The 565,016-nt window shown below is 47.8% G+C and overlaps 6 protein-coding genes and 3 long non-coding RNA genes across 34 annotated transcripts in view; 5 read left to right on the top strand and 4 right to left on the bottom strand.

Annotated features, from left to right (window-relative positions):
• Positions 1–45,863, top strand: part of LOC135178628 (uncharacterized) — a 145,074-nt gene extending 99,211 nt beyond the window's left edge. The window contains exons 3-5 of one of the 4 annotated variants that reach the window (XR_010303649.1): positions 5,558–5,650; positions 9,113–9,253; positions 9,985–10,542. This is a non-coding gene — a long non-coding RNA (uncharacterized LOC135178628). Of the gene's footprint in view, positions 1–5,557; positions 5,651–8,231; positions 8,316–9,112; positions 9,254–9,984; positions 10,543–44,755 lie in introns of those variants that run through there. The other 3 variants (XR_010303648.1, XR_010303650.1, XR_010303651.1) reach the window with 3 other exon arrangements.
• ANTXR2 (ANTXR cell adhesion molecule 2) lies at positions 35,538–124,269 on the bottom strand. 5 transcript variants are annotated; one of them, XM_064149648.1, is made up of 17 exons: positions 124,171–124,269; positions 122,874–122,945; positions 120,261–120,332; positions 114,682–114,763; positions 113,759–113,866; positions 113,591–113,659; positions 112,705–112,785; positions 101,193–101,253; positions 99,428–99,523; positions 95,083–95,152; positions 77,818–77,896; positions 75,166–75,261; positions 70,289–70,330; positions 69,289–69,384; positions 65,320–65,487; positions 64,247–64,327; positions 35,538–37,371 (listed from the first exon to the last, which is right to left on the bottom strand). In XM_064149648.1, the coding sequence occupies exons 3-17, from the start codon at positions 120,323–120,325 to the stop codon at positions 37,333–37,335; spliced, it is 1,233 nt and encodes a 410-aa protein (XP_064005718.1). In that variant the 5' UTR covers positions 120,326–120,332; positions 122,874–122,945; positions 124,171–124,269; the 3' UTR covers positions 35,538–37,332. The 5 variants fall into 5 exon arrangements, with proteins under 5 accessions (XP_064005718.1, XP_064005713.1, XP_064005716.1 ...); XM_064149643.1 differs by lacking the exon at positions 124,171–124,269 and adding an exon at positions 123,628–123,960; XM_064149646.1 differs by lacking the exon at positions 124,171–124,269 and adding an exon at positions 123,353–123,372.
• A 28,087-nt stretch (positions 124,270–152,356) lies between these two features.
• PRDM8 (PR/SET domain 8) lies at positions 152,357–157,336 on the top strand. 2 transcript variants are annotated; one of them, XM_064149642.1, is made up of 4 exons: positions 152,357–152,593; positions 154,230–154,450; positions 154,755–154,986; positions 155,190–157,336. In XM_064149642.1, exons 2-4 carry the CDS (start codon positions 154,232–154,234, stop codon positions 156,596–156,598), a joined length of 1,860 nt encoding a protein of 619 aa, XP_064005712.1. In that variant the 5' UTR covers positions 152,357–152,593; positions 154,230–154,231; the 3' UTR covers positions 156,599–157,336. The 2 variants fall into 2 exon arrangements, with proteins under 2 accessions (XP_064005712.1, XP_064005711.1); XM_064149641.1 differs by having other exon boundaries at positions 154,156–154,450.
• Positions 157,337–158,942: 1,606 nt separating this feature from the next.
• Positions 158,943–174,837, top strand: FGF5 (fibroblast growth factor 5). 3 transcript variants are annotated; one of them, XM_064150387.1, is made up of 3 exons: positions 158,943–158,958; positions 168,790–168,893; positions 172,978–174,837. In XM_064150387.1, exons 2-3 carry the CDS (start codon positions 168,864–168,866, stop codon positions 173,320–173,322), a joined length of 375 nt encoding a protein of 124 aa, XP_064006457.1. In that variant the 5' UTR covers positions 158,943–158,958; positions 168,790–168,863; the 3' UTR covers positions 173,323–174,837. The 3 variants fall into 3 exon arrangements, with proteins under 3 accessions (XP_064006457.1, XP_064006459.1, XP_064006456.1); XM_064150389.1 differs by lacking the exon at positions 158,943–158,958 and adding an exon at positions 160,590–160,997; XM_064150386.1 differs by lacking the exon at positions 158,943–158,958 and adding an exon at positions 166,008–166,302.
• Positions 174,838–203,668: 28,831 nt separating this feature from the next.
• On the top strand, positions 203,669–361,004 carry BMP3 (bone morphogenetic protein 3). 7 transcript variants are annotated; one of them, XR_010303643.1, is made up of 8 exons: positions 203,669–203,777; positions 225,987–226,052; positions 227,297–227,549; positions 342,885–342,988; positions 343,524–344,548; positions 353,890–354,800; positions 358,806–359,401; positions 360,026–361,004. XR_010303643.1 is itself a non-coding variant. In XM_064149637.1 (7 exons), exons 5-7 carry the CDS (start codon positions 344,179–344,181, stop codon positions 358,995–358,997), a joined length of 1,473 nt encoding a protein of 490 aa, XP_064005707.1. In that variant the 5' UTR covers positions 203,669–203,777; positions 225,987–226,052; positions 227,301–227,549; positions 342,885–342,988; positions 343,524–344,178; the 3' UTR covers positions 358,998–361,004. The 7 variants fall into 7 exon arrangements, 4 of the variants coding, with proteins under 4 accessions (XP_064005707.1, XP_064005705.1, XP_064005708.1 ...); XR_010303641.1 differs by having other exon boundaries at positions 358,806–359,917; XR_010303642.1 differs by having other exon boundaries at positions 358,806–360,213; positions 360,293–361,004.
• A 1,048-nt stretch (positions 361,005–362,052) lies between these two features.
• On the bottom strand, positions 362,053–377,910 carry LOC135178623 (uncharacterized). Of its 2 annotated transcripts, none has more exons than XR_010303645.1 (4): positions 377,643–377,910; positions 375,687–376,036; positions 370,404–370,537; positions 362,053–363,156 (listed from the first exon to the last, which is right to left on the bottom strand). It is a non-coding gene; the product is annotated as an uncharacterized LOC135178623 (long non-coding RNA). The 2 variants fall into 2 exon arrangements; XR_010303644.1 differs by lacking the exon at positions 377,643–377,910 and adding an exon at positions 376,228–376,320.
• PPM1K (protein phosphatase, Mg2+/Mn2+ dependent 1K) lies at positions 372,203–393,728 on the top strand. Its single transcript, XM_064149639.1, has 7 exons — positions 372,203–372,330; positions 375,998–376,491; positions 378,687–378,787; positions 386,239–386,404; positions 387,996–388,140; positions 389,328–389,462; positions 390,495–393,728. Exons 2-7 carry the CDS (start codon positions 376,052–376,054, stop codon positions 390,624–390,626), a joined length of 1,119 nt encoding a protein of 372 aa, XP_064005709.1. The 5' UTR covers positions 372,203–372,330; positions 375,998–376,051; the 3' UTR covers positions 390,627–393,728.
• On the bottom strand, positions 384,341–395,103 carry LOC135178624 (uncharacterized). Its single transcript, XR_010303646.1, has 3 exons — positions 394,944–395,103; positions 386,409–386,477; positions 384,341–384,519 (listed from the first exon to the last, which is right to left on the bottom strand). It is a non-coding gene; the product is annotated as an uncharacterized LOC135178624 (long non-coding RNA).
• A 2,704-nt stretch (positions 395,104–397,807) lies between these two features.
• WDFY3 (WD repeat and FYVE domain containing 3) lies at positions 397,808–563,260 on the bottom strand. 9 transcript variants are annotated; one of them, XM_064149628.1, is made up of 69 exons: positions 563,032–563,260; positions 562,734–562,947; positions 562,000–562,188; positions 528,955–529,049; positions 512,882–513,092; positions 507,366–507,489; positions 503,258–503,367; positions 502,103–502,264; positions 500,394–500,586; positions 498,987–499,173; positions 496,803–496,969; positions 491,609–492,076; positions 489,797–489,895; positions 489,218–489,411; positions 486,268–486,725; positions 483,350–483,433; positions 478,389–478,566; positions 476,584–476,798; positions 475,379–475,491; positions 474,612–474,843; positions 472,993–473,093; positions 471,881–472,099; positions 467,516–467,697; positions 466,088–466,319; positions 465,162–465,322; positions 463,804–463,915; positions 462,586–462,776; positions 462,050–462,202; positions 461,338–461,411; positions 461,074–461,235; positions 459,194–459,288; positions 457,892–458,012; positions 456,107–456,324; positions 453,809–454,044; positions 451,181–451,315; positions 448,423–448,602; positions 447,309–447,542; positions 445,505–445,604; positions 443,246–443,406; positions 441,618–441,847; positions 440,442–440,551; positions 439,431–439,613; positions 438,210–438,367; positions 435,834–435,911; positions 432,858–433,085; positions 430,023–430,076; positions 426,931–427,099; positions 425,878–426,041; positions 424,665–424,813; positions 423,707–423,827; positions 423,249–423,334; positions 422,554–422,634; positions 421,983–422,037; positions 421,530–421,649; positions 420,502–420,619; positions 418,942–419,048; positions 417,647–417,800; positions 416,355–416,446; positions 415,880–416,092; positions 411,816–411,963; positions 410,626–410,780; positions 410,035–410,193; positions 409,431–409,610; positions 406,918–407,100; positions 406,007–406,103; positions 404,594–404,923; positions 403,437–403,548; positions 402,191–402,388; positions 397,808–401,584 (listed from the first exon to the last, which is right to left on the bottom strand). In XM_064149628.1, exons 5-69 carry the CDS (start codon positions 513,059–513,061, stop codon positions 401,464–401,466), a joined length of 10,584 nt encoding a protein of 3,527 aa, XP_064005698.1. In that variant the 5' UTR covers positions 513,062–513,092; positions 528,955–529,049; positions 562,000–562,188; positions 562,734–562,947; positions 563,032–563,260; the 3' UTR covers positions 397,808–401,463. The 9 variants fall into 9 exon arrangements, with proteins under 9 accessions (XP_064005698.1, XP_064005699.1, XP_064005701.1 ...); XM_064149629.1 differs by having other exon boundaries at positions 562,734–563,260; XM_064149631.1 differs by lacking the exons at positions 562,734–562,947; positions 563,032–563,260 and adding an exon at positions 562,534–562,609.
• Between the last annotated feature and the right edge of the window lie 1,756 nt (positions 563,261–565,016).

Below are 565,016 nucleotides of genomic sequence, written 5' to 3'. Positions count from 1 at the left end.
AGTAGTCTGGAAGCAAACTGAAGGCAGCAAAACAAGAACAGCCTGCAGTAGCACATGAAAAGCACCCTTGCAGGACACAGGTATGCAAGGCCCACCCAGTTCCAGTGTGCTATGCTGGTTTTAAACTGGCCTCGGTTCATCTGGAGTCCCAGGCGGAAGCATCCTTTGGGCTTACAGAACTTGGTGGAGCAACTGGGGCTCACAGGGGCACTTTGCTGCTTGGTGAGTTGCCTGGCTTCACTGCAGATTGTGATGACTTGGGTTCCTCCTCACATAAGTGACCTGGCTGAATTTCTGTGTTGAGGTGGTGTGGGCCAGATGTAACATGCCCAAGCCCAGCAGAGTGGCCCTGCGAGGGCTCTGGTGGACAGGACCAGCTCCTGATCTGCTGCAGATGTGCCGTGGGGCCCTCCAGGATGAGGTGTTTCTGGAGGTGTGGAGCTTACCATAGGTGTGAGCTTCTTGTTTCCCTGACTCTCATCACTGTGGGACTCTTACCAGGACTGCAGGCTATGATTCCATCACAACCTGGACAGCTTCTGGAAGCTCTTTGGAGCCAGTGGAGTTGGTTTTTTTCTTGAGCCGTGTTTGAACCAAACACTTTGATGCTCTTTCCTGAAGAGCTTTTTGGTTCAGTCATCCACGCAGGTGTGTCTGCACCTAAGCAGCACTGCAGGGAGTTGCACACCATAGCTACAGAAACTGAAAGATGTGCCTGTGTGGCACCACAGGAAAGGATTCATTTCTCCAAGGAGCAGAATGAGAAGGAGGAGCAAACCAATTGCAATGAAAGGCAGAGCGAGGCCTGAGGTGCTAATAAACTGTAGCCTTTCTGGAGCAGGAAGCAGATTTAGTAAGCACCATGCAGAGAGTGCCTGTGCCACCAAAGCATGCCAGGCACAGCAGCACGGGGAGCCATTTGAATATGTTTCAAGACAGAATATTGAGGAAAAGCCACAACTAGCAGCAAACCAAATTAAAAACAACAACAGGATATGTCCTTTAAATGACTCACCCAGCCCCTGCTGACGCCGAGGTAGAGCGTGCACGGAGTCCCCGGACTCGCACTCAGAGGCAGATTTTGCTAAAGCCATGGGCTGCAAGCTGCAGGCAGGGCTTGGAACATCTGTGTTTATTTTGCATGACAAACTTGTTCCTCAGCTTGGACAAAATGCAAGCTGGTCTGGGGCTTGGGGGTTGCAGCTCCTCGTCGGGCTGTGCCCGGCGCGCGGCTGGCCGCTGCCGTGTGATGCATATTGCATGACTCCATTCATGTTTAATGACAAGTGTGCTATATTTTTAATCTTTATAGCTTTAATGTGTGCAAGTGGTTTTAATAATTGGTGCTGCAGGATGGTTGCTTCCCAGAATTACCCTGCAAAATTGCTGTGTTTTCAGCCTTTAGTTGCACAGGTTGTAAATTATAAAGCTTGCGTAGTAACAAACTTGGCACTCTCTACTTGCTCCTCAGAGATGCCAACCTGTAACAACAGTCAAAAGATACATGCTGGCAAAGTTCCTTCCCTGAAGCTTTCCTCTCTTGTCTGCATGGACCAGGAGAGTCCAGCAGCCGTGCCTGGTGGAGGCTGGCTGGAGGCTGCACGGTGTGATCTCACAGTGTGGGCTCTGCACAGGGTACTGCTCACAGACAAGTATTAGAAGCAAACCTGGGTCAAACAGAGTGGGATGGTCATGTTTTTTTCCCAGAAGGAAACAGATCTGGGTGGTGATGGTGGTCTAAAGGCTTCTGTTTCTGAAAGCTGGGTTTCTACTGCTCTGGCTTTTGGGCATGTCCTGGCTGCAGGACACTGCACCTGTAATGCACAGGCCACCAAACGCAGCTCTGTGCTCTGCCGTTAGGAGGGAACTTGAGGCTCGGTGTTAGTGGCAATTTGTGCTGGTGTTCCTCAGTATCAGGTTAATCCACCCCCAAGCACCAGCTCACCTACCTTGCTGCACCCTCTCATCCCATGGCCTGGCTCAGGCTGACAGAGGGCTGGCACTTGCCCTATGGTGGCACGGCCCAGGGCAGCCCCCCCAGCCCCTCACTGCACAGTCACCTTGAGGAGTTTCTCTGCAGCTGAGTGGTGAAGGTACAAAGCTCTTGTGTGTAGCAAGTCTTCAGTATCCAGAGGAGCACTTAAAGGGCAGTGAACAAATAGGGGCTGTCCCTGGAGGCTGCAGCAGTGAGATGGCCCCTTTGATTGTGCAGAGCAGCCTCTAGCTGTCTCTGAAACACTTCACCGCTGGGCAGTATGGAACTGCCACAGTCTTCTGAGCCCAGCCTGAGTGTAAAGGCTGCAGGAGCTGAGTAGAAGAGCTGATGGCAGGCTGCAGTGAAACTGGGCTGTTGGTGTCCAGGGCAAGGCACAGCTGCTGTCTGCAGTGCTGCGTACAAGTCCTTGGGTGGGGACAAGCTCAAAGGGCTTCTCCTACCACTGATAATCCAAGGTAGCAATTTCCAACCTTGGGGACCACAGCTCAAACTTTCCCATCTCTAAAGACTTCATCAGTGGGGCTGCTCTCATCAGAGATTGCTCCCAAGCAGAAGCTCTCCAAGTTAACAGCTTCCAGCGAGCAAAAATATAACTCAGTGTGTAGCAGAAAGGAAGCCACCAGCAGTGCCACCACCTCTGGCAGCCCTTTTCCTAATCACCATTGCTTTATCAGAAATGTTAAGTTGAGGTTTGGTTTATTTTATTGGTTTTTAAGAATAAATTCTCACAGCATCACATCTATAAAAGGTTCATCACAGCCCAAACACCGCTCTAACCTTTTAAGCTTCTCCAGTAAAAGCTGTCGTCTTTATTTATACAAGTTTGGGGAAGATACAAATGTAATCATAACCCCCAAGGCAAAATTTTATGGCAGTTTTCAGAACTCCTCTCTATAAAAACTGCTCAAACCTACAAACATAAAAGCTTCCAATAAAATTTGCTTTAGATCCTAGTCATAAAACATGAATATCTTTCCCTGGCCCTGCAGCTACAGGTGTCCAATTGCTGGAGCCGTTTGATGCAAGCCTGGGCTGGCAGCCTTGGCCTCCTCCCCGAGCTGGTGGCTGCCTTGGGCCAGGCTGTGGTGGGTTTTGTCCCACCTTCCTCACCCGGTATTTGGTCTGATGATGAAGAAAATCTTTGGGCATGAAGAGGATTGTGCTATTAGGATATCAGAGAGTGCCAGGACTAGGGGGAATAGAGCAAAGCTGGAGATAGGTAGGTTCAGACTGGGCATGCGGAGGAAGTTCTTCAGCATGAGAGTGGTGAGAGGCTGGAATGGGTTGCCCAGGGAGGTGGTTGAGGCCTCATCCCTGGAGGTGTTTAAGGCCAGGCTGGCTGAGGCTGTGGGCAGCCTGCTCTAGGGTAGGGTGTCCCTGCCCATGGCAGGGGGGTTGGAACTAGATGATCCTTGTGGTCCCTTCCAACTCTGACTGATTCTGTCATTCTGTGAAGCAGAAAGCAGTCTAGAACCTGCAGTTCTTCTCTTTGCCTTGCTGTTGTACTCTCACTGGAAGGGCTGGTGGCACCTTGGCTTTCCCTGGGGTGGTACAGGACTGCACGTGTTAGATGCTACTTCAGCTAAAGATTCCTTACTGCAGGCTGCTCAGCTGCACGTTAAGTGTTAGCAACAGGTAGAAAATTCTTTATTTGTGTGTCAGCTGAGAAGATGCAAGCACAGGCAGGAGTGAGGCCGGGCTGCAGGCAGGCCCTGTGTGGGAGATGAAGTGCAGAATAAATCTCTGCAGATTGGGGCTTTAGTGGAGTCCTGGCAACTGCAGGCTCGTGCTTTATCAGCCTAGATTAATGTGCTCTTACCATCCAGGGGGGGTTAACCCTGAGAGCTCAGCCTACCTGGTAGCTGAGGGAAGACTTGAGTGCTTCTGTTCTCACTGCAATTAGAAGAGTGTAGATAGGGGCAGAGGCTACAGCTCCAGACATGAAGGCAGAAGCAGTTTGCTGTATTCTCTGAGGTCAAAGGCATTCACAGGCATCTTTCTTGGAGGCACTGAAAGCACCCATGAAAGTTCATGGTAAGAAAGAACAACTTAGTTTAAATCTGTGCTTTTATGGCAGTGCTTCTTCTAACACAGTAGTACTGGGACCTTGTTTCCTAAAACTGATTTCTCCAGTGACTGCTGGAAGCTAGAGGTCACCCAGAACACCTTCAGCTGGTAGCCTGCACCTCACTGTTGCAGGTCTTGGCCTGGGTGCTTAGCATGGCAAGTCCACAGCCTCTGAAAATGTCCCCTGTGCAGAGGGACTGTCTGAGAGCCTCTTCCTTCTCCCTTCATACACCCCTCAGCTAGGGCACCACTGCAGGAGCTGAGCAGCCTGTCTCAGTGTGCTGCTGGATCTGCCCTGGGTAAGGGCAGGGAGCAGCAGGGAAATGGGGGAGATCAGGAGTTGCAAACTAAGAGTATAACAGAAGATAGGATTAATGATGGGGTTGCTCTGCTTATCTTGAAATGGACTTTAATTACAATTCTGCCTTCCCATTTGTGCTTTCAGTAAGAAATTTGCTCTCAGAGTACCAACAAGCCAGCTGTTAGTGCTTCCTTAATACTTCTCTCTTCTGCTGCAGAGGAGAGAGCTGCATGCTTGGGATCTGCTGGGTGTGTTAATGATGAATTAACTCTGCTTTATGGCATTGCTGAACAAGGGAACTTCTCCCAGGCGCCCATCAGTGGTTAGCATTTGTTTGTGAGGCTGCTATGCCTTTCCTGTATCCCCATTACAGAGCTCTATTTAAGAGTGACCTTTGGGGGGTGTGGAAGCTGTTCAGTGAAACCTGCCTCTTCAGAACTGTTTCAAGGAGTGAGATGCCCCAATGGCACGCAAAGAAAGCTGCTACTGAGAGCCTGGCGTGTTGCTCCTCTTCACAGCCACACTGGTGTGTTTGTGAGAGTGGAAATGTCAGGAGGATGTTGTTGGAGTGGCTGCACAGTCACTCAGATCCCTGATTTCAAAAGGCTGCCCTTTTTGGCCAGAATGGTGACAACTTCCCTGGTTACATGGGCACAACTGTGCACAGCCAGCATCTCTGTCTTGGCTTCCCTCATCCTAACAGCATCTGTAGTAGTGAGAATGTTGCTTTGAGTGCCAACCATCCACACACTCCCTCCTATGGCACCTTTGAATTGTCCTTACTAATGATGAAGCTTTTGAGTCACTGCTTTCAGAAAGAAGCAAAGCAAAAAGCTCCCTTCTTCTGGAAGCCAACACTCTGCAGCCTCTGCTGCACACAGACTCCAAAGGGAACGTGAAAGAGAGAAATGGTGCCTGGCAGGTGTGGTCTGGGGCATGTGGTGCTGTTGACTGTCTGTATTTTGCTGAGAAGTGGAGCAGTTCCTCCTTTCTGCTGTTGTACCAAGTACCTTTCACCAATTCTAAATGCACTTAATTTGCTTTGGATTTTGGCACCAGGGCAGAGAGTGGCTCTCAGCCTCTGGTCTGAATCAAATAGTCATGATTGAAGGTGGTGCTGTTTGCATTCAGTATTCATTGCTCTTGGCAAAACAAATGTTGACCTTATAACATGACTATTAATGTTCTGACAGAGTAATGAGGCCACCTGGATTTAGAGCAGCGATGGGCTTCCTGAGGAGATCATCTCTTAGATTCCAGACCCTTGTGGAGAGAACCCATCAATGGTGAGTAAATGTCATCACATCCAGGCTGCGAGGTGGAGGTGCAATACAGTTCTTGTCATCCTCTGCTCTCCTCATCTGCTTCTCACAACAGATCTGTGAGTTCTGAACCCCAAATGCTCCTTGGTAGAAACAGGGATGAACTGTTTCAGTCTTCTTTTGTGAAAATATGCCCTAGCAGAATGTGAGGAGGTCAATCCCTCAAGTATTCATCCTCACCAGACTAAAGCAAGGAGGGAAGAAGCTTTTCACTGTCTCTGCTATACTTGTACTGAGTGGTGGCTTCCACATGAGACTTCTCTGGAGCTATTGATTGCCCAAACTCTCCGTATCTCTGGCTTACACACTGCTGTCAGGCAGCTATTGTGGAGGCTTGACAGCATCATCAATACTGGCATTAGAGCTACTTTGCCAGCTCGTGAGGACAGGACGGGTGTGATTGATATGGAGGTAAGTGAAAAATTGTGCAAAGTCACTGCCATTTTTTTTCTTGGGCTTTCACAAAAGCCTCATTTGCTTCCCTGCCTACTCAAGACAGGGGAATGAATTCATCAGGGCTGCTGCTAAGTCATTTGGCAGGATGAGTCTGCAGTGCACCGTGCAGGCCCTGGCCCTGGCAGAACAGAGGTGCAAGTCGCCAGGCATTTGCAGATCCTGGTGTGTGCTTGCTGCTGGAGGAGCTGGCATGTCTCAAACAGGCACCCAGCACCCTGAAAGCTTTGCTAAAGCCTGAGAGATCAGTGGTGCTGCTGCAGCGGTGCTGCCCCTGCTGCTCTCAGCACCCTGGGCTGGATGGGTGCCTACAGGCAGTCCAGCCCCCATCAGCAGCCCTGCCTGGTTGTGTTGCAGCAGGAACAGGGCTAGCAACCATATTGCGACTCCCAGAGTCTCCATGGCTTCCTCATTGCTCCAGCAGGGAAATAATCTGCACCAGACTTGTTTGCTGGCACCGGCTGCATCCCTCTGTGCCAGCTCCAATGTGTAGGCTGGCACATTGCAGAGATGAGGGGCGGGGGAAGAACTGGAAACAGAGCCCTGGCTACAGAGCTTCCCGTTATGACCTGCCTCGGCCCTGGCTTCACTGGCACCTTGCTCTGCAGTGAGGCCAAGCAGCTGCTGGCAGCATGGGGCTCCAGGGTTGGATGGGAACCTTCAGAACATCCTTCTTCTTGCAAGGGAAACCAGGGAGCCCTGGAACAGGCAGCTCTTTTGACAGGAGTGCAACATGCTTTATGCTGAGGGCAGCCACTGAACTGCTGTTGAAATTCCTCCCCTGGAGCAGCTCCATTTGGGAAGAACCAGCTTTTCTGTAGGACAAATCTCAGCTGCTTCCTTCCCAAGCTCTGGCATCCATGCAGCGGGTGGAGGTGCAACAGAAGCACCCGCAAATGCTGGAGCGAGTGGAGTGCTGCATGTTGAGCCTTGGGACTTGGTGTGTAAGTCAGGTTTTGCCTTCCTTTTGCTTTAAAACAAAGGTTGGCTTCCTGCTTCTCCAGATGTCAGAGCAGAGTTTGCCTTGAGCTGCTGTTTCAGGAACTCCTGAAAATAAAGACTGCTGCAGAGGGGCAGCTGGAAGGTGAGGTCTGTGTGGTGGTGAGACTGCAGGAGCTGTGCTGCAGCAGGAGCCTCAGCCTGCTGAAAGTCACCTTTGCCAAGATACTTTCATCAGGGTGTTTTATGCTCCCATTCTTTCAGAATCTGCTCCAGTTCACACATGGTACAGGGCAGTCAGGAGCTGACAGGACAGCGTTAACCTGTGACATCCCCACCGGGGTTAATGTCACTACCAGGACCAAGCTGTTTCCCCAGCAGAGACGGTGGAATTGTGCCTCCTCTTTCTTATTAACAACAGGACCTTCTACCTGGAGATGAAAGAACAAAAGCCTGGGCAGGCAGTTAATTATAGCTTAAGCTTCACAAGCAGAGTTAATGAATTTTAACGTGCCTCAATTAATAACTAATTGGGTTTTGCGCCTCAGCTGTGAGTGGAAGTGTAGGGGTGTCCAGGAGAAAAAAAAAGGGTCTAAAGATGAGATGCTTTAATTGAAATACTGCAAGAGCCTTCTAGAGCAGAGACAGGACCGTGGCATCTGTAATGCAAAGGAGAGAGCAAAGAGAAGTGGTTTCCCAGGGGAACCAAAAGTGGTGTTAGAGCAGCTGCAAGGAGCGGGGTTCTTTGGTCACCCGTGGCACATAGGTGGGAGAGTTCTCCATTCAACTATAGCCCCCACACATCTCAGCAGTGGCAACCTTATTGCAAGGAGGAGCCCTGAAGCACTTGTGTGAGCCCACCTCGGTGGTTGGTGAGAAAGGCCCTGCTGGGACGTCAGAGCTGTGCTGCTCTGGGGATCTGAAGCCCTGTTGGCACACATCTGGCAGAAGCCCAGGGTGGTGGTGGGAGTGGGAGTGGCTGATTTTGAGCTCTCCTGAGCCAGCTCTGCACTGAGCTCCAGCGGCTTTAAGCAGGTGCCTGGAAACTTTCTGATGAATCTGACCCAATGGGAGTGTTACTTAAAAACTAATGGGAGGTGATGGCCCAGCAGTATGCTGGAGAATGTGTTAAAGCTTTAACTTTTCATTTAAGGTTTTTGACAAGACACTGCAGATTATAAATAATGGATGAATTCCCAAAGTGTGTCTGCACTTCCTGGCTAGCTTCCCACATGGGTGAACTGTGAGTTTTCTCCTTAATTATCTGTAGGAGAACCTCTGCATATTGCTCTTTAAGCATATAATTATCCTTGATCATTTGGGATGAATTATATGTCCTTGCTGCTGTATGGGTTTGGGCCTAATGTAGGACAGGGAGTCAAGCAGATAAAAAAAGATGTGAAGGACACAGAATGGTGAAGCGTGAGGAGGAGCTTCTGCTGCCTTGGCTTGAGGATGTGGGCTTGTTCAGGAGGATTTAACAGCCACCATGGAGCGTATCCTGCCATCAGTCATGTCAGCTGCTCCAAAGAACCGGGGTCTTGTAAATTCTTTTTACCTGGCTGAGCCCCAAATGTATTGTAGCTGCTTTTTAAAGTCAAGTACAAGTGAGTCTAGTGAGGAGAGCCTCTGTCCTGTCTGCTGCTGAGTGGCAGCTGTGCAGAGGAGACCCTGTGTCCTCTGCACTGTTGAGTCTGTGACACCTGTGGGGATGAGATTTATTCTCCACAATCTCCTGTGTGTCTGAGTGCTGAGCCTGGCAGCAACTGGGTGGTTCCTGTGGCTTCTGCTCTTTGGCTGCCTGGTCCTGCATGTTGAGGAAAGGTTGGTTGAGGTCCTGCTGAAATCTGTCCTGCACACGTGCTGCAGTGATGGTACACACCTCCTACAGAGTAGGGGGACACGAGTGAAAATGTGATCGTAGAAATAAATGGCCTGGCTTGGTATCTCTTAGGCTCCTGAACACCAAAGTCAGGTGCTCCAGCAGAGTAGGAGAGGACCTCTGTATGCAGCTTCGACCTTACTCCTCCCTAGGCCTTGCTGTGGATTGGAGCACGATGGAGCCCTGGAAGCAAGCAAGTTGCTGCATGACCATCAGCTTGGCCCTGGGCTCACACCACAATCTTCCACCTTCTGCTCCAGGCACCGGAGAAGTTAGGCAGAAAGAACTGAGAGGTAGCATAAATGTTGATCTACCCGGGGCTGGCTGCTGCTTGGCTGTGCCATTGGGCTAATGAGATACTTGATGGCTTTTGCTATGGAAAGAGGATTAGTTTTAAACCCACATCTAGGGGAATGTCCATCGTTTTGCTGTGATTAGCATGTGATTCAGGCTCTGGTGGGATAAAAACAGTGACCAGAGGTAAAGGTAGCAAAGGTTAAATTGGTGGACTGCTTTGACTTCATTGACCCAGAACTGAGAGACAGTTTGAGTACTGTAAATGCAAAACATTTTATGCTAGGCAGGTCTGTTAGTAATGCTTTTTTAAAAGGAAAGAGGAAGAAAAACAACCAAACACAATCTGTAATTTAGGGTTTTTCTGTTTTCATGCACAAATGTGAGCCTGGAATGGGTTGCCCAGGGCAAAAGCTGGAGAGGGACTTTTTAGGCTATCAGAGAGTGCCAGGACTATGGGGGATGGAGCAAAGCTGGACTTGGGGAGGTTCAAACTGGATGTGAGGAGGAAGTTGTTGAGCATGAGTGTGGAGAGCCTGGAATGGGTTGCCCAGGGAGGTGGTTGAGGCCCCATCCCTGGAGATGTTTAAGGCCAGGCTGGATGAGGCTGTGGCCATCCTGATCTAGAGTAGGGTGTCCCTGCCCATGGCAGGGGGGCTGGAACTGGATGATCCTTGTGGTCCCTTCCAACCCTGGCTGATTCTATGATTCTATTAAATTTTGTCTGTAGTGGTTGAAGAGAGCAGTAAATGCCAGAGAGTGCAAACCCAGGAATTGTCTGCATCTCAGAGAGTAGAAAGCTGTGGTCCTTGGAATGCGATGCTCCGAATGCGAGGGAAGAAAAGAAAATATATGTCTACTTCTCCTCCCTGGCTCTGCTTCCAAAGGGTATTTATCAGCCACAAGGTGGGAAAACACACAGAAGCCAAAGTGCAGCTGCGGTTTGTTTTGTTTAACTTTATTTTTGTGGTGTTTGAGCAGCCTCAGCCGGAGCACGGCAGCACTTAGGAAAAGAAAAGAACTCGTTAATCCCTTAAAAGCAGCATCCTCAGGCGCCGACCCCCACCTCCCACAACTCCCTGCACCGGGCTTCTCATCATGCCCTACAACTGCTGCACGATAAATAATAAAAGATTAAAACCTTAAACCTGGAAAACTTAGGAAAAAAATATTAGAAAATTTTATTTGGGATGATAAAAATCCTTGAATGATTTACTTTTAGGGACAATTTCATTGCTGCCATGTGCAGGAACTAATGATCGCGCAGGGCTGCCGATTGGTGAGAGGGTTGCTTGGGAAACATAGTCATGGGTAGGTGATAAAGTCGCCCTTTCTCCAGCGCTGCCTCACTGTCACCGGCACAGCTCTCACCGTTTGTTACAAGGAAATGATGCTCCATGCACATATTTATATCTGGCTGGCAATAACGTGGGCAATAACGCTCCCCGAGCGGCCCACCTTGTTTTAAGGAGCCCGGCTTGATGCCTGCTGCCAGCGCCCCTCAGCCTGCGTGCAGTGGGTTTAAAGGAGAGTTTGTGGTGCTGGAGGCAGCTTCCTTCATAGAATCAACCAGGTTGGAAGAGACCTCCAAGATCATTCAGTCCAACCTAGCACCCAGCCCTATCCAGTCAACCAGACCATGGCACTAAGTGCCTCAGCCAGGCTTTTCTTGAAGACCCCCAGGGACGGTGCCTCCACCACCTCCCTGGGCAGCCCATTCCAATGCCAAACACTCTCTCTGTGAAGAACTTCTTCCTAATATCCAGCCTAGACCTACCCTGGCACAACTTGAGACTGTGTCCCCTTGTTCTATTGCTGGTTGCCTGGCAGAAGAGGCCACCCCCCACCTGGCTACATTGCCCCTTCAGGTAGTTGTAGACAGTAATAAGATCACCCCTGAGCCTCCTCTTCTCCAGGCTAAACAGGCCCAGCTCCCTCAACCTCTCCTCATAGGATTTGTGCTCCAGGCCCCTCACCAGCTTTGTTGCCCTTCTCTGGACATGTTCCAGCACCTCAACATCTTTCTTGAATTGAGGGGCCCAGAACTGGACACAGTACTCAAGGTGTGGTCTGACCAGTGCTGAGTACAGGGGAAGAATAACCTCCCTTGTCCTGCTGGCCACACTGTTCCTGATGCAGGCCAGGATGCCATTGGCTCTCTTGGCCACCTGGGCACACTGCTGGCTCAAAATGCTCTTTGCCATCAGGTGTGTTGCTTAAACCAGAGAGAGGCCACAAGTGCGCCTTGTCCCCTCTTGGGTGTTACGTTAGCAGCCGAGTTAACTGGGATGAGGGTGTTCAGGAGCCTTCTGTTCCACTTCAGAGAGCAGTGTCTCCTGCAGCTTCTCAGAGGACACTGCTGGAGTACCTGACCAGCTCTGCCGTAACGTGGAGGTGTAGCTTGTGGTGGCTGTGGGGAAAAGGACGCTAGGTTCAGCTCCCTCTCAGCTGAGACCCAGGTTAGAGGCCATGTGGATTCGCTTGGTTTTGCTGAAAGCACCGTGAAAATAGGACCTTTGTGTACAGCCTGTTGTTGGGCAGAGCTGGCACACGGAGCAGCAGCTGGTGGTACCAAAGCCCCCAAGAAACGCAGTTAGAAGGGAAAGGCAGTGTGTGGTACAGCAATTGAACACCCATGACTTGGGGGGGATGTCTGGAGGAGCTGCCCTGTCCTTTGAGGGAGCCACACGTAGGTGAGATGCGTGGCCTCCCTGGCCTCAGAAGAGTTTGCTGGCCAGTGCCTCAAAGGGTGCTGAGAGTGTGGTGGATGTTGCTGAGGAGCACTGAGGCGGGGGTGCTGCATGGAGCTGTGACTCCCCTTGTCTCCTGGCTCACACTAACACTGTCTGGTCCATGTCACTGGTCTGTGTCTGTCGGTGCAGGGATGCTCTTAGTGTTGGTAGCTTGGGGAAGACTTCTGCGTGTTTCCCAAACCTCCTCCTTGTCAGTGCCTCGCTGTATTTATTCACCCTAGCAGGTGTTAATCCTTCTTCTTATTGACTCAAGGTTCAGTGATCTCCATTTATCTGCCTTGATTCCAGCATTTGCCTTGCTGGGGCCTGGCTCACTCAGTGATGTAAGTTTGGTTTTTGCTTTGTGACTTTTTTACAGCCTTGCCCTTTCTGGTCTCTGGGTCTCTGTGAGGCAGTTAGGAGACTGTTAGAACCTTTGTGGCTCTTCACTGGTAGCTTCTGTCCAGTGCGTCAGATAAGTCCAGGTGAAGTTTCTGTTTTCTTCAGTCTCTGCCTCTGTGCAGCATCCTGCACCCCGTGCTGTGGTCCCTCTCCGTGGCACACAGGCACAGGACAGGTCTTGCACAAGCTCAGAGCCACCTGGAGAATGAGGGAAGAGCAGGGCGCTCCACGAACCCCTCATTCCGTGCAGTCGCTGGCTCCTAGCTGAGGAGATCAGGGTCAGAGGGCTGAGGAGGGGCTGCAAGCTCCGCACTGCTTTAGCAGGCAGGGAATGGTGGGGGGCTGGCAGGCCCGGGGCAGGCCTGCTCCTCACCCTCCCCTCCCCACCTGAAAAGCTTCCAGGGTGGTGAGTTCTTGGCACCTGCCTTCGCGTGTGCACAGAAGGGGCAGGGAGCGGCGCCTGCCAAGTCCGTGGGCCTTGAGGAGCTGCCAGGCTGAGCCCACAGATCACCGGCCATGCATGCGCCCTGCCTGGGCCCTTGCCCTCCTTCCGGGGCCATCTCCCGCAGCCAGGCCTCTTGGCCGCCGCAGTGCTCCTGCTGTCCGCGGCTCCCACCGACGCGCTCCGCTTCCTCCTCCAAGGGCCTTGCTGTCAATGTCACAGCCGCGCGCCGTTGTCATTCGGGGCTGGCAGCAGGACAGTTGGCGCTACGAGGGGGCCAGGCTGCTTCAGCCTGCTCTCCAGAAGCCATCAGGAGCAAGCAGGGATGTGGCCGTCATGGCGCCTGCCTCGGTCTCCTGCATGATCCGAGGCGTTTGCTGGGCTGTGGAGCACCTCCTGGGGAGCTGGTGATGGTCTGCAGGGCTCCTGCTTCTGTTCCTCACACCTCGGCTGTGGCCAAAGGTGCCGTGAAGGCTGCCTGCGCGAAAGGTGTTGAGGTGCTTGAACGTGTCCAGAGAAGGGCACCCAAGGCTGGGGAGGGGCCTGGAGCACAGCCCTGTGAGGAGAGGCTGAGGGAACTGGGGGTGTGCAGCCTGCAGCAGAGGAGGCTCAGGGCAGAGCTCATTGCTCTCTACAACTACCCGAAAGTAGGTCGTAGCCAGACACTCAGTGACAGAACAAGAGGACACAGTCTTAAACTGTGCCAGGGTAGGTTCAAGGTGGACGTCAGGAAGAAGTTCTTCACAGCCAGAGTGATTGGCATTGGAATGGGCTGCCCCAGGAGGTGGTGGTGGAGTCCCCATCCCTGGAGGTGTTTAAAAGGAGGCTGGATGAGGCACTTCGTGCCATGGTTTAGTTAATTAGAAGGGTTAGGTGATAGGTTGGACTCGATGATCTCAGAAGTCTTTTCCAGCCTGCTTAATCCTTTGATTGTGTGATTCTGTCTCTGGTTGCACTGCTCAGACAGGACCTGTGCTCAGGGCTGGGGCCACCTTCTCGAGCTATTGTCTGCACACACAGAGAAAGAGCCTTTGTGGGGAGAGCAGGAGATGGGCTGGGAATGGTGCCCTCAGCTTGCAGAGGGGTTGAAGGGGCTGGGGAGAGAGAACTGTGCAGCTCCTGGCTGAGTTATCCCCGGGGGGCTAATGGAGACAAACCCACGGCCACCCCCCCCCAGCTCTTTTCTTGGTCATGAGCTGCAGAAGGAGCACAAGCATCAGTGGTAGAAATGTAGAAATGTGATTCAGCCAGAGCAGTGCTGGTGAAAACGTGGCTCAGTGTTCCCCACTGCACTGGTAGGGGAACTCCTGTGGACACTTACTGTAAACCTGTCCTGTGCTGATGTGACTTAACCTGATCCTTTGGTGAGCGAAACTGCATTTGGCAGGAGCTGGAGTGCAACTGATTTCCACTCATCCACACGGAAATGTTCAGCAATTTGACTACTCAGTTCTGAAAGTGATTTTAGGATGTGGGATCTCAAACAAAACTGGGGTGATGGGTAAGAAGAGAGGACCTGTGATGCCTGAGGCCAGAGGTGAGTCCATGAGAGTGGATCTTGCAGGGTACCTGGCACCCAGACCATCTCAAAGCACAGCAAGTAGGAATCTTCTGCCTAGGGCATTTGAGCTTCTCTGTTGTTGTTCCTCCAGCACCGAGCAGAGGTTTGCGTTGAGCTCCAAGGTGATCAGTGCTTCAGGAGCTAATCATGTAAGCAGCAGTTTGAAATGGTGGGTTTTAAGGGGAATGCCAACCTTGCAGTAGTTGCCACAATTATCAGGGAATCTTTCAAAGCCTGCAGCAGAGCTGTGTAGATTTTATTGATTTTGATACCCAAAGCTGCTTAGGGAAAGAAATTGGTTAGATAAAATCTCCATAAAACGGGAGCTGGATAAAAGGCTTGCAAGTTCCTCGCCTGAAAGAGGCAGCCCTGGGTGTAAGTCGAGTTCTGTTATGGTTGCTGCTTTACTCCCTTCTCTCATTCCTGCTCTGTGCAGGGCAAAACCTGTCAGCAGGGTGCTGCCAGTCCCTTTGGAGGAACAGTGAGGAGCGCTGTGCTGGAGTTCCCAAGGAGGGGAGGCCAGTGGAAGGTGATGAGGTGGTCTGGTACAAGTGCCACCTGATGTTAGGTGTGCGCCAGAGCCCGTCCTCTACAGCTGTCTCAGCTTTGCTGCCATGTAACACTGGTGCCCTTTCTGCTGTGTTTCACTTGGTACCAGGTGCTGCTGTTGCCACAGGCCCATGCTGGTGGGGCTGGCTAATGCTCAGGAGCTGGATGGTGCTATCTTCTGAGCACTATAGCTGCTAGTGTGTGGGGCTTGCCCACAATCACCCTGTGCCTGGGTTACCCAATGCCTCTTGAAGTGAGAGGCATGCATAACACTGTCCCAGCCAGGAGCTCTCTGTGCACAGGATGACAGCCAGCTCTAGATTCACTTGTGCTCTGCTCTGAGTGCACCGTGGGCTCTTCCCTATGTAAAGGCAGGGCTTCATCTAAGTTAGTAGCACAACCGAAGAGTACCACAAACCAGAGCAGCTTTTAACCCCTAGATAAGGCACAGCCACTGCTGCTTCTGTTTCAGTATCCACTGTGGTATGATTAGATGACTCTGAGCCCACATGGGAAGCCCTCAGGGTGTTGGTTTGCCTAACGAGCACTAAAATGTGACCTCTTTGCTCCTGTCCAAAGTCGCGTGGTGCTTTTGTTCTTGCTGAGCTCAGGTCTGAGATCAGTGCTGTCCTTCCATCTGTTTTCATGCTGTGGGCTTCCAAAGGGCTGCGCTCATTACACAAACACTTGGAGCCTGAACATCAGGGTTTTGTCAGGGCCAGGGGAGAGCACAGCCAGAGGTGTGGAGCAGTGTCCTCTCCCATCACATGTCACAGCCATCTCACTGGAAAGAAGAGTGCTCTCTGAAACAGGAGGAGGTGGGGCTCTGGAGTGGCAGGGCAGGAACCCTTCCTTCCCCCAGGAGACCTGCCTGTGCTCTTGGGCCAGGAGCTGTGTAGCTGTGGCCAGCTGTGGTGTAGCACTTCCATGGCGTCACTCAACACCACACAGCAGATGCAGCAAGAAGTCCCTCTTTCACATTTTCCACTGCCATGATGCCTCTTGAAGAGGGGTTGCTGTGTTTGATTTTGTGAGATGTGGGGTGAGAATCATGTGCAGCTCTCAGCCTGCTGACTGGCAGAAACTCTAGGCTGCTGGGCATGAAGAGCAAGCCCCAGCCTTGCAGCCTCTGTGCCCTGCAGGTGATGTAGACGCTGCCCTCCTGCAGATCATACCTGTGCCAGGTCGTCAAGGTGTTGCAGCATGAGATGGCTCAGGGATGAGTGGAAGGTGAGCTGCAGCAGGTAAAAGGAACAGCCACAGGGCAGCCCTTGTCCTGTCAACAGTCATGGGGAAGGTCTAGCACATTGCTAGAAATGAGATGAGCTGAACATCCATAGTGAATGCAGCCAGGAGCACACCAGTGGGACAGCATGTTACATGGTAGGTTCCTATGGAATCAGGTGTTCTGGAAGACCAAGATCCACACTAATCTTTTCTTGCCTTGATAGTTCCCTTGCTACAAGCACTGCTGGCTTCTAGTTCAAAACATCTTCATAGGTGGTGCTCAGAGTGCATCTCTTGTCACCACTCCTCAGCAGCTTGGCACCAGTTATTGTAAGGGCAGCAACCTTCGTATGATCTGTGTTAGATCCAGTCTTTGCAAGAGGCTGTAGGGGGAAATCCAGCTCCCTCCTATCTAGACATGCACAGTTTTAAGGGCTGTGTTAAATGTTCCCTTTCAATAGTCAAAACCCCTGAAGTTTTGAACTGTGAGTGTTCCACAGTCACACCAAAACCATTTACTGCCAAATGTGTCTCTCTTGAGCTTTTCTGACCACAAATTCCAAAAGCAGATGTGTAGGTCCAATGTCAAGTTGTTTCAGAGCTAAAAGCTGCAAAATGTGGGTCTAGAGGCAAGTTTCTGAGTGTAAATTAGAGCTGACCCTAGATGAAGTAACTGCTGTGTAAACCCCACGTACAGAATGTCTGTGCAGAGGGCTGCCTGCCCTTCTGCTAGATCAAAGGTCTGGCTTCAGGCTCGTTGCTATAGCCACAGGTCAATATGCATTTGGAGCCAAACCACACATCCACCCAAACTGGAGACATGTCAGGAAAGTTCCCTGATTGGCCTGGGTAAGCAATAAAGAAGTGGCCTGGGCTAGGTAGCTAAGCAGCCAAGCTGAACTGGAAGCACTGGAGAGGTGAAGTTACACTGAGTTACAGTGCACCAGGTGCTGCTGGATCCAAGCAGTTGAAGGCTGGAGCTTACCCTTGAGTGAGAGCAGTCCTGCAACCTGTCTCTGTGAGCTGCTTAAACTGGAGTCTGAGGGATTGTGCTCCTCTCCAGTGCAAACTGAGGTTGCTGTAGCCTTTGCTGGTGGACACTGAGTCAGCCTTTGTGTGAAGCCCTCAGGGATAAAAGGTATGTGTTGTGTGTACCTGGAGAGACAGAATCCTTTCTGATGGGACAAGCCACTCCTCGTCTGTTTCTCCTTTGAGCACAACCCTGGAAGAGTGGCTTTTTGGACTCTTCTGCCAGTAACACTGCACCTGTTTGGGTCAGATCCAGGTGTAGGAGCCCTAAGAAAGAACAGTTTCCATCTTCTCTTTCTGTCCTGATTACAGCTGGTTACTGAGTTCTGCAGAGGGCTTTCAGAGGTCACTGCAGTGACTCATTGGAGCTGCAGCCCAGGGGGCATTAACAGTCTGGGCAGCATCCAGCATAGGCCTTTCCAAAATATGAATGTTCACAAAAGGAAAAAAAGACTCTGAGTGTTGTTAAGGGTTCAGTTTGGTAACAGACATCTGGCCTGGAGGATTGTGTTACCTACCCAGTGTCCAGGTCTTCCTCGTGCTGGTATTTTAGTTCAGCTGCTGGCTCCATCTTTCTCTGTGCTGGATTTCCTTCCTGTGTACTGTCACTCTCCCATTTCTGGTGTGCCTCAGCTTCTCAGAAAGAAAAACGTTTGTATGCTTTGCAGGGACTCCTTAAATGTTCTCCACCCAACTGCTCCTTTCTGTTTTGGCTGTGCTTTGGGGATGTTATGGGAAGAGCTGGGAAGTATGACCTTATTTGAAGCTACAAGCAGATAAGCTGTGTTCAGAGAAGTCCTTCAGCACACCACCTGCTTTTCCCTGCCTGGAGATGAGGGGGAAACGTCAAAGTTTCAGCCTTCATTGAGGGCCTAAGCCAGCCATGTGGTTCTTCAGCACCACCAGTGGTGCTGGTTCCTCAAACAGTCCAGTTTCACAAGGCAGCACTTCTTTGAAAGGCAGGATATGACAACGTGGTGGGATTTTTTTCTGCTAACCACATTTATGACATCACCTTTGTGGTCTCACCATTGATGAGTTTGACATGCAGGACTGCAACAGCCTGGCTTTCCTGATAGCCAGGATGTTCAGCAGACCAGGATGTCCTAAAATAGATATAATTCCACTGGGTAACTCCTGGTGCCCATCTTCACTTGGTTGCCAACCTGCTGGCCCTGTTCTCCTTCCCTTTTCTCCAAAGGCCATACCCTTATCCAATGCATCTTGCATCTCATGGCATGCTGAGAGGATGGTGAGACCTTGCCTCTGACATAAGGGGCAGCAGCAGCCTGGTCTTCTGTGGAACAAGTGGTCTCTAGCCCATGGGGGTCAGTGGGAGGCTCTTTGCAGGTGGCACAGAGGTGGCTGCATGCCAAGGTGGGACCCTGTGCTCTGCATCCTGTTAACTGCAGCCATCATCTAACACAGCCTGCCTGTGAAAGCCTGGCCTGGCCACAGCCCCTCATAGCTCAGTGTGCCCCCAGAGGGGGAAGGAAGGAGGCAGCCTGGGTACACTTGGGCCTCGTGGTTGGTAGTTAAGGCAGTAGAAGGCTGTTCCAGGTCAGTACAATCAACACTCTTCGCAGGTAGGAGGAGGTTTTCATGCATGGCAGCAGCAAAGCAGAGCTGAGCACTGATGTTTTGCATTAACTGTGGCAAGTGATGCACCGTGGGGCTAAATCCATTGTGTCCTCTCTTGGCTGCATCCTCAGACACTGCCATCAGGAAGCCAGCAGAGCCAGCCAGTTCTGAATGCACTCTGCAGAGATGACTGACCCCAAGGGGACTGGCGGAGAGCGGTGAGGGTTTGTTAGTGACTGATGTATCCTGTGGCCATGGGTGGTCACTGGGGTCACATACCTCTGGCCTCGGCCAGAGGGAGGCTGAAACAGCACCCAGGAGCAAGGTCGTGGTGGGCTCTGGTTGGTGAAACTGAGGCACAAGAGGGCAAAGGCCAGAGCCCCAGGAGCTTGGGAGTCCCCACAGCTTCCCAATGCAAGAATGCCCTGCTGGCTTTGTGCTGCCAGCAGCAGCCACGTTGGCTGCAGCTCCCGGGTTTGCCTGGTGAGGTCCCTCAGATCTTCACTCGGAGCTCCTCAGCCCATGCTGGTGTCCAGCTGGGCCTTTGTGTTGATTGCTTGGGGTATGTGTGGGAGGTGGTTGGTGTTTAAGTGGATTTTCCAGCTGACTTTACAGCACAAAGCCTGGCATCTTCCGAGCTTTTTCCCTGCTGAAGTATCCTGCAAATTGAAGAGCACTAACTAGGAGGTTGTCTGGTCTGGCACTGGTTCTCTTAGCTAAAGCGAGGCGTTTGCTGCTGCTAACACTTGCACAAATTCAGAATTAATCATGGCATAATAGAATCTGGTAGCTTTGGTTGTTAATTCTCTATTGAGTCTGCAGCCCCATGTTTGTTCTCATTTGTTCTGATAAGGTCCATTGTCTCTAATATTGCTTCGTAAAGAGTAAGAAATAAATCAGCAGTATTTAGCTTTTCTAACCATCTGCTCTGGCTTGCATCCCAAAAGCAATTTTTAAGTTGGGCACCGTTTGTGTATTTTTGCCTCGTAACAGAGAATGTCTCCAGGGAGAGGAGGGAAGGAGAAGTGGCTGCTGCTGGCCTCGCCCAGAGATGGGTCGTTTTGTGGGCACCGCACCTCAGACTCTGCGGGGTGGTGCTGGTGGTGTTAGGTACAGTTGGGCTGAGCTCTTGCAGAGTTCCAGAAGGAACTTGTATCTGTCTGTGTGAATGGGACCTGTGCAGCAGTGCATTAGTTTGAGGTGAACACCTCCCTGGAGCGGACGTGCAGTTCACTGGCTTTGGTGGCAGCTGACCCTCGGCGGTGTTACTCCTCTGTGTGCGCGTACGCGACGCTGCCGCGCAGCTCGGGCCCTCGCAGAGCCATCCTGTGGAGCTGAGCCAATTGTTTGTAAGAGGTGTTGCTAATGGAGTGAAGTGTAGTGCGTGTGGGAGCCGCTGTGTCGCCACAGATGGGGAGGTAGATCTTGTAAACCATAACGTTTTGAAGGTGATTTAGCCTCTCCGTTGCTGTGCGGGGCCATGTGGCAGCCAGCGCGGGGCCATTCCACAGCTTCCACACGAAGGCATGAGAAACCATCCAACATTTAAAGGCCATGGAGGATGTTTTTGGGAGCTGTTGTAATAATCAGTAAAGGAAAATGGGTTTAATAGAAATGACAAGCAATGATCATCAGCCAGCCCCTGCCCCTCCCTGCAAGCCCCATCTGCATCGCACATCTGGGCACGCCAGGCAGGCGGTGGCAGCTTTCTGTCTTGGCTGTCCTGGCCCAGGAGACAAGCATGGCTGTTTGGGGATCATGCCAGGCTGTGGCAATGGCACAGGAACTTGAGTAGGACAGATCTGTAAAATAAGCCAAGGACCTAATAAATACCCTTAGAATCATAAAGTCAGTCAGGGTTGGAAGGCACCACAAGGATCATCTAGTTTCAACCCCCTTGCAATGGGCAGGGACACCCTACCCTAGATCAGGCTGGCCAGAACATCTTCCAGCCTGGCCTTAAGCACCACCAGGGACAGGGTCTCAACCACCTCCCTGCACAACCCATTCCAGACTCTCACCACTCTCATGGTAAAGAACATGCTCCTCACATCCAGTCTGACTCTCCCCACCTCCAGCTTTGCTCCATTCTCCCTAGTCCTGGCACTCCCTGATATCCTAAAAAGTCCCTCCCCAGCTTTCTTGTAGGCCCCCTTCAGATACTGGAAGGCCACAGTAAGGTCACCTGGGAGCCTTCTCTTCTCCAGACTGAACAGGTGAACTCTTTCAGTCTGTCCTCACAGGAGAGGTGCTTCAGCCCTTCCAGCATCTCCCTTCTGATGTGACACTCATGTCCTCGCCTGCTGGCAGCCCGTGGCTGGAGGCGTCAGGCTCCTTTTCACAGAGTCCTGTCAACCTTGCCAGATTGCCTCCAGAGGGTTTCAACATCAGAAGACTTGGGACTGGTGTTGTTTACAGCACTGTTGATTACACAGTGGAGCAGGGCTTGGGCGTCCTGGCCAGAGCAGGAGTCGTGCATCTGAAACAAGTGAGGTTCCACTGGTGTAAGCAAGAGGTGCAGAGAGATGACCACATCTGGCAGGTGATGTAGAGGGGTGGGTCTGCTGGTTCCCTCCTCAGGGCCTGAGGGCAAGGACAAAGAAGAGTAGGATGAGCTCATCTCTGAAAGAGCAGAAATGGTCAAATGGAGCCTGCCACTGTCTCAAGCCTTCCCAGGTGCTCAGGGCATGAGTTTCTGGTGCTGTCAGACTCTGTCACACCTGCCTCTGGAGCCTGCAAGTGCAGCTCTGTAGCTTTTTTATATGTTTCATCTGTCAAGATGAGATGTGAGGTTCAAATTGTATCAGAGTATGAGAAAATGTTAGGGGCTGGAAGGAACCTCGAAAGATCATCTAGTCCAACCCCCCTGCCAGAGCAGGATCATCTTTTTTTTTTCCTTTTTTTCTTTCTTTACAGTCCATTTTTTATTTGATTTTCAATCCCACATCTTCCTCCTTTTCTTTCCATCTCCCTCCCTTCAGCACCACCTTCCCTTTCCCACCCCACACTGTATTTTCCCTTTTTTTCACCCAAATCTCAGAGCACCTGGGCTCTCTTGGAGTCTCCTCCCACCCCAGGTGTGACCACTTAGCCCCCCCTGCCCACGCCCCTTTTTAATCTGGGTTCTGTTGGAGTCTCCTCCCACCCCAGGTGTGACCACTTAGCCCCCCCTGCCCACGCCCCTTTTTAACCTGGGTTCTGTTGGAGTCTCCTCCCACCCCAGGTGTGACCACTTAGCCCCCCCTGCCCACGCCCCTTTTTAACCTGGGTTCTGTTGGAGTCTCCTCCCACCCCAGGTGTGACCACTTTGCACTCCCTGCCCACTCCCCTTTTTAATGGGCACCAGGAAAGACAAGCCCCAAGCTTGCCCAGTTGGGCAGAAGGATCCTCCTCGGATCATCACTGGTGAGTCCTCTGTGGTGCATCACTGGGTGAATGGTGGAGGGGATCTAAAGGCCGGGGGGCCTGGTTGGCCCCCCGGTCAGGTAGGAGTAGGCTTCATGATTGCTCTAACATCACTGCATAGGCACTGGCTGGGTCTCCTCACTTAGGCTATCTCCTCTATGTTTAGCTGTTTCTGCTGAGCTGAAGTACTTGGCTGAACTGGAAGCTCATGGGTAAGTAGTATTGTGCTGTCATAGAATTGTTTTGGTTGGTAAAGCTCTCAAAGATCATAGAATAATAAAATGGTTTAGATTGGAAGGGACCCCAAAGACCATCCAGTTCCAACACCCCCACCATAGGCAGAGACACCTCCCACTTGAACAGGTCTCTTAAGACCATATCCAACCTGACCTTCAATGTATCCAGGGAGAGAGCAGCCACAGCCTCCCTGGACGTCCTGTGCCAAAGTTTCACCACCCTCACTGTAAAGAACTTCTTCCTAACATCTAGTTTGAATCATTCCTCTGACAGTTTAAATCCATTACTTCTTGTCCTGTCATCACAAGACCTACTAAATAGTCCCTCTCCAGCCTTTCTGTAGGCCCCCTTCAAATACTGAAAGGCTACTACAAGGTCTCCTTGAAACCTTATCTTCTCCAGGCTGAAGAGCCCCAACTCTCATAGCCTGTCCTCATAGCAGAGGTGCTGCAGCTCTCTGATCACCTTTGTGGCCCTTCTCTGGACTTGCTCCAACAGTTTAATGTCCTTCTTGTGCTGGGGGCTCCAAAGCTGCGCACAGTACTACAGGTAGGGTCTCACAAGAACCTGCTGGCCAAGCTTCTCTCGATGCAGCCCAGAATGTGGTTGCCATTTGGGAAGCATGTGCACATTGCCAGCTCAGGACCCCCAGGTCCTTTTTCCTCAGGGCTGCTTTCCAGCCATTCACCACCCAGCCTGAATTTGTGCTTAGGATTGCCACTGATGCTTGGGCAGGCACTGGGCAAGTCCCAGACTGGACTCAGCAACAGACAGGATCCAGACTCTGGAACTGGATTCAGGAACACAGAGATGGGGATGGAAGGCAGAGGGGACAGAGTCCTCCTGGGCCAGCATCTAGTGGAGAAGAGGCTTGGCCCTGGTGATCCCTCAACTTCCTCCTGTAGATGCAGTCTAGTGAACTCTTACAAGTGAAAGCAGTAATACTCAGACTTCAGATGTGATGTGAGGTTCAAAGATGTGAGATGTGAGGTTCAAACTGTGAACTCTTACAAGTGAGAGCTATAATAGTCAGACTTCAGCCTAACTCATTGTGCTAAATGGTGCAGTCTTTGGGTGTGAGTCATCCTTGCAAGGGTACAAAGCCACTGCCTTGAGTGAAGCACTCTGCTGGCTCCAAGAGCTGGCAAATTCAGCCATGCTGTGCTGCTCAAGAGCATCTTGTGAGTGCCGAGAAGCTGCAATCCCAAATGTGCAGGAAGGCCCCCGTGGTTTGTGGTTGATGTTTTATGCACAGCAGCCATGGTTTGAAGTGCTTCTCATCCATGTGGAGTGGTGCAGGGCATTCATACTTGGCCCCTCTGACCCCCATCTCCTCTGCAATGCTTTGAAATTCCCTGATGGGAGGCAACACCTTCCCTCGAGGTGATGGAACTGCGTGGGCCTTGGGAGAGAAGTGATGTAACAGCATGGGGAGGGGAAAGATTCCATGGATCTAGTGAAGAAGCTGGTTGCTCCAGCTGAATTCTGAGTGCAGCTGGGATTACACAGACTGTCCTTGAATCAGCTCATTTGGTTCCTGTGAGTGTCTACCTCCTGAGGAAGGAGCCAAGGCACCAGACCCACAGCCAAGCTCTGGCTGACTGCAAGCACCTTTGGCTTGTGTAACTCCTACCCTGGAGGGGCTCCTGTTCCAGACAGCATTTCAGCTGAACTGTCCCCTTCTTGGCTTGTGCAGCAGACCCCTCTCTAGGCCAGGGAGCACAAACAGAGGTGTGATGACCTGCAAGTCACTGGCCACCCACAAGGTCTGCATGAGGGAGCTGTGGCTGGATGTCTGACTGCCCCACTGCCCACCCTGGGCTTTTCTCACTGTCCCCACGGGTGCAGAACCGTGCAGCTGGGACTCATGTCAGTGCTGGGGAAGGCGAGCAGGGTGGGGAGAGAGGAAGCAGCTCTTTCTTTGCTTTAAATTGAGGGCTCTTCACCCAGGTCTGGCATCAGGAGACAGCTGGGCTGTTCCACCCCTTCCTGCACGTCCTCACCACGGGCAGGCTGGATGCTGAGTGCCAGCGATGGGCGAGTGCCCGGCAGGAGCAGGGGCCTGAGCTCTGCAGCATCGGGCGCGGGCGGGCTGCTGGCTCCTGACCTAAATTGAGACTGAGCAAAGAGAGCAAGCAGCTGCCCCACCACTGTTGCTCTGTTTTCAGCATGGCTCGAGCCTCCCTAATCCCCTCGGATTTTGTATCTACCAAAACAGCTTGGTCCCATCAGTAAATTGCAGTGGCATATGGTCCAGGTTTATGAGTAATCTGGCACACGCTTAAGGCAAGGAGGACGTCATCCTTCAGCAAATGCAGCAAACATTGTGGGGCTTTTTTGTATGGCTGTATTTAATATAGTTGATGAGAAAGCTGTGAGAAATGTTTACCTTTTAAGCTAGTCCTATTTAAACTTCAGTTGCTGGCTGAAGCCACTACGTAATGTGAAATACCCACAAGTAAAAGGAGGCACCCACTGCCCTTCAAACGTTTTGTTGCTTGGTGCTGACCTGGAGGGATCGTTTGGGTCTGTAGGAGAAGGTGGTCAGCTGGTACCACCAGTCAAGCCAGAATGCATCTGGTTGAGGGAAGTGCCCAGCATCACACTGGCCACTGGAAAAAGTGCCCCCCCTCAGCTCCATAGAAGTGAAAAAGTTCCCTGAGATGGGGCAAATGTCAGAGGGCACAGCCTCATCCCTAGAAGAGAGAGGAAGAAGATACCTGATCTTGGGCAGTTCAGTGAGCCTGGCCTTGGGAGGTGATGGCAGTGGATGTCCAGGCCCAGTTTCTGTCTATTTTACAAGCAGATAGAAGGGCACCACCTGGGGTGGTCACTGCTGGCTTTGTCAGGGCAGCTCACCTCAAAGGGGCTGGTCAAGCCAAGCTCTTCACTACAGTCCTCTCTTGGAAGGAGGATGAACACTGTGAGTGGTTTCAGTTGCTGCCAGGCAGCACAGCAGCAGCTCTGGAAAGCACTGGCAGGGCTGGAGGCATCCCTGGGCGCAGCCAATGCTCCCTAGGTGACATCTGCCCCACTCTTGGCCCAGCATCAAAACTGAGGCATCTCAGGGAGAGCATGGAGGAAGAGGGAGAGGGAAGTGGCTTTGTTAGGCAAAACACCACAGCAGTCTTGTGAGAGTTTTCCCATGACACTGAGTTTCTCTCTCCAGGTCTTGCCAGTGACACAGCTTTTCCCTTCAACTGGGATGCAGAGCTGATGGCTTTGCCTCTCTGCTCCCCTTTCAACTGCCATGGGCTCTGCGCCCCGCTTCTGCAGGGAGCTTGAGCTGTCTCTCACTCTTCCCAAGGTCCATCTCTTCTCAGTATGTCTGAGAAACCTCACACTTGCCAGCCCTTCCCTCATTCTGTGCTAGCAGCCTCCCTGTGCTCTGTAATGCTCTGGCAGCAGAAAGTGTTTTCTTTGCTTGCACGGACCTGGCCTGCAGCTGCAGCACCACAGCAGTAAAGTCATCTCCAAGGTGAGGGGTTCGCAGAGCCTTTCCTGGCACAGTGGAGAGGATGTGGTTGGCTCTGAACTGCCACTCTTGTCTTCAGGGCCTGTTGGGCACAGCTTAGACCTCACCTCTGCAGAGCAGAAAGGCTGCAGGGTGCCCCCTGACACTGCAGCCCCTGGCACTGAGCTAGGACCAGGGCTGCCGCTGGGATTAGCCGTTTCACAGGGCTTTGCAGCTGTCACTTTGTACCAGAGTTTACTGCTCTTGTAAAAGAAAACAATGAAACAACAAAATACTTCAAAGAGAAGTGTGTCCAGCAGGTCGAGGGAGGTGATTCTCCCCCTCTACTCTGCTCTGGTGAGACCCCACCTGGAGTACTGTATCCAGGTCTGGAGCCCCCATTACAAGAGGGATGTGGACGTGTTGGAGTGTGTCCAGAGAAGGGCCACTGGATTGATCAGAGGGCTGCAGCACCTCTCCTGTGAGGACCAGACTGAACAGCCTTGGGGCTCCTTCAGCCTGAGAAGAGAAGGCTCCCAGGTGACCTTACTGTGGCCTTCTAGTATCTGAAGGGGACTACAAAAAAGCTGGGGAAGGACTTTTCAGGATATCAGGGAGTGCCAGGACTAGGGAGAATGGAGCAAAGCTGGAGGTGGGAGAGTCAGACTGGATATGAGGAGGAAGTTGTTGAGTGTGAGAGTGGTGAGAGGCTGGAATGGGTTGCCCAGGGAGGTGGTTGAGGCCCCATCCCTGCAGGTATTTAAGGCCAGGCTGGCTGAGGCTGTGGGCAACCTGCTCTAGGGTAGGGTGTCCCTGCCCATAACAGGGGGAGTTGAAACTAGATGATCTTTGTGGTCCCTTCCAACCCTGACTGATTCTATGACTAAAATGGTTACTAAGTGCTCCTGTCACGTAATAGCAGAACTTTATCTATTTCTCCTGCTGCTTTTCTTTTCCCTTAAAGCAAATCAAGCTGCTGTGGAAGCAGGGTTTAGAGCATGCAGTGCACCAGGAGCAGCACAAGTGGTGTGTTTGCCTTTCTGGAGAGAACCTCCAACCCTCCAGCAAAGCCCAGCCGCCAAGAAAGCAAGTCACAGCCTTGCAGCTGACTTGCACAGGCTGGGCTGGACACAAGCACTGTGCCGAACGATGCTGCCCCAGGGAAGAGGGCCAGGGGCCTTGTGGTGGTTATCAGTGGCCTGCTCAGAAATAGCAGAGCCACCCTATCAGCTGTTTGGGTTGCCTACAGATACAGACATGCCAGTGGCTAATTTGAGAGGTCTTGCAGCCCATGTGGTTGTAGCTTGAGAGAATTACCAGGGAGCTTTGTCTGGAGCAGCCGTGGGAAGCTCACCGTGATCCTTCTGTGCAGTGGCTGCAGAACACACTGGCACCTAGCCTGGCCATGAAGGGCTGAGCCTGGGAGCCCAGGCCCAGGACGTGGCATCTCCTCTGGGTTTTCCTGAAGAGGAGATGAGGAGGGAGGGACCCAATCCATGCATCTGGGTGACTGCAGACAGTGTTTGTTGAAATCTGATGTGTCTGGGTGGCTCAGATTTTTAGCTCTCTGCTGCAGTGTTGGAAGTAGTTCATGGTGCAGCTTAAAAGAAGCTTTGTTTTTTAGTGGAAAATGGGGTTTTTTTGATGCTGGGGGTGGTGGGGTTTTGTTTTTGTTTTGCATAGTTCATTTCTGCATGCTGGAAGTGAAAGAAAATACCTGGTGTTAAAGTGTGGGAGAGGGAGATCTCCGGGTCAGGGCATCCCCCAGCTGCTGACAGTGGCCTGGAAGAGCATGCAGGGATACAGTTGAGCTGCCACTGTTGGCACTGCCTGTGGCTTTCTGCTGCTCATGCCCTGTGTTGCTGGGACAAGGAGCTGAGTGAGGTGAATGTTTGGTCTGAACTGTCCTGCTCTAGTGGTGGTTTTGGGGGTCTTAGAGGTGCCCCCAGCTCGTGCTCCTCCTGCCAGAGCCCTTGCCATTGGCCCTCTCCTCCTCTCTAACTCAGTAGACAGCAGTGTATGCTGTTAGATGGTGTTCAGAGGAGCTGGATCAGACACCTCCTGCTTTCCTGGTAAGATGTGGCAGGGATCACATGTATCAAGCATGAGCAGTGACCAGCTGTAGACCCACCTGTAAAGGGCTGGCAGGGCCACCTCTGCAGAAGGCAGAGAAGATGCTGATCTGTTTGTGAAGAGGAGAGACTAATTGCCAAGGTTTTCTGGCAAGAGGGGACAGCAAGGTGCGTGCCATTTCGTGCCACACTGCTAGTGTGGCCTTTGCCAGCTGACCAGGAGACCTCCTTCCAGTTCAGCCCTTCTGTGGCAAGGAGAGCTGAGCCTCTAGGGGACAGGGTGCAATGCCCTGGTGGTCCCTTCTGGTTCTTCTTCTGAAGGAAATTGCTGGAGCTGCAGGCAGTGAGCTGAAGTTCTCCATAGTCCCTAAAAAGCCAGGGGCATCTGCTCACAGTTCTTATTTTAAGCGTGTTGACAGGATCTTCACATGCTCCCTTCCCCTGTGCTCGCTGGGGCTGATCAGGGACGCGGCGCACCCGGGGCCCTTCCTGCGCCGCTCTGTCCCCGCTCCCTTTGTCGTGGTGACTCTCCAGAAGGCTAACAACGAAGGTCAGTGCCGGTGGTGTCACTGTCAGCTGCGGGTTGCACAATCGCAGCCACCACAGCCAAGCCTCCTCTGCGTTTCTCTTCTTGGGTACTGCTTTCTCCTGCGGGTTTTGCTGTAGGACCCCAGGTTCTGTCCACGCTCGGAGTGCCAACAGGGCTGTGCCATTCCTTCCTCGCCCACTAGCTGCAGTGACTCCTCTCCTTGCAAGATCAGCCCTGTGAGTCATTTAGGGAACCCCTCACAGCCCTCGGGGTTGGACTCTTCCCGTGACACCTCATGGGCTGTGTCCCTGCAGCCCTCACAGCTGCTCCTGCAGCAAGCCCTTGGCCAGGACCTTGGAGGGAGCAGGCTCCCTGCACCACATGTGCAGTGTCCTTTCCACTGCTGAAACCTGCTGGGGCCATGGGGAGTCATTTCCCAGGGCTCTGGGCTGAGGGCAGTGCTAAAGGCCCGTTTATTTCCAAGCCAAGTGTGAAGCCTCAGTGAGAAGCTTCTGAAAGTCCTGTCTGGAGCAGTTTTTCATCAACACCCACTAACAGCTTGGGGTGGAGAAGGGAAAGAAAAGCCTCTGTGCTGTCTGACCTGTCCTTCAGCTTACTCTGGACAGGACAGGGCATGGGCTGAGGGGATTGGGCTGGTGGCAAGAGAGGAGGTGCAGCCTGGAGCTCGATCTTTAGCTTTGCTCCTGCTGCTCTTCTGGCACAGGCCCTGGGGGACTTTCAAGAGCAGTGAAGGCAGCTGCAGAGGCTTGGGGGCCAAAGAAGGTTGAAATATTGTCTTCTTGCAGCTCCTCCCAGTGCCTACAGACTGCTGTGCGTGCATAAACCTCAGGCAGTGCCATGGGACACCCTGGCATAGGGAAAAATCTAACAGCTTTTCCCTTAGATGCAGGGAGAGGGGGAGGATGTTCATCCTGAAATCAACTCAGAAATCCTCTTTTGTTCTCTGTGTTGGGTTGGGACCATCCCCTGTGCAATATGTTTAACACAGGACATTTTCTCCCTTCCTTTGGGAACCCACGTGGAATAGGAGGGTAAAGTAGGGAGCCAGCATGTCCCTTGTGTGCTGAGCAAGTGCTGTACCTTGCGGAGTGTGGTTGTGCAGCACGGTATTGTGGCACCCTGCGTGCAGAGAATGAGCCACTTGTGGTGGCTTCACGACCTTGTTGGTCTGCTGGGCCCAGGCTTATCACAGGGAGGGGGGAAGTGGCAGTTTCAGGAGAGTGTGGGAGCTTGTGGGTAGCTCTGGCCTTAAAGATGCTTATTTATAGGTGTCATTGCATGAAGAAAAAATCTCCCTATTGTCAGCCTGGCATGTCCCAGCCTGTGCCTGTTGCCCTTGATGTTCTGCTTTTATCTCACAACTTGGTGACTCAAAGCCTGCATTGGTGGCTGTGCATATGCCAAGTGTGCTGCTGCAGGACCCACACGCTGGATCTGTGGAAGCTGAAGGAGTTAAATGGCTTTCAATTGGCCTCCTCCTGCTAATAAAGTACCTTGGAGCTGGTCCAGCAGTCAGACACCTGGCTATCATTCCAGCATCTGACACCCCTAGAGAGCCAGAGCCGTGATGAGCTTTATACACTCACGGAAATCTTGGAAAAGAAAGGAGGCTTTCCATAGGGAATGGATTTTCAGGGCCAGCTGAAGGACATGACGTTCAAGATCATTGCTTTAAAATAATTTCAGCTGCAGTTAATGTGAAGTAAAGAAGAAAAGAAAACCCAAGACAGTGAAAGGATAATTAATTCCGAGTTTGAACTGCAATTTGGAAGGGCTGTATTGTGAAGTGACCCTTTACCAACTTCTATCTGAACTGGCTCTTCCCAGGAACCCCTTTCAGAGATGAGATGTGCTGTTGTTTTACTTTTATACCATATGTTTGTGCTCCCCTGGTGTTATGGAATGACCTTGAAGTCAACCCCTTCTTAGAAGAGTCCTGTGTCACCTCGGGGTCCTGCAGGAAACCCTGAGAGCACTGGCACAGGCTTTGCTGCAGCAGAGCTCTCTCAGGGCCGGCTCAAGTTCTGCTGTAGACCCATCAGGCTGTTTCTGTGCAAGTGGGAGTTTAGCCTCAGGAAGGTGCATTTGTTCCCAGTCACACCAGTGAGTTGCTTTTAATGGGCTCTGGCAGCAGTGCCAGGGGCAGCACATGGTGGGGCTGCTCCAGCTTGTGCAGTTCTGGCACAGAGAACTTCTCTGAACTGGTCCATAGCCACCCTTGGTGTTGTCTTGGCAGACTTCAGTGTGCCTGTGCTTGGTTTGATGTCCTTCTGGGACCAAGGTCTTCAAAGCCTGACCCTGGCTCTGGCTGCTTTTGCTGTTTCTGCTTGGGGCTGCCACACTGGCTTCAAAAGCCAGGTCAGTGACTTGCTGGCAGATCCAACAGTGGGGAAGGGTCCTTTTTTATTCCATAACTTAGCTCAGCAGGCAGCACCTGTTTGTCCATGTGGGAAGTGTCCTGTGGGGTCCTTGTCCCCACAGCAGCACCCAACAGGTCAATTCCTGCAGAAGTACTGGGGAGTACTGCCCAGTGACAGGACAAGAGGCAATGGTGGAAGTTGAGGTGTAGGAAGTTCCATGGGTACATGAGGAGGATATTTTTCCCTGGGATGAAGATGGAACATTGGCACAGGCTGCCCAGGGAGGTTGTGGAGTCTCCCTCTCTGGAGATATTCAAGACCTGCCTGGATGTGTCCCTGTGTGATCTGGTATAGGGGGGTTGGACTGGGTGAGCTTTGGAGGTCTCTTGCAGCGTTCTGTGACGCTGTGAGGTGAGGAGCTGCTGGGTGTGGAGCTGCCTGTGTGGCTCTTTGTTGTCAGATGCATTTTCTTTGTCCGTTACACAGGACGAAATAGTGCTGAAGCAGGCAGTGGGGACTGGTCTGTAGGGCAGACAGATCTGCTCCACTCTACAAACATTTCACTGTTCCTTGGGTAGAGGCTTGGCTTCAGCACGTGGCCCAAGCAGCTGCAGCCATGGGGAGCCAGGCGAGAGTCCTGCCGACTCCAGCTTGGGAAAAGAAGCTCATTTACAAAATAAGGCAGAAGAAGCAAATGAAAAGAGTTAAGTGTGAGTTAAATGATGTGGCTTTGGTGCAAAGATGCAGATGAGCTGCTTGCTTTTCCATAGGCTGCAGAGCCATCCTGGTAGCACAAGAAGAGTCATCGTAGGTTTGCTGCCAAACCAGAAAAATCATCGAGTAGAGGCAGCTCCTCATCTCCAAAGTCCCTCATTATATCAAAAAAACCTGATTGCAGCAGGAAACTTACAAGTGCATCACAGGACCCAGTTGCACTGTTAAACAGATGGCACCTACACGAGACCCAGAAATACATAACCATTTTAATTGAGCCAATGCAACCAGATCTGTAAAGCAGAATAGTGCATGCCAGGGCTGCTAAGGCCCTTGCTGGGGATTTTGACATTCAGGAGTTCTGCAACAGCACAAGAGCTGTTTGGAAGATGCTCATTAGCACATGGAGCAGCGCTTTCACTTGCCTACTGTCACGTCTGAAGTTCTGTCAGTATGTTTCTACCTGCTTTCCATTCTCCTCAGTGCAGTTTGTCTGCCTCCTCTGACACCTGGGCTGGGCCAGCCGCTGGTGTCCTTTGCAGTTCGGCTCCCTGGGCTGGGTCCTGTCCTCTTTGCTGAGGACAGGCTGCATCTGGGTAGGTTTAGACTGGACATTAGGAAAATGTTTTTCATGGAAAGAGTGGTCAGGCATTGGAATGGGCTGCCCAGGGAGGTGGTGGAGTCACCAACCCCAGATGTGCTTAAAAGTCCTTTGGATGTGATGCTTGGGAGTATAGTTTAGGGTGAACCTTGCAGAGTGGGCATAGTGGTTGGACTTGGTGATCCTGAGGGACTTTTCCAACTTGGATGTTACTCTGTGTGATTCTGTGTGACAATGGGAAGCCTTCCTGCCCCCAGGAGCAGGGAGTGTTTCTGTCTTGGCTTGGGTTGCAGGGCACCTCCTTATTTATCTGCTAGTAGTGTCAGGCTGACACTTGGAAGGATCCCTTAACCTTTGTGTCTCCCACTGCTGAGCAGTCCTGTGTTTGAGCAAGGAGACCTCAGTTCTGTGCTGGCTGTGGGCTGCTCTGCAGGACAAGGGCTGTGGAGCCTGTTGCTGTTCCATCTCAGCCTGGGTGACCAGAGCTCTGGGCATGGGGAGGCACAAAGCTGAGCTCCTGGAAGCTCTGTAGGGGGTTCTGCATGTGCACAGAGAAGGGAGCTGTAGCGAGAGGCACCCTAATATGTGCTTACACCAGGAGACAGCTGCACTACAGCTAGGTCAAGTCACTGTTGTGTCACCTGCCTTCTCCCAACTTCTGTGTCATCCCTTGGGAGATGCCATGGGGTGCAGGTGGGCATTGCTTTTGCAGGGTTAGTGGGTCTGGATTAGCCATGGAAAGGGAGGCACTCGCCTTGTGGCTCCAGCAGCACGGGAGGGGCAGCAGCAGGAGTGCTTCCAGTCGGACCCTGCCTCTCAGCACAGCTGATTGTAATTCCCCAAATCCTCCTGGGAGGCTCTGCTGCGAGGGATAAGTTCTAGTGAGCTAAAGGCTATGGACAGATGGTGACAGCACCTTCACTCCTTCCCAGCAAGCTAGGAACAGCAAAGTGCTCAGCAGCAGAGTAGTCTGAGTCAAGAGGCACAAAGTGTGGATTTATCCCCCCTAGAAACACCCCCTAGATGCCTCTCGTTCTCTTCACTCCTCAGCCCAGTGGTGAGAAGGAAGAGACAGTTCTGCCAGAGCAGGAATGGGGCATTTTGGCTAAAAGAGCAGAAGACAGAATTCCCCAGCTCCTTTCCAAGTGCAGGGTGGAAGAGCAGAAGGTAAAACCTCTCCTGCTTGTGGCTGTCACTTTTTTTTTTCCATTGAGGACACCAAACTGATTTGAATTGCAAAGACATGGCAAAAGCGGAACCAATGGGCAGGGCAAGCTGGTGTCAGCAAGCATCTCCAGGAGGCTGGGCAACTGTGCTCAGAGTCCATCAGGCCACGGGGAGGGGCTCTGAACATGACTTGCAGAAGGCAGCATTACTGGTGGTGTCTTCTGCTCCCAAAGCCAAGCCCAGCACACTCAAGGGTTGAGTGCAGCCACGGCAGGTACGCAGCGGTGTGTGGGGTGCAGAGTTGTGGTGTCGCCTTAAGGACGATTAGAAGAGCAGAGATGTGGCACAGGGATTTCCTGCTGCAAAAATACCAGCAGGAATTGGTACCAGTCAGCTGGGCTGCCAGGCAGCACTGGCGGCTTGGGATCAACCTGCAGCGTGAATGTTCCCTCAGCTTTCACCTCGGATCAGCCTGACCTGGCCCCTGGCTTAAGCCCAACTGAATGGTTGGTGAAAGCTGCAGGTGTGGTTAGATTTAAAAGGGCACAGTGGGCACCCTTTGCAGAGCTGTGGCTCTGCTGAGAGCAGAGGAAGGCTCCATGTCTGGGCAGAACCTGGCCTTTGCAGGTAACTGAGATCTACACTCAGCAGGAATGTGGCTCTTCCTGGCACCCCTTTGCATTTGGCACGACACAGGAGCTTTTGGCTTTTACCCTTTTCTGTCTTAATCCTCATGCTTACAACACAAGAGTCCTGAGCATGCTCTTTTTCAGGTCTCTAGAGACCAAAGCTGCATTCCAGGCATTGAGGGCAGCACACAGGGGGACACTGGGTGCCTGTAGGGATGCAGGGAGTGGCCATCTCCATCTCCTCCCACCGGTGACTGCTGTGTGCCTGCCTGGGCATGGAAACCTGCCTGAGGAGACTCGTAGTCCCCTCTCTCTTTTTGAGATGAGAGGTTTCCTAAGCTAGTGTCACACGTGACGAGTCACACCATGCCATGCCTGTAGTGCTGTCATCTGTACTTAGAGGAACTTTTTGGTGTTGCACAAAGGTCTTTGTGTTAAAAAACCATTTCAGACTCTGGGGTTTGCAGACTTCTCATTAGAATGTTTTCTGGATCGCTCCCATGCTCATTTAATTTTTCAAGAGACTGTTCTTTTTCTTACCTAGGCTAGAATAGGTCCCAGCAATGTTCACAGGTCTTTTTGTAAGGAGATACCCAAGGTTTGAAACTGCAAGGGACGTACTCTGCTAGCGTGGCCAGTCACAGCTTTCTCAGGCACTGTGTGCACTTCTGTCAGGCTTTGCTTAGTGCTCTTTTGAATCAGTGGATTTTAAACTATTACCCTGTGCCTCTTAGCCCCTGGGTGGTTTGCGACAGATACTCCCCACTGTAATCATGAAACTCCTAGGGTGTTCTCTTCAGCTGAGTGGACAGCATAAAGCACTGCAGCATCGTGCCAGTGAGAAGGGACGATCAGTGCAGGCACCTGAAACATTTTCACTTGACATCAGCCACTCCAAAAGCCTGCATGTTCCCATGTTCTGTGAACATGCATAGGCAGCTAGGGAGGACAAAAGATGATCATTGGGTTGCTATTTCTGTGGCTCTATTAGTTACAAATGTTCTTTGAGAGACAGCAGATACACACGGGGAAAATTCCTCATCTGCATGTTTTCCTGTTATGCAAGATGCTGCTCCAAATGCAAGCTGCCAACTCTGACTCAAGCTCAAAAGAAGTGTTGTGTTTATATTAAAAATGGAGGAAAATAAGTAAAGGGAGCAGAGCTAATTTTAACCTGGTGTCTGATGAGATCAGTGTTGCTGCCTATGCTGCCTCTGTACCTTGGGGAGTGTACAGCACCTCACCTCTGCCCTAGCAAACCTCTACCTGGTCCTGGTTTTCTGTCTTAAGCTGGAGAGTCCACAGAGGTTTCATGGGTCTGCAGTAAGCCAAAGCCTTGCTGCTGGCTACGCTCTGGGGATGGAACCAGCCTGCTGTACACAGCTGGGCTGAAGCATCCTCACCCAGTGCCGGTGGCATTGGTGCTGCGCTGTTGCTGGGTACGAGAGCAGCTCTCTGTTGTGCTTGGGTGGCACGAGTGGCCTTTGGGAACTGGTACCCAGGGTGACTGTGTAGCTGGCACAAGTGTAAGCTGTGAAGAGGAGGGGGGAGGAGAAGGAGGAAATAATCACTGAAACTCAGATAATAATTTTATTTATAGTCTACTGTGCACACATGGCTGTGGGTGATGAGGCTACCAGTGGCATAAATAAACTCAAGCGAAAGATGTAAGCGAGTGGATATATGTAAAGGCTTCTTTGGGCAGTGCCACACGTTTGGACATCGACCAAGAGAATTATTTACGTCCCTTGCAATTTCAGTGAAGAGCACAAAGGAGATAATTAGACCAGGATGCTTCGCGTTGCTCTTTCCATCTTGCGCACATTGGTGCCCACCAAATGTGAAATGTTCGCCTTTTCCCCTCCGACGTGATGGTTGCTGAACTTATTTTTAGTGTCATTTGATAAGCCTCCCTGCTCGCAGAGAGACATCCCACTGACCCAGCCACTGGTCATTGTCTATACCGGTTCCCATCAAAGCGGGCGCGCTTTGTCAGATTTCGCCTCGAATATCCATTCTGCGCCTGAAGTACAGTATCCAAAGTGACTGGATCATTTGAGCCTTTTTCTTCAGCTGCTCCCTCCTTCCTCCCCCACAGTGTTTCCGCTCACGCTAACATAATTTGGCATCGTCGACGTGACACGACACTGGTTCTTCTAAAAAATGATAATGCAAACACCGTCGATGCTTGGCGCTGGCCGGGCTCCCGTGCGCTCAATCCCTAATTTGATGGCAGCTCTTTCTCTGCTGCTGGGTCTCGCCCGGCGCACGGTGCCCCTCGAAGCGAGCGCCGTACGTACAGTAATAGGTCATTCAATGTCAAAAGGCATAAAAAAGATGAGCAAAATCTTCACAGGCTGCTGCTTGCTGTTGCCTTTAATTATATTAATTAAACTTTGAAATTCTCATGCAAAGAGAGTTGCTGGCTTGTGACGCCGAAAGAGCCCTTGGAGATTCGGGGGGGAGAGGGGAGAAAAAAAACCAACCCTGAGATACCAGCTTAGTGGTGACTGCTTTTTTGATCTGAAAGCAAATAAAGGCACAGAGAAGTCGAGGACTGTTAGGTATGTTTATAGATGCTGATGTTTTCTGCGCTACTGAGCTCCGAATGCAGGAAAGGGGAAAAAACCACCAGCCGCAGTGTCAAGGTCTTGAAGCATCAGTCCCTCAAACTCCACTCAGGATCTCTGGTTGCAGGCTGTCTTCCCGTGCAATAACGCTCTGTTAATTCTCTTCCTGTCCCGGGTGCATAACGAAGGAAAGGTGTCTTCAGAAACTAAAGGGCAGAGCCTCGCTCCTACCAATACCTTGAGGCACCCTGTCTACATTTTATCATGCGTGTGCACTTCTCAGTGTTGGAGTGACAAGATCTCCAGTCAGAAGGTTCCCGTAAGGCACAGTGCAGGGGCTGGTGATGTGACACGGCTTTAAGGCACTGGGCTGGCACTCGTGGAGCCTGCTGGGGATTGTTCTCCATGCCTCTGGGTAAGCAGCACGTGCCCAGAAACCGCAGCCTCCGCCGGCAGCGCACTGCATCCAGAGAGTGCGGAGTCCTGAGGAAAGCATAAAGTAACCAAACCAGAAAGTGCTCAGCTGTGGTGTCTGCCCTGCCTCATGTGCTCCCCGAGAGCACCGGCTGGGTTGGTGCTTCTCTTCTTGGTACTGCTGGGATCACAGAGTATTGGTGCACTGGGTGGGACGCGGTGCCCGGTGCGGCCACACTGGCTCCTGGGAGCGGCAACGCAGAAACCTTCTGGGGTCGGGCTGGAGCATGGTCCAAGGAATGCACAGGCATGCTGGGTTGCTCTGCTCGGATGAGAAGTGGCAATGTGGCTGTCTGTCCTCCTGGGATCCTCTTCTCCTCCTCTACTGAGACGGAACTCGGGTGAAGTTGATACATCGGCCCTGAGGGAGGAAGAGAGAAGCTCTTATTGGTGGAGTCATGCATGCAGCCAGGACTGCGAGTGCCGAACATTCACGGCCAGAAGGCAGCTGTGATTTAAACTCAGAGCTTTGTGCAGACACCAGACCAGTGGAAAACCTTCTTAGCACTAATGGCAATTACCCAGAGTGAGGCACCCCACAGGCCTCACAAACTAATGGTGTCAGGAAAGCAGTGATGGTACAGAACCCTTTGGAACACTCTGGGATCTGCTCTGAGGAAAATGTACAAATTCTCAGCAGCTGCAGTGGGCAAACCCAAACCCAGCCACACGAGGTAAGAGAAGAGCAGGGTGCAGACAGACACTGGCCACAGCCCCTTCCCCGAGCCAAATCCTGGCATGCACAGCACAGATGAACGTGGCTGTGAGTTAGCTCTAGCAGAGCTCCTACTGACTTGAAGCTGTCTTTGCTAGCAGTGACTCCAGCTCTCCTCACCTGCTTCCAAATTGCTGTGTACCAAAAAGAGAAGTGGCTTCTGCTGCCATGCCCAGGTAAATGCTATTCTCCCATAACAGGGCCCAGATTAACTCTGACTTCTTTTGGTGTAGCTGTATGAACCAATACCTCCAGCAAAAGTCATGTGCCCTTTATAATTTGGGCTGGGTGCTAAAAGCAGGCAGCCACTTCTGGGAGCTGACCCAGACTGCAGGAGGACAGCCCCCTGGGCACAGCAGAGATGCCTTTCCTCCTGTGGTGGAAGAAGCATACTGAGCCTTTGTTCAGGACTTCTCCACCTGCAGAAAGGGATGCCTAAGGTCTGGAAGGGAGGTGTAGTGTGATTAGTGGCTGCCAGCATTGTGTTCTTCGGTGTGAGGCTCCTCATTCATTAAAGTCTCTCTGTGCCAGTGGGCCTCTGTCATCTGTAAGCTAACAGAGAACCAGTGAATAGGTGGTGTAGTAGCTGCTAACTTCACCTGCTGCCCTGTGTTACAGTGGCAGGAGAGATGCAGAGAGCAGGCAGGAGTGCAGAGATTCCTCCAGAGGCACAGTCTGACAGTCCTGGACATCTCTGTGCACTTCTCCGAGTGCTTAAAGAAAAGCAAAGGGAATTCTGTGGCACTGGGCCTTCTCCTAAGTACCCTGGCATCTGAGGAGGAAAGGGAACATTAATGTATTCCAAAATGAATCTGGTAATTGTGAAGCCTTAAAACAAAACACAGAGGTGATAGCCTGGGAGAACTTGGCTTTCACCAGAGTTCACCCAGTGGCATTCTTTGTTCTGTTCTAAAGACATCTTCTCTGCCAGCCTCTAGGCAGGGTTAGAAGGGTTTGGGTAGATGCTCCTGTGATTGTTTCTCCTTTATACCTGAGGAGTCACTTCCAAGCTGAATTGGCATGAAGGTAGTGAGTGTGTCTGATGTGTGCTTGGTGGATTTCTGTACCTTCTCTAATGTAAGAAAAGTGGGGAATGAGATCTTCCCAATGAAAAAAACAAAGCCTTGTTTTGTGTAGAATGTGGTGCTGGCAGGGGGACAGAGCTGGAAAATACCCTGAAAGTGCTAATTAATGAGAAGGTCAGGAGCACTGTGGTGTCATTAACACAACAGCAAATACTGCAAGCCTGCACAGCCCAGAACAACTTCTCCCTTCAGGTAATGGGATGTGACAAGGTGCTTGGTTTCACAATACCGCCACGTGAAATGCGGTAAGAAGCTTTCAAGCCAGCAATAAAGGGCTCTGAGCTCTGAGCCTAACTTGCACAATTGCCAGAGGTATCTTTTGCTTAGTTATTTCTTAGCAAAAATAGATAGAGGTCTATCAGCAGGCCTCTCTGCTTGCCACAGTTTGTTTCTTGCACGTGGGTCTTTCCGGGGAATGCTGCCTTAGAGGGTTTATCCTTCCAGAAGGATTGATTCCAGACACAGCAGAGACAGGAGAGCCTTAAGTGAGCAACTGTCATTCTGGTTCCCCACTCATCTCCATGGTCTCTGTCCCAACGTCCTTATTCAAGGACTCATGGAGGAGGGAGGAGAAAAAGGTCAGCCAGATCCCTGATCATGTCACTCATCCAGCAGAGCAAACTAAGAAATTCCAGCTAGCAAAACAGTTAGCATCAGCTAGTGACAGACAAGACAAAGGCACTGTCAGTAGCTCCAGTGAGAAGTATAAGGGCTTGCATTCTAGAGGGGCAAACTGCAGCAAGCAGAACAGAAAAAGGCTAATTTTCAGTTAGTCCAAACCAACCAGGAACTGTGGGTTTTGTCAACTAGAGGCCCAGGCTGTGTGTGTTGAAGCCAGCATCACTGTCCTTGTGTGAGCTGGGACTGAGCAGAAGATGCTTGCTCATGTGGCCTGTTCCCTGTGTGACCCTCAGGACTTCCCATGTGGTGGGATCCACTGCATCCCTACCCCTGGCTTTTACAAACAGAGGAGGAATTCTTTTTTCTGATTACTCTGAGCTTTACTGTTCACTTAAGCACTGTTCAGCAAACAGTAGACTCATCAGGCTATTTTTGGCCTTCCCCATTAAAACAAGTGTGCTTGTTCTACATCACTAATGACACCAGGGAATTGCCATCCCAGCAGTCTTGCCACGACCCCCCAGCGTGGAGGGTTAACACTGCACTCGTGGTCCTGTTCTCAATTACACAATCAATACAACCAATTTGGGATCAGATGTATCATGCCTTGTAAATCACTGCATCATAAACCCCAACAATACCAACACCCACTCAGTACAAAATTGAGCTAAATGAGTGTTTAGGACTAGAGTAATTAAAGCATGAGTTCCGCAGCCGTTCCCTGGGCTTTGCGTGGAACGTGGAGTTGTTGCTGCGCACCAGACGCAATGGGGACAAAGCCACCTTCACTCCAAGAGGCACCACAGGTACTGCAGTGGGAGACTAGGGCAGGTGTTGCACAACAAGAAGAAGCAAGAATGCTACAGCAGGAGGTTGCCTGAGATGCAGCACTTTGTATTACACGTTCCACAGCCTGCTGAAGGTAAGCTACAGCACAACCACGACGCAGTCCTTGCAGAACATAGCGTCTTAAGGGGAGCAGAGGCTCAGACTGAACTGCAGCTCAGAGCTCCAGATCTCAATGCCCAAGAGCAAAAGGCATCCCAAGGTGCCTGCAGAGGCAGCCCTGTGCCCTCCTACAAGCCCACACTGATGTGCCAGTCACAGTATTGGGTGGCATGGCACTGGGGACTGCCAGGTGGCTGGGAAGGCTTTTATTGCCCTGAGGTGTGTCAGAGTGTAAGTTTTTCTGTTGCTGAGTACCACCTGCAGTGCTCAGAGCAATTTGGGAAGCATCTTTTGTTAGTGACACACACACGAAAGAGAGACAGACACAGCTACAGCTGTGTGGGCTCTGTCCTGGACACCTCAGCATTGCTACGTCAAACCAAACCATCTGAAGCTGTCAGTTTCCTATCCTTGCCTGTGTCACCTTACTGCTTCAGTGGTGCCTGCTCACAGCTGCCACCCCAGTGCAGTGCTGTTAGCAGCCACACAGACTGTGTGTGAAGGCCCAGTTGGCATCTCTGCCCTGCACTGTGGTGGTGGTTCTTGAGCACATGGGAAAGCTGCCTTGCAGTGCTGTGCATGGCTGGAATCTGCACAAAATAAATGAGTAATGAATCAGAGAAACAATCAGCATTACTGCTCCAGAACCCATTGCTGCTGATGCAGACATCAGGATCACTCCCAGGGCTGCTTCCTCCCCAAAATTACTTAATTGATATCACTGGCAGAAATGAAGTAAACTGCAGATCCCAAGAACAGCACTGGGTGGGCTCAAAATCTTCCTAATGCAACAAGAACATGATGAAAGAAACAAGCTACAGCTGAATGGCACTACACATTTTTTAGCATGAGAAGAGGTTTTTTTTCCACTGTAGCAGTTTTTACCTTAAGGTAAGTGGAAAGACAAAGGAGCTGTTTATTGTCTCACACCTATGCACTGCAGCATGTGTGCACGAGCTCATGATTAGTCCAAGCAGTCCCTTAAGCCACCTTTCAAAAGTCACATATCCTGAATTTCAAGGCCAGTGGTATCACAATGCAAACTGGCATCCCTGCCTGAGAAGAGCCCACTTTGAGGACAGTGTGCCAGCACAAGCACAGCTACTTCAGCGGCCACCTTTCACCCTTTGGGCCTGCTTCAGTTGTAGGCAAGTAAAGGGATGATGGAGTGAAGTGCAGAAGTGATGTATTTTAGAGCATAGGCCAACAAAACAAATCTGCCAGTAATAGGTTCAAAATAGGTATTTGAAAGATGCCATCTAAAGATGTAAAGTGTGCAGTGGATGGCCAAGAGTGTTGCTGCTGTGTCAGACTGTTTGTTGCAGGAAGGCAGGCAGCTCAGATGGAGCCATGTTTACCTTACTATGAATATTAGGCAGTGAGTGCTACTTAGTGGGTATCCCAGGCTGTGCAGGTGATGTGGCTGGAGTCAGCAGCTCGCTGACAAAGCTGCCCACCTCTGGTTTGCTGGGTTTGCCCAGGTGCTGTGATTTAGGTGTGTTTTGGTACCTCTGGTTTGCTAAGTGTTGGGAGCAAGCCCCCAGTGCTGCAGAGCCAGGCTGTGTGTGCAGAACGCTGCTGTTGCCATCGGGGAGGGCTTGGTGTCTCTCAGCTGTGAGGGGCTGTGCTCAGTGTGCTGTGGTGTGGAGGCCAGGGGCATTATCTCTGCTATTTTTAGCCTGCTGGCAGCTCTGAGGAAATGCTGTTAGGAGCAGCTTTTCACCCTGCTAATAGTGCTTATTTGGAACTGGACATATGGACATTTCCACACAGTTGCTACAGCAGACAAATCTTCCATCTACATGTCTGCCAGTGGTGTAACCTTGTGAAACCCTGGACTGCAGGGGTTTTATAGCTCAGTGTGCTGCGTGGCACTGAAAGCGGTGCTGCTGACAGGGCTCGAGGTGCCTGAGAGCAAAGATTTGCAGCATGCTTTGAGAGTCCCAGCAACTCCTGGAGCATACCATGCAAACCCCATCCTCACTGCACTGCTGGTGAGCAGGTCAGACATGGACAACACCAGGGCCACTCAGGAGCAGGGCAGCCATCAGTGCCAGCAGGCACAGGAGTGCCGAGTGCTGTTGTCACCATCTGGATTCCCTCTTTGTCCAGTGCCAGTCCCTCTGACATCGTGTGCAGGGCAGCCCTTGCTCTGACTGGTGTCAGGGAAGGACAAGGCAGGCAGGGGATGGCAGAAGTGGGAAGGAGAAGGGGAAATGGAAGTAAAACAAGAGCTCACCTAGCTTGAGTGTTTGCCATCCTGTCTGGGCAGGTTCGGTAATGAGGAAGGGAGGGATTTATCTTCCTTGGCCAAGTTTTCTGTGACTGCTTTATTCAGCAGATCTCCAAATAAACTGCTGCCTTGAAAAAGAGTGGTTGTGACAAGCTGCCTCTCCTGCGAGTTGGCCTTCCAGGGCTGGGAGGAGAGAGTGCGCCGAGCTGCTGAGCCGGCTGCGTGGGCCTTGGGGGGGAATAAAACTGTGTGCATTTGTAGCATCTGCTTCAAAAGGAGGCTGTGGCAAATATTTTATTCAGCAGAGCTGGAGGTCTCCTGTCTCTAGAGGGCAGGAGTTTGTTGTTTTCCTCACAGCAGGCAAGCATTGCTTATGCAAAGGGAAAGGATGTGGAAATGGCCTGGAGAGCGCCCATGTCTCCTTAGCACGGACTCTGGAGAGCGGCCGCAGCGCTCTGCAGCTGACCCCTTGGCAGGAGCCCTCCCACTGCGGCGCTTCTGCCTCCCTGGGAACGCACCGTGACCTGGCAAGGCCTGACCCTTGCTTCCTGAAGGACGTTTTCCCATCCCGGCGCCTGCCAACGCAGGGCTCTTCGCCTTCAGCCCCAGTTCTGCCTGGGAAGGCAGCTCAGGCTGCCTCCGGCTGCCAGGGGCAAAGTGATCTCTGTGCTGGCAGCAGCCCAGCGCACACCTAGCCGCGGGTACCGGGATGCTTCTGAGGCCCCAGAGGGCTGGGGCTGCAGCACTCACTCCAGCTAGGGCTCCAAGAGCTGTCTCTAATTCCTGCAGCACCCCCATCATTGCAGTGGAGTGGGGCTACCCCAGAGAGGCTTTCTCTGAGAAGCGTCTTGGCTCTCTCAACACTTCTAGGACTTTGTAGGACAAATCCTTGTCAGGAGCAAGCCTTGCTGGGGTCCCCATCTATGTTACGGGAGCAGTCCAGCCAAACGGGCCGCTGGCCTGACCTGAAGTGCCAAAGCATCCTAAATACCCTCTCAAGTCCTCTGCAGCTTTTCTTAGGAAGAACATGCTCCTAGATGCATCACATTCCAAGCACTGTAAAATCAGAAGCAGAGTCCAATTCCAAGCCCACACATCAAAACCTGCCCCCGAGGCCTTTTTCATCTAAAAGATGACTGTCAGAAATTTACGGTTCCTAAAGATGGTGTCTCTAAAGCGAAAGCCAAACGTCTCCATTACTCTTCCTTCCTCTCCTCTCTACAGCTACCCAAAGCGAGAAGGTGACAGTTTATCTTTCTCTGAACTGAGAGGTAACAACAGATAAACCACAACTGTCAGAAGAGCCATTCTCTTCACGCTCCTTGTCTCCTCCATCATGACCTCCTAAAAACCTCCCTTTAGAAATATTCCCCAGTTGCCCTTTCCTGATTGATCTCTCTGATGCTGTTGGCTTCACATGGCCCTTGTATTGAAGGTGCTGAGGCTCTACAGCTGTAAAGTCTTGCAGGTCATCCAGGGCCTGTACTCAGCCCCTAACAGGGCATTCATAGCCCAGCCAAAATCTTAGCCTGTTTCATTTAACAGCAATCCCTGATAGCTACTCATAAAAAGAGAGCTCACCCCAATTCTGCAGCATTTAGAATGCTATGGAAATGATTTTTATGTCATTATCAAGCAATTATTCTAAGAAAAAAAATCCTCTTCATAAATTCTGTGGCTAACATCATTCTGAGGCTGCAGGTAGGGGCTTGAGTAGATTCTTTCAGCAGGATGGCAAGAGGCTGCAGCCCCACTGCGCCAGTGGCCACTTGGATTGAGGTGGCTCTGCAGAGGACAAGACAGCCCCAGCAGGAGCCTGGCTCTGCCGCTCGTGCCTGCAGTAGCAGCCCTCTAGATGCCACTGTGATCCAGCTGTCACTTCACCAGCCAAAGCCTTTACAGCAGCATCTGAGAGCTGCATGCTCGCACTGATAATGAACATAGCCTTAGTGGCACTGACCACTGACTGCAGATGCCAGGCTGTCACCCAGCCCTCAGCCTGCAGTGCCTTCCCCAGGTGCAACGGGTACATGGCAGAGTCAGCTCCTTCCTGCAGACAAAACCCCAGAGCACATCATTAGGCTTTCCTTCACAGGCATTTGGCCATCTCTCCATACACAAATCTTTTCTCTCTTCAAAGCAGCTCCAGAATCCTCTACCCTGGACCAAGGCCTGCAAGCCAAAGCCTCCTTCAACACTATAACTGAATTCACTGCAGAACATCTTCTCCTGTGGCCTGCCCTATGTTATGTGGGCTGTTTTCTGCACGTTCCCACCTCTGCCAGCCTGCCTGCTCCCAACTGCAGAGCCTCCTCTCAGCTATACTTCAGGTGATGCTCGTTCACCAGTGCCGATGCTGCCATCAGCTGCTGGAAACCCAACCACTGACCTGCGACATGCTGGACTCAGGTTGTTGTAGCTTGTCCCTTACAGGAGGTGCTGGCTTATTGTCTTCACGTGTCCTAAGGAAAACCAGGAACAGTTCCTACCACGGCAGCAGTGTAAAGCTCATGGAAATGGATCAGAAGCTGGCCTGAGATCCTGTTATGACAGTGTGGCATCTATCACAGAGTCCTTCCAGGACTGACAGGCAGCTGGCCCATCACAAGTGGTGCTGGCAGGCCCCAGGATGTGTGCAATGTGCATGTGTTGCAAAGACACTGCTGGAGGCCTGCAGCAGTTGCACCCCTTCTGTGTGGACTGGGCTATGTGGGGTGCAGCCTCTATGCTCTGAAAGGTTTTTCCTCACTGGAAATCACTTACAGATGTGCTTAGTGGAGATGCTGGTGTTCTCCAGAAGCTAAGTGTCCCATGGGGACATGGGCAGGCTGCATTTTACTCTTTTCCCTGTGCCTTTTCCCTACAGGTACATAACCAACTACTACAGGAAAAGGATTTGGCAAGGGTCTCTTTCTGCTCTGAATCCTCTGGGAGGAAGGATGGGTTGTTTATGATCTGCAGTGCCAGGATTTGCTCCTGTCACTGCCCAGACACTTAAACCACTTGAGTGTAAGCACCTCCACACTGCCCTTTGAGGAGCTCTCCTGAGAATCATGAGGAGTAGGTGTGCAGTGCTGGCTTTTGCTCTGGTTTTCAGTTTCCACCTTTCCTTTTCCTCCTTTTTTTTCACTTTGAACAGTCTGGTCTGTACAGTGAGCTTGGGTTTGGTGAGGCTTTATTACAGCCATATGCCCAGAGATGCTGCTATTAAGTGCATTTTATAAATTAATAAATAAAAATGCTCATTTGTTGTGGGATGTCTATTGTTGGTTTGGGAACAGTAAGCTCTTGCAGATCTCAGCTTTCACCTTGCCAATCACTGTATTCCTGCAAGTGCACTGCAGTTACTTGGAACCTTTTCTGGGTTGGTGTTGGCATCCTTTTGCTAGATTACATTTATGCATTAGTACCATCTGTGCCTGCTGTACCTTCTGTGAGTTAGCCCTGGCCAAATGACTGGCATTTATCTGGAAGTGCACTGAAAAAAAAAAGAAAGAGAAAGAAAAGGGGGGAAGGAGGAAGAGAGTAAGGATGGTACCTAGAGCTTTATGCTGGCTGCTGGCACTAATGAGTCTCAGGGAGGAAGAGACAGTGGTGAGCACAAACACCTGCACTGATGTCTCATTTCAACTGCTGATGAAATCTGCCGTGTCCTTTGGAGCCTTTCTCTCTAAATGGGAGCTGCTCCATCCTGCCGAGGTAATCAAATAAATCCTCCCTACCCTTCTGTTCCCCAGGAAGACAAACTGGGCAGCCTTCAGAGAAAGACCCACTGCAGCCTGAGGGATGGGCCTGGGTTGCTGCTGGTCTTTTTACCTTGGGTCTGGTTTCTGCCTGGACCCAGTGATGCCTTTAAGCTATCATTTACAGTGCTGACTGCTACAGGAGTGCAGGTGTCACCATGCTGGCTTTAACAGTTTGTTTTCTAGTGAGAGCCTTCTGCTGGTCAGGAAATCTCAGTTGTGGAATAGCTTCCTATGATTTCTTTCCTATAAATAAAGGGACTGGTAGGGGGGTGTGGGTGAGCATTTTCTTCTGGTTACTGTTTGTCACAATAAGCAAGTGCTCCCTGTTGAAAGCCAGGGACTGCTGATCAGCAGCAGTATCCTCACTTTTTTAGAGGACTCCTGAGAAACGGGAGCATTTTAGACAGGCCAGAGCTTTACTGCTACCCACCTTGCAGCAGCAGGCATTCACAGAATCACAGAACTGTTTCAGTTGGAAAAGCCCTCTAAGATCATTGATTCCAACCAACACCACACCACCACCATGGCCACTAAACCATGTCCCCAAGTGCCATGCCCATACGTTTCTTGAACACCTCTAGAGATGGTGACTCCACCACCTCCCTGGGCAGCCTGGTCCAATCCCTAACCACTCCTGCAGCAAAGAAACTTTTCCTGATCTCCAACCTAAACCTCCCCTGGCACAATTTCAGGCCATGCCTGAGGAGCCTTTCCCTGGCAGGAAAAGCTTGGGGCACACAGCCTGCAGGAGGTGTAATAGCAGCCTGCTTCTGGTCTCTGGTCAGAAGCACTAGTGCAGGAGCACTGCACCAAGCTGTTCCCCAGAATTCCCACTGGCTTCCTCCTCTGGACACTTTGTGCTGCCATGGACACCCCTCACATTTATATCAGGATAGACAAGAGCTAGAGCTAGTGCTGCAGGTATTTCTAGACAACAAATCCTGGTTTGTGTAGTTCTCAATGACCACTTTCACACTCTGCAATCTTTTCTACTAAGAATACGATATTTAGAATTCAAGATTTGCTTTTTCTTTCTTTCCATATGTTCTGTGTTAAACATATGCTACACTTTATATTTAAAAACTAGCAGCAGACTGGGGGAAAAAAAACAGCCCACACCACAAAAATATGTTTGCTTCACTCTCAAAGGCTTCTGGGGTTTGGTAATATTTTTTTTTTCTTCAATACAATGGTGGAGGAAACACCCTTGGGGACCATTTCAGCATGTGGAGCTAACCTCCAGGAGCTGTGGAGAGAGGGAACACCTAGTTCCTCATCTGCATCTTGGAGCCATACATGGCCATGTGGAGCTGGTGACCGAGTTAATGGTGATCAGCTCTATGATTAAGGGACCCCCTTCCCCTGGGGTTAGGAATTGGCCTTTGAGTACGTTGGGGAGCACATTAGTATCCCTGCTGCCCCTCAAGGAGCTCTCTGCTCTCAGCCCTCTCTTTTATCCCTGCCAACAGAACAACAAAGTGCTAAGGGTGTCAGAGGCACTACAACCACACTCAGCAGTCTAAGACTGCTGCCTCCAAGGTACTGAATGCCTTGCATTAGCAAAAAGGAAATCAGCAGTCAGAAGATCCTTGCCGAAGCACGGCTGCAGTATGTTTAAATCGTGGCAAGATTCAAAAACGCTGTGCTAAATCTAACTGGTGAATTTAGGAGAGGAAATGGGGTTTGTCATTTGTTATATAAACCCAAAGTGATGTGGCTGTTGCCATGGTGACACCTTGTTTATTGCACAGCAGAGTAAACTGTGAGCATTTGCTGCCTGAGAGCGCTTCGCAGGATGGACTTTTCCCCCCGTTGTTTGAGGTCTTTTTCAGGAATGTTTAATTTGCTCTCTGGGAGGGGAGGAGGCAATGCTCAGTCATCCTCTAGCCAGGGATGAATATTTTAAACTTTATGAAATCACTGGTAATTTAGAACTTGTCTCTGAAATTACCTGCTAAATGACCACAGCAACATTTAGAAGTAAAAAGCAATGAGGTGTGCACAATTACCTCCTAAAGCTGCAGACATGCACATACTTAAGCATGAGTTTAATTGTAACAGGGGCAGATCGGTGCCTTCTTGAAACCCTGTCACTGATGAGGGTGACAGCTATTTCTAGTTGAAACCATAATAAAGCAAAAGCCTACACTCTTAATGTAGAAACTTACCAGTTCTTGGCAAAAATACGACATAGGTGTGCTGGCCATAGTTAGCTGCAGATCTCAAATGGCATCTCCCAGCGAGTGCAGGCAGATGAGTGAAGGCAGCTTTGTGACCTATTCCTAAATGGTTGCACTTAGTAAAGGGCTGATTTAAGGGAACTGATTTTGAAATCATAGAATCGTGGAATCAGCCAGGTTGGAAGAGACCTCCAAGCTCATCCAGCCCAACCTAGCACCCAGCCCTGGCCAGTCAACCAGACCATGGCACTAAGTGCCTCCTCCAGGCTTTTCTTCAACACCTCCAGGGACAGTGACTCCACCACCTCCCTGGGCAGCCCATTTCAATGCCAATCACTCTCTCTGCCAACAACTTCCTCCTAACATCCAGCCAAGACCTCCCTTGGCACAACTTGAGACTGTGTCCCCTTGTTCTGTTGCTGCTTGCCTGGCAGCAGAGCCCAACCCCACCTGGCTACAGCCTCCCTTCAGGTAGCTGTAGACAGCAATGAGCTCTGCCCTGAGCCTCCTCTTCTGCAGGCTGCACATCCCCAGCTCCCTCAGCCTCTCCTCACAGAGCTGTGCTCCAGGCCCCTCACCAGCTTTGTTGCCCTTCTCTGGACACCTTCCAGCATCTCAACATCTCTCTTGAATTGAGGAGCCCAGAACTGAACACAGCATTCAAGGTGTGGCCTGAGCAGTGCTGGTAAGGGGTCTTGTACCAGTTGTAGTGGAATTTCATCAAGGCCTTACTGCTGCAAACAGCTCTATTAAGCCCCACTCTGCTTGCCTAAACCCCATTCCTTCCAACAACTCCTTTGCAGCAAGCAAGCATAGCCCTGCTGGTGTCACCTAAGGGCAGGGTAAGAAGACATTGCCACAGCTGCTCCTCACAGCATGAGGGCTCTGCAACTTCACCTACAGCTCATGCCAGGGTGAAACCTGGCTGTGAGGGACAAATTTACAGCCATGGGGTTTTTTTTGCTCCCATTATCTTTAAGGTGTAAACTCCGATGCACAAAATCCTTCAGCTAAACAGAACAGGAGCTGCCAGCAGGGACTGGGCTTTTTTTTTTTGACTGAGACAAATAAACTCAAGGGGGCACAGCTGACACAGGAAGATACACAAAAATACTGTCAGTGTTATCTAGTGAAAGGCAAAGACACACAGAAATTCTGTTGGGAAATACGTCTGTAAAGTCCATTCAAACCATAGAGAACCAACAACAACCAAAACAACCAACAAATCAAACAACCCAAAAGCTGCCATGAGAAGCTGGAATGTGGTCAGTCTCTGTATCAAATCAAGTCTGATTGCAATGTGGTCTCTAAAAGAAGCAGTCCTCCTGCAGTGCTTGCAACCCAACTATCACAGCATTATAAATTAATGCAAAAGATGCCAAAAGGCCCCTTAAGTAGAAAATGTCAACATGAAACGTTAAGGAAGAGATTTAGAGAAGAACCTGAAGTCTCCAAGTCCCACTGAAAGGCTTCAGAGCCTGTAAAGCCCTTTGAAAGTCTCAGTCCCATGGCGCTGGAGTGGTCAGATCTGGTATGGGAACAGCCTCCCTCCAGCCTGAGCTTCTCCATGGGTGCCTGTGGGGCAGAGCTTGTCTGCAGAGCTCAGTGCACAGGACCTGACACATAACGGAGCTGGACCAGAAGCACTCCCAGCCCTCTCACCTCCCTTCCATGTGCAGGTGCAGCAGAGGCCTGGGCTCAGCACGTGATGTATGTGCCATATGTGCTGCAGGACCTGTGCACAAGAGGATGAGTTTAGGACAGTGTCAGCCTTAATTGGAGCAAGCTGTCAGAGCAGGGATGGGCTGGCATGTAGAGAGTGCCGCTTGGACATTGAAGAGCTCCTTCTCTCCCAAAGGACAGCACAGACTCAGCTCAAACCAGGAGCTTAATGTTGAAAGAAGTGGGCTTGGCTATGACTACCTCTTTAAAACCCTTCTCAGTAAAGAGCTGATTCAAGCCAAAGCAGTGTCTCCTGTTTCCATAGGGCAAGGCATGATGTATGCACTTAGGAGGTCTGAGAGTTTCTTCCTAAGACTTACTAATAAATGCTTAATTAACAATGTGTTTTATAAACAGTAAGCTGCAGGAGCTGGCTTTTGTAACAAATAGCAACTATGAAGTTTCATTACAGAGAAAACACTGGAATTTTAACTTGGATTCAAACCCTGCCCCCATGCAACACAGCCAGCTGAAAAGCTTTGGCTGAGTCTAGACCTTCGAAGGCTGACAGCTGGGACAGCTTCCAGCCTGCAGAGCAGCACAGGAGCTCAGCCGCAGCCTCCCTGCTCGCACTCTGTGCACCAAGCAGCAGCCTTGCTGGGCCTGGCTGAGGTAGAGGTCAAACAACTCACCTTCAAAGCAGACCAAACACAAAGCCCTTCCCTGCTAACATGAGGCATTTGCATGGAGGTCAGCATTTGGTAGTGTAGGACAGCCTGGGACACGTTTCACTTTGCCTAGTGAAAGCCCTGCCACCAGCTGCACCTTTGCTGTGGGTAAAGCCAGAGCAGGAAGCAGAAGTGACACATGGGGAGGGGCAGCTGAACTCAGCCTTGCCCGAGTCTGCTAAAGATCGTTGCTGATCTCAAAGCCAGAACAGGCATCTGTAGTGTACCACTGGGCAAACCCACTGCTAATCCTCCATTTCACTGGGATTCACTGGGCTTGGTGGAAGCAGTGTTTGTTACAGGCAGCAAAGGCTCGCTGCTGCACTGTGGCATCTCCTGATGCCTTACTAAACAAAACCTGTAGAAGCCAGATGTGAAATTAACATCAGGAAACACTCAAGAAAAAGCTTTCTGTGAATTACTGAGGTTTCCTGTAGAACTGCAATCTCTTCAATATGTTTTCTTTACCTTTGGTGAGAGCCTTCAAATGTGGCTGTTGGCTTTGTGATTGGTTGCTGAGCCCCTTGCCCAGGTACCACACTGCAGCGGTATCAGAACAGCCAGAGATGTCATTCCCCTGGCATGGCACAGCCACTGCCTGCCTGTGTGGCATTTCTCATCCACACTGACAGTGTATGGAACAGCCTTTGCCCTGATGCTGCTGCCCAGATGTGTTCCCTGCCTGGGGAGGAGCCAAGGGATGCAACTGCATTAGCAGGCATCAAGCTTTTGGGAGGAATACATTCTTGATGTTAATAAAAAAAACCCTCTGCTACCTCTTTGAGAGGACATCTCAGTAAAGCTTCACTACTGCAAGTACAGATGAGAAAAAAAAAGAAAAGTTGCTGCTTTTATGGACAAGTGATTTGGCTACACCTAGTTAAAAAGAAGAAAAGTCATCTAAGCTTAAGATTTTAATTCACCTATGGAAAGAAATCATTGCAGACTTGACAGGGACAATAAGAAAACAAGGTACCTGTTCTTCCTGAGACAGCAGGTAACAGCTGATGAGGAATCCAGCAGAGGAGACAAGGGTGCAAGAGCTTCTGCCCCACTTTGAGCCCCCTTGGTGGGATGCTACCACCTCTGGGAACTGCATTTGCAGGTGGGGTCCTGTGGCCCCTCTTTGGGCACACAAAGTGGGATCTGCAGAAGACTGCTCTGCCTTCCTCATGCACTCCTGCCTCTGGCATCTATCCACCTGAGCACAGACAAAGGCCCCTCACAGGCACCCCTCTCCCTCAACACTGGGTCCCTGGTCAGTGGCAGGATCACAGTGTTTTGGGGCAGGCCTGTACCCAGTGCAGAGCTGGGAAGGCAAGCAGGTTGGTAGCAGTTCTCAGGGCTGCTGACAGACACAGTGTCTTGGCACAGCGCTGCTGCAGTTTGCTTTCAGTGGGCCGTTAAGCTCTTAGACACATTAAGTATCCACTGCTGCTGGCAACGTCTTCCCTTTGCCTGTGCTGCTTGAGCATGCCCTGCTGCTGGCCAGGCTCTGCCCTCCGAGCATGCCATGGGGGTGTGTGCACACAGGTGTGGATGGAAAGTCAGACTTAAAAGTACCCAGCCTGTTCCTTCCTGACCGGTCAGGTCACTGGCAGAGCGACACCACTGCAGTTCTGCTCATCTTCTTGTCCTTTACCAGGCAAAATTCACTGCTGCTGCCTCTCTGGGGCTTTCTGCATTGCTGGCTCAAGCGTGGGGCTAAAGCCCCTGCTTGGCCATGCCCATCTCTGTGCTCGGCAAGCTGCTGTGCTCAGAACCATGCCTTGGTTGCCCCCATCCCAGAGGCTGAAGGGGCTTTCACCATTCCACAGGCACCCCTGCAGAGCCTGGCACTGATCTGCCACTGCGCTCATGAGGGGCTTCTGTGGGGCTATCACGTTTCTATTAGGCCGTAAAGAGGGCAAGAATACAGCAGATGGGTGAACAGGCCCATGGCAAATGCACTTCCATGTTGATGATCTGAGAAGCGGGCATCTCACACTCTGTTACCCTTGGCTCAGGTTTCTACATCCAGGTTGAAAACTTTTAGCAGAAGCAGAGAGAAGAGAAGCCAGAAGCCACACTGCTTTCACATAGTGTCAGTGGCAAAGGCCAGAGCTGCTCCTCCTCACTTTCCACCTCTCCTCCCAGTTCACACCCTGGTATTGTGGAAACCCCAGCTCCCACATGTGAGCCGTGCAGCTAGGCCCTGAGTGCACAGTGACAGCACTCTCTGATGGGACATTTCCCTGCAGAAATGCTGTCCCTGGATGGTGACAGTGTCATCTGGAACGGTGTTTTTCCCTTGGAATGCACCTGGCTGCAGCCCCAGGCACACACTGTCTGCCAGCTGCATCACAGACTGCAGTTGGTTGGGCTTCTCCCTCCTTGCCTTGTTGTAAGAAGGCAAAGGAAGCTGCAGCAGAAAACAAAAAAGTAGCTAAAGAAAAGCCAAGGCTGGCTCGATGCCAGAGATGCTGGGCACTACCAGTTACTCCTCTCTTGCCATACCCTCTGATGACTCCACATTCATCCCTCAAAACCAAGCATATCTCCACACAAAACCAGCTGGGCACAGCCTGATTCCATACGGAATGATGATCCCTTGGGAGCACAGCAGCAGCATGGCTGCTGAGTGCGTCCATGGGGAGCTTGTCCTGCCCAGCAGACACTCTGATGTCATCCTGCTCTGCCTGGTCACCTCTTGCAGGACAGTCACAGGCACCATGAGGTCAGTGGAGCCTCTGCCACACTGTGACAGGTGCCAGGCTCAGCCATGCAGCCAGGACACAGCATGGCTGTGCTGGGCCAGCAGCTGGGGACAGCACAGATGGGCAGGGCAGCGAGCTCGGCTGCTGAGACACCTCCACATCCCTTGGTGGGGACGTCTTCCACAGGTGGCAGCCCAGAGCCTGGCTGAAGGCCGGGGCAGGAGCAGCAGAGGGCTGCAGAGGCAGCGTGGCCATTCCAGCTAAGTGTGCAATTGCATTTTCAACGCAATTAGCTGCCTAATTGCGCGCCTAGGCCGGGCTGATGTATTTGCACGTGCACCTAATGATGATTTATCTGAAAGCTCTCTGGCCAGAACGCCTCATTCTGCCATCTAGCAGAGGCATTCCTCAAAGGCAGAGCTGGGTCCGAGTGGTCACTTCCCCCATGCCTTCATTTCAAACTGAGCTCCTTTTATCTTGGGTTTGTCAAACAATTCAAGGTGGCTGAGCAACAGGAGACCCCCAGACAGCAGTGTTACTGGGCAACAGGCACAGTGCAGCACAGAGCAGTCGAGAAAAATGAAAAATTCCAGGGGAAAGGCTAGGGTGAGGTTGCCAAAGGGAATTTCCATACAAGGCTTCCAAACAATGCTGGTGTTGGAATCTCCAGTGGCATGGATGTCACGCAGTAAGAGCTTGTACCAAGGGCAAAAGAGATCTTCTTTCACCAAACATTAGAAGAGACGCAAGGACAGCAGCTTGCAGGGAATGCCACAAGTGCAGTAGGCAGGAGCATCACAGCAGCACACTTTGTGTGACCTACTGGAGCAGTGCCACACTGCAGCTTCCCTGGTGTCCTCTGACAGCAGGTGTGGAAGGGGTTTGTTCACTGGCTGAAGCCTCACTGACAAAGGCGGAACAGAAAGGCCACAGATGTTCCCCTTAAACTACATTTCCTTTTTCTTAGGTAAAGGCCCAGCATCCCCTCTTAGGATTACTCAGCTGCTTTTTAACACACACCTGGCTTAACTCAACCCCTGTAAATGCTCAGGGCCAGCCAGGCCATGCAGCAGCCGAGCTGCACTGCAAACGGCACTGTGGCAGTGCCTGTTACCTTCCCGCAGTGAAACCCTCCTGAACCTGCAGCATCCAAGCACTCGTTCTGGTGCACGGTGTCAGAAACACTTACTGCACAAGCAGAGATCTGTGTTTCTTTTGCCACAGACAATAAATCTTTAGTGTCTTCTCTTGATACGCATCACTCCACTTGCTCTCAGGAGGCATTCTACGTCTCTCTTTCCCTCTGCCTCTTCTAACAAGGTCACTTTCCAGCAGTGAAACAACTTTTCCAGAAGGTATAGTGTTCAATAATTAATACCTACTGATAACAGCTTCCCAAAGCAGTGCTTTAAAACACTAATGCAGGCTCCTCACAAACTTGCAGCACAAAGAAACCTTAAAATAGACTCAAATACCATGTCTGAAAGTATCAGTTCAAAACCAAAATGCCAGTGACTGAAGTTAGCTCTGATCCAAACAGATCTGTATCCACTCCTGCCACCGAGCATCAGCATAGCACTGCCAGTCACAGAGCAAAGTCAGCAGCAGGTGCAAGCTAGAAAGTTGAGTTTTAACATGGAACTGCCTTATAAATCAGGTATAATAAACAATTACTTAAGCTGAAGCTCAGTTAATAAACTGATCTGCTCCTCAGACAAGTTCTTGGAGGACATTTTGCACCATTAAATGTCTGGTTTAGAGATCTGCAGGGGCACATAAGTGCCCCAGCTTGGGATGGGCTAATCCAAACTCGTGTCAGGTTAATCCCCAGCTCATGTCACTCCACGTAGTCTGTGGATGAGCAGGCAGGAGCTGAACTGGAGCAGCATGCCAGGAAATGGAAGGGCTTCTTAAAAATGCTTCTGACCCAGACCACTCAAACCTTTCAGAGTCAGAACATAGAATCCCACTTGCTGTTTGAGCCCCAGCTATAATATTTATCTAGCTCACAGAAAATAGCTTTCATTCAGGAAAAATGTTATACTTGGCAGGGACTTAAAAGATGAAAGGGTGTAAAGCTCCAGTCCAAGCTCGACGGCTTTGTGCTGTGTATTGATTTGGTTGACTAGGAGCAGTGCCAGGCAGATGCAATTGGCCTTGATACCCACACAGAGGCCAGCCAAAAATTTCATGGGGGAAGTTGGACAAGAAGGTGTGATGTAGATCTGGAGGCAAAAGGGAGCATAAACTGCATTTCAGCGTGGTAGGTCTGAAAACTTGCAGATGCCTGCACACCAGAAAGGCAAATGCTAGGACTAGGAAGGACTTTCAAGGGGAAAACTGAGGACGTTGTGCTCTGCTCATTAAAGTTCAAGGGACACAAGTCATGACTGACAGGGAGGTTTTGAAGAGCCACATATATACACTAGTCCTTGACAAGTGTTTCAAGGCCAAACTTACTGAAATTTGCTGTTTCTCTCTCTTTTTCTTTCTCTTTGTTTCTCCTCACCAGCGTGCAAGGGATGGTAACTAGCTTAAAAACACCTGGCATGGCTCATTCTTTCCAAGGAACAAAGCCAACAGCAAAAACACCATGAAGGAGCCAGTACTGTGCCATCTTCTCAGTCAGTACCTACATCCATTAGCAGCTTCTTTTGCCCTGCCAGCCACGACAAAGTGCATACCACTGCGCTCTGAAAGCAATGAGATATGAGAAGCTGGATCTAGAATTTGTAGAACTCACAGAATTTTAACTGACAGAATCCTTGCTCCAAGGGAAATGCAGTCTGCTACATCCCTGCTCCTTTGCACACCTTGCTTTTCTTCCTCTTCTGACTGTTATTAGCAGAGAAAAAAGTCTTATTTAGTCGCCATCATAATCTTAACAAGATGCCCTATCAGGCTTGTCAGGATCCATGCCCATCTGCCTGGGGGTACACCTGGTGGCATTACCAGAGGGGACCCATGTCTCCTACTAATGCCCGGCAGACTGGCTGCCAGGCGTGCCCCTGCACAAAGGTCCTGCCCATCAACTGCCCGAGACTCACTCTGGCTGCTGGTGGGCAGAAGCCTTTGTCCACGATGTTAGTGATGAAATTGGTGCCCTGTGGCTAGCTGTGTCATATACTCCAGGTTTAAGACAGCCACACAGAGCTCTCCCATGGTGAGGCCATGCTAGGTGAGGAACTGGACAAGAGTGGAGGAGAGAAGAAAGCAGGCCTGGCATGAGGACGCACCCTAACAGCCCTCTCCAGGCTGAGCAGTTCTTCTCTAGTAGGAGCAGACAGGATTAAGAGATATGCCTGGGTGTGCTGGGCAAGTCCTGCCCCAGAGCCAAGCAACACCCTGTGGTACTCAGCATGTGACCAGTTTCAGTCCTAAATAATCAACTTTCTTCTGGATTCATCCTCTGCTCCCTAAAGATACCCATCCATCATTTTACAAGCATTCCAGATTTTAGCAGGTTTATGTTGCACTGTAATGTACAGTAAAATATCACCCATCCACTTGGGCACAGGCAGATAAAAACGTACTGCTGCAGCCCCTGCTCTTCCCACCTGCCTTCACCCTCTCTGTCAGACTGTAAGAGATTTGTATTTCAGACCACTAAAGAATTTCTGTGGTTTCCAATGGAAAAAAGTGATAAAGACTTTCAAGAAAATCTTACCCTTTTAAATTTGATGAAAGTGGGTCTGGATGGGTAGAGTGATAAAGGCAGAGCAACACTGGGGGAGAAAATCACTACTAGGAAGGGCTCTCAAAAATAGTCACGGCTGTCTCTGAGTGATGCCAAACCCTGGAGTGCAGCTGAAATTATGTCCTCAGAGGGTCACAGTCAACATTTTGGGGCTAAAGGTCATTCAAATTGTTCCTTATCATCTGGTTAAGCTATCCCACAGAGCCTGATGAAGGAAGCCCTTGAGCTTAGCCGAGTGATGCTTCCAGTGATTGATTTTCCTTTAGCATTTGTCCACCACAGCTATCAGAAGGTGCAAAATTAACTTCAGAGTGACTTGGAAGGCAGAGAAGCACCTGCATCCACGCACACTGTGCCGTGCAGCAGCATTAATAACTCCCTTCTTTCTGTGTCACTGAATTAATCTTTTTAAGACTCTCTTTAAGTTACATGAAGGCTCTGACACAAGCCATCAAAAAGCAGCACACGCGGTATTAAAATTAAACGCTAAGGCCGAGGGTGTGCCATTATGTCACACTGCTGAGGGACAAAACTCAAATGTATTGAGACATCCTAATTTATGGAAGGACCCTTAAAGTGTAATGGGCTTTGGCAACGTATGGCACAGACGCTTCTGCTAGGCAGGAGCTTCCCCTTCAGCCATGGCAGGCAAACTGCCTGCCTGCCTTGAAGGCACTGTGTAAAGGTAGTGCAGCTGACCTGTTCAGAAAGGCTGTCTTAGGAACCCCCCTCCCTTTAAGCTGATGATAACCCACTTGTTTAGGTTTAACTCTTTATGGAGCTACTGGAGTTCATAATGGACTCTAACATGCAGAAATTTATTTCAGAGCAAACCCAATTCTGCAGTAGGAGAATGCAGCGAAAAGCTCAGAAGCAGTAACTATAATTTCCACAAGCCCTCCCTCTTGGTTACAGACCCTGAGCCCAGTGAAGGCAAAGGCAAAGTCACTTGTTTCTGTCACCACGTTTTCTTTCTCAGAGCCTCTCTAGTTCCTGATTGGCTGAGTTAACATTTTGCTGTGGGCAGCAGGACAAGACTTAGCAACAGAGATCTTCCACTATCAGAGAGGACTTAGAACAAAAGGCCTCCTCTGCCCTGGCTCCACTTCCATCTGGGGGAATAACCATGTAAAAAAATCCTCTGTAGGAAAGGGAAGGCTGCAGAAGTTTTTAGCACAGTTTGAACCTGCACAACATTCAAACGCCAAGACAGTCCCAGGTTTTGGTTTATATGCTCCAATCTCAACTGAGCGTTTCATCCTGCAGGCAGTAGCTGGGTAAACTTTGCAGCAGCATCACTGGAGTTTATCCCATAGCTACATGGCAGCAGCTATGGAGAGCTGCTCCTCTCCCCGCTCTAGAAGCCTGGCAGTAACTTGTGTGAAGTAAGAAAAGGGACAAAGTGAGGGCCTGAAAGTTCACTCAGCAGAACTGTGAGAGCAAAGTGGAGATGACTCTGAATGGCCAGGGGCACACAGAGACAGGTGCTGCACTTTCTGTCTGCAGATTGGGACATTTCCCACGGGCAGATAATCCAGCTAAAGGGCACATCTCACGGCAATAGATGAACACCATTATCAGCACCTCTCCCGGCAATGGATTAACACAGCCAGAGGTATGCATGGTTCTGCTGCAGGTCGAACCTTTGCCTTCCCCTTTCCATCACCTGTGGCCAAAGCGACGCCTGGGTGCAGGCAGAGGCTCCTGCGGCGATCTGCAGGCACACGCAAGAGCTCTTGCTACAGAATGTATGGCTGTGTAAAGTGTGTGAATGTAAATATCAGATAGGCCATATGTCCCCAACGTCCCAAAAGAGCATCTGATGCTGATATGTAGACAGTGTGTTAAGGACCTTCCTAATTAATAACCCAGATTAAAACCTCTTGGCAATCAATTAAGATTAATGACAGAAGTCATTCTCTATCCCCCTACGCCCGCGTCTCCGGCTGTGAAAACCCTGGGTTGTGAAACTTTAATCCTGTTATCTGCTGCCTTCTTCATCTGCAAAGCTGCAGATTAGCGCAGCAGACATCATGGAGTGTGCAGGAAGCCACCCGGGTAGCTGCCCTACTTTCTGCAGTTAATGGAAGAGGCACTAACCTGGTTAGCAGCACAGGACTAGTTCATCAATCTGCATGCCCAAGACAGCTAAAGCTGTCACATCACTTCTGGAGAGCGGCGACCCAGTGACCCTAGCAGTGTTCTTCTAGCTGCTTCTGGAGGGTGGCTGCTGGCCGTTAGCTGGACTAAGGAGATGCACAGGCTAACAGACCCTGCATGAGGGCTAGCCCCATGCTGAGAGCTCTAAGCCGGGCAGTGGTTAATGCAGGGGTCCTCAAACTACATCCCGCGGGCCAAATACGGCCCCCCCAGGGTCCTCAATCCGGCAGGTATTTACAGAGCCCCCTCGGCCCCCCCTCCGCCGGGGGCTGTGGGGGAAACCAAGCAGCCACTTTCTGCCACTTAATCCGCTCGCCAGCCGCCCAAGCACCCGCCGGGACTGGGCTGGAACCAAACGATAGTCCGGCCCCCGACAGCGCCTGAGAGACAGTGACCGGCTCCCTCTTTAAGAAGTTTGAGGACCCCCGGGTTAATGTGCCGCTGGTCTTACTGCAATCCACACCATAAAAACAGATATCCTGAGGAATCAAGGAAACAAATCTCTGCTTTCCCTTTTGAGTCATGCCCAAAGAGATGAACAGTTATTAACAGCAGCTGCACTGCCAACAAAATGTGTTCTGTTTAGCACAGCTTGGCAGGGGGAAATTGTCATGCTCTTTAGGGTGGTGGAGAAGGTACTGGACAGCTGTAGCAAATCCATACTGCACCCAGCAAAGACTGACATTTCCTTCTAGAGCAGCACCATCTCATGCTGCCAGCACACCCAGCAAAGACTTGTCCTTCCAGACCAGCAGCATCTGCTGCTGCCAGCACAGCACTGGGTACGTGGCATGCTGGGTATGGCCACTGATTGCATTTTGGGAGGTCTGAGCTGCTCCTCTTTCAGACAGCTGTCGGTAAACTAATAAAGGGAGTAGGAATGGTGGCACTTCAGCTTTTCCAAACACAACTGCAGTATGCCATGGCTTCACCAGCCCTGCAGCCTGCTGCTGGCTCACAGGTGGAGCAGCAGTTGCTCTCCAGCCTGGTACTGCCCCCAGAGCCCAGTGCAGGGTCCCTTGGAGCTGCTCTGGAGAGTTTTCTCTGTGGTCACACCAGGTAGAACATCATCACCTTAAAAATGACAAGTAGATGTGTGTCTTTCTGCTATCTGATCACACTCACACTAATTAATTCTGAAGGCATGTTCTAAAAAGAGCATCAGCACTCATCTGCACCAAGGAAGGCAGTGCCAACAGTGCCTGCCTACGCAGGTGGGAACTCTTCTTGTTTCTCCTAGCACCGGAACAAGGGCGCCTTTGAATCATGGCGATGGCTGCTGCCTCCCTGACTGACAGCCAGCACTCAGCTGCTGACAGAACCTCTCTGGCTTGGGCGGGCAGGCTGCAGCCCCGCTCTGACAGCACAAATCTGGGGCACCCACTCGCAGCAAGGCTCCTCTTGGAGGAAGTGCCACTACCTAGAGTTTGCAATGGCAGAATCATCTTTTGGGTCTGCAGCACAAGAAAATTCTACTAATCACATAATTCATAATCAAGCTTCTCTCCCGGCTCTCACTTGCACTTGTTTTGTATACCACAGGTAAGCCCCAAGTAACATCACACAGATGTTTGTGTTTAGCCTGCAGCCGTTGCCACAGAACCATCTTTAAAGCAGGTAAATGCTAACAGGCTTAACATTAAAACCAATTAAAAGTGTCCTCTCTTTATTGGGCTGGTATGTAGCTTTAGAAAAGCTCTGCTACAGAAATTCTTCTAGTATTAGCTAGAATGTTTTTTTCCTTTTTCCACTGCCACATGTTCCCATCCTCACAGAGCAAACTCCCAAGTACAAGTGCCCTAGACTGTTTGTGGGCTTCGAAGCTATGCCTGTTTCTAACTGTGCCCAGGGGGAGACTCTCAGCCGCTACCAGATTACAGGGTCACAGCACTGGAAAGCCCCTGGTGCTAAACAAGCACCAGGACTCTTCTCCCAGGCAACCAGTGGCAGAAGGAGGGGATACGGTCTCAAGCTGTGCCAGGGGAGGTTTAGGCTGGATGTTAGGAAAAAGATCTTCACAGAAAGAGTGATTGGCATTGGAATGGGCTACCCAGGGAGGTGGTGGAGTTCCCATCCCTGGAAGTGTTTAAAAAGAGAATGGATGTAGCACTTGGTGCCATGGTTTAGTTGATTAGATAATGCTGGGTGATACTTGATAATCTTGAAGGTCTTTTCTAACCTGACTGACTCTGTAACTTAAAAGACCAGAACAGGACCTAACGCTGTGCCAGGTTCTGCTCTCCCGCAGCACGGGAGCTCCCTGGAAGGGGTGTTCAGTGCAGGGACAACGGCAGGCGCTCCTCTGCCGTGCCACCGTGCGCTGTCAGCTCTGCTGCCCAGCCTCACGCTGCGGGGTGCAGGGAGCCAGAGCCTCCAGTCAAAGGAGAGGTAACTGCTGTAGCAAAGGAGCCCAGAACTACTGCAGCTCATAACAAACAACAGGGAAGCAAGCAAAAGCAGGAGGCCGAGGGCAGGTAATGCATCATTTATAAATTATCTAGTTAGTGCTGAAAACAAAACGTGGCTTTGAAAACAAAACCTCCTGCTGTGGACTCGAGGATGTTTGATGGGAGCCCTTCAAAAGGGTTCCTGGCTTAATGGAGGCTGTTTATGTGGGGACTCCGATCTGTACCTGCTGTCCCCTGTCACTCCCTGGAAACTTGGCGGCAGATGTTGCAGCGTTAAGTTGTCTCTGAAGTGGCTCTCTGTCCTCATCTCCCCACCACAATAGAGTCAAACTGTATTAGATCTCTTTATTTGTGCCCGAGGCATGTTTGGGAGCGCAGCTGTGTCCACCCCCACTCTACCTTTAGTGTTTCAGCCCCCAGGCGGCAAATGTGAGACCAAAACTGTTCTGCCACTCTCCACCCCAGCTGCTGACAATCCTGCGGCCTCGCTGCGGGCCGGGGACCGCGCTGCGCGCCCAGCAGATGTCGGCGACAACCTGCTAGCTCACACCTGGACAGACCTCCCTAACCTCCTGCATAGCTTGCTGAAAAATTGATGACTCCGAGGACTTCCACCCGCAATCAAAGCTGCTCGGCCCCACTGCCTGCAGCCCCACCCTCAGCACTACCTGGCAACATGGCAGAGGTGGGAGAGAAGGAAGAAAAAGCTCCCTCTGCTTTGATACTTGATGCCCAAATTTCAGTTATTTGATCAAGGGCTTGAATTCAGCAGTGAGTTCTTCTACAAACAGCAACTACCTACCAAGTTCTTAAACAATCAAAGAAAGATGACAAAAACAAACCAGCCACAGCTGCTGCCTCCCTAACAGCGCTGCCTGGATGCGTGGCTTCCTGCTGTACCTCCTTTCACTGCCCTACACCCACCAGGGGATCGCCACTAGCAAGTTATGAACAAGTACAAGGATTCTGCAGTTTGTCCCCCAAGATAGAAAACACTGTGCCAGACAGAAATTGCACTGCTGGGGTGTCACAGGTCACACCTTAACAACTGCTGCTTTAGATTTTACTCATTGGTACAAATTCTGCTCCTCTCCTCAGTGGGGATACTGAAAATGAGTGAACTCCTTCTCTGTGTTTCATAAACCAAGGTGCTGGACAAGGGTCCCAGAAAGGCAGGTGCCTGACCACAATGGCTCAGCAAAGCCTGCCCTGGCAGGCAGTTTTTAGGGGAACTTACCTCCTTTGTGGTCAGAAATCCTCAGAACAGGGCCTGACAGGTTTTCAGCCTGTCCAGACCCCACCACCCTATCGACATTGCACTTACCTGCTGCAGCATAGCATACCCTATATTTGTATGTACAGTTGTTGTTACAGGTAATCCTACTGTGTGACAGACACAGAGGCTAGAATCAGACCCCAGTATGGGACTGTGCTCCCTACTGCCAGCACTGCTCTTTGTCCTTCTGCTTCTTCCAACACTTGGCTTCGTCTTAATTGAAGCTCACCTTTTGTCTTTAGAGCAGTATCAAACTGCATCCCAGATCATCTCAACGCCCACCACCTGTCATTCTCTCAAAGGCAACTTCCTCTCTGTACCCCTCTAATTCTTCAGTGGCATCTTTTGGGCACTGCAGAAACAGCTGCTGCTTTGTGGGAAGGGACAGTCTGATCTGTCATACCCACTGGAGGCAGGTCCCTTGATGATGAATCAGCTCCTGAGATAAATTATGCTAAAGTTTCAAGTAATGCTGTCTTGAGGAGTAGCAGCCAGAAATGCAGAGTCACTGCAGACGGTCCAGATGACACCTCTGCTTCCCAGCCAGAGCAGGCTTTCAGGTGGAGGCCACTTTGTCATGGCCCATGAGTGCACTAGAAGGAAGGACTGTGAGAAATCAGTTTCCTCACCCTTTTTTTCTGTGAAAGCTGCTTTGGCATGGAAGGGCAAAGCTATGTGAAGCAAGTTGCATGGAAGGTATCGGTGGTCACTTCAGTTTGGTGTGGTTTTAGTACTGACTGCCAGACTCTTACAGAGAGCTGGTTCTGACAGATCTGGAGATTCATTAGATAGTTTAGACTGAATGAAGCATGTGCTTTGGGGTTTTGTTTCCCTGCTGAACACACACAGCATGCAGTACCCTTTGCCTCCAGAAGATCTGTGGGTTTGAAACATTTCTGGATTGCTGTGATGTATCTTTCAGTGCTCTCTGTTCCTCAACCCCTTCTTTTTCCTGTTGTGCCATTCTTTAGTGCTGACCATAGAGGGTCAGGGGACGACCAGTGCTCAGCAGCTGCTAGAGCCTGGCTGCAATGTGCCCCCCTTTGCCCCCCCACAGCGGATCCCCGTGCCACACACAGACCTCATCTCCTTGCTGCGGCCGCATCAGCGAGACTCTGTCATACTGCCTGCGCAGCAGCGCCCACAGCGCGTCCAGCCGGCCCTGCGGAGAGCAACGCCATGGGTTAGGGCAGGAACATGAGCCGGCAGAGCATTCGGGGAGACTCACTGGCAGAGCTGTGGTGCTGCTCTGCCCCACCAAGAAGTGCTGGGTCCTGCCAGCGCAGCAGCTGCAGCCCAGCAGTTTCACTTCTCGGCCATCTAGAAGCAGTTTGCTTTATCTGCCAGCACTGGGGGCTGGATTGGCACCTGTCTGGGATTTTTCTTCCCACACAAACCCATCTGGTTCTAGGTGTGACACAGGCAGCTGGTGCTGTGTGGAATGTCCCAGGGGCGGCCAGTGCCTGAGCTGGCCGTGCAGAGCCAGCCCAGCAGCTCCTATGCAGCCACACAGCTGGGTTGCAGTTTCTGCGGGCAATACATCTTCAGGATTTTCTGGTGAACAGAAAGGACTCGGAAGCAGTTGTGAAGACAGAGCAGATGTATCTGTACTCAGGTAGACCTGTGTAACCTCTGCTCTAACATGCTCATAGCAAGGTGTTATGAACCCCAGCTGCCCTTTTCAAGAAGAGCTTGTTGCAGATTTTTCAGGTACCTCTGGAGGATAATGGCTCCATTTTCTGCCCTCAAGTGTTTCACCTGGTTTTCAGACTGTTTGCATTATATTGTTATACAACATTTTGTTTGCTACTGAGTATGTTTAAAACTTAGTATAACAGCTACAAACCCTAAGGTTTTAGGCTTAAATATACCTTGAGATATGCAAATAAAGCCCCCCTAGATTTTTGCGCTCTTATGTCCCTTTTTGGGGCAGTGTAACAGTGTGTCTGGCAGTAATGATGAGGTGCTATACTTAGGGCTAAAAACTGCTCCTGCTGTTCATCCTGAGCAGAGGTTTGCACTGAGAACAGCACATTACACTTAGCTGGGAATACCTGAAGTAGAACCTACAGCCTAGCATGCCGGAGACAGGAGAGGCAGACAAAACCCAGCACCTGGCACCAAACTGTATCGCACTGAAGACTAAATGATTACCTTAATTGGCGTGTACCACTTCTCCTGAATGGCTGGTGAGGTAGGCTTTGGTTTGGGTGGTTTAGGATGAAAAGGTTCTTCTGATTCTTCTGGGAGTTTCACCACAGCATTTTTTGCTTTTTCTAATCTAGCCCCCTCCTCAGTGGATCCTTTATCACCCCAGCGCACCTAGGCAAAGGCAGAGGTCAGACATAAATGCAGGGCAGGCAAAGGACAAGGAAGCTGCTACTAACAGAAGCAGGTGGGAAGGTTTAAATTGGGAATAAATTCTAAGTAGACAAGAGGGGAAGTACTGAGGAAAGCATCCCCTCTTCATTTCCAGTGACAAGCAATGTTAGATACATTTGTAATTGTCTGTCTCTTGGTAGTGAGAAGTCAAGAGAGCTACTTCCAAAAGAGGCTGGTATGCAGAACTCAGGCTCTATAGGAGACAGGAAATTCTCTCTATTAATAATGTAAAAATGTAATTTCCAGAAGCTCTGACTTACCCTGAAATACCAGACCTTAGCCTGGCACCAGTGAAAGCCTGCCTTTCTGCCACCCCAAGCTTCCTAACAAGGCATACTTGCTTTCAACTTCAGTTGAGATAGAAGATAATACTTGAGCAAGGGGTAGCAGAAACTCTCTGAAACCACTCAGGTTTTAGCCAGTTCTGCAGGAATATAAATACTGGAGAGAACTAATGAAGCACAGACCTGCTAGCAGCCTGTGTTTTCTCACTGCCATAAAGTATATAAAATAGATAAAAAGGGTTCAAAGGAAAAGGAAATCTGCATTACTGCTGCTGGTGAAACAAGCACTTATTTGCACTTCCAAGAAAGGTTGCACTTATCATGCTGTAAAGAGGAAATACAAGGAAAAAACCCCTTCCCTCAGAGAGAGATGCCACAGTCAGCTTATTTCATCTTGAAACTGGAAAACACCATGCAGCAGTCTGAGCAAGGCTGTTTGCTTTGCTGTAGGGTACAGAGAAACAAACCTGAGCAAAACTGTCAACTTTATCACCCAAAGAGTGCATCTAAAACCGGCTGGAGTTTGAAAGCTCTTAGGAAAAGTGGTCTGGGTTATTTTCAGTGCAACACTTCCTGTATCATGCTCTGTGCTACAGTCTGGGCTGTAAGGAGGACCTGGTAGACCCAAACCCAGGAAATTCTGACATTACTTCTTGTTTAAATGTGACATGGGTCATGAAACCGTGACTGGGAAACAGCTCTTACTGCAGGGCTCCACCAGTGCTCCTGGGGTTTGCAGGGACCTCCTGGCTGTAGAAGCCAGGCATGAAAAGAGAAGAAACCAAGTAAGAAAAATGAGAGAAGCCTGAGGGACAGAATGAAGAGCAGTGCAGCACACTGCTGGGTAGGTGGATGTCAGTTCTGCCTTGCCACCTGCCAGTTCAGGCACGTGGCAAGCAGGCAGAAAAACAGTGGGATGGAAGAACTCCGCTACAAAGGGGCACAAACCCCTTCTGCTTGCCAGGAAGATACATCCCTGTTCTTCCCTCTGCTATGCAGAGGGAGGGAGAAGAAAGAGATGGGTCTTGCTAGGGGCACAGTACTGTGCTGGTGTAACCATGGTAGAGGAAGGGAGAAGGAAGCAGCCTGGCCACCACTCACAGAACGTGCTGATACAGAGGAGAAGGATGGAGGCCAGCCAGGGTCTAAGCACTTTCAGAAAATTAAATACCCTGGAGGAAATCTTAGTGCATCATCACTGCAACCTCAGTGGAAGGAACAAAAGCAGCAGTGTAGGACAGAGGCTAATTTGGTCTGCAGTGCTGTAACTCACCTTGGCAAAACACAGCCTGGCATTTGTTAGGAGAGCTTGTTTCAAACCTCTCTGCTATGAACTTCACTGTTTGGCTTGCTTAGTGGTTTCCTTTTGTCACTGGGGAATCCTCTCTCTGCAATACTAGAATGGGCTTTCACCTCCAAGGAGGCCCTGCTGAGTCATTAAAATGCATCTGTATCTTTCACAGTGATCAATGGTACTTTTATGGTGGTTTTTATGAGGTTGTTAAAATGTATTTTAAACACTCTTAAAACCATTTAGATGGTGGATTCCTCACTGATAAAATGACCTTCTCCTTCAGGTGAAAGCAACTTCACCCCAAAGAAAACAGAATTTGCAGAGTCTGACAACACAGCTTTGACATAAAAACTCACTGCCTGTACTAGGGGGGAGGTCTAGAAATCATATCACAGATCTTTAAAGCAATGCAAAAGGCAGACCTAGGGAGAGTCAGCAACACTGGTTAAATTGTTCTGGGCTGACAAAGAGGGCTGAAGCTCATGGGAGAAGCAGGAGTGACTGTGTAGGGCAGGAGCAGTAAGCTCATGTGCAGTGCTTCATCCTCTCCTCTTTTCTATGCAAGGAAGCTGCCAGAAGAATCAAGCTGGCAGAAGAATGGCAGAACAGCACAGAGAAAAACAGACAACTGCATTACCACATGAAATGAACACAGAGAACAAATCTAATGACTACTCCAGCAGATCTTTTGATGGTCACAGCACAGAAACAATATTTGACTGTCAGGTAAGGGATAACCTGCCTCTGATGTGCTCACCTCTGTCATCTCATTTAGCCTGAGTTTGGTTTTACTCTATTACTTACTCTGTCCTGGTTCAGCAAGCCAGCAAGGTGCTCCCATGAGGCAGTGAGAGGCAGGAGGCCAGACAGGGCTGTGCCTGCATTTCCAGCCCAGCATTCCCTCAGCCCCACTGTCACAGCTGCCTCAGGACAGCTCCACCTTCAAATGCCTTTGCGGTGCCGAGCCCAACCCCATGTTTGTCACAATTCTCAGGTCCCAGAGAGGGACAGAGAACCTGAGGTCTTTCAGGAGCCCCTGATTGTGATGTTAGCAGTTTTCATTCATTCACATCTTGAGTCCTTAGTCCTGCACAGATGAAAAGGTTTTCTAACCTAAACATGTTCTGCTCCCTTCTCAGAGGAGGAAATGCTGTATTTTGGGCGTGTGCTGAACCCGTGTTTCTTTATGGTACTGATGGGACTTGTGGTGATGAGGGAGCTGGAGGTTTTCTGGTTCATGGTGCAAGATCCCATTTGCAAACTAATGACTGAAACCCTGGAACTCCTCCTGGAGGCTCCTCCTAGCTCCCATTAGAAAAATCCAGGTTTGCAGCTCTTTATGTTGGGCAGGACTTTCTAGTTTGCCTTTGAAAAGCACTGCAGAAGTGTTTTCTTCTTCTAAAACCTCAAGCTCTTCTAAATGAGCAATTCTGAACTACTGAAGGGAAACAAATACAAGCAACACAACTTAAAACCTGCCTGTTCTGCTGCTGCAACTAAAAAGAACTCAAGCAAAGCTGATTCTTAGGCCAGTAGCTTTAGTTTCATCAAGATAAATCAGTGTGGTCCAAGCAGGGATTGTCAGACAGGGACGGTTTTTCTAGACTGAAGCTAAAAACTGCAGAAAACTGCTCTGCAAATTCCATAAAGGCTGACTTGACTATAAAATCTGACATAAGGATGTGCCCATAAGGATGCACATTTCTCATTCCATTTTAATTAACATGATGCTATCATGTCTCTTCAAAGACAGGCCCTGTTGTCGCTGCGCATTCCTGTGGGATCAAGCCTCTCCTCGGCGTCACCATTGTCAGCGCATTTGGCTGGCCCACACTTGGAGGACTTCTGTTTCACTGTCATTTCTTCCAAAACATTCAGAAAAGGCTCTCACTCCCTCTCCCTTTCTCATTAGTTTGATGGAAAGAGCATGTCTTCAAAGCAGCTATTTAAAGTTCCAGTCAAATGGAACTAGTGAAGGCTGTTCTTTGATAGGCAAGGTCACAACTGCTCGATGTGGTAAAACCCTGTGCGAGGCTTGTATCACTGGGGAGGAAGCACACATCACGGCCCTGTTTTCAGCACACTTGCAAAGTCTTTGTCTCCACCACCTGCAGCCTCAGAGAGGTCCTGTTCCAGTCACCTAGCAAGGCCACATATACCAACCTCCATCCTTTTAATTCCTCCAACTCCTCGTCCACCGTAGTAGGAAGCATCCACTGTGGGCCACTTCTTGGAGGGCAACGGCTCTTGTTCTTCCTCCTGTCAATAAATTCCACTAACAGTTACTTCACAAAGATACTTCCCTCTACCCCACTCTAATGTGTCTTCTTGGTCTATTTCATTAGAGTTCAGAAAGATTACATTTTCCTATGTCAGGTGTGAAAGATCACATATTTGGGTTCCCCAAGTGTTTATCCAACAAAGTCTAACCATGTTCAGAACTATTTTTAATGTTTTTAGGGGAACAGCACTGGTGGTGACCACCATTAGGAAAGTCCAAATGGGGACTCTAACTGGGTTCTACTGACAGTCATTTGTTTGTCATTATTCTCCATTCCACTAATAAAAATAAGCAAAACACACACATGCAGGATTTACAGTGCCTTTGCTACAGATGCCTTAAAAAGGGTCAGGGCATCAGCTCTGCTCACTTGGTTTCAGCACAGTGTTCAGATCTGCAGGTGAAGGTTGCACAACCTTTGTCAGACCTGTTCTTGGTTGCCTCAGCTCAATGCAGTGTGCCTGACCACGGACCTAAGGGTCTGACTGCACTTGGGCATGCTCAGATATCTACATCAAGATAGCAGAAGATCCTTTAGTACATTATTGCCCCTAAGAGAGAGAGAAATCTTCTCCTAAGGGTTGTTTGGTGTCTGCGGTGCCAAAGCTGGGAGAAAATGCTGTTTAAGTCACTGATGAATCTTTAGATTGTTACACAAGAGCTACAGTCTTTCTGCTTTTGAAGCAATAACATTCTGCTCTTGTGGAGTAAAGCCCCCTCCACGTTTCTGTGGATTTTTGTGCTGCACTGAGACCATTGAGACAGAAGAGTTTTGGATTTTGGCCACCGTGCTCTCAGCTTAAGCCTTCCTTTGTTCTTTAGCAGCAAGGACAAAGAGCTGGACTGGCAGAGCACTGCCACCATGTCACCCCCATACCGTACCTCTTTTGGAGCTGGTGGAGGTGGAGGGGGATCCTTGATGACCTGGAAGAGCCAAACATATAAAAGCATAAGGAACTGCACTGGGAGCATCCAAAAGCCAACAGAAAATTGGAGGATGGAACTGCTTCCATCTGAGCCCCAACCTGTGCTTACAAACTGGCAACTGCTGTTGCCAGGTCCCTTGGGTATTGATTACCAAGGCCTTCTGGAGATTAACACCATCCGTCTGATGGAGCACAACAGCCTCTGACTGCAGACACTCTCTGGGCAGACGTCTGCCACTGGGCTTCCTGGCCGGATGAGCCTCAGCCATTCTCACTAACAGACAGAGCTGAAACCCTGTGTGCAGGTCATTAGCAGCCTGGGAGGAGAAGCATCCCAAGGTCTCTGTGAGGGCCATGACGCCTGCTTCCTTGTGCCATGCTGCTGCATGATTCTGGCCCCGTGACAAGCATGAGAAGCCTTCTGGTGGCTCAGGCTTCACCTCAAGCTGTCTGGATGGCTTCCGCTGCTCTTACGGCTCAGATCCAATCATTTAAGCGTGCAGCAGCTCAGAGCTGGCTGCCTGCAAGTACAGCCAGCTCCATGTCTGCCTCTGATGCTCCTGCCTGGGGCCTGCCCTCAGGAGAATTTGCTCACATCTCTCTTTCAGCCTCTCCTCACAGCTCCCCTGCTCCCTCTCACACACCTGCACTCAGTCTCAGCGGGTTATCAGTACTGAGGGGAGCCCACAGAGCAATGCAGGGAGGGGAGGCAGGCAGTGACCCTTTTTAACAATTAGAAGTGAATTCACAACCCTTCTTCCACAAGAAAAGCAGATTTGTAAGCTAAAAGGAAGTTCTTTGGTGGCACCACCTCATTTGTTGTGTTGTTGTACAGAAATTACTGTAACATACACCATGAATACAGAGGCTGTTTCTGCTATGCCTTGGTGTCACACAAACAGCCAGACCTGTCCGTGACTGTCCCCTAAATCTCCTATTGCAATTCTGGTACTTAATACCCTGCAATAGCATACTCACTCTGTACTATTAATGACAGCTCTTTCCTTTTCTCTACCACTGCCTATAAATAACATCACTGCACAGATGCATAGCATCCTACAGTTTCCTGCAATAATCTAGAGCTTTTCTTTTTGAGTTATACCTCCAAGCCACAGTCTCATCAAGACAGTTACTGGTTACTGTCTTAAGCTCTGGACTTTCAGCACTGGATACAGGAATTCTATCAAGTAAGAGAAATAACTTATGGCACCTTGGGAAACATTTTCCACAGTGCTTCAGGTGAAGATTCTGAATAATCCATTGAGCAAGCTCAGAGTACTTTGAGTGTATTGGAAAGTCAGCTGTAGATTTTCACCAGACATCTCTTTGCTGCTATGATGCTGCATTCAGGCATTGGAATGGGCTGCCCAGGGAGGTGGTTGAGTCACCAATCCTAGATGTGTTTAAAAGTCATTTGGATGTGGTGCTTGGGGATATGGTTTAGGGTGAACCCTGTAGAGTAGGGATATTGGTTTGACTTAGTGATCCTGAGGGGCTTTTCCAATCTGAATGTAAAATGCCAGAAGTTACTTTTAAATATCTCCAAGTATTTCCAGATACTTTTTTTCTTCCCACACATCAGGAATTCTCAGAATACTTAACAGAAATCAATTACTTAATTAGTGAAACATTCCCAAGAGTCAGATAAGAATTACTGCCTTGACTTTGCAAGGAACATCACCACGAAGCAAATTCTGAGAGATGCTGGGACACCAAGGAAGATTTTCCAAAGCCTGAAGATAGCAATTCTCACTGAAAGCAATTAAAAGACTGGAAACAGTAAAACAGTGCTTTCACTGCATTAAGGGTCACCTTATTGTATTTAATTCCCACTCTTATTTCCCTTTTGCCTGTCTCTAATGATTATCTCAAAAAAAAAAAGTATTCTCTGCCAAGACTGCAAGCTGCATAGGGGAAGAGGATGGGTCTGGGATTTGTATCAGTACACATTAATGGTGTTAGCACTCCACTCTCTGCTTCTGCAGCTCCCAAGCCTTGCAGTCTCTCCCCAGCAAAGAGAGTTTAGCGTAGTGAAGATCTCTGTGATGCACAGCAATGCTAGCTCAGGCCCTAAGCCTGCTGATATTTATGGAATCAAAAAATTTCCCCCCAGGGGATCCAGAAAAAACTCTACTCATCGGGCCTCACTAGGCTGGCAAGAGCCAAAAGTCAATGGTAGTTAGTGTTTGACTCTCTGAGCAAAGGACCCAGTCCTGTGCCAGCTGCTGAGCTCCCTCCAGTTAGAGGGCAAACTTGATTTGAAGCTAAACAATACATTAATTAGCTGCTATTTCTAATAGCTTCAGAAAATGAAACTTGTTTCAAATGTGACAGTGGTGTGAGAAAATAATATGCTTTGAGTAGCAGATCCTCACCCCTGCTGACAGAAGTGGAATGCAAATGCCTGCATCCTTATGTTTCCACAGGCTCCTCGCACTCTCTCTCACACGTGCACACAAGGATTATTCTCAGCCCTATGTGACATTCCAAGTGAAATCAGTGGAAAGCCACCTTTGGAACAGAGAAACTCGAGGCAGCCAGGCAGCTCTGGCAGAGAACAATGCAACTGCAGCCTGAAATTGACCAGCACAATGCTGCACAGTAGCTTCCCCTGAACACCACTCAGATCACATACACAAGACTGTGAGTACTGCTGCTGCCTTATTAACCCCTTGCAGAGATGGATTGTGTCCTAATTTTGTTTATTTTGTTATCATCATCTGCAAGCAAGGCTGCATCTCATTGACTGAGCTGCAAAGAATGAAGACTCCAGTTTGGAGAAGAGCCCATTCCTTCAAAAAAAAACCTAACAAGACAGAGAAAAGTTTGTTGCTTCAGGCAGCAGTCCCTTTGATCTGCTCATTAACACTTCTCAAATGTTCCCGTGATGTGGGCATTAGGAAATGTCAGCACCAAAGCCTGCAGCCAGCTTGACGCGATCATATGTTCTGATGGCGAGGGAAGAGAGAGGGAACTGTCAACAGAGAACTGCTTGGAGAGAAAGGGGTGGAGGGAGGAAGGAAGAGGAGTCCCCCTACCCCAACCTCTACGTGTGCAGGGACCTCCTAGCAAGGAGGGCTGTCCTGGCAAGGATGGAGCGGTGTGCCGGAGCCAGCTGGAGCCGCAGTGCTGGCCTGCAGGCAGCAGAGGTGAGGCTCTGCATGCTGACTCTGTTCTGTCCACAGCACCTTTGGCCCCTCTCTCTCCCCTTCGATTCTGAAGCACGGCATGATTCCAAAGTGTGAGGGCTGCTGCGTTCTTCCTTATCCCTTGGCCCAAGAATCCACATGCTCTGCCCTGCCCGGGAAGCAGACCGACAGAAGGATAGAGGAGGTCCTTCCTGGCCCTGGCATGCTGCCTCTCCTGTTAAGGATACTGTCCCCAAAGCCCGAAACCAGACAGCCAGAAGTGGCAACTACACCTAATGTAAGAACCTGTGCTAGTTTGAAGCTAGCTAGAATGTTTTGGTGAGAAGGATTAGATCGCAGGCTATGAAAGAGAAAAACAATTGTGATGTCTACTTCACTCATAGGCTTACTGAGAGGTGTAAGAACAAGAATCCAAACACTTCTGCTGCTTCTGCTGGGGAGCTCGGAGCTGCCTTTTTTTCTCTCTCCAGCCTCTCTGCCATTTCTCTGATAAGTCCACTTTGCTTCCTAACCCCCTGGCTGAACCTCCATTCTTCCTTGGGACTGGGGTAAGGTTGCGAGGGGTAGGAGAAGGTGGAAGGGCAGTTGGGAGCCCCTCCTGGGGACTCAGGTTTCTGAGAGGGCTGTTGTGTTTCTGTATTACCTTTTACCTTGTATATTCCTGTATATAAATGTATATACTGTAAATATCTGCTTGTGTATTCTGCTAAGCTGTAAATATAATCTTCATTCAAATTTGAGAGCTGGCTGAGTCTAGTCTGGGTGATTTCCAAAGTGGAGGGGGGTGGGTAACACCCAAACCTTCACAGAACCTCTGCAGCAGGAGAGAGGGAAAAGGATGGAGGCACAGTCTAATCATCTGAGGAGAAGGCCATCAGAACAAAAAGAGGAGGCAGTATTTTTAAGAGGTTCAGGGCCAGAGCATGTGAGTTTGGAGTTCAGGCTTGCTGCAGCAAGGAGGCCTAAAAACACCTTTTTAAAGAAACAATCAGCATATTCTTTCACAGGTCACATTTTTCAGTGGGTCCTGTCAGCTTACAGACATCCTGGAATACAGGAACAGCTTGTAAGCAGCCTCCACTTCCCAAGTCCTCAGTTGTCATTGAAATGGATAACTAAACTTCAGTAATTTCAAGACTCTAAGAGTTGAGATGGGATGAGAACAGGTGAAACAGCCTTGCTGAGTGCAAGGATCAGGAAGGATCAGGAGTGCACTCGGACAAAAAGAGATGCAAAGTGTGCAAGGCATTCTTTAGGCAGTAAGGGATTTCCAACTGGAGAGCACAGCATGGAATATAAATACCAGTGTCAGTGGCAGGACTTTTTAAATGGTCCTTGATTTCAAGCCAACATCTGCAGACCATTCTGGCCAACAACTTTCAAGAAGCAGAAAGGCTTTTGTCAGAGATGTCACACTGAGCAGAGCCTGTGAGCAGCACAGCAGTGTGCTGACGCTGGTCCACGCGTGTGCACACCTCAGTCAGCCAGCAGCAGGGCCAGGAGTGCAGCTCACTGCTGAAACTGGTCTCCTCTGCCATTTACTACCCACCACTCATCAGCAGATGGCTTCAGTCACATGTAGCTCTCCTGATACTTAACCTATTTCCTATGCTCTCCGTGTTTCCCAACACAGTACAACCATGAGTCACACATCCAGTGGCTTCTTCTAATAGTCTTTACTCACCACTTTGCAGCAGAGGGGCCAGAACCACCAGAGCAGGCCCAGTGCCACCAGCAGTAACAGCACAAGAACAGCAACCAGTGCTGCTACTCCACTGGACTGTGAAGAAAGCAGAAAGATGGTGTCAGTGGATGTTGTGACTGCTGCTTCCTGCTTTTCCCACTCACCCCAAAACAGCTTCCTACCAACTATACAAATTCCAGACAAACTATTCCCCCTCGCTGGATCCCATTCTTGCCAACTGAGAAGAGAGGGTTAGCCAAATTCAGACTTGGCATAAAATCAGTGACACCCTCCCTTGTAGTCCCCTCAGTCCCACGAGTGCTGCAGAAGGCAGCTAGGATGCTTCAGCAGGAGCTGTGTGTCACAATGGATGTGCTGCGTCAACACTAAAAAGAGGAGGAGGTGGCAAGATGCTGTTGGTGTTTCTCATTCCCTGCGTATTTCTGCTCCCAGGGCCTGCAGACAGCAGTTCTGATGGGTGGATTGAATTCAGAGTGACAAAACTCTGAAAGCTGTTTTTTCCTGCCTGCCGCCATGGGTTGTTGTGCAACGTGTTTGGTAGGGGAGGCTGTAACTTGTAGCTCCTGTCTACCAACTCGCCATCAGCTGCTCAGCTATCAGAATTAGTGGAACAATTCCAGCAGTGACCCATTTCTTGCAGTTGCCCATCTGCTGCTATGGAAACAGCAGTACTCCTTGTGTGGAGCTGGCTTTGTTGCAACATGGATGAAAGGGGGAAAAAAAAAACAGGAAATAAAAAAGGATGCTCAGAAGTATGACATTTTTTTCCTGTCAATGCACATCTGTACTCCCTCTGCTTCCTGCTAGTACAAACTTCTGACCACAGAGAAGCACTGCTCAGAGTGCAGCAGAGGGAAGGCAGCATGCAGCCAGCAGGCTGGTGTGAGTCGATGGCTTTGGTTTCACCTTTCTGTGCAACCAAAGCAGTCTTAAGAGGGCATGGGGACAGGGTTACCATGTGCTGCTTTCTCTAGAAGGAGTAGCAGAAAGAGCAAAGCAAACTGCTGTTAGTCTGCAGCATCCTCCTGTGACTACTGTGCCTTCAGCAGGCTTTGGTGTAGGACTCAAATGCCCCCTTTGAATGAGGAAGCACAATTTGAGTAGTGAGGGGTTTCTTCAGCTCTCAGTTCATTCAGGCTTCTCTCCTGAAACTGAAGGGCTGACCTGAGATGACTGTCATTTCATTTCTACAGTTATCCAGGTATTTAGGTTTTAAATGAATGCAAGAAGTATGTCCACTTTTTTTTCTCCTCTAGGTAATTACCTAAATACTATCGGAAAGATACACACTGAGGAGCAGAAGGTACTGCTCTGCACGCCTGTGCCTGACAGCAAAGCTGCTTGGAAGTCACACTTCAAATGAGACAAATTTAAAGAAACAAGGTATCCTTGTGCAGCACTTTCTGAAGACCTCCAGCCCTAAAGAGTGGTCCTGTGTCTAACTGCAACAATTCTAACTGTCCTGCCTGTGTGATGAGTAAGAAATTGACGGAGAACAGAAATGCGAGACTAGAAACGTTATGTGTTAAGTTGGAATTAAGCATGTGGTTATGATTCTATGTTCTCTAAGCTATGATAAAACCACAGCAGGATGTTCACACTACCTTAAACCTAGGCTTAACTGGAGCTGCAGCCTTGTGCTTTGAAAAAGACCCTCTCCCCTAGTTCACAGAGTTGAAAGCACATGCTCCTTTTATCCAGACACCAAGTTGGGTATCTAAAGTTCAGTGGTGTTGGATCCTCCTGTAGGATCAAAATCACCTGCCCCTAGGATTCAGCCTGCTCCTAGTGACCCTACCCAATGTAACTGCAGTGGAATAGGACCCCAGGTGACTGTGTCACACCTGGCTGGTGGCATGGATGTTCCCCAACGTTCTGAAAGCCACAGCTGCATGCTGTACTGAGTCTTTTGTTGTAATACTGTTAGCAAAATAGGATTCATAAGCTGTAGAAAAATGCAAGGAACACAGACAATGCTTGGAGCTCAGGGCAGAGCTGGCTGAGGTAGCCTAGGAGAGGAAGACTGTAGGACTTTTCCTCTACAAATAGTTCTGCCTAGCATCAAAAGCAGCAGTCCCTGAAGCAACCAGAAAAACAGACACAGCAGAAATGCAAGGAAAACTCACAGCAGACCTAAGGTAAATCTCCAAATCTGCCACAGAGGAATGGCTTTTGTGTGCTATTAGAACTCTGGGAGAATACCTACAGCAATACTTCACCTCTCTGGAACCCTACATAAAAAAAGGATCTTCCTAAAAAAAATAGCTGTTTGCCACCTCAATGGGAAGAATTAAGGGAACTGGTTTATGTAACTGCAGAAAAAAATCTTGTCTGGAGCCCTCCTCATAGAGTTCATAAGGGAATTCAAACCAGCTGAAGACTTTTTGTTTCATGTAGTGATGCTGTAAAAGGAGACAGTTAAGTGCATCTCAGAACACAGACACCTGTGTGCACCTGCATGGTAAGAACTCCTGTGCCATTCCCTCTGAGTATTCTGTGCACCTGTACAGCTGTGGGGTTCTAGCTGGGTGATTTGTGCACTCCAAACACCCAGAGGCCACACGATGGTAAAGCTAGGAGAGCAGCTGGGTGTCAGGGTTTGACATGGACTGATGGTAGCCATTTACTTACACACTCTGAAGCAGTGATTGTTAATGAGCTGGACATGAAAGATTGCCCTTCGTTCAAGCTCACCAAAACCTCCAGAGTTCTGGAAAGAAAGAGAGAAAAGGGTCAGCAGCCACAGAGCAGTCAAATACAGCAGGTAGGTGCTGCAGAGGCACCTGCACCCCCAGACCATGCAACAGAGCAGGTGTTCTAAGAGAAGAAGGTGGGAGTAGGGCCTCTGAGCTGCATTGGCTGTCAGGAGTGACTTCTCTGCCACCAGAGTAGTGCCCTTACCATGTCTGGAAACCTTTGGTGACTTTTAAATCATCAGGATACTTAGCTAGCTGGACCATGTGGCTTTTAGAAAACCACTTTTAGTCCTTTCAGACTGAACTTTCTTTTCCTCCACAAATGGTGCTTAAAATGAACAGTTCAGGCTCCTGCCATGCCAGTGATTATCTGAAAGTCCTCTCCACAGAGAGCTGAGGAGAGAAAATCCCCTCTCTATTCTGAGTAGCATCAAGTACTCCAAAAAGTTTTAAAGTGAAGCTCAGCCACAAAAATAACATTCCTTTGTCTGCTCCACAAACATCTCTTTAGTCAGATGGAGACAGGATGGATAAAGATGTGGGGCAACTATAAATGGTCAAGGCTTTCTATAAATAGCACACAAACACTGCTTAACACAGAGTATGTGGTGTGCAGTTCACAAATTAACCCTGGAAGAAAACAACACATGGTGAATGTTAAACAGAAGAAGACTCTTCAGCTTCTCTGGCTTGGATTCCCAGGATTCAGACAGTTTATATTATGCATAGATGTAATTAAATAAAAATATAGATGTCCATGAACTGAAATGATTAATCATTTATACCATTCTTCTATGTCATGAATTTTTATTCTGGCACAAATGCTTCAGTCAATATGGAGTTCAAAGCTATTTTAACTAATTTGGCTAATTTTTTTCTTTCAGTTTTAGTAAAAATGAACTAAGTTGCTTCCACTAAACTCATTTTTAAATGATCTGTGCTATGAATAATTGATCTAACAGAAAGAATAACTCTCATTTACTTCTAATTATTGCTGGAGTAAGTGAATCAGAAGAGATAAAAATAAAAGATGAATCCAGCTCCCTTGCAATGCACCCAACAGAGCAAAGCACAGCACAGCTTCTCTCAGAGGTGCTTGCTGGCAGCGCTTTGCTTTGCCACTCCGTGAGAAACGCCGGGGGCAGCCTCAGCCTGAGGGCTCTGTTCTGCTGTGGGCAACATGGTTCCAGAGCACTTTGCATCTCCTCGGCCAGAGAAGGGCCCCAGCATGAGCTGTGCTGCTCACACACAGCCCCCAGGGCCTGGCTGGAAACCCTGAGCAAATCTGTGTCTTTAAACTCTGACCCCTTTTGGGTATTCACACATCACAGCCACACTGCAAGGTTTTTCTGTCCAAGCCACTGACCTACAGCCCAGGTACATTCACCTGAGTGGAATTTCTGCTGTCCTGGGGTCACCCTTTTGTCCCTGCTCACATCTGACTGGTGTAACTGCATCTCTAGATGGAGAGGAACAGCTGAGCACAGCCCATAAAAAACTATGAGAATCCACAGCACACATAAGAGTTTTTGGATGACAGCTTTTCAGTTAAGCACAAATTCAGAGAGGAAAGATGAATCTCATGGGTGCTTCACTTCCCCCCCCCTTCAAAGCATGACTTAGAGAGGCAGCCACAGGCTCTGCACCACATTCTGAACTTGGTTACACCCAAGACAGGGCATTCATTGTGGCCATGTCTCCTCAGGATAAAAGCTGTTCAGCTGTTCTGCTTTGTTTCAGCTTTCCCAAGTAATGGTGGGTGCCTTCCCATTGACTGATGCCATAATTGGGATTGTCTTGCTTGGCTCAGAGCCTGCCAGCACTGTAAGAACCCTTCCAAGTGCTCTAAATCCAAATGCAGCACACATGTAATTCTGATTTTCAAATTAAAGTATCATGTTCTTTAAGAACTCAGATCCTTATATATCTCCTGCATGACTTTATTTCCAGTCATATTTTAACTATGCCTAAATATATGGCAGGTTTCCTCAGCTTTTGTCTCTGGCTGGAACTATTTCTGTAGTCTCTTGGACAAAGCCTGTGTTGAGGTACAAAATAATTCTGCCTGTGCACTGCTGAAGAAGTGATGGATTGAAGAGAAACAGTGCACAAAGCTGGCTGCAGTCTGCTCTCTGAGGCCCACAGGGATAGTGTGCTGAGCAGGCAGGGTCACTAAGATGCAACCCCATACCTGAAGCTCCTTTTTCTTTACTTCAGAACACAGCTACACTCAACACCAGATGATGACAAACAGTTCCTATGGAGCTGACACAGACCCTCAGAAGTGACACCAGAAAAATCTCAGTCCAGCAAAAACTCCCAGGAGAAAACTTGCCATGCATGGCACAGCAGCATCCTGCAAACTTGCCCAGGCTGGGGGCTGAAGGCCAACTACTGCAGACAGCTGCTAAACTGGGGGCTCACCCAAAGGTCCCTTCCAACATCACCCATCCTACAATTCTATGACTTTGAGGAGGTGACACTGTGCAAGCTCCTGTCCGGCTCTGGGACTAATCTGACCTGCCAGTGAGGGCTGCAAACCCTCACAGCAACACCTCTGCATGCCCTTACAGCCACACAGTGGGTCCCAGAGCAGGGCACCAGTGACAGGTGGTGTCCGCATAAGAATGGGCCCCACAGCTCATGGCTCTCTCAGATGGTGGCAAGAGGGAGCTTGGAGTCCCTGTGCCACCTTGGCACTGCTGTGCTTTCCATTTCCCCAACCTTTAGCTGTCAGCCAGCCTGACAAAGATGCCAGGCAGCAGGCTCACTGCACACATCAGCTATCAGCGTGGGGGGACAGGCAGCTCCCCTATCAGCTTCCATCCTGATACACAGCTGCGGGGATGAGCCATTGAGATGCTCACAGGAGCTGATCACACTTGCTCACTTCTAGAAGCTACAGAGTGAACTCATACAGATAATTATCTCATCTTCAAAAGGATGAACCTGTCAACATACAAAACCACTTCTTCCCTGAAACTGTCATGTCTGTAGGGTATAGGAAATGCATTTTTTCATTCCTTCAGCATCTACCTGTTTGATGGGCTGTGCGTACTTCTGAGGCACAGAAATGCTGCCCCTCCAAACTCACAGCTCCAGAAGCCAGCTGCCCCATTTCTCCCACTCACAAATAGACAAGAGGTGCACACATGCACACCTTTAGCATTAACTAGTGCCTGTCCACACGTGTGAGGCTCTGAGCTCAGTCAGCACTCTGCATACACTGCAAATATTCTGCAAATCCAGTTCCACTCAGCAGTGCTTTTATTTCTCAGACACCTTCATTTCCTATGGGTGGTTTCTTTGGGTAAGCTCCATTGAGCCAAGAGCTGAGCCAGCCTATGTCACGGTGGTGGTGAATGGTGCCACATCCAGCTGGTGGCCAGTCACTAGTGGCGTCCCTCAGGGATCTGTGCTGGGCCCCATCCTCTTTAACATCTTCATAGATGATCTGGATGAGGGCATCGAGTCAGTCATCAGCAAGTTTGCAGATGACACAAAGCTGGGGGCAGATGTGACTGAGCTGGAGGGCAGAAGGGCTCTGCAGCGGGACCTTGACCGCCTGTACAGATGGGCAGAGTCCAATGGGATGGGGTTCAATATCTCCAAGTGCAGGGTGCTGCACTTTGGCCACAGCAACCCCATGCAGAGATACAGGCTGGGGTCTAGCAAAGGAGACTCCACATCCTCTCCGGGCAGCCTGCTCCAGGGCTCTGTCACCCTCAGAGTAAAGAAGTTTTTCCTCATGTTGAGGTGGAATTTCCTCCTGACAGCCACTCTTCAGGTATTTGTAGACATTGATAAGGTCCTCTCTCAGCCTTCTCCAGGCTAAACAGCCCCAGGTCTCAGTCCTTTCAGTCCCTTAACCACTGGAACTCACTCCAGTAGCTTCATCTCTAAAGCTCTGGGCTGATACTTCTATAGATTGGAGAAGTATACTCTAGAGGGTTACAGGAGACTAGGACAGGCTTAGCTCAGGAGGGAAGGCATAGCACAGATTCTGGTCAGATGGCTCTAAGAACATTTCTTCAGCCTGCTTGGTGAGCTAATCAGAAACAACTCAAAAATGTCTCCACAGGCACTAAATGTCTCGTTTTATGAGTCTGTATGGCCAGACCTCCCAGCAGTTATTTCTGTGATTTACAGGACTACACCCATAGAAGCTTAAAAGCTTTCCAAAGACTCAAAGAAAATCACCTCTCCTGCTGAGGGATGTAGAAAGAGCAAGAGAAGAAAAGGTGTCAGTGTCCCACCAAAGCAGCAACAGGAAGATGGTGCTGGCACAAGGCCTGCGTTGGAACCCTTGCTGTGCTCGGGTCACTGTGACTCTGGGCTCACTCCAACAACAGCACAGTGCATCACAGGCAGCCTGGCCTTGAGGGCACTCAGACCTGCTGGCACAAGGAGAGCCTGGATAGATGCTAGGCCCACAGCACAGAGCACAGCAGAGTTCTGAGCTCACAACAGCTGCTGCAGAACAGAGTTTCTCTCAGGTCAACCCCAAGTCAAACCCACAAAGAATCAGGAAGTGCCAATGTTGTGTTGCTGTGGCAACCCAGGCAAACATCCTCCAATGCCCTGCTAGCACCCCTGCTCTGCTGTTGCCATGTCCTGCGTGGGCCATGGCGTGGGCATTACATTCGCATAAGCAGCAAGGAAAGGCAGACCCTGTGGGCAAGATCCAGGGGCTCCTGCCATGCACAGCTACCCAGCCCCACCTGCAGCTGTCCTCAGTCTAGCTGTCTGGATAGGGCTGAGGGACAGGTTGGACTGGATGACCTTGGAGGTCTCTTCCAACCTGGCTGATTCTATGATTCTGTGATTCAAGAACACAAGCTGTCCATCAGCCTCTCTTGTCTGCCTTGAAAACCCACCCATGGGAACAAGCCTCAGGGGAAAACAAGTGCAGCCCTTCACACCCTTCCTCAGAAACACAGCAGCACCCAGAGCCAGATGCTTTTTAAGGCTTCCACCCAGGATGTTGATTCCTATCTTCTGATCACCTTTGACACAGCACTTGGGTAAAGAGGAATCAAAGAGATGTCCAAGCTGAGCTGATGAGCATGTGCCATTAAAGTGTCCTGCAGACATTGCTGCTTTTTACATACCCCAGCCCTAATCTACAGTTCTCCAATGGTCCAGACTTCTAAAAGCTATTTCATTGTAACAGGAAAGTCTGGAGGGTTTATTTACAGTCCACAGCTCTTGCTCAGTGTGGAAGGGATTTTCCTCTATTTCATCTGTGCAGTATCACTTTTTGGATTGGAATCAATCCTGGAAAACTTTGTCTAAACAGAGCTTTAAGAACTATTCCTACTTCTGACTGAAGTTAACCACAAGACTCTTGCAACTTCAAATTGGCTGTTCTGTGAAGCAACTGACCAAGAAATGTAACTTGAGAAAACCCAACAACTCCAACTCCTTCTTTCTGCATCCAGATCTAGAGCCACTGCATTCAGTTCTGGAGACCCCATTACAAGAAAGATGTGGACGTGCTGGAGCATGCCCAGAGAAGGGACACTGGGATGATCAGAGGGCTGGAGCACCTCTGCTATGAGGACAGACTGAAAGAGTTGGGGCTATTCAATCTGGCGAAGAGGAGGCTCCTGGGTGACCTTACTGTGGCCTTCCAGGATCTGAAGGGGGCCTACAAAAAAGCTGGGGAGGGACTTTTTAGGCTGTCAGAAGTGCCAGGACTAGGGGGAATGGAGCAAAGCTGGAGGTGGGGAGAGTCAGAGTGGAGGTGAGGAGGAAGTTGTTGAGCATGAGAGTGGCGAGACCCTGGAACGAATTGCCCAGGGAGGTGATTGAGGCCCCATGCCTGGAGGTGTTTAAGGCCAGGCTGAATGAGGCTCTGGCTAGCCTGCTCTAGGGTAGGGTGTCCCTGCCCATGGCAGGGGGGTTGGAACTGGATGATCCTTGAGGTCCCTTCCAACCCTGACTGATTCTATGATTCTTTCCTTTCTGTCCATTGTTTATGGTCGCAGAAGAGAAACGTATCCCACTGCCATATGTCAGCACAGCTCTGGTCTGAAGACTTTCATGCCCTGTGAAATACAGCTGACATTTCAATCCACAGTAACCTATTTGCAAAGTATTCATTTGCTCCTGACTTTATGAGCAGCCACTAAAAGGCTGGCATTTTATGACCCATTAAAAAAGATGGGGAAAAAAAATTAAATAAAATTGTGAAAGACATTTGCTGGAAGTAATAAATAATTTACCTCCCAATTTTCACACACTGAAAATTAAACCCAGCAACTGCTAAAAAGTTACTAAAATGATGGTGGCAAAGGTATTTGAGAGTCAAGTGCCAGCTAAAATGCTGTACGTAGTAGGAAGGGGGGGAAAAAGAGATCTGTGTGTTTAAAAGGTTGCTTTTCCTTAAAAACAAACCCTGCCTCTGTTGCTCTTCCCAGACCAAAAGCCCCAGCTGCATAAGAACCCAGCATGCTCCCTTTCAGCAGGGCTGAAAACCTTGCCTGGCAAATACTCAGTGCCATTCCACTGTGCCAAGGGTCCTCCTTGGCTGAGAAGCACAAGAAACAGTTGACTGGAGCCACTGGAGGCTGTACTGGGGACAATTAATGATTTGCAGTTTCAGAGCTGTCTTCCTCCCAGCAGCCACACAGACATGCAAAGGCCTATTCAGTTATCATAGATGAAAAGACTACCTGTGCCCCTGCTCCCTCCCTCAACAGCTTTTCCCAGCACCTTGAAGTCCCTTTTCGTAGCTTTTAGCCCTCTGGTATCAACCTCATCATTTCCTGCCTGTGTAACTAACAAGGGACAGCAATCAGAGGGCTGCACTACAGTAGGCAGCCTTCTGGTAACATCCCTGACCCGGGCCCCAGGGAGGCAGCAGACAAGCCCTCTGTTCTCTTCAGAAGGGAATCACCAATAACAATTATCCTCCTCCTTTTCTTTTGGGTACTTGTTCTGATGCGAGGGGGCAACTGGTTTATTTCAGTCGCCCCCCTCAGCCGGTGATGCTTCTGCCTCCTCCAAGAAAACCACCTCAACCTCTAGTGCCCTATATCTGTTGTGTAAGGGCAGCTGAGGAGCAGAGGATGGCTGGAAGGGTTTTCCCTTTCCCCTTCTGGCAGGCACCTGCGTCCATTCTCCCTTGTTTCTTGGTTCATCTCTCTCCGGTAAGGGGGACTGCAGAGCATGGCGCTGTAGGTCTTCCCGAGGACAAGACAATGCAGGCTCTGCAAATCATTTGGAGTCTTGGTAGAGAATCAGTAACAGACTCTGCCCCTTTCTTTTTCCTTGGTGTGCCCTGGCACTGACATATATCCAGCAGCTCTCTTTGGGCACCCTTCTGTCACCCCAGAGCTCTCTGCCCCAGCGGTGCTCAGTGAGCTGTTGGAATTCAGCTTTCCCCAGCAAAGGGCCAGCAGAGCTGCCAGTGTCTCACTGCAGGGAAGTGCCAGTGAAACTGAAGGAACTGGAAGGCAGTGATGAAATTAGCCCTGAGCTGATGGAATCATGGGAACCTGCAGTAGCAGGGTATGAAATGTCATTATTATGTTAAATTAGTCTATTAATTCAGCTCAGGATCCTATGTCCACTGCATAATATGAAGCACTTAGTTCTGCTCACGCACTCTTTCTTAATGCTGTGGGAACACTCCGTGCCCTGCTGAGGAATGTGAAGGACTGCATCAGAAATTACTACTGATCTTAAGAGCAGATCCATATGTCTGAGGAGCCAGTTAGCCTATACAATTCATTGAGGATGTTTCCATCTGTGAATAGTTCCCATTATAACCCAATTGTGTCAAACCAAATGTATTTCTAAAATATTTTCAGGAGTTAATATTTATAGCAGACATTAAGCCTAATCCAGTCCTACTCCTGGCTTCCCCCTACCTGAGTTTGTTTCTATATCTCTGGCAGAGAGGGGAAGATTGTACCAGATGAGCAGTCAGTGACTAGGCAGCATACTCATGGTTTCTGTTGGAACAAAGTGCTCACATGGGGAAAAAAAAAACCCAGCAAACAAACCAAAAGCTTAAGTGATGGTGCTGCAAGTAAATGCTGGATCTGAGTGACTGCACAGAAAGGAATTTCTCCCGGTGGTAAGGCTCTGAGTCACTTCAGCTCTCTTTATCCAACACTACTGGGCAAGGACAGCTCTTCACCTTGAAGGATCATCTTAGTGTCCAATCAATGGGCTAATTAGGCACAGGTATGGTGGAGAAGCACTGTAGTCACAGAATCACAGAACTGTCAGGATTGGAAGTGACCTAAAGGATCATCTAGCTCCAACCCCCCTGCCATGGGCAGGGACACTTTCCACTAGATAAGACTGCCCAGAGCCACATCCAGCCTGGCATTAAAAAAAAACAGAGATGAGGCTTCCACTGCCTCCCTGGGCAACCTGTTCCAGTGTTGCACAACTCTCGTGGTGAAGAACTTCTTCCTAACATCTAATCTAAATCTCCCCTCCTCTAGCTTGGATCCAGTCACCTGAGCACAGAGGCTCTGGTATAAAAACAGGTGAAAACAATTTGATCAATTTGATTTGGAGATGGCATAGAATCATAGAATGTCAGGGGCTGGAAGCGACCTCAAAAAATCATCTGGTCCATCCCCTCTGCCAGAACAGGATCACCCAGAGCAAGTCACACAGGAATGCATCCAGACAGTTCTTGAGTATCTCCAGAGAGGAAGACTCCATAACCTCCCTGGGCAGCCTGTGCCAGTGCTGTCACCGTCAGTGAAAAACTTCCTCCTCGGATTCATGTGGAACCTCCTATACCTCAACTTCCACCCATTGCACCTTGTCCTGTCAGCATCCAGCAGCTAGTGAGGACAGTACTGAAAGGCTGCAATGCAGGACGAGCAGAGCGGAGACTCCTCAGTTCTGAAAGGAGCACACTTCAGGCACTCCAACTACTGCATGGCAGCAGTGTGCCAGCTGAGAAGAAGTGAGACTTGGTGCTGGTTAGGTCTAGCTATTAGCTTATTGCCTGCTTGGTCTTTAATGCTTGGATCCTCAGAAGGAAGCACTACTGTACAATCAGCTAATGACACTTTCTGCCTGGGAATGTAAATCTGCTCCTCACTGGTGCCCTGCCCCAACTCATACACACTTCCAAAGGCTTTCATATGCCTGCTCTGGGAGAACTCAGGACACTGAGCACTCTTCCTATTCAGATATTTACTTCCTATTTGCTTGAAGAATCAGGCCAATGTTTTTGAAAGCACATTTAACTATACCATATGCCTCCTTAAATCATCCCTATCAAACAACTTGTAGGATGCTGCTCCGGTTCATTCTGTTCTGTTTTCCCTTCCTTTGCAATGTGTTTATACATATTTATCCAGTTTGTTCCATATCTCCTGCCAAATTGCAGGTTTGAGATCTCAGCTATGCAGGGGCAGCTGTGCTATTGTTGATGCCTTACAAAACAAAGGTCACAGACCCAGCCCATGCCACCAGAGCTAAGGACAGCTCCATCCTCACCATTACGGTGAAGAGCCACCAGGGCTCACGGGCCCACAGAAGCAGCAATAAATCTTACCTTGCCCTTTGGTGAGCCACATCTCAAGTCTAATTTTTAAGAAGTAATTTCTGTGCAAATTAGCCTCTTGCAAAATATCCTGCTGGTTAGTTAATTTATTGACATTGTTCCTCCTTCCGTCTGGAAAATAAACTTTAAACAGCCCCACCATAGAAGGCCAAAAATCTGCAAAACAAGATGAGAGCTGAGTTGGAAGGAACCTTAGCTTTCCTTCCTTTTGATCCTGGTCAGAATTCCCAGCTACTCCAACCTAGGAAGCCATTGACCACATAAAGGAGCAGGCAGGAGCTGGGGTTGTTCAGCCTGGAGAAGAGGAGGCTCAGGGGAGACCTTATTGCTCTCTACAACTACCTGAAAGGAGACTGTAGCCAGGTGGGGGTTGGCCTCTTCTCCCAACACAGTCTTGAGCTGTGTCAGGAGAGGTTTAGGCTGGACTTCAGGAAGAAGTTCTTCACAGCAAGAGTGATTGGCATTGGAATGGGCTGCCCAGGGAGGTGGTGGAGTCACCATCCCTGGAGGTGTCTGAAAGGAGAATGGATGAGGCACTTGGTGCCATGGTTTAGTTTATTAGAAGTTATTAGGTGATAGGTTGGACTCGATGATGTCGAAGGTCTTTTACAACCTGCTTAGTTCTAGGATTCTGTGTCACTGCCTTCAACAGCAGGATGCTTCCAAACCTAGCCCAACAGCTCCCAGTGATGCAACAACAGGGTGGGACTGCTCCACATGCCCTTTGTTTGCTAAGGGAGATCGATCTGCAAAGCTTGTGAATTCCAGACCATTCACCCCTTGGGTGGCCTGACCTAACTACTCCTTCTCCTGCTGCCTTGCTGAGCAGAATCCAAGAGCCCAAAGTTGTTTAAGAGAGCGTTTCTTAGAGCTACAGACAGCTTTTGAAATACGAAAGGAGGAGGAATGTACTAGCTGCAGCAGACTAAGGAGATAAGGCACATGTCTACAGACACAGCTCTGAGACTATGCAGCTGGCTCTGAGGCTGGCTGTCTAAGGCTACTCCACCAGTGTGCTGTTAATTATTAAATAGAGAGCACTGGGGAAACCACCATCACATCTGTCACCCACATGCAGGCAGAGCCTTCACTCGTTGCAGGACCAGATGTGTTTATTCCAAACATGTACTAACTAGCTACTTAATGGGTTACAGAATTATTAGCCAGAAGTTAATTAGGCAAACATATTCAACATCAGTCACCTTACAAAGCTTCACCTCTTTAACACTGCTTTGACTTCTTCCAAGCCACCATCAAGCACAGAAAAGAGAAGGGGAAAAAGTAAAGATCCCAAAAAGGAGCTGCAGTAAAAAAGGAGACTCCTGAAATCTGATCACTATGTACTAATTACTGTCAAGCACCAAGTAATTGCCTTAACTATGCATGTCAGTACTGCAAGGATCCTAGCAGTTGGGAGGAGGCAGGGAAGCTTGCTTAAGAACCTAGAAGATGTTGGAGAAGAAAAAGGAATTAACAGTGGAAAGTAGTCAAGTAAAAGCTGAAGAAGGATGGCTCCACTGCTCCTGCATACCTTGGCTATATCCCTGAAGGTGCCTGCATGACGACCCCAACCCCCTGCTGCACAATGTAAGGTTCTCTTCCTGCCCAAGGCAGCAAATTCAGAGTTGATTTTGAAGTTTCTGGCTCCCAAGTTCACATGACGAGCAGCCGTGGCTAGAGTGAAGGCACAGCTGCTCTGTCTTTGGGCTAGCTGGGGCAGGGTGGTCAGAATCCTTTGTTAACAGCCTGCCATGACAACCATTTTGTAGAACACCTTTCAGCTGCTCTCAAATGAAAGCAGCTGTCTAGAAACCAAATGAGGTAATTTGCAGGATGGAGCCCAGGATCCATTCATCTTCACTATGTCCGTTTGCTTTCACATGTCCATGCTCTTCCTCTTAAGACTGGTGCTGGTATTAACAAAAATGACACTTGGGAACTGGGAAGCTAGACTCAAAAGTGCCACTGTTTCACTGTCATGGAAACAATTTTCACTCCAAGTCTATGCCTGCTCTTTGTACTGAGGATTGTTTCCAGGGAGGCAGAAACCCAGGGCAAGAGGGACTGTGCCAGCTTGGGTGTGAATTCCTGGGTTTTCAGGTCGTTTTAGTTTTTGCCTGCACAGCTGCTGTATAGAATGCTCAAGGTCCCTCATACAGTGAGCAGAAACTCCTTGGTGCATCCTCTGACCTACAAGGAGCGATGTTTTCAGTGAGTTCCTGCAGCACTTTTTACACTCATTTGCCAGAGACCTATGTGAAGAAATGCACTGGGTTCCAAACTTTGCTCTCTTACAAGCTCTTGCAGAAGGCAGAACCCTGGCTTCCCTTAAGCCCCTCCTGAGAGATGCTCTCAGAGCCATGTTTCACTTAAAGCTCGTGGTTAATTCTCACTGTCCTCAACCCTCACAGTTATAAACAGAAGCAGCAAATTCTGCCCTCAACCTGTACTTCAGAGGTTCATATCAGCCTACCAAAGCTTTGGTCACAGAATGGGAAAGCTTTCCTGCCTTCAGGCTGTCACAGGCTATGAAAAACGGTACAGAAAAGAAAAGAAGCTTAATTTAGCACTGGCTCAAACAAATGAACAGAGGGCAGGTAATGTAAGCTGTCAAACAGCCAGACAGCATTAGGGAACGTTACAGGACATCTCTCCTGCCGTGAAAGAAACAACTGATATTCTGAATGTGAAACAGAATCCCCCTCAAAGGTTTTATTTTCATTTTTGGAGAAGTTGAGAAACACCTGAAGACACGTGGGTGCCATAGGTGCTAAGACCAGTTTATCAAATAGGTTACCTAAAAGCTGAAGGTGCTACAAAAATTAAGGAGATGGTCACTTTCTTCCCTCATCTTTTTACTCCAAAGGGCGAAAGGACAATATCTAAGTTGTAAAGACAAGCTCAAAAGGAAATGAGTGATAAACCAGAAGCAGAAAACATAAAAATCTAAAGACGTGAGAAGTGACAGTGCAGAAACCACAATGTTGGTGGTGTTTCTGAATTCCCTCTGAGCTGCCATCCCATTCACAAATGAGAGCAAAACCAACATAGCAGCTGCTGTCAACAGAGAGAACAAAGACTTGAATGACACAGGCTCCTCCTGTGAGAAGTCAGCCTAATAGCCAGATAAAAGCATGTCTCAAGGTAGCATTTGCAGCTCAGAAACATAAAGCAGTATGCTCAGTCCTAGCGATCATTCCCACTAGATTTTCCTTCTAGGACAGAAGTTCTCACATTTGTAAGACTCCGAGCTATTTCTTCTCCAAGCACATTCAGATTCTCAACAACAGGGTTAATTCATCCCTCAGTAACTGCACAGTGGAGCATCTGGGTAGAAAGCGTATTTGTAGTTACCACTAAACTTGTGAACTTGTGCTGCTAACAAGACCTCTTACTACTAGGCATGCATAAACCTCTTGATGCCTGCTAACACCCTGTGCATAGCTGTTGCTTTACTTCAAGCAAGCCACACACTGGAGACCAAACCCAAGTCAGCTACTAGAGGCAGCCAAGACTTCTGGAATACGAAGCACAGCAATTTTGCTGCCTACCACACGAGAAATAATTCCTATTTAGTCTTTGTTTTTTAAGTGCCACCAGCTGTTCGTGTTGGACAGGATGCAGGAAGGGATATGCAAGCTGAAGCCAACACAATTTGAATGGGGGGCAAACGAGGTCATTAAAAAGCAGCAGTGCAGGCTGCACCATCTCTGCACACCACCCAAGTGCCCAGTCAAGGTAACTGTCAGCAGAGCTTCACTTGCACTCTGCTTTGAGTTTGGATTCATCCTTTTTGGCTTTGTTATTCCTCAAGCTTACAAGCTTGAAGAGAAAGATACTGCCCACTTATGCCTAGGATACCCCTTGCACAGGTAGCTAAGTGCCATTCACTGCAAGGGTGTTCATGTCACTCAACTGAGAGATGGAAAGCCCGTGACACTGAAACGAAAGCAGTGATCCCACTTAATCCCAAGCTTGCCCTTCAACTGGTGTTCCAAACAACCAGCTGTTTGTGCACATGCTCAGAAAGACTTAGCCAATGTTTTTCAAGGGATGAGAAGATGACATCCTCACTGGACCATGGGGTAAAGGCTCACTTCATTCTGTGAGCTAATCTTAGAGCAAATACTGGAGAACTCAAGTGCAGGATGCACAAAAGGGGAAGCTGACCGGCAACACTGCAGCTGCATTATAAGATAAACCTAGGTAGTTCTCTGAACTATTGTAAGAGCAGTAATTTCTCACCCTGGTGGTTCATTCTGAGTAACTCACTGCCTAGCCTAGACCTAATCTTTCCTGATTTGATTAGAGTTATCTGCACAAAACCAAGGTGGATTTTTTCAGTAGGCACATCCAAAATGCCTTTCCTTAACAGTCCAAGAAGAAAGTAGAAGTTAAACAAAAAGAGGTAGTAAAGTAGTAGACAAGTAAATATTCACTACAAGTACTTCAGTAAAACACTGTATTGATGTGCTGGTTAAATTGGTATTATCATCTGCTCATCAAAAAAAATGAGAATCTCTCCATGTTGAGGAAAGAAGAGAACTGTATGCTGGTCGTGTCACTGCAGGCAGAGGGTTCTGCCACTGCCTCGGAGGAGCAGAAGCCATCTGTTTGGAAGCCAAACCTACAGACAGGTTTCCTGAATGCATACTAAGAGAACTCAAGAGCAAAACGTAGAGAACAAAGGCAAAGGTGGAGCAAAAACACAACCTTACATAATACACACTGCCTTCTTTCCAAAGGACACAACCACTACAGAAACATCTAAAGCAGCAGACAGAGCAAAAACATTTCTGATGGAGCTCGCTTCCTTTGAGTTGTGGCAGGACAGCACATTTCAGCTTAAGCTAAAAACAGGAACTCATTTTCTCAAATACTCAGCAAGACCCTAAAAACATTTGGCCTTTAATTGCACAGAGCAATAGGACCCGAGTCCTTTTCAGTAAACCAGCTTAGCTTAGTGTCAGATTTGCCCTGACCACACAGAGGTGACCTCTCCAAGTACCTAAAGCAATTCACCTTTGGTTTGTCTCATCTTCCTGCAGAATGCACATGGTACTCTCCTTCTCTGGATGAATTCAATACCTTCTGCTGTTTGTATAGAGCATACAATGCTCCTGTAATGCAGTTCTCATTTGTTAGCTAATCTGAATGAGCTGGGTTTGTAAGCAGACTGTGATTTTGCACTTCCAAAGTGGCATGACAAGAAGGTATTTTAAAATGCCACAAGCAGCACAGTCAGGTTGTCACATAACCTAAGGACACCACATCCATCTGCTACATGGCACTGTGAAAAAGCAGGCTTTGAGAAGAATGCTTGGTTAAATCTATAGCTGGCATTTTTTTGAGGTACCTTACTAAATGCAGCCAGCAGCTGGAAAGAAAAGTAGAAATACACAATGGCATAATTCCAGGAGACAGGGTTTACCAACCCAACATCTTGGGTACTTCGACCTGTTCTGTATGGGTTTCTGTTGTTCTGAGTGTGAAAACTGCAAATTCATCACAGGGAATGCCTTCAATTAGAAAAAGATAATGAAAGCTGCTGAGTCTCTACTGTTTACCCAGAAACAAAGCTGCATGTTTAAAGTCACAAAGATAAGTTTGTCTGCTTGTGTTGCTTTTAATTCCAGTAAAAACAGCACTAGAAAAAAAGGAACAGTTGTTGCTGCATGAGCAACTAATATTAGGTACAGCAGAGAAAGAATTACTGGGAGTTACCCAGCAATAGCCTGAGCTGTGCCAGTGGAAGTTGAGAGTATGGACAGATCCCTCTAGCTGTCACTCTTCTGCACGGCAAACTGCCTGTCCCTGGGCCGAAGCTGTAACTGCTTCAGTATCAGGTTATGGAGGTATATTGTAACACAGTTAACTTCTGAAAACAAATCTGTGCTCTTCCCTGCAAACACTGCTGAGCAGAACAGTGCACAGCCGGGAACATGGTCTGCAGCTGTCTGCTGCAGCAATGTTTCACAGGCCAAACAAGCTCTTTACAGGGCAAGAAGAAATGCAGCACGTTCCAACAGCTGCCACTGTGCTTTCATCTACAGAAGCATTCTAGGCATTTCACATCCCTTTGGCAGGGATGGGCTGTTTGCATACCCTCAGACTAACAGTATGTGGAAAGGCATTTACAGCTCTCGGTCCTGGGGTGCTCAGTGCTGAGGGCCTAATTGGCTGCTGTTCCCCTTCTCTTGTAAGGTAACTCCAGTGAAATAGTTGGCATGGAGAGGAGGAGTTGTTAGCTGGACTGATTTACAGCGTTCTGATGACAGAACTGGTTCTTTCCCAGTTGCATGTGGTGCTGGTTTGGTCTAGCTCAGAGCAGTCTGTCCCAGCTGCTCTGCTGCACAGCTGGCACACAAACACACAGCCCAGCTCAGATGGAAATGCTGCAGTGCTCTGTTTCATGCACAGGCACACAGGTCTAACCAGCTCCTGCTGCACATCTAACAAGACCATGTGAAAGAATGTTTCAGTCACAGCATTAAAAGCCACCCCTTGCTCTGCTCTCTAGGTAACCATCCTTGCGTTCCCTGCCCCCTCCAGAGGGGAGCTCTGGCTGCTGCACAGAGGCTCCGATGCAGCAACCCGGCGGTGATTCACCTCGCCCTCTTCCGCTGGGGTTAATCACTGAAGGTACTGCTTTCCAGCTTTCCTCTTCCCACTTGTTACTTAATGCACAAGCCAGATGTGTATCTGGGGTTCTGCTGTCAGGCTCACAGCACAACTCAGGTGACCAATTGTGCTCAACTCAGAAAAGTAACCACTGAAAATCATCTATGCAAAACACTCAAACTGCAAAGAATGACCACAGAAAATTCATCACAGAGCTGTAAGAACTGCTGTGCTTCCTGCTGGACTAACCCTGACCTCATCCCAAAGAGCTCTCTGGGAAGAACCACTCGCAGAACGGGGAGAAAGCCAGCAGCCTGCAAGCCTTCGCCCTCCCACAGCGCCAAGACCTGACACGCAGTTTTCAGACTTCCAACTAGCTCAGAGTTTCACAAATCTGAACAATGAAGTTGAAGTGATCTTTAAAGCCTCAGGCACGTCTGAATTTGAGAGGAGGAGGGAAGGATTAGTTCTCAAAGGGCCAGAAGTAATGTGCAGCCATGGCCAGTGACACGTAGAATACGGCTGGAACCGCGGTCGAGCCGCAGCGCTGTGAGGGGATTGCTGCTGCTGTTACCATGACGTGGTGAGCAGTTCTATGCATCTTGACACATAATTTTAATAATAGCTTGTAAGTGTCAGTGATAATGTAATCTATTTAACAATGAGCCCAAAGATTATCCAGAAGAGAGCATATTATGCCCTGTTAAAACAGCTAATCTGCATAAAACTTCTGACAAGCCAGACCTTTTCAGTGTTTAATAAACTGGCTGAATATTCATTTTTAAGGCACTGTCCAAATTGGTTTGGTCACAGACGACTATTTAAAGCCCACTCCAAAGCTGGCAAATGCACCAGAAGGAAGGAAGAAAAAAACCAAAACCCAACACAACCAAAAACAAACAACAAAAAGCAACACCACCCCCACCCCCAAACCAACAAAGCACTGCCTCTAGCCAAAGCCCCTCACAATTAGCATCAGCAAGAGCGAGCCCAGCTCCAGAAAAGCAGAGGGGGACATTTGTTTCAAGTACTTACTGGCCACTTTTGTATAGGATGGGTGCAGGGCAGAGCAAAAAGTCAGATTCCACTGTTTTTGGTTTTTCATCTGCAAGAACAAATCACATGAGCTTCATTACTGCGCTGTTCCAGTGAGAAGCTGAGGTGCGAACATGCTCTAAGGTCCCTTTTCTCCTCACAGCTGGTGGTGACTGATTCAGTGGTGTCTGGAACTTGCATGCAGGGCAAGCAGAGTTAGGGAATACAGCTGCTGCTTTTTTTCAAGCTGCACCTTGAACACAGGAACCCTGAGCTGGCTCTAAATGAGAGTGTGAGCCCACATTACACTGCTGATTTTGCTCAGGTCAGCTCATGCTCTTCCAGAGAGATGACATCCTAGAATCCAGGCCACTTTTGCAGAGCAAGAACATTATTAGGGGTTTCCTAACATCTGGAAGGTAAAGGTTTGTTTCTAATTAGCTCCAGCCACATTCACTGCATTCAAGGACCATCTCATTGCTCAGCACTGGAGCACGAGTGTTCCTCATGTTTTTGAGTCTCCAACTGTTCAAGGAGCTCTGACACTCAAAAAGCAGTACTTGGAGAGAACTGTGTCCATGAGCACTTCTCTGCTGCAGCTGTGAAGAGGACAGAAGGGAGCTCATCCATTTGGTAAGATGAGATGAATTCTGCTCCCGAGTACAGAACCATCCTCCCAAGCTTCTCCATGACAGCATTCTTAATTTCCATACTGGAGCTGCTCTTGCAAGCATGGACTGTTTCCTGATTTAAGGATCAGAGCAGATAAATGATCTGCCAGATAAACTTGGAGATGACTGTGTCCCGCATTTAGGGAACAGGCAGACACACGAGTAGTTCAGGGGCAGCTGAAGGAGGAGCTGTTAGCATAAATGAGCTTTTCTTATGTGCTATAATCTGCACTGACTGCTTGGCCTAGATTTGGGGCTAGTTGTGAGGTGGGGGAGAGGGATTAGCACATTGCCATATGTTTTTGTCTTAATGGTATGTTTCATAGATTATTTTTCTATCCCACAGCCACATTTGGCAGGGTTCCTTTCTAGCATTTGGTAATGGTTCTTTATAAATGCAGAAAGAAAAAGCATGCCAAATGCATCGTTTAACACCAGAACTGACAAAACAAGGGTTTGCTCTGAGGCTGGTCCCAAGCTCTCAGGAACACCAGAGCCCATCCCCATGCCAGTGGCCTCCATCATGCCCCAGATGGTGGGGGCTCTGCTGAGACTGCCAGTTTCCTGTAGAGGAGAATGCCATGACATAGGAACAATTTTCCCTTTCTTGGGACCATGTCATTCCTCAAAGAACCCTTCCTATCCTTTTGTTCATCCTTGCCTCAATGTTCTCTTAGGTCTCCCAAGAGACAAAAGTGCTTGGAACCCAGCACAGAACTGTAGAGAATGACCTTGTCTGTCAGGTGATCACATTACATTTCCTTATTTCCTTCCTGTACTACTCTCTAAACCTTTGCTCTTGTCCATTGCTGAAGACAAGAACCTGTGTGGGCTGTAGAGGCCTCTGGCAAGACCCCATGCAGCAGATTGTGTATTTATGCTGCAACTTGCAGTGAACACATTGCTCTGCCATCCTGTCCCTGCCTGTGCCTTAGCACACCCTTCCCAAAGCCGTTGGGAAAGGGCAGGTCTTAGAGCTCACATTAGATGCTAGCAAGTCTTCACTCTGCCCAAGTGCAGTTATTTCCACCATGGCACACCTAGGTAAGGCTGTGAGCAACCAGAGGACTGCAGAGAGCAGGGTCAGAAAGCACATCCAAGGTTAAAGAAGACAACACACTTCAGTCATTCTTCAGTGACCCTCTTCCAAGCTGCTAAAAGGCTTTCTAGGTAACCTTTTCCAGGCCTGAGGAACATTTACAGTGAGAGTCATGCTCCTAATACCTCACCTAGACCTGCTGTAGAATTTGCAACCTGTTACCCCTTGTTCTCAGTGGGATGGGAGAGCTCATCTTAGCACTTCCAGCCCTGCAACAGCCTGCATGAATCCTATTCAATGGCTTTGGTCACTTTTCCTGATGTAGCTGTAACAAACTGATCTTTTCCGTCCTTCCTTACAGGTTATGTCCTGGGCTTCTGCCCACCCTTGCCAGTTTCCTCTGGGCATTCTCCAGAGTGGATTCTTCCCCCATTTGCAGCACAGAGCACACTGAAATCCAAGTTCCTAGGAGTGACATTGGCAGCACAGCCCTGAATCCAAACAACACCACAAGCTCCCTGTCATTAGGGACTCTACTTTGGTGCTGCCACTAGCATCAGTACAAAACGATGCCACAACTTCAGTCTGACAGTGGCACCTGCCAGCAGGACAGGGGAGGTTCAGATTTGTGATATAATGGAAAATGGCTAAATCCCTCCTCACTTCTCACATTCTCTAGGTCCCTGCCTCCACCAGGTCATGGCTGGCACAAGTGCCACTATGGACACAGCCACATTGATGCAAGCCCCAGAACTCTCCAGGGAAGGAGGTGCTCTCATTTTACTTCCCCACCTGGACAGACTGGACTGTAAGAGGAATGGCTGCTCAAGGGAAACAGATCAGGAGCAGATCAGGAACAGAACTGCGGAGTTCTGAAGAGCTGCAAACCAGGCAGTCTAAGTTCCATTATCCTCAGATCAGGTAACTGCTATCTCAGCTACTTACCCTATCAGTTCTGTTCACCTGGAACTAAACCAGACTGTTTCCTCACTTCTCAAAGAGGGACATCACAATAACAAATACATAACAGCAGCAATAATTTTGCCACATCCTGAATTCTAGCTCTATGAAGCCAATCTGTGTACCAAGTTTAAATAAGCAAGCTACAGTTTAAAAACTGTTACTTTTGTTTGCTATGTTATTAAAACCAAAGGGAAATTTACACAAGCAGAATTTATATGCACCATTTGCCTTTATCCAGAACTATCCTGTTATTCTTCCACATTATTTTAGAGATTTAAGAGGCAGAAAAGATTGGCAGCCAATTCCAGTATATCTGACATCCAGAGTAAGGAAGAAAAGACACAGGGAACATGTGTTCAGCTGGGTAGGAACTAAAGACAGGCTAAGACAAAAATCAGACAGAGGTAGGGAAAAATTGAGTTGTTTTTTTCTACAGGTGCATTTTTGGTCATTTTCCAGTCTTGCTTCTAAAGGATACTGCTGGAGCAAGGAGTTGGATGTATTTAGACTAGCCATTCCCTTTAGCATCTGGATAACAGCAGAGGTTTCCATTAATGGAATTTTTTTACCACTATCATCTACCTTGTGCCAATTGAGGGAACAGAGCAGCACGCAGAGACTAATCCAAATTCCAGCATGACTTTTCATCTGCCTTGCTGTAAGTTAATGCACAGAGCAAAAGAAGGCCAAGTTCTGAGTACTTTGCTGAAAATCACACTCTCCATGAGCAAGCTTGCATGAAGAAAACACTGCACTACCTGGCAATGACTTTTAGAGCTCTTCTAACTTCTGCAGCAGTCTGCTCAGAAAAATTTCCCCAGTGGCACCTGTAGCTTGATGAAGGAAGCACTAGAGATTGTCACTGGCCAATGATGAGTACTAATAACAACAAAGCACCCATCTGCACCTCCCAAAACAAAATACCAGCCCTGATAAAGCTTCAGGGAAGGTGCCTGTGAAAGGTTCTATCGTCACTCTGAAAGAGAATGTCTTTTCATAGCCCAGGAAACTCAAGTCCAGATGGAGACCAGGCTGCAGCAAGACCCACCCCTGGAGGAGAATGCTGCTTGAGATACTGAGTTGAAGAACTATGGTAAATATAAGGACAAAATAGTGCCAGCTGCTCTGACTTGGCCTTATTCTACATCTCTGCAGGAACTCCAGGAAGAAGGAGGGCACCCACACCCTACCGAGCCTCTGAAATGAACAGCATGATGGCACCACGCTGCGTACACCAGCATGCTCCAAGACAAGCTAAGGGCAGCTTGGAAAACAGTGGGAATCAGGGTGAAAGCCTATGTCTTGTCCTGGGCCACCTTACAAGAAGGGGCACTTGGCCAGCCAGTACACCCTGTGGTATTGTTTCTTCCATCAGCAACCTTCTCCCCACTTGAACATCAGGAGACAGACAGTTATCACCATGTCCTCTCCCACAGCCTGCCAGGCAGCCAAACACCACTCATGGTTTACAGCTAATGGTAGTTAGTAGCAAACTCAAACCACTCAGCAAGATACAAAATAATTTGCACCCTCTTACTAATCCTGAGAGCTTCCCTGTCTCTGTCATCCTAAATATTCTACTTTTCATTATAATTAAATGAGATAATGAGAAGCAAAATGCATCACTTGTTAGGAAATATAAAAGCAGGCCATCTCAAACTTCAATACTTACAAATCGTAGTTCCGTTCACTTGATAGGTACAAGTAATGCCATCAGTCCTCCCACCAAGGGTTAAGCCATTTCCTCTAAGAACAACTTGAAACTCCTCTGGAAAAAAGAAAGCAAAAGCCTCAAATCACCAATCTTTGGTGCACTGCACTAAGTTAGGTAAGGAGAAATCCAAAGCAGACTGCAATATATGAAGCACAACACAGTAATGCTTCAGACATACTCACTTCTCCCTTTTAAGTAACCCCTGGGACTGCATTCTTCAGTTGGGTCACAACAGGGAAAACAAAGATTTGTTTCCAAATCTTCACCACTGAGACAACCCCATTAAAATGGACTCTGACTGACACAGGATCTGGGGCTCAGTAAGAAACAGCTCCTCAGTGAATTCTCCGGCCAATGACAAATCTGTGTGTCATAGAAGGAGCCTCTCAGTGAAGAAAATATTTCTCCTTAGTACTGTTCCTATGGAAGCTGCATGAGGGCCACACTATTTGCAAGCTGTGCAGAGAAAGAAGTTAAAGGGTTTGTTTACCAAGGGCACCGATTTCATTCAGACCATCCACGTGATTACAAAAACACCCAAAAAAGGAGGTTTTGCAACTACCTCCTTCTAATCTGTGTGGATTGTGAAACACAGAAAGAAGGCCCTCAACATTCTGTGCAGTTCTTCCATTTTATATCACCACTTGCTGCTTGAAAACACAGCCAAAGGCTTTGCTGATTACACTGCACAAACCTGGAGCAGGGCACTAGAAACACTGCCATGAATTTGACTGAATATGGACCTTGGTTACCAGGATTCCCAGACCATGACCATGAGCACAGCACTATGTGAGTGTCATTGCTTTGAATAAGAGGGCAAGTGCAGAGCAAGACTAATGGGAGAGAGGCAGATCACAGGATGTCAGGGATTAGAGGGGGCCTCTGGAGATCATGGAGTCCAACCTCCCTACCAGAACAGGACCATAGAATCTAGTGCAAGTTGCACAGGGACACATCCAGACAGGGTTGGAAAGGCTCCAGAGAAGGAGATTACACAACCTTTCTGGGGAGCCTTTTCCAGTGCTCTGGGACCCTTACAATAAAGAAGTTCTTCCTCAGGTTGAGGTGCTGTGCTGTACCTTACATCCATTGTTCTTTGTCCTACCCCAGGGCACAAGTGAGCAGAGGCTGTCCCTGTCCCTTCCTTCCCGATTCCCAGCTCTCAGGTAGTTACAGACATTGCTCAGAGCCCCTCTCAGCCTTCTCCTCTGCAGACAAAGCAGCCCCAGGCCTCCCAGCTTTTCCTCATCAGGGAGTGCTGCAGTTGCTCCAGCACCCTTTTAGCCCTCCCTTGGACTCTTTCCAGCAGATCCCTGTCCCTCTTGCACTGGGGAGCTGAAAACTAGATGCAGTATTCCTGGTGAGGGTCTCACCAGGGCAGAGTAGAAGGGGAGGAAAATCTCCCTTGATCTGCTGGCCACATTCTTCTGAATGCACCCCAGGATCCCACTGGCCTTCTTGGCACAAGGGCTCACTCCTATCCCATGGAGACCTCATTATCCACCAGGACACCTAACATGACCTAAACCACGGGAGCAGGCCACTGAAGACAGCTCCTCTGAGGGATCAAATGAGTCAGCAGAATGATCTCATTTTGCTTAAATTCCGTGTGGATTCTTTAAGGGAGATGTTTTCTAGAGACTTGGGAGTTTCTCTTTGGGTGAAAGAGGGAAATGACAGTTCTGTAAGCACTGAACAGTATCTTAAAATGACAAAAACTCACCTCCCACACAGACACTGGATGGCTCCAAATACAAAATCTCAGTGCATGATTGCTTCAAAACCTATTGCAAAGGAGGACAACAGTCAGAAGAGGTTTGTAAGTGCTACTTCAGTGAGAAATATTTTAAAGCCTTAAAAGATACACATGCACAACCTAGGGCATGGCCTTGGCAATGCAAAACTTCTGCAGGCCTGCACAGTGAGGCCTCCAAAGAGTTCATAAGGCTGGAATTAGTTTGTTAAATCTCAAACACTCTTCAAAATGTAATGATGCCTGATTATGATCTTGAAATTTCTGTCCAGATATCAAACTTGATTTTCCATGAACCAAAATTCTAATGTTTAAGCCAAAAATTAGTCACAGGGAATCTGATCCAAAAGCAAATCCAGTCAGAAGCAGTATTCCAACAATCTGCAGGTCAAGCCAAGGGCAATTTATTCCAAGTGCTGGCATCCTGCCTTAAGCACAGCAGAGCAGGAGTGTATGGAGTTCTCAACTGTGCTGCCTTCTGTCAGCTGGGGGTTCCACTCTTGTACCAGTCAGCCTGCTTTGGTTCTCCAACCAGTCAGGGAATACTCTTCCATAAGGCTAGGACAAACCAACAATCCTACAGGTGATGTAGAAATCCAAGGGATGGAACATAACAGAAAGGAGGAACTAGACACTTGTGACTGATTTGTACTTCTAAAGCCACCAGCCCTAGCTTCAGCCAAGTCACATTTCACCATCTACAGACACATGGTCTCACTTAAGCAGAGGCACAACCAGCACTCAGGGGTTGGTTACTGCAGACCATTTCATCTTCCATTTGAAAAATGTGCATCTCAAAAGGAATGGTCAAGCCTGTCTGACTACAGCTGCGCTGGAACTTAAGAGGGAGACCATGCTCTCTTCCCACTGCCCTCTCTTACTCTTTGTTACTGCCCAGGAGGAGTTGTGATACCCATTAGTGAAACGTTAATCCCCTGCTCTGAGCAGCTAAGAGGGTTTCTGCTGACTCTTGAAGCTTGCAGGTTTAAACACAAACAACAGCTTCCTTCCACCTTCTCATGACAACATGTGATGTTGCTTTTTTTCCCCTTAGTGGGTTTTGATTTTCCTCTCCAAAAAACTTTCCTGATGCCTTTACACAGCCTTCTCTGTAACAAGTGCTCTATTTTTAGCAGGCATTCATACATCATCTACCAGCTGGAATGGGTTCAGGTCCTTGCAGTCATGTGTACAGTATAAAGTTCTGTTACTGTCCCCTCTCTACCTCCTTTTGCCAAAATTGTGCTTGCTCCCTGGCTGGCCTAACCGTGTCAGTAAAGGTCACTCTGTCCTACCTGACTTATTTCTCCTTCCTTTAAATGAACTATTTCTGACTCTGCCTACTCTGCTTCCCAGTGATATCTGCTGCTACACATCCAAACCCAGCAGAGCGATGTCAAGTACGTGTTTGTTAGGACAAAAAGCAAGCTGAGCTCCACCAAACAGAGAAGCCTGCCTCCTCTGATACTTTCTCCACCTCCTGTCTCACCACAAACTGCCACCGCAAATCCTTTCCTGCTTCAAAGCCTACTTACAAGCATTAAGGAGCACTTGAAAAACAATGACTGTGCAAGCACCTACACCTGCTGAGACAGCAAGAGAGAGCTCTAAAAGAATGCAGCTTCCAGCTGAGTGCAAGCACACCAGTTCGGAGCAGCTGAGCATCCCATCCCACCTCCAAAAAAGGACTCGGCATTTTGAAGTAAATGGGAAGTAAAAAACAGAGCATTCTCACAGAGGGGTCAAACCCTCTCAACTACACCAAGCACAGCCAGTGTCACTGCTCCTGTCTGTCTCGTTGACAGTGTTCCTGGTCTTTACCAGTTCAGGATAAGCAAGGTGTCACTCCAAATTAGTTATTTAGACCTACTGCCCACAAGAAGAGCTGAAATAATCACTATATAAGGCCATCCTTGAATGGGCCAGTTAAGCACTCTGCTGACAGAAACTAAATGCCATTAAGACTGTAAACTGTCTCAGTTTTAGAGTACACAGGGAGAGATTCAGAAAGGTGATACCATCCATTTCATATCCGGAGCTCCACACCAAATATAAGGTGCTCTTCTCCTGGGCCCTCTCCTTCTAGCCACCGCTCTGAAGGTTAGCTGTTCCAGAAAGATCTATTTTCCCCAAATCAAAGTTTCCTTCCCCCTCAGCCCGGCAGAGCCTGGCACACATGCAGCTCCCAGATGCTCCCAAGCAGCCTCTGCACACTCACCTCTGTCAAACGCTGTCAGCTCACCAACAGCAGCAGAATCTGACCCCAGCTGCTAAGCTCCTGAGCCACCCAACTACTGTCCCCATCTTCTCTTCAAGCTCTACACTACCCAACTGTCACCTCTCTCCATCTCAAGCTATTTCAGAGTCTAACAAGCCACAGCTGTGTGTCCAATGCCACTTTACTCTTCCTCAGGCACAAGCAAGTACACCTGTGAGTTTCTCCTCCCAACAGCTGCACACAGTTCATCCACTTAACCAATTGTGAAGTTTGGGACCCTTTTCACCTAGGGAATTTTTTCTGTGAACAATCTGAAGGTTAAGCAGTACTTCTGATCCCTATCAATCCTTAGCAGTGCCTTGGATTGCTAAGCACTTCCCACCAGAAGGCTCCCCAAGGCTCACATGAAATTCCTAAATCAGCAGTTCAGCATTTCTGTCATTAATAAAACATTTAATTCAATTAGAGATGTTTTACAGAAACACTGTCAGTTTCTGACCTGTAGGTGTCTGAATTGAGAAACAGGATCCTGTTTTGTTAGATTTGAGCTGCAGAAACAATACACCTACATCAGTAATTACATTAGCATAGAAAAGGCAGATGTCCCTGCAACAAATTGCCAAAAGGCAGCCAGAGAACAAGATGATGTAAGGCTCGTTAGTGCTTACAGCCTCTGCAATCTCCACCTCTGCGTATTCATTTTGCCTTGTCACAGATCTTGTCCCTGCCTCACGCAAGCATTTCTTCCTGCAGGAAACGAGCCTTCTTCATCTTCCAGTGCCTCTTTTATTTGTCACAGACTGGGCCCAGCTCTGCTTTGACTCACTTTTCACGCTTGCTGCTGCCTCTTCGAAGTTCTGGGGATTTAAACAGCAAAGCAGAACGGCTCCTGCAGCTTTTGAAGTATTGTGACTGCCACACACTCTGAACATACTGCGGAGCAGAGCCATACCATGCGGTACAGTGTTACTTACAGGCAGGCTTAAACAACTTTCCCTTCCAGCACTTTAATGACTTTCATGTTCCAAGAAATTGTGAGAACAATGCAGCAGTAATGAGCCACGGGCAACCCAACTGTACATCGACAATTAACCAAATATGCTAAGTGTCAATTTATTTCACAGCACCATTCGATTGTGCTTAGCCCCAGCCTGCAGTTCAAAAGTTTTTGGCAGCATGTGCACCATAAATCATCACTGGTCTGGCATCTGCTCCTCCCCACAGCTGTGGGCTGAGCTCAGGCTCTGGGGCAGGTCATTAGCACAGCTGCATTCTCTACTGAACCACAATGACTGTTTTTAACTCCACTATTCCAAAGCTAGGAAATGCTAGGTGGCTGTGTCAGGGGTTTGCTGGTGTAAGCGTGAGCTGCTTGGAGGAGCAGAGCTCTCAGTCACCTTTTGGTCAGACTTGGCATGCTCTTCAATTTGAGCAAGCTAAGATTTCCACAATCACTGCTGTACTTCACTCCCAACAGTTTAGCTCCACACATGCACCCCTTTGTTTACACCACTGCTAACTGGAAGCCCACCCCAAATCAGGCTGCCTTGACTCTTCACAGAAGAAAGCAATCTCACTCCATGAGGAAAATGTGTACACAGAACAGAGGCAGCTAACCTGATACTTCCAGAACCAAGTTTTAAAGGAGGAAAAAATGTTCACCTTTTAAAAATAATCTTATCTGCCCTTTTTTTTTTTTTTGCCTTTTTTCCCCCCAGTATTGCTGAGGCAGTAAAAAGGATAGAAAGCTAAGCAGGTAGTATTTAGTTGGTGTCATATACTCATTTGCTCTCATTGTTCTAGAGAATGAAATGCTGACTGCTCACAGATCAGGACCCACTGAACCTTACAGCATGTACAAGTGCCCATGTGTGAAAGGAGGGTGGTGAAAAACCAAGCCTGAATGTATGCCAGCAGCATTGCAGGCTTGCTCCACTTGTGAGGTGTTTTTAACCTGAATGGGATTTCTGCCTCCTTATGCTGTGGTTAAGAGTCAGGATGTAAAGAGGAAGGCTTGGAGGAGGTTACAAGAGAAAAGCAAAGGAACTGCAGCAGCTAATACCTGATGTGATCTCCCTGTGTCTGCTGCCAAACATCTGTGCTTCTAACCACAGCTCGCTGCCCATGCCAGCCTGCTCCTTGATACTGCTCAGCAATGCTGCATGCAAAGATTCAGGCTAAAGAAGATAGGAGGAAGGTGGCTATCCTGTCTTCTCTCTAAATGAAAAAATTTCCTGAGACATATGGTCTTGCATAAAATATCCATCAGGGAGAAGCTTGGTGCAGTGTCAGGTTAGTGAAGATATCCTAATTGCACAGTGCTAGGCAGCACCTCCTCATTTGCAACCAATGAGTATAAACTACATGGAGGTGAAAAAACCACGGGTCCAAAGAGATGCATATTTTAACAGCACCAGACCCTTTACCCCCAAATTACTAAGAAGAGCTCCAAAGCCATTATTTATCAAGTAATGCAAATAAGAATCAGGACAAACCATGACTTTCCTTAACAGGAAAAAACCTGCTTGGTCTGTTTAAATTTTTTTTCTTCTTTAATTAGAAAGGAAAATCTGGCGCAAAGAAACTTATCACTAAGGAAACACTAGATGTCATTTGGACTTGTAAGTGCTTCATTTTCAGCAAGTTTCATGGCATCCCTTATGTAACAGAGCTGATAGCCATGCAGGAAGAGCTGACAAATCAAATCCAAATCACAAGGCACATGCATGCTCACGCAAACTGGAACCATGTCAGTTCTGTTGCTGGCTTATCAAGCTCTCTGTTCTCCAAGAGAACATTATATGGTTTGTAATATGTCAGAGAATGTCAAATTAAGGGCTGCACAGCAGCGAAGGGTAGAGCAGAAAGCATTCTATTCCAGGCCATTGATTCCTTTTAACAACTACATGCAGTAATTCCCAAAACTATCTACTGGGTCTCAGTCACACGGAAAACGCAGCACAACGTCAGTTCTAAACCTTGCACCCAGTGCAGCCTGGCTATTAGACCATCCAAGGGCATTACAGAGGATGACTGATTTAATCAGAGTAATTCTTTTAATGATAACTTGTTGCATTCCTCCTCCCCCTACCTCCTTAAATGTTTAATAGTTCGCTTCCTGGGTTCCCAGTGCATAAACTGAGCATATTTTCTTCCTACAGGAAATGATCCTATTAAGTTGATGTATAATTGATAATGAACTGTTTAAGCTGATTTTGCTCTTGAAAAATCTTAACAGCATGTAGCCGGTTGGTTGACCTTGCTCCCCTCATCTGCAGATGAGGGAGACAGTTTAAGGAGCAAGGTGGGGGGGGCAGACTGTAAGCAAGGTAGACTAGGAAGGAAATGCAGCTCCAGCGAGCTGAGCTGACTCAGGGCACAGTATCAACCACTTCCAATAGCACAAGCCCTGATCACTGCTCAATAACCATGCTGCTTGGCCACTGAGGCACAAGTGGCTAACGAGAGGCTCAGTAAAGGTTCACACCTGAGATGCTGTGACTGACCAGAATGCTGACCCTTGCAAAAGCTGAAGCAGGTTGCTGTAAAGTCAGTGCAGTGAGCTTTACAAACCTAAAGCCTAAAACTGTAATTCAGATAAAAAAGCTCTTCCCTACCTCACTACAACTAACCACCACTCACCAGACTTTGCTCTTTTCATGCTCTGTCAGCAACACACTGTCCCACATGGGTTGGTTGCCTCTTTCTCTGCTGACTTTGTTAGACTTAGAGCACACAGGCACAGATCTGCTTCTCACCAACAGCCTGTGTGGCCCCTTCTCCCTGCTGAGACACTGGGCTACAGGAGCGGTGGCAATGGCTGTCACCACATCCAGGGTGAGGAGTGACCAGTCAGGTGCTGAAAGCTGCACACCTGCAAAGTGAGCAAGCCAAAGACAGCTCAGCAATTGAGCAGTTGTATTTCTAACCCTTCTCAGGTAGAATGCCTCAGATATTTTGTAACAACTACAAAGACTAAACAACTGAACTCTTTCTAAATCGACTCCTTTCTCCGAAGTTCTGCACATATCCATTCCTGTAGTCTTATCAGATAAATTTTTGTTGGGTTTAAGTACAAAATATATTTTAACTTCCTGAATTAAGTGCTGCCAACTCCATTTAGTATAAAAATGTGTTTAAGTCTACTCTGAACTGTCACACACTCTAATAATGTTTCTAGAGCTCCATTAATGTAACTTTAAAGGCACAAGCCTTGTCCAATTCTGCCTGCAGAGACAACCAGACAACCTTCACTCACAAATCAGTAGGACTTGTGTCTGTTTAAGCGAAAGGGGAAGCAGGGAGCTTTCACTGGCTTGGGTTTTTCAGAGTGTAGTACAATAAAAAGCATTTCAGATTTGCTGAGCTGTGCAAGCCTCATGCACAGAAACGTGCCCCCAAAGCAGGCAAAGCATGACAGAATTGCAGGAGAAAATGGAAATACAACATGATATTGACTCAGAGTGGAGAGTTCTGGGAACATTACAGAAACCCTGACCTCACCGTGGACACTGTCTTGACCTCAAGTGCTAGCAGTTCCTTGGCTCCCCTCTCCTTGATTTCACTGCTGCCTCTCATGACTCTTCCATTCATTGTTTCAGAAGTGATCAAACAGTTAAAAAGAGCATCCTGCTTTTATAACATAAACATTTTCTGCTGCCCTCCTTGACAGGGTAGTCCAGTCCTGTTTTTTTTGCATTATGGAAAAGAGTTTACCTGATCCCTCAGATAGCATCCAACTCCTTCAAGGCTGTCAGCCCCATGGTCTCTGTCACCTCACAGAAACTGATCCCTTAGGGCAAGTGTGAGTCTCACTGAGCTAGTGAATAAGCACAAGGTCTCCAAGGTTTCTCAGGACCATATCTGGTCAGATGCAGGTGAGACTCTCTTGGGTTATTTTGCTTCCAGACTGCTTGCATACCCCTGGTATCAAGGTGTGTGCAGCTACACTAACCTTTCCCTGAGCAGGCAGGACAGTGCTATTTTGGTTATGACAGATGGCCTCAGATCTAACAAAGTAAACAATAAATGCCCCAATGGCTCCTTATCAAACAGATTTAAGTAAATAACAATGTAACACAAATCATACATAGGACAGGAAGGGAAAGAAGAATGAGTTTCATTTCCTTACGTATGGCTAAGCTGTCACAGAGTGATGTAAATTGTGCTCTCTCAAAGCCTTACAGCTCACACTGCCATGGCTTGCTCATGAGGCCGTGCTCCATGTAATTACCAGCCAAACCACATCAGTGAGCTGCTCCTGATAGCCTTAACACCTCACCTCCAGCAACTCCTGCTTACATTTACCCTGACAATGCTCTTTAGTTACTACTTTGCAAAGCTAGATATGAGCAATGCAAGAAGAGCTGGAAACTTCAAACTGTCTTCTCTCCACAGAATCCCCAGATGATATTCTTCAACAGAAACCCATGGTGGTGCTGAAATCCTTGCTCAATTCACTGAGATTTTATCTGAACTGAGGTGCTCAAAACACAATGAGAGCTTTTCAACACCCCAGCTAGGTTTTCTCTCAGTCTCAGCTCTCTTCAATGTTAATTCCTGGCCACAATTAAATCTATTTAGTCCAGTTTATATTCTTTGGATGGATGCACAAATTGTTTAGACGTCACTCAAGTGCAGCAGTGGGTACTAACAGACACTCTGTGACACAGCATCCTTTTTTTCCCCTCATCTGAAGATCCCCCCATTTTTATCCCCATTTGAAGATTAACTGCTCTGCTCTCTTGGAATTTGCTGCTAGTGTAACATAGTAGCAGCCAAAAACTGTCACAACTGAGCCCAGCACAGACAAATGCAACAGAGGCTTCGAGCAGCTCCTCCCATCATTCCCACCAAACACTTTTGGGTTGCAGTTTTGCTCCAGGGTTTTCACTGCTGGGTTGCTGCCACCTCTGTAAACTGTATTTATTTCAACACAGTGAGTGTTTGGCTATGTTCACGGAGGCCTTCACAGCTGCACCTTTGACACCACGCTTGGAGGAATGCTTCTGCGTGTTTGTGACATGGGTATTTCATTTCCCTTTGTTTTGTAATTAGCTTTCCCTTCTATGACAGGGTCTCTCCGAGCCTGTATTCTCTGGCTAACCTGCAAACTGGAATAGATTTATAATTTTGAGTAAAAAAAGGAAAACTAAGTATTTCATGTTCTGTTACATCTACTTACCAATTTTATGATGCAGTGAGAATGCATTGTCACAATCAGTCAAAACCTCTTCAAAGAAAATTGAGCTCAAACTAGAGCATACTAGAAGATGATCACAGAATCAACCAGGTTGCAAGAGACCTCCAAGCTCATCCAATCCAAGCTAGCACCCAGCCCTGGCCATCAACCAGACCATGGCACCAAGTGCCTCATCCAGGCTCTTCTTGAACACTTAAAGGGACAGCGACTCCACCACCTCCCTGGGCAGCCCATTCCAATGCCAATCACTCTCTCTGCCAACAACTTCCTCCTAACATCCAGCCTAAATCTCCCCCAGCACAACTTGAGACTCTGTCCCCTTGTTCTGTTGCTGTTTGCCTGTGAGAAGAGACCAAACCCCACCTGGCTACAGCCTCACTTCAGGTAATTGTAGACAGCAACAAGGTCCATCCTGAGCCTCCTCTTCTGCAGGCTGCACACCCCCAGCTCCCTCAGCCTCTCCTCACAGGGCTGTGCTCAAGGCCCCTCAACAGCTTCATCACCCTTCTCTGGACACATTCCGCTACCTCAACATCTCTCTTGAATTAAAGAGCCCAGAACTGGACACAGCACTCAAGGTGTGGCCTGACCAATGCTTAGTACAGGGGCAGAATAACCTCCCTTGTCCTACTGGCCACACTGTTCCTGATGCAGGCCAGGATGCCATTGGCCCTCTTGGCCACCTGGGCACACTGCTGGTTCATGTTCACCTACTCTCTACCAGTACTCCCAGGTCCCTTTCTGCCTGGCTGCCCTCAGCCACTCTGTCCCCAGACTGTAGCACTGCTTGAGGTTGTTGTGGCCGAAGTGTAGAACCCTGCACTTGGCCTTGCTAAATCTCATCCCACTGGCCTCTGCCCTCCCATCCGGCCTGTCAAGGTCCCTCTGCAGGGATGACATTAATACAGCCACCACTTAAAAAGACCCCAAAACACATACAAATGAAAACCCACCCAAAGCCTCCATCTATGGATACATCTGTCCACACTATGGAACAATAGGGATGCTGGCAGGGTATCAATCTCCCACTGTTTAAACCAAATACATTTGAAGAGAAGAGAGAAGTTGAGTTTCAAATGCCTTGGCAGCTAAATGAAACTTGGATTCATTGCTTTTCATACAGCTGTGAACAATATTCAAGCCTCCTAAAGCTCCCAGGAGCTATCAAGTCACTAGTACTACCTGGTTTTGTTTGATCTTTACCCTAACAAATGAGACTAATGCAGGTAAGAGTCAAGTCAGTTGATATTTCCTGTGCTCCTTATTTATCAGCAAAACATTTTCCACAGCCCTGACAGCAACAACGTGAGTCTTTTTAAGGAGGAAACAGCAGTAAGCCAAGTGCTGAAATGTGCATTCCAGCTGCAGTCTGTTAAAGGAAAGTCTAAACAACCCGGGAGCTCAGTGACAGTTTAAAGGAGCAGGCAATGTGCCTGAGCTGCACAGCAGTGCACCCAAAGCTCATGTTTTCTGTACAGTCCCTGCCAGTGCTAAGCCAATATTCAAACAAGGCACTCTCACTATGTCTCTCTTCTTGCTCTACACCTATGAGATGCACAAATCTGGGTGATTTCCAAGTATGAAAGAAGAAGCTGGATCCAGGCTTGTGCAGACACTATCTGCCAAATCTTATCTGGAAAGTTGACTTTGTCCACAAAAATTGAAAGTGCTTGAAAGCTCCTGGGAGGTACCAAGGAAGCAAAACAGCACTGCTAGGAGCTAGTGCCAGTCCAAAAGCCCCATGGCTGAGAGGGAGGGGTAATCAGTCAACCTATGGCTTACACCAGTCTTTGAATCACAGACAGCTCTGAATCACAGGCTCCTTGAGGTAAGCTCTCCAGACATCTCAAGTGAGCATACTCCTGATGCTTGCTTGTACAGCATGAGGAGTAAAGAAACATGACTCACTGGAAGAGCCCAACCTGCAGGGCAATGCCCTTTGTTGGGGGCAGACTCTGAATGCAAACATCCCAAATCCTTCATCCAGCTCTGCCTTGGCAGATACTTCCCAGTGCAGGATCCCTGGGAACCTAACACAATCTGCTGGGGTTCAACACTCAGCTCTTCTGTAAGTCTGTCACTGGTGGCTTCCATGTTGCACCACTTAGCATTAGCTCATTCTTATAAGATTTAAAATGGCATAGCACGGGCTATTTCAAAAGCTGTGCCACGTGGGCTGTACTGTCTGTGCAGGAAAATAAATGTCACTGCTTGAAAAGGTTGATTATAGCTCTTCACAATGTGCAAGGAAGATTCTAAAGTTACATTTATTTTAAGCACCAAGAAGGAAAATGTCACAATGAAACAACTTAACTTCCACAAAACCCCCCACACTATTCAAGGGAAGTGATAAACTCATGACTGTGTAATATCCTGTGAGTAGTATCCTTTCTTTATTGAGGAAAAAAAAAAGGAAAGGGAAATGAATTGAAGTGATATCTCTCCCAGAAAAAGGATCTCATTATTGGTTTTGACTTGATTTTTGACAGCAAGCTTTGTGCCATTCTGCTGCCTACACACAGCAGCAGCACTGTTAACCTCCAATAAAACACACCACCTGTAGTTCAAGATGAAGCAAATAAACTGGGACCCCACAGCCAAAATACTGTCAGTCCACTGATCACAACCAAAATGTTGATCCCTCCTTGCAAATCAGAGTAACTAGTTGAATGGCCTCCTCTCACTGATGGGAGTTTATCACAGTATGCTGGAAGAGGAGGAACTGAATGCCTTAACACTTCCTAGAAAGCAAGTGGTTCAGGTCAAGGCTGAAGCATGCATTTATAATGCTTCTCTGTATGGGAAGATTCAGGCAGTTCCTACACTGCACTCATTCCTAATGATTTTAACCAGGTGGTCTCTGGACTAAGAGACTTGATTTTTTTCAGACCTATAGCAGCCATTCCTTAATTCATCCCCCTCAAGCTCACCACACTTGTATGGAACACTCAAAACTCTACACAGGTCTGAGCACAACAAACTGCAGTAAATAATAAACTAAGTGGGACTGGAGAACAGGCAGTGATTGCCAGGAAATGTGAAGCTTATTGTCCAATACTCACAGAATTGATTATCCCCTTAAGTGCTTGGAATCCTCCTGTGACAGGGAAGACTTGCTCTTTTGTGTCAGCAATTTTTTCAAGCTTTGGAGAGAAAACGTGTGCAAACAAGTGAATCACCTGGAAAACTAAAGTTGCCACACTGCTTTTCACCCTTGAGATGTAAACAGGTGTCTAAAAACAACTTTCATCAGCTCCACAAAGACAAGGAATAATTTGAGTTCCCTCTCAGCTAACCACAACTTCAACTAGGAGAACTTAGTACAACCTACTGTAGCTTACAAAATGTTGCAGCACTGAGCCATCCTGTCAGACCACCACACTAAGAAACTTTCTAGGGCCTCTACCTTGGCAGCTACTTTGTAACTCTTTCCAGAGCTGTCTTCCCTGCTTGTCATCCATTACAAACCCTCCCATAAGAAAGGTCTGCTGCAGTTAAGTCAGTCCAGTCACTTTGACAGCGCAGGGGCAGCTGCAGCCGTCATTAGGACATAGCCAACTCCAGAAGATCTCTCAGCCAATGAAGGACATGAGCTTCCCTTTCTTCTTATCCCAAGGCTGCTGTTACACAGCTGCGAGAAGCCTGTCTATAGCCACTCTGTTCGTGTGGCCTGTACCCTCAGCTGGCTGCCATCTGAATGAAAGGGGCTTTGCTTGCATCCTTTCCTGCTGGCAGCTGCCACTTAGCAAGGGTATTTCCGATGGCTCTTGGCAACACAAGTGACACCCACACATTCTATTCATGTCTTTGCACACATCTGAGGATCAGAGCCAAGGAAGATGTTATCCTGCCTGATGCAAGTAAAATTAATGTCTATGTTCCTTCACATTAACTGTATAAAAGCCTGTGACAAGGTGCTTCCCAGTGATCTAACTCAGTCTTTCTTACCTGTTCTTGTACAAAATCAAGGACACCAACACAGTAAACTCTAGCTCCCAGCTCTCTGGATCTCCTTGCCTGCCACAGAATAGAACGGAGGAATAAACATTTTTCCCCTTCCACAGGCAACACCCAAACTCTTCAGAATACAACACACATTTTTCACCTAGTGCTCACCTCTTTCTCTGCATGCAAGGGAATCCGACCATCCAGCTTGCCATCTGTCAATGCAATGATGATGCTAGAAAACCTTGAGGCTCCTTGCTTCGCAATCTGCACATTGGCCTGAAAACAAAAAATACTTATCCAGCTTCATTTTCAAAGTACACCTCAGCTCTTAACCAAGATGTATGCTGCAGTAAATGCAGCATCTGGAACAACACTCAGCCTCTTCTGCAAACCCATCTCTCATGACAAAGTTCTGCCTCCTCTTCAGCTCACCACTGACAAGGAAACCATTCATCAGTATTTTCCAGCCACCAGTTAGCCATTGGTTTTCAGCAGAACAAACCTGTTTGATGAGCTTTTTAACTTCCAAATTGCCTAAGCATAAAGGAAGAAACTAAGGTTTTATCCGCAGCAGTGAAACCCAGATTTTCACCACATTCCTCACCTTCTGGGCCTGAATCTTCCAGTAAAGTCACAAAGTATACCTCAAGTGCCCATCTCAGGAAAGCACAAACAGTTGGAACTCCATAATTAAGATAGTCAAAAATCAAGACCATTTGTCTTGAAAATGCAGATCCATGCAATAAATTCTGCTCTAGAAAGCACTGTTAGACTCCCAGCCCCACAGAGCCATGTGTGACTATTTCCCATGTAATTGGTATGCTGTGCTAGCTGCCACCTTCAAGGCAAAGAAGTGCTCTCTACTGCAAGGGATCAAGTCAAGGAAACTCTGTTAGGCAGTTTTCTGTGATGGCTAATCTTCTGCAAGGGATCTGCAGAATGTCTGGGCAGTTCTGAGACCTCTTAAGAAACCAAAACGATTTGAGTGTAACAGAGTGAGGCATAGGATCAGGCATTTGTGTTGCAGGTTGTTGCTGTTGCTACCCAAAGGCTGCAAAGAGGACATGTTGAAGAAGATGAGTAAAACCTACCTGTTTTAATCCTTCGTGTATGTATGTGTCACCTGCTGGTTTGACCTCCTCCAAATCCTTAAGACCCTTCTTGATTTTCTCTCTGAACACAGAAAGATGAAAGACTGTTAGTGTGATTTGAAGTGGGGAAAGGGGTCAGTTTGTTGATGGAAAAATCATTGTTTGCCCCAAAGGAGATGTGAAGTACAGCATTTAGCAGACATACCATGTGGAAGCAAGTTTTGTACTCACACCAGAAGCAGTGCTGTGGCAACAGATGTTTTAGATCTAAATAACTCAACCAGCCTTAGTGAGTTAAAGAGATGGGATCAGGTGAAGTGTTTCAGACAGACCAGACACTGCAAAGTGGCAAAGCCTCAGCACTAAACAGGCCAGTGGAAAATGCAGGTGTTTAACAGGGTAGGACAGAACTGCAGTAATTAAAATGTTCCTTAAAAAGAACCATCAAAAGGCAGAGGCAGCTTTGCAAGACACAGCTTCTATCTGAGGAACTAGGATAAAGGATACCTTGTTTAATTTCTGGCTGCTACTGCCTTTCTGTGTGACCTCTGACAAACCATCACACACAAGTCACAATTCACTTTCATTTCCAAGAAGACAAGACTGTGTCATGACTTCTCACAGGCCATTCCACTAATCCACTCCTGAGGTCAAGATGCTCACTTAACTATGCCAAGACTGGTAGGCAGCACAACAGGAATTGTTTCCCCACTGGGAGTAGGGGAAAAGAGTAAACAGATTTCAGTAACAGCATCAAATCACAAGTTTTTTAATTCTTATGCAAGCAAAGTTCCAACGAAACCCATGAAGACTTGTGCTAGGAAAGGACAAGTGAAAACTAAGCAGGGACAACATTCAGACCAGAACATTCAGAACACTGTTCACAAACATAGGTGACAGGGAGGAAACCAGCAGGGGTGAGGAGAGGGAGGAGAAAATACACTGAAGGATGCATGAAAGCTTTACTTATGGCAAACAAAATGAGAAGGAATACATATGCCACTCTGCCTGAGTGCCACCCACTAGTCATTTGTTCCACTGATGGGCTTCCTCTATGTTTAGAAGCTCTGTTCCACAGTACAATCCATAGCTCCCAATCACAGGACCAGCCAACACAACTGGGGAAGGGGCAAAGAGAGATGTGGCACAGAATATGTGAGAAAGACCCAGTTATGTAAGGTAATACAGGCTCTTAGATCCAAACATTTTACAGTCAGCATCTACAGAAACAACTTGAAACTGATTATGTATAAAGGCAGATTACAAACCACATAGTCAGTGCTTGCCAGGAATGAGTGGCAGCACATCACAGGCATTAGAGCTCTGCTGCCAAGAAACAAGCAGCAACTGAGGCCCCAGTTTTCTGAAACAGATTTCATTTTGCAAAAAATAGCTTTTGTACAATCAGTTCAGTTTTATTTATCTATCTAAAAATGTCTTGTGACCTGGTCACACAGAAATCTCTGGTGTTTCCAGGCCTCTGCCTACAAAGGCTTCCAAGAAAATCTTTGGCACCACAGGGGTTTTTTAACTGCATTTAATCAGCCACCATTTATTTCCCTCAGGGCACATCTGTATTACATAGGCCTGGCCAGATGTGAAGTAGCTCCACATGTGCTCCAAGTTGGTCAGGTACAAGCAAGTCCTGGTCGGGATGTCACAAAGTCAGTGTGGACACAGGATTCCAGGCCCCAGTAAATAAGCCCCATGAGACAGCAGAAGAGGTTAGTCCCATAACACCAGAAGCTTGCAGGCAGCTGGTCTGGAGGCTGGGCATAGGAGCTCATGTCTGCCTGAACCATGATAGCAGGTAGGTAACCAGCTAAGCACTCTGAAGCCCTCATTCTCACACCTCAGTGCTCCCAAAGCTCTCCTTTATCTAGTTTCTGCAATCACTTTTTGTAGTCACAAAAATCCAGATAAGATCTGCTCTTACAACTCATCTCAACTGCAATAAGAGAGCCATGACCTCAGTCTGGGTGCCAGGACACTGCTACAGCACAGCCCAGTGACAGCAGTAAAGGCTGCAGGGCCACTGGCTTCATAGTTTAAGTCAGGCAAGAGAAGGAGCTGGAAAAAGCAAACCAGAATCAGCCATCTGCAGCCTGTGTTTGGGCTGAAGCAGTGTAAGCTCTTGCCCAACATGTGCACTGCATCACATCTCTGCTCTTCAGAACAGGCATGCCTCCCTTGTAACAGCCACTGTATCTGTTCTTTCCTCTAAGCTTTCTACTTCAGAGCATTCTTCCAGCAGCAGCCAGCAAACATCACCACAGTTTCTGCCACTTCAGTCTCTGGGTTATTTTGTGCTAGTCCATGAACAGGGCTGCAGGAGTAATTCCAGCCCAGCTGAGTTGGGAGAGTCTCTGGGGAGCTCTGCTCCATCTCAGAGAGCAGGACCTTCGATAGCTCAGCTGCAGAGGACTGTTTGTTGTGAGGGAGGCTCTGCCAACCCCGTTGTCAGCCATATCTGCAAATACTGCTACATGCACGGGCCAAAGTCTGTGCTGAGCTGGTGCTGTACCTCCAGTGCCTCCTCAAGGCAGGGCACTGCAGAATTCAACTGAGAACAGAAAACAGACCATTTAGCAAAGAGGGACTAGAATGCAGTCCAGCTTTGCAAATGACTGAAGAAACCACTTTAGCATAAATTAAAGTGCAGCCACCTCTCCTTACCTGAGCATGCTCCAAATCCAGATCTACACTTAGGTCTACAAGGAATCATTTACCTTTCTCAGACTGAATTACACCAAGGCAGCTAGCCTCAGCTCACAGTAGAGGTTCCTCTGCACAAGCTCTGCTATGCCTATTTGGTGGCCTACCTCATCTTCAACAAACAAAACTCTGCCTTGGTTTTACTGCTAAAAAGGAAGTATAGAAACAGGAAAAGAAACTCTTTAGTGAAACACAGCTGGGGGGAGGTGCTCCCTAACAAGAAGAGGGATGGTGCATCCCTGACAAACAGAGCTGTCCTAATGATGAAAGCAAACCATGTGGAGGAGGTTCCTGTCTTCCACACCTCTCAAACACCACAGAGGGCTCAGCACCACTATAACGATTCTGCTTCAAACTTTGGACCTCACGCATAGGCCCCACGAGTGGCTGACTTTGCTGTACTTTACACACTCAACAGAACAAGCTCTGTTGAGTGTGTAAAGTACTCAACTTTACTTTTTGGAGCTCCTTGAACCAAGGCACAGGGTCAGCTCACAAGGCTGAGAAGGCCTGTCTCGCTAAACTATGCAGCTGTGCCACAGAGGAGTGAGTTTGTGCTCCACAAGGTTGTGGACAAGTACAGTTGGTCATGTAGCAGACACTGAAGTGTCCTATTTTTCCCACATTCAGTAACCTAAGTTTTTAGCTCCAACAGGAGTTTCATCTAAGCAGAGTCAGCTCAAATCTTCACTGCCTGATGTACAGTTTCCAACTAAATTTCAGAGGGGAAACATGCATCTCTAAAATGGGCAAAGTCTTTCCCATCTGAGTGCTATTTTTATTCAATGCATTTATGATAGCTTTGTGTGCACTGTGACCAACAGCAGCTTCTGTTTGCAGAGTTATTCACACAGCACACTCTAAATATCTGGTAATCTGGGTCTGGGGCACTATGGTGTGGTTTTCTTTATACCCACAACTTTATTGTGCACTAAAAACCAGCAAGAACTTTGCACTAATCGGAAGCCTAAGGTTTTCAAAAGACTTCTCTACTTGAACTAACTGCTGGAATGAATTGTGGTTTCCTGACATTTGTGAGTAAGTAAGGGGAAAAACATCCCTGCAAGTTCAAAATACACATTAAAAAAAACCCCAAGGCCATAATATCTCATAATGCACACATATATACCTCCACCCCCTAAAACTGCAGGTTAGAATTTCTAAGCCATTTTCCTCTGCCAATTTCTTTAATATTTAAAAGCACAGCTGTTCCAACTCTTGCCTATGTACATATGGTCACAGTTACTAATGTCTCTTTCTTCATTCTCCTTGTAATTTCTCCTAAACAATTAGGGTAGCATTTTCCTTCCCCTGCCACACTCACAGAAGCATCAGCAAACTTTGCATTAAAGTCCCACAAAGGAGCTTATTTAGACTCAAGAACACGCTTCTGAGAAAAGGGCAGTTCTTTCCATGGCCTACACACAGGCACTTGTGTTTCCATGGCAGGGTTCCAGAGCTCTGCCAAGCATTCCAAATGTCTGCACACTATCAGAGTTGCTTGATAAGGAATAGGCCACTGACAGAGACTAAGAGCCTACTGAAATCAAGAGAAAGGACCTTATTGACTCCAGCAGTCCCCAGAACAGGCCTAAGCGTCCTCTCCTGACCTCTCTCAAGCCATCTGGAAAAACAGCTTATAACCCTGTCTCTCTTCACAGAGAGCAGCTGCAATATCCAAGCCTGGATGAGGGCAAGAGAAAATGTGGCCTTCTCAAGTCAGACCACGCTTGAAATGCTAAAGCAGGAAGGGTTAGAATGGGGTTTTCAGCTGCCCTGTCTCTAGGCTGCCAGTACGCATAACCTGGTGTGTTTGTCTGCTGCCAGTGGCAGGACTCCTTGGCCACTCTTGTGCTTGCTATTACTTATTATTTTTAAAAACAAAGCAAACCAAATGCCCAGAAGGTAAAGTCACTGCCTGTGGCAGACCACATTTTGTACTGACTCTGCTAAAGGCAGAAAGGAAAGACTGCCTTGCCTCCATCCTGCAGTATTCATTAAAACACTTCCTGAATGGTTTGTCCACATGATCAAAATCCAAGAAGTGAGGCAGTGTGGATGGCTTCTGGAGACAAGGGAGAGAGGTCATGTTGGTTTTGACATGGCTGAAGGGACACAGAAGGACTCCAGCTACAGTGCAGTTGTCCTCTGCTGAAAGCACCGATTCCATGACGTCATTTTTCAGGCCCCCTGATTCCAGTAGCTAATTTTGCAAACAGACTCCTCTAACTTGTTTTTCTCCTCCTATTTGTCTTCACCTATCCTTTAGAAATCATCAAGCAGCTTTGAATTCCATTGTCTTTGAAAACACCAAATGAAAGAAGAGTGCCAGAGTTCAGGCACATCCACACAGCACCACAGTGCCAGGATACCTCACCTTTCCACTGGCACCAAGTGCACTGTTGAATACAGAGTTTGAATCTGTGATTTTAGAACACAAAGTGAAATACCCACCTTGTATGAGATTATGAGAAACTCCAATGTACCATTGTACATTTTACCTAGGCAGGAAAAGCACTGAGGATATCTAGAGATGCTGCTTTACCCAAATAAAAACAAGAGTCATTTCTGCTGCTGTGCCGAGGAAGGTGCAGAGTCATACAGAGACGAAAACACAACCTGTAGCTGTTCTGCAAAGCAGAGGCAGAGTTCACAGGAAGAATTTCTTTCCCACCACTCTGCTCCTTCCTTTTTTATCAGTCTGTGCACTGATACACTCACAAAATTAAACCCAGCCCTGCACAGAGGCTTTGTGGCTGGCTTAGGGTATCAGTTATTGTTCAGTATCTGCTGCTCTTCCTTTGATTGAATGAAAGCCCTCGGGGGAGGAGGGAGAGGGAGAATTAAAAAAGCAGTGCACTAACCTGTCTCCAGTTAATGGCATAATGGTGTGTGCCTGGGTGGAAAACACAATAAAGGATAATCTCATCTTCGGGCTTTTAAAAAAGGAAAATAGGAAAAAAATATTTAGACAAATGAAATGTACACAAACATACACAGCATTTCATTCACCTACTCATCCCCCACTAGTATCATCTTTATCCTCCAGCTTCCCCTGCACTACAGAGAGGCTAACTAAAGCGTTTCTGCCCATCTACTCACTACCTGCAATTATCCTTTCCCACCTGACTAGACTCCAGATCGAGGTATGCTAAGCTGAACAGTGAAGTTCTCACCCAACTGAAGGTGAGCTTTGCAAGTGGTGATCTACCAATGGACAGAAGGTAACACATCCTTTTGTAACATTATGGTCACTCTTGCCCTGGGGTATTAAACATGGACACGTTTACAAGTCAGTTTCCTGTCAATTTTGAAGTCAAATAGTGCCCGGGACCTATCCATCTCCAAAACAGCAGCAGGACAAAACCTTCCAGGGTTTAGTTTCTGCATCATGTGAGTTGTGGCACTTAAGACTAACTGCCACAAAACTTTCCAGGAAAAGCATCATTATAAAAAGCAACACTGCATGAACTGATTGTGTTCAGTTTATTTTTTTAAGTCCACCTGTCTCTTCCAACAAGATTTCCAGGAATTATATCCAACTATTCAGGGAAAACGTGTTAAGAACTGATGCTCTGGAAGTCTTGAAGAGTAACTTTAACTTTTCTAAGCTACGTTGTAACAACATCTCCCCTACCTATTTCTAACTTCCATTGGTGACAACTTCAATACGTTCAGTCTATCCATTAAGGCTCTGAACGTAAAGGTCTGAGAGGCTCTAAACTAAACTATAATCTAAACCATAGGATTATGAATCTTCTTAGTTGCCACCAGCAGTTGCTAAACAAAACCCAAATACTTGCAATCCCAATCTCTGGTTAACTACATCACTGCCTAATCCAAGTAAGATAAGACTTCCCTATCTGAGAGGCAACTCTCAGTTTCAGTTTATCTAACTGTTCTTTAGGACAAGCACAAGACTGTCCTCTTCATGACATATCCCCTTTCTATTCCACTCTCCTAGCCCTCAGATATCATGATGATGGAGGAGGACCACATGAAGGCACCTGTTAGACCTGAGAACCCTGCCAAGCACAAGCCCTGTAAAACTAGCAGGCAGCACCAACACTGAAAACATGGTCATTACTAATGAGACAAAATGGACAGCAGATGCATCACCATAAATTAGTTTCAGGTGTGGACTAAAGGCAACCACTACCAGCTGGTTCTTTGCCTTCTTCCCACAACTCCTCTTTTCAATCAAGAAAGGGCAAGGTGAAAAGGACTCCACGTCCTATTCTGACAGTGTAATGAGGCCTGAAGCCACTCACTGCAGTTCCATTAGGGAAACACCGAGGAAGACATTCCTACAGGAGCCCAACTGCTCCTGGTGAGGGGCAAGCCTAATTGTTTCCCTTTATTAGCAATTCAAGATTATCACTGCCCACCACATTCCATTTTCCTCAGCAAAAATTATCACAACATCTCTATCTACATCTTTGGGGTGTTTCCTTTTGATTTGTTTTTAAGGCAAAATGCTGCACTAGTCATCCTCAGCTGTTTGTACAGCTAGCCAGTATTTACAACAGCCATTCCCAGGGCATCAATCCTTGCCAAAGAATGCTGCTAGCCTGTTACAACGCTGACTGCATTTATGCACAACAAACAGAATCATCGAATCAACCAGGTTGGAAGAGACCTCCAAGATCATCCAGTCCAACCTAGCACCCAGCCCTAGCCAATCAACTAGACCAGGGCACCAAGTGCCTCATCCATTTTTTTCTTGAATGCCTCCAGGGACAGCAACTCCACCACTTCCATTGGCAGCCCATTCCAATGACAAATCACACTCTCTGTAAAGAGCTTCCTCCTAACATCCAGCCTAGACCTCCCCAGCACAACTTGAGACTGTGTCCCCTTGTTCTGTTGCTGGTTGCCTGGGAGAAGAGGCCACCCCCCACCTGGCTACAGCCTCCCTTCAGGTAGTTGTAGACAGCAACAAGGTCCATCCTGAGCCTCCTCTTCTGCAGGCTGCACACCCCCAGCTCCCTCAGCCTCTCCTCACAGGGTTTGTGTTTCAGGCCCCTCACCACCTTTGTTGCCCTTCTCTGGACACATTTCAGCATCTCAACAGCACTCTTAATATGGCACAAACTTCCTGTACCTTCGAGCCTGACAAATGCTCCCTCCCTCTTGATCTGCACCATACAACTACACCTACGCAGACGTATTCAGACTGCCGATCTCCCGAAGCAACACGCAAGGAGCACCCAGTCAGGAACGATGCACATGGCTCGTATGAAGGAAAAAAAAGTTTTAAAACCCAACGAATTCGACCTGAGAGTAATTTCAGAAGTATTTAAAAGAGCCTCTTACCACCTTTTTATACCAAGCTCCAAACGCGAGAAAACGAATACAATTCCCAGCCACGGGGGCCCTAAGAAGCCAAACTCTTCACGTGTTTGTGAAACATCTCTACTGAGCTTACACCAGCAGAAGGGTTTGCTCCCCGCATAACCCAGCGTCACAGAACGCACCTCACAAACCTCTCCGTCAGCTGATTCACAAAATCAAATATTTCATGCCAGTTCTGTGCCACACTCCCAGACCTGGAAAGAAAACAAACAGCACCTTAGTAGGCCGTATTGTAGGAAAGCGGCAGGGAAGCGTGGCTGTTTCTGTGAGAAACGAGACAAGGCAGCGTCCGCTCCGCTGACGCTGTCCGGTAACCGCTGCCCGCGCTTACGGCAGTACTCGCGTGGGATTTTGCTGACGGCGGCGATGCCGAGCCCAACACACGCATTAGGCAGCACCCCGCCGGGAAAAGCACACAAACAACCCAGCGGCGAGGCCTGGCGGCAGCAGCGGCTCTACGCCGCGGCCAACCCCTCGCTCCTCCCGCAGCGGCGGGGCGCGCCGATGGCGATCCGCACGGACGAACTTCCCCACGAAAGTGGGACCAGCTGCCGGGGGGATGGGCGCCCGCCGCCGCTCGGGCTGCCTCGCAAACGCTCACCCGTGCGCTCCCGCTCAAGGAACGCAGCCTTGCCCAGACCCTCCTTCCCGAGAGCTGTACCGCTCCGCGGAGCCGCGGGGACCGGCGAGGCCGCGGCCAGAGCCCGAAACTTTCCCCCGCGGAGGTTACGCGCCGCGCGCGCTCAGCCCCCTCCGCCGCCCCGAGAGTAACGGCCGCGGCGCGCGCGGCTGGAACAAAAGCCGCGCGGGGAGCACGGCGGCGGCCGCGTGCGCGCAGCGGCCCGGCCTGCCCCGGCCTGCCCCCGCCGCTCTTACTTGTCCAGCACGAAGTACATGTCGAAAGCACCGTGGCACGACGGCTCCTCCGGGGCCGGGGCGGCGGCGGCGAGCGGCAGCAACAGCAGCAGCGGCAGCAGCGGCGGCGCCGGGCCGAAGCGGCCCCAGGGTACCGACCCCGCCATGCAGCCTCGGGGCGGCGGGAGGCGGCGATGAGGGTACGCGGGGCCCCGGCGCAGCATCCTACCGCTCAGCGGGCGCGGGCGGTGCTAAGTGGCCGCCTCTCGCCCGCCGCCGCGGTTCGCCCGGCCCGGCCCGGCCCTCCCCGCCCGTCAGCGGCAGCGCCTGAGGCGGGGGCCGGAGCCGGGCGGGCTCGGCGCGCCCCTCTGCGCCTGTGTAGCGCGGCCCGCCTCCCTCACCGCCCGGCGCTGCTCGCCGCTCCGGCAATGGCGACCCCGCGGCGTCCCCCCGCCCCGCTCCCCCGCAGGCGCCTCCCAAGCGGGCGGCGGCCTCGGCGGCGGCCTGCCATGACCCAGGGTTCGCGTCCCCGGCGACCGGGCCCGGCGGGAGCTCCTACCGTACCCGATCTCGGCAACGTGGCCGGCTGGCGGCGCGGCAGGTGGGGGCGGCTGCTCTGGGTGTGACCCGGTGCCCTCCCAGGTGCGAAGGGTCGCCGCGCCTGCCCGCGGGGCAGCGGCTCCCTAGCTGCGTGAAGCCCTCCCGTGGAGCCACCACCGGGCAGCAGAGGCGGCCCGTGTGCTGCCGGGGCTTACTCGGGGTTGGGCAAAGTTTAAAAGCCGGTAGGAGCTGAGCGGGCTGGATCGCGGCACGCCAGGAACGCGCCGCTCCCGGCCAACGAAACACCGGAGCGCAACACAACCGGGGGCTCCCTGTGATGCGAAGGGGCAGACAGGTGCCCTTCACCTCTCCCTGAGCCTCTTCCTCGCTGCGATGTGACACTCAACCTGCCCGCAAGTCAGTGTGTCAGGCAGCTTCTGCGAAGACTTCACTGTCAAGCCTCTGCGATCTCTCTTTTATTCTTTTTCCTCGCAGCTTTGTTGGTATCTTTCAATAAATGATGGGGTTCTGTGCCGGGGTGCTGACTGTTGGACGTTTGTCTCCAGCAGCAGCCACCTAAAAGCTGCTTGCAGTCCCTGCTGCAAGCCTAGCGTGTGAGCCGTTTTCCCTGGGCTAGAAAAGCAGCCACCAGAGCTTCCAACTGTTGCTGTAGGTAACCACCACCATGTCCTGATTTACAATGCACTCTGCAACCCTAAATATAGAGCAGACATTTGGTTTAAAGCAGAAGCTGGATCCTTCACAGCGAACATGAGGCGCTGTAGAAAGCGTCACTTTATGCTGCAAGAATATTTCAGACTTTTCCATCTGGGGCTTCAGATTTTTCACAGGAAGTTCAAACGTGCTTAATAATCTTAAAATATTATCTGAAGGCCATAAAGACACTTGAATTTTCCCTGAAGAAAAATGGTAGTCGTGTGACAAGCTGCATAAACCAAAATTATAAGTTAAAAATAAATGTCCAACCTCTCTTTTTTTTTGGTTGTTGTTTGTTTCCTTTCTGGAGTTTTCTGCATGAACAATGAAGAGGTCTTGAAAGAATTCTTATCCTCTCTTTTTACTCTCTGTGTGCCTTTTTTCTTTAGTAGCCTTGCTTTAATTAAGAGTGAACTGTACTCACTGCTGCCAAGCATGGGAGCTCAAGATGTGGGACTTCTGAGCACCAGAGACCCCAGGAGACTTTAGGTTAGGGCCAGACTTGGGATTCTTCCCATAATGTGTTACGTTGCATTTTCCTAGCCAAAAAAATGAGCTGGAGCCCTCCAAAGTCTTGTCTCGCAGCACAGCATCAGCCACAGGAGCAGTGAGTCGATAAGGCTGTCCAGCTGTGGAGACATAAAATGCAGTTCAGAGGTGCCCCATGCCTTAAACATGTTTCCTTCAGAATATGACAGCTCTGACTTGTGATGGAAGTGGTCAGAGAGTGAGCTATCCTCCAGGGCAAAAATTCCCCCAGAAACTCCTGATTTCCCCCATCAGGTGCCCAGTGAATGATTTGTGAATCACTGTGGGTTTGTCGCTGGCAATGAGCTGGCACAGCCTTGTCAACACTTCCTGGGGCTGTAAGGAGGATATATCTGGAGCCCTTCCATTTGTTCCCAAGGTGCTTTTTGTTTCCTCATGGTAACTCATCTCTTGGGTTGACCATCTTAGTGACATTTCCCTCTCAATAGTCCCCACTCTGCTCTCTTGCAGTCTGATGACAGCTCCTCATGATGCTGACATAGCACAGAGATAGGAGTGCTTCAGGAACCCTCCTTACCAGGAATGCCCTCGACACTGGCATTTCAGGGCACAGCCAGCCCACTCAGGGGGCACAGCAGCACAGGTAGGGGGGTGTGGAGGTGTGTGTGTGATCCTTGTGGATCTTCACCATCCCTGTCTGCATTTCCTGGCAGCACAGTGTGTGCTTTTCCCACCAGACCATAGGTCCATGTCCTTTATCAGCAGGCAGCCCTCTGTGCTCCCAGGTGGAACTGGGAGCATCTGAGGTTCACAGGCATCACTGAAGAAGGGTTTAAAGGAGAAAGATGTCACTTGTATCTCCTTTTGACAGGAACTGAGGTGCTGGGGATGCTGAGGATGCTGGGGAAGCACATCTTACTGCAAGCTTCCATCACAGGAGCTCTGTTTTGCTGTGGGTGCAGGGGCTGGCATACTGCTCAGAAGAGTCCAGGCAGCTTGAGAGCCACTGATAGGTGAGAAAAGCACACAGGGCAGGGGGTGTGGTGTTTGTTATTCTCACTGAGCCTCCATCTCTCAGTCAGCATCTTCCTTCTTCATGCATAATTAAATACAAGAAGAATCCCACATCAGTTGTGCCAGCAGTAAGCTGGCAAAATTGGTATCTTTAACATCCATCTTCTCCTTGTCACTTCTAACAGGCAGGCTTCCCTTGCTGAACTGCTCATTGCAACAACAAGACTTCATGAAGAACTGTCAAGTATTGCCAAACTGGCCCACAACCCAGTCCCACCACTGCAAGATCAAACCAATTATTAGTGCTTTCCCTGCTGCAGGCTTCTGAACAGCCCTGGCTTTAAACAGGTGCTGTTTCTTACAGCCAGAATGACCTGAGAGGTGCTGATCACTGTCAGCATCCCACCTGTGCAGGCTGGTATCATAGATTAAGCCTCAGACAAATTAAATATTGAATATGTATTGGTGTTACAATATTGGGTGTTTCTTCTCAACATTTTGCTCTCAGTGCAAATAAAACAGCCAGATGAAGTGGCTCTGTCAGGGTGTTGGAATAGGAGGACTGAAAAGAGCTTTACAAAGTGAAGGATGTGAAATAAATACACAGAATTGCACACAGTTGGGATTCAGTCCTAAGCTACACCACATCTGCACATCTCAGTGATGGAAAGTTTCATCTGCACCAATGCAGAACTGTTTTTTTTTAACTGAGACAGTGACCTAACAAGGATTATGTGGCCATGTCCTGCTCCAAAATGGATCTTGAGCCTCCTTCCTCTACAAGAGAAGCTGGGAAAATCATAGTCAAAGGCAGCCTGACCGAGATTTTTCATTTCATGCCATGTCCTGCCATCTTGGGATGGCTTCTGGTGGGCACAATGCTCTGACCTGACACATCCATTTCAGAATGCCTTCTCCATGCTGATCTGAATGCAGAGCCAAGCCTCAGGATGGTGCAAATTGGAAATTTTGCAGAAGTCCACAGACCAACAGTGATTTATGTCAGCCAAAGATCTGGCTCTTGACCTTCTTAATGTGTTTGAGCTAGCAAGGCTAAAGGGTGAGTGGCATTTTACAGTCCCTGTGGATGCACAAAACAGGGAAGATTGAGGATCAAGCAGCCTGTGCTTTGCCAAAGCCCCAGGGCTGGCAGCCTGTTGGACCTCAGGAGCAGAATGCATCACCATCTCTCTCTGCAGAGGTGTGGGGAGCAGCAGAGCAGGCTTTCTGCAGGCTTCCAAACAAGCTGTGCCTCCACTTTCCCAGCTGCACTCTAGCCCTGAGCCCCAAGAGCTCTGGCCTCACTGGGAGTATGTGTGGGGTCATCCAGCTGCTGGAAACTGCTTCCAGTGCATGTGACCCACTGTGCTTGGAACCAGCTACCCCTGCCAGCTGGAGACCTGTGGTAGCCAGGGTTTGCTCTTCTCTTCTTTCCAAATGTGTGAATTCCTCATTCAGCTTGTGGTTTCTGCTGAAAGAACAGAATAAATCAATCCCCTTTTACTGGAGTGGTTGGAAGAGAGGGAAATAGGCACAGAGGGAAATAGGCACAGAGGGAAATACTGACACACGGGCTGCTGGCACAAGTTTGGCTTCATTCACACAAGGATGCAGAGGCCTCTTTTCCCAGTTACCAGAACTCATCAGATGATGCTTGCCCCTTTCCCTTCTTCCTTCACCAATTTCAGCAACAGGTTCTTCAGAAGGGAAACAGTGTCGAAAGCTTTACTGAAGTCTAGATAAACAACACTCACAGCCTTTCCCTCATCCCCTGAGAGGGTCCCTTTGTCATAGAAGGGGGTCAGATTGGTCAAGCAGAACCTGCCCTTCATGAGACCATGCTGACTGGGCCTGATCACCTGCTTGCCCAGCACACACTGCATATTGGGATTTAAGATGATCTGCTTCATGGCCTTCCCCAGAACTGATGTCTGACTGACAGGTCTGTAGTGTTCCCAGGTTCTCCTTCCAACCCTTTTTGTAGATGAGGATCAGAAAGGATTAATCAGGTTGGAAAAGATCTTTGAGATCACCAAATCCAGTATGCTGGCTGAGGGCAGCTGTCGTCGTGACAATACAGACTGGTGTCAGTGCTGTGTGCATATGGGACCCAGATGAGCCAGGGTGGTGATCAGTGCTGCCTCCTGGTCTCAGCAAAGACAGAGAAGGCTCTGTTATTTTTTGGGCTGGGTTTATGCCGTCTGATTCCCTGCATGGGCCAGAGAAGTGTTTATTTCTGCTTTCTCAGGGCTGTTTGTTTCCACTTTTCAGAGCTGTTTGTTTCCACTCTGCTCAGAGGAGCAGAAGGAGTGAAAGCAAAGGTTTGGTTTAGCACTAGACTTGGTAGAGTCAGATAACTTTTTGACTCCATGATCTCAAAAGTCTTTCCCAGCCAGAATGATTCTGTGATTCTAAGCTACCAGAGAATCAAATTAAATCTGCCTTGAACTGGAGGAGAAAAAGAAAGACCCAGCACAAAAGCCACCAAAGTCCTTCTCTGCCCTGGAAGCCACTGCTGGCCCTGAGCAGCACTGAGAGTAACTCAGGCTGGGATTTTAGCACAACTCTAGAGTTGTAGTGACCCTGTTTGGCCTTCTTGGGAAACAACGGCCCAGATAGAGGAGGCGGAGGAATGAAGTGGGCAGGAACTCTCCCTGCGGAGCAGTGCAGCCCATAAAAAGGACAGCACATTTCTGAGTAGCATGTGAAGGAAAAAGAAGCATAAACAGGTCATGTTCCTACAGCCACCCAGCTTGTGGCAGTCTTGTCACTGAGTCTAGGAAAAAAAAAGGCTCAAAACCCTTCTAGAGGGGCAACCAAAGAGAAATGTAACCTCTGTTCATTTGGGGTTATACTGGCTGAAAAGTGAGGGGCACCCAAAGAGAAATGTAACCTCTGTTCATTTGGGGTTATACTGGCTGAAAAGTGAGGGGCATCCAAACAGAGATGTAACCTCTGTTCATTTGGGGTTATACTGGCTGAAAAGTGAGGGGCATCCAAACAGAGATGTAACCTCTGTTCATTTGGGGTTATACTGGCTGAAAAGTGAGGGGCATCCAAACAGAGATGTAACCTCTGTTCATTTGGGGTTATACTGGCTGAAAAGTGAGGGGCATCCAAACAGAGATGTAACCTCTGTTCATTTGGGGTTATACTGGCTGAAAAGTGAGGGGCATCCAAACAGAGATGTAACCTCTGTTTGTTTGGGGTTATACTGGCTGAAAAGTGAGGGGCATCCAAACAGAGATGTAACCTCTGTTTGTTTGGGGTTATACTGGCTGAAAAGTGAGGGGCACCCAAACAGAGATGTAACCTCTGTTTGTTTGGGGTTATACTGGCTGAAAAGTGAGGGGCATCCAAACAGAGATGTAACCTCTGTTTGTTTGGGGTTATACTGGCTGAAAAGTGAGTGGCATCCAAACAGAGATGTAACCTCTGTTTGTTTGGGGTTATACTGGCTGAAAAGTGAGTGGCATCCAAACAGAGATGTAACCTCTGTTTGTTTGGGGTTATACTGGCTGAAAAGTGAGGGGCACCCAAAGAGAAATGTAACCTCTGTTCATTTGGGGTTAAGAAGTGACTAATTTTTATCTACCCACCCTGACCTCCTCTGGGCTAGAAAGGAGAAAGAAAACATTATGCTACGAAGTCAGATTTGTCTTCTGAGGCCTAGGAGAGGAAGAGAAAAGAACAATTGGGAGAATAAATGACAAAACAACTGCTTATGCCACTGTTTGGGGGAAAGTATGTAAATATTTATGCAAAGGCAGCTTTGCAGAGCCAGCAAGCTGCAGCAGGACTCCCCCTGACAGCGTGCATGAACCACCGTTGGATCAGCAGCCTGAAAAGCAGATGTGCCAATTTCCTGTAGCTGATGATGATGGGTCCTAATTACACCAGAGCTGTGGCAATGTCCTTTCTTATGTATGACTCTTAATTTTGTTTCATGAAGTCGTTTGTGCAACGTTCTTCCGGCATGCAGTCATGGCCGAGCGACAGTCACGAAGGGCTTTGTGCTTAGCAACAGCAGCAGCGGCGGAACCCTGCGAGCCTTGCTTCTCCCAGGGGGTTTGGGCACCTTCTGCCAGGAGGTTTGGGCACTGATGAGCAGCATGTGGACCACACACAGCCCTGAGTGCCATCAACACCAGAGTCATGGCAGGGTGTGAAGTTCCTTCCTGTATGCACTGCAGAAGCTCCATATATCTCCTAATGAACATGGCTCAGCAGCACCTGAGCCTTGGCTAGCCCTGTTGGCATAGGCACATCACACTCCCAGCCAGCCACCTTCAGCTCCTTGTGCAGAAACACCTCTGGGCAAACTGAGCTCACTCCCAGTCTGACCCAAAACCCCACTGGGATTTGATCTGTCGAGTGTGCAGGGCAGGGAGCTGTCTGCTGGACAGTCCTTGGGAGGAGTAAAATTGCTCAAATGGATGCTTCCCTTAAACCTTGTGGGCAGACTCTTGTGTCATGGTAAGAGTGGGATGAGCAGAGCCTCTACATATCCCTGCTGGACATGTGTGGACACTTGGAAGGCAAAGGGAGTGCTGCAATGGATGGATATGGGCACCTCAGGAGGAGGAGGAAGAGGAGAGAGCTGGGCTTTCACATACAGGAAAGGTTTTAAGGTGCAGGCCTTCTCAGGAGACTGGATGACAGACTGGCTGCATGCCTGAGGTGAGGGCAGAGCAGCACCGTGCTGGTCAGTGGCAGCAGAAGATAGGGAAACCTTGTCACCATAAAGCCAGATGAGCACTGTGACAGGGCAGCCCAGAAGGATCCAGCCTGCCCTCTTGAAGAGTGTCAAGTCTTGACAAGTCAAAGCTTTGGCCTGGACTTAGGGTTTACTGTGCTTTGAGCAGAAGCTTGGACTGTCTGAAGCACTTTCCAGCCTGACTGTCTGAGGCATTTTGCTTCTCTGGCTTAAATATGTGATATGTGTTGGACATGCTGACCTTAATCCTTGGTTGCAGCACTGTCTCCTGCTGCCTTGTGTAACTTCAGGTTAGTGAAAATTTTTCAACTGAAATGCAAACCCCAGTCAAACCTTCCAGAGAATGTGCTTGGTAAAACCCCAGATTTACAAAGTACTCTGGAATTTCTACCAGGCTTCCCCTTCTGCCTGGTGTCAGACTGCTGGGCACAAGGTTTCCTTAGAGAGTGTTTGCCTGCTGAGGCAGGGCTATGCCAGTTTGTTCACCAGCCCAGCCACCCTGGCAACCCTGGGGTATGTCACCCCTACTTGCCCTGTTCACGTGAGCAGATCTCCAGCTGCCTGGGTGATAAGAGCAGTTTGCACACAGGTGTGGCTGTACTGATCTCCAGAGAGGAGTGAAATAGGGCTGATGAATCTTAACAGACTGGTGTGCATGACTCAGGATAGCCCTTTCCTCAACTTCTCAACACTTGTACTATACAGCAAGCAATGCTCGTGTCCTGTGTGCTGTAATTCAAGATATTATCCTTTTGTCCTTGAAGCAGTGTGCCCAGGTGGCCAAGAGAGCCAGTGGCATCCTGGCCTGCATCAGGAATGGTGTGGTCAGCAGGAGCAGGGAGGTCATTCTGCCCCTGTACTCTGCACTGGTTAGACCACACCTTGAGTACTGTGTTCAGTTCTGGGCCCCCCAGTTTAGGAGGGACATTGAGATGCTTGAGCATGTCCAGAGAAGGGCGACGAGGCTGGGGAGAGGCCTTGAGCACAGCCCTACGAGGAGAGGCTGAGGGAGCTGGGATTGGTTAGCCTGGAGAAGAGGAGGCTCAGGGGTGACCTTATTGCTGTCTACAACTACCTGAGGGGTGGTTGTGGCCAGGAGGAGGTTGCTCTCTTCTCTCAGGTGGCCAGCACCAGAACGAGAGGACACAGCCTCAGGCTGTGCCAGGGGAGGTTTTGGCTGGAGGCGAGGAGAAAGTTCTTCCCTGAGAGAGTCATTGGACACCGGAATGGGCTGCCCGGGGAGGTGGTGGAGTCGCCGTCCCTGGAGCTGTTCAAGGCAGGATTGGACGTGGCACTTGGTGCCATGGTCTAGCCTTGAGCTCTGTGGTGAAGGGTTGGACTTGATGATCTGTGAGGTCTCTTCCAACCCTGGTGATACTGTGATACTGTGATACTGTAAATGTTTTGTTGAGCAAAGCTAAACAAGAAGGCAAATAGCTCATGGTACTAAGGATGGCTCTCTTGGCACAGCTCTGCCAGACGAGTAATGCTGACCTTGTGGCTAATGCTCCAAAGCTGACTGCAGAGTAAGAGTAGATAATGTGACACCCACCACTCTTTCCTCTCCTTTTCTATTTCCCAGCTGTGAAATGGTGACTTGGTGTCTGCTTTCCCTTTGCTGCCTGGGATGTTTAGAAAACAGTGCCCAGGGAGGCCTGATCTCCTTGGACAAATCTGTAGTGCCAGCAGCAATGTGCCCCTGACCTGTAGGGCATGGACACTGTTGTTATTGTGCATATATCCTCTTGATGATGATCTGCACACGATTCCTATGTGGATTTGTGTCTTCAGCAGAGCTCCTACTGTGATGGCTCTGCAGCAGCTCAGCACAAGAAACTCTTCTCTCCCAGACTGCAGTGGGCACCTGCCCAGCTTCCCCTTTGACAGCACAGGAAGCAGGCTTGTTCGTTTGCAGGCCACCAATGCTTGTTGTGCCTATCTGCATGTCCCCTGGCTAGTTTGAGAAGTGCTCCTCAGCTTCTGCATGGGAGCAGCTTTCTCCTCTTCATGGCAGGACTGTCATAGCAAAGACACCTGCAGTGAAACACATTGAACGGGAGGTGCTTCAGTCCCTGCTGAGGATGTGCAAACAAGATCTGGTTTTAATTGCCTGGCTAGCTCATTTCCTGAGTAGAAGATGGTGATGAGTCAGGGTGTGCTCACCTGGCCAACTCAGGGACACCTCACCTTGAGGCACATCTGCCCCTCAGCAGTCCCCCTGCCAATTCTGTCTCATCTCCTTCTCTGTAAGCAGAGGAAGCTGAAGTGTGGCTTATGGCATCATCTTGCACATGACTTGTCCTGGATGGTAAACATGCACGGTGAGTGGTGATGGAGAAAGTTAAGAGAGAGTTCACTGTGTGGGTTGAATTCCTTCTGCAGACAGTAGTGCCTGCAGTGCAGAGCTTGTGTTCAGTCACCAGCAAAAGGATGTCTGTGTTCAGTGGCTGGCTGCCAGCTGCAGAAGTAGCACAGCTTGCCGTAGGTCCCCACAGCTACAAGCTCAAACTGTCCTGAAGTGTTCCTGCCTGCAAGGCTGCTCTGCTGCAGCGCCTGGGAGCCCAGCTGAGCCAGGAGGGACACAGCCAGGGAAGGTTATTCCCACGTTTACTGCACACAGCACCTTTCATCCTGCTGGGTTCAAAGCTGCTCTGCTCCTGCTTTGAAGGAGTGACAAGGAAAGCACAGCTACTCTGAGCTTGAAACATGGCAGCTGCTTATTGACACTGCATGCCCTTATCTGCAGGAAGTAAGGAACAACCCCCATAAACTGTATCTTGTAAATCAAACCCTGCTCTGAGCTGTGCCACAGGAAGCTCGATGAGCGGCAGCAGAAGACGCCACTGAGTCATCAGAAGGGAGTCATCACCTTGCTGCCTACCCCATGGAAAATTATTTGTATGCCCTGTCTAAAAAAAGTACCCTTTTCCTCCCTTCATTTTCCTGAAACAGGACTGGCTGAGCACAAAGCACCCCCTTTTTCCAGACAGGGCAAGTGACAGTAAAGCAAATGTGGCTCTGTGTTTTAGGACAAAACTTTGAGCAGGGCTGCTGTTGTACTGCAGGTTGCCTCATGAGTTAACAGGACCGTGGATAGGAAACATGCAAGTTGGCTGGAGGTGCCCAGCTGGGACAGGCATACATTTGCTGGGCTGTGCAGTCACAGCTGTAAAACTAGCTACTTATAGCCATGGGAGCACCCCCTGCTTGTGAATATTAACTTTTCCAGTTTCACTAAGGCCAGATTCTGCTGGAGGGTGTGTGGGGGTGTGGGTGTAACTGTGGAACCATCCTTGCAGCACGAGGGAACTAGCCTTCAGTTTTGACTTGAAATCAACATAAAAATAATGATGCATTTCCCTAGGACCTTGTCTTATACTCTTTTCCCACTGTCCTGCTGCCTTAGAGAAGCATGTGCTGTCTCTTTGACGCCGTGTCAAGAGAAAGCCCCAACTTCATGTAAAGATTTTCCATGTATGTAGTGGTTCTGGGCATCACTTGCCTCCCCTCCCCCAAGAATCCACCCAGACTAGACTCAGCTGGCTGGAAGTTAAGGAATGAAGCTTTATATTCACAGCTTAGCACAACATACAAGCAGATATTTACAATATATTCCAAATACTTCCAGCTATATACAGTAATGTAGAAGTTAAGAGTAACACAGAAACACAATACCCCTCCCAGCAGTCAGAGTGCCCAGGACAGGCTCCCAACCACCCTTCCACCTCCTCTCACTCTGTCCCTTATCTCAGGATCTCTCTCTTACATGCAAAGTGAGTTGGAAGAGGTCAGCAAGAGGGGTTAAGAAGGAAATGATTAGTTGGGTTACATGCAGAGTCAGGCAGAAAGAGTTAATATGGCATGAGCCAGACAGAGACTGTCTTGTCTATGTGTTCTGGGTTTTATACATCTAAGCAAACCTGTGAGTGAAATAGACATCATATTGGTTTTCTTTTCACAGCCAATAATCTAATTTGCCTCAATAAAATATTCACAGCTTCAGGCCAGCACAATGTATGAAGCAGGCAGGCTCTCTGCCTTTTGCTCTCAAAGTTTCCAAGTTTCTTTCAACAAGGTGTGGAAACTGAACGAGCAAACAAACCCCCCAAACAAAAACCCAACACAGCTTCTCACCTGTTGTGCTGTGCAAACTGAAGCATTGAACATCTTAGAATCATAGAATGGTTTAGGTTGGAAGGGACCTCAAAGCTCAGCGAGTTCCAACCCCCCACCATAGGCAGGGACACCTCCCCCTAAAATAGGTCACTCAAGGCCTCATCCAACCTGGCCTTGAACACCTCCAGGGAGGGAGCAGCCACAACCTCCCTGAGCAACCTGTGCCAGTGTCTCACCACCCTCACTGCAAAGAATCCTTTCCTAACACGTAGTTTGAGTCTCCTATCAGCCAGTTTAAACCCATTCCTCCTCGTCCTGTCATTACAAGACCTTGTCAATAGTCCCTCCCCAGCCTTCTTGTAGCCTCCTTCAGACACTGGAAGGCTGCTACAACGTCTCCTGGAAGCCTTCCCTTCTCCAGACTGCAGAGCCCCAACTCTCTCAGCCTGTCCTCATAGCAGAGCTGCTGCAGCTCTCTGAGCATCTTGGTGGCCTCCTCTGCACTGGCTCCAACAGTTCCATGTCCTTCTTGTGTTGGATGCTCCAGAACTGCACACAGGACTTCAGGTGCGGTCTGAAGAGAGCAGAGCCAATGGGCAGAATGCCCTCCCTTGCCCTGCTGGCCACACTGCTCTTCCTGCAGCCCAGCACATAGTTGCTGTCTGGGCTGCACATGCACACTTGCAGGAAGTGTTTCATGTTGTGCAGGACAGAACAGCTACTGAATATCACTCACCAATGCAGAATGCTGTGGTGTAATTCACAAGCTCATAGAAGATCATAACCATAGTGACAGATGCTGGTGAGCAGTAGGAACCAACACAAATGGGAGCTCTTTGTCACAAGGATGTCAGTTACAGAAGGATTTGGGGATAATTTTCTGAACTGTCTTAGACCTTTGTGACTAGGATGTTTCTAGCCAGGTGTCTTGGCACATAAATCACTTGGAAAATAAGACTGAAACACTCAAATGTTGAAAGAACTTTTCAGGAAATGACTCTTGCTTGTAACAGGATAACCACATCACCTGCAGCATGCCTGAAGCTGGGCATGCCTGTCTCTTAGAGGAGGCACGAAGGGCACTACTTCTGTGCTTTGCTTGCAGCAGGGCTGGGACCTTTGTGAGGCCTGAGAGCTGTGCCTGCGTAAGGCAGAAGTCTGAGTGACTTGATGGTGCAGTAGCTTGTGCCTAGGTTGGTGGCACACATTCTTCACAGCAGGACTATTAATGGCTGTCAGATTGATGATCCTTGGCCAGCTACTGGCATAGACATGAGGTCATTAAAAGAGAGATTTGGAGATATACACTCTTCTTTTGTGTTGCCCACTTCCTTTGGTTTGCATCATCAAGATTGAGACAGATTTCATGGTAATGCATCCTTGCCTGTGCAAGATTTGGCTCCTGGTTAGTTACAGCACCTCTCCCTCAAGCAGCAGACAATGAGCATGGTTGGGAGGGTGGTATCTTGAGGTGGGATACGTCACACACAGCTTGTGGGAAGAGGAAGAGTAGCAGTATTGTAGTGTGAACAGCCATGCTAAGTCTCAAAGCCAGCATGAAGCCCTGCAGTCCATGGAAATGCTGTGCACGGTGGTGCTTCTCACCACAAATCTAACAACTCCTGCCAGGTGACCTTGGAGTTTCTCCCAAATGGCCACTAAAGTGGCCTGGTTTGGCTCGGGCTGTTTTAGCATCCTTTGAAGGCTGCTACCATCATGTCCTCGCACCCCAGGGAGTGCAGCATCCCAGTTCCTAGGCAGCTCCGGCAGCTGCTGCTGCTTGGGATGTGGGTGGCCTCTGGTGGGAATCCAGCTGATGCTGCCATGGAAAGTGACTCAGACTTGAAAGCCAAGATGAGAGAGGCTGCTGTGTGAGAGGCTGCTCAGGGCTGGAGCAGATGCCTACAGAAAGGCTTTCTGTGTGACAGTGCTGGGAGTGCTTTGGCTGTCACTGGAGGTGTGAGCCTGGAGTTGGAGAGTGCAGAGACTGCAAAGTGTCCAGGAGCTGTGGCCAGCCTTGGGCAGTAAAGCTGCAGGGTTTCAATAATGGAGGTGAGATAATAAAGTTGTCATTGGGCTGTCCTGGCATGTTGACTCGCTGGGATGTGAAGTCACCTGATGAAAATATTGCCCAATAACAAATAATTCCTAGCAAAAAATGAGCTGTCTGTTGCTGCAGTGCTGCTCTTCTGAGGTTTTCCATCTGCTTTACAAACAATATCTGGCTGAGCCTAGCAACACTTCTGTGAGAACAGCATCTCTAGCAACAGCTTCCAGCTGTCTAGCAGACAAGAGCACCCAGGTGCCATGGTAAACCAGGGGGTGAATAATAACCATGACCATTTACAGAGGGATGCTGCTACAAGATGGAAAGAGACCACCAAGCCAGACTGTTTCACTGCTGACCATCTCTGTGTAGGCACTGAAGATGTGAACAGGGAGTGTGATGCAAGATCATTTAAGGAAGTATAAGAGAATAAATCCAAATAGTTTGGCCAACTTCACATGGGCTAAGCAATTTTTGCTGCTATCAATCTTTAGGACCTTTGGGAAGGAAGGTTCTATTTTGCAGAGTTTGTTTTGTGCAATTATCACAACCTTATAAGCAGGATATCACAGTATCATAGTATCATCAGGGTTGGAAGAGACCTCACAGATCATCAAGTCCAACCCTTCACCACAGAGCTCAAGGCCAGACCATGGCACCAAGTGCCACATCCAACCTTGCCTTGAACAGCTCCAGGGACGACGACTCCACCACCTCCCCGGGCAGCCCATTCCAGTGTCCAATGACTCTCTCAGTGAAGAACTTTCTCCTCACCTCCAGCCTAAATTTCCCCTGGCACAGCCTGAGGCTGTGTCCTCTCATTCTGGCGCTGGCCACCTGAGAGAAGAGAGCAACCTCCTCCTGGCCACAGCCACCCCTCAGGTAGTTGTAGACAGCAATAAGGTCACTCCTGAGCCTCCTCTTCTCCAGGCTAACCAATCCCAGCTCCCTCAGCCTCTCCTCCTAGGGCTGTGCTCAAGGCCTCTCCCCAGCCTCGTCGCCCTTCTCTGGACACACTCAAGCATCTCAACGTCCCTTTTAAACTGGAGGGCCCAGAACTGAACACAGTACTCAAGGTGTGGTCTAACCAGTGCAGAGTACAGGGGCAGAATGACCTCCCTGCTCCTGCTGACCACACCATTCCTGATGCAGGCCAGGATGCCACTGGCTCTCTTGGCCACCTGGGCACACTGCTGGCTCATGTTCAGGTGGGTATCAATCAGTACCCCCAGATCCCTCTCTGTCTGGCTGCTCTCCAGCCACTCCGACCCCAGCCTGTATCTCTGCATGGGGTTGTTGTAGCCAAAGTGCAGCACCCTGCACTTGGAGCTATTGAACCCCATCCCATTGGACTCTGCCCATCTGTGCAGGCGGTCAAGGTCCCGCTGCAGAGCCCTTCTGCCTTCCAACTCAGTTGGGGCCATCTCTGGGTCTGCAGCCTCATGCCACCTCTCCTGCTCTCAGTGGCCAGGCTGTGCCTTTCTGGAAGGGCAGAAGGGATCATGGTGTGCCATGGGGTGCTGAATGCAGTCAGAAGCTGGAGCTGCTCTGTGGCACAGATGATACCCATAAACTGTGATGACATTAATGTATGCCTTCTCCTACAAATGTGAATACCAACAAATACAAATTCCATGCAAATAAGGCATTCGTGCAGCATGTGCAAATGGTTGAACATCTGAGGACTCAAATATTATATCAGAAGTTTTTCACATGCATGCCTGTTCCAAAATTTGCTGTTACAGAGACCTTCTGTGTTCCCATGGGATCTCTCAGGTGAGGGAAAGAGATGTACCAGCTGCTCCCCTTCAGCTGAAAGCATCACCTGAAGCAAGAACCACCTCCTCTTTCTGGACTCCACCTTTCCTCTCAAAGCCTGCTGCTCCTGCCCATGTGTGGCAGCTCAGAAGGACTCACAGCAGCCTCTGTGGCACCCCTCAGTAGGAAGAAAGGTGGATGTTAAGCCTTTCTCAGGGAAGGAAGCAGTACCTTCTGCCAACTGGCAAAGAGCAAGTGCTGGCACTAGCTGCAGAACAGAAATTTTTCATTCATTCTGGGAACACATACTGGGAATCCCTCTCCCAGCCCTCACAGGCTCTCCCTGCTGCAGCCCAGGTGTCCAAGGGAGTTTGGGTGTGTAAGTGCCCAGACAGGCAAGGAAGCCTGTTCTGGCAGCTCCTTGATGAGCTGTGCAAATTTGCCTCCCCTTACAAATGTGTGAAGGAATAAGAGGACAACAGAGTGGTTTGTCCAAGATAGTGAACTGAGTTCCCCTGTGCTTTTGTCCAGCATGTGGACAATGTTCCTCTTACAACAGGAAAGAACAAGGTAGGAACAAGCATGGAGCATGCAAGACCTTCAGTGCAAAAACAGGATGCAGAGTCTGTTTTCTTCCTTGTTCTTTTTTTAGCTGCCAGGGAGAGCTATGGGGGTCTAAGGACGTTTTAAATTGAGCTGGACCTTGTAAAACAAAAATATGGTGAATAGAGCAGCATTTATGGGAACCTCCTAGGAATAATAACTACTGGGAAAATAACCCACTAGTTCACATACAGGCAGCCAGAGGCAGTGCTCCAGATGGATGGACTAGGAGTGTAGAGATGAGGACCTCAATCAAAATTATTGGTAGAAGAGATGCCAGAGTGGCTGGGGTTTTTTGGTTGTTTGGTTGGGTTCTTTTTGTAAATACAGAACTGCTCATATTGTTCTTCCCACTTTAAGCCTCTGTTGCTGTGCAATCAAGGATGATCATTTAGGAGAGGGAGCAAGTCTATGGAGAGGATTATAAAGGCTGGTTTATTTGGGCTCTTTTTTCCCTTACAAACAGGCCAGCTTTTGTGGTGAGGATGGGAAGGCTACTAGATGGAGGTATCTACCTTTGGCACTAGCTATGGGGTGCTCACCTGACTCAAGAGTTAACATGTATAGGCAGAAAGGTAGTCCCTGATGTGTCCTTTATTAGTGATGCTTTGGATTTTCTCTGCTGATCTTGAGCTCACAGATGTGATAAAGCAAATACTGATGTGCCAGCAGTGACACACATCTTTCAGCTTTACCCTCACTCTGCCCACAACACTTCAGAGAATTTCAAGTGGAGAAGCTTTCTGCTAGCTTTTGTTCTTAAGGAAAACTGTCTGATGTCCACATCAGACAAGCAAGCTCTATGGGGTGCAGTCATCTTTACTCTAAATATAAGCAAGCAACTATTGCATGTATAGCTCCTTCCTTAAACCCTCTGCCAGTAGGTTAAGAGCTAGGGCCAAGCAGCTCATGGTGTATTGATAAAGCTTCATTCTTGGCACACTAAATCACCAGTCTGCTCATTTCACATGTGGTGATACGAGGATGGCCTCTGCTCTGCCATAAATGCCAGTGCCCACAAACCAGTTTGATCAAGGCACTGTGTTTCTGGCTCCCCTCCCTCGGTGCAGTTTGTCCTGCTGTGCAACAAGTGCAGTGTCTTATCAGGTGGTGGCACGATGCAGGCTGCTTGGCTTTCCTCGTCCCTGCTGCCCATGCAGCAGCATGGCACACTCAGGGTCACAGCATGGCCTGTGAGCTCCTCAGGGCTGTCTGCAGCCTCAGCTTTCTGACTGAGGTGGACTGTTGGGTTTCTCGCTCTCCTCAAAGGCTTCTTCTCTTGCAAAACATTCTAATTGCTTCATCATTGGGTTTTACTGCAGAAAGGGAAAAACGTGGTGGGTTTTGATAGCCAGATTGTATGTTTGTTTGTTCTTTTATTTTTGGCTTCTTGGGAGCTTATTGCTGCTTTTCACTTTCTAATTGTCTTTTTCTAATCCAGGCACTTGTTATGCTCAGAGCCAAAATTTCTTATGGCAACGCTTTATCACCTGCTGGCTAGAACAGAACAGAAGAAAAACAGGTTTTGGCTTAAGGATCTGCGAGTAGGAAGGCAAAAAGGCTCCTGTTAAGGTTTTCTGTGTTAAAATAGGAGGGGGAAAAAAATGTGTGCTTAAAGGCAAAAGACCTGGCTGCACACTCGGCTCCAACTTAAGTTCTTTAACAGTATTTATTTTAATGTCAGAGGAGGAAAGCAGGATCCTGGTTACCATTGGAGGAGAAAAAAGAAAACTGCAGAAAAACCATTGCTTGGGCACCCAGGCTGTGGTTCAGGGCACCCAGGCTGTGGCTCAGGGCACCCAGGCAGCAGTTCAAGGCACTCAGGCTGTGGTTCAGGATGTTACAGTGGGACACTGACAGGAGATTTTTTGAGCAGTGAGCAGGTCTGTTCTGTGTGCAGGAAGGAAGTGAAGCAGAGGCTGTGGCAGTGGCGATACTCTCCTCAGGGAGGTTGTGGATACTGCAGTGGGATGCTATAGCTCAAGGCTATAGCAAAAAAGACGCTCAGTCCTTGATCTCTTGGGAGAAAGGCATTTGTGTGTCTCAGGCAATGCCGTCGTGGCTGGAGAGAGATGAAATTTTCCAAGAACTTGTAGAGTGACAACATTGTATTGAAAAATCGTGCAGGGGGCTCACAGTTCAGTCGTTTGCTTTTAACCGAGTACCCGACAAAAGTGATGACCGCAGAAAGCATTGATTGCTTCCCTCACCCCCTGCAGCAGCCCAGGCAGTCCGAGGGGTGCCTGCTTCGGTGGTGTGACCCGGAGCTGCAGGAGCCACAGCGCTGCGCAGCAGCCTGGCTCCAGCCGACGCAGAGCCGCAGAACAACTTGCTAACAGGTTTGATCACTCCCATAATTTCTGTCTCCATGTGCACTGATCAGCCGAGAGACAGAGGTCATCGTGGTGACAGGGAATTTTAAAATGTTTCCTGCGAAGGGCGAAGCTGAATGCTAAACAGCAACATTTTGGAATGCTTCATCACAGCCCAGTCTCAGGTGGAGACGGCAGGCTCCCTGCAGATGAGAAGCACCACGAAGTGCTGCTGGTATTGGTTCCTGTGCTCCTGCCTGAACTGGCTCTGGCAGTGGTGCTGCTTCAGCTGTGGGCACCGATGCTTTCACGAGTGCTCTGCCAGAGCACTGGGACGGACTCCGGGCAAGGTGTGCCCACCTAAATGAGAGAGACCGAGCAGATCTGCTGCCCCGGTGCTTGTGCGCTGGCTTCTCAGGCTGCTGCATGCAAGATGCCAGAGCTGGTACTGCTGGCCCTACTAGGGAGAACCCCTCAGCTGTGGAGCATCTCCTTTGTTCTCTCACAGTGACGGAGCACCAGCTTGCCAGAACTGATCCCAGCTAGGTCAGAGTTTGGCAGCTGCCATCAAGCTCTGACCACGTGTCTGAAATAATCTGCTTCCCTCACAACTATTGTTTCCTAGAGCATATTCGCAAGGGATTTGTCAGCCTACTCGCTTTGCATTAGCCCGTGAGTGGGGCCAACCAACCGGTTTTCCCTGGGAGGTTATTCCTGGCTGAGCAGACTCCACTCTGCACAACTGGTCTTGTTAAACACAGTTTCCTTTCTTGCTTCCATTCCATGAGTTATAACGGGCGTTCTTGTACCGCTGGAATAACGTCTGTCTTTGTTCTGAGACCCTTGCATCGATGTGCAAACCCCCCTGCCCCCTTCCTAAAAGTGCATCCCTTTAAATAGACAAAATGTATTTTCTGCATTGCAATTTCATTTGATTTTGATAGAAAGGATGGAGGAATTGTACTGAGAAGGAGGAGCGGGGGGAAGAAAAAAATCCTTCAGAAATGAGAAGTGAAGCAAATATAGTTTAGTAGTATACTAGTTGCAGAATGAACAGCATATTGTATGTGCTGTGTTAGAGGTATGTTATGAATAACAAAAGCACTGGAGCATTTACATATTTGTTTTCAGAAATCCTGGCAGTTGGATTTCACCATTCTGTGCCTCTTTGCCAGAATCACTAAACAGTGGTACATATGGCTTCTGAAGTACCATATGCCGTGGAAAACGTTAGCTGATGCCTATACTGATGCGACACGCTATAGTCTTTATTTAGATTCTTTTTGCAGTTTTGAACAAAGAATATTAGATCATGGAAAACATTGTGCAAGCAGCACGCAGTAGTGTGCAGGGTAAAACACAATACATTGCACCCCAGAGAGAAAGCAAACTTAGAGGGGAGGAAATTGGGGGGGTTGTGGATCAGAGTGCGCGCACGTGCCAAGAGGGTGCATCAAGCGGGGTGACGTGGGTCTGCAGGGCTGAGGCACAAGATGTGCTTAAAGGGCTTAAAGCAAGGAGTTAAGAGAGCTCTGTTGGATGTACAGATCTTGAATCAGGTCCCAGCTTTAAGATGTTCCCTCTTCCAAAAAGTATTTAGGCTGAAATTTAAGTGCATGCAAAGGAAACATGTGCACGAGTGGTTCTCTGCTCCGAGTCCTCATTGCAGGAGCAGCAATAACTCTGCGCTCTTCCACACAGAGGTCTGAAAATAGTGACAATAGGCACAATTTTAATGAACCATGTGAGAAGCATCTTGAAAATAAAAAGAAATGTGGGATTGAACACAAATGGCCACCATGTCTAACCTGGAATTAAAAGTGAAAATTGGGCTTTTGTTTTGATAAGAGGTTTTAATATATGTTTTCCCCTTCCATCTTGACATCCCTAACAATGACTGTATTCATAGGCTCGATGTTGGTGGGAACACCAGACCCTGAGGGGATCCTGGTGCCAGTACTGTGGGTCATCAGGATTGGCCGAAGGAGAACATGCCCATAGGGGGACCTAGGCAGTGTTACACACCCCACAGCTCCCCTCCAAGCAACGCCCTGCTCTTCCATTCTGCTCTCTTCTGACTCTGCACAGACACCACTGCCCTGTGAACATTTAATAGGCTTAGCTTTAAGCACTGCAGTAGATACATATTTAATGGAAAGCATTGCATTTGGAGCTGGAGGGAGAAGCAGGAAGTCTCTACATCATGTTTTGGACCCTGCCTGAGAATGGTACGTTACAGGCTTCCATAGTTTGTGCCAGAAGCATGTTGGTGTGACACAGCAAGTATTGAACCACAGGAAGTAGGAAATCAGGGAAATAGGGTTTTTGGACACTTGATTGAGGCTACCTAGCTAACCAGAACACAGATGAACTCAGCACAGAAACAGAAGGTGGATCAGGCTCAACCCTGCACAGAGCTGGAGCAGAGCAGCTTCCCCAAGAGGTGGGAGCAGAAGGCCAAAAGGACAAGGGCTTAGGCTGAGCCTGCACCACAGATGGGCAGGGGAATCAGGGAAGCTGTGACTGCTGGCTATGGGAAAAGTTTTCTGATCGGCAGAGCACAGGTGGTGTCGGAGATGGGCACCACCATGGTGCAGTATGCTGAGGGGGTGGAGAGGGGGGGCTGCAGAAAGGTGCATGTGAAGGTTCAATAGCACAGGTAACTGCAGAGAGGCCAGCTCTGGGGGATAACCACCTAATTCCTTGACTGGATGAAGGAAGCAGAAAAGGCACTGTGAGGAACCAGTGCTCTTCCACGCCGCGAGCAAAAGCAGTGGAAGATTTAGGATACTGAGGCTGTCACAGAAATTCATCTGTGAGGCAAGGACTGTGTGCTCGTGTGTGTAGGTAGTGCCTTACACATTTTATGAACCACTACTTAAATGAATGGATGTAAACAGAAATAGTAGTAGGAGTGGAAACCGAAGGAAAGGAGACAGGGATGAGGGAAGCATTCATTGAGCAACTATCTGAGTTTGCTTCCTGGACTCACTGAAAACCAAATACTGGCTCCATATCAAACCTCTTTCTTTAAGTGGCTGTGGGTTTATGGAAGTAATCAGAGGGGAAATTTACCTAAAATCTTTACATCCATCTCATCCCAAGGTGTTTTAATTCTTTTAATTCAAGGACCTTTACAGGACCTATAAGCAGAAGAAAATAGAGCCTCTCTTCCCAGAGAAGACGACGCTAGCAGTGCTGAACAGGTGCTCCTTACCTCCATCTCTGACCCCACATCACTCAACGAGCACGGTGAGTGCCCAGCCTGTCCCAGTAACACAGCTGCCCTCTTTAGGCTGTGAACCAAAATGTCAAAACCTGCACTGAGCTCACTAAGTTATGAAACAGGAGGTTGTCCAGATTGCAGCAGGTAGACATCAGAAGGGAAGGACAACCTGAGTCATGTTGACTGTTGGGCAGGCGAGCGCAGCTTGTTCCCCGTATGGTCAGTAGGTCATGTCTGAAATGTCTAAGCATGAGAACAGTTCTGGGCTCAATGCAGCCAGGCAGTGGAGAGGTGGGTGCTGCAGACCTGCCTGGTTTCCCCTTTCGTGGCTTTAGAATAGCTCATGCACAGGAAATCTGCTTCAGCCCATCCCCAGACAAACCCAAACACTAAAACAAGAATGAAAACCTCTCTATAACTCATTTATAATGGCACCTCAAAGGCCACTCTGACTGCTTGTGTTTTGATTTCAAAGCCCTGTTCCTGGGTGCCAAGAGGTGACAGTGCCACACTCAAGGGCCTGAGATGTTCTCTAGGCTGCTTGAACATGTGGTCTTCCCATGCTGAGGATACTGTGTGTCCTTTCTGGGCACAAACTGACAACTGCTGGATCAGTCTCATTACCTTTCCTTTCAGAAAGCATCCACCACAGCCTGCCCTGTGGTTTGGAAATGAGTTAACGCTTTCCTTTCCTAAACCTCAACTTTCCAGGACATCTCCTGTGTGCTGCAATTATTAAATGACACTTCACAACTTCATCTCCTCTCCTACTACATCTGCTTGCTGCTCCCATGTGCAATCCTGCCCACATCCCCAACATCTAAATGCATTGTTTCCTCTGTTTCTCCTGCCAGCATGGAAAGAAGCCATCCTTGAAACAGGATTGCCTTTGAGCTGGCAGCAGTGATTGGCATTGGGCATTGCTGCTGAGACTCTGGCAGGCCGTTTAGCAGAGAACCTTGGCTAATGAATGTCATCCACACCTAGCAGATGTGTCACTGGCTGCCGTGCCAGGTTTTTGACATAACACAGTGCTGCTGGACACGACAGTGCTGGGGAAAAGCCACAGCATAACTTGTGCCCTCCACACGGTGTTCAGTCTCACCGTTGTGAGAGAGAAGCAAAACCCATGTGAGGGAGAGCGAGGCGCTGGCATCTTCTGCTCCTCGGCCTCGCTTTCCATCACTGTGTAAATCATGTTTGTGCTGCTTCCCTCGAGTGACAGGGGATCCTGGGGGGAAACAAAAGAGAAACCCACAAAAATCTCACCACCCTCCTTTTCTGGTCTTTCAGCCCCGGCTCCAGCTGGTCCCGGCCACCACTCGGGTCCGTGCCTGGCCGGGGCTGGGCCTAGCAGGTCCCCGCGACAGCCCCAGGAGCTAGGTCTGATGCAGCAAGGTGCCCGGGAACCGAATCTGGCCGCCGGCGACATCTCGCCTTCGTCTCTCCTCTCCTGCCCTCCATCGGGGGAAGGCAGCATGTGCCCCTCAGAGCACGGCGCCCGGGGGAGCGGGGACAGCGGCGGGCAGCGACGGGGCCGCCGCTGCTGCTAATCCCAGGCGTTAATCCCGGGAAGCGGCGTCAGAGCTGGTGGCGCTGATCCGGGGCTGCGAGGGGCGGCTGCGGGCACCGGGGCCGGTGCGGCTCCTCCCGGGCTTGAGGTTCAGATCGCTGCGCACGGCTGCGTTCCAGCCAAGTGCTTCGCTCGTACGACACCGGACCCGGTCATTAACCCTCTGATCAGCCGGGGGGGGGGTGGGGGGTGGGGGGGTGGGCAGCGCTCCGCCGGGCCCGGGGCTGCTTCTAGGGCTGGGGTTTGTGCACCCCTGGATCGAGTCACCTACCTCCTGCCGATCGAGTCACCCACCTCCTGCCCGCTGCCGCACCTTCACTAAGGGCCGTTTTCCACACGCAACCCCCTCACTCCCCTCCCCCCGCAACTATAACCAGCGCCGCTGGGGTTTGTTTCTGCAGCCGAGGGGGTGGCGCGGTGGGACAAGGGTGAGTTCCCTGCCTCGGGGGAGAGGGACCCCCAGATCCACCTCAGGGAGGTCAGCCCTGCCCTTCGCCCTCGCTGGCCGGACCTGGTGTGTCTCGTTTGGAGTGGCCGTGGGGAGTGAGGTTATTCCCTCCCAGCTGCTGGAGGGGCTCGACTAAGGCGCTGTTGTCGGGGAGGGGCGCGGGGGTGTCGTGTCAAGCCGAGACTCTCCGGTTGCGTGAGATCGGGTGCCAGTGTATGGGGGTAACGCAGATCACTTTGTCACTCTTCCCGGTTTTTAACTCGGTCTCTTCATCCTTCAATTGAAAACCAATTAAAGGCTTCTATAAATCTGTTAGCATCCCTGTTCCATGGGGCCCTCCGTGCCGGCTGTATTGCCCTTTAGATGCCTCTTCCTTTTTTTGTTTTACAATTGTTGTATCAATATAATGCTTCCTTTCTTCCTCTGTCTCTATAGATACAGATATACAAGGCAAGCTAAAGGTTTCGACTGCTATTCAGTGCCTCCTCATTTGTCCCAGAGCCCTAACAGTGGTGCCCTTTCTCTTCTGGCTGCTTTTCCCTGCTTCTGGAGCAGCAGTTATGGGAGAAGCAGATGGCTACTGATTGGGTGAGCTTTGTGGCTTTAATACTGAATACTTTATGGAAAAGGACTTTATCATGCTTGGTTGGTCAGAGGAACAACGGGATGAGATTTATGACTAGAGAAAATAAATCTTTTTAAGTTTCAAGCTCCTTCACATAGCCCACATCAAGTTGCTGTAGCAGAGCCAGAGCTGAAATTCTCCGCATCTTTCTTTTTTTCCCTCCCCCTCCCCAGCTCTGTCTGTCCTTTCACTGCTTTCCCCACCCCCTCTCTGCCAGGGTTTAGCAAACCCCTGCAAACTTTAGGAACTGTCACTGGAGCAGCCGAGGCCCTGCAGGCTGTGCAGGAAGGAAAAGGCCGTCCCTAATGTGGCTCATCCCCCTGACAGGGATGCTCTGGGCGGTCAGCTCCTGCTGAGACTTCTTCACATGTCACCAAAAAGTGGCTGCCTAAAGCCCAGGTTGGGAGCTCTGAGTGCCAGCCACATAAGCCTGACAACACCAAGACTGTGGGACCAGGCTGGACTGCCCACCACTCACTGCAGAGCCCAAGTTTCCTGAAGGAAAGGGAGCCTAGCACTGCCCAACTCTGCTGTACCCCAGGCTGGACAGTTCCAGGCCAGGTCTGTGGGAGCTGCTCTCCTCACTGTTCCAGGTTGTCCCTGCAGAGACACAACCCTTGCTGCCAGCTGCAGCATCAGCCATCAAGTCTTTTTTTCTGTATGGTGTCTCAATGAAGTTGGAGGATGACCAAGAGCCATGCAGTGAGTGGGTTCTGGCCCATGTGGGATACTGGTGGTGCCCAAGGGTATGCAGGAGGCAGAATCAGATTTTGGTCCTAGAGGGATTACCCCATTGCATTTCCCTCTTGCCTCACCCATGAGACCATACAGACCATTACATCCTTCTGAACATTTGAAGGAAACTAATCCAAGGTGGAAGCTCCCCAAGTTAAACCTTGATGTTGCTATAAGAGCAAATAAGGAGGAGAAACAGAAAGCTGTGGTGGAGGAAAGTAATTTTGAGATAGAAAGTCATAAGTGATTTGAGACTTTATAGTAAAATTTAACCAATCATTAGATTCAGTTTTCTTGTCAGTTAAGAAGAAAACCTGTGACCCTTTGGTGAATAAACAAACTAATATTTGTAGCTAGTTTCTGTGCTTGTTCAGAGAGATGTACATGGGAAGTTAAAGCACCATCAGGGACTGAAGAAATAGCCAAGGTGCTGATGGCATCACTGAGCCATCTCCACGACACTGAGTCTTGCTGTGGCTGCCTGAGGCTCCTTGGGGAATGGGTGTATTTGCTCCTTATTGAAGTGAAACATGACCAAAGCTGGCATCTGGCAAAAAGGGCAAGAGGGCTTTGCAGTTCTGTGGTGTGCTGGTGCCTTGATCTGGGAGTCCCAGTTGCTGCTGTGAGCACCAGTGAGATGCAGCTGAAGGATAAGTGGGAACACGAAGGGAAGGGGACCACAAGTTTGCTTGGGAGCTAAGATGGACTTGAAGTAGGACAGGTATTTTCATGTGCCTTGGCCCTAATGAGGGCCTGGTGGTTAGGAAAGTTCCAGCTGAAGTGTGGCTGAGGTGTCCCAGAAATATCCCATGCCTGCTTGGGAGGATTATTGGTGAGGGAAGTATTGCCCCTCCGTGCTGCTCTCTGTCTGCGGTGTGATGGTGATGCTGCTGGCCCCTCGGTGTAGGACCTGCAGTGGAAAGGAGCCATCCATGAGCCTGATAACAGTAAAATGCAGAGGCTAATTTGTCATTCAGCTGAGGCCCGATTTATTTCCACTACTGAGGCCTATCTGCTGTGTTTGTCTCAGGGGAAATGAACTATTCTGCCTGCATTTCTTCAGGCACCAGAAAAGCTTGTGGATCTGTGTTTCTAGGTCCTTTTCAGTTTCACCTTGAGTGCTCTGCCAAGACCACAGGCCAGCCCTGCTGCTGACAGCGGAAGGCAGAGAGAGCAGCAAGGCAGCTTTGTCCCCAGCACCACCTGAGTGATCCTGGTTGGGCTTGTGCACTCCTGGGATCTTGCTTATTTCCTCTATGATTCTATTTCCTGGGAGAGTTTATGGCAAAATCATCTGTGAGCTGACTCCTGACTGCGTGTGTCCCTTCAGAAGAGAAGTGCACATCCCTAGGCCAGGTGTGTGTCACAGCTTTGAGGCAGTGTTTCTTAAGGGACACAGGAGCGTTCTGGGCATAGGCTCTGCAGCCTCACCTTCCGCCTCATCTTCCTGGGTGAAATCTGGGAAGGAAAATGAAGGTTCCTCCAGTGCAAATGGGAGGGTGCCCTGCCACCCCAGAGCAACAGATCCTCCATCCTTTGCTGCCATGCCCGTGGTAACTCATCATGGGCAGAAAACTGGCACTTCCCTGGGAGGTTAAGCAATGTTGCTGGCTAAGTGTCACCCTCCCGTCCCCACCGGCCCCTTGACCCCCTCAGCTGCCCCGTCTCCCCGATGGGCTCCCCAGTGGCAAGCTGCAGAGCTCGGGTCCCCCACCCCGGATCTGGATGGCCGTCCCACCCGCCTGGAACTCGGACTGGCCTTGCCGACTCTCTCCAAGCCCAAGTCCCGGTCCTGCCCCAGCCACTCCCGGGACTCTTCTCGGAATGCAGTGCTGCCGAGCGCGGCCGTACCGGTGCCGTCGGGGGCGGTGGGGGCGGGGGACAGCGCAGAGTGCCGGGAGGCCAGGGCTCCTCTTTTAAGGGACCGGAGGCAGCGGAGAGGCGACGGGAGCTCCCCAACCCGGATTGCCCGCGACGTTCCGCGGGAGATTTTCTGGGAAAATAAAGGTCCAGAAGTTGCCCTCACATGCCAAGGTTTCTATGGGTGCTTGCACCGGGTGATGGCAGCGTTCACAGGGCCCTCAGCGGGAACGGAGCCGCGCCGGGCCCGGTCTCTCCTTCCCTGTTTCCCCCTCAAAATCCGGCTGCTGCTTCTCCATGGGGCCAGGGGAACGGCCGCCTCACGAAGCCGCGAGCTGGATGCTGCCCGCTTTCTGCGGCGAAGTCCCCGCCACCGCGGACAAGGGCACCGTCTCCTCCGGACGCCAGGGCGGTTGAAATCTGCTGTGGGCGCTCCCGGGCCCGGCACTTGGAAGCGTAAAGTTAAAAGGAGAGAGTCCGCGGACATCGGTGCCGTTCTGCGGGGCTGAAAGACGCGGTGCAGGGGACTCACTTTTACGGACGCATCCGGAGGCTGAAGAAAGGCTCAGAAATGCCACTGCGGTCCTCTTCAGCGCCGAGGAATTTCGGCAGCGGAGATGATGCCGAAGCAATTTCGAGATAGTTTATGCGCCGTGATGTTCCTCAAATTTCTCGCGAATAAAAATAACGCCTAGTTTTTCTTCCCGCCTATTAATGACAGTCATTCGGACAATTTATATCACACAGCCAGAGCTACATCATTAAAAAAAAGAGAGAGAGAGAGAAAGAGAGAGGAAAAGGAAAAAAAACAACAACCCCCCCCCTCTAAAACCCCATAAAACAACGTGAAAATTAAAACAAAAGACCAAACAAACAAGCAAAAAAAAAAAAAAAAGGCAAAACAAACCCCAACCCTTTGAAGCAGGAATTGAGATCCAAATTTTTACAGACTTCCATATTTTAATGTTACGGCAAGCTCCATTTTAGGAGACGCTGTGCTTTGTCGAATTAATAAGATAAATGTTGAAAGCATATTATAGGCAGCCTTTAATCCTAATGCAAGGAAAATCGTAATTATGTAGAGGATAAGTGAATTTGAAAGCCAAACATCAGCCCACTCTCTGATTGCAAACAACGCTCCTTTCGCTTCTGGAAAACGCTTTGTCTCTTCTTTTGTTTATTTTAGGGGGGTTTAAATTCTATTTTTAATTTATTTCTTTTTAATCTGTTTTGTGTCTGAAATGACGGTCATGGGGGAGGAATCGGGAAAGGCTTTCCCGTGTCGTAAACCCCTTATTTTGGAATAGAGCATCTGCGGACTCCTTCTTTCACCGAGTCCGTCTGCGCGCCGGTCCGTGCCGGTCTCCGGAGGTGAGGACCCCGGCGCAGTCCGTGGCGGGGGACCCTAGAGGCCGCCCCATCGTCGAGGCTCCCCGCGGGGACACCAGCTTGGGGAGTGCTCCGGCGGGAGCACCCGATCTAACAGCTCCCGATGCCCAGCCGCCCGTCGGGCCTCTGTCGGACGCTTCGCTTTCTCGGCCGGATCCGCGGAGCGCGGCGGGCACTCATTACCGGAGAGAGCACGGGCATCCCCGCCCGTCTGCATCCCAGGGAGGAGGGATTCCCTCGACGGGCCGGAGCGTTCCCTCCTGCCCTGCAGGTGAGAGGGCAGAATGGGGAAGCGACCGCTGGGATTCTGGCGCCGCGTCGACCGGTCGTCGGGCCTCTCGGTTCCCCACCCCGCACCCCCTGCCAGGCGGCACCAAAGCCACACGTTGCTGCCACGGCAAAGTGTCGGGGGGGGGGGGGAGGATGCGCCCTGGCCTCCTCCCTCTCCGCAGGTGCCCGGTGGCTCCGGGGCCAGGTAAGAGGCGGGCGAGCAGGCAGAGAGCGGGCAGCCCCCGAAGGGGTTAAAGGGAGGGGACGTGGGCTGTCACGCGTCATTGGGCAGATTATGTGCAGCAAACAAAAAGTGTGTGTCTGTGTGCCAGTCACTCACTGCATCGGGTCCATCTGCACCGCTCGCCTCCTCGGCCGCCTCCCCTCTTCGCCCGCCCGCTCCCCGCAGCCGCCGCCCGCGCCCGGCCCCCGGCCCGCCGCCTCCCCGGCCATGGAGCTGCTTTGATACAATAGCGCCGGGGGCAGCGGAGACAGGAGCCCAGTTTTGTGCCACTTGTCGGGCAAGGATTATATTCCCACTCCCCCTGGTGAGTACCCGCGGAGGGGCCCCGCCATCCCCCGGCTTCTCCACCGCCGGGCCCAGCGCGGGGCTGGGGGGAGCCGAGCAGCGCCGCGCCGGCGGGGTAGCCCAGGAAGAAGAACAATGACGGGAGATGGCCGTGCCGAGGGCCGGAGAGTGGCAGCCCTGCCCGGGATGCAGTGCCCGGCAGCTCCGACTCCGGGAGCTGCTGCGGGAGGGGCCCCGGCGCCGCCCGACCCGGACAAAGGGCAGCCGGGGGGAGGCTGCTCCGCGGGGCCAGGGGGGACCCGAGGATTTGGGAAGATGCGCGGCTGTGGGAAGCCGTGCGGGGCCCAGCGAGGGCGGGTGGAAAGTTTGGCGGGGGGCGCTTGCTGCCGTTTGTTTCGTTTCGAGAAATAATCCCTTCGGGGAAGGGATGCGCCGGGCATCGCCGTAACGAGAGGGGCGGCGGGGAGGCAGCGAAAGCGCCCTACTCTTCGGGCCCCGTTCCTTGGAGGAGCCGGCATCCCCCGTCGCCCACGCGGCTGCTGTCGGGGGCGAAGTTCCTGGAGTCCCCGAAGACCCGGTTGTCTCCCGAAAGCTGGGGGAAAGGCGGCTCGGAGGGGCCGTGCCCCGTACGAGCTGCTTCGAGTATGAACAGGGGCATGGAGAGAAACGCAAATCTATTGGCGAGCGAACCCCAAAGGAACGATTTCGATGCCAGATGGAATGGGGGGGAAGCAGCTTTACACTAATCGGGTCGGAAGGGGCAAGGGCACTCGCAGCCAGGCGCGCAGCTCCGGCATCGGCACCGCGGGGCGCGGAAGAAGGCGCGGGCAGACCGGCAGTCATCGTCCCGCTGCTCAATGCCTGCTGCCCGCATCCTGCCCGCTGCCCAATGCCTGCTGCCGGCACCCTGCACCCTGCCCGCACCCTGCACCTTGCCCGCCTGTCCTCCGCCTGTATCCGTCCCCTGGCTCAGCACGGGGGCCAGGGCTCACCCTCCGCCATAAATAAGCGTGTCGAGGTAAAAATAATTACCTCTGCTTGCTGCTTTTAATTAAAGTCTCGGAGGGAAAGTGCTGGATTATGGTAATGAGCAGACATACGTTCCCTCTTGTCGAGCGGAGCGGGAGGTGAACTGACATGCAATCAGCGACAATGACAAGCCACTTGAAACCCATTCGCTCTGCTCCTCTGTCACAGCCCGGAGACCGGCCCGGCTGCGATCTCGCAGGGGCCCTGGCGACGGAGCAGGGGGGGACCATCCGGGAGCCCCGCTCCTCGCCTCGATGGAGGCCCGGTTTTGTCTAGTTATGCCCGTGGCCGGAGCCGCTGCTGTTTTTCCCCAGCTGCCCCCGGAGTCTCTTCCGCCGCGCTCGCAGCCGCGCTCTCCCGTGAACATATACCCGCGGCGGCTTCCCCACACCTCGCCGCCCACTCCCGGAGCTCTTCGCCGTCTTTTTTTTTCCCTCCAGACTGGTGCAAGTGATCACCTGCCTTTGTTCCCTTCCTTTTAATCTTTATTAGTGTGACTTTTTTTTTGTTATTTGTATTTTTTAAAAAATTTTTGGTTTCTTTTCCCTGGAGGGTCGCGGCTGTATCTACGCGGAGCCCTGCGGCGGGGCCCGCCGTGCTGTAGCGTTCCCAATATCCGCCCGCAGGCATGGAGGACGCCGGCGTCCAGAGGGGAATCTGGGACGGGGACGCCAAGACGGTGCAGCAGTGCTTGACTGACATTTTCACCAGCGTTTACACCACCTGCGACATCCCAGAGAATGCCATTTTCGGCCCCTGCGTCCTGAGCCACACGTCCCTGTATGACAGCATTGCCTTCATCGCCCTGAAGTCCACCGACAAACGCACTGTCCCCTACATATTCCGGGTAAGAGCCGCTGGTCTGCGGGCCTGGCCCGCACCGGGAAGCCGGCCAACGCCGTTCTTCCCGACGGCTGGTGCCCGAGAGCAGCCCCACCGGGCCGCCCACCGCTGGGATACTTTCTTCCCGCTACCGGGATTCTTTTCACCCGCTGCCGGGATGCTTTTCACCCGCTGCCGGGATGCTTTTCCCTCACTGCCGGGATGCTCTCCCTCGCCGTCAGGCAAAGCCTTTCCCCGCCACCTGCCCGGCCCCATCCTATCGTTTTGTCGGTTCTTCCGTGCGCGCTGCTATAAACGCGGTTTTCCAGGTGGACACGTCGGCGGCAAATGGCTCATCGGAGGGTCTGATGTGGCTGCGGCTGGTGCAGTCGGCGCGGGAGCGAGAGGAGCAGAACCTGGAGGCCTACATCAAGAGTGGGCAGCTCTTCTACCGCTCCCTGCGCCGCATCGCCAAGGATGAGGAGCTGCTGGTGTGGTACGGCAAGGAGCTCACGGAGCTGCTGCTGCTGAGCCCCGCCCGGGCCCCCGCCCGCAGCAACGGTGGGTCCCCCGCGGCCCCGAATGGGAGTGGGACAGCTGGTCGGGGACGCCCGCCGGGGTGATGGGAGGGAAGCGACGGAGTCGGGATGCCCCAGCCCCCTTGCTCTTAATCCCCCGGGGAATCCCCATCGCCGGCCTGCTGGCTGATGGTTCCCCCGTGTCTCTGTGTGTCTCGTCCCCCATATGCCCGTGCCCGGATGCAGGCTCTCCGCCCTTTGCTTGCCCCGAGTGCAGCCAGCGCTTCCAGTTCGAGCTGCCCTTCGCTGCTCACCTCCGATTTCGCTGCCCTAAGAGGCTGCACGGCCCCGACACTGGCCCAGCCGCCGAGGTCCCCGGCGGCAAGGATGGCTCAAGCAAAGAGCAGGAGGTTGGCAAGTACTGCAAGCCCGGCGGCCCGCTCCACCACCCCTTCCCCGGGGCCGACGGCAGCAGCGCTGCCGCCAGCACCAAGCCCTCCACGGACTTCCACAACCTGGCGCGGGAGCTGGAAAACTCCCGCGGCGGCCACGGCGGATCCCCGGGGCGGCCGCCGGCCCCCGAGGGCAGCCCCGAGGTGACGGCCAGCAAGGCCAAGCGGCGGTACCCCGAGGAGGAGGAGCGAGGCCCCGGGACGGCAACACGGGGCCGCTTTCCGGCGGAGAGGCCGGGGCTGCCCTCGGCGCCCAAGGAAGAACCGGTGTGCGCCCCGCAGCAGCAGTACCGGGCTGCCGGTTCTTACTGCGGCCTAGAGGAGGGCGGCCGGCTCTTCGCACCTCCCAGCCCGGAGACTGGCGAGGCCAAGCGCAGCGCCTTCGTGGAGGTGAAGAAGGCAGCCCGCGGCCCCGACCCGGACAGCGGCGGCCCCGAGGAAGGCCAGGAGCGTGCTTCTCCCGCGGCCCCGGGGGCCGGCGGTGGAGACCCGGGGCTGTGCCCCCGCGGCGGACCTGGGGGGCCACTGGCCGCCCGCCTGGAGGGGGGCAGCCCGGCGCGGGGCAGCGCCTTCACCAGCGTGCCGCAGCTGGGCGGCCCGGGCGGCGGGCCCGGCGGCGGGACAGAGGAGCGGAAAAGCGCCTTCTCTCAGCCCGCCCGCTCCTTCCCGCCCCACGTCCCGCCGATAGTGCTGGGCCAGAAGCTGGGAGGGCTGGGCGAGCCCTGCCCCGACGGCGCCGCCGCCCCTGCCCGTCTCTACGCCGCCGAAGCGCTGGCCGTCAAGCTGCCGGGCGGCGGGGAAGCGGCGGGCGGAGGCGGAGGGGCAGGCGGCGGCGGCGGGGGACTGCCCAAGCAGAGCCCTTTCCTCTACGCCACCGCCTTCTGGCCCAAGAGCTCAGCGGCCGCGGCCGTGGCGGCGGCAGCGGCGGGACCACTGCAGCTGCAGCTGCCGTCGGCGCTGACGCTGCTGCCGCCGTCGTTCACCTCGCTGTGTCTGCCAGCGCAGAACTGGTGCGCCAAGTGCAACGCATCCTTCCGCATGACCTCGGACCTGGTCTACCACATGCGCTCGCACCACAAGAAGGAATACGCGCTGGAGCCTCTGGTCAAGCGGCGACGCGAAGAGAAGCTCAAGTGCCCCATCTGCAACGAATCTTTCCGCGAGCGCCACCACCTCTCCCGCCACATGACCTCGCACAACTAGCGAGGTCCCTCCTCCCCATCCCACCGCCCCGGGGTCCCCTACCCGGCCCCCCGCCGAGGGCAGCGCCCGCCCGCCGCTCGCTTTCTTTCCGTTCGATGCACGCTTTTTCACTTTCCAGGGAGGGCGGGGAGGGCAGAGGGGCAAGAGGAGGAGAAAAAGAAGAAGAAAAGAAAAAGAGTTTAAAAGAAAAAAAAAAAAAAAAAAAGGAAGAAAAACAAATCCTAAAAGCACCATGGGAGGAAAAAAAAGGGGGGGAAAAAAGAAGCAAATTACTTTAAAAATACATTTTTTAAAATGTCATATATTGCAACATATTGATGCATTTGTCATACGTTTCTACTTAAATTATTAAGCACTTATGGTTTAGATGTAATAATAATTATATGTCAGGGTAAATTTTTATTTTAGATATAAAGCTACAGGCGGGAGGAGTGCGGCGGGGCGGCGGGCCGGAGTCCTGCATGCACCGGGTGCTCTCCGCCCGCCCGACTCCTGCCGCCTGAGTCCCTTTTCCTACAGAGTGTCACTTCGTGCCCGTGAAATGGAGTCTCGCTAGTTCCGTGTTACCTTTCCCTTTCCGTTTATTTTTCTTTTCTTTTCTTTTATTTTATTTTTTTCTTTCTTTTTCTTTTATTTTTTTTCCCCTCCACTCTCCCCTATCGAAAAGATTTATTAAACTTTATAGTTTATCTGGGTATGTTGGATGCTTTGACAATAAATGACTTTATTTTCTTCAAAGCACCTGGACGTTAATCGATGCCGGGGGACGGGCAGTGGGGAGCAGAGAAGCCCTATGGCTGCGAGGCAGGAGTGGAGCCCCGGCCGGGCACTGGGGACTGGGGTTGCTGGGAAGGGGAGAAACGACACCACAACTCCTTCACATCTCTAGTTCCTTCCTTCGGCACCTCTTACATCTTTCCATTTGTTTGTTCATCCTTGGTTTTACCCCGCATTTTATTCGCCCTTTATTTCTCCCTCTTTCTTTCACTCTGTCTTTCCTTTTGGCTTCCTTTCATTTATTTTCGTTTGATTAATTTATTTCTTTTCCCTTTGATGTTACTTTGTTTCAGTTTCCCCATCTCTTCCTCTCTTTAATCTGTTTCGCTTTATTTCCCCCTTTCCCTTTCTTTTTCCCTTTCCCTTTCCCTTTCCCTTTCCCTTTCCCTTTCCCTTTCCCTTTCCCTTTCCCTTTCCCTTTCCCTTTCCCTTTCCCTTTCCCTTTCCCTTTCTTTCCCCCCTTTCCCTCCCTAGCTCCTCATGGGCCTTTTCTTTGTTCCATGCCACTCCCCACCTCCCCAGCCATTATTGCCCCCCGCCCCTTACTAGGGCTGTGTGTGGTCCTCAGCTCACACGGCTGGGGTACCTGCAGCCTTGACTGTGGGCAGAGCCCCTTGAGGGTTGCACAAGGCCTGGGACAACAGGGCCCGGGGATGTCCTGGGACAAGGAGCACTTGGGGAGCCAACTGTGAGTCCGCATCCGGGAGCATACGATAATAAAGGAACCTTCCCGTACACACGGGATCCAGCCTGGTCCTATGGGCACCACCTACAGTGGCCACATTCTGGGTCAGACTTTTGTATTTTTGGGGTGCAGAAGCTGATGTAGCAACTGAACAGCCATTCCCACACCCAGGCTGGTGTGACCCTGGCAAGAAGCGAGCATGAAAGGGACAAGGCTGCTGGTGGCTTGACAGGTCGCTAGTGGGGAGAATCGTCCAGAGCATGAGGTGTGGAAGTCAGGAGCCACATCAGAGCTTGAGTCCCACAGCTTTGTGTAAACGAGGTCGAGGGTACCACCAACATCTGCTGCTGTTTGTTCTGGGGTTTGCCACGGTACTTGGGACCTGCTGTGAAGAATTTACAGCTCCGGGGAAAGTTGGCTGGAACTTCAGACAGGACACACTTGAAAAACTGCATCCTTTGAGCCTTTTTGTCTCTTCCTGAGAAGAGCCAAGGTCGATGACCAGCACTGGTCTTTCTGTATGTCAGAAGACCCCAGGTAAGCCTCTGGAACAAAACTGGCTTCAAAGCCTGGGCATTTTTTGCCCCCATACAATACACTCTCCGTTCTGATAACTCCCCTGCCCACATTCGTAGCCTGCGCTGGGATCACTGCCCCCAGCTTCTCTCTGACGCTGTTCTCTCCATCAGAGCGCTTGCCTTTGAAAGCCAAAATTCGCTTGACCCACGGGACTGTCTGAATAACCCCCAAACCACGCTAGTTCTAAACCGTTTCCCACCCCCTCCCCCCTCCCCCGGCTGCCAGTCACTGCAGCTGGGCACAGGCGTGGCTCTATCTCTCTGCAATCAATTGCGGGGGCGAATCCTCAAACACGCCCTGGGAGTTTTCCTCAAAAGCGGTAAGGGCCCAAGGGGTTCCTACTCCGGGAAGGGCGTCTGGGGGTCCTTCCACAGCCACACGGCTTTACCGGCTGCTTTGTCCGTGACCACAGGAGCGGGCAGGCTGCCGCGGGCTACGGGTGCTTGGGCGGGCGGCTTCGGTGCTGCCGGGGGCGGGCGGGCACCGCCATCTAGTGGGGCTGCCGCCGGGCTGATCTCGGTGGGACGGGAGGAAGATGCTTGGTCACCTGGCCAGGCTTGTCCCCGAGGGTGCGCGGTGCTTCAGGCTCCCCTTTTGGGGTAGCTCTGGTGCCCTGTCACCCCCGCGGCCTCCCTCGGAGCTCAGCGCGTTCTCGGCTCCGAGGAGGCTTCTAACGGAGTTGTCAGTGATACTATCCCTGTCTCTGTGCCCTCGCTCTGGATCTCGGCATCCGGTGCTGCTGGAGAGCTGCAGATTCAGCTCCTCTGGCTTCTTGACTTTGCCCACGAGTGTGTGTTGCAGGGGCTGTTTCATAGCTGCGCCTTTTGGACACTGCAGAGCATCTTTCACTCTAATTTCAGATACTTTCTGGCCTGTTGTAGCCAAGCAGCTGTATGCTTCTGGAGCAGGCTGGGAGCTGGTGGTACCCTGCAGTGTTCTGCTCTGCCGCTCTCTCATTTTGCCCTGTCTGCAGGCAGATGACTAAGCCCCAGTGATTTGCCCACAGGGCATCTGGGGGCCAAGGGACCACTGCCTGCATGCTCATCTCCTTAAAAACACCATCCCAGCTCATATTTGGTGCAGTAGGCTCCCTGCACTCTTACTGGTACATGAAGTTCACATTGTGCCTCTGCCTAAGCACCAGAAATGTACAAGACTTGTGGGCAGAAAATCCAATCAAAGATGTTAGATTTTATTTTGTCAAAATTTGATATCAAGATCAGAACAGGTAAATAAAACTTCTCTGCACAAGGTAGAGGCTGGCCAGGCGACTGCACCAACTGAATTGTTCTGTTAGTAGGATTCCCTCCCAGCATTGCAGCTGACAAAAGGCAGCTTTGGCATAAGGAAGGGCAGCCTTCAGCTTTGGCCTGCCCCAGAGCTGCTGGGGAGCCACCTGCCTGCTTCCTGAAGTGCTGGAGGTAAAGATACCTGGTCTGTGGTTGAATTGTGTTTGAAATAATGATTGTGACAAAAGCTAATGTTGCTGCTCTTAGTGGGGTGCAGCAGGCAGGCTTGAACCTGTGGTAGGTGCTTTTGGAAAGCAGAGCTGGATTGCATTTATTCTAATGTGTGTTGATGATACACATGGGCAGAACTGTGTTTTGGGGTATTTTGTTTGGTTTTAATGCAACAAGCTGCAGACAAGTGGCCACAGGCAGCAGCTCCACAGGTCACAAATCCCCAGGATGAAGCCAGGAGCAGCTGCCTACCTTGAGGCCTGATCCCATCATGCAGAAGCCAGTGGGAGCTTTGCTTCTGTCTCCACAAGGCAGCAGGTTCAGCTGTGGGTGAGCACCCATGCTGTTAGTCACTGACAGCCAAACTCCCTGGCTCTACAGGCACAGGCTGAACAGAGCTGCTTTCACCCAGGTTTTAATCTGAGTTGCCTGAGCGAGACTCTCTCAAAGGGGTGCCTCTGTCCCACTTCCCTGGAGCACTGTCACAGAGAGTCCATGGTGCAGTGCCTGCAGTGGTGCCCAAAAATCTCCCTGGCTGTCCTGCTAGGTGTGAGGATGCAAACCAGCACGATGTAGGGACAAAGGTCTGATGCCCACTTGGTGACATCATTTGCTGGTGTTGTTTCTGAGTAGGCTGGGCTCCTTTGCAAGATGTGTGTTGCTAGTTAACCTGTAACTGGGCAAGCTGTTAAAAATCAGCTATTGAGATTTAATTGTCATACTCAGTTCTTAGAACTGACTTATTTGACTGTGGATATGTAAGAAAAGACTGAACTATTCTGAAAACAATACAAGCTACACAGAATTTATGTTCTGCTTTGGAGCCAAAACCAAACCCTGCTGTTAAGGTCTTATTTGGAGGAGGGAAAGATCTTACCCAGTACAGAAGGTGTTGATGGTGAGTTTAAAGCAAATACACAGAAAAAGCAAAATGCATGGGGGGAGGTTCTGTTAAGTGTGGTGCTCTTGTGCAAAATGCTGCAAATGCCTGGCTTGCTTTTGATTTATGTTAAAGATAACTTAATATTCACTTGTTGCTATTTGTTTGATTTCTTTATGTATCTTCCACTGTGACAGCTGGGCATTGTGACCAGAGGTTAAGAATTTATAGGTTGCTTTCTCTGCCCTGCCCTATGGGCAGGAGGAGGGTGGCTGTCAGTGGCTTAGGGGTACTGTGGGTTAACACCAGGCTCTCCCTGTCAGTGTGGGCACAGGAGTGGCACTGCCTTTCTCCACTCCTTTGCCTCAGCACAGCCCTTGTCTGCAGCAATCACATAAGAGTTTTGTGCACCCCAGGATGTGCTGCAGCCCTGGTGGTGGACAGGGTCTTGAGAGGCCTTGCTGTGCTAAAAAAGCATGGGGCACATACAGATGTGCACTGATGTGGAAATACATCCATGCTCCCAGCAGAGCTTCCTCTTTGGTACCAGTTGCCCATCAGAAACCAGCATTGCTCTGGGGGAGGCTTGTGGGTTTGCCTTCTTTTAAGGGGGGGTCTCCGCTGGTGTCAGGGGTGTCTGCACATGCCTGGAGATGCACCAGTGTGTCCTGTGCTGATGATCAGACTGTGTAAGTGCAGGAGAGTTGCTCAAGGGGGCATGAGAAGGCTGTGGAGCATCTGGGGGCAGTCCATGTGCACTGCCTCTTTGCATGGAGCTGGGGCTGCTTAGTTTGAAAAAGAGGCAGCTGAGGGGAGACTTCATTGCTGTCTACAACTGCTTGAAGGGACATTGTGGAGAGGCTGCTGCTGGTCTCTTCGCACAGGTAATTGGAGACAGAACAAGGGGGAATGGTCTCAAGCTGAGACTGGATAGGGTTAGATTGGACATTAGGAAAAAGTCTTTCATGGAGAGAGTGGTCAGGGACTGGAATGAGTTGCCCAGGAAAGTTGAAGTCCCCAACCCTGGATGTGTTTAAGGGTAGTTTGGATGTGCTGCTTAGGAACATGGTTTATGGTGATTATTGTAGAGTAGGGTTATAGGTTGGACTTGGTGATCCTGAAGGGCTTTTCCAACCTAGATGTTTCTCATTCTATGTGATTTCGTGTAGCATTCATCTTCAGCTGCACCATTTACACTGTATTTTGCCTCAATAGACTAAAATGATGCATGAGGACAGCAGCTATGTGTTATTGTTCTACAGGCCTGCTGCTAGCTGATCCCCACAGCAATGCAGGGGGAGAAGTGGTGCTCAGGCTGCTCTGAAGTGAAGCCTCTTGTGGCCTCATCTTAGCCTTGCCCTTTCTTACAGCTGCCAGCAGCCTTGGTGTCTCGAGAGCAACAACATGTCCTGCTGGTGTTTTCCAGTGGCAAGGGTAGTGAGGTGGCTTCTGAGTGACCCTGGTTGCTTTTATGCCCACGGGAAGTGGGTGAATATCACCTGTCAGCAAGTGAGCTCCCTGCAGCACCTGGGTTATCTTAATTAAATTAAGTTGGTTTCATGCATGTAATGACATCTTCTGCCGGCAGAGCTGCTCCAGCAGCCAAGGCTTGCACCTTCCCCCGGGACTGGGGACACTGCCCAGGAGGATGCAGAGTAACTGAGGGTGCAGCAGACCCCTTCTGCTGCAGGCGAGTCTCCTTCAAAACATAAGTCCTTGTTGCAGAGCTTTTCTGCAAGCTCCTGGAGTGTTGTGGGGTGCATTTCCCCAGGGAGCTGCTAGCTCCAGGGCATCCCTGCATAAGCACAGGGACATGGTGCTGCTCCACAGTCCCCTGAGATGTTAAATCCATCATGCTGTTATTACTCTGCTAACACTGTGAAATAAGCCATCCTGTGAGTGGAAAAAACCACAAGTGATACTGAAAGTCTGGCATGCTTTCCCCGATAAGCAGTCTGGCATGGTTTGGATTGGATCTTTGTAGCCACAGACATGCATCCCAGGGGAAGCACCTCTGCTTCCTGTTGACAGGGTTGGTGGAACAGGCACAGCCAGGGCCACAGCTTCACACACAAGCTTGATGAAAGAGCTTTGCCAGCTTGCTTTGTGTTTTGTCACATTTTGTCTTGCAAATTTTGAAGGGGGATGAAACCAGTGCTGGGCTGGCATTTGGTCACTCCTGCCATGGCAGAGCATGGACCCATGCCACACAGCAGATCAAGCAGTGCCCTTCTCTTAGAACATGACATTTTACACTTGAAACCAAACTTATCCTGTCTGTTTGCTAAAAGTTTTCTCTGTAACCAAGCCTTGAATAATTTAGGTAACATAACATCAGCATTAGGCTTCAGAAGCTGCTGGGGTGTGCTTAAGGGCTGCTACTGCCAAAGGCAATTACAGTGGATTATTCCAGGAAATCAGCTATTATACCTACTTATTTATTTAGATTTAAGCCTCATTTCTCTCCCTGTCTCTCTTTTTTTTCTTGTATTTTATTTTTACTGCATCACATTACATTGGTACTTGAACCATTTGAAGTTACAGTTAATGCCTTGTGTTAATGAATAGATTCAAGTGAAAACAATCCAAGACAATATAGCTCATGCTCAAAGCACCACTTGGGAGTTTTCTTTCTTAGAGTTTCACTATGATGATGAAAATGTGCCACAAGGAAAGCATTTTGCCCAGTGTGGCCAGTTAGGCTGCAGTCCCAGTGGGGTCATGGCAGTCCCCAGAGAAGGGCAGTGGCATCCTGCAGGTAGGCTGGAGGCTTCATCCCAGGTAGGACCTCACCTGTCAGGCAGGGTATCCATATCCTATCTCACATCAGGGAAAAGCAAAGAGCACAGGGGATGAGACCAAAAGGGCTTGGGCTGTCTCACAATGCTCCCCAGAAAGGGATGTGAACACACAACCTGGTGGAGCTGCCACCGACAGCAGGTCTAAAGAACCATCCTGGAAAAGCCCATCCATACAGTGTCAGCTCCATGGCATTTCCAACGACCTTGCCCCAGGACATTTTGCATCTTCAGGGATTTCTTCATTGTTAGGGAAAACTTTGTCCAGAAGCATGTGTGAGCAGAGAATGCCTGGCAGTCAGGGTAAGAAGCAAAAGAAAAGCTGGTTGACTCTAGAGTCAACATCTGTGAGACTGGGCTTGATGGTGGACCTCCAGGCATGGCAGTTTGGGGTGGGCATTGCCTCAGGACTTTCATGTGCCTCCTTCCTTCTCCTGTGCTGCTGCTCTGTCTGTCATCTCCATGATAACTTCAAATGTTTTTATATTCACCTTAACTTCCAGTCTCAGAAATGATATATGGTCTCTTAAACCCAGAGGCAGAACAAAGGTTTCCCAGGGGCTGATCCTGTGGCAGCCTCTAAAGCAAGATGGAAAAGTGAAAAATCTCCTCAAGTGATGTTGCCATGCATCCACGCATGTCTTAGCCATGCAGATATATATGGTCCAGTGCAAACCTCGTGGAAGAGGTTCATAACCCCTTTAGGTCTCTGCCTTGCTCATGGATCTGGATTTAAAGTCAGCATGTGCACATAATTAAATCAAGAAGATGAAATGGGCAAGTGGAAGTCACAGATTTTACCAGACCAACCACTGCAGCTGGAAGAAGTAAACAAGGGTTTGAGTGCCATGACCCTTCTTCAGGTATGTGTATCTATATATAGGTATCTATATATACACATTTATATATACACATGTGCATATATCTCTCTGTGTGTGTATATATGAGCTGATAAATAGCTTGAAGGTGTGGTAACGTTGTTATGAGATCATTTTTGCTCACACCAGACCATGCCAGGTGTCAGTCAGCTGGATATGGTCCCTGAAGTGCATGTCCCTTCTCTGCGCCCCTGACCTTCAGCTTCTTCCCAAGGCGAAGGTCACCCTCAGCGTGCCACCCGCCCTGCCTCCTTCCTGCGGAACCTGATCCCTGGGCGCACAGCCCGGCCAGAGCCGACCCTGCTGCTGGCCACGGAGGCTTTCCTGTGTAGGCTTTAGAGCGAAACAGGTTTGCAAGAGCAGCAGGGACACGTAGGTAGAGCCTGGGCTGTGTGCTGGGCAGGGCAAGGTCAGCTGATGGTGGCTTCTGTGGAGGTGAGCTTTCCCCCGTGGCTCTGGGAGATGTGCAGAGAGCCTCAAGCAGCTCCAAAGGCGGCAGAGGGCAGAATGTGCTCGGTGCTGTGCCGGATGATGGATGGGCTGTAGCCGCGGGGTCTCCTCCCGGGCCACGGTGCTGTGTAGCAGTTGTCTTTGTAGCTGGCAAGAAATACGGCTGCCGGCGCTGGAGGGGCACCGGGCACGTGCGGGGGTTAGGGTGGCAGCGGCGGGGGGGATGCGGGGCCGCCCCCCTCTCTGCCCAGGAACCGCAGAGGATGTTCATGCAGACAGGGGGCAACGCTTCCCTGCTCGCCTCCAGCTGCTGTCAGGGCAATTGTGCCGGTGGGAACCTTCGCTGACCCAGGGGCTGCTCTCTGGGGCCGAGCACGGCTTGGCCACCCGTGCAGGAAAGGAAGCAGCTTTCCCACTCGGGGGGCTACCTCCAGTCCCCAGTCCGCTCCCATGCCCCCTGCCCGGGTCTGAGGCCGGGATAGATGTGCAGCTGCCGGCTGTCATCCTCCTGCATCCCCGGGCTGAGGGACTGCAACCCAATCCCTTCTGCTTCCCAAGGGTTCCGCCGGCCCCGCCGAGTCCTCGCCCGGCCGTGGGGAAGCCGCTGACAAGGTATTTCTCGGCGGTAACTCGAGCGCAGCCCAGCGCCTCTGTCTCGGCGGGGCGGACAAGTTAATTCCCCAGATTTATGCTCCCCCCGAGCCCCAGCATCTGCTGCGGGGGGCGGTGCGGGGGGTGCTCGGCGCTACTGGGGCCGGGCACAGGTGCGGGGCCGCCGCCCGCTTATAAATACCCGGTGGCAGCGGGGAGGGGCGTCCCGGTCCCCCCCGTGCCCGGTCCCCCCCGCCGGGGCTCCGCGGTGGAGCGGGATGCGGCGCGGCGCCCGCCCTCCCGCCGGCAGCATGAGCCCGTCCTTCCTCCTCCTCCTCCTCCTGGCCCTGCCCGCCCGCGCCCGGCGGCAGCAGGTGCCCGGCGGGGAGCAGCCAGGGCCGGCGGGCCGCAACGCCCCCGTGCCTTCCTCCTCTTCCTCCTCCTCCTTCTCTTCCTCGGCGGCAGCGGCGGCGGGGCCGAGCCGCTTCCCGCGGAGCCGCCCGGGGCGGCGGCGGGGCCGGCTGTACTGCCGGGTGGGCATCGGCTTCCACCTCCAGCTGCACCCCGACGGCCGAGTGGACGGTGCCCACGACGCCAGCCCGCTCAGTGAGTGCCCGGGACTGGGGGGCCGGGGGGTGTCTGGCAGTAGCTCGGCGCGGGGGGCAGCGGGGCACTGCCCCCAGGGCTGTGGCATCCCTGCTCCTGGAGCAGCTCCTCCGGTGTGCTGGAGCCCCTCTTCTGCCACCTTCTGTGGTGAGCTGCGGCCCAGGGAGAGGTGAATTTGGGAGCCTGCCCCCTCTGGGAAGTGGGTATTTCACCCCGGGGGCTCGGGTGGGACGCAGCCTCCACGAGCAGCAGAGCAAGCTCTGTCCCGCTAGCTTCGGGAAGTGCCACCCCACGGGATCTGTTCATCCGTGGGGACCGATGTGAAGGTGCCAGGTCTGTGCTCACACCGTAGCACCCCAGCGCGGTGCCTGGAGTGAGGACGATGCTGCATCAGGCTCTCCTATGCACCCCTTTTCTGTCCTTTTCCTGTGTAACTTTTCCATCCTTCCTTCTGCATTCTCATTCTTGCAGCAGCACAGTAGGGTATATTCAGTTTAAAAATAGGACTGAGGCTGACGTTCCCCTGAGAAAAAGCTGTGCTAACTCATGGCTTATCCTTCGGGTCGGAGTTGCCGTGATATCCTGTCAGAGGGAATAAAATGACAGGCAGGGAAGAAAAATCACTTAAGAAGCCTGAGGCTTGGGCCTGAGGTGACCCTGGTAGCATGCGTGGCTTCAGCTGTTCAGTGTGCTCACAGGGCCACGTCCACATCTGGCCTGGACCAAAAAGTTGGAGCCCTCTTTAGTGGCGTGGTGCTGCAGCAGTGTAGCCCCCAGGCAGGCCTGCCTGGGGTTTGGAGGAGCGCTGCAGGGGTGTGACCAGGAGGGGATCAGGAGCTGAAAAGGGAATGGGGGAGAAAGTGGCATTCAAGTCAGAGCTGGTCTAGGAGATGCGAGTTTGGAGGGGCTGCCTACCCTAGACCCCTCCAGATCTTTTCAGGCAGTGGCATGTCAGTAGAGCTTTCCCTCATGAAATCTGTGAAGCCTTTGAGGCCACAGCTGTCTTGCAGAGGCTTGGATTATGTGAAGTTCCTTCCTCTTTTAATCTGAGACTTTTCCCACTGGAAAGGTGACAGCAGCACCAGCTCTGAACTTTGGAGTGGAGCCAGCTCCAGCTAGGGGCACATCCTGGTGGCAGGGGGCCATGCTGTGTTGCCCTGAGTAGCCATCCCCTGTGGGTTAGAAGTTGACTTTTGGCAGGGAGGCCTCAGCTTTGGCACCCTAATAACTGAAGTGTGTCTTCCAGCCAGCATGGCCATCCCCTCAAAGGCCACCCCCAAAGGATTTGGGGTGCTCATAAGGACAGGGAGTGTAGTGGAAAGAGTTCGTACCTTGTTGCAGTGGGGCTGTAATCCCACGTCTCTTGGCAGTTGCTACCACTGGGACACATGGGCTGAGGAGGTGTGGCCCCCTAGCCCCACAGAGTGCCCCCTGGGCCCTTGGTGCCAGGACCTGGGTGCCTCTGGGAGCTGCACTTCCTCCTTAAAATAAACATGGGAAGTGGTGATCTGATGCCTCGGGGATTTAACATGGCTTCATATTCGCTCTTGGCACTTTAATCAGCTCAGCCCTTTGCTGGGGCTGGGTGAGATGCTCTCGTGGGCTCCTCCTTCTGAGGCCAGGGCCATCAAGACCCCGCTGGGGGCAGCCCAGGGCCGCAGCTGGAGGTAGCAATGCTTGTTGCCCAGGATGGGAGCATGATGCTTACTCCATCTTCCCCTGGCGGGCTGGCATGTTGGGGGGGGGACACCTGACACCACAGCAATCCTTCCTCTGCCTGGGGGGTGGCAATGAGCTGTGGTGGGGAGCAAAACGTGTCAGTGTTGTTGTTAAAGGATGCTTGGAGGTTTGAAGCTCTTCCATAGGATGAGTTATAGGTCGTGCATGCTCTGCCAGGTTCTGGAGCCCAATCCTTCTCAATAAGTAGTTGTAGGAAGGGAAAAGCTTGGATTTTTTTTTTCATGGTGGGGCTGTACAGCACCTCATTCCCCAAGTCCTGCTGCAAGGAGGGATGTAGAACACCCTTATTGGGATTTCTACCCCAAACGGTGTGTGTGACACACCTTTGTTTTCAGAGACTGCCATGTATGTGAGAAGAATAGGCAAGGCTGATCCCAGCAGGCTGGCTGTAAGCACAAAGGGCTTTTCCCACTCTTGAGTGAGATTTCCTCAGGAGGGCACTTGTCCTGTCACGACAGAATCGGCCACTGTCATCCAAAATGCAGCTTTCAAAGCAAAGCCCACCACCCTGTGCTCCTCCCTGAGCAGGATGCAGGTCCCTCTGCGGGCGGTGGGACAACTCAGGAGCTGCGTGGAAGAGCCAGGCAGCAGAGGAGCAGGGTCATGCAGAGAGGAAATGCAAACCTATTAGATTGGGGAGTTCTTTTTGTTTGTTTGGGTGGGTTTTTTAAGTGTTTTTTCTTTTTTTTCTTTGTCACACTGATGTGAAAAGGACTGTGATTTATTTTGGGATTTCTGTCATCCTAGGTGTTTTGGAAATATTTGCTGTGTCTCAGGGGATTGTAGGAATACGAGGAGTTTTCAGCAACAAATTTTTAGCGATGTCAAAAAAAGGAAAACTCCATGCAAGTGTAAGTAACCCCTCCCTCCCCCCGCCCTGCTTATCAGTATCTATTGTTTATTAAAGGCCTTGTGACACACAGCAGGGATGCTCCCAGGCAAGGCCGAGCCCCTTTGGCTGCTGGGAGGGTGCCGCGCTGGGTGGCATCGCACCGCTTAGACAGATAGGGGACAGGTGGAAGCAAAAACCCCGAAGTCCATATTCCCGTTACTGCGTTTAACCAAGAAAAGTGTTGTGGGATCATGGTTTGGTGGCGTGGGGTTTTTTTTATTGCAGTTGGGTATTTGCATCAAAAGGACTTGTTCTTTGAGCACTGCTGGGTTATTTTTAGCAGCTTCTGCAGCAGATCGCGCAGACGGGTTTAGCCAAATGTCTCCCGGAGAGCGGCACGTGTGGCGCCGGGAGCCCTGGGGAAGGGGTTGCAGCCCAGGAGCTCTGGCCCATGGTGAGAGCACAGGGCTGCAGGCAGGGTTTTGTGCAGGTGAAGTCCAACCCGTGCAGGAGTGTAATAGCTAGAGTGGAAAAATCCCAGTAACTTTTGTGGCTGCAGGCTGAAGATTGGGGGGTTCTGCAGATGCAGATGTGCCTTGTCCAGGGTTTCTGCATTGAACGAATCTCCTAAGCGGATTTCTTTTCTCTTTTCAACTGCAAGATGCTGCTTCCTAGTTTGTGGGTTTTTTTAACCTGTTAGCTCTAGAGAGCATTTAAACAAATGAAAGCAACTACTGTGCTTACATGAAACTAGCCATCTTTCAAGGCTCTGTGTAAATTCAACACCCAAAAAAAGGCATATTTTAGGTAGCATCTTGGATGACCAGTCACCCAAGTTTGTTTCCTGGGAGCCTGTTCAGGGCTGAGAGCTTGCAAAAGGGAAAAGTCAGTTGCCTGCCCCACAATTATAAGGCAGAGCTCACGATGTGGACGTGGATGTTATTGATGCACACAGGCTGCCCAAGCCCGCAGATTGCCTTCAAGTGAGATTTATGAACTTGCATTGCTCTCCCTCGAGTCTTATTGGAGTGTTGCTCCTGAAACCTAATGATGCTTAAAGGGTGAGCACGTGGCTGCTTATTTTAGGAAACAAAGTATAGGAGTGGGAACAGCATCAAGGGGAAGGGGGGACTGGCTATGTGGAGGTGAATGCAAGAGAAGGAGACAGAGCAGAAGGAGCACAGCAGAAAGGTAAAGGGATGGAGAGGAGAGGGAAGCAGGCAGACCATGATCCCTGGACCCTCCAGAGCCTCCCTTCCTTTATAGCATACAATGGTCCCCTTATTTGAGCTGAAGCCTTGATTTATGCCCTGGCACAGGCAGAAATTAAATCAAACCTCGTTGGTGTATGGTTAATTGTCGGCACACAAAGGGCAGTGCTGGAGAGAGACCTCAATTAGGCAGGTCAGAGCCGGGGTGAAGACACACGATGCCCTGCTCGGATGAAAGCGGTGAATTTGTAGAAACTTGACCCAAATGTCTAAAGATTGCCGGGCTAAATAATGCCGATAACGCAAACCCGGCATCTGTTGTTCTTTCCTGCCTTGGCAGGATAAAGTTATTTCATGGCCTAATGAGTTTTGAACAGTACAAAGCGCGTCCTGCGCCCGTCACTCAGGGCAGCACTTTGATATGGGAGTCACGCTGCTGACTTTGTGCTGAACTGCAGATAAAAGTCATTCCCGCAGGGATTCGGGGTGCTTCCAGACTGGTTTCAGGCAGGTCTGGCTGTGCCCCAGCTCCCTGCTTTACAGAGCCCTCCTTAGTTTGGGGTTTGTGGTTTGGTTTTTTCCTTTTTTTTTTTTTGGTTGGTGTTATTTTTTTTTTCTTGTGGTGACTTAATTAAATTACCAAGTGGTTCCTTTTTCTGAGGCATGAGCCTCAGAAAATGACAGTAATTCTGGCAATTATCAGTTGTGTGCACAGATGGCTTTTTCCTCGTTGATAAATCCTCGGTCCCCTGTTTGTACATTTTTAGCATGGAACGGGCAGGAGGGGGTTTGGTGTTGGTCTCAGCAGGGGCTGCCATGAACCCCAAGGGAGAGATTTGCTGCAGGGGGCTCAGGTAATTCTCTTTTCTCAGGAGTCGCTCTGAGTCAGCCAAACACCACAGATCTCATTGAGGCAATTCTCTGTTGAATTGGATTTTGAAATTTAATTGACTTCAGGATTGCTCTTCATGATTGTCTCTGAGCTGCTGTAGAGCAAATCTGATGGCCAGCCAGTGGAGCAGGCAGTGGCAGTGCTGCTTGCACTGGGTTGGGGAAAATGTCCTTTCCCTGGCTGTAGAAGGCAATTGCTGAGCTGAGAGGCTGGTCAGTGATGGCAAAGCAGCAGCTGATGTACTTCCCAGGGTGGTTTGCTGTCTGAGGGTGAGGACTTCCCTTCATGCATGCTGCTGTAGATCTCTTCCTTCCCCACTGTTGGTGGGAGCAGTCCATGGCATTCCTCTGTCCAGTGCTGAGAAATGTCCACGTGCACACACTTTCCCAAATCCCACTCTGGAAAGGGTGCTACTCCAACTCTTAGGAAGTGGCTTCCCCAAACTCTCTTTTCCTGTGATGCTCCTGACAGAGTGGGGCAGACTTCTCACTGCTCCAGAAGCACCAGTCCAGACTGTAAGTGCTGACTCAGCTTACCTAAGAGCAAGACAGTGCTCTGCCACCTGTACAAGGCTACATATGAGCAGGGCCACCAGCAACTCTCCTGTCACAGCAGTGCATGCAGAGGCTGCTAAAACTGTTCCATTATTGGATCCTTTGCAGTGGCCAGCCTTGATTCCTGTGGCAGCTAACTTCATCCTCCGGCCATTTGCTGATCCCACTGGGAAACCCTGATCTGTTTCAGGGTATTTCCAACTGAGCACTCTTTCAGCTGTGCATTGGTGCCTCAGTTAGTCCCAAAACCACCGTGCAAAGGCTGATGTGGAGGACAGCCCAAGAACTGCTGTATGTACTGGGGGCAACGAGGGGTCAGCAAAGCCTTGCCTTGGGAGTGCATGGAGGATGGGTAAAAAAACAGGGAAAGTAAAAATGAGTCATCAAGCTGATGCCTCTTTCAAGCAAAGACCAAAATGAGACAATTCAAAGTGAGGTGAAGGGAAAAAATGCATGGCAGGCTGGGGACTCTGTTGCTTGTATTGTAGTAGGGTTTTGTCCTGTTCTCCACTGCTAGACGGTTTGAAGCTTGAGAGCTCCACATCCCTTTCATGCTGATAGTTTTGAAGCATTAGTTTGCAGTCAGGTAATGGTGCCCCAGACACAACTGGAGAAGCTGTTGGGTACCAGATATAATGCCCATGGTCAGATTAAAGAGTGGCTGAAGGGTTTCGGAGGGGCTGCTGGAGGCTGCAGCCAGGTGTCCCAGGGCCTTGCATACATAGCTGAGGCATTACAACTCTGGTATTGTATTTCTGCATGCTTTTTTATTTATTTCCTCCTCTTCCTTGACAACAACAAGAAGTTATGAAATGTTATGGGCAGCACTCGATCTGTCCTCTCAGGAAGCCTTCCCCCCCCACACTCTCTGGGAGCCAGTGCAGTTACCTTGCTCTTGGGCTGCAAGTAATTTCTTCGTATTACTGAGGGACAAAAGACCCCAACTTCATTTAAGATAAAGACAAAATAAATAATTCCAATACAATGAAAGCCATGTTCAGTGAAGCATTGAAAATCTGCATGCAAATTGGCTTTCAGATTATTAAGTGATGATTCAGTGCTTGAGGGGTGTGAGGATGGGAATGAAGATGGAGACAGGGCTTTAACCCCAGGGTCCTTGGTGGGGTTGCAGCAGGGTGGGTACCTGTCGTCCCTTCTCTCAGCGAGAAAGGCAGGGGGCAAGCTGGGGCAGGACAAGCCTGGGGTTTTTTGTTGTTGTTGTTGTTGGTTTTTTTTTTCCTCTTAATGAAGTACAGATTGGGTGGCAAGGACCTACTGAAAGTACCCGTGGCCAGCAGCCTCGTAGCAGGTTGCCCAGGTGCCCTGCGTGGCTGCTTAGCCCCTTGGGTCGGATCGGGTGACTTCACCCCGTAGCAGGCACGGCAGGGCAGGGGATGGGTAAAGCCAGCCAGCCCCTTGCTGACAGTGCCCGTCTCTGTCCCGCAGGAGCGGTTCACGGCGGACTGCCAGTTTCGGGAGCGCTTCCAGGAGAACAGCTACAACACCTACGCCTCGGCCGTGCACCGCAGCCCCCGCTCGGGCCGCCAGTGGTACGTGGCGCTCAACAAGCGGGGCAAAGCCAAGCGGGGCTGCAGCCCCCGCGCCCGGCCCCAGCACGTCTCCACGCACTTCCTGCCCCGCTTTCGGCAGCCCCAGCCTCCGGAGCTCGCCTTCACCGTCACCCTCCCTGAAAAGAAGCCCCCGCCGCCGCCAAAGCCGAAGGTCGCCCCATCTCCGCCCCGGAAGAACCCCGGCCCCGTCAAGTATCGACTGAAGTTTCGGTTCGGGTAGCGCCCAGTGGCGGGGCTGCCAGCGTGGGCGGGAGGGCGCCTGGGAGCTTTGGGGGCTGACTCCGTGGAGACCGACATCCCTGCTTCCCAGACAGATGTGGATGCTCCAGGTAGCTGTGTTGGGCCCAGGGTCTTCTCTTCACCCCGCAAACTGGACAGCATCCTCAGAGGTGCGTGCTGGGATGACAGACCTCGGGCTTTCCGCAGCGCTGAACTGAGGTGAACTGAAAACACTCGATGGACCTCGGGTTAATTTTCTGTTGTTGAAAGAAGCAGAAAGGAACCTCTATGGTGAACATATTTTCTTACCTTATTTTCACTAGTGACTCTTTTGACAATCATTTTCATACAAGACACATGTTCAGAGCCAAAATTTTAAGTGCTTTCCTTCCCTCCTGCCACATTTTTTCGTTTGTTTGTTTATTTGGTGGTGGTTGTTGTTTGTTTTGTTTGTGTGTCTCCTTTCTGGTGCACATTTTTCCTCTGACCATACCTCAGATACCACGTATCCAGGTCTGTCCCTCCTCCTTCTCTTACAAACCAGCTTCTCTCTGCCACCACAAAACCAAGACCAAGCCAAACAAATCAATTCACTTACCTGTGGTGCAAGGCAGTCTTAAAAGTCTTTGTTGGCAATAATATATGTGTGGGGTTTTTTGTTGTTGTTGTTCTGTTTTAAGGGTTGCAGGCTTGGGGAGGGCTGCCTTTTACAACCCTACTCCTGGTGGTCCCTCCTGCTCTTCCCCAGACAGAGGAACAAGTCTTCTCCCATCCCTCAAAGTACGGCTTCGATGTCTGTGTTTAAAATACCTCTGCCAAGCTCCGTGGCATTTCTGCTGATGTGGACAGAGAGCTGTGCCAAAAGCTGTCCCTGGGAGGTGGCTGAGGCAAGCCCCTCTGCACCCCTGCTCCACAGGGATGGGAGTGCCTTTGGTCCCCGGGTGCTCCCTGGTTCCTTCTGACAGTTTGTGCTGCTGATTTGTCATTGTTACAACACAGAGAGGGGGACTGAGCATGGTGACATGGCAATAAATGCTGTTACAGCTCCTTCTACCTTCCCAAGTGTTTTTTCCCACACAGGTTGCCCTACAGCCCCCACTGCCAAGCTGTTCTCCATGGTGGTGTCACCGGTGGAGCAGTTGCATCTATGGAGTTTGTCATTGGTGGCTGTCTGTGTTGCACACATACAGATAACAGTAGTGCTGAACCTCACCAGTTATGCCTTAATATGAGCCCATGTGGGCATGATTTAGCAATGCCCCTGCCCTTCCCTGAGCCCTGCCAGTGTGGAGCAGCAATAATGAGGGTGGGCAGCACTGCTGGAGCCTCTTCTCCAGCTCTAGTCACAGCACAAATGGCTGTTCCAATTGAGTTTTAGTTCCTTATCTCTCATCCTCCTGAGCAGCCCCTAACTGGATTCTTCCATTCCAGTGGCAGCAAAGGAACAAGGGCACATGCTCCACATGTGAGTACGGATAGGGACACCAGAATAAAGTATGACTGTGCTTCATTGTAATACCTAGTCCTGTCATCTCTTGCCTGCCTGCTGTCCCTGTGGTTTGTTCTTTTTTGCCCCTGAAGCAGAAAACTGAGTATTGCAGAATTATCTGCTGTGGATGTTTTTGTCGTAGGGTTTGGCTGACATGGTACCCGCAGAGAGCAGAGCAAAGTTGGTGCACATGCTTCTGTTGTATGCCAAGGCTCCCATGCTGTGCACTGAGACAAACCCCCAGGGACTCCTGGGGCAGCTGCCTGTGCCCAAGTCATGGGCAGGGGAGGGTAAGCCAGACACAAGCCTTCTCGCTGCAAAGGGCCAGGTGCCCACAGTGCCTAAGTGCCAGCTGACAAGCCCAAATGACACTGCTTATCTGCTGTCCAGCAGCAGGCACAATTACTTGTAATTAAGGTTCAGTGAAGCATAAGGCCACCTAAATGAGCTAATTGCATGAAAACGCTTGCAGGAACAGCGCTAGGAGGGTGTTGTCTTCAGCTTTCCACCTGGGGTGGGTGCCTGGAACTCAGGCAGGTAAGAAAGAGCAAAGTAAGTTTGCAGATGACACCAAGCTAGGAGCAGGTGTTGATCTGTTGGAAGGTAGGAGAGCCCTGCAGAGGGACCTGGACAGGCTGGATGGGTGGGCAGAGGCCAATGGGATGAGATTGAACAAGGCCAAGTGCAGGGTTGTGCACTTTGGCCACAACAACCCCAAGCAGCGCTACAGGCTGGGGATAGAGTGGCTGGAGAGCAGCCAGGAAGGACCTGGGGGTACTGATAGATAGTAAGCTGAAGATGAGCCAGCAGTGTGCCCAGGTGGCCAAGAAAGCCAATGGCATCCTGGCCTGCATCAGGAACAGTGTGGCCAGTAGGAAAAGGGAGGTTATTCTGCCCCTGTACTCAGCACTGGTCAGGCCACACCTTGAGTGCTGTGTCCAGTTCTGGGCCCCTCAATTCAAGAAAGATGTTGAGGTGCTGGAAGGTGTCCAGAGAAGGGCAACAAAGCTGGTGAGGGGCCTGGAGCACAAACCCTATGAGGAGAGGCTGAGGGAGCTGGGCCTGTTTAGCCTGGAGAAGAGGAGGCTCAGGGGTGATCTTATTACTGTCTACAACTACCTGAAGGGACATTGTAGCCAGGTGGGGGGTGGCCTCTTCTCCCAGGCAACCAGCAACAGAACAAGGGGACACAGTCTCAAGTTGTGCCAGGGTAGGTATAGGCTGGATATTAGGAAAAAGTTCTTCACAGAGAGAGTGATTTCCCATTGGAATGGGCTGCCCAGGGAGGTGGTGGAGGCACCGTCCCTGGGGGTCTTCAAGCAAAGCCTGGCTGAGGCACTTAGTGCCATGGTCTGGTTGATTGGTTAGGGCTCGGTGCTAGGTTGGACTGGATGATCTTGGAGGGCTCTTCCAACCTGGTTGATTCTATGATTCTATGATTCTATGAAATGTGATCCCTTGTGTCCTGGGGTCCAGTATACCCCCAAATTCCTCTCCCTCTCTGGCTTGAATGGGAGACGAAAAGGCGCCGAAACCCTGCTCCGTTCCCCACAGCCGCCCCCGCCCGGCAGGGGAGCCAGGGGCCCTTGCGGCACGAGGGGTGCCCCGCGCAGCGCCCGCGCGGGCATCGGGCAGGGGATTGGCTGCGGTCCTCGCGCCCAGGCGGCGGTGACTCTGCCCTCTGCCTCGCGAGGGTACAGACGCGGGGCGCTTCCCGCCTCGGCGCTGCCGCCTGAGCGCTTCTGCCCCGCCTGAGCGCTTCTGCCCCGCCTGAGCGCTTCTGCCCCGCCTGAGCGCTTCTGCCCCGCCTGAGCGCTTCTGCCCCGCCTGAGCGCTTCTGCCCCGCCTGAGCGCTTCTGCCCCGCCCGCGCAGCTCCTGCAGAAAGAGCCCCCCAGAAAGCGCTCCTGAGGGACAGCACCGTCCCTGAAATGGGATCTTCAGGACAGCGATCCTGCGTTTGCGTCACCCAAGTTTCAGGGCTTGCTTGCTTTTACCTGCTACAACCAGGAGAGGCCTCCCTCTGCTTAAGATTCACAGCCCCTGCGCCTCTGCTGAGAGCTGTGAGTAGATCTTGAAAAGGGGGAAAAGATAAACCAGGGAACCGGAGCCGTCCATGGAAAGCTTTCCTCTGGACGAGTGCCTGCGGCTTCTGCTCCGAGTGTCCGGGCTGCTAGCGCTCCGGCGGGTGTAGAAACGCTGGGAAGTCACCTCAGTCAGGGGATATTTGCAGCCCTGTCTGGGAAATGAAGGAGTAGTGTCCAGCTAGTAGTTTCTGTGGCATGGACTGTTGGATCTTTCTTTCATTCTTAAAACACTCATTGCTTTTGGGTGAGTTGGTTTTTTTTTGGTCTAGTTGGAGTGCGAGGGTGAGCAGTTAGCCTAGCAGTCAGGATGCTGCTTGAGAAGAGGAAGGTGTCCTGGGCTCCAGCCTCATTCCCAGGGCTGCTTTTGTGTGCCTTACAAAATCCAGCACTGACCTTGGGAGCAGGGGTAGGAGGTCAGGCGTATTCCTCCCGTGCGAATGCAGGTGGGAGCGGAAAAGCAGGCAGCAAAGCTGGGCTCTGCTCCCAGTCTGGGGGTACCGCACGGGCTGGGCGATGCCCATGCATCAGAGAGAGCATGGAGCAGAAGGGGGAGCTCAACTCATGTCTGCAGACTCTGGGCTGGAGGCAGCTGCAGAGCAGCTTGCTTTAGATGCTGGTGAGTGTCCTGCTGAACACAGTTCACTTTAACCTGTCTCTCTCTGCTACCTGATCCTTCTGTGTACTGACTCTGGCATTGCAGTGGCTGGAGATGGAGGAAATGCCAAATCCCAAAGTCCTTATGTCTGTAATGTGAAGTGCAGCATCTTTAAAGCAAAACCACTGGCTAGGGGTTTTCACATGTGTGTGCTTGTGGTCTAAAGGCCTTTCTTGTGTACAGGAGGACAGGCCTTCATGCAGTATCTAGGATTCAAAATGGTACTTTGAGCCTTCCTTCAAATCTTCACTCTGGTTCTTGAGCTAGAGTTGCTCTGTACTCAGTGCAGCCTCATTGACTTTGCTATGGCTGCAGAGCAGACCCTCAGTAGGTGGATAATAGCCTACAGATTTCTTTGAGAGTACTTGTTTTGTATGAATCCAGTTGTGGCCAGGTGTTACATGGATGCACCATCAGAGGGAGAATGTGGGAAGGGATGAATGTGTCTCTTCCTGAAGGAGTGTGGGAAGCAACCTTCTCGCAGAACACCCAAGTGGCATGATTTGAGTCCCTGCCTTTGCCATTTTAGCTCATAAATTAATTTCAACTCTGTCATGAGCCATACCTTCACTGAGGAGAGAAGGGGAAAAGGTACCATCTGTACTGGAACACGCATCAAACTGCTTCAGTGGAAGGGTGCTGGGAGTCTGCGATGCTCCCAGTTTGCTGGGTGGGCCAGCGTCTTACAGTCAGGGATGAATCAGGGGATATCTGTTTCAAATGCTTGTGGCTTTTTAGGTAGCATGAAAAATACGGAGGAAATCTCATTCCTAGGCTGAAGTGCTGAAAGGAGCTGAAGGCTGCTGAGTGCCCAGTTTCCAGTGAATTAAACAGCTCACTTCCTCAAGGCTTTGAAGAGCCAAGTTCCTGCAGATGCAGTAAAGCCGGTCCTGATTTTGTCCCCAGCCAAATCTCTCCCAGAACTATTAGTAAGCTTCAATGGATACTTTTTTTTTCTTTCTGTGATGTTATGGACAAAGTATGGTTAATTATATTTAATATCAACGTGCATCTGTGCTCTTAGCACTTGCTGGGACTAGCAGCCGAACAGCTTGAGTCATGAGGCTCACAGTCTGTTTTTTGGCTCAACCAGAATGAGTAAGAATTGGAGAATGTGCAAGAAAATCCATGTCAGGAATATCTTAGAACTTTTCTTTTCTTCCCCCTTTTACAAGCCTATAATGTATAGATAACATTTAGGTTGATATCAATGTTGGAAGGCTTCGCTGCACAGAATTTTTTGAAGCTTGCACATGTCTCAGTAATTCAAGACTGGGTAAACAGAGCAAACTGGAACAGCCTCTAGAATGTTTCATGGTGGCCCTTCTGGCCCAGCAAAAATAGCTTTTTTGGACATATTCCTGTTCTCTCTCTGTTTCTCTTCTTCTTTTCTGCGCCCTCCCTTGGAGTCTTTTAAACCAGTACCTTGGTGGGAAGGGGAGGATGACCCATTCCTGACCCTAAACCTTTCTGAATTCATATTGCTTGTTCTACTGTTAAAATAGCAGCATGTTTTTTCCTCAACGATTTGCTGTGAAGTGGTGCTTTTTCAGACTAATGAAGGAACGAGACAAATGCAACTCCCACTCCTGCTGGAACACTGATCCTGACAGTTATTTGCTGATGATACAGAGATCTGGTAGTACTTTCTGCTGCTGTCATGCTTTGAAACTCCTGAGACCCAGCCATAGAAAGGTGTGGGCTTGAGAACTGCTTCTAACCCACACATCTATATTTAGCAGAAAATGCTAGGAGCTGAAGTAGTTGGTTAAGGTTTAGAATTGTGCTAGTTGGTAGCATGATGTACTAGTTGGTGATGATAATCCTGTAGTCTTCTCCTTCTGATACCTAAAACTTGTCTGTGTCTCTCATTATGTCTCACTGCTCCTGGTAACTCAGTCTTTCTTCAGGAAGACAAAAATCTCTTTCATCTACCTCCAGTCTTCTCTTCTGTGCAAACAGCAGTTCTGAACCTCTGGATGGTCATGTAGCCACAATGTCATCTTTTCTATGTTCTGGTGAGGAAAGAAATAATCACTGACACTTTATTGACTCCTCATTTTGGTTTAATGACCCTCAGCTTGAGTGGAACATGGCAGACATCTGTAAGCTTCTTGGGGCCTCCACAGACATTTCAATTAACTGCAGTCATTCTTTCTGGGCTTTCCCTAAGCTTGCCATGGCTACATACTCAGATGTAAAAGACACAGAAGGCTGTCTGAGATTGTGGAGATCAGTCTAGTAGTGACCAGTTTCTGCTTTGCCCTCGTGTCTAACACCATAGGAAATCAGTGTGTCAAGTGGTGTCTTCACCCAGATAAAGAAAATGATGATTTTGTGTTTCTCTCAACAGAGTTCTCCTGGTTGTACACAATATACAACTTCTGATACCTGGAGAAATGTAAATGAAACCTGTCAGTGGAACAAACCTCATCTCTATTTGTCTCAAGATATCCATTAAGGTGCACATACTAATACAGGATGTGTGGGTACTAGAAGTCTTGGTTTCTTAGTGCCTTTGGACTTTGAGAAGTCAGGCAGCAGTGCTGATGGAAGGAGAGAAGCCTCAATGGCTTCAAGCAAGGACAGTCTGTTGTCTCTTTCAAGCTGTCTAGTGCAGAACTGGGGAAAGTGGAAGACTAAGATTTCTCCGTCTTTCTGTCCATCACTGGACAAAGTTTTAAGGTGGTGCTGCAATAAATTCTTTATTTGGTGGAGGTTTTAAAAATGCATTTATTTTTGAGTGAGATGGTGAGGGAAAGGTTGTTAGTTCGCATGATTTCTGACTGACATTGCACAGGAGTAAGTGTTGCATGTGAGCTCTGCAGCAAATCAAAATAAGGTGTGGAAAGAATAAGTAAGGGTCTCCAACCTTGGCTATGCAGGCTATGACACACGCTTCTGAAAAAGCTGAGTGGCTGAACAAATGCCTAATACAGATTTTGAGTGGGACACATTTGTATCTGGGGACCGTTGAGTTCACTGTGAGTGAATGTTGTCCACCAAGGAGCACAGAAACCTGACTGGTTTGATAATTCCAAGTGTTGTGTCTTTAATGTTATTATCTCAATAACATTATTTTCTTTTGAAGAGGCCTAGGTGTGTTTGAGTAGCTATCTACTCTACACAGTGGATTCCTTACAACAGCAAGTGTTGCAATTTTTTCTTGAGAATAAAATGGTCTTTACAATCCCTTCCCTTCCCCCCTCTCCATCCTCCCCTCCTTCTCATCTCTCCCCTCCCCATCCTCCCCTCCTTCTCATCCCTCCCTCATCATCATCTCCTCCCCTCACTCCTTCCCTCCCCATCCTCCCCTCACCCCTCCCTTCCCTGTTCTCCCCCTCACCCCTCCCCTCCTCATCCTCCCCTCCTTCTCATCCCTCCCTCATCATCATCTCCTCCCCTCACTCCTTCCCTCCCTATCCTCCCCTCACCCCTCCCTTCCCTGTTCTCCCCCTCACCCCTCCCCTCCTCATCCTTCCCTTCCTCTCATCCCTCCCCTCCCTCTCATCCTTTCTCTCCCTTAATTGTGGATATTTTAGGGGAAATATTTGGAATGAATTAATTAAATGTGTTTGAGTAGGTGCTGAAAAGCGTTTCCTTTCTAGAAGGAAGATCTGTTATTTTGTAAGTAACCTTTAAGCAAATGAAACTGGAGTCCAGGAAATGGTCCTGCAGTTTGTAATCTGCTGGTTCTGATTTCTCTGGGACAAGACAGATGTCAAGAAAGTGGAAACTCTAGTTAAGAGGAGCAAAATACCTAGAAAAGAGAAATGGTTTAAGGCAGATTTGGTATCTATTTCCTTTTGGTATAACTTTGCCTAAGGCAGGGATGCTCAAAGGCATGCACCTTCTCAAAGCTTCCTCCTGCTACCATGCCACAGGAGCACACAGCTTCAAAGTGCTGAAGCGTGGGTGCTTTGTAGTAAGTGAAAACCAAAGCTGCTTTCCTCCTCTGAAGTATATCAAGGATTGCAGTCTTTTGCAAAACAGTAGTTCCAAGCTGAAACACTTCTCTGCACCAAAATAGTGAGAACTGCAAGCCCACATTGGGAACCAGAAAGGCTTTTCTGCCTGGCCACCTCCAACACAGTGAGTGGTAAGTTGTGAAAAGGTCTTGTCAGGGCCTCTGTGGTAGTAAGGAAGTGGCTTTCACAAGCACACAGACAGAAGCTAACAGTCTGCCAAGGCTGCTTGCTTAAATGTTTCCATGTCTGTCTGTCTTGGCTGCACAAACCTGGAATGTCTTTGGAGTGCAAATTTGCTTAAGGATAGCAGGGACCTTGGTGTCTCACATTGAGAGGTCTTGAAGTGCAAGGTTCAGTGGGTCGCTTGCATGCTTCTTGTGCAAGAGCTGGCACCTGCTTGGGGCACATCCTTGTGACATTATAGCAGCCACTGTCACTTGGTTCCTAATGACCAGATGTGGCACTGGGGCTGAGCAGCGCTTCCTTGCCTGGGAGCTCTGCATGCTGGTTCGTGCTGCCTGCTGGGAGAGGAACTGCAGCAGGTTTCTAGTCTTCCAGACAGAAATCATCTCTTAATGAAGCCATGCATGCTTTTGGAAGTGTTTCTGACATGCTCGTCTAGTTCGTCTCCTAGGATTTGATTCTGTTCTGAGACATTCTGGTGTGCCTCTTCAGCCTGCATGTCTGTCAATGGTGCACTAGCAAGGCCAGATTTTTCTCTGGCTTACACCCCTGCAGAGGATTGCAAAGCTGCTGGGAACAAGTGAACTGTCAGCCTAGACTGACTTGTGTGTGGGAGATGTGTGTGCAGCCAGATTATACAGTAACATCAAAATGCAGAGTGTCACTCACTGTAGGAACTTGAGACACATCGTGCCCCTCAGAATACACCCTGATTTTGCATAGTATTGTTTTCTGCATTCCAAAGAAGTACCTGAATCGTTGCAGAATTCAGGAAATCACTTCCTGAAAAGCTAATCATGATAGTCTGCATATCTGAGACTTAGCTGTGTGCAAACCTCTTTTAAGCAGGCATCAGGTTTGGCACTAGTGTGTGGATTCTTACCTCTAAGCTTAGTAAAAGAACAAGTGTGTTATGATGGGATGCTGGACATTTGCTTTCCAGTATCTTCCTGCACAGGCTGTTGACAATAGCATTTTCTGCTGCCACTGGGGAGCTAGTGCTAGATCTGCTATGATTCCAAGCTCCTGTCCTGGTCAGCCAACTTGCCAAAGCATGGCAGAATCATCTCTACCATTCCTCAGGATGCACTGAGGTGCCAGCAGTGAACCAAGAACCTGACGGGCTATGCAGAGCTTGGTTCTCTGCTATATGTGGCCAGGTGCTGCTGTGGCTTCTTTTCTCCCGTTGTGCTTTCTTCTCAGTAAAGGCCTATAGAGCACACCCAAATTGCCTCAAACTCAGTCTGTGTACTTGGTGTTGGTAGGAAATAAAGCATTTGCCAGGACTGGGGTGCTGTTGTAGAAGAGATGCCTTTAAAGCCAGTGTGGAAGAAGTGCCGTTGAAGCCAGCAGGTAGTTTTCCTTTGATACATGCTGCCAGATTGCAGGTCTGTGTGCAGTGGCACAGGCTGTCTCCTTGGATAGGCAGAGAAACAGGACCAAAATCTCTCATTGTTTTATTTTCTAGGAACCTCTTGGCACTAATGTGCCTCTTAATTTTGTTTTCCCTGCACACTGATTGCTTTCATTTTAGCCTCCATATTGAACTGCGAAACACTTGGGGCTAAACAAGAATCATAGAATCAATCAGGTTGGAAGAGACCTCCAAGATCATCCAGTCCAGCCTAGCACCCAGCCCTATCCAGTCAACTAGACCATGGCACTAAGTGCTTCATCCAGGCTTTGCTTCAACACCTCCAGGGACAGTGACTCCACCACCTCCCTGGGCAGCCCATTCCAATGCCAATCACTCTCTCTGCCAACAACTTCCTCCTAACATCCAGCCCAGACCTCCCCCCGGCACAACTTGAAACTGTGTCCCCTTGTTCTGTTGCTGCTTGCCTGGGAGAAGAGCCCAACCCCACCTGGCTACAGCCTCCCTTCAGGTAGCTGTAGAGAGCAATGAGGTCTGCCCTGAGCCTCCTCTTCTGCAGGCTGCACACCCCCAGCTCCCTCAGCCTCTCCTCATAGGCCTCTTAGCAGCTTTGTTCCAGGCCTCTTAGCAGCTGTGTTGCCTTCTCTGGACACAACATGGCAAGAGTTTTCAAACCATCCCAGCTCCCTTCTCCTTGCCAAGGGCTCATAAAAAAAAAAAAAAAAAGAAAAAGAAGTGGAAAAAATCCTGTGATTATGTTAGCCCTTTAAGAAAAATACCAGCTGCTATCAAGTTGCTTTTCCCTGCTCAGTTACTATCACCAAATTGTGTGACCTGTAATATCACTCCCCAGGCTATTCGTGCTTAATTGGTACCACCCTTTTACAAACAGCTCAGGAGCAAAGGAACTGTTTTTAAACAGCTATATGTAACACAGCAACATGTGATTAACATTCAGTTCATTATCTCTCTCGGTATTTTACTACTGCAGGTGCACAGCAGCAACTGATCAGAGAGAGGCTATGGGCAACACTGCAATTAGTTGAAGCTATTCTATTTATACACCTGCACTCACAAAGGTCCTGCATGTAAATGGAGGATTCCAGGGAGAAGAGTCAAGGAAAAGGCTCTAGCTGAGCTGACATTGTTGTAAATTAGTCTCCTGCTTAGGGATTATTGCAGAAGGGAACAAGCGGTTTTAGAAACAACTCAATTGTTACCACGAGGCTGCAGGGGCTGAAGGTATTTAAAGGATGTTTAGAGGTAAACTTCCACAGCAGCAGAGGTTGATTCGGCTCTCGCTGAACTCAAAGGACTGTTTGATTGCAGTGATCAGGCAATCCTCCTTAATGGAGAGAGCAGAAGCACTGTGTGTGGCATTAATGTTGATTATTTTGCTAGAGTCTCGCTGACTTGCACATGGATGTTCTATCAGTTCTGCAGTGGAGATGTGCTGGAGCCACAGCAACACCCCGCAAGCAGAAGAGATCTGTCCTTCACCTGGCAAGGGTGGCTGGAAGGCAGATCCTTGCTACAGCAGCTGAAGGTGGCCTGCTTGGGCAGCCTCTCTGGGCTTCACCCTGTGCCAGGAGCCAGCAGTGTGAGCCCTCCTCTCTGCACAGCTGTTAGCAGAGGTGGCACAGGCTGTGCTTGCCTAGCTTGGGCACTGCTGTCTCCAGGGCTCGCTCAGGAGACATTCTGCCTACACCTGAAAGTCTTCTGCCAAGACGAGAACTCCTGGAGATACACAGATTGTCCAGAGGAGCCAGAAGACAAGGTCAGAGATTGTCTGCTTCCATTACCCAGAAGCCTGGGAAGAATCAAGTCTCAGCATCCAACAAGGCAGAGTTCCCTGGAAGCATTTGGGTACTGTCTGGGACTGTGGCCAGCCCCGTGAGTCAGCAATAATGATTCTGTGAGTAAATACTTAAAAGCCTCTTTGTAGTTCTCCATTGCCTTCTGCCATAAGCAGGAAAGAGCTCCTTGCCTCCATCTAGTGGGCAAGCTGTGTATTGACCACAGGCAGCATTTGACCACTGGAATCTTCTCTTCCAGTTTAGTAAATGTTTATATATTTTGCTGGTTATTACTAAATCTAGTTATTACCTGTAAAATGTTTCCATGACCATGCAAGAACCCATTATTATTAAAATCAGTGGTCAGGGGTGGCAAGAGTTCCGAATATCAAAATTAATAAACAATATTAATTTTGGAAAATATAATCTCACATTAATTTCCCCTTTCATAACACAGGGACATCTCACACTAGATCAGGTTGCTCAGAGCCCCATCCAGCCTGGCCTTAAAAAATTCCAGGGATGGGGATTCCACCACCTCCCTGGGCATTTGCTTAAAACTTTGTGCTAGTTTGAGCCTAGCTGGGATATTTTAATGAGAGGAATTAGATTATAGGCTGTGAAAAGGAAACAGTGGTGATGTCTACTTCATTCATAGGCTTGCTGAGATTGTATAAAAGCAAGAACATAAATATAGATAACAGAGTTGCTCTGGAGCTCTGGCTGCATGCACTTCTCTCTAAGCTGCTCTCTAACTCAGGGGTCCTCAAACTTTTTAAACAGAGGGCCTGTTCACTGTCCCTCAAACACTTTTGAGGGCTGGCTTATAGTTTGGTTCCAGCTCAGTAGTGTCAGGGGCTAGACTATAGTTTGGTTCCAGTCCAGTCCCGGTGGGTGCTTGGGGGCTGCAGATGCCGGCGAGAGGATTAAGTGGCAGGAAGTGGCTGCTTGGTTCCCCCCCAACCCCTGGTGGGAGAGGGGGGTGTTCTGTGAATACTGGCAGGCTGGATTGAGGACCCTGGGGGGCCATATCTGGCCCACAGGCTGTAGTTTGAGGACCCTTGGTCTAACTAAGCCATCTGCTTCCTAACCCCCCTGGCCAACTTTCCAAACTCACCTTGAATGTAAGGCAAAGTCTGGGATAAGGTAGAGGGGTGGAAAGGAAGTGGAAGGGAGGTTAGACAGACAGCAGGTTAGAGAGAGAGGAGTGCATGCAGACAGAGCCCAAGAGCAACTCTGTTATCTATAGTAAAGTTCTTGCGTTTAATATATCTCAGCAAGCCTATGAGTGAAGTAGACATCACCATTGTTTCCTTTTCACAGCCTGTAGTCTAATTCCTCTCACTAAAATATCCCAGCTAGGCTCAAACTAGCACAAAATTCCAACCTTCCTTGTGTCTCCTCATGTGGCTTTGAATATCTTTCATTATTTTTGACCTGTTTTATTTTTTTATAGATTTTTTTTTTCTTTTTAAAAGAAAACCACAGTGGCTTTATCACATTAAAGGTAAAGAGATTTTAACCAAAGCTGGAGAGAGTTGCCCAGTTCTGCAATCAGGACATCAAAGCTGTATGTTCTCAGTGCAGAAGAATGAAGGCAAGGTGCAGGATTACTATTTGTGAACAGATTAAATAAGGTTTGGTTTTGATCTGACCCTTTATCGTTCTTAAAAATTAATGAAATACTTCTGAAAGATAACATAGATCTTATATCAAATTTATTGTTCAAATCTGCCATTTGGAAGCAAGTCAAATATTTTGGGCTTAAACCTGCTTTTTTTTTTTTAGCTACAAGAGCCCTTGATAGGTCACAGATCTGCAGGGAGGCCAAGGAATTGCCCTGTGCTTGCACACGGTTCCTAGTGCAGCTCCCGAGGACTGCAGTGCCTTGGAATCCCACACAAAAGTGGATTGTTGTGTGGAAAATTGAATCTAGCTAAGGTGTTAATGACTCTATTAGTAGTTGGTGTGTATGTGACTGTTCTGGAAGGCCAATAGGCCTGTTAGATGTCCTGGTTTGCCCCGCTCTTCTGCTGATGGGGGAATCAAGGGCAGGAGGAAAACAAAGACTTGGGCCATTATGCCCCCTCTCAAAGTGATGAACAGGTACCCACAGGTGTTTAGGTACTTGTTGGTGTCTTGCCCAAATAAGGGTGAGCAAGCCTTGGGTTCCCCAAATATGGTCAGTTTTGCAAACACCATTTTGATTGGTGAATTTCTGGTCAAAAGACTCATTATACTCAGGCAAGTAATATAAATTAAGCTAGTTTCAAGCAGTTGTGCTGCTTCTGCCTTGCTACCTCTGCCTCACTGCTCTTGGACAATGTGTTCTGCTCTGCCTGGTGCTTCAGACCAGCTTAGCCCTGATGTTTTGGGCTTGAACTACTTGGCTGCAGCCAGGTGGGGTTGATCTCTTCTGCCAGGCAAGCAGCAACAGAACAAGGGGACACAGTCTCAAGTAGTGGCAGGGGACGTCTAGGCTGGATGTTAGGAGGAAGTTGTTGGCAGAGAGAGTGATTGGCATTGGAATGGGCTGCCCAGGGAGGTGGTGGAGTCACTGTGCCTGGAGGTGTTGAAGCAAAGCCTGGCTGAGGCACTTAGTGCCATGGTCTAGTTGATTGGACAGGGCTGGGTGATAGGTTGGACTGGATGATCTTGGAGGTCTCTTCCAACCTGGTTGATCCTATGATTGTATGATCACATCTCCTGCTTCCTTGATGTTTTCTCTTTATACCAAAGAGTGCAGCCTTACTTGATCCATTCTACAACTACCTGAAGGGACATTGTAGCCAGATGGGGGGGTGGCCTCTTCCCCCAGGCAACCAGCAAGAGAATAAGGGGACACAGTCTTAAGTTGCGCTGGGGAAAGTATAGGCTGGATGTTAGGAGGAAGCTCTTCACAGAGAGAGTGATTGGCATTGGAATGGGCTGCCCAGGGAGGTGGTGGAGGCACCGTCCCTGGAGGTGTTGAAGCAAGGCCTGGATGAGGCACTTAGTGCCATGGTCTAGCTGATTGGCCAGGGCTGGGTGCTAGGTTGGACTGGATGATCTTGGAGGTCTCTTCCAACCTGGTTGATTCTATGATTGATTCCTAAGAAACTGGCAGATTGAATTTGCATGAATTACAGAAATGTTCCACCCAGATGGGTTTACCAAAAAAAAAAAAAAGAAAAAAAAAAAAAGGAAAGTGCAACACAAAATCTATTTTTTTTTTAAATCTGTGGCCTTTATTGGCTTTGCTTTTCATTTGAGCCACACCTTTGAAGAATTACAATAAAGCCTTCTAGGGATAGTGTTTAAGAAAGGAAAAAAACCAAATCAAAACAGCTCCCCCAAACCCAGCAAACCCCAAACCACACATTTTTGCATTTTTTATTTTTGAACTGCATCCTTTTTTCCCCCCTGTCTTCTAAAGCATGAAGTATTTTGCCTGCACAGTTTTATCTTCCAATGAAAAGAAGCAGGGATTGGCTGCAGCTTTCAGCCACTCTCTGTTTCAGCTGTGCATACTTAGTGAATAGCATCGCATTTGCCTAGGGTCTAATCCTTATCCTTGTGGATCAAGGAGAATTACACCACCCCTTTGCCTAAAGGCAAGCAGGTCTGTTGCTCAGAGCCTCTTCCTCATTGTGGCTGCCAGAGTTCAGCCAGCGCTTGCTGTATGGGGAAAGATGCAGTTAGGTCAGCACCACCCTGAACCCCTCAGTCCAGTAACACAGATGTACTCCTGCTGAAGGTCTGGAGTACTTTGGACTAAAGCCCATTAACCACAATCCATGCATGCACACTGTTGCAGAGGGGAAATTAATTGATGCTAGATGATCTTTTCAAAATTACTGTTGTTTATTAATTTTGATACTCTGAACTCTGGCCTCCCCTGACCACTAATTTTCATAATATTCCAGTTCTTACACAGTTGTGGAAACATTCTATGGATAATATCTAGGTGTAGCAATAACCAGATACTGCTTGCAGTCAATACACTGCTTGCCCAGTAGCTGGTATCAAGCTCTTTCTGCTCTCTGGCAGAAGGCAGTAGAGAATTACAAAGAGGCATTTAAACATTTACTCACAGATTATTATTATTACCCTCTTGTGGGCTGGCCACTGTCCTGACAGTGCCCAAATGCTTTCAGGGGACTCTGTCTTGTTGGACGTTGAGGCTTGAATCTTCCTGGCTTCTGGGGAAAGGACACAGACAATCTCTGACCTTGTCTCCTGGCTTCTTCTGGATGATCTGTGTATATGTCCAGGAATTCTAGGTAGGACCTTCAGGTGCAGAAGCAGATGTGGTGCAGTCTCAGCACGATGTCATGCTGGCCACACAGGCCGATCACGTGCAGGCATCCAGGGTCTGCTCTTGGTAACTTGGAGCAGTGGAGTTTAGCAGGCAAGCAATCAGGCAGTGTGCAATAACAGGAGGGCTGGGCACAGCAGAGAGAGCATGGCCAAGAGCAGGGAAGCAAAGCAGGGAAGCAAAAGCAGGTTGTTCACCTGCGTATCTCCTTTTATCAATGTGAGCTGAGATTAATTGTCCTTTGGACACAAGAATAGCCAATCAGGATGGCAGTTAGCCAAACCTTACCATATTAGGCAAAGCCAGAGACTTACTTTCCCTAATTTGGGAAAAGCATGGGCCTTTCACTAGGCAGGCACAAGCTAAGTGTGTGTACCTTACACCACAGGACCCTGGGCAGGCCAGACCCAGCAGCTCCAGGTTCTTTTGTGTCTATTTCCTGCCCTCGCCTCTCTGGTGGAGCAGAAAAATGTGCCTAGGCAAGGCAGGACATGTATAAGCCTATTTTGGGCCTATCAGGCCTACCACAACACACACCAATAATAGAACTGACAACTGCTCATTAATGTTGTTTTAATTGGTTAAGGTGTGTAGAATATGCCTCACAAGTTCTTGTAAGTTACAAGTGCGAGGTGGGTATATATGGGTTTAAAATAAAACTTGAAAAGGCATAAGTCTTCTAATGTACAGTGAAAGCAATCCCTGAATATTGAGGAGGCACAGATAGTAGTTTTCCCTCCCAGAGGAAATGAGTCCTTATTAAATTGCACCCACTGACAGGTAGTAGCTGCATAAAAAGCAGCCTGTGGAAGAGAAGTCTTTAACTTAATTTCCTGTACCTCTTTCTCCTCCCTCTATACATTGAACACTCATATGAAATAGAGAACATGAGCAAACTGCTACTAAAATAAAAGATGATTACATTATTTATGCTGAATGCATACAGAACCACAAATTTTCACCAGTGCCTCCTCCCATTGTCTGCCTTCCTTTCGCTGAATGTTGGAAGCACCTTGTGCTTGTGAGAAGTCCAGAAGTACTTGTGAGTGGGCAGCCAGACAGGTGGCAGGAGTCTGGGTCTCTGCAGATGTTCTGGCAGAACAGATCCAAACTGAAGTGCACAGCTCCTAACCACAGAACCTAGCTGTGGTTTCAATAAAAATAGTCCCTGGATTGGCCCTGCCTGAACACAGATGTTGGACTGTCAGCAGGAGGCACACCACTGACGTGAGCACGCTGGGAAGGCCATAGGCACTGGTGGGCAGCCTGTGAGCAGAGGTCTGTGTGGGCTGGGGGTCCTTGCCAACCATCTGTCAGCTGTCATTTCCAGGTTCTTTCCTAGTGCAGCTCCAGCCAGCCCAGTCCATTTGTATTTATGGTCCACCCACAGATGGAAACCAGTTGATTTTTTCCAGCTATTGCCACACAGGGACAGTCTGCAGGTAGAACCAACATGCAGAGAATGGTTGTGCATTGCACTCCCCCCATTCCCTCTTGCAGATTTCTAGGTCTCTCTTTTTCTTAAGAAAATCAAACTTACCTTATCAACTTGCTATGTAATACATTTTTAGATGAAGTTGCATGTGGATGTAATTGCTTAGTCCTAGGCTGGCTCCTGCTGTGGTGTCAGGAAGGGCTCTGGTGAGCTTGGAATACTGAGAATGGTTTGATATTTTTTTTTCCCTTCAAACACATGTGCTGAGCTGCTAAGCAAGTGGTGAGTCTGCAGCATCTGCAAAGCAAAGAAGCAGCTACTTGTTACTGCTGAGCAGTGCCAGGCAAGTGCCTGTGTGCGAATGCCCTCAGCCAAAGGCATCATCATGTTCTGTGGTGTTCACCAAATGCAGCTCTTGTGGGCACAGAAAGTTGGTCACGAATACACAGCATTGTCTCAGCTGGGGGTACTGATGGACAAGAAGCTGGAGATGAGCACATGGCGTGGGCTTGCAACCCAGAAGACAAATCACACCCTAGGCTGCATCAAAACAGCATTGCCTACAGCTCCAGACAGGTGATTCTGCCACTTTGCTCTGGTAAGACCCACCTGGAATGCTGTGTCCAGCTTTGAATCTCTCAATGTAGGAAGGACATGGACCTGATGGAGAGGGTCCAGAGGAGGGCCATGGAATGATCAGGGGGTTTGAGCACCTCTGCTACTAGGACATGCTGAGGGAGCTGGGATTGTCCAGCCTGGAGAAGAGGAGGCTCTGGGGAGACCTAATAGCAGCCTGCCAGTACCTGGAGAGAGCTACAAGGAAGATGGAGAGAGGCCTGTGGTGATAGGACAAGAGGCAATGGCTTCAAACTATAGAAGAGCAGATTTAGATTGAATGTTACCACAAGTTCTTTACTATGAGGGTGGTGGAACACTGCAGCAGGTTGCCTGGGTTGGTGGTTGAGGCCCCATATCTGGAGATATTAAAGGTGAGGCTGGACAAAGCTCTGGGCAGCCTGATCTAGTAGATGCCCCTGATAAGTGCAGTGGGGTTGGACTAGATGACCTTTGGAGGTCTCTTCCAGCCTGCACCATTCTATGTTATTATTGTAACCCTCATTAACTTACTCCTCAGGTGATCCTGACACATCTTTCAGGAATGAATCCTGGAATGAGTTTTAAGTTCCTAGATTGAAACGATGACCTGGTTGGCCATAGGCTGGATGTTAGGGGGAAGTTGTTGGCAGAGAGAGTAACTGGCATTGGAATGGGCTGCCCAGGGAGGTGGTGGAGGCACTGTCCCTGGAGGTGTTGAAGAAAAGCCTGGATGAGGCACTTAGTGCCATGGTCTAGCTGATTGGCCAGGGCTGGGTGCTAGGTTGGACTGGATGATCTTGGAGGTCTCTTCCAACCTGGTTGATTCTATGACTTGCAGTAGAGTCAGATTTCACATGTTGGTGTGTGAACTTCACTCTCTGTACAAGGCTGTGAGTCAAGACAGCTCAGCAGCCTGTTGATGAAAGCCCCACTAACCTAGGTGGTACACTCTGCTTGTGGTGTCAGTTGAGACCTGGCTTATTACAGTGCTGCAAATGATGCTCGCCTGACAGGCACAATGTCAAGGCATTTCTTTCTGCTGAGCAGTTTCCTCTCCAGCACCAAGCATTGGCTCCTGCTGTGTTGTTGCAGTTCTGCGCTGCTGCTGGCAGCAGCATCCTCCTTGTAGGAGCAGATTGTAGAATTTACTCATTTTATTTTTCCAGACAGACTCAGGAGGAATTGAAGCGGTACCAAATGCACATAAAGGATTGAAACAATAACTTGTTTAGGTAACTCTTAATATAATCTCATTTTGGCTTCAGGTAGAATTCTTGCTTCTTATTGTGTGATGTGGTTACATGAAGGGAAGCTCCTCTTGGAATGTGTCTGGAACATTCACCCGAGGGTGCAAAAAGTATTAAAGGATTCGTTGCCCTCTGGCATGTGCGATGTGGAAGACAGCCACTTGGGAGTTCACAAATTAAATTCCTGGACTATCTTCTATCACAGGAGAGGAAGTGTTTGCTGTTTGAATAGCATAGCAACACATTAGCCCCGAGTTTTGCTGCAGAGATAATTGTGTAGGGCACCAGAGTTCTGTAATGCTTCTCAGATGTGTTTTAATTGTTCCGTTTGAAGCTCAAGTAGCTGATACAGTACAGTGAAAAACTGAAGACAATATAAACATCTAGTAGCTTCTGTTTGTTCACACATCTTGTTCCCTTCCTTAATCCTCTTTCTCAACTGTGTTTTCACTGCTTTACCTGCCATGGAGCTGGCTCTTGCCTCTTCATCTTGGACAGAGGTGCTAGCTCTCTGGCCTGTCACAGCTGCTTCACGTACACAGAGCTGGGTGACTGTGGAAAGTCAAGAGACAAGTTACTGAGCACACTTCCTGAAAACGGCAGAAACTCCAATTTGTACTTTTATTTTCAGAGATTGCAGGGTAATAGCAAGAGACAAAATGAGCCTCACACCTTAGGCATTTACGTTGCATTTATGAGGAGTTGAAGATTAAATATCTGAGTAACCAGGTGGGTTTGTTCTCTTCTGCCAGGCAAGCAGCAACAGAAGAAGGGGACACAGTCTCAAGCTGTGCCAGGGGAGGTTTAGGCTGGATGTTTAGGAGGAAGTTGTTGGCAGAGAGAGTGATTTGCATTGGATTGGCTGCCCAGGGAGGTGGGGGAGTTGTCATCTCTGGAGGTGTTCAAGAAAAGCCTGAATGAAGCACTTAATGCCATGGTCTAGTTGATTGGACACGGCTTAGTGAGAAGTTAGACTGGATGAGCTTGGAGGTCTCTTTCCAACTTGGTTGATTCTATGATTCTATGAATTTCAAGAGGTTTGCACTTGCACTTTGTAGCCAGGTGGATTGGATTTGAATATTTTTGTAGTATCCTTGTAGTATTTTTTTTTTGCTGTATCTCCAAAACTGGATAGATGCAGCATGCTGCATGTAACTATAGCCACCCAGTGCTGCAGTGCAATCCAAATGGCTTAACATAATCAGAGATTTTATTCTTTCCTTCAAAGAAGCTTAAAAGCAATCTAAAAGTACAATTTTTTTTATTCACATTGTAAAATTTGCTTTTAATAGGTTTCAGCTCTGATCAAAAGCCACAGTTCCTTTCTACCAAAAGATCTTACTTCATGACCACAACACCTGATACCTTGTATAATGATATCAGGCTCTCCAGGGAGGCTGTGGAGTCTTGTCTCTGGACACTTTCAAGCCATATCTGGGTGTGCTCCTGTGTGACCTGCAGTAGATTCTATGGTCCTGCTCTGGTAAGAGCATTGGACTCAAAGGCCTCCAGAGGTCCTTTCCAATCCTTAATATCCTGTGATCCTGTGATGCCTTGGTGCTTTTTAATCCTATACTTCATAGAAGACTGTTTGTTTGTTTTTTTTCAGTGGGAAGATGTTGATTTAACATTCAGAAAGCATAGCTAAGTGCACTGCACTGAACCAACTGGCTATGTGTGCTGGTTTGAGCCTAGCTAGAATGTTTTGGTGAGAAGAATTAGATTACAGGCTGTGAAAAGGAAACAGTGGTGATGTCTACTTCACTCACAGACTTGCTGAGATGTATAAGAACATAAATATAGATAACAGAGTCACTGTCTGGGCGGCTTTGGGCTGAACTTCTCTCTCTAACCTAACCTGCTGTCTATGTGACTAATCCATCTGCTTCCTAACACCCCTGGCCAACCCTCCAATCTTCCTTGGGCATAAGGCAACATCTTGGGTAAGGCAGAGGGGTGGGAAGAAGGTGGAAGGGTGGTTGGGAGTCCCTCCTGGGGTCTCAGGTTTCTGGGAGAGGTGTTGTGTTTCTGTATTACCTTTTAACTTGTGTATTTCTGTCTATAACTGTATATACTATAAATATCTGCTTGTATATTGTGCCAAGCTGTAAATACAAAGCTTCATTCAATTTCCAGAGCCACTGAGACTAGTCTGAGTGTTTTACTTAGTGGAGGGGTGTGTGTGTAACACCCAAACCATCACACTATGTGTCTAAATGCACAAATGAAGTGGCTTTGGCGATGTCTCGTGCTGTACTCTTGCAACTCTGCTGACTTTGTTTGTCCTCAGCTGCTAGCCATGGGTTTTGGCTAAATGAATGAGCTGGGTAATATCCGGTGTCTCCTCCGCAGGAAGATATTTATAACCCCACCACCTCTTCATCTTTTTGATAAGCAGTTCCAGCCATACCCATGTACCAGGCTTTGAAGCACATCTTCGAGGCATATGCTTCCCGGTTTGGCAGTGCAGCGAAGTAGTCTTGACCATTGCTAACTTGTCAGTGGGTTTTACATGGAGAGAGGAAGCGTGGAGGCTCTCAGGGTCCTTCAGCACTCAGCCAGTACTCTCTGGGGTCGTGTGATTACTAATGAGTTCCTGCACTCTTTTATATGCTTATAAAGGCCCACTTACCTCCCTCAGCCCAGATGTTTTCATGGTCTTAAACGGCAGTAGAAGAGAATATTTACAGGATGTGGAACAAAAGGCTAACCCTGTTACCTGTAACAATAATAATTCTTGCCCATTGAAATGGGAAATGATTCTTTCTCCTATGATAGTGTAAAGTTCCAGTCTTCAGTGATGTCTTCAACCTATTTTCCTCTCTGTCAGAAACTTGGGTGAAGCAGCATTTGCAGCATGCTTAGATAATGGGATTCTAGCAGAGAGAGATGCTTTTGCCCAGAAGATGCTGCCAGCAGAGCCTGCCTTACTGCAAGCAAGGTTCCTTAACTCAGGCTTATCTGCCTGGGCACCTCAGTGAGGGCAGTGGTGACCTGGCAAGGTACCTGTGTATGGTTATGTCTGAACATGGCAGGATATGCTTTGCCTTTTCACAGGCAGTAGGCTTATTTTTTTTCCTCTGCTTTAACATGATTTGTGCCATAACAGAAGTTCCTTTTCCTGTCTCTTTTCCACAGCTCTCATTAATGCCTCACCGCATTTTATCACATGAAGCATTTATAATTAAGGAATAACTTTGATTTTCTCCACCTCCTTTTAGTTGGGAGTTGATTTCACTCTGTCTTTCTAAGAAATCTCTAAAAATGTCATTTTCAGTGCAAATTGCATTACACTTGACCGTTGTCATTGGTGGTGGGAGGAAAAGCTACAGAGCCAATGGCATCCTGGCTTGTATCAGGAGCAGTGTGGCCAGTAGGACAAGGGAGGTTATTCTTCCCCCATACTCAGCACTGCTCAGGCCACACCTTGAGTGCTGTGTCCAGTTCTGGGCTCCTCAATTCAAGAGAGATGTTGAGGTGCTGGAAGGTGTCCAGAGAAGGGCGATGAAGCTGGTGAGGGGCCTGGAACATAGCCCTGTGAGGAAAGATTGAAGGAGCTGAGGGTGTTTAGCCTGGAGAAGAGGAGGCTCAGGGGTGATCTCTACCCTACAACTACCTGAAGGGAGGCTGTAGCCAGGTGGGGGTTGGGCTCTTCTGCCGGGCAACCAGCAACAGAAGAAGTGGACAGTCTCAAGTCGTGCCAGGGGAGGTCTAGGCTGGATGTTAGGAGGAAGTTGTTGTCAGAGAGAGTGATTGGCATTGGAGTGGGCTGCCCAGGGAGGTGGTGGAGTCACTGTCCCTGGAGGTGTTGAAGCCAAGCCTGGATGAGGCACTTAGTGCCATGGTCTGGTTGATTGGATAGGGCTGGGTGCTAGGTTGGACTGGGTGATCTTGGAGGTCTCTTCCAACCTGGTTGATTCTACAAATACACAAAACAGCAGAGCAACTTCCAAGCAAGAATGAGAAGTGAAATAAACCAAGATCAAGGTGTTTACTGCACTGTAAGGCCAGAGAGGCAATACCTGACTGACTGACACTGTCTGCCATATGCCCAGATAACAGGCACGCAATACAGTGTGGAGTCACTTTGAGCTGTGGGGGCTGACTGACACCTCACCAGGCTGTGCTGCCAATCCCCTGAGATCTGGACAGGCTGAGAACTGGGTGAAGGCAAACCTCATGAAATTCAGTAAGGACAAGTGCAGGGTCCTGCATCTGGGGAGGTATAACAACAGGCATCAGTGCAGACTAGAGGCTACCCTGTTGAAAAGCAGCTCTATGGAGAAAGACCTTGGAGTGCTGGTGGACAGCAAGGGCCAGCAATGTGTCCTTGTGGCCAAGAGAGCCAAGGGCATCCTGTGGTGCATCAGGAAAAGTGTGTCCAGCAGATCTAGGGAATTTCTTTTCCCCTTGTGCTCTGCCCTGGTGAGACCATAGCTGGAATACTGTGTCAGTATTTTGGGCTCCCCAGTTCAAGAAAGACAGGGACCTCATGGAGTCCAGTGGAGAGCCATGAGGAGGACTGGGAGACTTGAGCATCTTCCCTATGGATAGAGACTTAGAGCCCTGGGGCTGTTTAGTCTGGAGAATAGAAGATTGAGAGAAGGTCTGATCAATGTCTATCAATATCTGAGGGGTGAGTGTCAAGTGGCTGGGGCCACTCCTTTTTTGGTGGCCCACAGCAATAAGACAAGAAGCAACAGGTACAAACCTGAACATAGAAGGTTTCACCTCAACATGAGTAGAAACTTCTCTACAGTGAGGGTGACAGAGCCCTGGAAGAGGCTGCCCAGGGGGGTTGTGGAGTCTCCTTCTCTGGAGATTTTCAAAACCCACCTGGGTGCATTCCTGTGCAGACTACCCTGCAGGTAGGGTTTGCATTTGATGATCTTGGAAGGTCCCTTCCAACCTCTGATGTTTTATGATTCTATGGTTCTGTGATTCTACAAACCATCCCTGTCTGAGCATAGCCTGCTTCTGACTCTTCTTTTTCTGTGTGTGGAAGTGTTTAAAGAGGCCTTAAAAATGTGGCTTTGTGTATACCCAATTATTAATATATCTGCCCTAAATTAGGTGCAGTGAATGGATGCCTGTCTAAGTCAAAAAGAAGTTAAAAATGACTCGAGTAAGAGAAATCTCTCTGTGGATAAGCTGAATTCCTTCAGTTTGTTAGCATAGCCTGTTATTTTGTTGGAAAGTGCTGTCACTGCAACAGCAAATTCTGTTCTTCTGGAAACTGTTTAGTTTTTGTGGCATCTGGCAGCATCTTCAATCTGAGTCTTCAATTGTGTTTGGTGGAAATAGAGCCAAGTTCCATCTGTTTAACACGTGCTTTCTACCGAAAGTGGGGCACATATGCGAGCTTATTTCCGATGTTCATAAATAAGATACCAGCAAAACCCAGAGTATGAAGCCAGACTCTTCTGGAATGGATTTTAACATCTTAACCACAGGAAGCAATTGAGCCCCCTCCTTACCTCCCTTTCTTTTTGCCTCCAGCCCGCCCACATGCTCATTGTGGTGTGTTAGGTTTTGGAGCTCCTTTTCAAAGCCTTTTTTAATTTTCCTGAAAAACCCAAATGAAAATGGGTCGTGGGGACTCTAAAGAAAACAGGAAAGTTGCTAATGATACTTCAGCTGTCCAGCTCTGTTTGCAGTACACATGGGAGCACTGGAAATGGTCTGACAAAGAAATGTGGACATTTAGCCCACAGAAATGTGGAAAACAGAGGTAAGAGACCTGGAGTGGTAGCAGAGTTAGCTAGAACTAAGAGGAGGCTCAGGGGTGACCTCATTGCTGTCTACAACTATCTGAAGGGAGGTTGTAGCCAGGTGGGGGTTGGTCTCTTCTCCAGGCAACCAGCAACAGAACAAGGGGACACAGTCTCAAGCTGTGCCAGGGGAGGTCTAGGCTGAATGTTAGGAGGAAATTGCTGGCAGAGAGAGTGATTGGCATTGGAATGGGCTGCCCAGGGAGGTGGTGGAGTCGCCGTGCCTGGAGGTGTTGAAGCCAAGCCTGGCTGAGGCACTTAGTGCCATGGTCTAGTTGATCGGACAGGGCTGGGTGCTAGGTTGGGCTGGATGATCTTGGAGGTCTCTTCCAACCTGGTTGATTCTATGATTCTATGTGATTCTATGAATGCTACCATTCGCCCACCAAGAGAATGCGTCTTGAATGTGCAGCACTGTCTTCAGAGAACCCTGAGCTCCAAGATCTTGTGTTGTGCTGCTGCATATCTCAGTGCCCACAGGGAATGTGCCAGTGCCTGGCTGCAGCTCAACAATGGAGAATCCATTTCCCACCCTCACAGGTTTGCTGGGACCTCTGCTCTCCTTGGGCTGCCTGCTCTGCAGGAAGCCCTTAGCCTTGAGGACAATCCAACTGCTACAAGAAGTTCTGCTCAGCACGCTCCCAGTAAGAGTTCAGAAAGCAGAGAGCAAGTGGTTCAGAGCAGTTCCACAAAGGTGCTGGCACCCCATACAGTGGTCATCACTGAAGCTTAAAGAAACAACAACTTCTTTCCCAAGATCAATCCCATTCTTATTTGCTGCCTGCCCTTGTCAGGCCTGCAATGGCTTCTCTAGGCAAGTCAGTCAGCAGGGCAGAAAACAGAACTCAAGTTTGTTGGTGGTGTAGAAACAGTAGACACTAACTTCCACAATGATTTCCTGTTGCTTTCAGTAGCTGCTTGGCTGCCTTTGCCATTGTGTAATAACATCCAGCACAGAGCCACAAAGACGCTGAAGGCAGTGGAAAGTCTTTCTTATGAGGAGAGCCTGAGGGAGTTGGGGCTCTGCTGCTTGGAGAAGAGGAGACTGAGAGGTGACCTTGTCAATGTTTATAAATATGTGCAGGGTGAGTGCCAGGAGGCTGGAGCCAGGCTCTGCTGGGGGATGCCTGACGACAGGACAAGGGGCAGTGGGTGGAAGCTGAGGCATAGGAAGTTTCAAGTGAACTTGAAGAAGAATTTTTTTTCCCTATGAGGGTGACAGAGCACTGGAACAGGCTGTCCAGGGGGATTGTGGAGTCTTCCTCTCTGGAGATATTCAAAACCTGCCTAGATGCATTCTTGCATGATCTGGTATAGGTAATCCTGTGCTGGCACGGGGGTTGTTGGACTGGATGAGCTTTTGTGGTCCCTTCTAGCCCCTGACATTGTGTGATTCTGTAATAAGAATTCTAGGCAATGCTTCTAATGTGAAGCCAATGGAGAAGCGTGTTTTTTACAAGCTAAAATGGACCTGCTCCCACTGGGTGACAAATTGCTGCTTCACCTGCAAGCTCCTCTCTGTCAAGGGGATGCTCAAAATTCCCAGGGCTCCAGCAGTTTTACACATGTGGTAAAGAAATGGTAATATTTTCTCATCCTACAAGTATTTGGATTGTTCTGTGGAGCAAATAGCCACTTTCTTGTTCATTGTTTTGAAGCTGGGTGATAGGTAGAGCCTGGTAATACATTAAGTTCCACCACCATGTCTGCTGACTGATCAGGCCCTGCCAGGAGCTTGGATTTGAGCTGAACCTCCAAGCAGGTTCATGTTTCTGGGGCATTTGTGTCATGTCTCACAGCTTCATGTCTCTTAAATGCTCCATGATACCTCAGATGGGTCTGTGTGCCTCTGCTGAGGTGTAAATCAAATTCCAAACTATGAAACAATTAGACAACCTAGTGCAGTATCACAGAATCAATCAGGTTGGAAAAGACCTTTGATATCATCAAGTCCAACCTATTACCCAATATCATCTAATCAACTAAATCATGGCACCAGGTAGGGCAGTCCTAGACCAAGGAGATCAGTTCTGGAGTCCTTCCTTAGTGAAGAAACTGAGCCTTGCAAAGCCACAGAGCTTTGCTAATCAGAACATGAAACTGACTGTCAGCTGGGCAGGATCTAGAACAATTAATTTCATTTGTTTATGGTAACATTAGATCTCTCTTAGCAATCATGCCCATGTACTCAAAAGGAATTTCACATTATAACCATATGGGCTGAAGTACATAAGCACAAATACTCTGATAGAGGTATTAATACATTTTTTATGGGTAAAAATATTTAGATAGTAAATTTTTAGCTGTCAGCAATTGCAGAGTAAGTTGAATCAGAAATGTGTACTTCATTGTGCCAAAGAGCCTGGTGAAAGATATCACAAAGCAGCTGCCCTGTGCTTTGTGCCAAAGCTATTCATTAATCTTTAACTTGTGAGAATAGCAGGAAAAAAGCCACCAATGAGTTTTATCTTCTTGGCTGATTTATTAAAGTTCAGTGGTAACACTTGCATGGAGTCTGAATCAAGTTCTTGAGGGTAGTTAACAGGGAAGTAGAGGCAGCTTTTGGGAAGTGTGAATTGTTTGGCCAAACTCAACTTTTCACAGTCTCCAGAGGCTCAGGCAGCCAGTGGCTGTGTGCTTGGCTGATCTAGGTGCTCCTGTCCAGCAGACAAGCAGAGATCGCAGAATTAAAGGTTGTTGGCAATTCCTTTGACTGCAGTAGCCTGAATCACAAAGAAGCCAAATACCCTTGGCTCCTTCACTGCTGTCTGTGGAGAACTTGCAAAAAGCAGTGCAAACCTTTGCTGTATTTCTGGCAACCAACCTGACAGGATTGGTTTTATAATGCATGACAAAAAGTGTGAACCGGGATTTGATCATTCCCTTTTCAAGCGATGAAATAAAGCTTCTGTGGGAGAATCTAATCACCTGTAAAAGGAGGTTTTCTTACTCAGTCCTCATTTTCCAGAGGGAACAGTAAGTTTTTATGAATTACTGCTTGGGTTTGTGTTCCTATTGAAGATTTTAACCCCTGGCCATGTGGGGTCTTTACAGAAGCCTTGCACAGTGTAATGAAAATTGCTCACTTTCTGGTAGGGAATTGTTTTGTTAAGTCCCTTAATGCTTTTGTGGATCTCCATTTAAAGTTCTTTTCTTTTGCTCTTGCAATTCTTGGTCATTAATGTAATTAAGCACTACAAATTCTCCACCAGTTGTGTTAGTTAGCAGCTGTGTCCATTGATGTGTCTGACAGGTGGGTTGGGTGTGGTAGTTTCAAACTAAGTCTCTAGCCTGGCTCTAAATTATAAACAAGAAATAGGAACTTTGTGGACTTTTTTTTAGTAACAGGTAAATAAAACAGGGGGTTGGATATAAAGAAAAATAATAGAGGTAAGGAGAAAAGTAATAATTAGGCTAAAGTGTGCTGCACAAACTGCTCTTTCTCCCTTTTCTCTTTGCTCTGGCTGATGCTTTTGCTATGCTGACCTTGGCTGAGACTCTTGTTGTGGATAAGTAGATAGCAGTGGGGCTTTTCTGTTTTCTCACTTTCTTCCTTAAAAAGAAAAGGGAGGGAGGAAGAAGGAGGCTGCTAGTAGCCCCTTCTGGGTTTGTCCAGAGGGCTGCTTCTTGTTGTTTCTGAATTATAAGTATATTTTGTAGACACACATTATATTTTATGCTTCTAGATTTTTAGCTTGCTTGTAAACATAGCTTCATTTTACTACCGAACCTCCTGAGATAGTCTGCTGATTTATTTTGTGGGAATAATTTCAACCCACCACGGCCGAGCCTGACTTATACAGGGCAGTGTACAGAGTGCTGGTGAGTGAGGTTATTAAGTTTGTAGGAAGCATTTCTTGAGGAAGGGCTTTTGCCAGTCCTAATTCAGTTTGTTATCTTCTCCCTTGGTTCCTTACATTTGCTCTTTGATAGTGATCAGCAATAACTGTCAGTAGCCAACATCCTTGAAGCTAGCACCCCTATACTTGCAGATTTTGCTGTAATTGCCCATTTTTGGGAAGGACAATGATACAGCTCTGTAAGACAGCAGAGTTTTGGTACCAAGTTGTGTGTTGGGGTTTGCTGATGGTTTGCATTATATAATCCCTGGCTTTATCTAGTAGTAGGGAACTGGAGAGAGGGGTTTGTTACCTTAGAATTATAGAATCAACCAGCTTGGAAGAGACCTCCAAGATCATCCAGTCCAATCTATCACCTAGTCCTATCCATTCAACTAGACCATAGCTTGTGCACTGTGCAAAGATGAGAACAGCTTCCTACAGCAAGAGCAACCATTTTCTGATGGAGGAGTGCTAGGGAGAGTGCTGTATGCAAATGACAGCTTTACTGCTGTAACTCCAGCTTGTTCTGGTCCCTCTAGCCAGTCTGCTGAGGATGATGGCTTTTATGAGCATGTGGCTCTTAATGTATAAGATTGCTGTCCTGGGATTTTCTTCTGAGCTTCTGCTTAGAGATGTGTTGGTGAAGAGGTATACATATTGTCAGCTTCAGGGAGTCTCAAATGCCAAAGCTTCACTGTGTTTGCCTTTTCCCCCCCTCTATAACTTACAGGCACCAGTCTCTAGCTGGCATTTTTTGTATGCCTCGGATTCACAGATCCCTCCAACCAGAGCCAGACTAATGATGTTCAGTAGTGTCGTAATTAGTTCCTTTTGTGATAAGAAGGAATGCATCCCAGCTGATAGAAGCAATGATTATGTCTGTAGCTAATGTATTACAGAAGCCCCACAGCCTTCCCCTGTCACGTCTGGGGCCTGCTTTTATTTTTAGCTTCTTTATGACAGCTTTATTGGACTTCTCTGTCCTGACTGTTTAGCCTTGTGACTACTTCAGACACAGCAGCAGGTCATGGTAAGACTGCTGGGAACATGGAGAGAAGAGGGTAAACAAAAACAATGGAGTTTGCTGCAGCTTCAGCTGCTGAGAGATGGGACAGTCTGTGAATTTGCTGCTGTATGGGACAGACTGGAGAAGTTTAAGGAAGGTTCATTTCAATGTCAATGATGACAATAAGCTCATGTAAAGCATAGTCTAAATAACGGTTTACAACATGCCCCTGAGCATCGTGCCTCAGTGACTGCAGTATGGAAGGAATCTCAATCTGGATGAATTTTGAACATGAAGAATCAACTTTTTGGTAGCTTAGTAATGTATATGCAGTTAACTTTCAGAATTTAAATCAATTCCTGGCTGTCTTACTGGTATGGGAACTCTCAGGCAAGCCACCAACATTATATACTTATGAGTATTTTCTTACCATCCATGATAAGTAGGATGCTGGGTTTGTTAGAGGAAGGGTGGCTCTTGGTCAGAAACCTCTAAAGGTCATAACTAGGCTCATTAAGTCTGTAGAACATCTGTGGTCACTGACTGGGCACAGGTGAAGGTGTTTATGTCTTAATAGGCCTCATGATTGGAGATGAATGTCACCTGCTGGTAGAGGCTGAGGTAAAACCAGGGAGCAGAGCAACTTCCTTCCATTTGCTCTGTGTGCTTTTCTTTCTGGAATATTGGAGGCTGCTGTGGTCACTTCTTCTGTAAGTTTCAGCTCGAAATTTCGGGCTTTTCATTTTAATGCTACTGTAAAACAGGTTTGAAATGTGGCAACTTATGAGGTGCGTCTCTCCCTGCGTCTCTCCCTGCGTCTCTCCCTGCGTCTCTCCCTGCCTCGGTAGGGATATTTCCATTATGCTTTTCTCTCTTTCAATCTGTGATTTAGGCTTAGCCTAAATGAGATCTCCAATGTTATTTTTATTGATGATTGTTGTTGGATTTACCAGAGCTGGTTTGCTTATTTTTCTTCTTGTCTGATAAATACATCCTATTCTCCCAGAATTTTCTGAGGAGACCCTTAGGAAAATCATTAGCCTGGTAGCCACCAGCGTTGTCTGTGAAATGGTTATGCTGTTGGGAAGACTGCACATGTTAGAAAGTGTTAGGCATAACTAAATACTCTAAGCAGCCACTACAGTACTTTTAACTATCTGAACAGATAAAACTATAAGGAGCCACTGGGAAATACTGTTCTTGTTTACTTGAATTTTTAAAGCTTTGATTTATAGATCTAATGATGCTGTAGAGTTCAAAAGTTCTTACTCTTAAAACGCTTTTGTAATTGTGCAAGGCACAATCCCCATGATTTAAAGAAAAAGAGGAGAGAGAATTACATGCACAAAAACCCCCTTTGCCCTGCAACATCAAACTGTTCAAGCTGTTTTAGTGACCTTTTTGCAGTGTAAGCACTTAAAGGGCTAAGTGTGAAAGCCAGAGACAGGCTGCAGAAGAGCTCAGGTGTTCTCCTCCCTTGACATTCAGCATCAGTGCAATATTAAAATCCAAATGTCCATCCAGCTTGTAACCTTTCAGGCAGATTAGCATGATTTTGGATGGTCCTGCAGCCTCAGGGGGTTGGTGTTTCATTCTAGTTCTGGATTCAGGCCATCTTCCCCTGTAAAGTAAACAAACTTTGTACATACTAGAACTGGCAGATTTGGGTGCTTTCCCCCTCCCTGCATTTCCCTCAGTATTTAGCCTGCTCTGCAGCTGATTTGTTGATATTAACATCTGCAACAGTACTTCTCTAAAGAATGTAATTAATGTTATTCCACATAGAATTAAATGTCCCTCCAATTATTTATGACCTGATGAACTGCTTTCTGAACCAATACTCACACTCAAGGGTCAAGGTTCACCACTTGAGTTATGTTAGCAACTCTAGTTGCAATGCAGACTCTTTGCAGTCATGCACTTGGAGCTCCACAGCACGTGTTGTAAATAAAATGCTTGCAATTCTCTGTGGCCTTAACTCTTACACAACTAAATGCATTAATGGATATATGACTTTGCAGCATCACTCATGGCACTGCTTGTTAAAAAAAAAAATCATTTATTTCACCATAAGATAAGCATTTTGCTCTCTTCTGTCTAGGTTTTCCAGCTCTGCAAGGTCTCTATATTTGCTTTTCTTTAAGCTCATACTTAAAAAATACACAAAAGCAAATGCATCACCAAAACACTCAAGTGCTCATTAAAAGCTTATTTCAAAAGCTATTCAGATGAACATCTCAACTGAATCACCTGGAACCTTCCAAAATCCGTAATCTTTTCCTCATAATTAATGGCATAATGAAAGCAAACAAAATAATTGGATTGATTTTGATATTTTCCGAAGTAGTTTAGGAAGTGCAAACCACCCACAATTACATCAGCAAGATGCAAGAAATTACTTCTTTGCTTTCAACTTACATCTCTTATTGTAGTGATTAATTTTTTTTGTGGACAGTTTTTCAGCTTAAAGGGGTGTGAGGACTTCTAAGATACATTGAGATCGAGTGTGAAGCTTTCTAACTAGAACCACCTGTAAAATAACAAGCTTATGTCTATGCTTTCACTTACTTTTTCCTTAAGAATACTCTAATGCTGCTCTCACCTCTGGAGGTGGGAGGGCAGAGGTTGTTTCCTGCTTACCCCATACACAGGGCTTGGTTTCTAGGTGTTTGATAAAGTAATGGGTGGCATCCCAGCCTCTTTTCAACAGGTCCTGCAGCTATTCTGTGTTGTCAATACTAGGTTCCACTGCACACATCAGTAACCTGCTATTTGGGCTAGTTAACCAGAGTGGTACAAGTAGCTGGCATATATAACTGATTTTTTTTTTAGCCTAATCCTTATAGAGAGACATGGGATGGGGTAAAGAAGTTGTTGAGATTGTCCTCTCACAAGTCTAGATAAAGTTATAGTTCCTAACCCCATGCTTTCCTTCAAGCAACTGTTTTTTTGGGCTTGGGTAGTCAAAACTCTCATTAAAAATCCCTCTGTAGAGCCCATGTGAGGAGATGATAGAATGACAGAATTAATTTGGTTGGAAGGGACCTCCAAAGGTCCAATCCCCTTGCAGTCAGCAGTGATGTTCTCTGCTACATCAGGTGGCTCAGAGCCTTGTTGAGCCTGACCTTGAGTCTCCAGGGAGGAGGCTTCAGCCACCTCCCTGGGCAACCTGCTCCAGCATTCCACTACCCTCATGGTGCAGAACTTGTTCCTCACATCCAATCTCATTTCAGATCATTGCCTTTCTTATGGTCCCTGCAGGCCTTTGGAAACAATCCCTCTGCAGCCTTCTTGTAGACCCCTTCAGGTACTGGAGGGCTGCTATCAGGTTTCCCTGGAGTCTCTTCTTCTCTAGGCTGAGCAACCCCTTAGCCTGTCCCCATGGCAGAGGTGCTCCAGCCCCATGATCATCTATGTGGCCTTCTCTGGACCCTGTCCATCAGGTCTGTGTCCTTCCTGTGTTGAGGGCTCCAGAGCTGGATGCAGTACTGCAGGTGAGGTCTCACCAGAGCAGAGGGGCAGAATGTGCTGAGGTGCAGGTGTCCAGCTAATGCCACAGAACTCCCACAAGCACAGGAGCTGTATTGTGCTAGGAGAACTCCTCTCGTGCTTTGCAGCACTTGGCACATCTGCAGACATGTCGCCATGTCTTTGGTTCCTCTAGTTCTGTCACAGCAGAGGCTTCTCTCTCCTTTTCAGCCATCTCTTTGAGAAGCTCACAGAAACTGCACACATTTAAATTGCTACACTTGAACTTGTAAGGCTCCCAGTGCGTGAGTTTTCCATGATTGCCTCATAACATTGTGTAATTCCTCATTTCAGGTTAGGTTTTGAAAGAAAAAAGTAACCCAGGAGTTAGTTGTTTTTTTTTAACAAAGCAAACCAGAGCGTGTCTGGGCAATGCTTATTTGTTTGTTTTCTGCTTAAACATTTTAACCTCATTATGGTTCTTGCAAATGGGTCCAGGAGGGCCGAAGAACTGTAAACAGGAACCATATGGTGCAAAACCTTAAGCTAACTTTGATTTTCATTGCTAAAATCACTGCAGGTTTTCTAGGCTGCCAAACACTTCTCACTGCTCTTTAGCAATTCGTTACTAGGGTCATCAGAAGGATGGATGAGGTGTGGGGTGTTGGGTTAGGGCAAGATTTTGCTTCTGGGAAAAAAAAATCACATCCTTGGATTAACCAATTGCCAGTGAGCTTGTTTCAGGATATGTGTGGAAGCTGAGTACTGTGATACCTTTCATCAAGCACAATAAAACTACTATTTCATCCTTTAAAGTGTCCATGTAGCAGCATCTAAGCTCCAAATGATGGAATTTTTGTTTAATGCTTTCTTTTTTTTAAGTGTTATATGTCTAAGACGTTGGGCCAGACCCACAACGGCTGTCATCTCTGTAGCTGCTGCAGCTAATGGAGGTGTACTGAGGCTTGTGACATCTCTGTGTGTGTCCTGTTCAATATCTTTAGTGATGATCTGGACCAGGGGATTGAGTCCAGCATCACTAAATTTGCACATGACACCCAGCTAGGAGCAGGTGTGAATCTGTTGGATGATAGTAGAGCCCTGCAGAGGGACCTGGACAGGCTGGATGGGCAGAGGCCAATGGGATGAGGTTGAACAAGGTCAAGGGCAGGGTTCTGCACTTAGGCCACAACAACCCCAAGCAGCACTACAGGCTGGGGACAGAGTGGCTGAGAGCAGCCAGGCAGAGAGGGACCTGTGAGTGCTGGTAGAGAGTAGCTGAAGATGAAGCAGCAGTGTGCCCAGGTGGGCAGCAGAGCCAATGGCATCCTGGGCTGGCTCAGGAGCAGTGTGGGCAGCAGGACAAGGGAGGTCATTCTTCCCTTGTACTTGACGCTGGTCAGGCCACACCTTGCGTGCTGTGCCCAGTTCTGGGCTCCTCAATTCAAGAGAGATGTTGAGGTGCTGGAAGGTGTCCAGAGAAGGGCAGCAAGGCTGGGGTGGGGCCTGGAGCACAGCCCTGTGAGGAGAGGCTGAGGGAGCTGGGGGTGTGCAGCCTGCAGAAGAGGAGGCTCAGGACAGAGCTCATTGCTGTCTACAGCTACCTGAAGGGAGGCTGTAGCCAGGTGGGGTTGGTCTCCTCTGCCAGGCACCCAGCAACAGAACAAGGGGACACAGTCTCAAGTTGTGCTGGGGGAGGTCTAGGCTGGATGTTAGGAGGAAGTTGCTGGCAGAGAGAGTGATTGGCATTGGAATGGGCTGCCCAGGGAGGTGGTGAAGTCACCATCCCTGAAGGTGTTGAAACAAAGCCTGGCTGAAGCACTTAGTGCCATGGTCTGGTTGACTGGACAGGGCTGGTTGCTAGGTTGGACTGGATGGGCTCGGAGGTCTCTTCCCACCTTGTTGATTCTATGTATGGGAGCTGGGAAGGGGGGTCACACTTCCCCCCCCCCCCCCCCCCCGACACACACATGCTCTGTGGTTAGGACTAAAAGCGTTTCAATAATCCTAAGATGCAACAAAGTTGTTTTCTGCTAGTGAAATAATTATTGCATCTTGAGTGGGCCAGACCCACAACTGCTGTCATCTGTGTAGCTGCTGCTGTTAATAGAGGTGTACTGAGGTTCATGACATCTCTCTCTGTGTATGGGAGCTGGAGAGGGGGTTCACACTTCTTTCCCCCCTCCTCCCCCAAAGCTGTGGTTAGGACTAAAAGCATTTCAACAATTCTCAGTTGCAACCTGGTTGTTTTCTGCTACTGAAATAATTATGGTATGTTGAGTTGAACTCAAATGGCTATCCCAGGATAAAGATATTTAAGAGGGCACTGGTAGTTTGTTTAAAAGATAATACTCATGCCCTCCATCCTCCTCTTTTAGCTGTTGAAAAGCTTCATGATGTGTGGACTTGTTTTCAAAAGCTGTTCACCTATGCTTCCTCAGATGTGGCCATAGCCATGTTTACCTCATCTTTCTGCCTGGTCAGTTCAGGTCCTATTGATTTTCTTACCTTTAAATCCATTTTTCCAGGGAGTAAAAAAAAAAAACCACAAACCAAAACAGTGTTTCTTAATTCTGAAAACTTAAATTCAATTAAGAATTCCATGGGGTTTATGTCTCAAGACTTGCACAGGCTCTCATACAAGCGAGATGTCCACTCCTTAATTTGCCTTGACAGGTTGTAACAAAGCTTAGGGATGACCATTCTGGCTTGGTTGAGCTCCAGTTTGCTTTTCAGGTGATTAGATCAGTGTCTGCTGGGAACTTGGGGCTGTCAGCTGAAAGAAGCACTTGGATCACCCCTTAGAAAGAAAACCACAGAGCCTTATTTTGCTGTAAGCAAAGCACTCCCTGACAATGAGAGGAAACCTTTCTCTGCAATAGCTAAGTTGCTGTAATTTGGCACAAACTTACTCTCTCAAACACATGCACAAAAATGTTTTCTTCAATCAATTTGTGCCCAAAGCTTTTTCTTTTATACTTTGGAATTTAGATCTCAAGCAGAAGATTAACACAAATCCTCAAGCTGCTCTGAATTCCCTTGTAACAACAGGTATCTTCCCTAGAAATCCACTCCCGAGCCTTGCAGTGCATGGCATTTGCTTTGGCAGCAGTCTCAAAGCTCTCAGAAATTCAGGGAACATTTTGGGCAGCAGCTGTGAGCCTCCAGTAGCAGTCATAATTATATCAAGTTGTAGCTTGCAATTTTCAGTTCCTTCTCAGTCTCCTCTCCCAGCAGAAAAGGTCTCAGCTGCCTGCTTTCTTCTTTCTTTTTATCCTTTCTCTTCCCTTCCCCCTCTTTAGCTGTTAACTGATGCTCTGCTTGAACAAAATCTCTTGTTGCTTATAGCCCTAAAATGCAAATATATGACAAAGTTATTTGTGTGTGGGGTCAGGATACAGCCTGCTGCCTGAAATCATTGTTTTGCTGGTATGGTGTTAAGTCCATGTGCCGAGGGGATTCGTGCTTTTCCCACTTGGCAGACTGCAAATAGCTGTAATGTTCTCTCTCAAAACCCTCAGGCACATCTCCCACCCTTTGTAGTGGTCCTGAGCATTTTGACACAGCCTCCAGATGCTTTTACTTGCTACCACCTGACAGCCATAACTTATCTGTCAATATGTCTGCTGGCCTTAGAAGAAGTTTGGGTAGGCCAGAATTCATCACATAAACCATTGTCCTTGAAAGGATCCAAATAGGAAGCCAAGGCTCTCGGGCAGCTTTGGGACTCTCCAAGCAGCTTTGGTGTTTTGAGATGAAGCCAGCTCACTGGAGGTGGCAGTGTGTTCTGGGGACCCAGGACCTCTTGGCAAAGGGGAAGGTATCCTTCTGCTATGGTCTAGCTGTGCTGTGGCAGCTCAGACTTATGCTAGCAACCTTGTGCCTTGGGATATTCCATTTGGCCCAGTCTGTCAGGTTATCTCTAAATGGAGCTGTGCCAAACCCTACGTGATGGTACGTGAATTAGGTCATCTTGAAGAGAAAATCTGAGACTGATCCTTGGTACTGGTACTTAGGTCTTGGGCCAAGGTCCTATCAGTTGCAGTTCTGGGAGTTAAGCTGATCCTGGAACAAGTCCCAGGAGGCAGCTTGGGTGAGAAAATCCATTCCTTAAAATGATGTGGGCTCAGAGGTGGGAGGTGTTGCTGTACCAGTTGACTGCTGGAACTATATTGGCTACTCCTACAGGCATCACCTTTTGGCCTTTTTATTCAGTTTCCTCTCTTCCCTGGGCAAGAGCTCAAGGTACATTTTCTGGGGTACGTTTCCTGCTGGTGCCTCAGCATGCTGCTAACCAGCTCTTTACGCTGAGTTGTGATCTTGTGAGAACAAGACAGCAGAAACACAGAGCTTCAGTGCTCAAGTCCAGAGATGACAGAACAGCCTTCCCAAACCTCATCCTGAACACTCATGTTGTGGAATTCTGAGGATTGATGTGCCTGTTGCTGGCTTTTAACATGAGCAGCTGTAGGTTATCTTCTTGCCTGTGCTGGCTAGGTTGTGTGGAAGTTGGCCTTGAGAAGCTGTGGGGATGGATGTGTTGAATGTAGTTTTGTGAAGGTCTTTGTCAACTTAAATTCTTGTACAAGTGACCACAATTTCATTTTTTTAATAGCTTGGCCCATGAGTTTTGATTTTTTTGCATGGTAGATGTCCAGCACTTGTTGAACTTCAGGGTCGCTTGAAAAGAAACAACGTGAGCTGACAATCTGCAGTCACTTCCAGAAATGTATGCTGCTGTGTTGTCTGCTGTAGATTTAAATCCAAGCATGCTGCCAAGAGATAACCAAACTGGTTTGGTTTAAGTGCAATATTAGGTGTTTTTCATAAGTCAGCTTATGTAAGGTTAGGAGTAAAATTTGTTCGCAGCTCTCAAGCTGGCTGCGTGGCAGACTTGCTCTGTGCAAATATCTCCTTGTGCAAGGAGATTTCCTTTTTCTCCATTGCTATCAGAAACATCTCTGTGCTGGCCCAGAGGGGCTTCCTGTAATTGGGTCTTTGAGCTGCGTGAGGCTGAGACAAAGGCTGGATTATCCAAAGCAAAATAATGTGTTTCGCTCCAGGCGCTCAGGCTGCCAATGGCAGTGTCTTGAAGTGGGATTTCTGCTCTTGCTTCTGTCTTCTTTCCTATTGTTATGTCAGAAATGAAGGCCGTTAAAAGTGCCTCCTCTTTCTCTAGCCCCTGAGAGTGTTTACTTTTAACCTTTGCTGAAGGAATACCTTGGAGATTTGGAAAGAATGTGCAAAATTAGCTTATTAATCGACTGTGTCAGTTTCTGTGGTAATTTTTCTTGGATGCAGTAAGTCTCTGAAGGGATCAAAAAATAAATCCAGTTTAGAGCTTCATGAAATGTTACCTAGATTTTTTCCTAGTAAAAATAACTAATAGTGAAGCACAACACTGGAATGAAAGGCTGGAATATGCTAAGGGCTGTGGAGCGAGGTAATAAAACCAGCAATAGGATTACCAATTAGATAAGAGCCTGCATTCTCACAGCAGATCCCACTGGATTTACATCAATGTCCTTTTAGCCCAAGTGAGGCATAATGGTGGCAGCAGTTTTAGGAAATCATATGCATGGAATATCATGCTTTTAGACTCTTTCAGGCTCTTTTTAATGGTATGCTTGTGAAGACTTTACAGATAATTGACTGTCTCAGCACAGCCCAACAAGAGCATGCTAACAGCATCTTCTGGCCCCAGCCCACTTGCATGCTTGCCTTTACTTGCCTCACTTTGTCCATTTGAGTTTATTCTTTCTGTCATTTATTTTTACTCCTGTATATTCCATGTGCTACAAGGAGATACCAGTGGTGTGAATATGTGCAGTAGTATGAATGTTTTCTGAGTGCTTGTTTTTAACACTAGTATCAGCATTTCAAATGAAACTCTTACCATCTTTTAGTCAAGGGTAAGTTCTAACCCAGTTGTTAACTCCACCCCAAGGTAGTTGTAGACAGCAATGAGGTCTCCTCTGAGCCTCCTCTTCCCCAGGCTGAACACCCCCAGCTCCATAAGATGCTCCTCACAGGGCTGTGCTTCAGTCCCCTCACCAGCCTGGGTGCCATTCTTTGGGCACATTCAAGCATCTCAACATCTTTCTTAAATTGATTCCTAAACTGACCAGTAAATCAGTGCAACAATTTGTGTAGTGTTGGTTAACATTGGCAAGTTAAGCCTCCTGCACAGACATGGCTAAAAAAGCAGGCTGTCTTGATAAAACCACCAGTGAGCTCCTGAGAGATAAAGTTGCTCCCTCAATTCTAAACCAGCACACACATGACATGTACATGCCTTCTGACTTCTGTCATTCCCAAAAGCCTTTCTGTTGGTGTCTTGGCACAGACAATCCATAAGGTCCCTTAGAAAATTTTTGTTTAGACTACATTTGAGGGTCAGATGGATGTGGCTTTGGAAGTTCAACTCTAGCTTTATTTCATGTAAGGCAGTAACTGGTAAGGCTAACCTGTAGCCATACAGCTGTTAATCACTGCTTCAGGAGCTAACCTTTTGAACGTGTGTATTAGTGTTTATACACTTCTGGCTGTTTTCTCCACCCTGGGAAGTTATTACAGCAGACTTCTGGCTCTATACAGAGTGACTTTATGCACAGGGCTAAACCAGTATTTATCAGAAGCCCATTGAGAAGAGGTTCTGATGAAGTGGAAGTTGCTTTTTTAGTATCAGTGAATTAGAATAGCCAAGACAGCTTTTATAGTGAAGCAGATCTCCCCAGATGCAAGAGGAACATTCTTGACACTGCCTGTGCTAGAAAATGTGCAAACCACACTGTGGACCACCTCAGTTTGAGTTGGACTTGTTGGTTTTGCTTGGTGGACATTCTGGGCTTCCAACTTGAGTATTCTTGTTTTGCACTTCAAGTATTTGAATGCAGCTGCATTAAATGTGGTCCTCCCAGTAATAATCCACATTTTTGTTCTTCTCAGCTGTGAGACCAAATCTAACCACTGTGTTGACTCGAATTCTTTGTAAGCATTGTTTGAGCTTGAAAAGCCCTTCACCTGTGCTACTGTAACTCAAGTTGAGCAATCCCACATGCCTGTCTCCCGCAGAACAGGGCTTTAGGACTTAGCAGGAATACTGAACACAGGGGCAAACACAGGTGCATAACTTCTGGCTTCCTTCTCATTTGCATAATAGCAGCCAAGTAATTGAAGTGGAGAATGGTCAGGCAGCCAAGCACAAAACAAGATAAGAGTGCCTCATTTAAGTGTGCTGCCTTAAATCTTTTTGCTTTAGAAGTAGGCTTTCTTCCCCTTGGAAAAAATGGAGATGGCAAATAGAGCATTTGCCAGGTGAAGCCAGCAGGTGTGTGCTGGCGCTCTCTGTTCCACTTGCACCAGCACTTGCCAAGTATTAGTCTCTGTCAGCCATTGCTCCAGCCTTATTCCCAATATTGGACTCTGGGTTAGTCAGTTATTCTGATGAAACTGGGAGCAGCCACTGGTTGTTGGTAATGCTTCTCAACCCCTCTCCCACCATCCTGTGTTCTCTCAGTGTGACACCTCTCTAAAGCAGCTATTTTTGTTAGGAAAGTGAAGGAAGGAAGGGAACAAAAGGGACTCTTCAACTTGTGTTATATTAAAACACTGGCTGGGTCTGGTAGGAACTGATTCTACCTGCAAGGCTATTAAGATGTCTCTTAAAACCAGCATGTGCAAAGCTAAAAGTGATGGTTTAGCTCTTGGTTACTAGAGCAGGCATGGAGATCAGGTCCAGTACAGGTCTTGGGAGCCTAACTGATGTGAGTTTTGGAGGATCATAGAGATAATTGAGCCTATGGGGCAAAAGATAATCTGGTTTCAGTCATGACTGAGGTGTGATACTAGCAAGTCTGGATGCCAGTTTCTTGCTGCTGAAGAGGAGGGACTGTGTTTCTCTCCTAGCTTTTTGATGCCTTTCTGCAACACAAACTGGCAGCAGTGTGGGATCACATTCTCTTAACTCCTCTTCTGTGGTGGCCTTGCAGCTGCTGAACCTAGAGTCAAGGTCTTTGGGCCACTCTGCCCTGTGTGAGGAGTGGAGCAGTTTGGCCTGCCACTGGTCCAGCTTCAAACAAGTTAAAAAACATCCTGAAGCCCACGTGAAAGGCATCTCCTTGTCATGAGCTGTGGCCCATGTGCTCAGTATGCTCCCAGTCAGCAGAGATTTTGTTGTGAGATGAAGACTGCAAGTCCAGTTCTTTCCTGCACAGGGCACAATAAACAGGGCACACAGTGACCCTTTCTACAGAGGTGAGCTATGGCAGTGCCACTTACAAAACCCTCTGAATTTCATCCCTTCTTTGTTTCCAGCAGGCAGCAGAGTGTGTAATGTAGGCCTTAGCAAGAGCTGATAGAGGAATTTGTTTTATTTCAAAGTTTGTGAATGTTGGATGACTGACAGGACCACATTACTGGTAGCCTGGACCATTTGAAGTATTGGAGCCAGTGTTTTGTCAGGTGTGGACTTCTCCAGAGAAGCCAAATGTGTGATAGTCCTGGAAAATGTTCCAGAGAAGTGCATAAGCAACTCAAATGTTTCTTAAAACATTTATTCTTCAAAGATTATGCAGTAATTACAGTTTGGTGGTGGTGTTATTAAACAATGAAAGAGTGTTAAGGCCCTTAGAAAGTTATTTCCTCTGTGTTCAATTATGTAAGCAGCAATCACAAATTTCACGGCAGATTTTACAGAGGTTTGTATGCTCCAAAATGCCCAAATACTTGAAAGTTTTATCTCCTCTTTCCCTAGAATTCCTAATCTTAATTCCTTCATGTCAGGAATGACTCTTCTTGAACACAGACACTCATGCAGTAGATATATGTGGAAAACGAAGCTGCGTAAGTAACAGAATAGTACACAGCCTGCACCTTGATGTCAGTGTGTCCTGAACTGTGCATATCAAGACCTCAGGGTTAGGAAGTTCAGCAGGAGCTCTGCAGAGGGTGTTTAAGGGGGTATATGTGGGCTGCAGAGACCTCCAAATCTGTCAAAAAGACTTTGTGAAGTGGGTCACAGTCATGCTGGATGCAGTTCTACTCTTTTATGCATTTCTTTCTCCTGAGGTCAGCATTAATCCCCTGACTGACCATGTTATGATGGTTTGGGTGTTCCCTGCCCCCCCACACTGTAGAAGTCACCCAGACTAGACTCAGCCAGCTCTGGAAATATGAATGAAGCTTATATTTACAGCTAGCACAATATACAAGCAGATAGTTACAGTATATACAGTTATAGACAGAAATATACAAGGTATAAGGTAATACAGAAACACAACTCCCCTCCCAGAAATCTGAGTCCCCAGGAGGGGCTCTCAACCACCCCTTCACCTTCCCCCTACCCCTCTCAACCTTACCCCAGTCCCAAGGAAGAATGGAGGTTTGGCCAGGGGGTTAGGAAGCAAAGTGGATTAGAAAAGAAAATGGAGGGTGAGGTTAGAGAGAGAGATGCAGCTCAGAGCTTGCCAGCAGGAGAAGACAAGACTCCCTTATCTATGTTTTGCTTTTGTTCTTATACATCTCAGCAAGCCTCTGAGGCAAGTAGACATCACCATTGTTTTCCTTCCACAGCCTGTAATCTAGTTCTTCTCACCAAAACATTGTAGCTAGCTTCAAACTAGCACATGTCTTTACCATGTCTTTACCAACCAGAGCTTGTTCTGGCTGGAACCGAGGTTTGACAGTGTTATAGTGCACAACGGGTATTAAGTTCATGTGTGTTTTACTCTTATGCCTTCCTGCTTAGGTCCTCTGCTCTTGTGATGCTAGGTTCCTCATATGACACACTGCAAACTGAGACGGAGGCTCCTCAAATGAGTGCTGTTGCCTTTTGCTGTTGTTATTTTAGGTTCAAAGGAAGTGAAATCATTGTCTTTTCCTCGGAGCATTGTCTTTGTAAAGCATAAGGGATGCCACATGAGGATTTTACCTTTTGGTGTTGCTTTCAGCAGCTTCAGGGAAATGCAAGTTAATGCATCATGAAATAAAGTGCTTGGTAAAATGGAGACCTCCCCTTTAAGCAGTCCCACACCTGGTTTATGTAGCAACAAAGTGTTTGCCTTTCATTTCTAGGTAGAGGCTCCTGTGTGTGTTGTAGTCCAAATCCAGACTGTGGCTTCAGTTGATGTTTGGGGTGCCTGCTTTTGCTTTACCACTGGAGTATGATGGAAGTACATCTGAAGAGTAGAGGGGTGGACTCTGACGGTCACACTCTGAAAGCTTATTCTGCAGCAGTCACTTATATATGTATTTTATATAGATTTTTTTTTTTTACCCCCACCCCCCTTTCTTTCCTGGTTAGTTTTCCCTTTTTAAAATGGAGGCAAACTTGTAGTTGGTTTCAGGTAAACATGGTTTTAAGGGCTATGGTGCTTACTGATGTGATTGCAGTTTGAAGACATTCTGTGAGTTGTTTCATTGAAATGGAACAAAGGATGGCTCCGTGCAGTAAAAATCAGCTGCATGCTTCCTTGTATTCCAACGCTGGCACTGCTGATACACAACCTTCACCTTGCCTTTACCCTGGCTGCATGCAGCAGGGCAGACAGAAACTGCTTTTTGCTGATCTTTCCTAGGAGTTTGGATGTTGGCTACCCTTGCATGAGTTTGTTGTGGGTTTTCTTTGTACCTCACACTCTCTGTGAGGTGAGTTAGCTGAAAGGGGCAATCACACTTGTGGCATTGGGTCTGTCAGAAAGGGAGGAAGGCCTGAGAACACCAATGAGGAGGTCTGGAGCTAGTCTGATACTCCCAGAGGGCAGCCTGCAGAGCCATGCTGACATTTGATGAAAGGGGAAGCAAAGGATTTTAGCGTGCAAAGGAGACTTGCTAACAAAAAGCTTCCAACTAATTTGCCTGAACATTAACGAGCGAGTACCTGTCCACATTACTGCAGCATCTCAGTGCTTTCCCATACCTCTTTATGAGCTGTGCCTCTTGCAGATCACAGGTGGCTATACTGCATTTAGCCATATTGAGCTGGAGAAGTGAGGTCATCCCAGCTCTTCAGACTGAGGTGCAAATCACCAAGCTCACACCGCACATTTGCGAGAGAGCAAGAAGATCAACTTGGATTTTTCCAGCCCCAGCCTTCTCTGTTGTCTCTAAGGTATAATCTTGCACTGCAGTCTTTCCTCTCTTTCTAAAGCATGCATACCTCATGCAGTGAAAACAAATACACATCTGATGTCTTGGAACGGTGCTCAAGTAATAGTCCTGCCTCAGGACACAACACTGTAAGTGCATGGCACTGGGAGGTTGAAACTTCAGATGTTTTAAAATAAAAATTATGTGTCTTGAGATGAGGGAGAAACTTTGGGACTGAGTTCTTAAGCCTGTCTCCCCAGTAATCCTGGGGCAGGTGTTTCCAAAACACAGCTGCTTTGCAGAAGTTAGGGTGAGAGAATGCATTCCAGCTCAGCTTTCTGCTGAACTGGAGCATGGAGCCTATTTCTGAAAGAATAGCAGTGTGGCTGTTAGATGTTCTACCCATTATCTCAGTTTGATAAAAAGCATTCTTCAGGTCAGCAGGGCTCTCTAAAAGTTAAATTACATTGTTCTGTTTCCAACTGTGACTCCAGCACTCTCAGGAAAAGCCCACATGCTGCAAGATGTAGGAAAATAAAGTAAATGAAGCCCTCGGGAACCATAACAAAATAGGGGAAAGAAGGGGGAAAAAAGAGGGAGTGTATCCTGTCAAAATAAGAATCAAGGACCTCCAACCCAAGGTCAGAAAGAGCTTTCCTTCCTTCTGCTTCCCTAACACCTACCAGTGAAGAGGGGGAGAAAAAAGCATGCTGCAAGCAAAAGGCATCTGAACTGGGAATGTGAGAAAGATGTGTGGGATGGGAAGATGCTAGGAGCTCTTGGAGGGAGGACAGCAGCTCAAAAGGAGCAAGATAGTGTGGAAAGTTTCATAAGTGACAGTTTGAGCATCATGAACTAATGATTTATGGAATTAAAACTTGCAGCCCACAGTTGATGGTGTGGGTTCACATCACTAGGAGTTAACATCATTAGGAGTTTCTGTGTCCAGGCCAGTTCTAGTCAGAAGTATTCCTTCTAGTTTTCCTGGACTGCATTGCTTCCTGTCACTCTGTGCTGAGTCAACAACTGGCTGGATGGCTGAGCCCAGAGAGTGGTGGTGAATGGTGCCACATCCAGTTGGCAGCTGGCACTAGTGGTGATCCCCAAGGATCAGTGCTGAGCCCAGTCCGGTTCAACATCTTTATTGATGACCTGGATGAGGGGATTGAGTCCAGCATCAGTGCGTTTGCAGATGACACCAAGCTAGGAATCTGTTGGAAGGTAGGAAAGCCCTGCAGAGGGACCTAGACAGGCTGGATGGGTGGGCAGAGGCCCATGGTATGATATTTAACAAGGCCAAGTGCAGGGTTCTGCACTTTGGCCACAACAATCCCAAGTAGTGCTACAGGATGGGGGCAGAGTGGCTGGAGAGAAGCCAGGCAGAAAGGGACCTGGAGGTCCTGGTGGATAGTCGGATGAAGATGAGCCAGCAGTGTGCCCAGGTGGGCAAGAGAGCCAGTGGCATCCTGACCTGCATCAGAAAGAGTGTGGCCAGTAGGACAAGGGAGGTTATTCTTCCCCTGTACTCAACACTGGTCAGGCCACGCCTTGGGTACTGTGTCCAGTTCTGGACCCCTCAATTCAAGAGAGATGTTGAGGTGCTGGAAGGTGTCCAGAGAAGGGCAATGAAGCTGGTGAGGGGACTACAGCACAGCCCTGTGAAGAGAGGCTGAGGGAGCTGGGGGTGTGCAGCCTGCAGAAGAGGAGGCTCAGGACAGACCTCATTGCTGTCTACAGCTCCCTGAAGGGAGGCTGTAGCCAGGTGGGGTTGGTCTCCTCTGCCAGGCAACCAGCAACAGAAGAAGGAGACACAGTCTCAAGTTGTGCTGGGAGAGGTCTAGGCTGGATGTTAGGAGGAAGTTGTTGGCAGAGAGAGTGATTGGCATTGGAATGGGCTGCCCAGGGAGGTGGTGGAGTCACTGTCCCTGGAGGTGTTGAAGCCAAGCCTGGCTGAGGCACTTAGTGCCATGGTCTGGTTGATTGGACAGGGCTGGGTGCTAGGTTGGGCTGGATGAGCTTGGAGGTCTCTTCCAGCCTGGTTGGTTCTATGATTCTGTCACCATTGCTTCCCACAGAGGACACTGTGGTGAGGAGTGTCACTCCTTGGTGCTGCTTCTGTTCGTGCAGGAGCAGCCACTCTGCATACAGAAGTCAGAATTGAACACACGTGAGTTAGGGAGCGTTTGCCACCAGGGTGGTGACAGTAGTGACATGTTTGAGGAAACAGTCTGTGTTATTTTTGGATGTGTTGCTCTTGCACATTTTGGATCTTCACGTTCAAAATATGAGTAGGAACCTTCCCCTGCGTTCACCACTTCCAGCAGCCTTTTCTGTGACTGGGTGTTGGATTTCAGTGCTCGCCAAGGCAGGAGGGTTGTTCAGCACCTTGCACAGTAACATCCTGCTCTCGCCATAGGCCTCTACCCTTTTAGTGCAGATAACAACTAGAAAAATAAATGATAAATTAAAAGGAAATATCTAAATAAATTTACCAGACCAGCTCGGGCAGCTTGGAAGTAAGCTAAAGCTGTATGTTACAGCCAGCTAAATTCACAAGCATACATACAATGTATATTTACATGTCTCTACAGTTTAGAAATGATACAGAAATCCAGTCCTCACCCTTCTGGACAAAGAAAGCCCAGAAAGGGCCAATGCCTCCACCTTCTCTCCCCACAGTGTGATGGTTTGGGTGTTACCCACCCCCCACACACTTTAGAAATCACCCAGACTAGACTCAGCCAGCTCTGGAAATATGAATGAAGCTTATATTTACAGCTAGCACAATATACAAGCAGATATTTACAGCATATACAGTTATAGACAGAAATATACAAGGTATAAGGTAATACAGAAACACAATTGCCCTCCCAGAAACCTGAGTCCCCAGGAGGAGCTCTCAACCACCCCTGCACCTTCCCCCTACCCCTCTCAACCTTACCCCAGTCTCAAGAAAGAATGGAGGTTTGGCCAGGGGGGTTAGGAAGCAAAGTGGATTAGAAAAGAAAATGGAGGGTGAGGATAGAGAGCGAGATCCATCTCGGAGCTCACCAGCAGCAGAGCAGAAGTGATTTTCTGTTGTTTTATTTCTTGTTCCTATACATCTCAGCAAGCCTCTGAGGGAAGTAGACATCACCACTGTTTTCCTTTCACAGCCTGTAATCTCGTTCTTCTCATCAAAACATTCTAGCTTGCTTCAAACTAACACACTCAGATAGAAAACCAGCAAGACCTCACATGTTACGTGGTCAGCCAAGGTTTGCACATGGCATGGAGGAGTCAGAGAAAGGAACAGCGACAGAGCCCAAGAGCCAAAAGAGCAAAACTGTTTATACATTTCTGGTTTATCCCTTTAGGCAAACCAATGAGTGATAAAGACTTTATTAGTGATCAGATGTTGTGCTGAGGGGTTTGGTTTAGTCAGTGACTAGTCAGTATGAAACTAACGATTGGACTCAATGGTCTTGAAGGTCTTTTCCAATCTAAGAAATTCTGATTCTTCTTTTTACAACCAATGCCCTGCTCATTCATTCTATATTTAAAAGAATGCCCAGAAAGTTCCTCCTCCTTGTTTAGAATCGTAGAATGTCAGGGGATTGAAGGGACCTTGAAAGATCTTCTAGTCCAACCCAATTTATGACCGAAATACAGCTTTAGCACTTAAATTGCTGCAAAATATCAGCCAGAAATTAAACACATGCAGGTGACTGCAGATGGCATCAGAGTGTCCTGTAAGGGGATAAACCTGCCTCATAAATTGGACTCTCACTCTGCAGCAGCCTGCACTCAGTATGCTGAGCTGTTGGAAGGCAGTGAAGGGGGAAAGGATATGGGGTCTTAGTAGATGGGTGATTGATCATGAGCCAGCAATGTGCTCTTGGGGCCAGGAAGGCCAGTGCCATTCTGGGGTGTATTAGAAGAGCTGCGGCTAGTAGGTTGAGAGAGGATCTCCTGTCCCTCTACTCTGCCCTGGTGAAGCTACATCTGGAGTACTGTGTCTGTTCTGGGCCCTGCAGTTCAAGAGGGACATAGAACTGCTTGAGAGAGTCCAGCACAGAGCCACAAGGATGATGAAGGGAATGGAACATCCTCCTCACTAGAAGAGTCTGAGGGAGCCAAGGCTCTGTAGCTCCAAGAGGAGGAGCCTGAGGGGTGACCTCATTCATGTTGATGAAGATGTGCAGGGTGAGTGTCAAGAGAACGGAGCTAGGCTCTGCTGAGTGATGCCCAATAATAGGATAAGGGGCAACAGGTGGAAGTTGAGGCCTAGGAACCTCCATGGAAATGTGAGGAGGAATTTTTTCACTGTGAGGGTGAGAGCACTGGAACAGGCTGCCATGGTGGGTTGTGGAGTCTCCCTCTCTGGAGATATTCTAAACCCACCTGGGTGTGTTCCTGTGTGATCTGGTCTAGGTGATCCTGCTCTGCAGGGGTGGGGGCAGGCTGGATGATCTTTGGAGGTCGTTTCCAGCTGCTGACACTGATTCTGTGCTGAGCATGAGCTGAGTGGTAGCAGTCATTTCTGGCAGCGCATGAATGTTAGGGTGCTGTGTGTGGTGCTGGAGACAGAAACGTGTGCTGATAACTCAGTACTCTGAGCTCTTCCTCTCAAGGCCCGCTGGAACCAGCAAGGGAGATTTCTAGAGTACAATTTGTAATCCTCTGCTCTTAATACAGATATTAGGCAGTAACTTTTAAAATTCTTTTGAACAGCAGTTTTTAGCTCTCGGCAAGTTAAGAGCAGAGCATCAGACGGGAGCAGCGTTTGGTGGGTGCTGGAGAATTCCTGGCGCTCCTCTCTGCATGGAGAACTCCCTCGTCTTGGCTGGCAGGAAGCTGGAACAAACACGTACATGGTCTTCTGGAATTCCTAACTGGTCACACCCCACATTTTCAACCCATGTATGTGTGTGTGGGAACTTCTGCAGAGTGGAATGCCTTGATCTTTTCTTCTCTGTCTTCTGCTGCGGTGGTTAGCTACAGCGTGGAGAATGTACCTGCTGCTGTGGCGGGCAGAGACAAATCTCTGGGGGACTGGCCACAGAGAAATGCTCACAGGGTGTGCTTGTAACTGCTGCATCCTCCTGGGTGTGGTAGTTTAAAGCTTATGTCTTTAAGAGTCAGAAAGTTGAAGACCTTCCTTTCCCTGCCCTATTCCTCCTTGCATGTGGAAGAGCTCCCAGCTTAGAATCACAGAATCAACCAGGTTGGAAGAGACCTCCAAGCTCATCCAGTCCAACCTATCCCTCAGCCCTATCCAGTCAACCAGACCATGGCACTCAGTGCCCCAGCCAGGCTTTGCTTCAACACCTCCAGGCACAGCAACTCCACCACCTCCCTGGGCAGCCCATTCCAATGCCAATCACTCTCTCTGCCAACAACTTCTTCCTAACATCCAGCCTAGACCTCCCCTGCCACAACTTCACACTGTGTCCCCTTGTTCTGTTGCTGCTTGCCTGGCAGAAGAGCCCAACCCCACCTGGCTACAGCCTCCCTTCAGGTAGCTGCAGACAGCAATGAACTCTGCCCTGAGCCTCCTCTGCTGCAGGCTGCACACCCCCAGCTCCCTCAGCCTCTCCTCACAGGGCTGTGCTCCAGGACCCTCACCAGCTTTATTGCCCTTCTCTGGACACCTTCCAGCACCTCAACATCTCTCTTGAACTGAGGAGCCCAACTTGCAATCCTTGATGTCTCTGCAAGGAGGTTGGACTAGATGACCTTTGGAGGTCCCTTCCGCCCCAAGCCGTTCTGTGAGCCTGTGTCCCTCAGAGAGGGGATTTAGCCCTTCAGGAGCCAAAAGCAAAGACCTCCAGAGGTCCCGATTGTCCCCGAGGAGGACCAGATAAGGTGTTTTATACCCATAACTCCTACATCCCTGTACAAAACTGGCTGCAAGATGGGATTCTTGTTGTTTTCCCTCCCTGTCTGCTCTCGGGAAGGAAGAGCAGGTTGTTATCTCCCTGCTGGAGGAGTGAGGCCTGGCTGACCTTGGCGAAGCTGCCGCTTAGGCCCAAAGAGGCCTAATTGGGGCCTGGCGTTGCCAGGCTGCATTTTCTGCCACAAATGGAGGGGTAGGGAGTAGGGGCATGGAAGCCTGGGGGTGTTGGCAGCAGGTTTGTCTGAAGCTTTGGCTTAATGAGCTTCTGTGTTAAGCCCAGACTGTGGATTTCTTGGTATTTTGTATGCTTTGCGCTGTAACATTGCAGCTCTGAGAGGGGCTTGGGGGTGCTGGTGGATGAGAAGCTCACCATGAGCCAGCAGTGTGTGCTGGCAGCTCAGAGAGCAAACCAGAGCCAGGGTTGCAGCAAGAGAAGTGTGGGCAGCAGGGTGAGGGAGGGGATTCTAATCTGCTTCACTCTGGTGAGACCTCACCTGGAGCACTGTGTCCAGTTCTGGAACCACTTTACAAGAAAGAATGTGTCCAGAGAAAGGCCTTGAGGATAATCAGGGGGCTGCAGCTTCTCTGCTGTGAAGACAGACTGAGAGAGTTGGGGCTGTTTGGTTTGGAGAGGAGAAGATTCCAAGGAGACCTTATTGTGGCCTTCCAGTATCTGAAGGGTGTCTGCAGGAAAGCTGGTGAGGGACTTTTCAGGGTATCAGGTAGGACTGGGGGGAATGGAGTGAAACTAGTAGTGGGTAGATTCAGATTGGATGTCAGGAAGAAGTTCTTCACTATGAGGGTGCTGAGACACTGGAACAGGTTGCCCGTGGAGGTGATGGAAGCCTTATCCCTGGAGGTATCACAGTATCAACAAGGTTGGAAGAGACCTCACAGATCATCAAGTCCAACCCTTTACCACAGAGCTCAAGGCTAGACCATGGCACCAAGTGCCACGTCCAACCCTGCCTTGAACAGCCCCAGGGACGGTGACTCCACCACCTCCCCGGGCAGCCCATTCCAGTGTCCAGTGACTCTCTCAGTGAAGAACTTTCTCCTCACCTCCAGCCTAAATTTCCCCTGATGCAGCTTGAGGCTGGATGTGGCTCTGAGCAACCTGATCCAGTGTGATGATCCTTCAGGTCCCTTCCAGCCCTGACAATTCTGTGATTCTGATATGTGAATTGTGTTTCCATTTAAATTTTCCAATCCTGAGTGTAAGTGGTTTTCTTTTGTCCCTTTTAGAAGAGGTGAAAGAATAATTTGCCCCACTTTAAGCCATGACACTGGGGAACACGTGGCCCTGTTCAGATGGGTGCCATGTATAACTGGCACTTAAAAAAACTCATTTGATGCACAGCTACATTTTCAGAAGCTTGCCAGTCTTTATGCTGCATTCGTTCAAGTCAGTCTGACTTAGTCATTCTTGAAACCAGTTCACTACAAATATGTCTGCAGAAGCTTGCAGTTCCTTGTGGCAGGTCAGCCAGGAATCAAAATGAGCCTGGTTTAAGGCAGTCTTTAGAATATTCATGTGACCTTTCGTACTGCTCTAAGTGCCTTAGCAGAACATTTCCTGTAGGGTAAAGGGTGGGCAAGCCCCTAGACAAAAGACAGAGACGGGAGAACAAGGCAGAGGATGCACATCCCAAAGGGTGATTAAACAAAAAAAGACCTAGGCTCTAAGAAATAACATTCACATTTATGCAGGAAATAAAGGATGAAATCCTTGCTGGTTTAAAAAAAAAAAAGTGGAAATACTTCCAAGCAGCTCTTTGTCCCTACCTCAGGAAATACTTGGTTAGGTGTTGGGGGATGCTTCCAGGACCATGGAATTGTAGAATTCAGGATATGTGTTAAACTCTTTGTTCTCCCTAAGCCTCTTGCTTTCTGAATTTATAAAGGTTTATCTCTGAGTTCCCTGAACCTATTTCTGCTTTCTTTGTGATTCAGATTTAACAAGGATACCTGCTTTTATTCTTTACCCAATAGCAGTACATAGAGTTATAACATGTATTTAAAACAAAGGCTTTCACGGAGGTTGAGTGTAACAGTAAAAGCTCCTGCTTTGTTTCTGCCCTCACCCATCCCAGGGACTTTCAAAATCACTTTTTTAGGCTGTTAGAGACATTGTTGTTATGGTAAAACAATGATATGTTTCTAGAAATGTATCTCTAAATGAACAAATGTTTCATTTATCAGATATGACACAGGAATAGTTTTGCTAGATTTTATTTGGGGCAGTAAGGGAGGGTGGTGCTGTGCTTTTTCTGTCCCAATTCCCTCTTTATTACTAAAACCCCAGCCAGTTAGTACTAAGCTCTGCTCCAAGCAATCTTGCTTCTGTGTCATTTCAACCATAATGTGTTGCATTCCTGATGTTTTATTCAGCCATGACATTGTCAATGATGCTTTTTCTCATGAGCCATAGGAGACTGAATTTGCTTTAGTTAAATCCAGACTTCTTTCCATTTAAATTTTGTAGATGCTGAAACCTCTTCAGAAGAGCAAGAGGGACTTAGTCACTGGCAACAGACTACAGGATGAAAATGTAAGTATCAGATGATGCTTTCCCTCATCTTGTGTCTTACAGAAGTCAGAATTTCTGAGATAGTAGTGAGCCCAGCTAGGATGGCACAGTAACGCTCTTTTGGAAAGACCTGAATGAGTGGGAGAAATTGCTGCCTTACACCTTTGATGCTCTGTGTTTTAACACTGGGCATTTTTTGACCTAGATGGGTCCACCCAGTGATAGAATCATAGAATGTCAGGAGCTGGAGAGGACCTTAAAAGATCATCTGGTCCAGCCCCCCTGCAAGAGCAGGATCACCTCTACCAGATCACACTGGAATGTTCTTGAATATCTCCAAAGAAGGAGACTCCACAACCTCCCTGGGCAGCCTGTTCCAGTGCTCTGTTACCCTCACAGTGAAAAATTTATTCCATGTGAAGCCAAGGAAGCTCCTATGCCTCAGCCTCCTATGCCTCCTCTTGTTCAGAAACAACTGTGGCCTGATTCCCATGTGTTTCAGTGCAGAAGTGATGCTTACTGAAAAATAAGTTTCTTCTCTCTTAGTGCTCTGCAAATGGCTGCCTTGATAATGGTTGAAAGATGGGACAAAGACAAGGTTTTTATATGGAAAGGGGAAGCATGTTCTGGAACAGAAGATTGAAGTGGATAAAAATGCATAATCTTTCAGGCCCCCACACCCTTCTTTTGGTTCAGAATAGGAGCCACAAACTTCAAGTGAAATTGGCAGGAATAGTTGTCAAACATGCATTTACTGTTGATTTATATTAACCTCTGCCTGAGAAAAGAAGACTTTGGGAACGCAGAATTCTTAGCTGGAAAGGAAAAGGAAAATGTCATACTCCAGTTCTTATCCATCTTTTACATCTACTTAATTGAGGTGTTTTTATCCACATGTCAGTCTTTCACTTTAAAAAAAATAAAAGTGCAGCAGATGCACTTCTGAGAAACAGCTTCAAACTAAGACATTTCTGCATAACAGCTGGGAAAGTGGCCAGTGATTGACCTGGCAGCTCTACATCTGAATTTTGAGGCTTAGATTCCAGATTTTCACTGAGTTTAAGTCCACTACTTTGCATGTCTGTATTAAAAAAACTTACTAAAGGAAAATCTCCAGAGTTTGTTGAAATGTGATGCTTAATACACTTGATGACTAGATCAGTATTGATGCTGGATTCTGACTGCTTGGATTGAGGAATGCTGCCACTTTTAATTGACATTCACATTGAGATAGTGGAGCAATACAATAATCCTTCCCATTTCAGATAGATCTGTGCTGAACCTGGACACCTTGCTTTGCCTTGGGTTATCTGAGAGCATGTGTCACGGATTCAGTTGAACCTTCTGCTGTTATTCATACCATGCTGCAGTCATGCCAGCTTCAAAACCAAAGTGCTAACTGGAGCAAAGTATTATATGCCTGAAGTTCACATTGCAACGTGGGAGGATTCTCGTTCTGGTTGCTGCTTCGTGGTTCTGGCTTCTTGAATGTGAGCTCTTCTCTGCAGACATGGTCAGGTAACTGCTGGGTTTGCTTCTGTTTTATGTTGTGTTTCACTGTGTTTCTGCAAACAGGTTAAGGTGCATCATGGACTAGTTGATTGGACAGGGCTGGGTGATAGGTTGGACTGGATGAGCTTAGAGGTCTCTTCCAACCTGGTTGATTCTGTGATTCCATTTCCTTCACTGTGCCGACAGGGTACTACATGGGTCCAGGGCTGGGAAAGCTGCTTTTTGTTACTGGAGAGGCCTAAAAAGGGCACTGGGAAGAGCTGGGGTCGGAAAAAAACTTCTCAGTCTTGTAGATACAGTGAGGTAGCATTCAATGAACACCTGAAACTGGATCCATTGCGGCTTGGGAAATCCTGGTAGAGATTTCCCTCTTGGGAGAAACCCAAACAGGAAAATGTAGAAAATTTGTGCAAAATTATTCGTTTGTTTTTTTTTTTTTTTTACTTTTGGGGTTTACTGATCCAAATGTTTTTGGGGTGATTCATTTGTTTGGCTTGGTTTTACTTCCTTTTTTGGATTCTCTGAGGCATGTGTTTGAACTTGTTTGAGTCCTCTGTCTGCTCTTGTGCTGTGTATCCTCCCAGTGCTGTCGCAGAGGATATTGAAACAAGCAGGCAGGAGCCACCGCAGAGCTTTGATCCAGAAAGTAAGAGTAAGGTTTTAGTGCTCTGCATGGTAAGTTACATGTGAGGGTCTGCAACTTGAAGACAGTTAAGAGTTGTGTGAGTATGAAGTTTGAGTTAGCCTTTAAATTAAAAATAAAATAAAATAGACAGCTGGTCTCAGCTCCTAAAGAAGCTTCTCACTCTTAGTTTTCCCTTAGGAAGCCATGTCTGGGTTTTTTTTAATCTGGGCAGTATCACCTGTGCTATTACCAAGGCTACAGACAAATTGGTATGTTATTTGGGGTTGCTCTTGGGCTCTGAGTCTGTGTATGCTGGTTGCTCAGAAGACCAGCCTACCCCTTTGGAAAGCTGAAACTTCTGCCAAGCAATGCTTACAAACAACAAAAACACCCAAAAATCCCCCACCCAAAGCCAGAACAAAACAAATCAAACCAAACCACCCAAAAACTCCCCAAATAAAAAGAAACCAAAAACCACACACAAAAAAACCCCGATACCCATGAAAGAAGCCAGACATAACCCAACAAAAGCAAAACAGAAAAGCACAGAAATTCACAGTAGGGTCTCTCTTTTTCTTACACAGAGTTGGAGAAGGAGACATCAAAAACACCTAGTTTCAAAACTTGAACTTTACTGTGCCTGAATGAAAAAGAGCAGCATATCTCTAAGCTGTTCTTGGTCACTCTGTGTGGCTTCTCCTTTCCATTTCATATTGGCTTTTGCAAAACATTCATCTGCCTAGTTGATGTGGGAGGTTAATTCTCTAAAACAAGCTTGTCATGGCAGAAGTGCTGTATGGAAGCCCTGTGAGGAGAGGCTGAGGGAGCTGGGGTTGTTTATCCAGAAGAAGAGAAGGCGTGATCAGAGGTGACCTCATTGCTGCCTATGACTACCTGAAGGGAAGCTGTAGCTGGGTAGGGGTTGGTCTCTTCTCCCAGGCACCCAGCAACAGAACAAGGGGACGCAGTCTCAAATTGTGCCAAGGGAGGTATGGACTGGATGTTAGGAGGAAGTTCTTCCCAGAGAGAGTGATTTGCCATTGGAATGGACTGCCCAGGGAGATGGTGGTGTTGCTGTGCCTGGAGGTGTTCAAGCAAGGCCTGGATGAGGCACTTAGTGCCATGGTCTAGTTGATTGGACAAGACTGGGTTCTAGGTTGTACTGTATGAGCTTGGAGGCCTCTTCCAACCTGCATGATTCTATGTATTTGCTTATTAACCATCTCCATTCAAAAACTTGAATGCAGAAAGGTTTGTGAGAAATCAGATGGATGTGCAGGGGTTTCAGAGTGAGGTAACAAGGGGCTATGGGGTGAGGTAACAAGGGACTGCTGCTGGCTTTGGGCAGTACTGGTGAATTCTCTCTCTTCTCATAAATGAATTCACCTAGAATCCAATGCAGGTCTTATGATCAGATGAACTGGGCAGGCAGACAGGTCTTGACTTCTTTGCACAGGTGTAAGTTTACCCTATCTAGCCCTCACCTATACTCTGGTATGCATTAAATACTGCTTGTTTATTCAAGGTGATAAAGGGCTCTGTGGGTATCATAGTTTGTATTTACAAAAGCCTTAGGAAATTATGCAATACTCTGGAACTCTTTTTTTGTGTTCAGAGCAAGTTTCTCGGTTACTGTGTGAATACCTCAAGGCTAACCTGTTGGGAGCAGCTTGAGGTGATGGGGCAGAGAGGAATTCTTCAGCTACACTGGGATATCTGAAGACACAGATACCCTTTAAGCTTGGGTTTGGACTTTGTGGTAATGGGAGAAAATAATAGTTACATTTGTGTAGGCATAATTTTCAGTGTCAGAAGTCTTTAGCCACTTCAAATAATTAGGTGGAATCTCTGCTTGGGAATTAGGGACGTTTATAAGCTAAATCATCCTTCCTTCTCCTTTTCCACTGACTGGGGTGAAAAATGGTTTCCACAAAAGACCACTGAACCCCCTTGATATTCCTTTTCTCAGAATCAGGATGTCAGATGAAAGCCATGCCTTGTTGTTCTAATCTTTTTCAGCACTGAGTGTTGGCTGTGAAAACAGTTTGGTAGAAGGGTCTGTCTGACTTTGAAACTCAGTTATTGAGGCTGTGCAAAGGCACTGGGTGTAGCTTGTTCTTTTAAAGCCATTCAGAGCACCCACTGTAGCTGGCTCAAACACTTGTGGATTAAGCACTTTCTAATGTGTGTTTTCTATATTGAACACTTAAGCACAAGATTACACTGTATATGACCAACAACATTATTCTCCGAGAAACTTGATCTAGTTGAGGTGTCCCTGCCCTTGGCATTGGGGTTGGAACTAGATTAATCCTTGAGGTCCCTTTCAGCCCTGACAATTCTATGATCTTTTTTCCCCTTACTGCTTCCTAACATCTATGCAGTTGCCTCTCCAGAGAAGGAGAGTTATAGAAATGTTTATTTATCTTTTAACTGAACCCATATTTGTTTTACAAACAGCTTTGGAAATTGCATTGGGTCATGCAGGTAATCCATAACTTAATTGAAAACAAATAATTTCTGCTCTTGTAATACAAAATATATATCAAATTCCATGTTGCTTGTGTGTATGTAGTATGAGAGAAGTGAAGCTGTGTTATGTAGGCATAGAAGTAATGTTTTAATTTCATCTCATCTCCTGAAGGCTTAGTATGCCCCTCTTCCCAATTAAAAGGGGGTAGGTATGTGTGGAAATCACACATATTGAGACTTCTTGTGCAGATGACAAGCAGAACCTTTTTTCCTTGTATTTGTATCTCCTCAAGTCATGGACATGATTGTCTGCTACTGCTTGTGTGCTGATGAGTGTTTGGGAATGAGTGTAACAGAGTGTAAAATCAGTTGGAAGTGGGGCCGTTGGATTCAGAGCCCTCTGAACCTCCAAGAGGGCTGCTAGGGAACTGCCTGTGCATTGGTGGTGTGGTTTTATTTCTTTGATTTCACTCATAGGATCATGAAGTGCTGACAAGAGAAAGGGGATAAGAGAGCAAGCAAAGAATGCTTCTTAAAACATTGCAGAGCACACTAAGGCAGCTCTTGAATTCAGAATGATTTTCCTGTTTGTCAAATCTGCTCTAGAGAAATAGATCTTAAAGAAACACAGTTAATTCTTTTCTTTCCACACAAGATTCCTTCTCTGTAATCTGTAGGGCAAATCATTCTAGTTATAAACTGCAGTAAGTGGACTGTAGGTTGTTTTAAGCACCTGCAAATTGCAAGATTTGAGTGGCGTTTGCTTTCAATCAGAAGGCTGCAAAACTGATACTCTGTGTAGAAAACCATGTGGAAAAAAAGGAGCAGAAGTATGGAGCATCTTTTATTCATTCTTCTCTAACTTATGGAAAGTGAGGCTAAAAGTTAGGAGAGATTAATGCCTTTTGTTGAACACATTTCAGTGACAAGTGCTGTGAACAACTGTACATTACTTGTGCTGTGTCGTGTTTCAGATCAGCTGACAGAAGGGCATGGGGCATGTCACTGGAGTGATACTGGAATGATTTCAGTTGTCATCAGACCACCTCAAGGTTCACTTAGAATTCTGATCAAAATGCATAATTGTATTGACTGCTGTTAATTCAAAAGCAATTAAGGTCCCTTTAATGACCATGTAAGTGGTTTTGTCTGTCTGGACAGGAGTTTGTGTTCCTTATAAAGATAGATGGAGAGGAACTGCTGAGCAATTGCATGCACGTTTGTGAGGCTGTGTCTACACTGGCATTTGAACTGGGACGAGGAGGACCATTTGGAAACAATTCTCCAAGGGCCCCACTTAGCACACGTTGGTCTTGCATCACAGAGCAACATTGGAATGTACTAATTGGCTTTAACTTGGGGGGGTAAAGAGAGACCTTAAATCAGAAGCTGGGCTCCAGGGGCACAATCTTCTCTGCCTGTTCTTGGGATCAGATTCGTGTTGCTGTGTCAAGCAAAGATCCCAAGACATCTACATTGTGGGATTATGGGGGCTCTGTCTCCAAATATTTCATTAAGTCCTGCTCTTCACATTTGTGACTCTCCAGTGCAAATGTAGCAATAACATTTTACTGGAATATTTTTTTTTAAATACCATGCACATGTTTTAAAGCCTGAAAGCCTCTCAGTGTTTGTTCTTAGGCATCATATTTCAGTTTGTACATGGTTTGTAATGTTAGTTTAAAACAAATAAGCAATCTGGTGAGAAGTTATCCAAGCAAGCTCAGTGAAACTAGATGATACTGGTAGAAAAAATGGTGATATTTTAAAAACAATTTCTCTTTTGGCCACAGGCTTCTAGAAGTCGTCATGCTCCTGTGTACTTAGGAATATTATTGACTCTTGAACCTTTACAACAGGAGTTGATCTATTTCCATAGAATCACTGAAACATTCTGGTTGGAAAAACCCCTCAGAATCACCAAGTCCAGCCAGTATCCCTGCTCTACAAGGTGCACCCTAAACCATATCCCCAAGTGCCACATCCAAACAGTTTTTAAACACATCCAGGATTAATGTCTTTCTTGTTTGGTGGTGTTTTTTTTTTTTTTTTTTGTTTGCTTTCAATTTTTTTCCCCTCTTCCCCTTTTCATGTTCTATGTGGAATACAAACTCAGGTCTCAGTCTCCTGAGTTCACAGAATCACAGGAACATTCAGATTGGCAAAGAGCTTCAGGACCACCAAATCGAACTGATATCTCTACAATGTTCACCCTAAACCATATTCCCAAGCACCACATCCAAGCAACTTTTAAACACATTCAGGATTGGGGTGGCTCCACCACCTCCCTGGGCAACTCATTCCAAAGCTTGACCACTCTTGCTGGGGAAAAAAAAATCCTCATATCTAGTCTAAACTTACTCAGTTGCAACTTGAGGCCATTCCCTCTTGTTCTGCCACTATTTACCTGTGAGAAGAGACCAGCACAAACCCTGGCACAACCTCCTTTCAGGTAGCTGTAGACAGTGTTGAGGTCTCCCCTCAGCCTCCTTTTTTTTTTTTTTCAAACTAGCTTCCTAGCTATAGGAAGCAAAACCCAACCATCTGGCTGCCTACTGTTACCAAACACAATGACTTTCACGTTATAAATTATTGCCTCTAAAGGAAGCAATGGAGAAAGGCGGAAAGAGCTGATGCATGAAAGCTTTTAGTGGAATGAGTGAAATAAACAGCTATTCTGTCAACAGGTCATTTCATTTGCTCAAATTAACTAATGGTCTGATAAGTGGGACTCAGTGAAAACCAGCTGGAAGCAAAGGCATAAAAAACATTGCTGCAGGAAGCATACCAGGACAACTGGAATGAGAATGAATAGGCTTGAAGGGGGTTCTGTGTTACATGCAATGTTCCTGAGCATTTCCTTCCTTCATGTAAGAGATGTTCTCAGCCACCTTGCCTGCTCATAGACAACTTTGTACCTGTAGTTGGTACCCATTTATGGGCTGCTGGGTGTCACTGAGAACAGGGCTTGCTCCAAGGGGAAATTATTGCATTTTGACAAAGTAATTCGTTGCAACAGGATACTTACTTAGAGACCCCCCTGGTACTGTGACATTGGACTGATAAGTTGTCAGAGGGTCACCCAGATTCTTGCTGGGTACCTCCTAGTGCAAATCATTACAGAGGCAGTCAGTGTAGCATGTGTATTCACTGTGATATATACTTCTTGAATTTCAGAGTGACAATGGCCCTAGCACATGCACGGAACATGCCTACAGGTTGTTTCTTGTAGACCTGGAAAACAGTTCAGGTCAAGCACATGGGTCAGTTGAAACCGTTCATGTATGTTGTCCAGCATACATTGGTTTTATCTTCCAGCAACTTGAAATGCAGTGTGTGGTGGGGTTAAAATTACCCACACCCCCCCAGGTCAAATCACTACACTAGCTCAGAAGGTTTGGAAGTAAGATAAAGCTATGTATTTACAGCAGAACTAAAATCTAAAAGCATACAATACAATGCTTATGTACAATATGAATTTACAATTATTTACAATTTAGAAATAACACAAAGATCCAAAGATCCCCACCCTGGACAAACTCAGAAGGGGCTAATAGCCACCACCTTCTCCCCTCCAGAGAAGAGAGCTAAGTCCCACGGTTATCTACTCAGACAAAGTTAGTGTAGCCATACAAGATCAGCCAGTGTAGGGGACAAGAGGAGGAGGTGGCAGGAAGAGACAGAGAACAGAAAGGTTTGTGCAACAGATTCTATACTAGTCCAGCAAACTAATTAAATTATATAGACTTATCTATCCTTTTCCTTCTATAACAAATCCTTTTTTCTGTTTACTTTCTTTTAAAAATGTCCAGAAGTGTTAGCTCCAAACTACCACACTGTGACACTGGGATGTGTTCCAGTCCATGTGGAGACCACGCTGACACAGTTGCATTAGAACATGCTCTAAATAATACACTGTGCTTATTCAAGGACTCCTTTGGAATATGGGATCACTATGTTATACAGTAGCCCACCTTCCCACTTGGCAAATATCTCAGCCAAGAGGAGTTCTGAAACAGGGTATTCCAGTATGGCTGAGCTGCTTTTCTAGCAGATTTGTGGACTCTGAAGGTTTTGCAATCCCTGAGTAACTTGTAAGGAGCACTTTTTTGCTAGAGCTTTGGACTATCATGGTGCCTGTTTAGTTCCACCACTCGTTTCTCTGAAGGAGGTTCTTGCCCGTTGGCAAAGGCTCCAAAGGTTGGCTGTTGACATCAGGGAATGTGCATCAGGACAAAAGCTGAGGCTGTAGGCAAGGTGGGGGTTGGTCTCTTCTGCCAGGCAACCAGCAACAGAACAAGGAGACAGTCTTAAGTTGTGCTGGGGTAGGTCTAGGCTGGATGTTAGGAAGAAGTTCTTCACAGAGAAAGTGATTGGCGTTGGAATGGGCTGTCCAGGAGGTAGTGGAGTCGCTGTGCCTGGAGGTGTTCAAGAAAAGCCTGGATGAGGCACTTAGTGCCATGGTCTAGTTCATTGGGCAGGGCTGGGTGCTAGGTTGAACTGGATAATCTTGTAGGTCTCTTCCAACCTGGTTGATTCTGTGATCATGGTGAGGCTGTGGCACAGACTGACTCTGAGGGTGAAAGCGTGTGTGTGTGTTGTGAAATCTCTGCTCTGTTTTGCTTGAAACTGAAAGTTTCTATTAAGACAGGCAGTCCTGAAAATTCTCTCCAACCCCTCATTGACTTTGGTGAGTACCAGATATATATCTCAGTATGAGTGAAAAAGCAAGGGCAAGACAGGGCTTTGCAGTTATGGGTATTACAGAAGTTTGTTGATCCACTATCATTTTGAAGCAAAATTTGCATTGCTAGTAGAGAAATAGTGCTATACTGGTATGTTAGATGTGAGCATCTCAGATGTGGTTAAGTCAGAAATTTCAGCTCTCTGAAGCTTACTTAAACTGCTGCTTTTGCTGCACAGCAGGGTCTGTTCACCACCGTGGAAGTTCTGAGCAGCTTCCCTGGGTGTGGGGGGGAAACCAACAAAAATTATACTTTTCACTTCTCTAATTTGGTATCTTTATCTGGGAAATACTTTTCACTGTAAACAACAACATCATAGAGCTACATACACTCATCACATAGTGCTGTGAACTGCCTGAGAGAATGATGAGCAACAGAATCATTTGCAGATCAGCTTCTAAAGGAAACTAATCAATATCAACAACTAGCACTTGTAAATATATGTTGTTTGTACTTAAGATGGCCTTGCAGAACCCTAACAGAAGCCGTTTTTACCAGGTATTGCACAGCTAGGAGCAGTCCCAGTGTCTTTTGACCAGTGTTCTGCAAGTGAGCAAAAGGGATACGTTTGAGACACAGACAATTCTTTCTTGTCAGGCATGTCATGCACTTTGCAGCAGTGCAGGGGGTGAATTTCCCCTCATTCATGCAAGTTGTGGTGTTGGTGTGTTTCTGCAGTGCTCAAGTAATGCTTTTTGACAGCAGATGAGAAACTCTACCCTACTTTACTTTCACGGAGCCTGTAGGCTGTTTCTTAACTAGATGTAGCCCTCTCACTTAATCGCTTTGTTCTTGTCTATTTTTATGGCACTCAGCAATATTGTTCTAGTAGCCTTTTCAGTTTGGCTGTCCTGGATCATAAACTGTGCCATACCAAAACAAACACTTTAGAGTAACATTTGCCTCACTGAACTGCTTCTAAGCATGTGTGTTGGTGTGGGTGTTCCACCAATGCCAAACAAAACAGTGCAAGAGAAAACAGATTGTTAACCTAAAATACACTCGCATACCAAAGGTCAAACAGTCCTCCTCCTTGCCTTCAAATGAAGTCATAAAATCATAGAATCAGCTAGGTTGAAAGAGACCTCCAAGCTCATTCAGTCCAACCTAGCACCCAGCCCTGTCAAATCAGCTAGACCATGGCACTGAATGCCTCATCCAGGCTTTTCTTGAACACCTCCAGGGACGGCAACTCCACCACCTCCCTGGACAGCCCATTTCAATGGCAGTCACTCTCTCTGGGAAGACTTCCCTCCTAACATCCAGCCTAGACATCCCCCAGCACAATTAGAGGTTGTATCCCTTTGTTCTGTTGCTGCTTGCCTGGCAGAAGAGGCCAACCCCACCTGGCTACAGCCTCCCTTCAGGTAGCTGTAGAGAGCAATGAGGTCATATCTGAGCCTCCTCTTCTCCAGGCTAAACAACCACAGCTCCTGCAGACTCTCCTCAAAGGACTTGTTTTCCAGGCCCCTCACCAGCTTTGTCACCCTTCTCTGGACACATTCCAGCATCTCAATGTCTCTCTTGAATTGAGGAGCCCAGAACTGGACAGAGTACTCAAGGTGTGACCTGATCGGTGCTGAGCACAGGGGAAAAATACCCTCCATTGTCCTACTGACCATACTGTTCCTGATACAAGCCAGGATGCCATTGGCTTTCCTGGGCACACTGCTGGCTCATCTTCAGCTACTCTCTACCAGCACCCCCAGGTCCCTCTCTGCCTGGCTGATTTCCAGCCACTCTGTCCCCAGCCTGCAGTGCTGCTTGGGGTTATTGTGGCCAGAGTGCAGAACCCTGCACTTGGCCTTGTTCAATCTCATCCCATTGGCCTCTGCCCACCCATCCAGCCTGTCCAGGTCCCTCTGCAGGGCTCTCCTATCATCCAACAGATTGACATCTGCTCCTAGCTTGGTGTCATCTGCAAACTCACTGATGCTGGACTCAATCCTCTGGTCCAGATTGTCAATAAAGATATAGAAGGACAGAATGAGATATCTGGACTTTCATCAAGCTGACTCTTCTTCTTGCGTAGTTATTTGTATGTTCCTTGATGTTTATGTTACCTAGCTCCACAACACTGCACCTGGAAGGATCACAAAGTCAAACTGCTGTGAGTGCTCACACCTGTGGGAAATGTACCACAGTGTTTAATGAGTATCAGCTTGTGGGCTCCTATCCAGTCATTGCAGAAGAGGGTATATCAGTAGTGTTAATTACTGCTGCTGACCTTGGCTGAGTCTTTTACATCCTTCTATTTTGTTATTTAGTGCTTCTGGTAATATGTAAGTTCTTAAAGCTAGAGATAACCTCTCCTATGTATGGAGACAACTTGCTGTTAACTCATGATAATGAACTTTCTCCAGAAGGTTGGAAAAAAAAACACCTAGAAGCTGATAGAGGGCTCCAGCAAAGGTTCTTGCAATGATGGTCTGCAGTGGGGAGGTGCTCAGTGTGTTGTTTGATCACTGTAAATGCACAGCTCAAACGGTATCACCTAAACTGTCATTCAGGAGCAAAAAATACATGGTGGTGCATGGTCACAGTGGCTTTATTGTTTAATAGTAAGTAGAGTATTAAGGAGTATCTCTCCCCTGGGTGCTCTGAATATGGTCAAGAGATGCTCCACTTGTGCTTTGCTTGATAGGGAAGGGTGAACACGTAGCCTGTATGGGTAGCCTTTCTGCATTCCCCCTCCTGCTCTTGGCACGTTGTCGCCACCCAGTACATTGTGTGTTCCTCCCTCCAGGTCCCTCCATGGCTTTTTTCTCACCTTTTCCTTGACTTAGGCTGCCTTCAGCTCCAGCATGGGAAAGTGCCCCAAATATCTTTGGTTTCTGTCTTTCTCCTGCACTGAGCATTGACTTTTCTGCTAGGTAGCTGTACAACATCTATGGAGGCAGAGTCCTGGCCAGACCTGCCATTATTACACTAACACTTAGTTCATTTAAAACTCTGTGTTCATGGACAGTTGAATTTGGGTGCTATGGAAGTTGGTTGTGAACCTCACTCTTCCTGTCAGGAACATGGATATCTTCTATGACATTCCTATGATCTTTCTTTCTATGCATGATAGTAAGAGAAACAAATTCTAGTGCTTGAGATGGAAGTTGTTAGTTCTACCTTCATATTTGGGTTGCGAGAAGGATTTGTTGCCTCTTTTTGCTTCATGAATTACATTTAGGCAGTCATAAAGTACATCTTGGCTTTTTGAGAGGAGTCAGCAGGTATTACCTGATTTCTGAGATAGTGGTATTGAAACTGTGGCAGATATCTTAGGAACTGAGACTGATTTTCTGAAGATGGTGAGACACTGGAACAGGTTGTCCAGGAAGGTGGTGAAAACCACATCCCTGGAAGATTTTTAGGGCCAGGCTGGACAGGGCTCTGGGTGACCTGATGCAATGGAAAGTGTTCCTGACAATAGCATGGGGGCTAGAACTGGATGATCCTTGAGGTCCCTTCCAACCCTGACAGTTCTGTGATTCTGTGACTTGAGAATGCACAGTAAGGCAGGGTCACAATTTGTGTGTAAGAGGATGTAAGAAAAACCCAGGAGAATTTAACCTTCAAAAGCATTAGGAAATTCAATTTTGAAAGTCTAATAGATAACACATTACATCAAGGACTGTAAATTGAACCAAGCAAGAGACCTCAGGGGTTGCAAGAAGAAATCCACCACAACAAAGGCTAATTGACATAAGAAAATTGGACTGTGTTTTATTTCACTCAGCTGCACTACCAGCTGAGAATTTACCCCTTGGCATAGTTGGACTTTTCCTTGGGTATGCTCCGATGGCCTTGCGGTGCCAGTAACCTTGCACAAACAGGTGCACCCAGGCAGCTCCTGTTTTGTTAGCACAGAACAAAGTTAATGCTTTACCAGGTGCAGTTCACACCTGGGCTGGGAGCTGGGAAGACGGTCAAGGTTCAGGAGGGAGCTGGGGGCGGGGGGGCAGCAGCCTAACAGCCAGGCTCCAGCCAGAAGCCCAGCAGGGCCTGGCTTTGGGCCAGCTCCTTGCCTCCCCTCTCTGTCACCTTACAGGCTGCAGGAGCTTGGCTCTCTGGAGACTTTAGAGTTTCCTTTGCTCCATGTGAGCCTGCCATGGAATGCTAGGCACCACAAGTAAAGCCTATGTTGCTGGGGCAAGATGTCTCTGTTGGCCCTGAGACATCCAAAGTACTTGCCCTGTTCTGAAATGTTTACTTCAATGAACTGAGCTGCAAGGGGAATGGAGAAAATCTGATCTAAATGTATAGATGTCTATAGCTGCATAGGCAGAGCTTCATGCATTTCACTGTCTAATGCAGTCATGTTATATTGCTTATAAGTTGGTCTACCAACCAGGTGTGCACAATGAGAATTTAACTACACCTGCAGACCTGGCAAATATATTTTCTGATCCCTGTTTTGAGAAGTTGCTGGAAACACATATTGCCAAGGTGTTTTCTGAAAGAGTCTGTCACATCCATACTTAGAATGCAAGCCAGCATCGGGTGCTGTGTGGTTGTTGCATGTGGAAAGCAAAGCAGGTGAAAGACTGGGCAAAGACTGAGCATTGGTACTCTTAAATTAAAGAGGAAACAGGTGTCCAGTAGCTCTGAAGTAAACCAAATGCCTCAGTTCATAACCACTGTTTCAGTTATCAAATAGGAATGTGTTTGTTCCATTCTCCATAAATTGGTACTCCCTGATAACTTGGCTCTTGCAGGTACAACAACCTTTTTACTAAACACTTTGGCATGTGGTCGTGCAAAATAAAGCAACCTTAATAGAGCATTTTCAGTGCTCTTTTTTTGCTTCACTAGCAAACCAAAACAGAAAACCAGGAAGAGGTGCCTCATCAAAATACTCTTTTGCCCCTGAAATCCACAGAGAAGCTGCAGTGCAAATAACATATAAATAGACACAGCTTTTAACTGGAGGTCTGTGCTGCTGTCAAGTGAGTTTGCAGTCATGCACACCTGAAAGACTGGCTGACAGGTTTTTTTCTTTGTGTACAATCTTCCTTTTGCAGCTGAATTTCATCTGTTTTATTTCAGTTGATTGCTCATAGTAGCTGATGTATAAGGACTGTAGAAGAAGACTCTTGCTGCCCTTTGCATAAAATGGGACAATATGCAGTGACACAGTAACTGTACAGGAATGTTCTTAGGGAAGAGGATGACAGAATGGAGCATGTACATGAGTGTGAGTGGATATCTCACAGACTGGAGTAGGCATTCAGTGAAGTGAGGATCTAAAGAGAACAAACAGAAAAGCTGGTAAAGAAGTGCTAAGCAGAGAATAGAAGCTGTAAGTCCTGAGAGCTGAGCACATATTAAAGCTTGATGTAACATCTCTGTAGCCATACTGCTCGTGCAGGCCTGGGAGCTGTGCAGGGCTATCGCCCATTGGCATTTTTCCTGCCAGAAGAAGGCTCAGCCTTGATGCTGTTTCTGTCAGAGACCAGTGAAGAAACACAGTGAGAGATAAAAGGCCTCTGCTTCATAAGGAGGAAAATCTCTCTTGTGTTTTTTTTTGTTAGGTTTTAATTTTTTTTCTTCCACTCCTTTTTTCGTGCTCTATGCGGAATACAGACTCAGGTCTCAGTCTCCTGAGCTCACAGAAACATTGAGATTGGAAAAGAACTTCAGGACCACCCAGTCCAACCAATAACTCTACAAGGTTCACCCTAAACCGTGTCTCCAAGCACCACATCCAGATGGCACTTAAACACATCCAGGGTTGGTGACTCCACCACCTTCTTGGGCAGCTCATTCCAATGCCTGACCACTCTTGGGAAAAAAAAAATCCTACTATCCAGTCTAAACCTACCCAGTTGCAGCTTGAGGCCATTCCCTCATGTTCTATCACTAATTACCATCACCAGCCTCTCCACAAGGTCTTTTCAGGTAGCTGTGCACAGTACTGAAGTCTCTCCTCAGACTCCTCTTTTTCAAACTAAATAGCCCCAGCTCCTTCAGTCACTCCTCATAAGATTTATTCACCAGTCATTCGAGACAAGGAGTGCCTCCTGGTCTGCTGGTACATGCTAAAACTGGTTTCTCATGGAAGACTGTGGATGCTCCCTAGATCAAACCAGTTTGTGTTTAGCTGCATTTTCCTGTTGTCAGCACAGTTCCTCAGGAAAGGGCAGTAGCCAGGTTTTATCTTCTCCAATGCTTGGCAACTGCCAGCAGCCTTGTCTCTTGCCATGTTATTTTAATGGCTCTCATTTCCTCCTACATTACGCTGCTCTGTGATGCCTCTGACTTGTCTCAACACTCACCAGCCTTGTGGTTTCCAGACCAGTGCCTGCTTCAGTTTTTCTGCTTTTCTCTTTGTTTATTTCTCAGCCATACCTGCAGCATTTCAGACTGCTTCAAAAGGCTGCTTCACTTTCTGAAAGCGCATCTCATTCCTTCAAACACTTTTCAAGGTCTCAGTGGCACTGTGCATAACACCTGTTCTCAAACAGTGCATTCACCCTCTTGGCTACTATTGATGTTAGGATTTAAACTGCAGATTGTGCTTATTTTTGTGCAGAAAAATGCTGTTCAATCTATCTTAAGTTAGCAGAGGATATTTGAGGAGCTTGTTTAAATACCTCATGAACGTCTCAGCTAAGATGCAGTCATGTCAATTATTGTTCAGACTAATTGCAAAAAGATCTAAAAAAGGAAAGTGGGTTTCAAGCAACCTTCATTATGCTTCTCTCTGCTACAGCTGAAAGGAAAACCATCATGCTGCTGGTAACACAGCAAGTCAAGTTCTGGTTGCTGGAGAGATTTCTTTAGATATGCAGTGGATTTTCTGACTTTAAACCCGAGTCACTTTCATGGTGGTGTTGCTGGTAGAAAGTAGGAGCTGAATAAGAAGCTTTTATGATGATGTTTATTGCTTAGAAATCTCTATTTTTCCTTGCTGACTTTTCTCCCATCTTCTTTCTCTCTCTTGTAAATATTTAAGTCTATTTTGAGACTTCACGTCTGCTGTTGCTTTGGCAGTGAGCTTGTGCCGAGTCAGCACACCTCAAAGTGTCTCCCATCCAGACGGGCAGGGTGGCTCAGGGTCCCTGACAGGGTGTCAACTGCGGATGTGACCACTCCAGAGTTAAAAAGCACAATTGAATCGGTAATTGAAAGTTAAATACTGTTTCAGCAGGCTTGGTAAGTGTGACTAGGAGGAATAAGGACAATACTAGTCCTGACCTTGCCTCACATCGGCTTGTTTTTGGCTGTGTTTTTGTGTGAAGGATTGTTGTAAGATGCACTGTTTGCATAGAAATGGGTTCCATAAGTAGAGGGAAACGAGCATGAGTGCTTCCTATGAATTTAGTGGATCTAATGGTTATATAATTTCAGCAGTGTCTGCCAAAAACAGGCTTGAAAAAGCACTCAGGCTTTCTGTTGCCTGGTCTGTGGCACTCCACTCCTGTTTAAAATCATCGATCGAGTATTAGCTGCTGTCAACAAGAGCTAATAAATTGATGAGTCTGTGAAGTACCTAAGAATCATATGTAGCAGAGGGAGGTTTTTCAAAAGCTGTCCAAACATCTCCTGCAGAATGTGCAGAATACATTGGCAGGTAGGGGCAAATGCAGTTCAAGCAGAGCATGCAAAATTTCAAATCACTGTAGGGTAAACCACATTTCTTAAAGTCTTTCCAGCGAAGAGCAGCACAGTGCTCAGCTGCTTTACATCAGCCACAAGCTCTTGCCTTGTGTTTTTGTTTTCTGCTGTATTTCTTGTCTCAATGTATAGGATACATTTACAGCGTTTGGTTTGCTGAATTAGCTAATGTGTGAGAATGGAACAGGCAACATTTACATTAAGAAAATGTTTTACAGTCCTTTCCTGGTCGATTTGAGTGGTAGCTTGCTAACTTTGTACTACTTAATAACAGTAATAGAAAGAAGCTCTGCTGTGTTTTTATAACTTCACATCACGTTTAGGCAAAGTAAAACTGACTTCTTCTTGTATTTTAATCAATAGCTGTTATGGAAGTGTTTGCTGTTAGCAGACAAAGATAAAATGAAAGGTAAGATTTAAGCTTCTGTAAAATAAATCTTGGAACTCAAAAGTCAGGGAAAGTTCTGAAACCACTGATGTATGTAAAAGACATTTTCTGGTTTGATCAGATTGGTGGACTGTCTTCCATTGTCCAGAACACAGCAGGAAAAAATTCCCCTTCCCTTGATTTAACTCTGAGGGATGGTTTGAGGGTTTTTTTCCCCCTCGTCTTGTCTCTCAGAACCTATCTATTAATTGTGTAGCAGTGAAGTTTGCTTTTTTTATGGAAGATATCTGTGAACAAAGGAGAAAGGACTAAACCTCAGCACACCAAAAGAACAGTGGAAATTCTGTAAATAGTAACATTTGTCAGATCATGCTGAATGGCTGTGGTGTCATTCAAGCAAAGCTTTTCCACGCTTCACTTTGAGCACAAATGCAACAGCGCACGCAGAGCACCCTCAGTATCCAGCACACACAGATCTTTGTGTGTGCTTACAGATAGACTTGGGCACAAACATCAGGCTGGGTTGTTGTAGTGGGTTAGGATCTTCCACCCCCACACCAGTATTGAATTTTGCCAGACTAGCTCAGATGGCTTGGAAGTAAGATGAAGCTATATTTACAGCAAAGTAAAATTTACAATCATATATACACAACATATTTACCATTCTATACAAATTAGAAATAATACAGAAAACCAAACTCTCTCCTGGACAAAGGAAGCTGCTCAGAGGGGGCTCAGAGCTACCCTCTCTTTCTTCCTCTACTTTCCCAGACAAACAAAATAACCAGCAAAGCTTACATTGTTTTCTGTTAGCCAAGATCAGTATAGAGCTATTGGAGCAGAGTGAAGAAGCAGCAGCACAGACCAGTGGGAAAAATTGTTTACATTTTGGCTTTTTTTAATCCCTCTCAGCAAACCAATGAATGATATAGATTTCATTATCTTTATTGATATCTGGATGAGGGAATTGAGTCCATTATCAGTGAGTTTGCAGATTACACCCAGCTAGGAGCAGATGTGGATCTGTTGGCAGAAAGGAGAGCCCTGCAGAGGGACCTGGACAGGCTGGATGGGTGGGCAGAGGCCAATGGGATGAGATTGAACAAGGCCAAGTGCAGGGTTGTGCACTCTGGCCACAATAACCCCAAGCAGCGCTACAGGCTGGGGACAGAGTGGCTGGAAATCAGCCAGGCAGAGAGGGACCTGGGGGTGCTGGTAGAGAGTAGCTGAACATGAGCCAGCAGTGTGCCCAGGAAAGCCAATGGCATCCTGGCTTGTATCAAGAACAGTATGGTCAGTAGGACAATGGAGGGTATTTTTCCCCTGTACTCAGCACTGCTCAGACCACACCTTGCATACTCTGTCCAGTTCTGGGCTCCTCAATTCAAGAGCGATGTTGAGATACTGGAAGGTGTCCAGAGAAGGGTGGCAAAGCTGGTGAGGGGCCTGGAAAACAAGTCCTTTGAGGAGAGTCTGCAGGAGCTGTGATTGTTTAGCCTGGAGAAGAGGAGGTTCGGGGTGACATCATTGCTGTCTACAACTACCTGAAGGGAGGCTGTAGCCAGGTGGGGTTGGTCTCTTCTGCCAGGCAAGCAGCAACAGAACAAGGGGACACAGCCTCAAATTGTGCTGGGGGGAGGTTTAGGCTGGATGTTAGGAGGGAAGTCTTCCCAGAGAGAGTGATTGGCATTGGAATGGGCTGTCCAGAGAGGTGGTGGAGTTGCCATGCCTTGAGGTGTTGAAACAAAACCTGGCTGAGGCACTTAGTGCCATGGTCTGGTTGTTTGGACCGGGCTGGGTGCTAGGTTGTACTGGATGGGCTTGGAGGTCTCTTCCAACCTACTTGATTCTATGATTTTTTTTTTTTTACAACCATTGATATTCCAGTAAATATTACAAGTAGCCTCAAACCAGCACAGTTGTGGAGATGTGAGGCATGTCCATAAAAGTTATCCTGTCCTGCTTTCTGGCTGTTGGTGACCCTTACCTCCAAGAAAATTCTGCTATCCCTTTGGAAAAAGAGGACCTGTAAAGTGGTATGATGGCACACTGCCTTCTAATTCATGACAGCTGATACTTGCTAAATGAGAAAGGGTATGGAGGATATACATACAGCACTACATTCACTGGTAGCAGCTTGCATGGAAAGGAAATGGATTCGTCCTAGTTTTATAGTCAAGTCCATGGTGGATTCTTGCCCATTTGCTGGAATTAGTTTTGAGACTTGTAAATAAGTATGCATCTTAGTGAGGGTAACTTTCATAATGCATTAGTTGCTGTTCTCAGATCAGTTGATACAGCTTCATGTTGTGCAATTTCTCCCTTTTCTTCTATGGTCTTAAGTATCATCTTGAAAGAAATTGTAACATACTATCTTGTGTCACTAGTTGCTTTTTATCTTGCCTTTGAAAGATGAAGTCTGTCTTCCTTTAATGGTTTTGGTTTTGAATTTGGGTTGGTTTGGTGTGAGTTGTTTTTGTTTGTTTGGATTTTTTTGTTGGTGGTTTGGTTTGGGATTTTTGACGGAGTCATCACTGATTGATACTTCTTCTTCTGAATAATTTGCCATTCCTGGAGATTGATGCTGGGGACATAGCAAAAGAACAGTATCACAGGCTTTTGAGTTCAGTATATGAGGAGATAAAATCAGGCATATTCATTCTTCCCTTCCTGCATTTCCTTCCTCTGTAATTAAGAGCAAGTTCTGCTCATGGAATAATTCTCTGTGCTCCTTGGAACAATCACTCATTCAAAAGCTGAATGCTAAGTAAACTAGAGAGGGAATTAATCATAACAGGGGACAAAGATTTTCTTTGAGGGGGTGTTAATACTTTCCTCAGTAAATAGAAAACTGTAAATCCATCAGTTCCACAAGTGCAAGCTCGGGTTTGGGCCAAGCTCATGAACTTGCTCAGGGGAGTGAAAAGGGATTGTAACTCAGATGGGCTATTCAGGATCGGTGTAGCAAATGGAGTAAAGGTGTAGAATGTGAACTGTGCCATATCTCCTGTCTCTTCAGGAGGGCCAGAAGAGGCCTGACACTTCCTGGGCTTCCAGAGCCAGCACTCCTGCCTGTGTTGTATGGTCCCACTTTGCAGGTGCAGGAAAAAGGCCATGCTGAGTTGGGCAGCAATATGAAGAGAGAGGGAAGCTGGTTCCTGCAGGATAGCTGGATGTTCACAGGATCACATGTTAGCAGGAGTCCATTGAGGTCAGTCAGATCAGTGTGTAGTTGAGGCAGAAGGCTGATGGATGCAATAGAAGTGTCGTGTTTGAGTGAGAAAAGCAGCAGAAGGGCAAAATGTCTGAAGATTTACAGGTCTTTTTTTTGTTAAGTAAGGGAATTCTGCTTGTCTTCTAGGTGGCTTTTGTGATGAAGCTGCTCCTCTGAGTTGCAAGTGAGGGGGTTGGCGCTGGTACAGTTGTGGTGCCAAGGGTTCTGTATGGCATTAGGAGAAGTCAAAATAGATGGACTGTAAACCAGAAAAAGCCCACAGTCTTACATAAATAGCAATGAATGAAAGTGGTCTCATGTTCTCCAAGAACACACCACAGCAAATATCAGGAGAACAAAAAATGGACACTTGGTTGCTCTTTTTCTTTCATCTAATAAACTGGAAATGTTAAAAAGCCATTGTCAGCAGTTGGTAATAGATATAGTGTAATGTACAGTAAGAAGAGGAATTGATAGACAAGTATTTTCTTTCCTCAGCCCTGGAAAGCAATGGTTGTCAATGCCTCTCCATTTCCTTGACATGCCACACAATGGCTGTGTTTGTTTCTGGTTTGTAGACCCAGAACTTTCAGTGTGGGGCAGACCGTACTCAGCAGAGGTAATAACCTGGTCAGTCATGCAGCTGAAAGATCAAATTTAGAGTAAAAATAAAGATGAATTTTCAGAACTATTGTGTTTCAGCATCATGAAGACTTCCACTGCCTGATCATTTGCCCTTGACATGAGCACCAAAGGCAGGAGAGGAGATTGATGGGCACTTCCTTACAGCATGTAAGGTAGCTTTGAAAACAGGGCATGAATTCACCTTGCAGGTGACCTAAAACCAAACTTCACATAATTAAGGATCTCATCCTTCATCTCTGCCTCCCTTTTCTGGGAAGTATCTGAATGACTGAGCACTGAAGTGTCATAGAGGTTCAGGTTGTTCCTGCTACTAGAAAGAGAGAAGATACCTGAATTACCAACAGCATAAACAATAACTGCAACAGTCATATCTTCTGGTTCATGGGAACTGTGCATTCATTTGAAGGCACACAGGAACAGCAGATAGAAGGGCTGCTTGAAACATTGAGTTGAAAGCTGAAGAATGGATATCTGCATCAAAAATAGGATGTCTAGGAGGAAAAGGATCCCTAAGAAAGAAGAAAAGGTTAACGTTTCTAGGGTAAAACCAGACAGACCATCAGTTAGAGATTAGAATTATCTTTGGAAATGGCAACGTAGTATGGTAGTAATGGAGCTGTGACAAGAGGGGGCAGGAACACTCCACAGTGTTCGAGGTTGCACTTGCGGTTCACTTCGCACAGAGGAGTGGAAAAGCCATCAGCCAGATATAGAGGAGACAATTCAGACCTTAACTTGGGGCAGTTGTGTAAAGAATGTGATTTAAGTGCATCGTGTTCTTTCCATCGGGCTTTAAACAGCCCTAAGTATCCCTGTCTCTTGCAGCTCCACCCTTCTGTGCCTGGAGACAAATTGATTTGTCCCAGAAGGTCATTACTATACATTTTCAGTGTGTTCTCTGCTCTTCTGTGGGTTATGGAAGGGCTAATAACATCACTAGCAGCTGATGTCTAAAAACCAACCAAACAACTTTTTTTCAGAGGTGGTCTGGCATCCTCTAGTACTTAGAATGGTGTGTTGTAAGCATTCACTTTATCCTGCTACAGTGAACTTGTAGCTTGGTCTGCTCATTTAAAAAAAAAGGGGAGAATACAGCATCTAAAAATGAGGCTTTGAGTCTTCATTTGTATGAAGTCTGCATAACTGAGTGAGATTAATGGAAAGGAAAATGTCATGGCAACAAAACAGCAGGCAACAGTATTCCTTCAGCTTGTATCTTGTGTTTCACTGCACTGATTGTGACCTGACAAGTGTTGGAAGTGCAGTATTCTCACTGCAGTTTTTAGGAATGCTCAGTAGTGATTTCTTCTATGCAATCAAAACACACCAAAAATGTCATTTTTCCTGTGCCTGTACTGTGTATGCATGTTCCAGAGCTATACCCATCCTGGCCATGTGAACTTACTGCCTGTGGCCATTGTGTTCTGCAGAAGTGATTGCTGGTGCATTTACAGGCTGTGTTGAACTGGACCTACCTCCAAGGTGCTGCAGACAACCTGCCTTGGTTATCTGTTGCCTTGTAGGCTCATCCTAGCAAGCACAATCTGCAGGGCTGTCCCTTCCATGTATCTGTGTGGAGCTGGAGAATGACTCCAGGCACTTGTAAATGTCAGCAGCGTTTCATGTGAATAGTCTGGACAAGGTATCTTGTCCTGAGCTAACTCTGGCATCAAGGTTGACTCATGCTTGCCGGTGAAAGCCTTGTGTTCTTTACACTTCTTGAAGAAATCATTTCAAACAAGGAGCAGATGAAGAAAATCAGACCCTTAGTTGATGTACGTGCTGTAGAGTCCTGTTAGCTTACAGGTGAGCAGCTGTGCTGCCACGTTTACAAGGTTCATCACTGCCAAGGCAGTTGCTTTGACTCTCAGTGGGAAGGTACTTTTGGCTCAGGTATGTTTCCTTTGGTTCAGACAGTAATTGCTTACATGCCTGTAATCTGGCTATGGTAACCATGAGATCACCTTCAGTCCCTGCCTCTCTTCTTCTTGGTTAAGGCATCTGGACTTCATGTGCAAACAGCAAGATGCTGACATGGCAGCCTGGGGAGTGGGTCTCTGGTACTGCACACTCCAACAATGAGATTGTCATTGTTTTGTGAGTACAATGCACTGGGAAACAATTAATCTTCAACAGTATTTGAATGCATAACTTTGAGAACTTCAGACACATTTTTACTCCTTAAACAGTAAATGTATGGCTTGTGCAGATCTTGTCATTTCTCCTTGCATGACTGAAAAGGAGCAGCTAATGGAACTTCATTGACTTGAACACACCATGCATAGTTCCAGGAGAAGTGGCATTTCTGATGACTTTCCAAGAGCTGTCTGTGAGCAGTTTCTTGTTTCCAGCTCTAGGCCTTTAATTTCGAATAGTTTTAGAACTTGTCTTTGGGGTTTTTTTGTTTAGCTTTTTTCTACATTGGTCTATTTCTTGCATGTGTTGTTCATCGCAACACATCAAGTTATCAAGAGTTATGTGTGCTTTGAAGAAAGAAATGCATTACCTGTAGCTACAATATAGATCATTCTGATATAGTATAGACTGGGTAAATACACTTAGGAAAAGGAAAACCATGTTGGTATTTTAAGTATCTAATATTTTTTAAACAGTTGCCAAAATTAAGAGGATTTTTATTTTGAAACATGAAATCTGAGTGGCCGTGTCAGCTTTGGAATCCTCAAGTGGCTTCTGCTGTGTGTTATCATTACAGAAGTTAATATCCTCTTAAAATATTTCCTTAAAACCTTCCTAAACTGAAGGTTTTCTCCAAACTAACATCACAGCATAACATCTTGAATAAAGCACTTGGATTAGGCTGCCCAGGGAGATAGTACAGACACTGTCCCTGGAGGTGTGCAATAGAAGCCTGGATGAGGCACTTGGTGCCATGGTCTAGTTGATTGGACAGGGCTGGGTGCTAGGTTGGACTGGATGATCTTGGAGGTCTCTTCTAGGCTGGTTGATTCTATGACTCTATAATTTCTTTTCATTCTCAGACTTTGTGGAAGAGTTAAAAATATACCCCCAAGTTCAAATCACCAGACTAGCTCAGAAAGTGTGGAAGCAAAATGAAGCTATATATTTACAGCAAGCTAAAATTCTAAAAGCACCAAGCACAATATATACATACAAAAGTACATTTACAAAGTAGAGACAACAGAAGGACCCTCTTAAGGACCTTAATCACTCCTCTTGACAAACCCAGAGGGGCTTCCAACAGCCTCCTCCTTCCCCCTTCTTTCTCTCTCCTATTACCTTCCAGGTGGTTTGTGCCAGTAAGAAGTTCAAGACAGAGATAAGAGCTATGCAAAGCAGAGTTGCAGAGGAGAGAAGCAAGGAAATAGACAGAATTGTTTATGCAACTGATTTTTATCCCTGTCAGCAAGCAAATGTAGTCACATAGAATTATTTTTGTTGTTCTTCTTGCATCCAATAGCCAATTATTTACATTTGTTACCTTTTTTTCTATCCAAGGTCTGTGGAAAGTCCATCCTTTGTTTACAGTTAGGCACAAAACGTTAAGCTAAGCCTTAAAGCCTAACAGGCTTGTTTGCCAAAAATAAACTCCTGAAATGTCTGATCTTTGAAATTCATCAATCAAATCATGTTTTATCAGTAAATCAGAAGGGATTTTGCCATCCCCAAGAGAAAGAGTAGTTTAAACACAATACATAAGCTTTAATGTGTTGACCACTTCTATATTTCTTGAGTCTAATAATAATAATATTTTATTGTTATTATTATTATATTTTACTTCTAATTCATGATGGAGCAAAATGTCACCCACTGAGAAACTCAGCTTGGTGACCCTGTATGTAATCACTCTGGTCTGGGAGTGTTAATAAGTAGGAAAAAAAAACCCTTTAGACTAAGACTTTAATAAAAATACTATTTATGACATTAAGATTATTTGACACTTTTTATACTCAAAGATTAATGCAAATTTCGGTAGCAAACTGATCTGGTTATTAGTTTTAATGCAGCTAACCATCTGTTCCTGTTAGTAAGAAAAACTGAGCTGGACTTTGTGTGGCCCTGTCTCCAGCAGCATTGTTGTGGATTTGATCTTAAGGACAAGTGGTTTAGAGACTTTGAGGATTCAGTCTGGAGGCTTTAAAATATGGGGTTAGGTGAATTGTTCTTTTTGAGCTCAAGCAGTGCTATTCAGTGTCCAAGTATTGGGGAAAAATCCTTTACAGTTGACTGATGATGATCCTGATGAAAGATTTAATGGAACAATTGTTCATTAACTGATTTGATCCCACCTTGACTCAATTTCTCTTGAGTTGAGCTAGGAAGATATGCAAAAAATATGAAGGAAAAGAATTGGGCAAACTTGATGGAAAGATCCCTTTGAAGGACACCTGAAGGAGGTCTGTGGGGTGGGGAAACTTGTGGGCCTCAGTCACATATTGTTGACTGGCATAACCTGTGGAACTTGCTTGTGTATGAGTTAATTTGTAGTCTTGCACCGAGTTTGAGTTGAAGGAATTATTTCTCACAGTTTTTATCCCTAAAAATCTGCTCAGTAGGAGTCATCCTACTCCTGAAATGTGAGGAAGACTTTCTAGAAACCGTTTGCACTATAAATTAATTGAAGTGGATGATTTCTAGTGCCAAACCACAACTGCTTTCCAGTGTCTGTAATCTTTAAGATGATGCAAATACATGTGTTCTACATCTGGACTGAAGAGCTCATCCCTGACATTCCTTCATCCCTTGTGATATTTGTGAAATGAAAGAAGAGAGACTGGACGTGTTTCATACAGATGGGGTATTTAGTCGGCTTGGAGATGCCTCCTCCATCGTTTCACAGCACAGTTAACTGTTCCTCACCACCTGTGTTAAGTTTAAATTGACAACGAGTTGTGGCTTACTGTACTCTCATAGCAGTTAATTGCTCTAAATCTGGTGTTGAGAGCAAGGTGAAGGGAGAAGGTATTTGAAAGCACAAAGAGCAGTGGCACTGCAGGCTCTTACCCTTGTCTTTGAATAGCACTGTATTTAGCTGGGTCACAGAGCTGACATTCACCCTCAGTGCTTGCCCTCAGATGCTTCTCTTCAAGGGCTTTCCTTTGAGTGTGCTCAAAGGAGATTTTCCTAATGTATTCTGTGCTTCCTGGTGTCTGGTCCCTTTGTATTTAGCACCATGGGTCACTAAAGTCTGTAAATATGTGGGGAATGAACTCTTGTTTTTAGCAGTCCGCAGTGGTGAAATGATGTGATTGCAAATTAAGCTTCTGCTTCCCAGGCAGAACTGTGCCAGTTGTAGGACATGATTTTTTTTTCCCCTTTAACTGGCACTTGCAGGCAATCAATATAAAAGGCTTGTTTATCATATTACTCTGAACCAGTGTTGACAACTAGAGTGGTCAAAATAAGGGGCAATAAAATAAATCTAATGTTATCTTTCACTTGACACATAAAATTAGATAGATTTGTTTATAATATTTCTTGGGTCACTCATTTTTCATCAGAATGACCAACACCCTTTCTTCTGGCTCTAAACCTAGCAGCTATGAATGGCAGATCCTGCCAAAGTAAATTGTATCATGTGAGTGTTAAGCAAAGACTTATCAAGCTGTGTCTCTTCAATTAGATCATTCTTAGTTCTTCACTGTGCCTCCCCAATGTGTATCAGTGTAGCATCCAGCACAGACTGAAATCTGGTACTTAGTGGAAACACTGCTAGGTCAAATAATTAGTGCTGCTGTTGGATGAACTTATTTCAGGAGTATTTGCCTCTGGGGCTCATCACCTAGTTCAAATCTCCTGTGTTGCAGAACTTTGAGGACTGTTCAATTCAATAGCTCAATACCTCAGGTAACAGGAACAATAAACACAACTTCAGGTCAAAGAGTTGTCAAGTCCTGGACCAGGCTGCCCAGGTAGGTGATGGAGTCACCCTGAATATGTTCGGACAATGTGTAGTTGTGACACTTCTGGACATGGTTTAATGGTCATGGTGGGGTTAGGCTGACACTTGTGCTGCACAGGCCATGGAAGATGATGCAAGGCCTTTCAGTACTTAAAGGGCAGACAGATGTTCTAGCAAGGCCTCTTGTGGCAGGAGTGACAGTTCTAAACTAAAAGGCACAGATTTAGACTAGACAGAAGAAAGACATTTTTGACACTGATGGTCATGAGGCACTGGTCCAGATTGCCTGGAGAGGTGGTAGATCTCCCATCCCTGGAACCATTCCAGGTCAGGTTGGATGGAGCTTTGAACAGCCTGCTCTAGTTGAATTATGTCCCTGCTGACTTTTAGAGGTCCTTTCCAAACCGTTTTGTGAAGTTGTAAAGAAGATTCCAGGAGCAGTCATTATTAACTGGGCATCGCATACAAGGGCTACTTACTGTTTTCTCACGTTGTTGTAACCACAATGAGGTAAGGATCGAAGTGTGGAGAGATGTAGTGTCGCTTATTACGCTGAAGGATGCATTTAGCTCAGGCAAATAAGCTTCAGGCATGTAGACTGTTCTTTCCTTACTGTCTACAACTACCTGAAGGGAGGCTGTAGCCAGATGGGAGTTGGTCTCTTCTCCCAGGCAACCAGCAACAGAACAAGTGGATACAGTCTCAAGTTGTGCCAGGGGAGCTATAGGCTGGATGTTAGGAGGAAGTTCTTCACAAAGTGATTGGCATTGGAATGGGCTGCCCAGGGAGGTGGTGGAGTTGCCGTCCCTGGAAGCGTTCAAAAAAAGCCTGGATGAGGCACTTAGTGCCATGGTCTGCTTGATTAGATAGGGCTGGGTGATAGGTTGGACTGGATGAGCTTGGAGGTCTCTTCCAGTCTGGTTGATTCTATGATTCTGCTGCTGCTTTGAGGGATATGCATTATCCAGGGTGCCCTGCAATGAATTCTGGAGCTGCTTTGCTTGTCTGACCACGTGAGTATGGCACAGAACCAGCTTGACGCTGACTGAAGCTTCCTTTAGACCCAAATATGTCTTACTCTGAGCAATGTCCCGAGTTCTCCATGTCAGCTTTCCAGTGGCTCCAAGCAATATCAGAGCTCAGTGTCTGGTGTATAGACACACATTGCTGATCTTGGGTTTGGGGGCCCTATTACTAGAAAGATATGGTCGTGCTGGAACATGTCTAGAGAGGGGCCATGAGAATGATCAGAGGGCTAGAGCTCCTCTCCTATGGAGGCAGACTGAGAGAGTTGGGGCTGCTCAGTCTAAAGAGGAGATGGCTCCAAGGAGACCTTATTGTGGTTTTCCAATATCTGAAGATGACCTACAGGAAAGCTGGGGAGGGACTTTTTAGAATGTCAAGTAGTGATAGGACTGGGGGGATTGGAGCAAAACTAGAAGTGGGTAGATCCAGATTGGATGTTAGGAAGAAGCTCTTCACTGTGAGGGTGGTGAGACACTGGCACAGGTTGCCCATGGAGCTGGTGGAAGCCTCATTCCTGGAGGTCTTTAAGACCAGGCTGGATGTGGCTTTGAGCAACCTGATCTAGTGTGAGGTGTCCCTGCCCATGGCAGGGGGATTGGGGCTGGGTAATCCCTGAGGTCCCTTACAGACCTGACAATTCTATGATTCCACTGTGAGGAGGGCTTCTATTGATGGGAAGTCTCTCTAATTGTTAAAAGAACAAGTTCTGTGTGAGGAAATGATATCAGTCTGTTGGAATGGATTGTGTATGCAGGCCAAGAGATCTTATATTTATTAGCTTAAAATAACAATATTTGTTTTATAACAACTTTTAGAGGTCCTTTTTTAGGCTAGACTAGCACTGAAAATGGAGAGGTGGAGACCAGGAGCAGCCTGAAGCAAATAAGGAGGAGAAAAATGAGCTATAAAGTTATCTGCCCAGGAATTTATGGTAAGAAAGAGAGGAATTTAAGGGGAAAAGCCTCTGAGGCCATATGTCTATTCTGCATTTTGGATTGTGCCCACTCTCCAGTGTGGGGTGTGCCAGTTCCCAGTGGGCTATGTACAGAGATGTTTGTACCATCCTGGACTCAAGGACCGTGAAGACTGAGGTAGGTAAAAGAGAGCACCAAAGAGTGTCTGAAGATTGAACAATGAAGGAAGTGGGGAGGCAAGGACTATGCTAACACAATGTAAACGCATAACTCCACATTCTTGGGAGAGTTTTGCTGAAACATTGACTTTTAAAGAAAATATTTGGGGATTATTATTGCAGGAAATAAATTTCATGGTGTTTTAAAGCTGTATCTATAAAAAGCTAGGAAGGATACTGAGTAGACAGTACTGGTCTGGTGAGTGGGCCCTGCAGCTGTGTTGGCTTCACAAATGTTTTGCATGTGCTGCTCTTAAAGAGTGGCAGAGAAGGAAAGAGAGGGGAAAAAACCCAACACAAACCTCTTTAGTCCCACCATCTTCCAAACCATGAGAATTTTTCCTCCCCCCCCCTTTTTTTTTGATGTCTGTGTAATTTGTGTATCAAGGTTGGTTTGCATTTTTCCATTAAAAGTTTGAAATAATTAGCAAAGACTTCAAGTTGAAGCAGCTGTTGAGAAAAATCAGGCATAAGAAGAGTCCAACAATATCTGCACAGTGAAATTGCAATTATGTAAATCCCAGCTACTGGACTTGTAAGCAAAGCAGCCCAGGAGGACAGAACTGGAAAGCTCTCAATTACACTGGAGAAAAACACTCATTTGTGGTAGAAGGCAAGGCCATGCTTGGCAGTTAATTGTGAGCATGCAAATTGGGTTGTGGATGTGTCCACTTGCTTATTCTATTTTGGTATGGAAATCAAGTGGCTGGAAGTTTCTATCTTTAATGATTTCCTCTTGTCTGCTCTAATGAACAGCTGCACAAAGTTGTCCGACACCATTTAGAGTATTTGCTGGCCGGTGTTCAGGGGAGATGAAAAGGGAGGCACTTAATCTAATCTTCTTGGATGGCTTGGTGTTTGCACTTGGCAGTTGTCTTTTATGCAGTCTTTGAGCAAGTGCAGAACAAATTAATGTTAATATTTGACAGTAGCTGACCATATCAGTGTCAGAAGTCATGTCTGACTAATCTGATAACCTTCTACAAGGCTGTGTCTGAATGGATGGATGCAGGGAGGATAGTGAACAATGTCTACCTTGACCTTAGCAAGGCTTTTGACACAGGCTCTCCCAGCATCCCCATCGACAAACCTAGGAATTGTGGGTTAGATGCATCAACAGTGGTGTGGATTGGAAGCTGGCTGAAATATGAAGAGAGAGCTCAGGGGGGTTTGTGGTCAGTGGCAGTCTAGTTGGAGGTCTGTAATGAGTGATGCCCCCCAGGGGCTTGTATCTGGTCCACTCTTGTTTGTTTACTGACAGTTGTGAGTGAATATGGCTGCATGTTCAGCCAGCAGTTGTTTGTGCATAAGAGCAGTAAGAAATGAACAATTCAGTCCTCATCTGGTGCAAGCCCACTGTTTTCAGGAGCATCAGTACGTTTGGTTGAGGATGAGATCTAATGGACAGTAGTAAGGCAATTGTTGGCTCTGTACACTTGGGAGTCAGAAATAGAAACTAAATCTCCTTAACACTGAGATATGTGCTTTAACAATAAACCAATTTGTTTTCCACCATCCAAATCCCTGAGTGCTGTGTTGGAAGAATACCTAGAAGAGCAACTTCTCATTTGGACTCCTGCTCGCACAGCAGCCACCTTAACTTATGTGCAGCAGATCAAGATAAGGGCTGCTGGTGCAGACCTCTCCCTTCAGCCACATGCTGCAAGCACTGGTTTTGACAGATGCATTTTTCCCTAGAGACTGCATTTAGCTCATCAGACCTAGGATAAGTTTGAAGGCTCTGAGGTAACATTCCAGGGCTCCATCCATTAGCCACCACATCCGTGGTGTCTGCTTTAAAACAATGCAATGGGAAATGTGACCCAGTGCTGGGGAATTGAACCGATGCCAACTGCACTGCAGTGCTACATTCATTATGTCATACCACACACAAATGATAAGGGAAGACAGAATGCTGTTGGATAAGTCCTTGTATACAAGAACTCCACAGGTCATGTAGAGAGCTGTTTTTTATTTAATAACTGAGGTATGCAGGTGCTAATTTGAACCATATGTATGTGAGGCTGAAGCCAAAGCTTGCTACAGCGGTGAAATGATGGCCTTGCATTTCTGGGGGGCTGGAAGTAGGCTAGTTTTACATTAAACTTTTATTTACTGATGTATTTAGACAGTTGTGTGTTATATTGCTTGAGTTCTTCATTTTGATTTTGCTTAAAAACAAAACAAAAACTTTGTTGTCCATCAATCAGAAGCTCTTCTGATACTGTTTTATTTGAGCAAATGTTTCTGGGAGAGGTCGAACTGGAACTGTCGTGGCATCAGGTTGTTTGGCTTGAGCCAGAGCCTGTCCCCCTAGAGTCAGTGATATTTGCCTGGAGTATCTCTTAATGTTTGCTATGTGGAGAGGCTCTTGAGAGCCCAGGATGCTCATGTGCAGCCTGAGGTCACCTTGGCTCTGCAGCTTTGTCCCTCTGAGAGCAGAGCAGCTCCATGAGGCACTGAGCTGTGGTGCAGCGTGGGCAGGAGCTGGGGAGCCAATGCAGGTGGGTGCACCCTTCTTGTACTTCTCACAGCTTTATGTGGGGAGTTACATCCATCTCAAATGTAGCTGCTTGGTAGGTAGCAGTATTACAGTGCCTGATTAGGCTATTTATATATGTTTAAAGTATCTTCTCTTGCCTCCCTTGTTCTTCTCTTCAGACAGCAGGAAATAAATCTTGACCATTTGCATGATTTGTTTCTATTCAAGTTAAGGCATTCAAGACACAGAAGGCTGCATTAGAATGCTGCACATTGCTTTCGTGTGCGAGGGTGGCCAGCCCAGAAGTGTGCTGCAGGTTCACTGAGACAATGGGGACAGGAAAGCAGACCACCTTTCCTATGTTCAGGTCATGCCACACTCAGGGTTATATTTCCTGTACTGCAGCTGGATCTATCAGTGCTGAAACATAAGATGACACCGAGATGAATCAAGTTTATAGTTTGTTGTGTTTGGCCAACTCCATCCTTCCCTGGTGCAGTGGGAGAATTAAAGTTTTCAACCTGCAGATTGATAATTGGCAGAAATTCTGGAGCAAGACTTCAGCATGACTGTTTTGAACAATGTTTTTGCACATGGAGTGTGGGTGGCCAGTGTTACAGTTCAGCTTAATGACAGGGTGAGAGGCTTTTCATACTCATAAGTCTGAACCCCAGTAAGAGGATTTTGTCCTCTTAATGAGTGTTAACATATCACAATCGGTAGAGTGCTTTGCTTCTTTTGGGTTTCTGCTCATTTTTAATTTCTCCTACTTCATCATAGTTTTATGTTCATCGATTTGGTTTTTTGCTGTTGCTATGTAGCTTAGTGGCAAGAACTGCACTAATGCTTGCACAAAATTTCCTTGATCTCTTTTCAGTGCTGATATGGGAGTCTGTTATGGAGCTTGGAGTCATTAAAAATAGCAAGAGTGTTTTCCAGAATGACTCTGAATTGACAAAATCAGTAGTTACAGCAGTTAATTTAGTCTGGAACTGAGCTGTTGTTAGTGCATTTAGCAAAATCGTAGACAAATGGAAAGGAGTCATTTAAAATAGCTGCTTTTTACTCCCTAGTATGCAAATCCATTTTACCAGAAGACAGTAGTTACCTGGCTGTGATAATATAAAACCAATCATTTTAGAGCTAAAATGTTAAAATGCAAAACAGGCTTGCAGAAATGGGTAGCCAGAATAAAATGTATGCTTTAAAATACGTGCTGGGGGAATGTGTGAGAGCAGATCAAAGGCACTGTATTATATCCAAAATCAATGAACCTGGTAGTTCTGATGTAATATTCATGCAGCAGCATGAATTGCCACGTTGGTGGCTGTGAGGATAAGGAAACCTTTTGGCATTTCATTTGAAAAACTAAGTTGCAAGCATGTTCAAGTGTCAGTTTTGGACATGAGTACAAGTGTCACTTGCCTGACTGTACTTTCTCTGCCCCTGGTTCAAGCTCTGTTTTTACGTTCCAGAAGTTGTCCTGCTGTCTGTCTGAGCTCTGAGGCATGGTGCAATTATCCTGGTTATATTGGGACAGACTTGTAGGGCAGTCCTGGTCTGTAGGTTGTTAGCAGTGTTAATCAGCCACGACAGTGGCTCTGAGCTGCTCACAGGTGTATCCCAGAGCACAAATGGATGGGGGTCCTCCTGCTCCTCCACTTCCTCCTCCTTGTTCCCCATGCTTGGAAAGGCTCACTCATCATTCTGCTTTTCCATTTGTTGTGAACAGCATACACTGGCTGGGATGAGTGTGGCATAGGTGTTAGTTGTTTGATTAAATGAGTTTCATTTCAACCTGTGGGCGCTCGCTCCTCTTCCTGATTCCCCTTCTATGCAGTGAAGGGATTGTTGGGTGACAGAACTAAATGTAGAGAGCTGTCTCAGCTCCCTTTCAGAGTGTGAGGTTGCAGACAATTACTGTGGCTGACCAACACTGCCTCTGTGTTCAAGCCTTTAATTTTCCTGGTTGTCCTATTCAGGCTTGAGCTGGATGTGTTGTGTCCAATGGGGATATTTTTAATTACTATTATTTCTTTAGTGTATATTAAAGGCTGAGGAGGCCACTGTGGTTCTGGGGATACTGTAGCTATTGAATGATAAACCACTCTGCTTTCCTGCCTGTTAGTCCTTTGCTTGCCTTGTGTACTACACTTCTGTCAGCTCTCCTCTAATAACCAGAGTTGCCATCACAGATGGCACCAGGCTGCATCTCCCTGCAGAGGCTCCCTTTGCTGTATTGTAAGGACCTGAAATTCTCAGTCCTGCAGAACTAGTGGTGAGTTACTTCTTTGCTTAAGCATAAGCAAAAGCAGCATTAAAGTCTCAGTTAATACGTTACCCAAGAGGTGTTTTTTAATTGCTTCCCAGGGATGTGTCAGTCACCAGCAGTTAAGTTGGAAACAATCATCTTGAAATGTAAGTTGTGTTCTTCTTTGGAATCAGACTTTCTGCCATCTGCACAAAAACTGCCAGGGGAAGGCCAAGGACAGTAGTGAAGGTTATTCTGCTAAGCATAGTGAAGAAGATACACCTTATAGAAGCTGTCATTTCAGTGGCCAAATAAAAATATTGTTAGTAGGGTGGAATCTCTACTTTATTTCCATCAAACATGCTCAGTGTGATTATTGAAAGATCCAGAAGCTGAGTGATGAGGTGAGAGCTGGCAATGCAAGTGCTTTTAATTTATTCTAATTGGTAACTTATACGTAGGCAGTGAATTTAATGAAGACAGAATATGTGTTCAGCTTGACATTGGTTGTGCTTATTCAAACCATCAAGGAAAAGGTATTTGAGCATTGTGATTTACCTCTCCTCACATATCCAGATGTAGAGAAAGCACCTTCCACATGGGCCAATAGTGCTCTGAAGCTAAAATATCCAGTCTCTGAATTCTGCTAGCTCTGTTGCTCTCTTGAACTATCTAACATTCCTTCTAAGCACACTAGAGTTGAAAGAAATAAAACCTAAATGCCAATGGAGTGGGTCAGGTAAACTCTTACCAAACAGGGTTATTAAAATATTTCTGTCCTGGATTCATATCAAACAACTCTAGTGATCTCTTCCCAGTGTCAGTGTGATTTACACAGTTTCTTCTCTTTCAAGACCTACTTTCTTGTGGGCTTTTTTAGCAGAGTTTATCTTGATGAATGCTCTCAGGTGTGCACACATTTTGTGTCTGAACAACGATTCCTCAATGAATGTATTTCACAGAGGGCTGACCATCAAGTCCAAAAGAAAGGCTGTGGTATGGTTTGGTCTTGTTTCTCTTGGGCTTTTTTAAATGCTACAGAACTGAAATTTGGGGCTCCCTCTCTTCTTTCCCAAAGAAAAAGAATCAATGAAAATGGATGATTTGTGTTTCCAGAGAGGTCTTGTTTTATTAGCAGGAATTAACTGAAACTGGTCAAAAGCAAGCATGTTTCAAAACTTGCAGTATCAGTTCCCTGTTCCCTCTGCTCTTCTGTTTTCATCTTTTGGACAAAGATATACTGAATTTGATGGTTTAATTAGGAGTCTGGCAGGAACACCACACAATTTTGCAAAACCTATGTGTCAAGGAATTACTCAGGCACAATTTCCTTATACTGGATGCAAGCAGAGCAGTCCTCTGAGCTTTTCTTCACATGCCCTTACTTCTGACAGCCATCAAGAAGATAAGGCATAAGAAGGCTTAAGATGTTCTTATATGTTTCCAACTGGGAACATCTGTTCCTAGTACTGAGCCCCCCTCGGCTCTGACAGAACACTCAGTTCATCTGACAGATTTTCTGCAGGCACTGTCCCAAGCAGCATCGCTGTGTCCTGCTATGTCCAACATCTCTGCAGTTTTCTGTCTCATTGGGATGGATGGACGTGGCCAAACTACACTGTCACTCAGAAATGCAGTACATATAGGGATGGATGGATGTACCCAAACTCCGCTGTCACTCAGAAATGCAATGCACTTGCTGGGAGGCAGAAGGTGGATTCACACAAACAGGAAGATTTTTTTTATGACTGGTTTTACATAAGCTTTGTACCAACATTCCTTGACTTTTTTTCTTCAGGATGGCAACTTGTCTTGATTTTAGTATAGTCCAGGTCTATGTTCAGGACTCTGTTTAAGAAATAGCCGTAGCAAACTATACTGCTTTTACATAAAGTATTCTAACCTTACCTTGAAATCTGTTGGACTTTACCCTAAGCAAGCTCCTGGAGGCCCTGGCTGCCCTTTTGGGTAGGGTTGCTGTTGTACACTCTGACTGCAAACCCCTCTTTACCTGACAGCAGAAATCCAGGAGAGCCAGGGAGCCATACTGGATCTTCTCTAGCAACAGCTGTCCACAAGTGTACAGATTACCAAGATCCTTTTGTATGTGCCAGCTGTTTACAAGAGAACTCCAGACTATTGACAAAATAGAAGTACATGTTATGGAAATAGGGCAGATATTTTGTACCTGGCATATGCTTTTAAATTTAGGGATGGGGCAGCCCCATCTATGCAAAAACCTTCTACAGTTCTCCACAAACAAGTGCAATGAATGTAGAAGAAGAAATTCAGCCCTCTTCCACCCAAGCTACTGGGTTAGCTTTGTTAACTGGTAGATCAGCAGGGGATAAAACTGGAATCACAGAGCTTCTCTTTGTATTCTCTCCACACATAAATGACACTGATCCTGTCTTCCCAGGTACTGGCAGCAAAGGACATTCAAAACTGCAAGCATGTGATCATGATGGGTTTACAGCTGTTTTTCAGGTGGTTATTTGAAATAATTACAGTTTTAATAACATAATGCAGTAGTAGCTTTTGAATTTAATGTAGTGTTCTCAATCTGATCCTTAGTTAAGCTACTCATTTGACTCTTAGAGATTACACTGCCTCTGCCACCTCCTCTCTCTCTGTACTCTTGACATAGCTCAGATGCAGAAGAACAGCTTACCTGCATCCAGGGCACGTTTCTGATCTACTTAGAGAAAGACCTGCCCTAGATTGCTGAAAACTACCAGTTCAGATATTCTTTCTGAAACAACCACTGTGGTGTTTGGAATCACAGATCCTTCAGACGTTTCCTTTTCAAAACAATGGGACAAGGAGGTTATTGAACATGTAGATAAAGGTAAAACAACCTAATGACACTGATAACTGCAGTCACTGATTGTGTCAGAAACACAGGAGTGATCAGTTACACAAAGGCAGCACCAGGTGTGCAGAGGTGGTGAAGCCTCAGTGCAGTATGCTCCTATTCAGACTGTTTTTCAGATGTAGGGTTTTGATGCTGAGGCCTCTGCACTGGTTTGTCTTGTTCACAGATTCATAGAATTGTCAGGGTTGGAAGAAAACTCAAGGATTATTCAGTTCCAAACCCTGCTATGGGCAGGAACACCTCACAGTAGATCAGGTTGCTCAGAGCCACATCTAGCCTGGCCTCAAAGATGTCCAGGGATGAGGCTTCTACCGCCTCCCTGGGCAACCCGTTCCAGTGTCTGACCCTCCTCATGGTGAAGAACTTATTTCTGACATCCAGTCTGAATCTACCCCCTTCTAGTTTTGCTCCATTTCCCCCCCAGTCCTATCACTACCTGACGCTCTAAAAAGTCCCTCAGAAGCTTTCTTGTAGCCCCTTTCAGAAACTGGAAGGCCACAATAAGGTTTCTTTGGAGCTTTCTCTTCTCCAGACTGAATAACCCAAACTTTCTCAGTCTGTCTCCAAAGGAGAGGAGGCTCAGCCCTCTGATCATCCTCATGGCCCTTCTCTGGACATGTTCCAGCACACCCATATAATTCTTGTAAATATGGTTCTCGAACTGGACACAGTGCTCAAGTTGGAGTCTCATTAGAGTGAAGTAGAGGGGGAGAGTCACCTTCCTTGCCCTGCTGGCTACACTTCTCTTGGTGCAGCCCAGAATCTGGTTGTCTGTCCAGGCTGCAAGTGCACAGACTATTGAGTTTCTCATCCACCAGCATCCCCAAGTCCTTTTCTTCAGGGCTGCTCTGAAGCCAGTCACTGCCCAGCCTGTATCGGTGCTTGGGATTTGCCCAGACTCAGATTCAGGACCTTACACTTGGTCCTGCAGGACCTTGCACATTTCTGTAAATTACCAGAATTCTAACTCTCCTGTGTGCTTGTAGTGTTTCATACTGAGCATAAACTCTCTGATCTAGCAAAACAGCAACTAATGGCATTAAGTTGTGGTCGCTGACTGCTTGGTTACACAGTTGCCTATACTCTATAGTGCAACTGCCTTGTGGAGAGAAAAGTAGTACACATAAACTGCGTTTTACTGCGAGCTTGGCCTGTTTGTTTTCACATGAAAAGGTTAGGACAGCTGAAATAGGTACTTGTGGGGTAAAGTGCCTATCTCCATCAAGTCCCCGTGCTATTCCCCACATCCCAGCTGCACTCTGCAGCACCATCAAACTTCTTCGTTTTGAAAAGCTGCTCAGCTCTGTGCTCTGTGGCCCCAAACAACAATAATTTTGCTTCTGGCTGTCACTTGATATTGCAAACACGGTGTGCTTACAGTGGAGCTCAGGAAGTCACACACGGCTTGCATTCTTTGGAATCCTCTTTGTTTTATCATTGCGGAACAACCCACAAAGATTTGTATTATCGCACCTGAACAAATACTGCTCTGCACTTCACCCACTGAGGTCAGCACACGTGGCTTGCGAGGGGGGCATTCTTCTGCTCTTTCCCCGCTGCTCCTGCCGAACAACAAGAGGCTCAGCACCCGTGCCATCTGACCAAATGTCACGAAGTGCATGTTTTCGATACTTATCTTGAAAGGCCAGCTGCTGGCCACCAGTAGATTCTTGTGCAGCGCTATTTTTCTAGCGAGCAGGAGCAGCCTTCCTCTGCGCGGCTCACAGTTACAACCGGCAGCATACTTGTAGCAGCGCGGGCTTGCCAAATGCTCTAAATAGTTTAATTTCATTGTAATGCATAAGAACAGGTGTACAGTGTAGTTGCCAGTTTCGGCTTTCTGGCTGAGAGAGTAAGTTAGTCTTTGCTAGATGAGAGCAATCTTCAGTTTTGATATTTAAAGGTAGAAATGGCTACGAACTTCAGCTCTTGGAGTTAGGCTTTGGGGGCTGCCGGTTCTGTGTGGCCACTGGATGGAGGAAAACACCTTCCTGAGAAGCTATTCTCAGCTTCTAAGGAGAGATAAGAAATGTGTTATTTCAGAAATAGGTTTTCTGTATCCTCCCTAATGTCTTCTCTACAGGACTCTCTTTTGTTTTTCAATTTTTATTTGTCCTCCTCTTGAGTATCTGTTACTATTTCAATGAAGCCCCCTCCTTGTGCAGTTTCACCGTGGCTGCTCTGCAAGTATGTTCTTTAATTTACAAGTCTGAGAAGACACAAAAGGCATATTTCCATGGTCTTGGCTGTGGAGCCTTTTGGGCCTTGCATGACTTGACTACTGCTGAGCTGAAGTCTGATTTAGGATCCAAACCTTTTTTTTTCTACATGGTTCTCATGGAGACCAGACATTTGTACGAGGCGGGATGTATTGGCAGAATATGAACTGCACACCACTATTACAGAAGAAGGCTCAAAATTACTGCCTTTGACCAGGTTAAATGCTTGTGCAGAGACAGTAAGAAGGTACTGTAAACACATTCTCAGACCTATAGTTATGGGCTCAGACTAGTAGAAGAGGATTTGGTAGCTACATGCAGAATGGACGAGAGGCATTGACACTCAGGTTTTTCTTAAGCTTGTCTCTCTGGGATAAAAGCATTCCTGCTAATGCTCCTTCAAAGGAGCATCTCAGGCATCTGATGCATGCTGTCAGGGGCTGGAAACGACCTCCTGCACGTTAACAAGTGTGTAGCTGGGTGATAATATCTATTTATTTGGACCTTTGAAATAAATGCATAATGTCCAATCCTAGATACCCTGAACTCAAACTTGGGCTGCTCCTTGCAGGGTGATTGAAGGGCTTGTGTGTTGGTATGTCTTAGTGCCTGCTTGTCTTCCTCCTTCTGCTGCACTCCTGTGATGTAACTTTGGGGTTTAATTATTTGTTTAACACAAGTTGGTTTCCTTAATTTAGGATTAGTTGAATATCAGACGTTTAATAACTGTAAGCAAAATCCCAGAGGGTTTCATAGTCACCAAGCAAATAGCAGAGAGTTCATTAACGTGGAAAAATTTTGCTCAGCAGAGCTCAGAATTCTGGCAAACAGATTGCTGTAGCTCAGCAGCAGAAAGATTTATCTTTCTGCATTGGTTGTCAATGGCAAGACTCAGTATGTGCAGCCCCATTGTTTTCAGGGATGATCTCACTGATGTGGAACCTCTTAAGGAGATCCATGTAGCCTCCAGATCTAGAAAAGGAGTCACAGCTGGGGATACACATGGCCCTTTGCAGCACCAGATGAAGTTGTTCTAACACAGGGTACAGGAGCATGTTTCCACACTGTGGGGCAGACATTGAGTTTGTGAGCCCAGGCCGAGCTTTCACTGAAGTTACTGCAGCTCTTGCTGGAGGGAAGAATTCGTTTCGGTCCTGTGTTTCTTTCTAAGAATTCTTTGAAGCCTGTTTCTTTCTGGAATGCCTAAGTCATCTCCTTCTGCCACTCACCAGAAAGACTGCAAACCTTTCCCAATCCCTTTTAGTCAGTGTCTCTTTTCGGTAGCTGCGTAGCCTAGAGAAAAGTTCTGTGTTGCTTGACTGCTGGCACCAGTTAAACCTGTGAGCACAGAGTGGAGCTGCTCCTGGGGATGGATGTGGCCTTTGGGCAGTGCCACCAATGGCTCCTGAGATTGAGCTTCATCAGCACAGCTGCATGCACAGGTCTGGAGCTCAGGTTGTGTGCATATTTTTCTTGGCCATACGTATCAGGAGATGGAGTTAAAACTTGAAGCTGTCACCCAGAGGCTATGCTGCTTTATGTTGTCTGAGGGTGTCTGTGGTTCCCTTCTCCCTCTCTTACCTGCCGAGGTCTGAGTTTTGATTCCATTTTTTTCGTCCTGAAGATGTTGTTGTCTAGTACTTTGAAGTGGTACAAATGTATTTCCTTGATGAAAAATGCAGTTTACAGAGTTTTCAGCAATTCTTTCTCCAGAGAGAGAATTCCAGGATTTCTCTCTTACATGTTCTGACGTATTTGTGTTTGAGGAAAGGTTTGGGGTCTTTACCCTTGGTTTCGGAGGGCTCTTTTAGGTTTCCTGTATAATCCATTTTATATGCAACATTTCAGAATGATTGCGTTGAGAGCTGGACTAGAAACTGCAGCCAGGGATTGCTTCTAAATGATCTTAAAGCCTCTTGTAAAATAAATGTGGTCAGTGTGGTTATCTTCAGCAGGTGGATAGCAGTGAGATGAGTGACACAACTTTACTAAGGCCAAAGGGCAGTTTATTATTCTGGCTTCTAACCCGCACATGTCCCAGAACAGACACAGGACTCCACTTCTAGAGGTGAAAACAGACCATTAGCATTGCCAGAACATCTGAAGAAATGCTTGCAGAAAATGTGGCTGATCCATCTTGGAGGTCAGGGAAGTCTGACAAAGGGGTTAATCACTTTGAATATCCTGCAGGCTGTCTAGGGACTTTGTACTTGGCCTTGGTATGTCTTTAGCAAAACAAGGGACTACATTTGATAGCTAGGGATAATTCTTTTGTTTACACAGTGTAGTATTTCATCAAATGCTAAATTCTTTACAGCCCAAAAATGTAAAAACTACAGCTTTAAAAGATGCTTATGCCAGAATTCCTGGCTAAGGGGGTTTGAGGAAGAAGATCAAGTCCTAGTAAGATGGCTGCCTTCAGCTGTAAATTAAGGAGGATTTGGACTGTTTGGTTTTGTCCTCTGCTTAGGAACCCAGAGAGTCAGCTGGTCATTCCCCAGAGCCTGCAATGCTCTCCATCTGCAAGGCAGGGCTGGTTTGCAGCTCACTATGTTGTGAGCTGTGTGGAGTCCAATTCTGCACTGTCCTGTGTGTATCACTCTCTTGGAGCCCTTGGGATTTCTCATCCAGCAAGTCATCACTGCATGTCTTGTCTGGTGTGAAGTGAAAGGAAAAAAGGCTTGTCTTGCAGCACTGTTCCTCTGGAAGCAGCAGAACATGTAATCCAGCTCCTCCAGCATGATGTGGTGCTTTGCTGAACTTTCTGTCCCCCTGCCCATCCCCTTTTGACAGCACACAGACCCACGTGCATTGTGTCAGTGACTTGTCTCAGCAAGAGCCATTGGAGCGCCTCAGGGAGCAGCCTCACCTCAGGTTGCAGGCAGTTTACTGCAAGGGACACCTGCCACACATTCAATGTCTCTGAATGGTGCTTCCAGACTTTTCTTGTTACAGCCCAAAGGGGAGAGGAGATTATTTGCTGGGTAGGGGCTGTGCATGTAAGACGTAGAAGAGCCCTGCAAAGGGACCTTGCCATGCTGGATGGGTGGGCAGAGGCAAATGGGATGAGATTTAACAAGGCCAAGTGCAGAGTCCTACACTTTTGCCACAACAACCCCAAGAAGCACTACAGGCTGGGGACAGAGTGGCTGAGAGCAGCCAGGAAGAAAGGGACCTGGGGGTGCTGGTAGATAGTAGTGAACATGAGCCAGCAGTGTGCCCAGGCGGCCAAGAGAGCCAATGGCATCCTGGCCTGGATCAGGAACAGTGTGGCCAGTAGGACAAGGGAGGTTATTCTGCCCCTGTACTCAACACTGGTTAGGCCACACCTTGAGTGCTGTGTCCAGTTCTGGGCTCCTCAATTCAAGAGAGATGTTGAGATACTGGAAGGTGTCCAGAGAAGGGCAGCAAGGCTGGGGAGAGGCCTGGAGCACAGCCCTGTGAGGAGAGGCTGAGTGAGCTGGAGGTGTGCAGCCTGCAGAAGAGGAGGCTCAGGACAGATCTCATTGCTATCTACAACTACCTGAAGGGAGGCTCTAGCCAGGTGGGGTTGATCTCTTCTGCCAGGCAAGCAGCAACAGAAAAGGAGAGACAGCCTCAAGTTGTGCTGGGGGAGGTCTAGGCTGGATGTTAGGAGGAAGTTGTCAGAGAGAGTGATTGGCATTGGAATGGGCTGCCCAGGGAGGTGGTGGAGTCACCGTCCTTGGAGGTGTTGAATAAAAGACTGGATGAGACAGCTGGTGCCATGGTCTATTTGACTGGATAAGGCTGGGTGCTAGATTGGACTGGATGATCTTGGAGGTCTCTTTCAACCTAGTTGATTCTATGGTTCTATGTGTGCACTGGGGGAAGCTTCTCCTGGGTAGGAGTTTGGTCACAGGTTGTAAAGTAGACTTGGTGCTTTAGGTGTGCCTGTGTGAACGTGGACAGTGCTTCTAAGATAGCAACATGCCTTTGCAGCCAATAAGACCAATGGCATCCTTGGCTGCGGCAAGAAAAGTGTGTCCAGCAGGTCTAGGGAAGTTCTTCTCCCTTCTCTACTCTGCTCTGGTGAGACCACACCTGCAATACTGTGTCCAGTTTTGGGCTCCCCAGTTCAGGAGAGAGAGTGACCTGCTGGAGAGAGTCCAGTGGAGAGCCATGAGGATGATTAGGGAACTTAAACATCTCCTCTGTGAAGAGAAACAGAAACCTGAGGCTGGTTAGTCTGGAGAAGAGAAGTCTGAGGGGAGATCTGATCAATGTCTATAAATATCTGAGGAGTGGGTGTCAAGTGGCTGGGGCCAATCTCTTTTTGGTGGTGCACAGGGATAAGACAAGGAATAATGGATACAAACTGGAACATAGAAGGTTTCACCTCAGCATGAGGAGAAATGTGTTTAAAGTGAGGATGACAGAGCCCTGGAAGCGGCTGCCCAGGGCGGTTGTGGAGTCACCTCTTGAGACTTTCAAAACGCACCTAGATGCATTCCTGTGCGGATCCCTGGGTGATCCTGCTTTTGGCAGGGAGGTTGGACTTGATGATCTCTGAAGGTCCTTTCCAACCTCTAACATTCTGTAATTCTGCTGGCTGCCTATTTTGAATCTGTATTTCATGCTGAGAAGTTTAAGTGGAGGGATTCATAGATGGTGATGGAACCTTAGAGTTTGCCTTTAATTGCTGAAAAGTTTCCTGTTGAACTCCTTTCTCTGATGAGAAACAGGTGGGAACAGGCTGACTGATGTTTACTGTTGGGAAGATGCAATATGCACAATTGTTTAAAGAGTTTGCAAACTATACTGTGTTTACACATCATGCCTAGAGTGCTCAAAAAAAAAAAGGATAATAAAATAACACAGATCATGTTCCAATCCACAATCTCAAGTCAAGTGAAACTGTTTAGTAATTGAGTTGTTATCCCTAGTGAGTTTGCAGCCATGAAGCCTGCTGTGCCTTTGAACATCTGGCAGCTCTGCAGCATTGGGGTGATAGTAGGAAGAGTGAGGAGCTGAGGCTGGGAGGACAGAAGGGGTATGTTAGAGCTTGAGATGAAGAAGGTCAGATCTGGTTTTCCTTTTTGGCCACAGGTATCACTGGTTGTCTTGGGTGAATCACTTAAAACTGTTTATAGATCTCTAAAATTTGATTAGTTCCAATATTAGTGAAATCCCTTTTCAGATTCCCTGTGTGTGTCAGGAAGCAACAGGGGATCACAGGATGTCAGAGGTTGGAAAGGATCTCTCGAGATGGAGTCCAAGACCCCTGCCAGAGCAGCACGATATCCTCTAGTGCAGGTTGCACAGGGATGCCGTCTGTGTCAAGGCAGAAGCTGTAGGTGGCAGCTGGCAGGCAGGGCAGCAACATTATTAGCTGGGCACTCCAAAAATACCAAAGCAAGGCCAAGAGAGCAGGTCTGGTGACAGTAACTAGGATCAGCCACTACCCCGTGGTCACCAAGGTGGGTGACCAGAAAGTCAGTAGGGTACGAGGCTAAACACTGTGCGAATGCAACATAGCCTGGACCAGGGTATGGGCTGAGCTTCTGGGGCTGTTGGGCAGAGGAGGAGGAACCTGGCTTCTCTGTTCAGGGTGACTGGGACCTGTGGGTACCCTGACAGTGGACTCTTAGCTCACAGAAGTGGCTGTGTTCCAGGAATTTTCTAGTTTATTGTTTGGTTTGCACCTTCATTAATCTGATCTCAGTCAGAATTAAAGGCAATAAGATTAACTGGCCTGTCACTGAGAAGCATCTCTGGCCCAACAGATACTCTCTTCTCCTCTTGAAACACCTTCTTTCCATTTGAAGTAGTATGAAAACACTTGATACCACTAAACTCTTCATTCAAAATATGCTTTTGAGTGTTTCAGATGTAGTTGCAATTCTCACTTCTGACCTGCTGCTAGACAAAAAAGTTGCAAAACCTTGACCTTCAGTGAGATGCCTTAAGGTGAGCCAAACCTTGACCTTCAATGAGATGTCTTAAGGTGAGCCAGGGCAGCGAGGTCAGGTCTGAAAATCAAGTGACACAATGTGCTTTGAAAATTGTTTTTTAGCATCAGTGCTGCTGAGTCAAGAGAGTATCCTGTTGAAGCACACTGTATGGGAGATGTGCTGTTAAGGGATCTTGTTTGAGGCAGTGTTGATTTAAATGCATGCCTATGGAAATCTTGCCAGAAAATGATCTCTTTCCAGAAGGAACAAAGGCAGCAGTACAGAAAATAGGGACAACTGTGTCAGATTCTCTTCTGGAATCAAAGCCCATGAGCTCAAAGTGACTGCTGTTGCTGAAATCAGAAGTGCATGTTATGAAAAGTAGTAGTTTCATCAAACTGGGCTGTCCTTGATCAACATTTCTAAAACTTGAGCTTGAAAATTGCTACACTTAAATTATTTGTCTTCAAAGGTTCTTGTTATTTTAGGGTTACAGACTGTTAAAAATAATCACCCAACTTTTAAATGCTGGCTGTGTTCTGATCCTAATTCTGTCTTTAAAGACAAGGGCTTGCTATTCTGAATTCACATCCTTAAAAGCTTGCAAATCTGCTGTGTATTTTAAGGGGAACTTACTGTAATCGCTGAGGGTTGCTGATTTACCGCTTTTGCCTATGTGGGCTCCACCTCTGCTATTGCTGATTGCAACAATTCAGTGATCTATCTCATCTATCTCGATCCTATTAGTGTCAATCAAAGAGTTTGTTTTCATGATGATCTTTTATTATGCAGAAATAGGGCTAGGAAACTTGTAAAAAATACTTTTAATTCACTGGAGGTGCTTTGGAAAGAATGTAGGTGTGCTTTGGAGAAGCAGAGCTTTCCTCTCAGTCTCAGCTTTTACAGAGCACTGGGCTCAGGGAGGTTTCAGCATTAGTCTCCTGTGTATGAGCATGTTTTGTGTTAGGGTCGTGGCTTCTCTGTTGATTGCAGATGTTGATGACTCTGGAGGAAAGGCTAGCTGGTCTTTACAAGTCTCTCTGCAGCCAGCACATGCTCTGAACATGCTGGAAATACCCTTGGTCTCCCCTGGTCTCCATGGGTGGTATGCTGTGGGTATTATGAGGCATTTTATTGCCTGCATCAAAATGGGAAGACCCAGGGCTGCATCTGAAGTCCTGATCTAGGTCAGTTCCCAGATATGTGTAGCCTCTGCTTCGGGGTGTGACCACAGCACTCCCCAGCCCATCTCCACCCTGCGTTGTGGGGAGCAGTGGTGGTTGTGTGGGTTGGAGAGCTGGCATGCTGTGCTCAGCCCCAAGCTGATGTTTGGGAGCAGAACTGACAGCCTCTCTGCTCTCAGGCTGAAAGCAGTCAGAACCAGTGAGATGATGCAGGAGGTGATGGTGATATAAGGAACAGGAATGTCCTTCTCAGTGCATTTGCTCATGTGTGTTGCAGAAGTTATCAGCCCTCCTAGGCCTGTCTGGTGCAGGGACAAGATCTTTATAGAGCCTGGAGCCAAGAAAACCCAGCACTGTCTGGCTCCAACCGACCTGAAGGGCAAAGTTGCCCTGGAAGCACTCCTGGACTTTGACTCAGCCATGGGTTGGCCTCTCTTACCCACTGCGTGGGCTGGACCATGTGGCCAGGCTGATTCTCCCTAGTCTTTTCATCACTTTTTCACCATTGTTGCACTCCAGAAGAATCTTAACATCTAAGAATTTCAAAGCACTTAAAAAGAGCCTCAGCTTTTCAGACCTACCGTTGCTCAAAACTGACATGCAAATACTGTTCTCCTGGCTTTATCATCCTTGGACACCGTGGTGCAGAGAGAGCTCATGCAATTTCACAGCCTCAAGTTGTTGAAAAAGGTGGGAAAATAACAGTCTGCTACCTGTTAGGTAATAGTGTCCTTTGACAGGAGTGTTACTCACTGAAAAAGAGGCTCCAACTCAATCTTCCAAATAATTGCTACTTCCCTCTTTTATTAAACATCAAAATTATACAGCCTGCCAGCCACTCTGCATGTTTCTAAGGGTAAATAACCTCACTGATCCACAGCTGCAAATAGTGTTTCCAAACAAGTGGAAGCACTACAGTCTAGCAGATAAGGTATTTGATTGGGAATCCAGACACCAAGACTTGATTACTGCCTTTTTCACTGAGCTGCTCTGTGATCTTTGGGGAAATCACTTTGCAGGCCTTTTTTTTTCTGTTCCACTCCACCCTTTGCCTCTCAACACAGTAAACCTGCTGGAATAAAGATCCTCTTAGGATGTATGTATACATAAAGACACATAACATGCCTCAAATAACATGGACGCCTCTTTCAGTGCCATCTCTTCAGAAGAGTTTTGGTTTTACAAATTTGCCACTTGCCAGAAGCTATTGCACAATGGCTCCCAGGATAGTTTGGATATTTTGGCCTAATAACCATAAGGTCTAGATCATCTGGATAATTTTGGAAACAATCTCTTTTATTTAGACTTCCTGTGTAAAAACTCTGGAGCCCTGAGCATCTTCACTGGGAGGATGAGGACTGCAGCTTCCCATTAGCATTGCTCAGAAGTGATTTACCTGTTCACATGAGAGAGCATCTGCTGCTGAGTGCAGACACCTCCTTCTCCCTCTCTTCCTATTCCCTCCATTGTCACTGTCAGTCCTGAAGCTGTCATTTAAATGTATTCTCTATCATTGCACAGGGGAATTTCTAATCCCTTTAGGGGGGTTAGAAAAGGCACTTAGCTCTTGAAGCCCTGTGAGCTGTGTCTATTGTTGTCTTCAGAAGAAGAAACCTCGCTGCTGGTCATGAAATGCTAAGTAGTACACTGTTAACTTGTGGCCCTGTTTGATCAGCACAGAGCTAAGCCAGGAAACATGAGATTTGCTGGTATGGCTTCCTTTTATCCACAGAAAACAATATGGTTAATGGAGTGAATAATTGCTAGCAGAAGCCTCTTATTTGTAGCAGTGTTGGTGGGCTTGAAAGCCTCTGTGATCCCGATATATGCTTCCTCTCTCACACCTTCTTTCTGGCCAGGCCATTTGGGTGGGAAGTATGCAAGAAATCCTGCAGCATTCCCACTGCACTGAGCCTGTGCTGCAGGTTTTCAAGTTCATGACATATAATGGCAACAAACAGTGTATGTGTGTGTGTGATGCTGCTCTAAGCTTAGAATCATGGAATGAGTCTGGGTTGGAAGGGACCACAAGGATCATCTAGTTCCAACCCCCTGCCATGGGCAGGGACACTCTCCCATAGATCAGGCTGGCCACAGCCTCATCCAGCCTGGCCTTAACACCTCCAGGGACAGGGCCTGAACCACCTCCCTGGGCAATCCATTCCAGGATCTCACCACTCTCATGCTGAAGAACTTCCTCCTCAAGTCCAGTCTGAAAGCAGTCTCTAAGCAGTGTGCTTGAACAAGACTGTCAGTATGTCTGTCACCTGCTGCTGTGGCTTTCTGTATTACCAGGATCTATTTTCCTAAAAATATCCTGTTCTGCAGCTGTAATGTAGTCACATGCTTCTGGAGTAAGATGTGTTGTGGCAGAAGCTCATCTGAGGAGGTGAGAAAAAGAGATATGGACAAAACTAATCAGACTGTTTTCCTTACTCTTCACATGCTTTGAACAAGCATTATTTGTCTGCAAGAGAAGCACCATTGTGGGTACCTCATGTTCTTCAGCTGTATACTGTACCTATTGCTTTCTTACCCTGAGTTTTACTCTAGCTTGCTAGCCCTTTTAATATTTTCCTCACTTTTCAATTTAAGAAATCAATTCTCACTTTTCTGGAGAGGTCTTTTGAACAGCAGTCCTTGTCCTCTTCATCCAAGGGACTCTGTCCGTTTCACAATTGGAAGTTGTACTTCCCTGCACTTGCCTCAGGAGTCTGCAATCCTGAATCCTCTTGCCAACATCAGAAATCCTTCTTTCCTGATTTGACTGCCACTGCCTTAGCTGCTTCAAGTAGCCCTTGCAAGATAGGGTTGAGTTCATTATGCTTTGGGTGCATTACTGAGCACTGGGATGGTCTCAGCACTGGAAGCTGAGAGCCTGCAGCAGAGTATGGCTGGAGCAGTATAGGAGAGCTGGAGATGCTTTAGATGCTCTATTGGCTCCAGTGCTGCTTGGCACATCTGTAGCATTTGGTGATTGAGGCTGCAGCATTCCTTCTTTGCCAAGCAGGTGTCAATGACTCCCTGTGGAGCATCCCTCTGCTCTCCAGTGCTACTGGACTGAGGTACCAGAAAATATGGCTAGTGAGACTTAATAAAGTGCAGGGGAATATTGCTGCTGAGTGCCATTCATTTTCAGGTAGCAGCAAAAAAAGACCCCTTTCACACCAATTTACTTGTGGTTTTGGTGGTGGTCTGTACATGAAACAAAAGATCAGTTGTGTTTGCTCTCTTGCAGTTATAAGTGCTAGTAATGAATTTTTCTCACCACTTCCTCATTCAACTTCATCTTGTGAAAAATAAAAGAGAAAAATTCAGCTTGGTAGAGAAAATGTTTGTCCAGGCTCCTGTGTCTGAGCATGGAGCTTTCCTGGGAACCTGCCCAGGGCTGTAACTACTGTGGGCAGGGAACTTGTGGCTCCTTGAAAAATCCAGCCCTGAGTGACATATATGCCCAAGGTATCATGTTTGATGTGACACTGCACTGGGATATTCCTCTTCCTCTTCACACCATGCCTTGACTAGAACACATTAAATGTTCAGTCATGGTGTAAACTGGTTGAAATGATCCTGGGCAAAAGATCTCAGCAGCTTGCTACACCATCTTAGAGCCAGCTGTGACATTTGATTACTTCTGCAAGAGTTTGTCTTGAGTTTTCCTGAGGTTCCAGTACTGTGCATGCTAGGGAGAGTGGGGGGTAGGAGAGAGAAATGTAATTGGAAATGTGATTTATAAAGAATTTCAAACAGTTTGGCATCCCCAAAGGCTTCATACTTCTATAAAATTCCATATTTGCAAGTATACAAAAGACATTTCCAGATGTTTTTTTTTTCTTCCCTTTAATTGATAATTGAAAAAATGTTTTCATCTACCACAAATAATTGGCATGCATTAATTATACACCTATGATACTCTGTGCAAGGTCAAGGTGTAGGTTTCTTTCTTCATGCCCCAGCATATCGCTCTGTAGGTGGGGATGGGACAAAAGTAAGATTGATTGGCACAGATTTTGAAGGGAGGACTCCCCCCATTTTTACCCCCCAGTTGAACTGCAGGTGGGAATTTCAGCAAGCAAACGTCACTCTAAGTATAGGTTTGTATTATAGAGATGGACAAGCACTCTCTTTTGCATCTGGAATTCATTTTCTGTATGCAAAATTGCACCTGCAGAAGGGGAATCAGCTCTCCCCTGACCCACTGTGCTGCTAGCTTTAGGAGTTTCACTGAATGAGTGACAGGTCTGTGAGAAGTTGCTGGGGCCCTACTGGAAAGTGCCCTCATTCAGAGCTCAAAATTAGGGTTTTTTTACCTCCCTTCTCCACTGAGAGCTGATGTGGAAGAAGCTTTGCCTTGCGCTGTGATACTCTTTTTCGGGGGAGTGCTTTTCTCTGCCCTTACTCTGCCTGGCAACTTAAAATGTTTTCCTGGCAGCAGATTTACTTTTAGTATAATTTACGGCCAAGGCAGCACGGGCCCTAATTTTTGCTTGCTCTTCCTCCAGTTTAATCCTCTTCATTTGTTGATGTTCACAGCTAAAAGTCTCTGTGTTTGTTGCCTATTCACCTGCCACTCCAGAAAGTTCCTGTGCGTCACTCTGCGCACTTAGGAAAATGAAATGCTCAGAGATGGTTTGTTTGTTTTGTTGTGGGTTTTTTTTCCCCAGTTAATATTTCGATGGAGGTTTGAAGAACTTGGTAACATACAATTTCAAAGTAATCTCAAAAAAATGTGCCTTTACTTCTCTGCTGTTCCCATCAGAAATGCTCCCTTGGCTCAGGAGCTGGCGGTGAAGGGTGCTTTGGGGCTTGCTGCTCTTGTCTCCCTCTCTTATGTGTTTCCAGACTTTTAGCTGTCACAGAATTTTTGGCACTTCTTTGAATCGAGTAACAACAATCTCTCCCTCACTAGCACGCTATCGGAGCAGGTCTGTAGCAGGCTAAGCACGTGCTTCAGGACACCAGATGTGGAGATCCAGTACCTACTGTGCTACGGCAGCCAATTACTCAAACCCATAATATTTTCACTCCTGAAATTAACCACTTCATGAATTATACGGAAGGAAATGATCAGTGTTGACAGCTGATTCTTTTAAATAGAATGTAATCAAAAAAATCATTAAATATATGCCTGGAGTTCACCATTCCACAGTGCTGACTCCCCTCAAGTCTTGAAATGCTATTAGCTGCAGCATATCTTTCCTAAGATTCATACTTTCCCAGGTATTGCCCTGTCTTATTCAATAAATCTCAATTTCTCCTCCTCAGAAATAATTCTAATTCCTGGGCAGTGCACCAAAATTTGCAGATGTTTTGAAGATGTCCCAATCGGTTGAGATTAGGCCATGAGTGGTTTAAACTTTATTCTATGGATATGGCATCCTTGAAACCTGACTCTATTAACTGTTAGACAGTGCAGCACAAGGAAGGACAACTTACTGCCTGTTAATGAACAACTTGGTTTCAACACTGATTATTAAGGGGAAAAAAAACCAAACCAAAACTCAGCCTTGATCTCTTGAGAGAAATCTCTGCATTGCTGCTAGAAACAGAACATAACCAAGCTATTGTTTACCTCTGATTTTAGCTTTATGATGATAAGAATCTTTTTTACCTCCCCAAGGGGATAAAAAAACTTTAAAGCTTCAGTAAGAGTGACCCAGCTCACTTTGGTAACAACTTTGCTCTTTCTGCATTTACTTGGTACTTAAGAATCGTGCATGCCTTTGAGCCTAGTGAGTCAGTCACTGGCTATGCTTATTGCATGTGTTACCCTTACCTGTGACTTCTGCAGTTTCATTTTCCTTGAAGATCTTGTGGATGTCCTTGGAGTAACAGTTTTGGTGTTGTTTCAAGGAATCTCTGCAAGAGAACTTTTCATCACCTTTTTGGGGGTTCTTTTCCCTCTCTGTCTCTGAATTTTTACTCTCAGTGTTTGTTAGGTTGTGTCTTATTCATTTGCCTTTCCTTTTCCCTGCTGGGTTATTACTAATGTCAAAGACCCATGCAAGCTCATCAGCTGCAGACCTTGCCACCGAGGTCCCATTAACTTCAGCAAGAGTCAAGCAGAGTGGTGCCAAGTGCTTCTGAAAGCATCATCCTTGGCACGGTGCTTTGGATGGGCTCATTTTGGCCTGTGGAGGTCAGGCTGGTGGCAGATAGTCAGCTCCCTGAAAACTACACCAAACAGGATGTTAGGGATTAGAAGGGACTCCAGGAGACCATTGAGCCCAACCCCCCTGCCAGAGCAGGACCGTAGAATCTAGTGCAAGTCCCCAGGAAGACATCTAGACAAGGCTGGAAAGGCTCCAGAGAAGGAGACACCACAACCTCTCTGGGGAACCTGTTCTGGTGCTCTGGGACCCTTACGGTAAAGGAGTTCCTCCTCATGTTGAAGTGGAACTTCCTTTGCCTCAGTTTCCATCCATTGCTCCTTGTCCTATCTCAGGGTACAAGTGAGCAGAGGCTGTCTCTGTCCTTTCCTTCTTGACACTCAGCTCTCAGATACTTATTTTTACCATTTTACTTTAAAAAAAACAAACAGATATTTATTTATAAACCTTTATTAAATCCCTTCTTGGTCTTCTCCAGACTAGAAAGCCTCAGGTCCTTCAGCCTTTCCTCATAAGGCACATGCTCCAGTCCCTTGTTTCTGCTTGACACCAGGCCATATTTTAAGTAATGTGCTTTAGAGCATTGTCAGTAATAACAGAATTAATCACACTCAACATGAAAAATGCACTCACTCTCTTACATGAAACAACATGGACAAGGTTAACTGTAGAATATTCATTGCTGCCTGCAAAGCAGCTTTCCAGCTTCTTCATTTCTTTCTCTTTCTATCTTAGTTTGGTCTAGTTTTGACTTCACAATCTGCCTGCCTTTGCCCACGAGAGCTCATTCCTTTCAAGAGATGCACCCGTTTTTGTAAGTGTGGAAAAATACCTGAATGACTTTCCTCGTGGAAATCAATATTTGGTGTAGCCCCAGGTTTAATAATTAAACTCTGTTTACTGTTCAGTACTTTGAGTAATATTTAATAGCTCTGGTTGTTACAACCTGTGTCACACCGAAGCGCAGTTAAGGCAACTGATTAGATGAACATGACTAACACAAATTCTTAAAAGTGTAAACAAGCATAAAGTAAACATAAACTGAATGTTCACAGGCACTCGAGCGTGCCCTGTGGCATAAAGATGTGTGTCTAAGACTCTCACAATGGGGCTGCTTTCAAAATGCCTTTCAAAATCCAGTGATCCCAGCTCAGCAACCTGTGTGTTCTTCCTAAGCTTGAGAGCCTGTGATGGTCTGGGTGTTACCCCCACCCCAAACTTAAGTAAAATCACCCAGACTACACTCAGCAGCTGGAAATGGAATGAAGCTTTGTATTTACAGCTTAGCACAATATACAAGCAGATATTAACAGTATATCTACAGCTATAGACAGAAATATACAAGTTAAAAAGGTAATACAGAAACACAACTTTGGCCACAACAACCCCATGCAGAGATACAGGCTGGGGTCGGAGTGGCTGGAGAGCAGCCAGACAGAGAGGGATCTGGGGGTACTGATTGATACCCGCCTGAACATGAGCCAGCAGTGTGCCCAGGTGGCCAAGAGAGCCAGTGGCATCCTGGCTTGTATCAGGAGTGGTGTGGTCAGCAGGAGCAGGGAGGTCATTCTGCCCCTGTACTCTGCACTGGTCAGACCACACCTCGAGTACTGCGTTCAGTTCTGGGCCCCCCAGTTTAGGAAGGACACTGAGATGCTTGAGCGTGTCCAGAGAAGGGCGACGAGGCTGGTGAGAGGCCTTGAGCACAAGCCCTACGAGGAGAGGCTTAGGGAGCTGGGGTTGTTTAGCCTGGAGAAGAGGAGGCTCAGGGGTGACCTTATTGCTGTCTACAACTACCTGAGGGGTGGTTGTGGCCAGGAGGAGGTTGCTCTCTTCTCTCAGGTGGCCAGCTCCAGAACAAGAGGACACAGCCTCAGGCTGCGCCAGGGGAAATTTCGGCTCGAGGTGAGGAGAAAGTTCTTCACTGAGAGAGTCATTAGGCACTGGAATGGGCTGCCTGGGGAGGTGGTGGAGTCGTCGTCCCTGGGGCAGTTCAAGGCAAGGTTGGATGTGGCACTTGGTGCCATGGTCTAGCCTTGGGCACTGTGGTAAAGGGTTGGACTTGATGATCTGTGAGGTCTCTTCCAACCTTGGTGATACTGTGATACTGTGATACTGTGATACAACAACCCTCCCAGAATCCAGAGTCCCCAGGAGGGGCTCCCAGCCACTTTCTTTCCACCCCAGACTTTGCCCTATGTTCAAGGTGAGTTTGGAGGATCAGCCAGGAGGATTAGGAAGCATATGGATTAGTTAGGCAGCAAGTTAGGTTAGAGAGAGAATTGCAGGCCAAAAAGTCAGACAGCAACTCCCTTATCTATGTTTGTATTCTTCTTCTTATACATCTCAACAAGCCTATGAGTGAAGCAGACATCACCATTGTTTCCTTTTTACAGCCTATCATCTAATTCTTCTCACCAAAACATTCTAGCTAGCTTCAAACTAATACAGGATTTTTAGGCTTAAGGATTTTTCTTAACTCTTTGTGTTGTTTGGGTTTTTTTTTGCTAAATCTAAATATTCAGTTCTGATTTTTTCCAGACAAACCCTCATCTGCTCTGCCTCATTCTTCCTTTTGACAGCTGCTGCGGTGAATTCAAGGATCATGGGATGTGCAATAAAGAAGCAGTGAGAGGTTGTTAGGCTGCATTTTTAGGTTTGTGTGCCTGGTAATTCAGAAGACACAACAAAGTATAATTTTTTTCATTGTATTCTGCATGTAGAATTTCTGTTTTGTGGGAGGGTTGGGGTTGGTTTTTGTTATTTGGAGGGTTGTGTTTTTTTTCAGGGCTGTCAACCACGTTTTTGCATGAAAGGCAAGATCCTTTTGGGTGGTGCATGTGGCACTGCTGTTGATAACATTTGATTGATTTCACTACACAATTATACTTTTAAATCTTCAGTTGCAAGCATCTTGCTGTGTTTGTCATAAGGAACCTCCACATTGTGTTTCCTTCTTGTAACATAGTGTAATTATGAATGCTTTGATTACCCAGGAATGTCCATGTGCATTCTGTTAGAGCCCCTTGTCTGTCTGTGGTGTCTGATGCATGGATGTGGTACAGGAAGTTATGAAAGAAGCTCATCTGATGGGAAAAGGGCCAAAGAGGCAGAGGACTTGAAGAAAATTATTTAATCTCAAGGTTTTTTTTTGAGTCTTCATGCTGCTTTGGAGAACTGCGATAGGCACTTGGAGGGCTTGGTTCAAGGACAAGACACCTTTGGATGATATGCCAGTAATAAATGTAGTCTTATGCTGTCTGTTCCCTTGAAAGCACAAACCAGGCAGTTCTTCCTCACAGGTTTGGGTCAGTGATAATTGTCAGGCCTTTTGCTGGCAATGAAATGGTTAGCAGTCAAATGGCAGTGTCCAGAGATGAAATGGTTGCACTTGGTCCCAGGGAGCTTTTGATGATGTTTTGAAAGACTTTGTATTGCAGTTGTCACAAGCAGCTTTGTTTGTGTAGCTGTGTTAATTCTTGATAAGGAAAGGTTTGGGGTTGATTTATTTTATGGAATTTTTTTGTTGACTTATTTTTATGACTTCTAAAGTTCTTAGCCTTGCAGGGAGATACGTAAGTATATGAATGTCAGAAGGGAAGATAGGAAGTGAGTTATCCGTGGTGGGACTCAAAAAGCAAATTCTCTTTCTCCAGACCTCCAGCCTAGGCAGAATACTCTATGCCTCTGAGAATCTCTTTGCTTCCTGCAAAATGTCACCACCCTCACACCCTTTTTCTCACAAATATCACATATTAGAAAGATTATGACACAATCAGATAACAGAAAGGAGAGATAATGCCTACCATTCTGCCTTTGGTGAATAATCAAGATTGCATGTGAAAGAGACTCAGAGACTTGAATTCTCTGTAGCTGGTTCGGAGGGGGGAAGAAAAAGAAAGAGAAAGAAATACTACTTAAAAGTTGTTATTATTATTGTTATTTATGATCTGGGTAACTCTTCTTGGCATTTTCCTCTTTTTGCCTTTGTTTATCAGCTTCTGGGCAATGTTGTATGATGTACATCAGGGCACAGCATGGGCTGGTGGCTGGGGAGGTGAGCAGGAATGTGCGTAGGGGTTTCACCAGCCAGTGTCTTGCCCAGCTCCCTGTCCTTACCCAGCCAGCATCCCTCTCTGAGCTGCTTGCTGCAGCCACTGAGACACACTGTTGTGCACAGTCCATGTGAGGAAAACGGCTTCCTCCCAGTCTCCACCTGGCCAGCCACTGGTCCTCACCCAGGTGTGTGCTGGGTTGAGATCTGGCTCTGGGTTATCACCTGAGACACAGGCTTGCAAGGTGGTAATAGGACACAAGTCTTTCTGCTGGAAAGGTGGCAAAGCAGATGCTTTTTTATCATCTGTGTAAGTTACATATTATCAATACTGTGTTAAATTTTCTAATAGCAAACAAGAATGTGCCTGGAGAGAAGTGCTTATCACTTTTGTGTCACATTGTAGCAACTGATTTGCCTGCTGTGATGATAACTCAGAAGAACTTTGGGTCCCATAAAGTTTATTGTTCGATATGAATGTTTGTATTAGATATTGCACTTCAACATCACTGAAAAGTTGTTTCTAGGAGAGTGTGTTTAGTTTCTTTTCCAGAACATTCTTGGGTTGTTGTTTTGGTTTGTGATTTTTAGGGGGTGGGTTGGTTTGTTGGTTGGTTTGTTTTGCTTTTAGGATAGAGGTTGTAAAGTCTTTTCTTTGTAGAAAAAATTGGTTTAACTGGAAGTTGTGTCCTCGTGGAAATCTGATGATGGTAATGCTTCCCAAAGCAAGGACCTCAGTCCTTCTGGTGAAAGTGACTGGAGGTGTCTCAGGATGAAAGTTTGCTTCTCCACCAGGGTCTTGTGTAGAACTCTGCATAAAATTCAGCTTTCTTGGCTCTCATGGATATTTAAATTCTCAGCAGTTGCACCACAGAATGGATACTGTTCACTGAATAGTTAGAATATGAGAGACTGGCCTCAAGCTGTGACTGAATAGGTTTTGATTAGATATTAGGAAAGGTTTTTTTCCCCAGCAAGAGTGGTCAGGTATTGGAATGGGCTGCTCAGGGAGGAGGTTTAGTCAGCTACTCTGGATGCATTTAAAAGTTATTTGGATGTGGTGCTTGGGGATATGGTTTAGGGTGCACCTTGTGGAGTAAGTTTCTTGCTTGGACTTGGTGATCCTGAGGGTCTTTTCAACCTGAATGTTTCTGTGATGCTGTGAGTGCAGCTAATCAGGATACAGCAAAGCCTGGTGAGGCCATGGAAGGGAAATGCCAGACCATGCTCTACCATAACCTCAATCATTTCTTACCAATGGGTGAGGTACAAGGATAGCTAATGACCTGCAGAGCCTGTTTTATGGCTAGCATTTGATGATACGGTGAAAGAGAATATTTTGTATAAATGGTAGAGCTGCTCAATGAAGTAGTGAAACATTTACTTAGCTGTGAACCTCTTTGTAAACTGTCTGGTCCTTCCTATACAAGATTATTGCTTGTCTTGAGCAGTGCAGCAGATGATAGCTTGTAATAACATAACAGGACAGCGAGCAAGTTGTTCTTTGCATGAGACAAAGGAAATCATTTAACCTGACTCGTACCATCACTTTGAGGGACAGAAGCGTTACTACTTGGATGATTATTTGAAATGCTGTTTCACAGAGTACAGCTTGTCTCAGAGGGCTGAACTCCACCTGTGGCATGATATGGCATGTTTACACAGTAATCTGTTTTGGGAATGAGAGACAACCTCAGCTCTATTAAACATCTTTCCAAATACATCTGCAATATTTGGGATACTGCCGTACTTAGGATCAACTTGGAGAAGGACCTGGGAGTCCTACTGGACAGCAAGCTATCCATGGGATAGCAGTGTGCCCTCATGGCCAAGAAGGCCAATGGGATCCTGGGGTGTGTTAAGAGGGATGTGTCCAGCAGGTTGAAGGAGGTTCTTCTCCCTCTCTGCTCTGCCCTGGCAACACCTCACCTGGAATATTGTGTTCAGTTTGGGGCTCCCCAGTTCAGGAGGGACAGGAATCTACTTGATGAAGAGGCTAGAGCACTGCCTTCTGAGGAGAGGCTGAGGGACCTGAGGCTTTTGGGTCTGGTGAAGAGAAGACTTAGAGGGGATCTAATCAATGTTCATAAATATCTGAGGGCTGGGTGTCAAGAGGGAGGGGACAGCCTCTGCTCAGTTGTGACCTGTGACAGGACAAGGGGCAATGGATTTAAACTACAGCACAAGAAGTTCCATCTCAACATGAGGGTTACCTTCTTTACTGTAACAGTCCCAGAGCACTGGAACAGGCTCCCCAGAGAGGTTGTGGGGTCTCCTTCTCTGGAGACTTCCAAGGCCCATCTGGATGTGTTCCTGTGTGACATTTGAAATCCATAAGGCTAGAAGACCCTTGTTTCTGTACCACTAAGGAGCTTACTTTGTAGTGAAAGCAAATGCTGAAAGCATGCCTAAACAGTATTGCTTCTCTTGGTGGAAGGAATCTAAATGCCCCAAACACATCTGCTGCCCTGAGTAATGTGCTCAGTTGTTTGCTCCTGCAGCAGGCAGGTAAATCCCTTTCAATTACACAAAGGTTTGCAGTGTGAAATAGCAAAAGCTTATCGAGGAGCTATTGCTCAGAGGATCTTCATCTGTGAGATCCCATGTCTCTGAGACACTGGGTTTGAAACATGGGACATGGCACAGGGAACTGTTGCGCAATATTGTGTGTATTTGCCATTTCTGAGTTGTCCAACAGAGTTCCTAGGTGGTGTGGTGGTCATTTAGGAACATTTAAGGATAGAGAGGTGATCAAGAATGGAGAACAAGTTTCCAGAATTAGCCTCTCATTGCTTGGTAGTTCCCTCACAACCTGTATAAACTTGCAGCACTAAAATCTTCAATTAATTAAGTCCTGCCCTGCTCAGTTTTGATTCAAGGATGTCAGCCAGTTCAGTAAATGGAATAGTGCACTTATCCGAAGCTTAGAATCATAAAATCAACCAGGTTGGAAGAGACCTCCAAAATCACCCAGTCCAACCTAGTACCCAGCCCTATCCAATCAACTAGACCATGGCACTAAGTGCCTCATCCGGGCTTTGCTTCAACACCTCCAGGGACAGTGACTCCACTACCTCCCTGGGCAGCCCATTCCAATGGCAAATTACTCTCTCTGTGAAGAACTTCCTCCTAACATCCAGCCTATACTTCCCCTGTTCCAGTCAGTCAATGGGAATTTGCCTGATGAAACAGTTAGAATCAGTCCTGTGCTAGAATTATTGTTTCTTAACAATTAATCATTTTTTGTTGTTTCTTTTTAAATACAATTCTGAAAGATGGAAATATTTGGGGATAATTTAGATTAATTCAAAGAGAAGGGTGTTAGAAAAGCCCATAAAGAGAACCAGGGATGAAGAATCTTGCCTACATTCACTTTAAGGTTTAGTCAAGGTTCATCTGAACTGTGAGGTAGAAAAACTCAGTCAGCTACACTCTGTGCAGCTGCATGGGAGAAATAAGCAAAACTCTGAGTGTAGAACAGTGTGGAATAACATTTGTTTAAGTGTTTCCAGGTGGATCACACTCGAATGGCTTCTCCAAGGGAAAATCATGCTGCATAAACCTTTCAGTTAATAGAAGTGCAGATAAAGTTGACTCAGGAGGAGTAATTTGATTTGTTGGAATTGTTTTTAGAAGATAGGCATATGATGAGAAGCCAAAGGGGGGTTATTAAGAGCTAAGCAAGTGTATAGCTGGTTACAGAGCAAGAGAAGGGCATGGAGTCCTTATGGGAGCCACACCAGTTCCAGCATGACCTGGATTTTCAAATCCAGAGAGCTGATTACCCTTCCTAGGAACAAGCTGATTTTTCATAGCTATTGGCTGGAAGAGGACAAGCTGAGTGCATTGCAAACTTCAGTATTGCTCTTTGAGCCTTAGGTTCACTTTTGCTGAAATGGGAGCAAGGCTTCAAGGCTGTGTTTTTGCAGGAACCATGGATGGTGCTGCATTTAGAAAACCTCTCTGTGTGGGGAAAAGGAGGGAATTAGTCTGCCATGCATTTCTGCAAAATGATACTGACGTAACTGGGAGATCAATATGTAGCTTAAGGGTGGGTAACCACATGCTGGGCTGGAATGGGGAGAAGCTGTGTTCCATACCATGGTCCTTGAAGCTTTGTTCATCTCCTTGCAGTGGAGCTGAGGGGCAGTATGTGCAGTCAATCCCTGCCTTTCAGATGGGGGATGAGTTCTTCACCATTTCTCCTGTCCTGCAACTTCATGGGGTTGTCTTTTGTGTACAAAGGAGTACTGAAATTGCTGGATGAATTCTGAGCAGCACCTCAGGATTTTGAAGTAATTACTTGGATTTTGGTGAAACAAGCAAATAACAAATGAACAGGTGCAGATCCTTTTGTTTCCCTGAGGTGTGTATGAGATCCCTTAAATGTTGGCAGCCTCTAGCAAGAGAGTCAGAGTAACTTCTTGGGGGGTACACTGGGGTTTCTACAGATGTGAAAGTTACTATATTGCTGCTTCTTGAGTCAAAATCTGTTTGCTCCACACAGAAGAATAAACATAGGAGGTGTGGACTTGTTAGAGAGATCTGATGAAACTGCTTGTTCAGAATCTGGACTAAGTACTTAATTCCTCAGGGAAAGAAGTCTTTCACTAGAGAAACTGGTCATGTTGTGGGCACTCAAGTGAGGATGCAAGATAGTGTGAGTCAAAGCAACAAACAGAACAAAATAATTTCAGCTTGTGGAGGTCACATAATCTCTTGCTTGTTCATTAATTCCATGGCAAGTTCTTTTGCTGAGCTGGGTATGTGCTGAGAGAGCTGTATGCTATTTGAACTGAGAGCAAGTAGCCATATTCTGAATGTCCACTAATGTTTTCTTGGGCCCTGGCTAGTTTAAGGTGCTGTCTCTGAGTTAAGCAGTGCACTGCAGTGGATGCAACTGGCTGCCTTGGTTTTACTGGGACACAGACTCCTAGGCCAGGTGTGCAGCCTGTTCAACAGTGTCAATGCAAACAGGGCAGCTACTCCAAGCTGCTCACAGGTGTATCCCAGAGCATAAATGTCACACTCAGTGTGATGGGGGAAGTTTGCTGAGGATGGGGCTCCTTACTGGTAATCAGCAGCACTGCTGGTCCAACTGCACTAACAACAAGCACCAGTTCAGTTCTTTGGAGTCACAAATTGTGGATTAGTTGGATTTCACCTGTGGCTTTGTGCATTTATCATCCAGACACAGCTAGTTGGAGTCACAAAAGGAGCACCTGTTGCATAAGATTAAAAAAAACCTAAAAAGCATGAATTAGATCCTATGTTGTTTGAACTTTTTGGATCTGGAACTGTTAAGCCTGTAAGAGCTGACTTGCTGCTTTGCCTGTGCTTTGTTTGGTCATGTTAAGTAGTTGAAGCTCCTCTTTGAGCGACACTGGCAAGAAGTTGTGGTTTCATCGCTCTGGAGAGCCAAGTGGTGCTCATGCTGTACCAGTAGGTTAGAGAAAACACAAGAGGATGTCTAAACAATGGCTCTTCTAAGGCTCATCCTTCAGCCAGCCTGATGATAGCTGCCTTTGGTGCGCTGACAGCGTGGGGCTGTGCACCAGCCATGTAAAAAATGCTAAACACGGATCACACCAGTAAGATGCAGCTTTGATCATGCTGGTAATGTAAAAGGCAGGGCAGACTGTCAACACTACCCCTTGGAGAAAAACCAAATTCTTAGGCATGCCAGAATGAGAGTATTTGTCAGGATTGGCTTGTGCTGTGAAAGTGGTCATTAGAAGTCCACGTTCACAAAGCAGATGCACAACCTGTGGAGTTTCATGACAACTCAGCAGAGCAACTAATGTGCACTTAGCAGAGTCCCTTTAGAGTTTCTGTCTTTGGTGTCTCAGTGATGCTGCCTTTGACAGTTTTGAAGCAGGAAGGTTTGTGCTATAAAACCTACAGAATGTAATTTATTTTCTCAAAGAAGATTTTGGTAATAAATAGTTCTTTTCCTGGGACAACCCTCTCTATAGCCACTGCATTCCTGATTACTCTTCCATTTCCTTCCTCTTAAAAGAAGGGTGGAAAAAAGAAACAAGAGAAAGAGACTTTGTAGTGTTTTCATATTCCCTCTGTATCTAAAGAGACGTGGTAACTTCTTACTTGAGCTGTATTTTCTTGTGCTGAAGCACCACTGGCTGTTTTATCAACCTGCTCAAGACATCACCCATTCCTCTCCTAGCTCCCAAACCAGTTGTGCCAGGACTGTGTGGCAAGTAAACTCTTCCCATGCTTCTGTGAGACATCCAAATTGCACTGCATTTGTATCAAAAATCTGAGTATGCCACAGGTCAAGTTCTGATTTTCTTCATAGAGAAAGTTGAAGGCAGGTTGCATATTCTTCCCCTGTACCACTTTCATGCCATCTGAGAAATTGCCTTGGCTCCAGTCTGTGATCTCCTCTTGTTGGCTATGCCCTAGCAAGTGCTGAAAAAGGCACCATATGATTATGTTAAGAGCAGTGAGTAACAGGGAAATTAATTTACTGAAAATCATCACGTAGTTCTTACTAAACAATGGCACCAAGGCCACATTCAGCCTCTTTTTAAACACTTCCAGGAATGGTGACTCCACCACCTCCCTGGGCAGCCCGTTCCAATGCCAATCACTCTCTCTGTGAAGAACTTCCTCCTAGCATCCAGCCTATACTTTCCCCGGCACAACCTGAGATGGTGTCCCTTGTTCTATTGCTGATTGCCTGGGAGAAGAGACCACCCCCTACCTGGCTACAATGTCCCTTCAGATAGTTGTAGACAGCATGGGGTATGTTCCTTCTGAATTCACATAAAGCAAAATTTAGAAGGTTTACTTTGCCTTTTCTTTGGGATACTAACTTCTCAATGCTTTATTTTATATCACAGTAACTGATCATTTTGCCAGAGAAGGAAAACACTGCCTCTGAGTATGGTGTAGCAAAGCAGCAAAGAGGCAGGAGGGCCTGGGGAGCAGAAGTCTGCTACAAGTCTTGCAAAAGGCCTGTTATTGAAGTTATTGGTTTCATGCAGGGCGATAAGTGAATAACTTAAAATGCCAATTGATCTGGGTGGGAAGTGGAAAGCCGCTATAATCCAATTAATCACAGAGTTCTGGATGCCTCTGTGTCAGCGTGGAGCAACTCCAACACATGCTCAGCTGTTATTCTTTCACAATGAGCAGTACAGTTGTCACTCCCTGTCTCCTGCCAGCAAAAACATCCGCTGGGTTCATTTTACCACCAAATATTTTTACACTTCTGCAGCAATAAATAAAAACTACCCTGGCTGAAAGAGACTTGTACAGTCCTACCTAATGCTTAGGCATTGCACCAGAGACAGGAGCTGAGCCGCGCTACCTTCCTGGCCAGCACACATGCTCAGCAGTGGTGACTCTCTTGTGTGGTGGGTTTACACCACTTAGAGTTTGGGATTTAACCTCCCCCAAAGGGAAGTTACCACACTACTCAGAATCTGGAGTGAAATGAAAATATTATTTACAACAGCAGGCTAAATACAAAAGGTATAAACATATACAAATGCACATATACAGCAGTCCAGCTAACCCCCCTTCTGGACAAAGCCCAGGGGCAGTTACCAGCTAACACAATATTACCTCTTTCCCACTCTCAGTCAGCATTCTTACCAGCCTAAACAATCATTGGCACAGAGCAAGCAAGGCCAGAGGGAGAGACAGTGGGCAAAGCAAGGAAGTGAGAAAGAACAGTCTGATCCTCAGATTATATAGGAAAAATCATAAATCAGTGAAATGAGAAAAATACATGTCTCTTCTGTTCAAGCCCTTTTGGGATGTACACTTGAATTCTCTCAAAATTTATTTACAATTTAGAGCTGAGACACTACTCTTAAACCGTAATAAATGGGAGAGTTCTTCTTCTGGTATGAGAAATAGGAATGGGCAGAGGGGAAAAAATATGAAATGAGCCCTTGTAATTGTACATTCTTGGCCATCTGTAACAACCTTCTCCTGAAGAAGCTTAGCAGAATTGTCTTCGATCTGGCTGCCCTTAGGTGTGTGCCCATGCATGCAGAAGTGTGCCTTGGCTTAACATTCTGCCATGTTCCATGACTTGCTGTCAAACATGACAGATGGATATTGTGTTTATGACTGTGTTTTGTTCTCTGGAATGTAAAAGCGTGTAACAATTAATGCAATCAACAGAAGAGATGCAGATGGCCATGCCTTCTGTGGAGCACATAGGGATAACTTATTAAACCAGGTAGAGCTTTGGATATCATATCTTCAGTGCCTTAGAATCATAGAATCATCCAGGTTGGAAGAGACCTCCAAGATCATCCAGTTCAACCTATCATTCAGCCCTATCCAGTCAACCAGACCATGGCACTAAGTGCCTTATCCAAGCTTTTTTTGCACGCCTCCATGGACGGCATCTCCACCATCTCCCTGGGCAGCCCATTCCAATGCCAATCACTCTCTCGGTCAAGAACTTCCTCCTAACATCCAGCCTATATCTCCCCCAGCACAACTTGAGACTGTCTCCCCTTGTTCTGTTGCCTGGGAGAAGAGACCAACCTCCACCTGGCTACAGCCTTGACATTTAATCACTGCTTCTGCGTGCCACAGACGTAATAGCTGAGATAGCACACAGCAGAATTACCTGGCTGCTGAGGTGCTTGTTATGCCTTGGCCTGATGCTCCAGTGTCTTGATGCAGGCAGGAACATTGTTCAGCTGAAAGGTTGGTACAGCAGTTAGTTCTTGTTTGGAAGGGCTTGCCTTTAAGATTTCATCTGAACTCTCTGTAAGAACATGCCAAGTACAGAAAATACACTTGTTTTTGACACCGCAGAAGGCTTACACAGCTGAACTCTCCAATATTTATGTTTGACGTCAATGGGAGAGTTGCCTGAATGTGGGATTGGAACCACCATGCTGTTTTCTGCTCCGAGCTGTGTACACACCGCTGAGCTGCCGTGCTCTGCTCCCATGGCTTCAGTGCTGCCATCACAGCAGCTTTAACAGGCTCTGCTGCAAAACAAGGTGTTTCCCCTGCGTTCTCATGCCAGTGCCATTTCTGAAGTCAGAGCTGGTTTTGCTGATGTGGGACAAGTGCCTGAGTGTTAGGACAGTCTCACAGGGTGGGTTTCTGTTTAGGGTTAGTAGTGCTGGTGTCTTATTTCTTGTTTGTATTACTGTGGCACCCTGTCAAGGGCTGGGGCTCTGTGTTGCAAAAACACAGGTTTATGTAGCTGACGTGAAGAAACCGTGCTAAAACTGAGCAGAACTGTTGACATACTGGGCTGAGTTAACTAGTTGGTAGGCTGACTTTTAATACACGTATGGCAGAAAGTTGCCTGACCAACCTGATTTCCTTTTATGATCAGGTTACCTGCCTGGTGAATGTGGGGAAGGCTGTGGATGTAGTCTACCTGGACTGCAGTGAAGCCTTTGGCACCATCTGCCACAACAAGCTCCTGGCAAAGTTGGCAGCTTGTGGCTTGAACAGTTTCACTCTGATATGGGTCAAGAACTGGCTGGAGGGATGGGAAAAGGGATCTGGGGATGCTGGTAGATAGTAACTGAATGTGAGCCAGCAGTGTGCCCGGGTGGCCAAGATAGCCAATGGCATCCTGGCCTGGATCAGGAACAGTGTGGCCAGCAGGCAGGGGAGGTTGTTCTTCCCCTATACTCAACACTGGTCAGGCCACACCTTGAGTGCTGTGTCCAGTTCTGGGCTCCTCAATTCAAGAGATGATGAGATACTGGAACGTGTCCAGAGAATGGCAGTGAAGCTGGTGAGGGGCCTCGGACACAGCCCTATGAGGAGAGGCTGAGGGAGCTGGGGGTGTGCAGCCTGCAGAAGAGGAGGCTCAGGGCAGAGCTCATTGCTGTCTACAACTCTCTGAAGGGAGGCTGTAGCCAGGTGGGGTTGGGCTCTTCTGCCAGGCAAGCAGCAACAGAAGGAGGGGACACAGTCTCAAGTTGTGCCAGGGGAGGTCTAGGCTGGATGTTAGGAGGAAGTTGTTGTCAGAGAGAGTGATTGGCATTGGAATGGGCTGCCCAGGGAGGTGGTGGAGTCACCGTCCCTGGAGATGTTGAAGCAAAGCCTGGCTGAGGCACTTCTGGTTGATTGGCTAGGGTTGGGTGCTAGGTTGGACAGATGATTGAGTGCTGTGATTAGCCTGATTATATTTCTCCAACACAGATGTCCTAGAAATTTGCATTTTGTTGACATCAATATTTAATTTTATTTGCTTAAAGCTCAATTTAATGTTGCTAAAAAATATATAAACAAGAACACATGTGTAGCTAAGCTGTGTTCCTCCCCACAGCCTCTTGGAATTCAGTCCTTCACTTCTGGGTGGCCACTGTACTTGTTGGATGTTTTTATACAGTGGGGTATATAGTGGGAGCTGTCTTATATAAATGAGAATACAATGAAATCCTGTTTACAATTAAGACTTTGAACTATCTTACTGTAGTCATCCATCTCCTCCTGTAGTCAGCACAAGAAAATCTTTCTGTTGTTGCAGTGACAACTTGGGATGTATTTCAAAACAGAAAAAACAAAATCAGCTACTTTGAGGAAGGGGGGAAACATTTCATCTTGTGAGGGCTAAAGACTCTGAATTTAAGCACAACAGCAAATACTTAATCCTTTAATACTGAGACTAAATCCATAGAAAGCTGCATTATGCTTTTTATTTCTTACCAGGCCCTATTCTTCTTAATTTCTGTCAGGATAGGCAGAGTCCAGAGTTAAATGCTGTTTCAGTGTAATACAGCCAAGGCTATTGCTTGTCCTATCAGCCCTCATCTCTGTGGTAGAGAGTCCTGTCGAGCAGCTATGCTGTGAGCCATAGGTATAGCATGCTGGATGTTTGCACAGGCAGCACCTTCAACCTAGACACTTGTTAACTTTTTTTAGCAGGAGTAGTCAAAAGGTATGTGTCATGCTGTCTACAACTACCTGAAGGGAGGCTGTAGCCAGGTGGGGGTTGGTCTCTTCTCCCAGACAACCAGCTACAGAACAAAGGGGGACAGTCTCAAGTTGTGCTGGGGGAGGTATAGGCTGAATATTAGGAGGAAGTTCTTCACAGAGAGAGTGATTTGCCATTGGAATGGGCTGCCCAGGGAGGTGGTGGAGTCGCCATCCCTGAAGGTGTTGAAGCAAAGCCTGGATGAGACGCTTAGTGCCATGGTCTGGTTGACTGGATAGGGCTGGGTGCTAGGTTGGACTGGATGGGCTTGGAGGTCTCTTCCAACGTGGTCAATTCTATGATTTGATGTGGGGGCAGGGAATTAATGTGGCTCAGTCAGAAATTATAAAAAATACAATTATTTTATTTTCCTGGAACCCTGCCCCCAAACTACATATAAAAATTAGTTTAGTGTATTAACAGGTTCAGTTTGCTTGGGAATTTCTTCCAAAAAGGATATCATAGATAAATTTAGGAAGTTGGGAAATGGAAAAGGCTGAGCTATAAACACAGCTTTACCCCACTATCAATCAAGCTGAGCAGAAGATTAAGGGAACAGCTTACAGAGGTGAGATAGGCAATTGGCAATGATCCCTTACTAGATTCCTCTGCAGGAGCAGCTGTCTGATGTTGCAGGCAGTATTCAATAATAGAGATCCGTGCTGCAGAAGTCAGCGGTGAGTCGCAGAGCTGCCAAACTCAGAAATGTCTCAAGCACTTCTTCCTGAGTGGGATGGTTGTGGAATGGTGTTGTCTTCACAGCAGCAGGGGAGAGCCAAAACTGCTATGGCCCCCCAAGTCGGGAGGCAGTCAGGAACTTGGCTACCGATAGGGTTTGAGAGAGGGTGGTCCAGATGCCACCAGCTCTCTCTCAAAGGAGCCCTGGGCTTACCAAGCCTGCTGGTTTGCACAAAAGGGTGCAAAAGTAGGGAGAATTGTCCAAAAGCAGGGACAGGATAAAAGCAAGAGCCGTACAAAAGGTAGGAGCTGTCCAAAAGTGGGGAGGGTCTGGTCACAGCAGAAACCTGTCCTTTGCAGTGGCAGGGGACTCTCATAGTGGGAACCCTCAAGGCAGGAACCCTTGCTCTATCCTTTTTCTAGACAAAGTGTCCATTTACCCAGCCAACCACCAGCCTGATTCCAGCACAGGCTTCCACACAGGTCAGCCCATGTGCAGAAACGCACCTTTTGCTGTCCCACTTCAAGCCTGCAGGGCCAGGGTGGGGAAAGCAGTTTTCATGCCTTTCTTCTCCCACTCAAACCCGTGGAATGAGAGGGAGAAGAGAGGAATTTGGGGTATCCCAGGACAGTATGGAGTCTACTTGAAAAAAATTCAAAGCAACATTTTGCCTGGAATATGTGCAGCCTGCATTGGAATCAGAAAGGATCAGAAAGACAAATGAACACAGGGAAGGGATGGACTAGTGTAAGGCACAGCACTGAGGTCTGTACAGTCATTTCCTTATACACTTTGGTAACACTTCTGTGAGTTGTGTGCCATGCAGGAATTGGGGCACTGAGCCCCTGTATGCTCTGTAGTCACACTTGTTGCAAGGTGCCATTCTAGTCAGTAATTAAAAAAGAAAAAAAAAGGGAAGCTGGTTATATACAGCAAGTAAAAATGGAAAGGTGTTCTGGGAGAAGACTGTCCTAGCTTCAGGTGCGAGTGGTGGTTCATTCAGAAAAATAAGCGAGATTCATTTAGAGATTGGCAGTTTTTATACCTTTGTAGAGTGTAAAGGGAAGGTTTGGTAATGGTGGTTATGTGAATTAAGAGACAATTCCGTGAAAGACAAATCTGCCCTAATGCAGAAGGATGTCTGTCTTGAGACCTAATTTAAACACTGCATAAGGAAATAAACCTCCTTTGCTTCTGGGGCAGCTGTGTGGACTTGTTACTGCCACACTCAGGTCAGCTTCATTCAAGACAGATTACTGTGATATAGACATGAATTTTTACTTCTGCTTTACATAGAATCGTAGAATCGGTCAGGGTTGGAATGGAGCACAAGGATCAGCCTGTTCCAGCCTCCCTGCTATGGCCGGGGACACCCTACCCTAGATCAGCCTCATCCAGCCTCATCCAGCCTGGCCTTAAACACCTCCAGGCATGGGGTCTCAACCACCTCCCTGGGCAGCCCATTCCAGCCTCTCACCACTCTCATGCTGAACAGCTTCCCCCTCACAGCCAGTCTGAATCTCCCCACCTCCAGCTTTGCTCCGTTCCCCCTAGTTCTGTCACTCGCTGAGAGCCTAAAAAGTCCCTCCCCAGCTTTTTTGTAGGTGCCCTTCAGAAACTGGAAGGCCACAAGAAGGTCACCTTGGAGCCTCCTCTTCTCCAGACAGAACAGCCCCAACTCCTTCAGTCTATCCTCATAGGAGAGGTGCTCCAGCCCTCTGAGCATCCTCGTGGCCCTTCCCTGGACACCCTCCAGCATGTCCACATCCCTCTTGTAACAGGGGCTCCAGAACTGGATGCAGTGACTGTGCACAGTGCAGATATGGAGGAAAAAGGAGAGATGTTTTGCAAAACATAGGCAAGAAAAGATCTAATTTGTGGGGTTAACAGTTTTGGTTAAATTTATATTTCAGTGTTTTCCTTGCTTCAGATACTATCAGTGCTTTTTGCAGAAAGAGAATACCTCCACTGCCTAGAACCTTATGTTTGCTTTCAGACCAGAACTTGAAAGAGATCTGCATAATTAAAGCCTTCTGGTGTGCTACACAGCACTGTGACTCCTGTGCCAGAGAGCTCTGCCTGTGCAATCTGCCTGTCCCCATCTCTGTGCTTCACTTACAAGTCAGAGATTTACATTCCTCTGCATTTAGGATGTTGCCAAGTGAGTTAGAGCAGCTGACCTGGTCCCCTTGCCTCCACAAGACATAAGTGCTGTTTATGAGGCATAAGTAGAGTTTGAGTTGGGCACTGTACCCATCATAGGGCGGATACAGGAGGGGATGGCAGCACCCTGTGCTCCTTGGAGGGAAAGTGGCAGAGGATGGATGGATCGTCTCTCTGGACATGCTGTGGTGCAACAAGTGAGCTGGTGGGGAAGTTGAAATGATGAGGTGGTTCCTGCTAGAGATGACATCATTTGCCTCCCTTTTGACGAGTAGCAATGACAGGCAGCAGAAATGCCATTTCCCAGCAGCTTCTCTTGCTTCCTTGTGTTGAGGTTCCCAGGCTCTATTTGCTACCTCCTCTCTGGGCAGATGAGAGCTGGTGGGGTATTCTGCCACATGCATGACTAGCAATGCTCCTTACAGACTTTAGCATGTCTTCCTAGCCTCCTGGAAGTGATGATAGGCGCAGGGCACAACTGCCATCATCTGCATAAAAAAAGCTCTTTATTTCATGGATCTGTGGAATTCACTGAACCTAAGTCATCACTGCTGTAGCTACGGTAAAGCTACAGCATGGAATGCTAACAAGGGTGGATTTGGCCCTGCCAATGGCATGTGAAGCTCACTGTAACCAGCACTCATTTCCCAGAACCTGACTGGAATCCTGGTAATAGCCCAAGCACAAAGATGCGATTTCATGCTCATGAATTGCACATTCTCAAGTCATTTGAATCCTAAACATCTTTGAAAACAACAGCTGATTCTGGTGTGACAAGATTCTCCTAACCCCAAGGAAACCCTTGCCTGCTCCTCCAGATGCCCATTCTGTACAATGCATCCATGTTGGATGTTGTGCTGAGTCACCCCCGAGTCACAAAGCCAAAAGACTGGCTGTGATCAAACTTAATCATGGTCAAATCCATGTTAAATCCATTTGGTTTCATCTTTTTTTCAAGTAAGCTTCTTGCTAGATTTGGTGGAACTTGATTCAAACTATAGTGCTCAGTCCTTAATTACTCTGCAAAGTGAGGCTGAGGTTCTCCATGTTTTCTTTGCTTGAGTCTATGACAATAAGATTAGCTGCCCCCTGGGTATCCAGACCCTTGTGCCAGAAGATGGAGACAGGGACCAGAAGGAAACTCCCATGATCCAAGAGGAAATGGTTAGGGACCTGCTCAGTCATTTAGACCTACCCAAGGGTGCTGAAGGAGTTGGTGGGGGTGGTCTCTAAGCTCCTTTCCATCATCTGTCATCAGTCCTGACTGGTTAAGTTTCATTTGACTGGAGGTTGGTCAATGTGATGCCCATTGGTAAGAAAGACTATAGGGAGGATCCTGGAAACTATAGAGCTTGGTGCCAGGGAAAGGTGTAGCGTTTCCTTAAGTGTTTTCTGCTAAATACTTCATTGATATTTGCATGTTTATGTGCTAGAGCAAGACATAGGTTGGACTGGATGATCTTGGAGGTCTCTTGCAACCTGGTTGTTTCCATGATTCTGTAAAAATTAAAGAGTCTCCTTACCTTTGAAGACTTTGAATTCCTTTTGAAGCTGCCCAATTTGAAACTGTACCAGATTTCTCAATAAAAGAATTGATGATGTGGAGTACTATGGGCAGAGGGAAATAACTACGCATATGGTGCATCCAAATGGGAATCGAAGTCATGACTCCTTCACAGCACAGCCTTGATAAATAGGACTACATTTCTGAGTGGGTAGCAGAGGTGTTGGGAATCTTGTCTTAGGGATTTGTGCTTGCTCTTAAGGTAAAAAGCAATGGCATATAACAGGCTTGGTGCTACTGGTTTTATGTTTTGCCTAGTGGAGAACTAAGAATAGCTCAGAGGAGATGAACTGTGAATATAAGGGATTTTTTTAATGCAGAATCAAAAATAAGCTGAAGAAATGGAGGAGAAAATTATCTCATGAAATAGGAAGGAATGATGATTAAAGAGCAATTTTTCTGCATAAAAATACAAGCCTAGAACTGGCAAGGCCAGAGAACTGTGCAATGCACAGTGCTGAGCTGTTACGTAGGGGCAGGCTGAGGTTCAAAGTGGCTGTGGACTGCTACAACAGGTAAAACATTGTGGGACACTAGTGGGTGCTTGGCCTCAGAACAGGCCCTGGGTCAGCTGTGCTCCCGTTCAGCCCTTGGTTTCAGCACGTTTGTACAGGACATGTTCAGCCAAGGCTTCTTGAAAAAGAAGCTCTCTTAAGTACAGCTGTCAAAAATGCACTCATGTATGGTTTTTTGAGACAGGTTGCTCAGTAACCTCAGGCTCTTTTGCATAGCTACATTGACACAGCATCCATAACCACAGTTAAGCCTTATTTATTGGGATTTTGTGTTCAAAGAGCACCACAAACAGCCTGACCCTGATAGGAAACGTGCTCTGTTCTCTGTAATTTGTTGTGGACAGCGAGGTGGGAAGCTGAGAGTTCTATTTCACTGAAGCAGAGGAAGGAAGAGAGTTGGAGGGTGAAAGCTTCAAATGTTCTACCTATAAAGTGCATCCCTCAAAGGGACATGTGGCTGCTGAGCTCCCTTGAGAAGGTCTCACATTCCTGCATACTTTGTGAACTGTAGTTACTCTGAGGGTTCGGCTTTTGGAAGCTGTGTAAGGTAAAACAAATTACCACCAACTCAACTCCTTGCTTGCTTTTAAACCAAACACATTCTTCTGAAATTGAAATGTAATTATGGGCCCGATGTGCTCTGAACATTGTATTTAGTCAAACTGAAAATTATATTCTCTGCAAGCTGCTTTAAAGACAAAATGGGGGAAAAAAACCCAACAATATCTAATTATAGCAGCAGTGTGGAGGAGGTCTGCTAGTATATTGTACAATACATTTTGACAGCTGCTTTCTACTGGAAGATTGTCAAGACCCTCACAAAAAAAATGTTTTGAAGGGCTCAAAATGGGTGAATACAGAGTCTGTAGCTGTCTTGTAGCTGGCAGAGACAAAAGGCCTTGTGCATTTGGTTGGGCCATAGTTACAGCAGTGGTTCATGGCATATTCTCGTTTTAGATGGGTTTCTAAGCTATTTTCAGAAGCTTTGCTGAAGTTGAAAAGGGCAAAACTGCAGCATGATTTTGGCACACAGAAAAAGTCTCCCAAAACATTCAGCGGGTGAGCAGCGTTTCAGATGTTTCCAATTTTCAGCATTTGGCCTGGTAGGTTCATTGCTATACTTGTGGTCATTAGGCTGATGGCAGATGGGGCAATTAGAACACTGAGCAAAATCCACACTTAACCCCTTCCTTCCATACCTATTGCCATGTATATACAGAGCCCCCAGACTTTATCCCTGGAATTAGGTTCTAGGTATGAAATTCAACAAGGACAAATACAGAGTCCTGCACCTGGGGAGGAATAAAAAACTGCACCAGTACAGGCTGGGAGGTGACTGCTGGAGAGCAGCCCTGTGGAGAGGGACCTGGGGGTCCTGGTGGATGCCAAGTTACCCATGGCACAGCAATGTGCCCTTGTGGCCAAAAAGGCCAATGGGATCCTGGGGTGTATTAGGAAGAGTGTGTCCAGCAGATCAAGGGAGGTTCTCCTCCCATTCTGCTCTGCCCTGGTGAGGCCTCATCTTGAATACTGTGTTCAGTTTTGGGCTCCCCAGTTTAAGAGGGACAGGGATCTGCTGGAGAGGGTCCAGCAGAGGGCTACAGGGATGATGAGGGGACTGGAGGGCATGGCTTATGAGGAGAAGCTGAGGGACCTGGGGCTGTTTAGTCTGGAGAAGAGAAGACTTAGAGGGGATTTGATAAATGTTTGTAAGTATCTGAAGGCTGCCAGGAGTGGGAGGACAGGCTCTGCTCACTTGCTCCTGTGATAGGACAAGGAGCAATGAGTATAAATTGTAGCAAAAGAGGTTCTGCCTCACCACAAGGCGGAGCTTCTTTACTGTAAGGGTCACAGAGCACTGGAACAGGCTCCCCAGAGAGGTTGTGAGGTCTCCTTCCCTGGAGGCTTTCAATGCCTGTCTCGATGTGTTCCTCTGTGCTCTGTGTTAGATAGTATTGTCCTGCTTTGGCAGGGGAGTTGGACTCGATGATCTCCTTGAGTGCCTTCCAACCCCTAACATCCTGTGAGCCTGTGTATGTGGGCTGCAGGACTGCTGACAACACAAACCCATGCCAAGCTGTGAGGGCAAGTAGAAGACCAGAGGGACAGGAAGGAGAGCTCTCCCTGCACTGAGTTTTCAGACAAAGTAAAAGCCTGGCACCGAGTTTCTACAGCAGGGTGTCAGTCCCTGTTTCAGCTCTGCAGTAACTGGTTCTCTGTGTAAATGCCATGTGTGTGGAGCAAAGTCCATCCCTTCTCTCTTTCAACACTGCCTTTGTGCACCAGGTCTCTTTCCTTTGCCCTTCTCCAATACAGCTATGCTGCTGCCTTTTACCTGGGAGGGCCATGGTGGCCACGGACCCCAGGGAAAGCCTGGCACCAAGTGAGCATAGGCATGGTCTGTCTCCTCAGCTGCATAACCAAGTCAAAGCACACCAGAGGGATGGCCTAGTCCCCTCACCTTATCTTTTGGGTAGGGCATCATCTGATGGAGGCCTCCAACCTGCTGGTTCTTTTATGTTTTCTTTGGGTAAGCAGTAGGAACCGAGTGCTATGGCAGGCAGCACATCTGCAGCTGGGTCAGTTGATGAATCATGTACTGTCAAGGGAGTGAATAGCCTGAGGAGCAGGCATGCACCTCTGCCTCTGGGCAGGAAGACAGAACAACCCTCCAGTTGCTGTGTCCTTCCATTGCCTCCTCTCCATGTGCATGAGAAGTCTCTGTATGGGGTTTCATGTCCATAGGCAGCACCAGCTTGAAAGATTCTTCTCAAGGTTGGTTTCCATGTGTTTAAAGGACTGTTAGAGATTCAGCTTCTATCTGTTCTTCTTCCTTTATTTTTTTGCTGTCCACTTACATGTCTTTCTGGCCATAAACAGAGTCTTAGGCAGTGATTTCTGTGCTGGTGACACTGGTGTTTAATTAACACAAGCCTGAGCTTTCTGCAGTGCTCTGCAGCACTGGCCAAGGAGCCAGCAGAAGCACAGCAGTGTGGTTTTCTCCAGCTTCAACGCTGGAGTGCTGCCGTCTTTTGGAAGAACCTCTGAGGAAATCATTGAGATGCGAAAGGGAAACCCTCAGAACCAAGTCCTCTGGGAGAGCTTCCCACTGCCTTGTTCACTCCACTTCCAGAGAGGAATTCACTTTCCATTTCTGCAGTAAAACCAGTTGGCAGGGCTGCAATTTTTGATCACAGCTTGCTTGAATGTACCAGTTCTAGGGAGGTGGAGTGCTAAAATTTGGATGGGGCAGGAAGTATATGTTATAGAGATCTGAAAGCAAATAATTCCTAACACTGGGGGATAGATGTGACAATTTTTGTTTCTGGTGCCCTTCAGTTAAGGGGAGTGCTCACTCAGCTGAGCTATGGGATGAAGCAAGGGCAAATTGTGGTGTACATCTTTCCCAGGAAAAACTCTTCTTCCCTTACAAAGGCAGTAAGTTGTGATCCTGTCAGTAGCAGTTTGGGCTTTATGTTGCTCTCCTCCCAGCCTTTCCCAGCCCAGTGACAGGAAGAAGGAGCCAGAAGCACTTGGAAAGTGCTGCCACGAGAGAGAATGTCCAGTGGTGGCCTTTGGGTGGAATGGCTGGACTTTGACCTCCTGAGCCCCACACATGCCCTGAGTGATCTGTGGTTGCTAGAAGAGCCAGGACTGCATTTCAGAGGCTGCAGCAGGCAGCTGCAGATTATGCCTGCCAGGCTTACTGACGAGCATATGAAGCAATTGCAGCAGTGCCAGGGAGATGCAGGCATGCATGAGGGCTGGAGGGGCTGCATTCAGAGGGCTAAGTGGCATCACTTGGGCAGCTGGACTGGACAGATGCTTGCACCACTAGGATAAATGGTAAGTGCATCATCTCTAAGTCTTCAAGTCTAACAGGCACAAGGTGTTGGCATGCAGCAGAAGCAGTGGGTCAAATTTGCCTTAGTATAGCATTGCCCCCCCTCTGGGACACGGAGCCATCACAAGTCTTGCCAAAGAGGTTTAAACATTGCCCTTATTTCCAGTGCTCTATCTTTAGCCTAAAGCTGTGACTTTTATCAAAGCCTTCCCTCGCACTTTGGGTCTGTTTACAGTGCCAGTATTGAGTTTTCTGGTTTTCTTTCATCATGTCAGTAACTACTGAGAGGAGAAAAGCCTTCAGACTGTCAGCCCTGTGAGATGCACATGTAAGTCGTTAAAGATGTGACTGTTAAGCACCTCTGTATGCTGGGTCTAGGACCAAATGCATGTGAATCCATGGAATAGGCTTGATTCACTCAACTAAAATGATAGGTTAGCTGTAGCTTTCCCTGTTCCTATTGATGACAGAATTTTCATGTGGTCACAGTGATGTACAATCAAGTGGGTTAACCACTGACTTCTGCTTCACAGAAGTCTTATAAATCCATGCACACCTTCCAGATGTTAGACAGGGAGCAGTGAGACCTCTTTAAGATGTATTAGGGAGGCTATTTTCTGATAGAAAATATACATGTGGGACTAAACACTGCTCACATGATATTTTAGGAGAAATCAGAGCAAAGATGTGCTTCTCAGGGCCCTACAGGGGTAAACTTGTCTTTATTTCTTTTTCTTCCAACCACATTTGCTGCAGGATTCTTCTGGTTAATTGTGGGCTGCCAAAGCTTTGCACGAAGATATCTGTACAGTGGCACCACCCTGTAATTAGGTGGGGAGGGACCTCTGTCTCTGCTGGTGGATGTACTCACCAGGGTGGGAGGGAAGTGACATATGCACCAGTCTGGGCTGGAGTGGGAGTTTGGTGAAACCAGAGGAATGCTGGCTGCAGGGCTACAGAGAAGGGCTGCTCAAAAGACATTTCTTGTCCCCCAAATCCTCTGTAAATTAGGTGACTCTAGCCAGCCACTTCAGGATTGTTGGGGGTTTTTTTGCCATGGAGGTGGTTGGGGTTTTTTTCCTGATTAACTATTTCTGTTGCAAATGGCACCCACTTGACTCCTGCCCTGAGCTAGCCCAGCTCCTGGCAGCACATTTTCGGTGTGTAGGCTTTGATCCAGTCTCTGTTGGTCTTTGATGTTTTACACTTCCCAAGGATTTATCGCCTTTGTAGAGCCTGTTTGCTTGGCATGACCATGCCATGTGTCAGCTTGGGCTCATGGACTTGCCATACTGGCATTGCACTGGCTGGAGTGTGTGTTTAAACTGGGAGTTGTTGCCCTGCACCACTTAAAGCACTCCATAAGCAAGCCTGGTTTGTTTTTGCTATGTGAGCAGCAGTTTCCAGAGTGAAGTCCTCTGTCCAAAAACTCACAGAACACAAAGGAGGGGAACAACAGAGTTCCTGAGGTGCCACTTCTGACCAGTGTGCTGTGAGCAGCTGAGTTTGGGCCAATATCTGCAGCAGAGAGGCATCTCTCTGAAGATAATCACAAGCCTTGGATCAAACCCGTGTAAGATAGGAGCATGAGGTCTTGCTCATGATTCAGTTTCTGTGGTGAGTGGTCAAGGACCAGTTCAGTCTGAGAACAAAAACTTAACCTGAGTGCTAAGCATGGTGAGAGCCTCTTAGCTCTGGTGCAGCTTTAATGCCCATTCCCAAATAGGTGATGCCATGTGCTACCCTGCCTACGTGGCAAAGGGCATCCACCAAGTTCACCTCAGGCAGGTTGAGTGAAAAAGTCAGACCAATGTCTTTTAAAGTTAGCAATTAATTTGTGTTCAGCTTTTTTTTTCCTCGGTGTTTATTGTTTTCAACATGAACTTTCAGGGTGTTTGGTCAGTTTAGGCTGCTTTATTACATCCCAGTTCTGTCTTCTCTTTGTTGATTATTTGCCCTGTGATGGCACTGTCTGCAAGGGAGTCTCCCTTTTGACCGTTTCCCAGTGCTTGTTTGGACTGACGAGTTGGTCTCTCTCCTCTTATGGCAGAAGCAGGTGTTTGAAAGTAACTGAGGGATATTTTGTAACTATAGGCTTTACATAATGAAAACTCTTACTGGCTGGAATGCCAAGAGAGAAATCGACCTCCCTGAAAGCCAGCTTTGCTTGCTGATGCCTTCCTCAGAGTATACTAGTAATTGCTGAAAGCAGAGGCGATTCAGGGTGCTCTACCCAAGGGAAGCAGCAGGAAAAGGATGGCAGATGCCCAGTGTACAATTTCTGGTGTTTATAAAAATCTGTGAACAACTTCTGCAACTTACCAACAGGAGTTAGTACAGCCTCCCTACCCTGAAGAGAGAGCCTGCCACTGCCCAACATCTGTGCAGAACCATGAGCTCATGGACCCCGGGCAGTCACCCTCCCTTGAGGTCGGGCAGTGAACCTGTAACCTATCCTTGCTCTCTACCAGCAGTGCCAGCGTTGAGCACACACAGGGTATTAGAGATGAGGCTCAGGCCCTGAGTCTGCCAAGTGGATTTTACAAATGTTTTCAAAAGGTAAAAAAGGAAGTCTGGGAACGACAAGTTCAGTTCAGCTGTTGGAAGCATGACATTCACTGCAGTCAAAGCTGTTTAAATATCCTCGACAAATAGTAGGAAAAAGTTTTCCTTAGACAGGTGGCTTGTTCTTAAAGGTCACTGCTTACCAAAAAAGAAAAAGAACTAGAGAGAGATGAGAAAGCTGTCAGGATTGCAAATCCTTCTCTTCCGTTAGAGGAGCAGCATGATTGGAAAGGAGGCACTGCAGTGGGTGTGCAGGACAGGCTCTGGAGCTGAGGCTGGCAGCAAAGATCAGGTTTGATCTTCCCTTAGGTTGGGGAAAACTGAGTGGAATCCGAGACACCTTTGGGTGGTCTTACATTCTGAACATATCCTGTAGTGTTAGGCAGATGTACATCAAACCCTACCTTTAATTAGGATTTCAGAATCAACAGCCGTGCTCATTTCTGTGACAGGAAAAAAAGGAGTATGCTTTTATGCACTCAAAAGCTCCTGAACTTTCATACATGACAAGTAAAACATTTTCATTTCAATCTTACTTCTTTTCCTGTCTTTCTCATTTTGATTAATTTTGAGGGAGATTTTCCCCCTCTGTGGAGACATGAGGATGTTGGTGGGTGTTTGAGCTACGTTTTCAGTTTTGTGCCACTCTCTAGGGCCAGATATCTTTGTTTTGTTTTGACTGACCTGAGTAAAGATGGTTTTTACAGTGTTTCTTAAGCTGTAAGCCATGAGTGAAGGCTTATTGTATCTGGCAGGAATTCTTGCAGTGCTCCTTCAGGTCTCATAACTTACAGAGAGTTGAAGTGTGTATGTAATTGCATAGCAAATGTTCACCAACCCCACAGCAGCTACTAGAAGTTGCTGTCATCACACCTGGAGTTCAACCCTCCTGGGTTTTGTGTTAGAGTATGTTCCTCCTGTGCTTTATTTCTGCATGCATGTTTGTCTCTCCTACGTTTCATCAGAGCTGGCATCAAGGGACAGGACTTTTTGTCAGGCTTAGTAAACTGTGCCTGTTCATAACCTTGATGTGAATAAATTCAGGAAAGAGCTCCTTCTGGTCCTTTTGGTGGAGAAAGTGGCTGGAGCTGTTTGCACCAGCTGGCTTTTCTGCACCTGCCAGACACAGAGAGTTTTCCAGCTGCCCAAAAGGCCCTGGAACAGCATGGGGAAGTTTCAGAAAGCAAATTCTTGCTAGTGTAAGCAGGATGACTGCCTTGAAATCATTATTATGGGAGTAAAAGTAGCCCCAGAGCACAATGGGTGATATATTAATTTTGGTCCTTGCCTTTCCAAGGGGAAGGCTGTTATATTCTGTGCAACCTGTGGCTTTTGTAAAGTGTTGGTTGATCCCTGTGTAGCTAGGTAGTCTGGTACAACATCAGGACATTTGGGTGTCACAGTGAACTGTGTATCTTTATCTCCTTAGGAGAAGGCTTACCTAGGTAACGGTCTTTTAACACACCCTGGGGGTGGTTGCCAAAGAGCAGAGAAGTTCAGCATAGCCCTGGGCCTGTGGTTTGCCTCAGTGACTGGAGCTGTAGGTTGTGAAAACACGGTGTTTGCCAAAGCAGTGGGACGTCCTGAGGTGAGCACAGGTTATGCCTGCTGAGAACAAAATAACACTGGGTTTGTAGATGTGCTGGCAAAGACAGACTCCATGCTTTGAGGCAAATCCCCGGCCCAGGGGAGGGGGTCCGCTCATGCATGCCCAGCCAGAACCCCCTGCAGCACCCAGGACTGGATGCTTCTGCTCATCCAGCAGCAGAAGCAGGGAGATCTGTTTTCCTCATCTCATTTCCCAGGCCATTTCTAACAACCTGTCTCTGTGCTGCACTCCCCAGGCCTGTGACCAGTGTGCCTGCACTCTTTGCACTGCCAGCATGGTCGCTCAACCATTCCTCAAAGAGCAGCTTTGGAGACATCTGGTTTGCTGAAGTTGAGCTATTTTCTAATCCCAAAGCTACACAGAGTCCCATTTTATAATACCCCTGAGAAAAAAATGCAACTGCAAGAGGTTCTGCAACTGTTATCAGCACCGAAGGAACAGTAGGGTTCCTGTTTTGCTCTTAGATCAGTAGAAAATAGAAACTAACTTATTTGCTTGTATTTTTCCCACGTAATTGTCAGAGGTCTTTTACCTCTTCCTTTTTTTCTTTTCATCCCTCTTCTGTCAAAATGTAACAAAACCAAAACCACAGCAACCTCCCAAAGCTCAAAGATGTGCAAATGAATCCTTTATGATTCTTACAGTCGTTTTTCTCGCTTGGAAAAACAAATTGAACAAACAGACTTGTAAAAAGCAAACCCCTTAGAAATTGGGCAGAGGAAGTGCTCCTCTGGTACGACTCGAAATGAAAAAGCAGCACACCTGCCTCCAGCTGCTTTCCTACGACGCAGGTCTTGCGCAGCCCCAGCTATGTGAAGTGGCTTCCAAGTCAAACAAGTAGCAATTTTTAAGTAGCACCTAAAGAGAAACGAGGCCAGGCCTTGCCAGCAAAAGCCCAGCCCCTAAAGGGTCCCACTGCACAGGCTTTATTTTCCTTTCCTTGACCCGTTTGCACAGAGCTGTTAGTGATGGCCTGGGCTGCCTCCCTGCACGCAGCAGAGCGGCAATGAATGGCAGCAGCTGACACCCCCAGACACCTGCAGCAGGCTGAACACTGTGGGATTGTTTATCCCTGCTCCTGCCGCCGCGGGGAGGCTGCTCCGGCCTGGGTGTCTGCCCGACACGCGTGGGCAGAGAGAAAAGTCAAGTGGGACGTGTCTGGGGCCCCAGAAGGTTTCTTGGTTAACACTGGTGTCCAGTTTTGGGCTCTCCAGTTCAACAGAAACAGGGACCTTCTGGAGAGAGTCTAATGAGAGCCACAGTGATGACTGTGGGACTTGAGCATCTCCCTTATGAATTGAGACTGACAGTCCTGGGGTTGTCTGGGGAAGAGAAGGCTGAGAGATCCCATCAATGTCTATCAATATCTGAGGGGTGGGTGTCAAGTGGTAGGGCCAACCACTGGTGGTGGTGTGCAGTAATCAGACAAGGAACAATGGATACAAACTGGAACAAAGAAGGTTTCATCTCAACATGAGGAGAAACTTCTTTACAGTAAGGGTGGCAGAGCCCTAGAGCAAGCTGCCCAGAGAGGCTGTGGAGTCTCCTTCTCTGGAGACTTTCCAAACCCACCTGTAGTGGGTTCCTGTGTGGGCTACCCTGGGTGATCCTGCTTCAGCAGGGGGCTTGGATTTTATCTCTGGAGGTCCCTTCCAACTTATAATGTTTTGTGATTCCATGATTCTGTAATAGAAAATATATTCTTTTTATTTTTGATTTTTATTATTCCATCCAAGGAAGAATGAGGATGGCTGAGATGCAAGTGCAGAAGCCCTCTGCACAGCACTGCTGTTAAGGCACAACAGCAAGACTGGATGAGGCACTTAGTGCCATGCTCTGGTTGATTGGACAGGGCTGGGTGATAGGTTGGACTGGATGAGCTTGGAAGTCTCTTCCAATCTGGCTGATTCTATGATCTTGGAAGTTTCTTTCAACCTGGTTAGTTTTATGATTGTCTTAAGGACCTACTTGTCCTTGAGAATCCATCTGGAACAGTATTTGGGCAGGCTTTGGACAGTCCTTTTCACTGATCTCATGGCATGCCCAGGGGCTGTTACCAAATCTGTGGCTTGTACATCCTGAAGTTATCTCATCCTCTCTAGCTCTTGCTGTGCCTTTTGGCAGGCACCTGCACAGCATTGTGCCCTAATGACACTATTTCTTCCTGCCCCTTGGACCTAATGGCATGGTAGGAGCAGGAACTGTCTAGCCTGGTGGCTTTTGCTGGCTGCTGTCACTGTGTGTGATATACATGTATAGATACATTTTTATTGACATGCAAGCATCTCTGCCTTGCTACTGCCAGTGAAATACATGGCTGTCAAGCACCCTCTGAGCTGGTGTGTCTGATCTGAAATGAGAGGAGAAGCTGGTTGTGCTTTTTTTCCTTCTGGTTTGTTTTGGGGCTAAACTAATGGTGACAACGAAATCCATCCAAACCAAGGCATTTAGCTGAGGAAAACAAGAACTGGGGAAAACAGAGCTCAGCAAGGGACAACTACTGAGAAAATGATGCCATGATCCAGGAATTTCAGTAGATTCAACCAAGGACTTACCTGTAGGCAGTTTGCTTTACCAAAATAAGTTTTAAGGATGATATTAGAAAAGAATGAAATATCATGGAAGGTTTTGATAGACAAAGGGTCTTTTTGGAGAAGTTCCCCTGTTCTTTGAAGTCTTTTTCCAGACTTTTTCCATGCAAGGCCATCTGTGGCTGTAGTGTTGGAGCAGGTACTCAGTCTGCACTTTTTCCCTCTTCTCCCCCCAAGAGGGAGGAGCAGTGGCCTCACATCCCCTAAATCCTTCATCCTGCCTCTCGGCTGGGTGCCATGGAAAAATTGTACACTTGGGCTTGGCAGAGGGCTCTGGAAGAAGCACACAGGAGCTCAGTTTCTGTAGCAGGCGTAAAGTGTCATCCTGAGCAGTTAGACACCCCCTCTTTTCTGTTTCACCTCCTCAGGGATCCTGATAGCCCTGATAAGGGGATACACAACATCCCGCTGTGGAGAATGCTGAGGCAAAGTGGAGCTGTGCTCTCAGCCAGCACCTTGGTGAAGATAGTGGCTCAAAAAGACTTTTGCTGGTGGAGAGAGTATAAATAAGCTGTGATGGCATTTGTGGACATTCTGGAGTGTTCCTCCCTCACCTTTCTCTCTTCATGTACTGATCTGGGGTTTGGTTTGGGTTTTGTGTTTCTGAGCTTAGTAAAAGGCTTGTAGTGCTTCAGTAGCTTTAAGTAAAAGCTGGCTTCCCAAACAAGTTTTGTGGGGAATCTGCAGTTCTCTTTTTGTGGCAGGTCTTAATTAAAAAGTCTCCTCTTTCCCTTTCCCTTCTCCTACACTTAAATTCAGGGGGTGGGGGACTGGGGAGGTGGTATCCTGCACTGGCCTTTCTTTTTGTTGTTTCATCTTTTCTTTCTTGTTTCTTGTTGCTTTCCTTTTCTTTTGCCCTTCACCTCTCCTTAAATACAGACAACTGCTTTTGTCCTTCTGCTTCTTTCCTTATTACATCTCCTCCTTCTGCTCAGAGCATTACCTGCAGCTACTGTCCCTCATCTACCCTCTGCCAGGAAAATTAGCCTTGAACCCAAAGGTACCTTCTTGCTGCTAATGCTGAAAAACTTACATCTGTCTGAGCTAAGGCTAGGTTCTGTGGTGTGCGTTTCTGGTTTTAATAAGCTCCTTTTTTTTAAATGCTAACAGAATTAATCCAAACTCACACTCTCGGCAGGCTGTTCTCAGCCAGAATACTGTTTTCAAACTGAGGCAACACCCTGTTTACATATATAAGCAAATTCACAGTCCAGAGAGCTTCTTTCAGTCAGAGCAGCTGCCAAGCACTTCACAGTAAGGGACTGGGAAGCACATGTTGTACATACATAGCAAACATTTCTTCTTCTGAAGGATAACCAGACCTTGGGGCTTTTTTCTTATTATCCCCCCCCCTCCTTTTTTTCTGTTCTGAAAAGCTGAAACCTAGAACATCTGCATTGATTTCCACAAATGCTGTTTCCCAAGTTCAAAAACACTTGGTTAGATTATTGTGTGTGCTTGTGTGTCACTGCCTGTGTTCCTGAATTCTTCCCAGAACCACACCAGGGAAGTACAGGGAACTGCTGAGGAATGCAAATGCTGCTGTGGACTTTGCTTTTGTCCAGCAGTTGATGCCAAGCAGTACCATTGAGCTGGCCCTGAGGACTGCCACCATGCATGTTGCTTTATGTTATTACACAGTTTTTGTCTCTCTGTTTCTGCTGACTAAGTAAAATACCCAAGAATACTTCTGTGGGCTTTGGTGTCCCAGGTCAGGCCCAGCAATTCTTTCTGGGGCTTGAATCCAGCATTTTGTTGCTAAGCAGAGAGAGATGCTATCCAACTCCTGTGATCAAAGCTGGGTGATACTTTAAGCAAGGAGGAGGGAGGGGAAAACACATCAAGGCAAACAAATATTTTATTTATGTGTGTGCAAGGATTAAAAACTTGATTTTAAATGTTGCATTTACTTTTTACACCTGCTCATTTTGGATGGATGATAAGAAAGCAGGTGACAAGAACAATAAGGATGGTAAGAAAGGTTGCCATGGTTCTGGCACTCTCAAAATCCTTGGTTTTTTATTCTTTTGTGCAGCAACAGGCAGGTAAAAGATGTGTGTTTGCTGAAAGCCTGCTTGGCATTTTTTTATCACAGGAGAAGGAAAGTGGAGTAATTTCAGACATACTAAAAGCTTGAGAAATGTTACAAAGTTAGCCTAAGAGAATGGTATTTCCAGATGAAAATAGGGGAATGCGTGCAGAGCACATTCCAGGCTTACTTTGGTGGTGATTCAGTCTCTCTACTAACAGGACATGTTTCTGCTGTGCCCCACCCCCTTCAGCCAAAACCAAAATGTGCAGGAGGTCAGTCCCAATCCATAAGCCTATGTTCTATGTGATTTTTCACTCCCAGCTAGCCAAAAGAGCAGGTCAGCAATTTATTCCTACTTGTAAAGCAGAAATGGTAATAGCATCTGGTGCTACAGAGAGGTGAGGTCCCTTTTCTGACTACTGTTGCCCACTGGTATTTCTATTACGTGTAACACGATCTGCAGGTGGCAAGTAAGGCCAAGCACTACGCAAGAGAAATAAATTGCTACTCATTAAAAATATATTTTAACTGGTAATGCATTTTACACCTGTACCTTTCAGCCTAATTGTGCTTCTTCCCCTGGGTCCCCACCTGTGATATTGTCCACATGAAAAGAGCTTCCTCAGTGAATTAGTAACTGACTCCTAAATATTGTCTTTGCTTTCCCATGGTCTCCCTTCAGTCTGGCATGGTATGAAAGAAGTCACGTTACAAGGCCGTTGCACCAGGCAGCAGGGCTGGTCTCTTTATGCTCCTATATATTCTCTCTCCTCAGCTGCACTGCACCCAGACACATCTGCATTGCAATCATCTCAAAGAAAGCTGAATCACGGCACACTCTGCTTCTCTCACCCTCACAGGTCCCAGTCCAGAGCCACTGGATGATGTTATAAAAGTGACTGTAATTAGGGTGTAGGACCACAAACTGTGTCAAGGAGGTGCTGAAAGAAAAGCCCACATTAAAATGTTTTCTTTGAGACTAAAAATGTTCTGCTCTAAGAGCAGAAGAAAGGCAGAGGTCTGAGAAGAGCTACAAGTTTCTGTAAGGTAGCCAACACCCATACTCTTTATCCCTAAAATATACCTGTTCTTTTTTACCTCCTCCCAAGGGTATTCATTGCTCTTAGAAACAATCTTAGTCCATGCTGTATGCTTTATCATCACAGAAAAAAAGTCTGAGCCCTGGAGAGCCCACCTGCAGCATTACCTTGTGAAAAAAGTGCTGACAGCCTTCTTGTACATGGAAATTGTCATGAATTTGAGGTCTTTCTTGGAAAGCTTCTCTGTCTCAGTGGCTTTCTCTTTCATAGGCAGCAGAGTTAGACCACAGTATGACAGAGCAGAGCAGATACACTGGTTCCTCTAGAAGAAGTGTGGAGCATGGAAAAAGTGACGTGTTTGGCAAGTCCCTTAGTTCCACTGTAGTATTCTAACCAGAGGGAAACAATCCTTCAGGTGTGGAATATTTCAGACAGACAGATTTAACTTCATGTGAATTCTTCCTGGTAATATCAGTGGAAGCAGATCTTTGAACATTGAACCTGTCTTGTGATGCGTACAAATGTACCCCATATGATGGGCAAGTCCTGACATCTGGGTGTCCACTGTAAGGTCTGCTGGGGAATTAAAATCTATTGCAGGAAACATATTTCAGTGCCTGAAGTGACATATACAGGAGTGGCCTGGATCAGGAACAGTGAGGCCAGTAGGACAAGGGAGGTTATTCTTCCCCTGTACTCAACAGTGGTCAGGCCACACCTTGAGTACTGTGTCTAGTTTTGGGCTCCTCAATTCAAGAGATGTTGAGGTAGTGGAACATGTCCAGAGAAGAGCAACAAAGCTGGTGAGGGGCCTGGAACACAGCCCTGTGAGGAGAGGCTGAGGGTGTTTAGCTTGGAGAAGAGGAGGCTCAGGAGCGATCTCCTTGCTGTCTACAACTACCTGAAGGGAGGCTGTAGCCAGGTGGGGTTGGACTCTTCTCCCAGGCAAGCAGCAACAGAACAAGGGGACAGAGTCTCAAGTTGTGCTGGGGGAGGTTTAGGCTGGATGTTAGCAGGAAGTTGTTGTCAGAGAGAGTGATTGGCATTGGAATGGGCTGCCCAGGGAGGTGGTGGAGTTGCTGTCCCTGGAGGTGTTCAAGCCAAGCCTGGCTGAGGCACTTAGTGCCATGGTCTGGTTGACTGGCCAGGGCTGGGTGCTAGGTTGGACTGGATGAGCTTGGAGGTTTCTTCCAATCTGGTTGATTCTATGATTCCATGATTGAAGTTTTTTCTTACAACTTACAAGTTCACAAATGGAACTAGACTCCAACACAGGCAATGTTTTTTTCTACTATCCTGTGGACATTGTATCACAGAATAGTTTGATTCCTTTAAAGAGAAAGGTCATAGCACAGAACAGATTGTTGCATGGAAGCCTGTTTCCAGTCTGTCATCTCTCTGATTTTTGCTGCTATTTTTGCTGCTATGCTGCCGAGTTTGTATTATGAATATGCCATGGTTTAAGTATCTCAGCTCCTAACAGAAGTCTGGCCCAGGTAAAGGTGAAAATGTTTCTATTCCCCATTATCTGCTTTTGTATGGAAATCTGGTATGTATGTTTATATTCTTCTAAACAGCTTTAAGAAGGGTCACTTCAGGTTTATTTAATCCAGAGCATAAAACTGAACTAGCAGATGACAACCATTGACTGTCTCTGTGCCTCTCATTACCCTGGGGAGGCTGTAAATAGCCACAAGCTTTGATCAATAAGATATCCCTTATGGAGATGCCACAGGCCACAGAGCTGCAGCTAGCAACTGCCAGAACATCTGTAGCTTTGCCTGCTCTCTAAAGTCCGTGGGAGGATGCTTTTCTTTGAATGTGGGCCACCTGCAGAGGTCCTCTGGTGGTAAATAAGATGATGTGTTACCTGTGACTGAGGAGAAACATCACCAGTAAGATTTTTCCCGGAGAAGGCATTTGCCTGAGTGCCCAGAGATAGGCACTCGAGAGGTGTTTCTGCACTTCTGCTGCTGAAGGCCAGGTTGAACAGGCTTGGTGCACCAAAGCTTGCTAATTTGCCTGCAGGCTGGGATGCTGTCACTGAGGCAGGATGTGATACGGCAGGTGGGTGCTGCTGGGCATGGGGAAAGAGAGGACAAACATCGCAGTGGGCTGAATCACAACGAGAGTCCCCTCTTCCCACGTGTTAGAAGCCAAAAAACGTCCAGAGCTAGCTGCAGTGTCCTCTGCAACAGGACGTGGTGAAAACTCGTCCAGTACAGAGGAGTTTAAGGCATTTTGCCCGTTTTCCCAGGGTGATTTTCTGTACCGCAAACCGTGGCAAATGCTGCTCAAACTCTGCTACGCCCTGCGGAGCGAGAAAGCAGGAGTGGGCGTCGGAGGGGACAAGTGCGCTGGGGAACATTGTGTGCTCTTCATTGAGGGGACAGCAGATGTCAGTAACGAGGCAGACACACCGAAATCTCCCAGCTACCTGGCATAGGAAGTAAAATCATGATTTGATGCATTTAAATGACAGGGATGAACAGGCAGTTGTTGTTTACGACTTAACTAAGAACAGGGGTAAACCTAACGTTGTGTCTGCTTTGTATATTATGTCCTTTCTACATTGTAGGACTGTCTTAGTGACTTACAAATAGACATTTCTGAATCATTGTTGTCCTATCCAATAAGAAATGACAGCATTGTGTTCAGTCCTGGCTAGTCTAAGTTGAAAAAGTCTCATTTAAGATATGCTTCAACCTCCTTTTCCTTCCCTGTGTCAAAACTAAGACACACTGCAGACTAGAAGAACAGCCCAGTATGTTCATAGAATCATAGAATGGGCTGGGCTGGAAGAGGTCTCCCATGTTCATCCAGTCCAAACCCCCTGCAGTCAGCAGGAACATCCTCAACTAGATCAGGTTGCCCACAGTCCTGTCGAGCCTCACCTTGAATATCTCCAGTGACGGTGCCTCAATCACCTCCCTGGGTAACCTGTTGCAGTGTTCCAGCACTCTCATAGTTGCTCAGTGGGATATTGCATGAGGGGTTCAGAGATATCAAATTTTAAATGCAGAAATCCATACTTGGCTGCTGTGCATTTTTTTCCTTATCTGTCTGAGGCTGTTGGAAGACATTAAACTTGGTCCTCAGTTCCCCCTGAATCAGATTCTTGTTCACAATACAAAGTGAAAACACTGGGCAATTACACTTACATGATAGGCATTCTTTAAATCCAGTGGGTAATAACAGAGGCTCTTGTATTTGATCTGCGTGGTCCCTCTGAGTATTTTTGACTTTTTATTGTGTTGTCCTTTTGAGGGAGTATTATTTATATGATATAATCATCATTTGGTTCCAGTTTATTAAATGAATGGAATGTGTTAGGCAGTCAGTTCTTAAGAGGCCTGGAATGTGGACTGCAATTGAATCTATTCCTTCTCATCTAATTTATGTAATCTGATGGAAAACAAGAGTAATGCAATTTGTTCAAAGAAAATGGGTCTATAGCAAAAAAGGTTCTCTGAATGAAGAAGTACAAGCAAAAGATGGGGGCTGGGCTGCTGCCTTCTGTCTGATCAGCCATACTTTGAGCATCTCTCCTGGAGAAGGAGCACGAAATGAGTGTCTTGCAGTAGAATTGTACTACTGCAGTTGTGTGTGAACTGGAATCCTGTTTTTTTATTAGATCTCTAGGGAAGCCTCCTAGATATGGTGCTTTTGATATGGTGCACTGTAGAGTCTTATCCCCACACTTGGTGTGTCATTGCAGTGTTTTCTTCTTACCAGTGTGAGCATCACTTTATAAAACAGAGCGAGGAAAGGAGCAATTTACCATAGAACACAGGTCCTCGATTCTTCCCTGAACTAACTGCTCTGAAATCACTTGCTTATCTCAGCAGCAGTCAAATTCAGCTGGTTTTGGCTCCAGCCTGCATCAGGCTGAGTATGGGAGGTCCAGCATTCAGGGTTTTGTGGTGATGCTCTTCTGCAATAGCAGTGCATCATGACATATGGCTCTTTCAAACACGGCATGCTGCTCTTCGTTATTGGCAAGAACCAACCCATCAGGCTCTACCCTTCTCTTGCAGTTCAGCTGTGGTTGCTTTTAGCTGCAAGTGGGCACAGCATTTGGCAATCATTCATCATCTGGTATTGGAATTCTCTCCCATTTTATTGCCAGATATCTTCTAAGATACCATCTGTTAATCTGTAGAGACCTGTAGGCCAAATCATGGCCATCGTGGGGCATGAGTCAACTTCTCCCTTCCCTCCTGTACCCCATACATCACAAAACTGAGTGCTGCTCCTACCACACTTGCCCAGGTGGGAGCTGAGAGGGGAAGTGTCACATTTTCAGAGCAGAAGTAGATATGGAGTTTTTTCAATTGTCTGTCATACTTGGTGTTTGTAAAACTCTCTGGGTCTTTGATTGCATTGCCTTCTGTGTTTGACTGACACTCTTCTACTACCAAAGCAGTTGTTGAGATTTTGGGGAAATGGGTGCAAAGGCTGCATGTTAGGAGGAAGTTCTTCACAGAGAGAGTGATTTGCCATTGGAATGGGCTTCCCAGGGAGGTGGTGGAGTTGCTGTCCCTGGAGGTGTTGAAGTAAAGCCTGGATGAGGCACTTAGTGCCATGGTCTGGTTGACTGGCTAGGGCTGGGTGCTAGGTTGGACTGGATGAGCTTGGAGGTCTCTTCCAACCTGATTCTATGAAAATGAATGAGCCTGGATGGAAACAAAGGTAGTGAAGGCTGGAGCCCTTCTCTAGCCTGCTTATCTGTGATTCCAGAGTCTTTTCCTTGTATAAAAGTATTCATTATACGTGAGACTTGCTGTCGTAACTCACAGGTACTGCAGCCTGGTTTTTGAAGATTTTTGAGTACACAGAGGCACAGAATGTTAGGGGTTGGAAAGGACCTCCAAAAGTCATCCAGCCCAGACCCCCTGCCAGAGCAGGATCTCCCCTACTAGATCACACAGGAACACATGCAGGCAGGTCTTGAGTATCTCCAGAGAGGGAGAATCCACAACCCCCCAGGGCAGCCTGTGCCAGAGCTCTGTCACCCTCACAGTGAAAAAAAATTCCTCATGTTTCCATGGAACTTCCTGTGCCTCAGTTATTCTTGCTCTCAGCAATATTCATGGCTTGGTTGATCACTTGTTAATTTCCTGCTTGTGTGTGCCACCACCCAATGTTTGGCAACCAGGATTTTTTGTCATAGTCTTCAGATCTTTTTGGAGATGAAGTGATGCTGTTGTGCTGAGAGGAGTAGCAGCTGTGCAGAAGTTCAGGGGATAATTCTTAACTACTGCTAAAGTACACAAGGCAAAGGAGAGAGCAAGTAGTAGATAGAGGTGTAGGTAGAAAGCTGAGTACATTCAGCCTTGACGTTTGCATGTGTGAGAAGAAAATTCCATTGCTGCCAACTCAGTAAATGTTTAATTTGGAGGTGTGTGCTTCCACATCTGGCTTGTATTTAAATATAGCAAATACTGTTCTTCATGGTTACCTTCTCTCTTCTCTTCAATTCAAACTTCAGTCTCCTAAGAAAGGTAAAGCCTTTTAAGGGCAAAGATTGGCATTTTATAGCTTTGACCAAACTAGCTGCCTATGTTTGCAATAGGGAAATGGAAAATGCACATAGTTAAAAGCAGAAAGAACTGTAATGCAGGGCAAAGGCCACTTGTCACTGTGGTTATTCTATCACAGAGAGGAAACTAACAGTAGGAAAAATCTCTTGGAAAGTAGAAATTGGCCAAGTGCTTGTCTGGAATATGACTTGGGATGAAGCTCCTGTGTGCAGTCTGAGAATCAGAAACGATTGATGTCTGTTTACACCTTAAGATAGTGTTATGATGCACAGACAGATGCAGAAGGCAGTCAGACCTAAACACGATGACTCTTCCTCTTCTTGCTGATTCCTGGAGAAAAGAAACAAATTAAAGGAACAATTCTGCAGTATTTGCCTGTGTGGCCACTCATTCCAAGGGAACTGAGCAAGCCCTGAGATCAAATCCTGTGTATCTTGCCTCTCCAGATAGTGCATATCTTTGCACCAGCCTCAGCGCTCTCTTAATGTTGACCAGAAAGGATACTGCTCTCTACAACTACCTGAAGGGAGGTTGTAGCCAGCTGGGAGTTGGTCTCTTCTCCCAGGCAACCAGTGACAGAACAAGGGGACACACTCTTAGTTGCACCAGGGCAGGTCTAGGCTGGATGTTAGGAGGAAGTTGTTGGCAGAGAGAGCGATTGGCATTGGAATGGTCTGCCCGGGGAGGTGGTGAAGTCCCCCTCCCTGGAGGTGTTTAAAAGGAGACTGAATGAGGCACTTGGTGCTATGGTTTAGTTAATTAGAAGGTATGGTGCTATGGTTTAGTTAATTAGAAGGTATTAGGTGATAGGTTGGATTTGATGATCTCGAAGGTCTTTTCCAACCTGCTTAATTCTGTGATTCTGTGAACTGACCTTTACAACGCAGACAAGAGACCTGTGCGGGTGCTGTCAGCCTGTTTTTTATCAAGCCCTTCTAAATTGTCCCATTGTTTGCAAAAGGTTTGCCAGTCAACATGGAGTCATACATGGAAAACGTGCCTAACCCTCTCGAGACGGGGTTTTGAAGGCCTTATTAAGGTGCCCACCAGAATGGGCTTCCTGGTATGAATGCAGTACAATTAATATTAGAAACAGCTATTGGATGAGACCCCAAACAAGGAACCAAATTAGGCTTTCACTCAGCTGCTTCTGTCTTTAGAGAAACATAACACACATACTTAGAATCTCTTCCAAGCAAGAAAACTGAGTAAGAACATGGGGTTAGGATTGAAATACTGAATCTGTTTGCTCATAAAATGTTCAGCAGCACAAAAGTGCACTATGATGAGCTGCACTGTTTAAAATCTGTGTGAGCAAGTATGTGTGTGTGAAACAGGGAGGGAGAGCAGCTGAGGCAGCACAGGGCCAAGTGCAGCCTGTCACCCACCCAGGTCAGCAGTCTGGCCAGCACTGTGTCACCTGAGCACATCTGCTGTGGCTCTGCAAGGGTGGCTTTAGTAAGCCTTGTGACCCAGTGAGGTATTACTCACAAGTAACATGTGGTAGGGTTAAAATTACCCCCCAAAATCAAATCACCAGACTAGCTTGCAAGTAAGACAAGGCTATATATTTACAGCAAGCTAAAATCAAAAGCATATAACACAATGCATAAGTACAAAATGTATTTCTATATAGTTACAGTTATTTACATTAAATGTAGAAATAAGAGACATCTCCCCCTGGACAAACCCAGAAGGGGCTAACAGCTACCACCTTCTCCCCTCAGAGAGAAAATCAGGTCCTAACTGTTATCTACTCAGCCAAAGTTAGTGTAGCCATGCAAGATCAGCCAGTTCAGGGGACAAGAACAGAAGGAGGCAGGGAGCAGAAGGATTTGTGCAACAGGTTCTCTATTAGTCCAGAATACTAATGAAATTATACAGACATATCCATTCTTTTTCTTCTATAACCAATCCTCTGTTCTATTTAGTTTCTATTAAAAAATGTCCAGAAAGTTCCTATTTCTTGTTTATAATTTAGGATTCTTACAGTGTTAACTCTACCACATAACAGATACCCCAAGGATGCTTATCTTGAAGCTGCAGCCTCACATCGTTCTGCAAGTACTTTTCTGGAAGCTTGCTGCTTTTGGTTTGCTGTCCAGAGCACTGCACAGAGATCCTTAAGCAAGGTGTGATTTCTGCCACACATGGTTGTCTGAGAAACCACTTTTCCCTTCTAGTTAGAGCAGGAAATATCTGTGGCTGAAGTTGGTATGTCCAGGTTTTTTAGTGGATGGTTTTATGGAATAACTGGCATTTTTTTCAGTTGCCAGCTACACCCTAGGGAAAGTGATGGCAAAATTCTCCTGTGGTCCATGGGTAAGCAATGGCATTGCTTTGGTTGCCAGCTGCTGTAGGTAATGTTGTGCGTTTGTGGCAGGTGATGTTTAAGTCCAACATTATCAACTAGTTCATAGCACCAAGTGTCACATTCAGCCTCTTTTTAAACACTTCTGTGGATGGGGACTGCACCACCTCCTCAGGCAGCCCATTCCAATGCCAATCACTCTTTCTGTGAAGAACTTCTTCCTAAAATCCAGCCTAAACCTCCCCTGGTGCAGCTTGAGACTGTGTCCTCTCATTCTGTCACTGGTTGCCTGGCAGAAGACACCAACCCCACACGGCTACAACCTCCTTTCAGATCGTTGTAGACAGGGATAAGCCCCCTCCTGAGTCTCCTCTTTTCCATATTGAACAACCCTACCTCCCTCAGCCAGTCCTCACAGGGCTGTGCTCAAGCTTCCTTATCAGTCTTGTTGCCCTTCTCTGGACACATTTGAGCACCTCAACATCTTTCTTAAATTGAGTGGGCCAGAACTGGACACAGAAATCAAGGTGTGGTCTAACCAGTGCTGAGTACAGGGACAAAATGACTTCTCAGATCCTGCTGGCCACACTATTCCTGATACAAGCCAGGATGCCACTGGCCTTCTTGGCCACCTGGGCACACTGCTGGTTCATGTCCAGCCACCTGTCTCTGTTTTCATGGAAACACAAATCTCACAGTCCAAGCCCCATCGCATCCTCTCTGACGCTGGATTGTGGTGTGACAGTGGCAGTGCTGTGGCACAGCCCTCACCCAGGGCTGCTACCATGTTGTTCCTGCAGGGTAGGAGCAGCCCTCCTTGGTTCCAGAGCCTGTAGCTCAGGTCACGGTGGCCACTCAGCACTGCTCCCAGAGCTTTTAATTTTCCCTTTTATGCCTGGCTTAACAGCTGAGTGGCAGGGAGTTCCCATGCTTTTCCAAGTGAGCCCAGTGGGGCTTGTTCAGTGCAACCTGAGTCTCACAGCCCCTGTAAATTCTTCTGGTGCTTTTCCAGGGGCTGAAGTACAAAACCAGTTTAAGGAAATAATGTAATGCAGTGCAGTAGTAAAGATACCATCCGTATGCACGTGATGACAACTTAACTGCAGGTACTGTATGGGTCCCAGAGGGTATTTTTATTGTGTCTCTGAAAATGACCACAAGCTAGGAAAGTGACTTAATTCTTTTCACTGATAGGACGTTTTTGGAGGGTATGCTTTCCCTCTGCCCTGAGTTTTAAACAGGCTATCCCCCCTCCTGCTGGCCTCCTTTCTTGATTAATTCCTGGAGACTATGGATTTGGAATGACATTCCAGGCTGATCTAGTAACAAGGTTTGGATGCAAAAGCTGTGCGTGCCGAGCCAAGCCGAGCCCTGGCTATGCCAGAAGTGCATTATTTCAGCCCTCCGTCTGGGCAGTGCACCTGCACCTACACACTCGAGCTGCCACCAATGAAACCTGCCTGCAGCACTGCTTCTCATTACAGCCACAGATCAAAATGTTCTTTATGAGGACATGATCTCTGGCTAGCTCTCTCTCCTCCGCTTGGTATAGCCTGAGGTTTGTGGGATACTGATACCACGCTCTCCAGGACGTTCAAAAGCTCGGATAAACATTTGCTAACATGGATTTATGGCCTTCTGTGCACAGGCAGATCACACGTGTTGTAACCACATGGAAAATATTTCCTGAAGAAAGGCAGGAGAAGTGGTGGGAGAAGCATGGGCTAACATTCAAGGTGGGGAGGGAAAGGTATTTCTTCTGGTTTTCATGCTCTTTGCAGCCAGTAGTACCGTACAAAGCACTGATTTGAATTAGTGAGGTAAGAAAAGATTGCCTCTTTCTTTTTATTTTAATGGAACATTCACATTTATTCTCCCAACAGAATGCTACAATTTCAAACTTTTCAGCCCAAAACTGATACAGAGTGAGAATTTTCACAACACTTGACAATTTTAATGAAAAACTCACAATTGATTAAGTTCCCTCTCTGGAGATAGTCAAACCCCAGCTGGACATGTTCCTGTGTGAGCTGGTATAGGTGATCCTGCTCTGCTAGGGTGCAGGTTAGACTGAGCTTTCAAGGTCCCTTCCAGCACTTAACATTCTGTGATTTCTGTGACTTCTCAAATCAGTGAAAATCAGCAAGGAAACAGAAAATGTTTTAATAACAGAAACCCTGTTATTTGTTTAAATACTCCTACACTGAACAGTGAAGCAGAGACAAAGGACTAGGAATGCTGGTTCTGATCTATAGGTTGCAGAGTGGCTTCAGACCTATGTGGAATGGGCTGCCCAGGGAGGTGGTGGAGTCACCATCCCTGGAGGTGTTTAAAAGGAGACCGGACAAGGCACTTAGTGCCATGGTTTGGTTAATTAGAAGGTGTGAGGTGATAGGTTGGACTTGATGGTCTCAAAGGTCTCTTCCAACCTGGTTAATTCTGTGATTCTGTGTCTGAGAGGAAGAGAAGCTGTCTCCATGCAGGGGTGTGATATTTTTCTCCCTGGTGTCACATGAGCTGACCCTGCAGCATGGATAGGGGGAGGGTGTTTTGGTGTGGGGGGTTTGCTGTGGAAGCCAAAGAGCATTGATGGCTGCAAGTGTAGAGCAGGAATGAAGCATTGCTTGCCTGCATGGTTTTGGAAGTGGTGCTTATTTAGGTTATTTTTGTTGGTGGTTTAGCACCCAAGGCCTTGCTAGGAGGGAAATTTTTATGACTTGATATTTTTATTCTTACAGGGTGGGGTTTTTTGGCCCCCATCTGAAGATAGTTTGAGAAGACACATAATGAAAAGAAGATATGACTTGATTGGCTCACAGTTATTGCAAGCACTCTCTACTGGTATGTAAAAGAGCAGGGAGTCTGGGTTTGCACGTTGATCTATCAGCTGTGTGCAGCTTCCAACAGGCCTTTAGGAATTAATTGCATAATATGTATAAGCTGTTCACCCTGTTGTTCCTTCAACAATTACATGCCACTCTTTTATCTTCTTTGTTATTGCTTTGAGATAAAACTTCTTCATTGGCCGTAAATCCTAATGTGCTGGGTGGTTTTATTCTTTAAAGATGGAGAGAACTAATAAGATATTACATTCTGAGTGATTACTGCACAGCTTCTGGAGCCTGACAATAGTTTCATAATTTCTTGGGATCAGGCCTACAGCCCTGAGGACTTCAACTTATTCTCCTTTTATTTCTTTTCTTTTTTTTTTTAAGTTAATCTTAGCTATCATCCTGAAATGCAAAAGGTGTACCCAGCCAAAGCTCAAACAATGCTGAGGATACTGAGCAGATTACACAAAACCCATCTTGGCTAGGAGAGACATTTCTAAGTGCTCTGACACTGAGAGTGTCTCCTAACACCCACTGAAAGCAAATGCAGATGGGCTTGCAAGTTGAAGCTCTTAAACTACAGGCAGTGCTGGTGGTGAGGGAGAGCCTTCATTCTGTTGGTGAAGCAAGAGGAAAAGGGAAAAACTGCTTGCTTCTAAAGTTATGAGAAAAGGGGAGAGACAACAGCTCAGGGAGGTATTTTCAGATTCTTGCTCTTCATAAGTGTTATTGCCATGGAGTAGTTGCAATCCTGCGGACCAGCAGTGATGTGTTAACTCTTGTCTTGAGCTTGTTGAACGTCCTGGGTGAGTGTTATCCCTCCTGCAACCAGCTTTGCCACTGTTCTCTGTTAAGAACTTCAGGGTTTCTGTGATTACTTGGGAGAGGTGCAAAGGAAAAGCTAGGTCCAAGAATTGCAGAGAGAATGTGCTGTTGAAGGAGCTGTCCAGATTTGAGCAAGAGAGAGAAGCTGTGTCTCTTCTAGGTTCAGATGTCTGGTACTAGCTGGTGCAGTGTGCATCTGTGAAACTGTCTGCAGCGATGTCATTGCTGACCCCGCTGCTGCTGAGGCTGTTTCCCAAGTTCATTAATGAGACCCAGTGAGCTACACATCAGCTAAATAGCAAAGGCATAGGCCAAAACAGCTTTAAAGACTATTTCTGGCTGTAGTGCCTCTCTCTCACTCTGCCAGTTCTGAGCAGGGAAGCCTAGTTACAGATGAGAGGCAGAGATCTTGCTACCTGTAGTACCAATTGTATAAAGAGGCCATCACACACCCTTGCTGTCTACTGCTGACTCCTGCATGGGCAGTGGACAGTGCTCTGCTTTTCCACTGCTTTGAGGAAACTGAGGCATGGATTGGTCCTATAGGCCAGGTGCTCATTTCTGCCAACTTTATACAAGTTCATTGGAGTTCCTCCCGATTTACAGCCAGAGTGCAAGGTAAACAGACACTTGACTGTGGCTAAATGCTGCAAGGTTTTAATTCAGTAGTGGCAATACAGAACAGGTAAGCAGGAAAAAGATGACCAAAATGTCTGTTGTGCACAGTAGCTGTGGGCAAATCAAACTGCCCTGGTCTTCCACAGTGCTGTGACACTTTCACCCTACTTTGTCAATTGTTTGACAAATATATTCAGTCAAAGCTGCCTCAAGAGGAAAAATAAATGCAAAACTCAGCACCTTTAGATTTCCTAGGTGAAAAAAAAAAAAGGTAGCTAGTTCTTGTTTAAGGTCTCTGACATGCATTTTACTAAGAACCAGTGGGTGCTGTGGAGCTGTGTCCCAGGGAGACACTGACTTCATTTGCACCAGAAAGCTGTGGAAGGACAGTGGAGCCAAATCCTACCCAAGTATATTGCTACTCTGTCATACTTGGCAAGCAGATAGAAAATGCCAGTTTCCCCCCATTAAAATGATTATCAGTGCACTCTACCAGAGGGCAGAAAGAAAGAGAATGTCAGCATAAAGGTACTGCTGCTTCTCTTTATTCCTTGTTCTAGTCATCTTTGTTGTCCTGCATGCCTCTACCTCCCTTGTCTACACCCTTCTGCTGCTGCCCAGCTAAAGCAAGCTGGTCTGTAAATTACCAGGAGAGGGTCAGAAGCCAGATAGTTTGCATCACAAATTCACCCAACCACAAGCTGAAGAAATCTGTTGAACCATCATTGTTTATAATTAGTTTTTGACTGAAGTCCCAGTCTGCTATAGGGAATGGTTTTATCTTTGTGTATGTGTGGGTGGGAAAGAAAAATAGAGAACTGAATCAAGGAACCAATCCTTATCCTGAGGGGAAGAAAGAGTAGAGTAGTATAATCTAGCCCCATTGGATCAAAGGTAGGGCCAACAGAGACATAAACACCTTTACCCTGTGTTCTGTCTCCCTGATTTTGCTGATTTATATAGTAAATAGTAAGTTGGGACAACAAAGCTCTCGCCCTGCAGATGCACTCCTCCTTTTCTTTTGGTCAGATGGTTTGTTCAGGATCTGAAGTGCTCTTACAGTCTACCCAGGCCTCATGCACCATGGCATTTCCATCTCTGGAATGAGCTGTGGACAAAGCTTTTCCATCACAGCTCATTTCCCACTGTAGAACAAGGGAAAAAGGGAGAAGATCACAGAGTGAAGCATCAAAATCCTGCTTGTAACCTTGCCAAGGATTTGCCTCTAGGAAAGTGATTGTCCAGCTCACTTAATGTCAGCAGCCACAGCAATTCAACCAAAGCAACTCAACTCCTGGCTGCAGCCACCAGCTGGGACTCTGCTGCTGTGCCATCAGCCCACACACTAGGAAAATCCTCCCAATGTTTTTGGTGCCCTGGCTCCCCCAGCCACTGATGATCTGTAACAAAGCCTGCCTTGCATCTCACATGAATAGCAAACGGTTTAGCACAAAAGGAACCAGAGATTTTTGGATTAAAGTCATTAAGCTCCACGTGGTCAGATCTGTTTTCATTTTAGTACTCAAAGGATAACTTTAAGGATACAGAATCAGCCAGGATTGGAAGAGACCACAAGGACCATGTAGTTCCAACTCCCCTGCCATGGGCAGAGACACCATACCCTAGACCAGGTTGGCCAGAGCCTCATCCAACTTGGCCTTAAACACCTCCAGGGATGGAGCCTCAACCACCTCCCTGGGCAACCCATTCCAGGGTCTCACCACTCTCATGGTGAAGATACAACCACCTCTGTTTAGACTCTTGTGTTCTGAAAGTGCATCTGCCTGCCTGTGGAATGAAATTCTGCTCAGACTGGAATTAGCTGACAAATGAATAAACCCCACCTCAGCTCTTTCAGTCTGTATTCCCAAAGACAGCGTGCTACTTGTTATGTTCCACTACACCAACAAGCCATTGTCTTAAAAGAAAAAACTACTTATACACCCCCAGCAAACAACATTCTTTCTTCTTGCAGCTGGGCACCAGCACTGCTAAGTCTCTCATACTCCACAGAGAGTCACAGAATTGTCAGGCCTGAAAGGGACCTCAAGGATCATCCAGGTCCAACCTCCCTGCCAGGGGCAGGGACATCTCACGTTAGATCAGGTTGCTCAGAGCCACATCCAGCCTGGCCGCAGGGGGAAATTCCTTCTGTTACAGACATCCAAGCTTCCTGAATGCTGGACTTTGTTTTAGAGAAGATGGGAATCCTTGGAACCTCAGGTCTTGTACATGGAAAAGGCAGCTGGAGAGCTGCATTACCCCCTTCTCTTAGCCCCTAGTCCAGGGTTCTCACATCTCTAAGCACATGATGGAAAGAGTCCATGACAAAACTGTTTGCAACAGGCATTAATTTCCTGACTGAAAGGCGCTCTGAGCTCTGATCTTGCCTCTGCTGACTTAGATGGAGCTTTGTGGTTGGAGTAGGGCTGGGAACTTGTCAAAATACAGGAAGTTATTATCTGTCAGCTAATTGACTACTTCCACCTTCAGATGTTTAGTTTTTTTGCAGAGAGATGTGTATGTCCCCCCCAGTGCCCCAAGATAACATAGTGTAATTCCTTCCTAATCTGGTAGTGGTTTCCAGCAGAAACAGTCTCTGTTTAGGCAACTGGATTCATTAACCAGGTTGTGTCCTGGGGAGCAGGGAAGATCTGCATGAAATATGCATAAATAAGGTAACCAATCAGAGAGTGTAAAGAATCTGTGTATGTAATTTTTATATAAGTTTGTTCATATTCTTAAGATTTAAACAGTGGCTGGAAAATCTCCTGTTCACCACTTAGCATGGCTACTCAAGAGCATCACTCTGTAGATGACCAACCAGCATATCAAAGGAACTAGTGCTGTTAAAGTGAATGAATTACATTCACCCACATTTTGCTCGCTTTCTGCAGGCCTCTAAATGCTAGGCTGCACAGAGTGTGAGAGTGGGCAGCTTTTCCTTCTGCTCACTTGCTTGCTCAAGAACTTGTCCTGAGCACACCTCTTCACATTATCTGCCTGTAATTAATCCCAAGGCTATCAGCTTCAGTGGGGAACTGTCTGCTAGCTTCAGTGATGCCAGGATGAATTCTGTGAAGGTGCAGTAGATTCACCTCCAAGACACTATACACTGCTCCATACTTACTGACTCAGGATGTTGAAAGACTTAGCTTATGTAAGAGTGATACCACTTTTGGTATCTGAAGGGCACCTACAAAAAAGCTAGGAAGGGACTTTTTAGGCTATCAGGGAGTGACAGGACTAAGGGGAATGGAGCAAAGCTGGAGGTGGGGAGAGTCAGCCTGGACTTGAGGAAGTTCTTCAGCATGAGAGTGGTGAGAGCCTGAAATGGATTGCCCAGGGAGGCTGTTGAGGCCCCGTCCCTGGAGATGCTTAAGGCCAGGCTGGATGAGGCTCTGGCCAGCCTGACCTAGGGTAGGGCATCCTTGCCCATGGCAGGGGAGTTGGAACTAGACGATCCTTGTGGTCCCTTCCAACCCTGACTGATTCTATGATTCTATGAAATCAAGGTGCCATTAAATACCAGAATCATGGAATGGAGCATCCTTGCAGAAGGCAGGAAAATTAAAAGGCACTTTGTAAATTTCTTGAATCCTCCTTAGAAGAAGAATGATTTCCTGACCTACTTCCATCTCCTCCCCCTTTTGCAAAAGACGTGCCTGTCTAATCAGCAGCAAAAATGAAGTGCCTGCAGCTGCAGTGATCAAATAAGTGTCTCAGGGAGGTGTGCATGTCAGTGCCATCACACTGTGCAATTTGTGGGGACATCTGACCTGAAAGGCTTTCTAAAGAAAGACTAACAGTGAGAGTGCAGTGACAGTCTGTTTAGTTAGCTGTGTGGCAACAGCATGAGAGGGCTGAGGTCAAGTGATAAAAGGTTTGAGGAGTCAAAAACCAAAAGTGTGAGAAGGCTTGGGGAATTCCAGCACCTGGAAGAAAGACTGAGAAGCTGCTGAAGCCCTCCTGTGTCCATTTTGTATTTGACATAGCAGACTGATGCCTTTTAAGTTCTGTTTAGCACCTGACATCTTGGAAACTAGTGAGCACAGTCAGCCTGGTCAAGTGGTTTGCTGCAGAGTTTATCCCAGCCTGACACCTACATTTCTCCTGGGAGCTGGGATTTTCCCTGAGGAGCTGAAGTGCAGCCCCTCCCACTGTATCTGGCCCATGAGGAGACTTCCAAAACCTCCTTGTTATCAGAATTACACTAAAAACAAGAGAAAGGAAGATACTAAGGCAGTAAGAGAATGCCAGTGACATCCTGAGGGGAAATCATCACTTCCCACGTCTGGCTTGCAGATCTGTGGTGGTCCAGGAAGCACTTTCAGGTGGTCTCCAGAGCTGTGTCCATCACAGTAGTAATTCTCAAGCACTACCACAGCAAAGAGAAATGTGATGCATCTCCTTGTGGAAAGCTGCGTTTCTCCAGCATGCAGTAAATGGTTCAGAAGGGCTTACAACTGAATGAAAGAAAGGCAAATACCTGTGCCCTAGCAGAGCTGTAAACTGAGTGAATGTCGTGGACTCTGTTATGTCTCTCATGCAACTGACAGTGCAAATGCATCCTCTGCTTTCACCTAAATATTATTCTGATGCTATTATTGCTGAGGTTGGTCTCTGCCATTTATTCACAAAGCAAATACTCAAGTCATACCCAGGTATTTTCAGCTATAGTTGAAAGCTGCTTAAATTGCTATGGCTGTCTTGTCTTTCATGTTGAGAGCTGAATAGGTCTTATGATTATAGATGGCTTCTTTCTGCAAGCAACCAACATTGCCACCATGCTTTTTAAAACTTGTGCTAGTTTGAGCCTAGCTGGGATATTTTGGTGAGAATAATTAGATTATAGGCTATGAAAAGGAAACAGTGGTGATGTCTACTTCACTAATAGGCTTGCTGAGATGTGTAAGAACAAGAACACAAACACAGGTAAGAGTTGCTTTTGGGCTCTGGCTGCATGCTCTTCTCTCTCTCTAACTTGCTGCCTAACTAACCCTGCTTCCTAACCCCCCTAGCCAATCCTCCAAATTCACCTTGAATGTAAGGCAAAGTCTGGGATAAGGTAGAAGGGTAGGAAGAAGGTGGAAGGGTGGTTGAGAGCCCCTCCTGGGGACTCTGATTTCTGGGAGGGATGTTGTGTTTCTGTGCTACTTTTTGACTTGTATATTTCTGCCCATGGCTGTATGTATTGTAAATATCTGCTTGTATATTGTGCTAAGCTGTAAATGTAGCTTCATTCTTTAATTTCCAGTGGCTGAGTCTAGTCTTGGTGATTTTCTTAAGTGTAGGGCGGATGAGTAACACCCAGGATTGGATGTAACAAACACTCAGGCTTTGGTTACTCTCAAAACCCACACGAACTAAGCTGGGCAATTGTTTGGTTAGATCTCCACAGAGCCAATCTAGGATGATGGTTCCTTTGATGTGCCTCCCATGGAAGATGGTCACACATGAATAGTAAGAGTACCAAACAACATGAATAGTAAGAGTACCAAACATCAAATTATATGTGTTTTGAAATAAGCGCCTTGGTTTGTCAGAGATGCCAAAATGCATACCTAAGAACGTTTCATTGTGTTGAAAGTGAGCCACCAAGCCAGCCTTCTGCAGCTGCAGAACATCTGTAACAAATAACCAGCTCTTGAGTATCTTCATGGAAGATCCTCGTATTCCAGGAGTGCACTAAGAACTGTTTGTGCTTGTACATCGAAGGTGCAGGGCACAGGCCTGTGAGTCCCGCTGACATCCACCTGACTTTGGTTTTTCTGCAACACTGATGGAAAACAAGCTCTGGAGGAGTGCTTGCTATGGACCAAACTCTAATCAGCACATCCCGTGCTTGATCTTTGCAAGAAGACCTTCTCTTCGGCCAGTTGATGTTCCTGGTTGTATTTAACCAAAGAACCACACCTTGAGTACTGTGTTCAGTTCTGGGCCCCCCAGTTTAGGAGGGACATGCTTGTGCATGTCCAGAGAAGGGCGACGAGGCTGGGGAGAGGCCTTGAGCACAGCCCTACGGGGAGAGGCTGAGGGAGCTGGGATTGGTTAGCCTGGAGAAGAGGAGGCTCAGGGGTGACCTTATTGCTGTCTACAACTACCTGAGGGGAGGTTGTGGCCACGAGGAGGTTGCTCTCTTCTCTCAGGTGACCAGCACCAGAACAAGAGGACACAGCCTCAAGCTATGCCAGGGGAAGTTTAGGCTGGAGGTGAGGAGAAAGTTCTTCACTGAGAGAGTCATTGGACACTGGAATGGGCTGCCCGGGGAGGTGGTGGAGTCGCCGTCTCTGGAGCTGTTCAAGGCAGGGTTGGACGTGGCACTTGGTGCCATGGTCTGGCCTTGAGCTCTGTGGTAAAGGGTTGGACTTGATGATCTATAAGATGTCTTCCAGCCTTGGTGATACTGTGAACTCTACAGTTGTCTTTCCATCTGCTAAATGTATTGAAGGAGAAGCAAACTGCCTCCTGTCAGTATGTTAATCTTCAATGAGAAATCCACACCCTCAAAGCCAGCTGCATTTTTCAATCTTTATGTTCCATGGGAAGAAGAAGAAGAAGAAGAAGAAGAAAACTCAAGCTGTGTCTTTTCTCTCTCTGAGCCTCTGTGATATTCTGTGTTTCAGACAGCACACCATGGACACCCATTGAAACAGAGCTCTATTTCCACATTATCTATGCCCACGTTGTCAGAAGAGGGACCTGAGGTCCATCTGTGTGACTCTTTGCCCAGTGGTTCATTTAGTTATTTTCAAGTCATCTGGAAGAAAAATAAGCAGTTGAAAGATCTTCACCTTGTGTTCAGGTGCTGTGTCCAGTCCCATGTCCCACCCCCCACCCCCCCCTTATTTTTCTGTGTTTTTTTTCCCCAAAGTAGGAAGAGATGGTGGTATTTTTATACAGGTTTAAAGTTGGCTTGCATCTTGCTTCTTGGACTCAACTTTTCCCACTACTCTTAAGGCAGCAAGGTAGCTGGGATGGAGTTTCTGAATTCTTTCCTGGAACAGAGGATGTTTTAAATTCTTCTTGGGAGGCTTCTTTTCACCTAGGCCTAGACCTTTGTGAGCAGCTACCACCTGTACCCAAGAGAAGTCATATGAAATAGAGTGGCAAATGCAGACTGCAACATTTTGATGGCATTAATGGTTCCTTAAAAGACATTTTTCATCCATTCTTGCTCTTGATGCTGTTCTAGTACCAACTTGGCAGAGGTTCAGCAAGCAAAGCAGTGGCCCAGAGGGACTCTCTTCCATTCCCAGGACACTTGGGGAGTTTGCCCATCTGTACATGTCTCAGATAGTGCAACCACCAGCATCCTTGTCTGCTTATTGGAGAACTGGGAAACAGCACACAACTGAGCAGCAGGAAGTTCCATCAGGAAAACAAACATGACAGTTACAGACAAAAATAAAGGTGAAAGTAGAGGAAACAAAGGTAGACAGAGGTTGGAAAGAATTCCTTGCACCTTATTCTTTAATGAACTGCATGATTTCTATGATCTTTTCTGGTTTATAGAATCAGCCAGGTTGGAAGAGACCTCCAAGCTCATCCAGTCCAACCTAGCACCCAGCCCTGTCCAATCAAGGCACTAAGTGCCTTATCCAGTCTTTTTTTGAACACCTCCAAGGATGGTGTCTCCACCACCTCCCTGGGCAGCCCATTCCAATGGCAAATTACTGTCTCTGGGAAGAACTTCCTCCTAACATTCAATGTATACCTTCCCTGGCCCAACTTGAGACTGTGTCCCCTTGTTCTGTTGCTGCTTGCTTGGCAGAAGAGACCAACCCCACCTGGCTACAGCCTCCCTTCAGGTAGTTGTAGACAATAATGAGATCACCCCAGGGATCACTCCAGGCTAAACTTCTCCAGGCTTCCGTACTGCAAGTTGGTGAAAAGGACAAGTGAGGCAACTTGAAACAAGGGGAACGGCAGCAGCTCTGCTGGGCTTTCCGTAGGGTCGGGTTTGTCTTCCAGCCTCATGGAGACTACTTCCCTTTGGAAAGCGTTGAGAGCCTCAGCAGCTGACGCCTTAAAAATCTGTTTGGATTGCAAGGAGAGGGAATTTTTCAGCAGTTACACAGGGAAAGTTGTTACTCCAGAGCTGCAATCGTTCGAAGACTTAGAAGCCTGAGATAGTTTCCCATAAAACATTCGATGTTGCCAAGCTCTGCCATTTCCAAAATGCAGTCAAATCTTGACTGTAGCATCTTGCTCTTACATGCAGCGCTTCAGCCTTGGGTGACTGAGGGGGGTCTTAGCGATGCTTAGAAACCTCGCCAGTGTGCGGGGCAGAGGGACGGGACCGGGCTCTCCGCAGCGGCCCCACCGCGGGGACCATGCCCGGGTGGGCAGAGCCCCCTGGTGCCGGCGGCGCGAACGGCGGCGGGAGGAGCCTCTGCCCGCGCCCTGCTCGGGGAGCAGCTGGGCACGGCCCCTCGCTGCCGCTTCCCGGGTCTCCCGACGGGCAGGGCACTTCGGGGGTGCCGTCGCTCTCTTGACTTTGCAGAGGGCCGAGCTGTGGAAAGCAAAGGCCTCGCACCGCCAGGGCAGGCTTCTCTGACCCTGGTGCTTCGGGGAGATCTCCTCCTTCAGCAGTACCAAACACGAAGGTTTCAATCGTTGCCTGCAGCTCACCTCAAAACCAGGCTGCTGGCATCGCCTCAGCTGTGCTTGACTGCCCCTGTGTCTTGAGGCAGCTCAAGAGAAGAGTTAGGAATTGCCTCTCAAATGCTTTTTTAGCATAAAAGTGAAATTGCCTCTAGAATACAGCTCAGTGTTTGGGATGATTTGTTTGGGTTTTATTTTTTCCACTTAAAAATCAGAACTTCTGAGCCATTTCAAAACCATTAGGGTTTACCTCTCTTTAGTACTGGGAGGGAAGAAAGCCTCATGATGAGGGCTGGTTGAACAGACAGGTGGTGTGAAGGGTATGAATTGTGTTTTTCCTATCTTTTGATAAAGGAGTTGTCATTTTTCTGCCTCAATCTAACTGGATTTTAAAGTAATATTAATAAAAATAAAGTTGGGAAGTGGCTCTTAGAGCTTGGAGAGCCTTATCTCAGAATCATGATAAACAAATTAACATGAAGTAGAATCTAATAAAACCATAGAATCAACCAGGTTGGAAGAGACCTCCAAGATCATCCAGTCCAACCTAGCACCCAGCCCTATCCAGTCAACCAGACCATGGCACTAAGTGCCTCATCCAGTCTTTTCTTGAAGACCTCAAGGGATGGCGCCTCCACCACCTCCCTGGGCAGCCCATTCCAATGCCAATCACTCTTTCTGCGAAGAGCTTCCTCCTAATATCCAGCCTAGACCTCCCCCAGCACAACTTGAGACTGTGTCCCCTTGTTCTGTTGGTGGTTGCCTGGGAGAAGAGACCAACCCCCACCTGGCTACAGCCTCCCTTCAGGTAGTTGTAGACAGCAATGAGCATGGAGCACATGGTGCATATGTGGAATTTAACTAAACTTTTAACTAAAAGCAGCCAATTTCCCTAAATTGTCAGTGGTGTTTTTTCCCCACATCTTGTCACTGTTCTGGCCTGGGCAGAGGTATGGTGAGCATGCAAAACATATGGTAGTCAGGAGAGAAGCTTTCTAAGGACTGGTAACCACATGAAAGCTTCAGGTGTATGTTCCTTGGCTGTTTAGCAGAAACAAATGCAAACTGCCCCACAATAAATGTCAGGTGAGTGGAAATATCTCCATTCTAGTCTGAAAAGAGACTCTGCTCTCTTTGCTGGTCATGACATATACCATAGGCAGTGTTTCCATGCTTCTTTGGAATGGGCTGCCTGGGGAGGTGGTGGAGTCGCCATCCCTGGAGGTGTTCAAGAAAGGACTGGATGAGGCACTTAGTTCCATGGTCTAGTTGACTGGACAGAGCTGGGTGATAGGCTGGGCTGGATGAGATTGGAGGTATCTTCCAACCTGGCTGATTCTATGATTCTGTAAGATAACTGATTGCAGGCACTGATGGGACATCTCATCCTTGCGAAGGATCCCAGGAACTCTAGATATATGACTCAAGGGCGTATCTGTTTTTTCCAGGCATGCCTAAACTGCATAGAAGAGTTACTGTCTACAGATTTTATTAGCCTGTGTATGTTTTGGATTATTTTCTACTTCTTTACTTCCCCGCCAAAACTATAGTTTTGCTCCTTTTATGTGGAGTCTGGATCCTTAGTCTTGTAACAACTTTCATAGCTGTTGTTATTTCAGATAGTGGAGTGGAGATGAAAAGTAGCATGAAACTGATTGTGAATATCTCCATTGTGAGCCACGAGCAGAAATACAGGAAGAGTTATTATTTGGTTCAGAATACAAGGGCTTTGAAAAGAAAAGTAATTTTTACACCAAAATCTGAAATTCAACAGGATGCTTTGAGGCAGTTGGCAACTTTTGTCTTGTGCAAAATGAAATTCTGGTGAGTTCGGCGTGGTTTTATGGAGAGGAGTCAGCAGCTTTACATTCTTTGACCAAAAGTGGGTTTGTGGAAGGCCAACTGTCTGAGGAACACAAGTAAGGATGGTAATTAAGCCCTACTTTTGAATTTGTTAGCTGTACAGTAAGGCATCAGCTCAGAAAACCCAGCAGCAGCACTTCAGGGACTCCTAAGTTTGTGATTCCAGCAGCAGCATTGCCTAGAAAGCTGCCCCTTCAAAGCCAAAAGATGGCTGTGCCATCCTCTCACATAAAGAACAAAAAGATGTCCATGAGCATGCAACTTGAGCGCAAGATGTTTTCCTTTTGGCTATCGGTGTTGTAAGAGGAAATCCTCCATTAACTCCCCACATACAGAATAAAAATCAGCCCAAAATTGAGTAGAACTTCTGGGCACTTCTCTGCAAGGCAGGCAAGGACAAGCAGTGCAGGCCAAGCCACTGTTTCCACTGCAAAGAAAACAAAAACACAGGTGCTGAATGTGCTGAAGCCATGCAGATTTGCCCTGTGTGCAGTGCATGCTCTTTTCAAGAAAAAAAAATATCACTCTTGTTACTGGACTATTGTTCAGTTGATGCATGGTTTATTTCAGCTCAGTTCAGCTCCAAGCAGAATTATTGCAGGTTCCACAGCAGAGGTTCTCTGTGATGGCAAAAACATGATCTCTGGCCCCAGGGAAGAAGTTATGCTGGGAAGGTACCTCCAGCAGGAAGGCTCCTGCTGGCCACCTGAGCAAACAGGCCAGCGAGTGCAGAAGAATAAGATGGACAGATGTAGTAGCTGTACACGGGAGCAGGTTGGTAGAAGTTTCTCCCCTGACCCTCCCTAGTGAAAGGCTCTTTTCTATACATGTCTCCAGGAGCAAGGAGGTTCAGAGAGAGCAAGTGCCACTTTGTTCCCAAGTCAAAGGGGAGAGCTGGCTCTGCATGTTTGTGTAGTGAGATGCCAAGTGCTGCCAGCTGATGCACTGCTTAGTGTCCTCCTGTGCTGGCTATGAACTTCCCAGTGTCATATATGGCAGTGTGTGTATGTAAGGAATATGGGGGAGGGATACAGCTGAGTATGAGTGAGTCATTCAGGGCTTGACCACAGAGGACTCTGCTGACTGGGTTATGAGACTGAATCCAGTGAGAAGAGATGAGGTTTATCTGGAGTGATGGCTTCTAGGGAGTGCACCTTAGGCAGAGATGATGGATCTAGTAAGAGTAGGAGCAAGTGAGAAACATGCTGCTGGGAACAATGCTGGTATCACTGACCCAAAGACTTGGTGGCAGGAGCCCTGCTAAATCAGAACACACAGAAGCCCATCTGAGGCAGACAAACAGATGGTGCCAGGAGTTGGTGTGAGGCTGCTGAGGTGAAGCTGCAAGGGGTGTTTGCCAGATGACAGCGAGGAGAGCTGCATGTAGAAATCACAGCAGTGGAGGTTGCTTTTGTAAATAAACTCTGGAAAGCTGGAAAGACAGGCAACTAATAAGCACGAGTGTGGGATTGGCCTTCACATGCTGAACAGATTTTGCCAATATCACTTTGTTATGCAAATATGTAATTATTTCATTTCCCCCAGAAAGAGCACTTGTGGTTTCCTCTTCCCCAGGACTTCCGAATGATTGTGTGGCAGGAACAAATAACTAAGTTACCAGTTATGTGCATTACATAGCAAGCTCTGAAAAAAACCTGGAAACCTGGAAGTTTTTGGTGAAGTTTTTAAATAGCACTTTTGAAAGGGGTCCTGAAAATGGCACTGAAGTTGCTCGTTGTTTCAATAGACTTAATTAAGAGTGAAGGCTACTATATGCCCAAGGCTGAGGAGCAAAAAGGCTACAGTACAGTGGTAAAATAAGTGTATGTGGAAGGTCAGCTTAGAAAGTGCAGTCCTGCTTGATTGTAAGGCAAGCAACTTTTATATTGCTAAAAGGGAGAGTGGCAGTTGGAGTTACCTTTTGCATAGCCAAAATTTCAGGTAGTTTCAGTTTCATTTTGCCTCACGTATGTGCCTGTGAGTACATCTGTAGGCACACACAGGTGCACATGCATGGACCAGGTGGAGTTTGGTGCCTACATCTACAGCAGCATTAGCTGACCTCTTTGCAGTTCTCTTGTTTCTTAAAAGAAGCCAGGAAGAGAACAATAAAAATTAGAGATTATCTGTAGCAGCTCAAATTGTTATCTCAAATGGTTTCCATAGATGGAAATCTGGAGTGACTGTACTGGATAGGATGGAGTCTCTCCATAATCACACCAGTGTGTATGCAGCATTTGTCCCATGTGGGGCTGGTAATTCTTTTTGTCTGTCTGCATGTGCTGTAGCTTTTCATGTTGCTGCAGCTGTTTTGTGTATAGACCTGCCCTCCAGACTGACTAAGACTCGATTTGTACATTTGTACCAAAATGATTTGTGTGCTATGTGAAAGGCGGATGAGTTTATATGGATATTCCAAAGAAGTGATTTAGGAGCTGGGCAGTGTTTGAGATGTGGAGCCTGTCAGTATATCATCCTGAAATGTTTGCCTTGTTTTTATAAACACAGGAAAGGCAGGTAAGCTTTTTTCCCACACTTGCTTTGATGACTGAGCTGCTACACTGACAAAACAAGACGGGGGGGGGGTGGGGAAGAGGGGGAAGAAAAATAAGAAATTAACACCACATTTACTTATCTCCATTAAAAATGCAGCTATGTAGTGTGTTTCTGCACCAAGTTCAGACTAAGGCCCATTCTGCACAAATCATTTTTACTGCTATTGCATCAACATTACAGCTCAACACATTCTTTAACCCTTCTTAGGCTTCTTGTTTTGCCTTTATCATCCTAAAAAACCCTAATCAATTTGAAAGAGAATGAAATGCAGTAGTAAAATGTATCAGCAGATGATGACTTGATTGTATTGTGAAGCATGCTTGCCCTATGAAACCTTGCCAATCAGTGCAACCAGGCTGGAGCACCCATCTGCTTCACTTGGAGCAGGACTCAGGCCGTAATGTATCTCAAGAAAAACTGCAGAGCTACATTTCCATTCTGGAAGTAGTGCCAGTGTCAAAATATCTACCGAAAACCAAACCACAGGTTCTTTCCATAGCCCTCATTCTGTCTGTAAAATGTTACAGAACTTGAGCTGAAAAGATGCCTGTGGAGAATTTCAGATGGGGATGTAGTCAGAGCCCAAACTAACCAACCACAATTTATTTCAATCAAAATATTTCATTTTAAATGAAACCATGTTCTCATTTTGCCAAACTGCCTTGCATACTTCTCAGTGTTTTAATACACCCATATCTTAGCAATTAAGCATCAATAGGTAGAAGGAAAGCAAACCCTGGCTGAAAGCAAAGAATAGCAGAGTTGCTTCTGCCATCAGAGGTCATTAACTGTGCAAACAGGTAGCAATGAATATTCATCTGCTGATGAAAAAATATTCCCCCCCACAATTAGCAAATGCAGAGTCTGCTGTGTGCCAGTCTGTAAGTTTTATGTGCCAACTTGTAGGTTTTCAAAAGAGGGCATTAAATCTGGAGAGTCTCTTTTTCACATGTTCACCTGGCTGCCCCTGAATTGAAGGCTACAGAAGGATCACAGGGGCTCACAATCTACCTAAGGAATATTGTTCTGCTCTTTGAAGTTACAAGTCACAGCAGTACAATTCCAAAAAGTGTCTCAGCAGTTGTATGACCTGCGGACTGTCTGACTCAAAGCCTACCATTGAGTGAAGTGAATAGCTTCACCCAGCTAGAAAATGGACACCTAAAGCTAGATGTCCTCATTTCCACAAACAGAAACCAGTCATAATACCTGAGTGTTTCTGGTGGTCCCCATTAGAATTCCTGAAAATACCAGGAGTGGTAGAGAATAACAGGGCTGCTGACTCCCATCTCATCACATCACCCTGCACTTCTGCTGTAGTAGTTCAGAGGAACCTTGGAAAAAAAGTCTTTCTCTGCTTTAACAATGCCTTGACTTGAGAACTGGTACTTCCTTGCGTATATTTGCTGTGCACTGGCTGCATGAGCTAAGACTCATGGTGCAAACTCGTAGCCAGGAAGATTCTCTGCACAGTGCTGAGCATACATGGAATATGCACTTCAAAAATTGCATTAAGATGATGAGTAGAAAATACACACTGGATAGAAAATAACCCTTGTGGATTTTGCGCTGTGTAGCTTGGCAGCTTTTTGCTGCCAAAAATTAGTTCACTTCCTTGATCAGGACTGGTAGAATGTATGTTTCAAAGTCTCTGACACAGAATGGTGAGAGCTGAGGGTGTTGAAGTAGACTGAGTGCTTTCCTTGCAGCATCACTGTCCAAGATTACATCTGTAGCGCTCTTACTGGATATCTGTTGTCCTAGCAGAAACGGTGGTGCTGTCTCAGCCAGTAATACTGGGACAGTTCCCAGCTCTGAAGCAGCCATATCACCAAAATGACCATTACAGCTGGGATTAGCTGGTTTCTTGTTGGTCACCCACATCAGAGAGCTTACAGAAGAGCGGAGTCATGAGAATTAAACTATCTCAAAAATTTAGATAGTCCTTTCAGTTAGAATCATAGAATCAACCAGGTTGGAAGAGACCTCCAAGATCATCCAGTCCAACCTAGCACCCAGCCCTAACCAATCAACTAGACCATGGCACTAAGTGCCTCATCCAGTCTTTTCTTGAAGACCCCCAGGGATGGTGCCTCCACCACCTCCCTGGGCAGCCCATTCCAATGCCAATCACTCTCTCTGTGAAGAACTTCTTCCTAATATCCAGCCTATACCTACCCTGGTACAACTTGAGACTGTGTCCCCTTGTTCTATTGCTGGTTGCCTGGGAGAAGAGGCCACCCCCCACCTGGCTACAATGCCCCTTCAGGTAGTTGTAGACAGTAATAAGATCACCCCTGAGCCTCCTCTTCTCCAGGCTAAACAACCCCAGCTCCCTCAACCTCTCCTCATAGGATTTGTGCTCCAGAGTTCAGAGTAAGCTCTGATTTTGCTTAGTATATTGCTGAAGTGCTGCATATTGCTGAAGACTGATATTGTTAGTAGACTTACGGAGCAATTTGAGCATGCATGAGAGAGCAGGATGGGATTAACAATCTTGGGCTCTGATTATACTGATGTGCATGTTAAAGCATCCCACTGGGTTTCACAGGAGGAGGAATACTGCACAAAGGAATATCTCAGCTGCTGTGAAAACAGTCCTCAAAGACTGTAACAAGGGCAAATTCTTGAGCACCGTCTGCCTCTGAGTGTGTGTCTGGCGAAAGAAACAAAGAAATGGAGGATTAGCTGCAGTGAGGGGAGGCTCTCTGCATCAGACCTGAGGGTACTCTGTTTGACAGGGTACCTAAAGGACTTCCCTACTATCAGTGTTGTGCTCTGGGACAGCTGTGGGAAACTGTGAAGTTTACAGCCCCTTCCCTCCCACCAGAGCCCCAGCAAGATGGCACTGACACATGGCCTGTCTCACTGCATGCCAGGAGTGGTGCATTAATGAAAGATGTAATCCAAGGGCACCTGTATTAGTATCCCCACCCCCAAAAAAATGCAACCATAAGAAATCATTGAGCTACCACTCAGTAACAGATATTTTGACTTCCATTTAATCTTTCTCTAATGTCTTAGTCCTGATATTGTTGATCTATTATAACTGGTTCTGGGTCCTTTTCCTCCCAGCATTGGGTTGGGTGACAGTGTAGTGCACCCATGTTTGGCAATGCTGATCGTGCAGCCCTTTCAGCTGGGCGTTCATAGCGCCTGTGCTGGGTGAACTCGGCAGCCTGGACATTTGTCACAGCATGTCCTTCTCCTCTTATATCGCTGTCCCAACCCAGTTGTGAATTACTTCTTCCCACTTCCTGTCCTCTCCCATAAATGCTATATGCAAACACATTATTACAGCATTGTAGAAGCAGCTGGAATCTGAGCAGTATCTAAATAGCCTATTGAGTTTGATCTTTCAGATTCTTTTACCACAGGCAAAAAGCAAAGGCTGCATTCCAGTTGGAAACACTGAATCCATAAGAGGAAGAGTGGTTTCAGTTGCACTCATGGATGCCTGCAATTGAAAAGATTCACTGTCAGAACTGTTGTGAGGATGAGCCTAGGGGTGCCTCTACCTCCACAGTATTTATTGTGGAAGCAGCAAAGGCTAGGCACATAGCTTCACCATTGTGTGTGGTACCAGACCGTTGTAAATATAGTGTCTAGGAGATTCTTTCTTCTCTTGGAAATCAGAACAACCCCTCTTCTTAATTCTCAACCATGAGATTAAACTGTAAGCTCTCTGTGACACAGTCAAAGTTTAGTTCTCTAAACAGTGTTAAAGTTGCTAGCAAATTGCAACTCTTCCCTGGGAAAAAAGTGGGAAAGAAATAGTAGAGAAGTGCAAAAGCACTGCTATCTAGGAGGTCAGGTCTGAGAGCTTGCAAGGTGTTATTTGCTAACAAGGAGTAGCACCTTACATGTGCTGGCTTGGTTTGGTTTGTGCACAGTGCTCTGGGGTTTTAAAATCTCATGTCCAGTTCAAGCTAAGGATATTTTTTAGTGCTAGGAGCCACAGAACTGTGTATAGTGAGCATCTCACTGTGTCAATCCGTGAAGCAGAAGGTATTTAAAACCCAATGCGTTCTCTCAAAATTCATTGGCTACCTTAAAAGACAGGTTCAGAAAGCAGGCACCCAATGCCCTTAGAAATCACTTTTTTTCCTTTCTGCCTCACACCAGCTGTCCTCTTTCTCTCTCTAGTGTGCTAATTTGAGCCTAGCTAGAATATTTTGGTGAGAACAACTAGATTATAGACTGTGAAAAGGAAACAATGGTGACATCTACTTCCCTCATAGGCTTGCTGAGATGTGTAAGAACAAGAACATAAATATAGACAATAGAGTTGCTCTCTGGATTTTGGGCTGCATGCACTTCTCTAACCTGCTGGACTAATCCTTCTGCTTCCTAACCCCCCTGACTGACCCTCCAAACTCACCTTGAATGTAAGGCAAAGTCTGGGGTAGAGGAGTGGGCAGAAGGTGGAAGGGTGGTTGTGAGCCCCTCCTGGGGACTCTGGTTTCTGGGAGGGCTGTTCTGTTTCTGTATTACTTTTTACCTTGTATATTTCTGTCTATAGCTGTATATACTGTAAATATCTGGTTGTATATTGTGCTAGCTGTAAATCTAAAGCTTCATTCTTCCATTTCCAGATCAGTTGAGTCTACTCGGGGTGATTTTCTTAAGTGTGGGGGTGCAGGTAGCACCCAAACCATCACACTTATGGGCTCTGAGAGAATTGCACTGAGCTAACTTTCTGTTTTACACAGCCACAATCAAGTGATGTGGTAAAGCTCTGGGAAACAAATTCCAAATGGATTTTGCCTAAACAGAGCTTTCTGCTAACACTTGAAAGATTTTAAATGAAAGATCAGCAATAGAGTACTTGAGCTTCCACACTGAACTTCAGTTCTTGGCTAATCCTTGTTTGCTTGAGTATGGTGTCAGATATATGCTGTCTCTGGATATTTTTTTCATTACTGAAGTAATTTTTGATGTACAGTGGTCCAGTCTCATAAGCCAGGGTGCAGATTGGAAGAGGTGCTGGGTATGCAAAACATATTCTTGTGGACACCTATTTGGTGGTGTAGGGTTTAAGAGAGGACTCAGTTATGCTTGTTTTATTCAAAGAGTTGTGGTGTGAGTTGGGGCTTTTTATAAATCACATCTCTTGCCAATAGAAAATAACATGACTGATGTTGAACTAACAGTTCCAGCATTTCAGCTGCTTAAAGAGTCTTCTTTGGGATTAACAGTTCTGACATGGATGTAAAACAGCAGCTTTTGGGTTGAACTTCTCCATGATCAGTTCAAATGATTTTGTTTGGGTTTTTTGTTTGTTTTGCATTTGGTTTGGTTTGGGTTTTTGATTTAGTTTGGTTTCCTTCAGAGATCTGCATTGGTTTTATTGTGTCCAAAACCTTCATCACACCTTCACATTCATGTACATTCACTTGTGCAGTCTTCATAAGCTTCTTAGGGAAGTGAGAATTCTTGCTATTAGCATTAACATTGTGTGTGTACGTTTTAGATGTAATATTTTTAGATGCCGTAGCAAATTCAGTGACTCGGAACTGTTTTGAGATCCTGCCATGGGTTGTGTTTGAGCACTCCAATATAGAAGCCTAGCAAAATCATTGCTCTGCTTTTGAAATACTTTTCTTCCTGCTTGCCTCTTGTAGTTACAGGTGGGCTTATTAAGACATCGTAACGATATTTATTACCAATCTCAAATTCAGTGGAATTTGAAAAGCAAGTTCAACCTTCAGTAGCAGTTGAACATGATACAGTTTCTGTAGCCCATTGAAAATGTGCTGGAAATGTGTGCTAAGCTTTACCACACGCTAATATGCAAGCCATTTTCTTGTTTCCTTTCTTCAGGTTAGGCAAGAAGTCGTTCTTGTGAACCCACACATCTACAAACTGTGAAAAAGCAGCAAGGTTTCTCTCCCACCTCCTGTGGTTTTGCCCACCAGATGCATGAGGTAGGCACCCTTTGTGTTGCAAAGTGTATTTTGGAAGGGACAGTGTTAAGCATCCAGTGGAGTCTTGTCTGATGCTGTGGCACTAGCAAGGTGGATGAGACATTTCTATGTTTTTCATAGTGAAAAGCAGAAAAGGCAAGAGGTAAGTGAAATGGACTCAGCCAAGCAAGTAACCTTTCCTTGGGCTCTGCCGTAGTAGAGAAGTTCTGACGTGCAGGATTTCCCTGCCCGATCCCATACAGCTCACAGAAGCGTTTGTCCTCCGTTCTCTCTGACACGGTGCATGTCCCTTCCAGTGTGCTGCTGGAGATGTCTCTGCTAGCCCTGACCGGGTTCGAGGCTTTCAGAGGAGGGAGTACCACTCAGTGTGACTGGTCCTGTGGAGAGCGGGGCTTCTTTGAAGCTCCTCATGGCCCGGTTAGGACCCCTTCCACCTGCCTGCCGTGGGCTGTGCTCTGAGACCAGCTAGGCCGTGAGATTTTTCCAGGGGAAAAGGTTGAGTGCGGTTTGAGTCGTGATTTTTGTTTTATTGCAGCCGTGTTATTTTACTGCCTTTGGAAGAGGCTGGGTGGAGGTGGGGAGGGGAACCACCTCCCCCCTCATTCCGCGCTGCCCTCAGGGACACAGTCAGTGCCAGTGATTGGATTTCCAGAGTCTCTGGACTCGGGGTGGTGGTTTCCCCGCGGCCGCGCCTGCCGCTCGCTGCGGACCGGAGGAGAGGGCGGTGCGAGTGGCTGCCGCTCGCAGCCCCAGCCCCGGCGCCGCGCTCGCACACGCACCCCCCGCGCACACCCACGGAGCCTCACCCGGGCTGCGCCTGCACGGCAGAGCGGGGAGCGAGCATCCAGCTGCACAGAGCGCGACACCTCCACCTCTCGCCAGAAAACAACCTGCACAGCCGGGAATAAATCGCTTCACTGCCCGCAGCGGGAGGAACGGGCTCTTCACGTCGTGGCACTTTCCTCCACCTCACTTTCCTCCTTTTCTTATTTTTTTCGCTTCCCCCCGGCGCTTTCCCTAAAAGAGGAAACCTCATCTCTGATTTTTAGCGCGGCCTCATCTGCTCTTGCCGTCGCCGGCGGTTGCGTGCGACCGAAACAAACTTGGCTGGGGGGCTCGGTCTCGCCTGCCGGGGCAAGAAAGCGACAAGAAAGACTGCGGAGTTCGCCTGGCCGCGTCGGAGGGGCAGGATGGCGGCGAACCGCTGGATGCTGTGCCTGTGCCTGGGTTGGGGGTGCCTGTGCCTGGCTCTGGGCGATGTGCTGAGGGCTCGCTGGGTCGGGCTGCGGCGGCGAAACACCCCGGCAGGAGTGCGCGGCGGACGGCCGAGAGCCGCGGCAGGTGACTACGGCCCGGGACAGCGGCCGCAGCCGGAGGAGCAGGGGCGGCCGGAGAGGTTGCAGCCGGAGGACAAGGTGTCGGAGCACATGCTGAGGCTCTACGACCAGTACAGCGGCGGCCACGGGGGGCGGGCGGCGCAGCGACGAGACCTGCCGGGGCTGCCCGGGCTGCACCTCCGCCACGGCAACACGGTGCGCGGCTTCCGCCCGCGGGCTGCAGGTGAGTGCGGGCCGCGGCGGGGCTGGGCTGCGGACCCGCGGGACCCTGCGGTACCGCCCATGCGAGCCACATCGGAGGGCAGCTCCGCGGGTCCACCAGCCTCCGCAGAGCCCAGCCGGGAGGTTACGGGGCCGGAGCCCTGGGGGCGCGGCGGAGGGCGGGCACAGCCACCTCGGCCGCTCCTCCGCGACTCGCAGGCCTGGAGCCGAGGGGAGGGATTTCGGCTGTGAGACCCTGACTGCTGAGCTGGCTGCCGAGGCAGCTCGCTCTCGGGTGACAGTGTGCAGGCAATAAGCCCCAGGTCTCCGAAAACGAAGGTAGCGGTCCGTTCGCAGCCCTGATCCTGCGCTGTCAGCCGACTGCTTCGTCTGCTCTAGTGCTTAGGGACCTCGATTTACAGATGAAGAAACGATTAGAACAGTCATGCTTCGTGCAGCAACAGTTGTGCATTTTAGGATGTAATGTTTACATCGACTCTCATATTCAAATTACTGGTTTTGCTCCTCAACTCTCTACCCAGCGCCTCTGCCTGAGTATCATGTGGAGGAAGTGGAGTAATTAACATTCCCTTTCTGGCATCTCCTTATTCGTGTTTTGCATGTGTAAGTTCTGTGGAAACCAAGGTCCTATTTGCATGTGATAGAGCAATAACGTGGTTTGGAGATCCCTTACACTATCTGCAAAGTACTGGCAATGTTGGCGACAGTACTGGCAATTAGGGGCATTGGCAAATGAGTGTAGTTGAGGCATAATTTGCACTTGGCAAATACCACATCTTGGCATCTTTGGCAGTGGCACTTGGATCTCTTTGTGATTGTGGACTAGTATGCACAGGTAGATATATATAGAAACGTAAAGAGAAGCTGTGATAGCTAGAGGTGCAAATACTCTGTGTTTGGCAGATAGACAGGACTAGTGTGCATAGGTAGATATATATATATAGAGAGAGAAATGTAAGTAGAAGCTATGGTAGGTAGAGGTGCAAATGCCCTGCATTTGGAGGACAGAGAGACAGGACTGGTGTGCACAGGTAGATATATATATAGAGAGAGAAACGTAAGTAGAAGCTATGGTAGGTAGAGGTGCAAATACCCTGCATTTGGAGGACAGAGAGACAGGACTAGAGAGCACATATATATATATATATATATATATATATATATATATATATATATATAAACATAAAGAGAAGCTTTGGTAGCTAGAGATGCAAATACCTTGTGTTTGGCGGACAGAGAGACAGGACTTCCTAGTTGCTGTCCTACAGAGGAACCCCCATGTCTTTCAAAGACAACTGCTTTTTGCAATGTAATGTCTAATGTGCACTGCTTTGTTCTGAAAGAGAGGAAGGTGTAATGCATTTTTCTTTTTAAAAGTGTGGGTGAAGGGATGGCATCATCTCAGCAGAATGATATTTGCTCCTTTAATCATATCTGATTAAAGATATTTATTGTTCTAAACTTAGAAGGCTTTTGGGTTAAATCCCATCTCTGTGGTCTTTCTGACTGTATTTATATTCTCACTTGACACTGGGTAGCAGCAGTCCTATAAACACATTATTCATTAATCCCTTTCCTCCTCTTCTGATACTTTCACAGTTCAAGTGCCAAAGCAATAAATTGGGAGTGGTTATAAGGTTTTTTTTCCTGTCACTTCTCTAAGTATTTACATAAAATACAGAACCAGTTAGCTGTTGTCTTTCCCTTGCCATAGGTACCATCAGCTCCTTTTGTATGCTTTTGAGTTTTTTGGAGGTTTGGTTGGTGGTTTTTTTGTTTTGGGTTGCTTCGTTTTTAGTTTGCTTGGTTGTGCCTTGGGTTTTCTTTGAGGGGGGGTTGTTTGAGGTTTTTTTTTTTGTGGAAAGGATGTGTGTTTTGTTTGTTTTATTGGTCTGGTTTTGGGTTTTGTTTCTTTCTTTGAGTTTTTTTGTTGTTTTTCATAGTAGAAAAGTACTTTTGGAGACCACCCTCGGATCAAATGTTCCTTGGGATGATGAGGGAGTGAAAGGCCTTCTCTGGTTTCTGACTTCTTCCTTGTGCCTGGCCAGTCCTGTGATGGAAACAGTACATCCATAATATTTCCCTTTTGAGATAGTTTAGTTCTAGATCCTCTGCACTCTCAGACCTCAAATTTGTCTCCCACAGGTTTGCTCTTGTCCTTAATGTGGCTGCATTAGTTAAGAAATTATGCTGCTGTTACTTCTTCTGCATATTTTACCGTCCCCACTGCCAGCCCCTTCAGCAGACAGCTTTTTCATCTGTGATTAGCAGAACTACCCTAAGATTCTGGCCATTTCTCCTGAATCTATAGTAAGACACCTGGAAGGAAATCTTCACTGATGTAATCTGTAGTTCAGCTGTGCATTTTGAAATGCAATTGTGTGTTTTCAGAAGTGAATTTGTTTCTGTTCTGAAGCACAACTCTATAATGTGGCCGTGAAGCCTTTCTGTCCTTGCTTTTCCCCTGGAGTGCTTCTGGCTCTTCTGCACCACACAGGAGAGGCCCTTCCCAGATAACCCATTAGACAAATTTTCAAGACCCTGAAAGATAGTATTGTGTCAAGAGACCAAGAACTGGTAGGATTTGATAAAACTTGTCCCTGTTTTTAGTTCAGAAAAAGTGGTGTTGCATATGACAGCTGCAGACTTACAGTGGACAGCCATCCAGAAAGATCTCAGGCACAATTAATCAAAACAAGCATCCTAACAAGTGTTAAAGGCATGGAGTTTTTTCTTGTGGTCCACTCCTTTGTGGGGACAGGATGAGAGCTTCAACCCTTCATGAGTACCTCTGAAGTTTGCATCCTGAGCTGCTGCTCTGAAATCTCTCACCAGATTTCATGACTAGACAGGATTATTAGTGGTTTCTTGTTTGGGCTGGGGAGTTTATCCTTTAATTTTGATGAATCCTTTATTCAGACAAATTTGTTTTCCATTCAAGTTGCTCTATTACCTCAAAAACCTTTGATGCCCATAATGAAGCTGAAAGAAACTCCAGGCCCCAAATCCATGACAGCTGAAGTGAGGATGTACATCATTCATGATATAGCTGGTTACATTTCAGCACTGTTCTCTCCTATTGCTCTGATTTATTCCGATGTGTTTGAGTCAAAGGATGTTCAGCCTGTGATTTCTCTGTTAGCTGTGTCGTTGTGGGATGTTTCTGGGATGACACTTAGCAGCCCTTGTCTTGCTTAGGACAAGCCTCACAGTGAGTTCTGCCTCAGTAAGAATGCCAAGACAGTGCCTTTTTTTGGTTCTTCTCCTGTGTGTACCACAACAGCGAGTGGTTTTCCATCCCTTGTGACTTTTCAGACAATAGCTAGGAAGGAGGCAGCTGAACACCTTGGTGGGTGAGTCTGTGCATCAGTTTCTGCACACAACCATTCTTTTCTTCATCCCGTTAGTGAATCACTCAATGACCTGATAAAAATCTGCTCACCTTCAGTGCTTCCCAAAGAGGTATGCTTGACTGCAACTTCAGACGCTCTGGATCCAGAGGAAAGAAACAGCCTGGGATAAATAAAAGAGAGTGGAAAGACAAATGCCTCAAACACAAAACAAAACAAAAGTTTGCTTTTGAAAGCTTTTTTTCCCCCCTCTAATCCTAGCATTGCTAAAGGAACACATCTTGCAAATGAGTCATTTAAAAAACTCGGCTTTAATGAGAAGGTCTCTGTAACAATGTTATAGTAAAGCTATACTGTCAGAAATTACTTTAAACTCTTTTTTATTGACTAAATTTCAAGTAATTTTAGGTATTACACCTGCCCCTAGGCCAGTTCTTGTGGTTTCAGAACTATGTTCTCCTTCTCAAAATGCCTCTCTCTCCTTTGTTGTGGTATGAAATGCCCACGCAAACAGAGGAAACCAAATGCTGCGCAGGGAAGTCAGTTAGGCAGTGGCTGCTGTCAGCCTGCAAGAAACAGCACAGGCCAAATTCCAGCCTCTTTGTGCTCTGGTAACGTTAAGGGTCTTTTGTGATGAGAACTTTAAGAACATTCTGGCAGGAGACTGTAAGAGTGAGGGTTTGTTTGGGGGTGGGTTGGTTTGTTTGTTGATGTGTTGAGTCTTTTCTATCTACCTGTAAATAAAGTTCAAGCAGTAGCAGCACACTGATAGTTTTCAAGCAAACCTTCTCTAAGGCAAATGGGCAGCTCAGTTTGTCCTCTCGGGGCCAGACCCAAGATTGCTGTTTTCTGGCATCTGTTATAACCAATCTTACCCTGCTGCCGTGCACAGGACTGATCTGTGCTCGTCCCCAGTCAGCTAGTTTCTAGAGCATGTCACTTCACAAGTGAAGAGTTCTGACCTCAAGAGGACAAATGTGTTGCTACCAGCTGAAGTGGAATTAGTCGTGACTGTGAGGAGCAGAGTCAGCTTTTCATGTTCCTCTTCCCAGAGTTGTGTACTTTATTGACACAACCTCTTTACTTACTTAGCTTACACTAGTTTTGAGCCTGACACTCCGTTTAGCTTTCAGACCTACTGTGGTCTTTCTGCTTTATATACATAAGAGAAATCATTTGCCCACTGTGCAGCATATTTATGATATGCAATGTGCATATTTGTGGCTTTTATATCATTGAATCTACACATAAGTGAGCATGCACCTTCACTGCTTCATCATGCAATGTTAGGAGCTGGAAAGGGCCTCCAAAACTCATCCAGCCCAACCCTCCTGCCAGAGCAGGGTACTTTTGAGTATCTCCAGAGAGGGAGACTCCACAAACCCTATGGGCAGCCTGTTCCAGTGTTTCATCACTCTCCCAGTGAAAAAAAAAATCCTCTTGTTTGCATGGAACTTCTTTGAAGGTCTTGAAGGTCTTTATTTAGGTAGCTGACAGCATTAATCAGTGATTTTTTTTTTTATATCAAGCTACTAACTGCTTAGCCCATAAGGAGTAACTAACTCCTTATCTGCATTGCTAAAAGAATTCATAAAACCACTTTGGCACAAATCCTGTGCTCTTAAAAAAGACAGAACTTGATCCTATTTTTTTTTTCCATTGCAAAATACTCAAATTAGTAAGGGGAAAGAGCAGTCAAGTTGGCTCTGGCCAGCCTGATCTAGGGTAGGGTGTCCCTGCCCACGGCAGGGGCTTAGAATTAGATGATCCTTGTGGTCCCTTCCAGCCCTAACTGATTCTATGATCCTATTCTAAGTAAGAGCAAAGGTGGGAGAAAAGCAGAAATCTGGTTTCTAATTTTGTGTTCCTATTCTGGCACTGGTTTCCACTTCCAGCTCTGAGTGAACTTTTGTAACTGCGCTATGAACCCATGGAAACAAAGTTTTACAATGGAAACACTGATCCGTTCTTAACCGTGTGCTGGCACAAGGGCACCACTTTAATATCTCATTTAAATGATGGCTAACAATGACTGTATAACTAAATGGTCCTCGTTATTGCATCCTTTTTCACCCGTGGGATACATTTGGCAGTCCATAAAAATGTCAGTGCATCCTCTATAAATGTAAACACACTGTATTAGTGGACTTGTTCCAGCTTATTGATGCTTGGAAATGCCCCTTGTAACGTGATGCTGGTGGTGTCAGTCAGCTCATGCCCGTGATGTCAGCCTCCACAGACCTGCTGCTTTTTCTTAGGATACCTTTTCAATGCCAGTAACAGGCAATGCACTCCGCTGTGTTACTGCAGGGAGGTGAGGAAGCCTGGGCCATGCCCCTGTAGATTAGGCTGCAGTGCTGGGAGCTGGGTTCTTTCTGCTCTGGGCTGGCAGTAAATAAACTGGTATCTCTGCCTAGCAAATGGCAAGTGATGGCAAACCCTGTCTTGGCGTGAAGACTTTCCTGCTTCAGGCCTGCAGAGACTGTAGCTCTCTTCTCTCCCCACCCCAGAGAGCTCAGCTGTCACATGTGCAGGAGACTGAGAAACTGATGCTGGCTCAGTCCAAGCTTTGCCTTGGAATTACTGGGGTCTGGGTTTCATTCAAGCCAAGAGAGATTTGGCCTTGGCTAATTCATCAGTTTCTGTCTTGGATATAATGGTAAAGTTTAATTTTCGTGAAACTGAACTTTGCTGAAGAAGAGGGGGGGTTGTAGATACTTCAGAGCTGAACCTTCCTTGATATGTCTGTCATTTAAACAAAATAATAGCCAGGGGAATACTTACCCAGGGTATTGCTCACAGCTGAAAGTCAGGTGTTGCTGTCATGCAATGAATACCTTCGACACAGTTTTCCTAAGCAGTGACAGCAACCCAGGCCACACAGCTGGGGGTTTGTGAGCCAGAAGCCGGCAAACCCATACACATCTGTGCCGGTCACTACTAAGTGGTTTCGGGATGACTTTGCAGGCTGAATGAATTGCAAAGACTTTTTCGGAGCAGTTCTAGCCTAGAGGTTGTTCGGCGAGAAAACAGCACCACCTGCTGCCAGTTCTTCCTCTGGCTGCAGGGTTCCCATACCAAGAGGGGCTGCTTGGGGTTTGCTTTTAATCAAAACTAGATATTCCTCCTGTGCCTGTTTCACGCCATCTAGGGTTGCTTTACAAACAAAAGCAGCTTGTTTTGTGTTCCACTCTAATTCGGCGATTGAGAACAGGAACTATTTGTGAAGTGGAATTCTCACTTGAAATGAAAACCTGTCCTTCAACACAAAACAGTGACTCAGATAACTTCTCTAACAGGCACTCAGGAGACATCATCAATTCTGGTTCCTCAGGTGGACATACTTAACACTGACGAATTGCATATTGACCTTTACATTAGTGATTACAGCCCAAGCAGAGGTCAGGTCCTCATGTGTGCTTGGTGCAGATTTGATAAACAGTTGGGTTTGGCTTGAGGAATTAGAAGTACATCAGATTTAACAAGAGTTCCTCAGGCATAATTAACAGCTAGAAACTGGACAGGTTTGATACATGGGCTTCAGCTGTTAGGTAATCACATGTTCTTCCCCTATACTCAACACTGGTCAGGTCGCACCGTGAGTGCTGTGTCCAGTTCTGGGATCCTGAATTCAAGAGACAGGTTGAGATACTGGAACATGTCCAGAGAAGGGCAATGAAGCTGGTGAGAGGCCTGGAACACAAACCTTATGAGGAGAGGCTGAGGGAGCTGGGGGTGTGCAGCCTGTAGAAGAGGAGGCTCGGGGCAGAGCTCATTGCTGTCTGCAACTACCACAAGGGAGGCTGGAGCCAGGTGGGGTTGGGTTCTTCTCCCAGGCGAGCAGCAACAGAACAAGGGGACACAGTCTCAAGTTGTGCTGGGGAAGATCTAGGCTTGATGTTAGGAGGAAGTTGTTGTCAGAGAGAGTGATTGACATTGGAATGGGCTGCCCAGGGAGGTGGTGGAGTCACCATCCCTGGAGGTGTTGAAGCAAAGCCTGGATGAGGCACTTAGTGCCATGGTCTGGTTGACTGGCTAGGGCTGGGTGCTAGGTTGGACTGGGTGAGCTTGGAGGTCTCTTCCAACCTGCTTGATTCTATTCTGTGATTCTATGATATGTGATCCTGTGATCCACCTGGTCTAGTTAAGGATGCCCCTGCTGACTGCAAGGGGGGTTGAACTGGATGACTTTTGGAGGTCCCACCCAGCCCAGCCCATTCTATGATTCTGTGATCAGACTGGGCCAAATGAGTAAACAGGTGTATTTTCCATAAATTATTTGCCCTCCTCTTTCCATATTTCACTGAGAAAAATATATGTGGGGTTTTGCTGGGTTTTGTTTGTTTGATTGGTTGGTTTGTTGGTGTGGGGTTTTTTTCCCTCCCTAATGATGCAATTCATGTGATCACAGAATTGTCAGGGCTGAACAGGACCTCAAGAATGATCCAGGCAAGAGACTGTGTTTTGCTACCACTACAACCCCCAAACCCAAGACATTTTGGGTCAGCTTTCTTTTGGTTATTTGGGTTGGTTTAGCACAGTCCACCTATCTTTGTCTATGTCAGTAAATACTTTCTAAATCTGACTGGCATGAAAATTGATGAAACATCCTAGCTAGAATGGCTACATTTACCCAGTGTAATTGAAGCACTCCCAGGCCTGATTATTCTAAATGAAATCTTTGGTTGCAATTAGTGTCTGACTTAGCCAAAAGCTATCAGACCAGCTTGTGTGTCTTGAGGTAATTACAGTGAATTGTCTTTCTCCAGAGCTGACATTCAAGCCTTAAAGATTACTGAACAGTGATTCTGTCCTGGTGTTTCTTCTGCTCACATCTTCAGAGGCGAGTCACGTTCCTTCTTCATCTGCTAGGCTGTTGTCAATAACCTTACACTCTCCTTCTTGCCCAGTTCTAACCTTGCTATCGTGAAGGACTCAGGGTCACAAAGATCCAGTTGTGCATGCCAAGGTCACTGTCTGCTTGAGGGATCAAATTTGTCTTACTGATTGGAGAAATGGTTAATACCAAGAGGAAAATCCTTTGTAACACAGGATTTGCATTGGTCTTTTCATTTAGCCTTTGAAGTGTGCAGCACTTTCTATGTTTGCTTGCCTGTTTTGCTTCCTGATGTGGGTAGTGGTACAAAATGTTACATGGCTTTGAGTCTTTCTTTAACAGCCTCTTTGTCATCTTTAGAAGCCAGGCCCAGAGTCCTTGTCTTATAGACGAGGCCCATATCACAGGGGAACTGACTGTAAGGTTTAAAGGAACTGCCTAGGCCCTTTTTACATTGACCAGCTTGGCAATCAGAGCTTGAGTGACCTACCTAGCAGCATATTTGAAAGCTTGTGACAATACTGAGAATCATGCTGTATTTGGATCCAAGTTTTTCCTCTTCCTCACTGCCATGTTGAGCCTCTGCTAGTAGGGAACCAAATATTTTCTTTCCAACTGAGGCTCCATATGATAATGATTGTTTACAGGCAATCGAGAGCCTGCTGAAGCCAGTGGGAGCCTTTCTCCAGCTTTAGCTAGGTCTGGGCTAAGGTATGGTGCAGTGCAGTTGATATCTCATTGGCATCCCAATTGTCTCAGCGGCCATCATCACCTAAGTGCATTTGCAGAGGAAGGGAATTGGGAATCTTACAGCAAGAGCAAAACCTTACCGTGGCATCACTTGAATTTTCAGATGATAAAGTCTGTAGTGCATCAGTTATCAAGCTGTGTTCCTGGGACCTAGTTTGTTTCCCTAAGGCAGAGGAGCAGTAGGAAACGTGTGTTTCTGAATGGAGGTTTGCATTATGTGGAAACCAGACTGAAAATGTGTGATTTATGGTGGCCACTTTCTCAGCCTGGATATTTTCTTGAAGAGTGCCACAGCATGAAAATTTGCTGGGACCTTAATGTATAACCTCAAAAGCAATGTGCTTGGTCCTTTCTCTGGAACATTCTGAAATGCCTATATGCTTATCTAAGTATTTCTTCTTCTAGGTGGCCCTGAAAGCCAGGAGGTGTATGTCTTTAACTTGACATCACTCACGGACTCTGAAAACGTCTTGTCAGCTTCGGTGTATTATTACGTTGGGGACCTGCTGCATGCTATGCAGAACTGCTCCCAGCCCAGAGGCTGTTCTCGTCATGGGCATGAGAAACCAGGAATTCAGATGCATCTTTCAGTTTGGACCTTTCCTTCTGTTGGGAACCAGACTCGGAGCCTGGGGCATTTCCTAATAAACGTCTCCGCTACTTACCAGGATGTCCTTTCCTGGCAGTGGAAGGATATCACTCAGCTTCTGCACGAAGCCAAACGGAACAATGAACTCCTCATCAGTGTCAAAATGGATCTGACCAGCCAGCACCCCTGGAAAAGGGCACCTTCCCGCTATGAACCCTACATTCTGATTTATGCCAATGACTCTGCTATTTCAGAGCCAGAGAGTGTTGTCTCTAGTTTGCAAGGGCACCGCCATCCCCTGGCAAGGGTCTTTCCCAGGCCAGAAAACCATGTGAGGAGCAGCCTCGGGAAGTGGCGGCAAAAGCGCTCCACGAATATTCTGCTGCCATTGCAGAATAATGAGCTGCCTGGAGCTGAGTACCAGTACAGCGAGGACGAGAGGTGGGAAGACAGAAAACCCTACAAACCCCTCCAGCCGCAGCTAGCCGAGAGGTCAAAGAGTAAGAAAAAGCAGAGGAAGAATCCTCACCACAAGAGCCAGACTCTGCAGTTTGACGAGCAAACGCTGAAGAAGGCGAGGAGGAAGCAGTGGAATGAACCCAGGTACTGCACCCGGCGCTATCTCAAGGTGGATTTTGCAGACATTGGCTGGAGCGAGTGGATTATTTCCCCTAAATCCTTTGATGCCTATTACTGCTCAGGGGAATGCCAATTCCCTATTCCAAAGGTACAGCAATTACCTACTCTTTATGCTTTCTTTTACTGCAAACTATGCATTTTCTTTCCTAGGTCAGTAAAAGGTCACACACTACACAGTCAGGTCTAGTAAAGCGATGCTATCTCTGTCTCGTGCTGCAAGAAGTAGTAGTCAGAACAGCTAGTAAGGAGATGGGCTTGTAAAGGCACTTTAAAAGTTATTACTTGGTATTAGTTTTTTGTCAAGAAACCCAACTGCCATAAAAAAATTCATGCCATAAAAAAAGAGTGCTTATGATGTGTGAGGCTGTTATTAACCTGGTTAATAAACATAATGCAAGCCAGATACAGAAAATCAGACAGTAACCAGTTTGCCTCAGAGGAGTCTGCTGTCAGAACCAAGCTGGGGCCAGTCAGTGCAGCACTGTCTAGGAAAAATGTGTGCCTCACTAGGCATAACAGTGGCAGTGGGCTCTGGTGCAGCTCTAGGAGTAGCTGAAATGCTCTAAGTGTAAGCAGAAGAGTCAAATGAACCACTTCTATGGCAGACCAAGCAGGATCCTAGACAACTGTATTTTGAATATCCACTGATTTTTGCAAGCTTGTTGCCTGTGTGCTGGTGTACTCCTAACTCTGTGACTTAGATGAACTCTGCTCTTCAAAATCAAATACTCAGAGTCATTAGCAGCAGCATGGGTGCCCCTGGAGTCTACCAAAACACAGAAATAAGATGCAGTATTTGGGGCTGACCTGAAATGAGGGCACCTCACAAGTGATGCCAGCAGAAAATGTCAGTAAAGGTAGGAATTTCGGTCTCACTGTAGCCTTGCTTTCCAGAGTCTTTATTCCTTGCCTTAGCAGTTTGTTCTGGAATTTATGTGGCATTTCAGTAGCTTCAGGGCCCAAGGGAGCCACCCTTTGAAAATGACAGGTGGAGAAATATACCAAATGGCATGGAGCCCAGAGAAAGCAAGGTGAGGAAGGCAGGAGCCTCACTCTGAAGGGGTAGAGGACTCACCTGATTACCTTCAAGTGCAGTAGCAGGCTTTCAGGTTCCAGATCAAAGGAGAAAATGCAAGGGAACAGGAAGAGATAGTGTCATTGCCTTGGAAAACATTGCCTTTGCTTTCTGGTTGATGTCAAATCTGTCACTTGGCAAACAGGTTAGAAATTGTGAGAGTGCCAGACCTGGGCTTTTCCATTCTGACTTTAAGGACACACAAACTACAGAAATTCCTGCTGGATCCTACTTATAATTAGGTTAGCATTGCCAGTTTGCAGCTTGAGTTCTTCATCCCAGCAATAAGGGTATTGCTCTGATTTTTGTTTAGGAGAAACTGATACATGATTCTTAAATTAGAAGAGTTCAAGTACTTCAGTGGAGTGAAAAACAAAAAGTGTTTCCATCTCATCCGATCCTGGCCCCTAAAATATCTTTTCACTTAAAATGAGACACCTACTATGGGCTACTACCCTGCTATATGACTTCAAACTAAAGAACAGCAGATTCAGATTGGATGTTAGGAACAAGTTCTGCAGCATGAAGTTGGTGGAACACTGCAACAGGTTGCCCAGAGAGGTGGTTGAGACCTCTGCCCTGGAGATATTCAAGGTGAGGCTTGACAGGGCTGTGGGCAACCTAATCTAGTGGAGGATGTTCCTGCTGACTGCAGGGAGGTTGGACTGGATGAGCTTTGCAGGTCCTTTCCAGCCCAGCCCATTCTATGATTCTATGGCTTCAAACTACTGTCAATATAACAACAGAAACAGAGCAAAGAGTCAAGTATGCAATAGGCAATCTGTGGTTCTGCTGAAGGATAATTTAAGTTCCTCTGTTTCTGATGTTTGGGGGGGGGGGGGAGTGGAAAATGTGTTGCAGCTTCTTAGAAAGGCTTGAAGATGTCTTCTTATGATTCTGAAACTGATCGTTTTTCCTAAGGATGTTGACTCTGCCTCTTTTGGCTCTTAAAAGAAGTAAATGGTAGTGAAGATACCAATGAACTCCCAGGATCTAGGACTTACCATAGAATGGTTTGGGTTGGAAGGGATCTACTGCAGAGAGATTGAGTTTGTCAAGAGAGCAGCTTACTGAAACCCATTGTGAGGCTGCCTGATGGGAACTGGTGGATTTTTGTGCCTGTTGTGATGCACATTGCCCCTTTTGTGTGTTGCATACACCAGAATGGCCTTGTTTTCCAGAGGGAATGAAAAGCTAAGACAGGGGAAAGTGCAGCTGTCCTAGAGCCACCTTGAGCCATGCATACTCTCTGGTGCTACCAATAAGACCATGTTTGCAATAATTATACTAAACCCATCAGTCAATAAGGAACTACTCTGTGCCTATGGGTATATAATGTTCCCTTGCTGAAGGTGAGCTCCTAAACAACCTGTTGGGTAATTAAGAACAGATGTGCCTCTCCCTCCCCCCCCCCCCCCCCCCCCCCCCCCCCTCTCCAAACTTTCTGGCTTTCCCCTTTCCCTGATTTCAATTAGCTGGTTTGACTGCTGTCAAACTCGCATGTGTTGGGCTTGGGTCATGCTGTAGCAGAGCCTCTCCTGGGTCAGGAATGAAAGTTTGTCACTGACGTCATTTGCCCTGCTGGTGATGCATCCCTAACGAGATTCAGCAGGGCAGCAAGTCTCCCGAGAACGTGTGCAGCTTAGCAGGTGCAGCCTGAGCCACAGCTGGACTCACTCACAGATTTGGCAGTTTGGGCTCAGCTTGGCGTTCTTCCCTCCTGCCGCTCCTCTCAGCCTCCAACTTCTCCCCTTCTACAGAAAATCTCTGCCTGCTTATCGTGACCAGAGTGTAGGCAGCTGCAGGCAATGGCCTAACTTGCTTCCCTTGTGCAGGGTATTGTGCCAGCTCATTACTCCAGCAGGGGGATTCTTCTCTCTGAGGGCACAGCCTCGATTTTTCTCTAGTCACAGCTAAATTCTCACTGGCAGAAGCAGAGTTATGCCAAAGCTGGGCGTGCTCAAGAGTGCACCTTGGATGCCATAGGCATTTCACAGACTTCAAGTCAGTGCTTCCTTTCTCATACAGTGACAGAATGTACCTGGTTTATTTTTGTGAGTGTGTTAATGCATTCTAGGTTTGTCTGAACAAACACAGTTACCTCACTGGGCAGGTTTCCTTATTGCTCATATCACAGGAAAATGTTTTCCTATTTACCTGAGTACAAATGCAGCAGACTTTGAGGGAGCTCAGTTCCTCAGCCTTATCACTGATGATGTCTGCTACAGAATGAGTGAAACAACCCAACCTTGCACAAGAGCTAAGGGTAACAGCACTGTAAAGTGCTTGCAGTCTCTCACCATTATATGTTTTCACACAATCATAGACTCACCTGGGCTGGAGGAGACCTCCAAAGCTCACCCAGTCCAACCTCTCTGCAGTCAGCTGGGACATCATCAACTAGATCAGGTTGCCCAAAGTCCTGTTGAGCCTCACCTTGAAGATCTCCAGGGATGGAACCTCAACCACCTCCCTGGGTAACCTGTTCCAGGGTCCCACCACCCTCATATTAAAGAACCTGTTCCTAACATCCAATCTAAATCTGCTCTTCTCCAGCTTGAAACTATTGCCCCATGTCTTATCACCACAGGCCTTTGTAAATTCTCTCTCCATTCCTCTTGTAGCCCACTTCAGGTCATGGAAGGCTGCTATAAGATCTCCCTGGACCCTTGTCCTCTCCAGGCTGAACAACCCCAGCTCCTTCAGCCCATCCTCATAGCAGAGCTGCTCCAACCCCCTGATCATTCTCATGGCACTCCTCTGCACCCACTCCATCAGGTCCATGCCCTTCCTGTATTGAGGGCTCCAGACCTGGACACAGCATTGCAGGTGAGGTCTCACCAAAGCAGAGTAAAGCAACAGAATCACCTCTCTCTCTCATGCTTCAGCTTTTCCTGCTGCACTCATGTTCCACAGGCCCAACACCCTAGCCCACAAGCTGTGCATTTGGTTGTGAGGTGCACGGGTCCCTTTCAACATGGCTGCAGTTACATTTACGCTCTGTGTTTCCCTTTGCAGGCCTTGAAGCCATCCAACCACGCCACCATTCAGAGCATCGTGAGAGCTGTTGGGGTTGTCCCAGGCATTCCTGAGCCTTGCTGTGTTCCTGAGAAAATGTCTTCTCTTAGCATCTTATTTTTTGATGAAAATAAAAACGTGGTTCTTAAGGTGTACCCCAACATGACAGTGGAATCCTGTGCATGCAGATAACCTCTCGAGGAGACCCTTTTGAAATGCCGAGGAGATTTGGGGGTGTTGTGTGTGCATTTCATGGTATCTACTTCTTATTTGCACTGTCAATGCATGTCCTTTGGACAAAAAAAAAAAAGAGAAAAAAAAAGTAAGCAAATGCAAACAAAGAGGATGGAAGTGGACTGGGTTCTGAACACTGATTCCAAGAGAAGAGAATGCAAACTTCATTCATCTCTAAATCTGGAAAGGCATGAGTCTTGGCAGTGGAGACTGACTGTTTCTGTCAGAGTCAAGAGATGAAAGAGGAATCTGCAGAAGACCTCAAGATTTTTGAGACTGCTGGAAGGATGTAGTGATCTATTTTTGTACAAGACTTTGGAAGCAGCATTAGCTGTTAATTTGTGTCTCTCTTCTTGTGACTGGTAAGAGGCAGATTAGAAAGACACTATTCTCCATTTTAAAGCTCAGCTTTCTGCCTTAGGTCATTGAGTAGTGCAGCAAGGAACTAAAATCTGACATTCTGAGAGCCTTAACTAATCCATCTTAGACATATATCTGCTTGGTACGACACGTCACCAACCGCATGTGTGTATTCATTTGCATTGGCATAGTCTTTGTAATTCAGCTTGGTAGATGCCTGTACCCCCTGCTGGAAGAACACAGAACACATCACTGCTGCCTGTGGAATTGTGGTACCCCAAAAGCCAAGACTTTTATTTCATGCCGCTGCGGAAACTCAGCAGGTCAAGGGTATGAAAATACCACATTGGGCAAAGTGTCTGAGCAGCTTATTCTCAGCACCTATTGTAGAGCACAGTGGCAAACAGCCTGAGTAAATCACAGTTAGTCGATTCCTGACGTGAAGTTATTTGGTGCACAGCTCTCTTCTGTAGGCCTTCACTAGAATTGTTTGATCGAAACTGCCTCTGGTTGGCAAGGTTTGATTGCTACATTAATCAAATAGTAGATTCTTGTTTCTTTTCTTTTTTCCTTGGTTCACTTCTACTCTGAAAATCAGATTTGTTTCTATGATTTCTTTTAAACAGTCGTTGGGAAAAACGACAGGCAGGACAGAAAACATATCTGGAATCTCAGGCACAGCTGTGAATGTTGACACAACCCCAATACCGTTTCCAGCAACACAATCTATAGAAGGATGATGCTTCATAAAGTACTTGTGGCTGCTGCCCTAGGTTTTGAGCCAGGAGCTGCGCAGAGCAAAAGGACAGAAAAGGTATTCTACCCCTTCCCAAGGAGCAAAGTAAAAATGCTCCACTCTGGATGGGAGGTTTAAATGGAAATTCTGTTCACAGGTGTATATGTAAAAAAGGAATTCACGTAAAAGGCATACAGGCACAAATCAGGCCCAGCTCTCTACATGGGCCTACAAGGTCAAGACCTTCCAGAGCCTTCCATAAACCTTCCCTCCATGCAGCCTCAGCAGGTCTATGAGTAAGTCTGAACTGCCCACCCCCCCACTAGGCCTAGGCCTACTACAGGCATCAACAGGCCCAGCTGGCATAGCTTCCAGCCAAGGCCAGAAGGCCTCTCCCCTACAGAGCCAGATAATGGCACATGGCCTGGGCAGAGAGAAGAGAGAAAGAGAGCCAGAATTGGCTGTGCGCTCCCTGAAATAGAGAGATAGAGGAACACAGAATAGAATAACAGATTACAATGTCCTGGGACAAGCTGCCTGTCCTCCCTGGGGCTCTCTAGCCTCTGGAGGACTTTTCATTATGTTTATACCAATTAACTCTTCCTATCCCTTAACCTTCAACAGCTGGTCAAGGCAACGCTTCGGTTTGCACTCAGAGTAAAGATAAGTTGCCTGTGTAACTGCATCTCTGAAATGGTGTCTTTAAAGTATTCATAGGGAATAAATTCATTCCCCATTACCATCAGAGTTAAAATCTACTTTGGAGTCTATTTTCCATAGCATATTGAAGGTGACAATGTTTTTTCCTATGCATGTGCCCTTTTGCAGCTTCCTAGTTGTTTAATGCTAGTTTAAACTCAGTTGTTGATATCTTTTTGGTTTGGTTTGTTTTTTTCTGGGGGGGGTGGGTGGGTATTTGGTCACTGGTGCCATGCTGTTTACCAGTCTGGGTAATGTGCAAAGGTGGGAGAGGTGTGGAGGTGAAATAACCTAAGAGATCTCTTCAGGCATCACTTTTTTACTGCACAAAGTCTCAGTGGAAGCTGATGGGAGTTAAACACCAATTAATCCTAGATGCAAGTTCAGAGGATGTCAGGAGTTGGAAGGGACCCAAAGAGATCATCGAGTCCAACCCCCCTGCCAGAGCAGGACCATACAAGCAGCTCACATCACAGAGGAATGCATCCAGACAGGCCTTGAAAGTCTCCAGAGAAGGAGACTCCACAGCCCCTCTGGGGAGCCTGTCCCAGTGTTCTGTTAAGTTATCCTTGTGGCCCTTTGCCTTACCCTGCTGCAACAGCATACCTCTGCAGTCAGGTTCCCAAGGAATGCCACCAGATACATCTTTACTGGCTCAAATTAAGTCACACTAATTGGCACAGCTGACCTGATTGATGCAGGTTAGGATTCCAAGAGCTCTGTAGCAGTGCATTGCCCTCAAGAGTCTATTGCCTGGAAATGTCTCCATTGCTAGAGTGGCCAAATGCTATCTCAGCATATAGGATACACCAAAACCAAGCACAAGGTGCGAAGCTGTGTACATTTAGATCAAGACTCATTTGATCCATTTCCATAATGAGGAGAAACGACAGACTGTGTCCAAATGATGGGAGGAAAACACCCCTGCTTTTCTCATGGCTGAAAAGACAAGACAGAGACAAGCAAGAGCTTTTCACGGCTGTGCTGGTAATGAAAAAGAGCTCACATCTCTAATGTGGAGCTGCATGGGCTCCTGTCTTAACTTACAAGGACAAACAGAAACAGTGAAACAGTGATGTGCTTGGGCTGCCCGTACCCTTGGGTCTGTTCCTGGGCCTGATATTGTTAGGACAGGTGGAGAATGCCATTGGCTAAGCTGGAAGCAGCCTTGAATTGGCAGCAGACATCAGTCCCTGCAAGCATAAACAGATGCAGTGGTTTTCAATAGTTGTCTTTTATTAAGAGCTACACAGGTAAGTTCATACAATTCAGCCTGACAATGGATACTGACTGAAAAACCACACAAGCTCAAACAAGAAAAGCCTGGATGAGGCACTTAGTGCCATGGTCCAGTTGATTGGATATGGCTAGGTGATAGGTTGGACTGGATGAGCTTGCAGGTCTCTTCCAACCTGCTTCATTCTGTGATTCTAATAAACCTAATAATGTAATCTCCAATTTGTAGAGAGCTTAGACCAAAACAGATTTCTTAGAGCCTGATAAGGCAACCTCAGTTTTGTGCTAAGACATCCCCTTTTCTTGTTGAAAGTGAGCTGACTGGTGATGGGCAACACTTTTATTACCTAAATCGTTTCCTTCAGAGTGTTTTTGAGGCATGCATCTCTTGTTCTGAGTATAAAGGTGGAAGCTGCTCAGTAGCCCTTGAGGGCTGGATTTTTCCTCTGTGACACTCTAGGCTAGGATTAAAACACATTCCTGCTTTAGAATAGAGCCAGACTACACCTTCCCAAACACAGAGCAGCTGAGAAAGTAGCTTTCTAGCTTTCCAAGGACGGGTCGGTGGGAGGAGGTCATCCAACCGCAGATGGGAGTGCTGCCTTAGAGAAGGGGGCTGTATTGCCTCTGTTATATAAAGGCTTTTAGAATAGCATTAAAAGCCTAAGTAGAGCCACATAGGCATTTTAAATATAAAAATAACGTGTATGTGTATAAATTAAACCACAGTGCGTTTCCCTTTGCGCGGTTTTTATTACTATTATTGTTAAATAGGAAAAAGTCTAAACTGAGCCCAGCTGAGCTGCTGCCCGCACATAGAGGGGCGGGAGATGCCTCCTCCGTGCTCGCTCAGTGCTGCCGCCTTGTGTTTAATTGTGGACACTGCAGCGCTGTAGCAGCATGCGCCGCCCCGTTAGTGCTGCCGCCTTGTGTTTAATCGTCCGCACTGCAGCGCTGTAGCAGTATGCGCCGCCCCCTCAGTGCTGCCGCCTTGTGTTTAATCGTCCGCACTGCAGCGATGTCTGCCGGCACGTCAGGCCTCGGCGCTGCTGCCTCTTCTCTAAACGTCCTGAATACCTGAAAATTCTTGGGAGTCGGTGAGGGGTAGAGAGTAAAAATTATTTAAACTTGTAGCTATTAGTGTGAGGAGTTAGACAGAAGGCTTTTATTTTTTTTTACAGATACTAAAAGTTTGTATTCGTTTAGAGTTAAAAAGGAAACAAAAAAGGATTAAAAAAAAAAATGAAAAGACTCTGTCCACTATATCCTAGAGGATTTTAGAAGATCGAAAGCAGTGCTGCAATGGGGCCAGTCCTTAACGAGTTGGGGCTTGCACCCTGCAAGCGTTGCTATGGACTCTGCACACGCGTCTTAAGAGCACCGCCCTGTTACACATACGCCAAGGAGTCGAGCCCGAGGAGAGCCGAGGAGGAAGTAGCCGAGCGGGAGGGAGCAGAGGAGCGGAGTGACTCTTAACCCCTGTTGTTCTCCTGCTCTCTGACTAGCTAGATTTAGCTTGGATTGGATGTCAAGTCTCATGACACTGGTGACAGCTGCAGTGTCGCCTTTCCGCCACCAGATGGCAGTAGCAGCAATGGGTTTAAACTAGAGTAAGGTAGCTTTAAGTTGGACACGAAGAAGTTGTTCCTTAATATGAAGGTAGTGAGAAAGTGGAAGGAATTGTCCAGAGAAGTTGAGGAGCCTCATCCCTGGAAGTTTAAGACCAGACTAGTTGAGGCTTTGAGCAACCTGGTCCCTGCCCATAGAAGCAGGGTTGGAACTAGATGATGTTTAAGGCCATTTCCAACGCAAACCATTCTAAGATTGCATCATTTTCTGACCATTGGCTCCTGCAGCAGCTGTGCAGCCAAAACCTGCAGCAAAACAAAAGGTGCTGGTGGCTACCAGCCAAGCCCTGGTGAGGCATGGGAAGTAACAGCAAAGATCTCCTCTGTCACCCACAGGCTGCAGTGAGCCTCAGCTCTTAGTGTATGCATTTGCAGGGTGCTTTTCAATAAAAGCAAAATACTTTCTAACATGACTCAGTGCATTAGAAAGTGCAGTGCCACTGGCATGCAGGCTGTGATGTGTGAGGCATTTCTGTACCAGAGCCCAAGGTTATATTTAACACACCCTCTGGATCCTTGCTGGCATTGTGAAGGCAGCTGAGTGGGCACACATGTTAGAAGAACTGCTGTTTTCTGAGCTGGTTCCAGTGACCAGCAGCAAGACACAGAAGTAACTTTCTCAGTGAGTGATGCACTGATAAAAACAGTGCTTCTAATGGAGCAGGCAGGGCCTATCCTGCACAAACAAGAGAGGACAGCTCCATGGGGACACAGATTGTTGCCCACGTGATGATGCAGGAAGAGTGCATTACAGTAACTGCAGTGTACAAGCTGCAAATACTGAGCTACTTGCTTTTGTCCTTGTCAAGACACTTTTGTCTTTAAACAGCCTTCTGGTAGAGTGTGGATTTGATTGTGGCACATTTAAAGAGGTGGGCACTGAGCTGGGGTTGTCCAAAGCTGTGAAGTGCGTGGCTGTAGCACTGCTTTGCTCTCAGGCTGCAGGCTGCGTGTTGGTGAAGTGCCTCCAGACTGGCCAGAGAGCACTTGCTGAATGGGTAAAGAGGCATGTGATGAAAAGCTGACTCAATGTCACTGTGGTCCTGCACTTGTGATTCTATGCCTGGTTCTAGGAAAGGCTCTAATTCTTGAGAAGGTAATGCAGAGAGGTCCCCTAACCATGGAGTAATGAACCAAACCTACTCTTAGCACCCAAGAAGAGACCCAAGGTAATGTCTTTCACCCACCAAGCCTGCAAATAAAACCAAATGGGTAAGGCACCTGAACATCTCCTCAGCAATCATCTAGTTGTTCCAGATAAGCACCTGCCCAGCACAACAGACAGGTTTTCTTGGTATGGAGCAATGAAATCCCTATCAAGGCAGAAATCAAAACAACAGCTGACAAATCAGCACCAGAAACCATCACTGGAGGTTATGTTTCCTGGTTTCTTTTCTGCAGTTTACTAACCTTGGCTCTTCCTGGAATATGCTCTTCTGCCTTTGCCTGAAAGTCAGAAATTGAATTCACAGAAATGGATCAGCCTCAAAACCTTGAAAATAACATTGTGAATTTAAAGACAACATTGTGAATGTCTGCTGAAGCTGTATGAGCTTCTGCTGTTTGGACATTAGTCACTTGAAGCCATCCCATGTTACTGCACAGACATAAAGGTGTCAGATGTGTGCTCACTGCATTTGCCTCCAAAGCCTTTGAAGATCTGTTCTGTCAGCTGGACTGTCCACCTGTAACTGATACCCACTCCTCCCTGACCTATACATGTGCCCAACAAGGAGCTGGGCCATCTGCAACAGGTGTCTCATGTCTTGATTTCTTACTGTCATAGACTGAGCTCTGTGAAATTCAACTGTGCTGCACCACAGAATTATTTAAATGCATTTCCTTGCCCTTCTAGAGATAAATTTGCTGTGTTGTCCTGGGCACTCTGCCTTTCCTTTATTCCAGCCTCACAACAACAAAGCAGTAACTTGAAAGAAGATGGTATCGTGCTGGCTGCAGCAATTTTTGTTGTGCAAGCCATACTGGAGCCCTCTTAATTTCCATCGCTCTTAAGTTGTTTCTGGTTTGATATTCAGTTTTGAGGGCCCTCACTACAAGAAAGGCATGGAGGTGCCGGAGCAGGTCCAGACAAAGGTAGTGAAAGGTTGCGTGCAAGGGTTCTGTGATGAGCAGCTAAGGGACTTAGGATTGTTTCGTCTGAAGGCTCAGGGGAGGCCTCATTGCTCTTTACAACTCCTTGAAAGGAGGTGGAAGACAGGTAGGGCTTGGCCACTTCTCCCCAGTAACAAGTGACAGGATGAGAGGAAATGGCCTTAAGTTGTCCCAGGGGAGGTTTAGGTTGGATATGAGAAGAAACTTCCCTGAAAGGATTCTCAAAGCCTGGCACAGGCTGCCCAGGTAGGTGGTCAAATGCCCATCCCTGGAGGCGTTTCAGAGAAGCAGAGATGTGGTGCTGAGGGACATGATCCAGCAGCAGCAGTGTTGGGTTAATAGTTGGACTCCATATTAAAGGTCTTTTCCAACCAAACCAATTCTGTGGTTCTGGTTCATGTGTCTGGAGTGCTGGGTATCCACCCCAGCAGAGGCATCCTGGGGAACAGCCAAATCTCCTCAGCTGCCCAGAGTCTCCTGCAGCATGCAGCAAGGGTCCTCTACTCTGGCTCCACAGTCTCAGCCCAGACCTAAAGCAGCTCTCCAGCATCTCACTGACTGCTGCAAGGACTTTTTAAAACGGACCCTGTGAGTCCTCAAACAACAGTGGTGAGGGCAGAGTGCAACCACAATGCTGCTCTGTGAGAAGAACTCTGTCCAGCCATAGCTGGAGCATGATGATTGCAAGGAGGAAGGAAATGGGCACCTGAAAGAGGGAGATTTAATACAAGTTAAATGTACTTTCCTGGGGCTGGTCTACAGTAACGACATCACTGGTGTCAATAAGAAAACTCCCATGGATTTTGTTGCTCCTCTGCACCCACCAAAACCCCCTGCAGTTCTTAGCAAAACCAGGAGGTAGTGTCATAAATTCCCCAAGGAATTGTATTATTAAAGAAGCATCCTGACTGTGGACCCAAGCCCTAAATAAAAGCCCTATACTCAGATCTGAGCAAGGTACACTGGATGTGCCAGACAGTACAGTGTTTCTCTGAGGAGTGGTTGCACTTCCATAGATCCTGCATCTTTCTGGGATGTTACCTAAATGTGGACTGAACTCATTGCTGCATTCTCTTATTTGTGGCATTAAGAATAAAACCTGGGTTTGCTTATTTCAATACCTGGATCAAAAAAAAACAACAGTTGTCTCACAGTGGAGTAGGAAAAGATGAGAACTTAAAGAGAGGCTGGGGGCAACCTGAAATCTGTCAACATTTAGGACTGGCCTAAACCAATGTCTTTAATAGTGCAAAGCTGGTCTGAGTTCTCCCCCTCTGCTCTGCTGAGACCCCACCTGGAGTACTGCATCCAGTTCTGAAGCCTCTATTACAAGAGGGATGTAGAGATGCTGGAGTGTGTCCAGAGCAGGGCCATGAGGATGCTCAGAGGGCTGCAGCAGCTCTGCTATGAGCACAGACTGAAAGAGGTGGGATGTGAGGAGAAAGTTGTTGAGCATGAGAGTGGTGAGAGGCTGGAATGGGTTGCCCAGGAAAGTGGTTGAGGCCCCATCCCTGAAAGTGTTTAAGGCCAGGCTGGCTGAGGCTGTGTGCAGCCTGCTCTAGGGTAGGGTGTCTCTGGGCATGGCAGTGGGGTTAGAACTGGCTGCTCCTTGTGGTCTCTTCCAACCCTGACTGATTCTATGATTTATCAATTTCTCATGAGGAATGGTTGCTATGGAAACCACTTAAAAGTCTGCTTTAAAATATTTGCCACCTATTCAAAAGTCAGAATAATTACCTGCTGTCATATTAGAACAGCTCTTCAAAGCTCATTAGGAATATTCTTAATGATTAAAGATAGATACATGGTTGTGGTTCCACTCAGCAGACAGGATGAATTCTGATCCAGGGTGTTAACTTTGTGAAGCAGCAGCCAAGTCAGTGAAACAAAGCCAGCTGTGCTACTGTGCTGGCACTCCACAGATCAGATTTCTCAGTTCCCTATGCCTAATACAAAGTTATTGTGTCTGGCACTCATGTTTTAATTTAGGACGCTTCACAAGGGTTCAAGCTGAAGGACAAATTCAATTTGCACAGCCAAAATGATGTAAAAGAAGGTGGCCAAAGAGCTGGGAACATCCTGTTCTCGCTTTGTCCTGCATGAAGGGAGGCTGCAGCCATGTGGGGGTTGGTCTCTTCTGCCAGGCAGCCAGCAACAGAGCAAGGGGACGCAGTCTCAAGCTCTGCCAGGGGAGGTGTAGGCTGGATGTTAGGAGGAAGTTGTTGGCAGAGAGAGTGATTGGCATTGGAATGGGCTGCCCAGGGAGTCGCCATCCCTGGAGGTGTTGAAGCAAAGCCTGGCTGGGGCACTTAGTGCCATGGTCTGGTTGACTAGACAGGGCTGGGTGCTAGGTTGGGCTGGATGAGCTTGGAGGTCTCTTCCAACCTGGTTGATTGTATGATTTTATAACTCTTCACTAGCAGCACAAAGTGCTCAGCAGAACTGCTTGGTTGTTTTCTGGGTTGTTTGGGGTTGTTTTGTTGGGTTTTTTTTTCAAGTAAGCTTTTTGAATATTCCAAAGCCAGTTAAATTTCAGGAGCCTGGCTGGGCTCCTTTCCCCAGAATAGCCCTCACAGGTTTTCTACCTGTAGCTAGAGCAGTGCTGAAAACACAGCAGTGTTTTGGCTGCTGCTGAGCAGGCTGGCACTGCTCCCTAGGGAGCTTGGTGGGCACCACCTAGTGAATGACAGAATGTTAGGGGCTGGAAGTGACCTCGAAATATAATCCAGTCCAAGCCCCCTGCCAGAGCAGGATCACCTATACCAGATCATACAGGAATGCATGCAGGCGGGTTTTGAATATCTCCAGAGAGGGAGACTCCACAACCCCCCTGGGCAGCCTCTTCCAGCATTCCATCATGCTCACAGCAAAAAAAAGCTTTCCTCACGTTTCCATGGAATTTTATCATGTCATCTGCACCAAGAGGAGTCCTGTGGCATCTCCTCTGTCTTTTCTACCAGTGAACACTGGTCTAGAGCCAGCATTTTGATCTGGGCACTCTCATGAATCTCCTCAAGCTGCACCACAACCATCCTCAGATTTCAGAGTGCCTCCTCTGTCTCGGTAGGTCCCAAATGAGACAGAAGCTTGTGGCAAATGAAACAAACTTCTAGAGTTAAGGTAACCAGTGGAAACAAAGCTCTCATACCCTAAAGTCTAAGCACACAAGGGATGCCACATCACCTCTAAAACAGTGGAACGTGAGTTTAAGACATAGGCATTGCACATTCTTGGGACAGTGCCAGAAAGAAGGTGGTGTCGGTTTTCCATTTCTTATTCCTACCCGGTGTGGTTATTAGCTTTCTAGGTCATGTTTCAACCTTAACGCTCTGATTATTCATGCAAGGGCAAAAGTTCAGTGGAAATGTACCCTGGAAGAAAGAAACTGCTTTTTCACTCGTGCCCCTGAGAGCTGTCTGCAGCCCCTGGCAGCAAGGGGAAGTGGGGCTGCCCCACCAGGGCTGGCAGGCTTGGATCAGGGTGACATTGAAGCAGACAGAGACCTCGCTGACAGCACCATGGCACCCAAACAACGGAGCCGGAGAGAGCCAGCACAGCAACAGAGGTCAGCCATGGGTCATGGACCACCTAGTCTGACCATAAAGATAAGACAGGTTCAAGGTCAAGCCAGGGAGTTACATGAGCTGGGGAAGCACAAGATCAGTGATGGCCAGAAATGGCCATACCTGAAGCACAGTTCAAGCAATGGCCTGAGCTGTGCATTTCTAGCTTGATCTGAGGGATCCATGGAGATTACAGTGGACATCTCCCATCCAGCCACTCAAGAGTCACATCTGCTGTGTGTTCAGTTACCACTGGCAACTGACCTCCCCTGGCAATTTGGGTTTTATCCCAGTCACAGCAGACAGTCAAGGCTTTAGAGTCTTCAGGAAAGAAGGATGACTATAAAAGGGTAGAGCAGTAGCAGGAGAGAAATACAGCAGAGTATATGCAAATTTTGAAGGTAAAGAGCAAAATAGAACAGAATGGGGGAGGGAGTGGTCTCAAAATCAGAGGCAGCAGGACAGAAAGGAGCAAGATAATCTTGCAGGAGCAGGATTTCTTTGTTAGGAGAGTTGGACTCTAGAAAACATAGCTCAGCCTTTAGGGAGAAAAATGCAAGGGGCAAGTCCAATTAACTATTTGCAGTCAAAAGCCAATGTTACACAGCTCAAGTTCCTGCCTTTCCTGCCTCTGAATTCTTTTGCCTCCTGAGTGCTACCAGAGGCCCCTCAAAGTACTAAGTGCTACACCATAGGCTACACCCCCCCACACCCCGTCCTCATATTCCCACCTTGCAGATCTCTGCCGTTGTGCCCTGGCCTTGTCTTCAAGTCTGCTGCATCTTTTCTCCTGCCACCTCCAGTTCCCACTGCTGTCTCTTCAGCTGCCTCCCACTTACCATCCCAAACCCTGTAAATAGCAAAGTAGCTCCACTGCACAGAAGGGCTCTTCATGAAACATTCATCATTTCCTTGTTGTCTCTGTGCAAACTATCAGAGGCAGAAGTTGTCTTGCAGGACTTGTGCCTAACACCAAACAGATGCCTGACACCTTTGGGAAGCCGCTGCTGGTACAGCAGTAAGTGTTTACCAGGGAAATGCACTGTTCTCATGAAGTCACTGGATACACTTCTGTATGGCTCACTGCTGCTCTGGGGAAGTGCTCCTCTTCACCTGACACCCGGAGAGCTGCTTTCCACTGAACGTTGTTCATCCTTTGTCTCCCTGTGAAGACAAACAGGAACAGGGAACAACCTGCAGTGTCAGATGACAGCGCTGCAGTCCCTACAAAACCCACAGGGTGGCATTTCATTGTAAATGCTGAGCAGAACACCCCGCACCTGGAAACCTGAACAATCTGGTGGATGGTACCATGCTTAACCAAACTTCTCTTCTACAAACAGACCTGTACAGTGAGAGCTCAGAGGGTTTTTCCTGCGGCTTTTGTGGCCAGAAGTTGGGATTTTGCAATCAAGGCACATTGTGCAGTGGGCACAAGGATTGCTTAGCTGTTGTCTACTGAATGTGGCAGAGTGACTGCTGACGTCAAAGCTGTGTTCAAACAGAATCAAGATGACATTGCAGCAGTTGATAAATAGTAATGGCAGCTTTGAAAGGTAAGATGCTACCTAATCACAGAATCATAGCATAGTAGGGGTTGGAAGACACTTCTGAAGATCATGGAATTGAATTGTTTTAACTGGAAAAGACCTTTAAGACCATCAAGTCCAACCATCAACCTATCACCACCATACCCACTAAACCATGTCCCAAAGTGCCATGTCTACACATTTAACACCTCCAGGGATGGTGACATCACCACCTCCCTGGGCAGCCTGCTCCAAACCCTGACCACTCTTAAAGCCTTTTCTAACTAATGTCCAATCTAGACTTTTCCTTGCACAATGCGAGGCCATTTGCTCTCTTCTTCGACTCCAGCTCCCCTGCCAAAGCAGGCTCCCCTGGGGACTGGCAGCAGCACTAGATACAGAGACACAGGCTGAAGCTTTTACTTACACTTACAGTCAGGAGACCAAAGAACTTGGTGACTTTGTGAAGCCCCTGTCTGGGAAATGGAAATTGTCAGTCTGTAAAAGCCCCAGGTCCAGTATCACTTTAAAATGGCTTTTGACTAAAGGTAACATCGAAGTCAGTGACAAAGACAGAGATAATGCCCTTGAAACACTAAACCACTCAGCTGCTTCCTCACCTCATGGATACCTTGAGATAAACCTGACAGTGGCCAGCTCAAGCTCCTACAGGAACGGCTTCGTCTGGCACTTTTTAACTCGGGTTTGTGTTTTCTTCCAAGAGTTTTTGTCATTAGACTCGTCTGGTTTAACAAATTGCGTCAAAGGGCAGTGACCGTCAGTGGCACAGCACGGTGCAAATGACCTCTTTAAGGTGCCGTTCAGACACGGGTCAGGACCGGAGGCGGCAGCGGCGTCCTTCTCACAGGGGCAGCCGCCTCGCAGCAGCGCACTCAGCTGCATGTCAAACCTGCCGACGCCTGCTCCCTTAGCACAACCGCTTCTCTCAGAGGCCCTCTTGGGAAGCGTGCACCGGCTCTGCCCGGCTTTCCACCTGCCCGACACTCGGTTCGTGGAGCGAGCAAGTCGGCGGAGCTCAAACAGGGGCCGGTGCAGGGATCTGAGCCTTATCCTCTGCCAAGGCCGTATCGAGCTCTCCCCCCGGGAGCGGAGGCTGGAGCCGAGCCGCCTCCTCTGGTCAGGCGCCGCTTGGCATCAAAGCCGCCTCGGGGCCTCGCCGTTCTTGGCCGGCCCCCCGCCGGGCCCCTGGCAGCTGCGGCAGGGCGGGCTCTGCGCGGGAGGCTCGGCCGCGGCGGCAGCCGCCATTGGGGCCGGCGGGGGGCAGGGCCGCGGCGGGCAGCGGGGCGGGGCCGCACGAAAAGGCAGCGGGCGGCAGCGGGGCCCGCGCCTGGGCACCGCCACCGGGGACACGCTGCTCTCGCACCGCCGGGGCGCAGCTCGCCGCCGGCTCTCGGGACGCCGAGGGAGGTAAGGGCCGCCGCGACCCCTCACTTGGCTCCCGAGGCAGCCCGGCGGCCGCGCCGACCTTTAGCGGCCGAGGGCCTTTCACGGTCCAGCCCGCCCGAGAGAGGAGAGGAGGGCAAGCCCGGGGCGTGAGGATCTAGGACTCGGAAGCTTCTCCCTCCGGTCGCCCGGCGACGGGAGCGGGATGGGCGGCAGCTGGGGCCGGGCGGCGTGGCGGGAGCAGCGAGGCTGCCCTGGGAGGGGGCGCACTCCGCTCCCGGTCCCGTCCGGCGGCAGGTGCAGCCTGGGGCGCCGCAGCACGGCCAGCCCGACAGCCCGGCTGCATCAGGAGCAGCGGCCCTGCAAAGGAAGAAAGCAAGGGGGATCGCCGGTCTCCGGGCGAGCGGCCGCGGGTCGCTTTCCCGGGCTGTGGCCTTCCCCGTTTCTCTGCCCCGCGGCATTTCCGCGCTGCCTGCCCGCCAGGATGCGGCAGTGGGGGCCGGGCCCGGGCCGCGCTCTTACCTTGAAGCCGCCTTCGGGTCGCGCACATAGGCGGCCGCAGTGCAGCAAGGAGCGGCCCCCGAGCCGCCCGCACAGCTTCTGTAGGCAAGCGGTCCTGTCCGAATTCGTAATTAGTACATAACAGCAATAGAAGCCTCTTTAAATCCATGCCTGAACAGTTATTAGCCAGGTAAGAGGTGAGAGTATATTGTCACAGCTTTAAAAACCCCTTTGATTTAGGCTACGCTTATCATACAGAGACACGACTGTCTGCCACATCTAGGGTGTGGCAAACGTGCAAGACAAGTCCATTTGGCCATGCTGAGAGTTTCAAACGCATTCTATCCCCCGGGGGCTGCAGGCATGGCTTCTCTTTCTTCCGGGTGCCTTTTTTCCCCCCTCTTCTACTCTGAGTCTGGAAAATTTCCATCTGCAGAGAACAGCCAGCCTGTGAAAGGAGCACTGAGTGTGTTGAGATGCAGTTTAATCATTTGCTTTAAATACTGCATTTCTGTGTCTGCCTGCAGGAGCTATCACTGCAGGTTGGCTGTACACAGGTTAACAAGGTCAGATGGAGCATCTCAAAGCAGATTTCTATCTGCAACTGTCTGTCTTGGACTTTGGCTTTAATACCAGTGGACCCCTTTTCAGTACCTCAGCCTTGTTTTGCCCAGATAGGCTTGCCCAGTGTTTGCAAATGCATCAGTCAGGAAAGCACAGACTGGTTTATGTCCAGCTGAAAGCATGGCTGTTTACATCACAGAAACTAAAGCTCAGCCTCTCACTCCTGACTTGCAGAGAAAAGCAAAACTGTTGTCAGTATTTATACTTGCCTAGGAAAAAAAAAAAGACCTTTTGGGAATTGAATTTGATAGGAAGCAAATGCATTAATTAACTTGGGATTTTGGCTTTATCCTTTGATTCATGCTGTGGACACTGAGAAATCCAAATATATCTAGCATTCCACGTGCTGCTTTCAAGCTGGCAGAAGTGAAGCTAAGTGTGGGTTTTGTTAATTGGCAGGCTTTCAATTCTGTCCTGCTGTGTTTCTCAGGAGCAAGTGAACAGACTCTTGTTATGAGTCAAGGGTAACAGAAAAGAGAAAGCAGCTCCAGAAAGGTAATGGGTGTTGAAATACCTGTAAGCATGCCGAGAGAAGGACATGCTTTTGCTACTCTGCAGTAAACTGGAAGATACTCAAATTCCAAATGGTCAGTTCCATTCATCTGGTGCAACAAGCACCTCTGGCCCTCTATCAAACTGACACTCTTTAAGTGATAAGAAACCTTTCTTCATGTAGGGTTTGAAGGGTAAACCAAGAGCATCAAAAGCAAACGCTTTCAGCTGCGAGTGAAAGATTTAACAGATGCCACAGCCATTACCTACTTGTTAAGTTACCTTTGCCTGTGTGCTTTTGCAAGCACCAAGGTTTTTCTACTAGTTCTCATGAGTAGTTTGAACAAATGTTTCAGACCTACAGATGCAGTTCTGACTAGCGTGGGGAAGGTAACCCAGCAAGACACTCCAGCCTAGAATAACAGCATCTCTGGCATACGTGTGTTGATCTTTGCTGCTTGATTATGTCAGGCCACACTGAGACCTGGTTTTCATTTTGGCATTCACCAAGAGCCTGCATGTTGTTAATTACCTTATTATGGCAGCCTGTACCTTTCCCTCACAACTCTCTGTAAGCTTTGAGAGATTTAAGAATCCTCCTCTTAAAATTTAGAGTGGTTAGTTGCAGTGATCTGATGGTCCACTTCAGATGAGTCCAGTGGAACAATACTGATTTAGTGCAGGCTGCAGTTCCAGCCTGGTGGACTTTAAGTTGGGTGTAACTCTACAAAAGGTTAAATAAGCCAGTTTCTCTACATTTTTCAGCATACTAGATGAATCATCAGTAGTGAACTTTTATCTGTGCTGAGCCAAGTAGTGCATTTGATTTATCTGGGAGAAGAGATGCAAGAAGCCAGCAGAAGATGCCTTTTTTAACCAAAGGAGCCCATTTCAGGGATAGGTGGCAGAGAACTTCAGGCCAGAGAAACAGCAAAGAGCTGCGTGGGATTTTAGGGTGGCAAGTTTGTGTGTGCAATTGTCTATGCCTGTTGATACACAATTAGTGGTCAAAGGGTTTAGCCTGAGTTAAAAAAAAAAAACCAATTTACATCTCAGGTCTGTGTTGAAAAAGTACTGTTTGAGTCTTAGTTAAATGTAGCAGAGTCAATCATGTGCAAATGAAGGAGCCCTTCAAAACCTGAGTGAGGGCGGTGGTTCTGCCCCTCTAGTCTGCTCTTGTGAGACCTCATCTGGAGTACTGCATCCAGTTCCACTGCCCCCAGCATAAGGAGGACATCAAACTGCTTGACTGGGTCAAAAAGAGACAGAGGAGGTGCTCCAGCCCTCCCATATGGGGACAGGCTGCGAGGGTTGGGGCTGTTGAGATGGAGAAGGCTCTGAGGAGACTTGAAGGGGACTTAAAGGAAAGCTTGGGAGGGACTTTTGTCAAGGGCTTGTCAAGATGAGATGGACTGAGGTTTGAGGAGGGGAGATTTAGGCTGGAGATTAGAAAGAAATTCTTGAGAGTGGGGGGACACTGGAGCAGATTGCCCAGGGAGGCTGTGGATGTGCCCTTCATGGACATTTCCAAGGCCAGGTTGGACAGAGCCTTAAGCACGCTGGTCTAGTGGAAGGTGTCTCTGCTCATGGCAGGAGGGTTGGAACTAGATGATCTTTAAGGTCCCTTCCAACCCAAACCATTCTGTGAATCTATTCTCCTGCCTTTCCACCAGCAGCCACAGTGCAGATGTGCCTGCGGTTACTTGAAAGCATACACGACAAGTTCATTTTCACGACCACGCCTCGTATTCCCACAGACTTACGTTTTAGCTGACATGGAGCAAAGTCATCATCGCTCTCACTTGCTCTGTCACAGCCTCTTCAGCCTCTGCAAACTGCCGATATGGTGATGCAGGGGCCGGCAGGCGTCTCTGCAGCAGTCCCTGCCAGCTGTGCACTGTGTGAGATTGTTTCTGGGTGAGTCATCCAGCTCCATCTCTGGTTTCTGCTAGTCCGTGCTGTGCCGTGCCTGCTCAGCAGGCTGCGAGGCTGACATTGTTTCCTGAGGGATGTAACCGAACGTTCCCTTCCTCTGCTGCTTGGTTCCTGATCAGTTTTTTCCTTTGTTCTCCAGGGCATTCCATCAGCTGCTATCTCTTACTCCTACGAGTCTCTGCGAAGACAAGTGATGTCAACAGCTACCTTAATTAATTTGGTACGAAACGGAGGCTATCAAGTGAGCAGGAGAGCCGTGCTGACCTCCCGCCTCTTGCAAGACGAGAAGCGGCCGGCGGCTGCCTGCTACAGCTCCACCTCCGAGCGCCGCGCTTCCCGCTTCGACCCGGACGGCAGCGGGCGACCTACCACATGGGACACCTTCGGCATCTGGGACAATCGCATCGATGAGCCCATTCTCCTCCCACCCAGCATCAAGTACGGGAAACCGATTCCCAAAGTCAGCCTGGCCAACGTGGGCTGCGCCAGCCACATCGGGAAGCGCAAGGAAAACGAGGACCGGTTCGACTACGCTCAGCTGACCGAGGACATCCTGTACTTTGCCGTGTACGATGGGCACGGGGGGGCGGCAGCCGCAGACTTCTGCGACAAGTACATGGAAAAATACATTAAGTAAGTGTACAGGGAGCGAGCGAGCGTCACGTTGTCACCTTAAGCCTGTTGCCTTACTCTAAGCTCGCGTTTCAAAAGAGCCAAGGCTTCTGTTTTGTTTTTTGTTCTTTCCTCCCCACTTTGTATTTCGAGAGTCCCAGACCCTCACGTTTCACTGCTTGGTTTGGAATATATTGGTTTTGTCACGGGTTGTTGCCAAGCTTTTTCCTTTGCTTACTATGCAAGCTAAATACTGATTAGAGAGTTTATGATATGAATTGTTCATCAGGAACTAAAGGCACTGAGAAAGTGTCCTTAGTGTCATAAACAGGAATTTGAAGAGGGGGTTTGACAGGGTCCAGACTGTGCAAGTGATGATACATAAATGTTTCACTGAACCATGCTGCGTGAATATGTAAGAGGGAGGAGGAATAACTGTTTTAAGTACACGTGACTTTGTGAAAGCTCAGGTGTAAACAGCTGCACAAACTCTGCAAGGGTGCCCATGGGCTTTGGAAGAGATCCCCCCCCATGTGCCTTTCCTCAGCACTGAACAAACAGAAATGCTGCTCCTTATGCACAGCAGTGCATAAGATTTTCAGTTCTGGCACCAACATGAGATAGGACATTAAGAGGAAGTTCTTTACAATGACAGTGGTGAAACACTGAAACAGGTTGCCCAGAGAGGTTGTTTCCACCCCTCATGACATTCAAGGTCAAACTTGATGGGACCCTAAGCAACCTGATCGAGTTAAACAGCCTTGCTTACTGAAGGGGAATTGAAGATGGCTTTCAAGGGTCCCTTCCAACCCAATGCATTCTACAGTTTTATGAATTACAGAAGAGGGTCCTTTCTTAGGACTGAAAGGAAGCCAGTGGGTCACACACTGTGGCAGTCCTCTTAGGGGATAAAGCCACCCAGCCCCACAGGACAGCAGCAACATCATAGAATGCAAGGTTGGAAGGGACCCCAGGGATCACCTTTCTAGGTGATGGTGTAGTTGCAGTGAGCTGGCCCAGCACCCTTTCAAGCTGAGTCTCAAATCTGCCCAATATAGGGGAATCCACTGCTTCCCTTGGGAGATGATTCCAGTGTCTAACTGTTCTCATGGGGAAATGTTTTCTTCTGGAGTCCGATGGGACTCTCCCTAGCAGCAACTTGTCCCCATTACCTCTTTTCCATGTGACTCCTTGTAAAAAGGCAGCCTCCATCCTCTTGGTAGCCATCCTTTATGTACTGATCCATGGTGATAAGGCCTTCCCTAAGCCTTCTCTTCTCCAGGCTGACCAAATCCAGTTTCCTCAGCCTTTCTTCCTATTGCAGGTCTTCCAGTCCTCTGATCATGGATCATTCTCGTGGCCCTTCTCTGGAGGCTTTCAGCCTGGAACAGTCTATTACAACAGACATGCTATGTTCTGCATGGTGCCTGTCCCAGGGAGATAGCCTACAAAGACAAGAGAGGAAAAGATGTTTATACCCAGTTTCCAGGAACAGGCTGGGAACAAAGAGTGTGAACTGATTTTCTGATGGGGTCAGTGTGATTGCTGACCCAGGGCTTGCTTACACTCCTTTGCATCCCTGTTTCACAGCCCTGGCTCTTAGAAGAGCAGCACTTGCAAAACGAGAGCATTATGCTTCCAGGGGAGATCATCAGTTAAATCATGTTACCTTCCCTGAAACCAGCATTACTCAGTGCATGCAGGGAGCAGATCACAGAATCATAGAAGCAGTCAGGGTTGGAAGGGACCACAAGGATCAGCCAGTTCCAACCCCCCCGCCATGGACAGGGACACCCTAGCCTAGATCAGGCTGGCCACAGCCTCATCTAGCCTGGCCTTAAACACCACCAGAGATGGGGCTTCAACCACCTCCCTGGGCAACCTATTCCAGGCCCTCACCACTGTCATGCTGAATAACTTTCTCCTCACCTCCAGTCTGAATCTCCCCACCTCCAGCTTTGCTCCATTCCCTCTAGTCCTGTCACTCCCTGATAGCCTAAAAAGTCCCTCCCCAGTTTTGTAGGCCCCCTTCAGATCCTGGAAGGCCACAATAAGGTCACTTCTGAGCCTCCTCTTCTCCAGACTGAACAGAGTCCATCTCCAGATGGAGCCTATGGAGGAGACTGATCAAGATGTGAAGCAAGTGGAACAGTTCTGTGATTCTTTGCGTATGCCTTGGGAAAAAGTTTATTTTTTATTTGTTTGTTTGTTTCCAGAGAGTTTCTTGCCGAGGAGGAGAACCTGGAAAATGTTTTGAACAAAGCTTTTCTAGAAATAGACAAAGCCTATGAAAGACATGCTCACCTGTCTGCTGATGGTAGGTAAAAACAGTTTGCACTGCTCTGGAGAGTAAGGTTTTCATTAATTGCTCAGAGGTTTTGTAGCAAAACTTCCAGAAAACAGTTTTCCTCTGATCACTTACAAAGGAAACAATGATGCTTTACCTCCTTAAAAGGGAAAAAAATATCTCTAAAGAGTCTAAATCAGTTGTATTGGGCAATTATTAATCTGGATGTTAACATAACCATCTCTTGATGTGATTCTGTTAAGTGTTCATCAAGCTAGCAAAGTGATTTGGATGTGCAAGCAGCATAAGTGACTACAAGAAACCAGGGGGTGGCATTTGGTTTGCTTGGGGTTTGGTGGTTTTTTTGTTGGTTGGTTTTGTGGTGTGTTTGGGGGTTTGGTTTGTTTGTTTTTAAAGCTGTTATTCCTGTGGGTTAAAAGCAATGGTGTCGAAAGTTCCCCTTTCTAACTTGGCTGCTTGCACCTGAAGAAGAATGTAAAGCCCAAATTAATTAATCCAGTTGGTGCTGCTTCTATACAAAGAGAATCATGGGAGTAGCTGAATGTCAAAAAGGAGAAAACAGTGAAGAGGAAAACAAAGTTAGCTGTGGTAAGGCTGTGGTAAAGTTGGCACCAGCTCTCTCAGACTTCCTTAGTCCTGGCTGTTAATCAAGTTCAGGTATGCCTGCCTAAAGACTACATCTGAACTTCCAGTTCCAGCAACTGGAGCTAATAGAGGGTAACTTGGGAAGAGAGACAGAGGTCCCCATCCTGCTTCTGTTGCAAGAGTTTCCTCAGCCATGAGATACAATTTTAGGACTCAGTTTAGCCATTCTTAAAACTCCCCCCAAAAGGGCCAATATTAGTAATAAACTACAGCAACAACACCAACAAAACCCCAAACAATGAACCTGTCCCAGTGCTGGCAAAGGGAGTGAGCTCATTTCAGAAGAACAGAAAGTGTAAAAGTTCTCTCTCCAAGACCTGAAACCATCAAGCTCTCTAGGGACTGAAGTGATGCTGCATTCTCAGGCTACTTTCCGTAAGCAACGAATGAATAGTCAAGAAGTGGAGTGGCTTCCTGCCTTGTAACTGCTAGATGAATCTAGCTAGACTCAAATATTTCCTGGCAGGGCAGGTAGCCTGACTGTTGCAGGATACACACCTTTCTTCTTACTTGGTACAAGCTAAGATGCCAAGAAAAAAATCTTAAATCGGTCCTGAAATGCATCCCTCAAAAAAGGGGCATTACATCTGGAAAGCTCATTCCCCATTTATATCCCATCTTCATCTTTTGATACTGCAATCTTCTAAAAACAAATCTGTAGCTAAAAAGATCCAGAGTCACTTTTGAGTGGACAGGGTGAGTTTGAACTGAGCTCACAAGAGACATACCTAATCCAAGAGCCTTCTTGCACATTTGTGTTCTTAAAAGCCTAGATTCAGGGGAGTGTCTGAACACAGATGTATGTGCTTCTGAATGCAGACTTACGTGCTTCCCTGCATCCTGAGCTTTCCTTTTCACTACAAGAAGAGCTGTGATGCTTGTGCCCAACCCTTTGTCAGCTCTTGGTTTGGCTCACTGAAGTGACCTCTGTTAAGTGTCAGAGCAGGGACTAGGAGCTGTGCTTGGTATCCTGTTCTGAAATCACTGTAGCATTTTGTCCATGAGACTTACAGAACTGGATGACCACTTGGCAGCCAAGTGGTGCAGCAAGCTGAGCATTTTGGAACTGCTTATAGGATTTTTGTTCATATTGTTGAACTAAGTGGTGCTGCTTAGTGAAATATAATTCAAATACCAGCAAATTTACACAGCAGTTACCAAGAAACTGCACAAACCCTCTCCAGTAATAAATCTTGAGGTCCAGCAAAAGAGAGGACCAAAGCACTGTCAAACACTCATCTCTGGCAAGCACTTAGTGTTTCTCAGACAGGCTGAGCACCTCCCAAGCTCTTGCAGGAGTCACTGGGGTCTACATGAGCCCAGTGCTCTGGACTGGTTCCCAGCTGGAAAGCTGTGAAGCAGAGTGAAGTAAGAGGGTGCAAGGCAGGTGTCGATGTCTGAACAAACTCAACTTTTTTTTCCCTTGCATATCTGTTGTTTAATTCAATACTCAGTTGACTGCTTGGTGTGGGGTATCTCTGCTGTTGCTGCTGTTTTGAAAGTTACATAAAATGTCAATGCTTGGAATGTATCCTTGTTGGAAGCCTTCTTCCAGACAGTTTGCCAGCAAAATCTCTGGTTCATCATGGCTATTCTAGATGTGACAGTCAAGACTGTTGCTAAAGTATGTTGAAAATGGAGGCTGGTTGTGTAACACTGAGTTTCTGAGATGTGTTGGATGCTCTTCAAGACTGCCTTTTGAAAGTTCAGCCCTGTTGCAGTAGATGACCCTGCCTGGGTCCTTTCACTGTATCTGCAAAAAAACCCAGTTTATGTTCAAAGATGTCCAAATATTTACTAACACATGACCAGCTTTTGATGGTGGGGTTTGGATTGGACATTAGGAATAATGAGGAGGAAGTTGTTCAGCATGAGAGTGGTGAGAGCCTGGAGTGGGTTGCTCAGGGAGGTGGTTGAGGCTCCATCCCTGGAGGTGTTTAAGGCCAGGCTGGACGAGGCTCTGGCCAGCCTGATCTAGGGTAGGGTGTCCCTGCCCATGGCAAGGGGGTTGGAACTAGATGATCCTTTCAACCCTGACTGATTCTATGATTCTCTAATTTCTTTACTAGAAGAGTGGTCAGGCATTGGAACAGGCTGTCCAGGGAGATGGTGGAACCCCTGTCCCTGGCGGTGCTCAAAAAACCTGTAGACAGGCCACGTTAGGATGTGGTTTAATGGCCATAGTGGTCTCAGGGTAACAGTTAGACTCAATATCTTGGAGGTCTTTTCCAACTGAAATTATTCTGTTGTTCTATGAAAGTGAGTACCTGGGTATGGCACAGAACAGAAGTCCTGGAAGAAATCTCTGCAGCTAAATTGCATGGATTTTGTTTGATGCATTGCTTCTAGTCCTATTTGAAGGGTAAAAATGTCCTGTAATGGCACAAACTGAACAACATGAAAGATGTGCTTTGCTGGAAGACCTACCTCTGCCTTGTTGCAGTGCTGTACTGGCCTGCTGGAGCCTGGCTCAGTATTCCCTCTGGCAATGAGCTGTACCTGTTGCTTCACACAATAAGAAACTTGGTGTAGGTGGGTCTGGGATAATCTGTCCCCTTCCTAAATCCTTTCTAATCGTTAACAGCCCTGCAGCACGGGTTGATGTCTCTCTTTGAAAATGCATTTTCATTCACTTCAGACGTTTAAATATAGCCAGTCTCTTTTAAATCACTGCTAAACTTAGTTACAGGACACAGTAAAGGAAGCTCAGGTCCAACAGACAGGTCATTGCTCACAGGGCAACTGTTAACACAGATGGACAGAATTATCTGGTGATATTTTTGACCAGCCATACAAACTGAAATGTAAAAGCTGAACAGCTTTGCTCAGGAAGGACAGAAATAGGACAATGACTCATGTGCTTCAGGAAACTGGAGCATCTCTCTGGATAAAAGCAAGATAAACCCTCCCTTGGCCTAGTGTAGTCCTACAAGGTACTGCTGCTGCTTGTTAACTGCTCTCAGGCACTCAAAGAAAACAACAGGGCGTCTTGCCATCACTCTCCACACTCGGTGCAGCCAGCTCCAACCACACTGACCACTCACTTCTGGCATAGCCATCTTACCAAGGTGTTAACTGATGTATCTGTGTTTGAAAGGCTCTCCTGGAATCTGCTTACAATGGGCAAACAGCCAAAGCCCCTACATAAAAAAAGCAGTGGGGTGTGAGTTTGTGGGGTTTGGTTTCTTTGTTCTGTTTGGTTTTTTAAAGGTACCATTCAAACATGATTTTTATTTCTTTGACTGTGCTAACCTGCAACACTGAGGAAAAGGGAGAGCTGCAGAAATTGCACTGCAATATTTCATCAAGCCATCAACATTGCAAAGGCCAAAACTTAACCAGAGGCTCTGATTATTACTTAATACAGTACTTAGTACCTTCTGACTTGATTAGAGGGGTGTTTAGTCTGCACATTTTCCCATGGGTTCATAAACTTCTATTCAGTGCTTTTTAAGATGCCCTCATTTTAGCTGGCACTGGCTTGAGCTCCCCATTTTTGGGTTGTATATTAAAAGGACACAGATTGGGCCACATTCCCTGCTGCAGATGTTCTTCAGAGTGGCCACTCCTGCCATGCATGAGGCAATTGGCTGAATAGGTAACATTCTTTGACTGATTTAGTGGTTGCTCATCTCTAGCTGAGAAAACAAAATGAAACAAAAGGAAAAACAAACAGCTTCTGTTTTGGCTGAATTGAAACTGATTTTGTCATACAGCTTTAGTGAGAAGGCAAAAAGGTGGCAATTCCCCAAGGCTGATTTATCTGTGGTCAGAGATGTATAATTCCTGCATGACCTGGCAAAAAGGCAGTGCAGGCAGCCCCAAGAGTGACTGCTTCCCCCTCTTCTGCAGCCCTTATTCTTTCATCTCCAGTGTTGCAGGTTTGTTTTGTTTGAACAAAGTCCCTGGGTGAATTTCCTATTTGCCTCTGTGTGCGTGTTATTTGTGGCAGACACTGTACCTGGTCAGCAGCTCTAGAACTGGAGGCCCTGGACTCTATATGGTGGGCTTCAGTGGAAAGAGAGATCTGCTTAATTTTGTCCCAGGTGAAGGAGTCCAGCGGTTCCTAGCCTGGACTACTGGAAGGTTCCCACATCCTCTTTGTCACATTAGTTGAGATGACTTGCAGTAGAAGTTGTCCAGTGAGTGTTAAAAGAACCTATTGAAAGATCTTAGTTTTTTATAGTGATGTTGTTAGGAAAGCAATAATGAACTCGTTTAATTGTTAAAACAAATGTATAAGCTGATGCAAGGTGGTTTGATATTATTCAATAACCTAGCAGCAGTTGTAGCAAAGCACTAGAAATGTTATCCCATTGTCATTCCTGGGGTTTTGAGCTGTGCTGGAAAGCAGATCCAGCCACATCCACGTTCTTGCACCTCTACCCAGGTCATGAACTGATTCCAAGGGAGCAGCATTCAATAGTTGCTTATTAGTTACTAGCACTGCTATTGCTATTTAACTAATTGATGTAAGACTTAAGTCACTGACTACTACCACAATTGTGGGCAGTATCTGGACTTCTCCATCAGTACCATCCCTTAATTTTGTGATGTGGCTCTTCCCTTTGAGAGTTTGCACTTGAAAGCTGCAGATTCACCCAAACATCTAAACATTTCCAATGATTCATGAATTGAAAAGAGATCTTAACCTCTTCAGAAACTACTTATGTTGATCAGCACAGTTAAAGAAAAAAAGCTCAAGGAATGAAATGGGAGAGCAGCATAAGTTCTACTTTAATTTTAATGTCTAAACCCCTGTATTTTCTGTTAAATAATAAGGTAGTTTTACATAGGGTCTTCATTTCACTCCTTTTAACTGTTGGCTAAAACAGGTATTTTACTGGTTCTACTAAGATTTGTAACTGCACTGCTCCTTCCATAACGTGCCTTGCACTGGGCTAGTCCTTGCTTCAAATGAGGCAGAGGATGTCAGTTCTTACCTGAATAATCAGAAGCTCCTGGCATCAAAGCAGTTTGGAGATACTGTAGCTTGCATGGCAGCCACAGCATAGTCCAAGATTTGAAGCTCACCACGGGTGCTGGTCATGATGAAGGTGCACAGCTAAACAAAGCTCTCCCTGCAGTAATAATACCTGTTTTAAATGAGAACACAAAGCTTCATTTACACTGTGAAGTTGTTTAGGATTCATCAGCTTGCTGCTTTTGCTGCACACAACAAGGCTCAATGCATCTTTCAGGGCTTTGTGCAATTCAGTTTACTGCCAGCTCTGTTTTACTTGTGGGGTGCTGAGACCTCCCAGGGCTGGAGAAGGTCACCAAGATTCCAGAGCTGGCACTTGTAGCTAAACTCTGCCAGAAGTGGTGGAGGAAGATTTTATCTCTGTTTTCACCTGACAGTAACTGGGGATTCTTTTCTTAAGTTAGCCCCAAATCCCTCTTGAATTTGCTCTACTTTTGGAACCTGGGAAAAGTGGAAATTCCCAGCCTGTAGGAGACCTGCAGAGGGCCTTTCCAGGGGATATGCATTGGCTGGGAATGCAAATGTGTTCCAGGCAATGGCTTGTCCTGGCCAAATGTTTGACTGCAGTAGGTCAAGTGGGTAGGAGTTACTACTGCCTTGCAGGCACCTCTCATGGGTTTACTGTTGCACAATGAGCAGGAAGGGAAGATACTGACTGTAAAATGGGACTGCTCGTTTCAAACAGGGAAAAAAGAATGCTAGATGGTTCTCCTGCCATGTCCTTCACTGAAACAGGCAGACTTGCATTCCTGCCCAGGGAGGTGGCTGAATCATCATCCCTGGAGGTATTTAAGACAGGTAGATCACAGAATCATAGACGTGGTCCTGAGAGACATCACTTAGCAGCCTTGGTAGTGCTGGATTAATGGTTGACCTCAATGGTCTTAAAGGTCTTTTTCAGCCTAAAAAACTCTGTCATTCTCCTTTCCAAGCACTTCTCCTTTGTTATTATTGCTAGAGCATTGTAGAAATTGAAATGAGAAGGCTGTAAGTTAACTTGTACCAGTTAATCCAGCCAGGTGCCTGAACACAGGCAGCTCAGCTCACTCCTCTAGCTTGCAAGAGAAGGAAGGCAGCACCCAGGGCTCTGTTTTGCCCTCTAGACAGTCACTGTACACCCCTGTCAAGTGATCCCACCAGTGCCCAGGGCAGATTGCCCAGAGAGCCACTGCCAGCTGACTGCATTGGTCTGCAGGCACAAGGCAAGGCAGAATCCAGTTGTACCTTTGCAGTGGGACCTCCAGCAAACTGACGGTGCCTTTCTGAACAAAGCCAGTGGCTTGCTGGCTGAATCCTCTATCTCTTGGCAAGGCCTGGGGAAGCGCAGTGAGACTGTAACAACTCTGACAGCAGCGGGAGAGTGCAGCAGACTCATGTGAAAGAGCAATCCAGTGTTTCTCTTCGGGTGCACTCTGTGGGGCTACAGTTACTGTAATTCAATTGCCCACCTCAGCACCTAACAGAAGGGAAGAACAGCTTTATGCTGGCATACTGTGCCCAAGAATGAGGACAAGAGCCCTGTAACATGAGGTGAGCCAGTGGGACAGGAAAGCTGTTTGCTATAAGCACTGTACCTTGCACTGCTTTTACTCCACTTGCCCTCTCTGCATGGAGCCATGTTGTTGCACAGAAATGCTTCCCCTCTCCACTCCCTCTCTCGTTCCTCAGCCCTAGCTGCATGCTTACTTGCTCTATTATTTTTTGTTTAGATATGTAGATTTAGTTTAAATTTAAAACTACTGGCAATGTAGAGTACAAGTTGTCTTGGTTTCACCAGCTGAAACTGCTGGAGGCAGTACTAAAACCTCTCTCTCTGATGTGATGTTTATAGCAACTCTGATGAACTCTGGGACCACTGCAACAGTGGCTCTGCTCCGGGATGGAATTGAGCTGGTTGTGGCAAGTGTGGGAGACAGTCGTGCTCTGCTCTGTCGAAAGGGAAAGGCCATGAAACTCACCATTGACCACACTCCAGAGAGAAAGGAGGAGAAGGAAAGGTACCTGTCAGCTGATGATGTGGTTTCCCAGGGCATGGCCTTGGTCAGAGTGTGCTTGTGGCCTGCTGCTGGGCTGGAAGAAAGCAGAGAGTTGAACACAGAATCACAGAATGGTAGGGATTGGAAGACACCTCTAGAGATCATCAAGTCCAACCCCCCTGCCAAAGGAGGATCACCTAGGGCAGCTCACACAGGATGCAGGACCACAGATGGGTCTTGAAAGTCTCCACAGAAGAAGTCTCCACAACTTCTCCGGGCAGGCTGCTCCAGGGCTCCAGCAGCCTCACAGTAAAGAAGTTTGTCCTCATTTTGGGCTGGAATTTTCAAGGTTCCATTTTGTATCCACTGCCCCTTGTCCTATCACAGGACACCACTGAAAAGAGCCTGGTCCCTGCTTCTTGACACCCACCCTGCAGATATTTATAAACACTAATAAGATCTCCTCTCAGTCTTCCATCACCCTCATAATGTCCTGAGACCACTCCTGAGCTGGCAGAAAGCAGCACAGTTCTGGTTAATTTATTTGGTTCTGTTTAGAGAGCTGGGGCTGTGGAAAGGCCTGCTTGAGCATAAACTGCCCAGCAGTAAAAGCATCACAGTTAGAGCTCACTATGGTGCCACAAGCACATGCTCCAGACTTGTCCAGAACTGCCAAGTTAGAGCTAAAGCCTGAAGAAATCACAGAATGGTTTAGGTTGGAAGGAACCTCAAAGCTCATCCAGTTCTAACCCCCTGCCATAAGCAGGGACACCTCCCATTAGCTCAGGTTGCTCAAGGCCTCATCCAGCCTGGCATTAGACACCTCCAGGGAGGGAACAACCACGACCTTCTTGGGCAGCCTGTGCCAATGTCTCACCACCCTCACTGTAAAGAACTTCTTCCTAACATCTAGTTTCAATCTCCCCTCTGCCAGTTTAAACTCATTACTCCTCGTCCTGTCACTACAAGACCTTGTCAACAGTCCCTCCCCAGCCCTCCTGTAGGCCCCCTTCCAATAACTGGAAGGCCACTATAAGGTCTCCTTGAAGCCTTCTCTTCTCCAGGCTGAAAAGCTCCAATTCTCTCAGCCTGTCCTCATAGCAGCACTGCTGCAGCCCTCTGAGCATCTTGGTGGCCTCCTCTGGACTGGCTCTAACAGTTCCATGTCCTTCTTGTGTTGGGGGCTCCAGAACTGCACACAGGACTGAGATGGGGTCTGAGGAGTGCAGAGTAAAGAGGCAGAATCCCCTCCCTTGCCCTGCTGGCCACAATGCTCTTGCTGCAGCTCAGCACACAGTTGCTGTCTGGGCTGCACTCACACTGCAGGCTCATGTTGAGCTTTTCATCACCCCAGACCCCCAGGTCCTTTCTTCAGGGCTGTTCTCAGCCATTCGCCACCCAGCCTGAAGTTGTGCTGTGGATCCCCAGTCAGGAGTCAGCCCACTGCTTCACAACCCTTCCAGCAGCAAAAGCCAGTCCTCAGTCTCCCAGTTCAGATCCTCTGTACTCCATTCCACACCAGTAACTAGTACCAGCAAGGGCAGGTGGAGGCAGGAGCACTGGTGTGAAGCAGTAACTCATATTTGGCTTTTTCTTCTGTGCCCCTCGACAGGATCAGGAGGTGTGGTGGCTTCGTGTCCTGGAACAGTGTGGGACAGCCTCACGTGAACGGTAGACTTGCAATGACTCGGAGCATAGGAGACCTGGATCTCAAAACCAGTGGTGTCATAGCCCAGCCAGAAACAAAAAGGGTGCAGGTAAAAGAGGGCCTGGTGAAGAGGGACAGCAACACTCAGATTGAGTGGCCTCCTGTGTGTGATGCAGGTGGCTGTACCCATATAACCTCTGCCCAGGTGAAGCCTAACAGCTAAGCTTGGGTTTTTGTTTGTGGTGAAGTACCCAAAGACTGAGTCTAATTAACTAATCTCAGACTAAAGGGACAGAAAAGAATCATAGAATGGTTTAGGTTGGAAGTGACCTCAAAGCTCAGCCAGTTTCAACCCCCTGCCATAGGCAGGGACACTTCCCACTAGAATAGGTTGCTCAAGGCCTCATCCAACCTGTCCTTGAACACCTCCAGGGAGGGAGCAGCCACAATCTGGCAGTGGTGATAAATTCAAGCAGATTAAATTCTAAATCCCATGTATTATCCCATGGTATTCCCATCCCAGTGCCATGTAGGGCAAGGGAAGAAAGGTAACACATGAAACCCATTGCTGAAATACAAAACCAGTGGCCTGCTGGGGGCTTGTGGCCAAATTCTGAGGTGAATGCTGATAGAAACCCAGCCCTGACAGCCGAGTTGGGCATCAATGGGCTGTCAGGGGGTGGAGAAAAGTAGAATATGTAGAGGTTTGCACATATGGGAGGAAGGGAGGAGAAGAGGGCAGTTGCATGCATCTCACTGTAGCTCTGTAGTTGCGCAGAAGCCCAATCAGCCACCCAGCAGGCATCCAGCACAGTTGTTTCCTCTCTTGCAGGATGGCTTTGCCCTCAGCTTATGTTACCCAGTTCACCTCAGAGGCAACTTCTGTTCAGCTGGTCCTAACTGAGCAGCACCCACTGGGCCTGAGGGGTTTAGGGAGATGTCTGCAGTGCTGCCGTGCCTTCCTGAGTGAAAGGAAGCATTTTGTTTACTGAGTAACGTATAGAGCTGGAGGCTTGGCCTCAGTGTATTCAGATAGCTGCTTCCTAGAACAGGACCCACCTGAAGATGCTTTCACCAGCACAGGGAGAACAATGTGTGATGGCTGTGCTGGAAGAGTCAGGAAGCAGCCTTTGGCTAGCCAAGGGTCTGGGGTAGCTCTTGCATGGGAAACAGAAGAAGATGTAGCATCTCCAGAAGAAATCCTCTGCAACAGAGCACAGAAGCATGAAGGCAGGGAAATGATTTTGCTTTGCAGTGCTGGCTCCATCGTTGTCATCCTGTGTCTCTCTCTGGCAGCTGCATCATGCAGATGACAGCTTTCTGGTCCTCACCACAGATGGTATCAACTTCATGGTGAACAGCCAAGAGATTTGTGACTCCATTAAGCAGTGCCATGATCCTGCTGAAGCTGCCCACGTTGTTACTGAACAGGTAATGCCAGGCCTTCTCTGGGCACCAAGTGCTCCTGCTTGGTTTTGCTTTGGTTTGAAAGGAGCAAGTGTACAGCCCACAGATTGAAGTGAAATAAGCTGTGCTGGTTGAGACATTCCCTGATCCTGCCAGCTGGCCTCTTCCTTACCCTGGGTCTTCCCACTTGCCTGTCAGGCACCATTTCAATTAACTTGCTTAGCCACTGAACTGCTGTGGGTACTGTAAGCACAGCTGACTCCTGTAGCTGAGTATGACATCAGCATAGATGGCAATTGCCACTCTCTCACCAGGCTCTTGGATGGTGGCACAGAATCATGGAATCACTGATGTTGGAAGAGACCTCTAAGATCATCCAGTCCAACCATCAGCCCAGCACCACCATGACCACTAAACCACGTCCTAAAGTGCCATCTCTATAAGTTTTTTTAACACCTCCAGGGATGAGGACTCCACCACCTCCCTGAGCAGCCTGTTCCAATGCCTCCCCACTCTTGCAGCAAAGAATTTTTTCCTAATATCCAACCTAAACTCTCCCTTGAGGTCATTTCCTTTCCTCCTATCACTTGTTACTAAGAACAAGTGACCCAACACCCACCTCACTCCAGCCTCCCTTCAGGGAGTTGCAGAGAGCAAAGAGGTCTCTTCTCCGCCTCCTCTTCTCCACACTAAATCCAAGATCTCTCAGCTGCTCCTCACCAGCCCTGGTCTCCAGACCTTTCACCAAGGTCATTGCCCTTCTCTGGACACACTCCAGCATGTCAGCACCCAAAACCACCCTCAATACTCGAGGTGTGGCCATAGCAGTGCCCAGTACAGGGGGACAATCACTTGCTGGTGCTGCTGGTCATACTGTTGCTGATGCAGGCCAGGATGCTGCTGGCCTTGCCCACTTGGGCACTCTGCACTGTGCAGAGCTGTACCACAACACAGCATCAGGGCCGGGAAGGGGCAAGCTCTGCAGGACAGTCCCATGCAGAGCCAGAGTCTCCTTTCCCCAGCGAGATGCTGCTGCTGACAGTTGGTTTCTTTCAGGCAATGCAGTTCGGCACCGAGGACAACAGCACCGTTGTCATTGTGCCGTTTGGAGCCTGGGGCAAGTACAAGAACAACGAGATCAACTTCTCCTTCAGCCGCAGCTTTGCTTCCAGTGGGAGGTGGGCCTGAAGACCTGCCCGAGTTGTCTCTTCCTGCCACCACCTGGACACAGCATGCTACAGTTGCTAGGTTGACGTAGTGTCTTGTCCATCTCTTCTGTTCCCAGTGTTGTAGGAGGTGCCACGGTGCCTTCCCTGTGCTTATGGCTGATCGCGTTCTGCTGTGTTCCTATATTCCAGTCAGCCTTGAGGCAGCTATTTCTTTGGGTCTGTAGTCCCAGCAGCTCTGCACATCACTTGGTTCATGTAGATGAGGCTCTGGGGTTTCACCCACGGCTGGAGGTGTTGCACAATTGTTTCATGCCTATTTATGTTACCCAGGACCCTTAGTTACCTGGCAGCTGTGTAAGTCTGAGCCTGAGCCACATGCTGGCTCCCTTGTACCTCAACAGATGGGGGAACAAATGCACAGAATCCTAGAGCAGGCAAGAGAATTTGTTGTCTTCCTCTGCTGTGCAAGCACCCAAAGCTTCCCTGTGCTTCAGGAGAAGAGGGTGAAGAATGAAGGAAGTGTTTCAGTGATGTTTATGTTCTGATGCCAGTGGCGTTTGGTGTAGCTGAACAAATTCCTGAGCCAGTGCTGCTTTTGCAGGGCTTTGTGCCCTCCCTGCCATCATCTGTGATGATCTAGCTCCAAGGAGACAGAGCAGGCTGGAGCCATGTGCCTTTGAACAGATGGGAACACTTCTCCATTTGCTCCAAAGCCTGTATGGTCTCTGTGGACCACAAGGAAGCCCCTTGCAGTTTTCTCTCTTTGGTGTGCCAGTGCTTGACAGGAACATGGAGAAGGGAAAAAGCTGCACACTTTTGATACCCAGAGACTCTCCAGATCAACCTGAATTACTACTTTTTTGTTTTTAAAAAAGAAAACCAGCTACCTTCCAAGAGTTTACTAGTGAAGATTCTTTGGAAGTGTGGAACAGACAGGAGAGTTTATTTCTTCATAAATCCATGAGGATTTTCCTGCCCTCCACTGAAGGTTTCAGTTATTCGTGATCTCCTGTGTCTCTTTGTGGTACACAGGGAGCTGTGAAGTGCCCAAAGCAAGCCAGCTAGAGAAGGGGGTGAGCATTATAATAATGTGAGAGAACTTCTCTTAAGTTTTGGGTATTGTCTCTAGCAGGTGTCAGATACTCAGACACCAGGAAGTAGTTTTATATTTCAAGTGTTTCCACTTCCCTTTCCAGAGGGATTCTGCATCTAGGGAGGCATGGGAAGGGCAGAACTCTGAGCCAGCTCCTCCTGCTGCTGTGACACGGACTGCAGGTGAGATGTTGGCAGCAGGTGAAGACCTATCTCAGTGTGCCTCCTTCAGAGCATCTTCCTCTGCTTCACACCAGGGGTGCAGGTCCTGTGGCCTCCAGGTCACCTTGTTGCAATGAAACACGGGCAGCATGGGCAGAGAAGACCCCAGTCTCTTCTCAGGCTTGCCACAGTATTTTTGATTCTGTGAGTTTTGCAACAAAACAAATCTGCCTGATCCTAAATCACCTTGCAAGAAGTATTTCTGAGATGGCAGAGTCTCCTTTTCCAGTGTGAAGTCCACGTCGGTGCTGTGAGCCCTTTCCTTTTAGCCCAGGGTTACACCTTAGGCAGTCATTCCACATGGGTTTCCTTGCCTCTGTGGCAGCACCCGGCAGAGCAGAGTTTGCAAGCTCAGAGAGCTGCTCTACGAACTGCTTACCACTAGTTTGTGCTGCAGCACCAGCAGCTGAGAGCGTTTCTCCTGCTAAAGCAGCAAGTGTAGAGCTGCTAGCAAAGGGTTAATTACCCGCAGCAGGCTGCTTTGGACAGTGAAGGGTAATAACTCCATCTCTGGACAGGCAGTTGCTATGGGGGTGGCTTTGGTATCAAGTGTCAGACAGGCTTGAGCAGTGCTGCAGGGATTTGGAGCAGCTCCATCACAAGCTCCAGCCAGCTCCTAGTGCTGCTCATTTCTGTTTGGCCAGCTTAGCCATCCCGCCTGCTTTCAGCTGGAGAGCAGAGCTATTCAGACTGCAACTGCAGTTCCAGGTCAGTCTCACTGACACCTGAAAAGGGAAAATTCACACTAAAATGCCACTTGCAGCCTTGATGGAGAGCTGGTCCGTGGGAGGTGAATACAGTGCAAGAGATTGAGATGGGGATGAGGTCCACCAGTTCACTTAATAGAGGTTCCTCAGTATAAACAGAATGGGTTTTGGCTGGTGAAGACCTTTAAGGTCATTAAGTCCCAACTATTCTCTAACTCTGTCGAGGCTGGGGGCTAAGCCATGCCTCTCAGCAACACATCTCTGCCTCTGTGAAACACCTCCAGGGATGGAGATTCAACTACCACTCTGGGAAGCCTGTGCCAGGCTTTGAGAAACCTGTTCAGTGAAGAAGTTCCTTCTAATGTCCCATCTATATACAGTCCCTTTGGGTAGGAAAGCTCAGGGTTGGAGAATAATTGTGGAGCACAGTTTATGGTTGAGAAGGGGGTGTGAAGAGAAAGGAGTAAATGAGCACCATTGCTGCTTTGTACATGCTTGGGGAAATGAAAAGTGTGAGGAGCTTGGAACCACTCCAGGGTTTCCACCGAATCCAAAGGATCAGGGTGTCAGATCACCTTTTCTGTCTCAGCAAGAGCATGTGCTGTGGTCAGAGCATTGGGATTTCTTGCCAAGGCAGAAGCACAAAACCACAGACACCAGTGAAACTGGTGTCACAGTGATTTGTCCTCAGTAAATTCAGTGGTCACCCTCCTCACAGGCTCACTGTCTGGTACAGCAACACTCTTGGTATTCCTTGGTTCTGCAGCTGCTGCTCTCACCACAAATTGCTCCAGAGAGGTGTCCTCTTCACCCAGGACATCAAGTGCACAGGCAGCAGCATCTATCATAGCTCTGTACAGCCTGAAGTGCAATTGCACACCTGGGTTCCACTGTTTGCCTTAGGGCTCTGTCTGAATCACCTGGTTTGATGTTTGGTGGGATTGATGCCCAGAATTCATCTACTTCATTTGACAGAGATGTCTGTTTGGCCTTTTTTTTTTAAGAAAAAAAACATTGGTTCATCAACTCCAAGCTCCAATGGAGCAGATCCATCTGTACTGGAATGCTTAAAACATCTTGTAATAAACAATTGGCTCCTAGACCTGTGTTCTTTCAAGTTGGTTTGTCTTTTTCCACCCCACTGTGACCTGCCAGAGGAGTTTCTGCTTCTTAAGTTGTGTCCTGTCTGTCCCCTAAGCCCCCAGCCCTGCCATAGAAACTTCTGCCAACCAAGGCTTTGCCTGCAGATGCATTTCCCCAGTGACTATCAAGTCTGAATCTCTGGTGATCATCTAGGGTGACCCCAGAGCAAGTTGCCCAGGATGGTATCTAGGTAGGTTTACAAAGTGTGCAGCAGAGAAGGAGGCTTCACAACCTCTGTGGGAAGGCTGCTCCAGGGCTCCAGCACCCTGACAACAAAGAAGTTTTTCCTTAAGTTCAAGTGAAGCCTCTTGTGTTGCAGCTGGTGCCCACTGCCCCTTGTCCCATCACAGGGCACCACTGAAAAGAGCCCAGCCCCATCCTCATGACCTCAACCCAGGGTCAGGGGCACCCGTCCAGGGACAGGGCCTCAACCATGCCCCTGGGCAACCCATGCCAGGCTCTCACCACTCTAATGCTGAAGAACTTCCCCCTGACATCCAATCTGAACCTACCTATCGCCAGCTTTGCGCCATTCCCCCTAGTCCTGCCACTCCCTCGTAGCCTAAAAAGTCCCTCTCCAGCTTTTTTGTAGGCCCTCTTCAGATCCTGGAAGGCCACAAGAAGGTCCCCTGGGAGCCTCCTCTGCTCCAGCCTGCACAGCCCCAACTCTTTCAGTCTGTGCTCACAGCAGAGCTTCTGCAGCCTCTGAGCATCCTCCTGGCCCTGCTCTGGACATGCTCCAGCACATCCACATCCTTCTTGTAATGGGGGCTCCAGAATTGGATGCAAGGGAGGAGCCAGGAGGACCTGGGGTCCGGTTCAAGACCCCCCCCGCCAAGGAGGGTTAACCCCTTACACCCTGCAGCTATAACCAGCAGTTTTCACACCGTGTTTGCGATTGCCCAGGCAAGCACTCATCTCTTAACTGCACCTGTCTTGCTTCAGCTCCTCCTAGGAAAACGGCAGTGTCAAGTTCTCTGGTCCATTCCTACAGTCTCCTTGCCACTCCTTCATAGCCCAAAGGAATTCGGGACTGGTCCCTTCACTTCGTGACACAAGGAGAGAGAGAAATACACAGAGGGAAAAGCTTTTCCTCTGTGAGGTGACAAAACAGCGGAGCAGGCTGCCCAGAGGCTGTGGAGTCTCCTGCCCTGGAGACATTCAAAACCCACCTGGATGTGTTCCTCTGGGTTATCCTGCTCTGGCAATGGGGCTGCACCTCGCTGTTCTTTCGGGGTCCCTTCCAACCGCTAACATGCTGTGGTTCTCTGGCAGTTCTGAGGCATGTCGGAGGAGCGCAGGTAGCGCTGCGGCTCCATCTGACTGCCCAGGTAAAACAGGACCGTCGCAAGTGCCTCGGTCTAGAAAGGAATCGCAACAGCTACCTGGCCTTTCCGTCACCCCTCCTCCCCTCTCACTCTCTTTCACCACAGGTAACACCAGGGCCAGTGGACAGGCGTGCGCACCGCCCGGCCCTGCCCGCCCGGCCCCGGCCCGGCCCCGGCCCGCCTCCTTCAGCCGCCCGCCACTGCCTGGCAACGGCCCTCTCGCGAGAGCTGCTTCGGCACACCTCGGCCGCGCTCGGCTGCGTTCGGCGCTGCGAGACTCAGCTCGCCCAAACGGCTCGGGGCGGACAGGACCCGGCTCAAACGGCTCAGTGCAGACAGGACCCGGCACCCGGCTCAAACGGCTCAGTGCAGACAGGACCCGGCACCCGGATCAAACGGCTCGGCGCGGACAGGACCCGGCACCCGGCTCAAACGGCTCGGTGCGGACACAATACAGGTTCGGCCCCGAAGGGAAGGGAGATGCGGGGCGCTCCCGTCCTCCTGCTGTGCCCCGAGGTCCCGGCCGGTCCCGGGGCAGCCGCTCGGCGTCCCCAGGGCAGAGCACAGGGAAGCCTCGAGGAGAGATATTCGTAAACTCGTTTCATAGAATAGAATCATAGAATCAAGCAGGTTGGAAGAGACCTCCAAGCTCATCCAGTCCAAGCTATCACCCAGCCCTAGCCAATCAACCAGACCATGGCACTAAGTGCCTCAGCCAGGCTTTGCTTCAACACCTCCAGGCACAGCAACTCCACCACCTCCCTGGGCAGCCCATTCCAATGCCAATCACTCTCTCTGCCAACAACTTCCTCCTAACATCCAGCCTAGACCTCTCCTGATTGCACAACTTGAGACTGTGTCCCCTTCTTCTGTTGCTGGTTGCCTGGCAGCAGAGCCCAGCCCCACCTGGCTACAGCCTCCCTTCAGGTAGTTGTAGACAGCAATGAGCTCTGCCCTGAGCCTCCTCTGCTGCAGGCTGCACACCCCCAGCTCCCTCAGCCTCTCCTCACACGGCTGTGTCCCAGGCCTCTCAACAACTTCATTGCCCTTCTCTGGACACCTTCCAGTATCTCAACATCTCTTGAATGGAGGAGCCCAGAACTGGACACAGCACTCAAGGTGTGGCCTGACCAGTGCTGAGCACAGGGGAAGAATAACCTCCCTTGTCCTGCTGGCCACACTGTTCCTGATGCAGGCCAGGATGCATCGACCCCAACTGTTCTCTGGCTCCTCGAGGGCCTATCTCAGTCTCAAACTGTGCCAGGGCAGGTTTAGGCTGGACATTAGGAAGAAACTCTTCACAGAGAGAGTGATTGGCATTGGAATGGGCTGCCCGGGGAGGTGATGGAGTCGCCATCCCTGTAGGTGTTTAACAGGAAGCTGGATGAGGCACTCAGTGCCATGGTTCAGTCAATTAGATGCATTAAGTGATAGGTTGGACTGGATGATCCTAGAGGTCGTTTCCAACCTGGTTAAACTCTGTGATCCTGTGAAAGCCAGAGCTGACCCAGACCCCTCAGCACATCTCTGCAGCTTTGAAACACCTCCAGGGCTGGGAATCTACCACCTCCCTGGGTAGCCTGTGCCAGTAGCTGAAAATCCTTTCAGGGAAGAAGCGACCATAAGACAGGCACATGGGGCACCAAGTCCCTCCCACTGCAAAGGAAAATGAGGTTTGTGACCACCTGAGGAACATGAACATACACAAGTTCATGGGACCTGATGAGGTGCATCCTAGAGTCCTGAGGGAACTGGCTGAAGGGGTTGCCAAGCCACTCTCCCCGATACATGCTGGAGCATACCCACAGAAGGGCCACCAGGATGATCAGAGGGCTGGAGCACCTCTCCTGTGAGGATAGACTGAAAGAGTTGGGGCTGTTCAGTCTAGAGACAAGGAAGATCCCAGGTGACCTTTTTATGGCCTTCCAGTATTTGAAGGGGGCCCACAAAAAATTGGGGAGGAACTTTTTAGGCTCTCAGGGAGTGCCAGGACTAGGGGGAATGGAGCAAAGCTGGAGGTGGGGAGAGTCAGCCTTGAGGTGAGGAGGAAGTTGTTGAGCAGGAGAGTGGTGAGAGGCTGGAATGGGTTGCCCAGGGAGGTGGTTGAGGCCCCATGGCTGGAGGTTTTTAAGGCCAGGCTGGCTGAGGCTCTGGCCAGGATGATCTAGGGTAGGGTGTCCCTGGGCATGGCAGGGGGGTTGGAACTGGATGATCCTTGTGGTCCCTTCCAACCCTGACTGATCTATGATTCTATACTTGGAAAATCCTGGCAACCAGGTGAAGTCTCTGAAGACTAGCAGAAGGGAAACATCCCACCCATTTTTAAGAGTAGAAAGGAGGACTCTGGGAACTACTGACCTGTCACAGCCTCACCTCTGCACCCAGGAAGAAGTGGTGGAGGCCCCATCCCTGGAGACACTGTAGGTGAAAGCAGATGGGTTCCGAACAACCTGATCCAGTTGGAGACATCTCTGCTCACTGCAGGGGTGTTGGACAAGATGGCCTTTGAGGGTCCCTTCCAGCCTGATGCATTCTGTGGTTTCCCATCATCGTGGGTGGCGAAGCTCACGCTCAGAAAGCCGAACTGCAACAAGTTTACCTCCTGGTGACACTACAGAAAGATGTTAACTTGTCAGTTACCACTCCTGTGTCAAAACCCTTTATTTCAGCTGCAGAGGTGGCACCTCCTCCAACAAATGCAAACCAGCTTTTTGGTGGTAAATAGCAGGTATTTATTTGAAATGAAAAAAATACTTCAGTACCTGAACTATTGCATTTTAATCATGTCTTGTTGTAGTTGTGTTAACTCTACCTTTTTGCATTGGAGACAAATATACAATGAACATTCAGATATCACAGATTGCACACTAGATAGGAAATCATCAGGCCTTTTACGTAACCACCAAAAAACAGATACTGGATTCTGCAATATAGTACAAAATTCCACACTCCAGTCTTAGCCAGTTCTCTTCAATTGACTCCTGATGCTGTACAAAGAAATGGCCATTCAGCTAGGGCTTACAAGTTAATAACAGGACCAAAAAAAAAACCAACCAAAAAACCCCCCAAACAAAACAACAACTAACAAAAAAACAACCCCAAAACAAACAAACAAACAAACAAAAAAAGTAAGGTAAAATATACATTGCACTGACACAAAAAGTCAGCTGTGTTAATAGTCATGCAACAAGTAACCAAACTTGCTGAAATTAAAAAAATACTTCCTAAAAGTAAACCAAACAGTTTTAACTGCAGCAGTATTTTATACACAGGTCACTGGCTGAAAGGAAACAAAATAATAAAGGAGTCCTGAAATGGTACAATGGCAAATAAAAGTTTCTACCCATTTTATACAATAAGAAAGTGCAAAAAAAAATAAAAAAGAAAAAGAAAAAGAACTTCTCTAAAGTGTTTTGCTGTTGAACTGATGCCTGTTGGCTGGAGGCAGCCAAACCCCCTTCCCCCCACCCCCCCTCTCAGAAGCATGACTTAGAGTTGCACGCTAGGTACAAATGTTAGGAGTACATGAGTTAAGTTTACTACAGAGACCAAGGCAGGAGAAGACATGAGGTACTTGCAGAGAATACAGTCTACCACTGTCAGCCTACATGAGTATAGGTTTGCTCAATGGGTCTGTACATGGAAAACAAAAGCGAGTACTTGCTTTAGAAGCTCGAAAGGAAATGGAAAGAGCTCCCCACTCCCAGGTGAACAAAGCAGCTGCCCGCAGCACCGGCTGCAGAGGAAATACCAGCGGGTTTGGTTTGCCCCCTTCACCTCCTGCCAGTGAGAACCTGGGGTCTGGAACAGCGTAACCAAAGGATTAAGCCTCAATGTAAACTGGGACTAACCTCCGCACTAGAGAGTTTGCAAAGAGGAGCTGGCTGTGCTCAGAGCGCAGAACAGCACAGGCACAAGGTGCTGCTGAGGCTGAGCACAGCCAGCTCCCTCCTCACCGACAGCCCACCTGTGTGCCGACTGTTTGCCTGAGCCTTCAAGTCCTCTCAGGGTTACTGTCAGAAACCTGGGCTTTGTTAGGGTTTAACCATGGGGTTGGACAAGTTCCAATCCATAGAATTTAATGTCTTTCAATTTGTGGTTGATCTGAAAGCTGGAGGCAAGGGAGAAGAAGAAAATTTTGTGCACTCAGAGGCATTCTAGGGTTGCTCAAGGAGCCTCGTCTCCAAACTGGCAATGTTAAGGCCACCAGCCTGCCTTCTGAGCTCTGCTGGCTTCACATCATTTTGGAAAGGCTGAAGGCAATGCTAAAGGGAAGAGCTGAGCACAGCAATTCCAGTGCTCCACATGATTACTGAGGAGCTCTGCTTGGGTTTAGGGACAACTCTGCAGCATGCTTACTGGTGTGATCGTCACTCTCTGGATCCAAAGAGATCTGTCTGGGTCAGCTCATCTCATCTCAACAAACTTGCATTTACTCAGCAGTGTGCAAGGGCTCTAGAGAAGACTTTCTGCTCATCTGGGGACCCAGAATGCCTACCAAAAGAGGAAGAGATCTCATTTGACAGACCAGCACATACAGAACAAACAAACAAACAGGTATCAAAATACATATTTAACCTTCAGTGCAGAAACAGGTGACACTGGGGGAAAGAGTAAGTGGTCAGGATTAACAAATTGTTCACCACTAGAAGCTCAAATCAAGAGAAGACTCGTGTGCCCCAGCAGCGCCAAGGACCTTCTGGAAGGAGCTCACAGCCCACAGAGCTTCTGGCACTTCTGATAGTGCAGTTCTGAGGATAGTAGCAGTCCTAGGGCAGAGCCCATCCCCAGCATTCCAAGTGAAGGGTGGAATGATGGCTCCTCATCTGGAGCCAAGACACTCACCGAAGCACCAGCAGAGCGCAAGCAGAGCCACCAGTCTCCTGTCGGTTTGGGGCACATCCTTACTTCTATTTTAAAGAATCCACTGTGAATATACCTAGCTCTAGATCATTTACAAAATATATACACATATGTTAAAAACCAAAACCAGACCAAAGCCCAGCCTGCCCCCTTCCCACTCCCTCCCCCAACCACAAACCCACCGGCAAGACCTCATTCCAAGGTGAAGTCCACGGGGCCTATCCGATGCACACCTTCCAGTCCCAGTGGATATCAGTGTCTCTACTTCATCCCACATGTAGTGCAAAAGAAACAAGAGTAGTAAAAAAATACTGCCATGAAAATTCCTACTGGAACTGAAAAAGCAAAAAAAAACCCCAAACCAACCCCTAAGGAAAAATCTGCTGCTGTCCTCAAGCTGCTGGCATGTGCTGGAGCACGCAGAGAGCTGCTGGGAGCAGCCACAGCTTTACAGTGAATTTGAGTTCAAGAAGTTTGGTTTCCTTGCAAAGAAGCTGCAGGACAACAGAGGGAAGATCTGCTGCAGAAGGAATTCCATTCTGTACCCACAGGCAAGCCAATTGCTATTGACTAAAGAAGGTAAAAGCTGGTTCTTGCCCTGCATGAATCAGCTGCTAACAAAGGGTAGGTTATTAACAAAACTGCAGCTCTGAGTTATGTATAAAAGAGGCCTTCGTAAATATGAACAACACTGAGGTGGTAAAGAGTTTGGTATAAAATGCAACACAAGTGTACAGTTTAGTTCCTGGGTTATCTTACAAGCTAGAAGAAAATACTCCCAAAGTCCTAGTCTCAAAAATGTTCTCTTTTGGAGGGAAAAAAAAAAAAACAACCCACAAGCTAAAAATAAATCCATGTAGCCTCACCAGGAAAATAAGAGAATGTGGGCAACTGAAGAACAAACATGCACAGACTGGGGCCGTTAAACAGGAATCCACACAATGCCTTCGAGTTTTCTGGGGTGTTGTCGGGTTTAAACCTTCCTGTTTCAATTGGTAGGTGAGATAAAGATGCCACACAAAGTCTAGTGGTTAATCTGGAGTCCCATGGAACAGGCAGTTAGGTTCAGATGTAGATAAAAAGGCCATTCTAGCTATTTACAATATACACAGGAGCTGGCGGCGAAGGCGGATTTACAGCTCGCTCTAAGAAGCCTTCCCCGGCCGTCCCCTCCCCCGCCCCACGGGACTAGCTCTGCAACATCAAGCCAAGAACAGCTCTTAGGGGACATGAGGGCTCCCCCACAGCCACGTCAACACAGCTTTAGGAGTGGACAGTTCTGCTGGGTTGGTGGTTGTTAATCATGTCTTCCCGGAGCTTGCTCTTCGCTCATTGACCTTGTCTCAACACCACTCGGTTCAATGATCCCTTTTGACTTTTAGTGCTTAAAACTCAGTGTAAACAGACAGTGTTCTAATCCCTTCTGACCACTGCACCAGACTCCCACTAGTCCTTGGAGTCAGGGTGGGCTTGGACGAGGTTTCCCTTTGCCAAGACCCCATCAATTTCTAGGCCCCTCCTCTGAACCCCGCTCGTGCTGCAGGTTGTAGAAGCAGTTCTGGCAGACTCTGACTGGGGAGGAGATCTTCAGCCGCTTGATTTCAGACTGAAACCTGCTGCACCTGTAGAGAGAAACAAACGCTGGTGTGAGCACAGGTACTCTCCCAACCAGGCCATCTTCTATCCAAGTGTGGAAGCTACCACCAAGACTTCAAATGCCAGCAAACCCTAAACTTAACACAGAGATGCAATACGGTATGGCACTCAGAATTTCACTTGTATGAGCGACTTTTGACAAGGACCTGTAGTGACAGGACGAGGGACAATGGCTTTGAGTGGGAAGAGGGGAGATTGAGACTGGAGATGAGGAAGAAATTCTTGATGGTGAGGGTGAGGAGACACCAGCACAGGTTGTGGATGTCCCCTCCCTGGAGATGTTGAATTCCAGGCTGGATGAGGCCTGGAGCAAGCTATGCTAGTGGGAGGTGTCCCTTCCAAACTCTACCTTTCCTCTTGATAGTTCTCTTCCTGACTGGATTTATGAAGGGGCTGCTCTGTCTTTTCTAATTCCTAATTCTAATGAGAGTTTTCATGCATTTTTTCCATCAGTTTTGTTTTGGTAAATAAACCCTTAGTCTTCCAGCAGTTCTCCCTGCTATGCAGTGACTTTAGCCCGCCTGGAATTCTGCATGGAAAAGAGCCCCAAGGGAGGCTGCTGGCTGGCTTACTTCTGGCAGAAGAGCTGTCCGCAGTTCCTGCAGTGGTGACGCCGCTCCGTGAGCGAAAACCGGACGGTGCAGCCGGAGCAGCTGTCCCCTCCCTCGTCCTTCACCCAGTGATCTGCTGCAGATCGGCCAGGCTGATCACTCACCGACCAGCTGAACACTCTGCCTCGGCCATCCCCAATGAGAATTCTGCTGTGATCCCTGCGAGAGAAGAGCAAAAGCATTCCTCCAGAACTCCGGCACAGCAACGCTCACATTATCAGTGATGACTCTACCTTGGTCTGCTGGGTGAACATGAGCCAGCGTGTGTCCAGCTGGCCAAGAAGGCCACCAGCATCCTGGCCTGGACCAGCAGGACCAGGGAAGTGATTGTCTTGTACTCAGCACTGGTGAGGGAACACATTGAGCACTGAATTTCTTTTGGGGACCTCAGTCCAAGCAAGACATTGAGGGGCTGGAGCAGGTCAACAGAAGGGCAGTGAAGCTGGTGAAGGGTCTAGAGAATAGGGATGATGAGGAGCAGCTAAGGGAACTAGGGGTGTTTAGTCTGGAGAAGGCTGAGAAGAGACTTCACTCTGCAACTCCCTGAAAGCAGGTTGGAGTGTGGTGTGGGTTGGTCCCTCCTCTCAAGTAATAAGTGATAGGATGAGAGGAAATGGCTTGAAGTCACCTGAAGTCAGTAATGGAGCCACCATCCCTGAAGGGATTTAAAAGCCATGCAGATGTGGTGCCGAGTGACATTTCAGTGGTGACCTGGCTGTCCTGGGACAATGGTTGGCCTTGATCTGAAAGGTCTCTTCCAACTAAAATGATTCTGTGATAGAGTATGCAACACATTGAATCCTCAGGCACAGTAACCAATGTGCAGGTCAGCCTGGTCTGAGTGGGAATCAGAGGTGTAATGACTCCCTGTGTTTAATACAACAAGGCTCCACTTACTTTTTCATTCATAGACTAGAACAGATTCATAGAATACCAGGTTCTGAGAGACCTGAAGGGTCAGTCCAACCTTTTAGGGTCAGAATATAGTTTAAATGAGATGGCCCAGCACCCTGCCAAGCTGGGCCTTGAAACTATCTAACACAGTCCTTAAGCAGAGCTGCCCTGAAGAGAAGCACTATAAAACATTAAGCAAGGAACTGCTTCCCACTGGAAAAACAAAAAATCATGTTGGAAGCAGTCAGCAGTGGAGCAGCCATGAAGGGTTTGAAGGTGACCTAGGGGACAGATGGAGAGGTGAGCTGCTCACTTGGAGATGCCGAGAGCGGTGATCTCCGCCGGGTGTGCGTTGTCCTTGCGGTCGAAAGCTGTGTGCATAGTTAGTTTGCTCCTGAACACCAGCTGACGCTCCCACCGGTACCCTGGAAAGGAAAGGCAGAGAGGAGGGTTAAAAGCAAATCCATTTCTTCTCAGGTTTGTCCCTTCCTCCCCACAGCATACTTGTGACTCTGCAGACAGACAAAAATCTACTCCTCCGCTCCCTGAGATAACTCCCTAAGAGTTGAGTTTCAGTCAAGGAAAACACAATTTTCAACTGCATGTGAGAAAGAGGACACAAACAAGACACAGAGACTCCACTCTCTTGAGGTGCAGTTGGGAGTTGGGAGCTGCAGAGGAGCACCTTTGTGAGGAGGAGAGGCTAAGAGACCTGGAGCTGTTTAACCTGGAGAAGAGCAGTCTGAGAGGGGATCTTCCTAATACTCAGCAAGAGCAAAAGGGCCTGTAGAGGGCAAAAGGATGGGGCAGACTCTTGTCCATGGTGCCCAGTGAAAGGACAAGGAGCCATGGGCATGAGCTGGAATCCAGGAGGTTCCATCTGAACAGATGAAACTTCTTTGCTGTGAGGGTGCTGGAGCCCTGGAGCAGCCTGCCCAGAGAGGTTGTGGAGTCTGCTGGCCACTGTGACCCTGAGCAAGCTGCTGTGTGTGCCCCTGCTTTTGCAGGGAGGCTGGACTAGGTGATCTTTAAGGTCTCCTACAATCCCCCACCATGCTATGTATGTGTATGCTCAGCAATAAAACTCAGAGGAGGGGTCCTGGGGAAGTGGTGAGTGATTGGCTCTGCATCACTTGTTTTGTCTTCCTCTTTCCTTTGCTTTTTAGACCATCTTCATCCCAGCTTCCGAGTTCCCATGCTTTTATCCTTCCTATTCTCTCCACCATCCCGCTGTAGGGGGTGTGGTGGTGGTGGCCAGCAAGTGGCTTAGCTGTTGGCTAGGATCAACTGACCATAGCTTCTCAGGAAAGGCTTGAACAACATGCAACCAACACACATTTTACTTTTCACTATTTTGGAACTGATCAGCCAGCCCTGCTCAGAGCTGCACAGAGAGAAACTGCTTTATGGATCTGTGCTGCCAGAAGAGGTGTCCTTGCCTGCCGGAAGAAGTGCCCCCAGTTCCTTTACCTGGTTTAAGCTTGCTGTAGTGCCGTGCTTCAGCGTAGCTGGGGTGTGGGTGGTTAACCTGAAGGTGGGGATGCATTTTTGCTTGTCCCTCAGAATAGTTGACAAAGATGAAGCCATCTTTCTCATCCAAGCTGAGCTGGTCTGACCAACGCCTCGAGTCATCGGAGCTGCTGTCTGCCGACCATGCCGCCGCTGCTCTGTTTGATGACGACCTAGGCCTGTGGCTGGTGCTGCTGGGCTGACTCTGGCTCTCCTGCAGCTTTGTGTCCTGGCCTACACAGGCATCCTCTCCCTCAGAGTCACTGCTGTCCTCTTCGTGGGCTTCACGCCCTGGATTCACCAAACAGAGAAGAAAATGTTAGAAGGGCTGCTTGTAGCCTCACCTTTGTTCCTTTTCTCCTTCTGCACTACCTACAGCCCAGCAAGTACCACCACAGCTTTAGAGGGAAACTGCATGCAGGCATCGTAAAAGCTTCTGCAGAGGTTCAGCTCCTGCCAGGAATCACAGTGCAAGTAGGTTTTGAAGTTAAAGTAGGCTTGAACTGAAGCTATTTCCTAGCACAGCCTGAGGTATAGGATATGAGAGACACAATGAATCAAACCTCCTGAAAACATTCACGTTAACAAAACCAAATCCTGCTGCTTCCCAGCCAAACATACACAAAGAAGCAGAGCTCCAGCTATAGGAAAACTCCAGGTGACTGAGGAACACGATGCAGGTTTATTAGTAACAGCTTTGTTGACAGAAAAGAGCAACTGGCCAAGATATTAACATTCCTACTGACAGAGGAAAGAACCCAAGCTAGACTGGTATCATAATTTACTGATGAGCATCCTGTGATCCACATCCAAATCCAGACTGTATCTGCAACATGATCTGCAAAGCCCATATATATCCTCAGCTGCATCCCCAGCAGCATGGGCAGCAGGTGGAGAGAGGGGATCCTGCTCTGCTCTGCTGAGACCCCATGCGCAGTGCTGAGCCAACTCTGGGGCCTCCAACACAAGAAGGTCATGGAACTGCTAGAGCAAGTCCAGAGGAGGCCACCAAGATGATCCAAGGGCTGGAGCACCTCTGATTTGGAGACAAGCTGAGAGAGTTGTGGTTGTTCAGCCTGGAGGAGAGAAGGCTCAAGGGAGACCTTAGAGCAGCCTTCTAGGATTTGAAGGAGGCTACAGGAGAACTGCAGAGGGACTTCTAGCAAAGGTGTGGAGTGACAGGATGTAGGGTAATGGCTTTCAACTGGAAGAAGCTGGATTTAGATGAGACATGAGGAAGAAATTCTTTACAGTGAGGGTGGTGAGGCACTGGAAAAGGTTGTTCAGAGAAGATGTGGAGATTCCAAGCCTGGATGTGTTTAGAGCCATGCTGGACGGGGCCTGAAGCAAGCAAACACTTGTTGGGATACATACCCAGCTGTGCTTCCTGACAATCCTCTTGCATTTCCAGCATCTCCACAGGCTCTGGAGCTGGTGTTTCTGGTACTTGCAAAAACTCCATCCGCCAGAACTGGAGGGACAGGAGATAAGCGAAGCGACACGCAGTGAGCTCTTAGCTTTCTGCTGAGCTGCTTCTGGAGTTGAGATGGCTTTGCAGAACTGGGGGTTTGCACTGGCAGCCACAAGAGGTGGCTCACATTTACATGCTAAGCCTTGTTTTCAGGGACTAGATGGTATAAGGTGTCATCTATGTTCATGCCTGGATCAGGACAGAGCAAGTCTTGTGCTGTTATTTAACATCTTTGCTGCTCAAATAAAAAAGATACACTCCACAGAACAACTTGAGCAGCACATGCTGCTTCAGGCAGAACCAGGACTGCAGAGAGCAAAGGCTGACAGTGATCACAGGTATCACCAAGTCCCTCTTTCATTTCTAGGCAGTAAAATCAGTTGCCTCAAGGTGCGTGGAATAAAAACGGTGAATGAAAACTACTCTTTCCAGGCATGAAAACTGGTGAACAAAACAGAGGAGAAACAGAGGAGAAAGGACAACTATTGCTAGTTGCCATGCCACAAGGGGTGCATCCAAGAGGAGAAAGCAAACTGAAAGGCTTCACTGGAATGGCAGCTCACTGAAAGGGTTTAAAATGATGGTCAATGTCCATCTAACTGGTGGACAGGATACACTGTACTGCTCCAGTTCCAGCACCTAAAGCAGCCTGCACGGTCTACACAGCCTGGGTTTCCTGCAGGACTTGTTCAGGTGGAGCACCCACACAGACTGCTTTTGGTGCCAGCCAGGCCACTGCTGGACAGACATGGCATCTCTTAACTACTGCTGAGGTGCAAGGTGGCATTTGCAAGGAGTGAGTGCTGGTACTCACCCGGACAACCCCATCTGAGTGCCCCGTGACGATGACGTTCTGCGTGTCCCACTCGTTCATCTCCGACACGAAGCAACAGATGATCTGCTGGCTGCGGCCAGTGAAGGTGTTCACGCTGGCAGTAGGGCTGCCATTGATGCTCCACACGTGGATGTAAGTGCCAGCACAGGAGACAATGTCCCCCTGCAAAGATAAATGACACCTTCATACTTAGAATCATAGAACCAACCAGGTTGGAGGAGACCTCCAAGATCAACCTAGCACCCAGCCCTGTCCAATCAACCAGACCATGGCACTAAGTGCCTCAGCCAGTCTTTTCTTGAATACCTCCAGGGACAGTGCCTCCACCACCTCCCTGGGCAGCCCATTCCAATGCCAATCACTCTCTCTGACAACAACTTCCTCCTAACATCCAGCCTGTACTTTCCCCGGCACAACTTGAGACTGTGTCCCCTTGTTCTGTTGCTGCTTGCCTGGCAGAAGAGACCAACCCCACCTGGCTACAGCCTCCCTTCAGGCAGTGGCAGACAGCAATGAACTCTGCCCTGAGCCTCCTCTTCTGCAGGCTGCACACCCCCAGCTCCCTCAGCCTCTCCTCATAGGCCTTGTGTTCCAGGCCCCTCACCAGCTTTGTCACCCTTCTCTGGACACCTTCCAGTATCTCAACATCTGTCTTGAATCGAGGAGCCCAGAACTAGACACAGCACTGAAGGTGTGGCCTGAGCAGTGCTGAGTACAGGGGAAGAATAACCTCCCTTGTCCTACTGGCCACACTGTTCCTGACTGACTTCAATGTAAGCCTTGAACTGCCTTCAGCAAAAATCTAAGGCAGGTTCAGTTACAAGCTGAGTTCAGCCATTGAGGCTGAACTTCTGCAGAAGTCCTGCTCAAGCAGAGGCTGAACAAATCTTTGGAACAATGTGCAGCCTTTTAAATTGTGCACAGAAAACGAGGCTCAGCAGCAACCCATTCGCTGCGTTTACAGCATCTGACTTGAACGTTCCCTCCACTCTGCATAGTACAGCAATCCACCAACTTATCTTCAGTACTGTCTCCTCTCAGTTTTCACAGCCTCTGCTTGTACTGCCTCCACTTCTTGTGGGCAAACACACGTGTTCTTATTGGTAAAAGAGAATGAGATGGTCCAGACTAGCGCAGAAAGCAAACAGGAGTCTAAAACATTGGATGCTCCTAGCAGCTAGTAACTGTGCCTCCTGCTCCCCTCTCCTTGCATCACAGCCCTGTCTTCTTTTGATTCCAACCCCTGCATCTGCCCAGCTCCAGCATGGCCCATCCACACCTCATCCTGATAGACCAGCTCCGTAAAGTTTCAGGTCAGGCAAGTTGTTTGACATCCATGAGTTGGATAAATTGCCACCTCAAAGTTCCAGGACCAGCAGAGAGAGGAGCTTTTAGGATATGTCTGTTTCTCACAGAATCACACAGCTGTTTTGGTTGGAAGAGACCTTTAAGATCTTGGAGTCCAACCACTAACCCAGCAGCGCCAGGTCACCACTGAACCACAGACCCATGGAACTGCTTAGACTGGAAAAAAACCTCCTTTGAGATCATCAAATCCAGTTGTTCACCTAGAGCTCACAATCCCACCACTGCTGCTAAACCACGTCCCTCAGCACCACACCCACATGGCTTTTTAATCCCTCCAGGGATGCTGACTCCACCACGTTCCTGGGCAGCCTGCTCCAGTGCTTGAGAAGCCCTCCTGGGAAGGAATGTTTCCTAATATCCAACCTGAACCTCGCCTGGCTCAACTTGAGGCCATTTCCTCTTGTTCTGTCACTTGCATGTTAGAAGAGGCTGATCCCCACCTCACTTTGGCCTCCTCCAGACTAAATGCCTCCAGCTCCCTCATCTGCTCTTCCCCAGCCCTGTTCTCCAGACCCTTCACCAGCTCTGCTGCCCTTCTCTGGACCTGCTCCAGCCCTTCAATGTCTGTCTTGGAGCGAAGGGCCCAAAACTGAGCCCAGCACTCCAGTGTAGCCTCATCAGTGCTGAGTACATGGGGACAATTACTGCTCTACTGCTGGCTGCATTGTTGATGATCCAGGCCAGCCTGGGTCACCTTTAGCTGGTCGTACAACCAGCACCCCCAGGTCCTTCTCTGCTAGGCAGCTCTAACTGCTACAGCTGTCACTGCAGCTTCACCCAAGATACCTTCCACTTCATTTAAATCAAGTGTCAAAGAACAGAAGTCAACCAAGGTCACATATCAAACCTCTGTGACAGGTCTGACAACTCACTTGAGCATCAAACTAGCTACTCTTACGAAGTCTTTCTGAGTTCCAGTTGCCACTTGTGGAATAAACTCAGGTGTGTCTCTGGACAGAGGACACAATTTCATCCCTCCCTAACACAGCCAATGACTTTCCAAGTGAGTTGCAGCAGTTTAGCCACAGAATCAGAGGACCCTGGTTTGGTTGTCTTTGGTTTAACCATTTCTGACTAATGGTGCTGTCCCCACTGCAGGCTGGTGAATGGTGTTTGGTGCTCACCGTCAGTTCATTTATGCAGAGTGCTGAAATTGGAGCCTTGTGGCCTCGAAGCTGTGTCAGGAAAGAGAGTTTGTTCAAATCCCAGATGATGCAGGTACGATCCCAGGAGCCACTCACGATGATGTGATAAGCCAGCGAGGCCGTTAAGCAGGTGACAGTGTCAGTGTGACCCAGCAGTGCCTGCAGAACAGAAGTCAAGAGGAACAACTTGCAATCAGGAAACAGGACAAACATTACTACATTAAACCCAATAAGCTGGAAAGGTTCAGGTAATCACAGAATCATAGAATTGTTTGGGTTGAAAAGCCCTCTAAGATCTTTAAGTCCAGCCATCAGCCTAACCCCACCATGGCCATTAAACCATGTCCCCAGGTACCCTGATGTAGGGTAGGGTGTCCCTGTCCATGGCAGGGGGGTTGGAACTAGATGATCCTTGTAGTCACTTCCAACCCTGACTGATTCTATGATTCATGTCCACGTGTTTCTTGAACACCTCCAGCAGCTGGAACACCTTCCAATTTCCAAGCTTGCTGTGTGTGCAGCTCTCCTTTCATCATTCCTTTGCAGCAAAACATAGGCAGGAGGCAGCTGTGCTGCGTTTTACCTGTTTCAGCGTGAGGGCTTTGGCCTTTTCTTTGGAGACTCCCATTTCCCACACACACACTGCTGTACTCGTTCCTCCGGTGATAACGAGCTTGGGATTGGGGCAAATGGCACACAGAATCTGCCCCCACTCTGACAAGCATTCATAAACAATTACTGCCTAAAAACAAAGAGAACAGAGAAGAATTACTTGCAGGAGTAGTGTTTGGTAGGAGAAGAATAAACCTGCCTGGCATCCTGCAGGTTGGATCATTAACTAAAATATCAGAGCAGCTTCTCCTCAAGCAGAAGCAATTCCAGCTTCGGCCAGAAGATGCCTCCAGGAGAGATGAGCTTTAGCTGCATAGACTTAATTCATTCACCTTTGGCAAATTTGGTTAAAAGATAATAGTATTAATTATCTCATGTCACTCTGCTGCTGTTCTGAGGAAGACCAGCAGCCAGGGAGTAATAAAACAGATGCAGTGCAAGATTGTTTCATGAGGAAGTGAAATAAATTTCCCTTGTTAGGTGGCTGGTTTTTTTCCCCCCCACTGTGGAGGACTAACTGCTTTTGGTACATTCAGCACTGGAACAAATTTCAGCTACAAACCTTGTCTGACTCGTAGGTACCCAACCTGCAGCTGAGGTCTGCGAAGCCCCACGCAAAGGTTTTATTCCAGGTAGGTGGGATGAGAACCTTGTTCTGTTCCACGGCCAGGATGCCTTTGTCAGTGCAGACAATCTGCCCCACAGGCTCCTTGAGCTCTAGAAAAGAAGATGGGGCAATGTTTTATTGCTAGCACAGACAAATGCTACCTGATCCCATTAAACACCTGATGCTCGGCAAAAGCAGCATCTCTGCAATGGCTACGGCACAAAAAACGTCTTCGTTTCATGTAGTCACAGCATGTTAGAAGTTCAAAGGCACCTCTGGAGACTATAAAGTCCAAACCCTCTGCCAAAGCAGGACAACCTGGGCAGGACACACAGGTGGGCCATGAAAGTCTCCACAACCTCTCCAGGGCTCCAGCACCCTCACATCAAAGAAGTTTCTCCTCATGTTGAGGTGGAATTTCCTGGGTTCCAGTTTGTATCCACTGCCCCTTGTCCTGTGTCTCCTGGCACAGATTTGGTGCTTCCAAAATACATTTGAAGGTAGCTAGGGACATAATATGTTGCAAAACACCTGTTTTAGCTTAGGTGTCTTGCAACACCCTGATTAGCTTGCTGGGGGAAATGTGGTCAAGGCCTCACAGAGATCAGTGTGATCAAAGGCAAAGGCACATGGACTCCAGACGATTCAATGTGAATTATGCCAGAGACCTTTACTGATCATTTGGCTCTCAATAAATACCCTCAGGGCCACAAGGCACACGCCTACACATTAGCATAATTAGTCAAGGACAACCCACTCCATCAGCAAAAACCATGTCTTGTTTTCCTCATTAATGAGATGTCCATTATCTATCCCTTCTGAGATAGGTTAGCCAGCAGCTGGTGGGAACCAAGGTCAGCATCCAGTTGTTATTATCCTTCTTCACTCTGTCACAGTATCACAGTATCACCAAGGTTGGAAGAGACCTCATAGATCATCAAGTCCAACCCTTTACCACAGCGCTCAAGGCTAGACCATGGCCTCACATCCTTCTTCACTTTGCATCCCCACAACAATCTGACAGCATTAGGCTGCTTTTAAATCTTTCTTACAAGGTATTAAGAAGATTAGAATGATGCAAAACCTGGAAAAGGCTAAAACTCTGAATGCTCTGGCAAAGAAACAGGAGTGGTTCTACACTTTACCTTTGACTGGGGCAAGGGATGGCCTCAGGTTGTCCAAATGATGGAAAAAAATCTTGTCACTTGTGGAACCAGGGGGCAGAGATGTTCCCACAGCCTCTCCATTCAGCCGGCTTCTAACTCGCTTCGGTGGGTGTGGTTTCTTAAAGAGCTGGAATCCATCGAGGAATTAATTAGCATTAAAAAGGTCAGGTTTACAAGAGCACAAAGCTTAAGAAGCTCATCAGAATGTCCAGTTTTCCTTCTAAAAATTCTGCAGGACAGCAAATGTTATTTCACTTTCTCCCAGTATTCACAAATAACATCACAGAACCAGAGAATGGTTTGGGTTGGAAGGGACCTTAAAGGTCAGCTAGTTCCAGCCCCACTGCCATGGACCTCACACTAGATCTCGTTGCTCAAGGCCTCATCCAATCTGTCCTTGAACATCTCCAGGGAGGGGGCATCCACAACCTCCCTGGGCAACCTGTGCCAGTGTCTCCCCACCACACTTACAGCAACCTTTCCAATAAAGATGACATTTCAGCAAATGCAATTCAAGAAGGATCTGAGGAGTGTTTTAAAAGCTGCACTCAGTTGCAAGAGCAGCTGAAGCAAAGCAAGAAAAAAAAATCTCCAAGTTGATGGTCATTAAATTCTAGCCTAGAATAAACTGTTTTGAAACAGCAGCTCATGAGCTTGGAGGTGGTTGTGCTACCTAAGAGGGTGGCCGGGCATGTAACTGGACCACATATGGCAATCAAGGGCAAGAGAAGCATCTTAGCACCTGATAATCATTCCTGGGTGCATCAAGAAGAGTTTGGCCAGCAGGTAAAAGGAGGTTTCTCATTCCCCTCTATTCTGCCCTGATGAAGCCTCACCTGGAGTAGTGTGTCCATTTCTGGACTCCCCAGCAAAAGAAGCACAGGGACTTGCTGGAGAGGGTACAGCATAGGGCTACAAAGATGCTGAGGGGACTGGAACATCTCTCTTGAGGACAGGCTGAGAGAATTGGGGCTCTTTAGTCTGGAAAAGAGCAGCCTGAGAGGGGTCTCACCAATGCCCATCAATACTTCAAAGGTGGACGTCATGAGGATGGGGCCAGGCTGTGTTCAGTGGTGCCCTGTGACCTTCTCTAGGTGAAGCTACCTTGGCAAGGGGGTTGGACTCAATGATCTTCAGAGGTCCCTTCTAGCCTCTGCCATTCTGTGATTCTGTGATTATCTTCTGCCTAGCTTGTCATTATGAGTGATGGAATTCCCATTTCACTGCTTCAGTGATCATTCCTGGTGTCTCAGTGTCAAAGAAGTCCATCATCACTTCTAACTGTGATCATCAACCATACACACTAAGGTTTACCATGGGATACAGTCACAATTCACATCTTGGGTGGCAGAAGTTGTGTATTATAAGGTGTAAATGCCAAAACCAAACAGTGAGTGATACTCTGTAAGATTGCTGTTCAGCTTTCAGAGAGAGGCCACTACAGAACTGGAAGGAGAACTGAAATTCCAGGCTGGAAGTTATTTTCCTCACTCCCTTGGAGATGTGTTACCTGTTGGCCTATCCAAAGCAGAGGGATCGGGCACAAGCCAGAGGGAGCTGAGCTATCAGCATGCACACACCATTCTACTGCTTGCAACTACACTCTGGGTATGAAGGGAAACAACTTGCTACAGGCCACAGCTCTCCCTGAACTACAGCATGCCTCCAGTCTGGCTGAGCTAGGAGAAGATGGAGAGAGAAGGGACATCATACAGTGTTCATATGGACTACTCATCCCAAAGAGCAGCAAGCAAGTAAAAACACAACCCTCCCTTATCCTCTGAGCGACTCTCTCTTGCTTTTTCATTCTGATTTACTCCCTCCAGGCCGAGGCATCTTGGAGCATTTGTAGGAAAAGCAGACACAAAGGGGGAGAGGGGAGAGGAAAAGCAGACACAAAGGGGGAGAGGGGAGAGGAAAAGCAGACACAAAGGGGGAGAGGGGAGAGGAAAAGCAGACACAAAGGGGGAGAGGGGAGAGGAAAAGCAGACACAAAGGGGGAGAGGGGAGAGGAAAAGCAGACACAAAGGGGGAGAGGGGAGAGGAAAAGCAGACACAAAGGGGGAGAGGGGAGAGGAAAAGCAGACACAAAGGGGGAGAGGGGAGAGGAAAAGCAGACACAAAGGGGGAGAGGGGAGAGGAAAAGCAGACACAAAGGGGGAGAGGGGAGAGGAAAAGCAGACACAAAGGGGGAGAGGGGAGAGGAAAAGCAGACACAAAGGGGGAGAGGGGAGAGGAAAAGCAGACACAAAGGGGGAGAGGGGAGAGGAAAAGCAGACACAAAGGGGGAGAGGGGAGAGGAAAAGCAGACACTAAGGGGGAGAGGGGAGAGGAAAAGCAGACACAAAGGGGGAGAGGGGAGAGGAAAAGCAGACACAAAGGGGGAGAGGGGAGAGGAAAAGCAGACACAAAGGGGGAGAGGGGAGAGGAAAAGCAGACACTAAGGGGGAGAGGGGAGAGGAAAAGCAGACACTAAGGGGGAGAGGGGAGAGGAAAAGCAGACACAAAGGGGGAGAGGGGAGAGGAAAAGCAGACACTAAGGGGGAGAGGGGAGAGGAAAAGCAGACACTAAGGGGGAGAGGGGAGAGGAAAAGCAGACACTAAGGGGGAGAGGGGAGAGGAAAAGCAGACACTAAGGGGGAGAGGAAAAGCAGACACTAAGGGGGAGAGGAAAAGCAGACACTAAGGGGGAGAGGAAAAGCAGACACTAAGGGGGAGAGGAAAAGCAGACACTAAGGGGGAGAGGAAAAGCAGACACTAAGGGGGAGAGGAAAAGCAGACACTAAGGGGGAGAGGAAAAGCAGACACTAAGGGGGAGAGGAAAAGCAGACACTAAGGGGGAGAGGAAAAGCAGACACTAAGGGGGAGAGGAAAAGCAGACACTAAGGGGGAGAGGAAAAGCAGACACTAAGGGGGAGAGGAAAAGCAGACACTAAGGGGGAGAGGAAAAGCAGACACTAAGGGGGAGAGGAAAAGCAGACACTAAGGGGGAGAGGAAAAGCAGACACTAAGGGGGAGAGGAAAAGCAGACACTAAGGGGGAGAGGAAAAGCAGACACTAAGGGGGAGAGGAAAAGCAGACACTAAGGGGGAGAGGAGAAGCAGACACTAAGGGGGAGAGGAGAAGCAGACACAAAGGGGGAGAGGAGAAGCAGACACAAAGGGGGAGAGGAGAAGCAGACACAAAGGGGGAGAGGAGAAGCAGACACAAAGCGGGAGAGGAAAAGCAGACACAAAGCGGGAGAGGAAAAGCAGACACAAAGGGGGAGAGGAAAAGCAGACAGGGAAGAAAAAGTGGAGTAAAAAAAAGAGGGAAGGACAAAAAAAAGGAGAGGAGAAAAAAAAGGAGAGAGGGAAAGACAGGAACCCCAACCTCCCAAGAAAACTCCGCACAGCAAAACTTCAGATTTAATACTACATTTGATAATTTAATATAACCTCATTAACAGAGCAAACTGCACCAAAAACTTGTCTCTATAGCTCCTTTACTACAGCTGCCCTACAAAAGTCCACCTCCTTCATTTAAATGTTGAGGCTTCTTTCAACAGAGTCTTCAAATAAAAGATGTGGCCAAGCCCTGCAGAACCCCAAGGGACTGGCATGGAAAAAAAACCAAAAACCCAAACCAGAAAGGAAGCATAAATTACTCTAGAAATCACTCTAGGAATTCTCTTGTTACAGGATAGCTTCAAATACCTAAACCCCAGGCATTACTTTGAAGCTGCAGTTTCCCCACTCCCCTTTGACTTTGCAGAAGGGACTTTTTTTTTTCCCCTCAAGATCATTTTTAGTGCTGAGCTGTTATTCACCTTGCCTTTATTTTAAAGGCATAGAGGAAAAAGACATTTCTAATCTCACAAGCAAAGCCCCAAATTGATCTTTGTTGCATTTATGATGAAAATGGGAAATATTTCCCAGCACTGGAAGAATTATTTATGGAAAAACAGTCCCAGGAAGTTTCACTCCTGAAATGTTATGCTCTTTCCAGGAATATGTTTCAGTTTGAGTGGCACCTGGCAAATAAGAATGACATGAAAGAGGTACCTGTTTTGGTATCTGTCCAAAGTTGTTAATGAATCCTATGGTAGCTGTCTCCTTTAATGGATCATTGATGTTGTATATGTCCACTTGGCCCTCATAGAAGAGATGGTGGAAGACATTGACGGCTTCTACTGCAGCAGGACCTTGCTGTTTATAGCCAAAGATCAAATCAATCCACTCATGCAGATGTGCACTCACAAAGTCACATTCCAGAGCCTGAAATGCAAGGGACATGCATTAAACTCAGCTGTGTAGGTATTCTTGTTAGGTTTTAATGAAGCTTTTAATTGAAGCAAGTTTTGCCCTCAACAAAGTCCCCAGATAAAAAGGAAGGGGAGGAAACACCACTTGTAGCTATCAGCCAGGAACTGCAGGAGTGGCTGGCAGCTGTGACAATCCAGCTGGAACTAAGGAAGAGTGGCAAGTGCCAGCTGAGCTTTTTTTCCTGTTGTCATTATTCAAATGCAAATTCAATTACCTCCCGATGAACTCTGATAAACTCCCGAGGATCTCCTTTTGCCCAAGGTGGGAGGATGACATCACCAAGTTTTGTGCCATTTTGTTTGCAACCTATTAAAATGAGCCACAAAAAACCAAAAAAGGATTACAATGTGGACAGAACCAATAAAACTGTACTGCAACAGCAAAAAGAAATGACACAAAAATGCAACTCTAACCCCTTTAGAAAGCAGAGCAGTTCAGTCTTGTCTTCACAGTACTGTGTCATTTTTGCATGCTAGGCAATAACAGGGAAAATGTCTTTTTTATTGAATCATAAAATTGTTTGGGTTGGAAAAGCCCTCTCAGATCACCAAGTCCAACTTTCAACCCAACTCCACCATGGCCACTAAGTGTCCCCAGGTGCCATGGTCAGACATTTCTCGCTCACCTCTGGGGATGGGGACTCCCTCACCTCCCTGGGCAGCCTGTTCCAATCCTTGACTACTCTTTGCAGCAAAGAAAATTTTCCTCATCTCCAATTGTGCCCTCCCCTGGCACAATTTCAGACCTTCATGGAGTGCCAAGTTACATGGTAAAAAATGTAAACCAGAGAAATGCCAAACAAAATGTGATTATCTGCAACCTCAACTGGTTAAAAAACCCCAACCTAAACCAACAACTAAAACATGCCACTCCAAAGAAAAACAATCCTTTTGGGGTATTTCAGTGCTTGTTCATCAAGTCTTAGAATAAACTTCCCATTAACTGCTGAAACTGAGCAGTCAGTGCTTGAGAAAATACTTTAAGGCTGGTAAGGCTTGAAAAATAACTGACAGAGGGAATAAGAATCATAGAATCAACCAGATTGGAAGAGACCTCCAAGATCATCCAGTCCAATCTATCACCCAGCCCTATTCAGTCAAATAGACCAATGCACTAAGTGCCTCATCCAGTCTTTTCTTGAACACCCCCAGGGATGGTGATTCCACCACCTCCCTGGGCAGCCCATTCCAACGGCAAATCACTCTCTCTGTGAAGAACTTTCCCCTAACATTCAGCCTAAACTTCTCCCTGCTCTGCTCTTCCTGATGACCAGTGAGTCCTGAATCATTCTGAATTTCAGACAGAATAAACATGCAAAGGAAGTATCAGAATTATCAGCAGTAGTGCTGCTTGTCCTTTCATGTTACAACACACAAATCATTCACCGTTGGCTTATGCAGTTCAGCAGACCTCTCCCTGCCTGTCCAGCAAGACACCTTGCTCAGGTCAGGCTGCCTGGCACTGCTCTCACCCCCTGAGCAATGCTACCAGGCTTTGTCTGCCTACCTAGGTCGAAGTTGTTGGAATTGAGCAGGAATTCAGGGAGGTAGAAGAACTCTGGGATGAGCTCCTTCACATCTGCCATGTTGTGCTTCGATGCCGAGTACCAAGCTTCCCGTACGCTGTGAAACATTCGGTCAGCCAGGTCGAAGTGACCACCCTGTGGGACAGAGCCAGGAGTGTGTCAGCACCAGAGTATCTCTCAGCACAGCAGGTTTTGCCAAGAAGCCAAATCAGAACATTCTCTGCCTAAGAAAGACACTGCAGAATGCAGCATGCTGCTTCCTCTGACACAAGAGCTGTAAACAGCTGCATTATGCTTTGGTGCACAGTAACAGCGAACAGAAAGCGCTCAGGTACCCAGGGGCTTTAAGCCCCACTTCAAAGTTTAGTTTCTCCCAGAGAAACAAAAATCTGATGGCTTCTGTCTAGAAAAGTATTTCACAAACTCTTATCACCCATCAAACTGGCAAAGAATTCCAAGCTTTGCTAAACTGCAGTTTATTTTAACACCTAGTTCATAGAATTCCAGAATGCCAGCTTGGAGGGACCCCAAGGACCACCTGCTCCAACTTTTGTAGCTCACAGAAGAGTTAGAATGAGCTAGCTCAGCACCCTGGCAAGCTGAGTCTTAAACTGTCCAGTGTAGGGGACTCCACTGCTTTCCCTGGGAGGTGATTCCAGTGTCTGACTGTGCTCATGAGGAAACACTTTCTTCTGGAGCCCAACAGGAATCTCCCCAGCAGTAACTTGTCCCCTTCACCTTTTTTCTGTGCCATGGCACTCCTTGTCCAAAGGGAGTCTCCATGTTCTTGGCAGACACCCTTTTTGCACTAGTCCATGGTGAGAAGGTCTCCCCTAAGCCTTCTCTTCTCCAGGCTGACCAACCACAACTCTCTCAGCCTTTCTTCTAAAATGGCTGTTTGGAGAGACATATTGGCTTAAAATAACCATCTTTCAACACCTCCAGCAGAGAGCTAAACAGCTGCCATATGATTCTTTCAACAACAGACAGACAAAGCATGAGCAGCAAAGTATTTTTCACAATAAAACTTGCTTTGGCTTTTGTCTGCTGATATTTTCTTCTGCTAACACAGAGAAAAATGTTCAAACTTCGAGGAGAAAAAAGTGGTTTCCATTACAACATTCAACAAATAAATCTCTGAGGCAGTAATGACTCTGCTAAATATATTTCTTCTCCCATATCTGATGAAAACAAAGCCAAGTGACTGTATTTTTTTCACTTAGGTCTCAAATGTCCAGCAGGAAAGCAACACCAAGTGAGGTGATGGATTTGTTACCTGCAACCGTAAGAAAATCTGAGTGAAAGGCTCCATCCGGACAAGGTAAGAAGCCACAATCATGGCAGATGAGTAGTGGGTCCCATAGTGATAAGCTGGGGTCTCCCCTGCAGAAGATTAAAAATCAGCATCAATAAAGCAGAGAGGTGACAGGGTTCCCAGCACAAGGCTACTGCAGAAGTATTCCCATTCCTTTCTACAACTCACATCTTTGCAGCAACACTCAAACTGTATTAGTAGACACAGCTGAGTCTGTGTGCTTCCTGTGCCTGCCTGTTCTGGCCTTTAAACACTGTTAAACTGACCTGAACGTGTAGTGTTGAGGTGCAAACATGCAACTGTTTTGTCTTTATCTTGACACAGGAATCAAAGCTGCCACTTGAATGTCAAACAACCCAGCAAGAGAATCCAGGCCCCTTTGCTTCGGTTTGGTATTTAATACTAGTTGGGGAGTCACTACAAACCACCCAGCAGAGTTCTGCATATGCCAGTAGAATCACTAAGGTTGGAAAAGACCTCCAAGATCATCAAGTCCAACCTTCTATTCAACCCCCACCAGGACTGCTACACCATGTCCCCCAGCCCACACATTTCTTGAACATCTCCAGGGAAGGGGACTTCACCACCTTCCTGGGCAGCCTGTGCTAATCCCTGACCACTCTTGCAGCAAAGAAATTTTTCCTAATGTCCAATCTGAACCTCCCTTGGGGCAGTTTGAGGTCATTTCCTCTTGTCCTGTTGTTAGTTACTTGGGAGAAGAGACCAACCCCCATCTGGCTCAAATCTCCTTTCAGGAGTTGTAGAGAGCAATGACATCTCCCATCACCCTCCTCTTCTCCATATGAAACCTAAGTTCATTTAGCTGCTCCTCCCCAGGCCTGTTCCCCAGACCCTTCACCACCACTGCTACCCATTCCAGCACCTCAGTGTCTCTTGCATACTGCAGTGGCCAAAACTGAACCCAGGACTCAAGGTGTGGCTTCACCAGTGCTGAGTACAGGGGGACAATAACTTCCTTACTCCTGCTGGCCACACCATTTCTGATGCTGGTCACAGGATGCTGTTGGCCTTTCAGGCCACCTGCATACATTGCTGAGCCATGCAGACCTCCTTACTCACAACATAAAAACCCATGACTGCCGTACGAGGAGATGAGAGGCTCTGGGCAGACTTCCAATATCTGAAGGGAGCCTACAAGAAAGCTGGGGAGGGACTTTTTAGGGTGTCAGGTAGTGACAGGACTGAGAGGAGTGGATTCAATCTAGAGGAGGGGAGATTTAGATCAGACATTAGGAAGAAGTTCCTCACCATGAGGGTGGTGAGACACTGGCACAGGTCGCCCAGGGAGGCGACGGAAGCCTCATCCCTGGAAGTTTTTAACGTCAGGCTGGATGAGGCTCCAAACAACCTGATCTAGTGTGAGGTGTCCCAGCCCATGGCAAGCAGGTTGGAACTGGATGATCCTTGAGGTCCCTTCCAGCCCTGACAGTTCTGTGATACTGTGACCACATGACAGGCACATGTCCCTCCGCTCCTCCTGCAGGATGCATCATTACTCACCGTTGGGATCCTCCCAGTCTTTGAATCTCTTCTTATACTGGGCTAACCTGTCTTCTGTTTGAGCTCCCATGGGCTTGGCCAGGTTTCTGAAGGTCTTGGGATTCGTAAGATCCAGTTCCTTTAAAAACAACCCAAAAAGCATTCTTAAACAAAGAACAAAAAAGAAACCCAAGCAACTTCTTTGCACACTGCTGGCTACCAGCTGTAACACCACATGCCTCCTAAGGCTGCCATCCCTGCTCCCCACTCACACAGCAGGTGCAATGCTCATAGACTCACAGAGTGGTTTGGCTTGGAAGGGATCTCAAACATCATCCAGTTCCAACCCCACTGCCACGGGCAGGGACACCTGCACTAGACCAGATTGCTCAAGGTCTCATCCAACCTGGCCTTGACCCATGCTGGATATGCTTACTCTCAGATCAGTCCTTCAGCCTGCTCTAAGAAAGTCAAAGGGCTTTACTTGAAGGCACATGTAGGTTCTGGATAATTTTTTCCCCCCTCCCCTCTTCCTGTTCCCCAATTCCTCCCAATCCTGTTCTTAAATACTCAACAATTTATTTAATTTTATTTTAATGCCATATTATGGTCTGGCTGGTAGCAAGAGTTGCCTATGGAAGCATCAATGGGATGCTTCACCTCTGTCAAGAGCCAGTTCTTCACTGCAGGGGCAGATTTCCTACCAGCCCTTGCCAGAGTCTCCTAGGCAAGCCTGCTTCTCTGTGGGCATGGTGTCCTTCAGGACATGAACTGCTGCAGCAGAGGGCTGACATTGGGTTCTGTACCTCCCTCTCCTGTGCACAGTCCAGTAGGATCCATAAAACCAGCGCAGGCAAGCACCTGCCTGCACGGGACAGCCAAGAAGCTCTGATCTTCTACTCTCAATATGCTGCTAAGCAAGGGGAACGTTACAAAATAGCTGGAAGCAAGCAGCTGGTGGTGAAGATAAGACTGTTTTACCAAGGCAGCATCTGCAAAACCTCCACCACACAAAGGATTTTAAAAGGCTGACAAAAGGTTTCATTTACCTCCGAATCATAGTCTGCGAGGATCCAGGGAAAGACAGGGTACTGCATGAGGTCGTTGTAGGATCTGCCTGCCAGAGTGTTTAAGTGCATCAGGTACTGGAAGTTACTGATTTCTCCTCTCTTAAGGAAGACAGAAAACAACACTGTCAAGCACTGCCTTGACAACAACCAAATGTGTTCAGCTCTCCTCAAACAGGCAAAACTTACTTCACTGTTACAGTGCTCGCTCTACTTTTACTACAGCCCCTCCCCTTGCATCTCCTACGGCAGAACCATTTCCTAGTTGGTGAGGATATTGTAAAACACTCCAAAGCAAACTGCTGAGACACCCTTTCTACAGCAGGACATTCCACCCATCCTAAGAAAAGGATGCAACTTCTGTGCACTGATCAATGAGGCATCACTGCAACATGTGCAACTGAATACAAGAACCCCCCACATTTTCATACTTACTTCCCATCTTTGAGTAACAGATTTTTCTCCCACTAAAGTGCTAAGCAAGCCAGACCTAATGGGAAGAAGGAAGTGGATTTGCTGACTTAGCACTAAGATCTGTGTTACATCTTCACAAGACAATCCAAAGCTTAAAGATAAAACCTTACAAATGGTAACAATGAGTAAAACAGAGCTTTGTTCTTTTGCTTTAGCAGTGCCTTCTTTCAGTTCTAAACACATACTGTTAAAATGATCACCTTAATGAAGCAATTCAGTGCAAGTACAAATAGATCTAATAGGCTGCTGATGAGGAAAACAACTGGGACAAACCTCATGGCTTTAGACACTCCAATTCCTTACATTTGATTCCTTCCATCCCATTCCTTTCATGATTCAATTCCATCTGCATACTGATAACATTAATCTTGATAGCATGTATTAATTAGCCAGAATCTATCTTGATGCTGCCAATGATATTAGTACATCTAAAATAACTGGGGCACACCATCAGTAGGTATTTATTTGGACCTTTCAGCAAATCCTGATCACAATGAAGCATCGTGAGCTTGTGAGGAACAGAATCACTTACCCTTGCTCTACACTGGTGTTTGGTCTCTGTCCAGACACTGACTCAGAACTGTCAGTTAGAGATGGTACCACGGCCAGAAACCTGCAGCAGCAGTCAAAAGGAGATAAAGATTTGTGTTCTTGTCCTTGCTGTGTCTTCTCCTTCAAAGCAGAGAGCATTTAGTACTTTGTTTTAAGAAGCCACAGAATATCTTCCACAAAATGGGAAGATCACCACCAGTAGTGGTAGAGTGGTTTATAGTGGTTCTTTCCTGGTCACCCAGGTCATCCACTGCCTAACACCCATCACTCTTTCAGTCTGATTCCAGTGGTTAGATGACAGATGGCTCAAGTATGGCCCAACACAAAGATTTCACAGAATCACAGAATGGTTTGGGTGGGAAGGGATCTTAAAGACCATCTAGTTTCAACTGCTCTGCCATGGGCAAGGACACCTGCCACTAGAGCAGCTTGCTCAAGGTCTCATCCAACCTGGCCTTGAACACCTTCAGGGAGGAAGCATCCACAACCTCCCTGAGGCATGGTTACCTTCTGGGCTGCCAGCAACCATTGCTGGCTCATGTTGAGTTTGTCATCAACTGACTCCCCCCCCAAATCCTTCCCCTCCAGACTGCTCTTGAGCCACTCCTTGCCCAGCCTGGGTCTGTGCTTGGGATGTGCAAGCATTCAGATGAAATGTAACTTATTTCACAGTACCTTTGATAAACTTTGTTCCTAACCCCTTTTTGGAAAGCTAGAAGGTAGTTCCGTCCGTCTCCTGAGAAAACTTCAATTGCAATTGGCTGAAAAGAGAGAGGCCAAACTCATGTCAACACTGACACATTTGCTGGCCACCTCTGCAGGTCATGTGCAGAGCAGCTTAGCCAAGATGTATTTACACCTGACATCAAATTATGGTGCAGCAGATGTAGCCTAGTGTGGCCAGATGTTTTATTTTCACAACACTGAAGCTGACTGACAGGCACAAGAAACTCAACCACTTAACCCAAACGTTCAACCAAGGATGCCCAACTTAAGCATCTCAGTTTCAACATCATGAGGACTTTCACTTTCCAGACACTGGTCAGTTAGTTCCTTTATATTTAAAAACTACAATAGCAACAAAAAAAAATCCCAAAGTTGGCTCCTTGATCCAAATTTGGTGCCCAAATTACCTGCAAAAGGTATCTCCTTTTGTGTACTTCCTTGATATCTTCATATGCAAAGATGCTGCATGTTCTTTTCAGTTGACTTGGGCCTTGCCTTGCTCCCCTGGGTATGATTGGCTCATGCATCCTACAAATGAGCATGAACAGGCAGGAGAGAAGTGATTAAAAAGAAGAGAAATTAAAGGAAATGTTTCCTTAATTCATATCATAGAATCACAAAATGGTTTGGGTTGGAAGGGACCCCAAAGATCATCTAGTCCTAGTCCTGCCAGCCTGCTGAAGGCCCCATCCAACCTGACTTCCAGCCTTGGAGGCCCCACAACTTCTCTGGACAACTGATTCCAGTGCCTTGCCACCCTCACGGCAAAGAATTTCTTCCTCATGTCTCATCTAAATCCAGCTTCTTCCAGTTTCTTGCCATTGTCCCTCACCCTACCACTTTCAGCCCTGGTCAAAAGTCCCTCCCCAGCTCTCCTGAAGCCCCCTCCAGGTACTGGAAGGTTGCTCTAAGGTCTCCTCAGGGCCTTCTCTTCTCCAAGTTGAACAGACCCAACTCTCTCAAGCCTGTCCTAACATCAGAGGTGCTCCAGCTCTCTGATTATCTTTTTGGCTTCCTCTGGACCTGTTCTTACAGTTCCATGTCCTTCATGTGCTGGGAGTCCAGAGCTGGGCCCAGCACTGCAGGTGGGCTCTCAGCAGAGCACAGCAGAGGGGCAGAATCTCCTCTCTCCCCTGCTGCTGGGGATCAGGACAGGACTGGTGTCTAGGCTGCAGGTGCACATGTGGGAGAGCATTTATGGGAACAGTTGGTCTTCTGTACTACACTGAGAAATTCCTGAGCACAGAGGAAACTGGTCCTGAGGTCTTTCTGAATCTGACACAATAGTCACTGTCTCCAAAACCTCCTCAAACACTTCCTCATCAGCTCTTGCAGACCAAGGGAACTCTCTGTTCATCTACTCACTTTGGAGGCAGGGTCTCAATATCCCGTATTTCCCTGGTGGCTGTCATGGTGAATCCATCAATGACATAGAAGTGCTCTTTCCCAAAGAGAAGCAGCCCTTCACTGGTGTCCAGGCCCTGAACCCGTGCACAGCGATACATGTGCTGGATCTGGAATGAGAGGGAGAGTCCAGCTGGCAACCCAACACCAGCATGGCCACTAAATCCACGACCCCAAGTGCCAGGGCCACACCTTTCCTGAACACCTCCATCACCTCCCTGGGCAGCCTGTTCCAATCCCTGACAACTCTTGCAGCAAAGAAATTTTTCCAGCCTAACCCTCCCCAGTACAATTTCAGGCCATTTCTTTCTCTATCACCTGATACTAGGGAGAAGAGACCAACTCCCACCTGGCTCCAACCTTCTCTCAGGGAGTTGTTGAGAGCAATGAGGTCTCCCCTCAACCTCCTTTTCAGATTGAACAACCCCAATCCCAGTTCCCTTAGCTACTCCTCCCCAGCCCTGTTCTCCAGATCCTTCTCCAGCTTTTTTGTCCTTCTCTAGACCTCCTCAATGTCCCTCTTGGAGCGAGGGTATCAAAACTGGAACCAGTAGTCAATGTGTAGCCTCACCAGTGCTGAGTCCAGGGGGTCAACACCTTCCCTACTCCTGCTTGCCACACTATTGCTGATCCAAGCCAGGATGCTGTTGACCTTCTTAGGCACCTGGGCACACCAGTCCATTGCTGACCAACACCCCCAGATGCAGGACCCAGCACATGACCTTGTTAAACCTCATCCCACTGACCTCAGCCCAATGTTCCAGCCTGTCCAGATCCTTCCTACCCTCAAGCAGAGCAACACTCTCACCTTATTTAGTGTTGTCTGCTAATCCCAGCCTACAATAACCCACAGCTTTCAGTATCACAGTATCAACAAGGTTGGAAGAGACCTCATAGATCATCAAGTCCAACCCTTTACCACAATTCTCAAGGCTAGACCATGGCACCAAGTGCCATGTCCATTTCCTTTCAGGACAAAAGGCAGCAGGAAAGAAAAAGAGCACTTGCAGTATAAGGTTTTCAGCTCAGGATCTCTTGGACCTGAAGGACAGATTGGTCTCAAAGAGGCAGCTGGTGGCACATCAGGCTGTAGACCAAGGAAGGTCCCAGTGGTGCTACCCCACACAGCAATTCTGCTGCAAGAAGAGCTCAGTGAGCTGGGAGCACACTGTACCTTCTCTCCTTCTTCCAGAAGGCGAAGCAGAGTTGTGTTATCAGTCTTCTCCTCTTCATCTATTGAGCTTCCCTCCACGATTTGATCCTGCGATTGGTCCTGGTTCTCGTCATCACCTCCATCAGGAGCAGAGCGAGATCGTTTCAGAGGAGGCTTCACCAAACCTGCACAAGAACAACAGAGGGATAAATAAAAAGGTGACAACCAGAATTCATGTCACAAACTCTGCTGAGTACATCTCCTACTAGACCACCTTGCTCAAGGCTCTGTCCCCCCATACAACCTGGTTTTGGACACTTTCAGGCTGGGAGCCTCCACAATGCCTCCAAACAACCTGTTCCAGTGCCTCACCAACCCCACAGAGAAGAATTTCTCCCTCCTGTCTCATTTAAATCCAGCTTCTTCCTGTTGAAAGCCATTACCCCTCATCGTATCGCTCCGTGGCTTTGTCAAAAGTCCCTCTCCAGCTCTCCTATGGCCCCTTTCAAATCCTAGAAGGTTGCTCTAAGGCCTCACTGAAGCCTCCTCTTCTCCAAGCTGAACAGCTCCAACTCTCCACAGCAGAGGTGCTCCAGCTCTCTAATCATCTTTGTGGCCTCCACCACGTCCTTCCTGTGTTGGGGGCTCCAGAACTGGACACAAGACTCCAGGTAGGGTCTCAGCAGAGCAGAGGAGCAGAATCCCCTCCCTCCACCTGCTGCTCACACTGCTGGGGATCAGCCCAGGACAGGGTTGGCTTCTGGGCTGCCAGCACACAGCACCAGCTCCTGCTGAGCTTCTCATTACCCGGTCCATACACCAAGTCCTTCTCCTCAGCACTGCTCTCAATCCATTCTCTGTCCAGTCTGGATACGTCAGGGGAATATCCCAACCCAGGTGCAGGACCTTGCACTTGGCTCTGTTGAACTTCCTGAGGCTGGCTTGGGCCCCCCTCTCCAGCCTCTCCGTGCCCCTCTGGATGCCATCTTTTCTCCCAGCATGCCAACCTCTACACACACACACATCAGCAAATTTGCTGACGGTGCACTCAGTCTCTTCCCCAAACGATCTTACCTTTGACCCTTGCAATAGTGTCCTCCCCATGTTCTGGCTCCTGCTGAGTCGTTTCACCCACTGTGCTCTCCTCGATGGCATCCTGAAAGACGGCAGGGTTGCCGGAGGCCAGGCGCATGTAGTACTCCTTGCTGTCATAGCTGATAGCTCTTCGGTAGCGAGCAGGTTTCTTAGGAAGCATTGAAGAGATTGTTTGGTCAGACATCTCCTCACCCACTCAGTTGGCTTCAGGAATAGTTTGTGCAGCACAGTGCATGCCCAGCAAGTGTTTTGTGCATGCTCAGTCGTACACCAATGCAGAGAAAGAGACTCGGGAGATCGTAGATGGGTTGGGATGGAAGGGACCTTAAAGATCATCCAGTTCCAACCTCCCCTGCCATGGGCAGAGACACCTCTCACTAGACCAACTTGCTCAAGGCAACCTGTTCCAGTGTCTCACCACCCTCACTACAAAGGATTTCTTCCTCATCTCTAGTCTCAATCTCCCTCTTCCAGCTCAAAGCCATCGTCCCTAGTCCTGTCACTCCCAGCCCTCATCAAAGGTCCTTCCTCAGCTCTCCTGGGGCCCCTTTCAAGCACAGGAAGGCTGCTCTAAGGTTCTCCTGGGGCCTCCTCTTCTCCAGGATGAACAGTCCAAACTCTTCCAACCTGTTCCCACAGGGGAGGTGCTCCAGCCCTCTGATTGTCTTCATGGCCTCCTCTGGACCCTCTGCATGTCCTTCTTTTGTTTGGAGCCCCAAAACTGGCTGCAGTGCTGCAGGTGGGGTCTGAGCAGAGCAAAGCACAGAGGCAGAATCCCCTCCCTGGTCCTGCTGCTCGCACTGCTTTTGATGCGGCCCAGGAAACAGTTGGGCTGCAGGACCTAATCTCAACTAAGTTCCATGGAGGCTGTTCAGCCACTCAAGTAATGATGGGGTTGGAGAAATGCCTGCAGGTAAACCTTCAACACTGGACATAAAGAGTGTGGCCAGTGTGTCACCAACTGTCACAGAAGGTTGGGATGCTTGTGCTGCAGGTTGACTATCAGGTCACATTACTGCTCTGCATATCTCCCTACATCTGCAGCTCATTTGTTAGCCAGCTGACTTCCTTGCTGGGTAATAGTCTGAATAAAGCATTGCCTCAAGTTGAGACACAGAGATGTGGAAGCTGGGATGAACTTGAGGCAGCCAGGAGGCAGCTTCAAGGCTCAGAGATTCTTCATTAATTCAGTTACTTCTTTGTGAGTAAAGGTTCTGATGGTTTGTGAGTAGGAGACTGGCCCCAGAGTAACTGTTCAAGCACTGTTTGTACCTTAGGCTGGTGACAGTAGAAGATAACACACTTGATGACAGTGGTGGGGGGTGAGGGGATGGTCTGGAGGCTTTATTTGGGGTTGGTTTCAGTGAAGGTTGTTTTGGTTGGGGTTTTTCGTATCCTTTATCCTGTCCTCCACCACAGAGTAACTCTTATGTACCTCAGGGAGGTAACATCCAACACAGAACTGAGGATAACAAATATATCAGAATGATCCCAGGAGATCCAAGAGAAGATAGAAGGTATTAGAAAGCCAAGAGCCTTTCCAAATTTAAAACACATGGATGGATGAAACCTCACTGATCTTGTACTGCAGCTGAACATTTTCTTGTCTGAACAGTATTGAATTACACCCTCAAACTCCAGAAAGCTTTATAAATGTGTTCACTTCTTCACCATAAAGAACTTGGTTTGGTTTGCAGCATTCTTTCCCAGGAATTTCAAGATTAGGTTGGGATAACTACAAAACATTGTTAGAAATGCAGGTTGGTTATTGAACATAAGGAATTGCAGAGTATCACTGTCCCCTCAGCCAAGCTTTACTGTAAATGGGATCACAGAATCATAGAACGGTCTGGGTTGGAAAGGACCTCCAAGGGTCATCCAGTCCAAGCCCCTCATGAAGAGATTGAGCTCAGCTTGGCTGCCCTCAAAATAAAATCCTAGAGCACTGTGACCTAATTTGCTCACTTTCAGCTAATTCTTCTCTCCTTATGAGCACAAAATGATGCTTAAGTGCAAGGGATGTCACTTAAATGACGCTTAAAGCCTCTGTGGAAACAACTCCTGTAGAGCCTAAAGAAAAATCCTGACTAGCACTGCTAATATGAAGCAAGGGGGAAAAAAACAGTTCCTATTAGACATTTAGATCAAATAAGACAGAATTCCTTCCCTTTTCATGTATTACTTTGGGGTTGGATGTACTTCCCAATGAGAGAACAGACATCAGAGATTGCACTTAGCGATGGGCAAGGTTGTGACTGTAGTGAACAGAGAAGCCTGCAGAGCAGCCACTTCCAGACTGCTCTTGAGATCTCCAAGCCAGGATACATATTTGAAATCAAAAGTGTCTGTTTCTTTATCAGTAAAAATCATAGAATCATGGAATGCTAGGGGTTGGGAGGGACCTCTGCAATCATCCAGTCCAACACCTGCTGCTGAGACAGGGTCACCTAGGGCGGGTCACATAGGAACATGTCCAGGTGGGTTTCTAAGGTATTCAGAGATGGAAACTCCACCACCTCTCTGGGCAGCCTGCTCCCAGTGCTGTCAACCCTTAGCTTGAAGAAGTTCCTCCTCATGTTCAGATAGAAAATAAAGGAGGACACAAGTAAGCCTAAACAAAATTCATCTGAGCTCTGACCAAAGTATTGGCTTGCAACAGCCCATCAGGGCCCAAAAGAACATCTGCTCACCAGATTCTCTCTTAGAAACACTTCTTTTCTTGTGCTTGAATTACCCATGATTAATCATGTCCCACCCACCAGCAGTTCTGATCCCAAAGCCACAACACTTTGCAGAGTGAGAACAGTGATAGCACAGCCCAACACAGCCTGTTAGTGTGCAGCAAAGAAGGTGAGATCTACACAAGTTTGATTAGGTGAAGGTTGAGGAGAGCACAGTAGCGTTTTCAAAGGTGATTGCTGGAGAAACCTTTAGGCCTGGAAATATTTACTGAAAGAGCAAGTTGAAAGCCAAACTTGGAAGCCTTGTTAAGACTGTCTAACATGCAGAAGGGGGAAAAAACAAAGTTGTATTTGTTTTATGTTCTTTCAGTCAGTGTGTTTTTAATTTACCTTTTGAGGAATGGTATCATCAGGTGTCTCGGGAAGTCTACATGAGAAGTCAGACTGAAAACAGGGCATTGATTACATCAGCATCATAGAAAGAACACTTGGGAGAATCACAGAATGGTTAAGTCTGGCAGGGACCTTAGAGATCTACTCAAATGTCTCTATCACAGGCAGAGACGCCTTCCACTAGACCAGCTGCTCAAGGCTCTGTCCAATCTGGCCCTGAACACCTCCAGGAAGGGAGTATCCACAGCCTCCTTGGGTAACCCATTCCAGAGTCTCACTACCCTTGCACTGAAGAACTTCCTCCTGAGATGCAGTCTAACCCTGCCCTCCCTCATCTTCAAACCATTCCTCCTTGTCCTGTCTGTAGACACCTTCACGAAAAGTCTCTCTGCAGCCTTCCTGTAGGATCCTTGCAGCTATGTGAAGGCAGCTCTAAGGTCCCCCTAGTGTCTTCTCCAAGCTGAACACCCCCAGCTCCCTCAGCCTATCCTCAGAGCAGAGGCGTTCCAACCCTTGGATCATCTTTGTGGCCCTGCTCTGGACTTGCTCCAGCAGCTCTGTGTCCTCCTTCTGCTGGGGACACTAGAACTGGAGGCAGGATTGGAGGTGAGAGCTCAGCAGAGCAGAGCCAAGGGGCAGAATCCCCTCTCTTGCCCTGCTGCCCACACTTCTCTGGCTGCAGCCCAGCACACAGCTGCCTGCTGGGCTGCACGAGGGCACTGCTAGCTCCTGGGGAGCTGCTCAGCAACCAACACTCCAAAGGCTCTTCCTTCAGGGCTGCTCTCAACCCACCCTGCACCCAGCAGAGTGCCCTGGTGTTGGCCTGACTCAGCTGCAGAATCTTGCACTTTGACTTGTTGAACCTCGTGCAGCTGGCATTGGTCCACTTCTCAAGCCTGTCAAGATCCTCCTAGATGGGTCCCTTCCCTCAAGTGAGTCTGGGACACCACACAGCTTGGTGTCATCAGCAAGGTTGCTGAGGGTGCCTCAGTCCCACTGTCTATGCTGCTAACAAGTTAGCCCTGGACCCAGGACATAGCCCTGAGGAACTCCACTTGCCACTGGTCTCCACTGGACACCAAGTTGTTGATCACAGCTCTTTTGAGTGTGAACCATGTAGCCAGTTCCTTATCCACTGAGTAGTCCATCCCTCAAGTCTATGTCTCTCTATCTTAGAGACAAAGATATCACATGGAACAGTGTCAAATGTCTTGCCCAAGCCCAGGTATGATGGGATGTTCTCCACTTTGTGGCAGTTAGCCTGCCACTACAGCTGCTGAGTGTCAGACTGCCAGCAGAACACACCTGGTGGTGTCAGACTGGTTGGACACTGTTTGTGCTTTGCCTGCTTGAAGCACTGTGACACTCAGGCTTTAGCTGAGGAACAAAACCCTGCACACAAGCACTCATGCCTCAAAACACACAACAGAGGCTGAGCCATTTCCTCAAAATGCTCATCCAAAACGAAGAGGAACTAACTGCCAAGCTTTCAAAGGCCACATGTGCTTCTGTCCCACAGCCCATGCTGGCATTCATGGATGGATGAACGTTCATTCACAGCGAGGGTGGTGAGATGCTGGAACAGGTTGTCCAGGGAGGCTGTGGATGACCCCTCCCTAGAGGTGTTAAGGCCTTGAGCAACCTGCTCTAGGGGAGTGTGTCCCTGCCCATGATTTGGAACTAGATAATCTTTTTAAGGTCTCTTCCACCTCAAACCATTCTGTGGTTTTATGACTTCACAAATGCACTCAAACCAGGGCCTCTGGGAGCTTTGCTGGATTTTTTTTCAGATCACCATTGACTACATCATGTGTCAACGACCTTCCCTTTAAAGGCTTGTGAAGATCACAAGGGGTTAGAAGGAACCTCTGGAGATCATCAAGTCCAACTGCCCTGCTAAGGCAGGTTCACCTAGAAAGGTCACACTGGAATGCATCCAGGCAGGTCTGGAATGTCTCCAGAGATGGAGAATCCACCTCCTCTCTGGACAGCCTGCTCCAGTGCTCTGTCACACTTAAAGAGGTTCCTCCTCATGTTTAGATGGAAAATAAAGGAGGACATGAGTCAGATAAGATGAAATTCATCTGAGTGTGTGTGTGTGTTACCCCAGAGAAGATGCCTCTGCTGTTCCCTAGCATCATCACTCAGCTGAGGCATGCATAACATATGTTAGGATCACAGAATGCATTGGGCTGGAAGGGACCCTCAAAGGTTATCTGGTCCAATACCCCTGCAGTCAACAGGGACATCTACAACTAGATCGAGTTCCTCAGGTCTACATCAAGTTTGGCCTTGAATGTCTCCAGGGTTGGGGGCTCAACCACATCCCTGGGCAACCTGTTCCAGTATCTCACCACTCTCATTGTGCAGAACTGCCTCCTGATGTCCAACCTAAATATCCCCTGCTCTAGTTTCAAACCACTGCCCCTCATCCTATCACCTCAGACCCTTCCAAACAGGCCCTTCAGAACAGTCCCTCCCCAACCTTCCCCTTCAGATACTGAAATGCAGCTACAGGGTTTCCCTGAAGCCTTCTCTTCTCCAGGCTGATCAACCCCAACTCTCCCAACCTATCCTCATAGGGGAGGTTCTGCAAGCCCCTGATCACCTACAATTCCACATTCAAATTCACTTTCTTCTGAGCTGAGTGATTCAATCCCTTCCTTGAACACAGTGTGAAGAGCAACTGCACTGTACAACACTGTAGGGCTACAGACAGAACCTCAAGTAACACCAAGAGAATAAAAGCTCCTTCTCAAGAAAAAATCCTCTAAATCCTGCACTTGAAACCAGGGCATCGAACTGCTGACCACATCCCCCCCGAGTACTCACCAGCAGGTTTGTTTCTTGCTCAGCTTCAGGCATGTAGGGATACTGAGTATAAAACATGTCGTTTCGCACCATCTTCTTCCTCATTCTGCAGGGACCCTCTGTCATCTCCAGCATCCACTTGTCCAGGTGGGAGCCAATAGGGGGACCCCAGAGGCCTCGCTCCCGCAGCAGCTCGTACTCGATCTGGGACCACTCCTCCGTCACGTACTTGAGCGCGTTCTGCTGGCGCTGAACGAGAAGACGTTTGGGGAGGCATCAGGAGCAGTGCTCCTGGGCCAGTCTCTGAGGTGGGCAGAGGCATTTTCACCAAATCACTGTCCCAGGTTGGGAACTATAAGGTTAAAAAATCCTCTGGGGACTAGGAAATTGTTATTCAATCCTATAATTCTGCTCTCTCTTTATAAACTCACGTCGAGGCCAGTTCGTGCTCCTTTCCTCCCCCTGCAGCCCTGTGTCTGGCAGGAATCATAGAATCAAGCAGGTTGGAAGAGACCTCCAAGATCATCCAGTCCAGCCTAGCACCCGGCCCTATCCAGTCAACCAGACCATGGCACTAAGTGCCTCAGCCAGGCTTTGCTTCAACACCTCCAGGGACGGTGCCTCCACCACCTCCCTGGGCAGCCCATTCCAATGGGAAATGGGGACAAACATGTAAGGAGCAGGCCTGTTCTGAGATCTCCAGAGGCTTGTGTTTAGGCCTATGGATGGCAGAGGTAGAGGAGAGGATTGGAGCACTGAGGGTTACAGATTTTGAGTTGGGGGGGAAATTCAGGGAGGTCACTATGGATTTTGTATCTGCTTTGTCATTGCTTTCTGTATCTCTCTTTCCAAATCTGTTTTCTCTCCAATTGAGGCTTCATTCTGTCAGCTCTTTAAAAACCAGGGCAATCACACAAACATTCTGCTTGGAAAAGCCCCTCAGGATCACCAAGTCCAACCACTATCCCTGCTCTGCAAGGTTCACCCTTAAACCATATCCCCAAGCACCACATCCAAATGACTTCTAAACACCTCCAGGGTTGGTGACTCCACCACCTCCCTGGGCAGCTCATTCCAATGTCTGCCCACTCTTGCTGGGAAAAATGTTTCCTAATATCCAGCCTAAACTCACTCAGTTGCAGCTTGAGGCCACTCCCTCTTGTTCTATCACTATTCACGTGTGAGAAGAGACCAGCAGCAGCCTCTCCACAACCTCCTTTCAGGTAGCTGTAGGCAGCAATGAGGTCTCCCCTCAGCCTCCTCTTCTTCCAACTAACCATTCCCAGCTCCCTCAGTCCCTCTTCATAAGATTTATTCTCCAGGCCTTTCCCCAGCTTCTCTGCCCTCTGCACTTGCTCCAGCACCTCCACATCCTTCTTGTACTGAGGCACCCAAAACTGAACACAATACTCAAGGTGTGACCTCAGCAGAGCAGAGTCCAAGGAGACAATCACCTCCCTATCCCTACTGGATACAGCATTTCTAATACAAGCCAGGATGCCATTGGCTTTCCTTGCCACCTGGGCACACTGCTTGCTTATATTGAGGTATTTTGGCTACAGCAAAGAAAAACGTGTAGTAATTCATCATTTTAGCAGCATTTGCTGGTAGGCTCTAATGAGCTTCCCAGTGGCAGTTACCAGCAAAGCAAGGGTCATGCTGTCATCACAACGGAAAAGGAAAACCAAGAAGGCAAAAGCTATGCTTTTGGTTGATATCATTAACAGAATGAATTTCTAAAGAGCAAATGTGAAAGAGCTGCAACACTGATCCACTGATTTTGAAGCACAGAAAACACCTCCAAGATCATCGACTCCAACTGTCAACCTAACACCACCATTAAGCCATGTTCCCTCCCCAGTGCCATGGCCACACATTTCTTTAACATCTAGGGATGTTGAATCCACCACCTCCCTGGGCAGCCTCCTCCAATCCCTGACCACTCTTGCAGCAAAGAAATGTTTCCTCATCACCATCCTAAACGTCCCTTGGTGCAACCTGAAGCAATTTTCTCTCATCCTATCACTTGACTCTTGGGAGACCAACCCCACCTCACTGCAACCTTTCAGGTTGCTGTATAGAGCAATGAGGTCTCCCTTCAGCCTTCTCTTCCTCAGACTAAGTAAGCCCAGGTCCCTCAACTGCTCCTCACCAGACTCTTCATCAACTTTGCTGCTCTTTTCTGGACCTGCTCCAGCACCTCAATGTCTTTCTTGGAATGAGAGCCTCAAAACCGAATGCAGGACTCAAGCTGTGGCCTTACCAGTGATGGATGGAAAATTTTAAGACCAACACCAAAAAGGATTACAAACCTGAAAACAAAAATTGGTTTGTAGGCCTTCCCTGCTTGTGCTTACACTGGAGAGAGAAGTAAAATGAAGCAAAGGTTGGAGGTTGATCTGTTTTTAACTAGTGGACTTCAATGACTTGTCTCTTCTGGAAGCTTTACCCTTAGCAGCTCAGCAACCAGGCTGCCAGGAATTCATTCTGGAAGGCATAAAGCAGCCACTGGCTACTGCTATGTGATCTGGAAAAGGTACCACAAGATTTTCTTTGTGCTGCCACCAAAGCAATGCCTTCACACGAGGCACTGCCCCCCCTGGCACAGCAGGGGCTCTGCCCTCCTGCACATGAGGCTTCTCCACAGCTGCTCTTCAGGTTTTGTGCCGTGTTTTAGGCAGGCTGCATATCATAGCAGATTTCCAAGCTGTATTTTTTCCTTCCCACTTCACAAGAAAGACTACTTAAGCATCTTGAAAAATATTAAAATGCAATATTGCTACAAGAGTTTTCATCTACAAACAGATCAGAAGTGGTCTCCTCATTTGTCTGCTTGATTGCACCTTAAGAGCCCTTCAAAATGCTAACTGGAGCCAAGCATTCAAGCATCTCACCGATGACAAGCTAACTTTTCACAAGCCTTATATTGAGAGCTGGGATTGGAATACCCTAACAAGTCACAGTTCAATGGCAGGAAAAGAAACCTCTGTAGCATACCTCCTGATACTCCTTGTACTGCATGTCCACCAGGTCCCGAACCACTGCGATGTGAGTAAACATCCACTGGGAGATTTCCTGTGACAAAGGTAAAAGGACACAGAAAATTAGGCTTTCTGAAAGAGGATTTGTGTGAAAAGCCCAAGAACACAGCACTTGGCTAAACTTAGTCACAAAGGACAATACTTTCTTCAGCCTGGAGAAGAGAAGGCTTTGAAGAGACCTTAGTGGCCTTTCAGTATCTGAAGGGGACCTACAGGAAGGCTGGGGAGGGATTACTGACAAGGTCTTGTAATGACAGTACAAGGAATAATGGGTTTAAACTGGAAGAGGGGAGAATGAAACTGGATGTTAGGAAAGGGTTCTTTATGGTGAGGGTGGTGAGGCACTGGCACAGGCTGCTCAGGAAGGCTGTGGATGTTCCCTCCCTGGAAGTGTTCAAGGCCAGGCTGGATGAGGCCTTTAGTAACCTGATCTAGTGGGAAGTGTCCCTGCCTATGGTAGGGGGTTGGAACTGGATGATCCTTGAGGTCCTTTCCAACCTAAACCATTCTATGATGAATTTCAACTGACTGGATGCAAGAATATTTAAGGATTTGGGCTGCTTGGTGTTTTCTTCTCTGGTTTTAAAGAGGCACTAAGCTGATTTGCAAGAATAACCTTTAAAAGACACTGGCAACCATCTGGATAATATTCCATAGCCACGACTATGGAATAGGCTGCCCAGGGAGGTGGTGGAGTCACTGTCCCTGGAGGTGTCCAAAAAAAGCCTGGATGAGGCACTTAGTGCCATGGTCTGGTTGATTGGATAGGGCTGGGTGCTAGGTTGGACTGGATGAGCTTGGAAGCCTCTTCCAACCTGGTTGATTCTATGATATGATTCTACAACTAACAGTTCAGAACATCCCCAAACAGCCAAAGCTTGGCACAGACAAACATTTTTACTCTCCCCTATCTCCTTTTAAGTGCTGTTTTGAGGATGCTGCCTAGTTAGTTGGAAATCCTGAAGCCACTCAGCATTCATTGCTCTGTACAAAGTGCCTCAGCTGATAGGCCAGCAGTGCTTCCTGCCAGCTCACTTTGTTAGCTTCTCTCCCTGCATTTTAATCATAGAAGTGTTTGGATTGGAAAAGCCCTCTAAGATCATCCAGTCCAACTGTCAACCCAACACCACCATGGTCACTAAACCATGGCCACACCTTTCCTGAACACCTCTAGGTATGGGGACTCCACCACCTCCCTGGGCAGCCTCTTCCAATCCCTGACCACTCTTGCAAAGAAATGTTCCCTCATCTCCAAACTAAACCTCCCCTGGGGCAACCTGAAGCCATTTCCTCTCACCCTATCACTTGACCAATCCCTACCTCACTCCAGCCTCCTTTCAGAGAATTGCACAGAGCAATGAGGTCTTCCCTCAGCCTCCTCTTCTCCAGGCTCAGCAACCCCAGCTTCTCCTACTCAGCCCTGTTCTCCAGACCCATCACCAACTTCACTGCCCTTCTCTGGACACACTCCAGTATTCCTGCTCATTGGAAACAGGACTGAGAGCACTAAAAATCCTTTCCTTTATCCAAGCCAGTGAGCGAGTCTCAGCTCAGAAAGAGAAGTGGCAACATTCTCCTCACAGGACACAACCTCCTGGTTAAGCCAAGAGGAGTTAGACATTTTTTAGTGAGAGGAGGACACCTGCCCCCCTTTAAACACTGGGGACATGCTGTGTCAAGTGCTGAGTACAAGAATTCAATCCTCCAAAACTTTCAAACTCCCCTTTCCCTTGTTTTCAAAGCTTTAAATCCTTGCTACTAACTCGTTGCACTGCCTCAGTAGGTGCTGTCCTACTCAACAGTGACACAGCTCTGCTGCTCTGCTTTTCTTTTCAAACAGTTTAGTTTTTCAACCAAGCAGGTTTGTAAAGCAGCTCTCCATCATAGTTTGCTTCTCTGCAGTACAATACAAACAGTGCAAAGCAGTATTTTCTTTCTGTCATGAGGCAGCCATCCTCAAATAGGGGTTTTATTAAACCACATAATCTTGGAGACAGGAACGAGAAAATAACAAGCATCTGTCTCACATTTCCACTTCAGAGCAGTATTGCAAACTAGATTTAAGCCCCAGACTAACAGAACAACAATGCATATCTGTGCTATGCTTTGACATGACCAGAAGCCTCATCAACAAGGAAGAGTTTAACTCTTGGCTTCACGTAGCAGACCTGCAGGTGGCACCTACTAGTTTAAGACATGCAGATGCCCAGTCTGGATGTTCAAAAAGGGGAAAGCAAGGAAGCACCAGGCAGCACTTTACAGCCTGCAGGATCCCTTCTATTGGGATATTTACTGCAGACATGGCTGGATTTTAGGCTGTTACAGCAGGTACCTGTGTGGAGAGGTTGTGTTTGTTCAGCCCGCTCTCCTTGCGGCTCCTCCTGGATCCAGTCAGCTTGGAGAGACCAAACCCACTGCTAACTCGGGAAAGTTTGGACTGTGTGGTTGGAACCAAAGCTTCCCCTCTGCTGATGCATTTCTTCTCATGAGCTGAAAAACAAAAGAGACACTGTTGGGGAAGACTTCTCAGGTGTTTTGGTTCTCCTCCTCCCCCCACTATAGTTGCTATTCAGATAGAAGACCCTTGGCTGCCGCTTTCAAAAGGTGAGTGCACTGTGAGTCAGCTTGTGGGTGTGGGTTTGTGCTTGTTTGGGCTTTGGGTTTGTCTAAGAGTGCTCAGCACTCACATTCATGTGAAACTTTGATGAGGAATACGATCAGAGGGCTGAAGCACCTCTGCTACGGGGACAGGTTGAGAGAGCTGGAGTTGTTCAGTGTGGAGAAGGTTGTAAAGACACCTTAAAGCAGTCTTCCTGTACCTAAAGGGAGCTGTGGGAGAGCTGCAAAGGACTTTTGACAAGGGCATGAAGTGCCAGGATGAGGGATAATGGCTTTGAGCTGGGAGAGAGGTGATTGAGTGGAGATGAGAAAGAAATTCTTGAGAGTGAGGGTGGGGAGACACTGGCACAGATTGCCCAGAGAGGTTGTGGAGGCTCCAAGAGTTTGTGCCCTTCAGCCTAGGAAAGAGAAGGCTTCGAGGAGACCCTGGAGTGGCTTTCCAGTATCTGAAGCGGGCCTAGAGGAGGGCTGGGGAAGGACTATTTACAAGGTCTTGTAATGACAGGATGAGGAGGAATGGGTTAAAACTGGCAGAGGGGAGATTCAAACTGGATGTTAAGAAGTTCTTTACAGTGAGGGTGGTGAGACACTGGCACAGGTTGCCCAGAGAGGCTGTGGATCTATGATTCTGTGATCCACAACCTCTCTGGAGGTGTTCATCAGGTCGGATGAGGCCTTGAGCAATCTGTTCTAGTGGGAGATGTCCCTGCCTCTGGCAGGGGGTTGGAACTGGATGATCTTTGAGGTCTCTGCCAACCTAAACCATGCTATAATTCTAAGTGTTGAAAGCCTTCTTGACAGCACCTCCTAGTAGACCAAACAGTGACAGCTGAAAGGACTTAGTGCTACACAAACTCTAACACCACAGGAAAACACTCAGTGCACTTGAGAGAAATCCACCATTCAGGGCAGCTAAATCCTCAGTGCCACTTACCCAAATGATTTTGCCAGCACTTCAAACTTGCTTCCTCAATGTAAGGTCTTGCCACAGTTATATCCACCTGGCCACGGTCGTTGACAGGCAGCGTCACTTTGAAAGCTTCTTCTAAAACCTGTTTTTTGCTGTGGATCAGCTCTGTCCACACTCTGTTTATGGCTTTTAAAAGCAGCTGACGACCTGCACAAGATCAAAAACAGCATAGAATTGCTATTTTTACAGTGATCATCCTCCAGTTTCTTCCCCTCCTGCAACACTTCTGAAATGCCTTTGGCCAGACTGTTGGGTTGGGGTTTCTTGGTTTTGCCATTTATATGCTGTCAGAAAACATCCAACATTCATTCAGGCAATTTTTTTGCCCCCTGTCAGTCTGAAATAACAGTTCCAATCCCTTGTGATTCTTCTCCCATACCTTAACAAAATGAATTCAAAAGACTCTTACAGCTGTTATCTGTTTATAAACAGATACAGAACTCCACACATCAGGCTTTGATATTTTCACCTGACTCTGTGTGCCTAAGTACACACCTGCAAAAAGATCAAACACCTCTGTGTAAGGAAATGAATATATAAGTCACTGAATCCTTTCTTCCACAGCCAGTTCATGAATCCTCTTTGAGTGAAAGACCCTGGGGATGCCACTGAATAGTAATTTTACAGTTTATAGCAACTATTTCTTGCCTGTGCTCACCTAAGATCCAGCTGACACAAACCCATGGTGGACACTTCAAATGACCCATCTCTACTGTACTCCACTAGCAGTGCATACCACACAGCATGTCCAGTTATGCTGTGTGTGCAGAAAACAATAAGGAGCTCTTTAAGAAGACAGTAACTGACCCTGCCTATGTCTCTCTTGCTGTTTCTAAGTGGTTTTTAATCTCTTTTTTTAATATAGATTTTATACACACACTCCCAGCCCTAAGAGCAGCTGGGGTAAAAGATTAGTGATGACAATACAGCAGTGGCATTAAGCAGACATCTGTGGCTTTGTCACTCTCAGATTACCTTCACTGACATCTTGATTGTAGACTCCATCTGGTTCTATATCAGAGGGGATCATAATGTGCCAAGTTGTCATCCTGGCTTCTGCTTCCAATCCAAACCCATCAACGTTGCTACAAGAACACAACAAATTAACAGCAGCCAGAGAAAAACAACCCCAGAAGCCTCAAGCTAAAGCAGTTGATTCTCTGTGACAGCATCACAAAGATTAATCCCTGCCACTCCAGTGGTGTGTCTTCCCTTCTGTCCACTGGAGTTCTGATAATCCATGGTCAGAAGCTAACCTGGGGGTTATGAGAAGTGACAGGCTGTGGAGACTGATGGTACTAGAGGAAGATGGTCACATTTGAAGGAACACAAAACAGACAAGGCCACAAATGCAGAACATTAGGGTTTCTGCTGCTGCCTCCCAAGTGTCTTTGGATGAGGCACAAGATGTACACCTCTTTGGGGAAAGAAGAAATGAAAGTGACAGGCAGGACTTTGCAGCAGAGCAGAAAAGTGGGCCTTGCTCTGTCATGGGTGTCCATTCGACACTCAACTGCATTTCATCAATGCTTTATAGCCCTGAGATACAGAACTTGGATGAAATGATTCAGCAGACAATAAATCCAGTGACAGATCCCTTTGGAGATGAATTACTTAGTACCAGCATTCCTTTCCACCTTGAAAACATTTCACCTTATACAGTCATAGAACTGTTATGGTTGGAAGAGACCTCTAAGGTCACTGAGCACAACCCAACACCACCACAGCCATTCAACCATGTCCCAGAGTACCACATTCACATTTGGGACACCTCCAGGGATGGGGATGCCAACACCTCCCTAGGCAGCCTCTTCCAAGCCCTAAACACTCTTGCAGCAAAGCAATTTTTCCTAATATCCAACCTAAACCTTCTCTGATAGGTCAAAGCATAAGAAATCAGTTAGGCAAGCACTTGTGCTACTGTTTTAAACACCTCTCTAATAGGAAATTAGAAGTGCTCTCCATAGCTGGGCTCCTCAAACCTTCAAAATGAATCTCTTCAGCTTGCTGGCATTTCACTGGCTGCTAAGTTACACACCAAGCATCCAGAATGTGCTGACTCTGATGGTGAGTGTCATTGCCGAGACAGAACAGGTCAGTTCATACTTCACAGCCCTGGCTCTGCAATGAACTTCTGCCTGGGATATTTACCTTCCCACGTGGAGATTTATCAAGCAGTGAGCTAAGCAGCTGATGAACTCTTGATCATGATTTCCAGGCCCCAAAATCAAGTTCCTGTTGACAGTAAGGACTCGAAGGGAATCGAGGAGAGCCACTTGCTGAGGAACAGTTTTGTGTGCCCTTGAGAACTGATACAAGATGGTCCTGTTCAGGCAGTGGTAAATAGCATCCAGTGAGAGTCCCTGAGATCTTCTTTTTGACTGATGGGAAGGAAAAAGTCATAATCAGACTAGCAGAAAAGCAGTTTATTGGCACACAGCCTACTCTGACCTGACCCATGCTCACTTTTTATGGCAATGAGTGCTTTACTAAATGCATCAATCCCATGGATTTCAAGGATGAAATGACATTAACACACCTGCAGTTGGAACATCTGTAAAGACACTTTGGATTTCCAACAGCAAAACTCTTCTGACAACCTCCAATGAAAGAGCAAAAGGAAGCTTCCTAAAAATGCCAAGGTAAATTTATGAAGCTTCCCAGCATTGCTGCCATGTCAAATTCATTGTTTGTTTTGAGGGATTTCTAAACAGTAGGGTACTCTGAAAGCAGTTTGTAATCAACTCCCTCATATCAAAGTGCTCCACCACACTGATGAGGCAGATGTGCTAGGAAAGTTCAAGAAAGAGGGAGAAAGCACAGGGAAGAAATGCACAACTATGACAACCTGACACATGTCATAGAATCACAGGCTCACAGGATGTTAGGGGTTGGAAGGGACCCAAGGAGATCATCAAGTCCAACCCTCCTGCCAGAGCAGGACCACAATCTAGCACAGATCACAGAGGAATGCATCCAGACAGGCCTTGAAAGGCTCCAGAAGGAGACTCCACAATCTCTCTGGGGAGCCTCTTCCAGCGCTCTGTGACCCTCTGGAGATCATTGGGTCCAATCCCTCTGCCAGAGCAGGATCATGCAGGACAGGTCACACAGGAACACATCCCGGTGGGTTTTGAAAGTGTCCCGAGAAGGAGACCCCACAACCTCTCTGGGGCAGGCTGCTCCAGGCTCCAGCACACTCACACCCAAGAAGTTTTTCCACATGTCGAGGTGGAACTTCCTGGGCTCCAGTTTGTGTCCTCTGCCCCTTGTTCTGTTACAGGACATCACTGACCAGAGCCTGGGCCCTGCTTCTTGACACTCACCCTTCAGATACGAGATCCCCTCTCAGTTTTCTCTTCTCCAGACTAGACAGCCCCAATTCTCTCAGCCTCTCCTCATCAGACACATGTTCCAGGCTCTTCATCATCCTCTCAGCCTCTGCTGGGACTTTTTCCCTGTCCCTCTTCAACTGGGGAGCCCAGAACTGGACACAATACTCCAGATGTGACCTCACCAGGACAGAGCAGAGTGGGAAGACAACCTCCCTTCACCTGCTGGCTTCACTCTTCTTAATGCCTCCCAGGATGCCATTGGCCCTCTTAGCCACAAAGGCCCATTACTGTCCCATGCATAACTCAATTGTTCACCAGGTCCTTCCCCAGGGAGCTGCTTTCCAGGAGGTGCCATTAGCTAAGCTGCTTAGTGACATCGCTCCACGGATTTCCACGTAACCTGTGGCAATGTTTTCACAGGCAGGCTAAAAGGAGAAGAGTTACCTGTGCAATGAGCTGGATTATGAAGTCCACAAGAAGTTTGGATTCTTTGTTGAACATGCCCTGCCAAAGCTTATCCACCACACGCTGGGTGAAGTAAAAGACATTGTTCACCAGCACTTGGTAGCTTCCTCCACTGGTTATAGGCAGAGATGCATCTTCACCTAGGGAACAAAACACCCAAAGTTTTCTTCATTCATCAAAACATCTGCAGAAATATCTGTTACTTTGTGCTTTCTAGCCTTCTGTAAGAGAGGAAAAGCTAAAACCTCCTGGCTTCCCTCTAATCATCACAGAATCATATCATGCCAGATTGGAAAGGACCCCAAGAATCATCTGCTCCAACCTTTCTAGGGTACAGCAGAGTTGCAATGAGCTGGCTCAACACCCTGGTAAGCTGAGTCTTAAAACTGTCCATGTAAGGACTCCACTGCTTCCTCTGGGAGATGATTCCAGTGCCTGGCAAGATGAGTCTTAAAACTGTCCAGTGCAGGGACTTCACTGCTTCCCCTGGGAGATGATTCCAGTGTCTGACCATGCTCATGGGGAAACATTTCCTTCTGGAGTCTAATGGGAATCTCCCCAGCAGCAATTTGTCCCTATTGCCCCTTGTCTTTACCATGGGACTCCTTGTCAAAAGGGAGTCTCCATCCTCCCGGTAGCCACTCTTTCTGTACTGGTCAAAGGCCTTCTCACCATGGATGGCAGGAGAGCATCTGAAGTCTACAGTGACAAAGGGCAAACAACAGGCACTAGGGTGGGAAGACCCCAGCACTATGTGTGTGTATGGTCCTCCCTTTCAACTGGGACTGCAGGTGTGCAGAACCACCTGCAGCGTTTTGAAACTTTACTTTTACTTTTTCAAAAAGAAAGAAGCTTTTCAAACAGCTTGAGATGAGAAAAGGTACCAGCTGGTGGCACTTCTCCCTCACTGGGCTTTGCTCAATAAATCTGAGAGTCAGCAGGCACCAGTTGAATGGATTTGTGTGTGAGTTAATGTCACTCCAACCATGCTGCTCCTGGGCAGAAGTAATTGTAAGGGCAGGAGATGCTGACAATCTGATCCAAAGCTTCAAGTAACATCATTCTGGGTTTGTTCTCTAGAGCTACCTGAAAGGAGGCTGGTGTTGTCTTCTTCTCCAAAGTAGCTAACAACAGGACAAGAGGTAACAGCCTTCAGCTACAGCAGGGAAGGTTGGAGATGAGGAAAAATTTATTTGCTGCAAAGAATGGTCAGGGATTGGCAGAGGCTGCCCAGGGAGGTGGTGGAGTCCCCATCCCTGGAAGTGTCCAAGAAATAAAATGTGGGACTTCAGGACATGGTGTAGTAGGCATGGGGTAGAAGGTAGTTCCCAATGATCTTAGAGGCCTTCCCCAACCTTAATGATTCTATGATTTATTTTACTACCTGTGCTGTGCTCAGGAAAGACAAATCATTGCTCTGTCAAGAAAAGGAGCGCCTTGCACCTTTGAATAGAAACCATGCTGCTATGTGGCATTGGAATGGGCTGCCCAGGGAGGTGGTGGAGTTGCTGTCCCTGGAGATGTTCAAGAAAAGCCTGGATGAGGCACTTAGTGTCATGGTCTGGTTGATTGGCTAGGGCTGGGTGATAGGTTGGATTGGATGAGCTTGGAGGTCTCTTCCAACTTGGCTGGTTCTGTGAAATCTAGCATGGACACAGAGCAGACCAAGAGCTTCTAGCAAGTCCAGTAGGCCATTGTCAAACACAACCAGGCACCTGAGGAGTAAATACTCCTACAGGCTGCTTCATGACCATGTGAAGACATACTCTGGTGGGACAGCCTTCTCACTGTAAGCTCCCAATTCTCTTCCCACTCATTTATTAACTGAGCCCTTGGCATGCTAATCCCAGAGGGTCCCAAAAGGGCAGGGAAAAAAAAAGTCATAAAGACAATCAAGTTGTAACAAAGCAGGACACCAATCAAAAAGTGCTTAAATAATCAAAAGCTTTTGCTCCATTGTCTCAAGCTGTGCCAGGGGAGGTATAGGCTTGATATTAGGAGAAAGTTCCTGACAGAGAGAGTGATTTGCCATTGGAATGGACTGCCCAGGGAGGTGGTGGAGGCACCATCCCTGGAGACATTCAGAAAAAGACTGGATGAGGCACTTAGTGCCACGGTCTGTTTGATCGCACAGGGCTGGGTGCTAGGTTGAACTAGATGAGCTTGGAGGTTTCTTCCAACCTGCTCTATTCTATTCTATTCATTAAATAGATGAATAATTACACTTTGTTATATTACCAAGTAAAACATCAGCTGCAAGTAAGTGGTCCATCACTCCATCCAAAACATAGGTCTGGAACTCCTTCTGCTGGGTCCGTGTTGATCTTTCAGGGGAAGCCTGAGAGGAGAAATACAACGTAAGAGAGTCACTATCTCTGACTGAGCAACAAGAGGAGGCTGTTCTAGATGAAGTTCTCTCTTCTCATCTCATTTCATTTCTTTTAACATTCTCTGTCAAGTAACAAGTCTTGGGTTTATCTAAAACCTTCAGAGTGCACGAGGAGCACGCAGTGGCTGTGCCCAGTCTTACAGAACAGGCATTATTCCTGTTGAAATCCAGGACATTTACCTTCTGCCAGCACAGGCACTGAAAAGGAACCCATTCCAAAAAGGGGCACAAAGCTCTGATTCAAGGTGTGGTTAAATTGTGAGCTGCTCAGCTCACCCAGCCACACCTGTGAGTAAGGAAGGAATAAATGAGACAGATCAAACATCTCAGTTGATTGTCACCCCTGTGCTGGGATCTGCACACTGCCACAGCTCCTTGGTACAGACACTACTCTTTAATACCTTTAGCAGTGATCTGGATGGGAAATTGTTGATGGGCTGGAGGATAGGAAGGCTCTGCAGAAGTACCTGGACAGACTGAACCTGTGGGCTGAGGTTAAGTGTGTGAGTGCACAAGGCCAAGGACTGAGTCCTGCTCTTGGGTCACATAACCCCAAGAATGCTCCAGGCTAGAGGCAGAGTGGCTGGAAACTGCCTGGCAGAGAAAACCTAGGGGTGATGAATGCGAGCTAGCAGCGTACCCAGGTGGCCAAGAAAGCTAACAGCATCCTGTCCTGGATCAGCAATAGTGTGGCAAACAGGAACAGGGCAGTGATTGTCCCCCTGGACTCAGCACTGGTGAGGCTAGACCTTGAATGCTGGGTTCATTTTTGGGCTACTCACTCCAAGAAGGACACTGAGGTGTTGAAGCATGTCCAGAGAAGAGCAACAAAGATGATGAAGGGTTTAGAGAACATGGCTGTTGAGGAGCAGCTATGGGGAGCTGGGGTTGATTAGTGTTTAACCTCACAGGAACAAAGCAGAAACCTTCCCACTTCTGCAGGGATTTGCAGTGTTCTATTCCAAACAAAGCAAACAGAGCAGCCATGGTCTGAAAGGTGTTTAACAAACAAAGCATACTCCACAAAAACCAAAAGCTTGAAGGAAACTACACCTTCTCATGCTGCACTGGGGAACACGTAGTGTTGTGATCCACTACCTGCAGTTCCAGACAAAAGGAGATGTTGGCTAAGATGCCAAACCAAGGTCATAGCTCTTCAAAGTGAAGATAAAAACAGGAAACAAAATATGAACACAATGTGCTCAGCAACTAACAGAGCCATTTGACTGGCCAAGTGGAAGCTAAGGAACCCACAAACAGATGAAGTAAGAGGGCTGTGGCAGGGAGGCAACAGCAAGGGGAAAGCCAGGAAGCAGCACATAGACAGTCAGCTGAACTACCTGAGTTGGTCACCACCACATAGAAATGCTGGAGGGGGAGACTACAGAGAGTCTAGAGAGCACTCTCAAAGAAAGGCTGAGATAAACCCTCTGCATTTGCTTTTTAGGCTTTCCAGGTTGTTAAAGAAAGGTGAGCAGCTACTGTTCATGAAACATTAATCTTCCTTTGGATGGTTTTTCCCCTCTTATTTCACCACAATTTACAGGGTTCTGCTGAATCCAACTTTAAAAGGTTAAGTAGAGGAAAACACTTTAGAGAAGGAAGTGTCACAGTAAGTTCAAACCACAAAACCAAAGCCCAAAGAAACCATACCTCCAGCAGAAGATCTACCAGTGGAGTCTGCTTGCTGGCTGGTGTGAGACACAAGTTATCAATGATCATCACACGCATGAAGTCAAACACAAACTTCTTGGCAGGATGGTTGGTCAAGTAGGTCTTGGTGCCCACATTGCAATATTCTGACTGGCTCCTGTTCATGCCAGAATCAGCTGCAAAGGCTTTAAACTCTTCAGCTGGGGACCCAACTTCGTCATCAAGATCAGTGACCTGTGAAAAAGAGCAGGTTAAAAGTCCAGAGATAGCAAATTACAACAACCTTTTTGCTGTTCTTTCTAAGGCTTCTTCACTTTACCCTTTGCTTCTTCAGAAGCCTTTTTACAAGACTATGTACAGAATCAGTTCTGAAACAGCTACTTGAAAGGAAGTTGCTGGTCTCTTCTCAAAGGCAGTGATAGAACAAGAAAGAAAGGCCTCAAGCTGCCACTAGGTAGGTTTAGACTGGCCATTAGGAAACATTTTTTCCCCAGCGAGAGTGGTCAGGCATTGGAATGGGCTGCCCAGGGAGGTGGAGGAGTCACCAACCCTGGAGGTGTTCAAAAAAAGCCTGGCTGAGGCACTTAGTGCCATGGTCTGGTTGATTGGACAGGGCTGGGTGCTAGGTTGGACTGGATGAGCTTGGAGGTCTCTTCCAACCTGCTTGATTCTATGTGTTTAGAAGTCATTTGGATGTGGTACTTGAGGATATGGTTTAAGGCTGAACTTTGTAGAGTAGGGATAACAGTTGGACTTGATGATCCCAGGGATCTTTTCCAACCAGAATGTTCCTGTGATTCTCTAAACCAAAACTGAGGTGCTTCAAAGAGGCAGAAATGTGGTTCTGAGGGACATGGTTTAGCACCAGCTTTGGTAGCGTTAGAGAATGGCTGGAGTGGATGATCTCAGAGGTGTTTTCCAACCCAAACAATTCTCTGATTCAGTTCCAAAAGCCAAGAAGAAAATGGCCAGCCCAGCCTTTACAACCACTTCTTTCTGCAGGGTAAGTAGAGCTTTAGTACTCATAACTGGTATTTACTCTTGCAAATGATAAATCCTGCAAAGGAAACATTGTGGGGAGGAAGCAGAGCATCTCCCAAGCTGGATTTCCTACCATCTCTGAGTAAGGCCGGATGTTGAAAGGAAACACTGTAGCTGCCAGGGCACACAGGAACTCTGGGCTCATCCACAGGGAAATGAGGTCTGGCACGTTGTGATACAAGTATCGGAAGAACTGCATCAAGGTGACTGGATATTCTCGAAGCCAAGAGCCTTCTTCCTCTGACTGCCAAGGCTGGGGTGGAAAACAAACAGCCCATTAGCACAAATAGCACTGACTGCAGGCTGCTCCTGCCAGAGAGGAGCTGCAGGAACAACAGCTGTAGGGGCAAAAGTGCAACAGAACACATGGCTGTGATGTGATCAAAGATCAGGCTGACTGTCGTCAACCACAGGGACAAGCACTCCTGCAAGCAGAAGTGACCAAACACAACCAGGTATGTGACTACATGTGAAAAACACATCCAGGAGGTGTCTATTGTGCCAGGACACAAGGGGAAACATGTTGAGAACACATCAAGGTGTTCAAGAAATGTGAAGTCATGGCACCTGGGGACATGGTTTAGTGGCTTTGCTGGTCTTAGGTTGACAGTTGGACTTGATGATTTCAGAGGTCTTCTCCAACCCAAACAATTCTGTGATTCTATGAGCACATGACTGAAGAAACAAGCATCCAAACAACTGATCAAATAAGAGATGTTCAAGCACATCATCCACGTGACAATCCTGACCCAGAGTGACAGAATCTCTCTGTGCACATCACTCTACACTGAACAACTGGCCAAACGTGGCCAAACCATGGCTAATCTTGCCTCCAGAATGTGTGATAATTAGCAACCCACCACACAGCTGAGTGGGCATAAACCCCCATGTCCAACCTTTGTGCCTGCCAAAGGTGCCAACAGAAGATGTGATAGGAGCACACATGTCCAAGCCATCACAAACATGACTGGACACATGGCACAGTGTCACCAGATCACCAGTGCCACGAGAAATGCTGGCCATGACCAATGTGACAGCAGGACAAGTCATGATAAAACAGGCTGGACATACACGAGGAAATGTGAGCAGACAGGAAGACGTTCTTTGCAGTGAGGGTGGTGAGACACTGGCACAGGTTGCCCAGGGAGGTTGTGGAGCACAGAATCACCCAATGTGATCTTTGATCACATTGGGTGATTCTGTGCTCCACAACCTCCCTGGAGGTACTCAGTGCCAGGTTGGATGACGCCTTGAGCAACCTGTTCTAGTGGGAGATGTCTCTGCCTATGGCAAAGGGGTTGGAACGAGATGATCTTTGAGGTCCATTCCTACCTAAACCATTCTATGGTTGAGCATGTGTTAAGCCCACAGCAGAGTCACAGCAGCCTAGCAGAAGACAGGAACCTGTGCCTCAGCACGTGTTTGAGCATGTCACAAAGGGCAGAGTGCCCAGGTTCACAGCACGTGGCTGGCCATCTACCAAAACACAGCTCCTGATGTGCCACGATTCAAAATATGCTGGGACAAACACAACCTCACTCTTGTCAGCTCAGTGTGATGGCACATTTGACTATTTCCCCTCTCTGAGGGGGAAAGCTCAGTTTCTAACAGCTCCCTGAAAAGAGGCTGGAGTGAGGTGGGGTTGGTCTCTTCTCCCTACTAACAAGTGGTAGGATAAGAGGAAATGGCCTCAAAGCTGCCCCAGGATAGTAAGAAAGTTTAGGTTGGACTTTAGAAGAAACTTCTTCCCTGAAAGACTCCTTGAAGACTGGCCCAGGCTGCCCAGGGAGGTGGTTGGATGCCCATCCCTGGAGGTGTTTCCAAGAGGCAGAGCTGTGGTGCTGAGGGTCATGGTTTAGCCCCAGCCTTAGCAGAATGAGAGAATGGTTGAACTCTATGACCCTGAAGGTCTTTTCCAAGCAAAACCATTCTATGACTCTACACACCTTTTGACACAGCACAAAGCAGCAAGACAAGAGGGACCGAGCGTGTCACAAATGTCTCCAAACAGGTGAGGACCAGACAGACACATGGCAGAACAGGTCAGCAGCAAGAGACAGAACCCATGACAACAGGGACACACCCTGCAGGTCATGTATGCAAGCTCAGAAGACATTTCTGAACACGCTCACGTGGGACAGACACACGAGAAAGGCTTTTTGGAGCAGATCACAAAGACATGAGGAGCAAACAGGCAACGACTGAACAGGTGCTGCTTTTCAGACATGTTCTGAGGTAATCTGCAGCAGATACCACACTCTGGTTGCAAGGAAATGCAACATTTCCCTGCTGAGAAACCAACTTTCACTGTTCCTGCCATTAGAATCAAAGAGGAGCAGACAACACATTTTTCTGGCAGTGAATTTGCTTCCTCCAGTGTGTGGCTATTCATAGTCTGGGGACTTCTCTGCATGTGGAAGTTTCATGCACAAAACCTGCAACTCTCATAGCTCTGAGCAGATGGAACAGAGAGCCTGAACCATTCCCCCACCATAATCATCAGGGAAGAAACTCAACAATCCCTGCCAAGGGCATTTTATCCTTCTGCTTTCTTGGTTTGTTTTCCTCACAGTAAAACACAAACTCCAGCCTTTTTGTTCAAGAAAGCAGCACTGATTTTGTGGCCACTGCTTTTGCTACAGCTACTGCAAAGTAAAGGCAGACGATGACAATGACAGTTTTCCCCCACAAGCATTAAGGGCCTAACACATAGCTGGGTTTGTCATGACATTAACAAGACCTCAAATTGGCTGATTTGGCTTTTGGCCACATGGCAAACTCATTAATAGTTCTGAATATTCAAATAGGGGCAGAAGTTGTTGAGTGCTTACAGAGTTCAGCATGCTCCTCAGCATTCCCAGTAACAGGAAGGCAGCTTCTGTGCAAACATTGTGGATTGAAGAGGTAACAGTGCCACAGGAGGCAGGAACTCCAAAGATGAACGTCCAAATAGAGTCTAAATCAAACTGCAGGAGGTGAAAAAAGAAAGAAGCTGTGAAATAATTTCCTTTCCAATCTGATTATTTTGTTTTATCAGACCTAGAGTACGCACATTTGGCAGGATTTAAAACCTGAGCCCATGCAAAAGAGCGAGCCCAGCCAAAGAGCGAGCTGCCTCGCCTCACCCAAAGAGTGAGCCCATCCAAAGAGTGAGCTGCCTCACCTCACCCAAAGAGTGAGCTGCCTCGCCTCACCCAAAGAGTGAGCCCACCCAAAGAGTGAGCTGCCTCACCTCACCCAAAGAGTGAGCCCACCCAAAGAGCGAGCTGCCTCACCTCACCCAAAGAGCGAGCCCACCCAAAGAGTGAGCTGCCTCACCTCACCCAAAGAGTGAGCTGCCTCACCTCACCCAAAGAGCCCACCCAAAGAGTGAGCTGCCTCACCTCACCCAAAGAGTGAGCCCACCCAAAGAGTGAGCTGCCTCACCTCACCCAAAGAGTGAGCCCAGCCAAAGAGTGAGCTGCCTCACCTCACCCAAAGAGTGAGCCCACCCAAAGAGTGAGCTGCCTCACCTCACCCAAAGAGCGAGCCCACCCAAAGAGTGAGCTGCCTCACCTCACCCAAAGAGCGAGCCCACCCAAAGAGTGAGCTGCCTCACCTCACCCAAAGAGCCCACCCAAAGAGTGAGCTGCCTCACCTCACCCAAAGAGTGAGCCCACCCAAAGAGCGAGCTGCCTCACCTCACCCAAAGAGTGAGCCCAGCCAAAGAGTGAGCTGCCTCACCTCACCCAAAGAGCCCACCCAAAGAGCGAGCTGCCTCACCCAAAAAGTGAGCTGCCTCACCCAAAGAGCGAGCCACCTCACCCAAAAAGTGAGCTGCCTCACCCAAAGAGCGAGCCGCCTCACCTCACGTGGAGAAGGGACCTGTTAGCACAAGTGCTGGCACAATCAGCACTCGCAGCTAGCAGGAAAACCCACCTGGTTTTCCCACAGGAAGGGAAAACAAGAACAAAACCAAACCAATCAAGTTGTATTTTTATCCAGAGTTAACCCTCCGGGGTTAACCTGACCCTAGGTGGTCTTGACCTCTCCCCAGGGGTGGGTCTGAACACTACCAGGTGCTGGTTAGCCCACTCCTGTCTAAAGCTCCATAAAAGCAGGGGGACTTCCTGGTTTTTCCCTCTCTGTGCTCCCTGCCTCCCTGCTTCCCAGCATCCCCATCCTGTTCCTGGTTCTGTTTTGCCACATGGCCGTCACCCATGAAGCAGACAAACCCCTTACCATGGAAACTCTGGTTGTACTAACACACTGTGTACTTGTTTTCCCTTCCCTTTACTTTTGTAACTTCCCTATCTCAGATACCTTTTTAATTGATTGTTAAACTTTACTTCTATTTTAACTTCCAAATCAGAGTGAGGTTATCTATTAGGGTGTGCTTACCTTTTCCTCTCTCTCCATCTAATTCCTTTCTTTTGGGAAAGAAGGGGGAAGAGGGAAGGGCACTCTATAAAATTGTTATTGGTTCTATCAAATTTATTTGAGTCTCTGGGAATTTAAATTAGAACCAAGACAATTTTCCAGCAAGTGGGGAAAAAAAAATAGATCTATTAAAAAAAAGTAAGACAAAATGCTCACCTTTAGCATTAGGAGTGCTGCTGATAAATATTTCAAGTAGTTTTGATTTAGTTTGGACTTAGTGCTACATTTCAGTGCTGAGCTTCCTGCCTCTGCTTCGCTGCGCTACAGTGCTCAATGCACTGTTGAGTATTTCTCTTGAGAAAATGGGCAGGTTTGGTACCTTCTGGTCTGAAATTTCTGCTTTCCAGTTCTCACTGATACATAAATGTCAGCACTGCATCCATTAAATAAATGCCAGCTCTGGCATTCATTCCAAACAGGAGCCTTCTCTACCTAGAATTTGGCTTATTTCCCCACTAAGGCTTCCTAGGACTCTCTGACAGACTACATAATGTCTACTCAGTTATACACCACTCAGGTCCAAAATCAGCCTCTGTAAAGTAAGAACAACAAATGTTTTCCAGCAACAAGTGAGATGTGTCCCTATAAAACCAGAGAGACCTTCCCAAGTAAAAGCTACCTTGTTTTGCCTGCAAGCTCGTGGACTGCCTTTAACACAGCAACTCCCCACTCTTAAAAAAAGCAACCCAAAAATACAAAAGAAAGCAACACCCTCCCTCCACCCCAAACATCAAAGGAGCCAGGCAGAAAATTATGTGCTCCTCAATGCCAGCTCACACCTGGGGTCTTTTTATTTGACCCCAAAACAGAGAAGAAAGACATCACAGAGAAGACAGACATCAGCAACAGCAATGCCACACCAGGCTGGCTTCCACGTATTTCCTCCCACAGTACCTCACCCTCCCAGCCCAAACAGCTCAGCACCAAATACAGTACTGTGACTGTGAGTCAGCTGCAAAGAAGGATGGAGCCTGGCTAAACCCCGAATTTTCTTTCAGGACAGACAGAGTGACATTCACATCTTACTGACTAATCCCTACCTGGCAGCCCTGCTTACACTGCCTGCTGCTGCCAGGTGCACTGACCTGCAGGTTCTCGGGCAGTTCAGTGACTGGCTGCTGCAGGAACAGGGCCATGAGGAGGAAATAGAGAGCAGGCACGTTGGTGTGCTTGGGGAGAAGGGACTGCAGGATGGGAAAGCCTGGGAAGTGGCAAGCGTCCCGGTTAATCTCCCGCAACGTCGATCTGCCACCAGCGCTCCTGCCCACGTTGAACCCTGAAAAGGAAGAGGCAAAGCAAAAGGTGTAAAAAGGTTAACGCCTGAGAGCCTCACTTGCCTTCAGACAGTGACCACCAGAGGGGACCTTCTCAGAAATCAGCACTGCAGTTTATGAGTCGTTGAATGGTGGGGGCTGGAAGGGACTTCCAGAGATCACTGAGTCCATGGCCCCTGCCAGAGCAGGATCACCCAAGGGCAGGGCACACAGGGACACATCCAGATGATCTTGAAAGCCTCCAGAGAAGGAGGCTCCACAACCTCTCTGGGCAGCCTGCTCCAGCAACCTCACACCAAAGTTTCTCCTCACATTGAGATGGAACATTCTGTGATTGAGCTTGTCTCTGATGCCCCTCATCCTATCCCTGAAAAGAACCTGGCACCACCCTCCCGACAGCCACCCTTCAGATAGTTGTAGACACTGATAAGATCCCTTCTCAGCCTTCTCCTCTCCAGACTAACCAGCCCCAGGTCTCTCAGCCTTTCTTCACCAGATAGATGTTCCAGGCCCTTCATCATCCTCACAGCTCTCAGCTGAACTCTCTCTAGTATATCCATGTCCCGCTTGAACTGGGGAGCCCAGAACTGGACACAGTCTTCCAGTTGTGGTCTCACTAAGGGCTGAGCAGAGCAGTGGAGAATGTGTACACACAAACTATCACACACACATCACCCAGTTCTACTTCAAATGTCTGATCTTTGCCATTGGAATGGGCTGCCCAGGGAGGTGGTGGAAGTGTTCAAGAAAAGCCTGGATGAGGCACTTAGTGCCACGGTCTAGTTGACTGGAAGGGCTGGGTGCTAGATTGGACTGGATGAGCTTGGAGGTCTCTTCCAACCTGGTTGATTCTATGGTTCTGTGATTCCATAAACTCTTGCCTTCCAGTGATACCACTGCTCCATACAGACCACCTAACTCTGTACCCAAAGACCTATTTTCTGACTGACCATCACTTCAGACTTTTAAAGCACCCCAGCCCCTGAAAAAAACACATTTTGCTGGCTGAAAGGGAAGCATCACCTCGATCTCAGTGACATATATTTTACCAAGCAGCAATCTCATGGCCCATTTAAGTCGATGGGTGGCTAATTTGTTTCCAAAGATGTCTCAGGGGCATCTTGTCTGAGCTGTTTTATTACTGATTAATCAGTTGGTGTGGAGCACTAAGTGCTCTTACTTTAAGTGCTGCCACAGGCACAACACTCACCTTTTGTGATCTTACTTCCACCTAGACGTTCATTTTCCTCTTAAAACCAAACCACCAACCCACACCATGATGGCAAAAAATGAGGAAGGAGGCAGGAGGACAGTTCAGCCCCCACATCAGCACAGTGAGCCATTCTGACACTGCCAGAGATCAGGTAGTTCTGAGGATCTGATGCATTCTGTCCACCAGAAAGTGACTTTTTCAACAGAAAATACCTACCAGGAATCAGGGTGAATAAATCTTTGTTAAAAAGCACAGCCAGCAGGACCAGGGAAGTGATTTCCTCCCTGTACTCAGTGCTGGTGAGGCCACACCCTGAGTACTGGGGTCAGTTTTGGGGGCCCCATTCCACAAAGGACACTGAGGTGCTGGAGGGGGTCCAGAGAAGGGCAACAAAGCTGGTGAGGGGTCTAGAGAACAGGGCTGGGGAGAAGCAGCTTAGGGAGCTGGGGGTGTTTAGTGTGGAGAAGAGGAGGCTGAGGGCAGACTTCATTGCTCTTGACAACTCACTGAAAGGAGGTTGGAGCCAAATGGGGTTGGGCTCTTTTCCCTGGTAACTAACAACAGAACAAGAGGAAGTGGCCTCCAGTTGCACCAGGGAAGGTTTAGGTTGGATAATAGAAGCAACTTCTTCACTGAAAGGGTTCTCAAACACTGGCACAGACTGCTCAGGGAGATGGTTGAATCCCCTTCCCTGGAGGTGGTTGAAACAGGCAGAGATGTGGTGCTGAGGACCTTGGGCTGGATGATCTTCAAGGTCTCCTCCAACCCAACCAACCCACTGACTCCATGATTCTATATGCCCACAAGCTCCCACACATGCCTTCAGTCAGGAGGGGGCTGAGGTGCCATACCTAGGACAGTACCAATCTTATTGGTCAGGACAGAATCCGTCTGATCCAGCCAGCCTCCACCACTGAGACCCTCCTTAAATTTGATAAGGATGGGCTGATTACTCAACAGGACCACCAGGATTCTCATGGCTGCTGTGACAGTGGTGGAATGCAGGTGTTCTTCCATAAACATCATAATCCAATCAAAGCCCAGTGTCTTGACCAGTTCTTCACAAGCCCTAAATAAAGAGAAAAGAGGAAAATAAAACCCCAAAACCATAAATCAGTCCCATTTTACAGCACTGCTTTTCAGTGTCTTCCACTTTCAGATCAGAGGCAACTCAGATCTTTCAAGAGTTAACTGAATTCTTAACTAAGTTTGCTCCATCAGAAATGTTGCTCATCAGACCTCATTAGCTGGAACCTGGGCAGTGTATTTGCTTGGCAGAAAGATTAAAGAACAGCTCCTGGGACTCTTTCATTCCATGAGATTCCTCCAGTTGTAGAATGCTGGACTAGAAACATTTGTCCACAAATTCTAGTTCCCAAATACTTTTTGTTGAGCCATAGACAGGTAGAAAGTTTTTCAGAAGCCTTTTTTTCATAAACTCTCATTAAACAATGAAAACTTTATTTTGTGGTTGCTGTTTTGTTTAAGGAATACTTCCAAGGATATAATCTTCCTGTTTGGGTTTTTTTTTTTCTTTCATTTTTTTAATATTAAAAGCAGTATTCTCTGCTGAGGCCCCACCTGGAGTACTGCATCCAGCTCTGGAGATGCAGGAGTGTGTCCAGAGAAGGGCCAGGAGGATGCTCAAAGGGCTGCAGCAGCTCTGCTGTGAGCACAGACTGAAAGAGTTGGGGCTGTGCAGGCTGCAGAAGAGGAGGCTCCCAGGTGACCTTCTTGTGGCCTTCCAGGATCTGAAATGGGCCTATAAAAAAGCTGGGGAGGGACTTTTGAGGCTCTCAGGGAGTGACAGGACTGGGGGGAATGGAGTGAAGCTGGAAAGATTCAGACTGGATGTGAGGAGAAAGTTCTTCACTGTGAGAGTGGTGAGAGTCTGAAATGGGTTGTCCAGGGAGGTGGTTGAGGCCTCATCCCTGGAGGTACTCAGGGCAGGCTGGATGAGGCTGTGGCCAGCCTGATCTAGGGTAGAGTATCCCTGCCCATGGCAAGGGGGTTGAAACCAGATGATCCAAGGAATCTGCACACTTGCTGAGGGTGCACTGATCCCTGAGGGAGTCACTTGGCACTGGTCTCCAGGTGGATGTTGTGCCCTTGATCATCACCCTCTGCGTGCAACCATCCAGCCAATTCCTTATCCAGCAAGTGGTCCACCTGCATTCCTACTGCATCCTGCTCACTTGTGATCCTCTGTCTCAGTTTTTTAACTAATAGTTCTACAAACAATTTTTCTTCCATCAAATGGACAGCAGCTGGCACCAAGTGCTGCCAGCCCAGCGCCAGCCCTGTCCCAGACTGATCACCAGTGTGTGGGCAGCAGGGACAGGGAGGGGACTTTGAGACACCTTCCACTAGACCAGCTTGTTCAAGGCCCCATCTAACCTGCCCTTCAACATTTCCAAGGTTGCAGCTTCCACAATGTCTCTGCCCAACCTGTTTCAGTGCCTCACCACCCTCATGGGGCAGAATTGCTTCCTAACGTCTCATTTCAATCCAGCTTCTTCCAGTTTTTACTGCAACTCAAGTAGTGAATCAAAAAGGGGCTGGCTGCATAATTCTATCCATTGAAATAAAAAATGACAACCTTTTTCCACCTCATGTTTGGTTTTTTTTGCACTTACTGCAAATTAACAGTTGTCTTCTCTTTAGAGGTGTAGAGCAGCTTCAGAAGGATATCCAAAAGCCTATTGCGCAGTAGAATAAGATTAGCTGAAACAAGTCCTCCAAAATCATCCTCTGTTCCTAAGCACAAAGAATCAAAAAAGCAAAATTAGGCATTTTAAAAGCTATTTCTGTACTCTGTATTTCTGTATTGGCAAATGCAACCTGATGCCACTCAGGTTGTGAGGAAGCAGTGCTGAAGTGCAGGCAGCCTGCTATATGCTGCTGAGAATTGCTTGGTGCCCCATTCTCATGGCCACAGAGTTTGGTCAGTTTGAAGAATGGGCAAAAGGGGATGGCAGCCTCTCAGAAGAGAATCCTAGAATCACAGAATTGTTTTGGTTGGAAAAGCCCTCTAAGATCATCCAGTCCAATTATGAACCCACATTAAATTGTGTCCCCAGCTGCCATGCCCACATGTTTCTTGAACACCTCCAGATCTCCAACTGAAACAATTCTGTGATGCTAAAATAAGGATTCCTTAATTCATTCTTTCACCTACTCCACACCCAGCAGGCTTTCTCTCCCAACAAAGAAGCAGAGATGCACAACTGATTTGAGATATTGAGATACTGGAAAGTGTCCAGAGAAGGGTGATGAAGCTGGTGAGAGGCCTGGAACACAAGTCCTGTGAGGAGAAGCTGAGGGAGCTGGGGAATGTTTAGCCTGGAGAAGAAGAGGCTAAGGGGTGACCTCATTGCTGATTACAGCTACCTGAAGGGAGGCTGGAGCCAGGTGGGGTTGGGCTCTTTTGCCAGGCAAGCAGCAACAGAACAAGGGGACACAGTCTGAAGCTGTGGCAGGAGAAGTATAGGTTGGCTGTTAAGAGCGAGTTCTTCCCAGAGAGAGTGATTGGCATTGGAATGGGCTGCCCAGGGAGGTGGTGGAGTCGCTGTCCCTGGAGGTGTTCAAAAAAAGCCTGGATGAGGCACTTGGTGCCATGGTCTGGTTGATTGGACAGGGCTGGGTGCTAGGTTGAACTAGATGAGCTTGGAGGTCTCTTCCAGCCTGCTTGATTCCATGATATGAAGCAGCAAGTGGAGGAAACAGAGCATGCCCATGCAGGGTTAGATGCAGGGAAACTGCTGGGTTTTTGCACTGCTTTGTACACAACATTGAAAACTAACAGTTATTGAACACTGAAGTTGCAGAGCCAACTGGCAGCCAGGTTAGAACCAAATGCCAACACTGCTAATGACACTCCTGCTGCATTTCACAGGTTTAAAGCACAGAAGAGATGACAAAGCCATGCCAGCGCTTACCACTGTCAAGCTTTTCTTCGTTGTTTATTTCCATGACCACAAATTTCTCACAGACTGCAAATGTAGGTAGAGTGGAAGAGATGAACTGTCCAAACCTTGATGCACAGAGAAAAAACATAATTCATTGATGTAACAGATGTACTTCCCCCCTTCAATAGAAAACCCTAACACTAGTGAGAGGGATGGACTGCAAATCCTCAAATTCTCACATCTGAAGGCTGAGGAAGAGAGGCTCCATTTCAAGTTACTAAGCAACCTCCAAACTAACAGGTACTAATTAATGGAATTGAAGTCTATAGGTAAGGAACCCTGAAAATGGTAGAACTCAGGAAAGGAAACTAGGAGATACCACCAAGCCCTTGTAAAAGGAACACCACCAGTTGAATGAGTACTACATCAAACCTGGCCAGTACTCCACCCTAGGTCGTAGTTTTCCAAGGCAAAATGATGATGTGAAAGAAAAGAGATGCAACATATTCCTCTTTCCTAACCTGAAAGGGTCCTTAGCAAGTATAATTATTCCTAAGTTATATAATAGTCTTCATTTTTATTTCCAGTAAGGAGAACAAGGAACATTCAGGCATTCTACAATCTGCTCTGTAGCTATTTAAGCCTAAAACCAACTGTTTTTTTGGGTCCTCCAGAATTAAATCAAAGACAGGTTAAGGTGTTCAAGTTGGTGCTTCTAATTGCTTTACTTGTACTTAAAGTGAAAAGCTGAAAACATGACCAGCTCCCATGCAAGAAACTACTTCAAGCTCTGCAACGTTTTTATCAACTCCCAGTAGAATGAAATGGAGGACAAGGAAAATTCAGCTCTTATGGAGCTGAACTCACTGAAAAGCACTTCAAATACTCCTCTGTGTGTATGGATTGCAATTCTTTGTGTTGCTTCTAGCAAGCATAATTACCAGTACTACACCTGACAGCCTTCAATATGTCAGGTTTTAAATAGTGATGGTTAAGACAAAATCTTGAACTAAATCTTTCATGAAGGAGAACAATCAAAGCTGCATTACAACCAGAAAAAAATCAGCATGTTCCACCTCAAGGAACACTCAGTGGTGTTTAATAAGAGCGCTCAGTGTGTCACATGAACAAGAGAGCTACCACACAGCAGCTTTGCTCATTGCCTGCAGAACAGTGAGCCAGTTTAATCCTTCAGTCATACCTGGTTAGACATAAACTGAATTTCATTGCATTTATTGGTCCAATTCAGTCTAGTTCTTGAAACAATTCAGTACAGGACCATTCAGTGTTACTCACTCCACAGCAGTATAACCATGTGTGCTAGTTTGAAGCTAGCTAGAATGTTTTGGTGAGAAGGACTAGATTACAGGCTGTGAAAGGAAAACAATGGTGATGTCTACTTCTCTCATAGGCTTGCTGAGATGTATAACAACAAGAATCAAAACATAGACAAGGCACTTCTGCTGGAGAGCTCCGAGCTGCATCTCTCTCTAAGCTCATCCTCCATTTCTTTGATTAATCCACTTTGCTTCCTAACCCCCTAGCTGAACCTCCATTCTTCCTTGGGACTGGGGTAAGGTTGAGAGTGGGGAAAGAGAAGGTGGAAGGGCAGTTGGGAACCCCTCCTGGGGACTCAGGTTTCTGGGAGGGCTTTTGTGGTTTTGTATCACCTTTTACCTTGTATATTTCTGTATATAACTGTATATACTGTAAATACTTGCTTGTATATTGTGCTAAGCTGTAAATAATAAGCTTCATTCAATTTCCAGAGCCAGCTGAGTCTAGTCTGGGTCATTTCCAAAGTGTGGGGGGGCAGGAACACCCAAACCATCACATCATGAAGCAGTTTTGACCAAGATCACCAACATAACAAAACCAAGAAATGCAAAATTTTGACAGTTGTGGACTACCTGAGCAAGTCATAGCTGCTAGGGAAGCCTTGAAGCAAGAAGCTCAGCACATTACTAATGGCAGCAATAGTAGGCTGGGACAGAGACATATCTCGAAGAGTCAGGAGCAGTTTGGGAATGAGTTGGAATTCTCTCATCAGCTTAGAGTTCTTTGCTGCTTCACTGGAAGAAAGGAAGGAAGGAGATGGCAATTTAAAGTTGGAGCATCCTCTAAATACTGCCCAGTCCTGGAATTCTCATTGCTAGGCTGATGCCAGCTCATACCTTGACTCGGTGAGAAGTTCAATGAAGTGCTCAAATAGCGACAGATGAAGCTCATAGGGTGCATGAAGCCAGACCTCAAACAGAGAGCAAACAATGAGATGTTCTGCAGACAAATCCACTTTAAGATTAAAACCTGGTATTGATATGGCAAAGGTCATGAAAGGCTTGAAGAGATTAAACCTGTTCATCTACAAGACTATTTACCTGATCACTGCATTCAGACTCACTGCAAGGTTCTCAACTGTCTAACCCTCACTTTCAAACAAGTGTTGTTACGTCTGTACTAGCAAAGACCAAAGAGACACATGTTGGTACTAAACATGTTCTCTGGAAGCATATCATGCTAAAAATTTTAGGACTTTGATGGTCCTCATCTTTCTGAAGTACTGAAAGGCTTTAATAAAGTCTAACTCCAGCCTCCTCCAGGCTGGACAAACTCAACTGCCTCAGCCTCTCCTCACAGCAGAAAACATTTCTGATCCATTCTGACCTTTTTGTGGCCTCCTTTTGACTCCCTCCCAACTGTGCTGCAGTTCAAGGCAAAACAGCCACTGATCTTGCTGCTCAGCTACTTTACTGTACCACAGATGGGACAGGAAGTTCTCAGGGTAACAACCTAGTTTGTCGCTGTTCGATATTTCAGCATTTGCCTTCATCACTACTCAAAGTTGTCATCACCATCAGCACCACTTCTCTATGCAGCTTTACATACTTCAAAGTCACAGAGCAGATCCTGGAAGGCAGCAGAATTTGGAATAATGGATGTCTCATGCCCACTATCCACGGTTCCCACCAAGGAGAAGGTCAGATGGAGGATATGGCTGTTCAGAAGGGAGCGTTTCTTCTTCAACAGCATTGCCAGCAACTTCAACAAGGAAACAGAAAAGGGATTAGCAGCCTGTAACACACATCAGTGTTGTCTAAGCTCAAAGAAGTAAGGATGGAGTAGCTGTGTCCCTTCTGAAAAGGTCTTTGAAGTAAGTCTGATAGTTGATATTCTTAACATACAAGCTTGGAAGTGGTATTAAGGCTAGGAAAGGGGCACATCATGACACCACTCAGCTCACAAACCATCTGTTCTGCACTGCAGACAGTATCTAGGCCCCAAGGATTAGGAACACAGAGCTCAGTAAACTTCCTATCAGAAAGGCAGGTTAGCACAACACCACAAGATGCTCACACAGGAACTGCTAGGCCAGACAGCGACACTGGTTCAGCATGGGCAGGAGTAGGACATTTCTTACACACCTGATAACCTCTAATTCTTTCCATTTCTTTGCTGGCCAGTGGATTGCTCTTCACCACACAGACCAAGGCCTTCACAGCTGCATACAGCCCTTCTACATCTGATGCCATGGCTACAAGTCCCAGAATAGCAGCAGCTCCACCAATGTACTGCAGCGTGGTGGCAACAGGCTTGGGGACAAATGTTCTTACTCCTGAGCACAAGCAGAGGAAATAAGCAAATCAAATCTAGGAAATAAGCAAATCAAATCTAAGTCTTGGAGGAAATCCATGTGAGTATATGCAAGGGGTCTGCATTCTAGCACTGCTCGAAGCATGACAAGAATGTCACAGGAGGAACTATGACACTTCAGAAGGAGGCAAAGGAAATCACAGAATCAAAGGCTTGCTTCAGTTGGAGACAACCTTTATGATCATCAAGTCCAAGCAGTCTATAACTCTACCAAGTCTACTGCCAAACCATCAGACCTGTTCTCCAGGCCCTTAGCCAGCTTTGATGCCCTTCTCTGGACTTGCTCCAGCCCTTCAATGTCCAAAACTGAACCTAGGAGTGAAGGTGTGGCCTCACCAGTGCTGAGCACTTCCTTACCCCTGCTAGCCCCACTATTGCTGTTCCAGGCCAGGATGTCAGTCGCCTTTTTTGGCCACCTGAGCACACCCTGGCTCATGTTCAGCTGCTGTCACCCAGCCCTCTCAAGTCTTTCTCTGCTGGGCAGTTTCCAGCCACTCTGTCCTAAGTCTGGAGCATTCGTGGCATTGCTGTTACCCAAGGGCAGGACCCAGCACTTGTCCTTGCTCAATTTCACCCCACTGACCTCAGCTCATCGATCCAGCCTGTCCAGGTCCCTCTGCAGAGCCTTCCTACCCTCCAGGAGATCGACATTCCCACCCAGTTTGGTGCCATCTGCCTTTGATGCCTTTGTCCAAACTACTGCTGAAGATCATATACAGAACTGACCCCAGTACAGAGCCCTGGGGAACACCACTTGTGACCAGAAAACAGTTTCTGACCCAAGGTGACTAAGTATATTTTCATATTGCTAACTCATAAGCTGATGCAGTCTACATTGGTAAAAAAGATATTAAATGGTATGACCATAAAATATTTCAGTGTTAAATGAATTATGAAACACACTACTAACTTTAATTACATGATTTATCTTCTAGACCTAGGTTCTTACTGAGAAGTAATCAATAATGATTCTCAAGCACTTGACTCACCCAAATATCCTATCAAGGCTGCCCCAATGGAGCGTGCTGGCCCATTCAGATGTCCTGCTGAGTTATGCAGCAGCTTCACAGGTGTGGCATTCTCATGGGAAGAAATGGACAGCTGAACAAAACAAAGAGCAGGGGCTAAAGGGAAGAGGGTTTTGTATGCAAGCCTGGACAGAACTTGTGTATTTTCCTCCCATGACAGAGAGCAAGTAAGAGAGAGCAAACCAGCAGAGGCTGGAGGCATTGAGACATTCTCTAAAGAAAACAGACATCTCTAATCCACAAAGTTGAAGGAAGACAAAGCTAACTTCAAAAATAATCCCACAAGATGTGGTTTGGGTTAGAAAGGACCTTTGAAGGTCATCCAGTCCCCATCCTCTAGGCAAGAATATAGAATCACAAAACATCTCAAGTTGGAAGGGACCCATAAGAGTCAAGTCCAACTCCCTGCTCATTGCATGGCTGCTCTAAACTAAATTACATGACTAACAGCAACACCACTAATACTGCAAGGTGTAATACACACTATTTTTGGTGGGGTTTTTTTTGTTGGAAGAGACCTCCCAAGCTCACCTAGTTCAACCTAGCACCCAGCCCTAGCCAGTCAACCAGACTGTGGCACTAAGTGCCTCATCCAGGCTTTGCTTCAACACCTCCAGGGGCAGCAACTCCACCACCTCCCTGGGCAGCCCATTCCAATGCCAATCACTCTCTCTGCTAACAACATCCTCCTAACATCCAGCCCAGACCTCCCCTGCCAGCTTTGTCGCCCTCTTCTGGACACCTTCCAGCACCTCAACATCTCTCTTGAATTCAGGAGCCCAGAACTGGACACAGCACTCAAGATGTGGCCTAATCAGTGCTGAGCACAGGGCAGAATAACTTCCCTTGCTCTACTGGCCACACTGTTCCTGATCCAGGCCAGGATACCATTGGTCCTTTAAAAGAATAATTCACTTTGAAGGAAAAGATGAACCAATATTCTGATTTCCAAATCTGAATCGTAGCCAGAGGCCCAAGCTGTCAGCTCTGTTCATCTGTGGCAACAGAAATATGGTTCAAGGACATGATCTTTACTGGTTTGCAATGATCTTAACTGATGAGCAACTAGATTACACTAAAAGGCCAAAATATCTCCAAATGTTGCTCAGATCCACAGCTACCAGTGATGACAAGAAAGTGAATTACATCTGGAGTACAGCCTCCCTCCACTGGTGTTTTTTAAACATGCAAATGCTCACAGACAACTCTTCTGACCAGTGCAGTCTTGCTCCTGCCTGCACTGAGCAAACTGCCTTGAAAGAAGTTCAGAGGGAGGCCAAACAAGCAGGAGACAGGAACCAGCTCATTTCCCAACATACCTGTTTGGCAATAGCTTTACTATCCAACTTGTTGTAAACTTTCCTTATTCTTGCCACTGTAAACGAAGAAACTGACAGTGCATAGAGGCCAAAAGACACTTTCTCTTCTGGCACCAAAGATACTGGAGATGGGTTGATTCCTTCAGACTTCGAATCTCTGCCTTAAAGTCAAAAGAAAAGCTCACTTCAGTAAAATCACTGGGTTGGTTCTCAGTTTTAGAAGTGAAACCTGAAACAAATTGTACTGCAGAGTAGATACAGAAGAAAAGTTTCACCACCAGCTGAGATGTCACATGGTCATACAATCATTGAATCACACGGGTTGGAAGGCACATCCAAAGCCATCTAGTCCCACCCCCCTGCAGTCAGCAGGGGCATGCTCACCTAGATCAGGCTGCCCAAAACCCTGCTGAGCCTCACCCTGACTATCTCCAGGGACAGGGCCCCAACCACTTCTCTGGGCAACTTGTTCCAGTGCTCAACCACCCTCATTGGAAAGAATTTTTTCTTAACATCCAATCTAAATCTGCTCTGCTCTAATTTCAAACCATTGTCCTTCATCCTGCCACTGCAGGCCTTTGCAAACAGTCCCTCCCCAGTTCTCTTGTAGCCCACTTCAGGTATTAGAAGGCTGCTCTAAGGTCTCCCTGGAGTCTTCTCTTCCCCAGGCTGAACAGTCCCACCTCTCCCAGCCTGTCCCCATAGAAGTGCTCCAACCTTCTGGTCATCTGGCCTTCTCTGGACACTCCAAAATGATGATTTCCACCATCCTTGCCAAGAGCAGCTACTAATCTCCTGCCTGCCAAGAGCTGGGGTTTTATTCTGCTCCCGCACACTCACCTCTCCCACCTCATCTGCCTGCACGCACACCAAAGATCCCAGCACCCTGGAGCCACAACAGAGGCTGCCAAGTGAGCTGTACTTACATGGTACATATACTGCTTGAAAGCTCCCAACGTAGTTTGGTCCCAGCTCATAAATGGTGCTGACCCCTGGGGCAGGCAGAACTTCCTCCAGGAAGTGCGTAGGGCCCAGGCGCCAGACCAAGGAGGAAAGCTGGCGCTGGGCAGGGGGGGTGCCAATGTAGGCGTAGACAGTGCTGACCACAGGAGGGTTGGCAGAACCAGAGCCACTGGGACTGCTGTGAATGTAGTGCAGCTGTAAGGCAGAGACAAACAGAGGGTTAGTGAGAGGATGGATGCCATCAGCACACAGGAGGCAGATCAGAGACACGGGAAAGCCATTTGTAAACCAGAGGAGGTACCAAAAGGCTGCAGTGTACCACGTGGTGATCATCTTCAGCTCTTGGTGATCCTCCTCATGACCCTCAGCAGCAGCATTGCTGTGCCACACTTGCCTCACATGTATAGAGTCACAGAACAGTTTGGGTTGGAAGAGACCCTAAAGATCATCCAATTCCAGCCCCCTGCCATGGGCAAGGAGACCTTCCATCAGCCCAGCTTGCTCAAGCCCTCATCCAACCTGGCCTTGAACACCTCTAGGCAAGGGACATCCACAGACTCCCTGGGCAACCGGTGCCAGTGTCTTACCATCCTCACTCACAAGAATTTCTTCCCAATCTCCAGTCTCAATCTCCCCTCTCCCAGCTCAAAGCCATTGTCTCTCATTCTGGCACCCCCAGGCCTTGTCAAAAGGCCCTCCCCAGCTCTTTTGTAGCCCTCTTCAGGCACTGGAAGGCTGCTCTAAGGTCTCAAAGGTCTTCTTGCAGTCTTCTCTTCTCCAAGATGAACAGCCCCAACTCTCTCAGCCTGTCCCCACAGAGAAGGTTCTTCAGCCCTCGGATCATCTTTGTGGCCTCCTCTGGACCCTTTCCAGTAGCTCCAGGTCCTTGTTCTAGTGGCACCAGAACTGGAGGCAGTGCTGCAGGTGAGGTCTCAACAGAGCAGAGGGGCAGAATTCCCTCCCTGTGCTGCTGTTCTCCCTGCTCTGGCTGCAGAGAGCACACAGCTGCTTGCTGAGCTGCCAGCAACCAGTGCTGGCTCTTGGGGTATTTGTCACCAACTGACACCCCCAAGGCCTTCTCCTCCAGACTGATCTCAAGCACCTCCCTGCCAAGCCTGGGTTTGTGCTTCAATGCCACATATCCACTTGGGCATTACTACAACTCATGTCTCAGAAAACACTCATTATCTTCTCTTAACAGGACTAGGGCTGGCTCTGAGCTGTGTAGTCAGCAAAGACCTATTTTTGCAAGGCTCCTAATTTTGCAGGGGTTTGGATTCCTGTGTTAGCTGGGGAGAGCTGTGCTGGTTTCTTTTGCTCCTGGCTCGTGTGGGTTTTTGCCCAGACAGAAATCACTGCAGCCAGGACAATGATTTACAGAAGAGCTTTACCTTGACAGTGTTAACAAGCTGCCCATCAAGGTAGAGGGCAGCTGTGCTGTTCTTCAGCATGCCTTTGCTCATCACCAGGACCAGATGGTGCCATTGGCCTTCCACAATGAGGTCACCACAGCGGAACCGGGCACAACAGGGCAGAATTTCATAGAATGATGACTCCTCACTGAAGTCATCCACTAGAAGAGAAATACCAGTTAGTGGGCACCAGCAGAAATGCTGGAAGTCATTAAACTTGGCATAAGCCAGTCTGCAGCAAGGCACAGCAGCCCAGGATTCTGAAAGCAGGTACTTGAGAAAGACACCAGGAACATCAGAGTAAAGGAATGGGATTAGCAGGCATGGCTTCAGACTTTCAAATACAGGAACTGAAAGAATCAAAGCAGATGTCTGGAGAAAGTGTTTGGCCCAGACTGTCACAGTTTGATAGGCTGAACCTCCTCAAATACTTGCCCATTCACAAACCAGTAGAGCTTTGATAGTGTCAGCAGCTCTCCTCTTTCTTTGCCTTAGAATTATAGAACTGTTGAGGCTGGAAGAGACCTTTGAGATCATCAGTTCCAACCACTTAGAGAGAACCTGCAGTCCTATCACTAAGTCACTACCACTAAACCATGTCCCTCAGCATAGTACTCTTAATATCTTCAGGAATGGTGACTCCACCACCTTCTCCCTGGGCAGTCTGTTCCAATGTCCCTTTCTATGAGGAATTTTTTCCTAATATCCAACCTGAACCTCCCCTGGCACAACTTGAGGCCATTTCCTGGCATCCCATCACCTCTTGCATGTGAGAAGAGACCAATTCCCACCTCACTGCCACCTCCTTTCCAAGGAGCTGTAGAGGGCAATGAGGTCTCCCTCCAGCCTCCTCCACACTAAACACCCTCAATGCCCTCAGCAGCTCCCCACCAGTTTTGAGCTTCTCATCCCATAGGGCATGATCAGTTTTCCAGGAGCATCAGCTTCTCCATCAGAGAGCAGCAGAGCCCCCACTCTGCTGGAAGGCACACACACACTCCTTCCCCCACAAGAGCACACACACACAAAGACAAAGCTCCAAAACTCTCCGTTAGGATACGCTCCAGATGAAAACAGGAGCTTTCCAGGTCTCTCTTGGGTCTTTCATATTGAAGGAAAAAAAGGCAGGAATCCTCTTACCTCCTGAGCTGCCTGCATAGGGACCCCACTCACTTCTTTAGAACTAGCCCAAGGGAAATGAAGAAAGCAGAGCACTTGGAACTAACTTTCAGGTCCAAAAATAATCTCTGGTTCTGTTTCTCAGCCAAACATCTCTGAACACAACTCTTACTCACAAGAAAGATCCTTAAACTACCCCTATTTATTCTCACAATAGACTTGCCAGCACTTCCAGGCCCCACACTGGAGGCTCTGTCATCTCACTTCTTCAGGTACTCACCTGCTCCGCACTTGACAGTACAGCACCGGCTACGACTCAGCCAGGGCATGGTGTCAAAGTGTCTCATCCAATTAAAAACCTCTCTTTGTAGTCAAAGACCTTCAGATCTTTTCTGACAAAGCCTCTTCCAATCCCATTTCTTTTGAAGAGTTAGATAATGCAGGCTTACACTCTAAAGCCAGGCAACTGGCAGCTCCAGCACAGGCTAAGGCAGTTAACAGAAAGCTAACCTGACTGAATTCAGTCTTCTGAGTGAGCAAACACTGCCAGTATCTTTGCCACTATGAGCCCTCAGCTCTCCAGCTTTAGGGTCCAAACCCAACTTCTACCAAGAGGAACTCCTGCAGTGGGTGATGCCAACATCCCATGAAAACAAAGAATGCTCTACAACAGCCTGAGTCGCTCTGTGGGAGTTTTCATAGAATCACAGAATCAACCAGGTTGGAAGAGATCTCCAAGACCATCCAAGTCCAACCTAGCACCCAGCCCTAGCCAATCAACCAGACCACGGCACTAAGTGCCTCAGCCAGGCTTTTCTGGAACACCTCCAGGGACAGTGACTCCACCACCTCCCTGGGCAGCCCATTCCAATGCCAATCACTCTCTCTGACAACAACTTCTTCCTAACATCCAGCACAACTTGAGACTGTGTCCCCTTCTTCTGTTGCAGCTTGCTTGGGAGAGGAGCCCAACCCCCACCTGGCTACAGCCTCCTTTCAAGGAGTTGTAGAGAGCAATGAGGTCTGCCCTGAGCCTCCTCTGCTGCAGGCTGCACACCCCCAGCTCCCTCAGCCACTCCTCACAGGGCTGTGCTCCAGGCCCCTCAACAGCTTTGGCACCCTCCTGATGGACACCTTCCAGCACCTCAACATCTCTCTTGAATTGAGGGGCCCAGAACTGGACACACTACTCAAGGGGTGGCCTGACCAGGGCTGAGTACATGGGAAGAATAACCTCCCTTGTCCTACTTTTGATATATTCTCAGCTGTATCAATGCTTCCTTACTGCTTGCTACTCAAAAGGGAAGGACAAAAACAAGAACAGATTTCTGACAACCACTTGTAAACCCCTATGGTGGTCTGGTGAAACCCTAAACCTGCACCACAACCAGAAGGCTGTCAGACTGCTTCACAGTCCACAGCCCCTCCACAGCCACAATGACCTGTCTACACTGACTGATGGAGGAGAGGGCAAGAGACAGGATATAGCTAAGCCTGAAGCCCCCCAGCAGCACAAATTCATTTGCCTTACCAGCTTCACCTAGATCTCCTCTGCACCTCATTGAATTCCACCTTTGATCACAGATACTGAAAGAAGCTCTTTCTGAAAACTGATCAAAGCATGAACATGTGATGTGAATGACTGATGGCCTTCAAGTAGTCCTCCAGGACTGGGAGTGTCCAGGCTAAAAAAGCCTTCACTATCTGTTAGTTCACTATTCCTTCAGAGCAAAGGCAGTTAACATTGGCAGCCCAAGAGATGCTGTCTAAAATGAATCGTACAAGATCACAGAATGCTTTGGGTTGGAAGGGATCTTAGAGATCACCTACACCAACCCCTCTGCCATAGGCAGGGATGCCTCTCAACTAGACTTGGTTACCCAAAGGTCTCATCCAGCCTAGCCAGGGAGGCAGCATCCCTTCCCAAAGCAATTAAGTCATACCTCCTTCAAATCTCCAACATCTTGGAGGTTGGCAAAAATACTTCTTTCTATGCAGATGTGCTAGTTTGAAGCTAGCTAGAATGTTTTGGTGGGGAGAACTAGATTACAGGCTGTGGAAGGAAAACAATGGTGATGTCTACTTCCCTCACAGGCTTGCTGAGATGTATAAAAACAAAAAGCAAAACATAGAAAAGGCACTCAGCATTTTTGCTGGGGAACTGGCTGAGCTGCATCTCTAACCTCACCCTTCTCTGCCATTTCTTTGACTTTGCTTCCTAACCCCCTGGCCTAACCTCCATTCTTCCTTGGGAATGGGGTAAGGTTGAGAGGGGTAGGGGGAAGGTGAAGGGGTGGTTGGGAGGCCCTCCTGGGGACTCAGGTTTCTGTATTACCTTTTAACCTTGTGTATTTCTATCTGTAACTATATACTGTAAATATCTGCTTGTATATTGTGCTAGCTGTAAATATAAGCTTCATTCAATTTCCACAGCCGGCTGAGTCTAGTCTGGGTGATTTCCAAAGTGTGGGGGAGCAGGTAACACCCAAACCATCACAGTAGATATCAAACTTTTGCAAACAATGAAAGGCCCTGAATTTCTAGAGGAACATCTCCAGCTGGCATTTTCCCACTGTTAAAAACCCACCAGAAGCTGCTGAAGCTGCAGCTGAAGATGCATCTCACAGAATTCTTCTGGATACTAGGTTCCAAACAGTATCACAGTATCACCAAGGTTGGAAGAGACCTCACAGATCATCAAGTCCAACCCTTTACCACAGAGCTCAAGGCTAGACCATGGCACCAAGTGCCACGTCCAGTCCTGCCTTGAACAGCTCCAGGGACAGCGACTCCACCACCTCCCCGGGCAGCCCATTCCAGTGTCCAATGACTCTCTCAGGGAAGAACTTTCTCCTCACCTCCAGCCTAAATCTCCCCTGGCACAGTTTGAGGCTGTGTCCTCTTGTTCTGGTGCTGGCCACCTCAGAGAAGAGAGCAACCTCCTCCTGGCTGCAACCTCCCCTCAGGTAGTTGTAGACAGCAATAAGGTCACCCCTGAGCCTCCTCTTCTCCAGGCTAACCAGTCCCAGCTCCCTCAGCCTCTCCTCATAGGGCTGTGCTCAAGGCCTCTCCCCAGCCTCGTCGCCCTTCTCTGGACACGCTCAAGCATCTCAATGTCCCTCCTAACCTGGGGGGCCCAGAACTGAACACAGCACTCAAGGTGTGGTCTAACAGACTTCTATCTGTATGGTTACAATGTTGTCAGGATGCCAAGGCAAACCTTACCATAGTTTTGGAGGAGCTCCTCTTTAGTTGAAACAATCAGCGAGCGATCTTTAGCCGAGAGGACGATGGCGAGGCAGACGTAGTGCTGCTCCGAAGAGTTTGCACGGCGTACTACGGTCAGAAGTCTCACAGGGTGGTTATTAGGAGGGGTACTAAAATGTTCAATACAAAACCATGTTGAGTAGCTTAAACCAGATGGTGGTGGAAAAATTCTTTCACCTGAAAATGAAACATGAAAGCTCATTATACAGCTCATGCTGAGGAGACCTCCTGATTCTTCTTTCCCCCCCTCAGCTCAGTTGATATCAGCTCTGCTTTCTCAAGACTTGTCCTTCATGGGCTTCAATGTTACTCCACAGAATGGCTTAGGTTGGAAGGCACCCCAAAAGATGCTATCTAAAATGAATGATACAAGATCACAGAATGCCTTGGGTTGGAAGGGACCTTAGAGATCATCTACTTTAACCCCTTGCCATGGGCAGGGACACCATCCACTAGACCAGATTACTTAAGACCTCAGCCAACCTGGCCTTGAACACCTCACAGAAAGGAGGCATCCATGACCTCCCTGGGCAGCCTGTCCAGAGTCTCACCATCCCTCTGCTGAAGAACTTCTTCCTAAGATCCAGCCTAGCTCTGCTCTCCCTCAGTTTCAAATAATTTCCCCTTACCCCATGTAAGGGACAGCAAACAACTGAAATGGGCTTTTTGTGATGATATAACTACATCTTGTAATAAGCTCAGTCAAGAGTTCAACAGAACAAGGCCACTACTACAGCACTACAGTACATTACATGTTTCCTCTGCTCCTCACGCTGCTGCCTCCACCTGCTCTTCATGTAGTCAGGTTTGTACCTTGTACACTTCTCCTGATTACAGTTTGCCCTTCTGCTGACAGCTCTGGATTTTAAAGCAGCCACACATTTGCCTTTTACATTGCTCTCTGCTGACCTGGGAGCAAAAAGCAACAGAAACCCACCCAAAACAAGAGAGACAGGAACAGGTCTCAACTGAGAGCGTACAAGGTGCAGCCCTATACTATCCCTTCACAGCTAACAGAGAGCTACACATCAGGCACAAAGCACTGCTAACAGTCAGACCCAAGCACTTACCAGTTCCAGTTCCACTGACCACTGCACCATCAATAAGTCCAGTTGTGACTGCATTGTTTGTAGGTGCATTGTGGGGAGCCAAGCTTGGTAAGAACAGGCAGCTGTTAAGACAGAAAAACAGTAACTATCAGAGTTTGTGGACATCAATACAACAAAGCCCAGCATTAACAAAACCCAGCCCAGGAAAATGATACCATAAGCATTTTGGAGAACAGAAAGAGTGTTTTGAGGCTTCTCTCTTTCAGTTTTTAACCAACAAAAGAATGTTTCCCTTAAAGAGATGCTGAAGACTGTGAGATGTTTTCATCCTCTGAACAGCCAAGTTAAATCCTATTACAGGATCTTCATAAAGTGCCTCACACAGCAGGTGTTTAATAAGAGACAGAAAATCAGAAGAGAATCAGAATCACAGAATGGGAGAGTTGGAAGTGACCTCTGGAGACCACTGAGTCCAACTCTTCTGCCAAAGCAGGAGGCTCTAGGGCAGGTCACACACAGGAACACTCCACAACCTCTCTGGGCAGCTTGCTCCAGGGCTTCAGCACCCTAACACCAAAGAAGTTTCTCCTCATGTTGAAATGGACCTCCTGTGTTCCAGTTTGTACCTGTTGCTCCTTGTGCTATCACTATGACCTAACACCACCACATCGACCAGACCACATTGCAGTGCCACCTTCAATCTTGCTTTAAGCACCTCCAGAGACAGTGATTCCCCCACCTCCTTGGGCAGTCCATTCCAGTGTCTAATGACCCTTTTCTTCAGGAAGTGCTTCCTAATATCCAACCTAAACCTCTCCTGGCACAGCTTCAGGCCATGCCCTCTTGCCACAGTTCTCTGGGAGTAGAGTCTTACTCCCATCTTATTACAATATCCTTTCAGGTCGTTGTAGAGTGGTGATGACATCCCCCTTGAGCCTCCTCTTCTCTAGGCTAACCAAGTCCAGCTCCCTCAGCCTCTCCTCATCACCCTTTCCCTCCAGTCCCTTCCCAAGTCTCACTGCTCTCCTCTGGACCAGCTCCAGCACCCCACAATCTCCCTCTTGCAGCGAGGGGTCAGAGCTGCACACAGTGCTCGAGGTGCCAGTACAGGGCCAAAATAACATCCCCAGTGCTGCTGTCCACATTGTTCCTGATACCAAGATGCCATTGGCTTTCTGTGCCAGCTGGACATACAGCTGGCACTCAGAATGAGCTGCTCCATAACCTTGCCAGGCTCCCAGGTCAGGCTGACAGACCTAGAGTTTCCCACATCCTTCTTTTGGTCCTTCTTGTAGATGGACACCACACTGGCCAACCTCCAGACATCTGGGACCCCCCCAGGGAGCCAGGATCAGTGATAGAGAGTGGCCATGACAGCTCTTGTGCCAGCTCCCTAAGCATCCTAGGATGAATCCCACCCCAACCCATTGACTTGTTAGGATCTAAGTGGTACAGCAGGTCACTAACTACTTCCTCCAGCATTACAGGAGGGACATTCTGCTCTTCATCCTCATCTGCCAACTCAGGAGCCCAAATGATCAGACGGGTGTGTGAACAGTCCATTAGAAGTCTGTCTCTGAAGGAAGCACACAAACACTGTAGCCTGCCCCAGGCTACCTGAGAGGGCTGGAGGAACCTACCCGAAGCCTTCCAGAGAGGTGTCAAACTCAATGAACGCCGGCGTGACAGCTGACCCGTGAAGCCTGATGTCATGGGGGGTTGTCATGGAGACCAAGCACTTCACTCTGGTCAGGGGCACCGTGCTCCCCTCTGCTGGCTTCAGCAGGCTCTTGCTTATCCGGTAGTGGCTGTCTTCATGCAAGCTGAAGACACTGTCAGAACTCAGCCCTTCCGTTGAGGCAACCATGCTATCTACAGTGCAAGCCAAGAGACAACACAGCATTGCAAAAGGGAGGCATCTTCAGGCTGTTCGTTGGCAACTTAACCCTTCCCTGGCACAATTTCAGGCCATTTCCTCTCCTTCTATCTCCTGATACTAGGGAGAAGAGACCAAGCCCCACCTGGCTCCAATATCCTTTCAGGGAGCTGTAGAGAGCAATGAGGTTACCCCTCGACATCCCCTTCTCCACACTAAACAACCCCAGGTTCCTCAGCTGTTTTGGACACACTCCAGCACTTTCAGATCTTTCCTGCAATAGTGACTCCAGAACTGGACACAGTGCTCCAGGTGGGGTCTCACCAGAGCAGTGCAGAGGGGTAGAATCACCTGTCTCAGCCTACTGCCCACACTTCTCTTGATACAACCCAGGATACAGTTGGCTCTCTGGGCTGCAAGTGTACACACTCATCCAAATCTGGGAAGAGGTTAGGGTTTAATGGATGTTTATCTACACATCTGAGATGAGTGTGCACTCTGGACATGAAGCTCTAGCACTTCAGCACCTACTTCTCATTTCGGGCTCAAAGCTCAGCGAGCTGGGTTTGTGCACTCGATACTGCTTCAACAGCTTTTTGTCCCAAGCTCCACAGTTCAAAGGATTTCCCAAGCGTAAAAACTCCCTAGGAAAGAGAAGGAAACATTTACAAGTCAGTTGGGATATTTCTTTGCCTAGAAGTGCACCAAATCTGACACCACTTGAAAAAAAGACAGCCAATACTTGGAATAAACCTAACTTCTAACTGAGAAAAACTGATGCATCACTACAAGAAACACTTGTCAGAACCACAGAATCACCTGAGGTTGAAAGAGGCCTCCAGAGGTCACCCAGTCCAATCCCTTTGTAGTCAGCAGGGACACCTTCAACTAGATCTGATCACCCAGAGCCCTGTCGAGTCTCACCTTGAATATCTCCAGGAAGGGTGCCTCAACCAGCTCTCTGAGCAACCTGTTCCAGTGCTCAACCACCCTCATGGTACAGAACTTGCTCCTAACAATCTAAATCTGCTCTGCTTTCATTTCAAACTGTTGTCCCTCATCTTGTCCCTGCAGGCCTTTGCAAACAGTCCCTCTGCAGCCTTCTTGTAGACCACTTCAGGCACTGGAAGGCTGCTGTGAGGTTTCACCAGAGCCTTCTCTTCCCCAGGTTGAACAACCCCAGCTCCCTCAGCCTGTCCTCAGAGCAGAGGTGCTCCAGACCCCTGCTCATCCCTGTGGCCTCCTCTGAGGCTGCTCCATGAGGTACATGTCCTCTCTGTATTGAGGGCTCCATAGCTGAACACAGAACTGCAGCTGAGGTCTCCCGGAGCAGAGCAGAGGGACAGGATCCCCTCTCTCCATCTCTTGCCATGTTTTTTTTGGTGCAGCCCAGGCTGCCACTGCCCCAGGTCATGTCAATGCAGACCCTGGTAAAAAGTCTATTTCTGTTCATCTTATAAATATTCTTTTCCACATTGCAAGCCTGCAAGAAGGTCTCCCCAGAACCTAGCAATCCAGAGCAGCCAGCGGCTGGATAGGGATTACCAGAAGGGTCAAAATAATGCTCAGCAACTCCTCAAGCTCCCTTGTCCAGTATCAGCAGAGATGGCAATGACCTACTGCCCTGCTATGCACAAAGAAATGCTTCTTCAGGCTCTGCCATTCCACATTTTTCCAGCCTCTTATCTCACACTCCTGCACTTCCTGCACACAACTTGCAATGGGATCTTTCTGACCTCAACACCATGGGCTGCAGTGCTTGGGATGCCAGCCTCTCAAACATCCTCTGGAGCGGTGGGTGCAGCGAGTGGTCCTCATCAGCCAGAGCAGCACTGCACCTTTGGAGGAGTCGTGCATGGAGCCCAGCTTCACACATGACTTGCTGGTTCCTCTCTGTGTGCACCAGAGACTGCAGGATGTTGGCCACTGCCAGCTGGAGATCCAGGGCATGCTTGGGAAAAGAAAAGCACACAACTTGAGAAGAGGCAAACTTAGAAGGCAAATAAAAGCAAGACAATAAAAAGGAAACTACCAATAGCAATACACAGAAGAGATGTGCTTCCCTGCTTCTAACACTGCATGGGCATGCTCTGTTTCCTCCGCTTGCTGCTTCATATCAGAGCATCAGAGAATCAACCAGGTTGGAAGAGACCTCCAAGCTCATCCAGTCCAACCTAGCATCCAGCCCTAGCCAATCAACCAGACCATGGCACTAAGTGCCTCAGCCAGGCTTTGCTTCAACACCTCCAGGGACAGCGACTCCACCACCTCCCTGGGCAGCCCATTCCAATGCCAATCACTCTCTGACAACAACTTCCTCCCAACATCCAGCCTAGACCTCCCCTGCCACAGCTTGAGACTGTGTCCCCTTCTTCTGGTGCTGCTTGCCTGGCAGCAGAGCCCAACCCCACCTGGCTACAGCCTCCCTTCAAGGAGTTGCAGACAGCAATGAGCTCTGCCCTGAGCCTCCTCTGCTGCAGGCTGCACACCCCCAGCTCCCTCAGCCTCTCCTCACAGGGCTCTGCTCCAGGCCCCTCACCAGCTTTGGCGCCCTCCTGTGGACTCCTTCCAGCACTGCAACATCTCTCTTGCATTGAGGAGCCGAGAACTAGACACAGGACTGAAGGTGTGGCCTGAGCAGTGCTGAGTACAGGGGAAGAAGAACCTCCCTTGTCCTACTGGCCACACTGTTCCTGATGCAGGCCAGGATGTCACTGGCTCTCTTGGCCACCTGGGAACACTGCTGCCTCATCTTCAGCTACTCTCTACCAGCACCTCCAGGTCCCTTTCTGCCTGGCTGCTCTCAGCCTCTCTGTCCCCAGCCTGTAGTGATGCTTGGAATTGTTGTGGCCAAAGTGCACAACCCTGCACTTGGCCTTATCATGACAATGAGAAAGAAAAAGCAGTCAGGCAGGGAGGGTTAAACCAACCTCTCCTTTTCTTCAGCCAGAGCCACGTTAGAAATTCTGTGTGCTTAGAGTGCCCCAAGGATTATTTCTGTGGCTGCTGAGCTACTCCTAGTAACAAGGTAGAATCATAGGGATGTTTAGGTTGAATAGACCTGTAAGATCATCAAGTCCAGCTGTAAACCTCACACTGCAAACTCCACAACTAAACTACAGCCCCAAGCACCACACCTACTAAGTTTTCAAACACCTTCAGGGGTGGTGACTCCACCACTTCCTTAGGGACCCTGTTCCAAGGCTTGACAAAACTTCAGTGAAGAATTTTTTTCTTACTATTCAACCTGGAATAATGTGAGGCCATTTCCTCTTGTTCTATCACCTGATACTAGGGAGAAGAGACCAAACATCACCTCACTGCAACTTCAGGTGGGGTCCCACAAGAGCCAAACAAGACAAAGGCCATGCAACAAAACTATCAGTCCTCAGTGTCCTACAGTCACTGAACTCAACCCGTGTGTGAAACACCTTCACGTCTCAGCATAAAACATGAGGAAGTTATCCCACTATTCCGTCTGCCACAGCCATCCTTTGTCCCAGCCACTCTGAAAGCTCAAGAGTAGAATGTCTCCCCCTACCTCAGGGTGTGTGGCTGACCCAACAGAGGCCAGAAGATCCAGCATGGCGAGCACAGCGCCGGGGTGGATGATGACAGCGTCGGAGCTCTGCGCGGATGGGAGGCCTGTTTGGACTTTCACATCAGCTATGTTTTTCTGAGGGCAAACAGGAGGTGTTGAAACAGAATGATACGTGTGCCTGCAGGACAGAAAACATCCCGTGGTTACAACACCCATCTGCTATCCTCCTGGCAGTTTTCAAGCAGCTCTGTTGCTGATCTGGTCTCCTTTACTCCTCTCTCCTCCCTCCCTCGGACAGACCAAATCCTTTACTCTTCTCAGCTCTGTGGTGCAACTTTCCCCAGACACAACCCACAAGTGTTTCACCCTCTCGACTATGCATCAACTCCAAAGTCTATTCTCCAGGTGCTAAGAATTTAGAACAACTTAAACGTTGTTTTTTTGCCACCTTCTCCTCATTCTAGTTGTGGTGGCTGCACAGAGAGTGCAGCATGCAAGCTGCTCCTGATCTGGGGGATGAATTCAGCTTCGAGCATGTTTCCCCTCATTTGCTTTTCATTACCAAGTGATTAAGGTGCCAGCAATAAACCCTCAGCAACCTCTAATCAGGAATGAAAAGCTGCTCTTGCTCTACCTCTTACCAGCAGTCCTGATGCTCTCAGGCTATCCATGACTGCTGTGGCAATTTAGTTTTACATTCTACCCTGCACCAGGGACAAGAGGCTTTGACACAGTGACTTGGAAGGCAATCACTTGTGCTGAGAGCTGTAGGTGCAAACCCTTGGAGCTATCAGCTTGATGATGTTCTTTCAGCACAAGATTCATCACAGGAGCATATTACTGAACAGATGTTCTCAAGACAGTGCTTGGGAAGCAAAAGATAGCTCAAAAGGCTCAGGCTCACCACAACAAAAGACACCCCAAACCCAAACCAACAAACAAAAGAAGCCACCTATGTTCCCACAGGATTTATCATACATTCTTATTTTTAAGATGAAAGAACAATTCAATGTAAGCATTTTTCTTCAAGATCCAGTATTGCCTGCTGGTTTCCAAGGGACCTTTACAGAGGATGTAGTTCCACGAGCAGGGACACCTCCTGCTAGACCATCCATTTTCAAGTACCAATTTTACTTCTATGCATCCTGATCTGCACTGTCACATTCACCTCATGAGATAAGCTGAAGCTATAGCAGCGGTGCAGGGAGAGCCTATCTAGATCATTGCAGATCATGCCTCAAAAGCAGAGGTGAGCTATTCATGTTTGTGTCCAGTCTGCTGGCCCTTTTGGCCAAACACCACAGGGCTGTTCCTCAGACACCTGCCTTGCAGGCAAAAGGCAGCAAACCAGGCTACAGCAACAAGGGAGAGCCAGGGGAAGAGATGCAGATAGAAAACAGAAGGAGAAGAGCAAACACTTCTCTCAGAAGAGTCAACTTCAACAGAAGCTGACTGTATCTGACATGGAAAAAGAGAGAGAATCAAGTAATAATGGGCCACAAAAGCCAAGCTGCTCACTGTTGAGAGCAGGAAGATCCCAGCTACTGGTATCCAGCGCAGCAGGAATGACAAACACGATGCTGAACAAGCGTGAGAAAGCAGACAGCTGCTCAAACAGACTTCTGGAAGAGCTTAGCCCTGACTCTTTGGGGTTTGTTTTTTTGGGTTGGTTAGATTTTGACTTGAAGTCATGGCTTTACAGAAAGTGTCTGATAAGTCACCATGCCAGCTGGATCACTCCTTCTGTCCACTTTTGCTTCGAGTCTTACACCATTTCTTACCATCCAAAAGCCTTTTTTGGTTTGTGAAGCACTCGGCAAGGACCCAGGCTCCTGTGCTAGTTTGAAGCTAGCTAGAATGTTTTGGTTAGAAGAACTAGATTACAGGCTGTGAAAGGAAAACAATGGTGATGTCTACTGCACCCATAGGCTTGCTGAGATGTATAAAAACAAAAAGCAAAACATAGATAACCACTGGGCACTGCTGCTGGGGAACTGGCTGAGCTGCATCTCTAACCTCACCCTCTGTTTCTTCTCTAATCCACTTTGCTTCCTAATCCTCCTGGCCAAACCCCCATTCTTCCTTGGGAGTGGGGTAAGGTTGAGAGGGGTAGGGGGAAGGTGAAGGGTGCTTGAGAGCTCCTCCTGGAGACTCAGGTTTCTGGGAGGGGAGTTGTGTTTCTGTGTTACCTTTTCACCTTGTCTATTTCTGTCTATAACTGTATATACACTGTAACTATCTGCTTGTATATTGTGCTAGCTGTAAATATAAGCTTCATTCCTATTTCCAGAGCCAGCTGAGTCTAGTCTGGGTGGTTTCTAAAGCCTGGGGGGGTGGGTAACACTCAAACCATCACAGTTCCTGTACTGGTCCTTAGCCCAATTGCCCAAAGCAGCTCTTGGGGAAACTTTACCTCCCTTTATACACCATGGTCTGCATTTTCAGCACTACAAAAGAGCAGACCAAAGGAATTTTAGGATACCTATTCATAGATGCACAGAATCACATTTTACCCATCTGGCACTCTGAGTCACTGCGCCCTGGGATCAGCTCTTGTTTGGCAGGCACTGCATGTGTTCTGCTCTGCTGCAAGCCTCCACACACCTGTGTGTTTGAAGACTTCACTGAATTCCTCAAATTCACTGAATCTGACCTGAGTAGCCAGGCCACTTACACTTGGAAGAAGAGTAAAGTACAACAAAGAGCATTGCTTAATGCTGGAGGGTCACTGCTATAAAAAAGCTCCACAGGAGATGCTGCTTTCCTTCACTTTCCTCCAGAATAAATGACAGAGAGAGGAATCTGGCAGCTAAGGTTTTGCAACAGCTATGTTGGCTCCTAAATGCTTCTGTCTTGGAAAAGAGGGAAGCCAGGCTTTCTGGACTGCTGGGGAAAAGAGCTTGTCTAAGGCAGTCCTTGCAGAATAGCCAGGTATGACTTGGGAAGTATCTCTCAGCCAGGAAGAAAAAAGGCTTCTCTTTACTGACCTGCTCAGGGCCAAACATTTCCTTCCAAAGAACTTTCCAAAAGCAGCTTCAGCTGCTTCTCTTTGCCAAATATTTCCCATTCCAAACACAACACCTGACAGCAAGTCCTAAGCCATACACAAGCAAGCAGCAGCACGTTGTCCACAAGTGGCACTTGCACCTTGGGTAACCCAGAGTCTTTCAAAATGCTTTGAAGCCTACAAAAGCCAAACCTGTGCCTTCAGACAACAAATGGCTGCCCCCTCCCTGGGGGCTCTTGGGCAAATCACAGAACGGTTTGGGTTGGAAGGGATCAACCTCCTGTCACGGGCAGGGACACCTTCCACTAGCCCAGCTTGCTGAAGGCCTTATCCAACCTGGCCTTGGACACCTCCAGGGAGGGGGCAGCCACAACCTCCCTGGGGAACCTGTGCCAGGGTGTCCCCACCCTCACTCTACCTAATCTCCAGTCTCAATCTCCCCTCCTCCATTTCAAAGCCATTGTCCCTCATTCTAGCACTCCCAGCCCTTTATCAAAAGTCCCTCCCCAGCCTTCCTGGAGCACCTTCAGGTACTGGAAGGCATCTCTAAGGTCTCCCTGCAGCCTTCTCTTCTCCAGGCTCAATAGCCCCAACTCTCTCAGTCTGCCCACATAGGGGAGGTTCTCCAGCCTGTTGATCACCTTTGTGGCCTCCTCTGGACTCTCTCCAACAATTCCACATCCTTCTTGTGCTGGGGCACCAAAAGTGGAGGCAGTGCTGTAGGTGAGATCTCAGCAGAGCAGAGGGACAGAATCCCCTCCCTGTGTTGCTGCTCTCCCTGCTCTGGCTGCAGCCAGCACACAGCTGCCTGCTGGGCTGCCAGCAACCAGTGCCGGCTCCTGGGGAGTTTGTCACCAAGTGACACCCCAAAGGACTCCTCCTGCAGACTGATCTCAAGCCCATCCTCACCCAGCCTGGATTTGTGCTTGGGATTGCTCCAACCCAGGTGCAGGACCTTGCACTTGGCCCCACTTCTCCAGGCTGTCCAGGTCCCTCTGGATAGATTCCTTCCCTCTGTTATTTCAACCACATCTCACAGCTTGGCACCATCACAAACTTGCTGAGGGTGCCTCAATCCATGGCAAAGATGTTAATCCACACAAACTCCTTTCCATCCTTACTCAGGCCTATAAATCATACTGGTTTTGAGTCACTACACTTATTTTTAAAAGGAACCCAAAAAGAAAGGTCTACCAAACACCATCAGCTTGGGAGGGAAGTGGGGGCTGGATTTCTACTGTCTTTCCAAACATCTTAGTTTAGTCTGCCTCTACACATTTCCTAGTCAGGTCCTGAGAGCTTCATGCTTTATTTTGCATTCTCTGTAATTGCTATCAAATGAGCACCTTAGGAAGCCATTCTCCTTCCTACTGAGAGTATCCTTCAACAATGAGTCAAGCCAAAAGAAATCCTGCTGTAATAATTAACATACTATCACAGAATGCATCAGACTGGCAGGAACCCTCAAAGGTCATCTTGTCCAACCCCCCTGCACTCAGAGGGACACCTCCAACTAGATCAGGTTGCTCAGGGCCCAATCAAGTCTGACCTTGAAAGCCTCTACTACCTCTTTGGACAACCTATTCCAGTACTTCAACACTCTCATAGCCTGATCTTCCTTGAACTGCTCCTGAGAGTGTCATTTACAGCTCCCTTAAATCATTTCTTACACTGGACCTTGTTTGAACTGTGAAATTAACTTGAAGTGCCTCAGGAGTCTGGAGACATTTCTGCTCCCTAGAATTAGTATCACTGCCTGGGATGGAAACAGGAATCATACCTTTGTAAGGTGTTTTACCAAGTGAGCACACAAGTGAAAACGCACACCTCAAAAGAGAAATGAAATCAATAGATTGCACCTTGAGAGAAAAAAATAAAGACAACCCAAAACTAAGACAGACAACAGTGAGAGAGAAATCAGAAGCAAGTTCAACTTCTCTTTGAAGGTCGGTACCTTTTCCTGGACAAAGCTGGCGTACCCCAGGGAGAGGGGAGAGAAGTCTCATTTGTCAGGCAAGGAGGGATCTGTTCTGCACGACTACAGACAAAACAGACAGGGGTAGGACAGAGAGGTTAGAGAAGAAACCAGAGGCCATAAGCTTGTTAGTTCTACAAAAGCATCAATAAAGTTGTTACCAAGACCCATTCTTCAGAACCACCACGGACAGCACAGGGCATGACTGAGCAACAGGCAGCAGGGAGACCTGGGGGGCATGCAAAGTGTGCATCACCCTGCACTCCTGCTCAGAGCTTTACTGATGAGAGCACAGCAGCTAAAGAGGACACCTTTCAATGGTAAGCAGTGCAAATTGAGAGGAGAAAGTAAAGCCTCAGTGAATTCAGAAAAAAACAGCATGGGGAAGAAATAAAATCAACTGAAACTTAACAAAGAATGACAGGAAACTGTCATTCTGTCATAAGAAGGATGGAGGAATGATGATGGTCACTGAAGAGATCACTGAAGGTGACAGAAAAAGAAAGAAAAAAGAAGGAACTTAATAAGGTAGCTTAGGACCACAGAATCATGGAATGGTTTGGGTTGGAAGGGACCTTAAAGATCATCCAGTTCAACCTCCCTGTCGTGAGCAGAGACACCTTATACCAGCCCAGCTTGCTCCTGGCTTTCAACACTTCCAGGCTTGGAATGGGTGATTTGTGCCAGTGTCTCACCACTTTCATGGGGAAGAGTTAATTTCTCATGCAACAGCACCAGGAGATTTTCTGACCCCATTGATTACTTATGCTCTGCTGTTAGCAAGTGTTCAAACTCTTAGAGTCATGGAATCACGGAACTGTCAGGGGCCTCAAGGATCATCTGTTTCCAGCCCCCACCTGCCATGGGCAGGGACACTTTCCACTAGATTGGTTTCCCAGGGCCACACCCAGCCTAGCCTTAAAAACTTCCAGGGATGAGGTTTCCACCACCTCCCTGGGCAACCTGTTCTAGTGTCTCACCACCCTCACAGTGAAGAGCTTCTTCCTAATGTCTAATCTAAATCCCCCCTCCTCTAGCATGGATCCATTTCTCCCAGTCTTATCACCACCCAACATCCTAAAAACTCCCTCAGCAGCTTTCTTGTAGGCTCTTTCCAGGTACAGGAAAGCCACAATAAGGTCTCCTCCTGTGTCCCTGCAACACATTCTTAAGGAACATTTTTCTCCTCCTCTCTGAATGCTTTAATAACCATTTCCAAGCAGATCAAGTAAATGGTTAGTGCTGGACCTGGCAGTGTTGGCTTTACAGTTGGGCTCAGTGATCTTAAGACTCTCTTCCAACCTAAATGATTCTATGATTCTAAATTTGTAAAGATGTTATGTAACAACCTAAAGCCTGGAAACAAGGGGGACAAGAAGTGAAGTGATGCTCAACAACCCATTTTTCATCTGGCTCAGTAAAAACATTCAGATTGAGTAGTTGTGGCTGCTAAAGCACCCAGACTGTCTATGCACCAACAGGTTACTTCAACACATCACCTACAGGTAGACATCTTGCTCTTATATGCTGCCACAAAAAAAGAGTCATTCAACATCAGAGAGAAGGCTGCACAGCCTGGAGAACATCAGCAGGCCAACTCAAGGCTTGGTCAGATGCTGCCACTCATTCCTCTCATGGTGTGCTAGTTTGAGCCTAACTGGGATATTTTGGTGAAAGGAAAGAGATTATAGACTGTGAAAAAGAAACAATGATGATGTCTACTTCACTCATAGGCATGCTGAGATGTATAAAAACAAGAACACAAATATAGATAAGGGAGTTTGCTCTCTGGCTTTGGAGCTGCACTTCTCTCTCTAACTTGCTGCCTAATTAATCTATCTGCTTCCTAACTCCCCTGGCTGACTCTCCAAACTCCTTGAACATAAGGCAAAGCCTGGGGTAAGGTAGAGGGGTGAGAAGAAGGTGGAAGGGGAGTTGAGAGCCCCTTCTGGGCACTCTGGTCTCTGGGAGGGCTGTTCTGTTTCTGTATTACTTTTTAACTTGTATATTTCTGTCTATAGAATCAGTCAGGGTTGGAAGGGACCACAAGGATCAGCCAGTGCCAACCCCACTGCCATGGCCAGGGACACCCTACCCTAGAGCAGGCTGCCCACAGCCCCATCCAGCCTGGCCTTAAACACCTCCAGCCATGGGGCCTCAACCACCTCCCTGAGCAACCCATTCCAGCCTCTCACCACTCTCATGCTCAACAACTTCCTCCTCACATCCAGGCTGAATCTCCCCACCTCCAGCTTTGCTCCATTCCCCCTAGTCCTGGCACTCCCTGATATCCTGAAAAGTTTCTCCCCAGCTTTTTCATAGGCCTCCTTCAGATCCTGGAAGGCCTCAAGAAGGTCACCTGGGAGCCTACTCTGCTCCAGCCTGCACAGCCCCAACTCTTTCAGTCTGTCTTCACAGCAGAGCTGCTGCAGCCCTCTGAGCATCCTCCTGGCCCTTCTCTGGACATGCTCCAGCATCTCCACATCCTTCTTGTAATGGGGGCTCCAGAATTGGATGCAGTACTCCAGGTGGGGTCTGAGCAGAGCGGAGTAGAGGGGGAGAATCACCTCCCTGGCCCCGCTGGCCACACTGCTCCTGACGCAGTCCAGGATCTGGGCTGTATATATTTTAACTATCTGCTTGTATATTGTGCTGAGTTGTAAATACAGCTTCAAACTTCAATTTTCCAGCAGCTGAGTCTAGTCTGGGTGATTTTCTTAAGTGTGGTGGGGGCAGGTAACACCCAAATCATTACACATGGGAGCGAAGGAACAAAGAACTAAGATTCAAACGGAAAGACAGAAATCTGCAATGAAATATTCACACATTTGAAGAAAACTATTTTGGGGAATAGGGGCAGGTAGAAGAGAGAGGAGAATAAAAGAACCACTTCATACCTGTCAAAAGAATCTGTTGCAACTTTGTAGAGGTAAATAAAAAGTTTGCTGCAGTGCCTCAGCGTAGGTGACACAGAATCCAGGGATATTAGGTCATCCTCCAGCAGTCTTTGAAACAGTTGTGTGTTTGATGGGAAGACATTCAAGGGGCTTATTTTCCTCAAGTCTGAGAAGCAGCCAAGTAACCGAACAGCATCTGCCAGCTTTTCATACTGGATCTCTGTTTTGAAGAAGTGAGAGTTGGCTGGCTCGTAGCGCATGGCTGCCGTCAGCGTGCAGAACACGGTGTGCAGCAGCTCAAACACCTGGTTCTGGTTTACTTTCTCCCAGCCATTCTTAGGTGGAGAGCACAAAGACCTTTCCATAGCAACAAGCAAGGAGATGACATAGACAAATCCACCAACTTTTCTGAACACAGTTCTCGTGCGGTGACTTTCTCTCAGCACTGAGAGCAGGGCCTGGGGACGAAACAAACAATCAGAAGAGAGCAGGTGAAGCAGTCTGGGAAAAGGTGGGAATGAGTTTCACTGATATGCTAGCAAAATCTTCCTGTCATTTGTCAGGATTTAGTCCTGTCTGAAGTACAGCCCCTCGGTCAAAGCAGGATTACCTATACCAGATTACACAGGAACACATCCAGGGAGGTCTTGAATATCTCCAGAGAAAGGGACTCCACAACCCCCCCAGGCAGCCTGTTCCAGGGTTCTGTCACCCTCACGGGGAAAAAAATCCTCCTCATGTTTCCATGGAACTTCCTATGCCTCAACTCCCACCCATTGCCTCTTGTCCTGTCATTGGACATCCCCCAGCAGAGCCTGGCTCCAGCCTCCTGGCACTCACCCTGCACATCTTTATAAACATGAGTGAGGGCAGCCCTCAGGCTCCTCTTCTCCAAGCAGCAGAACCCCAGTTCCCTCAGGCTCTCCTCATAAGGAAGATGTTCCACTCCATCATTTTTGTGGCTCTGCACTGGACTTTTTCAAGCAGCTCCCTGAGGTCCTTCTTGAAAGAGGGGGTCCAGAACTGGACACAATATTCCAGATGTGTCCTCACCAGGGCAGAGTAGAGGCAAAGAAGGACCTCTCTCGACCTACTAACCACAGCCCTTCTAATACACCCCAGAATGGTATTGGCCTTCTTGGCCACAAGAACACAACCAAGAGTTCACTTCTTCAAAATGATGTTATGGTGTTTTTTTCAGCCCTCAGAAGATGAGCAATGACATAGTTATTGCCGTTGCTTTGAAGGCAGGTCCTCACTTCCTATCAAACCTGGATGAACAGTAAGAGACATATCCCTGCACCATCCTGGCCTGTCAGGTCTATAACCAAAACCTCTCAGAATAACACCAACAGAAGACAAACACAACAGGTTGGAGAAGGGAGTGAAATCCTGACTTTGCATGTTAAATCCTTTAGGAAACAGCAATCTCTTTTCCCTTTGAGACATGCTCAAAAGTAAAGACCCTGCTAGACAAAACATGTCAAACAAATCACTTTCTTCCTAGCTTTCCTTTCTGTCTTTTGGAATAATGAAAAGCTGTTCATCTGACAGGGAATATCCCAGCTCTTTTCAACAGAGAAGAACCTACATGTCTCAGAGATCTCTCTGGTAAGACTCACTTTGCACTACTTGCCTCAGCTTTTTCCACCCTAAAATAACAGGATTATGTCCCTTCAGAAAAATAACAACAGCTATTCTGAGAAGAAATTGTGGGACTAGATTAGCAGCCAGAAAGCCCTAATTTAAGAGAAATGGATGACAATATTCTCTCCTTCCCCTCCACTCAGCCTTCCTTTCCTGCCTTTTCACTGTTTAGCTTAGACAAGTTTTTCCCCTCAATCTTCTGCTCTGGTCTCTAGGATTTAGAATCATAGAATTAACCAGGTTGGAAGAGACCTCCAAGATCATCCAGTCCAACCTAGCACCCAGCCCTAGCCAGTCAACCAGACCATGGCACTAAGTGCCTCATCCAGTCTTCTCTTGAAGACCTCCAGGCATGGCAACTCCACCACCTTCCTGGGCTGCCCATTCCAATGCCAATCACTCTCTCTGCCAACAACTTCCTCCTAACATCCAGCCTAGACCTCCCCTGACACAACTTGAGACTGTGTTCCCTTGTTCTATTGCTGGTTGTCTGGCAGAAGAGCCCAACCCCCACCTGGCTACAATGTCCCTTCAGGTAGTTGTAGACAGCAATGAGTTCTGCCCTGAGCCTCCTCTTCTGCAGGCTGCACACCCCCAGCTCCCTCAGCCTCTCCTCACAGGGCTGTGCTCCAGGCTCCTCACCAGCTTTGTTGCCCCTCTCTGGACACCTTCCAGCACCTCAACATCTCTCTTGAATTGAGGAGCCCAGAACTGGACACAGCACTCAAGGTGTGGCCTGACCAGTGCTGAGTACAGAGGAAGAATAACCTCCCTTGTCCTGCTGGCCACACTGTTCCTGATGCAGGCCAGGATGCCATTGGCTCTCTTGGCCACCTAGGCACACTGCTGGCTCATCTTCAGCCTACTATCCACCAGTACCCCCAGGTCCTACAAAGATGCAAACTGCTTCAGCATTTATACCTAAGCAACTGGCAAAGTAAAGGAAGCCTGTCACAGGAGAAAGCAAGCCAGTCCTAAAAATAAACTGTTACCTGCTTGCCTTTACCCTCTCACCTATTCTCATGACTTTTGACTGAAGAACATTCCACCAGAGAAGATCCTCAGGACTGCAGAACCTTATTTTCTGTCTTCTGAGGCTGATTACCAGTGATGATGCCATTAGCCTTCGCCTCTCATTCTGAAACCTGCTATGGGCAGCTGGGAGGCAATAAAAGCTGTGCCCCAAACATCCTCCTTTCAGCTCTGGAGAGGAGCTAGATTCAGTAACTAAACACCACCCATCTGGTCCAGGATTTCTCTTTTGGGGCTTAGGAGGAGAAGCCCTGAGCAGTATTTAACTCACCCTCAAGATGTCTGTTTTCAGCTGCAGTTCCATAAGTGGAGCTGAGTGCATCAGCCCCAGCAAAGTGCCCATGTCATCCTCACCACTGGGTGACAACACCAACTGCTGGATGATCATCAGGGCGTGCTGCCGGCACTGGGGGTACTTGACGATGTTGTGCACACATCTGGCACCACCAAACTCCCTGAAAATACCTGCTCAGAAAGTGAGGGAGGGGGGAGAGTGAAAAATACAATCAGGAACAAACAATGACAACAGCTGGCCCTCCAATCTGCCCTAGTGAGACCACATCTGGAGTACTGTGTCCAGCTCCAGGCTCCCCCGTTCAAAAGGGGCAGAAGCACTGCCAGAGCGAGCAAGCTAAGAGCAGGGCTGGAGTGAGCAAGCAATTCTGTGACTCTGTGAAGTCCAATCCCCCTGCCAGAGCAGGGTCACCTGAGGCAGGTCACAGAGGAAAGAGAATTGTGGTCCAGTGGGTTTGATCACTTGCCCAAAGGTAGAAAGTCAAGGCTGGTTTACTTCCAGGCATGAGTTTCTGAATCGCTTCTCACACCTCTCCTGACAGGCGTCCCTACTTACCTGCGTTTGTGTTTGATCCTTGGAGTAGTACTGTCAAGGTCTCCATAACCAATAAAGCCAGCTGCTTTTGGTCCTCAAATGAAGTGTGCCTTGAATCCCCTGAAAGAAATCATTTCAGAAGTTAGAATAACAGCAAAAAAAAAAAAAATCACTCTTTTGTAAGCTGCTTCCTGATAGTTTTCCCCAACACTTTGCTTTGCACTCTAACCATACTGCAAAGTACAGGAAGTTGCACATGCATTCCTGGGAAAGCTTAACTAGGCATGATTTATGCAGACAAGAATTTAAACAGAGGCTTTGGAGCACTGTGTGAGCTCAGTGGCTAACACTGCAGCTGTAGGTATAGTTTCATATCCCCAGCTGTTACTTCTTGAGGTCACAAGCCCAGATCACAGCTGAGGGTATACCAGGATCTCTTCTTGTTCAGTCCTTGAAAACAGCAATTCCACACAAAAGCACAAACCCACAGGCAGGTAACTGCAGTAAAAGACAAACCAGCTCTGCAAGTGGCACATTAAACACAGAGAAACACTCCACAAAAAGCCATTTGTTTAAAAGGAGTCTAACAAGAAGCAAGCCACAGCACAAGGGCCTGTGCACCCAGGTAACACCTGCTAAATGGAGCAGGTTACCCTCTGATTATCTACAAGAGCATTTCTGTCTTTCAATGGAGTTGCTGCCAACAAAGCTTTCTAACTCTCATCAGCTACCACCACTCCCTAAGGAGGTTTCAGCCAAGAAACCCAGGTGAAAAGAACCAGTAATTAGGATTAAAACAGATGGGTCACTGATGCACACTGACATGATTGCAGCCTGAATAAAGAACGTCAAAGGAAATGCTCCCTGTGCCTGTGTGCACACATGGCCCTTGGCAGTGCCAGCTTGACAGGCTAAGAAGTAATGGAGCTCATTTCAACTCTGGAAATCAGAGAATTTTTTTCGTGGTTGGGTTTTTTTTCCTCCAATGTTCTTAGAAAAATGTAGAGCCAGCTTATAAGCTGTCACCCTTGCCTACACACCTCTATTAAGAGCTCAGATATGTGCTCTAAAGGATTGCTTCAAATTTCCTTGTCAAGCCCCCTCAGTGAGGAAGGGCAGAGGTGCTGCTGTGTTGCTCCTTTGCTCCCTCTGTTCACTTGACAAATATTAACCCAATGCATCAAAATAAACCCCATAAAGCAAAATAGGAACTGCTCTCTGCATTCATACAGCAGCTTTTGTTAAATCTTGCAGGGTGTTAAGAGAGAAGCAATTTCAACAAGCTTCTAAGATGGTGCAGAACCCCCAGAACAATTCAGCCCCTGAGACAAAGGCTAAGACTCTGTCAGTGCTCCTCTGAGGTGCTAACTTCCACCATACCCAGCCAAAACCAGAGACATGCACCTCCCCTATGAAGACAGGCTAAAAGAGTTGGGTTTGTTCACCCTGGAGAAGAGAAGGCTTCAAGAAGACCTTAGAGTGGCCTTCCAGTATCTGAAGGGGGCCTACAAGAAGGCTGGGGAGAGACTATTTACAAGGTCTTGTAATGACAGGATGAGGAGGAATGGGTTTAAACTGGCAGAGGGGAGATTTATGTTAGAAAGAAGTTCTTTACAGCGAGGGTGGTGAGACAATGACACAGGCTGCCCAGGAAGGCTGTGGATGCTCTCTCCCTGGAGGTGCTCCAGGCTAGCCTGGAGTGACCTGTTCTAGTGGGAAGTGTCCCTGCCTGAGGCAGGGGGTTGGGACTGGATGACATTTGAGGTCCCTTCCAACCTAAACCATTCTACTATTCTATGCTATGCACTAGGAAAATGGCAGAGCACACAGTACCTTGATCATTCAGTGCCTGAGTGGGATCTTTCAGCAGGGCTGCATACTTATGGAGAAGGTTTACCATCACTTCCAGCAACCCCACTTCCCTGAAGACATCCTTAAAGATGTAGTCGTGGCGGGTGAACTTGAGGAGTGTCTTGGTGGCGATGATGCTGCACTGAAAAGAAGTGCTGGATTTCAGAAGGATGCTCACACTGATCAGCTCTTTACAGGGGATGTAATTCAGGCTGAAGACAACAAATTCCAACATCTCAAAGTATTTGGTCTGCACTTCTGGAAGCTTGGGAATTTTCTCGGCGAACTGAGACAGGGTGTGCTGAGATTCCAGGATGAAGTAGTTGGCATTGTCTGCCACATAGATATTGGTGATGGCATCCAGGATGATTTGTGCTAGGTAGCTGGTTTTGGCTCTCAAAAATGCATTCTGTAGGACTGAAAATGCTTGAATATTCCTCACGCTGTGACCTAAGATCAGGGAAAAAAAGGAGGACGGGAGGGAAAAGGGAAGAGAGAGTTCTGAGCTGTGGTGGACAGTGAGCACACTGATTAAAGGTGGTCGTCAACCTCAGTAGGTGTGAATGAAATAGCAACGCAGCAGGGGACTGAAGGAGCCTCTGCACAACCACTCCCACTGCCAAAGCTACAACCTGTGTTCATGAAGATGGCATCTTCAGCTTCCAAAGTGTCTACATAAGCAGTTACATGATTATTCCTTTAATACATTTAAGAAAGCTGAGCTGTTGTTATATAGCCAATGGGATGCAGTTCTGGAGACAAAAGAGTCAGTATGCCATCAACCCACACCTAGTGAAACCTCTTTAAAGCAGCAACAGTGCCAACTCCACAGAACCAAGGAATTGTTTGGGTTGGAAAGGACCTCCAAGAACATCAAGTCCAAATGTCAACACAACACCTCCATGGCCATTAAACCACGTCCCCAGGTGCCATGACCACTCGTTTCATGAACGCCTCTCCGAGGATGGTGACTGCACCACCTCCTTCCTGGGCAGCCTCTTCCAATCCCAAACCACTCCTGCGGCAAACGAATCATCTCATTCTAGTACCTGATACTAGGGAGAAGAGACCAACCCCACCTCACTGCAGGCTCCTTTCAAAGAGTTGCAGAGAGCAGAGAAGTCTCCCCTCATCCTCCTCTTCACCAGTTCCCTCAGCTGCTCCTTACCAGCCCTGTTCTCCAGACCCAGCTTTGCTACCCTTCTCTGGACACACTTCAGCCCCTCAACGTCCTTTTTGAGGACACTTCTTGTAGTGAGGGGCCCAAAACTGAACCCAGTATTCAAAGTGCAGCCTCACCAGTGCTCAGTCCAGGAGTACAACCACTTCCCTGCTCCTGCTGGCCACACCACTGCTGATCCAGACCAGCATGCTGCACCTGAGCCACCTGGGCACACCCTGGCTCATCTTCAGCTGGCTGTCAGTCAGCAGTCCCAAGTCCTTTTCTGCTGGCAGCTCTCCAGCTGCTCTGCTTCATCCTGCAGCACTCATGGGGTTGTTGTGACCCAAGGGCAAGACCTGGCTTGCCACAGTGCAGAACAATTCTTTCCTCTACAAGCACTCAGCAGGCTAAGTCTTGAGTAACAGCACTTTGCATCACTTCACTCAGCAGAGCAATAAGTAGTGGCAAAGCCTCAGCAGCTGGGTTCAAAGCTAGACAACATGCAGGGCTTCCAAAGGATCCTTTCACTTCCCCTCCTTGGTTATTGCCTCTGAGAACACAAGAGCTATGTGCAGAGTAACACCACAGGGCAGCCAAGGCCAGCAGGTGCCTTCCTCCCATTGTGATGCTGCTCTTGGATGAGCAGAGAGATGTGGAGTGAACCATACTGGTATGGGAAGGTGGCACAGGGCTGGCTTAGGAATCAGGCCTGAAAATAGGAAAACTTGAGCATGGTCCTGTTAACTGTTAGGCAATTAAAACAAAAGCAAAGAACTATAAAGAGTAAGGCAGCTACTAGCACACAGAGCTCACATCTTCAAAAGCTTAGCCAAGTTTCTTCTTAGAAGAACCTTCAAGCTAAGCAAAAGCTCACTCTCTTAACCAAAGAATGAGGTACTCGCACTTCTGAGTGCTCCCCATGGCCCCTAGAATCTTCCATGGGCAGATATTACTCTACTAAAATAAACCCCAAAGCCAACTGTTTAACTTCTGAAGGAACTGTGCTGCTCACAGTGGACAAATCCCATGAGATAGAAAGCAGCTAATAGTAAAAATCATTACAAAATATAAAACATCAAAAGGGAGAACCTGAAACTGATCCTAAACCAAGCATTTAGGATGCTCTGACAATAAAGTTTGTGCTAGTTTGAGCCTAGCTGGGATATTCTGGTGAGAAGAATTTGATTATAGGCTGTGAAAAGGAAACAATGATGATGTCTACTGCACTCATAGGCTTGCTGAGATGTATAAGAACAGGAACACAAACACAGATAATAGAGTCTCCCTCTGTCTTTGGGGCTGCATGAACTTCTCTCTCTAACCTAATTTGCTGCCTGACTAATCCTTCTGCTTCCTAACCCCTCTGGCCGACCCTCCAAACTCACCTTGAACGTAAGGCAAAGTCTGGGGTAAGGTGGAGGGGTGGGGAGAAGGTGGAAGGGTGGTTGGGAGCCCCTCCTGAGCACTCTGGTTTCTGGGAGGGATGTTGTGTTGCTGTATTGCTTTTTAACTTGCATATTTCTGTTTAGAGCTGTGTGCGTTGTAAATATCTGCTTGTATATTGTGCTAAGCTCTAAGTATGAAGCTTCATTCAATTTCCAGGTCAACTGAGTTTAGTCTGGGTGATTTTAAGTGGGTAACATCCAAACCCTCACAAGAGTCTTATCCTCAGAAAAGCTCTAAGCAAGCTGTTAACCTGATTTAAAAAACCCTTTCATAAGCAAAGGGTTCTGATTTATTACAAAACTCCTCTGTGGGATACTCCTCTCTTCATCATTTATGAACTAAGTTGTCCCATTTCAAGGTGAATTCCATTATCTTCATGTTCAGCCTCATCACCTTCCCTGCCACTAATTCTCCAGGAAACTTCTCTGAGAACTGACATGGAATAGTTTCATAGACTGGAGGAATATTAATGGTACATGACAAGTCTCACTGATTTCTAAGAGGATGCTTATTACAAGTTTTCTTCAGAGTGAAAAACACTGGAAAGGGGATTTAGAGCTTGTTAAATGTGACAGAACACAAGGAGTGATGAATAGAACTAATTCTGTTGTAATTCAGCAGCAACACCTGTGCCAAGAAATCAAACAGATTAATAAATTACCTCTGACTATTACAAGGACCCCTGAACAAATCAGATCTTAACCAGATCCTCAGAGTTCAAGGATTAAAATGGATTGAAATAGAAGCAATTAAGAAAATGAGCTAATATGATCTTAATAAAAAGACAAGTTGTCAGCATAATGAAAAGCAGTTAAAAGCATCTGAAAGATGTGGTGACAAATGCCACAAAGTTGAAGCAAATTTTCCTTTGGAGAGTGCAATAGGCCACAGTTGCCTCACAAAACTGTTTAGCTTAAGCAAAATTGAGGGTGTTTTGAGAATGACAAGGAGAAATTCAGCTCAGAATGTGACTACCACCTGCTTTCTCTATTTAGTGTGAAGGGAAAAATCACTCCAGGGAAAATTAACTTTGTCAAGAGCAGAGAAAGGAAGGCATTGTCCAAAGAAGCTCCATATGCAAGAGGAAGAGAGCAAACCTATTGGCCTAGAAATTTAGGGCATTGAAATTTAGGAGGGCCTGCAAGACAGCTGGGGAGGGACTTTTGACAAGAGCTTGTAGTGCCAGAATGAGGAACAATGGCTTTGAGCTGGAATAGAGGAGATGAGGAAGAGATTCTTAGCAGCGAAGGTGGTGAGGCACTGGCACAGGTTGCCCAGGGAAGCTGTAGATGCCCCCTCCCTGGAGTTGTTCAAAGCCAGGCTAGGTGAGGCCTTGAGTGACCTGGGCTAGTGAGAGGTGTCCCTGCCCATGGCAGGGGGGCTGGAATTGGATGATCTTTAAGGTCATGATGTCATGATTCTACGAAATACAACCCTCTCACCAACACTTGTATTGGATCCTTGGAATTACTAAATTCCATCAAAAGTCATAGAATCAGTCAGGGTTGGAAGGACCACAAGGCTCATCTAGTTCCAATCCCCCTGCCATGAACAGAGACAAAGTCCAAGTCACAAACTAACTCCATGCTCACTATCAAATTCCAAACTCCTTATTTACACAAGACTCACCTAAAATTTTAGGTTTATATACAGGGTGTGAAAAATCAGTTTATTTTTACAACCCTCTTTTTGCCCTCAGAATTCCTCTGAAGTCTAACCAAAAATCCTAACTGAAAGCAACTGCAGGCACACCAGAGAATTCCCACTCACAGAACACTGGTTGGAAAAGACCTTCAGGATCACCAAGTTCAGCCAATTTCACCTCTGTGTGAGCACTGCTGAGGAAACAACTCATTACAGCTCACAAGTTACACTTGTCTAAGCTGACAGAAGCAAGCAGAAAGCAAACCTGGCTGAAAATAAAGTAAAAATGAAATCACACACCAGCTTTTCCCATCAGTGCAGGAAGATCAGCTTATACCAGCATCAATCCAATCTGTGCATCTCTCCATGATGATAATCCTTAAAAATGCCTATGTAGAAACCATCAGCTTTGCAGTGAGAAATGCTGGACTCAGCTTTTAGACCTCATAGACAAAACCAGTCCTGCAATTTCTTCTTTGGGCATCAAACCCCAAGACAGAAACTCTGAGGCCAAGTTGTGGCAGGGGAGGTATAGGCTGGATGTTAGGAGGAAGTTCTTGGCAGAGTGAGTGATTGGCATTGGAATGGGCTGCCCAGAGAGGTGCTGGAGTCACCATCCCTGGAGGTGTTCAAGAAAAGCCTTGATGGGGCACTTAAGCCATGGTCTAGATGACTGGATAGGGCTGGATGCTAGGTTGGACTGGATGATCTTGGAGGTTTCTTTCAACCTGGTTGATTCTGTGATTCTATTTCTATGGTTCTAAGTAGCTGATACACAATCTTAGGAGAAGAACCTAGACCCATTTGCAAGTAGCTTTGTGTAGCATGCAGGCTCTCTGTGTTTTGTTAAAAAACAACCAAGCAACATTAAAAAGGCACAAACCCAACAAAACTGACAGAGGGACAAAGAAAGCACAGACTCACCTTTGCCTGCAGGCTGTGGGACTGCAAACCCAGGTAGCAGGAAAGGTACCCCTGTGGTAACAGCAGCTGGCTTTATTTCAGTGACACCATATGTTGTTAAGGATGTTATCAAATTAACTAGGTCCTTCAAAGCATCCTTAGATTCAGCTTCTTTTGCCTGTTCTAATCTAAAGAAAAGGCAACAGATGAAGTTAACAGCACAAGTTGACTCCAACCCAAATCACTTTTAAAATAGCAGTTCCACTTTATTCTATTGATTTAAACACCACACTTCTACTGACCTGTTCTTGCAGTATTTTAGGTACTGTCTGGTCATATTTGTCACCATGCAGTCAGTCAGACACGACTGGCTTTAGGAGAGGACACATTTGTTTGTCACAGAATTTCACCTCATCACTCTGCCCTGGAACTCAACAAAGATGATCAGGGGGCTGCAGCACCCCCACTACTATGGGGACAGGCTGAGAGAATTAGGGCTGTTCAGCTTGGAGAACAGGAGGCTTCAGGAGGACCTGAGAGCTGCACTTCAATATCTGAAGGGGGCCTACAGGAAGGCTGGGGAGGGACTGTTCAGAAGGGCCTGTGGGGATAGGACAAGGGACAAAGGTCTGAAACTGGAGCAGGGGAGATTTAGGTTGGACGTCCAGAGGTAGTTCTGCACAATGAGGGTGGTCAAACACTGAACAGGTTGCCCAGGGATGTGGTTAAGGCCCCATGCCTGAAGACACTCAAGGTCAGACTTGCTGGGGCCCTGGCAAGCCTGATCAAGTTGTAGATGTCCCTGCTGACTGCAGGGGTGGGAACAAGATGACCTTCGGGGGTGCCTTCCAATGTGATGCACTCAGGGATTCCATGTTGTGCCTGGGTAGGCATTTTCAAGACTGTATTTTGTGATACATCCACAGGTTAGCAGTGCCTTTAATAAAACACATATCCTAGGGACAGGAGAGCTCTCTCCAGCACTCTGCTACAAGACCTGATGCACCAAAATGCTCCTTCAGTACCAAGTAGCACACACCAGACTTACCTAGATGAGTTTTCATTCCAGTGGTATGTTCAAACCAACCCCCAGCCAAGCTCTAGCATCACTACCAGCACTAGAAATGTCATTGTGTGATTTCTTTCTAGGTTTTGGTAGCAGTTATTTTTAAGCACACATCTCTTCCTTGAAGTCCTGGTTGGCAGCAAGTTCTGCATGGGACTGCAACATGCCCCTGTGGGCAAATGGCATCCTAAGAAAAGTGGGGTCAGCAGGCCCAGAAAGGTTCTCTTGCCCCTCTGCTCTGCCCTGGTGAGATCACTCCTGGAATATTGTGTCCAGTTCAGGGCTCCCCAGTCCAAGAGAGACAGGAATGTTGGGGAAAGAGTCCAGTGGAGACCTATGAGGATGACTGTGGGATTTGAGTATCTCTCCTACGAAGCCAGACTGAGAGATTTGAGGCTATTTAGTCCAGAGAGGGGAAGGATGAGAGATCTTATCAATGCCTATAAATATCTGAAGGATGAGTGTCAAGATGAAGGGACCAGGCCCTTCCTTGTGGTGCTCAGTGATAACACAAAGAACAATGGGTACATGCTGGAACAAGGAGGTTTCGCTCCAACATGAGGAGAAACTTCTTTAGTGTGATGGTGCTGGAGCCATGGAGCAGGCTGCCCAGAGAGGTTGTGGACTCTCCTTCTGTAGAGACTTTTAAAACATGCCTGGACACATACCTGGGTGACCCTGATTTGGCAGAGAGGTTGGACTGAATGATCTTGGGAGGTGCCTTCCCAACCCCACCAATCTGTGATACTTAATAATAAACCAGTACTGATGAGTGAATCATAGAATAGAATTCATAGAATAGTTTAGGTCAGAAGGGACCCCAAAGCTCATCCAGTTCCAAACCCCTGCCATAGGCAGGGACATCTCCCACTAGAACAGGTTGCTCAAAGCCTCATCCAACCTGGCCTTGAACACCTCCAGGGAGGGAGCAGCCACTACCTCCCTGGGCAACCTGTAAGCATGAGAAGTTCAACGATGCAGTTTCATAAACAAAAGCAGCACAGTTTCACGTTTTGGTGCCAATATCTTCATTTCACAATAAGCTATAACCACTGACTTCACCTGTTCATTATTAAGAAACCTCAGACAAAGGTCCCAGACCGACATCTGCCTGCATTTCTTCAAGCACATTTGCATACCTGAGGAGGAGGTCGCAGAGGAAGTTGTATCCTTGCCATATCCTAAAATCATCCAGCAACGTCTGGGATACATCACTGGAGTCTTTGAGAAAACAAGAGAGTCCAGCAAACATCTCAACTATTTCTAGGGGTGAAAGGTCATCAGATTGCTGCATGTTCTGCACACAGGTGGACAAACATTCCTTTTCTGGAAAGAATCAGAAGGAACAAATTAAGGATTCTGCTGACATAAATCACAGCAAAAACCACCCAACTTCACTAGTTTAAGAATCATGGCAATAAGGCAGCTGTTGGTTAACTATCTCCTATCACATAACATTGACTATCACAGAGCATTTTGCATCACAGAGCACACACAGCATTCTCAGGTGGCTTTGGATCCCAGCCCTAACCTCCTTTTGCCAACTGTTCCTCCCTTTCATCATCTTTAGTCTTGTAAGGAGGAGACTCTGTGGTTTTTCCTTACAAAGGTTGATGGGAAAACTCAGCAGAATAAAGAAACAAATATGGCAACTGTAGAGAATTCTAAGCCATGTGTGGGTTTTTTTAACATGAAGTTATACAAAGCACCAAATTCAGCTCTTTCCACTGCCAGGTGAAGGCCTGCACACAGCCCTTTATACCAAGTCTTCTTAGTGCTGCTCTGGTTAGCATTTCTTGCTGCCTGCTAAATTCTGATCAAAGAGACAGCTTGTCTCCTTGGGTTGGACCTCACACACCACCAGTTCAGTGGTCAGCAGCACAAATCCAGGCTGGGTGAGGAGGAGTTTGAGAACAGCCTTGAGGAGAAAAGCCACCAGAAGGTTGATAGAGACACAGGCAAAAAGCCCTTATCACCTTCTAAGCCCTATCTGAAAATACTGAACTGATGACTATTCTGTACTTCCATGTGATCTTGTACTGTCACATCTTGTCTGACTGGGACTGGAAGCATTCTGCTCCAGTCCTTCAGTGAGAAATGGAAATGTGGGTGAGGAAAACTCAGCTACAGACACCTCTCTCACTATGTAAGTGCTCTGAAATGTCACCTGTGAATAACTACAGATCCAAATAAAATACTTGGAAGCTTTCCTCAGTCTGTTACTTTTATCACAGAACTGCCAGGGTTGGAAGGGACCTCAAAGATGATCTAGTGCCAACCTCCCTGCCAGAGGCAGGGACACCTTCCACTCGATCAGGTTGCTCAAAGCTCCATCCAGTCTGGCCTTAAAAGCTTCCAGGGATGAGGCATCCACCACTTCGCTGGGCAACCTGTGCCAGTGTCTCGCAACCCTTGGGATGAACAACTTTTTCCTAACATCCAAGCTGAATCTACCCACATCTAGTTTTCCTTTTATGCCTATTTGCTAACCAAGAAATCCACTGGAGAAGACAAGACAATCAACAGTCTTGGCAGAAGACTCATACCATGGATGTACTTCACCACGTTGACACTAAGGCCGTGCCGAGATATGGTCATCAGCACTTCCCCTGCGCTCTTCCTCCAAGGCAGGTTATAGGGAGGGCACCACGAGGTTATTGCACTGAAGAGAAGCTGGAGATCATCCTTCTGGGCCAGCTCTTCTGCTGGGGACACAAAACTGCACAACTTCACTAGGATCTGCAATAAGGAGGCATTAAACACATCATTAGTACCCTGACCAGTGCTACTGCTGCCTAGACTGAGAAGTTCTCCTTTTTGTCCACAGTTACCTGTGCTGCTTTCCCTCTGCATCTTGCTTCTGTCACCTGAAGTCAATGCTATTGCACTGCATGGGCTGAAGTCAATGCTATTGCAAGCTTCAGTTCAGTTTAAAATGACTAGCAAAAGGTTAGCAGCAGAGTTTAAATCTCTTAGTTTAAGTCTCTTTGGCTTCTTGTTGCCGAGAAAGCCAACGGTATTCTGGTGAGCATTAAGGGGAGTGCGGCCAGCAGATCAAAGAAAGTTCTCCTCCCCCTCTGCTCTGCCCTAGTGAGACCACTTCTGGACTATGGTGTCCAGTTGTGGGCTCCCCAGATCAAGAGGGACAGGGAACTAGTGGAGAGTCAATGAAGGCTTCCAGAATGATGAAGCAAGTGGAACATCTATCTGATGAGGAAAGGCTGACAGCCCTGTTTGGAGGGGAGCAGACTGAGAGGAGATCTTCATAGAATCTCTGAATGATGTGAGGTTAGAAGGAACCTCTGGAAATCATCCAGTGCAATAAACATCTTATAAATGTCCACAAATATCTGAAGGGTGAGTGTCAAGAAGGGGACAGGCTCTTCTCAGTAGTGTCCTGTGATAGGACAAGGATCAGCAGACACAAACTGGAACACAGTAACTGCAGGCTCTGATGGTTCCCAGATTCAAATATGGGAAGAGAAGACTCCAGGGGGACCTTAGAGCTGCCTTCCAGTATCTGAAGAGAGCCTACAGGAAGGCTGGAGAGGGACTTTTCATAAGGGTATCTAGCAAAAGGGCAAGGGGTAATCCTTTGAAGCTAAGGGAAAGCAGGTTTAGACTGAAGCTTAGGAAGAAGTTATTCAGCACAAGGGTAGTGAGACTCTGGAACAGGTTTCCCAGAGACATGGATGCTTCCTCTCTGAGGGTATTCAAGGCCAGGCAGGATAAGGCCTTGAGCAACCAAGTCCAGTTAAGAAGCATCCCTGCCCATGGGGATTGGAGTAGGTGATCTCTAAGGTCCCTTCCAACCTGAGCCATTCTGTGATAATTTAATTATTTGGTTTTATATCCATGGATTATTTCCATAATTAAAGGGAAAAGAGCAGGTGTTAAATTAGTCCATAGACTATTATCAATATTAATGAGCTTTCCTATGTCCACTTCAATCAACAGTGGCTAAAGATACCAAACTCTGGTAGGATCAGTTAGAGCAAACCAGAATAACAATCCACATGTAGCTCCTTTTAAGGAGCTGCAAGAGCTGCCTGTGCTTTTGTGAAGAAGATATTGGCCAAGGACAAAACCCACAGGCAGAGTGGAAATATAACCTGCAGGAAAATCCATCCTACTCTGAGCCATCAGCTTGTGAAGCAGCAAGGAAGAACAAAACCTGGCTGAAGTGGAAAGTTTCTGGACTTTTCTCAGCTGCAGCATTTCTTACAAACTCCATGACCTGTTTTACCTTTCTTACCTGCACAAAGACTTTCTGTAGCAGTGCTCGGCGCTCTGCGAGAGGTAGCTCATTCTGTGCTCCCCCAACTACCTCAGGCACATGTGGAAGGTCAAAAAACAGATAGAGACATTTGACGAGCGTGGAAGGCACTGACATAGTAGTCATGCAGTCCACAGTTTTCTGGGGGGATAAAAGAGAAAAAGGAAACAAGAGTTCAGCACATTACTGTCTTCAAACAGTCAAGCTCCTAGAATGCAGTTGATTTGAATGCTGACTTTTCTCTCTCACACTGCTGCTGAGGTGTCCACAAGGCAGTGTGGGTTCACCTTCTATTCTTGAATGCCTACCTAAAAATAGGATCACAACTTACTTGCAGGACAACAGTATCTAACACAGTCTGGAGCAGTCACTGGACAGGACAAGCAAACACTGACAAGTTCTACCAGCAGAAGTTCCCCAGTTGCTTACAAGACCTTCAGTCAAGCCCTCATTAGCTATCTATTTTTTGGCAGCAGTAGAAAGGGGAGTGGGAGAAGGACTACTCTATGGCTCTACTATGACTCTACTATTCCATTTATGCTTTCACTTGGCAAGAAGGTACAAAGCAGGCATAAGGAGCAAGGTAGCAGAAAACATGGCAGTCCCAGCAAGCAGAAAGATGAGTTGAGGTGGAGGCTGGTGACATCCTAAACAGAGCAGAGAGACAGAGCAGAGCTGGAAAACCAAGAGCTGTCCAGTACACTGGCAGAGAGAGGCTCTCCAAGGGAGGGCAGTAAGGATTCACAGTGCACCTCACTGCTCCTGGCTTGGCTTCTCTCAGCTGCTACTGCCCCCTCCTTGACAGTGGAGCTCAAGTTGAAATCTGGAGTGATTTAGGTGCTGTGTGTGGCATGCATCTCATGGGGCATTCAGCATCAGAAGCTTTTGAGGAACAATACAAAGCACGTGCACAATTCAAGAGAAATTATAAACTCAAGTCTCAGAATTAGGATTTTTTAAGGCAACTGACTCAACCAGGAGCTCAAGCACAGAAGTTCTGTGCCAGTATAACAGAAAAGCTCCCTTCATCTAGAAAGCAGAACATAGTGATACATTTTTAAAGCACATCCATACATTTGGGTTTTGTCTCTCCCACACCACAGTTTCTTTTGGGCCTTGCTGTTTAAGACTAACCTGTCCCGACGAAGCTAGTAAATTGATTGTGGTGAGCAGCATCCAACCTCTACTTGCTTCTTCACTTTGATTGACCTCCAGAAACTGGACTATGGCACGGCTTGCAGCCTCTGTAGGGAGTACAGGTTAAAAAAGCAGTAAGAATTCAGTTTGACAGCCCACAGAAGGCAACACATCCTCTCAGCAGTCCTGTGCACTGAGCAGTAATCTGCAGCATTGCTTGAGAAGAGGACATGGTTTAGGCCTACACTCTCCAGACACACACCTGGCTCTGATACTAGCAAGGCTGCAAAAAGTCCATTTTTAGGTCATGCATCATCCTGTAAACCAGCAGGCCTTTTGCTTGACTTTTTGGCTTCATTAAATGCAAGATATTCTTGTCCAGAAGCATGAGGTCACCATGGCTTAGTGGCCTCAATGGCAAAAGCTGACACTCAACTTCTGAGAAATAAGGCACTGAAACAACAGCATGGAGGGTAGAGGAAAAAGCCTGGAGGTGGAAAGGAGGGGTGGAGGGGTGCAGACAGATAAAAGAAATAAACAGGAACAAAAATTAAAGTTAAGACTAAGATCCCCCATCCTACATGGTTTGGAAAATGAAAACATTGACAAGCGATGATTACTTCTCATGAACCATGACCACTTCTGGAATCACAAAACACTGAGGGTTAGAAGGGACCTCCAGAAATCAGACTCCAACCCCCCTGCTAAAGCAGGATCACCTAGGGCATGTCACAGAGGAACACATCTAGGTGGGTTTGGAAAGTCTCTAAAGAAGGAAAATCCACAACCTCTCTGGGCAGCCTGCTCCAAGGCTCCAGCATCCTCACAGCAAAGAGGTTTCTCCTCACGTTGAGGTGGAACTTCCTGTGATTGCTGCTTGTCCTCTGACTGGGTATCACTGAAAAGAGCCTGGCTCCATCCTCCTGACAGCCACCCTTCAGACACCTACAGACACTCGTAAGGTCCTGTCTCAGTCTCTTCTCCAGAGGCTCCTCCACCTCAGCCAGAACCAAAGGTAAATCCTCAGGCTAAGAAACAGTATCAGCCTCAGCGAACAACCCAACAGAGAATGCAATCCCATCCCACTGCTGTCTGATATGAACTCAGGGGAGGAAATCTCTGAAGTCAGTCTCGATGCCACATCCACATTTCTTGAACACCTCCAGGAACAGTGACTCCACCACAAAAATCAATCAGTTTGGAAAAGACCTTCAAGATCATCGAGTCTAACACATCACCTAACACCTTCTAATTAACCACCTCCCTGGGCAGCCTGTTCCAACGCCTGACCACTCTTGCAGCAAAGCAGCTTTTCCTAATCACCAACCTAAACCTCTCCTGGCACAATTTCAGGCCATTTCCTCTTCTAGTCATCCTTGAAGGTGTGACTCAGGGGTTAAATAGATGCTTCTGAAAAAGTTGTCATGCTGCTGGCATCCTAAAGGCAGAGCAGTGGCAGGCTATATATAGCAGCTTCAAACCTGTCAGTCTTAATTAAGCACTAGCTAAAACACAGACAGCATTTTAAGTGCAGGAAAAAGTTCTCTTGTCATCTGCTCTAAGCAGATTTGATAGCACCATCATCTCAGATTAATTTCTATCATCTACACTGGTCTTCATTTATTTCTTCTACCTTCTCCCTGGATCTGAAGGGCTCAAGTCATCTTTACCCATAGCACATCCTCTACGTGCCTCACCCAGATGTTCTCAGCTTTTCAACACCTGCAGAACAAACCACCACCATCTAGGGCTGGGCTGTGCTATGCAGAACAGCAAGAGAGGAGTGAGAACCAGAACAGATGATGTGAGTGTAGGCAGCTGGACAGCAGTGCTAGCACCGCAGCAGCCCCAGGCAATGCTGTGGGCTTGGGGCAGTGTGGCTGGAAAGCTGCCTGGCAGAAAGGGGCCTGGGGGTTCGAAGCGACAAGCAACTCAGTATGAGCAAGCAGTGTGCCCAGGTGGCCAAGAAAGCCACTGGCATCCTGGCTGGGATTAGAAATGCTGTGTCCAGCAGGAGTAGGGAGGTGATTGTCTCAGCTCTTTAGAGGCCACACCTTGAGTATTGTGTTCAGTTTTGGGCACCTCAATACAAGAGAGACGTGGAGGTGCTGGAGGAAGGCAACAAAGCTCAGGAAGGGCCTGGAGAATAAATCTGATGAAGAGTGACTGAAGGAGCTAGGGATGGTTAGTTTGAAACAGAGGAGACTGAGGGGAGACCTCACTGCTGTCTACAGCTACCTTAAAGGACTCTGTGGAGAGGTTGGTGCTGGTCTCTTCTCACAGGTAATTAGTGACCATCAACCCAATGCCACTATGTCCCCAGGTTTCCTGAACATCTCCATGGATGGTGACTCCACCACCTCCCTTGGCAGCCTCTTCCAATCCCTGACCAGTCTTTGCAGCAAAGGAATTGTTCCTTATCTCCAACCTAGCCCTCCCCTGGCACAGCTTCAGTCCACTTCCTCTCATTCTACCACCTGAGACTAGGGAGAAGAGACTTACCCCCACCTCACTGCAACCTGCTTTCAGGGAGCTGTAGAGAGCAATGAGGTCTCAAGAGATTTTATCTTCTAGTACCATAACCAGCAGATGATGGTGCCACCAAACTTTTGTCTGTTTATTCTGATCCTAGAGTAGAGCACTGGTGAGAAAATATCTGTGCATACGCCAAAGGGGATGAGGGGGAGCAGGAGGTGTAAGTGGGTGTGTTCAGGTGGTAGTGGAAAGTGAACTGAAGTCAAGGACCCTAAACTAAACCTTCAAAAAGTCTCTACTGCTCATGGGGAATGCCTGGAAACACAGGCAGATATGGGAAGACTATGAATATTTCCAACTGCCTGGGTAGTAACAAGGAAATATCCAACAAAAATGGGATGGCAAAGAGTCTTCTTTAACCACTACCTGTGAAATCATTGTGGGTAGAAAACAAGCAAAAACCCTGAAACTCAACAACAACAAAATTCACCTGTGACTTGTGAGGTGTCAAGGATAGCACCTGGATAAACTTGGAGCAACAAGCAGAGGTATAGGAATACCTCTGGAATAAACATACCAAAATGGGCACTTTTAGCAGAGTCCTTCAGACCAGCAGGCATGACAGATACTGCCCAGCAAAGCAGGTTAAATGAGCACCATCATTCTGCCAGCACTGCTGTTGGACATTCATCTTGCCCAAATACCCAAAGAAAACACATTTTGTGGCTGTTTACTCCCCGAAAACAGGTTTTGTCTGGGGTATCTGTTTAGCCATCTGGAATGTTTCACTGTTAGTTACTCTACTTAAAATGGAAAGAGATTCTAATTGCACAGTTTGTGACTCCTGCCTTTGTGCGCAATCATTTGCAGAGTCTTTCCCAGCCTTGTTATTTCCTTATTTACCACCAAATCCAAACTGAGAAGCCAACACAGACCTTAAAATTCTCTGCTAGACAGAAACTTGATACTTCTTGGAAGCATTCCTCTTCAGAAGAGGAAATCAAAAGAGGAAAGCTAATGAAACCTCTTTGTGGCTCATCGTCCTCGCTTACGCAACTGGAACACGTGGTCAGGTTCTGACACGCTCAGGGTGAAACAGAACCCAATCTCACCCAGAACTTTAATAAACAGAGGAAAAAGAGAGGTCCACTAACATTCTTCTAGTGGTGCTGGTCCTAAAGTGGGACTTGCTGTAATTTTACATCTTAGTATATTCCAGCAACAGCTAATTAAAACTGCACGTTTTGGGGATGTTAACATATCTGAGGGATAAAACATCACTGACAGACACCTTGAGCAAGATCCAGCAGCTATCACAGACATGTTCTTGGTCTCCTTCTTCTGGGAGATGATAAAACTTCACTCTTTGGCATGAGTTGTAAAGTGTGTGAAATTCAGCTTTCGCCATAACCCAGGCTCTCCAAGCCAACTCCCCTAACTCCATAGCCCAAGGAGGAAAGCTCCAGACTCCTCCTCCTCTCTGCCTCAGCCAAAAGAAATGGGAGCAAACACATTTTTGCTGCAGCGCCTTAATGCCTGAGCCTGCACAGCTGCTGTGGATAGCAGCTCAGAGCATTCTGACTGATGCAGATTTCATCAAGCCCAACCTTGTGCCCCACACAATCAGTACCTGTGGACTTATTTGAGGCTCTCCGTCGAATTTCAGTCACCATCAATCGTGACACTTGAGTAGTAAACTGTAGGAGGTCAGAAAATTTCTCTGTCATTGTACTTGGAGGAGCATTTCCAAACACCTAGAAGAAAAAAAAGATGGATGCATCAGGAAGCCATTCCATTTACAAGGATCACTATGCACTGCTACCTTCCTCTGCAATGAAAGAGTAGCTTTGGAGATTACAAGGATTTGTTCTCCAGCAGTATCCATCACTCTGCTGACTTTCCCAGTTCATGATCCAAGATGTATTTGTAGCTGGAATTAAGTCATCATTCAGGGGGGCAAGATCTAATTAATGAAGGGGGAAAAGGGAATGACAAGTTTTCCTGGAAGACAAAAACCCCAGAGAGCTTCAAATGAGTGAGGCTTTTAGTGATGAAAGGGGAGAGAAATGGATTGAAGCTTGAGGGGAGTTCGAGACTGGAGACGAAGACGACAGTGAGGCTGAAGAGACACTGGTACAGGTTGTCTGTGGATTCCTCCTCCCTGGAGGTGTTCAAGCCCAGGCTGGATGAGGCCTTGAGCAACCTGGGCCAGTGGGACCTGCTGCTCTCCCTGGCAGGGGGTTGGAACTGGATGACCTTTAAGGTCCCTTTCGATCTACACCAATCTAAGAATCTACGAATACTGAGGTAGAGATTGGGTGCCAGGACAAGTTCTAACATATCAGAACACATCAGAGGAGTGAACTGCATGTGCAGAACAATGTGTGTGAAGTCTTACAGAGGGCACTTGGAAGGAGAACTGCCCTGGTAAGTCTTCCCTTGATAAAGTGACCATATCAAGAAGCCTCTCATGCTGACAGCATCCTAAGGCCTTATTTTCCTCTCTGGAAATCCTCCTGATCATAACCACAGTAATTACTAGAGATTTTATCTTTTTTTCCCCATAAACTGCCATTTCATGCTAGTAACTTACTTTTCATTAGTTTGGTTAGTAAATAATTCTTCAATCCCACTTCAGAGGGAGAAATGCATTAGCCCTCTGGCACCGCACTAAGCTATGCAATGCAACAGTACTTCAGAATGGATTAGCTGTCTGGGGTGGAGGGGGAAGTTTACTTCTCATTCAAGACTGCACACAAAAAGGAGTCTTCACCCACACTTCTGATGTAAGCTTTGCACTGGTCCCAGTAAAGGCAGGCTGCTCATTACCAAGCAAAGCTGCCAACTGAATTCTGCCATCATCACTTGTGTCAATGCTGATAACAACCAGAATGGTCTCAACACCTCTCCGCTCGTTTACATTTTTCTCCCTCGTGGCAGGAGTGTCACCACGAGCCAGGAAGCATAAAAGATCCCAGTATTTATCTAATACAACTTCAGCTCAATGTGCTTCATTTGCCTCTCAGAAAGAGGATGTGATCTCCAGCAGTAAATTGATTGGGACTCAACAGCTGCTTCAGCCTGGGCTCTGTCCCCAGGGTGACCCAGTTACACTACTACAGCTGGCAGCTGACACACTTGATCGAGGTCACTCTTAAGTCGAGGGACATCCAGTGAAATCCCCAATATTGCAGCCAACAAGGATGCAGGAGGTTTGTGGTACTGACTTAACCTTGCAACCCCAAAGTTACTGAAGAAAACTTCAAAGGCAGAAGACAGAACAACCTTTGTCTGACTTCTTACCCTCCTTAGTATCGGTTCTCTGGCACGTTACAAACCGGCCAAAAACATTTTCCCTGCCTACTCACATTGCAACGCTATGATGCAAGAGAGCCAGGAATACAACACTGAGCTTGAACACTCTGTTTCCTCACAATAAAAACATTTTTTCCACAGGAAAAAAAAAAAGGAGCAACTCTCATACAGGAAATTTCAAGCACTGTTAGCAATAAATAAAGACAACAGGAGCCCAGACATTGCAGGCAGATGACTATTTGGAGCAGACCAAGATAAACATCCCTCTTTGGGATTAAATATATCCCAGTCTTCTACCAGAGAACACTTTTATGGCACACCCCTGTGGCTTTGCTTAAGGAACACTAGAAGTACTCAGCTACACTCAAACCTGTTCAGCAGAGCACAGACAGCTCTGTAAAGGAGCTGAGAGGTCCACTCTGAACTGGAATCCAGTTATTACCTGAGAGCTTAAAGCACCTGCAGCTAAGGACTGTTTGAGAAAGGAGAAGCTTCCTAAACCAGAACTTTCAGCAATGTTTTAGCATTTCTTGTCAGCAAAAGTAGGACTCAGAGCAAAGTCATCTCAGAATTTAGAGTGAACCAAGATTTATCTGAATATCTCACCTAAGACTTTCTGGAAAAGGAAATATTTCTCTTGTTCTATTTTTTTATTCCACTCAGTTTCAGAGTTTGCCTTACTCTGACTCACAGAGCTCCTAAGCCAGCAGCACATAAACAGATGGAAACAGTGGCCAGCTAAACATTAGCCAGCAGTGTGCCAAGGTGGCCAACACAGCCAACAGCATCCTGGCCTGTATCCTTTGTGTCCAACAGCAGTAGGGAAGTGATTGTGCCACTGTACTTGGCCCTAGTGAAGTCACAGCTTGAATAGTCTGTTCAGTGCCACAGTATAGGAAAGACATTGAGGTCCTGGAGAATGTCCAGAGAAGAGCAACAAGGCTGATGAAGGTTTTGGAGGGCATGTGATGGAAGGAGCAGCTGAGGAAGCTGGAATTGTTTAGTCTGAAGTGGAGAAGGCTAAGGGGAGATCTTATGGCTCTCTAAAACTACATGAGAGGAGGTTGTATTGAGACTGATGTTGGTCTCTCAAGTAACTAAGATGAGAGGAAATGGGTTTAAATGGTCCGGGGGGGGGGTTAGATTGGACATTAGGAAAAACTTCCTTTACTGAGAGAGTGATGAGAGATTGGAACAGGCTACCCAGAGAGGTGGTGAAATCACCATCCCTCTAAGTGTTCAAGAAGTGTGTAGTTGTGGCACTTCAGGACATGGTTTAGTGGTTACAGTAGTTGGGTTATGGTTGGCCTCAATGATCTTAAAAGTCTTTTCTAGCCTTAGTATTCTCTGTCTGTTCCAAACCAAGCTGTACCACAGAGAGTTGACACCCCAGAAGACACAAAACTAGGGAAGCCAAGGAAGCCACATAGGACTCCCTATCTAAGCCTCAGAATAAGATGGTGGCATTAATCAGAAACCTTAAAAAGGTAAACTGTGGAAGAAGAAACAAATAGATGATAATCACAAATGCTGAGCTTCTTGAACACAGGAAGACAAGAATGCATCTGTGTGAAATGAAAGGAGAAAAAACCCTTGCAGCAGGGACAGATGAGACCTAGCTGGCCAAAAGAACTCACTTTTGTTTGTGCTACACTAAGAGCTGGTTGATGACTGCTAAAGCTTACCAAGGACTGCAAGAAAGGAAGAGAGACAGCACTAACAATGCACACTTCCCTCAGGGTGCCAGGCTCCAAGTCACGTTTTACAGGGCTTGGAAACTGAAGTGACATCATCTGGCAACAGCCTGTATTTGTGGGAAGAAGGGCAGCTCCAAGAAGGTCAGACTGAAAACACAGTCTGAGGAGAGCAATGTTAAAACCAAACAAGGAGACAAGAGGAAGAGAAACAATGGTAGGTAGGCTCTAAAAGTACAACATTTAGCAGAGAAGAATGTGTCTTTTCAAGCATTAAGTTCATCTCAGAAAAGAAGGGAACAAAAGAGTCTCCAAAATTTAGAGAAGGGGCCAGAGTCCATCCTCAGAGTTAAATGGATTCTGTACAGAATAGAAAAGGGAGGTGGGGAACCTGTGGAAATAAAAAAGCCTTGTGATAAACAAGGGAAATAGCAGGATCTGGGAGGAGAGAGCAGCCACAATGCATTCATTCAGACAAAGAAAAGAAGGCTCCAGGGAGACCTTGGAGCAGCCTTGCAGTACCTGAAAGGGGCCTAGAAAAAAGCTGGAGAAGGACATTTTACAAGGGCTTGCAGAGCTAGAATAAGAGGGGATGGATTGAAGCTTGAGAAGGGGAGACTGAGACTGGAGATTAGGCAGAAATTCTTGGCAGTGAGGGTGGTGAGACACTGGAACAGGCTGCCCACAGAGGTTGTGGATGGCTCCTTCCTGGAGATGTTCAAGGCCAGGCTGGATGAGGCCTTGAGAAACCTGGGCTAGTGGGAGGTGTCCCTGCCCATGGCAGGGAGATGGAATTGCTTGATCTTCAAGGTCCCTTCCAAGCCAAACCATTCTATGATTCTAGGAATCCATGAAAACCAAAACTGTCCAACCCTACAACCAGGCTTCAACAGGATCAAGTGGAGGGACTGAGGATTAGGACAAAGTCAGAAAGTGGTGGCAAAAAAAGGTATCAAGAAAGAAAGAGGGGAAATAGAAAAGGGAGAAACAGAGAAATTAGAACTTAACTGTTCTTTTTAACCTCTGAAGTCTAACCAAAGTGTAAGCACAGACAGGTGTACAGAAATAGGACACACACTGCTGCACAAGTTGTTCTCAATCCCAGTTATATCACTGACTACCATTTACATAGGCACAATCCTACTGCAAGGAACTCCCAACATAGGCCAGGAGAAAATGCCTTCTCTACCTGCAGATGGTAACTAAGTAGCAAAGAAGCTCTAGAGGCAGGTTCCCTTTTTCAGCAGCATCAGCCACCTGTAACCAGCAGAGGGAGATTCCTAAGCTTGACTGCATCGAAATAACCTTCACACTCAGATTCCACTGTGCTGATTTGTAAAAGCAAATGAAGAAAGCCCATAGCTAAAGGGCATGCAACCCGGGCAGATAAAGGCAAGAGAAAGCAGGCCAACTGAACTCACTTCTCCCAGACTTACACAACAGGTTACCAGGAGAAGTAGGAGTAAGACCTAGGGCAATAGAAGTGTGACTGGCAGGATGAGGGAAGTGATACTCTCTCTCTATCCTGCTCTAGTGAGACCCCACCTGGAGTACTGAATTCAGTTCTGGTGCCTCCAGCAAAAGATGGACATGGAATTGTTGGAGATGGTCCAGAGGAGGCCACAAAGATTATCAGAGGGCTAGAGAATCTCCTCTGTGGGGACAGGCAGGGAAAGTTGGGACTGCTCAGCCTGCAGAAGAGCAGGTGGCAGGGAGAACTTAGAGCTGCCTTCCAGTATCTGAAGGGGCTCCAGAAGAGCTGTGGAGGAACTTCTGACAAGGGCTGGGAGTGACAGGACGAGGGACAGTGGCTCTAAGACACAGAAAAAGTAGGTACAAAGTAGCAAAGAACAAGTTTAGGTTGGAAATCATACAGCTGTGCAGTAACAGCAAGCTCTGCAGAAACACTCAGTGGCAGCCTACCAGCAGCTGTGGATTACACTGCAGCAAAGTGGCAGTAGAAGGACATCCCCAGCAGCAGGTCTGTCCACTCACACAGCACTGTAAGAGGAAAACCAAAGAGATGCCAACAGAAGAAAAGCTTTTGCTGTACTAGAACCAAAAGTCTTAGGAATCCCAAACCTGAGCAGTCAATCTAGACAGAGAAAAAGCCTCTGGCAGAGTGTCTCCAGCTCACCCTGTTGAAGACTGGCAGCATCATGTAGAGTTTTTCCTCCTGCTCTTTCTGGGTCATGTGTCGTGGTGGATGGCAGAGCTCCGTGAAGAGGCGGCGCAGGTGCATCAAGCCCAGGGCATTGTCCTGGGGGCTGCACTCCTCCTGCCGTGGCCGGCCCATGATCCTCTTCACCATGTTCATCTTGGCTGGCTTCTGGGAGCTCCCTTCTACCCTGGTGACAAAGAGAAAACAAACTCCCTGAGCACAAAGCTTTGGAGGCACTGTTATCCCTTCAGTATCATACAATCACAGAATGGTCTGGCTTGGAAGGGACTTCTAAAGGTCATCCAGTCCAACCCCCTCTGCACTCAGCAGAAGCATCCTCCACTAGACCAAGCTGCTCAGAGCCTTGTTGAGCCTCACCTTAAATATCTCCAGGGATGAGGCCTCAACCACCTCCCTAAACAACCTGTTTAAGTGTTCCACTAAACACTACAGAATCACAGAATTATTGATGATCTCAGAAATCTATTCCAGCCTCAAGCCCAGCCTATGACCCAATACCACCACATCAACCAGACCATGGCACTAAGTGTCACATCCACTCTTGCCTTAAACACCTCCAGTGACAGCAACTCTATGACCTCCCTGGGCAGTCCATTCTAGAGTTCAATGTCTCTTTCCATCACTAAACATCCAACCTAAACCTCCCCTGGCACAGCTTCAGGCCATGCCCTCTTGTCCCATCACAAGTCACCTGGGAGCAGAGCGTGACTCCCACCTTACTACAACTTCCTGTAAGGTAGTTGTAGCATGTGGTAAGACTCCCCCCTGAACCTCCAGGGTAAACAATCCCAGCTCCCTCAGCCTATCCTCATCAGACTTCCCCTCCAGCCCTCTCCCCAGTCTCATTACTCTCCTCTGGACCAGCTCCAGCACCTCAACATCTTTCTTGCAGTGAGGGGCCAAAGCTGCTCAAAGTGAGGTCTCAAGAGTGCCAGTACAGGGACAGAATGACAGACCTGGTCCTGCTGGCCACACTGTTCCTGATACAAGCCAAGAAAGACCAACTTGCAGAGAAGAGCATTAGCTCATTTTATATTGACTAGTAGGTGCTGCAGGATTTAAAGGCAACAGCCTGAAAGAGGGAAACACTCAATGCTCTTCAGCACAAAGCATGACTGCCCAGGTTCTGCCCACAGCACAGCACCTGGGTCCTCTCCATCAGATGGTGGCTGTGATTGTTTGGTGCAGATGCACCAAAGATCCCACAGCAGTTGCAGCACTGCCAACTACATACTACAAGGTGTTCTCAGCAGCAATAAATCAGTACCAGCTATGCACCTCCATGACTAAACATACAACCACTGAGGCTGGGAAAAACCACTAAGATTTAAGTCCAACCTTCTACCCAACACCACCATGACCATTAGACCTCGTCCCAGAGTGCCACAGCTACCAGTTTTTTTAACAACATTATCCCAAACACATTGTGCAGGAAATCTGAATGAACATCTGAGATTTCCTTTGGCCAGCCCATACAGGGATGTTTCTTCTAGCAACCATAGCATAGGTTATCTATGGAAGGAGAAGAAAAGACAGCAGAGATGTGCACGAGATTCTCCTTAGCCCACTTCTCCAGAGCATCCAGACCCCTCTGGATGACATCCCATCCATCAGTCATGTCTGTCAGCTGCACCACTCAGCTTGGTGTCACCTGCAAACTTGCCAAAAGTGCCTCAATCTTGCTGTCTGTAGCACTGATGAAGATACTGAACAGCACTGGTCCAAACACTGACCCCTGAGGCACATCCCTTGTCACCCATCCCCACCTGGACATTGAGCCATTGACCACTACCCTTTGGGTGCAATCATCCAACTCATTCCTTACCCACTGGACAGTGCACCCATTGCATTCTCATCTATCCAATTTAGAGAGAAGGATGTTGAGGGGAACTGTGTCAAAGTCCAGAGAGATGATACTTTTTGGTCTTCCTTTGTGCACTGACACAGTCACTAATCAGAAATTGTGTTCCATAAAACACCTTAGAAGGCTTGAAGGCAGCCAGGGTGAGAAACATGGCACACAGATATAATCACAACCCCAAGCTAAGGTATGGCAATGCACAGCTACTGCTGGAGCTACCAAAACAGAGAGAGAAGCACAGCCAGGCAGAAGCTGCAGGAGACACACTGATTTTCACAACAGCTACTGCAGGTCCAAGTTGTGCACTAGCTCCAAAGGCTGTTATTTAAATAAGCAGACAGGTAATTAGCTGCTTGGTAATTACAGTCATAAGGGTTTCTCCAGGCACTGTACTGCTGTTCCACCAGCAGCTGTGCAGCAAGGCAAGAATCTGCAGAGGAAGCAATGGATTCTAATGGGACACCAGTGCACACCTCCATCCCCAACTAGCTCAGGCATAGGGGTGATGGGGACAAGTTACTGCTGGGGAGATTCATACTGGACCCCAGAAGAAAAGGTTTCCCCATGAGAACAGCTGAACATTGGAATCATCTCAGCAGTGAAGCCCTCTCCACTGGACAGTTTTAAGACTCAGCTTGCCAGGTCAGCTCACTTCACCTGCACTGCGACCTAGAAAGGTTGCAGCAGATGATCCTTAGGGTCCCTTCCAACCTAGTATTCTGCAAGAAGGAAACTCAAGGTAAGTCTTGTCACTACAAGATGATCTGGATGAGGGGATTGAGTCCAATGTCAGTAAGTTTCCATATGACACCAGGCTAGGAGCAGGTGTGGAACTGTTGGAGGGTAGGAGAGCCCTGCAGAGGGACCTGGCCAGGCTGGATGGGTGGGCAGAGGCCAACAGGATGACATTTAACCAGGCCAAGTGCAGGGTTCTACACTTTGGCCACAACAACCCCAAGCAGCACTACAGGCTGGGGACAGAGTGGCTGAGAGAAGCCAGGCAGAGAGGGACCTGGGGTAGTGATGGATAGTAGGCTGAAGATGAAGCAGCAGTGAGCAAATGACATCCTGGCCTGGATCAGGAGCAGTGTGGGCAGTAGGACAAGGGAGGTTCTTCCACCCCTGTGCTCAACACTGGTCAGGCCACACCTTGAGTGCTGTGTCCAGTTCTGGGCCCCTCAAGTCAAGAGAGATGTTGAGGTGCTGAAAGGTGTCCAGACAAGGGCAACAAGGCTGGTGAAGGGCCTGGAGCACAAATCCTATGAGGAGAGGCTGAGGGAGCTGGGGGTGTGCAGCCTGCAGAAGAAGAGGCTCAGGGCAGAGCTCATTGCTGACTACAACTACCTGAAGGGAAGCTGTAGCCAGGTGAGGTTGGTTCAAGGCAAGATTGGACGTGGCACTTGGTGCCATGGTCTAGCCTTGAGCTCTGTGGTAAAGGGTTGGACTTGATCATCTGTGAGGTCTCTTCCAACCCTGATGATACTGTCTCTTCTGCCAGGCAAGCAGCAACAGAACAAGGGGACACAGTCTCAAGTTGTGCTGGGGGAGGTCTAGGCTGGATGTTAGGAGGAAGTTGTTGTCAGAGAGAGTGATTGGCATTGGAATGGGCTGCCCAGGGAGGTGGTGGAGTCACCATCCCTGGAGGTGTTGAAGCAAAGCCTGGATGAGGCACTTAGTGCCATGGTCTGATTGATTGGCCAGGGCTGGGTGCTAGGTTGGGCTGGATGAGCTTGGAGCTCTCTTCCAACCTGCTTGATTCTATGACTACAGTGAATCACACAAGTCCATCACCATCAGAGAATTCTGTGGGAATCAAAAAATAGAGTCAGCTAAATGTGATAAATGATGTTTCTCTGGAGCACATCCCTGTGTACCCTGGAGGCAATCAGACCGAGTTTAGAAACATAGTAAATTGGTGTGCTCTCCTTGTGTAACATTTGCATGGAAGTGATACAACTTAGAACAAAGAACTGAAAGTAGTCTGTGCCAAGATAGCCAACACCTCACTATTACCTCACTGTTATCCAATAAGAATGCTAAAAACAATATTTTACCCAATCACTGCATTCCATAACATGTAGTAGTACCACAACTTGTAGCATGGCATATAAAAAAGCCTGCTGCTATAGCAATAAACAGTTTCAGCTTCAATTACTGTGTCCACATATTCTTGTTATTTTGTCTGTCACTAATATATACAGAGACAGAATCCTGCACATCTGTTACTTTTCTGATGTTGAGACTCCCTGCCCATGTCATTAATTCTGAAGATGACCATCAGTACAGAATCACAGAATGTTTTAGGCTGGAAAGGATCTCTAGAGGTCATCTAGTCCAACCCCCCACAGGCACGATCATAAAAGGAGATTTTCTGGCCTTCAGAAGAAACAAGGACCTGTTTCAGGCTGGATGCACATCCATTTGTCCTTAGAACTCAAAAGGAATAAAGAATTCTCTTTGTAGGCAAAAACATCAGCAGGAAGGGAAGTGAGGAACATAACTATTTCCTCCCTTCCTCCCCCAAAACATGAACCAGTTCCTGACATACAAAGAAACCCAGCAGAAGGAAGCTGTGCTGTTGCTGGACTGCACTGGCACACACTCCTCTGGGGAGCATCATCTGGTGCCATGAGACAGAGTCTGGAGCAAAATCAGTCAGAAAAGTGCTTGCTGCTGGATTAATTTCTCCTCTTTTTAAACAGCTGGTCATCTGGTGAAACCAGCAACCATTCCACTGAGGGGAGACACCAGCAGTTTGGTAAGGTAAAGGATTATTAACGAAGTCAGGCAGGCAAGCAAGGGTTTGCAACGCTGCAGGATTACTGCAGGGCTGTGGCTTCTGTTTCTTTTGCTCCAAAGTAGTTCTGAACTTGCCTGCACCGCCTCACTTTATCACCTGAAAGCTTCACCTTCCCTTTTTGAGATGAATGCAAGTGCAGAGCCAACCCAATGAAATGCTGCTTTGTTTCTGCAAGTGGAAGAGATGCTGACAGTTAGCTCTTGTGGTTCACACGTAGGGTCCAAGCTGGAGAACTCAATGCAGTCACTTCTTGCTTTAGCATCTACAAACCACAAAGGATGAAGGGGAGAAGGGGCCAAAAGGGCCAGGGGAGAAGGGGCCAAAAGGGCCAGGGGAGAAGGGGCCAAAAGGGCCAGGGGAGAAGGGGCCAAAAGGGCCAGGGGAGAAGGGGCCAAAAGGGCCAGGGGAGAAGGGGCCAAAAGGGCCAGGGGAGAAGGGGCCAAAAGGGCCAGGGGAGAAGGGGCCAAAAGGGCCAGGGGAGAAGGGGCCAAAAGGGCCAGGGGAGAAGGGGCCAAAAGGGCCAGGGGAGAAGGGGCCAAAAGGGCCAGGGGAGAAGGGGCCAAAAGGGCCAGGGCAGAAGGGGCTCTCCTAACTCATGCCATTTGTCCTGTGCTCTGAACTCAAAGCAGATGAGCACTTAAAGAGAATCCCTGTGCTAGGTGCAACATTAGCAGTGCTGTTCTCATGCTCAGCTTGACCCCAATGCTTTGACATCTCTGCAAACAAAACATTTCAGTGTGAGAACCTGAAGTAAGTGTGTGGAGAGGAAGGTCCAGCTATAAACCACAGCCCACCACTCTTCTTTCTAGGTTCATTTCCCACCAGTTACTCATGATGATGACACATAATAGCAAGTGCTGTTACAAGTAGATTTCCTGTGGCTTGTACCCTCTTGAAGATGAATGGTTTCTATTCAGCGATAAAGAAGGACACCAAGGAAATAAGAATGATACTTTTGACCTGTGCTGCAGGGCTGGAGGGCAGCTGTCTGGCTAAATGCACTGGTTTGAACCTAAATGAAAATGAACTTCAATAATATCAGCTTTGCACTTCACTTTGTTCCAGTAATAAAATACTGCTTTCCACTCCTGCATTATCTAATTTTTCCTGGCTTACCAGTGTATAGCTCATGCCTAGAAGACAGCTGCACCACTGCATCTTCTACTTCTTTCATTAACAACCACATCTTATCTCCCAAAAATCACTTCCAGGACTTGAATAAAATATTGCCAAGCTACAAACATTTCTTCTGCCACCTCCCAAACCTAAAGCCTGTAAAACAACATGTTAAATCCTACCACAGATGAAGGCATAGGCTAGGCAATGACTGGCCTGAGCGTAGCCCTGAGGAAAGGGACTTGGGGGTGCTGGTGGATGAGAAGCTCACCATGAGCCAACAGTGTGCACTTGCAGCCCAGAGAGCCAAGCAGAGCCTGGGCTGCAGCAAGAGAAGTGTGGGCAGCAGGGTGAGGGAGGGGATTCTGCCCCTCTGCTCCACTCTGGTGAGACCTCACCTGGAGCACTGTGTCCAGTTCTGGAGCCACTATTACAAGAAAGATATGGACATGCTGGAGTGTGTCCAGAGAAGGGCCACAAGGATGATCAGAGGGTTGCAGCTCCTCTCCTATGAGAAGAGACTGAGGGAGTTTGGGCTGTTAGTTGGGAGAAGAGAAGGCTCTGAGGTGACCTTATTGTGGCCTTGCAGTATCTGAAGGGGGCTGCAAGAAAGTTGGGGAGAGACTTTTTAGGATGTCAGGTAGTGAAAGGACTGGGGGAATGAAGCAAAACTAGAAGTGGGTAGATTCAGATTGGATCTTGGAAGGAAGTTCTTCACCATGAGGGTCATGAGACACTGAAACAGGTTGCCCAGGAAGGTGGTAGAAGCCTCATCCCTGTAGGTCTTTAAGGCCAGGCTGGATGCGGCTCTGAGCAACCTGATCCAATGCAAGGTGTCCCCATCCATGGCATGGGGGTTGGGGCTAGATGATCCTGACAATTCCATGATTCCTCAAACCACAGTTCAAGCTATACCCATTTTCCTCCTTCTATTTCCTTCCAGGCAACTTGAAACTCAAGTGCAGACCTACCACCCACCCTGCCCTTCCACTGAAGAGCCTGATTCAGCCTTGCTTCTCAGTGCAGCAGCAGAGAACTACAGTTAGCAAGCATGAAGGGCATGTGGAGGTGCAGGATGTGATTAGAGTCATTTTTCATAGCTGTGATGGGCTGGTGCTGAGAGCTTTATCAGAGAGGAAGGAGCTAAAGTCAGTTTGACAGAGAGCAAATAAGAGGCTGCACATGTACTGCCTTTTCCTATGAGGAGCAAAACTCTTCACACACAGCATCTAGAACTGTGAGACTGGGCTCTAAGTTGCTTCCTACATCTCGATTTAGCACCCATTATTATCTGTCACCAGCACAAACACAATTCCCACTACTGCTTTTCTTTAAGCAAGCCTTTAACAAGACTTCAGGACTCCCATTTTTCATCTCTAAGCAAGTGCCCACAAAGCCAAATGCCAGGCAGCTCAGACAGAAGCATTTCTTTCTTCTCCCTGACCACACACATTCATTTTAGGCTTCTGCCTTTGCACCTTTTACTACTCATAGAATCAACCAGGTTGGAAGAGACCTCCAAGCTCCCACAGTCCAACCTAGCACCCAGCCCGGGCCAATCAACCAGACCATGGCACTAAGTGCCTCAGCCAGGCTTGGCTTCAACACCTCCAGGCACGGTGACTCCACCACCTCCCTGGGCAGCCCATTCCAATGCCAACAACTTCCTCCTAACAGCCAGCCTAGACCTCCCCTGCCAGTACTTGAGACTGTGTCTCCTTGTTCTGTTGCTGCTTGCCTGGCAGAAGAGCCCAACCCCACCTGGCTACAGCCTCCCTTCAGGGAGCTGTAGACAGCAATGAGCTCTGCCCTGAGCCTCCTCTGCTGCAGGCTGCACACCCCCAGCTCCCTCAGCCTCTCCTCACAGGGCTGTGCTCCAGGCCCCTCAACAGCTTTGTTGCCCTTCTCTGGACATCTTCCAGCACCTCAACATCTCTCTTGCATTGAGGAGCCCAGAACTGGACACAGCACTCAAGGTGTAGCCTGAGCAGTGCTGAGTACAGGAGAAGAACCTCCCTTGTCCTGCTGGCCACACTGCTCCTGAGCCAGCCCAGGGTGCCATTGGCTCTGCTGCCCACCTGGGCACACTGCTGGCTCAGCTTCAGCTGCTCTCTACCAGCACCCCCAGCTCCTTCTCTGCCTGGCTGCTCTCAGCCACTCTGGCCCCAGCCTGTAGTGCTGCTTGGGGTCGTTGTGGCCAAAGTGTAGGACCCTGCACTTGGCCTCATCACATCTCATCTGACTGGCCTCTGCCCACCCATCCAGCCTGGCAAGGTCCCTCTGCAGGTCTCTCCTACCCTCCAGCAGCTCCAACCTGCTCCTAGCTTGGTGTCATCTGCAAACTCACTGACGTTGGACTCAATCCTGTGGTCCAGATCATCAATAAATATATTGAACAGGACTGGGCTCAGCACTGATCCTTTTGGAACACCACCAGTGCCAGCTGCCAACTGGATGTGGCACCATTCACCACCACTCTCTGGGCCCATCCCTCCAGCCAGTTCTTGACCCATATCAGAGTGAATCTGTCCAAGCTATGAGCTGCCAGCTATGCCAGGAGCTTGTTGTGGCCAACAGTGGTGGCTCTTGCTCTTTTTCCACTACAAAGAAAGACAAATTTTCATCTTGTCTTGAACTAGCAGATGTCACCTCGAGAAGCCAAAGGTAACTTTTGCTTTTGGAAGCCCCTGGACAAATGGATGCATCACCCCTACCTTTTTAAAAGTGGCTTTTGAAATAGGCCAAGGAAATTCCACAAGTCTCTTCCACATTTCAGAAGCCAAACAGTATGTAATAAATGATGGATTGGGTCCAGAGGATGCCACAAAAATATAGCACCTCTGCTACAAGGTCAGGCTGACAGAGCTGGGGGTGTTCAGTCTGGAAAAGAGAAGGCTCCAGGGAGACCTAATAGCAGCCTTTCAGTACCTGAAGGGGGCTACAAGAAGGATGGAGAGACTTTGCTAAGGCCTGCAGTGACAGGATGAAGGCAATGGCTTTAAACTAGAGCAGAGCAGATTTAGACTGGATGTTAGGAGCAAGTTCTGCACCATGAGAGTGCTGAAACACTCCAAGAGGTTGCCCAGGGGCGTGGTTGAGCCTCCATCCCTGAATACATTCAAGGTGAGGCTGGACAGGGCTGTGGGCAACCTGATCTAGCAGAGGATGCTCCTGCTGAGTGAAGAGGAGGTTGAACTGTTTGACCTTTAGAGGTCACTTCCAACCCAGACCATTCTATGATTCTGTGAAATACTTAATCAGCATCCATCTAAGGGGTGCAGAACAGTTCAGCTTTGAAATATCTGTCCTTCCTCTTTTCACAACACCAGCCCAGCCCTAAGGCTACTCAAATCCACGCTGCTGGGTTCTACACAGCTTCCCCTGTGAGTTTCAATGCACTCTTTAATCACCTCATCTACACATAAACACAAATCTGATCTCCCAAAACCAGTTTGGATTTGCTAGCCATAAGGGAAGTCTGAAATCCTGTGCCTCAGACTGTTTGCTCCACAGCACCTCCTCAACTTAGAGAGTAAAACAAAAGCAACATTTATGCCAGAAGGCTTTAACTAATTTGTGCAAGACAAAAATTCACTGCTATTGCAGGGCTGAGGAGCAAACAACTTCTGCTGTAGAAAAGAAGCCTTTCTGCTCTAGGAGAGGAGGAAAGGCTGCTCCAGAAAAACCCCCTGCCATGTTTCATTCACTCTAATCACTGGATACAGCAAAGATGAAAGCAGTGGCTCTCCACAGGCATTCTGTAGGAAGGAGGGACCTGCCTTAGCACACGCAGGTAGTTCTCTCACAGACATTCAGGCTCCCAGAAACTATTTGCTCTTGCTTGTGCAATCATTCCACTGTGGCATTTTTTCCACTCCTTTGACCTGTTCCAGTGTGGTCTCAAGCTGGCAATCCAGCCCTGACAGCAGCAAAGCCTAAATTAGTTCTGGGTGTACAATTCCTCTCCTCCCTCACAGAGCACAAAAGACTCTACCTACAGTAACTGAGGAGATAAAACTGTGTACAATGCAAAAATCCTGGCAAGCAGAGGAAAGGTCAAGTTGGCTGGAGAATAGACACAAAGATAACCACAAAACAGGATAAATTTCTCCACTGGCTATTTTTGGAACATCCATTAATAGGAATATTGTGAGTCTAGTAAGTTAACAAGTTTCAGCCTGAGAGAACAGAGGTTTGCAATGTCTTCAGTTTGCATAGATGACAAACTGAATATTTACCAAGTTAGTGTGAATCTGGAGCTTCTAACTGGAGTGTCTGGCTAGCTGTCAAGGCCTGGATTGCTAAAAGGCTCAAAAGCAAATTCAAATCACCCTGCAAACCTCAGTCCTCCTCTTACCAGTACAGCTGAAAATACACTGGAGGAAAGAACTGCTGGAGCAAGTCCAGAGGAGGCTCACAAGTATGATCCAAGGGCTGGAGCACCTCTGCTGTGAGGACACCCTGAGGGGTAGCTGGGGCTGTTCAGGCTGGAGAAGACTCCGAGGGGACCTTAGAGCTGCCTTCTGGAGCCTGAAGGGTAATCCCCTAAAATGAGCTTCTTTTATTCAAAGGGCACAAAAAATGCTGTTCAGAGAGCAACAAGCTCCTATTTGAGCATGACAGGTTCTCAACTTTGGTACACTTCCAAGAACACTGTCTTAAAAGTCAGTAGCACACTTGCTGCACAGCAGAACTCCCAGGCTGGAGAACAGGCATACATTAGCTGTATGTTGACAACTGCACACATGGTGAACTAAAATCAGTTCAGCTTGATAATGTGATTCTAATTTTCTTCCTGAGGCTGAAAAGCAAATGTTCACCTGCCCTTTTTTCAGCCACTTTTGTGCAGCTAGTGCCCTGAGCACAGAGGACTGCACAGTTACACTCAGTGAAATACCCAAGACATTGCTGTATTCACTCACTCTCACCTTGTCATTCAGTTCAGTTTCTCTAAGATCCAGCCCAACTCCAGAAGAGGCTGACAAGCAGCAGCACAGCTTCACAGAAGCTAATCATGGCATTAACTGTTAGTCTAGGGGAGGAAGGTACCACACAGATAAATATGAGCAGTTTGCATTCAGTTAGGTCTCCTCCTACCTCGAATTCTTGAAGTTCAGTACAAGCATCTTCGTTTTGCAGTCCTCTCCTCGTAAGATATCTCTAACAGGAGATGCCAAGCTCCTCTGCCCACAAGCCAGTGCCAGCCCCTCGGCAGTAAACATCCTGCTGGCAGTCAGGCGGCCCTCCCGAGCTTTGTGCCGCCAGCTCTCAGCGCCAGCTGTACCAGCACCGGGCTGGGCTGATTGTGGGCTGCAGCTGGGCCCTCCCAGTGAGCTCAGGGATTCAGGGATGTGGGGAAGGCAAGGAAGGAATCTGAAGGGAAGGGATTCCTCTTTCTGCCTTACAGCACACAGGAACTGACAGAGCTGCCTAACAAAACCCAAGCAAAATCAGATGAGCAGCAGCAGCAGGAGACACAGGACCAGGCTGGTGTAAAAAGTCGCCTGGTCTGCAGCACAGGCACCACAAGGCAGAAGGTTCTACTGCAGCTTACAAAGTCATTGGGAAGATTTTTTTTCCTGCTTTTATTATCTCATAGAAAAGAAATTTTGTTAACATTTCAGTTACAACAGAACAAGTTCTCCTGGAAACAAAAAATCAAAGGAGTACAAGAAACAGTTTCTTACCAACATCTGCACCAGCTGCAGTGTGGAGTCTCCTAACTTTTGAAGTCCTCTTTGGTTTTATCTCCCTTTTTTACCCACTGTACACTACTGCAGCTTGCAATCCTACCTCCCTGCACAGCACCAGACACTGGGGAACCCCTGGTGCAGATCTACACTGCCAGCTGTTGTGTTTTAATACCAACTGCTCCAAAGTAGAGGGATTTCCCAAGGAAACCCTTTCACAAGAACTATGGTTACTCACATGTTTATGCCTCACCACTCCACTAGTCCCTTTCTCCAGGAACAACCAAAGGAAACAAATTAGGAGTGAAGCTCCAGCTCTCTCTGAAGGAACCTTCCCACTGCCACAGAGGGATGCTCAGGTGACTGCAGTGCTCACTGCTCTTTAACTACATTTATCCCAGGAAAAGTAAAAGCACCACTACTGAAGCAGAACTTGTGCCCACGCTCCCCTTGAGTGCACACAATACACACACCAAGGAATTAACCTTCTCTGCTGGGGGGAAAAAACATCTCTAACAACAAGCCAAAATAGACAGTGATTGTATATCAAATGTGTTGCAGTGTCACTGGCAGCTACAGACATTGCACATTGTCATTTATGACAGGTTTGGGTTGGAAGGAACCTTAAAGATCATCCAGTTCTAACCCCCCTGCCATGAGTAGGGACATCTCCTACTAGATCCACTTGATCAAGGCCTCATCCACCCTGGCCCAAACACTGCCAGACTTGGAGCCTCCACAGCTTCTCTGGGCAAGCTGTTTCAGTGCTTCACCACCCTCACAGGGAAGAATTTCTTCCTTGCATCTCATCTCAATCCCACTTCAAGCCTTTACCCCCTCATGCTGTCACTCCATGCCTTTGTAAAAGGTCCCTCTCTGGCTCTCCTGTAGCTCCCAGCTGTGTGTAGCTCAGCTCAACACCTCAGATCCAAAAACACCATTTATTAAGGTAACAACCACTTCCACTCAAGTGCTAGGTTCCAGTGCTGTAATTTACCTGAAGGGCAGAGAAGTATCACAAACAAAAGAGTGTTGGAAGAGGTCAGGCAGCTCAAGCAGCTCCATACACTGTGGTTCTCTAGAGTGAGTTACTGTGGAGTAACAAACAGCCATGAGGCAGTCAGGCCGAGGACTCAGCCTCCTCCAATTACAAACACCTTTACAGAAACCCTCTGCTGCCCACAGCTCTACTCTTAAACTGACATCACCTGCACATTTTGTAAGCTGACTCTACTGCATCATCTAAGTCATGGATGCCATTAAAGACAACTCCAGGCACAGTAAGCAAGCAAGCCTGCTTCAAATGCTCTTCCAGGTCATCTCAAATCACTGATGACTGCTTCACAAAACCCTCTGAAAACGTTTTGCTGCTGCAGTATCAAGAGTTAAGTTAGATCCACCTACAAAGAAAAGCATTACATGTATAAGCTATGAAAAAAACATAGAATCAGTGAATCATTTTGGGTAGAAGAGACCTTTAAGATCACCCAGACCAACCATTCTCTCATTCTACAAAGGCTGGGGCTAAACTATATCTCTCAGCATCACATCTCTGCCTCTTGGAAACACCCCCAGGAATGGAGATTCAATCACCTCCCTGGGCAGCCTCTTCCAGTCTTTGAGAACCCTTCCATGGAAGAAATTTCTTCTAATGTCCAACCTAAACCTCCCCTGAGGCAGCTCGAGGCCTTTTCCTTCAGAACTTGCAGACCTGAAGTTGTGCCACTTGTAACCCTTCCCTCCCTTATGCAGCAATACAATCCATGTGTCAAGGTAGCAAACAAACCAGCGTGATGCAAGTCTCTCCTGACAAAGCCCTGCTGGTTGGCCCTTTCCTTACCTCTTTATCTTCAACGTGCTTATAAACTGCACAATCATTTGTGCAGTTACCCACGTGGCTGGAGGGAAGTCATGCCACAGCCAGAAAGCCCCAAAACAGCCCCATGGAGATCTCAGGTGAATGAAATACAGCAGCAACAGGCTCAGGGCTGAAGGAATACAACCACAGCAGTGCTAAAGCCACGATAATGAGCTTTGCCAGTTCCTGCACGTCCTCAGAACTGGAAGAACAGGATGGATGAAGAGGCAGGGAAGTATTTCCTATGGAAGCATCAGGATGCCAGATCATGAGACTGACAAGGCAGACTTCACGCTGACAAAACAGTCTTGCATTCAACAGCCTGCTGGAAACTGCTTTTACTAAGACAAGAGGGAGACTAAGGAGAGAGGAGAGGAGCCTTCTCTGTTTTTCTATTCTCATTAAGTAGAAAATGTGACATTAAAAACACCACCCCAATGCAACAGGCTGGAGGTATTTTTCATGAGAGACAAAAAAAGAAATGTTTGTGTCAGATTCCCATTGAGGCCAATCTCTTTTTGCATTCATGATTAAAACAGGGGAGCCTACAGCAGCAGCACAGAGCTGGTATAAAAGCGCTGGTGCTGGAATGCAGATTTCATGAGGATGTTTGGGGAGTTTGCCTGTCTAGAAGCTTTTGTTAAATTAGAGGTGATTGCTCCCCTTGAACACTGGGCAACTGCTGGAGTCCACCAAGAGACTGGAACATCTCTGCTCTGGAGACAGACTGAGAGACCTGGGGCTGTTCTGCATGGAGAGAGGGATGAGAGGGGATCTTATGAACTTCTGTAAATATCTGAAGGCTGAGTGTAAAAAGAAGGACCAAGGCTCTTTTCAGTTGTGACCTGTGACAGGACAAGGGGCAAGGGACACAAACTGGAACCCATGAAGTTCCACCTCAACATGAGGAGAAACTTCTCCAGGGCTGCAGCATCCTCACATCAAAGAGTTTGTAGAGTCTCCTTCTCTGGAGACTTTCAAGACCCACCAGGATGTGTTCCTGTGTGACCTGCCCTGCATGATCCTACTCTGGCAGGGGGGGGGTTGGACTTTGTGATCTCTGGAGGTCCCTTCTAACCCCCCCTATTCTATGATGATGTTTACAGATCTTTTTCCACTGGCTCACCTCTTCACCTCCTCTGTCTGTGACATGCTGCAGCACTTTTTCCAGCATGGTTTTATCTTCCTTTTAGCTCCCAAGAGGTCTGTACGTTAAGGGGTGTCCAAGCAAGGCCTGGCCATTACTCTTCAGTAGCCAGATCACACCCATCTGTGCTTTTAAAGCAAGCTAGCAAAGATCTGAGATCCTTTACAAGAACTCTACAGGCCCAATAGATTTTGGACTATTCCCATGGAAACTCAGTTCTTTCATAGGAAATTCCTTTTCCTATGGAAATGCAACATGCCTGCTTCTTCCTTTTCTCTCCTCCTCCTACCATTTAGTCAGTTTTTTCATGAGCAAAGGAAAGCATTTACTGAATTTGGTAGTGAAGAGCTTTTTTCTTTTTTTTACTTCACTACTTAAGAAGAAATCCATTGGGTGATAAATCCACTTAATCCTCTTTAGCTTCAAAAAAAAAAGTGAAAGTAAACTAGATTGAATATTGTGCTTGCAAGAAGAATCCTCTTGTAGGCCATAATATTTATAACAGTAGTATAGAGCTACTGGGGGAGGAGGGAAGCCACAGTCACAGCAAGCAGGATTGTACACAATACACAGAAACTGGGATGTGAACCAAAACTCAGGTCACTGGAGGCAACAGTAGAGATAATGTCACCTTTGTGTGGGTACAGAATGGACCTAGCCCAGCCTGGCATTCTGTTGCAGAGCAGTAGTAACCCTCTCTCAAAGTAAAACATGAGAGGCTTGAACAACTCCAGAAACAACCAGGTATTACACCTCATGCATTACAACAACCATCTCTTATTACAATAACCATCTCTTAGCATCAGTCTCACCTTTTGGTTTTTAACCTAGCAACAAAAAAGCTTCAAGTTTACCACAGCTAGACTCTGAGCATGCCTCACACCACACGACTTGGTTTGGTTTTCAGAGATTTGTAGAATGGGTTGGGTTGGAAGGGATCTTGAAGATAATCCAGTTCCAACCCCCTGCCATGGGCAGGGATGTTTTCCACTAGCCCAGGTTGCTCACGGCCTCATCCAACCTGGCACTGAACACCTAAGAGGAGAGGGCAGCCACAACTTCCCCAGGCCAGTCCCTCCCCACTCTCCCTCTCACGAATTTCTTCCTCATCTCCACTCTCAATCTCCCCTCTCCCAGCTCAAAGTCATTATCCCTCATCCTGGCACTCCCAGCCCTTAGCAAAAGTCCCTCCACAGCTCTTCTGTAGCCCCTACTGGAAGGCTCCTTTAAGGTCTCCCTGCAGCCTTTTCTTCTCCCTCTGAACAGCCCTAACTCTCTCAGCCTGTCCCCAGAGAGGAGGCTCTCCAGCCCTCTGACCATCTTCGTGTCCTCACTCTGGACCCACTCCAGCAGCTCCATGTCCTCCTTGTGCTGGGGGCACCAGAACTGGTTTTCTCCAGCCAAACACAATTCTACATTTACACAGGCAAACAAAGCCCTCCCTTTTGTTAACTACCCATGTCCTGCCCCCGTTTCTGTGACAGAGGAGCTGCTTCCCACAGGATTTACTGGGCTGTGCCAATTACAAAGCAAAAGGCAATTTCTCTGTCACTAACCTCTACAGCATTCCTGGGAGCAGGGCAAACAGCTTCGAGAGAACAGGGCCCATTCCTTGCCGAGGGTTCTCTTCAACACCCAAGCTGTTCTTTTGCTAGGTAAAGGAGAAGGGAAAAAGGTCAGAATATGAAAGTGACAACAACCTCCCATAAAGCTTTGCTGTTTGGAAATACAAGAGCAGCCACTCCTGTGACATTGTCACAAACCTCTGAAACAGCTCCCGGAACAGGAGCCACAGCAAAGGAGAAACTGACAGGCAGCATTAAGCTTAAGCCAGCATCATCATCCCCGTGAGGGCACCTGAACTGCTGGCAGAGCTACCACAAAGTGCAGGCCCAGTAATTAGTGCCCTGCCAGCCTGTGATCAGCAGGAGCAGCCCTCTCAGGAGCCAGCTGATTCCTCATCATTACAGCAAAGAAACAAGAACTGAGCTGTGCTGAGCCCAACCCAGCTGAGCAACCAAAGTTACTGACCACACCTTGCTTGCTCCAGCCCTGGATCTCCTGCCTCTCTCCTCAGAGTTAGAAAACCCTTCCCTCGGAATTTGCAAGTGGATGCACATGACAAAGGGTGCCAATTAAGAGTTCACTCCAGCACATAAATCCACTGAATCAGAGAATGGTTTGGGCTGGAAGGAACCTTCAGGATCATCTAGTTCCAGCCCCCCTGCCACAGGCATGCCCATCTCCAGGGAAGGGACATCCACAACCTCACTGGGCAACCTGTTCCAGTAACCTCACCAATGAGGTCTCCTCAGCCTCCTTTTCTCCAGACTAACCCTTTCCAGTTCAATCAGCCACCAGAGCAGCAGTTCAGGTGTCCCTAGGTCACCACGCACCACACACTGTGGACACACCTGCATTGCTGTACCTGCAGACAGTGTGGGACTCAGCAGACAGCAGCACAACTGAGAAGCTACACTGCTGGCTCCCAGCTCCAAGTCCCTGCACCTTCATGACCCACAGGTCTCTGGCAGCAGCCACATCTATTATTTTCCAAAATCAATTGTCATTCACAAACCAGGGTTCAGTCACCAAACCCACCCCCATCCAGAGCCTACAGAAAGCTCCTCACTGCACTGAAGCTCTTTTTTTGGCTCCAAGAGTTACACCACATCACTTCCACAGATTCTCTCCAAATATAATATTGGGCTGGCCAGCTTGAGCATGACCATGAAAGGCACAAGGGTGCAGAAAGGAAGAGGAGCTCACCTGGAGCCAGTCTGCACCTCTGCAGCACCTCCCAGCACTTCCTGCCAAGCCTAGCAGATGTTTTCTCTCTCAGACAGCTCCCCATTGGCAGGCACTTCACCAAGAGCTTATGGGCTTTCACAGACCCATAGAATGGTCTGGGTTGCAAAGGACTTCCAAAGGTCATCCAGTACAAACCCCTCTGCACTCAGCAGGGACATCCTCCACTGGATCAGGCTGCGCAGAGCCTTGCTGAGCCTCACCCTGAGCATCTCCAGGGATGGGCTCCAACCAACTCCCTGGGCAACCTGTTCCAGTGCTCCATCACCCTCCTGGTGCAGAACGTATTACTAGCACCCAATCTAAATCTGTTCCTCTCATCTCAAACCCTTGCACTCGTCCTGTCCCTGCAGGTCTTTGCAAACAGTCCCTCTGCAGCCTTCTTGTAGCCCATTCAAGAACTGGTAGGCTGCTTCTCCAGGCTGGACAACCCCAGCTCTCTCAGCCTGTCCTTGTAGCAGAGGTGCTCCAGACCCCTGATCCTTCCCGTGGCCTCCTCTGGACTCCCTCCATCAGGTCCATGTCCTTCCTATGCTGAGGGCTCCAGAGCTGGATGCAGCACTCCAGGGGAGGTCTCAGCAGAGCAAAGTGGCAGAATCCTCTCTTTCCATCTGCTGGCCATGCTGCTTTTGATGCAGCTCAGGATCCTTTGGATAATTACAGAAGAATATAAGCCATCTTTTCCCCATCAGGTGACCAATAGCTTTTCTTTTGAGCTGCACAGTGCCTTGGTTCAGCAGATTTGCTATCAGAGCTGCACTTTATCATTATAGGAATCTTTTAGTTAAGATAAAGGATGTAGACAACTGGAGTCTGCCCACTGCTTACTCCAACACTCTTCTTCAGAACTGATGCTGATAAGCTTAAATCAATTCCTCATCATATGCATGGATGATCTGAATAATTCCTCTCAGCTGCCATTGCATGTCCTTGGCACTTCAATCGCTTGCTCACTGTAACATCAAACATTTCCACTCCTGCATCCCACCAAGAGCTTTACTTAGGGCTCTAGATTTATTTCCAGTGTCTCAGTACTTCTGGGCACTGTTTCTAGAGTTTAACAAATCACACAAAATTGGATTGCTACCTTCAGCAGACATCCCACGACATGCTGAGTAACAAATCTCAGCAATCACAAGCCACTTGGTTCTTGCAGAGAACCAAACTGCTCAAGGAAGACCATGAAATCTGATTTTTTTGGTAGACCTCATCTCTGAAATAGAAATACAAATGCTACAGAGACCTCCAGCTTGCCTCACTTCCCTCATTTCAGATAATTTGCAAGTATTCCTCTATGGATAAACTACAGAATGGTAGAATAGTTTGGGTTGGAAAAGCCCTTTAAGATCATCCAGTCCAACCACTCTTTAACTCTGCCAAGGCTGGTGCTAAACAATGTACCTCAAGTAGCTCAATACAGCCCTCTGCAGTCCTGCCATTAGCTCCAGGCTCATCCTCAGTTTCAGTTAATCAGAAGTTACAATTTCCTAACAAAGACTGCAGGCAGACCTACACTTAAAGGTGCCACAGGCGCCTGGCAAAGCAAAGCTCAAGCCAGGCTTTTCCACACTGCACGGTAGGAGGACAGGAGACAACAGCAGAAGGTAACACAAGGCAGGCTCCAACTGCCCAGGAAGAGAAGCGACTTGCCCCCAGCAGGGACCAAATAGGCTGTGCCATTTCCAGCCCTGGAGGAGTTCAGGATCAAACACAGTGCAACTTGGTCCCATCTCACAGCTGTCCCTGCTGTGAGCAGGTGGTTGGACTACAGGCAAGTCAAGGTCTATTCCAACCTGAGAGATCTTGGGAAGATCTTTTGCCTGCTTTCACATCCCAGTGTCCCTTCCTTAACACTCCATGTGGAAAACCAGTTCTTCTCTCCCAAATCTCTCCTAAGTCTGATCAGTCATCTCTACAGTCCTGTCTGCTCCACTCCTTCAAAAACAGGAAGGGAACCACCAGAGGATATCGCTGTCTCTGTGGGCATCTGCTTGGGGTTCAGAAGTCATTAAGTTTGCAGTACAAAATCACAGAACTTTTTTGGTTGGAAAATACCTCCAAGATCATCAAACCTAATATGCAACCCACCACCACCATGGCCATTAAACCATGTCCCCAGCTGCCACAGCCACATGTTTCTTCAACACCTCCAGGGATGGGGACTCCACCACCTCCCTGGGCAGCCTGTGCTAATCCCTGATCACTCTTTCTTCAACACACCCAGTGTGGAGACAGTATTTTGACCTGCAAGAACAACCTTCCTTCATAGCATCACAGAATGGTTTGGAAGAGACCTTGAGGATGATGTAGTTCAAATGCCCACAGGGATGCTACCTCCCACTAGAGCAGCTTACTCAAGGCCCCATCCATCCTGGCTGCCTTTACAAGCATCACAGAGAACCACTGCATGGCAACATTTCAGTGGTCCTACCCAGAGCCAAGCTGAGCCCAGGGTACTGCCCAAAGGCACAAGGCCTGGTGAGCTCTGACATGAGCACAGCTGTCTGCATGCTGCTGTGCTTTAGGTATAGAGGCACTGAAGTCAGCTCTTGCATCTGCATCACAGTCTGCATCTGCATCACAGTCTGCAAGAAACCTCTCCATGGATAACAGAAGGCCTGCAGCTCCCAGCCAGCATTTCCTTACCCAAAAGCCTAGAATCCCCCTGCAGGACTGCATCCACTTCTGGACTCTCCAATATAAGGACATGGAACTGCTGAATAGGGTCCAGAGGAGGCCATAAAGATGATCGGGGGCTGGAGAACCTCTCCTATGCAGACAGGCTGGGAGAGTTGGGGCTGTTCAGCCTGGAGAAGAGAAGGCTCAAGGGAGACCTTAGAGTAGGCTTCCATTGCCTGAGGGGGCTCCAGAAGAGCTGGGGAGGGTCTTTTGACAAGATCTGGGAGTGCCAGGATGAGGGGCAGTGGCTTTGAGCTGGGAGAGAGGAGACTGAGGTTAGAGATGAGGAAGAAATTCTTTGCAGTGAGTGTGGTGGGACACTGGAACAGGTTGTCCAAGGAGGTTGTGGATGTCCCTTTCCTGGGTTGTTCAAGGCCAGGTTGGATGAGGCTTCCTACACAGCAGGAATATGGTATTTTTCATGTCAAAAATCCAGTCATATCTCAGAAGGAAACAGAAATAAGCTTTTTCTTCTTTGTCCCAGTTTTCATCACAAAACCTCTGGCCCCTGTTGCTTTCAGAAGATCTTTCCTCCCTGACACACAGATGAACTGTAGGAAATCTTTCCCCGTGTCTGATTAAGCCCTTCCCATCAATGCTATGTGAAAGCTGCTTTGGATCCAGCATCCCTCAATTCAAACACTCCCTTCCCCTCCTGTGGGGTCTAACTCTGGAACTGGTAAGAAATATTAATATCACCTGAATGGCCTGGCCTTGAAAGGTCATCTTCAAAGGTATTGTAACTGCCTTCTTGACCAATGTTCTACATAGCAGAATTGAAAGCAAAGGAAGCTGCAGCTGGTTTGTACCTGATTGCCTTACTTTTAACCACATTTCTTTGTTGTTTTAGTTTCTTGAGAACAGGCAAAGAAATTTTCTGGTTCACATCACAGATGAGACAGAAAGATAGGGATTAGAAAAGTGAAAGGGTACAGCATACAACCACCTGAAAGGAGGCTGTAACCAGGTGGGGTTGGGCTCTTCTGCCAGGCAGACAGCAACAGAACAAGGAGACACAGTCTCAAGTTGTGGCAGGGGAGGTCTAGGCTGGATGTTAGGAGGAAGTTGTTGCCAGAGAGAGTGATTGTCATTGGAATGGGCTGCCCAGGGAGGTGGTGGAGTCGCTGTCCCTGGAGGTGTTGAAGCAAAGCCTGGATGAGGCACTTAGTGCCATGGTCTAGTTGACTGGACAGGGCTGGGTGCTAGGTTGGACTGGATGAGCTTGGAGGTCTTTTCCAACCTCGTTGATTCTATGATTCTATTCTATCTGTAAGGAGTCTAGTGGAAGGTGACCCTGCACATGGCAGGGGGTTGCAACCAGATGATCCTCAAGGTTTTTACCCGCCCAAACTGTTCTGTGATTCTACGAGCAAGGCTTTACAGCGTGCACAGCACCAAGCCACTTGCTCAGTAGGTGTGAAAGCAAACTGAGGGCAGCAGGCAAAGAAGCAACAGCCCCCCAGGTGCCTGGCCAGCCAGGCTGCACACAGCTCTCAGTAGCACACCTGCCCCAGGCTCAGCAAAGCAGGTTTAGGCTGTGCCACACAGCTGCTGTCCAGCTCACCCCGGGGAGCACAGCAAACGGATTTACAGAACAGCCTACGTTTGTGGGTTCCCAGCTGGCAGGTTTGGTCCCCGTTGTACAGAAAAGATGTGGAAAGTGTCCAGAAAATGGCCAGGAAAATGATCAGAGGCCTAGCAGCCCTGCTATGTGAGGAAAGGCTGAGAGAGTTGAGTTTGGTCAGCCTGGAGAAGAGAAGGATTGCAGGAGACCTTCTCACCACGGACCAGTACAGAAAGGGTAGCGACTCTCTTTGGACAAGAAGTGCCATGGCACAGACAAGGGGTGATGGGGACAAGTTACTGCTGAGGAGATTCCCATGGGGCTCCAGAGGAAAATGTTTCCCCATGAGCACAGTCAGACACTGGAACCATCTCCCAAGGGAAGCAGAGGAGTCTCCTACACTGGACAGTTTAAGGCTCAGCTTGCCAGGGTGCTGAGCCAGCTTACTTCAACCCTGGCATGACCTAAAAATATTGGAGCAGATGATTCTTGGGGGTCACTCCCAACCTGGCATTCTAGGATTTTCTGAAAGGAAAAGAAATAACAAAACAAAACCCAAACATCCAACCAAAAAAGCCCAATCCACAAGCAAAAACAACCCAGATTTGTGTGCTTCTGACAGCATGAGAACATGAACTTGTAACTCTTGGCCTGAGCTTCAGCACAGGCCATCTGCAGCAGCCTTTCACTGGGATCCAAGGAAATGCCTTTGCTTACACAGCCATCAAGTACCAAGCAATCTGACCCCTCTCTAGGTCTCTCACTTCCCATAAGGAGCCAGAGCAATTTGATTTTGCAGCACGCTGACTAAACCCAAACAAGTCCCTGCCTTGCTGGCATTGGAGACTGAAGAAAACAGCAGCACAGAGAAGAAAATAAACCTTGGTCACAAATGAAGCTGGAAGGGAAGGAATACAAAGAAAACAAAACAAGGCAGCAGGCAGAAGACAAGCAGCTGGTGCTTGGGGACTAGGAAGGACCTCAGCTCTACAATAACAGGATCAGTTGCATAATCCCTGCTGCCTGAAAGGTTATACAATGTCCACTCTTGTGGCTAGGAAAACAAATCAGCAACCCAAAAGTCCTTTTAGAGCACAGCAGCTAAAAAATGATAGAGCAGGTGTGAAACCCTACTGAGAACAGGCCCTCTGCAGCTTCAAACATCACCTTTTAGCCTGCTGGAACAAGCAGCCAACTAAAACCATCTTCTTTCCCTTAAAAGCAACATGTCCAAAGGTCACTGCCAAGCCACAGGAATTCACCACCTGCCTTCCCAGCCCTGCTCTCAGAAATATGCTGCAGAAAGCTGTCTCTGAGGCTGCTGCACATGGGTCCTCTCCTGTTGCTGCACAACTCTGTGACTTCTGCCACCATCACAACATCAGAACAGGAATCACAGGACAGAATCCTAGAACTGATTGGAAAAGCACTTGAAGATCATTGAGTCCAACCATTCTCTAATTCTGCCAAGGCTGGAGCTAAACCATGTCACTCAGCACCACATCTCTGCCTCCTTCAAACACTGCCAGGGATGGGCATTCAACAGCCTCCCTGGGCAGCCTCTTCCAACCTGTGAGAACCCTGTCAGGGAAGAAGTTTCTTCTGATGTCTAATCTAAACCTCCATGGGGCAGTTTCTGACCATTTCTTATCACTCATTACTAGGCAGAAGAGACCAACCCCTACCTCAATGCAACCTTCTTTACGGAGTTGTAGAGAGCAAGGAGGTCTCTCCTTTGCCTCCTCTTCTCCACACTAAACACCAGATCCTGCTCTTCAGACCCTTCATCAGCTTTCTTGCCATTCTCGGGACCTCCTTCAGCCTCTGAATGTCCTTCTTGGAGTGAAGGCCCCAAATCTGAACCCAGGACTCAAGGTATGGCCTCACCAGTGCTGAGCCCAAGGGCACAATCACTGTTCTGGTCCTGCTGGCTTCATTATTGCTGATAGAAGCCACAATGCTGGTGGCCTTCTTGGACACCTGGGCACACACTGGCTCATGTTCAGCTGCTGTCAACCAACACCCCCAGGTCTTTCTCTGCCAGGCAGTTTCCAGCCACTCTGCCATAAGCCTGGGGTTCTCATGGGATTGTTGTGACCCAGGTGCAGGACCCAGCTCTTGGCCTTGTTAAACCTCATCCCATTGGCCTCAGCCCATGGATCCAGCCTGTCCCAATCTGTCTGTAGAGCCTTCCTACCCTCCAGCACATAAAAACTGCCTCCCAGCTTCCTGATCTTCCTGGATCTCCTCGACTGAATCACTGATCTTAAAGAGCCCTGAGCAACACCACTGGTAATTGGCCACCAACCGGAGTTAAATCCATTCCCTCCACTCACTAGGCCTGACCATCAAGCCAGCTTTTAACGCAGCTAAGTGTTAACTTGTCCAAGCCATAAACTACCAAATCCTCCAACCACAGCCCTGATTCTGCTCCTGGACCATTCTGCAGATACAGAACTGGCAAAACGTTGATAAGAGACAAATCAACCCACAGGGAAGGACATGGCAGAACCAGCAGGAAGGAAGTCTTCCTGAGTGGCTATGGGTTGTGCAGACCTGCAAGCTGTGTTACCACCCAGAGTGAAGGTGAAGTTCTTCTCAAGAAGATGCCACAGGCTGATGAAGAGGTAGTGGATTTTAGCTTGCAACACAGAGTCTATAAAGACAATTCTAGTCCAATTACAGCTTGCTTGGTAAGGATTTGGACCAACCAAACAAGTGTTTTAACTCCTCATCTACGCTCTGCCTTTCTCTGTGATTAAGTCCTCTCTGCTCCAAGCATTGGCCATTTGGTTCTCTCACCTCTGGGTCAGAAGGTTTCTATCTTCCCACCATCACTTGGGCTCACAGCCCAATGCTGCTGCACTGCAGAGTCAGCAGTGCCATGATGCAGCAATACTCCTGAATTTCCTGGCCATGGGAGCATGTGGCAGACCCTGAAAGCCACCCAGAGACAACCCAGAGGCCTCACGGCGAGAGGCTGGGGTCTGATTTCAGAAGCAGTGCCCAGGTCCCTGCAGCACTCCCCAAGCCCCCACATTGCCACGTGGGTGCAGCACATTTCCAACCCCACTTCTTGTTTTCCCCTCTGTCCACACCAGGGATTCCTGCAGGCGGCAATAATCCAATCCTTAAAGCCCTTCCTGTGAACACGCTCCAGAGCAGAGTGGCTTTCTCCACAAGGTCTCAGCTCTGAAGGAAATTAAGCCACTTACCTTTCCTAATGCTTCTGCAACAACTCAGAACCTGCAATAATGACCTGCTCTGCAAGAAGTGCTCCTTTACACCAACTGCAGCAGCAGCTCCCTCGCTCCTCTCCTGGCTCTCAGGCAAATGCTGTGAATGATTCCCACATTCAGGACTCAGGGGAGACATTTCACCTGTTCAAAGAGCAGTGCAACTCCAGCCCACTCTTAAGCCACTTCTCTACACTGGGACAGCTGCTGCAGACCATGACCACGATGCCCTTCCTTGTAAAGAAGACAAGACTGACCATGCCATCCAGCTCCCTCATTCTTGTTGAAGAAGAAGCAGAAAAGCCACCAGCATGAAGTGCTCCAAGGCTCCCCACATGCCCTGTTCATACATTTCCTTATGAGAGAGATACCCAAATGCTAAAAACAAAGCCAGTCAGAAAGCTCACAGCTGAGCTTCCCTGGCTGCTAACTCTGCTCCCCACTAGGGCACAGGGAAGTGGTTCGCAGAAAGATGTGGTTTAGTTAATTCACAGAATGGTTTGGGTTGGAAGAGATTCTGAGGATTATCCAGTTTCAACTCCCCTGCCATGGGCAAGGACACCCTCCCACTAGCCCAGGTTGCTCAAGGCCCCATCCAACTTGGCCTTCAACACCTCAAGGGAGGGGGCAGCCACAACCTCCCTGGACAAACTGTTTCAGTGTCTCACCACCCTCATTCTAAAGAACTTCTTCCTCATCTCCAGTCTCAGTATGCCCTTCTCAAGCTACAATCCATTCCCTCTTGCTCTAGCACTATGTGCCAGTTTGAGCCTAGCTATAATGTTTTGGTGAGAAGAACTAGACTATAGGCTGTGGAAGGAAAACAAGGCTGATGTCTACCTCACTCATTGGCTTGCTGAGATGCATAAGAACAAGAATCAAAACATAGATAAGGCACAACTACTCCTGTTGGGGAGCTCCAAGCTGCATCTCTCTAGCCTCTCTGACTAATCCACTTTGCTTCCTAACCCCCTGGCAGAACCTCCATTTTTCCTTGGGACTGGGGTAAGGTTTAGAGGGGTAGGGGGAAAGTGAAGGGGCAGTTGGGAGCCCCTCCTGGGGACTCAGGTTTCTGGGAGGGCTGTTGTGTTTCTGTATTACCTTATACCTTGTATATTTCTGTCTATAACTGTATATATACTGTAAATATCTGCTTGTATATTGTGCTAACTGTAAATAATAAGCTTCACTCAATTTCCAGAGCCAGCCAAGTCTAGTCTGGGTGATTTCCAAAGTGTGGGGGGGCAGGGAACACCCAAACCACCACACACTACAAACCCTTCTAGAAAGTCCCTCCTCAGTTTGCTTGTAGCCCCCTGAGGTACTGGAAGGTACAGGTACCTTTGGGTACTGGAACTCACACATATGAAGAAAATCAATCTCAGTGGCTCACTTTTTAGGTGTTCAGTGTGATCTGTAATGAATGAATTCCTGACAGCATGATCTTCAAATCAGCATCTCAAGTAAAGGTAATCAAGTCCTGCCAAAGGCAATGATTTTCCTCCCAGGGCCATAATGGCAACCTGCACATCTAGCTTGGGTTTGGGCACTTGGAGCTACACACTTGGAAGGACAAACCCCACCCTCTGTGTGGCTCAGTGGCCAAGCAGGGTTTTTTTTTTCCACTATCAAATACTCCAAGTCTGTAACCTGCTTTTGTAAAGCAGAATGGACACACAACTTAAATTAAATTAGACTCACTGCAAAACCCCCTCCTAAGCCACTAAGCTTTTTGCATGCAGGTAATTTGTCTGCAGGCTTTGCAAATGTAATTATGATTCATTCCAAGTCCCAAAAAATCATCCCAGTCAAATTTAAAATGATCTTTTTGGTCAAAAGGGGAAGAGAGACCAAACTAGAGGAAATAAATTTAGTTTACATCACTCTAAGGGGTTTCCCTTATCAGTGAAGTAGAAAAACTGACAAACCTGAGTGGATGATTTCTGGATAAAGGAGGGAAAAACAGGAGACACATCCACAAGACATGAAGTGAGATGCCAAATGGAATTCAGACCACAGCTTTGTGGCTGCACAAGTCTTGCAAATCCATTTACTTAGCCCAATAGCAGCTCAAATGCCCATGTTCAAACCTGCTTATTACTGAATTAGAAGCTAAAAGCTGGGTTTGGAAAGAGGAAAATACCTGTCTTTTGTTTTTCTATTTAAAGCTTGAAAAGGCTTTTCCGTGCTTTGTCAGCAGCACACTGAAGGAAATCCCAAAGCTCACCATGTGGTGGCCTAAAAAGAGCACAAACACAACATCTCCTCAACCTGCCAAGCCTCAACAGCTGCTCCCTACCCAGCCAAGGAAAACTTTCATCTTTACATCATCCATCCCTGGAGGTGTTCAAGAAAAGACTGGATGAGGCATTTAGTACCATGGTCTAATGACTGGATAGGGCTGGGGGATAGGTTGGACTGGATGAGCTTGGAGGTCTCTTCCAGCCTGGTTGATTCTATGATTCTATCATCCCAGTCCAGATGATTTAAGAATCTGACAGAAAAACAAAATTAGGGGCTTAGGTAGCTTGCATAAAACTGAAGTTTTTTAACTCACTGATGACCACAGACAAAAAGAAGTCACTCCAAATTCTCTGAATCTCAATCAGGTGTGCTGAGCTCAAATGATCTCTGCAAGTGGACGCTGTAAGAGAAGCAACAGCAGAAGACTCAAGTCTAAGAAACTAGCAATAATATTTAGAATGTCAGTGATAGCCTGGATTTAAATGAACAGCAATTATCAGAAGCTTAGGGGGGGAATTAAACTATATTCAGTCTTCAGTGTATTCTCCCTGTGACCATAGAGTGGGTTGGGTTGGAAGGGACCTTAAAGATCATCTAGTTCCAACTCTCTGATTTTTAATCATACTTAATGAGATCTAAATTTCAATAAGGGCAGGAGGGGAGTTGAGTTTTTGAGAGAAGGGTCTGAATGTATCAGCCCCACATTGCTGTCTGAGGTTCTTCTCTGTGCTCTGAAGCATTTCCAGGATGCCACTGGAGGGATCCTCTGATGCAATCTTCTCCCCAAGTAATATTTTGGCATGAATCCAAAGCATTTGCTTTAAACCTGAATCCCAGCAGAATGTACCAGCAATGGACCTGTAGAAAGGCCACAAGCCAGTTTTGAAAGAAGAATTTTCTTTCAAGGGAAGATCTGAAGGGATGTACAATTGAGATCATGACACACAGAAGTTAAAAAGGACCTGCCAGCACACTCCAGAGCAGCAGCCAGGCCAGCTGGGTGCTCTGGCAGACCAGCACACATGCTGTCTCCTTTTGTGCACTCCAGGAGCCCAGCTTTGTGCAAGAGCAGAATACTAAACCAAACCACTTCAGGCACCTCCAGAAGCAACTGCAACACGTTCCAGCCCCTGAGGAGCAGACCCTGCAAGAGAAATACTGCCTGTGAACCAGAGATGGGTCACTAACCTGGCCTCTCTTGCTTGTGGCATGCTGGTACATTCCATCCTCTGCCTGTCCCCTTGTCGGCGCTTGGCTTGGGAGCAGCCAAAGTGCTGAACACGATGTTGGTAATGCAGAGTGCACCTTCAGGCAGCATCTCCTGCTCTGCCAAGCCTTGCTGACACCCAAAGAAAGCCAGCAACTGTGCCACCCAGCCAGAGGGGCCCCAAAGGGACTGGCAACAAGGGAGCTGTTACCTTCCTTCTGCAACGCTAAGCAGTGAGAATGCAAGCAGGGAGGGAGGCAGGGAGGCAAACTCGGGGTAACTGAAGAGCAAACAGTGTCAGGAGGGGAAAACAAATATTCCATCCCACAATCCCCAAACCTTTTCCTCCAATTAAAAGCAGGAACAAAAGCTCTGTCAACATCCACCTAAGGCCAACTGCTGCTATTGCCTAAGCTGAAGAAGGATAAAAGGATTGTTGTATGTTGGCTGCTGTTATCTCAGGATAGCAGATCCACTAGGATAGCTTCTCTAGAAAGCTCAGAATGGAAATGGTCTTCTAAGGACTGCTACAATGGCATTGCTTTGTCTCCACCTCTATCTTCCAGCCCTGTTGACAACACAACCAGCATAAAGGAAATCAAAATTAAACAGTTTTTGTACTGGGAAGCCCTCATTTTCCCAATAGTTTAATGGTTCCAGAATAGAAAATCCTAAACACTCCCAACAACAAAACAAAACAGCACCAAAACCCACCCCAAAACAACAGTAATCAAACCCCAGTAAACAAGCAAACAATTCCAAACACCCCCAGCTGCCTCCAAGCCCTCACCTACCAAGGAATGACATTTCTACCATTTTGAGACTGAATTCCAAGTGACTGTGAGGACATTGTTTAGGCAAGCTGCATTAGGTCACATTTTCCAAGTATCCTCCTCAGCCATTTACAGTTGCTGCCTCCCCTCCATTATTAAACTGACTGGGTTGAGCTAACCAAAGCTCAGCATTGTTAAACCAAGCTCAGCAACTTCAATGTAATCACATTAAAGGCACACAGGCAATATGCCTGTAAAAATATGGGGTCAGGCTGAGAGTTGAGGCTGTTCAGTCTGGAGAGGAGAAGGCTCCATGGAGACCTTATTGTGGCCTTCCAGTATCTGAAGAGGGCTACAAGAAAGCTGTGAGGGACTTCTTAGGGTATCAGGTAGTGATAGGACTAGGGGGGAATGGAGCAAAACTAGAAGTAGGTAGATTCAGATTGGATGCTAGGAAGTTCTTCACCATGAGGGTGGTGAGACCCTGGAACAGGTTGCCCAGGGGAGGTGGTGGAAGCCTCACTCCTGGGTTTTAAGGCCAGGCTGGATGTGGCTCTGAGCAACCTGATCTAGTGCGTAGCGTCCCTGCCCATGGCAGGGGGGTTGGAACTGGATGATCCTTGAGGTCCCTCCCAGCCCAAACAATTCTACAATTCTATATATGAACAGAAGCCAGTGATTCATGGACCTGGACAGAAATGCAGCAAGGACACATGCTAACTGCTGCCTGACACCAGCACTTGGGGCTCTTGTAGATAAGGCACCTTCTACTGTTCTCCAGTACAGTTATGTGCTAGGAGCCACAGCAGAAAGAAGGAACGGGAGTACACAAAGCACAAATTACAACAGAACAGCCATGAAGCCCATGGCAACATGAATTATGTGAGCCTGGGATGCAGTGGGAGGCACCTTTGAGTTGGGGAAGACAGGTGGGGAAGGAGGAGAGAGTTTCAGAGCAGGCAAGAAATATTACTCTTACTGTCTCTGCTGACAGACTACCCTTGGACACCTAAAGGTCACTCCTGGTAAGGGCTCTTCAGCTCAAGAGGGGAACTAGAATAAAAATAAAGACTGCCAATCACTTCAAGGTATTTTATTTGTCACTGAAAGCTAAATTCATTACTGAAGGTGAAGAGGAAGCATAAAAGAGACTGGGCCATCCTCTCTGTCTGGAGATCATATTTATATAGCACAGGGCTCTCTGCCCCAATGGAAAGTGGCATTACAACAGAGACTGGATAGCCAGCAAACTCACTTTCAGGCTGGAAATAAAACCTTGTAGGAGAAGGATAATTGGCCAGCAGAGCAGACTCTTAACCATGTCAGATTTCCCCTTAAATCAGAGGCACTCATTCTACAGGACATGTTTCCAAAAGAGACACATCCATTCAATTAAAAGCTGTTGCAACCAATGCCCTGCTGATGTGCAAGGACAGTCATCTCCCACTGTAAAAACCTTTGGCATCGTCCAAAGATCACCACTGAAGCAGCAGATCTTTCCAGAGACAGTTGTTTTTAACTCCAAAAGGACACCCCAGTGAGCAGGTGTCAGGCACTCTAATAACACTGCTGCACTACACACAGCTCTCATGCCCTGCTTTGCAATGTCCTTTCTCTCTCTCCTCCTCCTTTTGTATGCATTTTTATTGAAAAAAAAATCATTAGCTTTTATTCCTCCAGATGAATCAGCAGGGCCTGCAGAACACACAGCAGAAAGCAAGAATAGTCTCTGAAGAGCTTATACATTGTGAGACAGCACTGGCTTTTTAGTGAAGTCTTGCCATCTTCTTCCCTGCCTTGTTCCCAACACTCTGGTAGGTCTTAGGATTCCCACCACAGGAAGGCTGACTGCAAATGATACAAAGGGTGAGAAGCTTACTTATTAGTGAGAAGCTTTACTTATTAGCATCAAAAGACTCCAGCAAAAGAATGAAAGTGAGGCTGAAAACACCACTCTTTTTCTGTAAGAGAGAAATGAGGAGAAGCACTAACACAAGACAGGCAAGTTGTGACCTGTCACTGGTTGTCAGCTCATCAATAAAAGGGGCAGGCACTGAAAATGGAAAGCAGAAAGCTGGAAAAATAAATTAGGAGAAACTTCTGCTTAACAGCTAGAAGACCAGATGGAGAGTAGTGACAAGTGGTGTCCCTCAGGGGGTCCATACTGGGACCTGTGCTGTTTAATATTTTTATCAATGCTACAGACAGCAGGATCGAGGGCACCAGCAGCAAGCTTGCAGATGGCACCAAGCTGAGTGGTGCTGTCCATATGCCAGAGGGACAGGATGGCATCCAGAGGGACCTGGACGAGCTGGAGAGGTGTGCGCAGGTGAACCTCATGAGGTTCAAGAAGAGCAAGTGCAGGGTCCTGCACCTGGGCCAGAACAATCCTCACTATCAATACAGGCTGGGGGACAGGGGATAGAAAGCAGCCCTGGGAAAAAGGACTTGGGGGTGCCAGTGGGGGAAAAGCTGGACAGGGGCAGGCAGTGTGAGCTGGCAGTACAGAAGGCCAATAGCAGAGTGGGCAGAGCTGGAGAGAGGGGATTCTGCTGAGACCTCACCTGCAGTGCTGTGTCCAGCTCTGCAGGCCTCAATACAGGAAAGACATGGACCTGATAGGAAGGCCAGAGACACCTCGTGCAAGACCAGCTTGCTCAAGGCCCCAGCCAACACTTACAGGTTTGGAGACTCCACAACTTCTCTGGGCAACCTGTGCCTATGCCTTACCCTATGCCTCATGGAGAAGAATTCCTTCCTTCTGCCTCCTCTCAATCCAGCTTCACTCAGTTCAAAGCCATTGCCCCTTGTCCTATCACTCCGTGCCTTTGTAACAAGTCCCTCTCCAGCTCTCCTGCAGCCCCTTTCAAATCCTGGAGGGCTGCTCTAAGGTCTCCCCAGAGCCTTCTCCAGGACAAACAGCCCTAGCCCCCTCAGCCTGTCCTCACGGCACAGGTGCTCCAACCCTTGGACCACTTTAATGCCCTCCTCTGGACCCTCTCTAACAGCTCAATGTCCTTTTCTTCTGTCTCTCTCAACACAGCCCAGCCTAATCATTCTTCTAACACTGCCTGAAGAGAGAGCTGGAGGGCAACAGAAAACTTACTTTTTAGCCCACCACTGAATCACAGTGAAGAGGGAAAAACTAATTCCTCATGGCTCGTTTGCCAGACTGGGATTTTTGTCCTTTTCCCACTTAATTGTTGTTACCAAAGAAACTGGGGGAGGAGGGGAGGGGACCTATTCTGTGCATTTACTTTTTACTGGTGGAGGTTACTTGATAACTGGCAAGCTGGCTGCAGCCGTAGAAGCAGTCATTAACAAGAAGGGGGAAAGAAAAAGGTCAAGGATTCTTGGCAAAATGACTCTGCAAAACTCTTCAGGATGTCCACACACAAATACCTCTTGCCCAGCAGCAATACTCAGATTAATGAGAAAATAACAGACAAATAAACAGAAGTCTTTGTCAGGCCTCTGTTCCCCATCCATGTAGACAAAGCTCTCTTGTGAAACAGTTACACCAAACCCTAGCCAGGCAGAGTTTTCACACAGTAACTCTGCACCTGCTAGGATGGTTTTTTTCCCATTAATCCCAAGCAGTACAGTTCTTCTAAAAACCTGGGCTACTCACAAACCTTTTTCCCAAACATTATTTAATGCTTTAACCAGAAATCATCTCTGGTGACCAATGTTCTGCGTTCCAAGTTAATACCAAACGTTCTGTCAAGGCAGAGTTCCTGCCTCTCTCCCTCCTCCTGACTAACTACAGGCTCATCTCCTTGCACATACAGCCTGAGCAAAGTGAAGGGGTCAAAGGACACCATCTGGGTTTAGCTCATTTGTTTCACTTGACAAAGCATCCCACCCACCTGCTCCTCAGCAGAGCAAAGAGCCTTCCACACGCCGTGCTGCCTGTCCAACCGGGTGTGCGGTAGTCACTGCCAGGACCTCATGCCTGCTGCTGCCCATCGCTTCAAGAACAAAGGCAGCAGAAGTCTAAGCAACAGCTAAGTGAAATGTCCAGCACTTCCATATTCCACCCAGTAAGAAATTATCTTACTGCCTTCAGGGCCACAGCAAGGAGAGACAAAATAAAATCACCTCCCTGCCATGATGCACCTGGAAGACTCAGATGCCTTCATTCACAGCTTGAAGCACACCAAAAGCTCACATCCACTACCTCCTGTCTCTTCCTGTAAGAAGTTCAGTCCCCAGATCCCACACTCCCAGCTAAAACATCCTAGCAGATGTCCCACTTCAGGCACAAGTAGATGTCCCTTCCCACTAACATTACTCTGATGTATTCACACTGTCCTAGGTGAATTTACACTTTGAGAAGAGTTCTACCTCCTAACATGCACTAAAGATCAGTGTTGCCTTCAAAAGGGCAACCAAGCTGAGGAAGGGTCTGGAAAAGATGGCTGGTGAGAAGCAGCTAAGGGAGCTGGGGGTACTTACTGTGGAGAAGAGGAGGCTGAGGGCAGACCTCATTGCTCTCTACAGCTCCCTGAAAGGAGGCTGCAGTGAGGTGGGGTTGGGCTCTTCTCCCTAGTCTCAAGTGACAGAGAGGAAATGGCCTGAAATTGTGCCAGGGGAGAGTCAGGATGGAGATGAGGAACAATTTTCTTTGCTGCAAGAGTGGCCAAGGATTGGCACAGGCTGCCCAGGGAGGTGGTGGAGTCCCCATCCCCGAAGCTGCTCAAGAAACATGTTGCCATGGCACTTGGGGACACAGTTTAGTGGCCATGGTGGTGTTGGGTTGATGGTTGGACTGGATGACCTTAGAGGTCTTTTCCAACCAAAACAATTCCAAGACAGTAGCACTTAGTCTGTTGAACCCAAGTCCTGTCCCATCATTGACATCAGAATAAACCCTTCAACATGGTCCAAATACTCACAGATACTGGAGAGCATCTCTCAGAGAAGCAGAGAAATTCATTTCAGAATACACACCAAAATAGTACTGGTAGAAACATCTGGGTTTGTTGGGCATTTTGGATGTGGCCCAAGACACAAAATCATCTTTAAATGCATTTTTGGAAGTAGCAAGAATGTTACCATGCCTCTTTAAGCATATTTTAAGGACAAGTTTGCAGAGTCAGGCTGTGGAAGTAAAAACGCTGACATCCCTCCCTGTCTCCAGCACACACACACCACAACAGCATCAAACTGTAGCTGAAGCCAATGTAGCTCACTGCAAGTATTCATAGAAACAAAGACCCCACACAGAATCATCACAGAATACATCTGGTTGGATGAGACCTCAAAGATCATCCAGTTCAACCCTTCACTCAGCACTGAAGGATCAACACTAAGCCATGTCTCTAAGCACCAGGTCCACACACCACTTGAACACCCTCAGGGACGGTGACTCCACCACTACATCACTTCCCTTTTGCTGCTGTGTGCACAGAGAGCCAGGAGGCCTTTTTGTTCCTTTGTCTCCTCCCTAGTCCAACACTGCTGGTTGTGCTCCTGGTAAGAAACTGAAATCCAAACTCTGTCCAGTAGTTCTGGGCTCCTCAATTCAAGAGAGATGTTGAGATGCTGGAAGGTGTCCAGAGAAGGGCAGCAAGACTGGGGAAGGGCCTGGAGCACAGTCCTGTGAGGAGAGGCTGAGGGAGCTGGGGGTGTGCAGCCTGCAGCAGAGGAGGCTCAGGGCAGACCTCATGGCTGTCTACAACTACCTGAAGGGAGGCTGTAGCCAGGTAGGGGGTGGCCTCTTCTCCCAGGCAACCAGCAATAGAACAAGGGGACACAGTCTTAAGTTGTGCCAGTGGAAGTATAGGCTGGATGTTAGGAGGAAGTTCTTCCCAGAGAGAGTGATTGGCATTGGAATGGGCTGCCCAAGGAGGTGGTGGAGTCTCTGTGCCTGGAGGTATTGAAGCAAAGCCTGGATGGGGCACTCAGTGCCATGGTCTGGTTGGTTGGCCAGGGCTGGGTGCTAGGTTGGACTGGATGAGTTTGGAGGTCTCTTCCATCCTGGCTGATTCTATGAGACATTTCAGTCTCCAGAAATTACCACACTTGAAGTGTTGCCAATGTGCCTCTAAGAGTGAGAAGCTTGTAGATACTCCCTGGTTACTTCATGACCCACTCAAAAACCTAAATTAAATATTCTTCAGTAGCTTATCCTCACTGCTCAGAATGGTGAAAAAGAAACTTTTGTAAACCTAATTAACAAGCAAATTAGCATCCTCTTAGATCATATCCACAGAGACTTTGGGTTTTACATTTCCATTGTGGCTCACTGCTCAACTGCTACTGACTCAAGTGTTAGTGTTTGATTGGGGATGCAATACCCAAACTGCCTCTGTGCCTATTCCGCATGACTGCTCACAAGGAATGTTTGCTTCTGCCTCTTTAGAGATGCAGCCTTGCTTCTGCCACCAGAAAGAAACCCCTAAGTCAAATGAGCTTCACTCCTCCTCAGTCTCTTTATCAGACAGTAAAATAGTGATGACAGGAATGTTGCTGGCTCCTTCTGGTGCCCAGTTCTGGTGCCCTCAACATGAGAAGGACATGGGCCTGCTGGAGCAGGTCCAGAGGAGGCCATGAAGATGATGGGAGGGCTGAAGCACTTCCCCTATGGAGATAAGCTTTGAGAATTGGGTCTGTTCAGCCTGGAGATGGCTCCAGGGAGACCTTGGAGCAGCCTTCCAGTACACAAAGGATACAGGAGAGCTGGGGGTGGTGAGGAGGACTTTTTACAAGGGTTTGTAGTAATGCAACAAGAGGGAATGAAGCTTGAGGAGGGGAGATTTAGACTGGAGATCAGGAAGAAATTCTTTCACTGAGGGTGGCGAGACACTGGAACAGGTTGCCCTGGAAGGCTGCAGATGCCCTGTTCCCTAAAGGTGTCCCAGGCCAGGCTGGACAAGGCCTTGAGCAAACTAGGCTAGTGGAAGGCTGGAACTAGATGATCTTTAAGAGAGTGATTTGCCATTGGAATGGGCTGCCCAGGGAGGTGGTGGAGGCACCATCCCTGGAGGTGTTCAAGAAAAGCCTGGATGAGGCACTTAGTGCCATGGTCCAGTTGACTGGACAGGGCTGGGTGCTAGGTTGGACTGGATGAGCTTGGAGGTCTCTTCCAGCCTGGTTGATTCTATCTCTTCCATCCCACACCATTCTATGTAGTTACAATTCTCAATCTCACCACACTTGTGGCATCTCAACTCCAAGCATTTTGCCATGTGAAGACCCCAAAACCACAGCCCTCACTGCTATGGGAAAAGGTTATCAGCTGCACGCTCAGTTGCTCCAAGCTCAGAAAGGAGATGCATTTATTCTGCGCTTTGAATGTTTTAAAAGCTGTAACTTGAGCCCTTCTTGCAGCTGAGGACCTGCACTGTTGACATTTCAACTCTCAGGCTGGCGAAAGGCTCCATCTCCCCATGAAGAAATGCAGAGGTTATCTCTTTGTGCGTCGCTCTCCTCGCGCCATGCCGCGCACTCGGTGCACTCAGGCAAACACAAAGCGAGGCCTTCGGCACGGCCCCGGCTCTCACACCAAGCCCCAAGGACCTCCATAAAACCCCATTAGAAGTAAATAAGCCTTGGCAAGAATACAACTGCAGAGACAAGCCCTGAGAGCAGCAGCAGCACTCTGAATGCGGTGGAGGTGGTGAATGTCAGCAGAAAAGCAGGAGAGAGCAATCCTATTATCATCAGCCTGCAGCCAAAGCGCTCTGCTCTCCTCTTCCAAAGCCAGGGCACTGAAGCTCAGCCTCTCCCCCATTCAACAGGGATTCAAAAGCTTCTGCTGTGAAACCAAATGCACATGGGGAAACCCAGCGTCCTGGATGGTCCTTCTGCTGTCAGAACAGCAAGGCCCTGGTTCTACAACGAGACAGCTCTGAGAGAAACATGGTTTGGCAGCTTTATCAGAGACTCAGGGAAGTGTTTAGGCTGGAAAATACCTTCAAGACCATGGAGTCCAACCATCAACCCATGGAGTCCAACCATCAACCCAATGCTGCCAGTCCCACTGCTAAACTATGTCCCTCAGCACCACATCTGCACCTCTTTTAAATGCCTCCCAGGATGCTGATTCAATGGTTTTATTGGGCAGCCTGTTTCAGGGCTCAACAATGCTTTTGGCAAAGAATTCTTCCTAAGCTCCAACCCAACCCTCCCCAGCACAATTTCAGGCCATTTCCTCTCTTTCTATCACCTGAGACTAGGCAGAAGAGACCAACCCCCCACCTGGCTCCAACCTCCTTTCAGGGAGCTGTAGAGAGCAATGAGGTCTCTCCTCAGCCTCCTCTCCTCCATGCTATACAACTCCAGTTCCCTCAGCTGCTCCTCATCAGCCCTGTTCTCCAGACTTTTCACCTGCTGCTCTTGTCCTTCTACAGACCAGCTCCAGCACCTCATTGTTTTCTCTTGTAGTGAGAAGAAAACGTGATGGACCTGGGAATTCCCAGCTCCTGGCTCTCATTACTCCTTTGGCTGCCCTCAGAAAACTCCACTGTTCCTTTTTTCAACAATTCAGGATCGTTTCTGAGCTTGCTGCAGTAATTCCATACAACACTTCCCCAGTGCTCTGCTTATTTTGGGTGCAGGAACTGCTTAACCTCTTGTTGTCACTTGGAGGCTTCCAGGTCATCCAGCCAAAGGGAAAATAAAAAGTTTCCACTGGTACATTCCACCCACTCTGAATGATTCAAGGGCCAACACTCCACACCACTCCAACAAAGCTCAGACAAAAGCTGAGGCTAGTTATGCCAAGTGTGCTTCTATCTGATTAACTTTCTTAATGATCTTTGCCCTCCCTAAAGCATTCTGATCAGTCCTTCTCCCTTTGGGGACTGTCCATCAACCAAGATGATTTGTCACCAAGCAAATCACTGTTTCGTCATATTTCAGTGAAGCAGCACAAGAATTCTGTGTCCCAGTTTGGTTTTGGGGCTTTTGGGGTTGGTTTTGTTTGTTTTGTTTGGTTTTTTAACAGGATAACTTCTGGACCTCTACTCTGCCCTGCTAAGGCCACATCTGGAGTACTGCATCCAGTTCTGGGCTCCTCAGTTCAAGAGGCACAGGGACTGTGGGAATGCTGCTGGCTACCTTATCTGAGAAAGGGTAAGTGGACATCTTGCTAATGAGAAAAATAAGGTGTGATGTATGTAAAAGACTGGGTTGCTCTTGCCTAATTACGCTAATGTATGTGAGCTCTCTGCTCAAGACTATATAATGAGAGCCAAAATGATCAATAAAGGTCTCTGGTATAATTCACATTGAATGGCCTCAAGTCCATGCAACATTGCTCTGATCACACTGATCTGTGTGAGCTTCGATCACGTTCTCCTGCAGCAGCAAACAGGTAGATGCAACAGGGATATACCAGAGGGACTCCAATGGAGGCTACAAGGACAACAAAGGGACTGGAGCATCTCTGTGATAGGAAAAGGCTAAGAGACCTGGAGCTGGTTAGCCTGGAAAGGAGCTAGACCAAGAAGAGATCTTATGAATGCTTACAAGTATCTGTACTGCACACAGTGAGGCCACACCTTGAGTCCAGGGTTGAGTTCTGGGTTCCTCACTCCAAGAAGGACACTGGGGGGCTGGAGCAGGTCCAGAGAAGGGCAACAAGGCTGGTGAGGGGTCTGGAGAACAAGGCTGATGAGCAGCAGCTGAGTGAGCTGGGGGTTGTTTAGTGTGGAGAAGAGGAGGCTGAGGGCAGACCTCATTAGCCTCTACAGCTCCCTTAAGGGAGGCTGTAGTGAGGTGGGGGTTGGGCTCTTCTTCCTAGTATCAAGTGACGGAATGAGAGGAAATGGTCTCAAGCTGTACCAGGGGAGTTTTAGGTTGGGCATCAGGAAAATTTTCTTCCCTGAAAGGGTTCTTTAAGATTTTAAGAGGCTGCCCACAGAGGACATTGAATGCCCATCCGTGGGGATGCTTCCAAGCAGCAGAGATGCAGTGCTGAGGGCCATGGTTTAGCACCAGACTGGGTGCTGTTGAGCTAATAGCTGGACTCAATGACCTCAAAGGTTCTTTCTGCTCCAAACAATTGTATGATTCTATGCATCTACCTCATCACCTCCAAACTGTCTGCTGTAAAGGTTTTGCTTTTCTCCCATTTGCTTATTTGCCACAACTGATTTAAGTCAAGGTAACTCACCACCTGCTTTGAGACCCCCTCACTGAAAAGCCTCAAATGCACATCCAAAAGCAGAAGTGGCATGGCCATTGAAAGGCCAACAGGTGAGTCAAGAGAGGGAATAACTTCTTCCACTAATTAAGAAGTCTGTAGAAACAGCTGCTGGGGAAAAAAAGAGGCAAAACCCAACTCTAAAGAGTCTGACCTCTCTAAGGTAGGGGTCTCGAATAAAAAGCTTAAGCATGATGAATCTCCATCCAATCCAGAAGAGCACAAGCTCAACTCTTAAGATCCCTTCAGAGCAGTATGCAATTTCTCTAGAGTAAGGGAGAAAAGGATGAAATAAACCACCTGGAAAATCCACTTCTTCCACAGGCTTTCCAATGCCTCATCATCTGCACAGAGCTAGCCAGACTGCTGAGAGCTTTTCTTCTGGAAGGACTGCAATCAAATGCATGAGATGGCAATATTTGTGGGGTGTAAGAACTAAACATCCCTGGAAGGCAGAGCTGGTTGTGAAATTCAACTGCATCCATCTTACCTTTCACCTGCATTTCTTATATCAAGCTCTGTGCCTTTGTCCCATTCAGCATCCCTTGTTCTTTATTTCTTCCACACCAACTCCCTCTTTCCAGCATAAAACACTGTTCTATCATTTTTGAAATTTCAGAAGATTCTCTTTTAGAACTTTTTTTTTCCACATGTCCTACAGCAAGTTCTGCAAATCTGCTTTTATTCTGTGATGTGACAGAAGCAGTAGAAATCACACCCTTAAGACGGGCAGAAATCCATCACAGGACAGCGATGAAACAACAAAACCACCAAAGCAATCAAACCCACTTTCCTTCCAAAGCATTCCAGAAGATGGCATGTGTATCTCACCGGAATAATCCAGCACATCTGCTGCCACACTCACAGCTTGGCCCAACAGGTGAAGACAGAAAAAAACCCAATCTGTTATTCAGACCTCCAAAAACATCAGCACCATTGTCAGGAACTAAGGCAACTGCACAACTCCACACAACAAAACCAGAACATTTTGCCCCAGAGCTATTGATGGGGAAAAACAGAAGATGGATGTCATCTGCTTTCACAAAAGAGGTAAGGGAAAGAAGAACAAAAACGCTTCCTTCGCACAGGGAGCAAAGCAAACAGAAAAGAACAAGACCTATTCTTCCTTCTTCCCAGCTACCACACAGAGCTGCACTTCACACTTGGTTTGAAAGCCTTGGTACTGGCCAGGAGCTCTGAGAGCTTCCAAACCCTTGGCACTGGCCAGGAGCTCTGAGAGTTTCCAAACCCTTGGCACTGGCCAGGAGCTCCGAGAGCTTCCAAACCCTTGGCACTGGCCAGGCGCTCCGAGAGCTTCCAAACCTTTGGCACTGGCCAGGAGCTCCGAGAGCTTCCAAACCTTTGGTACTGGCCAGGAGCTCTGAAAGCTTCCAAACCTTTGGTACTGGCCAGGAGCTCTGAAAGCTTCCAAACCTTTGGTACTGGCCAGGAGCTCTGAGAGCTTCCAAACCCTTGGCACTGGCCAGGAGCTCTGAAAGCTTCCAAACCCCTGGTACTGGCCAGGAGCTCCGAGAGCTTCCAAACCTTTGGTACTGGCCAGGAGCTCCGAGAGCTTCCAAACCTTTGGTACTGGCCAGGAGCTCCGAGAGCTTCCAAACCCTTGGCACTGGCCAGGAGCTCTGAAAGCTTCCAAACCCCTGGTACTGGCCAGGAGCTCCGAGAGCTTCCAAACCTTTGGTACTGGCCAGGAGCTCCGAGAGCTTCCAAACCTTTGGTACGGGCCAGGAGCTCTGAGAGCTTCCAAACCCTTGGCACTGGCCAGGAGCTCCGAGAGCTTCCAAACCTTTGGCACTGGCCAGGAGCTCCAAGAGCTTCCAAACCCTTGGCACTGGCCAGGAGCTCTGAGAGCTTCCAAACCCTTGGCACTGGCCAGGAGCTCCGAGAGCTTCCAAACCCTTGGCACTGGCCAGGAGCTCCGAGAGCTTCCAAACCCTTGGCACTGGCCAGGAGCTCCGAGAGCTTCCAAACCCTTGGCACTGGCCAGGAGCTCCGAGAGCTTCCAAACCCTTGGCACTGGCCAGGAGCTCCAAGAGGTATAAGCCAGTTCACCCAACAGTGACACCAGCATGTGACCCCAAGCCACAGGCTCTCCACCAAGCTACATCTCTCTAGTCCTCGTGGCAGTCACCCAGAGAAGGAACAAGGTGCTCCATATGTGAACCTAGTTCAGCCAAGCAACTGGGAATCTATGGTACCTTATGACTACTCCTGGTGAAACAGAGGGTGTTGAGCTGGGCAAGGGGCATGAGGAATGAATAATCAACAACTCTCCAGTACCCCTCAGCTCCCTTGAAGACCAAGAGAACAGCTGAGTTCCCACAGCCCGTACAGTTGGGTACTGAAACACTTTCCAGGCATGTACACTGCAATCAGCCAAAGATTATTCCCCTTGCCCCATTCAAACAAACATTCCTTTTCATTCCAGGTGAGTACCAAATCAGTGTATGCCACTTTGAATCAGAAAATGCTACACAACAATGGCCCACCAGTTCCATACAGCATTTCCTATTCTTCCTTCATCTCTTAACTTCTCATACAGAATTTGAGGAAACCTTGTAGTAGCCTTCCAGCATCTGAAGGGGGCCTACAGGAGGGCTGGGGAGAGACTATTCACAAAGTCTTGTAATGACAGGATGAGGAGTAATGGGTTTAAACTGGAGGAAGGGAGGTTTAAACTAGATGTTAGAAAGAAGTTCTTTACAATGAGGGTGGTGAAACACTGGCACAAGTCACCCAGGGAGGCTGTGGATGCTCCCTCCCTGGAGGTGTCCAAGGCCAGATTGGATAAGGCCTTGAGCAACCTGTTCTAGTGGGAGGTGTCCCTGCCTATGGTGGGGGACTGGAACTAGATGATCTTTGAGGTCCCTTTCCAACCTAAACCATTCTACAACTCTATCATTTGCTGGACAAAGATCCACAGCAACTGTGCTACAGCTCATCCAGCTCTGCTCCAGTCCTCATGCCCATCATCTAACAGCTGACCCAAACACAGAGGCTGCAGATGCTCCAAATGAAAGGAAGAGGCTGTACCACCTACAGAAGCACAGGGCATAGCCAACAAGCAAAAGCTTGCACCGCTGCACCTCCTAAGGTGGGTTGCTTGCCAAAATGATGCTCTCAAGGCTGGATCACCACTAATTGCACAGGCAGCCTTGCAGAGCTTACAGTGCTGTCACCTGAGCCAAGAGGCTGCTCTCAGAACCACACTAATGACCTCCGTGAAAACCTTACCAGCTGCCAGCACCATTTGGGAGGTAACACCAGAAGCTTTGGCAATGACAGTGCAAATAGGACACCAACAGTCATAAACTCAAAAAGGAGAAGAAACTTTTTTACTGTGAGGGTGGCACAGCACTGGAGCAGGCTGCCCAGAGAAGCTGGCCCTTTCACAGCCTGTCTGAATGCGTTCCTGTGTGACCTGCCCTAGGTGATCCTGCCTTTGCAGGGTGGCTGGACTGGATGATCTCCAAAGGTGCCTTCCAACTCCTACCAGTCTGTGATTCTATGTAACACTTTCTACAGGCAGCTGGGTTAAAACAAACGTGTACAGGGGGCTTATTATGTGCTGTCCTCTACCCAGCCTGACCAAGGTGTAAACAGCCCAGCAGTAGGACATAAAGACTCCAGCAGAAGACACCAGGAGCCACACAAGAGAGAAACTGCCTATTACAAGATGGAAACTGTAAACCAAATGACAAAGCTAAAGAAGTGAACTGTTCCAGGAGACCTGACAATCTTGCATCATCCTGCTTCAGTCCCTTCAACGCAGAGGGGTATGTGAAGGCTGGCAACTGGAACTCAAGCCGTAGGTCCCTCAGGATGCATAACTAAAGAAGTATTTATGAGAACAATCAGCATTGCCAACAACTCTAAAACAGCCTAAGCATTTGCCACAACTTGGGCATTTTAAATGCTGCACTATTGCAATTAGCAACACCAACACCAGCAGCAATACATAAGAAACACCAACATTTGAAGGGGAAACCAGTGAAGTTAAACGCTTCACTACTAAAGCCATGAAGAAACAATTTGTTTTCTCCCTGTACACATATCCAGAAACTGTACTATGCACCAGCAAAAGTTTCCATTTCCCATTTCAAGATTGGAGAATCCTAGAATGGTTTGGCAGGGACCTTAAAGGTCATCTAATTCCAACCCCTTGCCATAGGCAGGGACACCTCCCACTAGACAAGGTTGCTCAAGGTCCCATCCAACCTGACTCAACACTTCCAAGCTAAGAGACCACATGACCTCTCTGGGCAACTCGGTCCAGTGCCTCACAACCCACACGAAGAAGAATTTCCTCCTCATCTAAATTCAGCTTCTTCCAGCCTACAGCCATTGCCCTCATCCTGGCACTCCCTGCCTCCAACAGAAGTCCCTCCCCAGCTCTGCTGCAGCCCCCTTCAGGTACTGGCAGGCTGCTCTAAGGTCTCCCCAGAGCTTTGTCTCCTCCAGGCTGACCAATCCCAACCCTTTCAACCTGTATCCATAGCAAAGGTGCTCCAGCCTTCTGATCATCTTCATGTCCTCTTCTGGCTCTGCTCCATCATGTCCCTGTCTCTCCTGTGCTGAAGACTCTACAACTGGCCGCAGCACTGCAGGTGGGGTCTCTGAAGAGCAGAGGGGCAGAATCCCCTCCCTCTACCTGCTGCCCACACTGCTGGGGATCAGCAATCTGAGATAGGGTTGGAAACGTTTTATTCCAGTAACATATGGCAAGCACAGAGTTCCACCACTCTAATTATCAGCAAGGCAAGCACCAGGGGGTAAATTGTGACTAAGATGGATGGTTTCTCACAAAGCACCGCATCCGCCCTCCCCAAAATGTTTATTTTGAACAAAGGATAGAAGACTTCCTTGCAGCAGGAAGCCCTGCAAGCCAAAGGCCACTGCTGAAACAGTATTTCCACTCTTTTGCAATAGGAACTTAAAAATCACTTAACAAACAAGAACGAAACTGCTACTCACCATCAGCAGATTTGCCCCTCAGCAACCCGATCATCAGAGAGGGAACTACTGCCTCTGCTTCACATTTGTCAGCCTTATGCACCTTCAGCAACTCAAGTCAGTCCCTGCAGCTCGGTTCTACAGAACACTCCACGCCAGCATTTGGGAAGTGAAACACCATGTTCCAACACCAAAGTTTCCAAACAATCTCGTGACAGTCCTGAGTAATTCAGAGGGTAAGCAGAACATCTGCCCATGCTTACCCCATATCTGCTCAGTGAATTGTTTTGGTTAGAAAAACTCTTTAAGGTCATCAAGTCCAACCATTCTCTGTAACTCTGCTATGGCTGATGCTAAATTATGTCACTCATACCATGTCCCTGCCTCTTGCAAACACCTCCAGGGATGAGCATTCAATCACTTCTCTGGGTAGCTTCTTCCCATCTTTGAGAACCCTTTCAGTCAAGGAGTTTCTTCTAATGTCCAACATAAGCTTCTACTTGTGCATCTTGAGGCCATTTCCTCTTGTCCTATCACTTGTTATTAGGGGCAGAGACAAACCCCCACCTGACTCCTTTTCCTTTCAGGGAGCTGTAGAGAGCAATGAGGTCTCTCTTCAGCCTCCTCTTCTCCACACTGTACACCCCCAGCTCCCTCAGCTGCTCCTCCCCAGCCCTCTTCTCCAGATCCTTCCCAGCTGTGTTGCCCTTCTCTGGATCTGCTCCAGCCCCTCAATGTCCTTCTTGGCGTGAGAGGCACAAAACTGAACCCTGGACTCAAGATGTGGCCTCACCAGCACTGAATCCAGAGGTACAGTCCCTGCCCTGGTCCTGCTGGCCACACTGTTGCTGATCCAGGATGCTGTTGACCTTGGCCACCTGGGTACACGCTGGCTCACATTCAGCCAGCTGCCATCCAACACCCCCAGGTCCTTCTCTGCTTGTCAGATGAAGCATCCCAGAAGTTTTCTGTGCTAGAAAATCCAGCTGAACACTTGCAGAAGAGTGTGAAACAGTTCAAGTGAGCCTGGCAGATGTGAAGCAAGTTCCTCCAACAGCCACGCGCACCCCAGTACATCCTGCAGACCTGCTCGCCTTGGAGAACTCATCTGGCAGTTCAGCTCCAGTAAAGCAGAGCTAAATACCAAGGTTTCCATACCCACCCAGATGGCTGTTAGCTTAGAAGCTGATTCATGTAGCAAGATGCAACAAGACAATATAGCTGTCTCTGCTCAAGCTGCATTCTTTCCAGCTTGAAAATATTAAGAACTGTAATAACTTTTGTTATTTAGCATCTCATTGTTTTGAAAGAAAGAACTGAAAGTTCCTCTGAGTACTGACACCTCATCACATTATCAAGCAGCTGATTTTGATGCACCAAATTGGAAATAAACACCTGACTGTGGCAGACTAACCCTCACTTAAACCACCCCGTAGAAATGTGAAGACATTTGAAATGGATGCTGAAGATAATTCACCACAGCAGCATTCCGCTTAACTTGCACCCATTTGAATCCAACAGATAATCAGCTGGCTAAGAGCTGCAATATTCCTGATGCTCTATAATCCAAAAACATAACATTGGTATCCCAAATCCAGCAGCCTAAGGCTGCTCAGCAAATTGGAAAAGCAAACAAGCACATCCAGCTCCAAGCAAGCACAAATCAAACTGAAGAACACTGGTCACTGATCTCTAGTTTACCACTAACGATATGTGAGGCATTCTTCTACCCAAAACACACACTGCTATCGGTGCTGTTCAGTATTTCACACCCAGCTCCAGCTAAGCTCAACAGATCCCACACCACTCAGTGTATCCACTCGTAGTCCAAATATGCAGCCAAAGCTGCACTGCCAGCCCTCCTTGACCAGGATGCTGGAGCAAAGCCACAATGCTAGACTAACCTGGATGCATCTTTCCAGCACCCAACACATTCTGCTTCCTAAACCTGCCTACCTAAAACCTTTTAAAAGCCCAGAGAAGGATTTGGTTGGCTTCCAGCAACTGACCGAGTGGCACAGCAGTAAGTTTCAGATTTACAAATGCTCTGCTCTACCAGCACTGCAGAGGAGCAGCAAAACGCTGCAGAAGCACCAGTTCACTCAAACTGTATGATCTGCTCAAGTAGCCTGCTTCAAGATACCACTGGTTCCATCACCAAAACATGCCACAGGATGCAGTCAAGCTGGTTTTCTGCAGAAGCAGCCCAGATCCACACGAGTGTGCAAACTCTGGCCACGTCACGCAGCTGTAGAGTTGTAAGTGGGCAGAGGGGCAAGCAGCAGCACAGCTCTAGCCTAATGACACAGGATCACAGAATGGTAGCGGCTGGAAGGGATCTCTGAAGATCATTCAAGTCAACCCCCCTGTCAGAGCAAACTACACAGGAACATGTCCAGAAGAGCCTTCAAAGTCTCCAGAGAAGGAGACTCCACAACCTCCCTGAACAGCCTGTTCCAGTGCACTGTCACCCTCAAAGCAAAGAAGCTCCTTCTCATGTTTCAATGGAACTTCCTGTGCTCAAGTTCATGACCATAACCTCTTGTCCTGTCACTGGGACCTACTGAGAGGAGGCTGCCCCCATCATCTTCCTGACACCCACCCTCAGATATTTGTAAGCATTCATAAGATGCCCCTCAGGTCTCCTCTTCTCCAGCCTAACCAGCCCCAGCTATCTCATCTTTCCCCACAGGAGAGATGTTCCAGTCCACTCAGCATCTCAGGGACCCTGTGCAGAACTCCCTCTAGTAGCTCTTTGTCCTTCTCGAGCTGGGGAGCCCAGAACTGGACACAGCACTCCAGGTGAGGCCTCACTAGCACGGAGCAGAGGAGGAGAAGAACCTCCCTTGACCTACTGGCCACACTTTCATGATTCAGCTGACCATTTCTGCTTGCTGCTACATAGGTATTTTACCTTCCTGAACAGAAACCATAGCCAAGGTCCATAGCCTAACACCCGGACATGCACAGACCTTGCCATAAACCCACACCACCAAGTAACCAAAACTGAATCATTAAAACAAAGCCAGGACTCAGTAGTTCTGCATTAAAATCTTGGGAGTTCCTCCAGTTATCCAAGAAATGTCAGTTAGTTTAGTCATGACACGACAGGTTAAAAGCCATACACTTAGTCCTCTGCACTCCTACTTCTGTGCATGTCTCTCCACACGGACGCAGGCAAGCACAACCAGAAATGATGGTACTCATCCTTCAAGGTGAACATCACACAGGGTCTCAGCACCCAGCACTACTGACTGGTCTCTGTGCCAGCCTCTTTATCGGTGCACATCACCTCCCAGAACTGCAGGGGAAAAACCATGTCGGAGACAAGCAGCAGGTACCTCAGTAGCTCCACAACTCCACCTAACACCACGCTTCAGACCCCTCAGGACCTGGCTGTCCCCGGGGACACCGAAGGGTGAAACCCAGTAGGTACTTTAACTCGAAGGGCCTTTCCACACCAGGAGACACGAGGCCAAAATAACTATCTACGCGACAAATAAAAACCAAAATAAGGGCAGAAAGAAATGCGCCTCACCGCCTGCGAACCGCGCCGGGCTGGGGCTGCCCACGGACCCCGCACCCCACGGTCCGGCACCCACCGACCCTTCCGCACACCCCAGCACCGGAGCCGCTGAGCCCCTCCCGACCCCCGCCGAGACTCCCGGGGGAAATCCGCCCTTCCCGGCCACAACAAAGGCCGCCGGAGCGGCCCAGCACCGCCGCAGCGCCCGCGGGGCTCCGCAGTCCCCTCCGGGCTTCCTTCAGCCTCTTGTAGCCCCACCGCGGCCTCAGCAGGCCGGGGCTCGGGCACAGCACAGCGGGGCCGACCCGGCCGCCCCCCACAGCCCTGCCCCGGGGGCCGCGGGCAGAGACGGGCGACTGAAACCAAACACGAAAAACGCGAGTGGGGGGGTCTGGCCGCGCAGTGACAAAGATCCATCACCCCGAGCACCGGCGCCCCCGACCCCTCCCTCCAAACCGGCATCCCCGGGGAGCGCGGCGGCCGCCGCGGCCTGCGGACGAGCCGGGCCAAGCCGAGCAGAACGGTGCCAGTGCCCAGCCGGGGACGGGGGCCGCAGCCGGGCCCGCGGGGCGGTGGCGGGTCTCCCGGCGGCGCGGCCGGGCCCGCCGGCGGTGCAACAAAGCGCCGGAGCCCGGGGAGCGGCGGGCAGGGCCAATAGGCACTCACCGGGGAGGCGGCGTGGAGGTCTCCGGCGGTGCGGCGGTGCCGCTGTGCCCGGCCCGCCGGGCCAGGGAAGGGGCAGCGGGCGGTCTCTCCTCTCCTCTTCTCTTTTCGCTCCTTTCCGCAGACAGAGTACGGGGATGGGGGGCTCTGGGAAGGGGGGTTACGCGAAGGGGCGGCCTCGGCCGGGCGGTGCAGACCGGGCCAGGAGGGCGGCTCCCCCGCTGCGGCCCGGGCGGGCTCCGGCGGGAGGTGCCGCCGCCGCTGCAGCGTCCGGGCGCTGGGGTCGTTCCGGCCCCATCAAGAGCGGGCCGGGCCGAGGGGGCCGCGCAAGGCGGGGCGGAGGGAGCAGGGTCGCTCCCCACGACAGCTGGTGGCCATTTTAGTCCTCCTCCTCCTCCTGCGCGGTGCCGAGTGCCCCCCTCCCCGCCCGCCTCGCCAGCACTGCCTCCTCCCTCCGCTCCTCCTCCTCCTCCCGGCTGGCTGCGGTCGCCGCCGCTCCCGGAGCCCGGCGAGGCTGCCTAAGGAGAGCGAGTCCGTAATGGCGGGCGGCGGGAGCAGCCCTTGAGGGAGAGGCCAGCAGCCCCTTCCCCTCGGCGGGGAGGCAGCCGCCGAGGCTCTCCCCTCCCCACCCCGAGCGGCTGGGCAGACACGCAGCCCACGGCTGGGCGTTCTGGGGCTTTTTACAGTGATCGCACCCCTCAGAGCCGTGGGGTTGGCTTCTCCCACTCTCTGCCAGCTGTCCCGCGGCTCCGAAACACTCAGCCGGTGCCCTCTCACCTCGATCCCGCCTACCACAGGCCCGACTCAGGCGGCCGGGAGGAGAAGCTGCCCCAGCCAGGAGACTCTGCGTGGGCGAGGAAATGCAGGAGCAAAGCAGCCGCTTTGGGGTTGGGACTGAAGTGCTTTCCCTCGACTCCTTGTCAAGTGTGCATCTACGTAAAGTCCATTGAGTATCCCAGATATCAACTGCAAAGAGAACTTAATCAGCGCAGCCAATCCCATCGATATGATCCAAATGTTTAAACATAGACATAAAACTGTTAAATCATTTTGGTGGGAAAATACTTTTCAGACCATCGAGTCCAACCCAAAACCACTAAAACATGTCCCCAGGTGCCGCGGCCACACATTTCTTCAACACCTCCAGGGATGGGGACTCCACCACCTCCCTGGGCAGCCTCTTCCAATCCCTGACCACTCCTGCAGCAAAGAAAACTTTCCTAGTAATTTAAATCTCCCTCCCCTAGGGCAGCTTGAGGCCATTTCCTCCTGTCCTATCACTTTTTGCTAGGGAGAAGCTGCCGAACTCACCTCACTGCAACCTCCTCTCAGAGAGCTGTAAAGGGCAACGAGGTCTGCCCTTAGCCTGCTCCACACTGCACACCCCCAGCTCCCTCAGCTGCTCCTCCCCACCCCTCATCAGCTTTGTTGCCCTTCTCTGCACCTGCTCCAGCCCTTCAAAGTCCTTCTTGGAGGGAGTGGCCCAAAACCGAACCCAGGTGTGGCCTCACCCGTGCTGAGTCCAGCGGCACAATCCTGCTGGCCACACTGTTGCTGGTCCAGACCTTCCCGGCCACGCTGCCGGTTCCTCTTTTCCTGCTGGAGCATTTACATTCCCAACGGCCAGAGCACTCCTGCTGTCAGCAGGACAAAGCACCACTTCAGCCACACACGGCACAGGCTGCCAGCGAAGCTCTGCGTCAAGTTTCACCTGCTCCAGTGCTCCTGGGGAATGGTGCAAAGGTGTCACACGTGTGACCAGTTTATCCTTCTCCCATTTTCCACTCACTTACAAATGTGGCTCCTTACAGACATGCATCCCTAAGCAGTTTGGTTTGGGAGGTGTTTTCCTTTACAGGGTCCCCTCTGGGGTCTTCACTGCAAACGCGACGGAGCAGTTTGGAGACTCTGGGCTGCTGCAGAGTTAAAAGCTGCAATAAACGAGGTTCGAACCAGCCCAAGAGCTCTGCGCTTCACGGGCAAATCGTCACACGCACCAGGAACCAGGACCACTGCCTCCTGCTGAGGGGTCTCATTAAATGAAGCTGTGTGCCCAGGTGCTTGAGGACAGAGTAAATTACATTTAACAATGCCAGCATCAGCCACGTGAATCTTGTTAGTGTCTTCTCTGGCTCTTCAGCTGGCAGTGGAAATCATAGAATCATAGAATCATGGAATCAACCAGGTTGGAAGAGACCTCCAAGCTCAGCCAGTCCAACCTAGCACCCAGCCCTAACCAATCAACCAGACCATGGCACTAAGTGCCTCAGCCAGGCTTTGCTTGAAGACCCCCAGGGACGGTGCCTCCACCACCTCCCTGGGCAGCCCATTCCAATGCCAATCACTCTCTCTGTGAAGAACTTCTTCCTAACATCCAGCCTATACCTACCCTGGCACAACTTGAGACTGTGTCCCCTTGTTCTATTGCTGGTTGCCTGGGAGAAGAGGCCACCCCCCACCTGGCTACAATGCCCCTTCAGGTAGTTGTAGACAGTAATAAGATCACCCTGAGCCTCCTCTTCTCCAGGCTAAACACCCCCAGCTCCCTCAGCCTCTCCTCATAGGATTTGTGCTCCAGGCCCCTCACCAGCTTTGTTGCCCTTCTCTGGACATGTTCCAGCACCTCAACATCTTTCTTGAATTGAGGGGCCCAGAACTGGACACAGTACTCAAGGTGTGGTCTGACCACTCCCCTTTAGGTGCAGGAGGCTTCTGCTGAAGATTCAGGGATTTCTGGAGTGAGGCTGATTCACTCAGGAGCACTCACTCCAAACCAACCAACTCTGCTTCTCCCAGCTGAGAAACTAAATAGAAAGGACAAGTTTATAACCTCCCTGCCTACACAAAATCACCCTGCCCTTGTCTGTGAAGTGTCTCCAGACATCCCTAAACTTTCTGTATTAACAGGAACGAGGTTGAGCCCACCTCAGCACAGCCCAGGCTACAGTTTGGGCTGGAATGGGGCTGAATGGCTCACTGCAATGGCTCTATTTTTTGCTGTGCAGGATAATCAGTGAAGAACAGGCACTGAGAGAAAGTTCAGCCACAGTGCCACAGAATCGTAGAATGGTTTGAGTTGGAAGATGACCTTAAGGATCATCCAGTCCCACCCCCCTGCCATGGACAGGGACACTTCCAATCAGTCCAGCTTGCTCAAGGCCCTGTCCAACCTGGCCTTCAGCACCTCCAGGGGAAAGGGCACCCATAACCTCCTTGGGCAACCTGTTCCAGTGTCTCCCCACCCTCCCTCTTAAGAATTTCTTCCTCATCTCCAGTCTCAATCTCTCCTCTTGCAGCTCAAAGCTGTTGTCCCTCACCCTGTTGCTACAAGTCCTTGTCACAAGTCCCTCGCCACATCTCCTGTAGCCCACTTCAGCACTGGAAGGTTGCTCCAAGGTCTCCCTGGAGCTTTCCCTTCTCTATGCTGAGCAGCCTCAACTCTCTCAGCCTGTCCCTGCAGGGAAGGTTCTGCTGCCCTCTGATCATTTTTGTGGCCTACTCTGGACCTTCTCCAGCAGCTCCAGGTCCTTCTCATGCTGGAAGTACCAGAACTGGAGGCAGTGCTACAGGTGTGGTCACAACAAAGCAGAGCAGAGGGGCAGAATCCCCTCCCTGTACTGCTGCTCTCTCTGCTCTGGATGCAGCCAGCACACAGCTGCCTGCTGGGCTGCCAGCAACCATCCACAACTTCTCTGGGCAACCCATTCCAGTGTCTCACCATCCTTACACTCAAGAACTCCTTCCTAATGTCCAATCTAAATCTACCCTGCTCTAGCTTCAAACTCTTGCCACAG

This window comes from Pogoniulus pusillus, chromosome 10 (assembly GCF_015220805.1).
Source record: "Pogoniulus pusillus isolate bPogPus1 chromosome 10, bPogPus1.pri, whole genome shotgun sequence".
NCBI classification, from domain to species: Eukaryota; Metazoa; Chordata; class Aves; order Piciformes; family Lybiidae; genus Pogoniulus; species Pogoniulus pusillus.
Note: the sequence above shows the minus strand (reverse complement) of the source record. Positions and strands in the feature narration are given on the sequence as shown.

Coding starts and splice junctions, on each gene's coding strand:
- ANTXR2 (XM_064149643.1), bottom strand. CDS start 123,830: ATGCTGCGCCGGGGCCCCGCGTACCCTCATCGCCGCCTCCCGCCGCCC. Junction 112,786..113,590: donor TTGATTTTGTACAAGAACAG/GTAAGAAAGACT, acceptor TTCTCTCCAAAG/CTTGAAAAAATTGCTGACAC. Junction 75,262..77,817: donor CAATCACTGCTTCAGAGTGT/GTAAGTAAATGG, acceptor CTTTCTTCACAG/TCCAGTGGAGTAGCAGCACT.
- PRDM8 (XM_064149642.1), top strand. CDS start 154,232: ATGGAGGACGCCGGCGTCCAGAGGGGAATCTGGGACGGGGACGCCAAG. Junction 154,451..154,754: donor CTGTCCCCTACATATTCCGG/GTAAGAGCCGCT, acceptor GCGGTTTTCCAG/GTGGACACGTCGGCGGCAAA. Junction 154,987..155,189: donor GGCCCCCGCCCGCAGCAACG/GTGGGTCCCCCG, acceptor GCCCGGATGCAG/GCTCTCCGCCCTTTGCTTGC.
- FGF5 (XM_064150386.1), top strand. CDS start 166,008: ATGAGCCCGTCCTTCCTCCTCCTCCTCCTCCTGGCCCTGCCCGCCCGC. Junction 166,303..168,789: donor CCACGACGCCAGCCCGCTCA/GTGAGTGCCCGG, acceptor CTGTCATCCTAG/GTGTTTTGGAAATATTTGCT. Junction 168,894..172,977: donor AAGGAAAACTCCATGCAAGT/GTAAGTAACCCC, acceptor TCTGTCCCGCAG/GAGCGGTTCACGGCGGACTG.
- BMP3 (XM_064149637.1), top strand. CDS start 344,179: ATGGCGGCGAACCGCTGGATGCTGTGCCTGTGCCTGGGTTGGGGGTGC. Junction 344,549..353,889: donor CTTCCGCCCGCGGGCTGCAG/GTGAGTGCGGGC, acceptor TTCTTCTTCTAG/GTGGCCCTGAAAGCCAGGAG. Junction 354,801..358,805: donor GCCAATTCCCTATTCCAAAG/GTACAGCAATTA, acceptor TTCCCTTTGCAG/GCCTTGAAGCCATCCAACCA.
- PPM1K (XM_064149639.1), top strand. CDS start 376,052: ATGTCAACAGCTACCTTAATTAATTTGGTACGAAACGGAGGCTATCAA. Junction 376,492..378,686: donor TACATGGAAAAATACATTAA/GTAAGTGTACAG, acceptor GTTTGTTTCCAG/AGAGTTTCTTGCCGAGGAGG. Junction 378,788..386,238: donor TGCTCACCTGTCTGCTGATG/GTAGGTAAAAAC, acceptor TGATGTTTATAG/CAACTCTGATGAACTCTGGG.
- WDFY3 (XM_064149625.1), bottom strand. CDS start 523,829: ATGCTTGTACTGAACTTCAAGAATTCGAG. Junction 427,100..430,022: donor ATGATACCATTCCTCAAAAG/GTAAATTAAAAA, acceptor ATGCTTCCTAAG/AAACCTGCTCGCTACCGAAG. Junction 410,194..410,625: donor GTACCTACGAGTCAGACAAG/GTTTGTAGCTGA, acceptor CTTTGTTTTTAG/GCAGTAATTGTTTATGAATG.